Below are 576,716 nucleotides of genomic sequence, written 5' to 3' on the forward strand. Positions count from 1 at the left end.
ATACATGAAAAATGAAACCATATGTTTTTAAGCATGCAAACACATATTGTATTTCAAACACACAAAGTAGTTTTTAAAACTGCAGTGGTGATAAAACAAGGTTAGATATGCGGCCACCGCTGATCGAGAAGAAAGGGATGGAATGGAGGAGGGTCATGGAGAGGATTTGTCCTGTTCCTTCAGTTGGGGGCCAGATACAGGGGTGTCTCCTCATATACACACTCACCAAATATTTACCCAGAGCCCTCAGTGTATCAGGGGAGACGACTATGAACAAGACAGACATGCTTTTTGGAGCTGACTTCTGGTGCTAAAGTGGCAAAGAACCCGTCTGCCAAAGCAAGAGATGTGGGAGACCTGGGTTCAATCTCTGAATCAGGAAGATTCCCTAGAGAAGGAAATGGCAACCCACTCCAGTATTCTTGCCTGGAAAATCCCATGGACAGAGGACCCTGGTGGGCTACCATCTGTGGGATTGCAAAGAGTTGGACACGACTGAGCATGCACACATCTGGTGCTTAGAAATAGACAAAAAAATATGATTAATAAATAAAATGTTATTTAGTGATTAAAAACTAAAGATTTTTTAAATGAAGCACAGAAAGAGATGAGGAAGGAAGTGTTGACTAGGATGAGTTGAAATTTTATGTAGGGTGACCAGGGAAGGCTTGCTGGCATTTTTCCAGTAGTCAGGTATGGATGTAAGAGTTAGACTATAAAGAAAGGTGAGCACCGAAGAATTGATGCTTTTGAACTGTGGTGTTGGAGAAGACTCTTGAGAGACCTTTGGACTGCAAGCAGATCCAACCAGTCAATCCTAAAGGAAATCAGTCCTGAATATTCAATGGAAGGACTGATGTTGAAGCTGAAACTCCAGTACTTTGGCCACCTGATGCAAACAGCTGACTCATTTGAAAAGATCCTGATGCTGGGAAAGATTGAAGGCGGGAGGAGACAGGGACAACAGAGGATGAGTTGGTTGGATGGCATCACTGACTCAATGGACATGAGTTTGGGTAAGCTCCGGGAGTTGGTGATGGACAGGGAGGCCTGGTGTGCTGCAGTCCATGGGGTTGCAAAGAGTTGGACATGACTGAGCGACTGAACTGAACTGACAAGGGAAGACTTGCTATGAAGGTGGCATTTGGATGAAGTCCTGAAGGTAGCGTGACTCAAGCCCTGTGGCTGTGTGGGGAGGAGAGCTGCAGGCAGAGAAAAGTCAGAGGCCTGCTATGGGAGCAATCAGCCCTCCAGGAATAAGGAGAAGTCAGGTGGCTCTGGAGCCCAGCTGAGGAATGGAGGGTGGGAAGGTTAGGGGTGCGGGAGGGCGGGGAGGGTGAGTAGGAGACACATTGGAAGGTTCGAGGTAGAAGTGCATCACAGGGAAGATTTTGGTTTTATTCTGAGGGAAACATGATGCTATTGTGGTTTTGGACAACAAATTAACTGGCACACATATTTTACAAGTATTCTTTTGTGACAATTCAATATGAATTTTTAAGCATATTTAAGAACTAAAGTAAATCTTTCTCCCTCTCCTCCTCTCCTTCTGCTTTATTCCCATGGACTTATGAAGCAGGAGACAGGTGAACATGCAACTCAAACGTTTAATTAGTAAATAAGCTTAAAACACAACTATAAATAGCAATAGTCATCAGGGACTCGAAGGTGTACTTTCTAAATAGCAGCCAGAAGAAGCTACGGAGGACTCAGTTTTGTAACAAGCCCAGACTTAGTCTCTGGCTGTGACTGAAAGGTTAGCTTGATATTCACATGACCAAATGCCTTGAAGAATTAGGACTGTGATTCTTAGAAGTTTCTGTCCTTTGGTGTTTTAACCCAGTTCTGAGATAACAAGAGCTCATTAAAATCCCCATGCAAGATTTTACAGACAGCTGGTGTGATGATGCCCATTGAACAAGATAATTCACTCTTCCTCTATCTATAACTAATCTGACTTTATCAGAACTGGTTCTTTTCTCTGTGTGTGTCACTACAAGCAGGTCACTCACCAAAACTTCTTGATCATTCATTATACACAAAAGCCTCTGCCCTTTTATTCCTCTTGTTTTCTTTTTTTCTGCACCTGCTCTCTTATCTGGGCACGGAGTCATCATTTTTAGGGACACATATTCAGGATTCAAAGGCACTGGCTCTTTATCATGAGGCTCGGCTCCTGGCCTCACAGAGCACATCTGAGCAGGTAGATTAGACAGATGCTGTACACATAAACCTCCAACTCTCCTCAAGAGAATATCTTTTCTGGTTGTTTTTTTTTTTTTTCTGGACAGAATTTTCCAAGTTGAATCTCAGCTTATTCTCTCCCTCATAGTTTCATCCGATGGTCTATAACTTGTTCTTCCATTATGCGTTAAACCACAGCTCCTTCACTTAGCTCACTTTTTCTTCTGCATTATTGTTGAGAGGTAAATTGGTCAGGCATACTTTATTCTAACTTAAAATACACTCATTTTTCTAGAATGACTGAATGACTTGGTTGAGTTTGCAGTGAAGAATTATCTTCAATCTCCTGTTTGTGAATTTACTGTGGTTTTGTCAAGCTGCTCAGGAGACGGCAATGGTGCCCCACTCTAGTCCTCTTGCCTGGAAAATCCCATGGGCGGAAGAGCCGGGTAGGCTGCAGTCCATGGGGTCGCTAAGAGTTGGACAGGACTGAGCGACTTCACTTTCACTTTTCACTTTCATGCATTGGAGAAGGAAATGGCAACCCACTCCAGTGTTCTTGCCTAGAGAATCCCAGGGACAGGGGAGCCTGCTGGGCTGCCGTCTATGGGGTCACACAGAGTCGGACACGACTGAAGTGACTTAGCAGCAGCAGCAGCAGCAGCAGCAGCAGCAGCAGCAGTCAAGCTGTTCACAGAAAAAAATACACGGGTAGGTAATTTTTAGGGTTTATTTGGCAGCCTTCCCTAACAGGCTCCGTGGTAACAAAGTCCTTTTCAATCACAAGCATATTCCAGAATTGTGGAATTAAAAAGAACCACATTGAAATAGTGACTCATTTAAGCATTGCTTCAGTTCAGTTCAGTTCAGTCACTCAGTCGTGTCCGACTCTCTGCGACCCCATGAATCGCAGCACACCAGGCCTCCCTGTCCATCATCAACTCCTGGAGTTCACTCAGACTCATGTCCATCGAGTCCGTGATGCCATCCAGCCATCTCATCCTCTGTCGTCCCCTTCTCCTCCTTCCCCCAATCCCTCCCAGCATCAGAGTCTTTTCCAATGAGTCAACTCTTCGCATGAGGTGGCCAAAGTACTGGAGTTTCAGCTTTAGCATCATTCCTTCCAAAGAAATCCCAGGGCTGATCTGCTTACTCAGATGTAAGGAGAAGGGCATGGCAACCCACTCCAGTATTCTTGCCTGGAGGATCCCCATGGACAGAGGAGCCTGGCAGGCTGCAGTCCATGGGGTCGCAAAGAGCAGACATGACTGAGCAACTAAGTACACACACACTCAGATGTAAAGATAAATTTAATGTATGCACTTATGACTTTCCCTCAGTGTTTAATGATAAAGTTTTTCAGTGGTTAACATTGGAAACATTTTGTGTTCTCTTTCTTTGGAATTACAAGCAAAGGGAAACATTTACCCATAAAAGGACATTTCTATTCTAGCACAGTATATGGAACATCCTGAAACTGCCTGGTGAATGGGGAAAATTTGTCCTATTAGATATTGCAAACGCTTTTCTTAAAAGACATAAAACATACGTCATACCTATCTACTTTTAAGTTAAATTTAAATATATCGTGGCTTTGAGTATTCTGAGTCATATACACTTTAAAAATGTCACTGGTAAGTATCCTTGAGGGTTTTTTAGGTATAATTTACATAAAGCAAAGTGTACGATACGACTTGAATGTAGGGCCTGATGCACTCTTATGTACTCTGTGTCACCTCTACTCAGATCAAGGTGTGGAACATTTCCACCACCCGAGAGAGCTCCCTTCTGGCCCTGCTGTCAGCCTCCCCCACTCAGAGGCAGCCACTTCTCTGACTTTGTCACCGGAAGATAGTTTTCTGTTTGTGACCTTCACATAAAAGGAATCATATAGTATTATTACATGTGTTTGAGTTTTTAAAAACTGAATTATTAAGTAGAATCACCATATGATCCAGGAATTCCATTTCTGAATATAGGCCCAAAGAAATTGAAAGCAAGGCTTCAAACAGATATTTATACACCCATGTTCATTGCAGCAGTATTTACAATAGTTAAAAGGCAGAAGCAATGAAGTGACCATTCATGGATGAGTGGATAAGCAAAATGTGGTACATACCAATAGTACTCAGTGCTAAAAAGGCAAGAAAGAATACACAAGTTACATCATGGATGATACTTGACAATATTGCTCTAAGTGAAATAGATCAGTTACCAAAGGAACAATACTGTGTGAGTCCGGTTACATGAGGTACCTAGAGTACTCAAGCTCATAGCACAGAAAATAGAATGGTGGTTGCCAGGAACCATGGGGAGAGGGAAGTATAGAGTTATTCTTTAATGGCACAGAAAATCAGTTTAGGTGAAATAAAACTGAAAGAGAGGGATGGTGGTGATGATAGCACAGCAATGTGAATATATTTAATGCCACTGAACTATATACATCAGAATGGTTAAGATGGTAAACTTTGTTATTAGTGTTTTACCACAATTTTTAAGTCAAATATTATTTCAGTCATTTTTCCAGTCTTTGAAAGCTAGATTCAACAGTTTTTTGCACTTGTTTGTAAATGCTGCTGTTGGGGGCAATGGCAGAGAAACACAAATACTGTGTTTTAAGAATTGTCCAATGAAAGCCTTTGTAAAGGGCTAAACCCTATACTTTCAAATTACTCAAGAGGTAAAAGTTTGGCTATGCTGCATATTTTTTTATTTAAAGTCTATATTCATAAAATAGCCTTAGAATCTTGAAAGAAAGCCATACATTGTTTTATTTGTAAGTGCATTTGAATCCAGAATATCTCCAGCTCAAGCCAGGGATAGAAAAGTTCATGCATGAAAAGGGAAGTCTTCTGACCAAGATAGGACCCTTATGCTCGAGTTTAAAGCCTAAACCAAGAAAAATTTAAAAAAAAAAACTAGTATTTCTCCTCCCTCTGACTTAATGCTCATGGCCACCAGCATTGAGTGAGTATGAGTGACCTGAGAAATGTCAGGGATAAGATACTTCTCTGCTTAGAAAAGAGCATTTTTGCTGATGATATGGCAGTTAATTGTTGACACATTTGTTTGGATGTTTGGATGTAAGTTGCTAGGACAAAGGAGAGAGGGGAACGACATACCTGTACAATGTGTGTGTGTGTGTGTGTGTGTGTATGTATACACGCACGTGCATAGGAGCACAATGTGAGATCTACCCTGAATACAAGTTCTTCAGTGTACAATACACTATCGTTGACTGTACGTACAGCATTGTACAGCAGATCTCTAGAGCTTATTCATTTCCCTTAACTGAAATTTTATGCCTTTTGATTCATAACTCCCCATTTCCTTTCCCAGCAACTGGCAATCACCATTTCACTCTGTTTCTGTGAGCTTAACTATTTTCAGTACCTCATATAACTGGAATCATGCAGTATTTTTCCATAGGCAACCTTATTTCATTTAGTTCATGTCCTCATGGTTTATCCATGTTGCCACATATTACAAAATTTCCTTCCTTTTAGAGGCTGAATAACATGCCATTGCACACATGTGCCTTGTCTTTATCCAATCATTTGACAATAGACACAACTCAATATCATAAAAATTAATAGCCCAATTTTAAAATGAGTGAAAGACTTAATTATCCTTTTCTCCAAAGAAGACATTAAAATGGCCAACACCTATGGCTGATTCATGTTGACGTTTGACAGAAAACAACAAAATTCTGTAAAGCAATTATCTTTCAACTGAAAAATAAATAAGAATTCTAAAAATTTATGAAAAAAGTGCTCAGTGTCTCTAATCATCAAAGAAATGCAAATCAAAATGACAATGAGGTATAGCCTCACCTGTCAGATTGGCAAGTACCAAAAGAACAGAAGACAACAAGCTTTAGTGAGAATGTGGAGAATTTGGAACCCTTGTTCAGTGTTGGTGGGAATACAAAATGGTACAGCTGCTGTGGAAATCTATATGGAGGTTCCTCAAAAAATTCAAAATAGGACTACCATGCAATCCAGCAATTCCATTTCTAGTCAATTATCCAAAAGAATTGAAGTCAAGAGCTCAAATAGGTATTAGCATCCTCATGTCCACTGCAGAATTATTTACAATAGCTGAGATGTGTAAACAAATTTTATTTTGACTCATCATGTACCACTTGACAGAGGAAGGTCCTTAAATGTTTTAGATAAACCTGAAGCTCATTTTGGAATGCTTTCCACGTAATTTTCCATGAGCAGCCATTTGGAATCCTCCTCAGGGAAAGATATGAATATCTGCTCCTCTAAGGATAACAAAAGCAAACTTTAGGACTACTTTTTTTTTTTTAATGCCTATGTATTTTATCTAATCAAAATGAAGTTAAACTTATAAACCTTTTTTACTTATGATGCTCTAATTCTACTTTTGATATATGTTTACCTGTAGTTAGAGTTTATTCTTGCCAAAGAGATGTGTTCCCAAAAACTCATAGTATACTGCAGTAGCCAAAAACCAGAGACATCTCATTGTCTGCCAATAACAAGGTAGCTAAATAAATTGTGGTATATTCATGCAATGAAATAACACACAATTTTTAGAAAGAAAGGGCTACTGATATATTCAACAACATGAATTATTCTCATAGAAATAATATTGAATGAAAACTGTCAAACACGAAAGAATACATACCATATGAGTCCATTTATATGAAGCATAAAAACAGGCAAAACTAATAAACAAAGGTGATATAGGTCAGAATAGGACCTTTGGGAGTAATTTCTGACTCAAAGGGATCCTAAGGAAGCCTTCTGGGTGCTGAAATATTCTATATCTTGATCTGAGTAATGGTTACATGGATGTATACATGCATAAAAATTCATCAGGTGGAATACTTTTTTCTATATAAGCCCTTAATTTTTAAAATGTTAAAGTCTAGAAAACTTCAAATAGTGAAATTGTGTGTTTGGAGATCTTTAGAGTCAGTAAGCCCAAGTCATTTATATAATTTACTGTTAATTAATATATTACATGGGTATTTTGTTCTTCCATATAATAAATATATTCTATTATTGATTGCTTTTTTCACAAGAAATGAGACTTTTGGTAACATTTCCTCATAGGTCTATTTTTAACCAACTTTGTCATAAATTTTGTTATTTAAAATAAACTGCACTCAATTAAAGTAGATGATTTGATGAGTTCTGACAGTTGTATAAGCTGTTAAAACCTCCGCCATAATGAACATACTCAAAAAATTCCTTCTTTCTCCTTTACAGTCCATTCTTCCCTCCACCCTGGCTCTAAGCAACCATTAGTTTTTTGTATATGCAAAAAAGATTCACCTGTATTTTCTAGAATTTTTTAAAAATGGCATCAGACAATACATATTCTTTTGTTTCTGGCTTCTTTCACTCAGTGTGATGACTTTGAGATTCATCCACGTTCTTGTGTGTGTCAGCAAGTCACTCCTTTATATTGATGAGCATTATTTCATTGTATAGACATGCCACGTTTGTTAACCCAGCTATCTGTTGATGGATATTGGGTATTTCCAGGTTTGGCTATTGGAAGAAAGGCGCTATGAACTTTCATGTATAAGCCTTCCTGTGTACATATTTTTATTTTTCTTGTGTAAATACCTGGAAACCAAATGGCTGCATCATTTAGTAAGTGTATATTTAACTTTAAGAAACCAAGAAGTATTTTTCCTAAGTGGTTATATATTATTGCATACCTACTAGCACTGTATTTTTCAGTTTCCCCATATTCTTGTCAACACTTGGTATTGTTAGTCTTTTAGATTTAAGCCAGTCTAATAGATATAGTGGTATCTTATTATGATCTTAATTTGTATTTTGCTGATTATGCTAATACATTCAGTGGCATAAAGAAAATTATGTCATAAGGAATGAACACAGAGAAAATCTTAGAAGTAAAAACTATACAAAAGAATCAATTAGAAATTTCAGCATGAAAGCATAAAATATATTAAAAAATTCCACAAATGGCTTAATAGGTTGATGATGATAGAAGAATTTGACTGGAGATCAGTAGAAATTATCCAATTTTAAGAACAGAGAAAAATATTGAAAAATAATAAAGAACAGAACCTTAACAACCTGGTGAACCATATCACAAAGTCTAACATACATACTACAATTTAAGTACTAGAGGAAAAGGGACAGATGGTACATTACAAATATTTGAAGAAAAATTCCCAAATTTGCTGAAATATATAAATTTACAGATTCAGTAAGCTTAGCAAACTCCAGGGAGGATAAATGCAAAGAAACCACACCTGGGCACAGTATAATCAAAATGCTGAAATCGAAGATAAACTCTTGAGAGCAACTGGAGAAAACAACATATTACACATGATTTAAGTAATGCTCACTTCTCATTAGAAATCTAACATCCAGAAGAAAATAGAATGTCTTTAAAATGCTGAAGGGATAAAGCATCAGCCATATGTCTATATCCAACAAAATACCCTTCAAGACTGACATGAGAAGAAAACAAAAATACTAACTCAAAAAGATACACATGTTCCCATGTTTAGAGCAGCATTATTTGCAATAACCAAGATATAGAAGCAACCTAAGTATCCATCAACAGATGAATGGATAAAGAAGGTGCGATACACTACACAAGCACACGGACGCACAAAACATGAACAATGGAAGACATGCTCAGTCACTCAGTCATGCCCAACTCTTTGCAGTCCCAGGGACTATAGCCCGCCAGGCTCCACTGTCCCTGGAATTTTCCAGGCAAGAATACTGGAGTGGGTGGCCATTTCCTTCTTCGGGGAACCTTCCCTACCTATGGATCAAACCCAAGATTCCTGCATCTCCTGTGTCACAGGTGAATTCTTTACCACTGAGCCATCGCGGAAGCCCAGTGGAGTGCTACTCAGTCTTTAAAAAGAATAAAATCTTTTCATCTGCAATAACATGGATGGACCTTGAGGGAACTACGCTAAGTGAAATAAATTAGACAGAAAGACAAATACTGTATGTTCTCACAAGTGGAATCTAAAACCAAAACTAAGCAACAGCAAAGAAAATCCCAAGCTCATAGGTAGAGACCACATCAGTGGTTGCCAGCAGTGGGGGTAGGGATGGGGCAAGTGATATGGGTTCAGGAGACCCAAAATTACAAATTTCCAGTTATAAAATAATTCATGGGATGTAATATACAGCCTGGTGACTATGTATTGCATATTTAAATGTTGATTAGAGAGTAGATCTTAAAAGTTTTCATCATAAGAAAAAAAATTGTAATACGTATGGAAATAGATGTTAACTGGACTTATTGTAGTGATAATTTCTCAGTATATACAAATATTGAATCATTATCTTGTATACCTGAAACTAATGAGATGTTATAAGTCAGCTATAAATGGTGTGCTAAGTTACTTCAGTCATTTTTGACTCTTTTGTGACCCCACCAAGCTCTTCTGTCTATGGAATTCTCCAGGCAGGAATACTGCAGTGGGTTGCCATTTCCTCCTGCAAGGGATCTTCCTCACACAGGGGTCGAACTCGTGTCTTTTATGTCTCCTGCATTGGTAGGCATGTTCTTTATCACTAGCGCCACCAGGGAAGCTTCCCCCAACCCACCTAAAAAAAAAAAGATAACTGGTGTGCCAAGTCATTAAGATGACAGAGGATGAGATGGTTGAATGACATCACTGACTCAATGGACATGAGTTTGAGCAAACTCCAGGGGATAGTGAAGGACAGGGAAGTCTGGCATGCTTCAGGTCATGGGGTATCAAAGAATCAGACATGACTTAGCGATTGAACAACATGTCAACTATCCCCTGGTTTTTAAAAAGAGATTTTAAAAACAGTTCAAAGAATTGGGGAGCCTTCTCTAAGAAGAGTAATGCAAAATTATGAATGTGAAATTAGGCATAGAACCTTGAAAAGACCCATGCACCTGAAAGGGGCTCTAAAATTTAAGCCAGGTAGATCTGGCTTGAGATGATTCCTGCTGGCATTCTGCTTGCAGAAAATTTTCTCCTTTTTCAAAGACATAATACCAATTCTTAAAATATAAGCCTTCCGTCTTGTCTGTCTTGACTAGGGCTTAATAACTATCCTTCTATTCCTCATTCTATTTCTGTTCCTAATTGCTGTTTCTCAATTGGAGTTAACTTGAGCGCTGTCAGAAATGGAAGTTTCCTGGTCAAGCCCTTTAATGCAAAAGTCCTCTGCACTCAACAACCTTTCTTTTGTGGCCTGAATCTTATTGTGTCCCATGATTTTAGGCAAGAACAGTATCTTTATATTGAATTTCTTTTAACCTAGAGGTCGTTTGTGTTTGTATCCAGAGCACTTTCCTCAGTAATCTGAAGTCTCTCTTGTTAAGAGGTTTTTCTTCCTTTTCTTGTCAATGCAAATCCATGCATTAGTTACTTTTCTGAGTTACTGCAATTTCATTGGTTCTCAGATAGCACTAGTGGTTAAAAGAAAACAAAACCCTGCCTGCCAATGCAGGAGACATAAGAGATACAGGTTCAGTCCCCGGGTGGGGAAGATTTCCTGGAGGAGGAAATGGCAACCCACTCCAGTAATCATGTCTAGAGAATCCCATGGACAGAGGAGTCCGGCAGGCTACAGTCCATAGGGTCACAAAAGAGTCAGAAACAACTGAAGTGACTCAGCACACCCACATAAGCATGAACACATATTCTTGCTTATGAGTAACTAGCTTAGTAGAAATATTGTGGAATTTCACATCAGAGGATCTGGATTTAAGTGCTGACTTACTCTACGTACAATCTATATCGTCTTGAGTAAGTCACTTAATACCTGTTCTCAACAATTTGTCATGAAATGGGGATAAGGTTACTATGAGAGAAAATCATATGGGAAAGCAGTTGTAAAAGAAAAGAATGTGTTTTAAAAACAAGAGTGAAGTGAAATGAAGCCATTTTTAGATCAAAGAAAACAAAGCGAATGTAGGCCTGCTAGACTACAAGAAATTCCAAAGACGGAAACTTGCAATGAAACACATCAGAAATGGTAAATATGTGGGCAAATAAAACAGATTACCTTTCTACCCATAACATTTTTTAAATCTGTGACTTGATTGTAACATCATCCTGTGGGGTGTGTCTCATTATATACATGTAATAGATATGAAACTATAGCATAAAGGGACACTGAATGGTAGGATATGAACCTACATAGCTGCAAAGTTGTTAACATTTGCTTGCTGGAAAAAAAAAAAAAAGTTGTTAACATTTATGTGAAGTGGTACAATGTTAACTCTAAGTAGACTGTGAAAAGTTAAAGATACATGTCTCCTTAGAGCAACTACTAAAAACCAATAGAGAGGTTAAAATAACACAGTAGAAATTAAAATTGATGAATTTGTATAATCAGAAATAAATACCTGAAGGGATGCCTGGAGCATAGCTTAAGGCCAGAGGTGCATGGCAGGAGGAACACAGTTCCACCTCTAATGAAAACAGCAGTATTACCCCATGCTCAGCCCCAAAGTCAGGGGTTTCTAGGACTTTTCCTAGGCAGATAGATAGACTGACAGATATTGACACATATCAGTAGAAGTGGAGAATAAAGCTGCATTAGAGACAATTGGGGAAAGCCTGGCAGTGGGGCTTGGAGTCTGGTCTGGACTCTGCAGTAACTGATGCTCTGTCCCTGTGCAAATTACTTTCCCTCTTGAGCCTTGACTTCTCCAATTTTGGTGAAATTGAGAATGTTAAAGATTGTTTCACATAATACTTTGGCCACTTGATGAGAAGATCTGACTCATTTGAAAAGACCCTGATGCTGGGAAAGATTGACGGCGAGAGGAGAAGGGGACAACAGAGGATGAGATGGTTGGATGGCATCACTGCCTCAATGGACATGAGTTTGAGTAAACTCCGGGAGTTGCTGTTGGACTGGAGGCCTGGCATGCTGCAGTCTGTGACATCGCAAAGAGTCGGATACGACTGAGCGACTGAACTGACTGACTGACTGACTAAAAGATTATTTCTAAGATTGCTTCCTTTAAACGAACAGGATTTGGAATGAGGTTAGGATATTTTTAAATTAATTACTTTTAAGTTTTGTTGGTGGTGGTTTTCACTTTCCCTCCAGCTCTGATATAGTAAGATTTCATTTTTATATTTTGCTTATGATGTTCTCCTCTATCATAGACGCCCCATATTATAAAGCTCTGGTGAATATCTGTATGTTTTCATTCGAAGTAACTTTCCACTGATATGTATTAATGGTAGAGATGTAAAAGTCATTTGATGTTTTTTAATGGTCTTTTAATCTAGGGGAAAAAAACCTTTTTTCGCTTCCCTTCAATATATTTAGTTAAGGGGCCCTCTAGTGGAAGAATCTTGGATATAGCACTACAGTAGTTAAAATGCTTACAGATTGATGGCTTGGATGGTGAAGAGTCTGTCTGTGATGCAGAAGACCTGGGTTCTATCCCTGGGTCCGGAAAATCCCTTGGAGAAGGGAATGGCTATCCACTCCAGTGTTTTTGCCTGGAGAATTCCCTAGATAGAGGAGCCTGGCGTGCTGCAGTCCATAGGGTCACAAAGAGTCAGACATGACTGAGCGACTGAACTGAACTGATACATTAAAAAATAAAATATCTATGCTTATATTACGATCAAATTCCCCAAATTCACTCTATCATTTAAATTAAACTTCTAGTGAATTCAATATCAAAATATAAGACTGCACAGATAAGATTATAACAGTTAAATTCTTTCGGTCCCAATTATTGCTTGTTGCCGTTAGATTAACCGTGCGCATGAGACTATAAAATAGAAGTGATATTGTGTTATTATGTTATTCCCCAAAAATGTGTCCAAAGAAAAGACACTTGAGTCCCATATCATTTACCTCTTTCCTAGAGAGTGTCTGCATTTTTCAGGTGAAAGAAAGACTGTGTTGACTGGAGAGAAAGTACACTTAGAACATGAACTTGGGTCTCACAGAGGGATGGTGGGGGCCAACGCGCATCTTTTTTGGGTGTCGGCCAAGTAATTGTGGAGTCAGGTAACACTATGAAGTGTTTTCCCGAGGCATTTCCCCTTTTGCTTACATGGTCAAAGGAAAATCACAAACACTTCTAGCTACAAAATATGCCTTATCAAAAATAAACAAACAAACAAGCAAAATCTGACCTGTTACCAGGTTCCACAGGTTCCTCCCTTAGGAATTTGTTCTAAATCGGTTGCATTAAGTGTGATAACCTATACACATTCTTCCCTTAATTCAGCAGAAAAGTACTGTGAAAGGCAATGATTTTTAAGCTTCATTCAGAAGCCAGCTTGACTTCATTTGCAGTCAATTATGCTTAAAAGATATAAATATATCTAAAGAAATTTAACTAATTAATCTGGTATTTATACTGAGTTTCAATCCATTATTAGTTTTAGCTTTAACAAATTGATATAATTCATCTAAAATATCAAATCAGTTGTATTAAAAGGAGCCTCAAAGGGCAAATGAAAAACTGAACTTAGCAGAAAGAGATATGAAAATCATCTTAGACTTGAATTTCATGAGGGTAAGTAACTATTTTAGAGCTTCCCTGGTAGCTTAGTCAGTAAAGAATCTGCCTGCAGTGCAGGAGACCTGGGTTCAGTCCCCGGGTCAGGAAGATCCCCTGGAAAAGGAAATGGCAACCCACTCTAATATCCTGTGGATGGAGGATCCTGATGGGCTACAGTCTGTGGTGTCACAAGAGTAGGACATGACTTAGCGACTAAACCACCACCAAGTAACTATTTCATTATTAGTTTTAAAACAGGTTCCTAAATTGGTTTCTGATGAGAAGAACCTTAAATGACTCATCAGTAAATTTAGCTTTCTTTTCACAGTACAAGGGCAAGATAATGACTCATGACAACTACATTAAGAGTTAGATGTACTCTTATTTTCTTTATAAAAACAAAGAAAGAAAACATGGCTAAAAATATTTCGAATGCTTTTATATCTTCCCTTGAGTGGACCTAAATCCCACTGTTCCTCTTAGATATTACTGTCGGATTATCGTGAAGTTAAAGTGCCAGAGGTTTCCACTGCATATGCTATTTTGTTATTGATTCATTTGGGAACGTTCTGAAGCAGTTTACTGTCTGCAAGTGGGCACTTGTCTTCTGAGGTTCACGTCACTGGAGACTCCTGGCTCCCAGTCTCCTGGCAGGGCTGAAAGGAGGGCAGATGGGGCCACCAGGCAAATCACAGCCTGTCCATCCTGCAGCTCTGGGTAGGAAAGGCAATACATTTAAGTCCCCTGATTATAATCCAGTTGATAGTAATCTATCCCACTGGTGTATCCTGACCAGGATAATAATTAGGAAAAAAGAAAATAGTCTTTAATGTATAATCAAGGAAGATTTCACTAGAGAATTTATGATGTGTAAACATTTAAGAAGCAGTTATTCTAGTAGCATTCTCAACTCAGAGAGTTTTTGCAGGATATCCTTGCCCTTCCTGTAATGTTTAATTGAGAAAAGTATTTGTCATGATATGGAGATGACTAGGGAATGGATATCACCCATAAAAAATAGGACAGTATTTCCAGTAATTTTAATGACTCATACAATTTTCTCATACATTTAAGAAATTCTTTATATAACTGCTTATCCAGGAAAGAGTATTTTAGAGAAAGTGGAATTTAATTTAACTTTGAACTATATTTAGTATAACTTAAGTTATCCAAATGACTGCCTCATCTAAAGTATTTACTTTTCAGCAACGTGCTCAGCACTCTCCAGACAAGGTTATAGTCATCCTGTAAATGAAGAAAACATAATTGCCTTAATTATCTCTTACTGTGTTAACTGTGATTTTCCTTATGTGCTTTCAATTACTTGTCAATTATTTCTCATAATCAAGTATAAAAATACACATATTTATTAAACTCAGACTTGGTGAATATGTATCATTTCACAATTAAAATATCAAATTATATGTTAATCATGTATTTTTAATCAGAGGTAAGATATTTTGGCCTAGAAGGGGAAAAGATTGAGTTTAATTAGAAAAAAATAAAATAGATTGTTAGTAAATTCTGCAAAGCCTTATAGAAGCACAAATAGGAAAAGTTCATCAGAATAACAGTTACAACAATAATAATAAATAAATCGTCTACTCTATACCAGGCCCCATTCTGCTGCTTTCCTTCATCTACTCCTCACAGGAGCACAGTGAGATAAGTTTTATAGCATCTCTATTTTACAGATGAGGAAATTGAACTACAAAGATCATTAGATTTCATTAGTTTCTTATGATGTGCACCTGTGTGATTTTCACTGGATTTACCCTGCTTGGGGATTGTTGAGTTTCTTGTATGTATGGATTCATTTTTAAAAGTCAATGTTAAACATTTTCAGCCATTATATCTTCAAATATTTAATTTAGCATCTTCCCCAGGATTCCAATTTTGTATATATTAAAATGCTTGTTGTTTTCTCACCAGTCACTGTGGTTCTATTCAATTTTTCAGCCTTTTCTTCTCTATCTACTTCAATAAAATAGTTTCTATTGCCATGCTTCAGTTTACTGATCTTTTCTTCTGTAGTGTGCTATCTTTTGTTATATCCATTGTTAAAATTTCTATTCCTAACTCATGTGTCCATGTTTTCCTTTAGATCTTGAATATATTTATGTTATGTGTGTGTGTGTGTGTGTGTGTGTGTGTCTTAGTCGTGTCCAACTCTTTGTGACCCTATGGACTGTGGCCCTCCAGGCTCTTCTGTCCATGGGATTTCCCAGGCAAGAATACTGGAGTGGGTTGCCATTTCCTCCTTTAGGGGATCTTCCCAACCGAGGGATCAAACCCATGTCTCCTGCACTGGCAGGCAGATTCTTTACCACTAGCACCACCTGGGAAGTTATGATAGATATTTTTAAATTTTTATTTTCTAATTTTATTATCTCCATTAATTCTGGATCTCTTCCTATTAACTGATAAATCATATTTTTCTGCTTCTTTGCATGTCTAGTAATTTATCATTGCTGGTCATTTATAACTTTACATGATTGAGTATATTATTGTCTTCTACCAAAGAGAATTTTAAGTTTAATTTTTCTTTTTTAGTTGAGTGGAGGACTCAGTTAATTTACTTGCAGATCAGTCTAATCATTTTAAAATTTGTTCTTATGTTCTGTTAAGCTAGATTAGGATTAACCTTTATTCTTGGGCTATGTTAGCTCTCCTCCCGTGGAATGGCCTTTTGGAAGGTATCTATTGAATGCCTTGATTATTCAATTAAATCTATTACTTTCTTAGGCCAGATGTTTCCCAATTGTGTGTGAGCTGCAGGAGTTTTTCAGATTATAAATTTTTCCCCAAACAGTTGATCTTTTCCTAATCACTTCGGTTCAGTCACTCTTTGAGACCCCATAGACTGCAGCACACCAGGCTTCCCAGTCCATCACTAACTCCCAGAGCCTACTAAAACTCATGTCCATCGAGAGTCAGTGATGCCATCCAGCCATCTTATCTTCTGTCATCCCCTTCTCCTCCGCCTTCAAACTTTCCCAACATCAGGCTCTTTTCCAATAAGTCGGTTCTTCACATCAGGTGGCCAAAGTATTGGAGTTTCAGCTTCAGCATCAGTTCTTCCAGTGAATATTCAGGACTGATTTCCTTTAGGATGGACTGGTTGGGTCTCCTTGTAGTCCAAGGGACTCTCAAGAGTCTTCTTCAACACATCAGTTCAAAAGCATCAATTCTTTGGTGCTCAGCTTTCTCTATAGTCCAACTCTCACATCCATACATGACTACTGGAAAAACCATAGCTTTGACTAGATGGACTTTGTTGGCAAAGTAATGTCTCTGCTTTTTAATATGCTGTCTTGCCGGGGTCTAGCCCCGGTGGATCCAGGGTGATTCGAAGGTGGGGACAGTCGACATCCTTGGAAAAATACATATTTAATTACAGATATATAGAGAGATTAGAAACGGATAGTGTAGTAGGAAAATTAGTGGAGAAAAAGAGGCTGAATAACTTGGTTTACGTGGAATAGCATCCATGCTCCAGATGGGAATTCAGCCAGAAAAACGGGGAGCAAGAAAAATCGACATGGGGGTATCAGTCTTTCCGGAAACTGATCCAATTTCTTTATTTTTGGGTTTGCTTATATACCTTTTGTTACATATAGGGATGAATACAGAGTCACGTGGGGGTCAGCAGTCCTGACCTTTATCAAAATCAGGTGCTTCACATAAAAAGGTCTTAGGGATTTTACATCATCTTCTGGCCATGAGTGAGATCTGCTGACATTTTATGATCCTTTCTTTCTGATAACCAAAAACTTATTTCTTCCAAGGGTGTTTTTTTCTTAAACCAGGCACCACACTCCAAATAAAGTTACATTCCTATAGGGTGAGGGTGTAGTGAGTTACAATCAAGAAAGGAATTTATTTAACCCAAGGTTAACATGATTAATCTTCAAGGTTAATACTTATATCTCCTATATGCTTAAAGGTTAATACTTATTTCTCCTATATGTTAGTTATATTCATTATAAGGGCAGAGAATATGGAGATTTAGCAGCAAACATCAGCCCAACAAATGAAAATCCTTTCACCAATGCTCCCCTTAAGATCTATTTAGTCTTAAGATAGTGATAAAGTTACATTTTACATAGCAAGGACACAGTGATTTATAACAAAGTACAGTGATCTATTACAAAAGAGAAAATTCATTAACTCAAAAAATCTAGTATTGCTAACCTTAAAAACTACTATATTTCCTTTTCTATATTCCAAAAACATTGATTAATATATTCCCAGGTGCCTAAGGATATGGAGGCCTGGCAGCAATCATTGACTCAACAATGAGAAAATCCCTATGCTAATTAAGACTTTCAAAATACTCCAAAACTCTCTGTGCTATTTATGGTTGAGAGGTAGTAAACAATCATGTGGGTAGTGGCAGGAGTACGGATAATCCTGTCACACAAACTAGTCTGTCAGCAGAGAGGTTTGACCTAAGACACACTTGTCACACCCAGGGCAGGGAATTAGCAGTAATTATTGGCACAACAAATGAAAAACCCTTCACCAATATAATTCCTAACCAACCCACTATACTAATAATTTCCAACTCCCCCAAAAGAATTTGCCTTTAGTAAGTCTAAAACATCTCATACCTCTCAGATTGGGAGGCTGTAAACAATCACATGTGGCCGGACGAACCTATACAGGCGGGCTAGATAACCTTCAGAGGAGTCCGTAAGCTGAAACACTCTTGTCACGCCCAGGAATTTTTATTGACTTGGAGCTGCAAGTTAACTCCTTCTCCAAGAGAAAGGGTTATGGGGGAGAGCCCCCAGTAAATTCAGAGGTGTAGGTGAGAACATAAAACAGACTCTGGTTTTGGGGTAGATGCTTGGGAACAGGGGGTTTCCTGAGGCTTGATCACGCCTTTGCTTATGCCAAACCTCCTTCCTCATGACCTTTGCCATGGGCAGAGTTCCTCACTCTGGCCCCCGGCACTGCCTAGGTTGGTCATAGCTTTTCTTCCAAGGAGCAAGCGTCTTTTAATTTCATGGCTGCAGTCACCATCTACAGTGATTTTGGAGACCCAAAGATAAAGTCTTTCACTATTTCCATTCTTTCCCCATCTATTTGCCGTGAAGAAATGGGACCAGAACAACAGACTGGTTCCAAATAGGAAAAGGAGTACGTCAAGGCTGTATATTGTCACCCTGCTTATCTAACTTATATACAGAGTACATCATGAGAAACTCTGGGCTGCAAGAAGCACAAGCTGGAATCAAGATTGCTGGGAGAAATATCAATAACCCCAGATATGCAGATGACACCACCCTCATGGCAGAAAGTGAAGAGAAACTAAAAAGCCTTTTGATGAAAGTGAAAGAGGAGAGTGAAAAAGTTGGCCTAAAGCTCAACATTCAGAAAGCAAAGATCATGGCATCTGGTCCCATCACTTCAGGGCAAATAGGTGGGGAAACAATGGAAACACTGTCAGACTTTATTTTGAGGGGCTCCAAAATCACCGCAGATGGTGATTGCAACCACGAAATTAAAAGACGCTTACTCCTTGGAAGGAAAGTTATGATCAACCTAGATAGCATATTGAAAAGCAGAGACATTACTTTGCCAACAAAGGTCCGTCTAGTCAAGGCTATGGTTTTTCCAGTGGTCATGTATGGATGTGAGAGTTGGACTGTGAAGAAAGCTGAAGGCTGAAGAATTGATGCTTTTGAAGTGTGGTGTTGGAGAAGACTCTTGAGAGTCCCTTGGACTGCAAGGAGATCCAACCAGTCCATTCTGAAGGAGATCAGTCCTGGGTGTTCTTTGAAAGGAATGATGCTAAAGCTGAAGCTCCAGTACTTTGGCCACCTCATGCAAAGAGTTGACTCATTGGAAAAAACTCTGATGCTGGGAGGGATTGGGGGCAGGAGAAGAAGGGGATGACAGAGGATGAGATGGCTGGATGGCATCACGGACTCGATGGACGTGAGTCTGAGTGAACTCTGGGAGTTGGTGATGGACAGCGAGGCCTAGTGTGCTGTGATTCATGGGGTTGCAAAGAGTCGGACACTACTGAGCGACTGAACTGAACTGAACTGATGGGACCAAATGCCATAATTTTAGTTTTCTGAATGGTGAGTTTTAAGCCAACCTTTTCAATTTCCTCTTTAACTTTCATCAAGAGGCTCTTTATATCTTCTTCACTTTCTTCCATAAGGGTGGTGTTATCTGCCTATCTGAAGTTATTGATATTTCTCCCAGCAATCTTGATTCCAGCTTGTGCTTTATCCAGCCCAGCGTTTCACGTGGTGTACTCTGCATATAAGCTAAACAAGCAAGGTGATGATATACAACTTTGACGTACTCCTTTCCCGATTTGGAACCAATCTGTTGTTCCATGTCCAGTTCTAACTGTTGCTTCTTGACCTGAATACAGATTTCTCGGGAGGCAGGTCAGATGGTTTGGTATTCCCATCTCCACAGTTTGTTGTGACCTACACAGTCAAAGGCTTTGGAGTAGTCCATAAAGCAGAAGTAGATGTTTTTCTGGAACTCTCTTGCTTTTTTGCTGATCCAGCGAATGTTGGCAATTTGATATCTGGTTCCTCTGCCTTTTCTAAATCCAGCTTGAACATCAGGAAGTTCACAGTTCACATGCTGTTGAAGCCTGGCTTGGGGAATTTTGAACATTACTTTGCTAGCGTGTGAGATGGGTACAATTATGCAGCAGTTTGAACATTCTTTCAACTCAGTTCAGTTCAGTTCAGTCACTCAGTTGTGTCTGACTCTTTGCGACCCCATGAATTGCAGCACACCAGGCCTCCCTGTCCATCACCAACTCCCAGAGTTCACCTAAACTCTTGTCCATTGGGTCGGTGATGCCATCCAGCCATCTCATCCTCTGTCGTCCCCTTCTTCTCCTCGCCCCAATCCCTCCCAGCATCAGAGTTTTTTCCAATGAGTCAACTCTTTGCATGAGGTGGCCAAAGTACTGGAGTTTCAGCTTTAGCATCATTCCTTCCAAAGAACACTCAGGACTGATCTCCTTCAGAATGGACTGGTTGGATCTCCTTGCAGTCCAAGGGACTCTCAAGAGTCTTCTCCAACACCACACTTCAAAAGCATCGATTCTTCAGCACTCAGCTTTCTTCACAGTCCAACTCTCACATCCATATATGACCACTGGAAAAACCATAGCCTTGACTAGATGAACCTTTGTTGGCAAAGTAATGTCTCTGCTTTTCAATATGCTATCTAGGTTGATCATAACTTTCCTTTCAAGGAGTAAGCGTCTTTTAATTTCGTGGCTGCAGTCACCATCTGCAGTGATTTTGGAGCCCAGAAAAATAAAGTCTGACACTGTTTCCACTGTTTCCCCATCTATTCGCCATGAAATGATGGGACCGGATGCCATGATCTTCGTTTTCTGAATGTTGAGCTTTAAGTCAACTTTTTCACTCTCCTCTTTCACTTTCATCAAGAGGCTTTTTAGTTCCTCTTCACTTTCTGCCATAAGGGTGGTGTCATCTGCACATCTGAGGTTACTGATATTTCTCCCGGCAATCTTGATTCCAGCTTGTGTTTCTTCCAGTCCAGCGTTTCTCATGATGTACTCTGCATATAAATTAGATAAGCAGGGTGACAATATACAGCCTTGACGTGCTCCTTTTCCTATTTGGAACCAGTCTGTTGTTCCATGTCCAGTTCTAACTGTTGCTTCCTGACCTCATATAGGTCTCTCAAGAGGCAGGTCAGGTGTCTGGTATTCCCATCTCTTTCAGAATTTTCCACTGTTTATTGTGATCCACACAGTCAAAGGCTTTGGCATAGTCAATAAAGCAGAAATAGATGTTTTTCTGGAACTCTCTTGCTTTTTCAATGATCCAGCGGATGTTGGCAATTTGATCTCTGGTTCCTCTGCCTTTTCTAAAACCAGCTTGAACATCAGGAAGTTCACGGTTCATGTATTGCTGAAGCCTGGCTTGGAGAATTTTGAAGATTACTTTACTAGCATGTGAGATGAGTGCAATTGTGCGGTAGTTTGAGCATTCTTTGGCATTGCCTTTCTTTGGGATTGGAATGAAAACTGACCTTTTCCAGTCCTGTGGCCACTGCTGAGTTTTCCAAATTTGCTGGCATATTGAGTGTAGCACTTTCACAGCATCATCTTTCAGGATTTGAAATAGTTCAACTGGAATTATATCACCCCCACTAGCTTTGTTCATAGTGATGCTTCCTAAGGCCCACTTGACCTCACATTCCAGGATGTCTGGCTGTAGATGAGTGATCACACCATCGTGATTATCTGAGTTGTGAAGATTTTTTTGGACAGTTCTTCTGTGTATTCTTGCCTCCTCTTCTTAATATCTTCTGCTTCTGTTAAGTCCATACCATGTCTGTCCTTTATTGAGCCCATCTTTGCCTGAAATGTTCCCTTGGTATCTCTGATTTTCTTGAAGAGATCTCTAGTCTTTCCCATTCTGTTGTTTTCCTCTATTTCTTTGCATTGTTTGCTGAGAAAGATAAGAGATTTCTTATCTCTTCTTGCTATTCTTTGGAACTCTGCATTCAGATGCTTATATCTTTCCTTTTCTCCTTTGCTTTTTGCTTCTTTTCTCTTCACAGCTATTTGTAAGGCCTCCACAGACAGCCATTTTGCTTTTTTCCATGGGGATGGTCTTGATCCCTGTCTCCTGTACAATGTCACGAACCTCCGTCTATAGTTCATCAGGCACTCTCTCTATCAGATCTAGTCCCTTAAATCTATTTGTCATTTCCACTGTATAATCATAAGGAATTTGATTTAGGTCATACCTGAACGGTCGAGTGGTTTTCCCTACTTTCTTCAATTTAAGTCTGAATTTGGCAATAAGAAATTCATGATCTGAGCCACAGTCAGTTCCCAGTCCTGTTTTTGCTGACTGTATAGAGCTTCTCCGTCTATGGCTGCAAAGAATATAATCAATCTGATTTCAGTGTTGACCATCTGGTGATGTCCATGTGTAGAGTCTTCTCTTGTGTTGTTGGTAGAGGGTGTTTGCTATGACCAGTGCATTCTCTCGGCAAAACTCTATTAGCCTTTGCCCTGGCTTCATTGCCTTTCTTTGGGGTTGGAATGAAAACTGACCTTTTCCAGTCCTGTGACCACAGCTCAATTTTCCAGATTATCTAAGATTCAAGTGGACCCCCGTGCCATTTTCTGAAAATTCTTCATCTTTATAGCTTCCTGCCCTCCTGTACTTTGCTCTGCACCTTCTAACTACTTTAGGCTTGATGAACTCAGCTCTTTTTCTCCTCAGCTCAATTAGTCTGCCTTGCTCCAGCTGGAACCTCCCTCCTTGTGCTGAGGTTCAGGAAATGCCTCCAGGCATATAGCTAGAGTGATCAAAAGTCTCACCTCATTTGTTTTTCTTTTTACCCCATTTATTACAATCTTGCACCACCCGTTGTTCAGTCTTCGCAAATCATTGTTATATTGCCCAAACTTTTCATTATGTATAGTAAAAGAACAATCCTGATACCAGCTGCTCCATCATGACTTGAAAGAGAAATCCACTCACTTATAATTTTTTAAGTGGATTTTGCCAACCTTAAAAGGTTAGTGATGAAATGCACATGGTGAGACAGCCTCTGGCTTTGCCTGCCCTCTGTCAGTTTCCTCAGATCATTTCTAATTGTTTGATCCCAAAAACATCTCAGGGATAGAACAAAAAAAGATTTTTGTACAAATTATTATTTTAGTATTTTTATTTTCCTTTGTTATCTCTCTTTTGTCCCTCTTTCATCATAGCTCTCAGTACCCAAACTGTGACCTCTGAGTCTGTTGAATTTTGCATGTCTCTACCTATTTGCTGTTTCTTCCTGCTCAATGACATCTGCTGAATCTTGTTATTCCATTCTTTAAGTACCTTGTAGTTGCATCCTATTAAAACCTCTTGAGAGCTCATGTCTTAAAAGGAGTTCAGAGTGGCTGGAAAACAGTCCAAATGGGTATGCAGCAAGGTTGAAGACCTCAGGGAAGCTAATCATATCTATAAAGTCTTACTTGTAGTGAGGAATACAGCAGACACTAGCTACATGTGGCCACTTGAAATGTGACGCATGTTGAAATGATAATATTTGGGATATTTTAGATTAAGTTGTTAAAATGTCTTTACCTATTTCTTTCTACTTTTCAAAATGTGGCTTACAATACAATATTCCTATCAGGCCATGCTGACCTAGAAAGCACAGGGCAGGGAAGGAGGCTAAAGTTTTAAGGACAATAGTGTGGCCAGTCTGTGTTTTAAACCTGACTGTCAGGAAGTGTAGAGGATATACACTGTTCTTCTGGGAACAAGGAAAGCAATTAGAAGACTACTGTGATGGTCCAGGAGAGAAATGATTATCATGTTTAATATCACAATGGTTTTATTTCCATTGGAAAAAAAAATTGTCATTTGCTGCATTAGTAGTAAGGGAGCAAAATACAAATAAAGCAAGTTATCAAAAAATATGTGTTATTTTCTTTTGGAAAACAGATACCCAGTCTTATACACAGGTATATACATATACATTTAACATTGCCTACTGTACCCATTCCTGACCATTTTTTATATCAACTCTGGTCTAACACAGTCCCGGAGGGAACATGGCCTTTTGTGAATTTATACAAGTCATCTGGGGCTGGAGGAAAGAAATTGTTCCCAAGATACCTCTGATGGTTACCAATGGCATGAGCCTGGAAAGCTTGCTTCAAGCCTCTGAGTCTCACCATCCTCATAAGCAAAACAGCTGAAGTGTCACGTGTCCTGCAGGAGATTAACTACAAAAACTTTAGAAGCACGTAAAACTGAATAACTTCTGCTCTAAAATTTTAAGTATGCTTGTTCTTCTTTTTCACAACGTAAACCATCTTCATGCATAACAGAGGGGGGTTAGCTATTATTTCAGTCCCTGAGTCTGGGGGACCTGAAACCCCTCACATTTGGTGGGACAGACGCTCCGGAAGGTTTAAGACACAGTAACCCCCAGATGACTGCCGTCTCCTTCTGCTCAAGGGGTGTCTGGCTTCCCCAGGCTGGTGTGTTCTCCATCCCGCTGAAGGCCTTGGTGGTGGGCGGAGCCAGATAAGGGAAGACAGACAGGCTCTCTGAAGGTTAAGTAAATGAGACTCTGTTTAGCTAACATGCTGGTTATCTGGCCACACAGGTGTCCCAGGGTCTTTCTTTCCCTCACCTGGAATTTGGTATCACGAGGTTGCCAGAATCAGAGCCTAAACGTATTAATATGTCAATATTTAACTCCTCTGCAAATGTAGCTACTGGCTTAGAAACTTCTAAGTTTAGATTTTTTACATTTAAATGTCCAAGGTTTGAGGGTCAAAACTGAATCAATGTTATGTAGTGCTCTGCTGAATCTAGGAGAAAGGAGTGTTTTGAATTATTTTTCAATTAAAGGCCACTTTCAGTGCCATACAATACCTGGGGAAGGACTACTATGGCTCTGTCAGCCCTTCCTAGGGCCTACCCTGTAGCTTGCAATCCTGAGATGTCAGGAGTAATAAAAGCTGATGGAGAGCAGAGTTCCAGTGGTAGCTCCAAGCCACCTACCTATGATGTTTGAGAATTTCTTCTGTATCCAGCACACCAAATTGCTCTAACTATACATAAATTGCATCTGGGGACCCAGGCAACACTGGTTGAATTTTTACTAAAACTCGAGGTATCATTTGGCTTCAGATTGCTTTTTAAAACAATGGTCACCCTCAGGGTCTGAACTGAAAAGTGTCCATTAAAATTAAAATTCTACGAAAAAAAGGAGTGAAGAGTAATTAATTTTTATAATTTAGGAAGAAAGAAGTTTTGTTTTTGTTTTTGTTTTTTAGAAAGGAGTTTTTTAAAACCAAGAATTGGAAAATAATCTGTCAAATTATTAATGTTTTGCTTAATATTTGCATCTAAATCTGATGGTAAAGTTTGCAGCCCAGGATGAAAAATCCCATGGACAGAGGAGCCTGGTAGGCTACAGTCCATGGGGTCACAAAGAGTCGGACATGACTGAAGTGACTGAACACACACACATTCAATGTTCGGTACCAAAGCTCTTGGAAGGAGGAGAAATTGTACAATAAAATAATCTCCATTAGTTAAGTTAATGCTAATTGACATAACCTGAAATACCAGTGGCTTAACATAATAGGAATTTATTTCATGCTTATGTAAAGTTCAAAATGGATGTTTGTGATTGATGAGCAGCTTTCCTCTAAGCAGGGAACCCAGGCTCCTTCCAGCTTGTGGCTCCACCAGCTTCAACACATAGGCTTCAAGGTCACTGTTCTCGTCTGCATCAAGCCATAGGAAAGAAGGAGCATGGAGGGTCACGTGTAGGTTCTTTATGAACAAGTCTAGAACTGATACACATCTGGTTACTCACATCTTACTGGCCTGTTGATCTTGTGGCACATCTTGCTACAAGACAGACTGAGCAATCAAGTTTAATTCTATTCTCTGTGGGAAGAGGCGAGCAATCTCTGCTACAAACTCTATAAACAGCCATTCCTAGATAGCACGTTTGTGATATGAATGAAACAATATGGTTCATAAAATTTTACAAGATTGAATTTAAGGGAAGTTATTCATCTGGAAGAGACATGATAGACTGCTGATTATGTACAGTTACTTTCTTAGCTTTTATAACAGTTTTGGAAACTGACTCTTCCCAAAGCACTCTAAAATTTGAGCCTATCTCAGTTCATAAAAAAATTCTCCATGGACTCTAGTCTCTGTTTCAGAACTTAGTGACTTTTAGTCCTAAATCTACAATCTATACTGAACAAAGATCACCTAAACTATGGATTAAATTTGTACTATCTAAAATGCCTACTTAGAAATTCTGTATGAATTACTTGGTAATTCACAGGGAATGTATTGTATTTTATAGTAAACTCCAATGTAAAGAAAGCTGAGCACCGAAGAATTGATGCTTTTGAACTGTGGTGTTGGTGAAGACTCTTGAGAGTCCCTTGGACTGCAAGGAGAGCCAACCAGTCCATCTTAAAGGAAATCAGTCCTGAATATTCACTGGAAGGACTGATGATGAAGCCGAAACTTCAATACTTTGGCCATCTGATGTGAAGAGCTGATTCATTTGAAAAGACCCTGATGCTGGGAAAGGTTGAAGGTGGGAGGAGAAGGGGTCGACAGAGGATGAGATGGTCAGACGGCATCATTGACTCAATGGACATGAGTTTGAGTAAACTCCAGGAGTTGGTAATGGACAGGGAGGCCTGGCATGCTGCAGCCCATGCGGTTGTAAAAAGTCGGACACGACTGAGTGGCTGACTGAACTGAAACCCCAGTGTGAACCTTGTTTCCCCCACCTCTTTTTTTTTTTAATTTGTTTGCTTGTTTTAAGTTAAAAATCACAGTTTTTAACGTGAGTTTGTGTAGGCAGTTGTTACTATAGCAATGATTCAAGCTGTATTGTTTTTGTATTCATTCCCTCATTTGTTTGCTCATTCTTGCAAGGGGGATGTGTTCAGGGACCGTCTGGTGCCAACCTGGCTAGATACTGAGATGTGACATGGCCTAGAGAATCCCAGCCTGGTCAGTTTCTGATCCACAGCTGCTTGCGATGGGTGTCAGGTGAGGCTAGTTCTGAAGGGAAGTGTTTCTAGAGGGGAGAGGGAAACCAACCTCGTCAGGATTGGAAAAAGTTCCTAAGGATGGGATTAAATGCTGAGACCGGAAGGATCCAGTGGGACTTTGCCACGGCTCACATCCATGGAATCCTTTCCTTGCAGCTTCTGTCCTGGTGTTCATATTTCCCTTGTTCAACTTTCCTGAATTTTCTTCATGCACAAATCATTTTGTGTGTGTGGTTTTTTTTTTTTTTCCCTGTATCTGTAAACTCTGTCAGGGAACTGGACTATTTGACCATTTTTGACCTACAAACGTGGCTATTTCAAATCATTCAACCAATATCTGTGATGCTGTCAGGCCATATGCTATGGTCTCTTAAAATTATGGTATCCTATCACAGTCTTTCTAAAATTAATTTTAAGCGATCTATCACCCATTGATAGATTAGGTGATAGATTCTACTTGTTTTCATATTATATTTCCCAGACCATTTTCTTCCAAGTTGAATTTGGTTTTTCTCCTATAGATAATTTCATTTGGTGATAGGGTCACTGATTTCACCTCTATGTTCTTAGAAGTGCCCCCAGTTCCTCTCATCAGTTCATTTATTCTGTCTTCCATGTTATTGTTGAGAAATAAACTAGTCCTATGGGCTATCAAATTAAAATATCAACAGCTTTCCCCAAAGAAATGAAATCTCTTGAAGAATTGCCTCTATTTCATTGTTTTGGAGGGTAAGGCAAGATTGTATGAAATTGCATGAGCTGGTAAGCTCTTAGTATTTGTTGTCAAGACTATGGCTGTCAAATCCGTGAAAACAATTTAGTTTCACACATACCCACAGACCAGCCCAGAAAACTATAAACTAAGAAAAGGACAGACCAGAGACTTCACTACAATAAACTTACGATGATTCTAAACATTATAATCCCATTAAAACAGAACTATTCATATCTATCATTTTCTCATCTTTCGAAAACTACGGTGGAAAACTTTACTTACTCTATCAGTCGTGGTTTATTTATGACTAAAATTAGAAATACATCCTTGGAATCTCCTCTTTTCTCATGCCACTTTTCCATGGCACTGCTCAAAAAGATAAGATTTGCCTATAAAAGGACCTCTAGGTGCTATCTGGTTGTGCGCAGAACTCGACAGAACTGCCACGGTGAGTCTGAAGCTTGTTGTCTAATTTATTCAAATTTACCCATTCAGACTTGTATTATGCCAATCTTTTAAAAACTTACTTACCTGGACTCAATTATATTTTAAAATTTTATTTAGATGCTGCTAATCTGGACACTTTCACTGTTGCTGGGAGCAGTCGCAGGTAAGAAAAAATATTTATGTCATGCTGGAAGAGACTTACTGCTCAATACTTGGAAGAAAGGCTATAACAGCGGAATTCAAGCCACTATGAGGATGAGGAATAAGTAAGTAGGAGAAATCCATGATTAGGAAAATAGGTATTGGGAGTAAGGCTGCTAGGTAAAAGCTAAGACACCCTACTGTTAAAACTGAATTTCAGATAAAACCAAGAATATATGCCACAGTCATATAAATAATAAAATTTATCATTATAAAAAGTAGAATTGAAATTATTATTATTTTTACAATAAAAATGTATTGTTTATCTGAAACTCCAACTTAACTTGCATTTTCCTTTCTAAATTTAGCAGTCCTCGCTTGGAGTCATGTGTAGACTTTGAACCCAGGTTCCACCAGCTACAGCTGTATTTCCCTGAGCAAAATTCTTAACCTCTCTGTGCTTCACTATCTTCATCTGTCAACTAGGCATATAATACCACCCCTACTGTAAGATAATTGTGAGATGTAGGTATGATAATGTATGTAAATCATCTTGCCTAGTACCTGGCACATAGTAAGTTTTCAAGAATGCAGGCCCCACAACAACTGCTACTCCTACTGTTAATGGTGGACCTCCTGGATAACTCTTCCTTTGTGTTGTTCTTTTATGGGTTAACATTCAAGTGCAGAGTTGTGTCAAACCATGGACTTTCTTTTTATTTTAATTTAATTAATTAATTAGTTTTTAGCTGTGTCGGGTCTTTGTTGCTGCGCTGGCTTTTCTCTAGTTGTGGCTAGTGGGGGCTACTCTCTAGTTGTGGCCTGTGGGCTTCTCATTGACGTGGCTTCTCTTCTGGAGCACGGATTCTAGAGTGTGGGGGCTTCAGTAGTTGTGGGACATGGGCTCAGGAGTTGGGGCCCCCGGGCTCTAGAGCACAGGCTCAGTAGTTGTGTCGTGTGGGCTTGGTTGCTCTGTGGCCTGTGGGATCTTCCTGGATCAGGGGTTGAACCCGTGTCTCCTGCATTGTCAGGCGAATTCTTTACCACTGAGCCACCAGGGAAGCCCCACCATGGGCTTTATATTTGATTATTTGTGAGCAGCCTTTTTCATCACAAGAATTTAGGATGTCCCTAAATATATGCAATAGGGTGAGACCTAAATACTGACCCAGGTAGATATATAAAGCTTGGGCATTTGCAAGAAACTTGAGCTGTCAAAAAAAACCCCAAAGTCAGAAGATGGTTGAAAGAAGGTAAGCATTTCATCCGCTACTCCAAGGCCTGGGGACATACACTGGAGGCCCAAAGAAGACATCTGAGTTGAGAGTCGTAATCAATCCATAGCATGGGACCGGACAGGGACAGAAGGGGAGTGAGGCAGTCCTACGTGGTAGAAATGAGAAGCAGCAACATGTCCTTAGCTGGGATGTTGTGCGTTGAAGTAGTTTTGTGAGTGTGTGGATAAGAAGGTATCTGAGGATGTGGAGGAAGAAAACATGTCACAAAAAGTAATTTAACTCAAACATTGGCAGGGAGACCACTAAAAAGAGCATTCTGGTGAAACTAACACTGCTGTGTGATTGCAGGAAAAGAAGTCTGCTACGATAGACTTGGCTGCTTCAGTGATGATTCCCCTTGGGCAGGAACTATAGAAAGACCCCTCAAAGTATTGCCTTGGTCTCCAAAAGAAGTCAACACTCGCTTCCTCCTATACACTAATGAGAACCCAAACAACTTTCAAGTAAGAGTGCTCATTGTTTTCAGAACTAAGTTTCATCTGTTTTATGTAATAAGGATACGGAATTTTGTCTTCTAAAAAGAACAGGTCACACAGTGGAGATTTTTAGGGCAGAGAGCTTAAATGTTATTTCTTCTAACTTGTTTATTAAAGTCTGGTTTGATAACTTTTTAAAGTATCCATTCCTCTATGGTGCATTTAATACAATATTCTAAAAATGGTTATTATATGTAATCTCCAGATGTTGTGTGTAATCTCCCAACATATTTTGTATCTATAAAATACATACATATGTATTTTCCATCGGTCAAAGACAAGACCCCACCACCAGTATTGTGTTGCTGTTCAGTCTCTAAGTCATGTCCAACTCTTTGTAACCCCATGGACTGCAGCACGCCAGGCTCCCTGTCCTTCACCTCCTCCCGGAGTTTACTCAAATTCATGTCCATTGAGTCCGTGATGCTATCTAATCATCTCATCCTCTGCCTCCAATATTATAGCAGACACATTACCCAAGTAGAGCAAATGCAAACATTTTACGACATCTGAAAAATAGCGACTTGGAAATGTTTGGAAATAGCTTGGTTGTAATGAGAGACTCCTTACTCCCAAGGACCCTGAGACTTAGTAGTCTTCTCCCACCTGCCACTTCCCTCCTCGTACAGGCAGTCCTACTGGATACTCTCAGAAACTTGATGTTAAAACATTTTTCTCCCCCAAACAGGAAATTGTTGCAGATGCATCAATCATCGCAAACTCCAATTTCAAAACAAGTAGAAAAACCCGCTTCGTTATTCATGGATTCACAGACAAGGGAGATGAAAACTGGCTGCAGAGTATTTGCAAGGTGGGACTGTAACTCTCTTAATGAAGTTTGTTTCCAGAGTGATAATTAACAACATAGAAGGCAAGGCCCCACCCAGTCAGGACAGATTCCTGTCAGCGGGAGGTTGGAGTATCCTCTGACCTCACTGGGCATGGGGTTCCCAGAGGAGGTCCAGGAGGTGACACAGGGTGGAGGTCAGAGCAGCAAAGCTGGCAGGCATGCGGCGGCTCTAAGTAATGATTATTTAGTAACTAATACAGAGATATTTCAAAATTTTCACAATAGATGCTGCCATACTGATGCAGCGTTTGTTGCATTTCATTTCATTTCATTTCCTATTTCATTTCTTCAATAGGCTTTGATTTCTGTGTGAAGAACTAAGATAACTCATTTTGCCCAAACTAATTATTTCCCTGTGATTTTCGCTTGCTACTTGTTGATCTCCTATGGTAGCAATAGCTTGGAAAACTGTGTAGATTTTCATTTCTGGCTCCAGTTGTTTCAACAGTAGTGATCCTATTTTCTTGAATTTGCCTTTGGCTATGTGCCCTGTGATAATGAAGAATTAAACGACAGAAAATCAAACAGAGTACATTTTCTGAGTAACTGCTAGTGCTGGAGGAACATTATTGTTGATTCATTTCTTCATCAAGATTTCGTGGCCAACTGTGGCACCAAGATGCAGTCTTTTCTTTAAAGGTCTTATTTCAGGCCTGCCTATGACTCAAGTTACAGGCTGAATTAACTCCAAGAGAGTTTTGACTGATTCTGAAGACAGTTAAGATTAGAAATAATCAGTAAGGCCACAGCTTGTCTTCTAAAATACTTTATAGTTGATTATCGAGCTGGGAGAGGAGGGAGGGTAAATAATAGATTTATATATTACAGTGAAGAAAAGATAAGTCTACGATTCTCAGCTCCAAAGGTATGTAGATTTTCAGATATATGTATAGTTTATTTTTGAGATCCCAAGGGCAGCTGTGTTTTTCTTGCATTTGTTTGGCTTTGGGCATCAAGAAGGAGGAGTGAGTAGGTTAAATTAGAAGAACAAATGCCCTAAATTCCAGTCCTGACTCTATCCTTAGCTAACCAGGACACTCGCAAACTGTTTCCCCTCTTTGGATTTTACTCTCTGTAAAATGAAAGAGTTGGAGATGGATTCTAAGGTTGTTTCATTCTCAAATTCTTCTCGGCAAAAAGGTGGGGATATGCATAAATACATACTCAAATAAACAAAATTTCTGCCAGGTCTAGCATTCGTGAAACTATCACTGATCCTCACTTCAAGTAGATATCTGGAAGGTTATATTCTTATGTAAAATAACTTCAGTGATGTACAATAAAACACAGTCATACAAAAACTTAGATTTATCTTTCTATCATGGAAGAGCCTATTCATTTGCCTTCAATATCTTTATTTAAAGAGTCCTGACACAGTCTTTCACTTATTCCATTATTTAGTAAATGTTTATTGAATACCTACTATAGGCCGGGAACTAAGGCACTGAACATACACCAGTGAACAAGACAGGTGATGTCCTGGGGTGCATTCTAGTAAGAGACAATGTAGGCTTGTGAAGTTGATGATGTGCTAGTGAGACAAACCACTGTACCACATTTTGTACACTTTTCCCCGAAACAAACATCCATGCATCTGTTGTGTAGAAATCCCAAGAAGCCATTTCCCATTATGGCCAAACCTCTAGTTTAGAGCCAGTGTTAAGCTTTAAAAAGTATTCCATAACTGTAACGGAAGTTTCATTTACTGACTTCGGGTTAAAAAGCGAGCATGATGTTGTGTAGGTCAAGAAGAAAATTGATCCTAGTCTTCAAGAGTGTTAGTTAGTAGTTAGTTAAGATCCTGAATTGTTTACCTATTTATTGTGTCCCTCCCACCAGAACCTGTTTAGCGTGGAAAGTGTGAACTGCATCTGTGTGGACTGGAAAGGCGGCTCCCGCACAGGGTACACGCAAGCCACACAGAACATCCGGATTGTGGGTGCAGAGGTGGCGTATTTAGTGGATGTTCTTAAGGTAACTAACTCTGGGATATCTAAAAGCCCATGCACATGGCTCTCTGAATTCTCTTCCCCTCAAAATTGCTGCATGTATGAGAATTGATAAAATATGTTTTCTACTGAGAGTTGCATTCTCCTTGATTGAAGAGAAAAATGCAGAAAAATAATCTTGATGTAAGCTTCATCAGTTAAATCAATTTGAACTTCATCAATTCATTGCCCATTAAGTTAAAATTAAACTAATTTTAAGTGCTATTATTCAAGCAACCAGGTAAGGTCTATCTACTGAATTCCACTGTTAGTTCTTTTAACATAACCAGTTATTAAGCCAAGTTGACATGATAATTAAACTAGGGGTTTGTTTGTTTGTTTGAAGAGAAGCACAGTGATAACAAGTTAACCTGATTTGCTAACTAAAAACTTAGAAAATATGAAACTTGAAAATGCTTAAGTAATTGCTTTCATTATTCTTTTCTTTTCTTTCTTTAATTTTTTTCTTTTACTTTTTTAAAAAATTGAAGTAAAGTTGACAAACAATATTCCGTTAGTTTCATGTACCAATCTATATAATTGCAATGTCTGGTTCGTGGAGCTAGCAGAATATTTATTGATTAAATTCACCATCCACATGAGTGTGGTTTGTGGCACCCCAAAACAATAACAGTAGTAATATCAAAGGTTAGTGGTCACCATGCTGCTAAGTCACCTCAGTCGTGTCCGATTCTGTGCGACCCCAGAGACGGCAGCCCACCAGGCTCCCCCATCCTTGGGATTCTCCAGGCAAGAACACTGGAGTAGGTTGCCATTTCCTTCTCCAGGGCATGAAAGTGAAAAGTGAAAGTGAAGTCGCTCAGTCGTGTCCATCTCCTAGCGACCCCATGGACTGCAGCCTACCAGGCTCAGCTGTCCATGGCATTTTCCAGGCAAGAGTACTGGAGTGGGGTGCTGTTGTCATCTCTGCACTGATCACCATAAGAAATACTATAATAATGAAAATCTTGAAATATTCTGACAATTGCCAAAAAGTGACACAGAAACACAAAGTGAACTAATGCTGTTGGAAAAATGGCGCTGTTAGACTTGTTCAAAGCAGAGCTGCCAAAATCCTTTAGCTTGTAAAAAACAAACAAACAAAAAACAACCACAGTGTCTGTGAAGCACAATAGAGCAAAGCTCAGTGAAACCCAGTATGTCTGTACTACATCTTCTTTAGGCACCTATTGATAGATTCCTAGGTTGTTTCCATAGCTTGACTATTGTAAATAATTCTGCAATGAACATAGGAACGCATATATCTTTTGGAATTCATGTTTTCATTTTCTTAGAAATAATACCCAGAAGTGGAATTGCTGGCCCGTATGATAGTTCTGTATTTAATTTTTTGAAGAACCTCCATACTATTTTCCATAGTGGCTGTATCAATTTACATTGCCACTGACATACTTGAGGATTCCCTTTTCTCCATATCCTTGCCAACACTCAGTATCTGTTGTCTTTTTGATAATAGCCATTCTGACAAGTATGAGGTGTTTTCTCACTGTGGTTTTGATTTGCACTTCCCTAATGATTAGTAACCTTTTTCAGTCAGAAGTGGCCACAGTACCAAACAATTGGACTCATCTCACACACTAGCAAAGTAATGCTCAAAATTCTCCAAGCCAGGCTTCAATAGTACATGAACCATGAACTTCCAAATGTTCAAGCTGGATTTAGAAAAGACAGAGGAACCAGTGGAGAAGGTGATGGCACCCCACTCCAGTACTCTTGCCTGGAAAATGCCATGGACAGAGGAGCTTGGTAGGCTGCAGTCCATGGGGTCACGAAGAGTCGGACATCACTGAGCGACTTCCCTTTCACTTTTCACTTTCATGCATTGAAGAAGGAAATGGCAACCCACTCCAGTGTTCTTGCCTGGAGAATCCCAAGGATGGGGGAGCCTGGTGGGCTGCCATCTATGGGGTCACACAGAGTCAGATATGACTGAAGTGACTTAGCAGCAGCAGCAGAGGAACCAGAGATCAAATTGTCAACACCCATTGGATCATCAAAAAAGCAAGAGAGTTCCAGAGAAATATCTATTTCTGCTTTATTGACTATGCCAAAACCTTTGACTGTGTGGATCACAATAAACTGTGGAAAATTCTGAAAGAGATGGGAATACCAGACCACCTGACCTGCCTCCTTAGAAATCTGTATGCAGGCCAAGAAGCAACAGTTAGAACTGAACATGGAACAACAGACTGGTTTCAAATTGGGGAAGGAGTAGGTCAAGGCTGTATATCGTCACCCTGCTTATTTAACTTATATGCAGAGTACATCATGAGAAACACTGGGCTGGAGGAAGCACAAGCTGGAATCAAGATTGCTGGGAGAAATATCAATAACCTCAGACATGCAGATGACACCACCCTTATGGCAGAAAGTAAAGAACTAAAGAGCCTCTTGATGAAAGTGAAAGAGGAGAATGAAAAAGTTGACTTAAAACTCAGCATTCAGAAAACTAATATCATGGCATCTGGTCCCATCACTTCGTGGCAAATAGATGGGGAACAATGGAAATAGACTTTATTTTTGGCGGCTCCAAAATCACTGCAGATGGTGACTGCAGCCATGAAATTAAAAGATGCTTGCTCCTTGGAAGAGAAGCTATGACCAACCTAGACTGCATATTAAAAAGCAGAGACATTACTTTGCTGACAAAGGTCCATCTAGTCAAAGCTATGGTTTTTCCAGTAGTTGTGTATGGATGTGAGAGTTGGACTATAAAGAAAGCTGAGCACCAAAGAATTGATGCTTTTGAACTGGTGTGTTGAAGAAGACTCTTGAGAGTCCCTTGGACTGCAAGGAGATCCAACCAGTCAATCCTAAAGGAAATCAGTCCTGAATATTCACTGGAAGTACTGATGCTGAAGCTGAAACTCCAATATTTTGGCCACCTGATGTGAAGAACCGACTCATTTGAAAAGACCCTGATGCTGGGAAAGATTGAAGGCAGAAGGAGAAGGGGATGACAGAGGATGAGATGGTTGGATGGCATCACTGACTTGATGGACAGGCGTTTGAGTAAGCTCCTGGAGTTGGTGAGGGACAGGAAGGCCTGGCATGATGCAGTCCATGGGGTTGCAAAGAGTCAGACACGACCGAGCAACTGAACTGAACTAAATGATTAGTAATGATGAACGTCTTTTCATCTGTCTGTTGGCCATCTGTATGTCTGACTTAGCATGTCTATTCAGATCCTCCCTTCATTTTTTAATCAGATTATTTGGTTTTTTTATATTGAGTTATGTGAGCTCTTTGTCTGTTTTGAATGTCAACCTCTTATGGAATATATAATTTGCAAATGTCTTCTCCTGTCTAGTAAGTTGCCTTCTTGGTTTGTGTTGGTTTCCTTCACCATGAAAAAGTGTTTCAGTTTGACTAGTTCTGTTTGTTTATTTTTGCTTTTGTTTCTTTTGCCTGCTTTTGACACATCTAAAAAAATATTGCTAAGATGGATGTCAAAGAATGTATTTCCTATGCTTCTTCCAGGTGTTTTATGGTTTCAGGTCTTATGTTTAAGTTTTAATCCATTTTGAGTTTACTTTTGTGTATGGTTTAAGAAAGTGGTCCAGTTTTATTCTTTTGCATGTAACTGTCCAGTTTTCCCAACATCATATGTTGAAGAATCATTATTATTTTCTAATCCAAATACTTGTTTCATCACCTCAGGACAACACGTCCTCATACCATCAAAGATTTCCTCTATGAAGTGAAACAATAAAAAAGAGTGCCACTTCCACCAGTTTAAGCACTAAACTATCGCCGTTTTCTATTATAAATGAAAAGAATCCTTGAAAATTGATTGCTTTGAAGGGGCAGCCTGTCTTCCTAAAAGTTGAGTTTTCAGAGCTCTCTCTTTTCTGCCCATCTTGAATTTTGCCAATTTGAAAACATTCTGAAGGAGTTTTCTTTTCAACAGTCATCATTTAAATACTCACTTTCTGACGTCCACGTCATTGGCCACAGTCTGGGTGCCCACGCTGCTGGGGAGGCAGGAAGGAGGACCAGTGGGACTATTGGACGTATCACAGGTAGGTCAAAACAGTAAAAAGCTGCAAAATTGGATTAAGTGAAGCCTATATGGGGTCTACAAGGATAGAAATTTGACAGAGAGACCTGCTTTTTTACCTGAGGAGAAAAGTTTTTACATTTTCCGAATTAGGTCACAGGATCAGAGAAATCAGTGTGTTCTGCTGCTGCTGCTGCTGCTAAGTCGCTTCAGTCGTGTCCGACTCTGTGCGACCCCATAGACGGCAGTCCACCAGGCTCCCCTGTCCCTGGGATTCTCCAGGCAAGAACACTGGAGTGGGTTGTCATTTCCTTCTCCAATGCATGAAAGTGAAAAGTGAAAGTGAAGTTGCCCAGTCGTGTCCGACTCCTAGCGACCCCATTGACTGCAGCCCACCGGGCTCCTCCATCCATGGGATTTTCCAGGCAAGAGTACTGGAGTGGGGTGCCATTTCCTTCTCTGAATGTGTTCTGAGACCTTATTAATTGTTTATTAATACTGATCTTTGGTCTACAGAGACCTGTTTAGCATATAAATACTCACATGTGACTAAAACGTGACTTAAAAACATCTGGCGGTCTTATTCATATCTATTTTCTCTTTGTCAGATATTCACAAAGGATGAGTTTAGTGAATAAAATAAATAGCATAAATAATAGAATAAATAGAATTAAACCCAAAGAGATCAAAAATGTATTAATTAGTTATATTCTGCTTCACAGCAATTGGTAATTATTCCAGTCCTCATCAACCACAACCCAAGTGGTGGGGGCAGATAGTCTGGGAGCCTGGGCTGCCAGAGCTCAAGCTGCTAGTTAGATCAAGACCATTATTTTACCAATCTCAGACTGGTTGCATTTAGCCAGTGGAGTCGTGTATTGGATACCCAGGTCCTGCAAAAACCTTGTAACTTTCTAAGAAAGACTTTGCTTTCCTGGATCTGAGAGGTGACTATTTCAGGGAATGATTACTTATTCTTGTATCTTCCGACTCTGTCCCCAAACTCCTGATTCTCTTTTTTTAATACTTCAGATAAGTTGGTTATATTTGGATTGGTGAGGGCACCTGGAATATTTCTCTTTAATTTGCTGGAGAGAACTTTCCTTTTCACAGTCCATTAATGACCAGTGGAACCTGCTCAGTCAGGCATTGTGTAAAACTGTGGTCCCAGTGACTGTGAATGCCAAGATCCTCTCCCTCAGGGGAGTTAGTGTAGGTGGAACTCTTTTAGCCTGAAAATCTCTTAGGAGTCCAGTGCTACCTCCCGGAGTCTGACCTCTTTTGTTGTAACTGCACTAGACAGAATTGACCCAGTGACTAAGTATCCACGAATATTCCACGGCTCAAGGAAAATTCATTTTAAAGCAAATAGTAAATTAGACATAGATTTCCTTTCAGAAAAGAGTACCTTACGGAAGAACTGACTTATTTCTTTGCACGCCCTACTCGTGATTACCACCTGCGCTTGTACTCGGGTGTGTTACTAGTGAGAGAGGTAAACATGTCTGTCCACTGATAAGACACTGATATGACGCATCCTGTCTGTTTTAGGGTTGGATCCAGCGGAGCCTTACTTTCAGGGCACACCTGAATTGGTCCGATTGGACCCCAGCGATGCCCAGTTTGTGGATGTAATTCACACAGATGCTGCCCCAATGATCCCCAACCTGGGTGAGTCCCTCAATTCATCCTCCTGGAGTGCTTTTTGAATTTACACATAAGCGTTTTAGAGTGTTTTGAGTCTGTATGTTGACATCAACTCTCCCATATTTTAAAATTTCTCAGGGTTTGGCATGAGCCAAGTTGTGGGCCACCTAGATTTCTTCCCAAATGGAGGAAAAGAAATGCCTGGATGTCAGAAGAATGCTCTGTCTCAGATTGTTGACATCGATGGGATCTGGGAAGGTAAACCTATTTATTATGTACATAAGGAGATTTCCTTGGGGCAGAATCTGCATTTTCTTTTGGTAAACATGCTACATATTTTGATATGGTACAGGTGTCACATTGTCTATAACCAAGGACTTTTTGTCATATCCCCATGATACACATTTTCACAGAGGGAAGTGGACATGAGCAGACTACAGGAAAGAAAATGTAGTTGTATTCAACTTTCCAAGAATCTAACTCAGGGAATACATTACTAAATTATACTTGTATCTATATGGATGGATCTTTTCTTCCTAGAGTTATTTTTCCATTTCATTCATCTGTGGCATCACTATTATAATCTGAACTTCTGATTACATCTCAAATAATAGCAACCCTTCATAAATGATTTTGTTCTGCGGCTGCCAGGAGTTTGCACTAATTAGAGAAACCTATTCAACAACTATGTTCCAAACATGACATTAACTTGGAAAAATAACATCTGTCTCTGATGTGTAATCATGTCTGATTTCAAAGGAACGCGTGACTTTGTGGCCTGTAATCACTTAAGAAGCTACAAGTATTATGCTGACAGCATCCTCAACCCTGATGGCTTTGCCGGATTTCCTTGTGCCTCTTACAGTGATTTCAGTGCAGTAAGTACATCGTTTCTCGCACCTGAAGGATTTTGTGACCATCGCTTCTCATGACTGGTGTGGTTCACCGCACACAGTATGCACTCAACGAATGTTACTATATGACTGATATCTTATTTATGCTTTCAATCATACATGTTTATTCTAATAGTGATAAGGCAAGGGAAAACTTTAGAGAAATGGACTTGTAAACTGAAATGCCTGTGTCCACCTTGTTCTTTATCACTTCTGTGTGTGTTGGGTAAATGTGAAAACCCGCTTTGGAAATAATTTGAAGCACAAAAATTGCCTCTGGAAACCTGAGCTATGGCCGCAGGACACTGATGACCGTGAAAAAGTCTTAAATGTTAACCTTACAAAGGAATAGGATTGTGGGCATGTGGACATTTCTGTGCAATCACATAATTGCCCTGGTTTTTTTTTTATCATCTTTTTTGGTAACCTCTGGATATCTAAGCAGACCTTGAGATTTGGCCCAGTCCCCATCCGGTCCACTGATTCAAGAGTTCACCACTTGCCTCTTCTGTGGGGCAGCCTTGCCCTTTCATAGTAGGAATTTCTGTATCTCTCTACCTGTCTACCTCCCCTCTGTTCATTTTGTCCCTCTTTTCTTCCCATCATTTCTTGATCCAAAAAGAAAGGACATTTTCCTATATGATATAATCTTCTTCAGACCCTTACCTCATGCCTAAGTCTTAATAACCAACTAGAACAAGTTCCCTTCACACTGGGAAGATTCTGAGATTTGAATCTTTCAGACATTGATATGCTAAAAGTGGGAACTAAAGAAATTGAGAAAAATGACTTTTAAGTCTATTGTCCTCCCAGTGGATTATATTTTGTATATCAGAAGCTGATTATCACCTTGCTCTTTCTTTTTCAACTTTTCTAAAATAAATTCTGACCAGCTAAAACAAGAGGGGTGTCTTGGGGCAACTGGAGCAACTTAAGAGAGGCAAAAGAGAAAAGGTTAAATGTATATATATATACACATACACACATATATATGTATATATATATTATCTTAAGTGACTTCTATAATTTTTTTTAATATCGTGTTAACAGTGAAATAGCTGATTTATTGTTGTAAATAATGAAATTCATTTTTAACCTTTGGTGAGACACCGTGAAAATCTTCTGTTACTATCAGAACAGGATTGGGATTAGAGTATCTGAGAATTCAACAATACATATAATAAGATCGTACGCTATTTTTAAAAAGAGCATCCTTGTTCACCATTTGCTTATATTCCCTAGAACAAGTGCTTCCCCTGTCCAAGTGAAGGCTGCCCCCAGATGGGTCATTATGCTGACAGATTTCCTGGGAAAACAAAATCAGAGGGCCAGGTATTTTATCTAAACACTGGTGATGCCAGCAATTTTGCCCGTAAGTTCCTATTTTATTTGTCTCAAATTCTCAATACTATGTATTTTATCATGTCCAGTGGAAATGTGTGAAGTTGCTTTTCTGTACAAACGTTTTAAACACTCCTCTCCAAAAGGGAAAAACACTTCAATGCCATGCTTGCTGTAAACATGGCTAAATTTGAGGGGCAGAACAGAATTTAGAGCCTGATCCTAGGTGGCGCAATGGCAAAGAATCCACCTGCCAACGCAAGAGCCATAAGAGACGTGGGTCCAACCCCTGGGTTGGGAAGGTCTCCTGCAGGAGGAAATGGCAACCCACTCCAGTATTCTTGCCTGGGAAATGCCATAGACGGAGGAGCCCGGTGGGCTACAGTCCATGGGGTGGCAAAGAGTCAGACACAACTGAGCAGCTGAGCAGGCATGCATGCACAATATCATCTGATACAAAAATAATTTTCTCCACAATTGATACTGGTGCTGAATTCAGGAGGCTTCTTCTGCTCCAGCCTCTTCATACTCTGTTAGAAGTTTAACTGTGCAAAATTATGCGGTTTTTTTTTACAAACAGAAAAGTAACCCATGAGAGAGATAGCAGAGGTTATGGAAATGGAAAGGAGGTGACAGACTCAAGAGATATCAGGACTGTAGACTCCATGGGTGATGGAAATCAGAGGATGTAGGAATGGTGAGGCTTGGGGACAGACCCTGGATTTCTTTTCTGGGGTAGCAGAAGAAAAAAACTATTTGTGTGGGAGTTAATAGGGTTAACTGCATAATAAAAACTAAACCTAAATGTTATCGCCTTCCCAATTTGGCCCAGGCTAGCTCTAAATGGCAAAAAACCAGCAATTCACTATGAAGGAAAGTTATGACCAACCTAGATGGCTTATTCAAAAGCCGAGACATTACTTTGCCGACCAAGGTCTGTCTAGTCAAGGCTATGGTTTTTCCAGTGGTCATGTATGGATGTGAGAGTTGGATTGTGAAGAAAGCTGAGCACCGAAGAATTGATACTTTTGAACTGTGGTGTTGGAGAAGACTCTTGCGAGTCCCTTGGACTGCAAGGAGATCCAACCAGTCCATTCTAAAGGAGATCGGTCCTGGATGTTCTTTGAAAGGAATGATGCTAAAGCTGAAACTCCAGTACTTTGACCACCTCATGCGAAGAGTTGACTTATTGGAAAAGACTCTGATGCTGGGAGGGAGTGAGGGCAGGAGGAGAAGGGGACGACAGAGGATGAGATGGCTGGATGGCATCACTGATTTGATGGATGTGAGTTTGAGTGAACTCTGGGAGTTGGTGATAGACAGGGAGGCCTGGCATGCTGCGATTCATGGGGTCGCAAAGAGTCGGACACAACTGAGTGACTGAAATGAACTAAACTGAACTGATAAAATGATTACCAAAGTGCTGGAGTTTCAGCTTTAGCATCATTCCTTCCAAAGAAATCCCAGGGTTGATCTCCTTCAGAATGGACTGGTTGGATCTCCTTGCAGTCCAAGGGACTCTCAAGAGTCTTCTCCAACACCACAGTTACTACTACTACTACTAAGCTGCTTCAGTCGTGTCTGACTCTGTGCGACCCCACAGACGGCTGCCCACCAGGGGCCCCTGTCCCTGGGGTTCTCCAGGCAAGAACACTGGAGTGGCTTGCCATTTCCTTCTCCAATGCAGGAAAGTGAAAAGTGAAAGTGAAGTCACTCAGTCATGTTCATCTCTTCACTACCCCATGGACTGCAGCCTACCAGGTTCCTCCACCCATGGGATTTTCTAGGCAAGAGTACTGGAGTGGGGTGCCATTGCCTTCTCCAAAGCATCAGTTCTTCGGCACTCAGCCTTCTTCACAGTCCAACTCTCACATCCATACATGACTACTGGAAAAACCATAGCCTTGACTAGATGGACCTTAGTCAGCAAAGTAATGTTTCTGCTTTTGAATATGCTGTCTAGGTTGGTCATAACTTTTCTTCCAAGAAGTAAGCGTCTTTTAATTTCATGGCTGCAGTCACCATCTGCAGTGATTCAATACAATTCCAGTGATGATGGAAAGTTGACTTATAGAATATTTGAGATAAATGTAGGTTATTTTGACCAAAAGATGATAGTACTCTAAACTTCTGTGGTCTATAAAAATGAAATAAACTGATGAAAATATCACATTATCTTTTAATATAAAGTTCTTATAAGATCCAGAATACATTGTTAGGTTTAAAGAGTTGAAAGCAAAATATATTACTTAGTCCCTTGGCTTGAAATCTTTTGACCTTGAGAAGAATCTGTGATCCTCCCCAACCCCCTATTGTTAGCCCTCTGAACATTTAGTTAAAGGAATATCCATCACTATGTGATTAGAACTACCAAAACCAGACAAAAATTATTCAAAATTCAGCAGTAATGGAATCCTGTTTTCGGAGTAATTTTTCTAAAAGTTGATATTTTGCAAACATTTCCCCTTTGTAGGTTGGAGGTATGAGGTGACCGTCACACTGTCTGGAAGGAGAGTTACAGGACACATACTAGTTTCTTTGTTTGGAGATAAAGGAAACTCTAAGCAGTATGAAATTTTCAAGTAAGTAAACTCTAAGCTCCTTAAATGTTGGAATCCTTCACACATATAATGTATGTCATGGACATAAGAGCTTATTCATTACCACATGGGAATGCAGGGAAAGAAAGTTTTTTGCTTTGGCTGTTTGGCTAGTCTAGTAATAAAATTAATATAGGACAGATAACAGGAGAAAAACTAATTTAATAATGTACATATGGGGCTCCTGTAATATGAGACCTACAATCAAACAGTTGAGGCTTATATGCCACTCTGAGCTAAGGAGAAGGGAGCAGGGGTCTGGGACTTGAAAGGGGAAGATGGGAAGACCAAATATTTGGGGAACAAAGGTTTGCTGTGCCAGGCAGAGACAACGGTACATGGAGAGGAATTTGGATCTCCAGGCCCACGGAGCTCCATGCCAGCTTGTCACACCCAGGCCATATTCCTTGTACTTATCTCAGGCGATATTTCTCTTCTTGAGCCACGCCTTCTACCTAAATTCTTTTAGGCAGGTAAGGGAAAAGTAGAAGTTATTCTTGAATCTGATGAATCTTGATTTTCTTCAGCTCAAAATAGTCCAGCTGCCAAAGCGGCACATTCTGGAGAGACTTGCTCTGAACCCCTTCAGAATTATAGAACTGCCATGTGTCATTAAAAGGAAGATATTATTTCACCCTTGTACCTTAATATGTTTTAGAATTCTGTTCCTAAATTTTTTCCCTACTATTTCCTGAGAAAACCACAGTTATTTATTTTGATGTATGGCATCTGCTTTATAATCACTAAATAATTATTCTACCCATGAAACAACTGGAAAAGAATGACATCATGATGTCATCATTTATTAAATTGTGGGAGGATTGTGTTTGAAGTTTTATCAAAGTAAGGCTGACTTTAAAGTAACATGCATTATTGATGGCAAATGAACTACCACTGACTGAGCATGTGAGTCTGTGTTTATTTAACCATTAGACTGACAAATGTACTATCAATCATCTTACTAGAGATACATTGTAAGCTGGTTTCAGAAACATATATGTATATGTATATTTACGTATGTTCATCTATGTGTTTACCTTCACTCCCAAGCGGTACTCTCAAACCAGACAGTACTGAATCCAACGAATTTGACTCAGATGTGGATGTTGGAGTTTTGCAAAAGGTTAAGTTTCTTTGGTACAACAATGTGATCAACCCAACTCTACCCAAAGTGGGAGCATCCAAGATCACTGTGGAAGCATATGATGGACAAGTGTAAGTAATATAAATCCAAAGAGATTGGAAGCATTGTCACATTTATAATTCTACTCCCACTGAAAAACAACTTTAAGTTAAATAATCTGCAGTGGTTCTCCTCTGTCTCAGCAATAGCTGCTTCCTAACCCCTTTTATTTCTTTGGGAGAAACTGTAGAACTTTAGGAAAACAACTTTAATAGATTTGTAGATGACCGTCTGGGCTTCTCTGGTAGCTCAGAAGAATCTGCCTGCAATGCAGGAGACCTGGGTTTGATCCCTGGTGGAGAAGGAAACAGCTACCAACTCCAGTATTCTGGCTGGGAGAATCCCATAGACTATACAGATCACAAAGAGTCAGACGCTGCTGAGCGGCTTTCACTTTCATTGTGTGATTTGATACAAATTAAGCGTTAGATTGAGAATCTTGTTTCATGATCCTAATGTGAAAAGATTGGCTTCATCTGGCAGTTGTGCTTTGTGCTATGGGTGTGCTTAATGTGTATCTTCCCCAAACTTCCTGGATTCACCAAATCGCCACTTCAATTACCAGGAAAACATGCAATTTATCAAAGAACACAAATAGGTTGTCCTGTATCATTGGCCCTTTTAGTGAAAACAAAGATCAACACTTGGTTCTAATCAAGGCTGAAGTGTGAGTGAATCAAAGGACATTTACCATGGTGAATCACCAGAAACAGTGAGTTGAGGATGACGATACTCATAAAAGTACTAATATCAGCCCAGTGTATTGAGTATAAAGCCCAATTGTGAGGTACAGAGCTATGCGGCTTCTTCCATCATATCCTTCAGTCCTCCTGTAAGTCCAAAGAGGAGCTTTTGCTTCTGGCAAAGTGGAGGCACAAGAGACCAGATTTACCTTCCCACTGAAACAGACAGAAATTCAGACAAAATATATCAAACCACAGTTTTTAAGATACTGAACATTAGGCAACAAAGGAAAGTGAATGTTGAGAGATGATAAACAAATAATGTAGTCTTAAAATTGTCCTGGCTTACAGCCTTAAGAGAGCAACCAGGATGTCCCACAAAGAGGGAAAATTCAGGCAGAGCCCACTACCTGGCCTGAAGAAACAGATCTGAGAAACCAGAAAATCCAAGACAAGTAGATTTCATAGGCCTGAGGACCAGCAAGGAGAAAGCTACCGAGAGGGAATCTCAGAGAGCTGGAAAATCTCCTTAAATACTCAGCAGACTGCTGATCAGCTCACATGTGTGAGCAAACTACCCAAGGCCGTGAGTGGACTAGGATGGGAAGGAGAGACTGCAAAGGACAGGAGAAACACTTCCAAATAATAGTTATGTTTACACTCTTGATGGTGGTAACGGGAGCTAAGTGCTACTAACATCCCCATGTTACAGATAATTCAGTGAAGTCTCAAAGCCACAATTCAGGGGCAGGAGATCTGACTTCAGCAAATTCTTCACTACCTCAAAACAAATTCAGTTCAACTTTATTGATATTTATTGTGTGCTCTTCGTTTCTTGTGACCCTTTTGAGATTAGTTTTTAACCTTTAATTTGCTATTTGCACATCTGCTAGCCATTAAATTACAGGGAAGAGAATGAAGATGAAGAGAAAAGAGTCTTTTCTGAGCATTTTTTATGCCTCAGGCATTTACATACACGTATGTATTTTGTTGGACATCCCTGGTGGTTCAGATGGTAAAGAATCTGCCTGCAATGCAGGAGACCTGGGTTCGATCCCTGGGATGGGAAAATCCTCTGGAGGAGGGCATGGCAACCCACCCCAGTAAGAAAATGTGCCTCCTAAGTATCATTCAGTCTTAATGAGTAAAATTATCATTTCAGTTGAATGTTGAATTAAAATAAGAACACCGGGCCAATGTAACACCAGGACCTCAGGATTTTTACTCTGGCTTCTTTCTTTTTCCTTTTTTTAAAAACTCTGGCTGATTTCTTGTCATGCTGCCAACCCTCTTATTCCTCACTGCATTCATTGACAACATGCCGTGTTTAGTAGGTGCTCCAGGGATGTGACTGGTGGATATTCCCTGTCCTTTGAGAGTCCAATAATACCTTTTCTGTCTGCTATTGCATAGTCACGGCATAAAATTGGAAAGGAAAATGCAGTCCTTTATACCCAAGAGGTATTCCCTCAGCCAGTATCTAGTCTCAGGCACAAGGTGTCACACTCACTCAGACTGATGGCAGAGAAGAGGCTGTCATCACAGGTGACACACCAGCTGTGTGCCAGGAAGAGCTGACGCCTTGTTTTCTCTCCCCAGGTTTGACTTCTGTAGCCAAGACACTGTGAGGGAAGAGGTTCTTCTCACCCTCAACCCGTGTTAGGAACTGCAGCCATGTGAATACTGAATCTTACTGCTAATAAAATCTGGTGGTAAAGCAACACATTCCTTTTTTTGCCATCATGTCCATTATTTCCAGTAAAATTTTTGGATAATAGGGTTAAAGATCCAAAATTTGGAGTTGGTCTGAAGAACCACAAATAACTGTTAAATTTTGCTGCATGTCACTTGGCATTTGAACTTGGGAATATTGTTTACTTGGTACTGGCATCATGCTCTTTATTGATGTTGCCGATGTCATTCTGATCACTTGAGGAAGACTTCCAGGTCCAAAATGAGCCTTCTGTTGGTTGTGGGCATATGTAATCAGTACCCACCTTTGCCAATTTTTCCATCATCCTTAATCAAACGATATGTTATGTTTTGTGGACCATGTTTACACAGAGGGAGTTGTAGGAGATGGGACTATATGGGTCTTGATTGACCGTTTATTCCCCCCCAACGAGCACTTATTGAGTACATGCTGTGTGTAAGGCACTCTGCTGCGTACTAAATATACACAATGAGCAAAGCATGGACCCAGTGCCTGGGCCATAGCCATCAGATGATGGAAGACTTCTGTAATGATGAGCAGAGACCCCAAAGGGCTTTGAGAAGGGCAATAACTTGACCCACATATGGGGTTTATGTCAGTCCCTTTGGTACTTGCATGGAGTACAAATTCTGATCATTTTCTAATCTAAATCCTGCTCCACCTGGCCCAGAACTTTCCTACTCTGGGATTCTGAAAGTTAGGGCTGTTTTGGAAATTCTCTCACCCCCTATAAAAGTTATAGACTTTGGGGCCTGATTTTCCCCAACTGGCACCAGGTCTACCGATCTGAGACTTTTACTTAGTAGTCAGTCCACAAGAACTGGTGGAAATCTACCAATGGCCATCAAGGGATTTGGGAAGTCTAAGATATACTCAGAACCTGAATTCACTTCCCATAGACAGGACATCTCTAATAAAAGAAATAGAAAGAGGACAATAGTTGACAGATGATAAGGCAAAGTCTTGCACCCCACTTTCCTTTACAACAAACACAGGGAAAAATTAAACCAGGTCAAGGGATGTTTCAAACTGTAATTCAAACAAATGTAGGTGAGGGTCCAGGCTGTGAAAAAGACTTAGAAAACAGATTTTTCAGGACAAAAACTTCTTTGAAATTAAAGGCCTCCTAGAACCCAGCTTGAACCAACCGTCTCTTCCCCTAGAACTTGCAAGATCATTGTCTTATGAGATGACAAGATATCTATACGTAGTGAACTTGAAATTAAAGGAGGAAAAAAATAGAGCTGATTGGCTGGAGGAAAGCAGCTATTTGGCTCCATCTGGACATGTGGACATGACAAATGATGGCTAACAACCTTAATTTCTACCTTTGTGACTTCTTAGGAGTCATATATCTTGAAGACTGGAGAGTTGTCTGGTGGAACTGAACTTACATTTTCAAAAGAGATCCACAGATTCACATGCCTCAAATCTCTGAATCTGACCAGGATACAAGTTCATTCAACATATTTCAGTGGTTCTTCTCAGTTAAAAGCCCCAACCAGGAATCTTTCCATCTTGTTGTTCAGACACTAAGTCGTGTCTGACTCTAATCTTATCTGGGTCTCTCACATACTTAGGAGTCAGCTGGCTTTGAGCTGGTCCAAGATGTTGCTGCCTTCACATTTAAAAACCAAACCAAGTCACACAACCAGCCAGATTCAAGTGGTGGAGAAACACACTCCAGTAATTGATGGAAGGAGCTGCAAGATCACTTGGCAAAGGGCAGCTTCAGGAAGAGGAGGGAGTAAAGAATGATGACCATTTTCACAACCCATCCATCATCATCTCTAACCTATTTTCTCACTCCAGGGAAGCCTGGGGCTGGGAAAGGAACAGGGCAAGTGTCAGAAAAGTTTTCCCAGCAATGGGTCAACCCAGGCTCCAGACTGTGGTCTTCTTTACCTCATGTGATTATTGGAAGTGAGGGTGCCTTTTAGGTTCATTTGCTTTTGTCTTTTGTAGAATACTAAATGCTCCAGTATAGCACACTTCTTCTTAGACAGCTAATGCCCATAAGTACTGATGGCTTCTTCTTAACACAATGCAACAGTACTGATCAACTTTCCTGATCAGCAAGTCCAATCGCCAGAGTTGCCAGTCACTCTTGATGGCTCAGTGGGTAAAGGATCCGTCTGCAATGCAGGAGACATAAGAGATGCAGGTTCAATCTCTGGGTCAGGAAGAACCCCTGGAGGAGGAAATGGCAACTCACTCCAATATTCTTGCCTAAAAAAAATCCCATAGACAGAGGAGGCTGGTGGGCTAGGACTACAAAGAGTCAGACATGACTGAGCATGCATGCAAAGACAAGGACTTGACAACTCAAAAGGAAGAGATCATCCCTTTATTATTTCAAATTCTGATAAACACAAGCAATACTCTTAAAGAAATCCCCTACCCATGGGCACTGCCCCACCACCTGTTCACTTTGGTACAAAGTGAGTAGATCAGTTGATATAGGATTGTTATATGATTCTGCAGAACCACATACCTCTTGCAGTGGCTGCCCAGCTCACAAATTCACCTCCATCTTTGGGCATAAAACCAGACCTGCCCAACAGGACCCATATCCTATTACTAATTAATTCAGGAACAGCTCCTGACCTCACCAGACCAATCACCTGATAGACTAAAAATTCTGGGCTGAGATGTTCAAAGCCAGGGAGCCCTTGCAGCAGAATCAGGCTTAAGGCAGAGGGGCTCTGAGGACGATTTGCAGAGATCTCCAGGATGGTCCCATTTCTTGGTTTTGGTCCCTGAGTGTCACCGTTCAACAGCTTCATGGATTCCATGAGATGCCCCAATATTCTTCCAACAAATATCTTCTTTTTTTAAAAAAAATAGCTACTCAGAATTGATTTCTGTTGCCTACAACTCAAAGTCTCACAACTAACATACCTCTAAAACGTTACCTATTTAAATAGTGAATGGTCTCTCCTTCACTCTTGTTTCAGGATTGGGGTGGAGAGAATAGCCAACATACACAACAAAGATTTCTAGTAGAGTTATCAGAACATAGAAGCAGAGTGGTAACCACTACCAAATGTAAAACGTACTGTCTTTTGTCCCTTAAATTCCATTTTTTAAAGGAATTTACCCCACAGATACACCATCCATCCAGAAAACAAATGTATCATATTCATAAGGCACTATTTCTAACAGTATAAGATTGGAAACAACCAAATGTGCATCAATAGAGAACTAATAGTGAAAACTCAAATGTCAGAAGGCTATGCAGCTGGTAAAAATATTGGACTTTTTATGCACTGATAAGGAATTGTTTTCAAACATATAGTTAATTTTAAAAATCAGTTTGCAAAATAATGTACAGAATGTGTTAATCATTTATATTTTTAAATAAAATACAATATATATATATATACTTATAATGCATAGACTACCTTTGGCAGGACACACAAGGAGCTGGTGAGGCATCGTTTTTTTAACTCTGTATTGTATCAAATGTAGAAAGGCATATATTACCTATCTACAAACATGAAAGAGGAAAAATTTTTGGGAAAGAAAAATTAAGCCCTAAATGCCCATAGTTCTACATGTGAGTGTCTGGAGTCCACACATGCTCTCACTGCTCAACTGAGTGGCTGCTAGAGATTAAACCTTCCTTTCCTGCCCAGAGGATATCACATCAGCTCTGATCACCTTAAGGTGGTTTCAACCGCTGAAGCCCTGACTCAGGGATGCGCATGGAACCCACAGATGAACTTGACAGTGAGGTGAGCTGAAAGAGAAGCAGGCAAGGGAAACTAACCTCTGGGCAAACTCTGCCAGATCATGCGATGATTGTTTCTCCTGAATCTAGTCAGATGTTTGTATTCTTCTTGCTTTTCTGAAGAAAATATCTTTTTTCCCCACTTTAAAACTGTGCCCTCTCTCCATTCCTAGCCATGAAATCCACTCAGAATAAGGATAAAATGTCTATGAACTCTATTCATATGTGCATTCCTTCTTTCATTATTTCATAAATACCTGTGTTGGTCATGGTTCTGCAAGCTGGGAGCACAGCAGTGGCCAAAGCAAAAGAGGCCTGTGTCCTCGTGGAACTGCATTCTAGATGGGAAAAGCAAGAATGCAAACAACTAAACAGAAAAACAAGAAAGATAATTATAACTTGTGATGAATAATGAGAAGGAAGCAAATAAGGTGCCAGGGAGCAAGGGTCTGGGTGAGAGGCAAGCAGTGGAGGAGTTCCAAAGGTGGCCAGGGTTGGCCTCACTGAAGAGGTGACATTTAAACTAATTGTTGAATGACAAGAAGGAGCCAACCCCACAGAGGTCTAAGGGAGGAAGTTTCAGGCCAATGCAAAGGCCTTGCGGTGGGAAAGAACTTGTCATGTATGATGGGGGCCACTGTGGTATGTGGGGAAAGTCAAGTGAATGGTAGGAAGAGAAGAGGTCCAGGGAACAGATAGAGTTATCCAACATCTCCTATATAAAAAAGCCAAGACATCATTTTGCCTACAAAGTTCCAAAAACCAAAGATGTGGTTTTTCCAACAGTCATGTACGGATATGAGAGTTGGACCATAGAGAAGGCTGAGCACAAAAAGAATTGATGCGTTTGAATTGTCATGCTGGAGAAGGCTCTTGAGAGTCCCTTGGACTGCAGGGAGATCAAACCAATCAATCCTCAAGGAAATCAACCCTGAATATTCATTGGAAGGACTGATGCTGAAGGTGAAACTTCAATACTTTGCCTACCTGATGCAAAGAGCCAACTCATTGGAAAAGATCCTGATGCTGGGAAAGATTGAAGGCAAAAGGAGAAGGGGTCAGCAGAGGATGATATGGTTAGATAGTATCAGCGACTCAGTGAACATGAATTTGAGCAAACTCGGGGAGATAGTGGAGGACAAAGAAGCCTTGCATGCTGCAGTCGATGGGGTCACAAAGAGTTGGACGTAACTTGGGGACTGAACAACTAAAACAACAACCACCCAATTTACCTGTTTTACCCAGGTTTTATCATAAATCTCATCCCACGTTAGTATTGCAACATCACATGTACCCCAATGTTCATCGCAGCACTGTTTATAATAGCCAGGACATGGAAACAACCTAGATGTCCATCAGCAGATGAATGGATAAGAAAGCTGTGGTACATATACACAATGGAGTATTACTCAGCTGTTAAAAAGAATACATTTGAATCAGTTCTGTTGAGATGGATGAAACTGGAGCCAATTATACAGAGTGAAGTAAGCCAGAAAGAAAAACATCAATACAGTATACTAACACATATATATGGAATTTAGAAAGATGGCAATGATGACCCTGTATGCAAGACAGCAAAAAGACACAGATGTGTATAGCGGACTTTGGGACTCAAAGGGAGAGGGAGAGGGTGGGATGATTTGGGAGAATGGCATTGAAACATGTATACTATCATGTAAGAATCGAATCACCAGTCTATGTCCGATGCAGGATACAGCATGCTTGGGGCTGGTGCATGGGGATGACCCAGAGGGATGTTGTGGGGGAGGTGGGAGGGGGGTTCATGTTTGGGATCGCATGTACACCCGTGGTGGATTCATATCAATGTATGGTGAAACCAACACAGTATTGTAAAGTAAAACAAAGTAAAAATAAAAATTAAAAAAAAAAAAAGCACTGCAACATCAAAGAAAAGCATTTGTCTTCTCCACAGTCTTCATCAAGTGCCCCAGTACCTTCCGACATCACATAAACAGATTTCCAAAGTTGAATACCTCATCAGTCAGGTCAACCAGATGGTTCAAGTCTGGAGTAGGGAGAAATTTATTTTCTGTTTCAGTTTATTCTATGTAAGTATTTCCCCTATTCTTGGCAGCTGACACTCAACAAATCTTGTTGATAACTTGCTCAAAATAACTGATATTCAACAACTCCATATTTCATTCCGGATAGTTCTGGATTCAAAGCCCATTTTATCACTCATTGTCTGCATGATATTATAAGCATGATATTAAAGGCTGGTGCCTCAGTTTCCACGTCTGTTTACCTACCTAATGAGGTTGTTGTGAGACTTAAAGTCTCCATACATGTACTTTTCAAAGTACATGAAAAGTACTCTGACCACACGTACTAAGCCTCAGTAACTGCTGGCTGCTATTCCTTATTAGTCTAAGGGAAGTCCTTTCTGTCCCCTTCACAGGAAGGGGGCCCTCTAGCCTGTGCCCTAGTGTCCTGTTTATTCAGGAGCAGTGTGGGCTTTGACAATGAGATACATTTAGCTTGGAGGTGGTTAGGACACCAAAGGCTCGGCTGTGTGAACCAACCAAGCTGCTCACAGACACTTGGGTAAGTGGGTAATTCATGACAGCTTCACAAGGTAGTCTCATAGAACAGGTGTGCAAACGTCAGAGGGTCCGAGGACACTCACCAGACATTATGTGGTCTGGTGACATGGGCTTTTATGGGCCCCTGAACCCAGCTATTCCAAATTATAGCAGGAGAATATGATTGCTCTTGTTTTAAACCCTTATGTTTTGGGTTGGCTCTCCCATAGCAATAGGTAATTAGAACACTAGTTAGTGGGGAATTGTAGCCAGAGGATATTATGGGGCTGTTGACTCTGTCTTCACCGCTCATATGCTCAAGTATTACTAGACTGCCAGAGACAGATGAACAGAAGGTTTCCTTAGACCCTTCCCTTTGCTATCAGCTACTTGCAAGGGCATTTCCATCCATTCTAAGTGAGAATGGGTTCATTCACGGTTAGAGTTTGCTGCGGTGTCCATCTTGAGACTCGTAAAGTACTAGATGATCAGATAAAAAAAATTGGAAAGTGGGGTCCACTTGGCTCATAATTACACGCACAGGTACATAGGTGCAAAGTTAGACCTTTCATCTCCTTTTAATCAAGCATCCTTCATCTCCCTCGACCTGTGGGAAGATTTGACCTCTGTTATTAATCTTGTTTTATGTATTTGTGCAGACTGAAATATTAAGTGCACACAGCATGCTCTATCATCACCTGCTCTTTCTTTGAAGAAGTGTACCAGTGATAAGGCTCGAGTATAAGAAAATGGCCCAGGCACTTGATCCAGGGAGAAGAAAGATCTGGAACATCCAACAGGGTAAGTCTTCCCATAGCTGTGAAGCGAGGAGGCAGGGCATAGAGCCTTGAATTGCTGAGTCTTTGCTCATTACTCTGGTCGTGCTTGGTGAAGATGAGTGTCTGAATTTCTTGTAGATGGTGAGCATCTGGACAGTTGCTCTTTTGCTGCTGGGAGCAGCCAAAGGTAAGAAACATCCCACCTGCTTTTTGGGAAGGACGTAAACTCATCATCTCAGCACTGGCCAGAGAAACCTCAGCCATGGCTGGGCTTCCAGCAGCTCCAGACAGCTCCAAGGTTCCACAGAGAAGCGGATGGGGCTGCCCCAGTGCCTTGGAGAGGAGGCAGTTTGTGGGGGACCCACCTCAGAGTATTTCTCATCAGCCCACCTTTATGCCCTGGGTGCCTGAGGCCAGACTTTTCCAGATAAAGCATTAAATCCTTGTCTGGGTTAACATATTGACTGACCAGTGCCTGTTATCATATTAGTAATCAAATAAACACATCTGAAGCTCTGGGGATATAATTTTTTTTTAATTCAAGGGAATTGCTTTACACTGTTGTGTTGGTGTCCATTGTACAATGTGAATTAGCTTTAAGTGTACATATATCCCCTCTCTCTTGCCTCTGGGTCATCACAGAGCGCCAAGCTGAGCTCCCCGTGTGGTATAGCTGCTTCCACTAGCTATGTAGTTTACACACGGCAGTGTGCATCTCTCAATGCTACTCTCGAAATTCATCCCCTCTCCTTCCCCTCTGTACCCACACATCTGTTCTCCACATCTGCCTCTCTATTTCTGCCCTGCAAATAGGTTCATCAGTACCATTTTTCTAGATTCCATGTATATGTGTTAATGTACAATACCAGTTTTTTTTTCTTTCTGACTCACATCACTCTATACAAGAGGCTCTAGGAACACAGAACTTTTAAATCTGCTGGTGGTTTGAGGCAGACAGGTCTCTGGGGGATTCAGTGGGGCAGGTCCCTAATCAGAAGATGGGCGTGGGGGCCAGGCAAGGAGACAGTAGATGGAGCTGAGGCAAGACTCTGCCTGGTCTTCAGCCTGTCCCCAAGCAGGGGAGTGACCAGCCCAGCCTTGCGAACTAATCTCTGAGCAGAGTCATCCTTTCTCTCCAGGAAACGAAGTTTGCCATGATTCTATCAGGTATGTCTCTGACTCTGAGCCCTGGGCTGGGACTGCAATCAGGCCCTTGAAAATTCTCCCCTGGAGCCCGGAGAAGATTGGCACCCACTTCCTGCTCTACACCAACAAAAATCCAAACAACGTTCAAGTGAGACCTCTGCTATTCTAACATTGTTGTAAAGCAGTGAGTGGCTGTGTCTACCCGGGGACCAGAAGTTCCTTATTCCTGTACCTCCTGTCCTCCTCCTCCACCCTATCCTACCAGTTGCTCCCCCAGGCCTAGCCAGACCTGGACAGAGTAGGTCTCTGGTTAAAAAAAAAAAAAAAAAAAAAAAGGCTTGAATGAACGGTTCACTTTTGTCAGAACCTCTAGCTGGTTGTGTGATTCTGGCCTGTGGCAAAGAGCTTACCATAAAAACCTACGGAAGGTAAGACCATGAATCACAATCCAGACCTAGTAGAGGTAATGATTCCTGACTTGTGAAGGTAGGGCAGGGAAAGGTCAGGGTGGGCTTCCTGGAAGAGGTAGCTTTTTGCTAAACTTTGAAAAGCTGTGGCATTGGAACGGGCAGAAATGGGGCAGAAGGAGACAGGCCAAAGTGGCTGGGCTACAGAAACATGGAACCCTTCTGTGTGTGTCACTGATTCTCCTTTCCTCTGATCCATCAACGATTGAGGCATCCAGTTTCCAAATAGCCAAGAAGACCCGGTTCATCATCCATGGCTTCATCGACAAGGGAGATGAGAGCTGGCTGGTGCACATGTGCAAGGTAGGGCCCGGCTCCAACCCCTGTGGCCTGTGCCCCAGGCATCTGCCCTTCTTTCCCATGAATGCCTCCACCTCCCTTTATGCAATCTCAATTAGTGAACTTGGAAACAGAAAACCCTGACATATTGAGGTTTTACTATGCAATTAAAATGCCTCTTCACAGAAATAAAAAGCCCTTTCCACGTCTCTGGACTGCATCAGCAGCCTGAAGCAATGCCATTTGCTATGTGAGTGATCACTTCCACTTGCTCATTTCTGATTAGATTATGCCTAAATGTTGTCTGCTTCATTTCAGTGAGGCTGCTTTGTATTTCCATAGATGAGGGATTATGTTCTTTTTGTTCAATTATTTCCCACTTCCCTAAGAGTCAGAGATATGTGCTATGACTGTTTATTTGAGATACGAGGAGCTAAGGCTGACCAGGTGCCCCAAATGGCAGAACGTGCACATGCTTAGTTGCTCACAGATTCTCGTGTCCAGCTCTTTTTGACCCTATGGACTGTAGCCGGCCAGGCTCCTCTGTCCATGGGATTTCCCAAGCAAGAATACTGCAGTGGGTTATCATTTCCTCCTCCAGGGGATCTTCCCTACTCAGGGATTGAACCCATCTCTCTTGCTTCATCACCTGGGAAGCCTTTGCACTAAACTGCAGAATAGAAAGTGCCAAAACCCACTGTAATAGAGCGTCTTTAGGATAGACAGAAGGATAGACAATGGAATAACACACATGTGCACACATACACACAAGCGTACATGTGCAAAGGCACACACACACACATAATATACCATCCACCCCTTCTTTTCTTGTGCTCACTGATTCAATGTTTTTCTGACACCTAAGAAGTTATCCTAACAGCCCGCCTGCCACACACACATTAATAACTCCAACCTAAAATGTCAACAGGAAAACTTACAAACCCTGAAAAGCGAAATCATTCTGCATCTGACCTCGGTTTTTACCATGTATTTAACTCTTACTATCGCTTCTGTCCCCTCATTAATAAGTACCTTAATGTGTAGACTGTAAGATATAGTTTATACTCTAAATCCTCCAAGTTTGTAAGAGATTCCTCAGGGCTGCTTTAAAAATAAAGGTCCTGAGAAAACAACTGTTGGTATTTGTGTGTGTGTGATCACACATGCTAGTATCACGTATGTGAAAAGATTCTTGATGGATTTTTAATTTATAGCACCATTTTAGACTCAATCGGGTCCTGTGTCTTCCCTGGCAGAACTTCTAAGCATATATCAGTTCCTGTGACATCCAGAAAGAAGTTTCCCTTTCAGAATTCTCCAATATATTTTAAATCAGTACAGTTCTGTTTTTCAAATATCTGCAGTGTGTCTTTCTTCTGTGAAATACTATGCTATCCTAACTCTAAAAATAGTGACCCTTCCCTCCCACCTTAGAACTTGCTTAGTGCCCTGTAGCCTGGGGCGAAGCAAGCCCAGGCTTTGTCAAGAGGCTAAAAGGACCCCTAGTGGTCAAATCCAGAAAGTCAGCTAGACCCCAGCTTCCAGAGAACGAATGCACTTGAGACCTTTTCTTTGCTCAACAGGGCTCTTTAAATGATGCCCTGGTTTTATCCACCTTACTGAATCCACCTTACTGAATCTGGTCAAAGAAAACCAGAGTGGTCAGCTTTTAATTAATCTACAAGCTAGAGAGGAAACTAATTTGCCTTTCTCATAACATACCCGCTGAGGGATAATTCCTGTTGGCAACAGGATTCCTAACAAAGTCAAGTTCACCCAGTGCCCCTGCTAGGAAGGGACAGAAAAATGGCCAGTGATAACTCTCAGGGACTATTTCTGAGCCCTGGTTGGATGTGGATTCATAAGCCCCATGATAAACCCCTGGAGTCTCTCCAACACCAGAACATGTTTGAGGTGGAGGAGGTGACCTGCATCTGCGTGGACTGGAAGAAAGGCTCCCAGACACTTACACTCAGGCCACCAACAATGTGCGCGTGGTGGGCGCCCAGACGGCCCAGATGCTGGCCATGCTCAAGGTGAGTGATGGCCGGGCTGCAGAGGAGGTACGTGACACCACTGGTCTCTGTGCAAAGATGCAACTGAGGGCTCTATGTTTAAAGAGGAAATATAATTGATAGCTCTCTCAGAGTCTTACCCCTAAAACTCACTTTGAATCGAGGCGCTGTGATCTGTAGGCCTGTAGTAAACAAGTACATTTGGGTGAACATCTCTGAGACCAGCGGGTGTGAACACTTTGAGCTTTGTGCTGTTTGTCCATCCAGTATTTAGGAGCACAGTGTCAGGAGCTCTGCCAGGATGTAAAGAGGACAACTGAGGTCCCAGGCCCTGGGGGAGTTTACAGGGACAATAGGGTGTGATCAGGGTTCTGATGTGGGGATGGGGAGGGGGTAGCTACAAGGCTTTATAGGAGCACATGGGGGTCAGTGAATCTAGTCTAGAGAGGGGGGCCCATAATTAAGGATGTCTCCCAAAAAGAGCCATCTAAGTTGAGAGCTGATGGCTAAACTGTAGATAACAACAGGAAGTTGTCTGTTTTCAACAGACAACTTATACAGACCCAAATACAACATATTTGAGGAACTGAAAGTTCCACAAAATGTTTGGGTAGAAAAAGAGTCTAGAAAAATAGGTGTTGAGTCAGGAAAGCTCTGAGGCTTTTGTAATGAGTTGGGTTTCATCCTAATGGCAGTGGAAGGTTTTCAGTAGAGAAGTGATGGCTTTAGGTTTGTGAAAACCACAGCAGAGAAATATCCTGACAGTACAATCTTCCCTTTCTAGTCAAACCACAGCTACTCACCTTCCCAAGTCCACCTCATTGGCCACAGCCTGGGGGCCCATGCGGCAGGAGAGGCAGGGAGAAAAACTCCAGGCCTGGGCAGGATTACAGGCAAGACTCGAGGGCCAGGGCCCCAGGTTTTGTCCCCAGTAGCCCCAGGACATGATACAAGCCTCCCTAGCTTGGAGCTGGCCCAAAGGAGTCCGTCCCCTTGGCTGTGGCAGAGCTGGCTAGTCTGCACAGGGAAGCTCCTCAGAAGCCTGTCTTTGTGGCGGGGGAGGCAGTGGCTTTGTTCCCTTTGCTTCCTCCGCTCTGTCCGCATTCATCCTTTCTAGATCTTTTTCTGTTGTGTGGTTCTCTTAGCAGGACTGGGCACCCAGGAAGACGCAGAGCAAGACTGAGATGAACATGAGCAAACACAATTAAAAAGGATCCGTGTCGTCATTCTTTTTCCCCTTCTCTGAAATCAAGGGCAGAAGAGAACACAAAAATCCCACTGCCTTCATTGGCAGAAGAAATACCATCACCATCACACCAAAAGCATCCTTTTAACCCAAGCAAAGCCTCTAAATTATGACAACAAATTACATCAATGTAATATAATCATTATGAAGCTAATATAACTATTACAGTAAGCATAGATCAAGTGCCTACTTATCCCAAATACTTTGCAAAGTGCTTTACATTTTTCTCATTTAATCCTCAGAACTAAAGAAAAAGGCTGAGGGAAGCAAATGACTCGCCCAAGGTCACACATCTAATCAGTGATAGAACTGACACTCAATACTGCTTCTCCTATCTTATGGCTTAAGCAAGCCTCTACCTTTATAAGAACCCTGCCATTTATCTTCAAGAGACAGTTATGTTCGTGCCTTTACAGCTTCTCTGATAAAATCTTCAAAGACAACTGTTAAATCCAGGAGTCCTGTCAAGAAGGAGATATAGTCAGTAGTGTCCAACTCTTTGAGACCCTAAAGAGCCTGGAAGGCTTTGCCACAAGCGTCACCATATAGTCAGGGAAAAATAATACTAAATATTTACTTACACACCCATAACAATGCGCCAGGCACTTTGCTAAATGCTACATATCCTATCTCATTTAATCTTATCATAGCTGAATTATTACCCTTATTTTATAAATGGGGAAACTGAGGCATAGAAAAAGCCAAGTGATTCACCCAAGGTCATGCAAGTTGCTCAAGAAATAGCCAAGCAGAGCTTTGGAGCCAGGCAGCCTAGTCCCAGAGAGCCTCCCAGAGGGTGCTGGTGGTAAAGAACTCGCGTGCCAATACAGGAGACATACGTGGGTCCGATCCCCCCGTCGGGAAGATTCCATTGGAGGAGGGCATGGAAACCCACTCCACTATTCTTGCCTGGAGAATCCCATGGACAGAGGAGCCTGACAGGCTATGGTCCATAGGGTCATAAAGAGTTGGACATGACTGAAGCAACTTAGCGTATACGCACACATGAATGCGTCCTAGTCCCAGAATCTGTGTTTTGAATCAGGATACCTTACTACTTCTCCCCTTTTCCCTTCAAACTTGGGAAGGGAATTCCCAATTGTGTCCATGGCACACAATTCCCAATTGTGTCCATGGCAAACCCGTTTGCATGAGAGTCTTCTATGTGGGACAGCAATAAGAAGCAATCACAGGTAATGAAGGTCAGAGCAGAGACCTGCTACTTAATGTGGCTGTTCTTTATCAATGGTCAGCAACTGGGATTAAGGGCATCATTCAGATATAGCTCTCTGTATCAGATGAAGTCAGAATGACAAAGAATAGTTGAAATTTTCAGCCAGACTCATCATTTGGCCCCACAAATGATGCAATATTTTTATTGAATGTGAGCATAATGACTTTGTAGGGATGAACAACAGCAAAGCAAATGTTAAGGCTGAGGACCAATGTGTTTGTCTTTCATGACTTTATGAGGCTTTGAGAGAATAGAGTAGCCTAGACTCTCCATCAGTAACAGCCAAGAAAGTTCAGGCCAGGTCTGGAAGGTGTGCTATGATAGCGACCACTTGGCAAGAGTTTGTAGGGGCCAAGGAAGGCTCTAAGAAGGAGCAAGGCATCGTGAGAGTGAAAGGGGTGCTCACATAAAGCCACCTAAGGCTATTCAGGCTTCCTTTTTATTTGCCTAAGTCTGTCATGAGAATGTCCTTGCCTTTGCTTTTGTCACGTCTGGGAGGTCATATCGCATCTGATTGTGTCCCCAAGAACCTCCAGCCTGGTGCCTGGGACACAGGACAGCACAGAGGTTAGAGGCCTGGGCTCCAGCACCAGGGAGGCGTGGGTTTAAATCCCAGCTCCGCCACTCCTAGCTGAAATCTGAAACCTGAGGCTGGAGTCTATATGACTTTCTGTAATTAAGGATGGTGTGTTACCCATCTTTGAAGAAAAGTGAAAGTGTTAATTGCTCAGTCATGTCTGACTCTTTGCAACCCCATGGACTGTAGACCACCAGGCCCCTCTATCCATGGGAAATCCTGTTTGCATGAGAGTCACCACTCTAGTCCATGGAAATCCCATGGACAGGCAAGAAGACTGGAGTGGGTTGCCATTCCCTTCTCTAGGGGATATTCCTCATCCTGGGATTGAACCTGGGTCTCCTGCACTGCAGGCAGATTCTTTACTATCTGGGCCACTAGGGAAACCCCTGAAGAAAGGTAAGGGTTATAGGGACAATACACGTAAAGAGTTCAAAACATTTCCCAGCAATCAGAAAGCAGGCTTTCTATGTTACCTACCATTTTGTGTCTGGATTTTGGACTTATCTTAAATTTCTGAATATATAGTCCCATTCCGCTTGGAGGGAAAGGCTGAGAAGTTGTCGCAGGACCCCAGCCACCTGTGCAGACTTCCTCCTTTACTTCCCCAGGAACCCGGGACTTCGTGGTTTGCAATCACTTGAGAAGCAAAAGTACTACTCAGAGAGCATCCTCAATCCCAGTGGACTCAGCGCATACCCCTGTGCTTGCTACAGGGACTTTGAGTCTGTAAGATGTTATCCCACCTTGAGTCCCATGGTGGTGCTGTTGTCCTGCTGTGTTGGGGTCTGCAGTACTCTTCACCAGTTTCTGCTGCTGCTGCTAAGTCACTTCAGTCATGTCCGACTCTGTGCGACCCCTTAGATGGCAGCCCACCAGGCTCCCCCATCCCTGGGATTCTCCAGGCAAGAACACTGGAGTGGGTTGCCATTTCCTTCTCCAATGCATGAAGGTGAAAAGTGAAAGTGAAGTCGCTCAGTCACGTCTGACTCTTAGCGACCCCATGGACTGCAGCCCACCAGGCTCCTCCGTCCATGGGATTTTCCAGGCAAGAGTACTGGAGTGGGGTGCCATTGCCTTCTCTGTCACCAGTTTCTGATCATCCCTTTTTTTGTGGCACTGCGTGTCAGAGTTCACGTGGAGTGAACCCCTCTGTGGAGTGAAGGGGAAAAAACCTTTAAGCAGGAGGTAGCTACAATTCTAGAAGAGTCACATGGCAGAGGATGATTCTGGGAAATCAGAGAGTAGCGCAATCAGTTCAGTGATCTAGGAAGGCTTCCTGCTGGAGGCAAAGTTTGAATCTTGCTTGGAAAATCATAGATTTTAGAAGGAGGAGAAGGAGTGCAGATTTCTGACTAAAGCAGAACAAAAATGGAATGTGTGAGAGAAGAATATACACACCAGAGGGAAGGGAAGCTGGGTGCCAGGCTGGGGGCTGGGGGTGGGGGGTTGTGTCTTGCGCAGCTGGCAACGAGAGAGACAGAGTAAATGATACGCTCGAGCCTGGTGTGACCATCTCCCCCCAGCTCCCCATTCAGCGACATCATGTTGGTAGCCTGAAACTGGCCACAGTCAGAGAGTATTTATAGCATGGAAATTGGTAGGCATTACAAAGGACTTTTTGTTCCAGTGTTGCCTATTAATCATTCACCAGCATACCACTTGATGGAACCCATATTAGATCTAACCTGAGGAAAAGGCATCAGTGTTTTCTGAACCTCCTGAAGAAGTCCTAACGTGATGTGCCTCAGGCTTGGGTACCACACCCTAGATGAAGGTAGTTTAGAGACCATCTATTCCAGTCTCCTTCCAGTTATAAAAGAGGAAACTCAGAATGTAAGAAAATTGCCTAAGATATCATAGAGACAAACATACCTTACAGCCAGGTCCATCTTTCTCATTAGAACAAGTGCTTCCCCTTTCCGGGTGAAGGGTGTCCCGCAGATGGGATGCTATGCTGAGATTTGCTGGCAAGACACGTGAGGAGCAGCAGAAATTCTTCCTGAACACAGGAGATTCCAGCAAATTTGCCCGTAAGTTGTGTCGTGACTTTCGTGCCCTGGTAAAGAAGGTTTGGTTTCTGTTTTACATAAACATACATAACCTGAAATATTTGTGGGTACATTTTATCTTAGTAAAAGGACACATCCACTCAAACTACCCCATTTAAGACTCAACTGAGAATTTAGAAAGGGTCTGCTTTACTTCCAGTTTATTTCTATGGCATAAAATGAGCTCACGCAAATAGCATGGCTAATGGGCTAACAGCGATTTACATATTTCTGTGGCCATCTTCTCTGAATTTTTGCCACCCCACAGTCTTTTGTTCTCAAAAATTGTCTCATCCACATCTGTTTTCCTATTCACTCAAAATTTATTTGATACCAACTCTTTGCCTGTCCAACCCACTTAGAAGCCCAACTCCAGTCTCTCCATTTCCAGCCTTCATGTCCCTCTTGATCATGGGTGTGGGGGAGGGGTGACTGTCTGGTGGAGGGTGAATAGGAATCAGAAAGGGGTAATTTCTCTCCAAATTCAGCTGAATGAGCTCAGACAAAGGGTAGAGATGGACATGTTTCAGCCACTTTGTGCCAACCTGCCCATGAAAGTTCCTCAAGACGTTGCACTGTAAAAAAAAAAAAAGAGAGACTGTGTATATACAAATACATAAATATAATACAAGTCTTATATAGTACTTTAAGTCATGTTTATTGAGATATAATTTATGTACAGCAAAAGTCAGTCTTTGTGGTGTATAGCTGATTCTATGGGTTTTGATAAATGAATAGTCATGTAGCCATCTCCACAGTCAAGATAGGGAATATTTCCATCACTGTATACATATTTATTTAAAAAGACGTTGATGAATCAATCCTTCTTCTGATGTGGTGATGCATGAAATACATGCCCATATTTTAAAACAACAAATTAAACATTCAAAAGCCATATATTCATTCCTCAACTAACATTTATTTATGGACCACAGACTGTGCTAGACATAGGGGGTGCAGGGAGGATGTAAATACTCTGGTATGAAATTTATAATACAGCAGAGAAGATGGAAACTGAGAAAGCAGCTCCAAGTGCATTGGGCTTGGCAGATTGCTGCTGGGATATTGAGGGGACAGAGCACACAGCCTTGACCAGGGGAAGGAGGAGAGAAAACACCTCTGCGGACCTGAAGGACACGGAGAAGTTAGGCAAAGGGTTGTGTGGGGGTGGGTGTTTACATTCCTACATGTGCATGCATGGGAATGTGAGTGTGTATGACTATGTGGGTGTATGTGTACATGTGAATATGTGTGTGCATGTGTGTGTGTATGGGATTTTCCAGGTGGTGCTAAGTGGTAAAGAACCTGCCTGCCGGTGCAGGAGGTATAAGAGATGTGGATTCAATCCCTGGGTCAGGAAGAGGCCCTGGAGGAGGGCAAGGCAACCCACTCCAGTGGTCTTGCCTGGAGGATCCGCTGGACAGAGGAGACTGGTAGGCTATAGTCCATAGAGTCTCAGAGATTAGGACACGACTGAAGCGCCTTAGCATGCACGCACGTGTGTGCTTAGGTATGTGTGTGAGTGTGTGGTCATATGTGTGCAGGTTTGTGTGCACATGTGTGTGCTCCTAGGGGCCAAGACAACTCTTCAGGTATCAATCTTGATGACCTCAGTGCTGGAGACTGCTCAAGACACAGAGAAGCAAAGGAAAGACAGACCTGGCCCTTGAGACTCTGAGGACGGCACCCGGAGTTGCCTTTCGAATGCGGGGACAAGCGCTCGCTCCTTCTCTTCTCACCTTCACTCACACTGCTGTCCTTCTAGAGGGGAGCTGCCCAACAGAACTCTAGTTCACGGTGGTGATGCTCTGTGCGGCCCAGCACAGCAGCCATCAACCATGTGTACCAATTCAGCACTTTCCATGTGGCTAAGCAAAGTGAGGGTTTTTTTTTAAATTATTTGGATTTAAATTTAAGCAGCCACATGTGACTACTGGTCCCTTTACTGGGGTGGGGCCACTGCCAGATGCGTGCTTCTCCTTAGGGCCTAGTTCCAGTTGTAGGTTAACATGTAGAACTTTCTATCTCAATGCCTCAGTGTAAGGAATGGGAAACAGGGATCTGAGTTGTGGGTTCACTATCTTGAGCGTGAACAGACTAATCTCATTTCTATGCCCTGTGCAGGCTGGAGATATGGCGTTTCTATAACACTGTCTGGAAGAACAGCCACTGGTCAAATCAAAGTTGCTTTGTTTGGAAATAAGGGAAACACTTGTCAATACAATGTCTTCAAGTAAATTTCCTTTTTTGACACCATCTCTCACTTGGTGATACACAGGCTGTTCATATGCATGCACTGACATGCTTGGCATATTTTTCTGAATGGCTCTTAAGTTATTTACTTTATATACAGAAGCTAATTTCAGATTTCTGCTAACAAGTGTTCTATTCTTTATTATAAATCCAGGCATTTAATTCTTTTTCTTTCAATAGATAAGATTTTTTAAAGATTAAATCTAATGTTATCCCAGATATCATGTTTTCTGACTAGCCTAGTCACACATGTGTTTTGTGTTAAAATAAGTGGATAACTTGTTATTATACAAATAATTCAACCAGAAAAATATGAAAGAATTACATGATTTTCTATAACAAAGTTTTGAAGATAAATGAACTTACATTTGAAGAAATAATATTTCAATAGTAGTTTGAGGAACTTCCCTAATGGCCCAGTGGGAAGACGCCTAGCCTCCACTGCAGGGGGCAAAGGCAAAGTTTTCCAGTTGGGAAACTAAGATCCCACATGCCATGTGGCATGGCCAAAAATAAAATAAATAGTAGCTTGAGACTGATGGCATTGTAACTGAGTTTTTCATTTCATTTCATTCAGATAAAGGTTAGACCTTTATCTGAGAATTAATTTGGAAAAATTATTTAGTTAATCTTGAGTAGAGAAAAGTGGCAGGAACTTATATGTTCATTAGAACTTATGAATGGGAATATTTCAGTGAATGGGAATGAACAGTGAATGGGAATGTTTCTATTTCTCTATTTCAAGTGGGATTATCAAACCAGGCTCCACCCTTTCCAGTGAATTTAATGGCGATATTGATGTTGGAACAATTGAGAAAGTCAAGTTTCTTTGGAATAACAACGTGGCAAACCCAACCCTCCCGAAAGTAGGTGCAGCCAAGATCGCCGTGCAGAAGGGAGAGGAGAAGACAGAGGAAGCGTCTTTGCTGGCTTGTTCCTGAGGATGTTCGTAGAAAGTTGCATTTGTCATGGAAACTCACCCCAGAAGGCCAGCTAAGGTTCAGCCAGTGTCCTCAGCACTCTCTTTGAGAAGCACAGATGATACAGCTCCACTTTCAGTGAAAACCCGAGGAGGAAAAATAAGACAGAGAAATAAGAAATAGTTTCTGAGGGATATAAGGTTATAAATATGGGTTGGGAGATGGCTACGTGTTAAAGAGGGGACGATCCATGAAGGCTCAGAGCAATAGAGGAAGAAATCAGTTTTAGCAAAAGATATAAAATTTGAGATGAGACGAGAGAGCTGAGGTGTCCATATTTGCAGAATATTCATCCTGACCCATGATGTCCCCAACTGTCCCAGCTGTGGGGGATATGGGGGTAATGAGCAAAGCTCAGACCCCAAGTCCAGCCAGGAAGACACCTCTTTGTGGCTTGGAGGAAAGGGGCTCCTGGGCTCTTGGTCACTGACTGAGGTTTGGGAGGTCTGGTGGGGTCACTAACCTCAGGCCCCAGAGAATGTCCCTCCCCTGGGCAGAGGGACAGCAGGGTTGGCAGAACTCACAGCCGTCCAGAGGCTGGATGACCTCTGTGAGGTTCTCCTTGTCTCTCTGAAGGGAGGATGGAGAGGCTGGCCCAGGCAGGTGGTCAGCAGAACAAGAAGGTCCTCTCAGAGAGAGCACAGCACCGAGGAGGTGGGTGGGGAGCGCTGGGCAGGCCAGGGGTGCAGCCGAAGCCTCCCCTGCTGGCCCCACCAGAGAACACTGGGGCTTGAAGGCCAGTTCCCCAGGCCCTGTAAGGAAGTAGAACCATTGCCTGCATCCTGGGACCATGTGATTAAAATCAGGTCAGAAGAATGTGATCTCATTGGAATCTTTACAACACGAGGGTGAGGCATTCCCAGGAGATGACTTGCTCGCAGGTAGATCTGAGAAAGGAAAAAAAAGAACAAGACCGAACCAACCAGGGCGATGCACCCTGCAGTGTCTCTCTGCACTTTCTAGAAACGGAACAGAATGTGGTTGAGGCCGTGCCTGAGGCCCTGAGTCCTTCAGCTGCCACCTCAGCTCTCCAGAGGCCTATGTGCAGGTTCCCCACGTGCCAACTCCAGAGGGTTATCTATCCATAAAAAGCTGGATGGTGGACATCAGATATTTTAAATATAGGAAGATCGAACCTCACCAACTAGTCTGGGGAATAAAAATGCTGAACTCATTAACTTATTAAAATATTTTGCTGTTGGGAAAACAGTCAATAAGTAACATTAAAAAAAATAATAATTGGGAGACCAAAGAAAAGTAAGACTTTGGTCCAAGTTCCTCTCAGATATCCCTCAGATTTTTTTAGTTAATATGTGGAAGTTATTGTGGTTTCAAGTCCTACCAAAGAATCTGCTGACAGGAATTCCCTCCAGTGACATGGTGTCAAAAGAAAAAAATGTAGCTTTCTCCCCTTTGTTTCTCTCTCCCCCCAACACTGGCCTCCTCCCTTCCTTCTTCTCTGACTTGGTTAAGTGCCAGGTCTGCCAGGAGTACAGAAGGGGGATGCAAAGACCGAGGGGAGGATGCTCTGGAGGGCTTAACAATGTAGCTGTTGGAAAATTAGACTTATAATTCATGCAAAAGGTCAAAAGCACAATAAGAACTCCACATGAGGGGCCCAAAGAGAGTGGCTGGGAAGGCAGGCAGAGGGTCCTGGAGGAGAGAAGGGGCAGGGGGAGGCCAGGCTGCTGAGGGTGGGCCTCCCGTGCAGAGGACCAGAAGATGATTAGGTTAGGGTAAGGGCTTCCCGGAAAGACAAATGAAATACAGAGGGAAAATGGGGAGGGGCCAGTGAAGGTGAAGAAAGAGGATGAAGCTTCAGAACTCATAGGTGGTGAGACCTGAGAGAAGCCCGTGTTTCTTAGAAGAGCTCTAACCATCACCGCTTACATCTGCCATGTTTTTAAATTAATTATAAAGCTTGTTTACATGTATTGTCATGAGATGTATTATCAACATGGAATTCTCACTAGTCACAGGAGAGAGCTATGCTGTCTTCTACAAATGATGCCAGTGATGAGACTCAAGTAACCAGCTCCCTGTCATGTTGGGAAGGCAGGAGCGGGGAGCCCCAGCAGGGAGCCAGGCCCCCAACTCCAGGCTTGAAAGGCAAAGTCAGGGTAGCTTTGGAGTTGACCCAACCGTAGAAAGTGTGGGCCATGACGTCAGCTAGACCTGTATTTGCATCTTGGTTCTTCCACATATTGACTGAGAGCCTTCTGTGCCTCAGTTTCCTCTCCTGTGATGTAGGACTCGTGACAACACCTCCGCATACGTGTGCTGTGAGAAGGAAGTTCACATCACATGCACAGTGAACAGCTAGTGCCTTTGCAGCTAGTAGGACCTCGGTCTACTGTAGCAACTGTATTTTCTGGAGCTACTGTCAGGTTGAATTGGGTCCTCCGAGTGACTAGGCAAGAGTGAGTCCGTCTGTAAATCCATATGCCAGGGTTTTGGGGTGTTCGCCTGGGTTGTGGAGGAGAGCTGTGAGAGGCCCAGTCCCTGCTCCGAGGAGCTCACAGTCCTGGCTGGCAGAGCATCCAGAGACCATCCACCCGCATCGTGTCCTGAGACCAGCCAGCCATTCCCACTGGAAGCCCCCAGGCAATCAGCCCTCCAGTAACTGTTCCAAGCTACCAGCCTAGGGCAGCCTTTTGAATTGTAAATCAGCAATTACCTCCACTAAATGAGGCCAGTTGCCAGGTAAGGATGCCCCCGCACTTAGAAAAAGCGTTCCTTTTCTCTCCAGACACAGTTTCTGCAGCAAAACTGTCCCATGTCATGACACCGTGAGAGAAGACGTCCTGCTCACTCTCATGCCCTGTTAAATGCCAGGCTGGTGCCGCTGCCTGTGACACCAATAAAATCTGTTCATGCATCTATCTGCTCACGTCTGTTGCTGATGTCAGCTACCCCCTCTGGGACATTTGGAAACTGAATATTTTTAAATGTCCTGCACATTTTCTATATATTTGGATTTCCTGCCCTTGACCTCCAGTTACCACACCTTCTCCCACCCCAAAAGCCCAGTTTCCTTGGTCCTTGTGCCCACTGTCTTCTCCTCACCTGAGGGGGTGGCAACAAGCAGTGGAACTAGAGGGTGGGCGTTGAGGGGCCTCAGCAGAGCTTTAGCCCTGCCCCTTCATCTACAAGTGAGGCAAGAGTCCCAGAGCGGGTTTGGGGAGGGTGGCAGGGGGGTGTTCGCTGTTCGAGCATACAGAGTGGGTCACTGTCCTGTCGTTGGGACTGAGGATCAGGCCTCAGACCTTGGCTGCCTCGAGATCACGGAAGGCCATGCTAGGACGTGGCCTCTTTGTGGTGGTAAACTGGGTGGTGATGGACCCACCCAGAAGCTTTGGCTCTTGGTGAGGCTAAAGGGGCTCCGGCTTCCAGAGGCTGTGGTGGGAACGTTTGCAGAGCATAGACAGTCTCCCAGCCCCCACCCTACCCTGCCCCCTGCGGTCCCTGGACCGAGGCTGCCTCAGAGCCTTCTCTCTGCCTGCAGGGTGGCGCCATCCTAGGCAGGATCAAGTGCTGAGAAGCGGTCCAGGGAACGGCTTCTGGGGGAGTGTCCAACGCAGACTCTGTAGAGAGGGACTTTTCTGACATGGGAGGGTGGGTATGACTCAGCCAACCAGACCTCACCATGAGTCCTAACCCACAAATGTATTCTGTACCCGGTGCAGGGAGGGGTCTTCGAGGTGGTCCAGCCTGTCCCATGACCAACCCTGGGGGGCTCTGAGGGACCAGGAAGGTCACTGCCCCTGCTGAGTATCTCCCCTCTTGATCACCCAACCACCACAGCAGTTTCTAACCCTGGCGGCACGCCAGGTATTACTGAGCTTCAAACTTGAGCGCAGGCCTTCCCTGAATGGCTTAGTGGTAAAGAATCCACCTGCCAAGGCACGAGACGTGAGTCCGATCCCTGGTCTGAGAGGATCCCACGTGCCACAGAGCAACTAAGCTCGTGCACCACCACGATTGAGCCTGTGCTCTGGAGCCTGGGAACCCCAGCTACTGAGCCCAGTTGCCGCAGCTACTGCAGCCCCCACGCCCTACAGCCCACGCCCCACAACAAGAGGAGCCCCCGCAACGAGAAGCCCACGGACTGCGACTAGAAAGCAGCCCCAGCTCGTTGCAACTAGAGGAAAGCCCGCTCAGCAACAAAGACCCAACACAGCCAAAAATAAAGAAAGAAAATTATTTTTAAAGAAACAGCAAACTCGAGGTCGAGTGGGCTCCAGAACAGTCCTTACGAGCAGAGAGTATGATGAGGATTTACCGAGCAACTGTAGGAGAGGCTTCATAGTAAAGGGGTAGGGGGCGGGGGGTGGTGCTCAATAAACAGTGTAATGAGGAGGAGGGAGCACTGAGCAGGAGAGACCTGGCCCTGGCCAGGAACCCACTCTGGATGAGGCGGCAAATTCAGTCAACAGGATATAGACTCTGCAGACACTCCCAGTGCCAGCTCTATGCCAGGCATTGGACTGAGGGGAAGCGGCCTACCATGAGGCAGTGCTCTCAGCGTGCCAGCATGCAAACAAACACAGCCCGGCTGCCCTCTGCCTGCCAAAAGCAAGGCGCATCCCAGGATAGGACCCAGAAGAGGCAGGAGCAAGACGGGGAAGGCTCCATAGAGCCGGGAGTTCTAGGCCCAGGCTTGCAGGAAGACGGCCTACTGAGACTGCAGGCTGGGAGGCCAGCAAGGAGGAGGAGGCCCCTGCAGACTTCCAGGGGAGCAGTAAGGAGACCCTCCTTGATGGGAAAGACCCTGATGCTGGGAAAGATTGGAGGCAGGAGGAGAAGGGTTGGGGACAGAGGATGAGATAGTTGGATGGCATCATCGACTCAATGGACATGAGTTTAAGTAAACTCCAAGAAATAGTGAAGGACAGAGAAGCCTGGCATGCTGTAGTCCATGGGGTCGCAAAGAGTCAGACACAAGTTAGCAACTGAACAACGACAACAATGAGACCCTTGGAGGGTGGTGCATGGAAGTCGGTATGATGGAGGGGATGGTGAGAGGGCCCCCCTGCTCAAGGACAGCCTGCCTCACCTGCTCCCCAGACTAACAGATACAGGCAATAACTTGGAGGAAGTGACTTTAAAACAGCAGGAAAGCTAAGAAGAGACTGAGGACAGGGAAAGCAAGCTGCTGAGGATCCCTTAGGTTGTTGGCCACACCATAAGCACACAGTGGAGGCTCTGCCCTGAGCCTCAGGTGACCTGAGTGACCTTGGATTTGACAACAGGTGCAGTGATAGCCATACACCCCAGGGACATGGAGGGCAGCTGTTGGGGCCCCAAGCTGGAGCGGGGCCTCCAGGTCTCTCCACCCAAGTTCCTCTCCTAGACTAAGCGTAGGTCCTGTTATCAGAGATACTTCCTGAGAAAACTCCCAGGAAGGTAGAGAACAGAAGGCCCCACAATTAATGCCTTGGATGCCGTGTGCGTCTCAGAGCCCAGTGATAAGGCCCGGTAAGAATCACAGACCTGGAGACACACAAAACCTGGAGGGCCTTCGTTAACTGAACACGAACAGCACACAACACAGCTTAGTCAGAGCAGGGAAATGAGGAAAGGGAGTAAATGAAACACTCTAAGAAGAAGGCGGGAAGGAAGCACGCCAGTGAGAGCAGAGGTCTTGGGCTGGCCACGGGTCTTGAGACAACCATGAACGGGAAGTCGCCCCCTGCTCTGACAGGGCCTCAGACAGTGTCTTATCTGCAACAGGTCAGCCCTGTGGGATCAAGTCCTCCAGCAAAGAGCCTTCTTTTTTTAAATTAACTTTTATTGGAGCATAGTTGCTTTAAAATGTTGTATTAGTTTCTACTGTACAGCAAAGTACATGAGTCATATACATATATCTTCTTTTTTTTATTTCCTTCCAATTCAGGTCACCACAGAGCACTGAGTAGAGTTCCCTGTGCTATCTAGTAGGTTCTCATTTAGTATCTGTTTTATACAGAGCATCAGTTCAGTTCAGTTCAGTCGCTCTGTCGTGTCCGACTCTCTGCGACCCCATGAATCGCAGCACACCAGGCCTCCCTGTCCATCACCAACTCCCGGAGTTCACTCAGACTCACGTCCATTGAGTCCGTGATGCCATCCAGCCATCTCATCCTCGGTCGTCCCCTTCTTCTCCTGCCCCCAATCCCTCCCAGCATCAAAGTCTTTTCCAATGAGTCAACTCTTTGCATGAGGTGGCCAAAGTACTGGAGCTTCAGCTTTAGCATCAGTCCTTCCAAATAGTGTATATATGTCAAGCCCAGTCTCTCAATTCATGCCATTCACGCCTTTCCCTGCTTGGTATTCATACCTTTGTTCTCTACATCTGTGTCTCTGTTTCTGCTTCGTAAAGAAGATCGTCTATACCCATTTTTTCAGATGCCACATATATGCATCAATATATGGTGTTTGTTTTCTAGTTGCTGGGCTCAGCGTTTCTGTTCAAGGAGTGTGTCAGTAGGTGTAACTGTTGCACGCAAGATATCTTTTCTGTATTGATTGCTCCTTCTGTTCCAACATATGTTGCCCATCACATTTCTTATCTCCATCAAATTTCTTATCTAAAGTACCGCTCACTTCATCACTCTAAGACACTCACAATCCCGCAGCGAATGCTTCAAGACATCTAATACAGAAGTTCTCGTTGGCCACTGTGACTCCATTTTGAACTGTTTAACGTGGCTTAAATCCTGTAAAGCTTCACCTAAAGTAAGTAGGAATTATAGCCCAGGAGAAAAGCCGCATTATAACACCGTGGCTACTCACTAGTGTAGCTATGAGACCCCATTTCCTGTCATCTCTGAGGAGTCCAAGTTCTGCATCACACATCCTTGATCCTAACACACAGTCTGGGAGAAGGGTGTTTAGGGCTCTCCATGGTTATTCTGGGGGACACTTGCAGTGTCTATGTGGCCCTGTGTGTGTAAGTCACTTCAGTCATGTCTGACTCTTTGCTACCCCATGGACTGTAGCCCTCCAGGCTTCTCTGTCCATGGAATTCTCCAGGCAAGAATACTGGAGTGGGTTGCCATTTCCTTCTCCAGGGGATCTTCCTACTTAGGGATGGAACCCGGGTCTCCTGCATTGCAGGCAGATTCTTTACTGTCTGAGCCACAAGGGAAGCCTCCCATGTGTCCCTAGCAGACGTGAAATCCAGATTTCGGGGGCAGCATGGGACCAGCTTGATTAGACTTCGTTCCCTTTTGTTTTTTAACTAACAGAGGTGGTGCGTTTTCAGAATGCATATGAACATGGCCTTTGGAACAATGAAAATGCGTCACATTCATAGTCAGTGTGTTAACACATTGTGCTCAGAGGGACAGTCAGTCTGGTTGGAAGCAGCAAGAAAAGACACTGAGTCAGCAGTCAGGGTTCTAGTCAAACTTGGTGACCCGAGGCCAGGACTTTCCACCTCTCTGGGCCTCAGCTTTCTCAACTATAAAATGGAACAGAAGACTACATCCTTAAGTCAGCGAGCTGTAAGATGAGGGAGGTACCCTATGGAGTGTGGCCACAGTCTGACCCCAGATTCAAAGCTACCAGAAGGGAGCAGGAATGGGCTTCCTTAATGGCTCAGGGGTAAAGAATCTGCCTGCAATGCAAGAAACAGGTTTGATCCCTGAGTCTGGAAGATCCCCTGGAGAAATGGCAATCTACTCTGGTAGTCTTGCCTGGAAAATCCCGTGGACAGAGGAGCCCGGTAGGCTGCAGTTCCTGGGGCTTCAAAGAGTAGGACACGACTGAGCTAAACCACCAACCACCACAGACACAGAGCAGTGCCTGTTAGGGGGCTTCTAGCTCACCCAACTCAGGCCTTGTGTGCTCACCCCAAGGTGTGGGAAACTGGGCATCTGAGGGCCCAGGACTGGTTGAGGAAGCTCCAGGAGTGCCCCATGCAGCCCACAAACCAGATCATCTGGGAGCCTGAAAAAACTGGGGTGGGAGGGAGGATCCCAAGCCCCACCCTGACCAATTCAAGAACAAGCCCAGGTAACGGAGGCCTCTTTGTAAGCCCCTCAGGTGCTTCTCCTGTGCAGCCGGGTGACGCTGTCCCAGGATTCAGTGTTTCCCGACTCCTCTAAATGTGAGTCTTCTCATCCAAGGTCCAGGTGCGCTCTTATCTGGGAATTTATTGTGTTTTCATTTTGATGATAATCTTTTTTTTTTTTTAGCTAGTTATAAAGTTTTCTCTTTGTTGTGGTAATTTGGAGTGAGAGTTTTGTTTCCTAAATTGCACTATAAAATAAGGCCAATGGGGAACTTTCCTGGCAGTCCAGTGGTTAAGACTCCGCACTCCCATTGCAGGGGACACAGGTTCAAACCCGGGCCAGGGACCTAAGGTCTGACCTGCTGAGTGGCGCAGCAGGAATAAATAAATATGTAAATAAGTAGACAGATGAATAAATAAAATGAAAGCTAAGGGGAACATCCCAGGACCAGGGTAGTGGGGGTGCTATGAGAATTTTTTGTGAGGATGGTGTCCCTGTCTTTACTCAGGTCTGAGTAACCTTGGCGAATATAGTCTGGGACTGAGAATGTGGAAGATACGCCCAGTGGCACAGGCTGTGAGAGCAGAGAGTCAGCTCTAAGACCAGAAATGAAGGCACAGATGTGGCCAGGGAGGAGAAGGGTGGATAGGGGAGGAATGAGCCTTGGGGTGGGGACAGGGGTCAGAGGTTCCCCAGTGGGTAGATACAGCTGACATCCCTGGCGTGGGGACCCACGGGTGCAAAAGCTCAGAAGAAGAGAACAGGTTCATCTTCAGGACTGTGTGTCCTTCCACACAAGCAGAGCTGCCACAACAAAGGCCCACAGACGAGGTGGCTTAAACTGCAGGAGAGCTTTCCTGGTGGCTCAGATGGTAAAGAATCTGCCCGCAAAGCAGGAGATCTGGGTTAAATCCCTGGGTTGGGAAGATCTGGAGGAGGGCATGGCAACCAACGCCAGTATTCTTGCCTGGAGAATCCCATGGACAGAGGAGTCTGGCGGGCTACAGTCCATGAGATTGCAAAGAGTTGGACATGACTGAGCAACTAAGCACAGCACAAACAGCAGAAAATTATGATCTCACAAGTCTGGAGGCTGGAAAGTCCAGGGCCAAGGCATTACAGGGCTGGGTCCTTCAGGCATCTGTGAAGGAGACCCTGTGGAGACCCTGTCTGTGTCTCTCTCCTTGTGGTGGTTGCTGGCCATCCTCACTGTTTCTTATAGGAGCGTCACCCAGATCTCTCCATTTCTGTTTACATGGCCTGTGTGCATGTCTCTGTATCCAAAGGTCCCCCTTTTCATCATGACACCAGTTATACTGTATTAGGACCCACTCTAATGGCTTCACTTTACCTCTGTAAAAAGTCTAATTCCAAAAGGTCATGTTCTGAAGTCCTAGGATTTAGGACTCCATCATATCTTTTGAGGGAGAATACAACCCAATCTATAGCAGCAACCAACCTTGCATGTCTGGCTCAGAAGCCTGGACTCCACTTAGGCTGGATCCCTCTCCACCCAGTATCCCCAACTTTTCTCTTTTGTGAAAGCTCAGATTATGTGGTTTTGGTACAAGCCCTCATCAACATGTGTCTTTTCGTTAGCTCATTTTGTTTGCCCTTGTATATTTATTTTGGGCAAAGCAACATCTGTGACCCAAGGGAGCATCAGTCCCACAAAGCGTAGGGCAGGAGAATACTCTGTTCCCTGTTTTACCCTCAGGCTGGAAGAGCATCCAGTACACTGTGATCATATAAACATGAACATGAAGGAGTGAACAAACACACAAAACAAGCATCTAATACTGTGGTAGTTTCAAGGAGGAGAAGGCGATGGCACCCCACTCCAGTCCTCTTGCCTGGAAAATCCCATGGACGGAGGAGCCTGGTGGGCTGCAGTCCATGGGGTCGCTAAGAGTCAGACATGACTGAGCAATTTCACTTTCACTTTCTCTTTTCACCTTCATGCATTGGAGAAGGCAATGGCAACCCACTCCAGTGTTCTTGCCTGGAGAACCCCAGGGATGGGGGAGCCTGGTGGGCTGCCGTCTATGGGGTCGCACAGAGTCGGACACGACTGAAGCGACTTAGCAGCAGCAGCTGCAAGGAAGCTGTGGGGAGGTTGATGTAGCAGCCTAGAGAGAGGTGATGTCAGCCCCTCAGGGGCAAGGGCAGGGGGAGGGAAGGAGGGGACAGACAAAGGAGGGGATGAAGATGAGAAACGTGCCTCAGAAGGCCTCAGGGTGCTGGCCAAGGAAGACCCAAGCCACCCCTCCCCAGCGCAGCAGCTGGGCCAGCCGGCAGCACTACTCAGGCCCTGACCCAGCCACCTGTGGCCAGTAAAAGACTTTTCCCACAGGTGCTGGCCTTCGCTTCCTTCCCAGGGTAGATAGCTGGCAGGACTTCAGAACCTCGGGCAGGCCCGCCAAGAGGAAGGAGGAGCTGAGCTGGCCCTGCCGTGGTGGGAAGCCAAGTGGGAGGCAGCCTGGGGCCCTGCCGGCCTGCCTTGGGCCAGCCACCCTGCCACGGAGACCAGGCAGTCTCCGGACTGCTAGGGAGCACCCAGTGGGTCTATTCCCAATCACTGGTGACTGCAGCTGGGGTGCCCAGGCCCCCTGGGGAGCAGCGTGGTGTAGGGATGGTATTCTTCAACCCACCTAGAATCCTCCCACTCCCATTTACAGGTCATCAAACTGAGACCTACAGAAGGAGAGAGCAGCAGCAGCAGCACAGTAGGAGGTGGTGCCTAAGAGCAAGGCCTCCTCAGGCTTCCCCGGTGACTCCGTGCTAAAGAATCCACCTGCCAATGCAGGAGACACGGGTTCGATCCCTGGTCCGGGAAGATCCCACATGCTGCGGAGCAACTAAGCCCAAGCACCACAACTTTAGAGACCTGTGCTCGAGAGCCGGGGAACCACAACTGCTGAGACTGCACACCCTCGCTAGAGCCCGTGCTCCGCAACAGGAGAAGCCATGGCAGTGAGAAGGCTGTGCAGCTAGAGAGCAGAGCCGCTTGCTGCAACGAGGGGAAAACCTATGCGGTAATGAAAGCCCAGCACAGTCAAAACTGCATACATAAAATCACACATATATATAATCTATGTAGATTATATACATAGTATATAGATCAAGAGGAGGCCTTGATCTTTTATAGATATATAAAATTTATATAGATTATATACATAATACATAATCTATATAAATTTAGGTGTTGCTCCTTACCTAGATTATATACATAATCTATATACATTTTATATATCTATAAAAGATCAAGGCCTCCTCTTCCATTCACCCTCAAGTAAGCCCCTGTTTCCCCAGCCTCTGACACCTGGGCTGTAGAATGGGAATACACAAGGCCCCTAGGAGCTGGAGCTACAATCTGATTGATCCCTGCTGTTTCCTCTCAGGACACTTTTTGAACCAATACCACCTATTTCTCCTCTGATATCTAGCTCTCAAATCCTCAATATCTCCTCTGGACACTCTTCCCAAGATGCATTTGTTCAGCATATTTCTCACGACTTAGATATTGCGGCCTCATATTGGGTGATTCCTCATCCAAATTTCCTTTCCCAAATTTCCTGTAGGATCCCAGAATCGAAAACAAGCTTAGAATTAGATCACCGGTGTTGCCCCTCACCTGGCGCTGGGCTTCAGCCCACCTCTACTCAGTCACAGTGTCATCCAAGTGAGGAGGGGTCCCTCCCCTCCAACAAAGCTCTGTTCTATTTCCCAGTGGCTCTAGCCTTTAGGAAGTTTTTCCTCATATTGAGCAAATCCGCCTCAGTGAGTTCCTTGAGGACAAGCGTGATCACGACCTGCCCTCGGCATTTAGAATGGAGCCTGGTGACCTGAGGTGAGGTGAGGTGAAGTCGCTCAGTCGTGTCCGACTCTTTGCGACCCCATAGATTGTAGCCTACCAGGCTCGTCCGTCCATGGAATTTTCCAGGCAAGAATACTGGAGTGGGTTGCCATTTCGTTCTCCAGAGGCTCTTCCTAACCCAGGGATTGAACTCAGGTCTCCCACATTGTAGGCAGACGCTTTACTGTCTGAGGCACCAGGGAAGACTTGGTGACCTGAAAATATCAAACATCATCTCTTGCCTAAATGAAACATAAACTTCCCCTTTCTTTCCAGCTCTGCCCTCTCTTTGGCTGTTGACCAGACGAAACACCACTGGTCCCTTTGGGGAGAAGATTTCCTGGATTCCTTAACCAAACTGTAGCTGGAACCAGGAGAGCATGGAGGATGGGACCCAGGGATTATCTGAATGTGTTTCACTAAACCTTTGTCAAAAACTAAAGCTAGTCACAGAAAGGCTTGGCTGCTATTAGTGTGGGTAGTGAAACCAAAGAACTACACAATCCCAAACTTTCCTAATGAGGATGGAAAGGTCATCAGGAATAGAGAGGGCAGGGGCAGTGCCTAAGACCCAGCTAAGCCCCCAGAAGGACCATGGGCCTCTGAGACTGAGACTGGGACTGTCTCCTTTCAGGGGAGGTCCAGTGGCTAGGCACACCTTCCAGAGCCCCAGTGGCAAGAGATGGTCACTCCAAGGGCTGATCAGAGGGACTGTTTACAGAGCTGTGGACAGGGTCAAGGGAATCCACTAGGGAGGCTAAATCACCCAGGGATTAGCAGCCCCTGAAAGCTTCTACTTTCCCAAAGTCTGAAGCTTAGCTAGAGGGAGCTGTCATGAGAGTCTAGAAGGAACTGGGGGTCAGATGACAAGCTGCTTGAGGAGCTGAAGCTGCCAGGACAGAGGGGCAGCCATCATGGGATCACAGCACAGAAGGGAACGAGCCTGGGGAAGAAATACCCCAAACTCTCCCTCCTCCCACCTCCTTCCCATCGATGGAAGTCAATCAGAAGGCCAAGGGCAAGTGGTGCAGAGATGCTGTCCATTGAGATAGCTTCTAGGGCACAGAGCAGGAAGGAGAAGGCAGGAAAGATATGGAATGCATTCAGCTCACCATTAGCTTCCACTGTCCTATTCTTTCATTCAACAAGTGTTTATGGATCACCTAGGATCTGTCAGGTGCCTGGTTATGGGAGTGGTGGTAGAGGAATCCCAAGACACTTCTGGCTGCCAGAAATGTTTTTCAATCTGGTGCATATACATTTGTTCCCTGGTAGCTCAGATGGCAAAGAATCTGCCTGCAGTGCAGGAGACTCAGGTTCAATTCCTGGGTCAGGAAGATCCCCTAGAGGAGGAAATGGCCACCCACTCCAGTATTCTTGCCTGGAGAATTCCGTGGACCAAGGAGCCTGGCAGGGTACAGTCCATGGGGTGGCGAAGTGTTGGACACAACTGAACGACTAACACTTTGTTTCATCTTCATACACTTGTCAAAGTTCATTAAACTATACTTGAGTTTTTAAACATAGAATTTATGCACTTTGGAGCATCTAAATTATATGTCAATTTTTAAAACAGTGGGATGGCACCTGGCCATTCACCCAGGGTCTCCTCTTGGCCCTGAAGGAAAGAAAACACCTCCAATCTTATCTCTGGGTCTTAGACGATACTGTTTCCAAACAAAGCTGTATTTGAACAGTGTTTATTTTACTCTTTTGAGTGCCTCCAACTGCAGGGCTTTTATAACTCTGTCCGGGTTCTCTAGAAGGATGCTCCCCGCCCACTCTACCCCCAAAGTAACCAAGGGCTGTCTTCATAAGCCGCCCGCTTCTGCATGGCTCTGCCAGGGTCTGCAGGGCAATGAGATGAGTCTAGGGTTTCTGTTTCCCTAGGGATTTTTGAAAAGGAAGCCCTGCAGCTTGGCGTTTCCCTGTTATCCCTAGGGGAGCACAACCTTTGGGCAACTGTACCCGTGAATTCAGGTTAACAGAGCCCTTTGAGATCCCTCAAAGTCAGTTTCCCTTTCCTCGAATCTCACTTCAAAAACAGTCCTGCTCCCCTGGTTGAGCTGGCTTTGTGTGTTTATGATAACCTAGGTTCAAAGCAGGCATGTGCAGAGCGCTGTCTGCCCCCGCTTCCCCCACCCTACCTCGCAGCAGCTCCCTGCCCCAGCCCCCCTCCACCCCGCCCTCTGGTCCTTTCCTGAGGAATCCAAAGGATCAAGCCTGGTTATAAAAAGCCTTGACCAACCTGCTGGGCTGTGCCTGGAAGCCCTGGGGCCACACGGTAAATCACTTGCCCTGTGAGGGCAGGGAGAGTGGGAGGGGCTGGGGCTGCCAGAGGGACCTGGCCCAGAAGAGGGGTGCTGAGGCTGAGTCCAGGATCGGAGAGAGGTGCTACCCGCCTCCCTGTGCAGGGAGGCTTCAGGGTTCCTGGGGAGGGCCTCGAGGGTACTGAGGGGCACTTACCATGTTCACCAGCCTCCTGCCCGTGCATCTGGGTGTCCGTGCGCATCTCTGGCTTCATCCACGAAGATGCTGCCCTCCTGGACCATCGGTCTTCTCCTGCTGGCCACAGTCAGAGGTGAGGATGCGGTCACCACCCCTTGGTAACCATGCCTGGGCTGGCCTTGCTTGGGCTGAGACAGACAAGAGGCATCATTGTCACCATTATCTTAATAACAGTATCCTTATTTCTTGATAAAACCATCAGTACCATTCAAGGAGTTTGACTCTATGGCAAACACAGGGCAGCCGGCTCAGCACAGATGACCCAGCATCATCCAGCTTGGTCCCATTTCTCCAGTGTCTGGAGCGGGTGACAGAGATGGCAGGCCGCTGGGGCAGGTGGACAGTGCGGGGGGGCGCGGGGAGATCCTTCTCAGGCCCCCAGTACCCTCAGTCCCTGGGCGTGGACAAGGGCTCTTCTGCAGACTGAAAGGCATGGATCTGTCCCCCTGAGAACTCCCATCCTGGCCCACCTCCTGCCTGGGGGAGATGCAGAACCCCAAGTTTTTACTTGTCCTAAAACCTCCCAAAGGCCCCTCGAGCCCCAACCTGCTTATTCCTATCCCCGCACCTCCTCTCAGGGGTGCCTCCCAGGTGCTCTCTTTCCCAAGCTGTCCCATCTTTGCACCTCCTCTCCCATCAGTCAGAACCCCTCACTGCCTGGCTCAGGCCCCCAAACCCTGCTGAGCACACTCTCACCAAGAGCAGATGTGGTCTCCTCCAGTCCTTTCGAGGACTTTCTTCTGCAGCCAGACTCTTGTCCCTTGTCTCCTCGTCTTGTCCCCAGCCCTTTCTTACCTCTCTAGAATTCCACCCTGGCCTTGCAGCAAGACCTGACCCCTAGCAGCAGAGTCCTGGGTGGGATCTGGCTATTCCTCCAGCCTTCTGGACCCCTCGTGGTCTCCTCCACTGCTCTGCTGCTTCCTGCTGCCCTAGGGGCAGGCATTCCCAAAGGTCACTCCCACACACCCTCCTCATCTTTCTCTTCCTCAGGGTCAACCCCTTGCCTAGTCTCCTCCAACACCCTCTTAGCCCTCCCAAGTTCCAGGCAGCTCCACTACGGTCATCCCCCACTCCTCAAACTCACTTGTGCCAAACCACACTCAGCCATCACCCTCACCTCCAGCTCCCTACTTTTGCCTTAACTCCCCTCAGAGAGCAGAACGCCCACCCCCTCTCCAGGCCCACAGCCACCGCACTCCAGGCTCTGCTGTCTGTCAACCTCTTATACTTGGCTCCTTAGAACACCTTTGGGAGCACAGCCCTGCCCACCCCACTGGCCAGCTCAGCATCCCCAGCACTTCCCCACCATCCACCCAACAGCCCAGGTGTCTTCACCTGGCCTCAAAGCCCCCATCTTTATCATCTGAAGCAGAGATTGCTTTAGTCTCCTGGGCCCTTCGGGCAGGACTGTTCTCTCTTCCCACAGTGTATCCAACGCTATCATTATTCCTTCCCAGTTACCTTTCCTCTCTTTCAGGGCAGGGTTTTGATCTGATTTGTCTTTGTGGCTCCCCAGCTGCTGGGCTTCTCTGATGGCTCAGGCAGTAAAGAATTCCCCTGCAATGTAGGAGACTCAGGTTTGATCCCTCAGTTGGGAAGATCCCCTGGAGAAGGAAATGGCAACCCACTCCAGTATTCTTGCCTAGAGAATTCCATGGACAGAGGAGTTTGGCGGGCTATAGTCCAGGGGGTCGCCAAGAGTCAGACACAACTGAGTGACTAATACTCTCACACTTCCACACACACCCCAGCTCCTACCTTTATTCCCAGTTAAGTTTCTGGGGTTCAAATCATGGATCCACCACTGGCTGTGACCTTGGAGAGCTTCCTTTGTCTCTCTGTGCCCTGGGTTCCTCGTCTTTCAAACAGAGGTAAATTCTTTGATCATAGGACCGTTTGGAGGCTAAAGTGGCTAATACTGATAAAGTGCTGGTGTGGTATCTTGTACATTGCAAACAACAATTATTAACTATAACCAGTTTTTGAATGAATGACCAACATTTGACACCATCAGTTGAGGAAGCCTAAGAGAAAAAATCCACTGTAATCCTCTAGATTTGAAATTATGTCACCCTTGATCATACCAGGGGTGACAGAACTGTGAAAATGTCTCATGGACTGGAGAAAGGACCTTCAGATTTAGATGAGGTTATTTGAGTCATCAGTTGCATGCATGGAGCGTCTACTCTATACAGTATGATGTGAAAATAAATTCTCTCTGTTCTTAGGGCATTTGCCTTTTCAAAGAACAGCAGGGAAGTCTGAAATGGTAGAGAATGACTTGAGGGGAAAAGGGGCATTAAGGGATGACATGAAGACATGTAGATTGAACAAATGCCCGAGAATGCCTACTGTGTGCACGGCCTGTGCTGGATATAAGGGAGACATCAAGACTCATCACGTAGCATTTCTGTGCCACGGGCATTCATAGGCACTTGATAAATACTTGATGATGGGTGAGTGGCTAGAAAGGGCTATCTGGGAGTTTTCTGGAAGAGGTAGTCATAGGGCCAAAGATTCCCAGATTTTTCAGCAGTTCTCCAACTTGCCTGATGAACAGGGGCACTTACTAAATATGCTGTTTCCAGGGCCCCACCCCAAACCCTCCAAATCAGAATCTCTGAGGGAGGGGCCTGGGAGTGTGTATATGCTCATTCACCCCCAGCATCCAGGTGGTTCTTATTATCCAAAAGTTTGAGGAACACTAACAGCAAAGATGAAGATGAGATTAGCCTTGGTCAGCCCTTCAGGGCTGTGCCCTGAAGTGTCCTCGCAAGCAGCTGAGTTGACATTGCTCCTTCTTAGAACCTCACAAGGGTCCTGTTTGTTCCTCTTCCTGCCCCAGGAAAGGAGATTTGCTATGAACCTTTTGGCTGCTTTTCTGATGAAAAACCATGGACTGGAACCCTTCAGCGGCCTTTAAAGTTATTTCCCTGGTCCCCTGAGGACATCGACGCTCACTTTCTTCTATATACAAATGAGAACCCAAATAACTACCAAGTAAGAGGGGCGTAAAATGACCGTATAGTGGTGGTGGGGTGGGAGAGGATTTGGGCACCCACACTGGAGTCTTCATGTGGTTGCCTAAGGAATAATTCATGGCCTTGGAACTTTCCAGAAGGTGCTTCCTCACCAGTGATAGAGTTAGAACTGTCTGAACTCTAGGGATCTGATGAAATCTATGGATGCCCAACCTGGAAACTGACATATTCTGTGCATTTGTGCACAGAACTTCAGGACTTCCTAGGATTAGAACCTTGTTTGGGGGAGAAAGTGGGTATGAGTAGCTTTTATGGAGAAACCCAGGCCTTTGTGTCCCTGGGAGGGTCTGGTTTCTTTCTGCACCAAGAAGTAGAGGGAGCGAAGCCCCTCAGAGGGTGGGGACCGGGAGACAGAAATCCTTCCTTAGGAGCTAGAAGGGAAGCAGGGGACATTTAATGACAAAGGAGAAAAGTTGGGGACCCTTGGAGCAATCTTCAGTTCCCAAAAAGTTGCCAGGTGAAGACCAGCAAGCTTACTCCAGGTGCTCATGTAAAGTAACTATACTCTAATAACAGTTTTTTTAAAAAATAGGGAATGAGACTGGAGCCCCTGAAAGGGTAAGATCATGAGAGTCCTTCTAGCACATCAGGATGTATGGACTTGACCCACCAGGGAATGACTTTCCTAAGGCAATATGCCCGATTGTGCAATAAGCGCTTGCATGGAAAAAAATTGTAAAATTAAGATTTTAAAAATTAGCTTGCTCAGAACTCAAGCAGCTCACAGCTCTGGCCCCAAACCAAGTTTGAGATAGCACGGTGTCTGTATATAGGTCCCCAGGGTCACCTACTGTGAGATTCTAAGTAACAAACCCGGCACTCAGAGTCCCCATTACAAAAAAAGTAGATTAAAAAAAAAATGAAATTTATGCCAAAAAAAAAAAAAAATCCTGAAAGGGTATGGTAGATGTCTGCAGATAACCAAAGAGGTCCTGGGAGAGAACAGCTGAGGAACCCCTGGGCTTAAAGCAGCAGGCATGACGGGAGATACAGTTTCATGGAACAGAAAGGGCTTTAAATACATAAAATAAAATGCATTGGATACAAAGGAGTCATCTTCCATGGTGATTCAGATGGTAAAGAATCTGCCTGCAATGCAGGAGATCCAGGTTGAATTCCTGGATCGCGAAGATTCCTCGGAGAAGGGAATGGCTACCCATTTTAGTACTCTTGCCTAGAGAATTCCATGGACAGAGGAATAGGCAGGCTACAGTCCATGGGATCACAAAGAGTTGGACACGACTGAACAATTTTCACTTCACAAAGGATACTAACTATATTGGAAAACAGTTATCAGAACATTTAAAAAGATTAATGTGGGATATGGTAAAATAAGCTGCTGCTGATGCTGCTGCTGCTGCTGCTGCTGCTGCTGCTGCTGCTGCTGTTGCTGCTGCTAACTTGCTTCAGTCGTATCCGACTCTGTGCGACCCCATAAACGGCAGCCCCCCCAGGCTCCCCCATCCCCAGGATTCTCCAGGCAAGAACACTGGAGTGGGTTGCCATTTCCTTCTCCAATGCATGAAAGTGAAAAGTGAAAGTGAAGTCGCTCAGTCGTGTCCGACTCTTTGCGACCCCATGGACTGCAGCCTACCAAAGCTAGTACATGGTAATAATTAGCTGCTTTATTATCTTGCTAAATAACAAGGTCTAAGGGTTGGTCTAATAACTTCAGTCATTTTAAATAGTAATGAGTACAAATGATATTTTAAAACATGTAAAATAACTATAATATTAAATGAAAATACCTGTGACTTCTGTTGGTGACAGAGTATGGCTAAGACTACTGTGGTTTGTTGCTCATCAGTTAAAAAAACACTGTATTTCAGTATATAAACATCTGTAAACTTGGACATTCTGAATTCTATCCTCAAACCCAAATAAGTCAGGAACTCCTTTTCTAGACTTACCCAGGTTCATGGGAGTTGAACCTGTGACCTCATCTTATGGGAATGGGCTCTAAAGGGCCTGTGGCTTGGAAAGACCAACATTTAAATTCATCTTTTCTCATTTAACCAGCGGATCAATATCACTGACCTAGCCACTGTCAAGGCTTCAAACTTCCAACTGGACCGCAAAACACGCTTCGTCATCCACGGCTTTATAGATGATGGGGATTCAGGCTGGCCTACTGACATGTGCAAGGTAGGCACCCACCCTCCTCATCTGGTGAAACAAACGCCACCAACAGAGTCAAACACTGCAGCCCCAAAGGCTGGGAAAGAATGACCTCCAGGGAAAGATAGGTTCTTTCTAAAACCACCGAGGAAAACTCAGATTCTCAGAGGCACCCACTCTCAAGTTCTCCCAACTTACCAACCTCCAGCCAAATATCTCCTTATGATGCTGAAAAGACCCAGAGTCCAATCAAAAAGTCCCAGAGGTGGAGATGACAGCCAATTACCTGGTATTTGTCTCTGATGGTTTCTGTAAAAACCCCTGTGTGGCATAAAAAATGCATTATCCCCTATAGCACTGCTATCCAGTAGAACTTTCTGTGATGATGGAAATTTTCTATATCTGTGCTGCCCAAATCAGGAGCCCCTGGCCACCTGGGCTTATCGAGAAACTGACATGTGGCTAATGTGACCAAAGAACTGAATTTAAAATTTTATTTCTTTGTAATCAATTGTGAAGAGCCATGAGTGGCTAGTGGCCATGGCACTGGGCAGTGCAACTTTAAAGAGATCATGAATATCGGTAATGAATTATTATTCATACCATCCAGTTCCTGAACAGTTACCGTGACTCTGGCATTGTGCTAATCATTCCACAGTCAGTCCTTGTCCTGTTTAACCCTCTCAGCCTGGGTGTGAGGTAGGTACAGTTATGGTTCTCACTCTATAGATGAAGAAATTAAGGGCCCCCCAAAAATTTGGTACTTGCTCAAAGTTGAATCCAGAGGTGGAATGCAAAACTAGGTCTTCCATGTGCAAGATACCACAACTCCATGTGTCTACAACTTTAGCTGTAAGAGGTGCCCACGCATGGCTCTTAGAGGCTTAGGCTGCACTGGGATGGACCTGAGCAGTTCCTTGTCAAGGTTCTCTGCTCCCCTTGGGCTGGATGTTCACAAGTGTCTCCTGAGGCCCATCAGGCTGTGTAGGCCTGGAAATTGGAGAGCCTGGTGCATGCAATCCACCATGTCATCCTAACCACTAGCCAGCTCTTCCCAACCTCAATGAACAATAATGAACAAAGGAAATAGTGTTCATTTCCTCTATGAAATGGAGGCCTCCCCAAATGAACAAAGGAAATAGTGTTACCTTTCCTGTTATTTGGGCTTCCCTGGTGGCTCAGATGGTAAAGCGTCTGCCTGCAATTTGGGAGACCTGGGTTCAATTCCTGGGTCGGGAAGATCCTCTGGAGAAGGCAATAGCAACCCACTCCAGTACTCTTGCCTGGAAAATTCCATAGACAGAGGAGCCTGGTAGGCTATAGTCCATGGGGTCGCAAAGAGTCGGACACAACTGAGCGACTTCACTTTCTGTTATTTATTTATTTGGCTGTGCTGGGTCTTCACTGCTGTGTGTGGGCTTCTCATGGCGGTGGCTTCTCTTGTTGTAGAGCGTGGGCTCAGGAGTGTGGCCCACTGGCTTAATGGTCCCACAGCATGTGGGATCTTCCCTGATAAGGGATTGAACCGCTGTCCTCTGCATTGGCCGGGGGGTGATTCTTAGCCACTGCACCACCAGGGAAGTTGTTTCTTTTTCCTCCGAAGGGACCAGTATCTGTGCTTGGATGATACCACATGACACAAAAGATGCATGTATCCGGTAGAGTGATATCCTACCTCTGTCTAAATTTCATCTTATCAGACTCGTCCCTCAATACAAAGCATTGTTGGGAATATGAAAGCAGCTTCTCTGTAATTTCAACTATCTAGTATAAGAGTCTGCAAACTTTCTCATAGAAGAGCAGGTAATAAATACTGCAGCATTTGTGGGTCGCACGATTGTAGTTCCTGTGGTTTCTCTTGTGGCTATGAAGCAGGGGTGGACAGTAGGTAAACGAATGGATGTGACTGTTTGCAATAAAACTCTTGGGCTTCCCAGGTGGTGTGGTGGTAAATAATCCACCTGACAATGCAGACAAGAGACATGAGTTCAATCCCTGGGTCGGGAAGATCCTTCAGAGAAGGAAATGACAACCCACTCCAGTATTCTTGCCTGGAGAATCCCATGGATGGAGAAGCCTGGTGGGCTACAGTCCATGGGGTTGCAAAGAGTCAGACAAGACTGACCAAGTGACTTAACTAAACTAACTAATCCCTGACCTAGTAAGTCATCTTTCTGACATGGTTGTGTCAATGACCTTCTGTAAGGCCTTAGACAGGTCACTTTGTTCCAGGCCTTAGTTTCCACATCTGCTAAGTGGGAATAAGTATATTCCCAATTCATAGGGCTATGGTGAGGACCAGGACAAAAGTGAGGAATATTAAAGCCTTGATGCAAACAAGCTAGGTGCTTGATAGATGCGAATTCCTGTCTCTGGAGTGTGCAACCGGTGGCTGTTAATAAACTGGTTTCTCTTCCCCAGAAAATGTTTAAAGTGGAGAAGGTGAACTGCATCTGTGTGGACTGGGAACATGGGGCGTGGACAGAATACACCCAGGCCGTCCACAACACTCGGGTCGTGGGAGCGGAGATAGCGTTCTTCGTACAAGGGCTGTCGGTAAACCCCTGCCCGGGACACATGCTGTGGGGAGGGGGCAGGGAGGGGGCCAGGTCAGCACCCCAGGGCACCCAGAGGCAGCCTGGGGACCCATGGGGTCAGGCAGAGCTTGAAAGCCAGGAGTCAAGGAAGGCCTTTGCTTCAGGAAGCTGCAAACTTCCCTCCCTGGCTGTCCTGAGGATCCCTAGCTGTGAGGCCAGGGGAAGACTAGCCTCTTTGAGCCTCAGTTTTCCTTTTTGAGATAAGCCTTCCTTGAAGGTTGGTCTGGGAATTGGAGAGCGAGCTGGGCTGCCCGGCAGCTCGCAGCCCAGCAGAGTCTTCATCCTTAGGGAAGGTCCCTTACAGTCTTCGGGAAGGCCATGAACTATGCTCTGAACTGGCCCCTATGGGGGGAGTCCAGGAGGGAGGCCCATGGTGGGGTATGGATGGGACTTCACCGTGCACACAGCCAGTCCTGGCCAAGGTGACCTGCAGACGACACGGTGGTTGCTGGTCAGCACCAGTGCCTCACAAGCCAGCCGGACCCCGGGACCTGCAGACTGTGGCCAGCGGAAGGCCGAGTCACGCTGTCCTAGGTGGCGGCCTGGAGCCAGAGGTTATTCCTCCCAAGCTTCCAGGCCGGGTTCTGTCCTCATCCCCGCTCCCCCAGAGCCAGCGCATCTGTCTACTCATTCCTCTGGTAACTGACGCTCCACCCCTCTGCAGACCGAGCTGGGCTATGGCCCCGAGAACGTGCATCTCATTGGCCACAGCCTGGGTGCACAACTGGCAGCTGAGGCCGGCAGGAGGCTGGGGGGCCAAGTGGGCAGGATCACAGGTAGGGACGCAGGGTGATGTAGGATGGGGTAGGAGATGGGAGGGGGGAAGAGGGAGGGTAACCCAGCCGGCGGCGGGGCGGGGGGGGGGGCGGTTATTGTTATTATCCCCGCTTTCCAAGTTCAGGGAGAACAGACACTGAGCAGCACCAGCACTAGACGTCGGTCATCGAGTCCTGGGTGCCCTGCTTCTTCCACCCTCAGCTTCTATTTGAAGATGAAATTGTCATGGCCCCTGCTTCAGGAAGGGCTTCCCTGGTGGCTCAGCTAGTAAAGAATCTGCCTGCAATGCAAGAGAGCTGGGTTCAATCCCTGGGCTGGGAAAATCCCTGGAGAAGGGAATGGCTACCTGCTCCAGTATTCTGGAATTCCATGGACTGGATAGTCCATGGGGTTGCAAAGAGTCAGAAAAGACTGAGCGACTTTTCACTCGATGCCTCAGGAAATTCATAGTCTAGTGCAGCAGACAGACGACTAAGTAGGCAAATAAAATCCAAAGTAGAATTAACACACCAGAAGAAGCCTATACAGCAAGGAGGGGAGATGGGCCGAGAAAGGAGAGGCCACATGTTCCACGAGGAGCTGGGGTTGGAGGGAGTCTTGGAGGGGCGAGGTTCAGATTAGGGGAGAATGTGGGGAGGTGAGCTGCAGGCTGGGGGCTGCCTGAGCAAAGACACAAGGGAACAGACTGTGTGGGACTCAGAGGCTGGGCAAGGACCAGGTCAGGCCCAGGAGATCAGACTTAGAGAGTAGCGGCCCCACAGGAAGGAGTGAGGGGAAAAAGAATAAGGGAGACAAGGGGAGCAAGGGCGCCACCCCAGTCCTCCATGGAGCCAGACAGCGGGGACTTCCTGATGCTCTTTGGCAGCCAACGACCCCACTGGCAGCCTTCTGAATCCTTCCAACTATGACTGCTGGGGTGTAGCACCCTTTGTCCAGAGATCTCCGTGGATTTCGCGGGTACAGGGTTTAGATCCTGGCTGGTCTTAGAGTGCGGCCTCCCTGTCCTCCTCCCCTCCCCATTCTCAGGGCTGGACCCGGCACAGCCATGCTTCGAGGGCACGCCCGAGGAGGTTCGGCTGGACCCGTCCGATGCCATGTTTGTGGATGTGATTCACACGGATTCTGCCTCCATAATCCCTTTCCTGAGTGAGTCCCCTCACCTCACCTCTTAGGGACCAAGGCTGTAACTGACGGGAGCAGTTCCAGGCCCAGGCGTGCAACCCCTGCCCCCCTCCCCCAACCCCCGACACATACCGCAGGGTGGTATACAAAACAGGTAGCCACAGGAAACAGTTTGGGCACTGACTAGCCAAAATAGGTGTCAGTCACAAACCAACAGTTCAGTGCCAGTGATAACAACCCGAGGCCCCTGGTCGGACAGCAGACGTCTATAGGCCATGGGAGGCTCACCCAGTCTACATCTCTGCATCCTTCCCTGGTCTGCCAATATCGAGAGTGGCAGATGTATTTATTATCAACGTTTGACCTGTACTTGCAAAATGCAAAGTGAATTTTTGAATTTTTTTCCTTCTTATGGCAAAGCTTTGGTTAAAGTTTGTTTTGTCAGAGATTAAATATCCTTAATTCTTCTAAAATCAACTCATGAAATGTGCCAATGAAGAATATGTTTTCATGATGCTATCACTTATGGAGCGTTTACCATGTGCTGCATTGAACATTTTGTACACCTTTACTCATTAATCATTGTGATTTCATTGCCCTAAAAAGTGGGTATTGTTATTACCATTTCATAGCTGAGGAAACTGAGGCTCAACAAGGTCAAATGCTTGCCCAGGATCACAGATCTGTAAGTAGAACCAGAATGTGATCATGGGCCTGTGGGCTTCAAAATCCAAACCACTTAGCCACTATGCTCTGGTTCTCAATACAGCAACATAATTTATGTGGTCTCAGCATAACACTATCATGTAGAAACCAAAATTTTTAAATGAGTAAAGTCATAAAAATTGCACCAGCCCTGACATGTGTCTTCTGGTGCATAATGGTATTAGGACACCAATAATAGTATCCAAGTTGTTCAGAGTCTCTCCAAGACAGACAGACAGACACACGCAAATACAAGTGTGCCTGCTCACCCAGAACCTACCTTCCCCCTCATCTCCTGTGCTCCATTCTCTCCTCCCTTGTCTTGCCAAGTGCTCATCTCTGAGAACTTTCTACAGAGCCAGAGACAGGGTGGCCGTGCCGAGGACAAAATTTGCCAAGCAGTTTCTTGCTCCCGCTAGAAGGAGCTGAATGCTTTCTGTAGCCATCACCTGACTCTGGGACCGCCTTCCTCCCACTCCGTGTTCACCTCTGCTCCCAATGTTTCAGGTTTGGGAATAAGACAAAAAGTGGGCCACCTGGACTTCTACCCAAATGGAGGAAAGGAAATGCCTGGATGTCAGAAAAACATCCTGTCAACCATCATAGATATAAATGGAATATGGCAAGGTACGTGAATGAAAGAAATGAGCCCAGCTGCTCCACTTAGAGAGAAGGCAGGGTGTGTGGTGTTGATAGACATTTTCACCACAGTGGCCTGAGATAGTGACTCTGGTTAACCCCATTTTACAGACAAGGAAACTGGCTCAGAAAAGTGATAAAACTGGCCCAAGTCCACCTTATATTGAAGGCCATTTTCCGGCTGCAAAGCCCAACCACATGCCCAGCCTGTGCCATCCCCTGCCCTACACCAGGATGCTGAGACATGGGCTGCCCTTGCCTATCGGCTAGGACCCAGTTCTGGCTTTGGCTCCCATGCTCTCTCCAGGGTCAGCCCCTTGGAGAACTGCAGGGTGGAAGCAAAGATGTGAAAGGGTTTTGACTTTCTTGCCATTTGCTGTTATCAGATGCTAGGAACGGAAAGGAAGTGAGCTGGCAAGAAGACAATGGGGAGAGGGAGGAGGGCGTGCCCTGCAGTTTTGGAGGCACGTGTGAGGAGGCAGAGGCTGGGGGTCTGGGAGAGGGGGCTAACCTTGTGTGTGTCTCTGCTCATCTGAGAAATCAGGCTCAGTGCCCCTAATGTTACATGACCTGAAGCACCATCGCCGTCAGCCAGCCGTCCCTTTTTCTGCTTTGGGCTGTTCCTGTTACCACTTCAGTGAGAACAGGTTTCCCTCTCCTCCCTGAAAGTGGAGACTTTGAGTCTGCGATCATCTCATTTCAGTCTTTATTTTTCCGAGCTGGGAGTTCCCCAAGGCCAGAGGCTGTGTCCCGGGCCTCCGGGCCTCTCCTCGGTACCCTGTGCTGGTCCAGAGCAAACTCTAGTCCACCATTACCTTGAGTTGAGTGGCCTCCTGTGGCATCTTAATATTGCTTGTACTTCATGTGAAAGAGCAGAGTCGGTAAGACAACAGCCAGCATCCATCGCCAGTCGGTGGAGCCTTTGACCTCCCCTCTACTCAGCACCTGGCACCCCACTCCAGTGTTCTTGCCTGGAGAATCCCAGGGACAGGGGAGCCTGGTGGGCTGCTGTCTATGGAGTTGCACAGAGTCGGACATGACTGAAGCGACTTAGCAGCAGCAGCAGCAGCTACTCAGCACCAGGCACCTCCTGGTGGGGTGTGTGTGTGGGGTGTGCTCTTCTGCTGATCTGCTCTCAGAATGAACACCAGAGTCACAATGAGGGCTGCCGTCTCCCAGCAGTGGCAGGCTGGGCACACATAATAGGAAGGAGCCCAGGTTTAATTAGAGAGACGACAGGGAGAGAGAGAACAGCCTAGATGCTGGAGCGGGTTTCTATTGTGTGCACACCGGGTCACCCTGGCGCAGGCACTGAGGAACAATTACCTCCACTTGCTCCTCTATTATGCAATCCCTGGGTAGCAATTTTGGATGAAAGAAACAATTAAGTTCGAAACAGGTTCTGTTGTCTGGTAATGAGTGCTGGTGTGGGACACGCAGGACTGGGGGCACTATGAGGTGATAATTCTCCCCCAGCACAAAGTGCAACCTTCCTTTCCCCCGTGTTGAGGGATAAAGCCCAGCAGACCTCCCAGACGTGGCCACCAGGTAGGTCAGGGTCACTGTGGATCACTCCATGGGAAGTTTTGTACCAAGTATTAATGGCTGGAGAGATTAAAAAAAAAAAAAAAAAGGCAATTTCCCCCAACAAGAGGACTTTGGTTTAAAGAGAAAGGTGATCATAAAATGCAGAGAGAGTGGTCGGAGGCCACGGTGACCTTGCCTTATACTGCTTTTACCTTGTGCCTGGAGGAATAAGGAGAAATTTCTCAGCCTGAGACGGTAGACAGAAAAGCTGGCTTCATGTGAAAGGTGAAATATATACGTATATGTATACTCAGTCACTTCTGACTCTCTGTCTGACTCTCTGTGACTCCATGGACTGTAACCCACCAGGCTTCTCTGTTCATGAAATTGTCCAAGCAAGAATGCTGGAGTGGATTGCCACTTCCTCCTCCAGGGGATCTTTCTGATCCAGGGGTCAAACCTGTGTTTCTTGGGTCTCCTAATTGGCAGGTGAATTCTTTATCAGTGAGCCACCTGGGAAGCCCATATATATATATATTGCTAGCCACACCTCCAAAGCCCCCAAGCTTTCATCAATCATTTACAATACATGCCTGGCCCTGGAGGATAAAGGTGCTTGTTAGAACTTCTCACTCCCTAACACTTGCCTAGCCCTGAGGAGGACCTCCCCAGAAAATGGACAGTACCAGGGAGAAGAAAGCAACTCCAGCCAAGCACCACTACAAACAAGCCCCCAAATTTTCTACTTGCCAAGTATGTCAAGGTCAATGGTAGAAGTTTTGAACTGTGGCCAAGGTGTTCAGGAGCAGTGATACCCACCTGTGAAATGCAGAGGTGATTCCTCTCTCAGTCAGAATGGTTCAGGCTTCAAAAGTTTAACGCCTCTTGTGAGCCTCTGGGGCCTTTGTCTTCCCAGGAGTCCAAGACTTTGTGGCATGCAGTCACTTAAGAAGCTACAAGTACTACTCAAGCAGTATTCTCAACCCTGATGGCTTCTTAGGCTACCCATGTGCCTCCTACGAACAGTTTCAGGAGGTAAGGCACACCAGGGGCTCAGGGAAGATGGTGGTGGTGGTGGTGGTGGTTTTGTCCCTGTGACTTGGAACAGAGTAGAGATGTAACTCCGTGGCTGAGGAGAGCCTTCCTCCTAGGAGTAGGAGGAACAGCAGAGATCTGAACTGTACTGGGCCTTCCCTAGATCCCCAGCTTTTCATTCTGGAAAATTCCCAGTGGATGCATGGATGGATAGATGGATGCAAGCATGCATGGATCAGTGTGGGGTCCTGGGGAGCAGACACAGAATGGATACCTGAATGGAAAGATGGATAGGTAGATGAGAAGATGGATGAGGGATGGATGGATGGATGGGATAGAAGATGAATTGACTGAAAGAATGAGTGATGAGTCCAAGGCCTACGAACCACAGACAAACTGTTTTCTTTCACTAGGGTGGCTGTTTTCCTTGTCCAGCGGGAGGATGTCCCAAAATGGGGCACTATGCTGACCAATTCCAGGGGAAAACCAGTGCTGTGGGACAAACCTTTTTCCTGAACACAGGGAGCAGTGGTAACTTTACAAGTAAGTTTCCATTTTATGAATTTAAAAATTCTTGCAAATAATTTTAAAGGTGTTTCAGCCTTCATAGGACCCTCGGTAGCAATTTAACAGAAACTCAGCTCCAACCATTTTAAGCTATAATGAGGGACAGTAGAATGGCATTTGTCTTAGGTCTCAAGTTCACCCTTTAACCAAAAATCCCGGTCAGTGGAATAAAGTACAGTGATTGGCCCAAGCTGGGTTACAAGTTCACTCACCCCTGTGGCCAGAAGGATGGATCCATAACAGAAGAAGAGCGTTCAGTTCAGTTCAGTTGCTCAGTCGTATCCGACTCTGTGTGACCCCATGGACTGCAGCTTGCTAGGCTTCCCTGTCCTTCTCTCCCGGAGTTTGCTCAAACCCATGTCCATCGAGTTAGTGATGCCATCCAACCATCTCATTCTCTGTCTTCCCCTTCTCCTCCTGCCCTCAATCTTTCCCAGCATCAAGGTATTTTCCAATGAGTCAGCTGTTTGCATCAAGTGGCCAAAGTATTGCAGCTTTAGCTTCAGTATCAGTGCTTCCAATGAATATGCAGGACTGATTTTCTTTAGGTGAGGTGGGGCAAAGTCGCTGTAAGTCAAGAAGTCTCCCCACTAATTATGTCATATCAGTCCCCCTACATATACACAGTCAGGTTGTGTTTTTGTTGTTTTGCCCAGCTTCTCATTTAAAAAATACCAGATAATGAAACGATCAAGATTCATGTGTTATAAGTAATGGCAGCTGAATGAAGAACAATTGTTGTTCAAAGGAGTTTCAAACTTTAAAAAGTTATGTAGCACTTTATAAAACACTTCATGTAATCTTCACAGTATTTGTCATGAAAGATCACAGTTTGGCAGTCTCTATAATGTCTTACATGCATAAGACTTTAACCTAGTCATTCTTCTTCTCAGAATTTACTTAGGAAAAATACTTGCATATGTGAATGGGAATATGTGCTCAAGAATGGACCCTGCAGCATTGTTTTTGATACCAGAAGATTGGCGGTTGGGGGAGGCCAGGGAGAGCAACCTGGATCTTAGGACACCAATCCTCACTGAAGAAAATCATCATGTGTATTCACTCCTACCCCTCACCCACAGAAGACTCAGCTTGGAACAAGACTGCCTCCATAGTTAATTCAATGATTGCATTTCTTTGGACAGGTTGGAGATATAGGGTATCCGTCACACTGGCTGGAACAAAGAAAGTGAGGGGGTCCATCAGAATTGCTTTGTATGGAAGTAATGGAAACTCAAAACAATATCAAATTTTCAAGTAAGTTTGATAGTAAAGGGAAATGACCAGACTTTCCATGGTAGATTACTCGTATGAGATTAGGTATAAACTGCTTTATAAACCTAGCCACCTATGATATGGAACTATTGAATCCTGAAATGTCGAAGCTGGATGGAAGTCTAGGATCTCGTTCAATCACCCTATTTACAGACGAGTGAAAAGAGGGAGAAGTCACTATTTAACATGAGACAAATGCGGACTTCTTCTGAATTGTCATTTGTTGCTTCCCGACTGAGGTTTTATGAATATCCAATTCTCCTCAGGCCAGGCGCATTTGTGTGGCAACTCCCTCCTCACCAACACGCACACTTCATCTCCTACACATACACACAAAGGAAGCCTGAGGCCACTTTCTCATTGCTGTAGTAGCCTCCGTGCCTACTTCTGCTGGGTATATGAGATGCTTGGTAAATGTATGTTGGACAAATGCATAACAATGCTGTAAAAGGGCTTCCCTGGTGGCTCATATAAAGAATATGCCTGTAAGGAGACCTGGGTCAGGAAGATTCCCCTGGAGAAGGGAAAGGCAACTCACTCCAGGATTCTTGCCTGGAGAATTCCATGGATAGAGGAACCTGGTGGACGACAATCCACGGGGTCACAGAGTCAGAAATGACTGAGCAACTAACGCTTTCACACTTCCAACGCTGTAAAAATAGATTGTTTTCTGCACTAAGTTCTACATAATAATTTTCATGTTAAAACTCTTTGACCACTTCCTGTGCTACATATGAGGTGATAACAAATAACTTCAGCTGACCCGCAGGCATCTTTGAACATAAGATATTGCATTAATTAGTCCCACAGTAAACCAACAGGGTTAATGCTGCTGCTGCTAAGTCGCTTCAGTCTTGTCCGACTCTGTGAGACTCCATAGACGGTAGCCTACCAGGCTCCCCGTCCCTGGGATTCTCCAGGCAAGAACACTGGAGTGGGTTGCCATTTCCTTCTCCAATGAAGGAAAGTGAAAAGTGAAAGTGAAGCCGCTCAGTCGAGTCCGACTCCTAGCGACCCCACGAACTACAGCCCACCAGGGTCCTGCACCCATGGGATTTTCCAGGCAAGAGTACTGGAGTGGGGTGCCATTGCCTTCTCCAACAGGGTTAATATGCAACCCCAATATGCAACTCCAAATATTTAACTTCCCTCTAGGGACAAACTGTGTGTGTGTGCTTAGTCGTTCGGTACATCTGACTCTTTGCGACTCCATGGACTGTAGCCTGCCAAGCTCCTCTATCCATGGAATTTTCCAGGCAAGAATACTGGAGTGGGTTGCCATCTCCTACACCAGGGAATCTTCCTGACCCAGGGATCAAACCCACATCTCTTGAGTCTCCTGCATTGGTAGGCAGATTTTTTACCTCTGTGTCACCTGGGAATCCCAGGGAAAAACACAATGGAAATCTAGAGTCTAATATTTTTAAAAGTTGTATTGTTTACAAACACCTTTGTGATTTACCAGTCCCTGGATGTGTATGAAGTTATACAATTTATTTGCAGAAAATCAGCAACAGTGGCTGTTGTTTGGAGAAACAATAGATTGCTATCAACCTATGTATTTATATATACACCTGATAAAATATTTTATGTCTATGTTTTCAGAGGATCCCTCCAACCAGATGCAAGTCATATGCATGACATTGATGTGGACCTCAATATTGGAAAAGTCCAGAAGGTCAAGTTCCTTTGGAACAACAATGTGATAAATCTCTTCCGGCCCAAACTAGGGGCTTCCAGAATTACAGTGCAAGGTGGTGAAGATAGGACTGAGTGCGTATCTTTTATTCCATCTAAAGCTTTATTTTCTATATTTAGCTATCAATCTGTTCACCAGCCCATCCATTCATCCATCCAATCACCAACCTATGCATCTATGCATTTATCCACTAATACATGCATCCAGCCCTTTCTGTTCATCCACTTATCTGTCCACTCATCTATCCAGCCATCTATCCAGACACCTGTCGTCTCATGCTTCTGGCCATCCAGCCAACTATCCATTCATCTACCCAACTATTCATCTCAACTCTCCATCTATCCATCAATTTACTTTTGAAAAATAAATGATTTCCGTAAGCCAAACTCATGTTGGCAGGAGCAAGGCATCAGTATTCAGGCATATGTTCAAGAAGGGCTGATTCGTGTTGATGTTTGGTACAAACCAACACAATACTGTAAAGCAATTATCCTTCAATTAAGAATAAATAAACTTTTTTAAAAAGAAAAGAAAAACAAAATCATGTAGACCCATGAAAAAAAAGAAATGGGCAAATATGAAACTGTTTTATCCTAAACAATAAGGAAGACACCTGGGAAGTACTTGGAGGAAACCTCTGAGTTAATTTCAGCTGGGGAGCAGTTAGGAATGTAAATTGCTTTGTTTGGAGACTATGGCATGTATTGGATCTAGCTCATAGTGGCAAACTCTTCTCATTCAGAGGGAACAGAACCTTACCTGGTAGGAGCTGGGAGGGTACCCAGCTGTATCTAAAAATATGAAAAGAGAAAAGTCCACCTTACAAAAGATCATCATTGCCAGGCTCAAAACCCTCTGGGTTTTTTCTTTGCTTTGCTTTTGCTATTTTATTTTTTTATTAGAGTATAATTGCTTTACAATGTTGTGTTAGTTTCTGCTACAACCAAGTGAATCTGCTATATGCATACCTATACCGCTCTCCCTCCTGAGTCTCCACCCCACACTCCCGTCCCACCTCTCCGTGCGTGTGTGCTAAGTCACTTCATCGACTCTGTGCAACCCTATGGACTGTAGCCCGCCAGGCTACTCTGTCCGTGGGATTCTCCAGGCAAGAATTACTGGAGTGGGTTGCCATACCTTCTTCTAGAGGGGGGTCCCCAACTTAGGGATCAAACTGTGGGAAGTTTCCCATGTGTCCTGCATTGGCAGGCAAGTTCTTTACCACTAGTATCACCTGGAAAGCCCCATCCCATCCCTCTAGGTCGTCACAAATATCATACATTAATGCACATATATGCAATCTAGAAAAATGGTGCCGATGAACATATTTGCAGGGCAGGAATACAGACACAGATGTAGAGAACAGACATGTGGGCGCAGCGAGGAGAAAGGGAGGGTGGGATGAATTGGGAGGGGAGCATTGACATTTATACACTACCATATGTAAAACAGATAACCAGTGGGAAGCTGCTGTATAGCACAGAGAGCTCGGGGATAACCCCTTGGGTTTCGAAAATCCTGGGTCTGACCACTGACTCACTCTCAGCTCTTTAAAAGTCCAAGGAAGAGAGGAGATTGTTTGAGGGGGTTTGCTTTCTGAGCATCACTTGGACTCTGCCTCGGGTAGCAGAGCTTTTCAGTCAAAGGGGTCTGAATTCCAGCGGATTAGCCAAAAACTGTTTACTCACCTGAAGTCACTTTTCAACAAGCAAAAGAGCCTCATGGCAGAAATGTTTTCCTCCACAGGTATAATTTTTGCAGCAACAACACGGTGCAAGAAGATGCATTACAAACCCTCTACCCTTGTTAAAAATGTGGTGCCCCTTTTATCTTTGTGATAATAAATTTTCAATGGCCTTGTTCTGATGTTGTTAGTTTGACGTTCGTCATGTTCTGAGTCACATTTTAGAAAAGATTTGGGGACTGGAGCCAACTTGGCCACAAGATAATGTCTAAAACATTCTACTGGTCCACCTCCTCCACCATCTCTCTCTTCCAGGATACTTTGTGTGGTCTGTCCTAATGGATTTTATATCCTTAGACAGTGGAATTCTGTCCTGCTTGAAAACGTTGCTTCCACATGTTGCCCACTCAGCTTGCAGTATCCTGGGGTAGAGAGCAGACCCCATGTAAGAGCAGCCTGTGGCATGAGTGACTCTGGGAGTAATCTAGGTGGAATCTGCCTCCACCATGGAGGGAGAGGAGCTTTAAAAGAATTTACTACACGAACATGGCACAAAATGCAAACGATTCAGAAGTGAGCTTTTACCCAAGGTCCTGTCCTTCCAGCTTTGCCCTAGGGCCTCTCACTTCCTCTTCCCAGAGACAACTTGAGTTCTCCCTGAAATAGTCTCTGTACAGAATATTTGCACACCTATCTCACATATCCCAGCCCTATATCTCTCTTAAAAAAAAAAAAAGAATTTATAAGCTATGACAAACGTAGACAGCAACAAAGATTCCCTTAGTCAAAGCTATGGAATTTCCAGTAGTCATGTATGGATGTGAGAGCTGAACCATAAAGAAGGCTGAGTGCTGAAGAACTGATGCTTTCGAATTGTGGTGCTGGAGAGGATTCTTGAGAGTCCTTTGGACAGCACAGAGATCAAACCAGTCAATCCTAAAGGAAATCAGTCCTGAATATTCATTAGAAGGACTGATGCTAAAGCTGAATCTCCAATACTTTAGCCACCTGATGTGAAAAGCCAACTCATTGGAAAAGACTCTGATGCTGGGAAAGATTGAGGGCAGGAGAAAAGGGGGTAACAGAGGATGAGATGGTTGGATGGCATCATCAATTCAATGGACAGGAGTTTGAGTAAACTCCGGGAGATGGTGAAGGACAGGGAAGCCTAGTATGCTGCAGTTCAAGGGATCACTAAGAGCCTGACATGGCAGAGCAGCTAAAAAACAACAAGTGTCCTACTAATTTTCTCAGAAAAATTTAATTCTCTGAATAAGTCCTATACATACAAGGTATTTGTTCTTCTGGTTTTGATTTACTTCTTAGACGTTTTCATCTTTCTGGACATCCAACGTTTTGTAAACCTCTCGGCATTTTTTTTTTCTTGGATCCCCAAGCATTATTCAAAAACAGGGCTGCAGCCTTTTTTTTTTTTTTTTTTTTTACTGTTAACCTCTAGTTATCAAGAGACAGGAACTTGTTTACAGTAGTTCTGTTGGTTCCAGGATCATGGAAATAATTCTGAATGAAGGTTTTGCCTGCTTCTTGCCTTGAATCTCTCAAATCTTGGTCTTTTAGCCTTATAGCCAAATAGCTTTTATTCTGGACAACAGTCTGTAGTTTTTGTACTTTAGCTTTCTTAGTCACTTCTCTTTTCAAACAAGTGGAAACATACAATACATACTGTTCTCACCTTGCTTTCCTCACTAACAGTAAATTTGGATATTATTCTCTAATGGTCCAGAAAGGGCATCTTCATTCTTTGTGTGGCTTCACAGAGTCCATCAAGAGATGTATGTGGTGTGGTTGTTTTTGCTGATGGACACACAAAATTTTCCTATTAGGAATATTCATGCAATGATCCTTTTATGCTATTCTAACATGATATAAATTTGTCCAAGAAATGCTTAGGATGTTTATTTTGATTAGTGTTGCCAAATTGCATTCCAATTTACACGCTGACCAACAACACGATAGGCTGAACTGTATGAAATTGTTGCTCTTGGGAGCCAAAACAGTCAAATATTGATAATTCCACATGGTTTGTTCTAATACGAGAGGGTTTTGCACCTTCACCAGCTTGGTAAATTGTCAAGCTTTTTGTCTATTAGGTACCTGAACGTGCTTTTCCTTTCACTGCAATTTGTGATTGTTTTGTGATAAATCAAAAGTGAATATTTTTTCAGTGTTTAATGGCCTTCTGTGTTTCTTTTTCTGTGAACTGTCCAAATTGTGTGTTGATTTTAAGATTTTTTAAAATATATTTACTCTAAAGAATTCTATAATACTAAGAAATTGGAGGACTTCCCTGGCCATCTGGTGTTAAGACTGCGCTTCCAATGCAGGGGTGAGGATTAATCCCCTGGTTGGGGAACTAAGATCCCAGATGCCATGGGGCAGGGCCAGAAGAAAAAAGAAAATTGGATTGTTCTGTCGCAGGAAGATACTTCACCCAACTTATCCCTCTCCCTGGGAGAAAACCAGAAAGTCAGTGGGAAGGCCTAGAGCAGTCACTCACAGGGCCTGTAAGTGCAGCCTGGCCTCAGGTCCTACAAAGTTTCTGCAGATGCTGTAACCCTGGGCTACCCAGAGGACTCACCTCCCTGACCTCACACCTGGTCAGGGTCAGGTTTCAGCTTTTCTTCCTGAGCCGGCTAGGGCGTTGGCCTTTGTGGTCTTCATCCAAGGCCAATGAGTGGATGGGGAGTCTGTGCCCAGAACTTAGGGGGCTCAGTGCCGCCACGGGCGGAACTGCCAGGATTGCAGCAGAGTGTGGCCCTTCCATCTTGGCCTCCTGCCCATGCTCAGCCTCCCAACAGCCCCCAGCTGACCTGCCCAGTCAGTCCTGGGGCCCCCGTGACTAAATAGGCTGGTTGGAGGAAGAAGGAGGCATTTTCAGGGCCTGGGGATGGCAGAGGAGGGCACACTTATTGGGCAGAGTGGGTATAGCCACCACTCAGTTCTGAGAATGCAGAAATGGCTCCTTTAGGAATTTTGTGAATGGCATTGTGGTCCCAGGGATTGGGATTGAAGAGAATGGCAGGTGATTCAGCCCCTGAGATTCTAAGAAAGAGGCCAGAGAGAGTCTGCCCCTCCCTTTATAAGGAAGCCTCTTATTTGCAGCAGAACTAAAGGGTCTGCGTTTCAGTACCTTGGGGGTTTTCTTTCATTCTCCTTTTTTCTTTGTATTTTCAAAAATGTTTTTTCTTGAAGCCCTATACAGCATGTATGCTCTCAGCCTGATGCTGTGAAATAGGTCCTTGTCTGATACCTCCTAGACTTCCTAGATCTCAATAAACTACAAATTAAAGAACAAAGGTTCTCAGCCTTGACTACGTAGCAGCATCGCTCTGAGAGATTAAAAAAAAACAACAACAACCAAAAAACAAAAAACTCACGTTCAGGCCACACCCAGCATCAGCAGCCACACCCAGTTGAGGCCCAGCATCGGCAGTTTGTAAAACTCCTGGGAGATGCACAGCTAAGGCTGAGAAATGCCATATGTGTTTCCTTCTAAAAGTTTGTAAGGACACTTTCCCATCGTTCCTCTTTTAAGTGATACAGGACTTAAATGCCTGGCTCTGAAGGAAGAGGGAGCTGGCCTTGGGTTCCCAGCTCTTTCTCTGCCTGTATCACCAGGGCTGGCTCCTTCCCTTCTCAGCCTCAGCGCACCGGGGAATTACAGTATCCCCTCTCCCCCACACAGGGTGGCTGCAATGATTAAATAAGATAGTTCAGTGCCCAGCACATGATAAACAATCAATAAAAGAAGCAGGAAGGGCAGGCAGCCCTGAGCTCTTCTGTAAGAGTGACAGACACCAAAGATCAGGACTGAAGACAAGCATAGCCTCAGAGAAGGTATTTGAAGTGGACTCAACAAAGGATTAGTATTCAGAATACAGGAGGGAAAGACCAGCCACATAGAAAAGTGGACAAAATGACATAAGCAGGCAACACATAAAGAGATACCTGGATCACAAATGTTTGAGATTCATCTCCACTAGTCATTGAGGGAATGCAAATGAATTTTTTTTTAAGTACATTTAAGCGAAGTCGCTCAGTTGTGTCTGACTCTTTGCGACCAGCCTCCTCCATCCATGGGATCTTCCAGGCAAGAGTACTGGAGCGGGTTGCCATTTCCTTCTCTAGGGAATCTTCCCAACCCAGGGATCGAACCCGGGTCTCCCGCATTGTAGGCAGATGCTTTACCATCTGAGCCACCAGGGAAGTAATTTGCACCCATCCAATTACCCAAAATACAACTTCAGTAACAACAGAGAAGGAGCTGGGGTCCACATATATCACCATGTGCACATCTCCCAAATGTTCTGTTGAAGAGAAAAGTAAGCATCAAGAAGATAGCATCTAGACACAGAAGTTACCATTTATACACATTTCTGTTCACAAAATACAGCTACTCACTGCAGATGTGGTTGTTATTGTTGTTTAGTCGCTAAGTCATGCCTGACTCTTTGTGACCACATAGACTGTAGTACACACTCCAGGCTTTTCTGTCCACTATCTCCTGGAGTTTGCACAAATTCACACCCACTGAGTCACTGATGCTATCTAACCATCTCATTCTCTGCCACAGATGTGGTCCAAAATATCAAAACAAGGCTATTTAAAATCCTTCTTTATTGGTGGTGTCATATTTTTGATTAACAAAGGGATTTGAAGCATTATGACAAAAGGCTTATCTTGGCTAATTCCAGGTGGTAATTACAATGGTGTTGTCGTTATTTTTTCGTAGTTTTCACTTTTTATCCAAATTTAAGAGGAAAAAGGAGAGGGGAGTTACAATAATTTGGAGTTCCGGATCTGTGGCTGGTAGGAGGCATTGCAGATGAAACGTTTCTAAGACCCCCAAGATGGTCCCCGTCTGCATTTGGACTTGAACCCTGACTTATCTATTACTGTTCCCAAGACACAGAGCAAGAGCCTTCCTCCTCTTACTCTTGGGGACCTGTGTCTGTTGCACCAAAACTCTCCATCATCAGCTCCGGACAGTCTTGTCCTCAGTGTTTGGCTGTCAGCCCTGTGCTGGTGGCCACTACTGATAAGGACCACATCCAGCACCCAGGCAGCACCCTGATGGAGCCAGCCAAGACCACGCTTAAGTAACAGCTCTATTTCTTAGCGTTTACCGCCACAGGCACAAACCTCATAATTCTACAAAGATCTCACTGAGCCAGGATGTTAACAGCAACAAAGAGGCAGCACAAAGCCCTTCACTAAGAACCAGCATCTTCATCCTGTCTTCTAAGCCTCCATAGGGGGAAAAAATGTGAATACTTTACAAAGCTCTTTTGCAAAATGGTATGTTAAATGAACAACAAATTACTTTTTCTTTGACTAGCTTTTAATGCTAATAGTGCCATTTATTCCTGACCTTCAGGAATATGAGATATTTTAAATGACAATGTAAAAAGAGTTCTTGTTTGAAAACGCAAGCTACTTTAGACTGTGTATTATTACTTGTAAGTATAGCATATGCCAGCATCACTCATTTCAGCATCCCATTTATATCTAACTGGTATATATTTCAGTTGACAGTTATTGTTCTCCTGCATACGTGTCAAATTCCTTAATGATGACTCTGACAAAGGCGCAGACCTCGGTATATATAAATTACATTTGCTACCATATAATCAGTGTTATCTATTAGAATGCTATTTGTGACAAATCATGTTCCAAATAAAAATTGAATTGATTTTTCTGTTATTTTAATATTGTGCCGCTTGCAGCGAGCCTTTGATTGAATCTTAAACACTTTAATGCTCTGTTTTTGTTTGAGGCAGATCAGAAATGGAGTTTGCACGATTCACAAAGCTAAAATGATTTGTAAAACAACAAAATCAAATTTCAAAAAGCATCTTTATTTTCAAGCCAAGGGAATAAATTTGGTAAAGCTATCGTTACAGGGTACACAGCCTAACGATGAAAGCCTTGCATGCATGGTTAATTTCTATGCATCCATTTTCATCTAAATTAGATTTTAACTTTAATGTAGGGTATGAAAAACCTCTACAGGTTTTTATATCTACCTTTTCTCTCAAGCAACCACAAGCCTTCTCCTGACTAATCTGAGATTGACATCACTCCCGTCCTCTCCCTCTTGGGAGTGAGTTTGAATTACATTGTGTTTTCTGGGGCACAAGGGGATCGATCTGTGATCCTCCTGAGGGATCTCTCTCTCAGAAGGGCACTTGCTTGACCTATCCTGCTTACTAAAGAAAGAACTTACAACTTAATCCTGACTAGCATCAAACATTTGGGTTAAGTTCTGGTTTAGAGCAGGGGTCAGTGACTTGGGGCCACGGGCCACCTGGTTTTGTACAGCCCACTAGCTATGAATGGTTTTCACATTTAAAAATTTTTTAATTCAAAAGAGTAATCTTTCCAGATACATGAAAATGATATGGAATTAACATTTCAGTGTCTATAAATAAAGTTTTATTGGAACACAGCCACACATACATTTACATATTGTCTATCTCGACTTTCCTGTGCAAACAGCAGAACTGAATAGTTGCAATAGAGAACATATGGCCTAAAATATTGACTATCTGGCCCTTTACAGAAAAAGTATTCAGCCCCCAGGTTTAGAAGGAAGGGCTGCAGTGATTTTTGCTCATTGAAAGGATGAGTACCCTCAGAGCAGGAGGCTGAGGTAGCACCAGACAAAACACTACATTCATGGCCATAAACCTCATAGAAAGGTTTCTCAGACACTGGTTAGTAGTAGTATTAGTCGCTCAGTCTGTCTGACTCTTCGTGACCTCATGGACTATAGCACACCAGGGTCCTCTGTCTGTGGGATTCTTCAGGCAAGAATACTGGAGTGGGTTGCCGTTTCCTTCTCTAAGACACTGGTCTTCAAAATGTTCAAAAGTAGGTAAAAGGAGAAAAAGGACAACCAAGGGAAATAAAATGTTACAAAGTTGCAGATATGATAAATGTACACACAAATCACAAAATTAGTCTGAAATGCTCTTAAACTAATTTAAGAGCACCTGCCAAAATTGGGTTGAGCTTAAGCAAATAGGAATGATTTGAGGTCAACTGAAGCTGGAGTCTGGGAGTGTGGAGGGCAGTGGGGCGTGTCCAAGGCAGACAAGAGAGACCTGGGGAAAGCTGCCTTTGGTGTGACCTTCAGGGGAACACAAATGAGAAACAAGGTCTGAGGACTTTGGGGCTGGGTGGCCAGCTCCTCTAGGTCATGGAGTGCCTGGTGCCTGTTCTTGATGGTTCCCTATGCTGGTCAGGAAAGGGGGGACAGGCACATACTTCTTCTCAGTCTTTGGAGAATCCAGACAAGCCCAGTTTGAATCCAAATACTGACATGCGACTTTTATCAGGGATGGATCAGCTGCCTTTGAACAGCCACCAGCATTTTTCCCTGGGAAAAATGGCCCTGAGTGAATTGTTTAACCTCTGTGTGCCTCAGTTTCCTCATCTGTTAAATGAAAGTATATATACTAAGTAGTATTAATTAAGAGCTTCCCTGGTGGCTCAATAGTAAAGAACCCACCTGCCAGTGCTGCCAATGCAGGAGATGGGGTTCGATCCCTGGGTCAGGAAGATCCCCTGGAGGAGGAAATGGCAACCCACTTAAGTATTCTTGCCTGGGAAATCCCATGGACAGGGTAGCCTGGCAGGCTACAGTCCACTGGGGTAACAAAGAGTCCAACTGAGCAACTAAACAACAACAATACTAATTAAATAAACTATTCCAGGTAAAGGACCAGAATCTGACGTGAGCAAGCATATTAATGGGGTGGTTGCTGCTGTTTTATTTTTGGCCAATCACATCTATTCTGCCTGCCTCGCAGGGTTAGAATACCTGGAAGAAAAGCACAGCAGTGAAAAGAGCACTTCACTAGGGGCCAGGAGCCCTAAGTTCTGAACCCTCTTCCATTGAGAACCCGGTATGTGGACTCATCACTTGCCCACCCTCAATCCATGTCAGCTCTAGCAGTGTACCCCAGGTTCCTTCACCCCAAAGGCAAGGGATAATATTTACTGAGCATAGGTGGCTCAGATTTATATACCTAATCTCTTCAAATTCATGAAATTGTGTTGGCTCTTCTGTTATCTTCTGTTTCTATCAAAATAGAAATCTGGGCTTCCCCGGTGGCTCAGCAGTAGAGAATCTGCCAGATGAAGCAAGAGACACAGGTTTGATCCCTGGTCCGGGAAGATCTCACATGCCACAAGGCAACTAAGCCCATGGGCCACATGTATTGAACCTGTGCTCTAGAGCCTAGGGTTGGCAACTACTGAGCCCTCATGCCACAAATACTGAAGCCCAGGTTCTCAGCAACAAGAGAAGCCACTGCAATGAGAAGCCAGCACATTGCAAGTAGAGAATAACCCCCACTCACTGAAACTAAAGAATATCCCACACAGCAATGAAGACCCAGTACAGCCAAAAAATAAATAAAATCATTAGTTTTTTTAGATAGAAATATAAAGCTCAGAGATTAAGGAAAATATCCAGAGTTACATAGCCAGGGGGAAAAAAAAAACAGAGTTGAGATCTGAACTCAAGGAACCTCTGACTCCTGGCCACATGCTTTGCAGCCATGCTGGTACAAGGTTAAACCCATAGCTGAGATCCTGTTTAGAGCCACCAGTCATGGGATGGGGACAAGAAACCCAGGCATCCCCTCCCAACACCCAGACTACAGAGAAACTGTCAATTCTCCCACAGAAAGAGAGAGAAGGGACCCCAAAGGAGCACTTTAACTGCCACAGAATTCAAACGGTCCCCACCAAAGGTCCCGTTGTCATAAGAAAACATACGAACCCATACCCTCCGTTTCTTCAGCATTTCCAGATCCAAAGGATTTTGTCTCATCAGGTAATAGAATTGTTTTTAGCAGCAAGAGTGAGCTCATTACGGATGCAGCTTGTGCTAATAATGATAATTTGCTATGCAGTAAAATCACCTCTCGCTCCCCTGACAGATGACGCTCCAGAAATTATAGGCTAGGGAGAAACAGAAAGGATAAAGATTAAGGGAAAGAATTGCAATGCGGAACTGTTTTAACAAAAGGAGTTTGATTTGCATATTGAACTTGATGATCTTAATCATGAAGTTGTAGAAGAATTAGATACATACTATTAGACAATCTTTTAATTGCCTTTGTTCAATTTTGTTATTTCTGCCATTGGGTTGTTGGTTTTTGATTTTGTTTTATTGCTCAAGTCATTTTTAAAGGTCAGTGCCAAATGAATTAGCTACTGACTTCAATATTGACACGAATTGGTTCCGTGAGTGAAATTAAGATGAGGGCTGTTGCACAAAGTGGTTTTGGTCCTAAAGTGTTAGTTACTCAGTCGTGTCTGACTCCTTGTGACCCCATGGACTGTAGCCCACCAGGCTCCTCTGTCCATGGGATTCTTCAGGCGAGAATACTGGAGTGGGTTGCCATGCCCTTCTTCAGGGGATCTTTGTAACCCAGGGATTAAAAGCAGGTCTCTTGCACTGCAGGCAAATTACTTATCATCTGAGCCACCAGGAAAGCCCCAGCCACCAGGTATGCCCCAGATTTCGGTCCTGGTATTCCTTAAATTTTAAAAAAGCATAGTCTGCCAGAGAAGGGAATGGCAAACCACTTCAGTATTCTTGCCTTGAGAACCCTGTCAACTGCATAAAAGGCAAAAAGATATGACACTGAAATGAACTCCCCAGGTCAGTAGGGGCCCAATGTGCTACTGGAGAAGAGTGGAGCCATAATTCCAGAAAGAATGAAGAGAAGGAGCCAGAGCAAAAAAAAAAAACACCCAGTTGTGGATGTGACTGGTGATGGAAGTAAAGTCTGATGCTTTAAGGAACAATATTGCATAGGAACCTGGAATGTTAGGTCCATGAATCAAGGTAATTTGGAAGTAGTCAAACAGGAGATGGCAAGAGTGAATATCGACATTTTAGGAATCAGTGAACTAAAATGGATTGGAATGGGTGAATTTAATTCAGATGACCATTGTATCTACTACCATGGGCAAGAATCCCTTAGAGGAAATGGAGTAGCCATCATAGTCAACAAGAAAGTACGAAATGCAGTTCTTGGGTGCAATCTCAAAAACAACAGAATGATTTCTGTTTATTTCCGAGGCAAACCATTCAATATCACAGTAATCCAAGTCTATGCCCCGACCAGTAATGCTAAAGAAGCTAAAGTTGAACGGTTCCCTGAAGACCTACAAGACCTTCTAGAACTAATGCCCAAAAAAGGTGTCCTTTTCATCATAGGGGACTGGAATGCAAAAGTAGGAAGTCAAGAGATACCTGGAGTAACACAGAACTATACAAAGAAGATCTTCATGACCCAGGTAACCATGATGGTGTGATCACTCACCTAGAGCCAGACATCCTGGAATGTGAAGTCAAGTGGACCTTAGAAAGCATCATTATGAACAAAGCTAATGCAGGTGATAGAATTCCAGTTGAGCTATTTCAAATCCTAAAAGATGATGCTGTAAAAGTGCTGCACTCAATATGCCAGCAAATTTGGAAAACTCAGCACTGGCCACAGGACTGGAAAAAGTCAGTTTTCATTCCATCCCCAAAGAAAGGCAATGCCATAGAATGTTCAAACTACTGCACAATTGCACTCATCTCACATGCCAGCAAAGTAATGTTAAAAATTCTCCAAGCCAGGTGCCAACAGTACATGAACCATGAACTTGCAGATGTTCAAGCTGGATGTAGAAAAGGCAGAGGAACCTGACATCAAATTGCCGACATCTGCTGAATCATGGAAAAAGCAAGAGAGTTTCAGAAAAACATCTACTTCTGCTTTGTTGACTATACCAAAGCCTTTGACTGTGTGGATCACAACAAACTGTAGAAAATTCTCCAAGAGATGGGAATACGAGACCACCTGACCTGCCTCCTGAGAAATCTGTATGCAGATCAAGAAGCAACAGTTAGAATTGGACATGGAACAACAGACTGGTTCCAAATCAGGAAGGGAGTATGTCAAGGCTCCATATTGTCACCCTGCTTATTTAACTTATATGCAGAGGGAGAAGGCAATGGCACCCCACTCCAGTACTCTTGCCTGGAAAATCCCATGGACGGAGGAGCCTAATAGGCTGCAGTCCATGGGGTCGCTAAGAGTCAGACACGATTGAGCGACTTCACTTTCACTTTTCACTTTCATGTATTGGAGAAGGAAATGGCAACCCACTCCAGTGTTCTTGCCTGGAGAATCCCAGGGACGGGGGAGCCTGGTAGGCTGCTGTCTATGGGGTCGCACAGAGTCAGAAACGACTGAAGCAACTTAGCAGCAGCAACAGCAGGGTACATCATGAGAAACTCTGGGTTGGAAGAAGCACAAGCTGGAATCAAGATTGCTTGGAGAAATATCAATAACCACAGATACACAGATGACACCACCCTTATGGCAGAAAGAGAAGAACTAAAGTGCCTCTTCATGAAAGTGAAAGAGGAGAGTGAAAAAGCTGGCTTAAAACTCAACACTTGACAGCAGCCCTAAGATGGTGGAGGAATAGGACGGGGAGACCACTTTCTCCCTCCACAAATTCATCAAAAGATCATTTGAATGCTGAGCAAGTTCCACAAAACAGATTCTGAATGCTGGTGGAGGACACCAGGCACCCAGAAAGACAGCCCATTCTCTTTGAAAGGAGATAGGACAAAATATAAAAGACAAAAAGAGAGACAAAAGAGTTGGGGACAGAGACCCATTCCAGGGAGGGAGTCACAAAGGAGGAGACGTTTCCAAACACAGGAAATCCTCTCACCAGCGGGTCTGTGGGGAGTTTTGGAATCTCAGAGGGCAATATAACCAGGAAGGAAAACAAAACAAAACCCACAGAATACATGCCTTAACCATAACTCCCAGTAGAGAAATAGCCCAGACGCTCATGTCTGCCACCAGCAAGTGGGGGAGGTGCGGGTTGCATGCTTAGGGTAAGGATTGGGCCTGAATGCCCTGAGGACAATCTGAAGGAGCTAACTTGAGATAGCAACCCAAACTGTGGGACAGCCAGAGAGAGAGAAAAAAAAAAAAAAGAGAGAGAGAGAGAGAGAGAACTTTCCTGCAAAAAGCTCTCACCTAAGGCACAAGCCTGCCTGGCTCACAGAACAAAGGATTGAGTGAATACCAAAGGAGAGCTAGCTGGCTGCGGACACGCCCATCACCCCGCTGGAGGCAGAGAGGCAGGCGGGCAACAGCCAGAGTCGGAAGGCAGGAGGCAATCTCGGCCCCAGAGATGGCATCCTCTACCAAACTGTGAGCAGGCTCCCAGTTTCTAACCAAGTCTTCCTGGGATCCTGGATGGTTGACATCTGCCAGGAGGGTTGCAGCCTGAGATGAGGCCCCCAGAGGAGACACATGGCACACCTGAGATGGTGCTCTTGCGGTGCACCCAGGAAACTGAGCAGCTGGGAGCAGGGAGGTGATAAGACACACTGCACACCTGGGAGAGTGTGCTCACCAAGCACACTGGTTGCCTGAGCTCCTTGGACCTGGGGAGGGGGGCGGGGGGCACAAAACGTAGGCCCAACTGAGATAGGGAGTCTATCTGAAAAAGAATTCAGAATAATGATAGTAAAGATGATCCAAAATCTTTAAAACAAAATGGAGTTACAGATAAACAGACTAGAGACAAGGACTGAGAAGATGCAAAAGTGTTTAATAAGAACCTAGAATAAATTTTTAAAAAGTCAATCAATAATGAATAATGCAATAACTGAGATCAAAAGCATTCTGGGAACCAACAGTAGAATAGCTGAGGCAGAAGAAGCAGAGACAAAAAAAAGAAAAAAGAATTAAAAGAAATGAAGACAACCTCAGAGACCTCTGGGACATGTTAAACCCCCCAATATTCAAATCTTAGGCATGCCAGAAGAAGAAGACAAAAAGAAAGCAATGAGAAAATACTTGAAGAGATAATAGTTGAAAACTTCCCTAAAATGGGGAAGGAAATAGCCGCCCAAGTCCAAGAAACCCAGAGGGTCTAAAAGAGGATAAACCCCCAGGCGAAACACCCCAAGACACATATTAATCAAATTAATGAAGATCAAACACCAAGAGCAAATACTAAAAGCAGCAAGGAAAAGCAACAAATAACACACAAGGGGATTCCCATAAGGATAACAGCTGATCTTTCAATAGAAACTCTTCAGGCCAGGAGGGAATGGCAGGACATAATTAAAGTAATGAAAGAGAAAAACCTGCAACCCAGTTTACTGTACCCAGCAAGGATCTCATTCAAATATGAAGGAGAAATCAAAAGCTTTACAGACAAGCAAAAGCTGAGAGAATTCAGCGTCACCAAACCAGCTCTTCAATAAATGCTAAAGGATTTTCTCTAGACAGGAAACACAGAAAAGGTGTATAAACTCGAACCCAAAACAACAAAGTAAATGGCAATGGGATCATACTTATCGATAATTACCCTAAATGCAAATGGGTTGAATGCCCCAACCAAAAGACAAAGATTGGTTGAACGGATACAAAAAAACAAAGACCCCTTTATATGCTGTCTACAAGAGACCTATCTCAAAACAAGGGACACATACAGACTGAAAGTGAAGGGCTGGAAAAGATATTTCATGCAAATGGAGACAAAAAGAAAGCAGGAGTAGCAAAACTCATATCAGATAAAATAGACTTTGAAATAAAGGCTGTGAAGAGAGACAAAGAAGGACACTACAGAACGATCAAAGGATCAATCCAAGAAGAAGATATAACAATCATAAATATATATGCATCCAACATAGGAGCACTGCAATATGTAAGGCAAATGCTAACAAGTATGAAAGAGGAAATTAACAGTAACAAAATAATAGTATTTAATATCCCACTCGCAACTATGGATAGATAACTAAACAGAAAATTAGCAAGGAAACACAAACTTTAATGATACAATGGACCAGTTAGACCTAACTGATATCTATAGGACATTTCACCCCAAAACAATGAATTTCACCTTTTTCTCAAGTGCATATGGAACCTTCTCCAGGATAGATCGCATCCTGGACCATTAATCTAGCCTTGGTAAATTCAAAAAAATTGAAATCATTTCAAGCATCTTTTCTGATCACAGTGCGATAAGATTAGATGTCAATACAGAAAACAAAAACTATTAAAAATATAAACATATGGAGGCTAAACAACATGCTTCTGGATAACCAACAAATCATAGAAGAAATTAAAAAAAGAAATCAAAATATGCATAGAAATGAATGCAAATGAAAACACAACAACCCAAAACCTATGCGATTCAGTAAAAGCAGTGCTAAGAGGAAGGTTCATAGCAATACAAGCTTACCTCAAGAAACAAGAGAAAAATAAAATAAATAACCTAACTTTATACCTAAAGCAACTAGAAAAAGAAGAAATGAAGAACTCCAGGGTTAGTAAAAGGAAAGAAATCATAAAAATTAGGGCATAAATAAATGAAAAAGAAACAAAGGAGACCATAGCAAAAATCAACAAAGCCAAAAGCTGGTTCTTTGAGAAGATAAATAAAATAGGCAAACCATTAGCCAGACTAATCAAGAAAAAAAGGGAGAAGAAGCAAATCAACAAAACTAGAAATGAAAATGGAGAAATCACAACAGATGACACAGAAATACAAAGGATCATAAGAGACTACTATCAGCAGTTGTATGCCAATAAAATGGACAACGTGGAAGAAATGGATGAATTTTTAGAAAAGTATAACCTTCCAAAATCGAACCAGAAAGAAATAGAAAATCTTAACAGACCCATCACAAGCATGGAAATCAAAACTGTAATAAAAAATTTTCCAACAAACAAAAGCCCAGGACCAGATGGCTTCACCGGTGAATTCTACCAAAAATTCAGAGAATAGCTAACACCTATCCTACTCAAACTCTTCCAGAAAATTTCAGAGGAAGGTAAACTGCCAAACTCATTCTATGAGGCCACCATCACCCTAATACCAAAACCAAAGATGCTGCAAAATAAGAAAACTACAGGCCAATATCACTGATGAACATAGATGAAAAAGTCCTTAACAAACTTCTAGCAAACAGAATCCAACAACATATTAAAAAGATCATACATCATGACCAAGTGGGCTTTATCCCAGGGATGCAAGGATTCTTCAATATTCACAAATCAATCAATGTGATACACCAGATTAACAAATTGAAAGATAAAACCATATGATTATCTCAATAGATTCAAAGAAAGCCTTTGACAAAATTCAACATCTATTTATGATTAAAAAAAAAAAAACCACCCTCCAGAAAGCAGGAATAGAAGGAACATACCTCAACATACTAAAAGCCATATATGATAAACCCCCAGCAAACATTATCTTCAATGGTGAAAAATTGAAAGTGTTTCCCCTAAAGTCAGGAACAAGACAAGGGTGCCCACTCTCACCACTATTATTCAACATAGTTTTGGAAGTTTTAGCCACAGCAATCAGAGCAGAAAAAGAAATAAAAGGAATCCAGACTGGAAAAAAAGAAGTTAAACTCTCACTGTTTGCAGATGACATGATCCTCTACACAGAAAACCCTAAAGACTCCACCAGAAAATTACTAGAGCTAATCAATGAACATAGTAAAGTTGCAGGATATAAAATTAACACACAGAAATCCCTTGCATTCCTATACACTAACAATGAGAAAAAAGAAAGAGAAATTAAGGAAACAATTCCATTCACCATTGCAATGAAAAGAATAAAATACTTAAGAATAAATCTGCCTAAAGAAACAAAAGACCTATATATAGAAAACTATAAAACACTGATGAAAGAAATCAAAGATGACACAAATAGATGGAAGAATATACCATGTTCATGGATCGGAAGAATCAATATAGTGAAAATAAGTATACTACCCAAAGCAATCTATAGATTCAATGCAATCCCTATCAAGCTACCAACAGTATTTTTCAGAGAACAAGAACAAATAATTTCACAATTTGTATGGAAATACAAAAAGCCTCAAATAGCCAAAGCAATCTTGAGAAAGAAGAATGGAACTGGAGGAATCAACCTACCTGACTTCAGACAATACTACAAAGCTACAGTCATTTAGACAGTATGGTACTGGCACAAAGACAAAAATATAGATCAAAGGAACCAAATATAAAGCCAAGAGATAAATCCATGCATCTATGGATCCCTTATCTTTGACAAAGGAGGCAAGAATATACAATGGAGAAAAGACAATCTCTTTAACAAGTGGGGCTGGGAAAATTGGTGAACCACTTGTAAAAGAATGAAACTAGAACACTTTCTAACATCATACACAAAAATAAACTCAAAATGGATTAAAGATCTAAATAATACCAGAAACTATAAAACTCCTAGAGGAAAACATAGGCAAAACACTTTCTGACATAAATCATACCAGGTTCCTCTATGACCCACCTCCCAGAGTAATGGAAATAAAAGAAAAAGTAAACAAATGGGACCTAATTAAACTTAAAAGCTTTTGCACAATGAAGGAAACTCTAAGCAAGGTGAAAAGACACCCTTCTGAATGGGAGAAAATAATAGCAAATGAAGCAACTGACAAAGAATTAATCTCAAAAATATACAAGCAGTTCATGCAGCTCAATTCCAGAAAAACAAACAACCCAATCAAAAAATGGACCAAAGAACTAAACAGACATTTCTCCAAAGAAGACATACAGATGGCTAACACATGAAAAGATGCTCAACATCACTCATTATCAAAGAAATGCAAATTAAAATCACACTGAGGTACCATCTCACGATAGTCAGAATAGCTGCTATCAAAAAGTCTACAAACAAAAATGCTGGAGAGGGTGTGGAGAAAAAGGAACCCTCTTACACTGTTGGTGGGAATGGAAACTAGTACAGCCACGATGGAGAACAGTGTGGAGATTCCTTAAAAAACTGGAACTAGAGCTCCCATACAACCCAGCAATCCCACTGCTAGGCAGACACACTGAGGAAACCAGAATTGAAAGAGACACATGTACATCTGATGTTCATCACAGCACTGTTTACAATAGCTAGGACATTGAAGCGATCTAGATGTCCATCGGCAGATGAATGGATAAGAAAGCTGTGGTACATATACACAATGGAATATTACTCAGCTATTAAAAAGAATGCATTTAAATCAGTTCTAATGAGGTGGATGAAACTGGAGCCTATTATACAGAGTGAAGTAAATCAGAAAGAAAAATACCAATACAGACTATTAATGCATATATATGGAATTTAGAAAGATGATAATGATGACCCTGTGTGCGAGACAGCAAAAGAGACATAGATGTAAAGAACAGACTTTTGGACTCTATGGGAGAATGCGAGGGTGAGATGATTTGAGAGAATAGCATTAAAACATGTATATTACCATATGCGAAATAGATCACCAGTCCAGGTTCGATACATGAGACAGGGCGCTCAGGATGGGTGCACTGGGATGAACCTGAGGGATGGGATGGGGAAGCAGGTGGGAGGGGATTCAGGATGGGGGACACATGTACACCCATGGCTGATTCATGTCAGTGTATGGCAAAAAAATACTACAATATTGTAAAGTAATTAGCCTCCAATTAAAATTAATTAATTAATTTAAAAAAACCTCAACACTCAAAAAACTAAGATCACGGCATCTGATCCCATCACTTCATGGCAAATAGATGGGGAAACAATGGAGATAGTGAGAGACTTTATTTTTCGGGGCTCCAGATGGTACAGATGGTGACTGCAGCCATGAAATTAAAAAACACTTGCTCCTTGTAAGAAAAGCCATGATCAACCTAGACAGCATATTAAAAAGCAGAGACATAACTTTGCCAACAAAGGTCCATCTAGTCAAAGCTATGGTTTTTCCAGTAGTCAGATACAGATGTGAGAGTTGGACTATAAAGAAAGCTGAGCACTGAAGAAATGGTGTTTTTGAACTATAGTGTTGGAGAAGAGTCTTGAGAGTCCCTTGGACTGCAAGGAGATCAAACCAGTCAATCCTCAAGGAAATCAGTGCTGAATATTCATTGGAAGCTGAAGCTGAAACTCCAATACTTTGGCCACCTGATGTAAAGAACTGACTCATCGGAAAAGACTCTGATGCTGGGAAAGATTGAGGGCAGGAGGAGAAGGGAATGGCAGAGGATGAGGTAGTTGGACCGCATCACTGACTCAATGGACATGAGTTCAAGCCAGCTCTAGGAGTTGGTGATGGACAGGAAAGCCTGGCGTGCTGCAGTCCATGGGGTCACAAAGAATGGGCCACGACTGAGTGACTGAACTGAACTGATCCCTTAATTTCATGGGCAGAGACTTCAAAACTTTAGGTCCAGAACAGACATCTGCAAACTCTGTACATTAGGGAGAGTGGAACAGGCATAATTGCCTTCTGTGTTCTTCATTTCTGAGGGGCCAGTACGTATGCAGCAGCCTGCAGCAGATGAAGGATCGATCTCCTTCCCAGGACTGTGGGATCATTCTCCCAGGGTATTAAAAAAAAAATAAAATAAAAGCTGGAAAAACTCCCAGGTATTCACTTAACTTGGTCCTAGCCTTTGAAGGATCATGCAGCTACTTTCTATTGAGTAGCTTTTTCCTTTAAACATGGAATCTCTAAAAGATTATTTATTAATCGCTTCCAAAGAGGATTTTATCAATTCAAGTAAGGAAAACAATATTTTTTGAATGTGAAAACAATACCTGTTGGCTGTAGAAAATTGGGAAAAATACAAGGTAAAAAACAACAGTAATACCATCAGCCAAATAATCATTGTTAGTATTTGCCGGAGTCCAGCTCCAGCAGCCAGGGATTCAACCTGAAGAGGTGAACAGTGTCAGTGAATGAGACAGCGTCTCATTTTTCTTTTGGACTGCCTATTCATTTCAAGTTTAAGATTCTCTTTTATACTTTTACAGAAACATTAGGTCAGAGGTTTGACATTTTCAGTTCCCCCTCTCCCAGATTTATTATCTCCATAAATCATTGTGGCTCTTCAGAGTTCCTGCTTCAATGATTCTCTGGGAATTAGCCTTATCATGATTATCTACCTCCTCTAATGTGTCCTATAGTTAACTTGTAACACTGTAACTCATGCTACATTCCTCAGTTTACTACTTATCTTCCTAAATCCTGTTTGCCCCTAAAATCCTGAGCTCACTGTCTCTTAAAAAGGCTTCTAGCTATAGTGTCTCTAAAAATTCCTAACTTCTATAGTTCAGTTCAGTTCAGAATTCAGTTCAGTTCAGGCACTCAGTCGTGTCCGACTCTTTGCAACCCCATGAATCGCAGCACATCAGGCCTCCCAGTCCATCACCAACTCCCAGAGTTCACTCAAACTCACGTCCATCGAGTCCGTGATGCCATCCAGCCATCTCATCCTCTGTCGTCCCCTTCTCCTCCTGCCCCCAATCCCTCCCAGCATCAGAGTCTTTTCCAATGAGTCAACTCTTCGCATGAGGTGGCCAAAGTACTAGAGTTCCAGCTTTAGCGTCATTCCTTCCAAAGAAATCCCAGGGCTGATCTCCTTCAGAATGGACTGGTTGGATCTCCTTGCAGTCCAAGGGACTCGCAAGAGTCTTCTCCAACACCACACTTCAAAAGCATCAATTCTTCGGTGCTCAGCCTTCTTCACAGTCCAACTCTCACATCCGTACATGACTACTGGAAAAACCATAGCCTTGACTAGATGGACCTTTGTTGGCAAAGTAATGTCTCTGCTTTTGAATATGCTATCTAGGTTGGTCATAACTTTCCTTCCAAGGAGTAAGCGTCTTTTAATTTCATGGCTGCAGTCACCATCTGCAGTGATTTCGGAGCCCCCCAAAATAAAGTCTGACACTGTTTCCACTGTTTCCCCATCTGTTTCCTATGAAGTGATGGGACCAGATGCCATGATCTTAGTTTTCTGAATGTTGAGCTTTAAGCCAACTTTTTCACTCTCTACTTTCACTTTCATCAAGAGGCTTTTTAGTTCCTCTTCACTTGCTGCCATAGAGTGGTGTCATCTGCATATCTGAGGTTATTGGTATTTCTCCCAGCAATCTTGATTCCAGCTTCTAGTCCAGCGTTTCTCATGATGTACTCTGCATAGAAGTTAATAAGCAGGGTGACAATATACAGCCTTGACGTACTCCTTTTCCTATTTGGAACCAGTCTGTTGTTCCATGACCAGTTCTAACTGTTGCTTCCTGATCTGCATACAGATTTCTCAAGAGGCAGATCAGGTGGTCTGGTATTCCCATCTCTTTCAGAATTTTCCAGAGTTTAGTCTGATCCACACAGTCAAAGGCTTTGGCATAGTCAATAAAGCAGAAATCAATGTTTTTCTGGAACTCTCTTGCTTTTTCCATGATCCAGCGGATGTTGGCAATTTGATCTCTGGTTCCTCTGCCTTTTCTAAAGCCAGCTTGAACATCAGGAAGTTCACGGTTCATGTATTGCTGAAGCCTGGCTTGGAGAATTCTGAGCATTACTTTACTAGCATGTGAGATGAGTGCAATTGTGCGGTAGTTTGAGCATTCTTTGGCATTGCCTTTCTTTGGGATTGGAATGAAAACTGACCTTTTCCAGTCCTGTGGCAATTTCTGAGTTTTCCAAATTCGCTGGCATATTGAGTGCAGCACTTTTACAGCATCATCTTTCAGGATTTGAAATAGCTCAACTGGAATTCCATCACCTCCACTAGCTTTGTTCATAGTGATGCTTTCTAAGGCCCACTTGACTTCACATTTCAGGAAGCCATGCCCACGGGGCAACCTAAGACAGGCAGGTCATGGTGGAGAGGTCTGACAGAATGTGGTCTACTGGAGAAGGGAATGGCAAACCACTTCAGTATTCTTGCCTTGAGAACCCCATGAACAGTATGAAAAGGCAAAATGATAGGATACCAAAGAGGAACTCCCCAGGTCATTAGGTGCCCTATATGCTACTGGAGATCACTGGAGAAATAACTCCAGAAAGAATGAAGGGATAGAGCCAAAGCAAAAACAATACCTAGCTGTGGATGTGACTGGTGATAGAAGCAAGGTCCAATGCTGTAAAGAGCAATATTGGATAGGAACCTGGAATGTCAGGTCCATGAATCAAGGCAAATTGGAAGTGGTCAAACAAGAGATGGTAAGAGTGAACATTGACATTCTAGGAATCAGTGAACTAAAATGGACTGGAATGGGTGAATTTAACTCAGATGACCATTATATCTACTACTACGGGCAGGAATCCCTCAGAAGAAATGGAGTAGTCATCATGGTCAACAAAAGAGTCCAAAATGCAGTACTTGGATGCAATCTCAAAAATGACAGAATGATCTCTGTTCGTTTCCAAGGCAAACCATTCAATATCATGGTAATCCAAGTCTATGCCCCAACCAGTAATGCTGAAGAAGCTGAAGTTGAACGGTTCTATGGAGACCTACAAGGCCTTTTAGAACTAATATCCCCAAAAGATGTCCTTTTCATTATAGGGGACTGGAATGCAAAAGTAGGAAGTCAAGAAACACCTGGAGTAACAGGCAAATTTGGCCTTGGAATGTGGGATGAAGCAGGGCAAAGACTAATAGAGCTTTGCCAAGAAAATGCACTGGTCATAGCAAACACCCTCTTCCAACACAAGAGAAGACTCTACACATGGACATCACCAGATGGTCAACACCGAAATCAGATTGATTATATTCTTTGCAGCCAAAGATGGAGAAGCTCTAGACAGTCAACAAAAACAAGACCAGGAGCTGACTGTGGCTCAGATCATGAACTCCTTATTACCAAATTCAGACCCAAATTGAAGAAAGTAGGGAAAACCGCTAGACCATTCAGGTATGACCTAAATCAAATCCCTTATGATTATACAGTGGAAGTGAAATATAGATTTAAGGGCCTAGATCTGATAGAGTGCCTGATGAACTATGGAACGAGGTTCGTGACATTCTACAGGAGACAGGGATCAAGACCATCCTCATGGAAAAGAAATGCAAAAAAGCAAAATGGCTGTCTGGGGAGGCCTTACAAATAGCTGTGAAAAGAAGAGAGGCGAAAAGCAAAGGAGAAAAGGAAAGATATAAGCATCTGAATGCAGAGTTCCAAAGAATAGCAAGAAGAGATAAGAAAGCCTTCTTCGGCAATCAATGCAAGGAAATAGAGAAAAACAACAGAATGGGAAAGACTAGAGATCTCTTCAAGAAAATTAGAGATACCAAGGGAACATTTCATGCAAAGATGGGCTCGATAAAGGACAGAAATGGTATGGACCTAACAGAAGCAGAAGATATTAAGAAGAGGTGGCAAGAATACACAGAAGAACTGTACAAAAAAGATCTTCACGACCCAGATAATCACGATGGTGTGATCACTCATCTAGAGCCAGACATCCTAACTTCTATAAGCTATAGCAAAATATGCTAACTTTACAACATTCCTTAAATCTTTAACTTCTAACTATTTTAATTATTTCTAAGCCCTAAATTCAGTAAACTCCTTTGACATAAACATTTTCCTCACAAATAAGCTTCAGATAGCAATTCCTCCCATGGCCTCAAGCTGCGGCCTATGTGCTTATCCTGGAACACTCTTTTGTAAAAATCCTTAAACAAATGTCAATGATTAACTTTATGAATTATTCTCTGAGCACAGCTGCAAAAGGCTTTGTGCCTTCTCATGCTCCTCTCAAGAACACTAAGCACCTTAATATTCCTTTTCAGTCAACTCAGCCAAGGAGAGGAAAAGACAAGTCAGAATTACAAGGCCTAACTCCTTCATCCCGGGACCGTGCCTGCAGAATGAGGAGAGGGGTCTGGGGCCGTGCCTCCATTTTGTCAGTAATGCCTAATGCGGCTCCTGACAAGTATTATGGGTTAGCTCCCTTTACCCCTCTGACCTTATTTTTAAACAGAAAAACAGAATTATTTTGTGTGTGTTTGCGTGTGTGCGTGTGTGTGTGTACTCATGGTTTTGTTGTTTGCTGTTTTTTTCATGTACTGTTACCATAAATATTTTTTCACACTAGCATTCTTCTATCACGTTATCTTTTTAAATTAATGATTTATTTTTGGCTGTGCTATAGATCTTTGTGGCTTTCTCTAGTTTTGACAAACAGGTGCTTCTCTTCATTGGGAGGCACAGCCTTCTCATTACAGTGGCTTCTCGTGTTATGGAGCACAGGCTCTGGGGCATGCAGGCTTCAGTATTTGCAGCATGCAGGCTCGGTAGTTGCGGTGCATGGGCTTAGCTGCCCCACGGCATGTAGGATCTTCCTGGACCAGGGACTGAACCTGTGTTTCCTGCATTGGCAGGTGGAGTCTTATCTATCGTACTACCAGGAAAGTCCTACATTATCTTTTAATAACAGGATGCATTGTAATGTCACGTCCCATTGGGTTTGGGGTGTTGTTTTGTATGACGCTCATCTTTTACATACGTCTTCAGTGGTTCCCCAGGTAGGGTTCCTTTCCATTTCTGTGCCCTGGACCCTCTGGTTGTCTGGTGAAACTTGGACCTCTTCTCATAACAATGTTTTTTAATGTGTAAAGTATAATACATGAAAAATATAATTAGCAAACTAATTATATTGAAATACTATCAAGAAACTAAAAAGAAAAAATTTGTGATGTGTTTGCTTATACATACACTGAAGAACAATGTTAGAGAGTAGATACAATATCTTCAATAACAACTATAATTACAAGTACTGATCAACATTATTTCAAGCTGTTTGCAACAAATGTCATATGATATGAAAAGATCTGGGATTTATATTGGGCCAAGGTGACAGGTACAGCTGTGGTTTCTTGCCTACATTCATCAACAAAGGAAATATTATATTTCACTTGGAGGTTAGAGAAAACAAAGGTGTAACTTTTTTCTCATCCCAGTTCTTTATTTCCCATCAGAATCAAAGACATGACTACTGATTTCTACCCATGGAAACTTGGGGATCCAGAGAGCCCAGGTGAAAATTCCCACCTTGGGGGAAAACTCCCAAGAGTGGCTCAGTTCATCTTTTGCCCCAGCAGTTTTTTTAAAAAGTCTTTATTGAATTTGTTGCAATATTGTTCCTATGTTTTTATGTTTTGGTTTTCTGGCCATGAGGCATACAGGATCTTAGCTCCCCAGGCAGGGACTGAACCCACACTCCCTGCACTGGAAGGCAAAGTCTTAACTGGGGAAGTTCGTGGCCTGGCAGGCAGTTTTGAAATTTTGATATTAATAACAATGGCCTCATGACCCCAGGAACTGCTTTTGATTTCTTCTTTGTGCCAACGGCTTCAGAGTAAAGTCAGTGAGAGGGCCTGTCAGTGATAAAAAAAATTCAGCCAGTGTTAAGGGTTGAACTGTGTCTCCCCCTGACCCCCGGTTCCCACCCTCCCCCAAAAGGATATATTGAGGCCCTAATCGCAGTACCTCAGAATGTGACTTGTTTGGAAACACGATGGTTGCAGGTGTAACTGTAAATAAGAAGAGGGCATACTGGAGAAGGGTGAGCCCTCAGGCAGTATGACTGGTGTCTTCACCAGAACACAGCCATGTGAAGATACAGGTTCACAGGGAAGCCACACGATGACAGAGACTGGAATTACGCACCAAATATCACCAAGGATTAACAGCAAACCTCAGGAGCTCCCCAGGCAGCTCAGAGGTAAAGAATCCGCCTACCAATGCAGGAGACGCAAGACACTCGGGTTTGATCCCTCGGTCAGGAAGATCCCCTGGAGAAGGAAATGGCAACCCACTCTAGTATTCTTGCCTGACGAATCCCATGGATGGAGAAGCCTGGCGGGCTGTAGTCCTTAGGATTGCCAAGAGTTGGATGCTACTGAGCACACACATGCGCATGTGCGCGTGCGTGCGCACACACATACCAGGGGGTGAGGAAGAGCAAGGAGTGATTCTCTCCCAAGGTTTCAGAGGGTGCCTGACCCTGCTAACACCTTGAAAGTGGACTTCTAGCTTCCAGAACTATGAGACAATAAATTTTTGCTGTCTTATCGCACCCGGTGTGTGGTACCCGTGCAGCAGCCTTAGGAAACCAGTACAATGGCTTTCCTGGCCTGGGGTTCTGAAACACTGGGGTTGGGGTGGGCACGGTTCTGTGCCCATGTTGGGGACTGCCACACCACAACCCAAGGTGACCGATGGGGACTGACTCATTAGAGGGCTGGGCTAGAGCTTCAGCCACAATGTTACCAAGCGCAGCATGTTACCCTGGGGTCAGGAAGAGACAGTCCCATCCATCAAGGTCAACGGAACCTGCAGAAAATCCACAGAAAGCTTCAGAAGGCTGAGCAGTATTCCTCTTTATACTCACACGACAATAAAAGGCCTTTATCAAGAATGACATGTTATTGCTCAATGGTCAGGATGCAGGTGGCAGTGAAAAGGATTCTTAGGAAATTTCCCATGTCTGTCAGGTGTGTGAAGCACTCTTGTGTGAGGACGGGAAGCTTCTGATCCCTGGGTAACGACCGCCTCTCCTTAGGGAGCTCCCCACTCCTACACTTCCATGTCCTTTCTTGCAGACAGCGGCTCTAAGTAAATCTTCCCGCTGCACCAAACACTTGGCCTCTGAGAACAGCCACACATCATTTGGGGTCTGGGGTCCTCCATCAAGGCTCGGCTGAGGGTAGGACACCTCACACCTGGGAAAGAAACCAGCCCCAAGCATTGCAGGCAGGTGGTCCAGCAAAGCAGAGGGGCTACTGCAAACATCCTGTCCTGCTTTAAAAACAGCAGGCCAGGAAAGAAAGTCCCTCTTTACCTGGAACAGAGAAATCCGGATATTTTGGCAGCAGCCCTTCATGCAACAAAACTTTTGGAGGAGGAGTAGGAGGAGGTGGTGTGGACTTAACTCCATATATTCTAAAGTAAGAACAAAAGTCACAGTTATTTCTTTTACTGATAAAAACAAGTAAAATCTATGCAGGTCCCATAGGAGCATGGTATATTCATTTCTGATCCTGACAATTTACCCTCAAGGATCGTCGTCCCCATCTTACAGAATAGAAAACTGAGGCCACAAGAGCCCCACTCCCAGCAGTGTCCTACCATGTCCTTTCTTCAGCAACCTTGAGCCTCAGGTCGCTGCCAGGATGGGGAGGCCCTGTTGGTTTTTACTCCCAGCCTCTCCCTGCAAACCAGCAAAGACCAGAAGCAGGGCTCCTGGAGCTTGTTGGGCGCAAGTGGGGAGCTGGGGAGGCAGGACATGGGGGCCGACTTGGAAGACCCTGCAATTACAAACATGGCTGCCTTGCAAAAACAAATCAGACACACAACAAAATCAGTCCTAGCTTTGGGCTGGGGGCATCTGGAAACCCTGATCGGCTCTCCCCCTGGTTCTTGCTCTCTGCAGTTGCCACCCAGGCCAGACTTACTCCTCATATGGTTTCAGGTGTGCTTGTTTGGCCCGCTCCACGAGGTCCAGGAAGTCCCTGTAGCAGTTTCTGGCCATGACGGTGTACCGCGTGGAGCAGCCTAATTCAGTGACCCTGGCTCTCGGCAGGTAGCCTGCCCAGCCAGGGATGGGGGGCTCGTGGAGAGGTTTCTTTATGTTCTTGCATTCTGTGAAAAAGATGCCATGCTTCCTTGAGGGCTTTGAGAAGCCATCCAGTGGGCGGCACTCCCAAGCCAACCAGCATCCCAGCAATCAGCCCTGGAGAGAGCCCTAGGCCCTGAGACGTGATGAGGACAACTACCACTGGTTGGTTTATTCTGTGTGTCTGCATTTGGTGGGGATTTACATAGGCTCTCTCTCTCATCTCATTGTCTTACAAACTCTAAGAAGTCGGTGCTATTATCACCAACACTTTCGTGGAGCAGGACATTGACACCTCAGAGAGGTGAATGGAATCTTGGCCGAGGTCACATAGCAAGGAAGTGACAGAGCCAGGATTTAGACCTGCGTTTCTCTGATTCCCAAGTTATTGCTCTTAAATGGATCCCACTCTTTTCTCAGACTAACAACAACAACACAGAAGCTTCAGGTGTTTGATGCTCCTTGATGATTTAACTAAGGGAATCAAGAGAAGCATGTATGTCAGGAAAAGGCACATCACACCTAGCTCTGGCCGCCTGGTAGGCTGACCTTCAGCAATTTCACATTTGTGAGATGAAAGATAACTGCCTGCCTCTGTCTCCTCCAGTTGCTGTAAGAATTGAATTAGACCCAAGAGTCTCAGAACCTCAAAGTTGGAAGGCACCCTAGGGAGTGTCTAGTCCATCCTTCCCTGCCTTAGATGAAGGAACTGTAGCCCAGAGAGGGGAAGTCATCTGCCCTAGGTCACACAGCAAAGAGTCACAGAGCTGGGCTAAAGCCCAAACACTTAGGCTGGTGCTTCTTATAATGGCTGGGAAATTTCTAAAGCATGACAAACATGTGTTAGAATGTGCTGAAAAGTCCCCCATTACAGCAATAATATTAAAGGCAATCAGTCCATTACTTTTCCTGTTGGATGTTAGACCTTAAAAACCAGCTGGGATAAATCACTGTTTTGATGATTAACATTATACAGTCATATCATCAGTTGGTTTTTTCACTGTTATTATGGTTGTTATTCAGTGCAAAACCCCTTCCTACCCAGCTAGCACCTGGAGGAGCTGGATTCAAACCCCAGGTCTGACCTCAGACAAGGGACACTGTGCTCAAGTGGGAATAATAGTATCGACTTCATACGGCTGTCATGGGTGGCTAATGAAATAACGATGCTGGGCACAGAGAAAGCAACTAAGAAGCCGTAACTACTGGGACCACAGGGGCTTCCCAGGTGGCGCTAGTGGTAGAGAACCCGCCCAGTACAGGAGACATAAGAGATATGGATTCAATCCCTGGGTCAGGAAGATCCCCTGGAGGAGGGTGTGGTGACGCACTGCAGTATATTTTGCCTGGAGAATCCCATGGACGGAGGAGCCTGGTGGGCTACAGTCCCTAGGGTCAGAGTCGGACACAACTGAAGTGGCTTAGCACACACGCACACTGAGACCACAGCTGCTCTCTGGACCTCTGTGATGACCACCCAGGGAGAACCCTCTCCCCTAGCTGTCTCCCCCTCCCCCTGGATATGTTTCTTTATCCTTTTAAGCAACTGAGCCTCTCCACTTTGCATAGACGCCTGGGGATCTGGAACGGTACTCTTGGTGGCCACTCAGCGAGCCAGCCAGGCCCTGCAATGGGGCCCAGCGTGAAGGGGGGGGCCAGTACCCAGACTCAAGGGATGGTACTGCCGGTAATACTGGTGCAGTGTCCGCAGGACCGTCCCTTCCGAGCGGACAGGTTTCAGCTTGGGAGCAGCGGCCACAGAGCAGTGGAATTCCTCCAGCTGGTCTTTATACCGCTGTGTGTTCTCCTGGAAGATTTTCAGACAGTGGGCCATGTTGTCCTCGCTGGAGGTGCCCTGGCAGCTCAGGTAGGGCACGAAGCCTGCAAGAGTCGAGGAGGGAATCATAATCTGTAGCAAGAGATTCAGATTCTGCCCAAACCCCCAGAATCTCCGCCCAGCCCTGGCCATTTCTTCCTTGGCCGACAACGCTGCATTTTCCCAAAGGCCATGAATACAAGCTGTGCTATTGTTTCCACTGCGGCTGGGTCCTCCCAAGGCCACAAAAGATGACCTTGGAGTGGGGAGGGAAGGCCTGTTTCCACAAAGGCGATGACAGTAATGTTCTTTGATAGCAAAGCCCCCGATGTCAGCCCGTATGGCAAATGGGGAAAGCATTTAATGGGCCAAAATGATAGTCTGAGGAGTAATTGAAATTATTCATCTTTTTAAAGAGAAAGCTTATTTTCCTTGACACTTTCCAAATGCAATTTGGGATCTTTCTTGTCGGACCATCAGAAAATTGCGGGCTTATTAAAAGCTGAGACCTATTACACAAAAAGGTAAATTCATTATCTGTGAGACCCACCCTGAGCACAATTTTTCAGCATTTCCCACAAAATAACATATAATTATTACAATTAGTATGGGTAAAACACAACTATTTATTTAAACTGGATGCTGAATCCTAAGTACTATAATGTTGTCATAATAAGGCCATTTTTAAAAAGAACAAAGAATGGGAAAAAAATTGGTTAAGGCTTAGCTTAAAATTGCAAATAAATAAATAAATATATAAGTCTCATTATTGAAACTCAACATTTTTGCTCTTATCCCCAGGTAAGAAAAGCTGGCTTCAGAGTTGAAGGCAGTAACCCTCACCCTCTGCACCGGCAAGAAGTCTCCTCTGGAGGACTTGAATTATTAGGCTGTTCTTGACAGTGCTGGAAGCCTTCCATCCACTAGCCAGGCTCCCAGTTGGACTTGGGAGATTAAAAGACACTTTAGACAATTAAAAGACAATTAAAAGATATACTAACAACATGGAGGAGACCCTAGACACCCAGGGACCTCATCATAATGGTTCTTCTTCATCAGGGTCTACTTTAATCTGCATAGATTTTACCTGATTGTGTATATATATGCACGCACACACACACACACACAGAAATACAAACAACTTTTATTGAGTCTTGCTAAAGGCCAAGATATTTCAAATGTATCCCAGCTCCTTTTCTTGGGCTTTAAAATCACTGTGGATGGTGACTGCACCATCAAATTGACACTTGCTTTGTGAAAGAGGAGAGTGAAAAAGTTGGCTTAAAGCTCAACATTCAGAAAACTAAGATCATGGCATCCGGTTCCATCACTTCATGGCAAATAGATGGGGAAACAGTGGAAACAGTGGCTGACTTTATTTTTTGCGGCTCCGAAATCACTGCAGATGGTGACTGCAGCCATGAAATTAAAAGACGCTTACTCCTTGGAAGAAAAGTTATGACCAACCTTGACAGCATATTAAAAAGCAGAGACATTACTTTGTCAGCAAAGGTCCATCTAGTCAAGGCTATGGTTTTTCCAGTGGTCATGTATGGATGTGAGAGTTGGACTATAAAGAAAGCTGAGCACAGAAGAATTAATGCTTTAGAACTGTGGTGTTGGAGAAGACTCTTAAGAGTCTCTTGGACTGCAAGGAGATCTAGCCAGTCCATCCTAAAGGAGATCAGTCCTGGGTGTTCATTGGAAGGACTGATGTTGAAGCTGAAACTCCAATATTTTGGCCACCTGATGCGAGGAGCTGACTCATTTGAAAAGACCCTGATGTAGAGAAAGACTGAGGGCAGGAGAAGGGGATGACAAAGGATGAGATGGTTAGATGGCATCACTGACTCAAAGGACATGAGTTTGGGTAGACTCCGGGAGTTGGTGATGGAAAGGGAGGCTTGGCGTGCTGTGGTTCATGGGGTCTCAAAGAATTGGACACAACTGAGTGACTGAACTGAACTGAACTTTTTATAAGGAAAGCTATGACAAACCTAGACAGCATATTAAAAAGCAGAGACATCAAAGGACCGTATGGTCCTTTGCCAACAAAGGTCCGTATGGTCAAAGCTATGGTTTTCCCAGTAGTCACGTATGGATGTGAGAGCTGGTCCGTAAAGAAGACTGAGTGCCAAAGAACTGATGCTTTTGAGCTAGGGTGCTGGAGAAAATTACTGAGAGTCCCTTGGACTGCAAGGAGATCAAACTAGTCAATCTTAAGAGAAATCAACCCTGAATTTTGAAGGACTGATGCTGAAACTCCAATACTTTGACCACCTGATTGAAATAGCCAACTCATTAGAAAAGATCTTGATGCTGGGAAAGAATGAAGGCAAAAGGAGAAGGGGGAAAACAGAGGATGAGATAGTTGGACAGCATCTCCCACTCAATGGACATGAATTTGAGCCAACTCCAGGAGATAGTGAAGGACAAGGAAGCCTAGTGTGCTGCAGTCCATGGGGTCACAAAGAGTCAGACATCACTTACCAACTGAACAGCAACAAAGCTCCTTTAATCTTCACAATAATCTTATGAGAAGATTATATCTTCTATAATCTTATGAGAATCTTATATCCCTACTCCATATAGTGGGTTGAATCGATAGATCTACCCAAGTCCTAACCCCTGCAACTTGTGAAGGTGAACCTATCAGGAAATAGAGCCTTTGCAGGTGTAATTACGGATTCGGCAATGAGATCATCTTAGATTTAGGATGGACTCCCACATCCAACGGCTAGCTTCCTTCTAAAAGAAAGGAGAGAGAGGTCTGAGAAACAAAGACACAGAGACACTGAGCAGATGGCCACAAGAAGTGTCACGAGAAGATGGGGGCAGAGACTGGAGTGATGCTGCCACAAGGCAAGGAACACCAGGGCCCGTCAAAGAGTGTGGTCCTGCCCATACCTCATTTCAGGAGACTCCTGGCCTCCAGAACTGTGAAAGAATAAATATCTGCTGCTTTACACAACAGCCCTAGGAAACTAATACAACCATTTTATAGAAATTTCTTTTTACCATACAGAGGTATGTAACCTACTTACAATCACGTAGATAATGGCCAGGAAGAGATTGGAATCCCAGTTTATTAAAACTCAAAGCTTATTCTCTTAACCAACCAGTAGGACCAAGGATGGGCAACCTTGGAATAATCTCCATGAATCTCCCCTCCTGAGAATACCTGTATGTGAGAGCAGAGGGCTTCTGGGGAGCACTAGGTTCATCACCCACCATGATGCGATTTAGTAAATTCTCAGTAGCCGAGAAGGCTGAGAAGGAGAAGCCTCAGGATAGAGCGACTATTTCTCCTGACTTGCCAAGGGCTGACGGGTTTCCTGGGATGCAGGACATTCAGTGCTAAAACTGTGATCATTCCCAACAAACCAGAGTAATTGGCCAGCCTCCCTCTAGGGGACACAGGAAGAAATGGGACCGTAAGGACAGCTCTAGTGTTTGAGAATAGCACAACCTAGAGAGAGGAACAGAGCCTCAGTTTACTCATCTGTGTCTCCCCAGGTCCAAATGCATGAGATAAGTTCTTCCTGGATACCAGACCATCTCCTGGGAGATTTGAAAGTGAAAGTTGCTCAGTCATGTCTGACTCCTTGAGACCCCATGGAACAGTCCATGGAATTCTCCCTAGATTATATTTCTCCACTTATCAGAACCCAGTGATCTGCCATCTTCAACAATGGAGCACTTTCAACAAGTCTCTTAAATGCTGAAGTGCCTGTACTGGTCCATTAAACCGGTCAGACATGGACAATGGGGCAAGGAAGAGACAGAAATGGTCCCCCTGCCAGGCCCGTCACCACTTACCACTGTAGCCTGGTGTGATCGGCATCTGTCTCATGAAGGTCTTGGAAGACTCCATGATTTTGCTCTCTGTTAATGAAGGGAAGAGGGAATGAAATCATCTCATCAGAAGTCCCTTCCTAGAGAACTCACTGCACATGTGCCAGAGCCCTTGGGAGTAAGACTAACCTTGCCAGGGAATTGGGACAGAGAGAAAGCTGCGGCATTAGCCAAGGATGCCACTAAACATTCAATGTGCAGGACATAATGAAGAATTAGAGTAAGCTGTGGCTGGAAAGGATCAGAAGTCTCTAAAGTTGAAATGGAGTCCATGCTGCGGTTGCAGGGGTCAGCGGGGTGGGGTACCACTCAGCATCAGTTTACGCGGATGCTGTCTCTGGATCCAGACCCCTTCCTCCTTCTGGGATGGCCTGTGCTTGCCTTAGCACAAATCTTAGTACACTTAATCTCAAAAGTGATACCTTCGTGGCCAGGACAAATGGCCTCAGGGGTAGAGGAGAGGGTCTCCATCATGGTATATTCAGCAGTGATGGGAATTTTAACAGTTCAGACATTCACTTGCCACTACACAGCTGAAGGCAGGACTACATTCCTGCCATTTCCTTCTCCAGAGGTTCTTCCCCACCCAAGGATCGAACCCTGGTCTCCAGCACTGCAGGTAGATTCTTTACCATCTGAGCCACTAAGGGAAGCCTTGTTAAATCCTCACCGCCACCCTCAGGGTTAATTTCTATTTCAGCCCCCATTTTACAGGTGGTAAAATAAGACACAAAGAGGTTAAGAAACTTGTTTGAAGATTTCTGCATCCAAGTAGGTCAGTTCAGTTCAGTTCAGATGCTCAGTCGTGTCCAACTCTTTGGAACCCCATGAATCGCAGCATGCCAGGCCTCCCTGTTCATCACTATCTCCCGGAGTTCACTCAGACTCACGTCCATTGGGTCAATGATGCCATCCAGCCATCTCACCCTATGTAGTCCCCTTCTCCTCCTGCCCCTAATCCCTCCCAGCATCAGAGTCTTTTCCAATGAGTCAACTCTTCGCATGAGGTAGCCAAAGTAATGGAGTTTCAACTTTAGCATCATTCCTTCCAAAGAACACCCAGGACTGATCTTTAGAATGGACTGGTTGGATCTCCTTGCAGTCCAAGGGACTCTCAGCAGTCTTCTCCAACACCACAGTTCTAAAGCATCAATTCTTCAGGGCTCAGCTTTCTTCACAGTCCAACTCTCACATCCATACATGACCACTGGAAAAACCATAGCCTTGGCTAGATGGACCTTAGTCGGCAAAGTAATGTCTCTGCTTTTGAATATGCTATCTAGGTTGGTCATAACTTTCCTTCCAAGGAGTAAGCGTCTTTTAATTTCATGGCTGCAGTCACCATCTGCAGTGATTTCGGAGCCCCCCAAAATAAAGTCTGACACTGTTTCCACTGTTTCCCCATCTATCTGCCATGAGATGATGGGACCAGATGCCATGATCTTAGTTTTCTGAATGTTGAGCTTTAAGCCAACTTTTTCACTCTCCTCTTTCACTTTCATCAAAGGCTTTTTAGTTCCTCTTCACTTTCTGCCATAAGGGTGGTGTCATCTGCATATCTGAGGTTATTGATATTTCTCCTGGCAATCTTGATTCCAGCTTGTGCTTCATCCAGCCCAGCGTTTCTCATGATGTACTCTGCATATAAGTTAAATAAGCAGGGTGACAATATACAGCCTTGACATACTCCTTTTCCTATTTGGAACCAGTCTGTTGTTCCATGTCCAGTTCTAACTGTTGCTTCCTGACCTGTATGTAGGTTTCTCAAGAGGCAGGTGAGGTGGTCTGGTATTCCCATCTCTTTCAGAATATTCCAGTTTATTGTGATCTACACAGTCAATGGCCAAGGAGGTCAGACAGTCTAAACTCTGGGCGCAGGATTGTTGTTGGTGGTGGTGGTTTAGTTGCTTATGGACTATAGCCTGCCAGGCTCCTCTATCCATGGGATTTCCTAGGCAAGAATACTGGAGTGGGTTGCCATTTCCTTCTCCAGGGGATCTTCCCAACCCAGGGATCCAACCCACGTTTCCAGCGTGGTAGGCAGATTCGTCACTGCTGAGCCACTTGAGAAGCATGGTGGAGACAGGAGTGCGTGCGCGTGGTTGGGGATAAGGCGGCGATCTGCACGGGTCGGTGGTGGGCTGCTCACCACGCCTGGAGGCCTGCCTGGAGGAGGCAGAAGGGAAGAGGCTGGGGAGGATCTATGCTGGGGGTGGGGCCGGAAAACCAATCAGAAAGCGTGGACACCCCGCCTCCCCACCCTTGCCCCACTCCAGGGTCCTCACCTAGGCCGGCCTGGATCACGGCCCCACGGGGCCTCCTGCCCAAGCCTGGCCTCCACTGGACCACCCGGCCTCCCGGCCTTTGTGCGCTCACCCCAACCGCGGGACTAAGGGAGGAGAAAGGGGGCGGAGTCGCACCCCCAGCCTGCCCCTCCCCCTTCCTCAGCTTTCTGCCTCTCGACTGGAAGCCCCCCTCAGGAGTCAAAGGAGACTTGCTCAGCGCCTGCTCTTGGGGTAAAATCCAGGGATTTTCCCAGCAAGGATTTTGCCTCGGAAGCTGTTCTCTGTTGGGGTATATGGTCTCCCGCCGGTGAGGCTGCTCTGGGTGTGGAAATTGGGCCGGGGAGTGCAGTAAGGAATCCGTCTCAAAGGCAGCTTTTCTTATGTGGACACTGGGGAGCCTGGGCTTGGGGGAGAGGATTGGTGGGAACAGGCCTTGGCAGGGTTGTGGGGAGCAGCCTGGGAGGGAAGCGGAGGCTCTGTCCAGGCGGCTTCCCTTGGGAAGCCCCCTGCATCCGCAGCCTGGTGTCCCTTACTAGGAGAATCTGCAGGTGGACCAGGACAGGTGAGCGTGAGAAGGGGACCAAGCACCCAATGAAGGATGCTGGGCAGGCAGGATCACACTCCTGACCAGCCTTATTTTATGGGAGCTTAACTTTCACATTGGACTGAAACCAAGATGCCCACTGTGTGACCCAGACCAGGGATCGCATGGCCTGAACAGACTGCCTGTTCCAGCTGTTCCCTCTACAGATGAGGAAACTGCATCCAGACGGCCTGATGGCCCTACGTTCACGATACATGTTTCACTCCGCCTCCCAGACTTCCCCACCTCTCCTCAGGGCCATTGAAGTTCAGATGAAACTTCAGTGGAGCTACCCGCTTAGGAAGAACCCATACTGTGATGCTGGGGAAGATTGAAGGCAGGAGAAGGGGATGACAGAGGATGAGACGGTTGGATGGAATCACTGACTCAATGGACATGAATTTGAGTAAGCTCCGGGAGATGGTGAAGGACAGGGAAGCCTGGCGTGCTGCAGTCCATGGGGTCGCAAAGAGTTGGACACGACTTAGTGACTAAACAACAGGGTCCTAGGGCTCACCTTTGGCTATCCGGAAGTTTTAGAGCCATCTCTGGATGGAGGTTGACCCAGACTTAGAGTTTGTAATAAGCACAAAACCCTAGATTCAGCAGCCAGCTAGGTGTGCCTGCTGGGACACTAGAGGACAGGCCAAGTCATCCACCCTTGGCCTTTTGCTTTTCTTTTTACATGACTTTCATTTAGGTTCAGTGGGGTTGTCAGTGGTCACTATGGCTTTTCTGCCTTCTTTCTGGTGGGGCTGCTTTCTTTGGCTTCAGGATAAAGGGGGGCCTAATGGATGTTGATGAAGGTTTGGTTTCTAGTAAACAGAGGAGCCAGTCTTACTGGTGTGTGAGCTCAGTCACTCAGTTGTATCCAACTCTGAGCGACCCCATGGGCTGTAGCCCACCATCTACGGGATCCCTAACTTGTCTGCCATTCAACATTTATTAATGCCTGCTGTGTACAAAGGAAATCCTTTGACAGTTCTAAGAAACGTGAACCTCAGATAATATTCCAGGAGCAACTGTCAAGACAACAGACTTCTGCCCATGGAATTTTCCAGGCAAGAATACTGGAGTGGGTTGCCATTTCCTCCTCTAGGGGATCTTCCCGACCCAGGGATCCAATCCATGTCTCCTGTGTCTCCTGCTTTGCAGGCAGATTCTCGACCTACTGAGCCATCGGGGAAAGCCTGTCTTATTGGACTGAAAGTTAATAAAGCTTGTAACACCTAAGAAAGGACGTGAAAAACAATTTCCACTGGAGATGGGGTACAGGGGAAGGTCAGTAATGTATCTATAATTCCATTTACAAATTTAATGAAAAAAAAAAGTCCAGGCCACATGAGATCCAGAGTTTCGCTTTATTAGACATCTGTGAAGAAGAGTTTGCAGGTACAATCAAATTGTGAACTGCTGCAAAGTTCTCTGAAGTTTTAATTTATCCTTTAGTGAACAGACCCCAATGGCTGATATTTTAGAATATAGTTCCATATTCCAAGCAGATGAGAGATGTGATGTTATGGCCAACAACTTTTATACTAGTCATCCACTTAAGCCGTTTCCCAGCATAAATATGCAGTTTAATCACAGCTATTTCATCTCTACAATGTGTGATTCGATCTTCAACTAATAATGCATTTTGACTCCTGTTTATATTGGTGCATGCGATTCTTTGCCACCCTGGCAATTAACCAGACCTGGACTCTAAAAGCTAAACTTGATCTAAATAACATTCTAGGGGTAGGGCAGGCTCTGTAATCTGGACTCATCTTAGCCATCAGTCTGCAAAAGCACTTGTATGTCTCCTTTTTCCTATCGTGTCTGTCTGTAACTTGTATGTCATTCAACATTTATTAATGCCTGATGTGTACAAAGGAAATCCTTTGACAGATCTTCTTCTAAGAAACTTGAACCTCAGATAATAGGCCAGAGACAACTGAATAATGGGTCAAGACAACAGGCCTTTTAGAAACTTTCTAAGATTAGAAAATGTGCCCAAGTGTACCTATCCGGTGCTCTTACTCTGGAATATTTGCAGGGGGTGGGGGTGGCGTGGAGAGGGGAGAGATGGATTTGAGGATTCTAAGTGTGATTATTAGGACTGCATCTCTGGGGCCAGAAGAAAATCCAGTAAAATCATCACCCCCTCTCCATTATCTTTTTGCCAACATTGCAAATTTCAACCATTTCCTTGAAGAGAAATAGTGGAAAAGGAGACATCCTTAACACGCAAGGTGGGAAAGGCCTTACCTTAGCCACAAAAAGGACTTGACTCTATTACTCACACTTAATCCAGTAGGAAGGCTGAATTTGTGTGCTACCCAATTCCTTCCTTTGATTCTGGTGTCCTGAAAACATCACCATTTTGCCCTCAGAGTGACTGTGTTGCCCCGAAAGGAGAGGTTGACAACCCTGCAGGACACATTTTTTGGAGGTTTCTCTAAACAGTCATGTGGCTTACAGAGCCAGACGGTTCAGCTCTCAAAGACTGGACAGGAGAATCAAAACATTATTATGCTTCTTTAAATATAAACTGTGAACCTTTGGGAAGGATGTGCATGTGTAGAAAGCTCTGATGAAGCTGTCAACCCATCTGGTCTATTTCTTAGAGTACTCTGACCCTAGGCACCTCTGTCTATTGTTGAGTCTACACACACAGTCCATAGCTTAGCATCAGCATAAATTAAGCATGGTCAAGAAATGAAGCCATGGAAAATTAAAGGCAGCAATGCCATCAACTAAATTCAATGAGCATTTTCCCTTTTTTCTTTTTTAACAAGAAAAGCACATTGTAGAAATCAAGATTCTGTACAATTTTCTAATATTATATGTACATAAAATTATATTATAACTCAATTGAAAAGTCTTGTTTGTAGAGTATGGCTGGCAACACCAAAGAATGTCCCCTAACATTAAGCTTTTGAAGCAGAGCAGGCAGCAAGAGGACCCAGATGCACACACCTTTGAGCCTGGATGCAAAACCCGGCTCCTAAGGATGTGTCTAGCATTCTCCAGTTCTCTGGTGTGTTCATGTTTCACAGTCTAGTAGGGAATTCTGCAGCAAGCGATGTGAAAAAGGAGACACGTTGAAATGAAATGGAAATGCTGTTTAAAATCTGCATATGATAATAGGCTGTGATAATGGGTTTGTGAATCCAACTCGCATTCAAAGTTAGTGGCTCAGCCATCTTCCCCTCTTTTATTATGCATGCCTCCGGTGATTTAAAACTGACTGAACTCCAGCAGGTGGAAAAGACAACTTTGAACAGATCAGATGGGTTGTGAGTCAGGTTCTGGATTCTTTTCCTGCAGTTGGCTCCTGAAAGTGGAAGACTGGCTTTGCAAGTGGGGAAGGATGGGGAGCAGGAACACACACCAGTTGGTTCATCTGCCCCATTCTCCGGCTGCTTTTCTTCCAATCTCTTTCCTCCCAGGTCCTGCCATCCCCAAGCCAGGTGGAGCTCCAGCCCCACTCCCCAGAGGGCAAGGGGTGGGCTCCTGGCCCTTCACTTGTAGATCCTCTCCTTCAAGGAACCTAACCAGAGGCTTCAGTCTGTGCCCCAGCTTTCGAAAAACCTGAAGTTGGGAGTTTCCAGATTCCAATTCAGCCACAGTCCCCTTCGGCATTTACTAAACATCGCAGATTCAGGTTCCCTCTCCAAGACTCAAGTTCATAAAAGGGAGAGGATCCAGGAACCTGTTTTTAAGAAGCCCCCAGGCAGTTCCTGCATGGGAGATCCACAGATCTGCTTTGAACAAAAACAAAAACCAGCTTCAATCGTTCAGTATCGATCTCTGAATGCCTGTAGGTAGAATCTTCAGTTTAAGTTTAGAAACGGAAGATTTTAACGAAACATTTCGTAGAACAGATTCTCTGCCTGTGTATCACTAACGTAGTCTTCCCAAAATGTGGAATTAAATGGCCAAAAACTCTTAGGGAGATGAGGGCGAGCCAGGAGGAGGGAGTTAGTTGAAAATATGTGTGCTCTTTGAGGAAAGGGGCTGTTTCAAAGCCTGTTCCCATGTTCACACCCAGGCTTGGTGATGTGAACAAGGCAACTTGCGACTTCATTTTCTCACACAGAATCCTACTGAGGTTAACTCGAATTACTTATGAATTCAGAAATCAGGATCTGGGCTTTGGGGAGTTCTTTCCCAGCATATAAATAACCCGGGATATGTCAGTAGCTCGATATCCATTTCCCTCGAAACAAATTTTCACCTGCTGAAAAGCTGAGGTGTCAGCGCTCCCACTCACAAATCCTAGCGGATTAGCTGAAGCTGCAGTTATTCTTCACGGAGCCTATTTGGAAGTTAAATTATGAGAACCTAAAATAGTGCCCAGTGTAGGCAGGCTTCTCCCACCGGCTTAAAACACTCTCCAAACTCACACCGAGTCACCGCTTCCAATCACATGATGATGAAGAGGAATTAACTGCAGATGGATGGTATTTTATATGCACTGCCATCCAAAATACGTGAAAAGTCTCAGAGAGATGAAGAGTCTCCTCTTGGCTCAAAGATCTTATTTCAAATCTGGAAAGGTTGTGATAGGGCATCCTAAGTTCTGCGGAAGGGAGATCTCTTCAATCCCAGCCCAATCACTGCTGCAGAAATGTACTGATTCCCTTGTCAGGTGGGTGTTTCATCACTTTTTACCTGTGAACACTAGCTGCTCTTCTAGGATGCTCAAATTTCCTATTCCCCAACCTCCATCTTCACTGCCAACAGCTTTTCTGACTCCAGTGTGCCCTCAGAAACATCCCCTAATTATGTCTAGCCCTGGCTGTTCTCATCTTCCCCGCTGGAATTCAGATGGGTAATGGCAAGGGTCAAGGGCAGGGAAAGAACAGTCAGGGTTGAGGTCAGCAGACGCGGGTGAGCCCAGTCCAGGGCGGGGACCGGCGGTGGGGAGGGCCAGTTAGTAATTTAAGAAGTCGATCCCAACCTTGACACTCTTGGAAGTGGCTATATCAATGGCTGTGGCCTTGATCTCGGTGTCCCCGAACTGCATGAGGGTCTGGATCTCCCTGCGGGCGGGCACATTGGTACTGCTGGCCCCGGTGAGATCCAGGCGCAGTGTGCCGCACTTCTTAACCCCGGGGTCGGTGATGAAGCTCACGTCGTCCAGCTCGGAGCTGTAGATGTTGATGACGATGACCAGCTGGGAGGGCTTGGCTGGGGTGTAGCTGCGCTTGACCAGCTCGCCCAGGGCCACGGACTGGTCGGCGGAGATGAACTTGTCGAAGACGTCGGTGCACCAGCGGGTGCCGTCCTTCACCAGCAGCTTTTCGGGCGGGTGCTTGCCCTCCACGTAGCGGTTCAGCACGCCCACCCCGTAGGTGAGTGGGGACCGGCGCACCTTGATGACCGCGGGGTCCAGGCCGAAGAGGACGGCGCCCTTGAGGATGGTGAGGCCCACGTCCTGGGGGATGATGACGCGGCACTTGTCGCCAAAGGCAGCCTGTACAGCCTGCTGCAGGAGGGGCGCCTCGGCGAAGCCGCCCACCAGGAAGAGGAACTTGACCGTGGACACCTCCGGCTTCTGAAACAGGTCCCCTGAAAGGGAAGAGGAGGGGACAAGCGACCTGTCACCAGAAGACACGGGGGACTGGGTGGCCTGAGGAGGTGGGGAATGGAACAACTGGAGGACACTCTTGGTCTGAACTCGAACAGATTACTTTTGTAGAGCTAGTCCTTTAAGGAAAGGCAGTTTGATGGGCCCCCTGGTGGTCCAGTGGTTAAAAATCCACCTCACAATGCAGCAGACACCAGTTCGATCCCTGGTCCAGGAAGATTCCAGCTGCCGCAGGGCAACTAAGCCCGTGTGTCACAACTAGTAAGCACACTCTGGAGCTTGTGCTTGGCAACAGGAGAAGCCCACAGGCGCACCGCAGCTGGAGGGCAGCCCCAACTCGCTGCGACCAGAGAAGGGCCTCAGGCAGCAACAAGACCCAGCACAGCCAAAAGTAAATGTATGTATAGATTATTTTTAAAGAAAGGAGGTCTGTACATCAGTATGCTCAGGAATGAAAACTCAAGCTACTGCTAAGTAGAAACCCATTTTCACAGCTAGATGGTGATCAGTTTAAGTAGTTCTTTGTTAGGTGTAAATGAATACCCCTCGCCCTCTCCAAACCTGTAGTTCTCTTAAATGAGTCAAGGCAGGCTGTTAGAAATATTATTCTTTGGTTTTCATCAAATTCCCATCCCATCCCTGGGGGTTCTGATTGGCTAGGTACGGAGTGGGAAGCGGAGGCCCTGGATACTGGAAGAGGCCTTGGTGAGTCTACTGTGTCACCAGGTGAGGGCCCTGGTGTGTGTTTGGTGGGAGAGGTGGGGATAGACCTTTGGTTTATATAACCGTTCCTCCATCCCAGCAGAGGTTATGGTTTCCAATTTATTCTGATAAAGCAAGGACCATTCCTTCACTAAGGCCAGTCACTCGATGATAATATTGCTTTAGATGTCCCAGCTCTCTGACTTTTGAAGCCAGACAGAAAGCCCAGATAAGTAGGGGCTTTCAGCCACCCTTGTACATGCCCAGGCCCTGCCCACTCCTGCCGGAGCGCTGACCCGTGGCGCCAAACCCTGGACCCCCTGCCATCCCGATTTCACATATACTGGTGGGTGATGCTGGAAATGCCAGTCCCCATTCTTGGCTCTGCCCCACCAAGTGGCCAAGCCCTGGCTGATCACTTACGGAGATGCTCAATGATGCTGTCGATAGTCGGCTTAAAAAGGGCATTCATGGCGTCTGGACTCATCCTCAGCATCCCCTGCGAGGACCACTTGACAAAATCCACACTGTGGGGCGAGCAGAGAGAGAGTGAGGGTGTAGAAAGGATACCCAAGTCACGGGCCCTGGCAGAACAGCTGTCCCGTCTGAGTGGGCAAGGGGGTCTGAAAGTCCAAAGATCCCTTAGTAATACCCTAAACCACCAGGATCTAGACCCTTAGGAGCTTAAAAGCTAAGGCACAACCTCTTCCATTTCTCTTTACTTTGGGCTCTGGCCAACCCTCTCCTGATACAGTGAAAGCCAGTCTAATGCAAAAGACAGGGTGATAATTCATTCAACAAATATTTACTGAGCACCTACTCAGTGCTCAGTAACCCACAACAGAACCCACAACAGGTTCTGTTGTGGACTCTGGGGACAAAGCAGGAGCCAAACTTCCCTGCTTTCGTAAAGCTTATCTTTTTAGTGCATAATCATAGCTAACACATAAATAGCACCTTCTAGGTCCCAGGCATTGTGCTAAGCATATATGAATTCATTTCATCCTCACAGCAACCCTTTGAGGTAAGTGGAATTATCATGCCCATGTTCCAGATGAAAAAACTAAGGACCAGAAAAGTTGAGTCACTTGCCCAAGGTCACACAGCAAGCGTGTAAGATTGGAACTCAGAGTCCACACCCCCTTCCTCCCTCCCATCAACATGTTCTACCGTCTGGACTGTCCTGAGCCAAATGTGAGCCGACTCACTTGCTCTTCCTCAAGGCGTGCTCTACGCTGTGTCCCCGGAACTTCTTGTAGTAGTCAATGAAGGAGAAGGGCAGGGTGATGTTCAGTGGGTTAGTTCGGTCTGGGGCAGCTGCTCTTTTTCGAGACTCAAATGCAATCATTAAGTCAACCCAGGCCGCAGGACGCTTGATTTTAAATTGCTCAATAAAATCCTCTCCGAATATTTTACACAGAAGCTTTTCGAATTCGTAGTCTACTCCTAAAGATCCATAGGGTCCACCTGGGTCAAGAACAAAATGGGAGACCACTCTGTCAAAAACAGAAACAGAATCCGAAGTCTGAGTAGCAGCCTACCCTGGGTTCTGCCAAAGACAGTAGCCCAAACGTGGGCCCACTTAGCCAGCAGACCATGGCTGTGTGTTTTTACTTACTCTTTAAAACCCTTATGTTCTTCTTATTCCACATGGGAAAACTTTCCTATAAAAATCACTCATCAAAAATCGGTTTAAAATTATTTACATGTTAAATAAAACCAATGCATTTAGCTAATTGGGAGCATCGTGGTATTCCTGCCCAAGAAATCTAAGGACAGAGTCAGTGAAGCCAGCAGACCTCACCGAGTCCCTGTGACCTACTAATTACTCATCCCTTCCATCCTAAGAGGACAAGACGTTCTCTGGTTTGGTGGTCTCATCCTGGGACCTCCCAGGAAAGCTTAGCCACAGCACCAAATCACAGGTGATGATCATGGCCAGGATCTGAAACAGGCTCTCTTTAGGCCCAGACCCAAGTTATGGCGGTTTGTGTTTAAAGGCCATTTAATGGCATTTTGCTTTCTGGTCTCACACATCCATATTGCTCATAATCCCACGTGCTGATGGCATTGAAAGAATGAGATGCTGAGAGAAATCAGAAATGAGTAAAACAGCTCAGGTATGAGAACATTAGCCACTTCCCTCATTTTCTCAGGCTTACCTGTTGCTTTGTACAGTTCTTTGAGATGCCCCTCTGGTAACCGTATCTGATGGACTGTCAGGTCAACGGTGCCACCGCCACTGTCCACCACCACATACTTGTCACCTGGTATAAAACAGCCATCCTTTATACAGACCACTTGTCCACTGTGTCCTGGAACAATCTGGCAGGTGATGACGGTGTACCTAGCTAAGCTCCATCAACACCCAGTAGTACAATGGATTTGCTAATCAGGAGCACAGTGAGTTATTCATGACCAAAGAGAATGAGATAACGTCTGCCCAGAAGTGCTGGTTAGCATGGACTGTGAACACAGATGAACGAATCTTTAAAGCATTCATGTCACACGACACTGCATACCTGGCACATACAAGCCGACAAGGTAACAGCACCATCGAATGACCTGCTGTTTATAACACAAGGCTTATCCTGGAACTGGTGAGTTCCAGCTCCTACTTTTCTTCTGAAGAGCCTATATGGTTTTAGAACATGCAACATTACAGCTCCAAAAAGAGCTCTCCCTGGGCAAGCAGGTCTGTGAAACCAACTGATTTGGAACATTTCCCAAAAGTGTAAAAGGAACAAATAGGAATGCATTTTTGCCAACACACACACACACACACACACACACACAATCCAGCAGGGGCAAAGGACATTCAAGGTCACTACCTTCCTCCAGCTCGGACCAGATTTCTCCTATGACATTCTCCACCAGAAAGGTCCGACTCTGCCGATTACGTCGTACGTGTTCCTTAGCTAGTGGCCAACACAAAGAAAATAACAACGGGTGAGAAAGCATGAAAGAGCCGCAGTCCCTGAAGTCAGTGGAGGTGAAAGAGCACGGGAGGTTTGGGAACAGAACATTCGGTGATCTCGATCGGAATGATTACATAAGTACAACAGGGGGAATGACAAAGCCAGCTCTTCCACAGCATGGAGCTTATTTCCACCAGCCTCCATCTATTCATCTGCCTGGAGCTAGCCACTGCCCTGCTGAAAAGCTCACCGTGGTGAGATTCCCTTCCTCCAGGAACAGTTTCAGGGGAATGGAAATAAAATAGGTCAGTTTCCTGGCTCTGCTGCCCTAGGGAGGAAGCTGTCTGCCAAATGGCCTGCAGTGCGCTTGGTTAAATAATTTCACATCAAGGAACTTGGTCTGATACATGGAATGCGGGGTATGTTTTCCTAACTGGATCTGGCATAAACCGGCCAGGAACCCTTTCCAGACTCCGTTGAAGTCGATATGCTCTTCCGCCACAAGGTGGCGCGGCTGAACCTAGCAAAGCCGACGCCGCCTTTTTCCTGCACAATGCGGGACAACCTAGGGGTGGCTGGGGTACTCAGTGGCTGTGATGCCATGCATAGGTATTTCATCTCCCGCTGGCTCCCGACAGCCCCGTGAGACGGACAGGGCCCAGATCATCGTCCTGTGTTCAGACGAGGAAACCATGTCAGGGAGGTCAAGGGACTTGCCGTTCCCACGACTCTGTCTTGCAGCCTGAAATGAACCCTCAGAGGGCAGACCCCCTGCCTTTGAGACTTAACAATTTAGAATGAAGTCTGAAAACGCTGAATAGGAATGTTAAGAGGAGGGAAAGATGCTGTGAGAGGGAGCCTGGGAAGCACCAGAGCATACGCACGATGGGGATTGGGGCAAATCACTTAACCTCTCTCAGCTTGTTTCCTCATCCATAAAATGGGATGATACTACTTGGCCCAAGGTCCACGCAGGCTGAGCAGGGACTGGCCCTCTGATTTGTTGTCAGCACCCACTGTGATACCAAGCACACAGTAGGTGATGAGGAAGGCAAAGCACCAAGTATGAGACAGTGAACCCAACAAATGACCCCTACCTTGAACAGTTTAGAGCAATCCTGGTTTTACAGACAAAGGCTCTAATCCACTGCTCTGCCCCCCACCAAATCTTTAGTCTCTCAGCCCTACATCTGCTGCTTGTTATCCAATAAAGGACCCTTGACCCCCCAGCTTCCTTCAGCAAGGAGCACAGTGTTCACAAAGCAGCATCTCCTCTGGGGATTAGAATGGCAAACATCAACATCGGGCCAGCCTTAAGCTCCTCAGGCCACCCCTGATTAAAGAGCTCCGGCAGGCCTGCGGGGTCCCCGGACTCAGGGCTTCTCTCCTATGCCCAGCTCCAGATGAACTTACACTGAACACTTTGCCGTGGGGACTGACTTTCCAAAACAGTCTAGGTGGCCAAGAAAATGGCATGTGTAAAAAACAGCCAAGTGAAGCTAATAAAACATGTTCTGAGCGCTCAGAAAATCCTGTTTTGCAGGCAAATATGCCAAAGATTGTGAAAAATGTAGCCTTTACTAATGTCGTTAAATCTTTTTGGAGTCAAATAATGCCAACAGTGGCCCCTGCAGCACTGGGGACAGAGTGCCAGCTCTGGTCTCCTCAGTGGTGGCCACTGGACGTCCATCCGGGAGTGGCATCAGAACGCAGAGAATGGCCCAGGATGGGGGACTCAGGCTACTGATGCCATCCTGGGTACCCCCTGATTAAGCACTCTGCCAGGCCTTCCCACACAGCACTCTGTCCTTCTGGGAGGGAGGTTCTCACCAAAAAGCAAGGTTAAGATGGAACCCCTGCCTCACTGACCCTCTGAGGGATGGTGGCCAACAACATGAGGATTTCAAAAACCAAAGACACCCCTCTGAGCACAGAAAACAGCAAATCCCACAAGGCACAGGACACAGACATGGAGCAGTGTGGGCATGACAGGATACATTAAAGGAAAGAAAAACAAAACCTCTTGAGCTCTTGGGAAGGGCAGGCATTCTAACAGTTCCCTTCTATGTGAATGTTGTGCTTAAGAAGTGTCAAGGAGAGCTGTGCTCAATCAGCTAATTCTGGCATGAGCGGCTATCTATGAACAATGAGTAAAGATCAGTATATGAAATAGAGAGCCCAGGCAGACATTCCTCTTTCTTCCAATTAAAACAACGATCCTGAATATGTAAAACGTGAACTCTAGCTCGCCTTGTGAGAAAAAGGCAAATCGAGCCCTGAGACCTGGAGGGAAGCCTGTTTCCGTTTGCTCTGGGTGAATCAGATCCAGGTGGCGAACACATGGTCCTGGCAGGCTGAGGGGGCAGCAGCCTGGTGACAAGTGCACTTCTTGCCACTGTCTCGTGGCTCAGGTTCACAGACTCCTCCATCCTAGGTTAAAAATGCAGAGCAGTGGCCGCTGGGGCAGAGTCACCTTGCAAAGAGGAAGAGAGCTCTGTCTGGACGGGAATGTGTGCCCTCCAAGGGTGAGCCTGGGGCCCAGTCCCCCAGGCAGTGCAGAAACAGCCTTCAAGCTGAGGAACAAGGAAAGCTCCAGACCAACTGGTGACAGTCCCACTCACATCATCCCTCTCCTCCTCCAGGACCTGGGCCTTCCAGGGCAGGATGGAGGTGGGCTGGAGTGATGGGGGGGGGGGTGTGCCCTTGAAGTCCTCACTTAGGCAGAGAGCTCAGAGCTGGGGTGCACAGTGCCACCCCCCACAGCTCCTTAGCATCCGTGTTCACCCGCGTGGCTCTGACTGACCCAGGGTATCTTCAGACTCCATGGCTCTGGACAGATCTAAAGAGCCCTACATTCCAGGGAAAACAGTTCTGAGGAGCAAGCTTGTGAGCAACTTGCATATAGGTCAATATCAGGTTTTTCCATAAACTGTCACAGAATTTTTGGCCAACCCAATATTGGAGAGAAAAAAGGCCCTTAAAATGCCCAACCTGGGTTTCCCTGGGCAGTGTTCCTTCCCACAGTTAAATGAGCGTCAACCCCTCAGGGAAAGTCTGCCCTTTTCACCTCTAGCCTCAACTCTCACCAGGTTTATAGTTAAGATTCACAATGAGCGCATCACGTACAAAGCAGCCCCAATGAATGAGTCAGCGATAAACCATCAGTCTTAATGGAGGCATTAATAACAGGCCAGTGGAATTAGATTAAGAATCAGTTAATAGACAGGAAAGACTTAAAAGCGGAGTAAAATGCATGGCCAAGAGCCACTCTTGGACTGCTTCACGTGCTTGGGAGAGAAGGGTCCTCCCCTTAGGCACTAGGGTGGGTGATGAACGAGGGTAACCACTGATGAGTTTACAGTGTCCTTGGAGGGGCCAGGTTGGGGGAGGGGGGGAACTGAGCACAGAGGTACTTAACTCCAGCCTCCTCCAGAAGCATCTTGAGGTCTCCAGACCACACTGAGTGCCTTCGCAAACTCCGAGGCAGAGACACATGCAGGGGGCCAGAGTAGGGCGGAGGGGCGGGTGGCGGGGAGGGGAGAGAGAGAGCAGGTACCCTGTGCAAACCCAGCTCCTACTGTGTCACTGGAGCTGTACCCGTTGACCGCGGCCTTGCTGCTCAGATCAGTCATCTGGTGCAGCCGCAGCTTCCGGCAGTAGATGGAGGCTGCCTCGGGCTCCAGGGCAATGATGAGCTGCTCCGAGTTCTCCGGGGAGGCCAGGCCTGCCTGGAAGACAGAAGGCAAGGCTGGGACCCCTCCGAGGACACCCCCACCCTGGGAGTGAGCACCCCCAAGGAAGGGGTGCTTGTTGGGGAAATTCCCTCCACAGGCCCCTGCAGAGCCTAAAATCGGGGGTGACTGGGTGCTGAGCCCTAAGCCAGGTACCCAAACATCACAGGGTGGGCAAAGGAGAGAAAGAAAGTGAAAGTGAAGTCGCTCAGTCGTGTCCAACTCTTTGCGACCCCATGGACTGCAGCCTGCCAGGCTCCCCTCCAGGCAAGAGTACTGGAGTGGGGTGCCAATATACAAGTATTCTTGGTGAGTGCCAGGCTCTGTGAGCCTCAAGGCTGCCTGCATGTTTGGCCCACTTGGCCCACAGCTGAGAAGCCCAAAGGGGCAAAGGACCCAAAACTTAGAAAACCAACCCAGGATGGAAGGCCAATGATGGTCTGTTTTTGGTTCCAGAACCAAATGGTAGGACTGAGGCCTAGCAAACCCCAATGGTCGGTGGCCTAGGAAACAGAAAGGCCATTGTCGGGCCTCAGCTGTGCAAGAATCTGAATCTGCTATGTAGGCATCTGATCTGTTATCTCCAGAACACCGAGGGGGCTCCAGGAGAAAGCCCCTCACCCCCGCCCTGGAATCCACAGAGTCCCCAGGTCCTAGATGCAGGGGAAAGCCCACTGGCAGTTATCCTGTGCAAAGCCCCTCTCCTGTTCACAGCAGACGTGCGTCTGCCCTGTGACGCCTGGCTTGCTCCAGCCACAACCCCTTCAGGCCTCTCGAAGGGCAGCCAGGGGGCTTCAGGAACACCCCTCTGAGGGTGCGCAGAGACACAGACTGGCTTGGCCTTGACCTGGAGCATGAGGTGTGGCTTGCTTGTTGAAGCTGCCCATGGGCATGGATGTCCTTGGTTGCCAACACAACGAGAAACTAAAACTAGCTCGTTCTGGTACCACTGTGTTTATTGTCTTTGCTGCCATTTCCGAGGGAACCCGGGATGCTCCCCGGGTGCAACATCCACTTTGGAGAAGGCCCCCAGCTCTCCCCAGGCCCCAGGAGAAGGCAGCCAGGGGCCTCCCCAGGCTCATCTTGTCAGCCAGGGACAAAGGTCTGCCTAACATCACACTTGTAAATGCCCACGGGGAAAAGCCAGCCTAGGGTCATGAGCAGAAGGGGCTTTGGAGGGTCAATTATTGGGCAAGGAAGGGAGGGGAGTTGAGGTTAGAAACTGCAGACACCTTTCGTCCAATTCCTTCACTTTATGCAGAAAGAAACTAAGGCTTAGAGAGGTAGGGTGACCAACTGTCCTGGGTTTCCTGGGACACTGATCTCTCAGTGCCCAAACTGGGACAGTCTTAGGCTCCAGGGTAGCCAACAGAAGTGAGAGCCAGCCCAGGCCCCACAGACTAGCTCTTGAACTGGTTCTGAGCTCTTCTGCTCTTAGTAACTCCAGTTACTGAAGTGGGGCCCAGTCCTCCATGCTTTGACAGAACTCCTGGGTGCCCCTAACACTCCCCTCCTGAACTGGTTTGAAGGTGCGATCTCCACTCATTTAGTCTGGGCCAGGACTGCCTTATACCTGCCGCCATCTGTTCTCCCAAATAACTGTATTATCCCAAATGAACCAATCAACTAGGTCTCAGATACCATCAGCCGGCAGGTGACAAAGTCTCTACTTTGCCAAAACTAAATGTCTGCCAAGGGCAGAACCCTTCTGGAAGACTGTCCTTTACAAAACCAGATGGAACCATACATGCCTTCACTCTCCACCAGGAACCCGCCTCCTTCCTGCCTCAGCTGAGCCCAACCACACAAGCAGGATCTGTTGCCCATCGGCCTGGCCCCCAGGTTGAAGAGGCCAGGTCTGCCCTGAGCTTACCCAGGTCAGTGGGTGACTGGCGCAGGTGTGTGCCAAGATTCCGGTCCCAGGGATTAAAGTGCCCCCTCCCCCAGCCTCACTTTCTCACAGGATCTCATCAGACAGCCTCAGTAAAAAGGCAGCCAAGGGTTAAAGTGCCTGATGAAAGACGCCACGGGCTACCCACGGCAAGTGCCGCCAGGAACAGGGACACCTCTGAACCTTTCTCCCCAGGATCCCAGAAGGAAAACTCCAGAGTGACAGTAAGAGGAGCCCTGTCTGCAGCGCAGTGCTCGTGGACTGGCTCTTCCGTCCTCATAAAGCCGAGACCCTTCTAGAGCAGGAGCTCACAGGCCTGGCTCGCACCACGTGGACTGAGGAAGACGGACAGGTGAACAGCAAAGCAACGGTGGGCCTGGGAGACACAAGCCTCTCCTGCAAAGCTCAGGATGGGAGGAGGCTGGGGAGGGCAGAGCTGAGCGCGCCCGGGACTCGGTGTGAAGGAGGAAAGGCACATTCCTGTCTCCGGGTCCCGTCAGCCAGCCAGGCGGTGCCCACGTGGCTGGTGAGAATAGCTGGGTCCAGGGCCTGTCTGGGGCAATGGGGACTGCAGGGGACAAAGGAGCAGAGAAGACAGACACCTTCATTCCTCTCCAAGCCTTCCTGGAAATTCTGAACAGGCTAACCTACATGTGAAATGCCCATGGAAAGTCACATCAAGTCCAGAGGAGTAAGGGCTCTTGAGTAAAATGATACAATTCAAGGGCGTCCGAGGGTCCCCGGTGTTTGACTGAGAACACCTCCCACCGGGATGCTCTCACATCCTGAAGATGTGAAAGACAAGCAGACTGATCTGAATCTGCCCCCAAAGAGCTGGGGCTGCACCCCTCAGGGGACCATCCACCTGTCCCTCCCCAGCTGGACTGGCTCAGCTCCACAGCAAAAGTTTTGACCCATTTCCGTGAGGAGTTCCCCACAGTACCTGGGTGAGGATGCAGATGGAAGTGGAAGTGAAGAGGACCCCAAACCAGAGGGGAGGGAAAGGCAAGGTCAGTGGCGGGGGGCAGAGGGGGGTGGTCCGGCAGTGCCTGGGAGGCCCAGGACCAAGTAACCACACTCCTCCGCTTGAACCAGCCCCCGTCCCCGCTCCCCGGCGAGACCGAGGCGCCATGTCCCCACCAGCCAACGCTCAGGGAGGCCACAGGCAGAGCGGAGAGAGAGGCCAGAGAAGACAGCTGTCTCCACACAGATTCTGTCTCCCCAGGAGGCTTCTTGGAGCTGCTGGGAGACTCTGAGTAAAGGAGGAAATGCAGATTATCTCTGCCAGCCTCTTACAAACCCAGATGTCTTTCTCTCTGAGCAGAAGGAAGCCTCGCGCTGAAACGCAAGCTTAGTTTGTCTATAAAACCACTCCCTGTCCTCAGCAGAAGCCCCCTGGCCTAGGGGCTACAAGAGACCCCAGGGGTCTTTGCCTGGGATCTGTTCGGGGTCAACCAGGATGGAAGAGCTTGCTCTCCGCTCCCGGTAACTCTATCCCTGGAGCTGGTATCCCAAGGCCACGGTTCTGTTCGATGTGAGCTCTCCCTCTGCTCAGCCCCCGGCCCAGCACGTGGCATGTTCTGCTTCCCACCGTCGATCCGTGCAGGCCTGTCTAACCTGTCCTGTAAGGAGGGGTGTTTTCTAAGGGCAGCTGTCAGGTCTTCTAGGCCTAAAGCACACAGTAGGTGCTGAGAGGGCAGCTGCTGGATGAAACAATCGCCCATCCCTCCAGCTAGGCTTTCTGCGATCCTCTGGCCCCTCTCAAGAGAGCTTTGCAGGCATGACCTGAGGATTTTACAATCAGAAAGCCTCTGAATCAAGAGCAGGCTACTCCATCTGACTCTCCACATCTGGGCCAGCAACAGCTCCGTCGTAGTATTAGTTTTTAGAGCTCGGCTTCCTGGTCACAAGCTCCACTGGGAGGGGTGGCAGGGTGAGAAAACCACACTCCAGGGAGGCCAAGGACGAGGGTGGTTACCACCCCAACTTCTCTGCTCCTCGGCCCTACAGTCAGCCAGGAAAATCTGCCAAGGGGCTGTGTCCACAGCTGCGTAAAAGGGCCAGACTAGTTGTGCTGGCCTGGCATCGAGCTGCAAAGAGCTACAGCTGCAGGGCTTCTGAGTGTCTCGGGGTTGGGTTTCTTTCTTGATGTGATTATCTTTCACTGCGGCTTGTTCAGAAAGGGAGGCAAATGCAAGCTCTGTGAGATGAGATCATCATGGGTATGGCAACATAATTTAGTTAACAGGTTTCTGGAACCTATGAGAGTCACATTTTAAGCAAAATTCATCTAGAAATACACTAGACTACTTCCTATCCATGATTCACGCAGGACAGAGTGGAACTAACTCTTATTCTAGCTCTTTTCTGAGGGCCTCAGAAGAGGCATCAGCTGTTCTTTCTGCTGCCATCTTTCCAGTGAATGCTCTTAAAGAGTCTAAAGCTGCCCCAAGAAGGTGGATCACAAAAGATGGAGCTTAACCCACTTCTTCAGCAATCACTTGACGCAAGAGGGGTTTGGGGGGTTTCACAGATGAAGCTGCTCCCATGTCAAGTGCTGGGCAGCCCTCACGGGCCGTGAGTCACAGAACGTCAAGTTCAGGTCCCAGGCCCACCCCTTGCAGGCCTGCTTCTCCCAGGGATTGCTTCTGTCTCTCTTCATCCAGGCCTGCTCCTCCTCTACTAGGCTGATGGGAAGTTGATGTTCAGCCATGTGACAGTGCCATGAACTTGGACCCAGGAGCCTGGAAGGAGGGGCTCCATTTGCCACATGTAAGCAGGGTGGGCTGACCAGTTTCCCAGCTGCCCTGATGGAAAACTATCCTGCTCACCCTGCCTGCTCATCTGCATGAAGCCAGGCCGATGGGCCACGCTTCTGGTGGAAGGGCTGCTGGGAAGGCTCAGGTCTCAGAAGCTGGGTGGGCCAGGAACTGTCCTTTTTGCTCAGGTTCTGTATTTGTCAGATTTCTTCAGAGAAACAGAACCGTAGAATGTTTGTATATGTAGAAAGGGGTTTATTTTAAGGAGTTGGCTCACATGATTGTGGAGACTGACAAATCCTAAGACTTCAGTCAAGCTGGAAGCCCTGGAGGGCAGACGGTATAATTCCCTTGCCAGCAGGCTCAAGACCAAGCAAGAGTCCAGTTAGAGGCCAAAAGCAGGGGAAACAATGTTCCAGTTTGAAGGGAGGCTGCTGCTAAGTCACTTCAGTCATGTCCAACTCTGTGCGACCCCCCATAGATGGCACCCCACCAGGCTCCTCTCCGTCCCTGGGATTCTCCAGGCAAGAATACTGGAGTGGGTTGCCATTTCCTTCTTCAGTGCATGAAAGTGAAGGCAGGCAGGCAGGAGGAATTCCCTCTTACTCTGTCTAGGAAGGTTCAGCCTTTTGTTCTAAATCAGGCCTTCAACTGATTGGATGAGACCCACCCACCTTAGAGAGGGCAATCTGCTCTATTTAGTCAATCAATGTAAATGTTAATCTCATCCAGAAACAACCTCATGGCAATACTTGGAATGATATTTGACCAAATATCTGGATACCCCTAAGCCCAGTCAAGCTGACACATAAGAAAATTAACAGCCACCATTCTCACTCTGTATAATAAACGGGAGGTGAGGAAGGAAGAGTTGGAGAAATGCTAACTTGGGAGAGTAGCAAACTCTGTTCACTTTGTCCTGAAGACTCTTCCAGAAGACAGGCTAAAGAGGGTGCCCCAACATGCTACAGACCCCTTCCTGGAAGTACAAATGGCTTCAATGAGCCACTTGGACGTGAGCAATTTGAGAGCAGGGCCCCTGTCCCATGACCTGAGCACCTAATGCATCCTGGAAAAGAAGGCTGCTAACACAGGCTTGTTTAATGAATAAATGAAACAGTGAACAAAGAATGAACAAATGGTTTCTGCCATCTTCAAATCCATCCAGTGACTGTAAACTGAACACAAGTATCAAAAAGAGCCCCAAATTAAGCTGCACAAACAGTGCCCTGGACAAACGTCACCCGGTAAGGAGAGGACAGATCCATTGGCAGGGCATCTCCTGGCCTCAGGAAGCAAATCCTCCCACCCCTTCATCCATGCTTGTCACCTGGGCCCTGCCCAGGAACTGCGGGCCCTCCCACTGCCTGAGGTGCCAAAGCCCAGAGGACACCCCATCCACCCCAGCCTGGCTCCCTTTCTTGGCCTCCTCAGTGTAACGGGTCTTTCCCTACACTCCCCTGCTACCCACCCAGACAGGCAGCCCTTAAAGAGCCGGCCCAGGACTCCACAGCCCTGATGAATCTACCAGTCTCTGCACCTCTTACTTTTTCAGGCTAAAAATACGAACTGTCCCGTTTCCAGGTCACATGTTTGTTGCTGAAGTCTTCCTGAGGGCTGGAAAATGAAAAAAGTCCAAATGATGAATCTTGAGGATCCTTCCTGGGAAAACTCAGGCCCCTGGACAGCGTCTCAGCAGACACCCGGGTCCCTGGGTCCCGTCTCTGGATCCTTGGACTCTGCCTGAGGGCTGACACCTAGGAAGAGCTCCCTGATGCCCAGGGCTCCCATGGGCAGTGAAACTGCACTTGAATCTCTTCCTATTTAAAGAAGTTGTCTGTTTCTGGAACTTCTACCCGCTTTCCTCATCCCTATAAAAACAAATCTATTTTTGGCAGATGCATAGACTGAACCAGATTCTCACGCTGAACAGAGGAAGGGGAGAGCAGAGGAGACAGGCTAGGGCAGTGGCGGGAAGGAGGGGAACAGGGGTGGGGTGAGGAGGGGACACTGTCCTTCCCTGAACTGCAGTAAAGCCACCTGGAGTAAAGCCCCAGGCATGGAGGACAGTTTAAGGTGCCCAGGGCCATCTGACTGGAGCTCAGTACGTGTGTGTGTTAGTTGCTCAGTCGTGTCCAACTCTTTCAAACCCCATGGACTGCAGCCTACCAGGCTCCTCTGTCCATGGGATTTTCCAGGCAAGAACACTAGAGTGAGTTGCCATTTCCTTTTCCAGGAGACCTTCCTGACCCAGGAATCGAACCCAGGTCTCCCACATTATAGGCAGACACTTTACTGTCTGAGTCATCAGGGAAGTCCACGTGATTTTCCAGGCAAGAATACTGGAGTGGGTTGCCATTTCCTTTTCCAGGGTTAGTGCTCAGGGTGGATTCAGTTGAGGTTTTTGAAAGAAAAGGTCCTTTGAGTCTGTGGCCACACACTCAGCATTAGAGGTGTGTCTCCTGGGAAGGGCAGCTCACTCCAGGAGGCATGGCAGAAGACATGGGTGATGTTCCCCAGCCTGCTCAGGTGGAAGGTTCTGGAAGCTGACTCCCAGGGTGAGCACTCATTTATTAACCCAGGAGACTAAGCACAAAGGATCTCATTCTGTCCCGGGATCATAATAGCAGGTCAGTATGGCCGGCCACTCCTGCCATGAAGTCAGCCGCTCATAGAAGCCCCTCCACGGCACAAGTTGTCTGCAAGTGTGAGGGGTGGAGGCCATGAGGGTTTGTGGCCCAGTGATGCCCTCCAGCACCCATGAAGGATGGGCTTGCCATTGGCGCTGCTGGTGTTCCTACTGCCCAAGGTGCCAAAGCCCAAAGGACACCACCCCTCCTGCCCCATAGCCTGGCATCCCCCTTGACCTCCTCAGTGTAAGGGGCTTCTCCCTACACTCCCCCGCTACCCACTCAGAGAGGCAGCCCTTGACCTCAGAGAGACAGGCCTTGACAACAAGACCTGGAAATGAATGAAGCCAGAAAGAAAACCGAGGCCAGCCCCTCCCCTTTTCCATCAGACCCCTTATCCTCACCAGGGAGGAAGCTGAGGAATGAGAAGGCTCCTGACCTCCTGGCTGTGGGTGACCTCCTGAGGAGGCCTGTGAATGCTGGGGGACAGCTGAGTGGGGTGACGGCCACCACCATGTGCATCTTGGGCCCCCTGCCTGCCCCCAGCCCCGCACTCACCTGGTAGGCAGCTTGTCTCATGAACTGCTTGGCTGGCTGCTTCCAGATGGCGGGCACTGTGATGACCCATCTGACATCAGAGTTCTCGAACTCCGAACCCGCCTGGTCGCTCAGCTCCTGAAGCCAGAGAAAATGCAGCAGGTCAAGTGGGCAGAACTGGTCCTCCCGCAGCTTCGCCGAAAATCCAGGTTTCTTGGCCACAAACTTTTGGGTCGTCTATTCTGCAGCCCCTTGAACCTAACCAGCATCAGGAACAAGAATCTGTTGTCTGAATTTTCAGCAAACGGAGCTAACTGGCTCCTTCATTCACTGGATGTGGCCGCAGGTGGAGGCGGGCAGATCTGAGGCCTTTGGTCACTTCCTAGTCCTGTGACTTAGGGCAAGTGACCACCTCTCAGGCCTCAGCTTCCTTATCTGCACAATGGGGATAATAATAAGCTCATATCATTGTTGGGAGGATTGATCGTTTTCTCAGAGTTCCACTTCCTGACAGCTTCCTCTGCCATGTCAATCTTGTTAAGCTCTTTCCTTACCCCATCTCCATGAACCCATTTGAGAATCCTGTCTGGAAGAGGCAGGCACGGCCCCTTTTCTACAGATGGCAAACTAAGGCCTAGACATGTTCAGTATCTCTGTGATGACTGACCAGCTAGAGAGGTGCAGAGCCAAACTCTGCACCCAGACCCGGGTCTATCTTGATGCTAAAGGCCAAGAAAGGTCTTAACAAATTGTTACTTTTGGTCTTGGATCTGAACAGTGCCTGGCCTACAGGAATGTTTAGCAGCTGGTGGCATCTGTAATCAGAGTTGTCACTCACTCACCTTACTGCAAGCCCAGCACATCAGGGGGGGTTTTCCTGGCAGGCTGGGAAGGGTATGAGCAACATGACCTAGCAAGAATGGTGCTGCCCTTGACTTTCAGTTAACGTAAAACCTATCTACACACAGAGACAGGCTCACAGACACAGAGATCAGACTCATGGTTGACAAGGGGAAGAGGGAGAGGATGAGGGATGGACTGGGAGTTTAAGGTTGGTAGGTGCAAACTATTACATTTAGAATGGATAAATGATAAGGTCCTACTACACAGCACATGGAACTATATCCAGTCTCCTGGGATAAACCATAATGGAAAAGAATATATATTTTCTAATGTATATATGTGTATAACTTTGCTGTACAGCAGAGACTGGCATAACATTGCAAATCAACTATACTTAAAAAAAAAATCAGTGAGACCCACCTGGATAAACAGGATGGGTAGAAGCATCAGAGGTCTCAACCAGGCCCAAGAAGGCAAAAGAAGACCTCTGATCAGTGCTGATGCCACCTGCCCCTCCCCTCCCGCGGCCACATTCCCCAGACAAATCTGAAATCAAACCCAGTGCTGCTGTTTTAGTCACCAAGTCATGTCCGACTCTTGCAACCTCAAGGACTGTAGCCCTCCAGGCTCCTCTGTCCATGGGATTTCTCAAGCAAGAATACTGGAGTGGGTTGCCATTTCCTTCTCCAGGGGATCTTCCTGACCCAGGGATTGAACCCATGTCTCCAGCTTGGCTGGCAGATTCTTCACCACTGAGCTACCTCAGAAACATATACATACATATATATGTGTGTATATATATATATATATATATATATATATACACACACACATATGTATAAAGATATCTATATACATATGTATATAGATATATATATACTTCTTCAAATTCTTTTCCATTATAGGTTATTATAAGATGCTGAATACAATTCCCTGTGCTATACAAAGGTCCTGTTTTTTTCCATTTGATACATAGTAGTGTCTGTTAAGGGCTTCCCTGGTGGCTCAGCTGGTAAAGAATCCGCCTGCAATGCAGGAGACCCCAGTTTGATTCCTGGGACAGGAAGATCCCCTGGAAAAGGGTTAGGCTACCCACTCCAGTATTCTTGGGCGTCCCTGGTGGCTCAGATTGTAAAGAATCCCCCTGCAGTATGGGAGACTTGAGTTTGATCCCTGGATTGGGAAGATCCCGTGGAGGAGGGCATGGCAACCCACTCTGGTATTCTTGCCTGGAGAAGCCCCATGGACAGAGGGGCCTGGTGGGCTACAGTCCACAGGGTTGCAAAGAGTCAGACATGACTGAGCGATTAAGCATAGCACAGCACAGTGTCTATTAATCCCAAACTCCTAATTCATCCCTCCCCACCCCTCTCCCCTTTGGTAACCATAAGTATGTTTTCTATGTCTATGGATCTGCTTCTGTTTTATACAGAAGTTCATTTGTATCATTTTTTAGATTCTACACGTACGTGATATATGATATTTGTCTTTGACTTACTTCACTAATACAACAATCTCTAGGTCCATCCACATTGCTGCAAATGACATTATTTCATTCTTTTTCATGACTGAGTAATATTCCATTGTATATTTGTACCATGTCTTCTCTACCTATTCATCTAGTCAATGGACATTTAGGTTACTTCCATGTCCTTGTTATTGTATAATAAATAATGCTCCTATGAACCTTGGGGTGCATGTATCTTTTTAAATTTGCATGTATATTTTCATCTTTTCTGGATATACATCCAGGAGTAGGATTGCTAGTAAAACAGTCATTTTCTGTGTGTGTCTATTTTTGTGTTTATTTTTTTGATCATGTTTTATTTCCTTGAGGGCTTCCCTGGTGGCTCAGCTGGTAAAGAATCCACCTGCAGTGTGGGAGACCTGGGTTTGATCTTTGGGTTGGGAAAATCCCCTAGAGAAGGGAATGGCTGCCCACTCCAGTATTCTGGCCTGGAGAATTCCATGGAGTGTATAGTCCATGGGGTCGCAAAGAGTCAGACACGACAGTGACTTTTACTTTCTAACAGGAGGTCAAGGTGACAGTCTTGGACTGCAAGGAGATCAAACCAGTCAATCCTAAAGGAAATCGGTCCTGAATATTCATTGGAAGGACTGACGCTGAAGCTCTAATACTTTGGCCACCTGATGTGAAGAACTGACTCCTTGGAAAAGACCCTGATGCTGGGAAAGATTGAAGGTAGGAGAAGGGGGTGACAGAGGATGAGACAGTTGGATGGCATCACCAACTCGATGGACATGAGTTTGAGCAAGCTCCAGGAGTTGGTAATGGACAGGGAAGCCTGGCTTGCTGCAGTCCAGACTCTTTGGGGTTGCAAAGAGTCGGACGTGACTGAGCAACTGAATTGAACTGAACTGATTTCTCTGTAGGTCTGCATTGGGCTGTAAAAGTAGGTGAGACTGTAATGGGTTGAGAGGGATGCTTAGGGTGCCACCTATATTAACCATCCAGCCTATTTTAAACTCTTTAAACAGGAAAAGGCTCAAAGATGAACGATGGGCTTTCCTAGCCATATGGAAAGTTGTCTGGTTGGGCTGTTTGTTCACCAGAGGGTGGAGACCAGCTTGGAAGGGAAGGAAGCTGGCATTGACTGAACATTTCCTGTCATGATACTTTCACCGACTGTCCCTCATGAACAACAAGACCGCTCCAGGGATGCGATTTCTGAGAACATCTACTCGAGCTTATTCAGGTCCAATATGCAGTAATCTACTGCTCTGAATCCTCCTGCCCTTTGAACACCAGCCAGCCTCTTGGAAGGACCCAGTTCCTATACATTTCCCCAGACTTTTCTTCACAACGTGTTCCCTCCTGGGAGAAAGTTCCTGAAGGCTCTGGCTGAGCCGACAGGTACACAACCACCCCTCATTCACCCATATTGTGTCTGATGACCTCTGCCCCCTCCCATCCCTCCCTCCCCTGAAAGATGGGCTGCTCAGGCCTGTCCTCACGTCATGGCCAACCTGAAATACACTCCAGAGTCACAGACTTTCTCAAGTCCTACATTTTCCCTGAGTTCCCGTGCCTCCTTGTCTTAATCTGAAGACACCCTGCCCCCACCGGCCTCCTTTCATGCCTGCATCTTCCTCTGGGCACTCAGTCAGTCCCTCTGGAATCCCTCTCTTCAGGCACCCAGAGGGCCACCTCCTCCCCTGCTCTGAGGCCTTCTTGGACCCACGGCGGCTCCCTTCCACTGCAGCCATGAAATTAAAAGATGCTGGCTCCTTGGAAGAGAAGTTATGACCAACCTAGACAGCATATTAAAAAGCAGAGACATTACTTTGCCAACAAAGGTCCGTCTAGTCAAAGCTATAGTTTTCCAGTGGTCATGTATGGATGTGAGAGTTGGACTATAAAGAAAGCTGAGCGCCGAAGAATTGTTGCTTTTGAAATGTGGTGTTGGAGAAGACTCTGAGAGTCCCTTGGACTGCAAGGAGATCCAACCAGTGCATTCTAAAGGAAATCAGTCCTGAATATTCATTGGAAGGACTGATGCAGAAGCTGAAACTCCAATACTTTGGCCACCTGATGCAAAGAGCTGACTCATTGGAAAAGACTCATGCTGGGAAAGATTGAGGGCAGGAGGAGAAGGGGACGACAGAGGATAAAATGGTTAGATGGCATCCCCGACTCAATGGACGTGAGTTTGAGTAAACTCTGGGAGTTGGAGGTGGACAGGGAGGCCTGGTGTGCTGCAGTCCATAGGGTCGCAAAGAGTTGCACACGACTGAGCGACTGAACTGAACTGGACCCAGGGCAGCTCCCTTTCCATGGGTCCCCAATGGCCTCCCTGCTTCTGTCTCTTGACTGGTCGCTACCTGCTTCCTGAAGTGAACTCACTTCTGTCTCCCTCCCACTCCCTTCCCTAGAGTCCTCTCCCCACCTTCTTTCATAGAATGAACCACTCCCTCCCTCCATCACATTGGTTTATCTCCTTGGTTTTCACGATCCTCAGATGAGCCCGCAGGTGGCGTGTCAGCCTCGCCCTCAGCTCTAGGGCCTGCGCCAGCATCTGAGAGACCTGCCAACAGGTCACTCCTCTCCCACTGCGGGCCCTGAGGACCACAGCAGTCTCCCCTCCTCTAACACTGCCTTGAGGCCACTCACTGCCCTGAGAGAAGTCCCATGAGGGCTCCCACGACCCAGGAAGGATTCCTTCTGCTGGCATTCGAGACTCTGCACAATCTCGTCCCCTGCTCACTGTTCCCGCTCTCTCTGCAGCCTTGCCCTTCGCCTGCTCCAAACCGCCTGCTCCCCCAGCGATTGGCTATGCTTTCTTTCCCCTGAGCTATTCCTGGGCTGTTCTACCAGGTGAAACACCTGCCCTGCCAGCTGCTGTGTGGCAGAAGCCCCCAACCCCTCTCCGCCAGGGGGATTCCCTGCTGCTGCCATTGGGTAGAATCTCTGCCTTCACTGAATCCCCAACACCCACCAATCAACTGCATATTCCACTGCGGTTTGTTTCCACACAACCAGAACTCACATAGGACCTGGCCCACAGGAACTACTCAAAACAAAAGGCACTTGAATGGATGAAAGCAGTGTCACATTTTCATTGCTTTGGCTCCTGAAGCGACGCAGCGGCAGCAGCAGCAGCAGCAGCAGCAGCAGCAGCAGCAGCAGCAGCAGCAGCAGCAGCAGCAGCAGCAGCAGCAGCAGCAGCAGCAGCAGCAGCAGCAGCAGCCCTATTTCTGACTTCCCAAGTGGCGCTTGTGGTAAATAACCTGCCAATGCAGGACACTTAAGAGACGCAGGTTTGATCCCTGGGTCTGGAAGATCCCCTGGAGAAGGGCATGGAAATCCACTCCAGCATTTTTGCCTGAAGAATCCCATGGACAGAGGAGCCTGGCTGGCTACGGTCCATAAGGTTGGGGACACAACTGAAGCGACTTAGCACGCACGTACGCAGTCCTATTTCTACAATTCTATTCTATTTCAAGAATTCACTAAATTTCTTCTGTTTGTTTTGTTATTTTAGTCACTAGGTCATGTCTGACTCTCTTGCCACCCCGTGGACTGTAGCTCCTCTGTCCACGGGATTCTTCATGAAAGAATACTGGAGTGGGTTGCCATTTCCTTCTCCAGGGGGTCTTCCTGACTAAGGGATTGAACTCACGTCTCCTACTTTAGCAGGTGGATTCTTTACCACTGAGCCACCAAAGAAGCCCCAAATTTCTTCTAGTGATCCCATAATACCAAATGCTTCTGAGGTTCCCAGTTCTTTTGAGACAGAGCTCAGTACAAGGCTTTTTAATCCCCTGATTTACACCCACTCGTCACCATGCCCATGGGAGGGGACTCTGAGCAGACCACTATATTCCACTGGGACACTAGCCGTTTTCTTCATTCTGGGCCATCATTGAACAAACCTTTGCGAAGTGCCAAACAAGGGGGGCTTATTCACCGGGTCAGCTTCTTCCATGGGGTCTGGGGTGCGAGCCATGGAGAGAAACAGCAGCAACTTTTTGCCAAGTGTTTACTCCTTCCTGAGCCCCATGGGAGGCATTCGACATTCAGTCTTTCACTTATTATCAAACGACCCCCAAGGAAGTTGCCTGGCTCCCTCTTCACATTAAGTACATGGGTATCAGAGAGGTTGATCACCTTGCCCACGATCACACAGTTGCGACGTGGGTCTCCTATCTTTCTTTCGTTTTTTTTACTGAGATATAATTCACATGCCATTAAACTCACCTTTAAAGTGTACAGTTCAGTGGGTGTTAGTATATTCACATGGTGGTGTGATATTCCCACTGTCTAACTTCATCATCCCCCCAAAGAAACCCATACCCCTGGCATCACTCCTCACTCCCACAACCCCCACCTCTGGCAATCACTCATGTACTTTCTGTCTCCATGGATTTGCCCCTTTTGGACATTTCCTACAAATGGAATACTACACTAAGTGGCCTTTTGTATCTGGCTTCTTTCCCTTAGCATCATGTCAAGGTTAATCTGCGTCACAGCATATATCAGTACTTCATTCCTTTTTAAGGCTGAATAATATTCCAGTGTATGGGTGGATCCCATTTAGTTACCCATTCATCCACGGATGGACATGTCGGTTGTTTCTGCCTTTTTGGTTATTATGAACAGTGCTTCTGTGAACATTCATGCACAGGTTTTTATGTGAATACATGTTTTCTTTTCTCTTGGAACACACCTAGGGTTGGAGCCTCCAGCTCACACTGTGTTTAATCTTTTTTTCTTAGTTAGTTAGTTTTCAACTGTGCTGGGTCTTCCTTGCTGCATGGTTCTCTTGCTCCTTGCGGGGAGCAGGGGCTACTCTCTTGCGGTGTGGGGCTTCTCACTGTGGCGGCCTCTCCTGCTGTGGATCATGAGCTCTGGGATGTGTGGGCTTCAGCAGTTTCAGCTCTCAGGCTCTAGCACACAGGCTGTGACACACGGATTTTAGTTGCTCTGCGGCATGTGGGATCTTCCCAGACCAGGAATCAAACCCCCGTCTCCTGCACTGGCAGGCAGATTCTTTACCACTGAGCCACTAGGGAAGGCCCTGTGTTTAACCTTTTGAGGAACTGCCAGGCTGTTCTCCACAGCAGTTGCCCCATGTTCCCTCCCCACCAGCAGCGCACATGGGGGCATCCTGGTTTCTGAATACGAAGCCCACATTCTCTCCCCAGAAACTGTCTAGCAGGAGGTGCCCCTTCCCAGTACAGGCTCTGGTATGTGCCTACCTTCAGTGCTTGTTCCTTAAAGTACTGCAGGGCATAAGCAAAGATTTCAAGGGCTTTGACTTTCTTGCCGTTAGCTGCTGTCAGCTCTGTATCCATGGTGAGGTCCTGGAAGGGAGAACGAAGTGAGACAGGAAGAAGAAAGCCTCCCTTCTGGCTTTAGGCACTGCCACTCGGAGGCCCAGGAATCCCAGTGAACCATGTTTGTATTTCCCACAGACTAGGATGGCATGCCCCCAGGACAGGGCTGGCAGCATCGCCCCTTTACTGTGTAGGAGGCCCTGGCTGCCCCTTCAAATCCCATTTCCACTGCTTCCCTCCCTCCCTCTTTTCGACCCTCTGGGAGCACAGGTCTTGGGGCAGCAACAGAGCTGGGGAAGAAAGAAAAGGCAGCAGCCGCCACTCCCGATGCAATTTACATACTATTTCCACACGTGGACACACATGGTCACCCTTGGGAACCCTCCTAATTGAGGCCTAGATAATCAAGCCAACTCGCTGATGTGCATGGCACTAAACAGGCATGAAGCTTTCACTACCCGATGAGCTGCCAACCAAGTCACAAAAATAGAAGGGCTTCTATTTTAAGGCTTGTGCTGTCTAATCCACTGGGAGCCCAGCATCGCTGCCTTCTTCCCCTGCCAGAAGCCACAGCAGCTGCTGCGTGTGGTCCTCGGGTGGAAGATGCTCCGTGAGATGCCAGATGGACTGAGGTCATTAAAAAATGATGAAAATAGTCCCCAGGGAATGGGAATGGGCAGAGCAAACACCAGGAGGAAGCCCTTAAGTCTCCTGGAACCAGCAGACTTATCACCACTGGGGGAAAAAAATCAGTGTGGCCTCTGGATTGATCCAGGTTGGGTAATTACCCTTTGCCTTTGGAGCATAAAGGAATATCAAGTGCTAAACTGGCCTTGTGGGACCTGCCCATCATCGCAACCCATCTGCACAAGCTCACTACTCCAACACCTGGGGTTAAGCAAAGACACCCCAGCTTTGGGATGGTGTCTCCCAGGCCGCTTCCAGCCACCAGGGAGACATGGGCTTGGAATTGAAAAATTCAAACTGAAGAAATTCTGGGCTTCCACTTGCAGGAGACTGCTATAAGCCACCGAATCCCATCAGGTGAAACAGGAAGGATGCTTTTCGAGCAGATGTTGGTCTGCTTGAGAGAGAGACCACCACGTGGATGAGCACAGAGCCCCGGAAGGCTGAGTGCTGGCTGCAGGACCTCCCCAGTCACATCTGTTTTGTCATCTGCAAACCCTTAACAGTAGACAGATAAAAGTGATACTAATAGAAGGTAGCAATTGACTTTAACTTGCTAAGGACTGGCCTGGTTCTAAGGGCTTTGTGTATTTTGATTCCTTTAATCCTTACATCCCCATAAGAAAAGCACAAGTAGTGCCTCCATTTCACAGATAAGGTAAAGCAAGGCAGGAGAGGCTCAGTGACTTGGATTAAGTATCGCAAAGGTGGCAGAGGCGGGATCTAAACCCAGACCATCTGGCTTCAGGGTCTGTGGTCCTAAAAGCTATCAGCATCCTGCATCTCTAACTGTGCATGTTAAGGAAAATTTAAGGGATAAGATGCTTAAACTGAAAAATTGTATCCTATGGACCAACATTTTGATGAAGCTCAGGGGAGGGTCCTAATCGACTCGGCCATCTTACTGAACCCTGGGAAGTAGGGAGCAAAACTGCTTCAGGCACTGAACCTCCAATTATTGGGGGGAGGCTTGATTTCCTGAGCTACCTCCTTCCCCACACAGAGGGTTAAATGAGCTAGCTGTTTTGTTACTTCCAAACTGGTTCATTAATAGCCACTACCCTGAGCCCCTAAAAGGCTTCCCAGCCCCTGAGTCCTTCCTTCAGGACCCCTTGATTTCCCATAATCCAGCAACTGAAGGGGGATCTCCCAGAACAGCAGGGCCCCCCCAGCCCCCTATGCCTGTGCTCCAGCCAGCCAGTGTCTCTCTGACGGGTCGATTTCCAAAGCAAACCAGTTGCTAAATATTCTGAATATCTCCCTGTCCGTGTGTGCATCTGAAAATGCACCGTGTGGTCCAAAGCGTGGTGTGCCTCAGGCTGTTTCTAAAATCAGGTGAGTGGATGTTCGTTTCTGCTCGGGAGAAACCTGAGGGCCCCCAAGGGTCGGGAGGGCTGGAGGAACCTCAGCTCTCGGGCACTTGGGGCCTGGGAGAGGCTGGCTCACCCCAGTCGTGTGCAGCTTCATCTTGAACTTCTCCAGGTACAGCCACTGCTTGGCCTCGTTGGGGTCCAGGTCGTGGTAAAAGTCCCTGGCGGCATACCCGAAACTGTGGAACTTCCTCTCTGGAGTCAACAGGATGGTGGTCGGAGTCTTCTGGTTGGACACCCCAGGGTCGCCTCCCTCCCATCGCCTGCCGCGAAGGAAAGGCAGAGGTTATGGGCCTTCTTGCATGGATGTGAGCACCTACTGTGTGCAAGGCTGGTACAGATGTGGGTGCTCACAGTGGCTGCTACAGGTGCCCTCATAGCAGATGGATTCTCTTTGAAACAGGCAGGGGAGAAACACACACATAAATACCTGCCTCATCAGATGGAGATGAAGGGTTCAGGGAGATAGCCCAGAGAGGTCAAAGGAGGCAGAGAGATGGGGGCCTTGGAAAGAATGCAGGTTTCAGGAGAGACTTGAAGGATGGACAGACAGCCGGATGTTGAAAGAGGGACGGACCGCAGGCTGTTCAGAGAGGGGCAAGCACAGGGCGTGTATGGGGAATGCCAGGTGACTGTGTGGATTGGAGAAAGCGTGTAAATGAGGAGAGTGATTATGCTCGGGTGGGGAAAACGAGACTGGAAAGGTGGTGAGGACCCTGAAGAGTGAGAGATTTAATCAGTGAGTAATAAGGAGCCACTAAAGGTTTTAGAGCAGGGACAGGACAGAATCAGAGCTGTTGTTGACCCAAAGCAAACTGGACTAAAGGGAGGGGGACTGGAAGCCAGGAGGCTGAGAACAGAGCTCAGGTCTCAAGGTGAGGGAGCTCATACAAGGATAGAGAGTCCTGGGAAGACAGAGAGGGGATGATTGGGAGGAACCATCCAGAAGGAGAACCAAGCCAAATGGCCTCACTGGTGAGTAGGCGCCAGGGCACCCCACAGGTTTCAAGCTGGGGAGTCTGGAGGAGAGAGTGCCCCTCACAGATGCCAGCAGTCCCGGCCAAGAAGTAGGCAGGAGGAAACATGGAGAGCTTTATTTGACAGTGCCGGCATTGAACTCCCAGGATGGGCTTGAAGGTGCAAGCCAGGAAGAGATTCAGGCAAGAAACAGACCCGGGCGCCCCCATCCTGGGTGACAGTCACAGTGGCAGGTGGATGAGAGCGCTGATCGGAACGGCTCTCATCAGAATGGCTCTGATGGAGGGAAGGGACCATATCCTGCATGTCTGTGTGCTGAAGAGGAGCCAGAAGCCAGGAGGGGTGAATACAGACTGGAAGATGCGAAGGGGTTAGATCCTGGAACTGATGAGAAGTGTGATGGAGCAAGCAGCGGGTAGGTTGAGCCCCAGAAAAGCTTCCATCCTCCTCACAGACAGAAAGGAGAAAAGTAAAGAGAGTGGAGAAGACAAGTGACTGGATGCTTCTCCCTTCTTTGGGGCCACAGCAGCGAAGCCCTGGCTGCCAGGGGACAGGATGCTGTCTCCTCTACCAGGTCCTGGCTCAGCAGGTGGCTCCAGTCCTGCCACGTGACCCCTACAAGCAGCCTCTGGGGGAGACACAGTGCACTAGGGGAAGAGCATCTTTCTCCCCAGCCTGCCCTCTGGGGGAGGTGGCGGCTCTCCTGGCTGGGCTCACACCTGCCGCCACCATCCCAGTCCGGATGGAGAGCCAACCTTCACCTAGACCTGCCACGCAGATGGGGCCGGAGTCATCCCTGGCCAGTTTCCCAGTCAAGCCCCATCCGCCCAGGGAGCCAAGTCCCCATGGTGACCCTGCTGAGATGCAGAGATGATCACTGTCCCAGGCTGACACTGGTGCCTGGACGAGGGATGCGTTCCACACACAACCTTTCAGAAATAGGTTTTCCAGGACTATGAACACTGACATTTCCAGTAGGTAATGGAATTCCAGAGTTTTTGCCCTTCAAATGTTCAATTCTCCATTCCTATTTAAATATAAAAAATTAAACTTTCTCATTCATAATTCTGTCAGTCTGGATCAAAGTGATATTAATATGTTCTGACTGAAATAAAATTCAGGTAGAACCTTCCTCCAAAATCTCTACAATTACTAAGATAACACCCCTAGAGACCCTGAACTCTGTGAAGGCTTTGTAAGAATTCCTCCCCAGCAAGTTCAAAGTTATTTCTGCTCCTTTCTCTTTTGTCAATTTTCACTGTATGACTCTCCCTTTAGAGATAAATTTCTTAAAACAACAATACAGAAGCCGATAAATGTTGATTCTAGTTTATGGGGGCTTTCCTGCTGGCTCAAATGGTAAAGAATCTGCCTGAAGTGCAGGTTTGATCCCTGGGTTGGGAAGAGCCTCTAGAGAAGGGAATGGTAACCCACTCCAGTATTCTTGCCTGGAAAATCCCATGGACAGAGGAGCCTATGGTCCATGGGGTCACAAAGAGTTGGACACGACTTAGTGACTAAACAATAAGAAAGCACTTGATAGGAAATCTCACCACATTTGCACACATACTCTGAGAAGCAGGTACTGCATTATCCCCATTTCACAGATGAGGAAACTGAGCTTTAGAAGGTTCATCAATTGCCTGAAAGTGAAGTGAAGTGTAGTTCCTCAGTCGTGTCCCACCTTTTGCGACCCGATGGACTATAGCCTATCAGTCTCCTCTGTCCATGGGATTTCCCAGGCAAAACTACTGGAGTGGGTTGCCATTTCCTTTTCCAGAGGATCTTCCCAACCCAGGGATCGAACCCTGGTCTCCCACCTTGTAGGCAGACACTTTACTGTCTGAGCCACCAGGGAAGTCCTTTGCCTGAGGTCACACAGAGAGAGACCTGGATCTCCTCCATCACAAACATCCTGTAAGTCAGTGCCTCTTGCCAAGGTGGCATGCTGGAAGTTTCCAACATACTCTCTAGGCCCTTTCCCAAACCAACTAAGTCAGAATTAAACCAATGACTTTACAGACCAGGAACCTGGAGCCCAGAGATCAGAAGTGGCTTGCCCAAAGTGGCATGGTGAGATTAGGCCAAGCAGGGCCAGAATCCAGGAAAAGACCCGCCTACTAAGTACCATTCATCTGCTCACTGGATTATTCCCTCTCCCCTCCCCCAGAGCCCTCCCCCAAGTCTCCATAGTGACAAGTGACTGGCACTAGCCCCTGCCCCTCTGATGCTCACCTCATCACGTGGATGCATTCTGGCTCCTTGGTGAAGCTGTAGGCATAGCCGCTGGACGTGGTCCCAAAGTCAATGGCCACCACCACGAGAAATGTCTGCTGCTCAGAGACGTTCGGGTCGGCATCATTCTGCAGATACACCAAGTGGGGTACAGGGTGTGGGTGGGGGCAGTCAAGCCCACCTTTCTGGAAGGTTCCACCCTGCCCCACTGTGCACCCACTGCAGACAGAAGGACATTCCACGTTTGGTTCAAGTCTGCCACATGGTGACCCCTGGGGAGAGGACAGGCCTGCCTCCTGTCCACGCTGCACCCCCACCCTCGACCAACTCAGGGGGAAATGGAGAGTCCTCCTGAGTGGAGGGCCAGGCCAGGTCACTGGGGAGGTCACCTGCCTACACATGTGCACCACATCCTTTATCAACCATGCATGAACGTGGCAAATTACAGAAACGCTTCCATTTGAACCAGAAGCCAGTGGTTCCCCTTCCCCCTACTGGCCTCCCCCAGGCCCTACACAGACCTCCAGACCCTGCTCAGCTGTGCCCTGTGTACGTGCCAGATGACCCCTCCATCTGCCTGGGTGTGTGGGGCAGGGGTGTAGGGCTCAGCACACCAGGAACCCTGCCCAGTCCTGCCACAGTCAGCCATGTGACCCTTGGGGCCCAGAGCCTTTCCTCGTCTGTCAAGTGAGCAGGTCAAGTCATTCCAGATTTAGACTTCCTTATCAACAACCACAGAACTTCAAATTATACCAATCAATTTGGGATCTGAAGAGTATTGATTGGTTAGAGCAGGGGGTGCCAGCCCCACCTACCTGGCCTTTCGTCACACTGCGCCCCATCCCCTTAGGTGACCCTGAAGCTTTTCCAGGGAACCCTCGGGGTACAGAGTTTGAAAACCAGAGGACCCGGCTCTTCGGTGCCCAAGCGTCTCAGTTTTCCCAAGCCAGAGGGAGTTCCAGAATGCAGGCCTTTCCATGGAAGCCAGGACAGTGCCGGGAAAACCAGGACAAGCTGGCGTCCCTCCTCAGTGATGGCTCTGAAGTTCTCAGCAGTGTCTTCTTTGCAGGTCTGAGCAGCTCATATAAAACCGCCCTTCCCTCCACGTACTTCTCTCTGGTTGGCTACACGTGAGCACCTTGAACAGCTGTCCCACAATATCCATCTGGGGCAACGTGGGAACCAATGCCCAGTCTCCAGCGCCCCCCTGCCAACACCCCCTCCAGCCACCCCCACACCGCCCAGGCAAGCTGGTACAGAAGCAGCTACAGCCACAGCTTTTGGTCACAGCACTTAACTGCACTGGAAAAACCACTGCTTTTCACTGATTCGCCCACCGGCCAGATGTGGCTGCATCTGCAGGGTGCCCTGCAGTCTCTGAACCCTGAATCTTTAAAGAGATGCTCCCCCCTGCCTGCTCATGTTATCCACACCCAGGCCAATGGCTGCAGAAGCACCAGTCACACCACGGAAAGCCTTTTCTGACCCAGAGTAGGGAAAGCCGACTCAGAAAGCAAAGGTGATCAGCACATACATTCCCCCCTCCCTACCCCCTCCCCCCACACATACATGCTTCTTACCACAATGTGGGAAGGGGACAGAGGTGTTATTCCTGTGTCCCCCAGGCTCCGGGCTGGAGATGAATATGCAGACGTGGGGGCCGTTTCTGAAAGGAAAGACAAGTGCATCCTTAGAGATGATGCAGGCTGAGCTGGAGAGCTGAAATGAGGACTGCGTGGCTTTGCTCCTGCAGGGAGTGTTCTCATCCTTAGAAAGCCAGCTTATATGGGGCCAGGCTGAACTCCGCCCAGAACAGTAGGGTATCTGATCTGGTTGCCCCATATTTGGTATTTAAAACTTGAACAAATGAGATGCTCCTCTTCTCCCAGTGACCACCAAGCCTCTCACTAAGTGCAGTCAATCTCTCAGCACTTAGCACAGAGGCTGCCCAGTCCCTAAACCTACCTTCTGTAGAGCCCTTTCTTAACCCAGGCACCACTGTATGGACCAGAGAAGACTGTAGCCCCCCTGAGATGACATGCAAATTTTGCGTTCATTTTCTTGGAAGGTCATCCACAGCCTTCAGGTTTCCAAAGGGTTATGGGACCCCATCCAAGATTAACAACCCTAATCACCAGAACAGAGGACAGGGGTTCGACTTCCAAAACTTCTTTGCTTAGTAGAGGCATCACCTCCTCCCTCCTTTCTGCATGAGGCCCTGCCAGAACACAGGGAACTCGCTTGCTTCAGCAATGCTGAAGGGTTTGGACATTCAGTAAGAAAAACCACAGATAGATTAGCGTTCCTGGGCCCACAGTCAGGGTCCCACAACAGACAGAGGTCAAGAGAGAAAAGAGCCAGGAGTGAGGCAGCCTGAACATCATTTGGTCGATTCCCCTGCTGCTCTTCCAATTATTCAGACAACTTCTGAAACCCTGCCAGAGCCCCATGGCTCTCCCCCAGGGATGAGTTCCCACAGGGGAGTTGTCCCCGGCCCTAGTCAGTGCTGGAAGCTCCATCCCCTCTCCCTGCCCACTGCCCGGGACTGGGATCCTTCAGGGCAGCAGATCAAGGATGGTGGGCTTCCCTTGGAGAGGTGATGGCCAGGCTGTTGGCATCGACAAGTCCCAGGTACCATCCAAGGAGTTCTGCAAATACTGCTCCATTCAGTATATAGACTAATTACTTGCTGGGAAAAAAATGAGTAATTTGCCACAACAATATGTGGTCAAGGAAACCCAGAGTCTATGAGGTATCTGAGAAAGACCCGTCTGCTTCTGGGAAGGCACCAGGAGTGGCTCCATCTGCGTCTGCTGCCAAATCACTTTGGTTAATCCCACGCGCTTACTGATCTCTTTTCCTGCTTGGTGAGAACTCAAACAGCATCATTACAGTGGGTGCCAAACGAGTTGAGGGAATAAAAGGAATCATGAACGAGGGAATGCAAAGCCTCGAATCTGCACAGCCACCTCCCCACTCTGCAGGCATCTGTTCCCTCTCCTCCCGATGAGGCTCAGTTCCAACCTTTGGGAGAAAGGCACAGAAGCAAGTACAGAGACCAAAAATCAACCTGTGGGGGAAAGGACTTAAACAGACATTTCCCCAGAGAAGCTAATGGTTGATAAGCACGTGAAAGAGGCTTAACTCATTAGTCAACAGGGAAATCAAAACCACAATGAGATTCTGCTTCACACTCACTAGGATGGCTATAATATATATATATTTTTTAAGTAAATAGCAAATGCTGGCAAGGATGTGGAAATATTGAAACCCCCTGTATATATCTTGTGGGAATGCAAAATGGTACAGCTGCTGTGATAAACAGTTTGCTAGTTTCTTAAAATGTGAGATATAGTCTTACCATAGACCCAATCCTTTCCTAGGAATTCCACTCCTGAGTACCTACCCAAAAGAATTGAAAACAAGGATGCTTGTATGTGCACGTTCACTGCAGCATTATTTACAAAAACCAAAAAGTGAAAACCACCCAAGTAAACATCAACAGATAAATGGATAACAAAAATACGGTACATCCATTCAATGGATTATTATTCGGCTGTAAAAAGGAATGAAATTCTTATAGATGATACACTGTGGATGAACCAGAAAAAGTTATGCTAAGTGAAATAAGCTGGACACAAAAGGGACAAACATCATCTCATACTCAGAACAGGCAAATGAAATGTAGATAGCCAATACGAAAACAGAATAGGCAAATTCATAGAGACAGACAGTAGATTAGAGGTAGTCAGGAGCTGAGGGAGCAAAGACGGATGGGGAATACAAAATTTCCATTTTGGATGATGCAAAAGTTTTAGAAAGAGTACTAATGGTTACACAACATTGTGAATGTATTGATGCCACTGATTGGCACACCTTCAAATGGTTAAAATGGAAAATTTTATGTTATATATGCTTTACCACAATAGAAAAATTATTTTAAAAAAATCAACTTGCTCATCTGAGAGAGGAAGCAGTTTCAGGTTCTACTAGCATCCTGGCTCAATGCTCTTGAAAAGAAAATGGAGACATAAGCCTGGCTCCTGGACCAGCCCACAAACTTCAGCTTCTTTGCTCATCACCCAGTACAGGGTACCTCCTTCCATAAAAGCAGGGGAAGTTCAGCATCTCTACTACTGAGAAGTCTGCCCTGCCCCTACCACCCCTGGGGCAGGTGGCATTAGAGAGATGCCATCCTGTACCGGGAGCCACCCTCTCTCCACCTGCTACCTGGAAGGCCTGGGGCCATGTGTCCATATTTGCACAGAAGGTCTTGGAGGAAACCAAATGTCTAATTGCCCAGAAAATCTGGTGTTGGCAATTAGCAAACAAGCTATTATCAGCAGACAAACTATCCACCCCGCTGACTGCTTGGTTCTAATTATCCCATCACTCAGCCCTTCTCAGAGCATGGACCACTGGCTTGTAAAAGAACATGTGTTGGGCCACACCCAGAACACATGCCTTGGGCCCCAGGAGGACTCCGGGATATGTGAGGACAAGAATCAAAGATTTTTTTTTGGTTCTCCCAGTACCTCCTTCTATCTCCCTCCCACCCTGCTGCCTCTGGTTCAGTGGAAATAAATCATTTGACATGATCGCTCAGCCAGGCCTAGAGGCAATTGAACTTCACGGCTGTTCTCCATTAGAAATTAAAATGCAGCTACATTGTGTGGTGATTTAAAACTGATTTGCATGGAGAGTATGGAGGAGTAAGATCTTTATAGACATTTGCATATGAAGCACGCCCATATCTGTAGCCCTATAGATCCCAAATCAACGATAATTCACCAGTTTATGTGCATCGATCCACCACAGGAACATACAGAGTCTGCAGTGACGACTTTGTTCTCAAGCTAATATTTCTTTTAACTAGTTAAGATGTCAAAGGTGCTCAAAGATTCTTAGGGAAAAGAATATGGAAATGACTACTTTAGCCCCTGAGGGATGTGTTGTTTTCTGATGTGCTAATAATTCCAACCAATCTTTTTTTTTTTTTAACGTATTTCTTTTTAATTTGAGGATAATTGCTTTACAATGTTATGTGGATTTCTGCCATATATCAACATGAATCAGCCACAGGTATGTCTCCTCCCTCTTGAACCTCCCTCCCACCTCCCACCGCATCCCACCTCTTTAGGTTGTCACAGAGCACTGGGTTTCAGCTCCCTGTGGCACACAGCACATTTCCACTGGCTACCTATGCTTCAATGCCAACCAATCTTGAGAGCTTTCACTTAATAGGTGATTAAAAAGAAACACAACAGGGTCAGTGGAATATTATCTGTTGTTCTGTGGAGAACTGGCAGATCTAAGCTAATAGTACCCACTCTAGTACTCTTGCCTGGAGAATCCCATGGATGGAGGAGCCTGGTAGGCTGCAGTCCATGGGGTCACTAAGAGTCAGACACGACTTCACTTTCAGTTTCACTTTCACTTTTCACTTTCATGCATTGGAGAAGGAAATGGCAACCCACTCCAGTGTTCTTGCCTGGAGAATCCCAGGGACGGGGGAGCCTGGTGGGCTGCCGTCTATGGGGTTGCACAGAGTCAGACACGACTGAAGCGCCTTAGCAGCAGCAGCAGCAAGAGAGAGTTGATAACATGGAATGTCTAGCACACAAGGTACGTCCTGTGTATTCTGGCTACCAGTTAAACCTGGGCCATTATCTACAGTAAGAAACACCAACTGTCATTAATTGTGACCCTGTTTATGCTTCTCTGTAAAGCCTATATAATAACATCTGCCCTGAGATGCCTCCCACCTACACGATATTCCAGTTCAGTATACACGGAGTGACTTGGGCATTTCAGGAGCAGAGGAGAAAGGCAATGCTAAAAGTCTGACAAGAATAGAGAATTTTAGAGCGCAGGTTTGGAAGAGAGAAAGGAAACGGATGAAAATAAAACTGATGCCCATCTGCAGAGGTAGGGATAGGTGCTGGTAAAACAGATTAAAGAAAAAATGCTTTACCAGAAGTGTGGTCCAGGGCAGAGCCTAGGCATCTGGGAGTTCTAAGAAATACCTACTCTGCTGTTTCAACTAGATTAAACAGATCCTCAAAACATCTTCCATTTCAAGCACTAAGTACCCTGAAATGCAGTAACATAGAGGGATTTGATGATTTCAAATCATGGAATCAGAAAAACACAGACTATTTCAAGAATGCGAAGTACCAGCCATAGAATTAAGTGGAGGAGGAAGAGACCGGAAGCTTTCTACCACCAGAAAATAATCCTCAGGTCTTTTTGACATTAGTCATAGATGATTTACCATTACTTAGGTCATTTACCTACTCTGCATCTTTTTTAGTTTAGTGAATATAAAAATAAATCTCAGTTTTCCTCTAGAGCTCGTTATGCAGAGTGAAGCAAGTCAGAAAGAGAAAAACAAGTGTCATGTATTAATGCGTATATATGGAATCTAGACAGATGGTACTGATAACCCTATTTGCAGGGCAGAAATAGAGGCTCAGACATAAACAATGGACTCGTGGACAGAGCAGGGGTAGGACAGGGCGGGACGAACTGAGAGAGTAACATTGAAATACTGATATATACATTACCATATATAAAATAGGTAGCTAATGGGAAGTTTGCCACAGGACTAGAAAAGGTCAGTTTTCATTCCAATCCCAAAGAAAAGCAATGTCAAAGAATGCTCAAACCACCGCACAACTGCACTCATCTCACACGCTAGTAAAGTCATGCTCAAAATTCTCTAAGCCAGGCTTCAGCAATACATGAACCGTGAACTTCCAGATGTTCAAGCTGGTTTTAGAAAAGGCAGAGGAACCAGATAACAAATTGTCAACACCCGCTGGATCATGGAAAAGCAAGAGAGTTCCAGAAAAACATCTATTTCTGCTTTATTGACTATGCCAAAGCCTTTGACTGTGTGGATCACAAGAAACTGTGGAAAATTCTGAAAGAGATGGGAATACCAGACCACCTAATCTGCCTCTTGAGAAATCTGTATGCAGGCCAGGAAGCAACAGTTAGAACTGGACATGGAACAACAGACTGGTTCCAAATAGGAAAAGGAGTATGTCAAGGCTGTATATTGTCACCCTGCTTATTTAACTTATATGCAGAGTACATCATGAAAAAGGCTGGGCTGGAAGAAACACAAGCTGGAACCAAGATTGCTGGGAGAAATACCAATAACCTCAGATATGCAGATGACACCACCCTTATGGCAGAAAGTGAAGAGGAACTAAAAAGCCTCTTGATGAAAGTAAAAGTGGAGAGTGAAAAATTGGCTTAAAGCTCAACATTCAGAAAACGAAGATCATGGCATCTGGTCCCATCACTTCATGGGAAATAGATGGGAAACAGTGGAAACAGTGTCAGACTTTATTTTTGGGGGCTCCAAAATCACTACAGATGGTGACTGCAGCCATGAAATTAAAAGACGCTTACTCCTTGGAAGAAAAGTTATGACCAACCTAGACAGCATATTCAAAAACAGAGACATTACTTTGCCGACTAAGGTCCATCTAGTCAAGGCTATGATTTTTCCAGTAGTCATGTATGGATGTGAGAGTTGGACTGTGAAGAAGGCTGAGTGCCGAAGAATTGATGCTTTTGAACTGTGGTGTTGGAGAAGACTCTTGAGAGTCCCTTGGACTGCAAGGAGATCCAACTAGTCCATTCTGAAGGAGATCAACCCTGGGATTTCTTTGGAAGGAATGATGCTAAAGCTGAAACTCCAGTACTTTGGCCACCTCATGCGAAGAGTTGACTCATTGGAAAAGACTCTGATGCTGGGAAAGATTGGGGGCAGGAGAAGAAGGGGACGACCGAGGATGAGATGGCTGGATGGCATCACTGACTCGATGAACACGAGTCTGAGTGAACTCTAGGAGTTGGTGATGGACAGGGAGGCTTGGCATGCTGCGATTCATGAGGTCGCAAAGAGTCAGATACGACTGAGTGACTGAACTTAACTGCTTTATTGACTATGCCAAAGCCTTTGACTGTATGGATCACAATAAACTGTGGAAAATTCTTCAAGGGGACGACAGAGGATGAGATGGCTGGATGGCATCACCGCCTCGATGGACGTGAGTTTGAGTGAACTCCGAGAGTTGGTGATGGACAGGGAGGCCTGGTGTGCTGCGATTCATGGGGTCACAAAGAGTTGGACACGACTGAGTGACTGAACTGAACTGAACTGACCCGAATGGGAAGTTGCATATAACATGGGGAGCTCAACCCAGTGCTCTGTGACAATCTGGAGGGCGTGAATGGGGTGGGAAGGAGGTTCAAGAAGGAGGGGACATATGCATACCTATGGCTGATTTATGTTGATGTATCCCAGAAACCAACACAATAATGTAAAACAATTATCCTCCAATTTAAAATAATTTTTTAAAAAAGAAAAATAATGAAAGAGTATCTGTAACATTTTAAATAAATAAACACACGTGTTCCTAAGTTCACTCTTAAGTTATGACTCGGCCCCCAAAACATTCTTCAACCAAGTCACTTAAAAAATAATTTTTGCAGCAAAGAGGAATATATAAATAAATGAAAATATTTATGCAGCCAAGTAGAGGATATCAGTAAGTAAAAATTGGACTCAACCAACAAGTCTCCTGCCACAGGATTTTTTAGACCCCAAAGCAGGTGACAGAGGAGGAACTAGTTGAACTTGTGAGGTTAATACTCATCACTTGCCTTAACGGTGTAATAATTAAAATACAGGCTTCATCAGAGTTCCTGCTATAAAATGCAAGGCTGTAAAAGCCAGACACCTTTTTATTTGCTCCTGGCTCTAATGGCTTTAATCAAAGCAGATGCTCCTAAAATAAAAAATAGTCGACAAAAAACCTCAGGGACAGCCATAATTCATGAATGTGCTTGCTGTTCTCTGCTGGAGACATTAGTCAGCAAACGGCCGTGAGCAGAATCGTGGACTTTCTGAGATACATTAAATCGATCCTGCTCCATAAATACATTTTAAAAGATGAAGACAGAACCGTTGGGCTGACGTTATTTTACAAGGCTCCAGGCTCATACAAAATGACAGGTGGTCTCAAACAATGGTGACTCCCCAGATTTTTCAAACAGGCCTCCTTGCTAGCTTTCAGATTTATGTTCTATCACACAAATGCTGAACTTCCAAAGGGTTTTTAAGATCTAGTCCTTAAGATTGCTAAAACTGTGATATATATGCTCATTTCTTTTCTCCTGTAACAGTGAAACAACAGGTATTTGCTGACAATTGCCTAAAATCAGGCTCTTTGAAAAAAAAGCTCTCCCTTTCTTTCTCCTTATATCCCCTCCTTTTAGTATCATCTTTGAAAATTGATCAGTCCAAGGTCATGTGTAGGTTACTGGCAAATACCTTTTAAGAAGGAAAATAAAAATTTTTTATTACCCTGTAACAGACTGCATGGCTAGCTGAACTAATGCATTATTACCGTAAACTCAACTTCCATTTCAGTAAATAATTTATGGGTTTTTTTTTTTTAATCACCATGGTTGATGTTCAGAGTAAATGGAAATTTTATTGGTGTGAACCAGGAGACCCTCCAAGCTTCAAAGAACACTGAGTGTAAAATAGCTCCTCTCTAAATGCTGAATAATAATTACAGAAATAAGCATTTACAGTGGCAGAAAAAAACAGCATCAGGCAGTGTGGGCCTGCATCAACCCATCCTGACACTGAGCAGCATTTTCCAGTAACCCTCCCCGTCACTAAATGGTTGAGGAGATGAGATGCCCCAGTGAGAGAGACCTGAGCAGTGAGGTTTCCCCAGAGGCAGTGAGATCCCCAAGTTCCTGCAACCTCAGACCATGAGTGGGGCACAGTTCATAATTTCTCTCTTAACCACAAGTTCACAGGCACATGTGGAGCTGAGGAAATGCCTTATAAACCAACAAGCTTTCCTATTAATTTTCACGAATTATATGCGGCAACCTCATAGCCCCTGCCCACTAGGACCCAGCATTTGGAGAGGCTCCACCAGATCACCCCATACACAGTATTAAGATACTTCTGTCCACTTGGCTTCTCTTTCACAGACTCTGGGCTCATCTGGGCAAAGCCATGCCTTCTTTATCTCTGATTCCTCAGCTCATGACATGTTACAGGCACTCAGTATATGTTGGATGGATAAATGGTTTGATAGATGGACATATGGAAGAATGGATGGATGGATGGATGGGTGGGTGGGTGAGTGGTTAGAGGGTATGAGTGGTTAGGTGGGTGGGTGGGTGGGTGAGTAGATGGCTGAGTGGGTGGATGGATAGATGGATGATTGGGTGTGTAGATAAATGGATGGATAGATGGGTGGTTGTGTGGGTGGATGGATGGATGGGTGGATAGATGGGTGCTTGAGTGGGTAGACAGAGGGTGGATGGGTGGGTGGATATTTCTATGTGTGCCCAAAAGTGGACTCAGTGACAATCTATAGACTTAGAGGGCCACTGAGGTCTTTCCAATTGAGGCATCAAACATCGCCTCCCCTGGGTCAGGATATATTAGTAATTAACATGCTGAGTTACCCCCAACAATGTAGGCATACATGTGTGCATGTGTGACGAAATCCATCTCTCCTCAGATGTCCCCTTTGGTCAATGCAACCACCATAGCTCCCAGAAGGGGGATCTCCTAGATTACTCCTTCCCTTCTCACCGCACTCCCAAGCTCTGTCATTCCTACTTCTTAGCATCTCTCACCGTCATCCTTCCTCTGCAACCTCACCATCACAATGTTGGTCCAGACCCTGCTGGCCCCATATCAGGGTTCCCGCACCACCTCTCTCTGTCTCCCCACTCTGAGTCTCTCCATCCAAGTCAGGATTCTCTGCAGTCAGAGGCAGCTGGTCAGAGCTGAGGTCTGCTCACATTACTTGACCAGGCTAGGGCCTTCTGTTCCCATCCCCCACAGGATAAATCTAGCATACAGCTCGCACCCGGACCTTTAAAAGTCCACTCCACCACCCTCTGCAGCCTCATCTCCCTCCATTGCCCTCAGCCCTGACCCCATCTAGTCCTTTCACTTTTGTGTGGACTTTAAAGACTCTGAAACACGTGTGCTCTATCCAGCCTCCTGACCTTTGCACATACCATTCCCCTGCCTGGAGTGCACCCCACTTCCACCTCATCCTCCTGGGAACTCCCCCTCTGAAAGTCAGTCCCCTCTGTTTGTGGGAGAGGAGATTTCTCTGTTCTCTCCAAACAGAGGAGAGAGGAGCTTGCTCATCAGCACCTGGGGACTGACCGGCTAAACCCAGACTTGTGGACACACTAAGGGCAACAGCCAGTTTTCATCAGGAAATAAGTTACAAGGAGGAGGGGAAACTATAGATCAAAGGGTCTCAAACTCTGAAGTGCATCAGAATCAACTGGTGCACTTATTAAAACATATGTGCAGACCTCCCTCCCCTCAAAGTTTCTACTCTGGTGGGTCTGGAGATGCTGAGTAAAGGCATTTCTAATGAGTCAGCAGGCCATCTGGATCAGCCCCAGAAATAGACTGCCATAGCTTAAAAGAAAGACACAGCAACTCCAGTCACTGAAATGCTTGGGGCTTTAATGGACCATGATTCAGATGAACAACAAAATTTAAATGACAACTGGAAATGTAAAGACTGACCAGACACTGATAACATGAAGAAATTACTGCTAATGGTGGAATTATGTAATTTTTAAGAGTAGTTATCCACTAGCGAACCATTCTGAAATATTTACAGATGAAACAACACGATATCTGGGATGCTCATCAAAATAATACGGGAGGAGAGGGACAGAGATTAAATGATATTGGCCACAAACTGATAGTAATGGAACCTGGTGACAGATTCATGGGGGACCGAATACCTTATTTGCCCTCCTTCTGTATGCTTTAAACTTTGATAAAAGAGTAGGTGTTTTCATATACCAGTTTCATGTCCATCTCCCTCCTGCTGAGAGGGTGTGACTGATGTTTTTCTTATGCTGTGTTATCAGTGAAAGCACCTGGCCCATATACGGTAGGTGCTCCAGACATTTGTCAAGTGAATGAGCAAGGGAGTAAGAATATATGTTCACTTAAACCTAGTATGTGGACTTTAAAGGCCTAGGAATGTTTCAGACCCAGGTCACCAGTGGGTGAAGGGTACAGGTCCAGGTGGTTTCTCAGGAGCTGGGGCTGTGGGGACAGCCCTTGAAGGAGTCTGAATTTCAGCAGGTGCCACCCGATCCCCTTGCAGGCAGCAAAGCAGACGTCCGGCCACCAGCTGAGCGGCTGCCACTCTGAGGCGGGCTCCTGCCCAGCTTCAGGTACAAGGGCCTCCTAGACTGAAAGAAGCTCTGCAAGCTCAGGGTCTCAGAGGAGGCAGGGGCTGCCCCCTCACACTTCTGGGTCCCTCCACGCTCTGAGAAATCAAGAGCCGCCCCGTAGATAGGCAGGGTTTCTCCAAGCCCAGGACACACCCTCTGAGCTGTGCTCAGACTCGCTGGGCTCCCAAGCCTCCGTGAAGGCCTTGGCGTCTCCTCCCTCCGCCTGAGGAACGGCCAGCAGCGATGCCAATGCCGATGTCACCCTGTGACCCTTTGTGCTAAAAGAACAAACGCCAGAAAGGGAGGGGGTGTCCCGCGGGGAGGGGCTGCAGGCAGAGTGTCCTCCACGTTCAGGCAGAGCAGTCAGCCTGGGCCACAGGCTCGAGGGCCGTGTCTCCCCAGAATCAGGGCAGCTTGAGAACAGGAGTGACACTGAAGTTGGCTCCTTGGCCGCCGTTCTCAGATTAAAGTAAGGAAGCAAAATGGCTCCCGGTGAGGATGCAGAACACAGCGCAGCAGGTGGAGAGCCTGGACGCCGGCTTGTGAGCCTGGAGAAACGACCTCACCTTGCAGGCGCATCTTCTCTCCAAGAAGTGGGAATTCAGGTTCTCAGGGCCTCTGTCACTACTATCTCAATGAACAAACGAGGTAAACCCTTGGAAATAGATAACCACCGTCACTCACCATGAGCTGAACTCCTTCACGGAGTCAGATATTTACGTCTGGTTTTTTTTTTTTTTTTTAGGCTATTTTACAAGTTTATTAAACTCAAGTTATTAATTTGAAAGTATTAGAACACAAACTCAGAAATCTATTAGGAAAGCTGTCATGGTTGGTGCTCACTGAATGCGAGCTTCATGCCATGCTAAGAGCAGCTTTTAAAGGTGGCTCAGATGGTAAAGAACCTGCCTGCAATGCAGGAGACCCCGGGTTTGATCCTTGGGTCAGGAAGATTCCCTGGAGAAGGGAATGGCTACCCACTCCAGTATTCTTGCCTGGAGAACTGCATGGACAGACAGCCTTGAGAGCTACAGTCCGTGGGGTTGCAAAGAGCCAGACACGACTGAGTGACTAACACTTTCACTATGGGCTTCTCTGTAGCTCAACTGGTAAAGAATCCGCCTGCAATGCAGGAGACCCTGGTTCGATTCCTGGGTAGGGAAGATCCACTGGAGAAGGGATAGGCTACCTACTCCAGTATTCTTAGGCTTCCCTGGTGGCTCAGCTGGTATAGAATCTGCCTGAAATGCAGGAGACCTGGCTTCAATCCCTGGGTTGGGAAGATCCACTGGAGAAGGGATAGGCTACCCACTCCAGTATTCTGGCCTGGAGAATTCCATGGGCTATATAGTCCATGGGGTTGTAAAGAGTTGGACACAACTGAGTGACTTTCACTTAAGAGTTTTACAAGTGTGGCTGGAGGAAGCCTGGGCTTCCCAAGTGGTGTAAAAAACAAACAAACAAACAAACAAACCCTGCCTGCCAATGCAGGAGACATAAAAAATGTGGGTTGTGGGTTCAATCTCTGGGTGGGGCAGATCCCCTGGAGGGGTCATGGCAACCCACTCTAGTATTCCTGCCTGGAGAATCCCATGGACAGAGGAGTCTGGTTAGCTAGTCAGTGGGGTCCACAAAGAATTGGACACGACTGAAGCAACTTAGCACACACGCATGGAGGAAGCTTGCTGTTTAGGGGGCTGGAGGTACTGTCATCATTCCCACTCAATGGCTGAGAGACTAAGTATGGTCTAAAAGGTTAAGAAAGAAGCCCGCACTGTTTGGATGAGGCTCAAATGAATTCAGAGCTCACCACTTCCGAGCCTGTACCCCTGCACCCAGTACCAGGTCCCACACAGGTACTGTTTCTCTTGAAAGCTGAAACTACGAGAGAGGTGTAACCGTAAATCCCAATTTCGGAAGCAGGGGAAGTCAGGGGGTCACAATCACAGGGCATCTCCAAGCCCCAGCAGCTGTCTCTGCCTCCAGGCTCAGAAGACTACGTGGTTTGTCCCTCCTTGGGCTCCATAGCCTCATGGGGCTCTCCACTTCAAAAATAATAATTCTTCAAATGCAAATACCAGGGTGGGAGGAACTATGATAACCCAGAGGTTCAGAGTCAGGAAAGTCCAGCCTCAAGTCCTAGTACGGCTGCTTCCCAGAGACATGCCCTGAAATGAGCTACTGAGCCTCTTCAAACCTCAGTTTTCTCACCTGGAAAATGGAGAGGGGAGGGATCATGATAATGGTGATACATTGTGAGGATCACTGCCAAATAACACATGAATAAATGAAATAATGTCTATAAGACCTGGCGCATGGCATGTGCCTAAGTTATAAAAGTGAAAGTCACTCAGTCGTGTCTGACTCTTCGCGACCCAATGGACTATACAGTCCATGAAATTCTCCAGGTCAGAATACTGGAGTGGGTAGCCTTTCCCTTCTCCAGGGGATCTTCCCAACCCAGGGATTAAACTCAGGTCTCCCACATTGCAGGTGGATTCTTTACCAGCTGAGCCACCAGAGAAGCCCAAGAATACTGGAGTGGGTAGCCTATTCCTTCTCCAGCAGACTCAGGAATCGAACCGGGGTGCCCTGCATTGCAAGTGGATTCTTTACCAACTGAGCTATCAGGGAAGCTCTACCTAGATGGTATTTATTATCCTTTCCACCATCATCATCAAATAGGTCTAACAGCTGTTAAGAAAAAACAGCCATGTGCTTATACCAGGGGACAGGCAGAGCCCTCACTTATGCACAAGGGCAGCAAATGCATTTCCTTTACATCAGGCTTCTCTGGGCTTGTTAATCAAGGATAAAATGTCTCACCAGACAGAAACTTGGCAAACAGAACCTTCAGGAAAGCTCTTAATGATGGGAAACCTGAGGGCTTTGCTGCCATGGGTAAGGGAGACTGTCTGGCCCTGACTTCCCGCTCAGGCCATCTGCTCATCTCAGGGGCACTTTCAGAATAACCAAGGAGAACTTGGGAAGCCACGTGGTCCTTTTCACTGGGCAATTAAACTCAGGCCTTCTCGGCCTCTGTTGAGTTGGCCACAAACTTCATTAGGACTTTTTGTGACATCTCATGGAGAAACCCAAACAAACTTTTTAAGCAACTTAATACAACGAAGCACATTTTTGAACTGACCAGGTTAAAAAAAGAATCACTCTCCCACCAAGGAAAAGATTGCATTTGCCTGGGCACCTGGAAGGCCAGGGTTTAGACTTCCCCAGTTTCTATTGTAAACAGCCTTGGGACAGCTCAACCCACAGAGGCCGCAACACAGCTGGCACTGACTCTACTGAGACTAAAGCCAGGGGCAACAGCACTCCAGCTTGTTGGTCTCCCCTGGACAGGCATCATTCACCTCCCAGATGCTCACCGTCTGTCCCTGGGGAAGGGAGACGAGGGAGAAGCAGAATGGGCGGTAAGGTTTGATGAGACAGACAGCTGGTTCACTCCCCTTAGCTGAACCCTCTGATACAGAGAACCGTGCCACCTCCAGGCAGGGAGGACTGCCCTTAGCCCACTTGCTCCCCAAACCAGAACCCAAGCACTAACCTGCTGCACTCTGCCAGGGTCTGAGAGCTGAGATTTATGCACCTTACACACCCCTCTAAGGAGTGTATTGATAGAAGAAATGTCCCCAAACAGTGGCGCAGTTTGCGCCCTGCACAAAGGCACCCACCTTGGGGGAAATCTCTCAAGCAGGACTACATCCACCCCTGGGCAGGGGTGCCATTTTCTTACCACAAAGGGGCCCTCCAAAGCCATGCACTGAAGAGCTGTGTTGCCCAGAATGAACACCTTATTCTAATTTTTGCACCCAGAGCAGATCTATTTCTAATTCATCTAAAAGCACCATGAAAGGCAGCCATGGCACTTTATTCTCAAAAAAGGGAAGGAAATGCCTGGAAAGGTACTGAATTCCACATCCCTAGAGGAGTTTAAGTGGAAGCCAGGCAACCATTTCTCCATAGAAGATCAACAGAGGGTCAGAAAAAAAGGAATTGGGACTGGGGAGGAACAGATGCCAGGCTGTACAGATTAAGGCATTCAACCAAGATTCACTGCACACAGGCCTCACTGCCCGCTGGGAGCTGCAGAAGCTCTGTGGCACTGCTGTGAAGCTCAGGAGTGTTGGACCTGTTGGGACTGGTTCAAATCTCAGCTCAGTTACTTACTGATCTGTGTGTACAGCCGCATCCACTAAGTCGATTCAGTTGTGTCTGACTCTTTGTGACCCTAGGACTATAGCTCATCAGGCTCCTCTGTCCATGGGATTTTCCAGGCAAGAATATTGGAGTGGGTTGCCAAGGGATCTTCCCTATCCAAGGATAGAATCCATGTCTCCTGTGGCTCCTGCACTGCAGGCAGATTTTTTACCACTGAACCACCAGAGAAGCCTCTCCCTTTTTAACTAAACGCCAATTTTATATGATTGGGGGGGGGGGGGAAGGTGTGACTCTTCCCAAGATCCAGGGTAGATCCTGAGTAGTCTGAACCAACCATGGGAACCCCTATCCCCTTCCAATGATGGATGTGGGAATGGGTTTGTGACCCACCATTCTGGCTGATGGAGCATGAAGGGAAGTCTTGAAGCATGAAGCTTGGAGCATGAAGGAGGCTCCGGGGAAAGAAATGCCCTGACCCTCAATTGAGCCCAAGAGGCCAGCACCTGTGGCTGCCATCTTGCCACCAGCCCAAGATGCAGCCAGCATAGAAAGAACCTCCATTTATCCTTCGTGTGGGGGGCGGGGGTCTATGAGCTGCTGAATACCTGCTTTGGAGCCCACTAGATCTCTGAATTTCCCATTCATTGTGATAACTGATTTCCTCCTCTAGAAACAAGAAAAAGTCAGGTTTTCCATGCTTTGCAGCTAAAAACCGATTCATAGTGTGCAAGCTTGAACAATTAACTAAACTTCTCTGTGGCTCAGTTTTCCTTCCATATTAAACAGAGATAATAACTTTCACTTCCTGGAATTAATAAGAATTCAATAAGAATAATGCAGGTCAAGGTCTTAACAAGGTAACTATTATTCCTTATGGTGTCTCATTTTATCTTTACAAAAAACCCAGCGAGGTAAAAAATAGGTAGTTATTAGTCCCATTTAACAGCAGAGGAAACCAAGGCAGAGAGAGGGTAAGCATATCCCCCAAATCTCACAGCTAGTAGGTACCTGTCTCCAGTGCCCAAGCTCCTTCTCTCCACCACCTTCCAGTCCTGAGGTTCCATGACCCTAGGACTGGTCCAAACCTGTACCATTGGTAACTTGCAGCAAAGAGCAGTGAAAACTCAGAGCTCTGTGTGGAATGGGAATTTGGAGGGACTGCTAATGGATATGAGTTTCTTTTGGGCTTCCCAGGTGGTGCTAGTGGTAAAGAACCTGTGTGCCAATGCAGGGGACCTAAGAGATAAGGGTTCGATTCCTGGTTCAGGAGGATCCCTTGGAGATGGAAATGGCAACCCGCTCCACTATTCTTGCCTGGAGAATCCCATGGACAGAGGAGCTTGGCACACACGACTGAAATAACTGAGCATGCACACATGAGTTTCTTTGAGGGGTAAAGAAATTGGAATTTGATAGTGGGGATGGTTGCACAACCTTGTGAATATACTAAAACCACTGAATTGTTTTAAAGGTGAATTTTATAATATGTGAATTATATCCCAATTAAAAAAGAATCAGAGACCTGCAGGAAACCACCTTGTAAGGACAACTGTCCCCTAATTAGCCTGCCCTCAGGAGCACAGCGCTCCTTCCTGGGGTGGCATCAGCTGCTTCAGCTACCCTGACTGCCACTCCCTCCCTGGACAGAGGCCAACCTTTCTGACAAGGCAGGGTTCAGCAATTCTCCCGGGATGCCTGCTGACTACAGCCAGGCCGGGGGCAACAGCTGGCACTGGTCTGTCCCCAGACACCCCACTCTTTAGCAACATAAGAATGTGGGCACAGAGCAGGGTCAGTGCCCCATGTCACCGGCTGTGTCTTCACTTTTCCCCTAGATGCTCTGAAGCCGGCTGGCTAGACTCCCAAGGGCCAGGCATTCCGACAGAAAACTGCGGACAGAGGGCTTGCCGATGCTTCCCCTCAGATAAGCAGTTTCAAGGGATTCTAGAATAAACAGCAGGATAAGTGCCCAATATCCTGCAGCCACACTAACCCTTGACAGGAGTCACAGCCTCATCTTAGCAAGAGGGCCAAGTGCAGCGGAGTGAAAACAGTCTTCTGTTAATTATTCCCAAGTGCCTGTGGACTGGGCCTGGGTCCTGGGCTGAGCAGTACTCAGGAATCTGTCTGAGAAATTCCTGCTTCCAAAATATAAAGGAAAAGAGAAGAGAAAGACCACAAAAGGGCTCAAAAGAGCCCCTGGGGAGGTCCAGTATGGCCCCTCCACTGCAGCCCGAAGCAGGGCTTTCAAGGAGGCAACCAAATGCCCTCAGCACAGGCAGCCTGGCACCCACCCATCACAGACCACTCCTCATATGCTGGGTGAAGACTTCATGTCAGCTGGAGGGAGAGAAAGTCCTACCAGAGACCTTTTAAGACTAAGTGTGAACTCCCTAATTCTTATTTTATACAAAACCTTCACATGCACTGACATTCTCACAAAGATGGAATCAGTAAACCGGAACTTAGACTTTGCTAAATTAAGTTTACATGGCACAATTTCAAGAGTAACTATGCTTGAAAAGAGTTAAAATAGATCTAACTTCCACAGCAGTCACGGGAGATTTAAAAAGAGAAGAAGAAAGAAAAACTAGCGGACAATTCCCCTAGGACAGAATTTGCTCAGAAGTTTGTGTTAGTCGCTCAGTCGTGTCTGACTCTTTGCTACGGCATGAACTGTCGCCCACCAGGCTCCTCTGTCCATGGGATTCTCCAGGCAAGAATACTGGGGTGGGTAGCCGTTCCCTTCTCCAGGGGATCTTCCCAACCCAGGGATCGAACCCAGGTCTCCTGCAGTGCAGGCGGATTCTTTACCATCTGAGTCACCAGGGAAGCCCCGAAGAATATAAACACCAAAGAGTATAAATATTCTTCTCCCAAAGAACATAAAGACCATCTTAGGTACTTTTCCCAAGAATGAGGCTTACTTACTTCCTCAGGCTACTCCACAGAGCAGCAGGAAACCCTAAGCCCCAGGACCCAGAGGGTCCCCCAGAGCACCCCAAGACCCACATAAGGCCGAACAGCTATGATGACCTGGCAGAGCCTCCCCACCGAGACACCAGAGCCAGCTCCTGTCCCAGACCGAGCAGGTTCTGACCACGGAACTTTGATCCATTTTCTCGTATGAACTTAAAGCAAGTCAAATTATAATGAAAACAAAACAACAAAACTCCTGGTATGAATCGCTACAGCAGGGTAGGAGGAAGCACACCACAAAGCCCTGCTAATCCCCGTACTGCGCCCCCCACCCCCACCACGCTGTAATGCAAACGTGAGTCCTTCCAAACCCCCTCCTAAGCTGAGGAGGGGACAGCAAGCATCAAAACCATGTGAATCTCAGGAAATAATACACATATTATGTTTAGGGGCCATGAGGAGGCCACACAGAGGGCCCCAGATGCCAAAACACTCAGCTCCAACTCGGGTGCCCACACCCTAGTGCACGCCTGGTATTCGGGCCACGTGGCTTCCCAGGATCCCTTGTTCTACTCTCTAGCGCCTGGACAGGCAAGAACTGAGGGCTAAGGAATGGAACTTTGCACCCTGGCTGCTACCTATGGCTGGCCAGCTGCCCAACCTCAGGCTTAAGAAGCCATCCCACCCTCCACAAGCCCAGAGAGGTGTTTCTTGGCTTTCCATTGCTTCTGCACCAAGGCTCTGTCCCTCCCGGCACCCAGATCTGCTCACTGCATTAAGTCTAACCGTACGCCGTGACAGCTTCAGACTTCATCGTTATCTTTAACAGCTCTGTCTGGAACTCAGTTAGTCAGCGGCCACCTTCTCTTCAGAGCAGAATGGTCCAGATGCAGAGTGACCAGCGTGCCTCCCACTCCCCGCACATCCCCGCCCACTGAGCTGGAATGTCTGAGCACAGGGCAGTGACCTCCGGGAGGGGCCCACAGGAATGCCTGGGGCTGGGAAAGTGGCAGCTGGTCACAGGGACATCCACACAGCCCGTTCCCCACCCCTGCCCCCGCCTTGTCTCCCTGCCCCTCTCTCTCCACAGACCTAATCCAGGAAGATCCCCAAGGTGTGGCCACAAGCCTGGGGACAGTCTGAGCTAGTGAACGAGAAGACTTCCAGAAATTAACCGTGCAGCAGGGAAGCTGGCAGGGGCCACAGGGCATCACTTCAGCATCCCAGCAAGTCCATCAGCAGAGCAGACAAGGGCCCCAGCCCCTGTGTGCCTGCCCACACCCTCCCCTCCCCCGCCCACTGGGCTGCCATTCGTCTGGTCCAGCGGTTACACATCACAGGAGTATTTAATGTGTTAGGATCTGACTTTGAGTTTTCAGGCCACTACAGAGCAAGTGATTTCTATTTAAATGTTATAATTAAGAGCACTGGAAACTTCTATCTTGCTCATGAACTCTTTATTAGACACTATGGTGAGTGCCATGGGGGACTGAGGTCAGAAGGGGCAGGCCCAGTACGGTGAGGTTCAACTGGCCTCTTGAGGGGCAAATTTGCTGAGTGGGAGGGAGCTCTAGGCAGAAGGAAGAGCACAAGCAATGACACAGCGGTGGAGAGCTTCCCAGAGGTCTTGCACCCTGCCTCCAGGCTGCCCCCCCGACTGCATCACAACCACCAATCTCATCAGGTTACTCCCAGCCTCAGGCACCTGCCCTGGCTTTCCTCTGCCCTTCGTATCAGACCTAACTCTTTAACCAATCAGACAGCTCCATTAGCCCCTCATCACTGCCTCCCCCATCATGACAGCCCCCAGACAACCCCTGCACCAGCTGGGCTGTGTTCTCTGCCATCTGGGAAGCCATCTGCCATCCCCCCGGCCCTCTTGTGCACCTGTGTGCAGGGAGAAAAGACCCCCACTAACCTTCCCATAGGAGTAGCTGACCCTCGTGGCTGCCCTCCAACCAGGCACAGCTTTGAGCTACTCTTCCAGGGGTGGGAAATGGGATCAAGGTCACAGAGTTAGCTGGGCTGAGAAAGAACACCTGGTTCCACCCTCACCAGCTCTGCCACAGACAGGACTCTGCCCTGGGCTCAGTTTCCACAGCTGCAAGCTGGGCTAATGACCACTCCCCATCACAGGGCTATGTGGAGACCACTAGGGAAGGCCTGTGAGAAAATGCCAGCCCCAAGCTGGGTGCGGATCAGGAGTGTGTGTGTGCTAAGTCACTTTAGTCCTATTTGACTCTTTGCGACCCCATGGATTGTAGCCCGCCAGGCTCCTCTGTCCATGGGATTCTCCAGGCAAGAACACTGGAGGGGGTTGCCATGCCCTCCTCCAGGGGATCATTCCCAACCCAGGGATGGACCCATGTCTCTTATGTCTCCTGCACTGGCAGACAGGTTCCTTACCACCAATGCCACCTGGGAAGCCCCCAGAAGCACAGGCACACCCATCATCCCTGGGGCCAGGGCACACACCTGCTGGCTGAGGTTCTCCGCCTGAGAGCCACTAAGCCGCCTGCCCTGGACCAGAGGAGGCCCTCCCCCACCACGTGTGCACCCCAGAAACCACTGCAGGCAAGCGAGGTGGCCAGCCGGGCTGAGCCACGCTTGTGCTTCACAGCCCCAGCATTTCTGCTTGAGCTGACCATCCCCACCCTATGAGCCAGCAACTCCATCACCAGGACTCTACCCAAGAGAAATGAGTCTGTGTACACATCCACCAAAGGATCTGTTCCAGAAGGTTCACAGCAGGCTTTTCATCATTACCAAAACCCGGAAACAATCCAAACATCCGTTCACAGAACAGATGAACCAAGTATGGTGTGGCTGTACACTGAAATACTACTTAGCAATGAAAAGAGAGCACAATCCAATACACCCAGCAACACGAACAAACCTCAGAAGCACTGTGTTGAATGGAAGACCTTGAACATGAAAGAACAGAGGCTCTAAGCTTCTAATCATATGAAGTTCAGGCACATGTAAAGTGAAAGGTGTCATCATTAGAACAATGGTTAACTCACAGCAGAGATAGACAGAGACTGGAATGGGGCATAAGAGAACTTTCTAGAATGATGAAGATGTCCTCTGTCTTGCCTAGCATGCCAGTTATGCAGTGTATCTGCCTCCTATTGCTGCTTTCAAAAATTATCACAAACTCAGTGACTTCAAACCAGACAGTGCTGGAGGTAAGAAGTCTGACACAGGTCTCACCAGGCCAAAATCAAATAGGACTACATTTCTCCTTCTGAAGGTTCCAGGGGAAAATCCATTCTATTGCCTTTCCCAGCTTCTAGAGGACACCTGCGTTCCTTGGATTGTGTCCCCTGGCTCCTTCTTAAAAGCCAGCAGCATAGCACCTCCTAATCTCTGACTCTGACCCTCCTGCCTCCTCTTTTATGTATAAGGACCCTTGGGGTTACACTGAGCCCACCCTGATAATCCAGGACAATCTCTCCTTCTCAAACCCCTTAATGGAATCACACCTGCAAAGTCCCTTTGGCCGTGCAAGGTACCACATGTGAATGTCCCGGGGAGTAGGACATGGACATCCTGAAGGGCCATCACTGGGCTCATCACGCGAGTACCAGTTCAGTTCAGTCACTCAGTCGTGTCCGACTCTTTGTGACCCCAAGGACTGCAGCGTGCCAGGTCTCCCTGTCCATCACCAACTCCCAGAGCTTGCTCAAACTCATGTCCACTGAGTCGGTGATGCCATCCAACCATCTCATCCTCTGTTGTCGTCCCCTTCTCCTCTTGCATTCAGTCTTGCCCAGCATCAGGGTCTTTTCCAGTGAGTCGGTTCTTGGCAACAGGTGGCCAAAGTATTGGAGCTTCAGCATCAGTCCTTCCAAGGAATTTTCAGGACTGATTTCCTTTAGGATTGACTGCTTTGATCTTCTTGCAGTCCAAGGGACTCTCAAGAGTCTTCTCCAACACCACAGTTCAAAAGCGTCAATTCTTCGGTGCTCAGCTTTCTTTACAGTCCACCTCTCACATCCATACACGGCTACTACTTGTGTATACCACACAAGTATATGGTGTGTGTATATATATGTGTGTGTGTATGTATATAAATATATATGTGTGTGTGTGTGGATAAAAACCCATGAACTGCACACTTAACATGTGTAGGGTTACTGTATGTAAATTATACCAATAATGAAAATAAACAGCATACAAGAAGGACACCTGTAACCTGGGCTGTGGGGGTTACATCTGGGCATGGCATTGCCGGCACCATCTCACTTAATCTTCACACCTGCCCTGCATTATCAACTGCTTTCCAGAAACCAAGGCATGAGGAGATAGAAAACTTTGCTTGCAGCTGGAAGAAGGCAAAGGCAACTTGAATGCAAGCTCTGTGTGCCCCCCAAGATCACCGAAGACACCCAGGGATCCAGAGGGTGGAACTAAGGGGAGCGGTTGTCCTTTGATGACCCCCTCTTACTTACATGTGGGTACAAGAACATTCCCCCAACTCCACCCTAAGGAAAACCATGTGAGTGGGGTGAGAAAAGAAAACTCAAGATAGGGACTGTAGAGGTGATGGGAGGCCCACACTGGGGACCCCAAGTGTGGTCCAGAGGGTCAGCCGTGCTTTAACTCTACCCAACGGAAGAATCAGAAATCCAGGTGGCTAGGTGAAATCTCTCATGCATTCTACAACATTTTATTTATTTTTTTACTTTTGTTTGCGCTGGGTCTTTGCTGCTGCGTGCGGGCTTTCTCTAGTTGCAGCGAGTGGGGCCGACTCTCAAGTTGCAGTGTGCTGGCTTCTCACTGTGGTGGCTTCTCTTGTTGAGGAGCATGGGTTCCAGGGCCTGGGGGGCTTCAGGATCAGCAGTTGCGGCTCATGAGCTCCACGGGCTCAATAGTTGTAGCACAGAGGATTAGTTGCCCCGTGGCATGTGGGATCTTCCCAGACCAGGGCTCAAACCCGTGTCCCCGGCATTGGCAGGTGGATTCTTAACCACTGGACCACCAGGGAAGTCCCTCTCCTTCATTTTAATTATAGGCGATGAATTCAAATGAATGAGCAAACCTTTGTCCACAGGTGGCACACGCCATTGTGCCCTTCCTACCTGCTCCTCAAGGCTCACCAGCAAGCAGCAGCCTCATCCCCTAGAACTCTCTACAGGGCGTGGGCACCTGCGGGGAAACTGCCAGACGGACACAAAGCTGCTTCTATGAGACGGGGCCTGACTGCTCCTAAGGGGGCCCACCAGGCTGCTGCAATGAGGCCTCCTGCCCGTGCAGGACACACACTGCAGACGCGACAAGGGGCCCCACTCCCGAGGTCCCTGCTGCTCCTGCCACTAAGGCACCCCCAGAAAGAAAGACTCTCAGGTGTGTCTGCCTTTTTGCCAGACGCCCACCTGACAGCACCTTGCTATCTGGGCTCCGGGTCACCTGTGTCCAGGTTCAGACAGCTCTGCTGAGCCACCCACAGCCCAAGCCCTTCAGGCAGCACAGCCCTGAGCTCTAAGAACAGAGAGCTCGGTCACTTTTCCAGAACCCTTGCCCCTCGTGCCCATGCAGAGCCTGCACTGGGGCAGTGCCCAGCCCCTCTTGCTCCCTGGATGATTGGTGAAAGGGACCCCAAGGGTCTTGTGGAGCGGTTTTCTGGTGGCTGGAGGCAAAGCACGTGAGGGAGTGTTAGAGAAATTATCCAGGACAAGGATTTTTGAAGAATACAAAAATCCAAGTTCAGAAACCATCAGGTCCACCACCCGCTCTCTCCCCATGGAGTCTTAACCAAGAAACATATCCTTTCAAGCCTCTGTGTCCTCATCTATAAAAGAAGGATAACACCCCCTTCCCCACGGAGCTGGGTTTTGTGAAAGCTCGTCTATTGGCTCTGTCTCGCGTGAACTGGCAGCTCTGAGCACCAAGGGGTTAACCGGGGCTGCCTGTGGGCGTATGGTCCTGGCTGTTTCCGCCTTTCATCCTTTGGATTCGATTTTCCATGATGAACGTGTAATGCTTTTGTTAGGAGAACCAAACTTATCTTAGTTTTTTCCCAGTCTCTGTCCAAGACATCATGCTGCTGCTGCTGCTAAGTCGCTTCAGTCGTGTCCGATTCTGTGCGACCCCATAGATGGCAGCCCACCAGGCCCCCCTGTCCCTGGGATTCTCCAGGCAAGAACACTGGAGTGGGTTGCCATTTCCTTCTCCAATGCATGAAAGTGAAAGTGAAGTCACTCCGTCGTGTCTGACTAGTAGCGACCCCATGGACTGCAGCCTACCAGGCTCCTCCATCCATGGGATTTTCCAGGCAAGAGTACTGGAGTAGGTTGCCATTGTCTTCTCCGCAAGATATCATGAGGACAGAGATGTTGGGGGTGGGGTTGGGGGGGCAGTAAGCAGGGTGCGAGGCTGGCTTCCGCCTCCCTGGGGGCCCTGCTGCTCAGCCTAGGTACTCAGTACTCCTGCACAAATTCTCACCTACTCCTGTTTCCCACAACAGGACCCCAGCCTCCATCAGCTCACAGTGATCACCCGGTTCCCACACTCTGGGGGCCACTTTCTGTCTGGCGAATCTCCCCATTGACCGCATGGGGTAAGCTTTATCTCCCAGCTCCACCCTAGAGATGAGGAGACAGAAGCTCAAGAAGGTTTCTAGGCCTGCCCAAGGCTCACAACGAGTCTGCCACAGAGCTAGCCCAGGACTTGAGCTGGTCCCACGATTCCGCACTGCCTCCTCTCATAGCTGAGGGCTCAGCTCAGGGACCTGCCTAGAAGGAGCTCTTGAACTGCCTTGACTTCAGCCTCCTCCAGGCCCAGGACTTCAACAGGTTATTGCTCTGGCTCTAACAGTCAACCCCCTGTGCGTGGGTGTGTACTAAGCCGCTTCAGTTGTGTCCGACTCTTTGCAATCCCATGGACTGAAGCCCACTAGGCTCCTCTGTCCACGGGACTCTCCAGGCAAGAATACTGGAGCGGGTTGCCATGCCCTCCTCCAGGGGATCTTCCCCACCCAGGGATGGAACCCGAGTCTCTGGTGGTTCCTGCACGGCAGGCAGATTCTTTACCGCTGAGCCACAGGGGAAGCCCAGGTAACCCCCAGCATGTCCCCAAATAAATGTCCCCTGACTGAAGTGGGCCATCCTCAGTGCTGAGACAGATATCTTGCCACTCTATGAAGGGGCAGGCATCCTGCTTGGGTCCCAGGCACCATCCTGGGCTCCTAGGTCCTCTGGGCTCCAACTTTCCCCCCAGCACTGCCCTCAGCTTTAATCAGTCACATCCTGGTCAGGATCCTGCTGTTCGGCTGTCACATTTGGGGACACGCCTGGAGCTGGCAGTGTGCGTGGGATGACCATACAGCTGCCCATGGGCTCTGGGCCCTGAGGGTTCATCTAGGGGTTGGGGGAAGCAGGAGAGGGTCACCTTGAGTGGTAAGCATATTCACAGGTGGAAACCAATCCACAAATTCTTCTGAGGGTGAACGGCAAAACGAGCTGTGAGCATGGGCAGCGGTATGGAGAGGGAGACGCTTTGCTGGAAGAAGGAGGTGGCGGGGGGGGGGTGCTGCTATCTTGGGACATGAAACCCCTGACCACTCCCTCATGAGTCATAGGATGAGCCGGGCCACCCCTCCACCACGATCATTATACTTTTGGCTTGTGTTTATGTTTTGCTGCTTACGGCAACCTCATTGCTAGTATTTTACTAGAAAGTGGTCTCACTCTTCCACCCCCATCCACTAAGATTTTTGAGGGGCAATGTTAGCATGAGGCCCCCGCATTCTTCAGCATGCTGTATTCTATCTTAAGGTCTTACTCTACAGGAATACATGCCTATTTCATAAGATAGATAAATATATATGTAATATACATATATAATTCAGTGAGGAAGTCTGCTTTTTCCATATAAATATTCATTCAACACACAAGGCTTAGATCAAAAAATAAGTAGGAGAAAGTGAAACCGACTTTCCTATTGCATCTTGATACATCCCATCCTGTGGGCTCATCTTCCTTCCTGAGAACCTCAGGCTCTGACCCCAGCAGGTAGCAATTTGGGATCTCACTGGTGAATGTTCAGGGAAGACCCAAGGAGTGCAGTGGCGGGGCAAAATCAGTGTCCACAGCTAGCCAAGTCTTTGTGGGTTCATGTTTAACGAACCATACAAAACCCAAGGGAAGATCTACCAGAAGCTTCTACAGTCTCTCCTTCCCTCTGTCTTTGTCCCTCTCCTTCCCTCTCCTCCATCTCTGTTGTTCCCTCCTCCTCTCTTGCCATATCTGCATGCACACATATACTTATGTGTGCACACATACACACACACACACACTCCCAGCAGCCTGTCCTGAGATAGGTCTGGAAGTCCTCAGAAACACTACTGAGCGACTAAGCACAGCAGAGCATATCAGGTCTTTGCTGGGTCTTTGGCACCACTGTTCACCATTCCCCTTGGGACTAGACCATCCCTTCCCCCCAAGTCCCCTCCAGGGCCCAAGCTGGGTGCTGCCAGCACACTGTCTGTACCCTCAGCCTCCCGGTCCTCATATCTCAACCCAGACAAGCACAGTCTTGCCTTGCCTTGAGAGACATTCTCCCACTAGGTCACTGTCTGCTCTTCATGTGACTGCCACTTTCAGGATTCCGTTTCTTTATCAGGAAAATTGAAGAGGTTGGCTCACAGATATTGAAAGCCCTATTATACCCTCCAGCTTTAACTATTTCTCACTCTGATCATCAAAGTCACACTAACTAAGTGCTAATGGCTCCTGAGGACCCAGCAACTCCTCCCCGAGATCTCCACTAATTCTGGTTCCCTGACGGCTTAATTTACCAAGCAATAAAATCCCCTTATTTGGGCCTAATAAAGTATTGTTAAGTTTTTATTTTGCCAAAGACAGACATAAAAACTTTTTATTAAATCTATTATCTGCTATTACATTCAATCCATAAAAGAAAGGAAAATAGGACTATACTAGTTATCTATTGCTATTAAGAAAAAAACCTTTTTAACTCCAAAAATTTAGTGGCTCGAAATGACAATCACTTGTTTGTACAGAACTCTGCAATTTGGGCTTTTCCCACCTGGGGTCAACTCATGCATGAAAGTCGTTTGAAGGCTTAACTGGGGCTAAATGATCCAAGACAGCCTCACTCACTGTGTCTGATGTTCTCCCGGGCTGCTGGGTGGGGAGGCTCAGTTTACCTCCATGTAGCCTCTCCAGCAGGACAGCCCAGGTGTCCTACACAGCAATGTAACAGGCGGGCGAGTCCCAACGCACAGATGCTCATCAAATCTCTTCTGGCTTCATGTTTGCAGACGTCCGTTTGGCCAAAACAAGTCACTTGGCCAAGCCCCCGGTCAAAGCAGGAGGAGACTGTGCAACGATGTGGTTACCTTTAATGTAACAATCTATAATATCATAAGGGCATATCAGAAATTCTCTTTTCTGGATGGAGTAGATTTAGCCTCATGGAACCTACAACACAGTCATCTGTGCAACTTCCTCACAGACCCATCAGGCTTCACGCATCAGAGCCATTTCCAGCCCAAAGGCTGGTATTTGGAAAACACAGCATCTATCAGTTACCATCTTCTTTCCAACTAGACAGAGGTGGCCTCAGAATGCCTCTCAACACAGCATTCCAGATTCCTCCCAACTGACCAGAGAGGGCACACAAAATTCAAGTCTGCTTTCCATCGCTCACCTAAGGGTTTTCTCTTCAGAGAAGTTATCTTTTGAAAGACGACATGGGAGAAGAAATGCTTAACCCAAAGGAAGATGGCGGCAACTCCAGGCACTGTGGCCAGGGTCAGGTGTAGAACCTCCCTCCATCCTCAAACCACAACCACTGGGACCAATCTTAATGTTCTCATGCGCCAGCCAATGAGCCTCACGGACCAACGCATCCCTGCACAGATGGCCGCTGGCAAGCAAGACCATGGGACCTTCACTTTGGGCCAAGCCACACCAGCCGTGGCACTTCACACAGATGTGGCCCTTGCCTCAGTTCATGCCAGCCTCCGCCTGGCAGCACTGCCCAGACCCGGGCCCGACCTCTGTACCCTGCAGGTTCCCCCCTCCTTTCTTCAAAACCAATGAGGAACCAGCAGGGAAGGACTGCTGAAGCCCCACCCCAGCCCTGAGCAGGTGATAGCCGCAAGGTACAGGCTTGGGTCTTATCAGTGAGATGACCTTGGGGGTCCCTTTCTTAATGGGCAAGGTCTGGGCCTTGGGGTCCTCACCAACTAAGTGATCCCAAACCAGAAGGATCCTATGTGGACAATTTCTGGATGACAAAATCTTCCCTATTGAAAACATTCTATGTGTTGATTTGGTTCTGGTTACATGACTGTACTCACTAGTCAAAACTCATCACACTGATACCGAAAAACTGTTGAGTTTTACCTTTCGTAAATGACACCTCAATAAGTGCAACTTAAAAAAAAATCTCCCTAGCAGGGAACCATGCTGCACCTGCTTCGTCAGGCCAACTCCCTTAAATGACCTTTGTGAGCACCTACTATGTACCTGGTGGGTGCTTTAAATAGTAAAGTTGCCACACACGGAATGTGCATGTTTTGTGTGCAGGGAAAACCCTTCATGTACTTGACTTTTATCTAATTCTCCAGACCATCCTGTAAGGGGTTGTTACCCACACTTTACAGAAAGGGTCACAGGAGCTCAGAGAGGCTGAATAAACTGTTCAGGTCCAGGCCATACAACCAGAAGGTGTGGAACCAGGACTCAGATCAGTAACTCCTAACTTAGCTAAGCCTGTTTCACTCCACCAATTTCCCATCCCACGCTAGCTCCAGGCAGGGTATGTTTGGTGTTTTTTATGCATAAAAGAAACTAAATGACTTGCCTAAAGATCATATTGCTAACAAGAGGTGACATCAGGCTTTGAAACAAGTTAATTCCAAAGCCCCTCTGCCTTACTGCCCATGGGGGACATCTGGGGTCCCTCACACCCCATTCCACCTGCTAGGCCCTCCCTTCAGGGACTATCTGGCTCCAGGTGACTCCCCTCCCTTCGTCCATCCTCCTAGCACCTGTCCTAGCTGGTGTCCTGGCCAAGATCGTCAGAGGCCCACCCCAAGGGATGGCCTGTTGCTAATATCTTTAGACATCTTGCCAAGGCTGGTCTGAAACCAAGAGAGGCCTTTCAAGGGCACCTGTGTAGCCCTAAACATCTGGCTCTGATGGGCCTAGGCCCAGCCGGGTTCCCAAGGCAGGGACAGACACCCCTGCCATCCCCCAGGTCCCCATTTTTTTCTGCAGGAGAACCCCAGGCAGAGAGGAAAGGTCACGCCCCAGCCTTGTTCCATCAGTCTGCCCCAGTGTCCCCCGAGTGGGCCTTTGTGGATTTGGCCAGATACATCCTTTTTATTTTTAATTTTTTTTAGTGATACATCCTTGATGGGCCTTTCCACAGCTGAGTAATAGGCCTCCCTGGACGGTCCTCACATCACTCCTTGTACTTAAGACAGAACAGATGCTGAAGCAAATGCGTCGGTTGATGTATTTGGCATCATTGGACAAATGATGTGTCCCTTTTGCTGCATTCTAACTCAGGAAACCACAGCTTGACCTGATGCCCACGGCCCCTTCAGAGGGGTCCAGGTGGGCAGCACCACATGGCTGAACCATGGCCCAGCGTGCACCAGGAGAACACCCCATGAGTTTGCACTTCATTTCATGGGAGAGGCCCAGAAGTCAACTACTCCACTCATTATGAAGTACTTACATGGAAGAACGCAATTTCCTCCATGAAAGAAAAAGGAGTAAAATTCCCAGTAGAGCGTATATTTATTCTCCAGCTGTATGGATGTATAGCCCTTACCTAGAAACCATCTCCTGCAGATGACGTATTTGGTTACCAGCACCATAACTACCTGTAGGAGGGTCATTCTCCGACCATAGAATATGTTCCCCGGCTCACCCCACAGGAAAGGAGGCTCTGTCCCCTGGTCAGGGGTAACAAGCAATCATGCCTAGACCTAGGGACCTCCTCTGGGAACCTGGATTTGGGAGAGAAAGACAGATTGGGGAGGGCAGAAGTGGGCCTGCAGGGAGGAAAGCCATGCAGAGCAAAGCAGAAGTAAGAAATGGGGGAAGAAGTGGGGAGAACTCCAGGCTCCCAGCTCTCTCACTCTTACACCTGGCGGCAGTCCAGGAGCCATCCTAACAACCTTTCTATAAAATGTCCTTTTCGGCTTCCTCCAGGGAGAAAAGGTTTGGTTACCTGCAACCAAAAGCCCTCCTCCACACTCCTTTAAAGCAAACACTCTGCCAAGGACCAGGGCACAAAGGATGGGGAACTACCAATGTTGATTGAGAAAATATGCAAGAAAGTGGAAGAGAAAAGACTGTGGGGGTGGCGACAAGTCCGTAATTTATTAATGGCAAAGAGGTTTAGATCGGCGTGCCATCTCTGACTGATAGAGAGAGGCTGGCTGGACTGCTGTGCTGAGGAATGTTGACTGAAAAACACACACGCAGCCTAAAAGTAGAGAGTCATGTTTTATTTAGCCGAAATGTTTAGGACTTCAAGCCCAGGAATGTGTATATTCTTTAGTCGACAAGAGGGTTATGAGGCGACCTCTAGGTTCAGCTGGGAAGTGTGTAGAGGGAGGGAGTGATCTGGATTCTTCGCCTGGCTTTGCCAAGTGTTTGGGGGCAGTCTCTTTAGCCCTCCCTGACCTTTGCCCACCTGTAAGATGAAAGGGTAGGCCCAACCCAGGGTAGGCCCAACCCAGTCATTGACAACCCAGGTCTCAAAAGGCTGCAGAAGTCACCTAAAAACTCTGTTTTCTCAACAACATTAATCTCCGCTTTGGGAACAGGACTCCTGACGTTTGTGCTGTAAACAGTTTCCTATTCCAACTGGCAGAGATGGCTCCTCAAGGACAAAGAGAAAAGGAACAGAAGGGAAGGAAGTGACCAGAGGAATTCAGCCTTTAGCCCACGGAAACCTGGGGGAGAAACAGACAGAGGCCAGCCTGGGGCCTCCGCATCAGAAGGCTCCAGCCCGCCGCCCACATCTTCTGTATCCCAAACGGGACCAAGAATCTGGGTTCAGAAATCTGTTCCCAGTCACTGAGAAACCAACAAGACCACAGGGTCTGGTTTACCAAAAGCAGAAGGCAACAAGGGAAATCACGTTACTGGCAGTTTATAGCAATCAAAGAAGAACCAGCAAAACCCACTGCCTTCAGAGGTCTTGGGGGGTGGGGTGGGGGGGAGGAGGGCAAGTGGGCTGGAGGAACAAGAGCTGCATCCTACAGAACTCACTACCTTCCTGGAGCCTTGGTTTTCCTGATGGTCATATTGGAACTTAGCAGGCAAAACTACCCAAAAGGTATGCAGAGCATTCAGGAAGTAAAACAGTCTCCATTGCGTGCATGTGCAAGTCTGACTCTTTCTAACCCCATGGACTGTAGCCCACCAGGCTCCTCTGTCCATGGAATTTTCCCAAGCAAGTATACTGGAGTGGGTTGCCATTTCCTTCTCTAGGGGATCTTCCCGGCCCAGGGATCGAACCCATGTTTTCTGCTTGGCAGGTGGATTCCTCACCCTTGAGCCACCTGAGAAGACCTAATATGCTCAGCAATGAGGTGAAAATGAAAGCAGTACCCAGAGGCTCTCCCTGTTAGCTGACTCCTTTGAGCCCCTCTCCACCACAGGGCCAATATTTTTAAATCGATACTCATCCCACAGCAGAAATGAACACAAACATTTCTGCTACACTGCCATGTATTTTCTTGAAAATCTTCATATTTGACAAAAATGCACACTAAAAATAACAGGCTGCAGGGGGAAAACAGGGTTGGTGCATACCAGTTAACACCTACAGAACCTTGCACCTGAGCCCCTCCAAGACCAGTAAGCACTCTAGGGACATCCTGGTCCAGCAGCCACTGGGCCTGAACCCAACACCACCCAGTGAATAAGTTGTTGGCTCCTGTTCCTCCTTTGAGATGGAGGACCTCAGGGGCACTCACTTCTTACAGAGACGAATCTTATCAAAATGCAAAGCCCCATCCAGAAGGTCACCTGCACCACTGATTCCTTATAAGGACAATGTCTTCCAGCTCCTTCATCTGCTCTCTGAGCTTCCCCATACAGCTTAAGGGGATGGAAACCTATGAAAATGGCCATGACTTGCCCTAAAGGAAGGTGCCTCTATACATTTTCATTTTTTTTCTTAATTCTGATTGATATTTAACTATGAGAAAGCCCACCCTGATCTATCAAAATATAAACACACTGGGAAAAATTGCCAATGAGCCAACACAACTTGCATCTATACCCACATCATCTCCCCATTTGTCAATCATAGAAATACATGCTGTAACAATTTCCAGAGTAAGATAATTGAAAGTGGCTTTTAAGATCATTTGACTGTGAGTAACATCTGATTTATGGATGTGAGAGTTGGACTATAAAGAAAGCTGAGCACTGAAAAATTGATGTTTTTGAACTGTGGTGTTGGAGAAGACTCTTGAGAGTCCCTTGGACTGCAAGGAGATCCAACCAGTCTATCCTAAAGGAAATCAAGCCTAACTATTTATTGGAAGGACTGATGCTGAAGCTGAAACTCTAATACTTTGGCCACCTGATGCGAAGAACTGACTCACTGGAAAAGACCCTGATGCTAAGAAAGATTGAAGGCAGGAGAAGGGGATGACAGAGGATGAGATGGGTGGATGGCATCACCGACACAATGGACATGAGTTTGAGTAGGCTCCAGGAGGTAGTGATGGACAGGGAAGCCTGGTGTGCTGCAGTCCATGGGGTTGCAAAGAATTGGACACAAGTGAGCGACTGAAATGAACTGAACTGAACATCTGATTTACAAAGGGCTGATTTCTGGACAATTGGCATGGACTCACAGAACATCTTAAAAAGTGAGAAAATCTAACCAACAAGTTGCTTGAAAATGTACAAGATTTAAGGTTTGTACTTTTAACATTTGAGTCAAGCTGACTCTGTCAAATTAAAAACAACCACAAATTTTTCACAGCACCTCCCATTAAGAGGTGAAGTCTCTTTCTCCACTCCTTGCATCTGGCTGGCCTGGTCACTTGCTTTCAGCACTAGGATGCAGGAGAAGTGATTTTATAAGACTCCTCAGGAAGCCACTTATTTTGCAGACATTTCACTAATTCGTTACTAATTTAATAGTTTCCCCCACTTGGGCATAAATCTTTGATTCAGGTATCAGTGATTCCTTAGGCTCCTGAGAAGGATCTAATTGAGCCCCCGGAATGGCAGTGTCTCCAAACACCCTACCAAGATTTGTTAGAAGCCAAGGGCTTGACTTCCCTGGTGGTCCAGTGGTTAAGTATCTGCCTGCCAATGCAGGGGACACAGGTTTGATCCCTTATTCAGAGAGATCACACATGCTGTGGAACAACTAAGCCCCTGTACCACAGCTACTAAGCCTGTGCACCCTACAGCCCATGCTCTGCAACAAGAGAAGCCACGGCAGTGAGAAGCCTGCACACCGAACTGAAGAGCAGCCTCCACTTGTGCAACTAGGGAAAGCCTGCACATAGCAACAAAGCCAAGGCAGCCAAAAATAATTTTAAAAGAAAAGCCAAGGACTGACTAACAACCCAAACTCCAGGAGGGCATCAATTCAGCAGGTTCAGGAGGAACCCGACAGATATACAACCCAAAGGGCAACATTCACATTGCTCCTGGGTGATACTGAAGGCTGTCTAACTAATGCACCTAAATCTTTCTGACTGTGGTAGACAGTCCCCCAAATATGCTTATGTTCTAATCCCCGGAGTCTGTGAATATAGGAAAAAAGGATTTTTGTAGATATGATGAAATTCAGGATCTTGGAAGAGGGGGAGTACCCTGGATTGTCCAGATGGGCCTAAATAAGAGATCCCTCTACAAGGGGTCCTGGGAGGAGGGAGACAGGAGGAGCCAAGTCGGGGAGAAGACATACAAGGGAAGCAGACTGGAGTGATGATGCACTTGAAGATGGAAGAAGGGGCCACAAGCCAAGGAATGCAGGTGACCTCTAGAGCTAAAAAACTCAAGGAAGCATGTTCTCCTCTAGAGCCTCCACAAGAACACAGCTCTGACAGTACCCTGACTTTAGACCAATGAGACCCACTTTGGAATGACTTCCAACCTCCAGACTATAAGATAATACATTTGTGCTGTTCTATGCCACTGCCTTTGTGATCATTTTTACAATGGCAACAGGAAACGAATACATTGGATAATTCTTCTGGGCTACAGGAATGTAACTTGAAACTATTATTCATAATGACAATAACAGCAAATAATAATAGCTAATATTAATTTAGTGTCTACTTTGTGGTTAGCTTTAAGTACTTTTCTTATATAAACTCATTTAATCCTTATAAAACCCATATGAAGTTAATCTATATTTCACAGATGAGAAAATTGAGCCTGTAAGAGGTTATGTAACTTGCTGTATGTGTTAGTCCCTCAGTTGTGTCTGACTCTTTGTCACCCCATGGACTGTAACCTGCCAGCCTCCTCTGTGCATGGACTTCTCCAGGCAAGAATACTGGAGTGGATATCCATTCCCTTCTACAGGGGATCTTCCTGACCCAGGGATTGAACCCGAGTCTCCTGCATTGAAGGCAGATTCTTTACCATCTGAGCCACCAGGGAAGCCCCACTTGCTAGGGCCACATGAGAGTTAAAGGACACAGCCCAGAGATGAAACCAGGCGGTCAGGCTCCAGATCCCATGTTCAGCCATTACATCTCCCCAGTCAAACCAACAATAACAATAATCAATTGTAGCCACTTCCTGAGCCCCCATCAGGCTTCTGCCCAGCCCTGGACATATCATCTCTCATAGCACCCCAATTGTCATAGCACCCCAGTGGAGCAGAATTATTAATCATCCTTGTTTTTAGCAGAAGAAACTAAGGCCCAGCAACGTTACACCCAGATGTTAAACACATCTGAAGCCAGGAGTGTCAGAGGCCAAAGCACAGATTTAACCACACATCCTCCTGCCTTCCTCGTCCCACTTGAGGTCCAGGTGGCTGAGAAAAGGACGGGGATAAGTGACACAACCACATAATTCATCTTCCAAACTGAGATACTCAGAAAGTGGATGGAGTCATTACTAATACTGTCACTGACAAGAGGCACAGACAGGAACTGTCCCGACAAACCTGGACACACAGTGACCCTAAAGACGTTGTTGTTATTGTTGCTTCAGTTGCCAAGTCATGTCTGACCCTTCGTGACCCCATGGAGCAGCACTCCGGGCTTCCCTGTTCATCACCAACTCCCGGAGCTTGCTCAAACTCATGTCCATCGAGTCAGTGATGCCATCCATCCAACCATCTCATCCTCTGTCGTCCCCTTCTCCTCCTGCCTTCAGTCTTTTCCAGCATCAGGGTCTTTTTCAAGGAGTCAGTTCTCCACATCAGGTGGCCAAAGTATTGGAGCTTCAGCTTCAGCATTAGTCCTTCCAAACAGTATTCAGGGTTGATTTCCTTTAAGATTGACTGGTTGGATCTCCTTGTAGTCCAGGGGACTCTCAAGAGTCTTCTCCAGCACCACAGATCGAAAGCATCAGTAGACTAAAAGCAAGGCAAATAAGTTGCTGTTCCCCAGCACTGTTCCCCAGAAGGGGTGCTGTGGAGCAGCCATTAACCCTTCCTGACATCACAGCTACCAAGACTAGGTCAAGGCTGGAAGAGGAGCATGGTCCTGGCAGAGCCCAGAGCAGAATGTGTAAAGCTCCAGACTTGGGGCATCAGCACAGTGGGCCAAGCGTGTCCAATGGTGGTCTGGAAGTCCATCTGAGGGCGGAGGCTGGGGAGCCCTGGATAGAGTCCTGGATACAAAGAGACGTCATTCCTCACTGGTAACCCAGTCAAAAACCCATGTGGAGCTCAGAGCCCTGGTAAAGGACCAAGTGGAAACCAAACAGCCAGCATCCTGAGACACCAACGTCGTGGTGGAGACACCAAAGTCTCCTCCAAAGTCGTGGGCCTGCTGGACAAGAAGCCACACTGCCTAGGGCTCAGGCTGGGTCTGCTCCTTCCCAGCACTGAGATCGTAGCAGTATCCCTTCTCAGCCCTCCTTTTCCTCTGAGCCTCCTGGGCGAAACTCAGCCTCTGATAACTGCCTGACTCCATCCACAGGATTCATAATAGTGAACAATAGCAAACACTCACCGTGAGTCAGGAAGTATACTCAGCACTTAGCAAGAGTTACAGGAGTAAATAAAATCCACTCTGGAGTAGGCACAAAGGTTATTCCCATTTTACAGATGTGGAAACTGAGGTGGGAGGGGGAGTAAGGAACTTGCCCAGCATCCCACTACTGGTACACAGTGAAGCTAGGATTGGAATCCAAGGTGACTTCCCCTGTAAATTCCCACTGGAACATTCTCTCTTTCCCACCTGGCCAACCCAGAGCCATACACTCCAGTGCAGAGACGACCCTCACCCCCACCCCCAACCCCCCCCCTCCCCCGACATACACACCAACTCCAAGGGAGGGCCCCAACTCCCCTGGTGGCCAGGGACCAGGAAGTCACATTTCACACTAATTCTCACCCAATTAGAAGACTCACTGATGGGCTGTGCAAACATATCCCCAGGCCCCATTTCCCTGGTGGGCCTAATTTCAGAAAGTCCAGGAATGAGAATTCTAATGACCCTGCCCCAGGTGATTCCTAAAGCTCTTCTCATCCTGTTCAAGTTCCTCGTGAGTCTGATTCTATGAAAGAGTCTAATGATCCCATGTCCTTGACTGCTTGTAAAACTCTCTAGTCTCCATCTGCCCCCAGAGCACAGTCTTAGTACAAAACCTTCTCCCGGCAGCAGCATCTGCCTAAAGTTTATTAACTCTGTGTAGGTTCCATAGCCCTAACCATTTGGGCTATGGTTAGGGCTTCCTTGATAGCTCAGTTGGTAAAGAATCCTCCTGCAATGCAGGGAGACCCCAGTTCAATTTCCTGAGTTGGGAAGATCTTCTGGAGAAGGGATAGGCTACGCACACCAGTATTCTTGGGCTTCACTGGTGCTCAGCTGGTAAAGAACCCGCCTGTAATGCAGGAGATCTGGGTTCAATCCCTGGGTTGGGAAGACGTCCTGGAGAAGGGAACAGCTACCCACTCCAGTATTCTGGCCTGGAGAATTCCACGGACTGTATAGCCCATGGGGTCACAAAGAGTCAGACACGACTAAGCCACTTTCACTTTCCCTTTACTTTCTGTTTATGGTAAGTGATACAAGTTTTCTATTGTGGAAGTGATATAAATAAGACTCTTATAATAAGTGCATTAAAAAAAACAGTAGGTCAATTTTTTAAATAATCATACAGTACATTACAGTTTGGGCAGTCAGTACACTGGTGGAATCACAAACAAGGAACAGAGTGGCCGACAGAGAAGAAAATGGCAACCCACTCCCAGTCTTGCCTGGGAAATCCCACGGACAGAGGAGCCTGGCGGGCTACAGTCCATGGGGTCGCAAAAAGTTGGACACCAATGAGCCCACACTCACAACAACACGCACAAGTGACTGAAGACTGAGAAACAGTTCCCTGAGGATAGGAGGTGTCTGAGGAGGCTTTTCTGAGAGGCTGAGTTCTCTTCTAGCAACACCCACAAGAGGAAGGTCACAGAGAGGGGGATGCACTTAATTCGATTCAGCCTTAGTTTCCCCTTGTGTAAAACCACCCACTTAATGGAGAATTTATAAGGATTAAGTGAGATGATAAAAGTGAAGTATTTAACACGAGGCTGGTGCTAAAAATTCCCTGCTGACTCAGACAGTCCAGCACTGGGGAGTGGACCGTGTCAGCTGCTCCCTGCTCTCCTCCCACCACATGCTGAAGTCCCAAGTCTGAAATGCAGACATGTGAAAACTCACTGATTCTCAAACTTGTCTGCTCCCCCAAAGAGGTCTGGATAGAATAGTTTCTGGGATGGGTATCAGGACTAGGGCACCAGGAATTTTAAAACATTCTCCAAGTACTTCTAATAGGAAGCCTGGATAGAGAACCACCAGTGGTAACTAACACCAGGGAGTGTCCAGTGGCCGAAAAGTGTGGCTCCTGACACCACCTCTTCCAGACCAACCCTGGATGACAGCTGCCCCCATTCTTGCTCCCCAGCAATGGAATCTGCAGAGTTGAGAAAGGTATTGAAAGGCATTCAAGAGCCTTCTGCCCACCCATGATCTTCACTACTTCCACAACAGAGCCAGCAGGCATCATGCACCCCTTTCACTGACCAGGCAAGGAAAGCTGAGGTGGAACCAACCCAGAGTCTTAGGGCTCCAAAGCCACTTTGCTCCTCCAGCCCCCTGCACTTCTAGGGTACATCTGACCAAGAGCGGGGACTGGGACTTATTTGCAATAAAAGGTATGTGGGAGGATTTGCGGAGTCCAGTCCATTGCGGTGCGGTCAGGGTCATTTCTGAGCAGTACTTGCTCTTCCAGATCATCTTGTTGGCCCACCCTGCTCTCCTGGCGAGGCCCAGACCCGGGTGGGAGGCGAGCGCTCCCGGCCACATGCTGCTCATTCATTAAAGCTCTGGTTCCTCCCTGCCATCCTAATTATGCACCGCGATAATAAAGACGCTTTCTCCCTCACCAAAGAGGACTATTTGTGTGAGGAGAGCATTTCGCCCCCACAAGATTGAGTCGTCACTCACAGCCTTGTTGGAATCAAAGTCGCATCTCTTCAAGGGTTGACAGAGCCCCACCCGCCTCCCTCTCCAGCCTCCGCCCACTGCTGAGCATCTGAGTTTCTAGAAGCGCCCACTTCCCTGTCGAGTGGGCAGGACTGTAGATGCCATTCCCTACTGCGGTGCTCCCTCACAGCTTGCAGACTGAGATGCACTCGACACACAGTAGGACATTTATTGAGTGCCTACTGTTACTGTATGCCCTTCCTCGGTTCAGTTCAGTAGCTCAGTCGTGTCCGACTCTTTGCGACCCCATGGACTGCAGCACGCCAGGCCTCCCTGTCCATCACCAACTCCCGGAGTCTACTCAAACTCATGTCCATTGAGTCAGTGATGCCATCCAACCACCTCATCCTCTGTCATTCCCTTCTCCTCCTGCCCTCAATCTTTCCCAGCATCAGGGTCTTTTCAAATGAGTCAGTTCTTCGAATCAGGTGGCCAAAGTATTGGAGTTTCAGCTTCAACATCAGTCCTTTCAATGAACACTCAGGACTGATCTCCTTTAGGATGGACTGGTTGGATCTCCTTGCAGTCCAAGGGACTCTCAAGAGTCTTCTCCAACACCACAGTTCAGAAGGATCAGTTATTCAGGGCTCAGCTTCTTTATAGTCCAACTCTCACATCCATATAAAGACTACTGGAAAAACCATAGCCTTGACTAGAGGGACCTTTGTTAGCAAAGTAATGTCTCTGCTTTTTAATATGCTGTCTAGGTTGGTCCTAAGTTTCCTTCCAAGGAGTAAGCGTCTTTTAATTTCATGGCTGCAGTCACCATCTGCAGTGATTTTGGAGCCCCCCAAAATAAAGTCAGCCACTGTTTCCACTGTTTCCCCATCTATTTGCCATGAAGTGATGGGACCGGAACCCTTCCTAAGAGTATGGAAATGAAAGGCATAGTCCCTGCCCGCATTGAGAGAAAAGGGACTGAAAGAGCACAAGCTTTTAGGCTCCAACTCTAGCATTCAAGATACCAAGTTCCTCAAAGGCCTCACCTGCCTCATCAACAAAATGGGTTAATAATAACACTCTCCAACCTCATAAGGCTGTTGGGCTTCCCTGGGTCGGGAAGATCCCCTGGAGGAAGATATTCTTGCCACTCCAGTATTCTTGCCTGGAAAATTCCACGGACAGGAGTCTGGCAGGACACAGTCCATAGTGTCGCAAAGGACACAACTGAAGCGACTTAGCACGCACACGTAGGGCTGTTGGGGAAGTCAGTGGAATATTCGCATGTAAAACTGAACATGAGTTGGGATCACCAAGGGTTAGTACCAAAGGCTCTGGACCACACGGGTGGGATCTCATCCAGAAGGAGGAGTCTAGGAGGGCTTCCTGAGAAGTGCTACCTGAACTGAGTTTTGAAGGATGAGCAGGAGTTTGCTAGAGAAAAGTGAGGATGTTCCAGACAGGGGGGACTGCATGAGGGCCAAAGAAGGGGACAGGGCTCTGGGAAACGCAGGAGGCGGTTTGGCAATCATGCACAAGGGATACATCACAGTGACAGGGGACAGAGCTGCCAGGCAGGTATGGACATGGATGTGAATCCCATGACTACAGCCCTACCTAATGATACCCAGAGCATCACTTCAGCCTTTTCCCGGCTCCTCTGGGAGCCACAGCCAGCACCTTCTACGTCCACCTGTAGTTTAGTGGCCACAGGAAAGTGCAGCGACTAGTCACGCTCTATTAGTCACACTCAATAACTCAGACACTCAGCACAATTCCCTGAGAGCCCCGCATGTGCTGGGATACCACCTCCTAACCCTCACTCAGCCCATTTCCAGCTGTGCCATGCTAACCTGGCAGCTTTCTCCTCAGCAAATTTGGGGGGAAAGGGCCCCCTCGTAGAGTCATTCATCCAGGAACAAATGTGTGTGCGTCCGCAATCGCTCAGTTGTGTTAGGACTTTTTTTTAGTTTATTTTTTAATTGAAGGATAATTGTTTTACAGAATTTTGTTGTTTTCTGTCAAACCTCAACATGAATCAGATAGGTATACATATATCCCCTCCCTTTTGAACCTCCCTCCCATCTTCCTCCCCATCCTACCCCTCTAGGTTGATGCAGAGCCCCTGTTTGAGTTTCCTGAACATACAGCAAATTCCCATTGGCTACCTATTTTACATATGGTAATGTAAGTTTCCATGTTACTCTCTCCATACAGTGCCCGACTCTTTACGACCCCATGGACTATAACCCAGCAGGCTCCTCTGTCCATGGAATTTCCCAGACAAGAATACTGGAGTGGATAGTCATTCCCTTCTCCAGGGGATCTTCCCAACCCAGGGATCCAACCTGAGTCTCCTGCATCTCCTACACTGGCAGGCAGATTCTTTACCACTGCACCACCAGGGAAGCAATAACAAATGTGATCAGGACTAAATAAGATAATTCAACGCTCTTAGATTTTAGAATAAACTAAGTCCTCAGTAAACATCATTATTTTAAATGGTTACTTTTATTATGATTACTTGTCAGGATGGTGGGATTCCCTGGTGGCTCAGACAGTAAAGAATCTGCCTGCAATACAGGAGACCAAGATTCCATCCCTGGCTCAGGCAGATACCCTGGAGAAGGGAATGGTAACCACTCCAGTGTTCTTGCCTGGGAAATCCCGTGGACAAGAGGAATCTGGCAGGCTACAGTCCATGGGGTTGCAAAGAGTCAGAATCCCATCTCCAAAGTCCAAAGCACCACCTCCAGAGTTACCCTCAACCCTGGCAAAACCCCTGCTGACTGTGCATTTTCTTACCCTCCCCCGAGCCTGGAGCAACTACCTGGTTTCCACTGACCACATCTAGGCCTGACTCGGTCACCACAGGAGCTAGTCCAGCCTCAGTCAGCCCCGCCCTGTTGCATCTCATCTCATCCTTCTAGGGCTCCAGGTGTCAACCAGCTCAGCTCTTGGCGGGGGCAAGACTGAAGGTCATCTCAGCCTTTTCGGTCCAAAGCTCCAGGGGTTAAAGGGCGGCCCTTCTGATTTTATAAATTAACTAATTTAAATGTTCTATTAAGGAAATTTGCAAGCACATGCAAAGCAAACAGAATAGTAATGAATGGTCATGTACCCACCACCCAGCTTCAATTACTACCAACCTGACATACTTGTTTCACAGGCACCTCCCCACCACCATTCCCACTTGATTTATTGGTAAAAGCTTTATGACCAGCCCTTCTAGCATACCCCACCACCCAGGGCTCCCACTGCTCACAGGTCCCAACCACTTTGATGCCTCTGGCACCAAAAGAAATCTTGAAATAATCCCCTGAAGAACAATCATCTTTATGTCCCTAACAGACTGGTAATCACTGGCCCACAGGGGCTACACAGGATGGTGGTGAAGGGCTGGAGCCCTGGAATCAGACAGCCTGGGTCCAAATCAATACTTATTAGATGTGTGACCTTGGATAAGTCATTCTACCTAGGCTTTATTTCCTACCCAGTAAAAGGGCAATGCTGGTCACAGATTTCTGGTGCAGCTTCAAAAACTAAAATAACACATGTTCATCGCCCAGCACAGAATATGCAGTGAGGAAGCCTTAGGAATAGGTGTGTCAGGTGGTGGCTAAGCAGGCTTTGCTCTTACGCTGCTGCTGCTGCTAAGTCACTTCAGTCGTGTCCGACTCTGTGCGACCCCGTAGATGGCAGCCCACCTTGCTCTTATGAGATACTGTTAATATCTCTCATTTTATAGATGAAGGGGTAGAGGCCAGAGAGAAGCAGGGAGCTACCAGGGACACTCTTTCTGTATCCCAAGTCCATGTGCCTGGGATTGTCACTGTGCACTTTGAACCACAGGGCCCGGAAAGTGAAGACACTCTAGAAAGGGCAGGCAGCAGTGGCAGGTGGCCCAGCACACCCAGCATGTATCCACATACTGGATGGGGAGCAAAGACAACTACACAGTGCCCATGTGTGTGTGTGTGTCTGTGTGTGTGTGTGTACAGGGTGTGTGCTAAGTCGCTTCGATTCTGTCCCGAGGAGAGACAACTACACAGTGCCTCTGTGTGTGTGTGTGTATGTGTGTGTGTGTGTGCGTGGAGGGTGTGTGCTAAGTCGCTTCAATTGTGTCCCGACTCTCTGTGACCCCATGCACTGTAGCCCACCAGGCTCCTCCGTCCATACAATTCTCCAGCCAAGAATACTGGAGTGGGTGGCCATGCCCTCCTCCAGATCTTCGTGATGCGGGGATTGAACCCTGAGTCTCTTACTTCTTCTGCATTGGCAAGTAGGTTCTTTACCTCTACCACCACTTGGGAAGCCCATGCGCAGGGTAAGTGTGCTAAATTCCATTTTTACCAGACAGAGTGGGGGTGGGGAGGTTAGTGCACATTTATGCTCACTCTCTGATTGACAAGCCCTATGGCCCACCTTGCATTGGGTACAGCCATTCACTCTTCTAGCAGGAAAAGCAAGAAGCTGGTTCCCTAACTTAAGCTTTAGCAATCCTTAGCCTTTCTGATGTCCCTCCCTTTCATCCTATATATATTTTTTTCCAAATTAAAGGAAACGGGGTGGGGAAAAGATAAATCAAACCAGTTGCTGAGTGATGTTCAGACAAAAGACATCCTCCAGCCCACTGCGGGCGTTTGTCACCTCCTCCCCAGGAAGAGGAGGGGAGGGGGGCAGATTCGGGATGCTGCGTTTGGGCCCCGCCTGGACTCTCCACGTCCCTCCCGGGAGTGAGCGGTGTCAGGATCTCCCTCCCCCCAGCGCTCCCCCACCACTGCAGTGCCGAGTTCGGAGGCACCTCCCAGATCCGCAGGAACAATGGGCTGGGGAGGGGGCAGGTGCGGCTCCGAGCGCAGCAGAGGGCGGGGGACACCGCCACAGACCCCAAGGCCGGGAGGACACTTCTCCGGGCGGCTGTGCTGACCCCTGCCTCAGTTTCCCCAGCTGTACTGGGGTCCCCGCAGAGCCGGGCGCTCCTCCGCTGGAGGCATTTTCTCTTATGCCTCGGGCATTTCGATTTCATCCGCTCTAAGAGGCTTGCCTAGTCGCTCCGGAAGCAGCCGCCGGGCTACGCTCCCCATCCCGCAGCTGCTCCTGCTGAGGCTTTGCAGGTCAGGGACGCGCGGCAGCCTCCTTGCGCCCAACTTTCCCCACTTGGGACCCGCAATCCTGGCCAGCCCGTCTCCTCTACTGGCGAAGCCCTGGTTTATAGCTCTGGGCTCCAAGAGGTGCCCTTCTGCTTTCCCCTGCTTTCAGGTCCCGTCTCTCTCCTTACCCGCCCTCCCTCCCCTCACTTTCTGAGCCCGAGCCACGCTTCCCCCAAGAAAGCAGCCCTGGCACATTTGCGAAATGCGAGCGTCTGTCCTCTCCCCCGGGCGCAGTCTCCTCGCCGCAATCCCGGGCGAGAGGTGGCCGCTTCGCTCCTGCTCGGCCCTGAGAATCCCCGGGGGATGGGCGGCGGTTGAGAATGGGCTGCAGTAGGGCCCGGAACTACAGCCCGCACTCGGGGCGCGCCGCTCCCGGCCTCGGCGGGGTGAGAGAACAGGTCCAAATCTCTGACTCCCGCTGGTTCCCACCCTCGCCTCGCTGAATCACGAAAATGAGCGGCCGGGGACACCGTATCACCCGAGGCCGGCCGTTTAAATGGCCAGCGCGGGCGTCCCCCGCAGAGCATTCAGGGGATGGACCGGGGAGACGGTGCTCTTCCAGACTCGCACTGGGCCCCGCAGGAAGCGACATCCCGCAGCGGGGGCCGCGAGGTGTCCGGGAGGGGGCTGCGGTCCTCGCCGCAGTGTCCGCACCCCAGCGCGGAGCGGAGCACGTGACCGGCGGGCCACCTTCTAGCTCCCCCCGCCCCCGCCGGACTCCCGGCCCCGCCGCGGTGCTGCCCCTGACCCTAAGAGGGAAGGGGGCTGGGGAAGGCGGGCACGGGGCCGCCTGCTTTCCCGCGACCCGCGATGGGGCTGCGGGGCGCCGGGCCGAGCGCGCCCCCTCCCTCCCCGGCCCGCCCCGCCGCACCCCAGGACCCCGCGCCGCGCGCTCACCTCGGGACCCCGGGTCGCCGCCGCCGGCCTCCTTGTCCGCCATGGTCGCGCAGCCCCCGCCCGCGAGAGGAGCCCCCGGCGCGGCGTCCGAGCCCGTGCAGGTCCCGGTGCGTGTTCTCGGCGGCGCTCGGGCCGGGACTGAACAGCCGGGCAGCGGGAGCACTGGTCTGACGAGGCCGCCGCCGCAGCTCGAGCTCCTCCCCGCGCTCCTCCCGGGCCCGCCCCGCGCCCAGCGCCCCGCCCCGCCCCGCCGGCCCGCTGGGGAAAGAAGGCGCGGCGTCCGGCCCAGCCAGAGCGCCCGGGGTCCTCCCGCCCGGACCCGCCGCGCCTAGCCGGGCCCCTCCTTTCCGGGGCTCGCCCCTGAGGCGGCCGCGCCCGGGGTGATGGGCGCGCCCCGGGCCCGGTGTCTTGCCAGCTGGCCGGATGCAGGCGCGCGCTGGGCGCTCTGATGGGCGAGCAGCAGGGACTGGATGTCAGGTCCCTTTGGCCCCGCGGAGCGTCCGGCCTTTGGAACGGAAGGGTGTGAAGTCCTGCACCAAGCATCGCACAGGCACCCCACTCTCCAGAGGACACCCGCTCCCCCAGGGTCCCAGAGGAACAGTCAAGGATCTGCGTGAAGGAGGAACCCGGCGCCGCCAGCGCTCAGGCCGCGGGCGGAGGACCGGTGCGCGGACCGTGCTCTGGGCATCGCCGCGGGCATCAGCCTCCAGGCCACCTGCCGGACTCCATGGCAACTCGGAAGCGGGAGGCGCCTGCTGCAGAGGCTGAACCGAATCTTCCATATATGGGCTCCGCCTGGGCCCTCCTTACAATCTGAGAATAACGACATTAATAATTCAGGGACTGCGAGTCAGTGATTCATTCTCCCTGTCCTCTGGCTCCACACACGCGCCACCCGCACCTGTTTGATCCTGGCCAGGTGGCTTTTGAGTCCGCTATGCAAAGAGGCAACGAGGCTATGATAAAATTTTAACGATCACAGTTACTGGATCCTTCCCCTAGTGCCTGACACTATGCTAAGCCCTTAAGAGCCTTATCTCATTTTCTCTGGACCAGAGATCCCCATTTTGCAGATAAGGAAACAGATTTGAAGGTGTTAAGTGATGATTCCAAGAACACACATAGCAAGTAACTGCCCAGGCTGGAATCTCACCCAGGTCAAAACCACCAGCTTCTCCGCCCTGAGATGGGCCACAGCTCCCAAAGGGCACTTAGCCTTTAGTCATCATGCACTCGATTGACGGAGGATGGGGTAGGCAGAGGGCTACAGGGAGAGCCTGGAGACCAGGGTCTGCTTAGAAAGTAATGGTAGCGTGATGAGTTAAAAGGATGAACTTGTTATCTATCTGCGTACATTAAAAATCTCAGGCTTCCTTAGTGGTCCAGTGGTTGCGAATCCACCTGCCAATGCAAGGGATACAGGTTCAACCCCTGGTCCAGGAAGATCCCGCGTGTCAGGAGGCAACTTAGCCTGTGTGCCACAACTATGGAGCCAGCAAGCCCTAGAACCTGTGCTCTGCAACAAGAGAAGCCACAGCAATGAGAAGCTAGAGCACTGCGCAACAATGAAGACCCAGTGCAGCCAATAAATAAGTAAATAATTAATTGTAAAAACCCAAATGTATAGTCTCTGGCTGTGTATGAAACCACAGGAAAGTTAGTTACCTCTCAGAGCCTCAGTATTTTTATCTGTGAAATGGGTACAACAGGAGAACCCACTTCCTAAGACTGAAGAGGACTAGATGAGATGATGCATTTAATATGTTTCGCTTGGAGTCTGGCACATGATAAGCAGTCCAATAAATATTAGATATTATTAAATCAGAAGCTTTTTAAAAAGTGGACAAAGGCCAGTTGGGCAGGGCAGTGGGCAGTACGAGCATACGGAAGGGGGCTCCCAGAGTAGAGAACAGTGTCTTCCCCCAGAGAACCCTCTCCCTACCAAGGCAGCTTGCTTGCGGAGACAACACCCACCAGCTCAGGGGCAGACCCAAGAGATGATCTGGAGGCCAGGAGTATGTAACACCCAAATGCGAGTAAGAAGAAGGGTTGAAGCAGCTGTTACGGTGACAGCCTGGACAACCAGGCTCAGGACGAAGAGCGGAAGGGCTGCCACTGGCCCTGCATCAGCCCTACAGCTGCCTTCCTGTTCTGCTCATATGTCCTGATTTCGCAAAAATGGCCAGGCTGAGGCTCCTTAAGTTAGAACATGAGAGGGCAAGGGCAGCCCCCAGCCCTCTCTCCACTGAGCATCAGTGTCACATGGACACCTGCCTGGGCAGTGATGCCAGAAAGAGCTTTCTATTAAACACGGTTCTGACTGAGTCTCTCTTGTGCTCAAAATCATGCTGGGCTCCCCTCTTCCATAGGGAAAAAACCCTAACTCTTGAGAGAGACATTCAACACCTTTCACCATAAGGAGCCCAGACTTCCCGTTCAGTAGTCTCTCCCAAAAGACTCCTCCACCAGCCTTCCTCGGCCATGGCCATCTCTGTTGGCACCCCGTTCACTTCCCTCCTCCACCTGCACGTATCCAGACATCCTTCAAGGTCCCAGTCCAAAGCCATCAGTCCAAGGAAAGCCAGGACACTGCCCCCATCCCCAGGCTCCCATGGTATTCTTCATACGCACACCTCTCTTTTTTCTCCTCTCTCTACACTGTCTGCTGGGCTTCCTCAGTCGCTCCGCCTACAATGCAGGAGACTCGGATTTGATCCCTCAGTCAGGAAGATCCCCTGGAGAAGGAAATGGCAACCCACTCCAGTATTCTTGCCTGGGAAATCCCACGGACAGAGGAACCTGGCAGGCTATAGTCCATGGGGTTGCAAAGAGTCCGACACTGTGCTGCCCACGCAGTTCAGCACTCAGGATGCTCCTCCGTTTATCTCCAGACTCTCACCTTCACACCCAGGGCTGCACCTTCCTCCAGGGTTCCAGACCTCTTGAGAGTCTCCCCAGGGTGCCTTCAGGCCCTTCCCACTCAACCAAAACCCAACTCATCCTCTGCTGCCCTCCCTCCCAGGTGCTGGGGCTCAGTAAAAAGGCAGCACCACCTACCAGTTGCCAAGCCACACACCTGGGCATCAGTTTTCATGGGTCCCTCTGCGTCCATCCAAGTTTGTTCAGTCTCCAAGTCAAGTGTTGCCTAGTTGACCTTGGAAATCTCCTTTTTGTCCTCAAGGCCGCCTCCTAGTCCAGGACCCATCATTTCTCAGTCTATGGGCCTGCAGGGCCCCCTCACTGGTTGGACCCCTAGGTCCTGTCCTGCCCCCTCAGTCCGTTCTTTAGGAATCCGGTTTGCCCTGCTCACCTCTCCAGGTCCATTTTTCTCCTATGACCTCTTTCAATCTCTCCCACTTACCTCTGCCTCTCTTATGCTGGGATTTTGTTGTTGTTCAGTCGCTAAGTCATGTCTGACTCTTTGTGACCCCAGGAACTGCAGCACACCAGGCTTCCCTGTCCTTCACTATCTCCTAGAGTTTGCTCAAACCCATGCCCTTTGAGTCGGTGATACCATCCAACCATCTCATCCTCTGTCACCTCCTTCTCCTCCTGCCTTCAATCTTTCCCAGCATCAGGGTCTTTTCCAATGAGCAGCCTGTCTGAATCCAGAGAGCACCCTCTCCTTATCAAAGCAGCTTGCTTGCTGAGACAACGAGCTGTCAGCAGCAGCAGGCAGCCCCCAGCCCCGAGCCTCCTGTCACCTGCTGTGGAAAGGCCTTGGGCATCATCTGCCCTCTCTGCTGACTCCCGGTTGCAGTGACAGCAGAGAGAGTGAGGAAGATGGCCGATGACACACAGGCCCGCACTGTGGGCAGAGAGCGGACTGTTTTGATTTTCAGGGAGCGTGAAAGGCAAGGCACACGCTGCCTTGGGCTTGCCCTCTCGTGGCTTTAATAATCATCACGGTAATTAGGAATTGCCCTGGTGAGCACGCTAAGCAAGCCAGGTGCTGGGCTTGGTCTCACCTAATCGTGGAGGTGGCCCTCGCCGTTTTCCAGGACATGGAAGCATACAAAGGCTGAGGCACCTGCTTGGCTTCCTCTGGCCGTGAGCAGAAGAGCTGTATTCAAGGCCAAGTCCGGCTCTCTCTCTCTTTTTTTATGTGAGTCATTTTAAAAGTCTTTATTGAACTTGTTACAACACTGCTTCTGCCTTATGTTTTGGTTGCTTTGGCCATGAGGCACGTGGGCTCTTCTCTCCCCAGCCAGGGATGGAACCCACACCCCCTGCATTGGAAGGTGAAGTCTTAACCACTGGACTACCAGGTCCATCTCTTGCCACTGGACATCAGGAAGGTCTCCTCTGCCCTCCCTTGATGCCCATGGTCTCTTCCCCAACAGCTGCCAGAACGAGAGCTATTGCCCTTCTGTTGCCACTAGAGCCAACAGGAACTGCCCTCCCAACATCTCTTGACTCTCCTTCAGCTCTCCCCTCCTTCAAACCAAAATACACACCCCACTCCTCTGAACACCCCAAATCTGGCCCCCTCTTAGGGCCTCTGCTCTCCTTGGTCACATTCCCCAAGATAGTCATGGGCCCTGCTCCCTCACTGACTTTGGGAACTGCCACCTTCCCAGGCCATTCCATGTAAGCAGCTGCCTCCTCCCAGCTAGGAGGGAAGGAAGCTCCATGAAGACAGGATGTTGGACCAAGGTGCTCACCTCTGTATTCCAGTGCCCAGAGCAGTGCCTGGAACGGCGAGCACTCAACAAATGCTCGGTGGTGGATGAACTGACACAGTTAGTGAAATCAGAACACACCAGGCTTCGCCTGGCTAGAAGGACCAAGCCCACCTTCGGGATGTTACACTGACTCCTGGGGGCTTTCCCAGACGTTTCAGAGAATGTCAGATTTATGAGAGGTTGCTTGGCTGCATGGAGTTCCTTGGACTGCAAGGAGATCAAACCAGTCCATCCTAAAGGAAATCAACCCTGAATATTCACTGGAAGAACTGATGCTGAAGCTGACGCTCCAATACTCTGGTCACCTGATGCGAAGAGCTGACTCATTGGAAAAGACCCTGATGCTGGGAAAGACTGAGGGCAGGAGGATAAGAGGGGACAGAGGATGAGATGGTAGGATGGCATCAGTGACTCAGTGAACATGAGTTTGAGCAAATTCCGGGAGACAGTGAAGGGCAGGGAAGCCTGGTGTGCTGCAGTTCTTGGGGTTGCAATGAGTCGGACACAACTTAGTGACTACACAGTAACAACTTGGCAGCAAGTCCCATCCAGCTCCCCTCCCACAGCAGCCTCCATATGATTTATTCTATACCCTCTGGGCCACTGGGGCAGTGATGATGCCCCCCTTCTACCAATATCAATTTCAGGTCCCAAAAAGAGACCCTGGCCAGAGCTAAGTCACCACCTTCCAGCACCCTCATGCTGGTCACTCCAGCCACACGGATCTGTCCTCAGGTTTCCAAAAGGCCAATGTCTCCACTGGGAGTGCATTCTCCACTCATTTTGCTAAGTAAGCCCCTCTTCTCCTCCAGGTCTCAGCTTAGATATCACTTCTTCCAAAAAGCCCTCCAAGACAGCATAAGGCCCTCCCCTGTACTCTGCACCTGAATCCCCAAGCCTTCCTATCCTAGCACTTATCACAACTCAGGGTTCAGTATTATTAACCCATTGTATAGATGACAAAACCGAGGCCCAGAAAGGCCACCTCAAGTTCGTGAGCTGAGACTATAACTCTGAGAGGAGAATTCAGGTTTTTTCAACTTCAGGCTGCCCATTTCCACCTCCAGCTGGAGCAACCCAAGGGTAGGTGGGTCATGCCTACCATTGGGGATAGGCTTTGTATCCCCCAGATGCTGGCATAGTGCCTGGAACAGACACTTCAAGACAGTTGAATCTTGAAGAAAAACAGCCTCCTCAACTTCAGGCCCTCACCTTTCTCATCCTCTCCAAGATCCTTTTCACTCACCAACCCACAGACATCTCCCACCCATAGCCTCCTTCTTTGTTCTTTGACCCAAACAAAGACATACCCTCCCTCCTTTAATATTAATTCATGCAAGTAGAAGCCGGAGCCCAGTGGCCCAGCTAGCTAACCACTCCACCGGGCAGTCAGCATACACTGCCTGTCTCCTGCAGCCACGGCCCACTGTGAAAGGGCTTGACACGTGGACAGGTGTGCTGTGGGTGGTAGAAGGTGGTGGCTGAGTCCTCCGGGCCCACCCACTGAGACAAGACTGCAAAACATTTGCTGATGGACCCTACCACGGAGGGTGCTGGTCCTGTGGGCTCATGGGGACCCAGGACAGGGGACGTACAACTGGAGGAAGCAGAGTGGAGAAGAGCATGGTTCATGGGCGTCAGCCAGACCAGGGTCCAAATCTGGGCTGAGCCTCTCCCGGCCCACTTCAGGTGACCTGGGGACACACCTCCCTAAGTCTGTTTCTTCATCTGTAAAAATGCTGAGAATCATCGGTAGGATAATTATGGGAGATAATGTATGTAAAACTCTCAGCATAGGGCTGGGCTACATCTGTTGCAGTAAATAGGAATTCTTATTATTTAACCTGCAAATCTGAACCAGAAAAATGCCTCTTCTTTGTGTATCATAAATTATAGGATGGATCTAAGCAAACTTTTCTTGGCTGGCAAAGACACACAGAAGATTCGGGGGTGAGTGGCTTTTTTTTTTTTTAATGTTTATCCGAAAAAAAAATTTTTTAAGTTTGAGAAACACTGACACTCATCCAAATCTGAGCTTTTATGTGGGAAGTTTCCAGTAAACGGCTGCTCTGGATTTTATGATATGCCACCAGAATTTTGTCTATAAGCTAAATATCCTAAAAATGACTCTTTATAACAAGAGCAAGAGTCAGATGAGCTAAGGCAACATAGAAACCCATGGGGAAAGCCTGGACATGTGTCAGGTTCTTGACCTCTGACCTTTAGTACATTTTAAAAATCCAGCCTCATAGCCGAATCACCATGTACCGTTTATACATCCTTTTCCCTTGGATTTCCATCCCATCTGGTGTGAATCAGTACTTCCATTAACATTCCAAAACACACTTCACGTATACAGCGTGGACTGCTGCATGACTCTTGCAGGAAAGAAATTCAAGGGCTAGAGGAAATGATCTCTCAAGATATTACAGTCACTCAGACCTGCAATGTAAACTTTAGAAATGCCAGCTCAGGTAATGAAGGGTTATCCAAATATTTTGGGTAAGTATTTTAAACAGGAGAATGAACGTCTGTGGTTACTCTCTCAACAACATTCTCAGAACTGCTCAAACCCTGGTTCTGCAAGCTCCTGGTTCATGATAAAATAGAACATTCAGGAAAACACATCCCAAGGGGGACAATGCACAGTGAAACAAGGCTCAGGGAAGGAAAACTGAAATGATGGCATGGCCAGGAGAGCTTTCGCGAGAGCTGCAAGGAAATATAGACTATTAGGGCCAGAAGGTTTCCTGTTACAGAGAAAAACTACTTCTTTCATCTTCTCTGGCTCACAGTCTAGTGCCTGGCTCACAGTAGGTGTACAATAAATATTTGTTGAAGAAATAAATAAATGGTCAAATAAATCAACAATGGAGTGGAAACTGGGGCTCTGAGACACTAAATCTCTGGTTCAAAGTCACACAATTAGAGACAGATCTGGGGCCAGACTCCAGCCCCCTGCCTCCAAGCTCAGCTCAGTTGCCCCCCAACCCCACCACCCCACCCCAGGTTCCCCTCTACAAAGGGCCCAGGGACTTCCCTGTTAGTCCAGTGGCTAATCACTGCACTTCCAATGCAGGGGGCCTGGGTTCGATCCCTGGTAAGGGAACTAGATCCCACATGCCACAAATAAGAATTTATATGCTGCAAATAAAAGATCCTGCATGCCCCAACTAAGACTCGGTGCATCCAAATAAAGGATTAACTTTTAAAAGGCCCAGCAGGAGACGGCTCCCTCTGTGATTGATTGGTCATGACTGACTGGAGCTGTGGTACAGGAACTGAGGCCCTTTCTAGCTCTGTGCAAAGGAGTTCAGTAATGATTAACAGTGTCTGTCAGTGTAGATGATGATATCCATGCTTTGGCATCTTGACCCCAAGGATCCTGCCTCTCTAACTTTCTAGAATCCTGTAACGGGCGAAGAGCATTCCGTACAGTGCAAAGATAAATCTGAGCAGATCCAGCCACCTACAGCCTCAAATGCCAGGAAGAGCCCTTGAATAACCAAGTCTCCCCAATCATGGTGCTGCCTGGTCACCCATGATTCAGCAGCCGCCTAGCCAGATGGTTCAACTCCATCCCAGGAGCATTTGCACTAGATAGAGGCAGGCTGGTGTGCCCTCTGGGTCTGCACAATCGTGCATTTTCTTCCTGGTGGCAGACTTGTCATCACAGTCTTTGCCTGGAAAAGAGACGTAAGGAGCACTGGGCTGAGAAGAAAGGAGATTCATCTTTGGGTCACCAAGTCCCTGAGCTTGGCCTGGTGGGATCTTATTTCTGAGCCTCGATCTTCTCACTAGTAAAGCAGGGAGGTTACATTAGGGGGCTTTAAAGTCTTTCCCAATAACCCATGAAAAGATATCCTTCAGTTCTCAAAGCTGTGAAAGTGTTAAGTCACTCAGTCACGTCCAACTCTTTGAGACCCCATGGACTGCAGCCCACCAGCCTTCTCTCTCCATGGAATTCTCCAAGCAAGAATACTGGAGTGGGTAGCCATCCCCTTCTCCAGGGGATCTTCCCAACCCAGGGATCGAACTGGGGTCTCCTGCATTGCAGGTGGATTCTTTACCATTTAAGCCACCAGGGAGGCCCTCTGAAAGCCATAGGCCTTCAGTTACTCGTTTCATAGATATTGACTGAGATTTTACTATGTACCAGGCACTGTTCTAAGCCTGGAAGAAACACAACAGCCAAAATGTATACTTTTGGCCAGTGAGTCTCTTATCTTTATTTGGATGAAAGGGTGCCACAAAACCCTTTTGGGAAACTGAGAGTTGTGGCTCTTCTCCCCAGAACCATGCCCAAATATTCACCCATACCCCTACCCTCATACAGCTCCAGGGTCTCAACACCTTGAAGCTCAGCCAAGGTCCCTTAGATGTCAGAGTAATAGCCAAACTCCAAAGCCTCTGCTGCTTAGCAACGGAACAAAACGGCAGCTCTTCTACAAGTGGGCTGTGTGGAGGAGGCTGCCTTGTCCGGGAAGCAGCTTGTGATGTCACTGGCTGGTGAGGCTCTGGCATCAGACAAGCATGGGTGACCCTGGGAAAGTTACAGACCTTCTCAAAGCCTCCACCTCTTCCCGTAAAATGTAGACAGTGATGGCACTTCACATGGCAGGAAGATTGTTGGAGACAGTGCTGTTGGGGACTCAAACAGTGCCTGGCTCAGAGCCAACATGCCACCCCCAACCACCACCATCTCCAGGCAACAGCTGGGGCCGACCCAAGTGAAGCCATTGCTCCAACGCTGGCCCTTCCACCTGCACCTCCCTCTAGTCCCAGCCTCTGAGATTTGTTCATCCCCACTCCTTTCATTGGAGAATTCCAGATGCATATGTTTCAGATGGAATTTCAGTCTGGACAAAGCTCCAGGCCAAGTGGGAGCTAAGCACAGGCACTTTGAGTGAGGAGATGGGGAACTGGGAGTGCTTGAGGACTTCGCTGCTGCTGCTGCTGCTGCTGCTAAGTCGCTTCAGTCGTGTCCGATTCTGTGCAACCCCAGAGATGGCAGCCCACCAGGCTCTCCCATCCCTGGGATTCTCCAGGCAAAAACACTGGAGTGGGTTGCCATTTCCTTCTCCAACGCATGAAAATGAAAAGTGAAAGTGAAGTCGCTCAGTCGTGTCTGACTCCCAGTGACCCCATGAACTCCAGCCTACCAGGCTCCTCCATCCATTGGATTTTCCAGGCAAGAGTACTGGAGTGGGTTGCCATTGCCTTCTCCACTTGAGGACTTTGGGGGCTCACAAAGAAATAGCCTGTGGCTATCAACTGTCCTAATCTCCGCCTTCTTCTCCACATCTCCCTTTGGTTTTTACTTTCCCTTGGCCATTTCCCTGGTTAACAAGTAAATGATGAGTGTCACTTCTCTGCACTGCCAGCATCTGCACACTGGCACAGACCACCCCTCTCCTCTCTCATCAGCTTTGGTCCCCCAGCCCTCCAGCGCTACTCATGTGCTCCCTTCAGTTCACCTTCCTGAAGCCGTCTGACAGATGGCTGGGAAGTTTGTAGAGATCCACTTCTCATCTGGCCATATCCCCCCACCAAAAGACTTCCCATTGGAATTAGGGTCAAACCCAAACCTGTTTCCCAGGTCTATATGGCCTCACTTACGCTGCCTGCCTCATCCTAGTCACAGCCCAGGTCCCATTCTCCTGTTCCTGAGCCTCTAAACCCAGATGACACGTTTGTGACAATTAGAACTAGAAGCCTCTTTCTCAAGACGCTTGACTTCCAACTGCTGGAAAACCGGTATAATGTCCTGACTTAGTTAAAATAACACACTCGTTTCAGGTGCTGAAAAATGGAGGGGAAAAAAATGCAGACCCACAACGTCTAGGATGTCCATGGGATTTTTGATCAGGTCACAACCTGCCCAGCTTTCTGTGACCCTACAGCAAACCCATCTTCCTGCTTCACCCTCTGCTTACCTCTGCCCCCCTCTCTGCCCACCTCTGCCCCCTTCTCTGCCCTGTTTTACATCATCCAATGACTTGCCTTAAAGGTCAGCTCCTTAGAGAGGCCCTCCCTGGCCTCACCTGTTGTTCCATGTCTTATCACTCCACACCATTTTTCCCCAGCACATGTATACTTTAAAGCCATTTATATTTGTTTATTATGAGCCTGCTCCACTAGGCTATAATCTCACTGTGGGCTGTAGTAATAATAAATTTTTATTAAGCACTTGCTCTGTGCTAGACCCTGCTAGGCACTTCTATAGCCCCATTCAAACTTCACCGTAATGCAGAAGAAGGAACTGTATTATGATTGTCCCCATTTTATAGACAAGGAAACTGAAGCCCACCCTGTTACCCAGGGATAAGTAGCAGTCAGAATTTGTACCTGAACAGGCTGAGCTCAGTAGAATGCCAGGGTCTATCCTGAATCCCGTGGAAAGTTGAGCAGAGCTGTGTTCCCACACCTTGTCTGGCACCTGGCACCTAGCAGAGCCTCAAGAAACATGCTGAATGAATGAACAAACTGTCGAATGTGGAAGGCAGAATTATAGTTTAGAAAGCATACTCACATCTTGTTTGAATCATAAAGCACTCGGAAGGAGGCATCACTAGTCTCAACATTTTTAAGATGAAAAAATTGATGGCCTGGTGAGATCAGGAGTAGCCTTCACTGAGATCGTAATTCTAAGGGGCTGCTTTAAGCCATTCCTTTATTTTTGTGTTTTACTTTAAAACTGCATGTATACTTTGCATTCTATTCAATGATACATCTGCGTTTGTTTTCTAAACAAAACCAAAATCTCAAATTTCTATTACTTGTTTTTAAAATGTCTTATTTCAAGCATCAACACAAGTAGAGAGACTGTTATAATGAACCCCCAAGTACCTATCACCCAAATTACTAAAACGAACTCTTTGAGTGAAATTGACTCTCCTAGGAAGAAATCACAGTAGCTGTCATTTACAGTTTTATATAAACATGCTCATTTAATGTTCTCAGCCCTCCCGCTAAGAAGTATAAATTAATATCAGCCTCTATTTACAGATGGGGACATTGAGGAAAGTCAAGTCACGTGCCGAAAGTCTTGGAGCTATAAGGGGCAGAGCCAGGAGTCACCCAGAACTGACTAGCAGTGCTTGGCAGTAAAGTATATGCTCTAAAACAAGTCAAGGAAATGGGTCCATCCCCTCTTTCTTTTAAAGTTTGCATTAAAATCTCACCATTTCCAAAAACATCCACTGCCAATCAGCTAAGACACCTAGCTATCCATTTATCTTTTCTTGCCTTCTTTCCCATCCTTTCTCTAGTTCCATCAGACACGTGCAGACCCCTCATGTGCTAGGACACGAAGTCCAGCCAGACATGGACTCAGCCGTCTAGGAGCTCCTAGTATCAGTGGAAAGGATAGAAACAGAAACACAGTCAAAATTTAAGCAGCCCTTGACTGGTACGCAAGCATGCAAAATTTATCAGGGGTATGCTCTGGGCCTCACCTACCCTCTGCCTCTCCCACCAGGGAGCAAGGCTCTGGAAGGCAGTGGGCAGAGAGCAGAGTGGTTAAGGGGTGTGGATTTGGGAGCTGGATTAATTCCTTGGACAGAGGAGTCTGGCAGGCTACAGTCCAAAGGGTCGCAAGGAGTCAGACATGACTGAGCACGCCCACGTGCACTGGTTTAATTCTGCTCCATCCTTTCCTAGCTGTGTGGCCTTGGGTAAGTCACCTATCCTCTCTAAGCAACTTGTAAAGGAGCGTTGACAAAACCACATACTTTTGAGCCACTGGAGCATACATTAGATAATACTGAAAATACTGAACCCAGTTCCTTCAACAAAGGAAGCTTTCCATCAATGCTGGCCATTACAATTGGCTTTTACTTGCAACCAGTTCCCAGTCATGAGTCCCACCTTGCCTGAATGAGGCATCTTTCTAAAAGAGTATACACAGTTCCCAGTAGGATTTTTTTTAAATCAGCCTCTCCTCAGAAAGTCTGCAGATTTGGAAAATTAAAAAAAAAAAAAAAAAGAAGTCTCAGCCTTCCCTACTCAGCTGGCCAAGGATGTCAACCACTTGTGAGAAGAACAATCTGGTGGTCAGTGGAGCCAGGACAAGGAGGCCGTGATGTTTCCCAGCCCAGCGCTGGCCCACGTCTGTGAATCCAGAAGCAAACCTATGACCAGCAGGCCTGAGTGTCCAGAGCCAAAACCTCAGACTCAGGCCATCCTGGGTCCCATCCAGCTTCTCTCCAGGATCTCCTCCTAGGTTGATAAGGACCAAGAAGACTCCAGAGCACCAGACACACTGTATGCACTTTGCCAGCAGAGGTCATCACAGTTTTAGCACTGAGACAGCACCAGACCTGGTCTCCAGACCCCCAGCTCCAAGAACCAGGGGCTGCACATATTTCCTGTGCAGCTTCGGGCAGGTCACCAAGCTCTCTGGTATCCAGTCTCCCCATTTGTGCAGCACATAAAAATCATCACTGCTATGTCATCCTGCCTGCCACAGACCTGGAGTGGAATCCCAGTTTTGCCACTTTCATGACCTCAGTTGCTTTGAAGCCTTACTTTCATCATCTGTGAAATGGGAATAATGACTGCATCCAGCGCCTAGTGCTGCTGAGATTAAATGAGGCAATGTGTATAGAATGCTTGGCCCAGGGGCTGTATGTTTGTGTGTGCGTGTGTGTGCTCAGTCATGTCTGACTCTTTGCAACCCCATGGACTGTAGCCCACCTACCATGGCAGAAGGTATGTCCATGTCCATGGAATCTTCCAGGCAGGAATACTGGAGTGGATTGCCATTTCCTCCTCCAGGGGATCTTCCCGACCCAGGGATCGAACCTGGGACTCCTGTATCTCCTGCATCAGCAGGCGAATTCTTTAGCACTGTGTCACCTGCAGGGGCTCCCACATAGTAAATGTTCAGTGATGGAGAATGGATGTTCCATGGTAAAGAGTGACTGTGACACTGAGTTTCATCATCAGTTCCTTTTGGTGTTTGCTTATTTTATGCTGGGCACCAAGCCAACCATTTGACTTACGGTATTTCATTTCACCTTCACAAGACAGCTGGCCTCATACACAGGACTGGAACAGCCTTCCTGGGCAACATGGTGAGTCCACAGGTCAGCCTCTTCCTGCCACACCCCTACATGGGTCAGCTACATGCCATTCAGTCCCCACTGGCTACAGAGCCAGGGCTTAAAACCATCCCACCGAAGGCCCTCCCAAGCTGGCAGGAGGTAGAAGGCAGAGAAGGAAGTAGGGTCCTCCCATAACAAGTCTGCCCCTGGACAGTCTTCACCCATAAAGTGAGGAGAAAACGTACTGTCTTAAATCCCTAACTCTCCCTGAGGATGTAAAGTGCTAAGGTCTGAGTAAAAGTAAGAAGGCATTATCTATTTTACCTTCTAAAAAGTCTGTCATTTTCTTCATTTTCCATTTTGTCTTGTGTCCTGATAAGCTTCTATGTTCAGAGCAAGAGAAGTTAAAGAAAAAGAAAAACAACAACAACAACAAAATATTGAACCCCAAAAATTGTTTCTGCTTTTCAGAAACAAAACAAAGTGAGGTTAGAAGGAAAAAAGATGAGGAAATAGTTGGCATCACATGTGATCTAATAGGAGAGTCAGTGCGTATGATTATTAAAGTATGAGAACTAAATATGCAAAGATCACCAAGAAATATCCCCAAGGAGAAAGCAAACAGCTAAACACATGAAAAGTTATCAATCTCATCAGTAATTTATACATGTATGTATATGGTTAAGGGCTTCCCAAGTGGTGCTAGTGGTAAAGAACGCTACGGCTAGTGTAGGAGACATAAGAGACGCCGGTTCAATCCCTGGGTAGGAAAGATCCCCTGCAGGAGGGCATGGCAACCCAGTCCAGTATTCTTGCCTGGAAACTCCCATGGACAGAGAGCCTCGCAGGCTGCAGTCCAAGGGGTCACAAAGAATCAGACACAATTGGACGACTTAGCATGCATGCGTGTATGTGATTAAACACTTAATAAACATGGTGTAAATTATAAAACTGTGAATCAATAATATATATCTGATAATTATGAGATTATGTTAAAATCTATACTTTCATAGAAACATACATACATAGTGCCATGGTACACCTAGTAGGTTCACAATTTAGAAAATTATTATGGTTACATTAAAAACACTTCAATCAATTAAAATTCATGGAAATGTATTCTACATCAAAAGAAAAAAACTACATTTATCCACGCTCAGTCACTCAGTCGTGTCCGACTCTTTGAAACCCTTTGGACTGCAGCCTGCCAGGCTCCTCTGTTTCGTGGGATTTTCCAGGCAAGAATACTGGAGCAGGTTGCCATTTCCTCCTCCATGGGATCCTCCCAACCTAGGGATCCAATCTGCATCTCCTGTGGCTCCTGCATTGGCAGGTGGATTCTTAATCACTGAACCACCTGGAAAACCCATATATTTATCTATGTATTCTTAAATTAAAGGAGTACAGTTGAATGTATTTTTCATGCAAGGAGTATAATTGAATAAGATTACAAATATAAATATTAAGGTGTAGCAATGTGGGACAATGTCACAACATAATATGAAGTGAAAAAGAACAGAAGAAGCATATATACATAATGATCATAACCACTAAAATGATGCCTGAAAACAGACAGATCCTGGCATGCAGAAAAGTCAAACATTGTATTACGTGAATGGGTAGTGAGGGAGGCATTGGTCCTTTTCAGATTTCCTTTATGGCTTTATCCTTCTTTTCTATCTCCCTTTTTCTCTAAATTCTGCCCTGAGACAGCCCTTCCTTCCTGGAAGGGGCGAGGAACCACACCCTGCCTCCATCACTGCTCCAACCCTCCCCATTTGATTTGGTTCCTAAATAGTGTTGCTGTTTCTTGAAACTGCAGTTCTCAAAACAAGCTGATCGGAGGGTGTGTGAGTTCAGACAGCAAAAGAGCTCCAGCAAATACTTCATTAGAGCCAACACATTCAACCTTGTGCTGGGGCCAAGGAATTTCACATCTGGACACGAAATGTCAGTCCGCACAAAAGGCCCTCTGAGGCCCCAGGAGTGAGCTCAGAATGCTGCCCTTCCCCGAGCTCGCTGGCCTTGGTGCTGGAGGCCCCAAGCAAGGGCCGTGCAGGGTGGGGGTTACTCTCCCCGGCCCAAGCTTGCGGCCACCTCTCAGCCCATTCTGAGTCACATGCCCCATTGAGAATCTGCTAAATGCTCAGACTTTGCTAATCATTTTCAAATGTTCATCGATTTATTTGTTGGGAGTTCATTCACTCATTCATTCACCCATTTGTGCACTAAAACAAGCATATATTGAAGGCCTAGTATGTACCCAGGCCTTGAGGATCCATACAACAGTGGGAAAATCTGGTCCCTGCCCTGGAGGAATCACAGGGTCTACAAGTAGAGAGACAACAAGAAAATGCAATTTCCAATGAACATAGGTTGGGATATTCTGCGTATAAAGTTATGCTAATATCAAAAGCTAATATTTACTGAGTGCTTATGAATGAGCTTCCAGGCTTGGTTCTAGACTCTCTATATTATTATTATTATTATCGGGGGTTATGTGGATTATATGGATTATATGTGGGCTATATGGATTATGCGGGTTATTGTGAGTTATGTTTAATTCACTTACTCTCCCAGCAACCCCAGAGGAAGATACCAATATTATCTTATTACGAATGAGTTCACTGAGGCACAAGAAAAATGCAATAACTTGTTCTAGGCTAAGTTTAAGACGTGGGACCTCGACAGTGCTCTGGCTGATAACCAAGCAGTCCCTGTCACTCTCTGATTCACTCAGGCACAGAAGGGGCTGATCAGCCAATGGAAGGAGGTCCGCAGGACTCCTTGGGCTCCCCCTGTGAACAGATGCCTTGGTGTCCTGGATTACGCCTCGTTCCTAAGCTGGATCAATAGCTGGAGCCTCCCTGGGAGGAGAAGTCCCCCGGGAGGAGGACTGACCCTTCTGCGTTCTGAGCGATGGGGAGAGGACCAGGCCCCAGACAGGAAACTGCTCACTTAGGTCCATGCTAAGCGCACGTGTATGGACAGCCAGGCTCCTCTCCCTGGGGTCACTTGACCTCCCTCCAAACACCCTTCTCTTCCACAGCACAGGGTGACTCCAGAATGAGACTCAGCAAGTCCACACATGCTGGATGAAGCTGTACAAATACAGTCACGTTGAGAGACAGAATGTTTTTTAGGCTGAAACTAGGAAGAAAGAATAGCAGCTAATGGAGGTCACAGGTTAAAACAGAGGCCTGGGGACCTCCCTAGTGATCCAGTGATTAAGACTTTGCCTTCTAGTGCAGGGGATGCAGGTTCAACCTCTGGTCAGGGAGCTAAATTCCCACATACCTCTTGGCCAAAAAAACAAAATATAAAACGAAAACAGTATTGTAACAAATTCAACAGAGACTTTACAAATGTTCCACATCAAAGAAAAAACTTAGAAGAAACAGAAATTTTTTTAAAAAGAGGCCTGGGTTGGATATCTTACAGTGTGATTTTGGCATTTCTTGACATCTCAGATTCTACATCTCTAAAACAGGGAGAGTAATCTGCTTTATAGGAATGGTATGAAGATTGAATGAGTTAATATACGTGCATAGAACAGGTGACTGGCATGCAGTAAGTACCAAAAAATGTCAGATTCTATTGAACGATTAATAGATTGAATGATCTATTCAGTTGAATGATTACAGATTGAAGGATCATCTGGCATATCCACATATCCAGATAAATATAAATAATATAGGTTTACTTCTCTCTCTACAATAACTACATGTGCATTGAAATCACTGGAAGAAAAGACACATTACTAGTGGTGATCTCTACACGCTGATATGAGTGATTTTTTTTCCATATACATCTCCCACATTTTCAGCAGATAGTATCTTTTTCTTTTAGAGTCAGAATTAAATCAATTGATGACTCTTTAAAACTGAATCAGTAGATGTGGGATAGGTGGCTAAGAGACAGGATGGGTGGAAAAGCATGGCTCATGCTGGGTACCTGACGTGGCTCAACATGGCTCAAAATGACTAGAAAAATGATATTAAACTGTAAGTGTGCATAGCCTTCCCCTCTCCTTGCTTCTAAAAGGATGCTTCTGTGTATGTACTTGGTGTTGACTTTCTACGATATTAATGGGATGAAGGCTAAATCACACACACACACACACACACACACACACACACACACATACAAACAAAACTTGAGAAGCTAGAGACAAGCTGATGCACGTGGGAAAGAAAACTATAAACCTCACTGGAGTTAAAAAGGAAAAGAAGGGACTTCCCTGGTGATCTTGTGGTTAAGAATCCACCTGCCAATGCAGGGGACACAGGTTCGATCCCTGGTCCAGGGACTAAGATCCCACGTGCCGCAGGGCAACTAAGCCTGCACCACAACTCCTGAGCCCACACTCTAGAGCCCATACTCCGAAACAGGAGAAGACACTGCAATGAGAAGCCCACACAGTAGCCCCTGGTCACTGCAGCTAGAGAAAGCCTGCACTCAGTAGCGGAGACCCAGCGCAGCCAAAACTAAACAAATAATGAATAAATGAATTATTTTTTTAAGAGAAGGAAAGGAAGAAAAACAGCCATAATCTAAAAGGTGAAGGTGGAAAAAGAAAAAGAATGGACACTAAGAAGGAAGTTTGCAGATCTGGAAAGGGAGGAGAGATGTTGGAGGTGACTGCTACGGATATGAGAAAATAAGAGTGGGGAGAGGCAGGCAAATATAACTGAGCTTCTCTACACGCCAGGCACTGCCGCTGGGCTCTGAACACACAAGCTCAGTTCTTCTCCGAGTTTGTGATGCAGTATAAGCAACTGGCCCTTCCTGCACCCCACTTTTCCATGCTGGGGGTCACCAGACCCCCACAGACACCCACATTCACTCCTCTTCTGCCCCTTCAGCACCTCCTCAGGTCAGGCCCTTGCCATCTCTCTAGGGATTAAACTCTGTCAATGGGCTTCCTGACTCTGGTCCCAACCCCTCCCTCGAAATCTATTTTCTATGCTGCTGCCAAAATGCAAATCTGATCATGACTTGCCTCTATTTTAAATCTTTCAATCTTGACTTCCTCTTTACCCCTTACCAGCAGAAGTCATAAGGCCCTCGGGATCTGGCCCCTCTTCCCCTACACCCTCTGCATCTCATATTCTCAAATGTTCACACTGTCTGAAAGACCCACCAGAGTCCTCTTTTAAACTCAGCTGGCCTTCACCCCTCTTCCCTGGGTATTGCTCACCTTGCCCCCACCTCAGACAAAGTGAAGCCTTCCCCTTCTAGGGCATTTCTCTCTTTACACTCAGTGATTTGTGTACATCTGCGCCTCATACTCAACTGCCACCAACTTGGGGACAATAATGTATCATGGTCACCTTTAGCATAGCTCTAGACATGGGGCAGATGCATAAAGAAGCTTTGTTGCTGATGGTGACAGAGATGACAGGGGACAGAAAGACACATCCTGCTGTTAGGAGGGGTTGGCACTGCCAACTTAGTAATTCCACTTGAAGTTATGCATGGTGGAAACTTGCTGTTTTGAATGGATATATTTCTTTCTATCTCATGGCATATGTGGACCAAGAAAAGTCAATGACCTTTCAGCTGATGAAATGTCCTCAAATGACACAATGAAACATTTTCAAACAAAATCACCATAAAGAAGAAAATAAAAATCTCCTGGAACACCCCACCTAGAAGTAGCCACTACTGACATTCCTCCAATGGGCTCTTCAGAACTCTTTCCATGTGTGTGTTATATGTGTCCGTGTAGTGTTTTATGATCCAGTCTTTCCCTGCCCAAAGCACCCCAGCTTCCCAGAACCTCGGTGGAACTTCCTCCAGTTGGGTGGGGCCAAGAGACCTTCCATCTGGGGCTTTGGCCCTGGGCAAAGGCATAGCTGGCCCCAGTCCCAACTTGGGGCCACCTCCAGGCCAGCACAAAGGGGGCATTTTTCTTTCCCTCGTGTACAGAGTGTGCTCCAGACTGAGAGCTTTTCTGGGTTATGAGATTCACTCAATTAGAAAAGATCATTTGAGGTCTTCCAAGAAAGTCAGATGTAAAGACCGCACAGACTGAAGTTTTATTTTTGTCCAAAATAATCATGAATTATGAAAGCTGGGGGAACAGCTGGCTTTTGTGGAAGAAAAAAAAGAGTATGGGTAAGATCTACCCACTGATGGGACCATGGAAATGACTCTGAAAGGACCATTGAGTTATGGGAGAGACTCAGCAATGAGTCCCTCTCACTTCCTGGTGTCCTCCAGTGGGGTGTTCATATAAGGAAATCTACAACTGGAGGATATGTGTGAGTTAATGTTAGGATTTGCTCAATGCCATGGCTGGAGGTCCTCGGTTATGGCTGTCAACGAAATGATGAATTCCTTTATAACCTACTTTGGGGAAAATCCATCAGTTGGCACCACCCTATGGAAGCCATAAGTACATATGGATTTATAACTTGATCCAGTAATCGCACATCTACCTACATAGACGAAACAACGATATAAAATTTGCAATTGGTATTATTTGCAATTGCAAAATACTAGAAACAACACAAATGACCTTCCTAGATTAGTTGAATAGAAACTATGGTAATCCATTGAAAGAAATCCTATGCAGCCATAAAAATGAATGAAGAAAATACCTTTGAATTGACATGGAACAATTTCCAGCATACGTAGCATTAAGTAAAACAAGCAAAAGGGGTGTGCCAACTAGGCTTATTAGAGTAATTACTTCACGTAAAAGCATTAAATTATGTTGAACACCTTAAACATACACAATGTTATATGCTGATTATACCTCAATAAAGCTGTATGTTAGTCACTCAGTCGTGTCTGACTCTATGCGACCCCATAGATTGTAGCCTGCCAGGCTCCTCTGTCCATGGGATTCTCCAGGCAAGAATACTGGAGTGGGTTGCCATGCCCTCCTCCAGAGGATCTTCCCGATCCACGGATCAAATCTCGGTCTCCCTCACGGCAGGCAGAATTTTTACCATCTGAACTACCAGGGAAACCCCCAGACAGTGAGGTGCTTATGAGCAGTACGGCTCCTGCCGTGACTCAGATCAGGAAACACCTCAATAAAACTGGGGCGGGGGGGAAAGGATATTCAAATTTTATAAAAGTTGAAAGGGAAAAATAAACATGAGTGAAGGGAAGGACATGTCAGCCAGATGTTAGCAAATGGGTCAGGAGATCCCCAGTAGCCAGTTGTTCCCAAAAAGGTGATAGCGCCCCCTAGAGGAGGGCCTTACAATGTAAAGTCTTCGTGTTCTCCAGTGTTAACGGTTGTTACAGAGACAGACAGATAAGCACATACATATGTATTTTCTCCATTTTCTTACCCAGTGGGAATACACTATACTCTGTTATGCAGCTTTGTTTTTTTCTTCCTGAAACACAGAACTTGGACGTTGTTCCATGGCCTGTGGAACTGCTGTGTTCCTTTCGGCAGCTGCTTGCCATTCCATTGCATGAACAGACCATAGTTCACGCAACCAGGTCCTGTATGAAGGGCACACACTCTCTCTCATGCTTTGGCTGTGCCCATCTCTCTCCTTTTCCCATCCTTCACCTCTTTACCTCCTTGCCACACCCAAAGTTGGGCTTGATCACTAATGTCCGCTCTGAACGTGTAAGGTGACCAACTTGTCCTGGTTTGCCTGGGACTGTCCTGGTTTGCAAACAAAATCTTGCATCCCAGGAACTCCCCCTGTCCTGGGTAGACCAGGCTGGTTTGTTCACTCTACCTGGGAGCAAAATGGCTGCTGGCCTCAGGAGAAGACAAACCGTTCTCCCGGGTAGAATTCACCCCACTCCATAAAGCTCCCCCAGACACCTCTGTCGAGGCCTCAGCATCTAAAGACCTGTTCGTCAGAAAGGAACACTGTCTGCCAATCTACGATCCCTGAGCCCCTCACCACGACTGCTCGACCCCCTCTCAGAGGCGTTCACATAAAAGTCCAAAGCTCCCCCAGTGGTTTGAATGCCTGGAAACGGCATAACAAAGTAACCCAGATTGTCGTTTCCTCCCCGAGATTCAATCAGCTTGGCCTGGCTCAGGGGAATCCCCTTGTTTTAATCATGTTTCTCTTCAAAATCATTCTTGCTACGAGCAAGGGACGCCATTCACGTATCTTTGGTTCAAATCATCTCTCACCTTGTCTTTCCTCGTAATTTAATAAGCTAGTAATTTTATTGTGTGACTCGCTTTAAATAATATGCCAGAGACTTAAAAGGGAAAAGGGAATGTTGGCAAATGTGAGTCCCCACGGAAATGCTAGGTTTGCCTCCATCAGTCATCCCCAGAAAGATCCATCAGGCTGACAGCCAACAGCGTCCTGGGCGGGGAGTGAAGAGCAGCAGGGCCCCCGGACACACCTGCCAAGATCTGCTCCAGATCTGTGACCCTGAGATGGGCTAGAGTGGGGAGCAGGGGGCTGCCAGCCTCTGGGGCTGGGGGTGGTACCCTGCCTGGTTCTAGTAGGTCCCAATGTGTCTGCTCCAGAGCATCTCCTTATCTCCTGATTGACCTGGAGGGAAAACTGGCCCAGGAGACACAGGTCCTTGGAAGGAGGCTGCAGAGACAAGCAGAGGACAGGGGCCTGGGACCAGGTGGACCTCACAGGCTGGAAGGGGCTGGAGGGCTGCAGGGGAGGAGGCTGATGCTCTGACTCCTCCCTCACCCACGGTCCAGGTCCTGCGTCAGCATGCTTTCCCCACCAGCGATGGCAGAAATCTGCCCCCGGGGGAGGGCCAACGGGCACTGCTCTTCCTGTCACCTTTACCCCCTAGGGCTCTGTGCCAGTCTGGGCTCAAGTCTGTTAAGGAAGTTGTGCTCAGCCAGCTGAAGGTTATTCCCTTCTCCTTCTCCCCTGTCCTGAGACAGCTTCTCTTGGCTGTTTTACTTGTTGTTCATCAGTCACTAAGTCATGTCCAACTCTTTTCAACCCCAAGAACTGCAGCATGCCAGGCTTCCCTGTCTTTCTCCATCTCCCAGGGTTTGCTCAAACTCATGTCCATTGAGTCAGTGATATGATCCAACCATCTCATCTTCTGCTGCCCTCTTCTCCTCTTGCCCTCAATGTTTCCCAGCATCTGGGTCTCTTCCAATGAGCTGGCTCTTCGCATTAGGTGGCCAGAGTGTTGGAGTTTCAGCATCAGTCCTTCCAATGAATATTCAGGGTTGATTTCCTTTAGGACTGACTGGTTTGATTTCTTTGCTATCCCAGGGACTCTCAAGAGTTTTCTCCAGCATCACAATCTGAAATTTTCCTTAATTACCCCCTTTCAGTAGGGGGTGACTACCTCTTCTAAACTCTTGTAACCCCAGTATCTGACATGTAGGGCTACAAAAGCGGTCCTTGGACAGTTTGGCAGTTCCTTAAAAAGTGAAGCCGAGAATTATCAAGTGACCCAGCAGGCCTGCTTCTAGATGTACACTGAAAACCCATTTTCACACAATGAGTAGCACAGGAATGTTCATACCAGCCCTACTCACAATAGTCAAGAGGTGGAAACAACCCAAATTCCATCAGTTGATGAATGGATAAATAAGATGTAGTTTATCTGTACAGAGGAATGTTATTCAGGAATAAAAAGGAATGAAGCCTGACATGAGCTATAGCGTGTAGCTTGAAAATATATGCTAAGTGAAAGAAGCCAGACACCAAAGGATAAATATTGCATGATTCCATTTACGTGAAATGCCCAGAGTAGGCAAATCCTTAGGGGCGAAAGCAGATTAATGGCTGCCCGGAGCTGAGGGAGGGGCATAGGAATGGCTGCTAATAGATATGGGGTTTCGCTTTGGGATGATGGAAAGAAATGTTCTGGAATTAGACAGTGGTGATAACTGCACCACACAGAAAATTCTGAAATCCCACTGAACTGTATCACTTTAAACTGGTAAACTTGATGTTTTGTGAATTATGCCTGATTTTTTTTTAAGATTTGGTATTTCTTTTCTCTTTTTTTTGGCTGTGGCAGGTCTTTGCTGCTGCACATGGCCTTTCTCTAGTTGTGACAAGCGGGGGCTACTCTCTAGGCACAGTACACGGGCTTCTCACTGTGGTGCCTTCTCTTGGGTTGGATCGCAGGCTCTGGAGCACAGGCTCAGTAGTTGTGGCACATGAGTTTAGTTGCTCCCAGGCACGAGGGATCTTCCTGGACCAGGGGGTCGACCTGGAGTCCCCTGCATGGCAAGGCAGATTCTGAACCACTGGACCATCAGAAGTCCTCATTTTTTTTTTTTTAAAGAAAGCAGTGCTCTGGGGTCACCCTGACTTTGACCCCTGCACTGCTCCATATTCTTGGCAAGCCTGTTCCTCTAAATGGTCTTGAAAGTCCCTGCACTTCCCTCTGCTTCCCACGCTCAGGCTCTCCTCTGCACTGGCCCAACCTGCAGATGCTGCCTAGTTCTTCCCTGCCCCAAACACCCCTGCTGCTGGGGAGCAGACAGATTTGGAGAGACTGAGAGAGTGTACTGAGACAAATCAGGCCACACCACGTCTCTATCCCTGGAAGTCTCCTGGCCCAGCCTCCAGCAGGGTCTCCGCTCTCACTAGCCATCACTCCAGCATCCCCCTTTCTCCAGCCGCCAACCTTCCTGAAGGGCAGGCCCTCCATGCGGGACTGTGAGGTCCAAGGTATGGCCTCACTTCTTCTTTTTTTAATTAATTAATTTATTTTAATTGGAGGCTAATTACTTTACAATATTGCAGTCGTTTTGCCATACATTCACGTGAATCAGCCATGGGTGTACATGTGTTCCCCATCCTGATCTCCACTCCCACCTCCCTCCCCATCCCATCCCTCTGGGTCATCCCAGTGCACCAGCCCTGAGCACCCTGTCTCATGCATCGAACCTAGACTGGCGATACATTTCACATATGGTAATATACATGCTTCAGTGCTATTCTCTCAAATCATCCCACCCTCACCTTCTCCCACAGAGTCCAAAAGTCTGTTCTTTACATCTGTGTCTCTTTTGCTGTCTCGCGTATAGGGTCATTGTTTCCATCTTTCTAAATTCCATGTGTATGTGTTAATACACTGTATTGGTGTTTTCCTTTCTGACTTACTTCAGCCTCACTTCTTTTAAAATATCTTTTCTTCCTTCCCTGCTATGACATCGTCATCGGTCCTTTGCTCCAGCCCAGGAAACGGAGACTTTGAGAAAGTCAAGTCACCCAGCTACCAAGAGTGGGTGTGAGTCTCCAACATAGATACTTGGGGCCTCCCATGGCGGGGGCTGGGGCTTAAGGGGGCCAAAAGCACCAGGAATTTGCCCTCAGGAGCCATGTCTCCAGTCTGGCTGTTACTTATACTTGGAATGATTCTCTGGGTAAGATCTGTCCACCTTCCTCCCTTCTTCCCTGATTTGCCTGGCTCGGGCCAGCTTCGCAATCAATCCTCCCATCTAAGCCCAGGACTCGGAAGCAATTCGTGGCGCTGAAACATGCTAATTAGGTTTAGGCAATAGAGCTCGATAAATTAGAGTAAAACAGCTATTGATTTATCAACAGTTATCAGCTCTGCCAGAGATGCACAAAGCAGGGCTCCAAAGACAACAGGAGGAGAAACAAAGAAATCACCCGAGAAGCCCATTTACTCCGCAAAGGCTTGGTTTCATAGCAAACTGTTTAAAGAAAACGCCCTCTAGGGGAAGACAACAAACGCAGGCCTCAGCTCCTTGATTTAAAACTCCTTCCATCTCAAGTACAGTCCTGACAGTGCCAGCTCGCTGGGAGAAAGCTCAGGGAGACAGTGGCCGCAGAGTCCTGAGGTCATTCAAGCCATTTCCCTGCCTCAGAGAGATGCTGAACTCAGACCTCTACCCCACCTCATTCAGAAAGAGGAGAACAAGCAGGGAGGCGCCGCGGCTTTTATTGTGTGGTCTCGTGCAGGTGCTCAACAGGCTGTGTCCCCGTCAGTCCTCAGAAGAGGCTGGTGAGCAAGGTGTGCGGTTATCCCCTTTGGGAAGGAGGAAACGGAGGCTCAGAGAGGTCAGTGACTAGTCCACGGTCACACAGCTGCCAAAAACTGAGCAAGGACCCCCGGCTCTCATGTGCTTATTAAGAGTTTGGCTTACGTGGGCCCTAGCGAGCCCTCCTGGGGAAGCTCAAAGTACATCCTAGGATGAAAAGCTGCCTGCGCTGTCAACACAGGCGGCAGGAACAGACAGGGCTGGAGTGGGGGCGTTAAGTCCCGTAGAGACCACCCTGCGCGCCCATGAGAGCCAGCTCCCTATGGACAGCCCTGGCTGGACCAGTCACAGGTCCTCTTTGGGTTTGTGAATTCATGAAGGAGGCAGAATGGCTCAAAGCCACGAGGCCTGTGGCTGGGGGTGGGGAGGGGCAGCACCAGGCAAGGGGGAGGGTGGAACAGGTGACTGGGGCCAGGTGGGAGGAGCAGGTGGCGGAGAGAGAGGTTGAGACCCCATGGGGCCCACTCAGAGCCACAGCTGGCATGTTGGAGGGTCCCATTTTCCTAAAGGCCCACCTGGCCCGCCTGGGTGTCGCCAGGTTTCTCCCCCTCCCCATCCCTCTGTGTGCCCAATCCCCACCAGCCCTGTTTTTCAGAACAAGGAGCGCTTCTCTGAATCTTCTTCAAACATAAACACCCCAGCAGCCTGAAAGCCTTTTCTAAGGACACTCGGGAATCTCTCTGGGTGAGATTTGCATTTTTAAAGGGAAGAACTCTCCGTCTCTGCATGGGCTCTGTGTATACTGGGAGAGGGGGCAGCTGAGAGCAGACTGGGGCCTTCTCAAGTGTGGTCAAGGGGCTTGTAAAGCAATCCAGGGCTCCTGGAGAGCGGGGGGTGCAAGGGAGAGTGGTGGGTGGACGCAGAGAGGTGGTACAGGCTCGGGACAACCCCTTTCCTACAGGTCAAAGGCCACTGATATTTGTCCCCCCCCAGGGGACCTGGCTGGGCTGCCCCACTGACGTAGTCTCAGCCGAGGCACATTCACAGAGAAAATAAAACTAGACGCTCACTCGGAAGGCCTGCTCATCCAAGCAGGGGGGCAGGGTGGATGGAAGCCCTGATGGCCATTTGGGACAGAGGCCCAGACCGGAAACCTAGGGATGAGCCCTGCCATGAGGTCAGTGTCAGGCCTGGCGGGGCCAGCATCTTCTAGAAGCTGAAATGGGAACTGATGGAAGAAAAAGGATTTTAAGCTGCATGGGTACCTGGCATAAAGTGTAGTCTGAATCATTTCCAGGGCCTGGACAGAGGGGCCACCAAGGGTATTTCCAGAAGGAGGGAATCCACAGAGGTGGGGCTGCAGTTTTGAAATCCGGGCACGGGGAATCCCAGCCCACCCAGCGTGTTTGATGGGGGTTCTGGGGGAGGAATCCAATCACGGGGAATCCCAGCCCGCCCAGTGTGTTCGACGGGGTCTCTGGGGAAGGGAGGAGAGGAGACAGGCAGTGTTCCCCTGCAGTGGACGGTGGGCCCCTCCCAGTCAAGGGAGCTTGTCACAGGGTCTGGGCCCCCAGGTTGGAGGGTGATGAGAGTGAAGGGAGACTGTCCCCAGGAGCCTGGGGGCCAGAAACAGCTGAGAGGCCTGTGGGAGCGGGGTGGTCCCTTCACGTCCACACTGATGGCAGCACTAGTCCAGGCGGCTGTTCCAGAGGCTGCAGCCCCACCCCCAGCCATGTGTGTCCTGCAGCTCCAGCTGCTTCTGCTGACTCCGTGAGCTGTGAACCCGCCCCCGTGGGCCCTCCGTCCTTCTCTCCTATTCCTCTGCAGAGCCAACTTTCAGCAAGCCAACAGCAGACCCACCCAGGCCCAGGATATTTGCCCCACCTCCCCTCAAGGCCAGGACAGACTCCTGGGCTCTATGTGAGGCCCTGCTGAGGCACGGAGGTTCGTTTAGCTGAGCAGCTGCAGTGGTACGGAAGAAGGCCTCACACACAAACAGCGTGTTATTTCTCAAACCCTCAGCTCTGGCCAAGACACTCCCCGCCCACCCCAGGCAAAACTAGCCCAGCAGGCCTGTGAAGGGTAGGAGGCCTGGACACTGAGCCTTGTTCAGAGTCAGCCTGCATGCCTGCATTCTGAGCTCAGTCGTGTCTGATTCTTTGTGAGCCCATGGACTCATTGCAACCCCATGGACCCTCAGAGCTCACCAGGCTCCTCTGTCCATGGGATTTCCCAGGCAAGAATACTGGAGTGGGTTGTCAAGTTGTCCTCCAGCGGATCTTCTGACCCAGGGATAGAACCTGCATCTCCTGCGCTGGCAGTCAGATTCTTTACCACTGAAGCCCCTCAGAGCCAGCCTGGTGAGTGAGAATTGCTTTCTCTGCTCCCAGTGGGTTCCTAGGAAGGGAGCTGGGACACCTCTCTCTGTCACCTTTAAACCTCGCCTTCACTCCCTGTCCCTGCTTATAATAAATAAGTAAACCAAAAACCAACTCTGACCCACCTCCTTATGCCCCGTCCAAGCCCTCAGAGGGTGCCTCAGCCAACAGTCATCAATTACAGCCTGAGAAATTGGTTCTCACTGACCCACTCCAGGAAGGAATTCAACTCAGCTAACAGTGATTAAGCTCTATACGGACTCAGGCCCTGGATAAGGGGAAAAACAGGCCAGCCTCAGGAATTTACAGTGCAAGGGATGAAGGTCACTATTATGGTGAAAGAGCAGGGGGCTAGGTTCTGGCAGACCTAACTGCAAAAGATGACTCTACCACCATTCAGCTGTGTGACCTTGGGCAGATGACTTACCCTCTCTGATGTGAGTGTCATTAGCTGTGAAGTGGGGTGGGGGTGAGTGTACAGAGAGAATGCTATGAGGATCCCAGAAGATACTGACCCAAGACCTATATCAGTGGTTCTCAAACTGTGGTCCCAGCAGCAGAAACATCACTTGGGAACTTACTAGAAATGTAAGCTCTGGCCCCACTGTATACCTACAGAACCAGAAACTCTGAGTGAGTCTCAGTCACTGTGCTTTAATCAGCTCTTGTCACAGCCTGAGACCCTGTGGGACAGGAAACATCAGTGGTACCCTCCTTGGTCTCTCCTTGTTGGGATTTGCCTTTTGAAGCAGTCTTAGCAGGAAATACTGGAGGGTGGGAATTAAGAAGCAGATCTGTGTGTCTTCAGCCCCTGCCACCAGAAAACCCGAAGGCCATCATCTAATAAGCTTCTCCCCAGGGTCAGAGTCCTACCCACATGGCAGTGGTCTGATTCCACAGGGCAGATCACTCAGGCCTTGAGCCCCTTCTCCCCAGTCCTCCACCCCTGCCTCCTGGCTTGCTGCTTGGAGGCACTGCCCATGACCCAGGTCACCCTGATGCCCTGTCCTTCTCGCCTTCCTTCCCCAGGGGTCTCAGGTGACCCCACTCCCTTAGCCAGATTTTTACCACTGGCCCCCTCCGCTGACCTCCTCTCTCTTAAGAGTTTCTTATCACCTACCAGCGATGCTCCTTCTTTGGAAGACTCCAGCATTCCCCGCCCCCTCCCTCCCATCTTGTGGACTGAATGAGTGCTGATTCACCCTTCATCCATGGTCTCCAGAAAGTCTGGCAACGGTCCTCTAAGGGGCTGGGCCAGAAGCCTATAACAGTAATTGCTGCCATCAACACTGTACTCATCACGGCCAAGAATGTGAAAGTCCTTCACATCAATATCTCCATGATTATCAAACCTGCAAAGGGCTCTTATGACCCCATTTTATAGATGAGTGAACTGAGGCTCAGAAGGGAAGTGACATCCCCAGAGACACACAGTGCCACACAGCAAGCAAGAGGAAGGTGTGTGTTTTGAACTCCTGCCTGTCTTCCTGAGAGAGAATCTCGATGGCTGGAACTAAGCAGTATACGTTCCAGAAATGGGAAAGCTAACACTGACGAGAAGTTGCTTCCTGTCTGTTCTGTATTAGTTCGCCCCTGCCCAGACCTTCCGGAGAAGGCAATGGCACCCCACTCCAGTCCTCTTGCCTGGAAAATCCCATGGACAGAGGAGCCTGGTAGGCTGCAGTCCATGGGGTCTCAAAGAGTCAGACACGATTGAGCGACTTCACTTTCACTTTCCACTTTCATGCACTAGAGAAGGAAATGCCAACCCACTCCAGTGTTCTTGCCTGGAGAATCCCAGGGACGGGGGCGCCTGGTGGGCTGCCATCTATGGGGTCGCACAGAGTCGGACATGACTGAATTGACGCAGCAGCAGCAGCAGCAGCAGCAGCAGCCCAGACCTTCTGGACAAGTCTGCCCCCTGAATAGCCTCTTGACCTTGGACTTCCAGAGTGCCTGATGAGAGGTGATGGCCTTCCGGGCCGCCTCGGGGATCCCCAGAGCCCTTGGGATGAGCCCTGACTCCCCTCCTATCTCAAGATGGCCCTGGGCCACTTCCTTTGATTGTTCAGGGAAAGGCTGAGCCCTGGAGGCCAAAGCCCCGGGGAACACCAGGTTCAGATTTCAATCCCTTCCTAGCCAGTCACTGAGCAAAAAGCCTGGCCTTTCTGTAGCCCCAAGGCCGCTCTGTCCATGGCCTCTTGTGGAGGGCGGAGCTGTGCTGCATGGGGGCTCTAGGGAGTGTGCTGTGTCTTTCCTGTGGCCCCTTCACAGAACCCTGAAGACAGACGGGCCTGGGACACACCCCTTGTGTGCTGACTCTGCCAAGGGCTGCAGGGGATGGGCAGTCGGGGATGTGGCCTTAGGGTGGTGTGGGGAGAGGCTGCGGGTACACTGCTGTCCTTGGGGTCCTCTCTGGCCTCCAGTTAGGTGTGCCATCCCACTCATCTCTGGGCTTTGAGTGCCCCCAGCACCCTCAGCCACTAACCTGGGCCTCTGCCGTGGTCCTGGCTGCCAGGTCCCCGCTCACAGTCCACCTCGCCCCTCCCGCCTCTGCCGGTCCACTGTCATCCTCTCAGCATCTCTGTCCCTCCAGAGACACCTGAACTCCCAGACCTTCTGTAGGAGACACACTGGTCTCAGGTGTGCACACCTGGGGCACTAGCTCGGGCTCGTCTATTCAGACGCCTCTCCTCACCTCCGGGTTCTCTCAGAGCTCCTGTGTCTCGCTCCCCATCCCCCAGGTGCGTTCCCACGCTGTATCTCACCCTGAGACCTCTCCCAGACAGGGCTCAATACTCTCTCCTTGGCTTTCCTGTCCTCAGAGAACTTCACTTCCATCGTATCCTGAAATCTTTTTATTTGTGTCTCATAGTGAAATTCTGTGATCAAAGCTCCTCGGAGATATTGACGCTTCATATTTAGAGGGAAGCTCTAGAATTTAGAAAACCTCTTTATCTCTTAACAAAGCCCGGCTTTCAAGACTATTGTTTTGCCAAGGAGGCAACACAAAATAAAAAAGTCAACTTTGATTGTCAAAGCTGAGCAATGAATTTATTACTCTAGCAGAAACCTATCCATTCCCTGAAGCACTTAAACTCATCGATTCAATGGATGCCAGACAGCATCAGGATTTAAGGGCAATTAAAAATACATCCATTTTATTCCTTAAAATTATCTCCAAATACGATGCTTAAAACTCTACAAATTCGTACAAATGGACTTAATCTAATCTTAGTTAGAATTATAAACAACATTTAGGAATATATATATATTTAACATATCTTTAAGTGTGATGCAGGTGTAGCAATTTGGGAGTGCAATGCATCATATAAATTGCTTAATGACTGTAATAGGAACCTGGACTATGTTCAAGAATTGGAGATGTGGACAACTTGGACTCCGTTCAAGTTTGCTTTTAATTTGATTTACTCCCAAAGCATCAAAGAAGCAACGTAAGGGATAAACAGAAGCCAATAAAGCATCTGGGGGGACCATTGTCACATCATCTCTTCTAGTTGCCCTGTGATGGAAGCCCAGCGGTGGAAGCCGCCCACCAGGCTGGAGTGGCCAGGCGAGGGGAGCTGCAGACCACCTTTCACTTCGGTGGTCACCACGTGGCTGTGAAAGCCCTGCTGTGCGGCACTGCGCATGCTCCGCATTTTGGGGCCAGCACAGCAGTCTTTCCCATTTAAGCTGCCCCGGGGGTACTTTCTAGGGGCAGGTCCGGACAGGCCTGCCACCCTGAGAAGTGGTCAAAATGATCTATAAAAGAAATAACTTGAAATCGTTGAATTAAAATAGTTCTTGCCTCTCTTTTCCAAACCCTCCATTTGGCAAACATTTAGAAGGTGTCCTCAGGTGGACAGAGCCGCGGTGCAAGGGGCCTGTCCCTCCCCCATCCCTCTAATCTCCCACAGTCACACCCTTCCCGGGAGCCCACTGCTGGGCTTCTGCCGGCCCAGACCCGAAGGGGACACTTGCGGTCGGAGGGGATGCGCCCCCAAGCCAGCTGTCTCAAGGCTGATATGCGGAGTGTGCACATTTCTTTGCTGTAAACACCCCACCTGGCCCAGTTAGCCGCCAACATGATGTCACCGAGCGGTGGGGCTGGGAAAAGATGTGCGGTGATGCAGTGTCTCCATCACACAAGAGACCTTTTTCGGAGGAAACCTCAGAGCACGCGTGCATGCTAAGTCACTTCATGTCCGATTCTTTGTGACCCCATGGACTGTAGCCCGCCAGGCTCCTCTGTCCATGGGATTCTCCAGGCAAGAATACTGGAGTGGGTTGCCACGCCCTCCTCCAGGGGGATCTTCCCAACTCAGGGATTAAGCCCAGGTCTTCTGCATTGCAGGCAGATTCTTTACCGCTGAGCCATCGGGAAAGTAAAATAATTCTTAAGGGCTGAACTTGTGTACCCTACTTTTGGTTCGACTAGACTCTTGACTGGAAAATCCCATGGACAGAGGAGTCTAGTAGGCTGCAGTCCATGGGGTCGCTGAGGGTCGGACACGACTGAGCGACTTCACTTTCACTTTTCACTTTCATGCACTGGAGAAGGAAATGGCAACCCACTCCAGTGTTCTTGCCTGGAGAATTCCAGGGACGGGGGAGCCTAGTGGGCTGCTGTCTATGGGGTCGCACAGAGTCGGACACGACTGAAGCGACTTAGTAGCAGCAGCAGAATCTATTCAGTCGTAATACTCTATCACTTAATGTTTAATAATAGCTGTGTTTCACAGCTGACCCATAAAATTCCTGAAAATTTAGCAGTCAACTCTCAGGAGCTGCTACGAGACGGGTGCAACACCTCACCGGGCTGCCACGGGCGTCACAGCAGGTTGGAAAGAAGGACCTGGCCCTGAGAGAAGACACAAGATGGTTACTTGACATTTTCAAACCATACAGCCTTAAATACGCACTTGATTTCACTAATGCAGAGAGGGATCTCCCCTCCGACCACCCCTCGCCCTGTCGCCGCCCCAAGCACGCTCGCTCTTGCGCGCGCGAGCACACACACTCACACACACACACACACGCACACACACGCATGCACAGACTCACATGCACTGACTCTTGCGCAAGGCAGTTAATTCGCAGGAGGAGGACTGCACGGTGATGGACCGGTCTCACCGAGGCCTCTAGGTGGCGCTCTAACAGCAGCCCTTGGCTCAGAAAAGGCTCTAGTTCTTCAAAGGCCCTGCACCCTTCAGAAACCAGTCAAAAGAAGCCGCACTCTGAAACTTTGCGCTGTCATGTCAACACATGGATGAGAGAGTCTCCTGTCTTGCCAATAATCCTCATAATGCAAGCCCGGCTTCATCGAAAACTGCACAGCAGAGTGGAAGAGTATTTCTGCTCTTGGGTCACAAAGGTGCTGAACGCAGATGTAGGTCAGTTCACTCCCTTCAACTTAAGCCGCAAAACATCCTTGTTAAAATGCTCAAACCAGCCACCGTCACTCGCGGTGGTTTGTGGTTTCAGAGCCGTCTCAGGGTCTTCATTGCTGTTGCTTCTCTTTGCAACATCGCAATCACCAACTCATGGATGAACTTCTAGGAGTTACACACAGCTGCCAGAGCAGCACAGCTTAGGTCTGCAGCACAGCTCCTTGGGGAGCGGAAGAAAACTTGAGAATATGTGGGCAAGAGAGACACCCTATTCCTGGAGCACACAGACAAGGGCTAGTCTGCCCTCCTGGAACCTAGTCTACTGAGGCCAACCTCCTAATTAGAGAAGGACCCAGAGTGAGCAGAAAGCACCTACAGGTTTTCACCCAAAGGGCTGGGATTCACGTGACCACAGGCCTGTGAAGCCTGGAGCACCAGGAAGAATGGGAATTCCTGCATGTCTGCAAAGCTATCACTTCATCTCCCTGACCCTTCCCACACACTTAGTTTGTCTGAGAACATGAGATTCAGTAGCTGACCTGTGGGAGGAGAGTCTTCACCCCAGAATCCCATTTTCAACCTTTCCTGTTTCATGGACCCTTTAGTTATCTGGGGAAACCTATGGATCCCTCCTCAGAATGTTGTTTTTAAATACATAAAATACATCATCAGTTCAGTTCAGTTTAGTTCAGTCCCTCAGTCGTGTCCGACTCTTTGCGATCCCATGAATCGCAGCACGCCAGGCCTCCCTGTCCATCACCAACTCCCGTAATTCACTCAGACTCAAGTCCATCGAGTCAGTGATGCCATCCAGCCATCTCATCCTCTGTCATCCCCTTCTTCTCCTGCCCCCAATCCCTCCCAGCATCAGAGTCAACTCTTCACATGAGGTGGCCAAAGTACTGGAGCTTCAGCTTTAGCATCATTCCTTCCAAAGAAATCCCAGGGTTGATCTCCTTCAGAATGGACTGGTTGGATCTCCCTGCAGTCCAAGGGACTCTCAAGAGTCTTCTTCAACATCACAGTTCAAAAGCATCAATTCTTCAGCACTCAGCCTTCTTCACAGTCCAACTCTCACATCCATACATGACCACTGGAAAAACCATAGCCTTGACTAGACGGACCTTCATCAGCAAAGTAATGTCTCTGCTTTTGAATATACTATCTAGTTTGGTCATAACTTTTCTTCCAAGGAGTAAGCGTCTTTTAATTTCATGGCTGCAGTTACCATCTGCAGTGATTTTGGAGCACCCCCAAAATAAAGTCTGACACTGTTTCTACTGTTTCCCCATCTATTTCCCATGAAGTGATGGGACCAGATGCCATGATCTTCGTTTTCTGAATGTTGAGCTTTAAGTCAACTTTTTCACTCTCCTCTTTTACTTTCATCAAGAGGCTTTTTAGCTCCTCTTCACTTTCTGCCATAAGGGTGGTGTCATCTGCATATCTGAGGTTATTGAGATTTCTCCCGGCAATCTTGGTTCCAGCTTGTGTTTCTTCCAGTCCAGCATTTCTCATGATGTACTCTGCATAGAAGTTAAATAAGCAGGGTGACAATATACAGCCTTGACGTACTCCTTTTCCTATTTGGAACCAGTCTGTTGTTCCCGGTCCAGTGCTAACTGTTGCTTCCTGACCTGCATACAGATTTCTCAAGAGGCAGATCAGGTGGTCTGGTATTTCCATCTCTTTCAGAATTTTCCACAGTTTCTTGTGATCCACACAGTCAAAGGCTTTGGCAAAGTCAATAAAGCAGAAATAGATGTTTTTCTGGAACTCTCTTGCTTTTTCCATGATCCAGTGGATGTTGGCAATTTGATCTCTGGTTCCTCTGCCTTTTCTAAAACCAGCTTGAACATCAGGGAGTTCACGGTTCACATATTGCTGAAGCCTGGCTTAGAGAATTTTGAGCATGACTTTACTAGCATGTGAGATGAGTGCAATTGTGTGGTAGTTTGAGCATTCTTTGGCATTGCCCTTCTTTGGAACTGGAATGAAAACTGACCTTTTCCAGTCCTGTGGCCACTGCTGAGTTTTCCAAATTTGCTGGCATATTGAGAGCAGCACTTTCACAGCATCATCTTTCAGGATTTGAAACAGCTCCACTGGAATTCCATCACCTCCACTAGCTTTGTTCATAGTGATGCTTTCTAAGGCCCACTTGACTTCACATTCCAAGACGTCTGGCTCTAGATTAGTGATCACATCATTATGATTATCTGGGTCATGAAGATCTTTTTTGTACAGTTCTTCTGTGTATTCTTGCCACCTCTTCTTAATATCTTCTGCTTCTGTTAGGTCCATACCATTTCTGTCCTTTATCGAGCCCATCTTTGCATGAAATGTTCCCTTGGTATCTCTAATTTTCTTGAAGAGATCTCTAGTCTTTCCCATTCTGTTGTTTTTCTCTATTTCCTTGCATTGATTGCCGAAGAAGGCTTTCTTATCTCTTCTTGCTATTCTTTGGAACTCTGCATTCAGATGCTTATATCTTTCCTTTTCTCCTTTGCTTTTCACTTCTCTTCTTTTCACAGCTATTTGTAAGGCCTCCCCAGACAGCCATTTTGCTTTTTTTGCATTTCTTTTCCATGAGGATGGTCTTGATCCCTGTCTCCTGTACAATGTCATGAGCCTCAGTCCATAGTTCATCAGGCACTCTATCTAGGCTCTTAAATCTATTTCTCACTTCCCCTGTATAATCATAAGCGATTTGATTTAGGTCATACATGAATGGCCTAGCAGTTTTCCCTACTTTCTTCAATTTGGGTCTGAATTTGGTAATAAGGAGTTCATGATCTGAGCCACAGTCAGCTCATGGTCTTGTTTTTGTTGGCTGTATAGAGCTTCTCCATCTTTGGCTGCAAAGAATATAATCAATCTGATTTCGGTGTTGACCATCTGGTGATGTCCATGTGTAGAGTCTTCTCTTGTGTTGTTGGAAGAGGGTGTTTGCTATGACCAGTGCATTTTCTTGGCAAAACTCTATTAGTCTTTGCCCTGCTTCATTCCACATTCCAAGGCCAAATTTGCCTGTTACTCCAGGTGTTTCTTGACTTCCTACTTTTGCATTCCAGTCCCCTATAATGAAAAGGACATCTTTTTTGGGTGTCAGTTCTAAAAGGTCTTGTAGGTCTTCATAAAACTGTTCAACTTCAGATTCTTCAGCGTTACTGGTTGGGGCATAGACTTGGATTACTGTGATATTGAATGGTTTGCCTTGGAGACGAACAGAGATCATTCTGTCGTTTTTGAGATTGCATCCAAGTACTGCATTTCAGACTCTTTTGTTGACCGTGATGGCTACTCCATTTCTCCTGAGGGATTCCTGCCTGCAGTAGTAGATACAATGGTCATCTGAGTTAAATTCACCCATTCCAGTCCATCTTAGTTCACTGATTCCTAGAATGTCAATGTTCACCCTTGCCATCTCTTGTTTGACCACTTCCAATTTGCCTTGATTCATGGACCTAACATTCCAGGTTCCTATGCAACATTGCTCTTTACAGCATCGGATCTTGCTTCTATCACCAGTCACATCCACAACTGGGTATTGTTTTTTCTTTGGCTCCATCCCTTCATTCTTTCTGGAGTTATTTCTCCACTGATCTCCAGTAGCATATTGGGCACTGACTGACCTGGGGAGTTCCTCTTTCAGTATTCTATCATTTTGCCTTTTCATACTGTTCATGGGGTTCTCAAGGCAAGAATACTGAAGTGGCTTGCCATTCCCTTCTCCAGTGGACCACATTCTGTCAGACCTCTCCACCTTGACCCGCCCGTCTTGGGATGCCCCGCAGGCATGGCTTGGTTTCATTGAGTTAGACAAGGCTGTGGTCCTAATGTGATTAGATTGACTAGTTTTCTGTGAGTATGGTTTCAGTGTGTCTCCCCTCTGATGCCCTCTTGCAACATCTACCATCTTACTTGGGTTTCTCTTACCTTGGGCGTGGGGTATCTCTTCACGGCTGCTCCAGCAAAGCACAGCCGCTGCTCCTTACCTTGGACATCATATAGGATTACAAAGAAATAAGTATTTGTCAGTATGATTATCAAAGGGGCTTTCCTGGTGATTCAGACAGTAAAGAATCCACCTGCAATGCAGGAGATTGGGGTTCGATCCTTGGGTTGGGAAGATCCTCTGGAGAAGGGAATGGCAACCCACTCCTTTATTCTTGGCTGGAGAATTCCACAGACAGAGGAGCCTGGCAGGCTACAGTCCATGGGGTCACAAACAGTCAGACAGGACAGAGCGACTAACACTTTCACTTTTCACACACGATTATCAAAAGACATTTTAAACTGTTATCATAGTAACTAGTATATGTGCTTCTTCATTAGCATATTAACTACCAAAGACTTAGCAGATGTTTATAACAACTACCCTCTTGAAGCAGTTATTTCAAAATATGTACAAAAAGAGCAATGTGATGTAAACATACCTGTGATTTTTACGAGTAACAAGCCCCAGGCATTCCTAGCACTGTTCGCTTTGTTGCCTATGCTAAATTTTAGCTAGTGAAGTGAAAGTCGCTCAGCCATGTCTGACTCTTTGTGACCCCATGGACTGCAGCCTGCCAGGCTCCATGGAGCTCTCCAGGCCAGAATGCTGGAGGGGGTAGCCCTTCCCTTCTGCAGGGGATCTTCCCAATTGAAGGATCGAACCCAGATCTTCCACACTGCAGGAGGATTCTTTACCAGCTGAGCCACAAGGGAAGCCCAAGAATACTGGAGTGGGTAGCCTATCCCTTCTCCAGTGAATCTTTTTGACCCAGGAACTGAACCAGGGTCTCCTGCATTGCAGGCGGATTCTTTACCAACTGACCTATGAGATTAGTAAAAACAAGAGCATACATTTTTGTTGCCATCCCAATTCACCGATGCCTTGGCTTATAGCCTGTTTAAGATCTCCTGCTCTGGGCTGCCCTGTGGCCCACTCTCTCCACTGCCCAATCAGTGTCCTGTGTCCCCATCAATTATCATTACACAGGCTGAGCAGTCATCCCTGAGTGACTTCACACGCACGTGCTTAGATGCCCTCCTCACTCTATAGTTTACCCTTCCTGGGGAAAAGATGCCTGTCGCTACGAAATGTCCCAGTAAAGGCTGATGGGGCGGCAGCAGGAAGCACGTGGCAAGGGGGCCAAGGTGAGGCCAAGGGGACAGGCCCTCCCGCAGCCAGAGCCAGTGCTTTGTCCTCAGGAAGTCCTTTCCTCAGCCCGTTCATGGCGATTGCTTAATGGTTGCTAAAAGGATCAAATTCAAAGCACTCAGCTTCTCTCTGTCTTCCCCTCACACCTCATCCAGGCTTTAATCAGTCTCCCCGCTGCCAGGTGCACCGAGTGCCCCTGGGACTGCCCTGGGCTCTGCCTCTCCAGCGGCTGCTCATGAGTCCTTGGGTCCAGATGTCAACTCAACATAGAAAGGATTTCTTAAAACTCAAAACGTGCAAATCATAAAAGAATCTCAACATTTCACTATGATAAAATTAAGAACAGAACATTCATCAAAAGACACCATAGAGATGGAGAAGGCAGGCCACAGACAGGGAGACGGTATTTATTTCACCTGTGACTGACAAGGACTGGAATCCAGGATGAATGAAATGCTTACAAATCAATTTTAAAGAGACAAAGCACTAAAAAAAAAAAAAAAAAAAAGAAATGGGGAATAACTGGCTGGGCACTTCCCAGACGAGGCCACACAAAGGGTAAAGAGAGACATCTGCAGAGATGCTCAAGCCCAGACATGACTTGCAAATTATGGCAAAGCAAGACCGTAACGAGATGCCAGGAGGTACCCTGACATCTTGCGTTTATTGATGGTTTATTGTCTTCCTCCTCCTATAGGAGTGTAAGTAACTCCGTCTGCTTGTTCATTTCTGTTTCCAGCACCCAGAGTGGAGCCTGGACGCTGCAGGTGCTCAGTTAAGATCTGTTGAATAAATGGATGGATGAGTGAATGAATGTCTAGCAGATATGCCCGGGGAGTCAGGTGTGGCTTGTGGCTGACGCCACTAAGGGTGTCCACCCAGCGCCCCTGTTAGCAGGAAATACCCCTCCCTCCATATGGCTGCACTTTGAGTCACCATGTCCTTAGAACAGGGCCTATGTCTCTTGTCCTGGTTGATCAGCTGGGGTTGAGTCCCTGACTGAGCTGGGCCAGCTCAGTCCCTTCCTGGGACCTTTGAGTAAAAAAAATGAGATAAACAGATGTCAACAGAGATGGACTTTCTCAGGTGCAGCTGAATCTGTAATGTCACAAAGGGTCAAGGGATGACATGACACCCTGAGCGGGGACCCAGGGAGGCCTGGGCCCTGGTGTTGTCCTCTCCAGGGCATCATGGAGCCCTTATGCCCTAATTAGGTGTCCCTTGTCTCCTTACACTGATTTGAGAAGAGTTTGTTATAATCAGGAGCATCCTGGCCAATGCAGGACCACCAGCCAGTACCAGGCTCTGGATGCTGAATCCAGAGTAGGCATTTCCTGGCCTTTGAGAGATGCTCCTGAAAACCCCTTTCCCCTGAACCCAGGCTCCTGAGAAGTGGCAGCTCCCTGCAGTGTCTGCGCACATATGTCCGTGGCTTTTATCTCAACAGAAGACAGCTCCCTCTCGCCCTCAGCGCTCCCCCATCCCCACTGCCAACTCTGGCTCAGCCCTGAGGCTTAGCTCAGGATCTGACCCCAGGAGACCTCAACGTGCCCCAGCTGAGTTACCTGTACCCCTCTCTGCACCGTGTCACCCCCATCCTCAGAGTCCCCATCACACGGCACAGCCCTCTGAGGGCAGGCACACTGGGAATTCCCACAAAGTTCATGGAGGTCAAATGAAGTGTTAGTCACTCAATCCGACTCTTTTCAACCCCCATGGATTGTAGTCCACCAGGCTCCTCTGTCCATGGAATTCTCCAGGCAAGAATACTGGAAGGGTGAGATACTCCCTTCTCTGGAGGATCTTCCTGACCCAGGGACCCAACCCAGGTCTCCCACCCCACATGGAGGACCAGGTTTTTCTGCAGGAGGACAGACAGGATTCTGGAGCGGAGGCTTGCAGCTGGTGGGACACAAAGCTGGGTCCAGGTGTGGCTTCAGGCAGAACACCAAGGCCAGGGTGCGACGGGGGAGGCTAAGGACAGACTGGAAGGACAGTTCCAGGCCTGACCCTTAACCTGAGGCTAAGGAGGAGTCCCAGGGTCTATGATCACCTGAACTGAGGCCAACAGACATGCACATTTTTTCTGGATAGAGGATCCAGTGCTTTTGTCAGAATCTCAAAGGATCTGAGGTCTAAGAAAGATCTAAATCACTGTTCTCAAAGGAAAATGTCCACCCTTATTTATAATTAAAGAAATGTACGCTTAAAACAATGAGATACTTTTCACCTATCATGGTGGCTTTCCTCCCTATCTGCCCATGAAAATCTCCCGGGGAATTCTGGGCCAGTGCCCAGTCGCCTTCTCCTCCCCACAAAGGTCCCCCCAACCCCAAACAGAGACAAAACTGTCTGATTTAATCGGCCTGGGATACGGCGCTGGCACTGGCATTTTGAGAAAGTTCCCCAGGTAACTCTGACCGCAGTCAAGGCTGAGAACCAGTGACCTGGAAGATAGCCACGGGCTCTCCATCAGGGATTGTAGCTCGTGCACTGTACGGGAGTCTCGACCAGTGCAAAAGGTCTTCGGAGAACAATCCGGCAATGAATGTGAACTTGACCAGTACCTGCACCCTCTGACCAGCCCGCTCCACTTTTAGGAATTGAGTCTATGGTAGATCTTGCTCCTGAGCTTACAGCTATCCATACTAAAGCACCACTGCCTGCAGCTCCTGAGAATAAAAGATTGGCAAGAGCCCAAACGTCTCCTAAGAGGGGTGGTTCCATCAAGCAGGGTGCATCCACGCGATAGAATACTCTGCAGCCAGTATGAAACACTCTGTAGCGCTCTGTGAACTGACGTGGAAGGATTTCCATCATCACTGGTGAGAGCAAACCAGGAGCCCAGCTGGGGGTGTGATTTGTGAACATGGTCCACACACAGTTCCATTTGCACAGGCACCCAGATTCTCTGGGAAGGCGTACATTGCTAAAACCTCCTAGCAGTTACAGGGGAGAAAACCCGGCAGCTAGGACGGACGGAGGGAACACTTGGTTTTCACCTGCTTCCCCTCTTGTATTGTTTGAATTTTTGTCATGAATATGTATTGCTTTAAAAATAATTAGAAGGTGAAAGAGAGAAGGGAGGAGAAGGAGGGAAAAGAAAAAGAGGCAGCTACTTGGCAAGGAGACAAAGACGCCGGTGACGCTGGTCAGAAAATGGGTGAGGGGGTGGCAGGCCGCCTGCTCCACATCAGCTTCAGCGTCTCCGTGTGGGTGCAGGTTCGGGGTGGGGGACCTAAATCCCCCAGGCTGAAGTCAGGCCCTGGAGGCAGACGTAGGGTGGGCCGGGGTTGATGTGGGGGTGCAGTGACCTGGATTGACAGGGTAGAAGGGTTGTAGGGACGGCTTGGAGGGCAATGCCACGCTGATCTCTCCCTCGTGTGCCACCTCCACGCAACCCCGTTAAAGGAAAAATGCGTATCGTGACGCAAACTGGAAGTCACAGGACATACAGCTCATCTCTGCTCTGGTCACAGAGATGACATCCTGCAAAATTCTAGACCCTGGCGAACAGCGGGAGGCGGTCATGCGCACAATGGCCTGCAAACACCGCCCTCTGGTGGTGCAGCCGATGAACTGCGATCAGGTCTACAATCGTGCGGCCTATGTGTTCCGAACTGGAGAAGGAAAAAGCACAATTTAATTCTTAAGTGAAAAGTTCTCAAGGAGAGAAATACCAAACAAAAAAAAAAACCTCATGTTTTAAGCACAGTACATGAGCCAGCTCCCAGTGAACTCTTCTCCAAATATAAAATAGCTCCCCCTTCCAACAAATATATATTCAAATCTGCACAGCAGTAATACTGTAAAGCCTTAAGGAGAAGAAACAATTGAAATCATTAGGTTGTTACCAATAACTCCTGTTAGCATTTTAGTGAGCATCCCTCCACGCTGTATATAAATATATACACACAGAGACACATCCAAATTTACATCAATGGGAGGATGCAATAAATATTATTTTGTAGCCTGATTTTTTTCTCTCTACAATACATACTGGACACCTTTACAATAAATACAGGTACCTGATGTGAAGAACTGACTCATTGGAAAAGACCCTGATGCTGGGAAAGATTGAAGGCAGGAGGAGAAGGGGACGGCAGAGGATGAGATGTTTGGATGGCATCTCTGATTCAATGGACATGAGTTTGAGCAAGCCCCTGGAGCTGGTGATGGACAGGGAAGCCTGGCGTCAGACAAAACTCAGCAACTGAACTGAATCACCACTTTTAATGTTTTCAATTGTACAAGTTGCAAAAGTATACCCAGAGAATAACACAAATGAAATATATATGTTTATATATATTTATATATAAATCTTTTAATAACAGACTGATTGAGTGAATTATGGTATATCCATCTAGTGGAATAATATGCAGCTATTAATATAATGTACTGATGTGGCTATGTGTCAAAGACAGTTCATATAATGAAATAAAGTTATAAGATAATATTTACAGAATTATTTGAATATTTATAAAATTTATAGAATAGCTACAGAACTATTTTAGTTTAAAAGAATATGTAGATATATGAATCTATAGCTAGCTAGCTATCTCTATGTATATGTATATGACTATATCTGGCTTCCCTGGTGGCTCAGATGGTAAAGAATCTGCCTGCAATGCAGAAGACCTGGGTTTGATCCCTAGGTCAGGAAAATCCCCTGGGATCTTCTCCAATGTTCTTTCCTGGAGAAGTCCATGGACAGAGGAGCCTGGCAGGCTACCATCCATAGGGTCCTATACCTGAGGAGGAAATGTTGCTTGAAGGATACGATAGAAACAATCTTAGGACACATGATTGGGAAGACAAAGGAGCTGTGAAATTTCTATCTTTCACTTTGTCTCTTCCATATTGTATGATTTTAAACTATATTATCATCTTGATGATATTAGCCTGAATGCACCACGACTTACTTATATAATCCCCTATTGATTGACCTTTAGGTTGTTCACAACTTCCCTACAAGGACCCACCCTGCATATGAGTTACTCATTGTGCATTTCTCTGATTATTCCTCTGGGCCAATTCCTGGGTGTGGGGCTGCCTGGTCAGGTTTGAAACAAGTATCACCCCTGATATTTACTATCAACACATCACAGAGCAAATCTGAAGTGGCTGTCCTTGGCCTGATGGGGTTCTTAAAGGCACGGTTCTCTGGCTACACTTTGTATTTCCGGAGGCTCTTATTTTGCCAGACTATGGGTCGGGTTCACTGGCTTTTTTAGGCCCAGATGTCCCTCTTGATGCCCTGACTCCATATTTTGCTATAGCTCCACACCTTCTGTCATCCCTGTTCCCTTTTCCCCACAGCTGCCAGGGTGAGTCTTTCCTAGCAGACCCTGCTCTCAACCCGCCAGGACTCTACTCCACACTGGCAATTAACCAAGCTTTGTACCATGGCCCCCGAGCGGCCCCTCTACCATATGACCTTTCCAACCTCATGTCTGCCTCCTCTTCCTGTCCTTAATTTGCTCGTGCTACACTGGCTGGCTTGCAGTCCCTGACACCTTAAGCACACACCAGCCCTGGGGCCTTTGCGCTTGCTATTCCCTTTGCTTGCTACAGAAAGTGAAAGTGAAGTCACTCAGTCGTGTCCCACTCTTTGCGACTCCATGGACTGTAGCCTACCAGGCTCCTCAGTCCATGGAATTTTCCAGGCAAGAATACTGGAGTGGGTTGCCATTTCCTTCTCCAGGGGATCTTCCTGACCCAGGGATTGAACCCAGGTCTCCCGCATTGTAGGCAGCCTCTTTACCATCTGAGCCACCAGGGAAGTCCTGCTTGCTATAGAAAGTGAAGTCGCTCAGTCGTGTCCAACTCTTTGCGACCCCATGGACTGTAGCCTACCAGGCTCCTCTGTCCATGAGATTTTCCAGGCAATAGTACTGGAGTGGATTGCCATTTCCTTCTCCAGGGGATCTTCCTGACCCAGGGATTGAACCCAGGTCTCCCACATTGTAGACAGACACTTAACCGTCTGAGCCACCAGGGAAGTCCTCCTGCTTGCTATAGCCATGCCCTAAATACCTTCAAGCCTCTCCCTCAATTTATTCATATCTCACCTCACAGGTTGCCTTCTCATAGAAGCCTTCCCAACCACCCTGCCTTAAAAGGCACCTCTCCCTTCCCTCCTCAGCCAGTTTTTTTTTTTCTCTCTCTAGCCCTGAGACTGTATTAGACATCTACGAGTTCACTTGCCTTTGGCGTTTCTCCTTCACTAAGTTATAAGCTCCATGAGAGCAGGGAGCTGTCTTGCTGTCTCCAGTACCCAGGACAGCACCAGGCACATGTAGCTTCAGTGAGGATCTGTCATTTGAACAATATATGTATGCATGCATGCTAAGCTGCTTCAGTCGTGTCCAGCTCTTTGCGACCCTATGGACTATACCCCACCAGGCTCCTCTGTCCATGGGGATTCTCCAGGCAAGAATACTGGAGTGGGTTGCCATGCCCTCCTCCAGGGGATCTTCCCAACCCAGAGATCCAACCTGCGTCCCTTATATCTCCTGCATTGGCAGACAGGTTCTTCACCATGAGCACCACCTGGGAAGCCTGAGGTGAATGAATGAGAAGCTGATAACATAGAAAAGTGAAGTTTGAATAGCCTAGAGATGCCATCTCTCTCATCTGCTCCAGAATGAGGTCAAGTGTGTTTAAATCATCTTTTCAATCTCTGTTGAGCTTTATTAGGAAAATCTGACAGAACCTTTTTAGTGCAACCATTTGGGAGAAAAAATTGCAAATGGGGTATTATTCAGGAAAAATACTTTCCCTCCAAACCAGAGCAGCACAGCTACCCCCACATACTTGCTCCTTCAGAGAAAAATAGAAAGGTTAATATTGCCCCATCAAAGGAAAGGAGCCAATTAGCTAGACTGTGATTCAGAAGAAGAATAGAGGTTAATTGCTTGGAGTCCACATGTCTCAAATGCCTAATGCTATATCATTATTTTTTAGCTACATATTATTCATTTCATATACTTAAGTATTCCACCTTATTACTAATTAGTAATTCCTTATCCTTAAATTTTACCCAATTCAGGCTGTCATCATAGAGCCCCCCGTTTTGCCCCAAGGTGTAACAAAATTGTGGAGAAAAAGTTGGCACCTCCTATTCATCCTTTGGCACCTCAGACCCCCACCAGTGTCCCCCACATTCCCCCTCCTCTTTCACCGCCCACTGGAACTCCTTTCTCAGCTTCAGTTGGACTCCAGGTGTTGCTCTGTATCTTCCACATCCCCAGCACTGTTGTAAGCTATTGGGCAAAAGATGTAAATATTCCCAGTTCAGGTGACCTTGTTCTCTCAGAAAGACCCACAACTTGGCACCTTGGAGATGTTAACTGATTGCTTTTCCTGGGTCTGTAAAAATAATAGCAGCAATTATAATAATGATGAGAGCTGTAAAATGCTTTTTGAACATTTTTATGTTGCCAGCGCTGTGCCAATGGATTTTATATGAGTGATTTTAATCCCTGTGAAGCGATGTACATCCGTATACATGGGTCATCTGAGCAAATGAATGGACCAACCCCAACCCAGCTTCAGTTCTGCAGCTACTCAGCCTGGGAGAGTGTGTGAGAATGTCATCTTCTCTTTCAGTTTTCCTTTCTGTCACACAGGCTGTCTGAGGCCCCCACTCTCCTGTCCACTGTCCTGTTCTATCCCAGGTCTAGTCCCACATGCCTAGGGAGCCTTGAGAGCACCCCTCTCCATTTTGGCTCATTTATCTGAGATTGCAACCACGCTCTTCCCATTTCCTTGTCGAGCAGACATGGTTGAGAACACACAGGATGAAAAACAAGCCACAGTCCCAGTTCAAACTTGGACTTGTTACATGGCTGAAATGCTGCCTTAGGAAATGACACCATTTGGGGGCTTGTCCCTGGAAGTAGAGCAGCATGATGAGGCATACGTGTGGGGGTGCCCTTTGTGGGGAAAAGATGCTTCTGATGAAATGAACTGGGGCATGGTCTCTCTTTTTCCCACACTCTTAGACTATAATCATGCTTACTAAAGAAAAAAGCAAACAAACAAGCAGGGAAAATGCACAGAAAACAAGAAAAACCATAGAGATTTGGAAAAGGACCAAACAGAATTTCTAGAATTGAAAGATATTAGTTAGAACCTCTTGGATAAGAGAATCTTTAGTTAGACCTGAAGAAGCTATCCATTCAGAATACAGACCTTAAGAAATTATCCATGGAAAGATAAGAAATGGGAAAATATGAAAAGAGATTAAGAGACACAGAGTACAGGATAAGAAGCTCTATAAGGAAAAGAGAGTGTGCAGCAGCCGCAAAAGAAGACATAAAGGCTGAGAGCGTTGCAGCGCAGATAGAAGCAGCCACCCCCCTGGGTTCACAAAGCCCAGTAAAGCCAAAGCAGGGAAAGTGAAAAGAAATCCATGCCCTGGCACATCATAGGGAAACTGCTGAATACCAAAGACAAAAGGCAGATCTTAGATGCAGTCAGAGGGGAAACAAAGAAGGTTTTCAACCGAAAAACGGACCGAGGATTGACTCCTTATCAGCACAAATGGGTTAGGAGAATAAAAGGATACATTCCATGTGCTGGGAGAAAAACAAGTGTCAACCTAGAATTCTATACCCACTGAAACTACATTTTAAGAACAAGGTGAAATATAGACATTTTCAAACCAACAAAAAACTAAGAGAATATGCCACCAACAAAACCGAGCAAAGGAAACTCTAAAGAATGAACTTCAGGCAGAAGGAAAGTGATTCCAGTTTGAAGATCTAAGATGTAAGAAGGAATGAAATGCAGAGGCAGTTAAATGAATATTGTCTGTGTAATGCAACAATGATAATGCCTTGTGAAGCTAAAGAAAAACAAACAGAATTAAAAGACACTACAACACTAGTATGTAAATAAGGAGATGAGACAGGAAGGGTGAAATTAAAATGTCTTGAGCTCTTTGTATGGCACAGAAAGGAAGGTAAAACTATTCATTATCTTTAGATTCTGATAAATTAAGTTGGAATATTATAATTTCCAGGGTAACCCCTAAACTAATGGAAACAATATATAACTTCCAATCTAGTAGAGGGGGATAGCAAAATGAGAACAAATAATTCAAAAGATAACAAGAAAAAGAGAGGAAAAGAAAAACAGCATAGAATGAGATGGTAGGTACAGATCTGAATGTATAATGATCACATTAAATGTAAAAGGGCCAGTGCTCATGGTAAAAGAAAAAGATTTTCCAAAATTCAACCATTTGCTATTTACAAGGCTTACAACAGAACTTAAAGGGAGAGATAGGTGTGAAGTAAGTGTGGGAAAAGATATACAGGGTGAACAAACAGAACGTTAGCAGACACAATATATATGTGGGGCGTAAAGCAAGTCCTAAAAAAATTATACAGGATTGAAAACATGCAAGTCATATCTGTTCACAATTCTGATCTCAATTTACAACTCTGATCACAATTTGTAAACTAGAAATTAATAAAAAGATAAATACTTTTTTAGAATCCATATGTTTGGAATTTAAAAATATATTTCTAAATAACCTTTTCAAGGGGTTCAGGATGTGGTACACGTGTACACCCGTGGCGGATTCATGTTGATGTATGGCAAAACCAATACAATATTGTAAAGTTAAATAAAAAGTAATATAGTAAAAGATATAATATAAACCAATATATCAGAAAAAATGAAATAGAATACTAATTATATATATATATATAAAGTTAGGAAAATTAAATAAATAGTCTTATTCAGGTTTCAGAGACAAAGCAGAGCGGGTCTCTGGCCTTGCTTCTAGCCTGCCTGGACACTGACTGGGAATGACGGCCTGCCCTGAGTGAAAGACTTGCGGCACCTTAGAGAAGATGGGGGAGGAATCTTGAGGTTGTTGAGCCCCTGAAGGCAGCCTGGACAACCAAACCCCAGGCTTAGTAACAATCCAAGTTTACAAGACAAAACATCATTAGCATGAAACCAGGCTTGCAATTTGATCACAGATTGATGATGATATCAGTCTGTGTCTGTCCTTGGATTATAACGGGAACCCCAAACTGCTATCTTTGAAGTCTCACCCTTGGAGCAGACTGTCTCTGACATTTTCCCAGTTGGGATTCCAGATATGTTTTATATGGGACTTCCCAGCACTGTTTAAGTTTGGATGTTGGTCAAAACACAATTTGGTGATGTATCCTCTGCTGTTTCTATTTCTCTTTTCTTTTAAACTTAGTCTATTGAAAGTAAGCTCTATAGTTCTCTAATAAATATTTGTATTATTTATCCATTAAAAAAAACAACCTTTTCAGAGACTGCCCTGCTGGCCCAGTGGTTAAGAGTCTGCCTACCATTGCAGGTTTGATCCCTTGAGAGAATTAAGATCCCACGTGCAGCAGGGTATGGCCAAAAAATAAAAATAATTATAATAACCCTTTCTTTAAAGAAAAGATGATAATCAAAATTAAGAAAATATTTACAAATTAAACAGTAAAGAAAATATTCCATATCAAAACTTATGGGATATAGCTAGAGCAGTAAAGAAATTTATAGCCTTAAATAGCTCATACATTTTTTAAAAAGAAGAAAGGCTGAAGACTAATGAACCAAGCATCTATTTTAGACACTGGATGAAGAAAAGCAAAATAAACCCAATCATTCCTAAAGCAAGTCTCTATGGAGTGCAGTCCACACTCAATTCCAAAAATGCAAAATGGGCTTTATTCACCCTGCAGGGCTCCCTCCCACCCGCTCAGGGTCCTTTCCTCTAATGTAGTATTTCCCCAAACACGTTATGCTTTCTGCTGGTGGTATAGAAGATGATTTTGATAGTATTCAGGCATATAGTTATTTCAGTTTTTTAACATAGTTTCCTCCTACTTAAGAACATGTAATGTAGATTTCCATTTATAGTAGGAAAATAAGATTTCTTTTAAAAGTATATTCATTTAATAAGAGGATTAAATTCAAAGAATAATGTTAAATAATAGAATAATGTTATTTAGCAAAAAAAAATCTCATTTCTAAAACAAGAATAATATGTGTGGAGAAAAGGGAACCCTCTTACACTGTTGGTGGGAATGCAAACTAGTACAGCTACTATGGAGAACAGTGTGGAGATTCCTTAAAAAACTGGAAATAGAACTGCCTTATGACCCAGCAATCCCACTGCTGGGCATATACACTGAGGAAACCAGAATTGAAAGAGACACGTGTATCCCAGTGTTCATCACAGCACTGTTTATAATAGCCAGGACATGGAAGCAACCTAGATGTCCATCAGCACATGAATGGATAAGAAAGCTGTGGTACATATACACAATGGAGTATTACTCAGCCATTAAAAAGAATACATTTGAATCAGTTCTAATGAGGTGGATGAAACTGGAGCTGATCATACAGAGTGAAGTAAGCCAGAAAGAAAAACACCAATACAGTATACTAATGCATATATATGGAATTTAGAAAGATGGTAACAATAACCCTGTATGCGAGACAGCAAAAGAGACACAGATGTATAGAACAGTCTTTTGGACTCTGTGGGAGAGGGAGAGGGTGGGATGGTTTGGGAGAATGGCATTGAAACATGTATAATATCATATAAGAAATGAATCACCAGTCTAGGTTCGATGCAGGATACAGGATGCTTGGGGCTGGTGCACTGGGATGACCCAGAGGGATGGTATGGGGAGGGTGGTGGGAGGGGGGTTCAGGATGGGGAACACATGTACACCTGTGGTGGATTCATGTTGATATATGGCAAAACCACTATAATTTGTAAAGTAAAAATAAATAAATAGATATATAAAACAGGAATAATAATAGTTTCTGTTTTATCACATTGTTATGAGGATTAAATAAGTTATATACAATATAATACTTCAGGAATTAATATATCATTGTAAAGCTTTCTAGGGCTTCCCAGGTAGTGCAGTGTTATAGAATCTGTCTGCCAGTGCAGAAGACACAGGAGACTTGGGTTCGATGCCTGGGTCGGAAAGATCCCCGCAAGGAGGAAATGGCAACCCACTCTAGTATTCTTGCCTGAAAAATTCACTGGATGCAGGAACCTGGTGGGCTACAGCCTATGGGGTCACAAAGAGTCGGACAAGACTGAGCAGGCATGCATGCCAAAGCTTTCTAACAGTTGCTGGTACGTAATGAAAACTTCGTAAATATCAGTTATCATAATAATATTTATCGTAATTATTACTTGAATGATGAGAATTTGAAAACCATTCATCCCAGTGGCTCAGTGGTAAAGAATCCACCTGCAATACAGCAGATGAAGGTCTGATCCCTGGGTGGGGGAGATTCCTAGGAGAAGGAAATGGCAACCCACTCCAGTATTCTTGCCTGGGAAATCCCACGGACAGAGGAGCCTGGCAGGCTACAGTTCACGGGGTCGCAAAGAGTCAGACACGACCCAGCGACTAAATAACAACGACAACAATCCGATAAGGCTCCAAAAGCCAACGCTGGACCAGTGACAAGCTCTGCAGGGCAAAACAGAAAGTGAAGAAAGCTGGTTTTCGCAGTGCCCCTGCCGCCTTCCAGGCCTCCCTGGTGGCTCAGATGGTGAATGATCTGCCTTCAATGTGGGAGACCCAGGTTTGATCCCCTGGAGAATCGAATGGCTACCCACTTCTTGCCCAGAGAATCCCACGGAGAGAGGAACCTGGTGGGTGGCAAAGAGTCGGAGGCAACTAACACTTCCACTCTATGCCTCCTTCTACACCCTCTGTCCCTGGCAGCACTGGCTCCTGCTCTCGCATCCCCAGCAAAACCAAGTTGGCAGGAATGCTGACATTCACACCACGGGACTCAGGATGTTCCTCTTTGCCTAAAATCTTTGTTTAAAGGAGCGAAAGCCCTTACTATTGGGAGATAGAAAAGCCCAGCTATGGTCTTGCAGCATCCCAGTTGAGGAGAAGGACAGATTTGGGGGTGGGCCTCCCCATCTTGGGGCATCTCCTAGAGGGACACCTTCAGCCACCGACCTTCTGCCGGAGGTGGAGGACGGGGTCCTAGAGCTGAGGGCAATTGGCCTTCATGACTTGACAAGCGTGATGTCTTTGGGTGTTTGAGGGCTTTCTGCACCAGGAGAACTTCCCAATTGTCCTTTTCAAAATAACGTATCGTTTCTCCTCCCTATTTAAAGATGATTCTAAGAGATACTCGAGGCTTCTCCACTGCAATGATTTTATTTTCCCTGAACGACTGCTCCTGCTGCCTGGGGCCTGTTCTTGAGATCTAGGAAGGAACCCCCAGAGATGCGGAAGCCACTTAGGGCAACTTGTATTCTATTTCCTATTTCCTTACCAGGAGCCGACTGACAGCACTGACTCTCTGCAGCCACTAGGGGGAGCTCCAGCTTTCTCGTTGGAGCCCAGGACCCCGCTGTCAGGCGTTCCTCTTTCAGTAAGCAGAACCGCTTGTGAGTAACTGAAAGTCGCTCTGTCGAGTCCAACTCTTTGCGACCCCATGGACTGTAGCCCGCCAGGCTCCTCTGTCCATGGAATTCTCCAAGCAAGGACACTGGAGTGGGTTGCCATTTCCTCCTCTAGGGGATCTTCCCAACCCTGGGATCTAACCCAGGTCTCCAGCATCGCAGGCAGATTCTGAGCCACCAGGGAAGCCCGAACGGCTTGTGGTACCCTAATAAACTCAGGGGGCGTGTCTGCGTAAGTCCTATCTACTTCTACTTCTTGACTGTGCACAGAGCTGCCAGCGCCTCGTTGAGGGATGCTACCTCGTTCAGGGTCCCTTAGGTGGTGGCCCCAAGGTCTTACAGTCTGATGGGGGTGGGGTGGGTAGTGGAAGGATCCGCGGACCCGGGGGTCACTTGCGGAATGGAACCTATGATGTGAACGCAGCATTTACGTTTTGGTTAAGTAGCCAGTGTCACAGGAACACATACACCACTCACCCAATGGAGGGGCTAAGGAGGGAAATCGTCATCTCCCTGGAAGGGCTGTACCAGGGGAAAGCTTCCCAGAGGACCAGAAGGGACCGCTGGCTTCAACTAGAAGCCCAGGCAGAGGACACCCCAGCAGAGGGCACAGTCTATGCAGACATGGTGTTTGCAGCTTAGAGCAGTTTTGATGTTTGTGGAGCAACCGTGGCAGAGGCAGGGGAGATAGGCAGGGCCTTCTAAGAGGCTACAGATCCTGGCTGTCAGGTGGTGGTGGTGGACCTTCCAGGGCTTTCTGCAGGGGAATGAGGTGATCAGGCCACTCCTCTGCAGGATGAAGGAGGAAGGATCTGAGTGGGAGGACCAGCGGGGGAGGGGACTGGCAAGGGGGGCAGGGAAGAGGCAGGAAGCCTGGTAAGGAGGCCACTGCAATGATTCAAAAGCTCGGCTAATATTTTATGACACCAGGGCGACCAACCAGCCTGGTTGATGCAGAACTGAGGGGGTTTCCAGGGCTTCAGATTTCCAGTTTAAAGATCCAGAAAGTCCTGGGTTAACTGGGACAAACTGGTCACCCAATTAGTCACTAGCCACTAATCAGCTGTCTCCCTTCCTCTTCTCACTTGTGATCACAGTCCAGATCAGCAAATCTCAGATGAGTTTTAGTAACAGTACCATCTTTAGGGCTTCCCAGGTGTGCTAGTGGTAAAGAACCCACCTGCCAGTGCAGGAGAAGCAAGAAACTGGGTTTGATCCCTGGGTTAGGAAGATCCCCTGGAGGAGAGCATGGCAACCTACTCCAGTATTTTTGCCTGGAGAATCGCATGATCAGAGGAGTCCGGCAGGCTTCAGTCTATGGGGTCACAAAGGGTCGGGAGTCTGACATGACTGAAGCAACTCAGCACACACACATGCACCATCTTTAAATAAAATCTCACACAGAAATTCAGTATAGGGAACAGTGAAAGGCAGAGCCACTTGGCGTGAAGTGGGGAACAGGGCTGGAGGGGGATTAGGGACCCACCTGCCCTTCTCATCCAGGCCTAACTCACCTCCACGAACCACAGCCTCAGGCCACCACTGACCTCCACATCAGAGGGCCCCCCTACCCCCAGCTTTCTGACTCTACATTCATGTGCTGAACTCAAAGCCCAGCTGACCTCAGATCAGTGTTTCAATACAATTGTAGACTCTACTGAAGATTAAAATTTAAACCTACTCTAAAACTGGTCAATCCCTTTGAACTGGAATGAAATCCATATTGTTTCCCTAGAAAATGTCTTGGAATAAAATCCAGTCTGTTCATGAACTGACCTTTACCCAAACAGTCACATCCTTCTGCTTGAGTTCCAGCCGGACTTGTCCACGACCATCCTCTCTGGCCTGGGCCATGGGCCAGGAACGCAGTGGACAGGGCAGGGGGCGGGATGCCCACTCACTGTTAGCACTGGGCCTCGTGCCACCCTGGGGGCCTGGCTGCTCCCTCGCACAGCCTGGTCAGGGCCTGCACCGGTCTCCAAAGCTCTGTCTTCTCCTGTACCCTGACCACTGTTCCCCCGCCCCTAACCCAGGGTATCTAGGATGTCTCACTGTCCTGAATGTGAAGCCATCTGCCATTCCTGGCCACGGACTGGGCTTGCCATGACCCTCAGCCCAGGCCCTTGGGCATCTCGAAGCCTTGACGGGGCTTCGTTCCCGACACAACTCTTGATGCCTCTTCTGCTCACCTCCCACAGGCTCAGGGCCATCCCTTGAAAGCCAGGGCTTCTGTTGGCTCATCTACTAGACAGCATCTTTGGATCCAGCTGCCAGATTGAACATTGCATTTGGAAGCAGGAGATGTGAGTTCTGATTCTAGCTTCCCGTGTAACACTGGATGACCTGAGCAAACATACACACTCACATGCACACACATTCACACCACGGCATCTTTCCTCTCTTCTTACAAGGCCCGACTAAACGGAAAGGGGTCTAGAAACTCATTAGAGAGAACATCAAACCCCTTAGCTTCCAGAAATCTCCTAACACACTGCCCCACCCCCAGAGGTGGCCCTGCCAAGCCTATACTTGCAAAGTAATGATCTCTTCACTTCTTTGTCTCTCGTCTAGACTGCAGACTCCATGAGGGCAAGGACTGACCTTTTCTCTCTGCCTTCAAGTGGTACACGTGGAGTAAGTGCCCAACACATGTTTAATGAATGACTCACTTCCTTTCATTCAGAAATATGTAGTGAGAATTTATTACGAGCTGGGCACTGGTTTTAGGTGCCAGAAATACAACGGTGAACAGACAGTGAAAAAAAAAAAAAAAACCCAAAACCTCTTCCTACACAGCACTTAGATATCTCATGGGCAAATGGATATGTGGGTGGTGAAGGTTTCTTGTTGCTGTGGTTTTGTTTGCTTTGCTTTCTTCCCCCCAACAGTATCCATTAGGAAAACAGCTTCCTCCTACACTAATTCCATGTCTCCTTTCTAATACCCACAATGGAAGAGGATGAAATAGGAACCCGCTCCTCCCAGAAAATGAAAGCATGGGAGCTGGGAGCTGTGAGCGACTGGATTTTTGCTAACAGTGGGCTCCAGGGTAGAGCTATGTGTGGCTCTGGTTTGGTAGTAGCAGAGTACATTCTGCCAGCAACAAGCTGGTTTTAAAGGGAAAAAAGTTCCTGTGGAAGCCCCAGCCCTCCCACCCACTCATCCCCAGCTCTGAGAGCAGATGACGCCGCCCGCTCCAGCCTGCTCCATCAGGGGGCTGCTCACTGACACTTGAGGGGGTGTCACTCAGTCACAGGCCCCCATCACAAAAGGGTTAGACTGGGCAAGTTCTACAGTCCTCTCCAGCTCCTAAGACCCCTCTGTGTCCCAAGAGCAGGGGTCTTGGCTCAGCAGGAAAGCCTCAGGCTCACTCATGCGAACTGAGGTCAACTTTTAGGGGAGAGAATTTGTGAACTTCCCAGCACTGCCCAGCTTTGCAAGCAGGTGCCCACTTGCACCCGCTGGGCGCCCCAGAGCCTTTCTCATTCTGTCTTGACTGCCAGCCGAGATCAAGAAATTAAAAAACGCCTTTGTAGTCCACCTCCAGGCCTGACTTCTTAGCTGGAGGGAACAGGGTAATTCAGAGAAAATTTACATGTGCTTGGCACCTTGCCCCACACTCCAGGCTGCCCTGAACTAAGTGATGCCCAGCACCTACTAGGTCACACGTTTGCACCATTACTTTCTCTATTCAAACAGAAGCCCCCATGAAGACCCTGTTTGGAGACACAAGGCAAGACCACCATCAAAATATTGAGCCTTGAAAAATTCTCATTTCACTCCTAATGTACTAGAGCTGCAATGGTGGGTGAGGTGAAGAGAGGGATGAGGCAGAGCACAGATGCTTCCAACGTCACACGTCCTTGCCTGGGACACTGCCCACCTACAATTTGCTCTGACTCTCTGTCTTTTTGTCTGTTTCAGAGACGAATCATGGTGAAACTCTACCAAATAAACAAGCTGTGTTTTAACGTTTCTGTAAAATCTACAATTTTAGAAAGGCTTGATGTGGTTGACAATTGATTTCAACACATGCTATTTCCGGTCTAATGTTGGGTTCTTTTCATCAAGAGCAAATGTCCTCAATAATGGCTTGATTCTAAGTGAATGGACTCTGTATAAATACATAGGAAGCGCAGGCACTCACATCAATTTTCTTCCTTTTTTAAATAAAATGAGATGGCATGTTTTACTTCCCTGAAATTAATTCTCCATAAAGTTTTCTTATATACTCATTAAAGGTTTTCAGAGCCAAATAATCACCTTGCAAACTGAAAATCCTCTTTGAGGTTTCCATTTTAGCTAACAACAGAAGCCTGGAGCTTGCCAAGGTCAGGAGGTCATCTTGGGTGTCAGAGTCCCTGTCCTGAGGGTTTGAGGGAAAACTGGGTTGGGTAAAGAGAATTCCTAGCATCTGGTCACCTCACACTGAAAACTGCACAGCCTGCTTACACTGGATTTAGATTCAAACATTCCCACCATCATAGTAACTCAAAAGAAGGATGGAACAACCGCAAAAATAAATTGCACAAAGGAAAAGGTTCTCTTTCTTATAAACAAACCTAATATTAATATATGTTTGGTTTAAAATGTCTGTGGCAAATCTGTGTGTGTGTGTGTGTGTGTGTGTGTGTGTGTGTGTGTGTGTGTGTGTGTGTGTAGTCAGTCACATCTGAGTCTTTGCAACCCCATGGACTGTAGCCGGTCAGGCTCCTCTGTTCATGGGATTTCCCAGGCAAAAATACTGGAGCAGGTTGCCATTTCCTCCTCTAGGGAATCTTCCAAACCCAGAGGTCAAACCCAAGTCTCCTGCATCTCCTGCACTGGCAGGCGGATTATTTACCACTGGACCACCTGCAAATTCCAGCAAATCTATATATGAGATCAAATATCATAAAACTATTCACCAAAAGAAAAAAAAAAAGGTGATGTAAAAACTGGTGAAATCCTAACAAGTCTTAGTTAATAGTGTACCAATGTCAATTTCATGCTTCTGATAACTGACTATATACTATGGTTATGTAAAAGGCTATCTTTGGGGAAACTGGGTAAAGGGTACGCTGATCATACCAATTTTGTGTACAAAAAAAAAAAGAAATGTACAATGAGTGGTTGTAATATGTTTGCAATTTCTACAGCAAAACTAAAAGTCTTTAAAAATACACGGGCTGGGTAGAGTGGAACAGACACTTAGCCACACTGGTGACGGTGTACATATTCTTCCAGAGAAGAATCTCAAAGAGTCCATCAGAATGCAAAACCTCCTAACCTAGAAATGCCACTTCAAAGAACTCAGCCTACATAACTGCTTGTACACGCTAGTATAGAACATTCTTTGCAGCACTGCTGTAAAAAAAAAAAAGGAAAAAGAATTAAACTTCTGTGCAAACATAAAAAGAATAAAGCAGCTCAACACAGAGATATCTGCAGTGCACTGCTAAGTGAAAAAATGTGACCGCAAAATCATAGATATGGATAGAAAGATCCTGTTTACCTAAAGTCTTGTTTATGTGTGTATACACATTCTGGTTGTACAAGTATGGAGAGTGTCTGAAATGATACACCCTGAACAGGTCACAGCGAGTGCTTCTGGGATGGAAAGTTCTTCATTGGAATGGCAAGAGTCACCTTCACTTTGTTGGGAAGTATTGGGTTGGCCAAATAAGTTTGTACAGCTTTTTCTATACTATCTTATGGAAAAACCCAAACGAAAATGTTTTGGCCAACCCCATACAACACAGGAAAACTGTGTTGCTTTTAGAATTGGAACAACAACAAAAGAAGCAAATAAAATGGAGGCAAACTGGGAGGCCAGCAAAAGAGTACAAAAGCCTGAGTCTAGGAAAGGCTGACTTCAAAAGCCACAGGAAAGTGCTGGCTTAGCAAGAGCGACTGTAGCCCACCAGGCTCCTCTGTCCATGAGATTCTCCAGGCAAGAACACTGGAGTAGGTTGCCATGCCTTCCTCTGAGGGATTTTCCCAACCCAAGGATCAAACCTGCATCTTTTGTCTCCTGCATGGGCAGGTGGGTTCTTTACCACTAGCTCCACCTGGGAAGCCCAGCAAAGGTGCTATGTATGCCCAAATTCTAACTACCTCTTTGAGTTACTCATCTCAAAGTTTCTCCTGAGTGAGGTGCTGCACACAATATAAACTTTTTCTGTTGTTAATCTTTTGTTGAGCTGCCCTGGGGGGCTCAGTGGTAAAGAACCCACCTGCCAACGCAGGAGATGTGGGTTCGATCCTCGGGTTGGGGAGATCCCCTGGAGAAGGAAATGGCAACCCACTCCAGTATTCTTGCCTGGAGAACCCATGGACAGAGGAGCCTGGTGGGCTACCGTCCATGGGGTCACAAAGAGTTGAACATGACTTAGCAACTGAACAACAAATCTTTCTTTGGTCTAATTTCATGGGGCCCCAGATGGAGAACCTAGGAGGGGTGAAGCAAAAGGTTTTTTCCTCCAATGCAATATCATCTCTTGGGAAGACAAGGCTCACACAAGCAAAGATAAAGGTACGCTTGCTCGGAGTTCATGGGGCAACGCAGTGCAGTGAGGAGAGCCTGCCACTGGCAATGGGAGGAGGCCCTTCAAGAAAGAGGATCCCACAGGCATGTCTCAGCTATGATTTCTGGGTCAGCATCTGATGCCCACACACACGAACAGGACTGGGACACTCTAATGAGGCAGGAAAGCCACCCACAATAGTTTAATCACCCTCCGCTTTAGACCAAGGGTTCCAAGAAAACACCCACCACCTGGAGATCCCGTGTGGTGCCTCTTGTTGCTGGGATGTGTACTCTCCGTACTGTGGGAGAGCCGTTCTCTGATGATACATCCTGTGTCAGCTGGAAATGATCGGAGTCTGAACTGTATTTCTGGAAACCAGCAGTTACCCGCTTTGAACAAAGCACATTTTTGTGCAAAAGGCATTCTCTTAAAGGAGCCAAAGGGGTGTGAGCTGGAAGGAGGGTGTCAATACCAAGTGTCCCCCTTGCTGCTTCTTTTCTCGGGGGACCAAGGCTCATTCCTAACCTGCTTCTGACGAAGAGGTCACTTGTAAGTTTCTTCTCCAAGTCTAGACATTTCTGTTTAAATCTTATGCCCTCCCCTTTTTGAAAATGACACAAGCAAGTCATGATTAGGTTTCCTCGGTTAAAGATTCAAAAGGACATTAAGCAAAATGTGAAAGTCCCTTGACCACACACCTCCACCCTCTCCCTGGTGACTCACACGCTTGTGCAACCTCTCGTGCCTTCACTCCCGAAAAGAGAGACATGAGCCTTCATCCACGCTTGGTTTTCTTCTCTCCCCCTTCCCTCTTTTCCTTCCTCTTCCCCGCAGAAATGGGAAGCATGCATCTTTCTTTTAAACCATCCATGACTCTTCTTTTCTCCTCCAAACCATTCCCGGGACTGGCTTCCTGAAGATTTCCATTTCTTTGCTTGCCTGTTTATTGGTTTTGGCTATCATGGATGCTAGACTCATAAAACACCCATGCGTTGAGTTCTGTCAGGGGTGCCAGGGGTAAGGAGGACTGAGGCTGGGTTGGCAGGAAGTTATTCAAGTCAGCCTGGGGCAGACGGGGCACCGGACTGCTCCATCCTGGGATTTGAGGGGTTGAGCTTTGGGAGGCCAAAGCTCGGGGGTGTCTGTATGCCCTGAATTTCCAGAAGGGGCTGGAGAGCCCATATCCTGCATGGGATCTGCTCTCCCCAAGTCTCTGCGATTCCCAGCTGACTGTACTGTGGTCTCAGTACCCTCATTGCCCGCCTAGGGCTCCCCATTCCCCTCCCCATGTACCCCTGCCTAGGACCCAGCAAGACCCCTCCGCTGAGGCATCAGGCATGTTTGCGGGAAGAAATGTTCCTGGGTGTTCCCATGAAACCAAATCAAGTGTGTGTGTAGGTGTTCTGTGTTTTTACAAACTCTCCTCCTTGGTTGTTATAAGATTAAAACAATTTTCTCCCTCAGTAAATGCTTCCCTTCAAAACCACTGGAAGTACATAATTCACCAGCCCATTTGTGGCTTCTATTTTCTTGAGGCTGGGAGGAAATGATTGCAGAGCCTGTTTCCTTCCAAGAAGCTAGGGCTGAGCAGGTGATGGACAGGAAGAAGTAATGTTTCAATGACAGCTCTGATCAATGTTTCATTTATTTTTGAAGTTCAGAAAAGATCGGTGAGCATCGCAGGTCTTCTGGGAAGGCAGGGATAGTAGGTTTGGAGGTAAATTACTCTCTTATCCTCAGTAAATTTAATGGACACTTTCATTAAAACTGCAGGGAATTTTAAGGTAGTTCTATTCCTATTTTAAAACTATAGTTGAGGATTCTTTTTTTTAATGCTTGGGTCATTTTTTGCTGCTGAGAAATCTAAACATTTTAGAGATGGGGTGCATTTTATTTTCCTTCACAATGATGGGGAATCCACGCACACCTGAGGACACAGAAACATTACTTAAAATCATAATGGATTTCAAGGAAAAACGTACACAAAGGGAGAAAATGAAAAAGCTGGCCCGGCGGATCAGGGGGCAGATACCAACTTGGGTTTGTCCTTGAAAAAGAAATTCACCTGTCACTGATCAACGGTGCCAGTTTGCCAGTGTGCGACTGAAAAAGCATTCCTGCTGACTGTAAAGGGCTCCTTTTACGAGACTGTTTACATAATTACACAGCGAAACATTGCAATCTTTCGGATTTAATACATGTTTTAACAAGCCCTTCAACTATGGTGTAGGCTTCTATAATCAAATCAAGTCTTTTCAATTAAAACACAATTAGAAAAGGTGTCATGGAGTCAGTGTTACACTTTGCTGTGTGAAAAGATTCAAGAATGGCTTGGCTGGAAACCTGAGCTGAGTTATTAAAGATGCCTGAGCTTAAAGGCCACAGTAGACCACCAGGGAGGGCACCCTGGCTGTGGGCCTTCAGTCCTGCAGGACAGACGCAGGTCCTCAGCCTCAGGCTTCTACTTTGTGATTAACTGGTGGACTGCGGTGGCCTAGAGAGCTTGTGGATGTCTGGCTCTGAGCTTGATGCCCAGGTGCCAGCAAGCATGTCATGGGCAGGAGGAAGATACCTTCTGCATGTCACAGGGTTACCAGAGAGATACTCACCTCACCCTGGCATTACCTGCAGCATCATGGGATTCTAGCTGCAGCTGCTGCTACTGCTGCTGCTGCTGCTGCTGCTGCTGCTAAGTCACTTCAGTCATGTCCGACTCTGTGCGACCCCATAGACGGCAGCCCACAAGGCTCCCCTGTCCCTGGGATTCTCCAGGCAAGAACACTGGAGTGGGTTGCCATTTCCTTCTCCAATGCATGAAAGTGAAAAGTCAAAGTGAAGTCACTCAGTTGTGTCTGACTCTTAGCGACCTCGTGGACTGCAGCCTACCAGGCTCCTCCATCCATGGGATTTTCCAGGCAAAAGTACTGGAGTGGGGTGCCATTGCCTTCTCTAGAGGTAGAAACTATTCTGTTGCTGTTGTTTAGTCGCTAAGTCATGTCCAACTCTTTTACAACCCCATGGACTGTAGCCTGCCAGGCTCCTCTGTCATGGGACTTTCCAAGCAAGAGTATTGGGGTGAGTTGCTATTTCCTACTCCAGGGACCCCATGGACTGTAGCCTGCCAGGCTTCTCTGTCCATGGGACTTTCCAGGCAAGAATATTGGAGTGAGCTGCCATTTCCTCCTCCAGGGATCAAACCTGCATCTCCTGCATTGGCAGGCGGATTCTTTACCACTAGGCAAAGAAACTATTTTAGGCATCACTTAATCTCACTGCTTCATGTAAAATGGGCTCTCAGAAGATCCAGACAGCCCTCAGTATTCATGAGTTCCACATCTGCAGATTCAAGCAACCATATTTTTGCAATATGGAAAATATTCAGAAAAAAAATTCAGAAAGCTCCAAAAACCAAAATTTTAATTTGTTGCACAATGGCAACTACTTATATAGCATTTACATTGTCTCAGGCATTATAAGTAATCTAGAGATAATTTAAAGTATGCATGAGCATGTACTTACTACATCATGTTAGATAAGGGGCTTGAGCATCTGCAAAGGTTGGTATCCTTGGGAAGGGGGTCTTGGAACCAATTCCCCCAGGGATGCCAAGGGATGAACGGACATGATCTGTGCAGGGCCATAATGTTAGTCATTCTGTGAGACAAGGTAAGAGTGTGTACCCTCCCCACCACCCCCACTTAAGGATCATTATCTAGTTAGAGCAGATATGCAAAGGAGCTCACAGAGCTAAAGGGTGGCCTTCAGGAGAGTTGGTTCAGTTCCAAACTGACAACTTGGTAACAAAAGTCAAGGTTGGTATGGTGGGTTGAATGGTGATTTCCACCACCACCACCCCCCACCCCGCCCCCCCTACAAAGATACATATACATCAAATCCCTGGAACCTGTGAATGTTACCAAATTCCGATAAAAGTGTCTTTGCAGATCAAGTTACAGATTGTGAGTTGAGACCATCCTCCATTAACTGGGTGAGTCCTCACCCAATGTTGTTGCTGTTCAGTCTGATTCTTTGCAACCCTTTGGACTGCAAAGCACGCCTAATCCAGTGACAAGTGTCTTTACAAGAGACACACACAGGAGACACACAAGAGAAGATGATACAAAGACGGAGATAGGGATTGAAGTGATGCAGACATAAACCAAGGAACAACTGGAGCCACAGGAAGCCAAACAGGCAAGGAAGGGTTCTTCCTGGAGCCTCCGGGAGTACTGCAGCCCTGCATACACCTTGTGAGCTGGCAGTGCCCTCAACTCGCACTTCCTCTCAGAGCAGCCCTCCCCAAGGGACTCTGGGTCCCAGGACTGGCTCCATCATCACCTTGCAGGTGTAGGCCTGTTTAAGCCTGGCTGCTACTAGCCATGCATGCATGCATGCTCAGTGGCTTTGGTCATGTCTGACTCTTTGCAACGCTATGGACTGTAGCCCCCCAGGCTCCACTGTCCATGGCATCGCTTAGGCAAGAATACTGGAGTGGGTTGCCATTTCCTACTCCAGGGGATGTTCCTGACCCAGGGATTGAACCCAGGTCTCCTGCATTGCAGGTCGATTCTTTACCTGCTGAGCCACCCAGGAAACCCTAAAACTCTGCTCCTACCTTTGCAAACAGTCCCTTTACCAAAATGCCTTCAAGTTAATCAAGGCGAGCATGCCATGTGTGCTAAGACTTTGTTTAATATGGTCTGTGCAAGTAGTGACACTTCTACATCCTTGGACAGTACATTTATGTAGGTCAGTGGATGATCACCATTCCCTTATGACATAGGGGTGGTGGGTGTGACTGTGCCCCTCTGCCTGTGAGGCTCACAGAGGTAAACTTAATTCATGACGTTTATGATACAAACAACAAATCTGCACGTCATGCCCATGAGCTGTTTCTTCTAGCATCACAATGGGCTTCTCTCGTTTTGTTTTCTCCCTAGTTTGGACTCTCACTTCCCTCATTAATTGTGAATCTCTCGGTGTACTCTCTAAGGTAGGGATTAACTGGTGAGCTGGTGGGAAGCACTCTTGAAATCTCTTGGCTGTAGCACCTGCTGCATTTCAAACATTGTTCCCAGAAACCCACTCAGCCCCTCGCCCTGATCCACCTGCACCTCCATGTACCTGACCTTTTGCCATTATAAACTATACTGTTTAACAGTATCAGTAGGTGTTAACACTTCCTGATTGAGAAAAGGTTTTTTTTTCATCCTTCTACTGCCTTCCCTCCCATTTTATGTCTGAAAGTAATATTTTAAAATATCTCTTGCATTTATACATCCTGTTTTTATAAGTACAACACTCTTACATTCATTATTTCAATTTGATAAAAATTAACAATGAGTGCCTCAAGGGACCTGAGGCAGAATAATCAAATCCAGTGGTTCTCCAAGTGGGGCCTCCTGACCCGCAACATCAACATTACATGAGTAATACAAAATTTCTCCAGACCATCACAGTTCTTCAGGCACTCTACTAGATCTAATCTCTTGAATCCATTCGTCACCCCCACTGCAAAATCATAAGGGATTTAAGTCATACGTGAAAGGCCTAGTGGTTTTCCCTACTTTCTTCAATTTAAGCCTGAATTTTGCAATAACAAGCTCATGGTCTGAGCCACAGTCAGCCCCTGGTCTTGTTTTGCTCAATGTACAGAGCTTCTCCATCTCTGGCTGCAAAGAATACAATTAATAGGATTTTGGTATTGACCATCTGGTGATGCCCACATGCACAGCTGCTCTTGTGTTGTTGGAAAGGGTGTTTGCTATGACCAGTGTGTTCTCTTGACAAAACCCTGTTAGTCTTTGCCCTGCTTTATTTTGTACTCCAAGGCCAAACTTGACTGTTATTCCAGGCATCTCTTGGCTTCCTACTTTTGCATTCCAATCCCCTATAATGAAAAGACATCTTTTTTGGTGTTAGTTCTAGAAGGTCTTATAGGTCTTCACAGAACCATTCAACTTCAGCTTCTCTGGCATTAGTGGTTGGGGCATAGACTTGGATTACCGTGATGGTGAATGGTTTGCCTTGGAAATGAACAGAGATCATTCTGTCATTTTTGAGACTGTATCCAAGTACTGTATTTTGAACTCTTTTGTTGAGTATGAGGGCTACTTCATTTCTTCTAAGGGATTCTTGCCCACAGGAATAGATATAATGATCATCTAAATTCACTCATTCCAGTCCCTTTTAGTTCACTGATTCCTAAAATGTCAGTGTTCAATGTTGTCATCTCCTGCTTGACCACATCTAATTTACCTTGATTCATGGACTCAACATTCTAGGTTCCTACGCAATATTTTCCTTCACAGCATCAGACCTTCCTTTCACCACCAGTCACATCCACAACTGAGCACTGTTTTCACTTGGCTCAGCCTCTTCATTCCTTCTGGAGCTATTTCTCTGCTCTTCCCGGGTAGCATATTGGACACCTTCCAACCTGAGAGGCTCATCTTCCAGTGTCATATCTTTCTGCCCTTTCATACTGTTCATGGGGTCTCACGGCAAGAATACTGGAGTGGTTTGCCATTCCCTTTTCCAGTGAACTGCATTTTGTCAGAACCTTCCACCATGACCCGTCCATCTTGGGTGGCCCTGCATGGCACGGCTCATAGCTTCCCTGAGTTCCTCAAGCCCCTTCACCACGACAAGGCTGTGATCCATGGAGGAGATAAGTACAGGACTCTTACATTCTTTATTTCAATTTGATAAAGTTAAAAACAGATACCTCAGGGGATCTGGTTCTCAAAGTGGGGTCCTCTGGCCAGTAACAGCAACATTATATTAGTAATGCAAAATTTCTTCCGAGCTGCTGAGATTCTAGGCATGAGGCTAGTTATCTGTTTCTATAAGCTTTCCAGATTATCCTGAGACATGCTCAAGTTTGAGAACCACTGCACTAACCAAATTTCCTCTACAGGGGCTCCCTACTTAACAGATTTTAAAACTGAGACCCATGGTAATATAGTCACAGTCATTCTCTTACTTATTCAACAAGTATTCAAGACTTCTAGGGATTAGGGGTGCATAATAAAAAAGACAGACGTGGCCCTGCCGCCATGGAGTTTACTTTGTATAAAGAAAGAACAATGAAGATCATGATAGGCTGTGGTTAGTGCTGTGAGGAAAGCAAACATGGGGATAAGACTGAGGCTAACTGAGGAAAAGTTACAATGGATGAGGTGTTCAGGGAAGGCTTCCTGGAGGAGGTGATATTTGAACTGAATTTAAAGAATGAGCAGGAGGTGGCCATGGCAACAGATGGAGGAGGCAACAGCTGATGCAGAAAGCTTGGCGTGAGAAAGCATTTGGTCTCTTCCAGAAACAGAAACCCAGGTGTGGCTAGAGCTTGGTGAGTGAGGAGAGGGGCTGATGAGGGGCCAGGCAGTGGATGCTACAAAGAGGCAGAGAAACAAGCAGAGCTTTGGTCAGCCTTATGAGAATGGAGGGACAGAAAGGGAGGGATCTGTAGAGGCCGGGTTTCTTCTGGAGAAGCAGGACAGACAAGTCAACCCAACACACTTCTCACCGTCCCTTTGGAGACCCTTGCCAGCTTCTGAAACTGACAGAGGAGGCTGGAAAGCTAAAGCAGGAAGCTCTGAGATGCTGAGCGGAGTCTTGGGATGTCAAGACAATGAAGATTAAAGTGAAGGTCCTGCTATAGAGGAGGGGCCCTGGTGAATACCCTGGGCTCAGATAGAGGGCTCCTAAAAGGCATCTGATTTACCAACAGGTAAACAGAGCAAAGTCCCTAACAGGATTACAGCAACCAGCTCCCACTTTATCTGCCACAAAGAAAAGGGGCCCATCTAGAGAGTCTTCATTTTTCTTTTTTTTGTCTTCACATTTGTATACATAATGTCTGCTATTCAATTAGAAATTACTACAAATGTCTATTAACAGAACCAAATGACCAAAATCTTAAAAAGCAAACAAAACAATAGAAGCAGATCCCCAGGTAAATCTAGGCACTGGAATCAGCAGACGAGGACTTTACAGTGGTTACACTAGAGATATTCAAGAACACAGATGAAAAGATGGAGAATTTCATCAGAAAATTAAAATTTATTTTTAAAAGAATTAAACAGACATTATAGAACTGAAAAATATAAAATTTCCTAGCAGTCCAGCAGTTCAGATTCTGCACTTCCACTGCAGGGGGATGGGTTCAATCCTTGGTGGGGGAACAAAGCTCTCCCACGCCTTGTGACACACCCCCCTCCCCAAAAAGAAAAATAAATCAGTAGATGGCTTGAAGGGTAGATTAGAGTCAGCAGAAGAGAAGATCATGAATTTGAACATGTCAGTGGAAAATATTCAGACAGAAGGACAGAGGGGAAAATGTTGGGAAATCCAAAACAGATGCTAAGAGACATATGGAAACACATGAAAAAGTCTAACAGGTAAGCGGAGTTCCCAAAATAGGAGGAAGCCATCCCCTGGTGAGAGTCGATTTGGGGGACCCTTCCTTTTGTCCACTTGGCCTGGAGCCCTGCCTCCTAGTATCTCCCTTTCTTTGCCTCATAGCTCAGCAAGTAAAAGGCCACACTTCCTGTACATAAGCACCCGCAAACAAAGATGAACTTTTCCCCATGGGCTTCAAAATGCTTGCTAACTTGTACAGATCTCTGCTGGCAGAGACCCTGCACCCATCCTGATGACTCCCAGCTGTATCCCAGTGGAAGGGCCAGACCAGGCTTTGGGTCACCTATAAATCTGGCCAGAGTCAGGGATTTCCTCCACTTCAGATCCAAAATACAAAAATAAAATAAACAAGCAATCAAACAAAAACCCTAGGAGGGGACTGGGAGATCAGCTTTACACAGGCTGAGTCAGTTGTCCAAAATAATGAGGGGATGGTCAGAATCTGCCCTTTTCTTTTGGACTGCTCCCTTTGGACATCGCCCTAAAGCTGCCAGTGATGAATTCTAACTTTTCAATTGTTCTGCCTGCTGCTCACTGTCTCCTGTGGATGATGCTCAAAACCAGAAAGCTTGTGGTTGGAAGGACTGCATTCCTAAGTGGTGCATGCATCTGATAAAGTTAACTCCGTAGGATTCTCATTTTTGGTCCAGCTCTTAATTTCTACACTCTCCACAATGAAGGAGTTGGGCAATTTATATTAACAAATATTAACTGAGTATTTACTGTGTGCCAGACACTGTGCTGGACTCTTTAGGTTTATCATCTCAATCAAGCCTCTTACTTATCCTCTTGGGTGGATATTGTTTCTTCATTATAGGAAGGAGGAAATGGGGGTTTAGAGAAGTTCATGCTGGCGACAGACGCAGTGAGTGGCATGTCCAAAACTTGATTGTCATCTGACTGCAGGGTCCTCATGCTTAACTCCGTTGGTTTAACTTGCCTAGATGATCCCCGAGGCCCCCTCCAACCCCAAGCATCTTTTCTGAAACCTCTGTATCTTCCGGTGCCGAACAGAGGAAGAGCTCACTGTAAGACTGACTGTAAAATCCCCCAAACCATTGTTCTCCCTGTTTAGCTGGCATCTCCAGACACAGAAGGCGCCTGGCCCATCTCAGGCATCCCCGCTGTCAGAGCAGGGAATGTTGGCCACATGCCAGGCCAAACAATGCTCCAAATTACAGTTTGATCCACGCCCTCTTGACCTTTTCTCAGAAGCATAGAGATTTCAGTAGCACTCAAATTATTTCCCTGAAGGAGGAGGCAGAGGAGGCTTTTCAGCCACCCTCCTGACTCAGGCGTGCACAGCTGATGTTACCTGGAGTAATCAGAAGCATACAAGGTAACATCTTGCTTGCACGAGAAAACTCTGATACCTGATTCAAATGGCCTGTGTGGCCAAGGTCTCCAGGAAAATCTGCTGCTCACAGAAACATTAAATGGAGGGTTTCCCTTACTTTCCTGGCGATACCAGTCTTTCTAATGAGAAATACCCAGCTTATGGTTGCCTCAAGTCTTCAACAGAGTTTTTGGTACAGGGCTTAAAAGACTCCCGCTAATGCAGGAGTTTACAAAATGCTTCCAGCTACCCATTTGCTCAGCTTCTTTATTGTGACTTTGTTTTTGTTTTTGTTTTTTTCTGATAGGCTGCTTTAAAACAATTCTCAAATGTATCAGTGAGGAGGGAAAAAATTCCAGTCACCTGAAGAAAGCAGAATTGAAGTACTATTTCAGCCATTCAAGTCATGGCACCCACGTCTAACACCGCTCCTCCGTGTAAATATATTGGAGGAGGAAATGACAACCCACACAAGTATTCTTGCCTGGAACATCTCAGGAAGAAGCAGCCTGGTGGGATATAATCCATGGGTGCAAAGAGTCGGACATGACTTAGTGACTAAACAACAAACAGTTCAGTTCAGTTCAGTCGCTCAGTTGTGTCCGACTCTTTGCGACCCCATGAATCACAGCACGCCAGGCCTCCCTGTCCATCACCAACTCCCAGAGTTCACTCAGACTCACATCCATCGAGTCAGTGATGCCATCCAGCCATCTCATCCTCTGTCGTCCCCTTCTCCTGCTGCCCCCAATCCCTCCCAGCATCAGAGTCTTTTCCAATGAGTCAACTCTTCGCATGAGGTGGCCAAAGTACTGGAGTTTCAGCTTTAGCATCATTCCTTCCAAAGAATGGACTGGTTGGATCTCCTTGCAGTTCAAGGAACTCTCAAGAGTCTTCTCCAACACCACAGTTCAAAAGCATCAATTCTTCGGCACTCAGCCTTCTTCACAGTCCAACTCTCACATCCATACGTGACCACAGAAAAAACCATAGCCTTGACTAGACGGACCTTCATCGGCAAAGTAATGTCTCTGCTTTTGAATATACTATCTAGGTTGGTCATAACAAACAACACACATATATATAGCATCCATATTTAACACTGCTCCTCCATATGTATATATAGAAGGAAATGGCAATCCACTCCAGTATTCCAGATACATATTAATGTATGTATATCTCAACTATACTGTTGAACATTGAAAATGAAAGTTATAGTTTGCCAGAATCATCTGGATTGCTAACTCTAAGCTGCATTCCAGAGTCAGGCAGGAATAAATAATTACTGGAAGCCAGTCCCTTCCCCCACCATCCAGATCTATTTATTTCACATTTAATTTTTTTTTTTAAGAATTCACAAGGGAGAACCGCCATCTGTCATTATTCCCTAGGGATCTGGAATTGAAACTTCCACTGCTACTGGCTTGTGATTTCCCCCAGCTCTCTAAAAGCTTCAGAGACCTTATTTTATCTAACAGAGGCTTTGTCTATGGTGAATGGAACCTTGGCTACCAAGTCGGCTTGGTTAAAACAATGGGAGTTAAACAGACAATAGGAAAGAAGGTGCTGGCTTAGTGCGCTGAGTGGTAACCCCCACACAGCCATCTGCGGTGATCTGAGCCCAGCCACTCCTGACGCTGTCAAGTTCAGGGACAGGCTGGTCTTCTATTCACTGCTTCCATGGCTCCAGTAGAGGAAGTCCAATGGGGGCTATGGCATCCTCATATCTACATGTAACAATTCTCTGTTTAAGATTTCTCTGGGCTCCACACTAACAATGTTAGGCTGCCAACAGAATGAAGAGAAGGGGAGAGTCGAAACCACTGCGTGAATATTTCAGGCTTGTTTTCCCCTCCCTCTGCATCTCCTCCCCGCAGAAAACCCCTGCTTCAAACGTGTGAGTCACTCAAGCTAATCTGCAGAATATGAAGATGGTGCAAGATTGTCTCACCGTTTTCCCTGAGGGAGTTGAAAGCAGCGGCATCAATTTCAATTTCATTGCCCAGGTCAGACACCTGACAGTCATCCTGACTTTCGCAGCACATCCAATCAGGCACCGATTCCTGTTGTCCGACCTCCACAATGATGCTCTCATCTCCAGCATCCTCTTCCCGTCCAGTGGTCGGGCCGTGGGCCTGGTCCTCACTGCCTCTCAGCTGAGCTACTGTGTCAGCTCTGTCTGGCCTCCCTGCCTCCTGCCTCTCCCCTCACCACACCCTGCCATGGCAGTAAAGGTTTAGTTGCTAAGTGGTCTCCGACTCTTGCAACCCCGTAGCCCGCCAGGCTCCTCTGTCTGTGGCACTCCCCAGGCAAGAATACTGGGGTGGGTTGCCATTTCCTTCTCCAGGGGATCTTCCCAACTCAGGGATCAAACCCAGGTCTCCAGCATTGCAGGTGGATTCTTTACTGAGTTAGCCACCAGGAAGGCCCCAAGCACTGCCATGGGTTTTTCCTAACAGAAACAAACCTGATCACATCCATCCTCTGAAGAGCTTGGGTGGTTCTCCCTGATCTGTGGAATAAAGTCTCAACTCCTTGCTCTGGCCCATGAGCCCCATCCCGGTCGGAAATCTATGAGCCCTGCTATCCCTCTTGGCCCCTTGAGGATTGAGAAGTAGACCAGGGTCTGGATCAAGGCGAGGCCCACCCCTCAGGGGAAGCCCAGCTCATCCACTCAATCTTTATCCTGCTCAGATGCTTGATACCAACCGTAACCGCAGTGATGTCAGGGAGAGGGACACAGGCACATCTCCCAATGCTGCCCCCCTCCAAGGGGATGCCGCAGCCTACCCCACAACACAAAAAGGCCCGACGTTCCAGAGGAAAACAGCACCTGTCAGAGACGGGAAATGTCAGGGCAGGGAACGTGGTGGTATGTGGTCTGTAAATCATGTTCATGGAGGGAATGTGAAAATCAAATTTGTCTTAATAGAAATTAAAAACAAAGAAAAATAATGGATGCCAAATGGTGGAGAGATTACTCCACCACATCCCAGTGTGCCTCCCAGGGGGAGAGTCACACCTGCCTGCACTCCGGGGTCTGTACCCTATCCTGGTCTGTTAACCCTTTGCAGTCCTCAGTGCCCAGGGGCGCTCACTTCCTATCTCTCTGGGCCTCTCCAGTGTTCACAGCTTTTTGGAACAGAGTGACATAAAGGACCGCCTCTGCCCCCTGCCCGACTCAGGGACCCCTGATTTTCCTTCCTCTTAACAGATAGTTGCAACTTGGGCAGCCCAAACTCTGCATCCTGTGAGTCTCTATCAGCCAACAGTGGTTATTCACTGGCTCCAATCTCACTTGCACTTTCCCAGCTCCAGATGGTAGAGAATCTGTTTGCAAAGCAGGAGACCCAGGTTTGATCGCTGGGTCGGGAAGATCCCCTGGAGAAGGCACTGGCAACCCACTCCAGTATCTTTGCCTGGAGAATCCCATGGACAGAGGAGCTTGACAGGCTACAGTCCATGGGCTCACAAAGAGTCAGACACGACTGAGTGACTAACACTTCCTCCAAATGTCTTTCATCTACCAGGGACCCTCCAACCTCCTCCTACATACATGGCCCCACTTCTTCCTGGATGCACCCATCTCCCATCCCCAGCACACAGCACAGAACCAATTCCCATCACGTGTGACCTAGGATGGGAAGGGTGATCCAGAGAACAGTGACAATACAGGGGACATCATTATATTAAATAATATGTGTGTAGGAAATGTACCTCCTAAGGGAATTTGTATGTGATCAAACATGTTTAGGAATGATGAATATGTGTTTAAGTGGTAGAAATAGGTTGAACTGGACCAGTCGTATTAAAATTAATCAAGTATGTCCAAGTTAGCAAAATGCAGAAAACAGGAAAACCAATACAGTTTCTGAATTTTGACAAACATCTTAGGAAGACCATTGTCGACAGAGGAATATCAAAGAAGAAGAAACTCGTTTTGCCATTTTAGGGACCACAGCGGAGACAGGAGGACCAGGGTGGAGCTGGAGATGAGCCCAGAGGACAGTCGCTGGGATCACCTGGGGAGAGATGCAGCCTGCATCTCACCCTGCCCATTGTGTCCATCACTGCCGTGGCCACGAAGACCACAAGTGCATGTCAGCTCTCAGCGCTCATCAGCCGTGGCCAATCAGCACCACTTGCCATGGCAGCGTCTCCTCCTCCTAGGAGACCTTCATCATTCAACTTCCAGGGCCCATGCTTTTCCTCTCCTTCACTCGCACAGCATCCCAGGCTTTTCCTTTTCTTCTTTCTCTTCTCCACAAGCTCCAAATGTGGCTGTACCCAAGGCTTTAATCAGCAGACATGTGTTTTCCATCAACACTCTTTCCTTGAGGGAGTCTCTTCCATCTTCTCTTTTTCACCCATGCCACGCAGCTTGTGAGATCTTAGTTCCCTGACCAAGGCTCAAACCTGTGTCCCTTGCAGTGGAAGCGAGAGGTCCTAACCACTGGACCGCCAGGGAATTCCCTCTTCTATTTTCTCGGCTTTAAACCCCATTGATGTGTGAAAGCTCCCACCTTGATATTTCTAGCCCAAGCCCCCCACCTCCACTTGCACGTGTAATAGGCAACTCTGATAAACAGGCCCCCTCACCTCCCCTTCTTCCAGTCATCTGCACCTCAGTAACTGTTAACTTCATCTTTCCAGTTGCTTGAATCAAAAATGCCAGCATCTTTTTTACTCATCTCTTTTACATCCTATATCCAGTTGCAAGAATACCCAGAGCCTACATTCCCACTTCTCACCACTTCCACCCCATCGTACTGACCCAAACCAGCAATGTCCCCCATCTACACCTCGAGACGGCTTCCAAATTGGTCTCACTGCCTAGGCCATTCCCCATCAAAGTCTCTTCTCAGCACAACCACTGGGCTCCTTTAAAAATGTAAGTTAGATCATGCCATTATGTCCACTCAAGACCCTTATTTCCTGTCTCAGAGGTAAAGCTGGAATCCCTGACTGAGGCCCTCCCTGGCCTCACCTCCCAGCTATGGGGCCTCGCTGCTGGACCTCTAACACTCAAGGCAACACCTACCTCAGGACCTTTGCACTAGCTGCTCCTCCACCCAGGACGCACTTTTTCAGATATCCACATGGCTTGATCACCCACTCTCCTCAGGGTGCTGCAAGTGTCCCCTTCTTTGTGAGGCCTCCCTGGACTTCCTATTTTCACCTCGAACCCCATCACTCCCTGTCTTCCATTCAGCTTTTTAAATTTTTAAAACTTTATTTAAATTTTTTATTTATTGATTTAGCTGGGCTGGGCCTTAGTTGTGGCACACGGGATCTCTGGTCTTCATTGTAGCATGCAGGATCTTTTAGTGGTGGTATGAAAAACTCTTGGTTGCAGCATGTGGGATCAAGTTCTCTGACCAGGGATCAAACCCAGGCCCCCTGCATCGGGAGCATGAAGTCTTAGCCACTGGACCAACAGGGAAGTCCCTCCCCCCATTCATCTTTATTTTTCCTCTGTACCATTTATCATTTATTTGTCAAATTGTGTATACACACACACACACACACACACACACACACACACAAGAATGTAAGCTCCACAAGGACAGGAATTTCTATGTCTTATTCACTGCTGTATTTTCAGGTCTAGGATAGATGCTAAATAAATATCTGTTGGCTGCTTTGTAGTTACACATTGGCTCATCTGTGTCACTTGCCATCTTGACCCCATGGGACCTCAGGGGACAGGATAACTAGTCACATCCTACCACAGCACCCACAGTGGATTGACCTGTCCACCTTTTCTGTGCCTGTTATATCTCAGGATTTCCAGAGCCTACCTGTGTGTGTGTAAGTCGCCTAGTCATGCCCGACTCTTTGCAACCCCATTGATGATAGCCTGCCAGTCTCCTCTGTCTGTGGAATTCTCCAGGCAAGAATACTAGACTGGGTAGGCATTCCCTTTTCCAGGGCATCTTCCTGACCCAGGGATCAAACCTGGGTCTCCCACATTGCAGGCAGATTCTTTACCATCTGAGAATCCAGGGAAGCCCCTAGTTACCTGGAGCCTGGAAAAAATGTGAGTAAATGCTTATTGAATTAGTGAAATCCAGATAATTCAGGTCAAAGAGAAACCTGAATTAAATGAGATAACAAGAAATCACAGATGTTGGTTCAGTTCAGTTCAATTCAGTCACTCAGTCATATCCGACTCTTTGTGACCCCATGAATTGCAGCACGCCAGGCCTCCCTGTCCATCACCAACTCCCGGAGTTCACCCAAACCCATGTCCACTGATGGACATCTAGCCATCTCATCCTCTGTCGTCCCCTTCTCCTCCTGCCCCTAATCCCTCCCAGCATCAGAGTCTTTTCCAATGAATCAGCTCTTGGCATGAGGTGGCCAAAGTACTGGAGTTTCAGCTTTAGCATCATTCCTTCCAAAGAACACCCAGGACTGATCGCCTTTAGAATGGACTGGTTGGATCTTCTTACAGTCTAAGGAACTCTCAAGAGTCTTCTCCAACACCACAGTTCAAAAGCATCAGTTCTTCAGCGCTCAGCTTTCTCCAGAGTCCAACTCTCACATCCATACATGACTACTGGAAAAACCATAGACTTGACTAGATGGACCTTTGTTGGCAAAATAATGTCTCTGCTTTTGAATATACTACTTAGGTGGGTCATAACTTTCCTTCCAAGGAGTAAGCGTCTTTTAATTTCATGGCTGCAGTCACCCTCTACACTGATTTTGGAGCCCCCCAAAATAAAGTCTGACACTGTTTCCACTCTTTCCCCATCTACTTCCCATGAAGTGATGGGACCAGCCCAGCGTTTCTCATGATGTACTCTGCATATAAGTTAATAAGCAGGGTGACAATATACAGCCTTGACGTACTCCCTTTCCTATTTGTGGGTTAAAAGATCCCTATTCATGTTCTTCCCATCCACTGGTGTTTGTTCTGGCAACTGCGTCACTATGCATAACACACAGCACCAGTATTTCACTGTGGGTACAGGAAGCTGTCCACCTAAGTTTACCAAGGATGTGGAGTTCCTGAGTTTCTGCCCACACTCATACTGGCTCCTGCCACCATCCACACATGAACTTTGTCCATCATGAGTGGAGGGGGCTCAGGATAGGTCATCATATGCCATGGATTCTAGTCTTCCCTCCACACTTAAGTATGACTTTACTCTTTGTGATTCTCTATTTTTTCATCTGAAGTTAATTCTTTTACAATGAAACAATAACTGGCTTGTGAGTTTGGGAGAAAAGATTCAGGATTAGCTGTTAAAGGAGATGTATGGTTTATGAACACATAGAAAGCCAAGATCACTAGCACTCACAGGGGACTGATAGAGGAAAAGCTCTGTCAGATCAATGTGTTTCCTTCTTTGATGGGATTATTAGGCTGTATAGAAATGAAGCAGATCAAAGATTAATGAATTCAGTTGGTAAGTTCAGAGGAGGCTGACCTATGGATTGAATGCATGGACTACTGAGCCAGGTGTAAGGAAGTTGTTTCTACAATATATAAAGAGTACTTACAAATAAATAATAAAAAGATAACCCAGTGTTAAAATGGGCAGAGGATAAGAATAGACATTTTTCCAAAGAAATTTTACAAATAACCAATCAGCAAATGAGAAGATGCTATCATTAAGCATCCATGAAAAGCAAATCAAAACACAATGACATATCACTTTACACCCAGGAGAAAGACTATAATCAGAAAGACAGATTAACAGCTGTTGGCCAGGTTGTGGGGGAATAAGCACCCTCATACACTGCTGGTTGAGATATAAAATGGTACAGTGGCTTTGGAAAACAATCTGGCAGTATTTCAAAAAGTTAAACACAGAGTTACTGTGACCCAGAAATTCCACTCCAAGGTATATACTCAAAAGAAGTAAAAAATGCATCTGCACAAAAACATGTATGTAAATGTTCACATCAGCATTATTCATAACAACCAATAAGTGGAAACAACTCAAATGCCCACCGACTGACTAATGAATAAACAAACTGTGGCTTCTCCATACCATGCCATAACTGAGCAACAGAAAGTAGTCAAGTACTGGCATCTGCTCTATATGGATGAACCTTAAAAACATTGCACTAAATGAGAAAAAAACAAGTTACAAAATGCCACATCCTGTGTGATTCCATTTATATGAAGTATCCAGAATAGGCAACTCTTAGTATCAGAAAACCACTGGTGTTTCCCATGGTGGGGGTTTGGGGAGGGGGAATGGAGACTGACTGCTATGGGAATAGGAGATTCCTTTTGGGGGTAATAAAAATGTTTTAAAATTGATCTGGCGATGGCTGTACAATTCCATGACACACTAAAAATCATTGAACTGTACCCTTTAAATGAAAGAATTGTATGGTATGTGAATTGTAGCTCAATAAAGTTACTATTAAAGCAGGGGGCATATCAACAAACTGGATCTCAGAACGACAAAAGGCTGTCAAATCACATCCCAGGAAGAAAAGCTGAAGACACTGGGAATAAACCAGAAGATGCTATAGTCAAATATTTAAGGGTTCAACGTGGAAAGGGAATTAGGTGCTTGGTGTGGTCTCCAAGAAGACTCTGCTCCTCCTTCTGGATTGTTCACTGCCCTCCCACCCCCAATATCTCCTACACATTTACGAGTTCCAGCTTAACTGTCACCTCCTAGGGACATTTCCCCAACTCTTTGCTGTGCACACCTGCTCATCACGACATGTTTATTTCACTACAGGGTTACAGTCTGAAGAACTCGGTGAATTACCAGCTCCATGAAGGGAGCATCTAGAATTTCAATCACCTTCGTCTCCCCAGAATTTATCACTGTGCCTGGCATAGATGAAGTGCTTAACATGTATTTATTAAATGAACAAACGAACAAGAAATATAACTATCAGAGACTACAAACAGACAGTCTGAGAGTCTGAGTTGAGAGAGACTCGGTTCTCTAAAATTGATCTGGTGATGGCTGTACAATTCCATGATACACTAAAAATCATTGAACTGTACACTTTAAATGAGTGAATTGTATGGTATGTGAATTGTAGCTCAAAAATATCATCATTAAAGTTGGGGAGCATATCAACAAACTGAATCTCAGAATGACAAAAGACTATAAAACCACATTCCAGGAAGAAAAGCTGAAGACACTGGGGGTAAACAGAAGATTCTGTAGTCAAGGGAGAGTGGAGAGAGGGAGAACCTTCTGAGAGTCAGAGTTGCCAGCAGATTGGACAAGTTGCCCTCAGTACCTCCACACCTCCCTTCATGGGAACTGTTCAAGCATGTGGGGGACAGAGGCATCAGGGAACAGAGTAATGTGCCAAAGAGATGGTTAGCCAAAGAGATGGTTAGCTGGGATCTCTTTCCCTGCTGTTGGAAATCCCATATATAGTCCATGCGCTCCAGAAAAGTCCTGAAAGGCAGATAGGCGCATGCTTAGTCACTCAGTCGTGTCCGACTCTTTGTGACCCTATGGACTGCAGCCCACCGGGCTTCTCTGTCCGTGAGGATTCTCCAGGCAAGAATACTGGAGTGGGCTGCCATGCCCTCCTCCAGGGGATCTTTCCAACTCAGGAATTGAACCAGGGTCCCCTGCTTTGCAGGCAGATTCTTTACCAGCTAAGCTACTAGAAAGAAAGTGAAGTCGCTCAGTTGTGTCAGACTCTTTGTGACCCCATGGACTGTAGCCTACTAGGCTCCTCTGTCCATGGGATTTTCCAGGCTAGAGTACTGGAGTGGGTTGCCATTTCCTTCTCCAGGGGATCTTCCCAACCTAGGGATCGAACCCAGGTCTCCCGCATTGCAGGCAGACACTTTACCATTGCAGGCAGCCACCAGGGAAGTCACTAAGCTACCAAGGAAAAAAGCTACCAGGGAAAGGCAGATAACAGAAGTAATTTGTCAGTTGAATCACCCATAAACTCTCTACCAAGCAGCAGCCACAGATAACAGAGCGCCACATCCTTCCAGATGATGGTAATGCAGCATTTCACATGGACAAATACAGCTTTAGTTAATGAGGGACGATGAACACCTCACAACCTCTCACACAGCTCATGCTTATTGGATGCTTAATGGGTGCCAGGCACTCTGCTAAAAACTTCATGTGCGTCTGATTCTCTTCAAAGCTACTGAGGCAAATACGTAATATCATTCATAGTTCATGTCACAGATGGAGAAACTGGGGTGTAGAGAATCATGTAGCCTTCTCAGACTAGCACATGGCAAAGCCCGTTCAGATCCCCTGGAACCTGAGTCCAGACTCCAGCAAAGGTTCCACTGATGCCTGCTGAGTCACTGGGTGAATGGATGAATGAGGGCTCAGCTCCCACCTGAGGAAGAACTGAGCTTTTCTTAACCAAGTGCTTTGTTTTTATCTCACAAATGCTCTATATGTTAACGTCACTCATCTGTATCTGGATCATCCTATTCCAAGGCTAAAAATGGGGTTATGTAACAGCATTTCTTCGGCTCCAATTCCCACCTGTTACTGGAAGAGTATTCCTCCAATTGAACTGAACTGAAGTCACTCAGTCATGTCCACGTCTTTGTGACTCCACGGACCATGGCCTACCAGGCTTCTCGGTCCATGGAGTTTTCTAGGCAAGAGTACTGGAGTCGGTTGCCATTTCCTTCTCCGGGGATCTTCCTAACCCAGGGATCGAACCCAGGTCTCCCACATTGCAGGCAGACACTTTCCCATCTGAGCCACCTGGGAAGCCCCTAAGTCTTCCTCCAGGGGAGCCTCAAATGCCTCCTTGGATGGGCCTCCTCTCTGTTGTCCAGGCGTTTGTCTCCCATGGAGCTGCTGCAGGGCCCTCATCACGGGAGGCAGAGCCACTCTGGGCCGTGGCCAGCCACCCCCCCCCGCCCCCGACCTTGGCTGAAGCTGACTGGCCCCTGAAGCCGCTGCGATGTTGCTACATCCACTTGGAAGGTGTGGTGCCACCTCCTGCTGGCACAGGTGCTGCCCGTGCTGGTGCCACCGCCACCGCCAGTGCTGGTGCCACCGCCCCCACGCAAGTGCCACCAACACTGCCAGCGCCGGGCTCACCGCCTCTGCTGCCGTCGCCGTCATATCACTGGAGCCACCACCATGTTGCTGGATCATCACCGTGAGCAGCTGGGCTGGCGCCCCCCTGCTCTCAGAACGGGAGGTACATGGGACAGCGAGGGGCTTCTGTCATTTGCTCAAGCCTGAGCTATAGGCAGGTGAGGGACAGACTGAGTGACATCAAAGAAAAGAAAAGAAAGTGAAGTCGCTCAGTCATGTCCGACTCTTTGCAACTCCATGGACTGTAGCCCACCAGGCTCCTCCATCCATGGAATTTTCCAAGCAAGAGTACTGGAGTGGGTTGCCATGTCCTTCTCCAGGGGATCTTCCTGGGCCAGGGTCTCCTGTATTGCAGGCAGAGACTTTACTGTCTCAGCCACCAGGGAAGCCTGAGTGACATCATGACATATTCAAAATGACCTTCTCTTCTGAGAGAAGCATCACTCTGCCCTACCTTTGGGGTTTCCTGGGAGATGACCAGTTCCTCATGCAAACAGTTTCCTGGAAAACTCAACTCATGTTCCTGATATCTCCGCATCCCACGGAGAAACAATGGAAGCCAAGCTGAGATCTGCTTCATCCCCTCCCCTTCCAGCTGATGCACAGACACTGAGACACATGTTTGTGGCTCATCTTTCAAAATCCACAGGACCTCATGGTATGCATCTGTGACCTCATTTACCCTTGACTTTGCCTTGGTTCCCTTTTAGTCCTTTTTCTTGGGTGTATCATTTTTATTATTGTATTACATGTATGTCTAAAAAAGTCCCTTTTCAAGACAGGAGAGATGACAGAAGCAAAAAGAAATTGAATGAAGAGCAGGAATGAGAACTTACATGCACATATTTGTGAAAGGAAAGCCCATTTCTAAATTTGGTGTGCTTCAATGGGGAGTCCTTTCTGAAGACTTCAAACAAGCAGAAATTCTTGGCCAAGTGACCTGGTGCATGCATGCTCATTCGCTCAGTCATGTGCAACTCTTTGTGACCCCACGGACCCCAGAAGCCAGCCAGGGTCCATGGGATTTTCCATGGGATTTTCCAGGCAAGAATACTGGAGTGGGCTGCCATGCCCTCTTCCAGGGGATCTTCCCCATCCAGGGATCGAACCCGTAACCCCTGCATCTCCTTCACTGCAGGAAGATTCTTTATTGCTGAGTCACTGCAGAAGCCCAAATGACTTGGTATTTCCACATGAAAAACAGGGCTCTCTCAGGAAGCCTTACAGAACATGAAATACAGAACAACTATTCATTCCTTGTCCTCTGTAGACAGACACGAAGAACACTGCTGTGCATGGCTGATCCTGGGCAAAGCTGGCCTTCAGGGCCCCAACCTCCTTGACCTTATAGCACCTTCAGCCTAGCCTAGAACTCCTTCCTTAAAAGAGGCTCTCATTAAGCCCTGGGTAGACCACAGGAGACAACTCATGTCTCTGCCATGTGCTGGCCCTATGCTAAGCACCACAACATCAAGTGATTTAATAACAGCGTCACCACCCTCCAGGGCCTCACCATCCAGAGAGGAGAAAACTGAAACCACACACCCAGGCTTATCAGCATGGCAGCCACTTATAATGGGAGGCAGCGTACGTGGGTGGTTCTAGGTGAACGGTGGTTAGTGCACGTGCTCCAGTCCTCTTTCACGCACCTTAAACATGCACCTTGAGTGTCCTCATCAGTAGTGAGCACCTACCTACAACAGCAAAAGCACTTACCCTTGGCTGGCAAACAGAAGGCCCTCAATAAAAGGGACCTTGTACCATGATGCTTTTGAACTGTGGTGTTGGAGAAGACTCTTGAAAGTCCCTTGGACTGCAAGGAGATCCAACCAGTCCATCCTAAAGGAGATCAGTCCTGGGTGTTCACAGGAAGGACTGATGTTGAAGCTGAAACTCCAATACTTTAGCCACCTGGTATGAAGAGCTGACTCATTTGAAAAGACCCTGATGCTGGGAAAGATTGAGGGCAGGAGGAGAAGGGGACAACAGAGGATGAGATGGTTGGATGGCATCACCAACTCAATAGACATGGGTTTGGGTGGACTCCGGGAGTTGGTGATGGACAGGGAGGCCTGGCATGCTGCAGTTCATGGGGTCGCAAAGAGTCAGACACAACTGAGCAACTGAACTAAACTGAACTGAACCATGATTACACTCTGATTACTGAGAAGAATGTGAGACTCTGCAGGGGGATACAAAAGAGAGAAAGGTCAATCTAACATGGGGGTGCCAGGAGAAGCTTGGTGGAGGAGGTGGCACAGTGAGTAGGTGGTTTGACAGGCAAACAAGGTGGAGAAAGGCATTCTAAGGATAAAGAAGAATCTGTTCAAAGGCCCTGAGCCTTGAAACATCCTGAAATGTCGATAGAACTGCCAGTACGTCAGGATGACCAGAGTAAGAGTTTAAGGTCAAAGAAAACAATGGAAAAACAAAATCAGATTTGCCTTTCAGAAAGGCTTAGGTAATATCTGTGTGTGCTAAGTTGCTTCAGTTCTCTGCAACTCCCTTGGAATGTAGCCCACCAGGCTTCTCTGTTCGTGGGCAAGAATACTGGAGTGTGTTGCCATTTCCTTCTCCAGGGGATCTTCCCGACCCAGGGATTGAACTTGCATCTCTTATGTCTCCTGCATTGGCAGGTGGGTTCTTACCACTAGTGCCACTTGGGAAGCCCCAGATACAGCTGAACATAATTCCAGTTTTCCAGGGCCGCCACTGTAATGATCAGTTATCATGCATACAGTCGGGAGATATTAATGCCAGAGGACTTCTTGTAATTCACATGTTCTTTCCTCTGTTGGCAAGTTCTCAAAAGAGTTTTCTCTGTTTCAGTTTTAGTAACTAATTGGCTTCTTGTTCCATGCTGGTTTAGTGGCTGCATTAGGTTTTCTTTACCACTAATATCCAACAGAATGATTTTTAAATGCTCATCTTCCTAACCACAAGGCCAGTCTTAAGTGGCCGCTTCCTGAGCGTTCCTTAAGAACCAGAGAGCAATCAGTTGGCCTCAGAGGACACACCCAGCCACAGCGGTCTTGCAGATCAGGATTTGAGACAGAGGCAGATGCGGGAGGCAAAGCACAGACAAGGGTCAGTACTGGGGCCAGAAGTGGAACCACATCCCAGGATAGAAGCAGTACGAGGAAACACAGGAAGCCGCTGAAGAAGAGGAAAAAGAGCACGTGCTGCGGCACAACATGGACGGACAAAAACGTAAAGTGGATCTTTTCAGGGAATTTAGTGACAAAGGGGGCTTCCCTGATGGCTCAGGCGGAAAAAAATTCACCTGCAATGCAGGACACCTGGCTTCGATCCCTAGGTCGGGAAGATCCCCTGGAGGATGGCATGGCAACCCCCTCCAGTATTCTTGCCTGGAGAATTCCATGAACGGAGGAGGCTGGCGGGCTACAGTCCATGGGGGTTGCAGAGAGTCAGACACAACTGAGCGACTAACACTTTCACTTTTTCTTTTTTCAGTGACAAAGGTGGTCCCTGGAGGGAAAGTGTGAGACAGGCAACTAAACTGGTTGAAAATGTCTAGATTAATCTGCTTATTCACCATTCATGAGGTCAGCCTATTAGTCAAGTCCATTAATTCTCTTTGTTCAAATATGTCCTGGGTATTGAGAAAATAGCTTAACACCACAGAACAGCACATGGTCTCCAACCGAGAAGAACCTGGGACAGCGGGGAGGGAACTTAGCACCATCCAGCACCTGATATATGCTAGATATCGCCCTCGGTGTGCTCGGTACACTGTCTCCTTTATTTTCACAACACTCCTTGATAAAACCAATAGACAGTCTGTTTTTTCTGGCCCTACTTCTCACTATCCCACGTTAGAGAAAACAGGGGCAGCAGGTGGGAAAGGCATCATTGTGTGAAGAAAGGAAGCTGCAAACTTAAAGTTTCAGACACCCATCACCCGAATCTCCCATCTCCTTCTTAGAACTGCAATCCTGGGGTCTGGTCTTAGATTTTCATAAGCATGGCTTTTTTCAGTTCACGTTTTCCCCTTTAACACAGCACTGCTCCCCAAACCCCATGTATTAATCCAGTCATTCCTTGTCTACTAGGCCTGCTAATAGGCTCAGTTAGCGTGTGTGTGTGTGTGTGTGTACGTGCGCACACGTGCGTGCCTGCGCACACACTCAAGTGCTAGTAGGTTGAATTCAGGCACAAATCGGCCAGGGTGTCAACTCCAAATTCTAGACACTGATGTCCTATCACTGTTACTGGACGGCCTTTCTGTGTCATAGTTGCTGTAGCCCAGGGCCCCAGCACCAGCGGTATTTTGCTTGATTTAAGTTGTTAAAAAAAAAAAAAAAAAGGAAAGAAAAAACAAAAAATAAGATAATCATATCACCCCATCATGTGGCACATCAACTTAGTACATATTTCACAGTCAACTAATAAATTCAAAGAGCGCTGTAGAAACAATGTAAGTAAGCATGAGAAATAGCAGGATCTCTATCAATCACTCTTTGCTTCTCAGTGATTTTTCTCCTGAAAAATCAAACAATAAATTATTTATTCAGCTCCTACTATGTGCCAGGTTCTCTATATCCCGTGGAACATGTTAGGGTTTTTTGCTGTTATCTTATCTTCAGTGAAAGGTTAAAGGCATTGATTAAAGCACTGATGCTTTAGCTGTTTTCTCCTCAAGGAATTTTATTATTATGAATGTCTTCAGAAGCTTAATGCGTTGATGGCTATGCAGAGCTTTCTGGGTCTTTTTCGCTTTGTTTTGTTTTCTTCTACTATTGTTTTTCACCTAAAACTTTTCTTTCCCTACCCTCTGATTTTTTAGGGAGAAAAAAATATCTAGCATCTGGGGTCTGAGACCACTTGAAATGTCTGGGCTGAGGATTGCTAATGACCTCCCAGAGATAACCCAAACTGCTGATTTAGCAAAGCCCATTCTTGACCTTGACACAAGACAAGACAGGCAAAGGGGAAGGACTTGGGAGGGAGCCCTGAAAGAAAAAGGATCATAGAAGCGCTCAGATCTCTCCAGGCCCCCTCCCCCATTCAGCAAACACCTGGCTGAGTTGGAAAACATGACCGGCCCAACCTTCCTATTGGCATCAATTGAAGCTGTCAGCTCCCGGCTTGTCACCAGTTGCACTGGGAGGCCCCGGGCAGCCACAAGAGCCCTAATTAGGCAGAAATGACACTTCTACAACTGACCTGCCAGGACCTTTGGCAAACCATTTAACATCATTAGTTAACATTTTTTAAAAGTGTGAATGTAAATGAACAGCCAGCGGCTTTCAATGGAGTTTGTCGGTGGCATCTCTCCCCCCTTCCCTGCTCACTCTTTCTGGTTACATGAATAGTCCGCTTGTTTTCTCCAGAATTGGGTGGGGTGGGAGGGGGTGGTGTACTGGGGAAGAAGAAGAGGACCAGTCCTCTGAGAGGAGAGATGTGTTAAAGCATAAACAAGCTTGGCTGAGGGGAGAGACCATCTCTTCCTGCCTTAGCCCGGTGCCTGGAGAGCAGGAGGCCGGCATACGCCAGGCAGCCTACATGGATGTCAAGTCCCGCTCCACGAGCTGTGCTTGTGAGCGTGGACCCCGACCACCCTGGGTTTCGGGTAGGTGGGAAATGACTTCATGAGCCAAGTGCCTGAGATCCTCTTTCTCTCATACCTCTCACCACGTGTTGGGATTCTGAACAAGCCACTCTGAGCAAGCCACGATTTAGCAAATACCTTAGGACGACGTGTGCACATATGCACAAGTACCTCATCCCTCTCTAAAGGAATGGAGTGCTGGGGGTGACCACTTCAGACGCGCTTGATACTTACACACATCAGCTCATTTCCTACCTGAAGCGGTCATCTCCCACCTGGAATCACACTTCATTTTGTTCTTTGCTGTACACCCACAGAATCTGTATACGCCAACACTCTCCATCTGTAGGAGGGGGAAGAGAGTTACACTGTGAACACATCACTTCGGGTGCCTCCAGGCTGCTCTCAAACTGTGTGCTCAGGGGGCCAGACAGGCTGAGAGGCAGCCCAGGGTAGAAGGGAAGCCACCGTTTGCGGGGGAGGGGGCAGGGGAGCAGTTGCTGTGGGCCTTTGACTTACCACCTATTCCTTGTGGGGCCCTGGGCAAGGTGCTTTGCCCTGAATCTCAGATGTTTTCATCTGTAAGATAGAGATAATGCCTTACTACTTCAAGTGAGGGGAAAAAAAAACAACATGGAAATATCATGAGAACTGGAAAGTGGTGGATGAAAGTAAGGAGTCCGGACGCTTAGGAGCTGCCAAAATCGAGGTTCTCATCTATCATTTGGGGATTCCCTGGTGGCTCAGAGGGTAAAGCATCTGCCTGCAATGCTGGAGACCCGAGTTCGATCCCTGGGTTGGGAAGATCCCCTGGAGAAGGATATAGCAACCCACTCCAGTATTCTTGCCTGGAGAATCCCATGGACAGAGGAGCCTGGCGGGCTACAGTCCACGGAGTCGCAAAGAGTCAGACCCGACTGAGCGACTTCACTCATCTATCATTTATCTTGGAGATTTGAAATTGCCAATCTGTCCTCTGGACTCCCAAGCCAGGCTCCACAAAGCCACAGCACCACCAGCACCTCCCAGATCCCTCCCTACCCCACTTCCGCTTCTGCCTATTCTCAAAAGGGCTGCAAGTATCCAGTTAGCCCCAGAGTTGTTGATTTTTTCCTTAAGATGTTATGGAAAAATCCCAACGAACTTTTGGGCCAACCCAGTACTATACAGAAAAGTGCATGGGTGCTAAACAAATGTGGCTGTATCAGCCACTTCGTCTCTCTGCTGGATCCTTAAACAGTACAAGAAGGGGAGCATGGTCTTGTTCATGTCTGGGTTTCCAAGAGCCCCAAGGACAGTGGTAGGTACACAGCTGTTTGCTGTTTAGTCCTTCAGTCGAGTGCAACTCTTTTGTCACCCCGGTGTACTGGGGCCTGCCAGATTCCTCTGTCCATGGGATTTGGCAGGCAAGAATACTGGAGTGGGTTGCCACTTCCTCCTCCAGCGGACCTTCCTGACCGGGGGATCAAACCCACATTTCATCTTCTGCACTGAAGGCAGATTCTTGACCGTGAAGCCCTCAGGGAAGGTACTCAGAAGATGCACAAAAAACGTCTAAGTTGAAAGGCAATTGCCCTGTCCAGACCTGTGCTTAGGGCAGCCAGGATGCGTGCGCTTTAGAAAGGCAGCAGAGACCATCAGTATTACTTGTCCCTGAATTAAAGACGAGTAAAATCAAGCGGGCAGCAGCAGCGTGTGGTGGAGAATGCCTGTAAGTAGTCATGAGAGAGGAGTGAAAGAAAACAATCTTAGTTTTGGGGCGGAAAGCGAAAGAAAATACGGGGGAAAATGTCCTTAATAACAGTAAATGGGAAAGGGAGAGAGCAGCTCGTCGTGATGGAGCATTTAGTGCTTTTAAGCTAAATACCTCAGCATATTAAGCAAATAGAGAAAAGCCGGCTAGTGGATGTCAGCAAATTGAACCGACGGGTGCGCAGGAAGCCAATAGGAGGTGGCTGGCGGTGACCCTTTTCCCCATCACGTGCCTGCTCCGCGCCGGCTTGTTTGGTGTTGCTTCGTCCCTCCAGCTGCGGAGCTTATTGAAAAGCTCTCGCTCCCTGCCTGGTTTTGGCACATTTTCTGCAGGTGCCTCCTACTGCGGCCACAATGGGCTGCTAGGGAGGTTTAGACCTGTCAACAGCGACCGGGGAGGGGGTGCGGGGGGTGGCTGTGGGGGAAGCACGGCCATTGTCTTAAAGGGCCAGCGACATTGTGCGCCGCCGCCGCGGAGCCCGCAGCCCCGCACCTGCTAATGAGACGAGTCCTTTTCTCCCGCTCTTTCTCTCTTTAATGATTTAACTTGATCGCTTTGGTTCCTTTCTGGAAGGGGAATTGCTCCATTGATCATATAAAGTAATTGCCCGTAAAACATGGCTCTGCAACGACTGCTACTTCCCTGGCTGAAAATGTCACAGCAATTGAAAAGCTCTTAGCCCAGTTCAAGAATGGGGTTGCTCAAGAGAACAATCTTTGCATAGGTTCCCGCCGCCTCCTCCCCGCGCTGGCGTGTTGCGAAAGTTACAAGTTTTGGGTGCGCTCTGTGGATCTGTAGGACAATTTCCCTTCCCTGTAGCGAAGCATGATTTTGCCTGAGACTGTGGGACATGACCCACATTGAGCTAAAAACAGCCTCAACCTGAATACTGGATATATTCGTTGAAGCCCAAGAAACTGTTTTCTGATTCACCCCTGGCTTTCTTTTTTCAGAAGCCCTGAATTCCGGCGCGGGGGGCACCGGGGGGTGTGACGCCCACGTGGGCCGAGCTGATTGAGGAGAGCATTCTTCCTCAGTTCCTGTCACCTAGGAAGACAGTCTCTCTGTCTAGGGGTAGCAGGGGCCTTCGCTTGGAAAGAGGAATCGATTTTCTAATTGCTTAAGATTTGCTGATTTTTTCCAGAACTGTCACTTGGCGGCAGCAGTGACACACTGTGGGAACGGGGACCACACACTTAAGGAGTTTTCATAAATAACTTTATTAGTCATTGCTGCACCAACGTAAGGGAGTAATTCACCTGGGGAAAAATTACTTTGTCGTAGGCATGAAGCTGCTAACCAAATAAACAGTGGTTTGTGATGGTTTCATTTTCCTCTGACAAGTGAAAGCTTAAGTTTGTATCTGAATAAGAGAGAGAGAGAGAGGGTTATTTTTCCCCCCAGTTGGTGGGAAGCACCACTTGCTAAATGAGATGCTGCCAAGTTACTAATTTGGGAACCAAGCTTCAGGTGAATCACCTTCCAACTGGATGAGCCATAAATATTTTTTGTAGCTGATGAAGGGCAGAAGACATGCTTGTTATTGTACTTAAAAAAAAAAAAAGGCAAAAACATCTGCCTGCTTACTTGAAAGAGTATAGGGAGCTTGGCTATAAAAAGGTCATTTTAAAAGTATAAATCTGAAGAAAGCCATAGAACTTTTTACATCTAAACCCTCTAAAAGGTCGTGGTACAAGCTTCATAACTATAAACAGGTACAACACTTTTTTCTTGGAATTTTGGATTTTAGACTTTTTAAATTTTTAAATATTGTCGGAATATACATGATACCAGGGCAATTACATATATTATACCAAAATACACTATATATATAATAAAAGGTGTTTTCCCTTTATCTACACATATGATGAAGAAAATTTGAAAACTCTTTATGTTTAAACCCGTTAAATAAACTGATTCCTGCATAAAAAGAATTACGTTCATCAATCAATCTTTCATCAGCAACAGGAATTTTTTTTTTCTATGTGCTTATTATAAGGGAAGATCTTTTTCTTTTTGGGGGGAGAGAGATCTGTAAAATGAGGGAGTGGACGTTCTGCCCGGCTCTGTGATTTACCTGTTTATGAGAATGATTCCTATCATGGCAAATAGTGAGATGAACACTAAACATGATCACACAGTTATTTCTAGCTGCTCTCCCTATTAGACAGGCAGTCAAGACAAGAGGAAAAGTGGGTTGAGTTAAGTAAGGCCCTGAGGCCAAGACCAGATCCCAGATATGTAAAGCATAGCAGGAGCAGAATAGTGCTGGGAAGGTGGCGTTCACGATGGGGGTGGGGTGGGGTAGGAGGGTGGCTGGCCTGCGGCTGATGCCCTGCCCGGCGTCCTCTATGTGAACTCGTGGAGCGGGAGCCTGTATGGACCCTATTGACACTGGTTCACCATATTTCTGGAAGGGGGAAGAGAAAGAATATTTGAAATGGAAGAAAATAAGCCAAACCAGCACATCATCAGGGAATGAATATAAAATCTGCCCGAAGCCAGGACTGGTTTCACTTTTGCATCTTCCCTGCAAGAGGTCTGCATAGAATTCCAAAGTTCAGAGACAACAAAACGGGGCTGCACATCCTATTCCTCATGTAGATCTTCATAGCATATGTTAAACCACCTGACTTTACAAAGTAGAACTTAACCTTGGGTTACATGTGTTTGAACTTCATACTAAAGAGAGTTTGTTGAGATGTTTGGCATGTCTTGTTTGTTTTGCTTTTTGGTTTGGGCAGGGGTTGTTTCTTTTGTTTTTAGCCGTGCCATGCGGCTTCTGAGATCTTAACTCCCCAACCAGGGATGGAACCTGGGCCTCTACAGTCAATGTGCAGAGTCCTAACCACTGGACTGCCAGGGAATTCCCAGACTCATGTTAAAAAAAAAAAAAAAGAAAAGAAAAAAGAATGCATTTTAAGGTGCTATATCATCTCTATGTCTATGCACACCTATCCAATGAACGGTGCATGCTTACTGTTCTGAAAGGGAAGACCTAACATGCTTCATAATCAGATTCTGTAAATTTACTTTCGCAATGAAAGCCACAGGCTTCTCAGCCTGAGCCCTTTATTTACTCAGTGTTCACGGATTACATCCACTAAAAGTTAACACACAGAAATGTTAAGACCCTTTGTGCTTAAATAAAAAGTTAACACCAGGCAGTTGGGTAACAGTACCTGTTGAAATGTTTGTATTCTCTATATAAGGTATGCTTGCTTTCCAGTTAGAAAAGGATGTCAATTCGAAACTTGCTTTATAGTTCCTGAATTAATATAGAACCACCAGCTAAGGAAAGAAAAAGATTTTACTCTTTTATCCCTTGGTTCAATGCATGGATCATCCAGAGAGACACTTCAGCTGCAGTTTTTCATGACTAAGACATCACAGATGCTATACAAGCAGGGACTTCACTCCCCTCCCCCATGAAAAGCTCGAGCCTACTTTTCTTGTGCCTTACAATTTCCTTGCTGCAAAGTTTCCTTCCTTTCAAAAGTCAGAAAGCACTAAGTGCTCCCATACTGGTTTTCTCCAGTTTGTTTGATACAGGCCCCTTTCCTCCCATCATATTCTTTCAGAGTTATAGCTTGTTACAAAATATCTACTTGAAATAGACACACATTAGTCATCAAAACAAGTATCACGCACCCACGGGACTAGTTTATTAAAAAAAAACAAAACACTAAAATTTTAGCTATGTGTTTTGTCAAAAATGGATGAGATAGGATGGGGTGAGGTGTACAGTCCTAAAGTCTAAATTTGGAGAGCAAGGTGAGTTGCTCATAAACATAAAAATCATGTAGGCTGACTCAGAGGTGGCAGCTGAGCCTTTACCACAGAGGGTATAGGCGTGTGTGTGTGTGCGTGTGTGTGTGTGTGTGTATGATGGTCTCTGGTCCACCAGCCAGGGTCTGGTTTTATGTCAAGCAGGGTAGTATATTTTTATCTTAGCATCAGGGCTGGGAAAAGAGTGTGAAAAGTTCAAGGCATCCCCTGGTAAGTCACAATCAAACCCAGGCAACACAGGGGAAGGTAAAATGGTTATCTTTCTAGTTAAGAAAAAAACACGCGTGGTGATTCCTTTCGTTCTCATAGGACAAATAATACTTGGAGACAAAAAGTCTATTGCAAATATAAACGAAAAGAGAGTTGTACTTTTGAATTCTTCATTTTGATTGCATTTTTGCTTTTTTAGATTTGTAATTATCCTCCAAAAAAGAAAACTAATTTTCTAACATTAGGCTTATTAGAAATATACAGAAAAAAAATTAATTGGATATCTGTATGTTTATATTTTTCTATCAATGGTCTTAGTTAAGAATTCAAAATGACTGTTTTCAGTAAAGTAATAAATGACACATAGGACAATATTCATTCTAAGCTTATAAATTGATAACTACTTTACCTATTTCAAATATTATACATTAAAAGCTTTATTTTTGTTCTTATGCTATAAAACATACTCTTTGATTCTTACCCTACAAAAGACAGCCTTTGATTTTGTATACTCAGAACAAGCACAGAAATTTTATTTTTCCCTTATATCCTGTCAGCTTGGCTATAAAGAAAAGAAAACAGTTATGATTAGGCAACCAAAGTTCAGGTCAAATCCACAAGTGAATAAAAATTCTAGTAAGGGCTGGCATGGAATAATTTTATACCCCCCAAAAAGAAATCTAGTACTAGTTCTCTCAAACAGGGACTCTAATTTTAAAATTTTAGAGGTAGAAAAATTCTTTAGAAGGTACAGACATCTACAGTTAACCGAGATGGCTCTTCTCTGTGAAATTCCCTGCCTCGTGAGTTCATTTCACAATCTTCTTCATTTTCAAATTCCCAGAAAGGTCATACAAATATATGGCCGTGAACTTTGGGAGAGATGCTTCCTTAGAAAAGTTCAGGGACATATTAAGTTACTCTGTTGGTCATAAATCAACTCACATTCTTACAACAGTCTAACAGAAGCCTTTGAACAAGTGCAGCTCCTTCTGGGAGCCGAGGAGAGGGTGAACCCTGGATTACTCTCAATCCTGCTTTCGGCCGCATCTCTGCACACAAAAAGAAATGGACACCAGTGGGCACCCTGATACTTCTATTCCAAACCTTACTTTAGCCTCAATTACTTATTTCAAATGCAAATACCATCATACAAAATCACCCTAATACACCTCAGCTCTTTATTTTTGTCCGAGTATTACTGTGTTAGATTCTCTCGTATGTTTCTTTTCCTTCTTTCCCCAATTGTATAGCATTTAAAATATGCTTATGCTGACTATAGCCCAAGACAAAGATAGGCATCACTAATGATGTACTAAAATTCCTTCCATTTAAGAGATAATATTTTAATTTTTCACCGTACTATGTCTCTCCTTCAAGTATTAATGGAAACAGTATTTGCTTTTCTGAAAAAACTGATTCTGATGATTACTACTTTCCTTTCTATGATATCCTCCTAAGGTACTGAATGCACAATCACAAAATGTAATAATTATATTACTTAATTAAAAACAGGATCCATGACCCCTTGCTAATATACAATAAAATATGTTTTTTTTAAAAAAACTATACAGGAATTGAATTTAACACATTAGATCTGCATTGGAGAATCATTTGCAAGTGTCTCCTTAAATAACTTTGGAGACCAATGATAAAAATTTACATATGATTGTCATATATGAAAGAGATGTACTTAAATCAATATTGAGGAATTTGCCTATTTTATTCACTAAAAATTCATGGGAATTTATTCCCTCAAGTCACAATTCTTCAAGAAGTAATTCTCATCACATCTATGCTGGTATTTTTTTTAATAGTCAAAGAAATTCTCAAACTTATCAAATATGAGAAAAAAGGCAAATCAAGGAATAAAAAGAGAAAACAACATGAACAACAAACAATCCTGCATTTTGCCAATAATAAATGTAAAGAGTCAAATCCTAAATTTTTGACAAGTGAATTTTTCAAATCTCCCAAATAATTTTTTGAAGGTTTAACATTACCATGAGATTCATGACCAGGCCTGTAGAAATGATCAATTACAAAGGGACAGTCTTTTGATTTTGCTAACATGAAATAATTCCTCTGAAGCAGATTAAAGTACATGTTCTAGGAAGCAAAAATTCCCTTCAGTTGGGTTCTTATGTTTAATTACAAAAGTCAAGCAATTAATTAATATTAGCTCTAACTCAAGTACAACAACAAAATAGGCAGGCTCACAACTTTCAGGGGCCAAGAGACAAACCCAATCAATACTTGTGCCAGTGATAAGAGAAAACATTTTAGCTATAATTTGATAAAACATCTAACTGGTCCTCTTAACCAGGATTCCTCTCTTCTTTGCTGCCCCCTATGTGGAAAATACATTTAACTTTTTCTTTGTTCATAATAAATGCAATTACTACATTTATTTTGCTCCTTTTATATTGAAAAAAGTAAATTAGAAAACCTGGCCTTTGTTGGATATTTTATATGCATTCATTTTGCTTTATGAGCCCCATAATTATGTCACAAAAATACTCTTTAAGTTGTATCTATTTCTATAAAGTTAAAAAGTATCTATTTAAAAATGGCAAAATAGCTTGCTTAAAAGAATTTCTTTTGCCTAATTCTTTCCTTTTCTCCTTACAGTCTGAACTCTCTGGATTAATTGCCCTGTTTCCAGTTTCATTCTGCCTATATAGAAATCGTGTGTCTACACCCTGAAAAATACCAATTAAACTGCCAGCAGCAGCATCTCCAACAGGATCTTTTGGTCTTGTGTCAAAGCCCTTTGAACAAATGACCAGAAGGCTGAATCGAAAACAGCCTTTGACAGGATGCCAGTTTTGAACACTCACTTTATGACTATGACTCCAGCTTCCTGCTACACTTGGGAAGCAAGAGAGAAATAACACATCAACTTTATAATTCTGTGAAAATGGTTAAGGTTTAAAGGTCACTAATATTGTTCTAAAGGGGGGGGGTCCCCTTATTTAATTCAATTCCATCTGAATTCCGGTAGAAAGCTAAATAAAGGTTTTCAGACAATACCACCAAACTGCAAAAAATGCTACATTTTCCTTTTCCTTAATTTCTTGGGTAATAATGACATTATTTACTATGATTGGGGCACAGCAGGAAGAAGGTCACATGGATTTTTACATTTAAATCATAGCAATTCTGTTGAAAATACTCGTCAATGGGAAAAAAAAAATGCGCTCAGAGAGGTTAAGTAACTTGTACCAGGTCACACAGCTGGAAACTAGAAGAACCAGGACTTGAACCCATGGGGTCTGATTCAAGACCCAGTACTTCCAGATCATCTTGGCAGCATTCATTATCAACCCATTCCTGGGTAAAGCTGTAATCATTCTCTTCATGACACAATCCATGAAGAAATCTTTTAGAGCAGTGGTTCTCAACCTTGGCTGCACATTAATATCACATATTAAAAGAAAATACCCATGCTTGGGTCCCATCGATGGAGATTCCATTTTAAGGGCCCAGGCATCAGCATTTTTCAATTCTACAGCAGTGAATAGAATAGGTAATCCTAATTCTAATGGTGCTAAAATCCTGGCAGAATCTAGTAGAATCCCCAGGTAATTCTTGTGTATAGCCCCGACTGAGAACCAGTGATCAAGGGATTACCACCTTTGCCCAGGCTCCTTTCTCTAAGCTCAGTGTGAGGAACCCCGCTGGCTTCTCTTGGCCAAGAGTCTTGCAAAAGATGACACGAGGCATCTGAATCTGCCTGAAAGTTCTAGACTTGAGAGGCAGTGGAGCACAGTAAGAAATGTGTGGGCACTGGAGTCAGCCAGACCTTGGTTCAAATTCCATCTCTGCTCTTTATTAACTGTGTAACCTTGGGCCAATCACTTACCTTTTGTGACTGTTGTGCAGATTCAATGGAATGATACAAGGAAAGACCCAGGCATATAAAAGTGATCCATCAATGATAGTTGCTGTTGGTTTTTGTTGTTGTTAGTACTATTACACTGGAAATGACTACTGCCAGGAGGCATCAGTAATGAAAAAATTGAGTTAGGAAAAACATTTTTTATTAGTCAAATCATTCCTACTTTTATTACTTAGCATTTCATTTACAGCTATTTATATTGCAATTAGCTTGGCAATCATATTTCTCATTCATGACAACTGGGTGAGGAAGGGTTACATTATTACTCCCATTTTCTAGATGAGGAAAATGCAACATCTCCATCTATTCTGTCTCCAGCTCCTATGATTCTATGATTAAAGGCACCTGCAATCATGTTCATTATTCCCTATGAAAAATTATATTCCACACAGATGGGAACTGCAGGAAAGAAGAATTAACAAGCACTTGATAGCAACCCTGAAATAACATCTAAATAATCACTTTTGAAGATTAAAGTCATGGTAAACAGGTTCTAATTTATATAAAGGTGTTGGAAAGGATTAAGAAAAAATGAATCCATCTTTATTCATCCCCATTCATTTAGGAGATGTCTGACATAGCTTAGAAAATCTTTTTGAAATGCAGACTGAAAAATGATTAATTTCCTCTACGAAGGATCTTCAATTAGCAGATAGGAACAGACTAACAAGTCCTGGTATTTTATCTTGACTCAGAGCTACAAGTAGTACAGATCTGACATGATGAGACCCAGGTCAGTGCTTCTCACTCAATTAAGGTCCGTGAGAAACCCGTGGACGTGGGCAAGTGGTCTGTAATTCCAAACGCACACCAAACACACCCCCGACACTGAAGAATGGCTTGCCTGTAAATGTATTTTTGTCATATGTACAAAATTTCCATGAATGAAATACAAATGCCTCTAGAGGGACCGCTGAATTCATAGACACTATGACAGTCACAGCCACTATTATATGGGCTGTGGAGGGGGAGGGGGCTGTCTCAATTTTTTGTTGTTTAAAAGGAGTCTTCATAATGAAAAAGGTTAGGAAACACTGATCTAGTCCAACCCTCTCATTTCATTCACGAGGTCCCAGAAGATCTTGGAGATCGCTGGGACTCCAATCTGAGTTTTCTAATTCCCAGACAAATGGTCCTTGTCCCACACTGTCCATCCTTTCCAATGAGGAAAATGTAACAATGGGGCGAGTGCCCCATTCTCTAAAAGAGGAGAGTATAGTTCTACCCTCTCTTGCTGGATATGTTCCAGAACGTTCTACATCACCTGAGCTTTTCCTTCCCTTCATTTCCCTCCCCTCATGTATTCCCCATCTTTAGGGTGAGGTGCACTCAATCTTTTTCAAGTTCTGATGCTCTTTAAGTGCCCTTGGACATTTAGTCTCAAGATGAAATGGAAATACAGTCACCAAGGTACTGACACAAGACGTGTTAAGTCTATAACTTATGTATATGCATAAATGTATTTTACAGCTATAGCCCTAATATTTCTAATATCTATGGAAAAGAAGAAAATTGGAATATTCACGAATAATAATTGTATTTACTCTGGATCTATCAATACCAATAGGCTATCAGACCCCCAGCATACCAACTTTTCAAAATGCTTTCATCTATTATTATTTCAGTTCAGTGTCCCAGTGGTTCACTAGGATGTAAGTGCTACTGAAGTGCCAACAGAACTTAAGTGGCACGAAGAGAAGAAATGTTACCCACTTTATTCACTGTGTTTCCTCCAGGGCCTAGAACAGTGCCTGACACATGGTAAGCATTAAATAAATATCAGCTGATTGAGTGAATGAGGGAAGCAAACACTTACTTACTTATTAAGCCTGCCTGTAGTTTTCATTTGAGAAGATGAAATGATCCATAAGGGAAGAACTGAGTTCCTAAAAATATCTTTTCTGTCTTCAATTCTCCTACAACATTTGATCTAATATCTTTCTCTCAAAAATTTTTAATGTAACGCTTCAAAGTGACAGAAGTGATACACTCATTTCAGGGAAATCAGATACTACCAATATACAAAAGAAGAAAACAAAAGACCCTATCACCTAAGGATGACACAATTAACATGCAAATGTATATGTTTTTAGACTTTAACCCATGCATATGTACACACACATCTAACAGAGTCCCCAGATTTTCTGCACTAGACTCTGGGATGTGCACTTTTTTCTTGTTTCTCTGTCTTTTTCGTTTGTTCCCCCTGTCCTAGATAAATTCATTCCTGAATATTTAGGTCCTGAGTTCAAGATGATTGGTTTCTCTTTTCCTTCCAGAGAATTTATCTATTCTCATGCAACAGTAAATTCTTTGTGGATGCCTTCCATCTGCATCGTCAGTCCTCCGTTTCCTCTGGGATATCCCAAGCTCCACACATCTAAAACCAAATGCACCATGTTCCCTTAATCAAAACCAGATCACTCTCTCACTTACCACATTTCTGTCGACCAAAAAAGAATTCTACAAGTTATCCTCTAGAGTCATCTTTGGCTCCCCAACCTTACATCCAACCACTCAGGGATTTTTATCCTCTCTTCCTATTACCTATCTCATCGTTCTCTTCCCATTGCTACCATTACTGTTTAGGCCCTTACATCTATGTTTGTTTGTTTGTTTGAATAACGAAACACTCAATAAGCCTACCCACTGCTGCCAGTTAACCTCCTCCAACACCACTTCCATCTTGCCCAGTCTATATTTATAAGGTTGGGGGTGCTCCCCACTCTTACAGAATGGTATTCCAGTTCCTTCATGATCTCACCTCAGACGACTTTTCCATTCTTATTTCTCATTGTTCCTGAAAATAGAGGCTTTGCTCAAGCCAGCCTGGTGTACTCATTACTCACTAACCACAAAACCTTTATGAGTTAAGTGTTTATTATGTGTAAAATACATCCATTCATTCAACACATTTACTGAATATCTATTATGTCAGATAAAGTACTGATGCTGGAAATGCAGTGGTGAACAAGACAAAACAAGTCCCTGTCCTCAAAAACCTAATAGGCCATTAGGTCAGAGAGGGAAGGCTCTGAGACATCATGGTCCCAGCCCAGGATGCTTCCAATCTTCCAGTAAGACATCACAGGAGTCAAGACATCCCTGAGGGCTGAACTCTGTGACCCACACTGCAAGCAGGGAAGGAGTTCAGTAGAAAGGAAGGGCTGGCCACAGTGAGAGCTATAAGCGTGGGGCATGGCTGTTTTGAAGATGTGAGACTCAACAGAAATTGAAGGATGGGTGCATGAGAGAAGGGGAGGCTTCTATCTAAAGAGATATGAGGAAAGGTGCAGGGAGGAATGGAAACAGCTGCAACAGCAATAGCTTATTTTGAGTAAAAGTTCTCTCAACACCTATTCAGCAGAGGACATGTTCTGTCCCTGTGGGAGGCCCAGGCTCTGCTGTACTTGTGAAGATGACTCAGACTTGGCTTCACTATGGAGGGATTTCCATCTACCAAGGACAAGGTAGGCCCATGATGATCAATCACAACCCAGAAAGTGAGATGTTCCATTAGCAGCAGTTCCCAACCTTTTAGCACCAAGGAGAGGTTTTGTGGAAGACAATTTTTTCACGGACTAGAGGTGGGGGGAAAGTTTTGGGGTGATTCAAGCACATTACATTTATTGTGCACTTTGTTTCAATTATTTCTATCTCAGCTCCACCCCAGATCATCAGGCATTAGATCCCAGACGTTGGGGACTCCTGCATTAGAGAACTGGAGAAAACACCCAGAGTTCAGAAGGAGATACACCTCTGGGTTCTTTAACAATATTTATAAAATCACTTTATTTTTATACAAATAACGACCTCTATTGCAAATAACTATCTTGTTTCAAAGTGTTTTCTCACTCACTTTCTCATTTTATTCTGACTTGTGAGTTAGAATAGTTAAGATTAGTTAGTAGTTAGTAGCAGAGTAGTTAAGATTGTTTTCCAGACGAGCAAAAGTGCAGGATGAATGTTTTGAATGGTCTGCTTAGGCCAGGTACAAGGACAGAGGGGAACAAGGACACCGGGTCCATCTCAGCCCTTATCTGCAACAGAAGAATCTAGAACAGAGGGCGCACACTAAGAAGCTGTATAAGTGCATGTGACACCTGGCAGGTGTAATGAAGCCAAGCAGGCAGTCTGGATTTAAAAGGGGCAGGACGCAGGCAGCCTTTGAAGAAGGTTCTGGAGAAGGAACGTGACCCAATGACAGTTCTCCATTCCTGCTTCTCCTCCTCAAGTCTTGCCTGTTAACACCTCCACCCTACGCCCGGTCCTTAAGGTACATCCCAAATTCGGGGGGGGGGGGCACTGTTCTTCCTTCTACGGTAAAATTTCACCTCACTAATCTCCCAGAGAAGGGCGAGTAGCCGGTTCTCTGCTGGACATCGCGGTATCCACAGCCAGCACACTGCTCGGCTCAGGGCAGGTAAACATCAGCCGAAGGAAGGAACTGCGGAGTCCTCTACAGCTTAGGGAAGGACACCCAGCGTTCTTACACCCTCCACAGGAGAGGGGGCCGGCACAGGCCGCCGCCCGGCCCGGAAGAGCTCCCTGATCGCGAGGAACGAGGGGGAAAGTGGGGAAGGCCTGATGGCCCGAGTCCCAGGGCCACCTGAGAACTGGCGCCACCCGGGGTTCGAGTCCCCAGCTGGAAGCGGAGGGGCTAACCCTCTCTCACGTCTCCGCAAAAAGCGCTTCGTGAGAGTGTTAACCGTTTTCCCATCTGAAAACCGTCAGGGAAACACGTCCTGGAAAACGACGCCAGGTCGGCGCTTGTCTCAAGAGTAAATAAGCCCAAAACCCGGGGGGGTCAAAACCTCAGGGATAGGGAAAGAGGAGGGCGCAAGAGCCATTCGCGTCTGCCGCAAGCGGGAAGAACCCAAGCCAGGAAGCCTCGCGAGATCTGAGGTCGGGATTCTCGCTGCGTTGCCTAGCGACAGGGAGGACGCTCGCGGGCCCCCAGGCTAACCCCCGCTTGTAGCCTTAAATCTCCTACCATGGGGGAAGAAGGCGGCGGCCGCAGCTGTGGGACCACTAGGGAGCTGCAGAAGCTGAAGCAGCAGGCGATGGAGTATTACCGCGAGAACGACGTTCCGCGCAGGCTGGAAGAGCTGCTCAACTCCACCTTCTACCTCCAGCCTGCCGACGTCTACGGGCACCTGGTAGGGACCTGGGACCAGAACCCTCTTCCCTCCAGCCTCTCTCCCCCCGCCCTGCGCTGCGGCAACGCGGGGCGCTTGCGCCGCAGAGTCGCGCACGCGCGCCGCCGCTGGGACCCGGCTGGGTTGACGCGGCGCCGGTACCCTGAAGGGAAGAAGCGGAGTGGAAACCTGGCTAAAGGAATCTCGAGGAAGAAAGTGGTGGACTGGAAACTGCTGGAGGAAGGAGGGCTCTGGGCGGATTTGTAGCTACGGCGCGACAGCTCAGGGGCTGGCAGGCATCCTCACTACCTCGGGGCGGACCTGTCCGGCTGCCAGTTTTCTCCTTTAATCACAGTCTTTTATACCTCATAGCTCAGTTTACCAACCTTCAGCGGCCTCCTTTTGACCACGGAGCGAACGCCGTTGGCTTTCGCTACAGCGTAGCCTTCAGCCCACCCTGGGGCCTCGTACCCAGCAGGCTCCCATCGCTTCCAAGTTTCGGTCGATTTCAAACCTCGGCTCCTTGAGTTGTGGGCCCCGCGTGCGCTCCGGGGATGCCGGTCTCACCTGACCAGCTCTCACCTAAACTTCAAATTCAGATCAAAGTCTTGCCCCCCTTCGCCCTGGACTGATCGTCCTGCAGCGGCCTTGTAGCATCCCCTATTTTGTGTTGAAACCCTCCTTAGGCAGCTTGTGAGCTCCTGTGGAGAGGGGTGGGGGCGGCGGGGCGGGGGTTCGTCTTTTCACATACCCCTTAGCTCCTCTGCTCAGCGCACCATCTGGTGCATATTTAGTTTTAAAGCCGTGGGCAGTTGAAACAAAGGCAGGCGTTTTCTCACTTCCAAACTCGTAAGTACTAACCAACACCCACCTTCTGAAAGGTATCAGGATTGGAACTGGTAGGGGTTCGCACTACAGTGAGGCAGAAAGACAACACCAAGCGGAGAATGTAAGTGCAGTGAAGAAGCAATGTGTCTACAGGGTTCAAAATCACATCTTGTCAGGGCAGTTAATATAGGGGATGTTCCACAAATATTTGTTTTTTTCGGTCTTGGCCAATACATCAAATGGGGGGGGGGTGTTATCGACGCACCTTGTGTTATGTGGTTACTGTGATATCACTTCATCCCTAGGACCACGGTGAAGTAAACCTTATGATTCCGTATTACAAATAAAGGAACCGTATCCCAGTGAATTTAGAATTGTTTCTCAAGGAACATTGTGAATGACAGAAATCAAACCAGGCCTGTGTCCCTAGTACCTAGCAGAGTGCATAGTGGACACTCACGATGAATAAGTGAATGCAGCGCCCAATTCCATTCTCTTTCCACAGTCTCTTGCCAGAGGAATTCTTGAAAGTTAACTAGTCCAACTTCCTCATTTTAGAAAGACCCCAAGCTCTTGTCTCACAATTAATGCAGAAGTTAAAACTGGAAACTTGGACTCTTGCCCCTAGTGTAATGCTCTTCCCAGTCTATTAGGCAACTAGGACTTTGGTTTATACAGCTCTTTGGGAACTTATACCTCAATTAGGGACAAGGGTCACTGATACATGAAATAACTGGAGTAATGGATAGGGTAATACAGAATTGTGTGCCAGACTGAGGAACAGACCACTGTGGGTTTGTTAAAGAAACTCAGGGGTGGGCAATATCCCTGTGGGCTGTGGCACGTGGGGGTTTTGGCCTGGGCTTTGACGAATGTTCAGGAGTTGACATAAAGGCACCTCCATTTCATTTTCTCAGTTGCTGCTGCAGTTCTTCTCAGTTGCTGTCCCAGGTCTGGCCCTCTTTATTCTCAGTCTCTCCCCCTCCCCCATCAAGTTCATCCCATGAATGCTGCCAGAGTAGTGTTCCTCATCCCAAATCTGACCATCATCTCTCACTCAGAACTTCCTGTGGTTCCCTCTTGCATGCTTAGTAAGATCCAACACATTCTAGTGTGTATGACTCACAGCGCTTGCCCCTACTTTGGTACACAGGCTTATCTATGCTTCCCTCACCTGCTCCTCTACATGGGCCCGCTGACTTTTTAAAAAATGTTGTTTCCCAATTCCCTCCCCTTCACTTATCCTATTCCCCCTACCTAAAGTATCTGCCTCAACTTCTCCGTGTTGTCTGCCTGTGGAATACTACACAACCTCCTGTGTCCAGCTCAAATGCCATTTCTTCCATGCTTCTCTTACATAGTAGAGGAATTCAGGGAAGGGAGAGATCCCTGTGGGCAGTAGCAGTACTATTTGCTCCTTCATAAAACTTATGATTAAGAGTTTGTGACTGGAAATCGGGCAGATTGGATTTGACTCTTACCTCTGCTGCTGTGTAGCAGTAATGAACTGTTAAACTGATGGTCCCCAATGAACCACACCAACAGAATGAACTCTCTTATGGAAGTCCCTCCTATATTGACTGGGGTCGTGGCCTTATGACTTGCTTTGATCCGTAGGACCTTGGCAAGTATGATGCAAACAGAGGTTTGGTAAGGGCTGGCATGATGTACTCTTGGAATACTCTTGGAAGTTAGTCATGCTGAAAGGAAATCTGATTGCCATGCTAGAGACAGTGAAAGAGAGAGAGATCCTGTAGAGAGAGGCCCTAGCAGATGTGAGAGACCTCCCAGATACACTGTGAGAAAGACAGATGGCCTGGCAGCCCCTGGATGTTCCAACCATCCTGGCTGAGACACTGTACATATGAATGAAAGCATTTTGAGTACTCCGAATTGAATCAAGCCTACAGATGACTGAATCTGTATAGGAGACCCCAGGCAAGATCAACCAAAGAATTGCCCAGTTAAGCCCAGCCTAGATTGCAGAATCACGAGCAAGTAGATGGCTTGAGCCACTAAGTCTGTTACGAAGCATTCAACATTGGTTATTTTAAGACATTGGTTAATGAAGACATTGGTTATTTTATCTCGGACAGGTTTCCCTCTGGAATTCAGTTTGCTCATCTGTGGAACTGAGGTGATACCACCTTATAGAGTTGTTTTGAGGAGTTAATAATATAATGTATACAAAGTGCCCAAGGTTGCATTAGACGGGTTGTGTCTGGCCTTTATTAATGTATGCAGGATTCAAATTTTGTTCTTGTTGTTTAGTTGCTAAGTCATATCTGACCCTTTGCAGCCCCAAGGACTGCAGCATGCCAGGCTTCCCTGTCCTTCACCATCTCTTGGAGTTTGCTCAGACTCATGTCCATTGAGTCAGTGATACCATCCAACCATGTCGTCCTCTGTTACCCCTTTCTCCTCCTGCCCTCAATCTCTCCCAGCATCAGGGTCTTTTCCAACGAATCAATTTATGGAATCCCAAATATACCAGGCACTGTGGAATGCGATACAGTGATAAACAAGACCAAGTCACTCCTTTAAGGTATATACTAAACATTTTTTAAAAGTTAGTTCCATTTCCCTCCTTACACAATATGTGGTACATTGTAGGTGCTCATTACTTGTTGAATTGAACTCACTAATACACAAAAGTTAAACTAGATAATATTTTTCTTCTCAGGTATAGAGTAAGTAAATATTAATACTTACTCTATACCTGGGCTTCCGAGGTGGCGCAGTGGTAAAGAATCCGCCTGCCAATGCCTGAGACTCAGGAGACCGGTTCGATCCTTGGGTTAGGAAGATCCCCCTGGAGGAGGAAATGGCAACCCACTCTAGTATTTTTGCCTGGGGAATCCCATGTGCAGAGAAGTCTCACAGGTACAGTCCATGAGGTGGCAAAGAGTTGGATACAATTAAGCTACTAAGCACACATGCACGCACAGTCATATACAAACTATCATCCTGAAAATGCATGGATGGCTTGAAAATTGGCTTTTGCTTTAGCTCTGCTGGGCACCACCTCGGTGCTGGCACATTGCTGATGGATGTGAGATGACCAGTTAGGTAGGTTGTTGTCATTGGATTTTGAACTGAAAGATCAGAGGCCTAGTCTGCTATGTGGAAATAAAGAGTGAATACTGTCTGAAGATAAAAGAGGGTGAGGGGGTGGGCCTTCTCTCACTCCTCTTCCTTCCCTCCCAGCTCCCGGTCCCTCTGCACAGGGGCCCAGTCATGAATCTTTTAATTTTTATTATTGTATCTATTTGGCTGTGCTGGGTCTTTGTGGTGGCCTGTGGAATCTTATTTTAGTTGCAGCATGTGGGATCTAGTTCCCTGACCAGGGATGGAACCTGTACCTCCTGCATTGGGAGCTCAGAGTCTTAGCCCCTGGATCAGCAGGGAAGTCCCTTGAATCTTTTTACTCAGTCTCCTTGAGAGGATTTTCTCCCTCAGCTTCATTCTCTTTCTTCTGTTTCTTGGATCAACTTCCAAATGACCTCTGTTCTTCCACATCAATGAAACTGCTGTCACTAAGGTTCCAACAGTCCTCTTTGAACATGTAGTTCTATGCATGAACTGATGGTAAATGAAGTACAGCCAATGTATAAGTCTTCACCTTTTAAAATACCTGCTTTGTGGGGAGGAATAATAATGAACCCACTTAAGGCTTCCTGGGTTTGAATGCATCGCAGTTTTCTAGAAGCCAATTGACTTCAGCATCTTGGATGGAAGGATAGGTTAGGGCCCATAAAGAATGCACCAGGACCTTTAAATAAAGACATGCCTGTGAGTTTCCCATGAGAGTTCAATAGACAAATTTCCCCATGTACCAGAGGCTAAATCCAAGTCTCTTTATGTTCCCACAGAGCTGCTAGACTAATCCCAGAATGAGGACATTCACAGAGAGCTTTACTAGAAACTAGAGTAAATGTGAATGACCTTTCAAAGATAAATTAGATGTGGTATTTTTGTGTGTTTTTTATGTGTGTGTGTGTTGAAGGCAAACTGCTTTTCTAAACTTGCAAAACCTCCCACCATATGCAAAGTTGTGGGGAAAAATGTGCTGGATGGACTTGGGCTTCCAACCCTCCAAGTGGAAATATTCTGCACCATTCAAAATTTTTCCAAGGTAGGAAGTAACTTAAACTTGTTCTTCTCTTTGTCTTGGCTCCACTGCATTTATTAGCATTTACTGTCTAAATAGTGGGAAATTAATGTTTTGAAATTCAGTGTCTATGGAATACACATACAGTATTTGTAGGCAGTTATGAACCCAAAGCATGAATCATACAATCTGCCCTGATGGTTTATTACGTGCACTGTTGGTACAGACCTGAAGGTGATCTGAAGATTGAGACATGAAATGGGGCAAAAATAGTTTTAAAACTCTGACACTGCTAATGTCATGAGTTCTATAATCTGCAGATAGGGTTATAAATTCATGTATTTACATAAAGATTTATATAGATTTGGTGGCTCAGATGGTGACGAATCCGCCTGCAGTGCAGGAGACCTGGGTTGAGTCCTGGGTTGGGAAGATCCCCTGGAGAAGGGAACGGCTACCCACTCCAGTATTCTGGCCTGGAGAATTCCATGGACAGAGGAGCCTGGTGGGCTACAGTCCACGGGGTTGCAGAGTTGGACACGACTAAGCGACTCTCTCTCACTTACGTAGAATTATAGATATGTAGACTGATCTACATGAAGAAAAATGCATTGTCATCCAGGAAAATAATTATGATTAAATCTGTCTCCTTTTTGCTATTTTTGAGAGAGGCAATGATAGAAATGAAGTTCAATGTAAGGTTTTTATAAGAGTATTTTAACAAGGTAATAATTTTAAACATTCCTTGAAGTCGGGTTCCACCGTGTTTCAATAGCTATAAAAATGTCTCAATGAAAATTATAGATTCTTATTTTCTCTTTGCAATTGGTGATAAAATATCATGTACCTTAAAGTTGGATACATTCAATTTCCTATTTCCTGTGAAAGGCAGGGAAAATGTAGAGCACATTTCTATTGTTTTCAGAACATATGTTCTGTGGTGATCGCAACGCACTTTGAAGCCCATGAGAACACTTCACCTGAGCTAGTTGAAGCCGAGGAGTTAGAAAGGGTGGATGCTGTCAGTACCGCAGTGCAGTGGGTCAACGAAACTCTCACTGAGGAGCTCCGCGGCCTGGTGCCCTCCAACCAGGCTGAGGTGGATCAGGTACTCAGGTAAGTATGAAACCTTGAAACGTAAGTGTCCAGTATAATTATGTACCTATTTTCTTTCCACTTCACCCGCCAATGAAACAGGTGTGTCCTATCTATAGGGTACAGTTGGGAAGTCAATTAGGAAACATGCTAAAGCATCAACATGCAGCATAAAATGTTGTTTTTCTCCTGAAAACCCTCTTATTAAACTTTTACTGTGTAAGGCTACATAAGGCCTTTTGGCCTCTTTTTATGCATAGGGCTTTCCTAGGATTCAAAGTTTCTGTGGAAAAGGATGAAGAATTCAGACATCATCTTTTTCCCCTCTGTACCTCCTCACATGAGTCATCCCCATGAGCCTCTCTTATCCTTTTGTATGACCCAGTGGGTGGTGCTTATGTTCTGATCTCCAAACACAGCCAGATATTCCAGGCCTCGCCCACAGGTTGACTCTAAAATGTGCAAACCAAGGAAGAATGGCTATGTGAGCATAGTTCACATAGCTAACCCAACCACGTGTGGGTTAACATTACTTTTCCTTTTGTGTAGATCAATGCCACAATCCTCATGGCCAAAGAAAGTCAACTGGATTCTCTTTCTTTAAGTTTTATCATTTGCTTAATTGTGTGTAACTTCACATTTTAGTTTGCATCAGAGTTGTATCGTGAACTTTTTTTGAATAGCTTTTTACAGGTTTTGAATGCTATATAATTTTGTGTGAGTTCTAGTTGTATCTTTTATAAATAGTATGTGTGTGTGCGTGTGCATGCACATGTGTATGCTCAGTCGTGCCCGACTCTTTATAACCCTATGGATTGTAGCCCTCCAGTTTTTGAATGCTATTCCACTTCTTTGTGTGTGTTATTTGCTATTAACATATCCTTAATTGTTTTCCTAATCTCTTAGTCATACCTTCTACTTCATTACATTCCTTTTTTTCCTGGAACTTTCCCTCCCAAATCTCCCATCTTTGAGTTGTTCCTCTCTAGACCTACTCAGAGACGGCAATGGCACCCCACTCCAGTCCTCTTGCCTGGCAAATCCCATGGACGGAGGAGCCTGGAAGGCTGCAGTCCATGGGGTCGCGAAGAGTCTGACACAACTGAGTGACTTCACTTTCACTTTTCACTTTCATGCACTGGAGAAGGAAATGGCAACTCAACTCCAGTGTTCTGGCCTGGAGAATCCCAGGGACCGCGGAGCCTGGTGGGCTGCCACCTATGGTGTTGCATAGAGTCGGACACGACTGAAGTGACTTAGCAGCAGCAGCAGCAGCAGACCTACTACAGCAGTGTCATAAGATATCCCTTCATTGTTCTCCTGTTTCCTGGATCCCATATCTTCCTCTTTCTTGAATTGTTGGATTACATCCTGTAAAAGTAAGGATGAAGGCTTCTCTCATGGTACAGTGGATAAGAGTCCTCCTACCAATGCAGGAGAACACAAGTTTGATCTCTGGTCAGGGAAGATTCTACATGCTGCCGAGCAACTAAGCCCACACCTGCTGAGTCCAAGCTCTAGAGCCTGAGAGCCACGACTAGTGAAGCCTGCATGCCTAGAGCCTGTGCTCTGCAACAAGAGAAGCGACCCCAAGAAGCCCACACACCACAACAAAGAGTTGCCCTTGCTTGCTGCAGCTAGAGAAAATACTCACCCAGGAATGAAGACCCAGCAAGGCTATGGTTTTTCCAGTAGTCATGTATGGATGTGAGAGTTGGACTGTGAAGAAGGCTGAGCGCTAAAGAATTGATGCTTTTGAACTGTGGTGGTGGAGAAGACTCTTGAGAGTCCCTTGGACTGCACGGAGATCCAACCAGTCCATTCTGAAGGAGATCAATCCTGGGATTTCTTTGGAAGGAATGATGCTAAAGCTGAAGCTCCAGTACTTTGGCCACCTCATGCGAAGAGTTGACTCATTGGAAAAGACTCTGATGCTGGGAGGCATTGGGGGCAGGAGAAGGGGACGACAGAGGATGAGATGGCTGGATGGCATCATGGACTCGATGGACGTGAGTCTGAGTGAAGTCCGGGAGTTGGTGATGGACAGGGAGGCCTGGTGTGCTGTGATTCATGGGGTCGCAAAGAGTCGGACACAACTGAGTGACTGAACTGAACAGCCTATATATATTTTTTTTCTTTCTTTTTTTTTTTTTTTGAGTAAGGATGAGAAAAGAGTATTTGGGATATAAATTTTTGTAAGGGTATTCTTACATGTGAAAATGTTAGCATTTTGCCTTCATGTTTGACTGTTTAGCTGAGTATAGAATTCTCATTTGAAATCTGTTTCTTTCATTACTTTAAAGGCACAGCCCCACCCGAATCTGATGGAAATTTGATTCCCAAATCTTTTTTTTATTTTGGCTTGTTGTTTTTTTGTCTCTGGAAATTTTTACCCTCTTTTTATTCCAGGGAGCTGAAATTTTATTTAGAGGTACCTAAGTTGGGGTTACCAAAAAATTTTTAGCTGTTCATTTTAAGCACTCACCTCAAATTTTAAAAAAAGTTAGTTCTGCATATAGTGCTATGTATTTCACTGTCTATGCTTGCCTCATTTTTTGTCTGATGGTCATTTATTCAAAAAGAAAATCCAGTAGCCCTTAATCAAATTATTTCTTCAAATTTTACTTTAAAAATAATAAACAGGGCTCAGATAATTTTTAAAATGAGCACCCAAAATCTTTATACATTTATTTCCAGGCCAAAATGATTTTCAGTACTTGAACACGGTTTTATAACGGTGTCATTTTTCAGTCTTGGAAATTGAAGCAGATTTGTTCTTAGGTAGCTTTAAAAGCAGAGTTAGCTACTGAAATATTTTAGGGTTAGCACTAAAATGTGACCAAAGTTACAAGCAATCTTCCTAAATAATCTCATTATAAATCCATACTTTCTTGACGTTAAGGACATTCTATGAAAATAAAGTACAAGAAGATAAGGAGAGAAAAGAATTGGAAAAGAACCTAGGAGACTCAACAGCACTTTCACCCCAGCTGCTGCTACCACCACCTCCTCCTCCACCTCCATCCAAGAAAAAAGGACAAAAGCAAGGTCAGTGGCTTATCATCTTGTAGAACCAACCATAAGTAACAAATGTGGGGGAAGAAAGGCTGAAGCTTGGACTGCCTTTTCAAGTTCAGGTCTCTCTGCTGCACACCTGGGTTGGGTTCCCACCAGGTACCATCCATCCTCCATGCCATTTCCTTGCTTGAAGCTACAATGTTAGGTTCAGCATGGTTTTACCCCATCTTGCCCTCCATTTTTATTTGTAAGATAAAAAATATTTCTTACCGAGATGTAAGCACTTAGTAAGCAAAGGACTCTGAACAATACTTTGGACAAAGTACTCTGAACAGTACTCTCTGCTGAAGGGCAGAGAGGGTGGCGGCAGGGGGTGACATGGAGACCTTCAACTGCTTCTCAAATTTCCCATTCGCTCATCAGAAAGCCACTCCATATTTAAAAAATTAATGGTATCCTTTGATATGCATAACCAACATTTCTGCAGTCCCAGGTAACATATTAAGGAAAACTTTCTTTGGAAGACCTTGCCATTTTAAGGCATATAATTGAAGTTATCATGGCCCTTTGCTCCACGCCTTCCAACATACTGTTCACCTCAGTTCCTCTAATATATTAATTCCAGAGCTGCTGCTAGTGTTGTAACAGTGTTTTGTATGTCCATCCAATTACAACATGCTCCTTGAAGGCATGAATCATGCCTCATTCAAGTTAGAACTGCCAGTTCCTAGCATGATGCTGGGAATAGACTAAATACCAGATGAGTGTGGATTCCATTGAGTAAGAAACCACCAGAACCATAGACCAAAGAGATCATGAAGACAAGGTCTCTTATTTCATAGATTCAGATGCTGAGGCCCAGACAGAGGAGGAGAGTTGCCCAAGGCAGAAAAATCTTGTTAGGCGAATCTTCTGGAAGGTGGGGATGGCTGCTGCTGAATCATAGGTAGAGACCACCAGTGGGTGTTCATTTGGTGGTTTCTTTTGATTGATAGAATTTGGAATGTAAGACGGGAAAAAGTAGGAGGGAACCATAATTTGCTAAACGTTTAATGTGTGCTGGGTGCTTACACATCTGACTCCACTTACCTTACGTACCTGACTCAGGTCAGCAGCTGTGGGAAAGCAGAGAACAGGAGGGGAATAAGAGATTTATTATGGACGCTCTGGTGCCTGATCAGACTAAGTGGCTGAGAATATATGATGGTGAAAGATGGCTGGAGAGTCTGAGTGGATGGTTAGATCTGGAAGGAATTCCTCATAGAAAAAGACATCCACTTGGGGCTGGCAAGCAAGATAACCAATTAGATATACACATGAGATGTTCAACAAAAAGCTGGGTATGAAAGAGTGATGGTGGAACATAGAAAAACAAAGGGTTTGGAATTCAGAGACTGTCCAAATGCTCTCCTTAAATTCACGTTCTGCTGGATGTGGGAAAAGTCTTTAAGCCTAAGCCCTCATTTAGATGAGATAACAATTTCTACCTTACATGACTGTGGAAGGAGTTAATACTGAATATTCTAAAATGTCTTCGGCAAAATCCATGGCTGAGGACTGTTTGGACGTTAGAGAGTAGTGACATCAGACAGAAACTTCTCAGGGGTGGAAGTGGTGAATATGTTCTTCCCAGCCTAAGTTTTCAGCCTTTGCATCTGTAAGTAAAACATTGGAAAATACAGTTTTATCATAGTCACACTTTTGCTTTCTGGAAAGCAATCTTTTATCAAATTTTTTTTTCAGGAAAGATGGAGACTTCTGCAGAAAAACCAATTATACCTGCAGAACCTCCTGAGCCTGTCCTCTGTGGCAGCATGGCCATAGGGGCCGTGTCACTGGCCGTTGCCAAAACCAGTGCTGTGCTGGACAATAATCCTCTCTACCTGAACATTGCATTACTGAAGCACCACCAGGTTAGAGGCCATTACACACCTTTACAAGGACCATGAGTGTCTCAATACGAGTGAACCATGTTTCTCATTTCCTCTTGCTTCCCCCCCACCCCCATTTCAGGAACAGCCAGAAAAACTAACTATACCTCTTCTGATGGTGTCGCTGGTCAGCTGTGGGAAGTCATCACCTGGGAAGCTGAATTTGATGAAAGAAGTGATCTGTATACCCCATCCTGGATTAACAGCTAAACAAGTACCTTACATTATCTCAAACTACCTTTTCTTTAAAAAAATAAAAACCAAAACTTCATCATTAGTAAGTTTTTAGGGGATGCCCCCAAGGCTTATGATACCAATGGAAAAGGAATTAAATTAAAAATGAGAAAAAAATTTAGGAAATTAGGGAAGCGGGAAGAAAACAAGACCACAAATGAAAGGGGACCACATTTAGATCACCTTGGATCTCCGGCTCTTTATAATATTGACTCCTGCTAGAGGATCACAGTTGAGTTTGAGCAAGCTCCGGGAGTTGGTGATGGACAGGGAAGCCTAGTGTGCTGCAGTCCATGGGGTCTCAAAGTGTTGGACATGACTGAGCGACTGAAATGAACTGAGAGGCTCAGAGAGAAGCCTTGAGTGCTAGAAGGATGTTCTTTGGGGGCAACTGAGATATCTTTATTTACTAGTCTATGCACAATGGCTGCAACAAGAGAAAGCTGGCACTTTCATAGGAGCCCTTCTGTTAAGTAGGAACTGCAGAGCCTAGCAGATTGCCTGGCACATAAGAGAGGTTTAGTGCATGTTTATGGAATATGGAAGGAAGGAATCCTAAGTGGCATGTTTACTACTCAGAGGTCTGTCAGTGCCTAACTGTTCTTCAGTGGCGTAAGTGAGTCAATACACCTCTTTATATCTTCATGAAATATTCTGCCAGTTAGGCATTAGGGAGAACTAAGCATTCGTATTCTGTAGTGGATGTTTACAGGAAAAGGACAGGAAGCTCCGTCCCCTCTGGGCAACATAGTGACTGATATTTTATCCAACCTAGTGAAAATCTTTTTTTTTTTTTAATCTCAAGATGATTTCTTTATGATAAAGAATTCTTTTTATTTTTTTAAGGGAAATAGGCATTACCTCGCTTATATCAGTTTTGGAAGACTCGGATTTATATCTGGCGCACCATCTGTCAGATCCCGTGCAGATCCTGGTGCCAGGATCTTCCCTTCAGTTAATATCTGTTGTGCTATTTTGGGTACCAGAGTGTTTGGCATGCCATTCTTCGTCTGTCTCCATATGCAGATCCCACCTCAGCAGAATACATCCTCCCCCTTTCTAAGTGACAGTGGATTTATACTAATTCAAACACTCCCATGCAGAAGCCCTTGATGACCTGCGACATGTGTTGCAAGAAGGTTGGTCAGGAGACCATGAAAGAGAGTGAAGTTAACGTGACTCAACCAACTAAACCAGCCAGTTCTGAACAGTGAAGAGAGGATAAGGAGGAAGAGCCTCTCATTCATTTTCACCCAAATAAAAATGGAGAGTTGAAATTAGCATTTAATCCTCTGATATTGTAGGCCATATGTAATTCACTATCCAGGATGTCTAATCAAAGACCCTACAAATATTCTGAGTTAGAAATATTCATGTGTGGTGTACGTGTTTATATTTAAAATTCTAGACTGCAGTTGTGAAGTGTGAAGTGAAAGTCACTCAGTCGTGTCCGACTCAGACCCCATGGACTATACAGCCCATAGAATTATCCAGGCCAGAATACTGGAATGGGTAGCCTTTCCCTTCTCCAGGGGATCTTTCCAACCCAGGGATCAAACGCAGGTCTCCCGCATTGCAAGCGGATTCTTTACCAGCTGAGCCACAAGGGAAGCCCAAGAATACTGGAGTGGGTAGCCTTTCCCTTCTCCAGGGGATCTTCCTGACCCAGGGCTCAAACCTGGGTCTCCTGCATTGCAGGCAGATTCTTTATCAACTGAGCTATCAGGCAGTTGTGGAAGATCACGGTTATTCTGCTTACAGGGTGTGGAGATGCTTCTGGAAATTCAGAAACAGATCAACAAAGCAATTGAAATGGTATGTAGAGAGTATATATGGTATGTACTAACTGATACTTATATACCTTCTGGTGTCGAAGTTATAGTTCATATGCAACATGATCAATATTGTTGCTACAGATAGGAAAACGTATTCATCTTCTTTGGGTTTCAACCATGACCCAAGCTCATATGTTCCCTCATTGGCTATGTGGCCAGTTTCTAATGGAATTTAATCATCTCATTTTGATTTCTGAGGCAGCTGGCCCTGTGCGAAGATTATGAGGGAAAGATTTGGCCCCTAGGATCATGAGAGGCCGCTTGGTATGATGGTGAAGGCATGTGCCTGCTCAGAATCCCAGTGTTGGCAAATGAGTACCCTTGACTGAGAAGACTTGGGGGGAGATATCACAGAGGCTGCATGAGGGCAGCTGTAGAGGAACCAGGTGGTTCCATCATATTCTTTTTTTAATTTAAATTGGAAGATAACTGCTTTACAATGTTGTGTTGGTTTCTGCCATTCAACAATGTGAATCAGCCATAAGTATACATATATTCCCTCCCTCTAGAGCCTCCCTCCCATGCCACCCCCATCCCACCCTTCTAGGTTGTCACAGCACACCGGGTTGGGCTGTGTGTGTTATACAGCAGCCTCCTATTAGCCATCTTACATATGGTCGTGTATATGTTTCAATGCTACCCTCCCAAATCGTCCCACCCTCTCCTTCCTCCACTGTGTCCACAAAGTGCATCTCTGTGCACGGATGCATCAGGAATACGTGTTCAGATGCAGGAATGTACAGTCATGTTCTGACTAGGGTCGTGCACAGGGCACAGGCTGAGGGGCCCAATCCTTGATTTTAACTTTGGAATAATGCTGCATTTATAGAGAAGCTGCAGAGTCAGTGCAGAGTTCCCAAATACCCCCTCACCCCAGTTTCCCCCAGGGTTAACAGGACACATCACCAAAGCACATTTATCACAACTAAGAAACCAAAAGGCTACATTACTACTAACTGAACTCCAGACTTTATTCAAATTTCACTGTTTTTTTCCACTAACGTCCTTCTTCTGTTCCAGGATCCAATCCTGAGCCCACAGTTACATAGTGTGAGGCTTCTAAACTACATGATTAGGACGCACTAGCTGATTCTCCTGCAGGATGGGGGCCAAGATGCCATCTCAATATGATGTGAAGGAACTTTGGCTCCAGTGCAGTCTTGCCAGCACTGAATCAGTGATGGGGTCAGGTGGCTGGCGCCCATGCCCTACAGTTGATCAGAATTGCTTTAAGCACCTGGCTACCCACTCCAGTATTCTTGCCTGGAGAATCCCATGGTCAGAAGAGCCTGGTGGGCTACAATCCAAGGGGTCACAAAGAGTCAGACACCACTGAGTGACTAACACTTTCACATATTCATACTGGAGCCAGTTTCCAGGGTGATTTCCAGGAGGCCAACTTCCTTATAGGTGACCAGCCTGCAGAGATTCAGACTTGGACAAGTTAACCCTCACCTTGCCTTTTGCGTTGCCCCTTTACCAGCTGTGGGCCCTTGTGCCAATGACATAACCTTTCTGCCTCAGGCTCCTCGCCCACAAAATGGATATGACACATTTTGAGGAGTATACAAGTTGAATATATGCAGTGTGCTCAGAGCCGACCCAGCCCTGAGCAGTGCCTAGTGGTGGTGGCTGTCAGAGCAGGTGGAGACCGAGCTTAGAATATTAGAGATTCAGGATATTTGAGCTTTCTGCAGTCATCCTGACTTTCAAATTTTTAATTATACAGTTTATTTTTAATTATACAAGTAGATCATGCATGTTCTTATTAAAATTCAAATTCTGGTAGAGCCAGTCCCCCCCACCCCACCCCTGTGCTAACTCTACCTGCCTGGACCCCACACTCACCACCACCCTCAGTTCCAGTTCCATCTCTAGAGCTGACCACTGTTAAAATTGAGTGTGGTCTTCTAGCCTTCGTTTTGTATTTATACACACAAATATCACACATACAAGTATATAGCATGATTTGTATTTAAAATCATCTAAAATTCTGCACAAATCTCTGCAGATGCTTTATTTCTTTACCCTTTTTGTGTTCATCTTTTACTGATAGTTTAGGAATTCTTTCTGTAATAAAGGCTTCAATCCTTTCTACATGTTACATTAATACCTAATTTCCTCTACCACATTGCCTGCCTTTTTAACTGTATTTTATGAAGTCATAGAGATATTTTTTCTTTTTCAATTTCGACAAAATAAAATGTATCACTGTGTTCTTCTAAGGCAGTGGTTCTTAGTGGGGAGTGATTTTGCCCAAAGGGACAATTGACAATGCCCAGAGACGTTCTGGGTTGTCCCAGTTTGAGGCTCTCCTGGCATCTAGAACACTGAGATAAGGGATGCAGCTACACATCCAACAGTGCACGAGGCAGCCCTTCAAGCAGAGGATCACCCAGTCAAAGTATCAAGAGTGCCACGGCTGCAAAATGGCTTTTGCCCTTGCTCAGCTCTGGGCCACGAATATGCTGCTCTTTACCTGGAGGGTTCGGCACTCCCACGTTCCCCCCTCCCACCAGATATCCACTTCTTCCGAGTCCCCTTCAGCTCTGCACTCCTCATCACACCGCCTTCCTCCTGGTTGTTACCTGCATCTCACTATCTGCCATCACTAGATCACAGCTTCCTGAGCCAGTGCTGTGTGTGTGTCTCGCTGTCTCTCTTGGCACATCACTTCGCTTCCTATATTATTTTTATTAATACCAAGGGATAGAAAGCTCAGCTGACTCCACAGTGAAAAGCAGCAGGATGACTTCTGTATTTGTGTATACTTGAGTATGAACCTTGTTGATTCTTGACAAACACGCCCCCGCTTATAGGGGCAATAACTGCTGGGCAGTAAAGTATGTCATCTTTTTGGGGGGGATGGCTGTGCTGGGTCTTTGTTGATTTTGCACAGGCTTTCTCTTGTTGTGCTGAAGCTGAAGCGCCAATACTTCGCCCACCTGATGCAATGAACTGACTCATTAGAAAAGACTCTGACGCTGAGAAATATAGAAGGCAGGAGGAGAAAGGGACAACAGAGGACGAGATGGTTGGATGGCATTACTGACTCTTTGGACATGAATTTGTACAAGCTCCAGGAGTTGGTGATGGACAGGGAAGCCTGGCGTGTTGCAGTCCATGGGGTCGCAAAGAGTCAGACACGACTGAGCGACTGAACTGAACTGAACTTGTTGCGGAGCACAGGGCCTAGGCACATGGACTTCAGCAGTTATAGCATTTGGGCTCAGTAGTTGTGGCATATATGGGCTTAGCCATTCTGTGGCATGTGGAATCTTCCTGGACCATGGATTGAGCCCACGTCCCCTGCATTGGCGGACAGGTTTCTGTCCACTGCACCACCAAGGAAGTCCCAAAGTGCATCCTATAAAAGGCTAAATCCATGTTACAGTGTGCTGTCAATACTGCAAACCGTGGGAGCGTATCATTGGTAATTTGCTTTGCTTTTAGTGTCACATGACATTACATACATCAGATCCAGCAGATTTAATGACCATCAGCTATTTCCGAAAGTCAAACCTATCCTGTAGGTGAGAGTGTTTGCACCGTAAGAATATTTAAAACAATATGTTGGGCCTTTAAAAGCAAATCCCACACTGGGGTTATTCCTTATAGACAAGAAGGGGACTTAATACCCTCCTGTAAAAAAGAATTCCTGAACACAGCAGGAGTCAGGACATGATGAGGGAATACTTATATAAGTAAAAATGCATGAACATGTATACCCATACCCCACACATGTGATCGAAGACAGAATGTAAGAATGAATGAAAGGGAACATATACCTGATTTTGAGAAATGGTTTGAGGTTTATGAAGTTAAAGAGTGGTTGGCATCACCCGTGTGTGTGTGTGTGTGTGTGTGTGTGTGTGTGTGTGTGTGAGAGAGAGAGAGAGAGAGAGAGAGAGAGAGAGAGAGAGGTAGAGGTTCAGCGTGACCAGCTCGGCCCCAAAGCAGTTGCCAGGTCAGAGGACCAAAAGCTCTGCCTGCTGCCACAGACGTGTCTGAAAATCCCGAGTAACATATCTTTATCTTCTGTCCCACAGTCCCCTCCTCCAAAGCCAGAGACGAAAAAAAGTCACGATGGAGGCAAAAGAGGCCAAGTAAGTAAATGCATTTCCCCCACTCTGTATGACAGGTCATTTATTCCCCGCCGCCTCCCCTCTCCCATAGTCACTCTGCTCCAGGACCAGGCCTCACATGAACAGAAATCGCTTGGTGATATGGCTTCAAAGGGACTGGGACCCAGGCAGCCAGCCCCCAGAGCTGGAATATCATTCCATCCCTGCTTCTCCGGCAACAGGCTGCTGGGCCACCACTGCCTGCAATCATCTGGCCCACTGAAATCTCAGACTTTGATCTTTCCCCAAGATCATTTGGGTCCTCACACCTCCTTCCACTGTTGTGCATCCTCTGTGCTGTGCCCTTTCAGCTGGAGTTGCCCGTCCTTTTTAAAACCTTTCTTGAAGAGTTACATTGTTTTAAACATTTTTACAGACGTGCTGCACTGTGCTTAGTCAGTCGTGTCCAGCTCTTTGAGACCCCATGGACTGTAGCCTGCAAGGCTTCTCAGTCCATGCTGATTCTCCAGGCAGGAATACTGGAGTGGGTTGCCCTGCTCTCCTCCAGGGATCTTCCCAACCCAGAAATCGAACCCAGGTCTCCTGCATTGCAGGTGGATTCTTTACTGTGTGAACCACCTGAGAAGCCCTTTGAACAGTTCAGTTCAGTCATTCAGTTGTGTCCAACTCTTTGCGGCCCCGTGGACTACAGCATGCCAGGCTTCCCTGTCCATCACCAACTCCTGGACCCTACTCAAACTCATGTCCATTGGGTTGGTGATGCCATCCAACCATCTCATCCTCTCTTATCCCCTTCTCCTCCCGCCTTCAATCTTTCCCAGCATCAGGGTCTTTTCCAATGAGTCAGTTCTTTGCATCAGGTGGCCTTTTAACAGTTATATCCTTCTAAAGGAAAATGGGACACAGGAAAGAGCAGGTCTAGAGGAAGAAGGCAGAGTTAGGGACAGGCAGGACAGACACTTATAGGGACAGACTGAAGACTCACCAGCCTGGTAGTCATGGCTCAAGTCAGCCCGTGTTCAGTGGTAGAGCCAATAGAGAGATGACATGGGCAACTAAAGAGAAGAGTGTGTTCCCAGGTCAAACTTGAAAACCTCGGGAGTAAGAAAACTGTTCCCAGATACTGTAGAACACTTATCTGCCCAGAGGTCATGCAGACATGAGCGGGAACTAGGACAAGGTGAACGGAGAGTCAGAGGACCTTGTGTTTGTAGAGCTGAGTCTGGTTATTAACTGCCAACCACCAGAAGCTCCAAGAACCTTAGCTTGTTATATTCACATGCATGGTTTTCTTGATCCTGCAGCAGCAGATCACCAGCAAGATGTCCCATCTTGGCTGTTTGACCATTAATTACGACACTATAGAGCAGCCACTGCTCCTCATACAAGGAATCTGTGCGAACCTGGGGCTAGAATTGGGAACGAACCTGCATCTAGCCATCAACTGTGCTGCACATGAGCTGATGGACTATGTAAGTTTCCACTCCAGAGTTTTTGCCTTTTGTTTCAGTCCCATTATTTTTAAATTAGAACTCAAAGGAGGAACCTATCTGTTTATATTTCCAAACAAATTCTATTTTTTCAAGTAATATCATGGCAGGGTCCAAATATAAATGGAGTTGGGAAAGCCAGGTTAGCTAATGACCAGACAACGTGCTTTGCTGTGTTTAGTCACTCAGTTGCGTCCAACTCTGTGCAGCTCTATGGACTGTAGCCCGCCAGGCTCCTCTGTCCGTGAGGATTCACCAGGCAAGAACACTGGAGTGGGTTGCCATACCCTTCTCCAGGGGATCTTCACAACCCAGGGATCGAACCCAGGTCTCCCACATTGCAGATGGATTCTTCACCATCTGAGCCATCAGGGAAGCCTACAGTCTTTTTCTGATGGATAATAATAACATAACCATATACCTTTAAATTTTAACAGGAAATGTCATAATAATTATATAGAGAAATTCTGTAATAAAAGTGACTAAATGGGTTGCTTACATTGAAATCATGAGAACTGCTGAAAAATAATTTAACAAATTGGTATGTTCTGCTGAGTACATTCATTTGGTTGATGAATGCTGAATTGGTCAAGCATAAAAAGTGAGTCAATTGTAACTATGACTTGACAAGCTCTTCTAGACACATGGTTCTTGGAGTTTTTGCTGGTGACTCACTTTTTAAATATAAAAAGTATTTCCAAGTTATTGAAGTTTTTAGAGAATAATTAGTAATGGTAATTAATGTCAAATTCAGGGGACATGACCAAATAGGATTCCACTTTAATTTGCAATTCTAATTTTTTACTTCAAAGGAAATCTTGAATAGTATATTCGAAACCTAAGTATCAGCTGACTTCTAAAGTTTTTAGTTTTCTAAAGAAACTAAGCACAGAAAAGAATGTTTAAGGTAATTTTCTATTCTTCACATAATGATTGGTTCCTAGGCATACCATTAAGAAAAATAATTGCATGTTTTCATCTACAACGTATACCATGAACTATGAATATACTGACTTCTAGCGCTAGTGAGACTGGATATTTATTGCTTATATTAGGTAAAATGCATTAGCTAGATAGCAGATAATTCTTCTTACGTTAGTTCAAAGTCACTGAAAAAGTTAGTTCAAAGCATTTCCTCTCTGACAGGACAAGATTGTATAAGTTTTGCAGTATAGAAACTAAGCGTTCTTAACCACTTTTTAATGTGAAAAAAGTACAGAATCTCTTCAATGATGGAGTTCTTAGGAACCTGCTTAATTCTAATGGAATCCATTCTGTTAGCAGCCATAGGAAGGCATTAGTAAATCAGAGTCATTCTGGTGCACTCCACCTCCCTCCCCATACCAAATGCCCCAGGTAACCACTGCTGGACACAGATTTGGACTGGACATAAGGGTGCTGTGTTTGCAGACATCATACTAAATTCTCCAGGTCTGTTCACTCCTGTATGAAAGTACCTGGGGGCATTCCAGACTTCAGATGAACAGGCTACACTAGAACTCCACTCCAAAACAATAGTTACTACTAGGACATGCCTGCTTGCTTTCACCTAAGTCTCTTTACGTTTCATATTGACTGTTCATATCTCAAAAATCTAGCCCTGCCTTCAAATTTAAAATATTCACAGTAAAGGAAACAAGCTAAATTCATTCACTGTGAGCTGAACAATGGTAGTTCTAGTGAGTAGGCAGGTTTGCACTGCTATTCTGTTTATGAATTTATGTGATTGCCCATCTTCCAAGCACCCAGGTATCTGGCATCACATCCTAAAACTGAAGTAAGGAATTACTTCTCTCCTACTCTGCAGGCAGTTGTTTTGTGCAGAAGGTTTCATCTGAAGTCCGTGGGAAGAGCTGTATGGGGCATCCAGAGAAATGCAGGCTTGATTTTATCAGGTTGATATTTAACAGATATTTAAAGTAAAAGGAACAGATTTCTCGTGTGAGGGTGGCCTGAAAATAACCCGCATTCTTTTATATGAAATGAATGAAAATGAAGTTGAATTGCATCTTTAATGTTGGAAGAACTCATCATTCAGCCTTTAATATCTTCTTTACACTTATCAGAGTAAAGGAAAGTATGAAGTGATGATGGGGATCTACAAAAATGCAGCTGAGATGGTTGACCTGTATGTGGATCTGATCAACAAGTTCCCTTCAATCATTGCCTTAATTGATCCTTTCAGGAAGGAGGTAACGGGATTCACCTTGAATTTCATAATAAAACAGAACAAAGTCTCATTCTTTTCGATCTGTAGATTTGAAATGTAATTTGGGCTGGGATATTTTATTTGGGCATCTATGAGAAAGGCCCTTACCAGGCAAATGACTAGCAGAAACAGAATTACCTAGGAGTGTGCCCATCTGTGGGATAAAACACGTATCCCCCAGCACTTCAGAGTACTTGTGTGTTTACCAGCAGCCTAAGTGATGGCAGACGAGCCTGCTGTGCTGGCTGGTGCTTCAATAGGTTAATCACACATCATTTCCAAGTACTCATGGAAACAGAACTTCAACTAGGCCAAATGTTTTTTAACCTAAATTCAGTTACTACACATGTATAGACATTAAAAAAAATTCTTTAAAAGATTTGAGATATTGGGGTTTTCTGACCTGTTCACACATCCAACAAGGACTGTCCGTGTGCCTACAACTATCTCTCTTCCTAACCCACTTAAACTTCAAAACTTACATTCTTGATTTTATGAACTTGAGAGCCATTAGATATAGTGAGCAGATATCCTCTTTGAGATAACTCAGCTATTAAAATTTGAGGGATAGAAAGAGAGCTGGATCTTACTGGTGCCCCAGGCTCTCTGAGTCCCATCTTTCCTTTCACAGCCTAGGCTGCATCCCAGCACTTGTGGAAGATGCTGAGCCCAGATCTTGCATCCCACCAGATGTTATCTTCTGCTTCTTGTCCCTAGGCTCTGGCCACAGCTCTTTTTTAATGTGATAAGATGCACCTGTATTGTCTGTCCTAATGGGACAGGTGGAACTCTAGTACAACAGCTGGGAAGACTGTATATTACTATTTAAATAAGCATCTCATTTCATTTGGTGGTCTCACCAATTAAAAATAAGGGTGTTGGGAATGAGGGCCTACAGCCCTGCAGGCTCATTTCTTTCCATTGTCTTTTTACCAGAAATAACATTAACATCCTCCAACCACCCAGTCTTTAGCAGCACTGTGGATAACACAGTGGGTGGGAAAAGCCTGTGCTTGGAGGATGTCAGAATCAATGTGGAGAAAAGCATTTAATGTGTATTAACATTTTATTCATTATATCTTTAAGCTCAAATTTAACCACTTTAGGTTTCTATTCCACGAAGCCTATTAACTTGTGTGGCTGTGGTACAAGCAGCATTCAGCTGAAAAATGCAAAAAACAAACAACTCCCCCCAAACCCCTAGCTTGTATATCTCAGAAAGGTGTCTAACTTTGATTGTCTACTATATGATTCCTATTGTTTTGTGATGATGCTCCATTCACTGTAATGACCAGTTCTTAAATATCCACCCAGGACTCTGAACAGTGGGACAGCATCTATAATGCTCTCGGTTCCAGGTGTTACATAATTGCAGGCACCGCATCCAAAAGCATCTCTAAACTGCTAGAGGAGGGCAGCATCAGCATCCTCAAATACAGCGGGCTGATCATAAAACACACAAACCAAACCACGATGTCGGACTTGGTGGAAATAACCAATCTCATTGACGGTGAGTGGAAATACAGATCTGAAAGACTCATTATGAACTTAAATACACAGTGTATCAGGCACTAAAAAGCATGGAATCCATCTTGGAAGAAAAAAACACCCCAGCCGTTTGTGAGTGATTTGGTGCTAAATAGCAAAATGTACCTTACTACTGATTCAGTTCATAATGTTCTAAGAACAGCCGCACCCAGGAGGTCGCCCCTTTCAGGGAGGGCTACCACAAACACATGGCTGAGGCTGCTGTTCTCAGTTTCACAGGACACCACAGTGATTTCTTTTTTTTCAATCATTAGCCCACACTGGCTTTTTTTCAGTTCCTCAAAAGTTTCAAGCTCTTTACGACCTACAGGTCTTGGAACATGCTGTTCCTTCAGCCTAGAATGCTTTGCCCTGTACCATTTAGTTGACTAACTAGTCTTGATCCTTCAGATCTTCTTGACCTAAATGAAACGTCTTCAGATGCCTTTTCCTAATTTTCCCCACCCCTCACTGGCTACTCTGAATCTTTCTCATCCCATATTTTCAACTGTAGTAACTAGCCACAATTTGTTCAGCTGGGTCTGACTCTTTGAGAGCCCAGGCTTTCCTGTCCTCCACTATCTCCCAGACATCACACTCCTGTCCATTGAGTTGATGATGCTATCCAACCGTCTCATCTTCTTGTTGCCTCCTTTTCCAGGGTGTTCTTGGGAGTCTTCTTCACGTATGCACAGGGCCTGAAACATGAGTATCGTGAGTGGATCTCAGGGACTAAGCAGAAGGCTAGTCTTAGAGCTGGTGCAAGACTCAGATGGAGACTGGGAGCCAGGCCCCTGGGCTGGTGGCAGCCTGCCCCGGTCTAGGGCCCAGGCAGGGTGGCTTGCAGGTGGTGGGAGAGACGCCCCAGGCCTGGCCTTTCTCCCTGGGCCTGGCACTTGGCAGACATTCAGATCACTGCTGTAACTCCTGCCTGTAAGACACAACACTGTCACCACAGGAAGAACTCTGGATTGCAGTCTTTGTGGGCTTTGGCAAATTTTAAGGGAGTTTGAGATCTTTAAACGTGATTGATTAAGTACTGTTAACACTGCTCTTCTAATAAGTCAACATTCAGAAAGACAGTTTTCCTTTGAACAAAATTTTACATGAATTGTGAAATCTGTTATTTAGGCATATGATGCCCTTGTACTTACTTGTATTTTGACTCTAAGATGCACATTTTTCTACATTGAACATGGATGATTGTCTTACAGCTGTGGTCTGAGAAATGTGTCAATCTAACTTGAGCGTTTTTCTTCTTTAGTGGTAATAATGGTGCCTCTTACAATCGAGGGTATCTTAGATTCGATGAAACATAGCATTCATTTAATGTTCATTATCTACACAGATATAATCACGGTACTAGAAATGCAAATTTCTAGTTAGAATTCTCAGATGGTCAACAAATTGACTCTTCAGTTTTAAACCTCTGGCAGACTTTAAAGTTTTATTCTGGAGGCTTGTATCTGCTGATTAGATTCATACCATCTAAAATGAAAAGAATTCCTCTGCTTACAGGTAAGCAGCTCATCGCTGTCTTTGGAAGCACAGAAGGAGAGTCATCTGATGACAGCCTTGTCGATTTGGTAAGTGCTAAAAACCAGTCCGTTGCAGAATAGCCAAAACACTGCTTTTATCACAAAATGGTGTTTCAGAGCGGTGGACTTTGGCAGACAAAGTCATGTAACCTTTTATGAAAGATTTGCTTCCTCCCAGACAGCTGCCTTTTGCAAAGAGCCAATCTTTGAACTTTTAAAAACAAGAAAAATTGAAGTCCTGGGAAAATGATGAGCATACTTAAATGGCTGGGGTGCACACTTGCAATCTTACCTCCTAAAATGAAGTGATAAAGGCCAGAGTGTTCTTATATAAAAGTCAGCACACTCACATGACTAGGATAGCATCTGATGTACAGTCACACTGTCTCTGTACCGCCAAGTCTTCTTGGCTTGTAAGCAGGCCGCTTTACTGATGTAAGGTGAGAAACTGACTTCAAGGCCGCTTTATACATGTAAGATGAGAAACTGACTTAGGAGAGTAAAACCAAAACACACAGGGACAGTGTGTGGGTCTCTTCTCCCTAAAGAGTTTAGTTTAGCAAAATATGACTCCATTTAAAATAAGCTGTTCCTCGTCCCTTTAGGCTGTTGGACTTGGTGTCCGGTTTATCAAGTTGGGAGGTCTTTCTCGTGGCGAACGGGTGACCAAGTACAACCGCCTCTTTACTATAGAGGAAGAACTTGGCCAGAATGGAACACTGGGTATGTGCTGCTTTCCGCTTTGTTTTCCTTTAGCCATGAATAAGAGAACAAAGATTGGGAGAGGGAGGAATAGAAGTCTCTCAGCAGGCGGGCAGGGGAATCCAAAGACTATAAACAAGTGCTGACAAAACCAGGATGGCATTCGCCACAATGTGCCTTGTTTTCTTAATGGATTATCTGTTTACCTGAATGTTTAAAACTCTCGCCCTTTTTTTTTTTTTTTTTTTTTTGATGAATAGGCTGTGTGATGCTTTTCAATAGACTTAATTGATTGGAATTTCCAAGCCTACCTTTTGTTATGGTCCAAATTATACTTAAGGTTTCTCTGCACAGCCCAAGAAAGTTAAAGACAGATGTTTCCCTGGTGGTTCTTGGCAACAATTTGTCTTAAGTAGACAGCATGTTAATTTAACGTACCTTGGGAAGACTAGTCTCAAGAGAAATGAACCAGTCATTTATGACATCAAACTTTGTAAATCTGCATGGATAGAAGCAGCTTATGTACCAGCTACCTGGAGAGAAAACCCCCAATATGCATTTTTACTCTTTATGTATTACTGTGACAGCCAAAAGAAAGCATGCAAAGACGTTTAAAGAGACCAATACTTGTCTTTGCAAAATTCTAAAACTATTTGCATTTTAAAATAGAATTGACATACTGCAAAAAAGGATGTTATTTAAGTAGTGCTGACATACTTGTTACCATAAATCAGGCCAGGGGTCCCCAACTTGCAGGATCTAATGTCTGATGATCTGAGGTGGATCTGATGTAATTAATAACAAAGTGCACAATAAATGTAATGCACTTGAATCATCCCAAAGCCATCCCCTCACCACCCTCCCCCTGGTTCATGGAAAAATTGTCTTCCATGAAGCCAGTCCCTGGTGTCAAAAAGGTTGGGGGCCGGGCACTGGCATAAATGTAACTCTTGAATGAGATAGATATATTACAGAAAGTATTGTGGAGAAGCAAGGAAGTCCTACTCAATATAGGCACTTTTTTCAGGGACCAGTAGAAATAGTAACTATAAATTTGTCACATTTAACATATGTAATGACCTTGACACACATCCTAAGATTTATAGAAAAAAAAAGATATAATGGGGAGACTATGTCTCAGTCATGTAAGGGCAGTCAAAAGTTCGTATTATTTAGTGTGTAACGAGGGCTTTTTTTTCAAATGGGTAAAATTATATGGCTCCTACCTATTGTCTGATTAATTTTTGTCATCCTGACTCATGGAAGCTTTAGATTCCCTAAATGACTGATCACATTTCCAACCAGACTTCACCGCAAGGGAACAGCTGCTTCAGGGCAACAAAAAGGACTCTAGTGACCGGAGGCCCAGCTCCTCCCTAGTGACAGTGCCGGCCCCTGAGCATTCCGGAATGGATTAACAGATTAATGAGGATTTTGCTGAATTGGCAGTGGTCAATACATGTGAAGGGGGACCAAAAAAACTGGAAAAGCAAACCACTCCACTGAGAGGTTACGTAGGAAATCTTGGCAAAAGCTCAGCCCTTAAAACAGTGTTCCTGCTACGGGGACCTGAGTGCAACAGTCTAAGTCGACAGAGGCTGACCTTGGAATAGTTAGTTGGCAATGATTTGTCTCATGAAGAGCACTGGCCTTCCCTCCAGTTCATTTTCCTCTTATCCTGTGCTGCTCAGCCTCTGCCCAAAGTCCGCTGTACACCAAACGTTCCAGAATGTTGGCTAAGGATACAATGCAAACTGAACAGAATATATTGCAGCTAACGTATAACCAATGACAGGCCTGCTTTTTGGCAGTTCTAGAATCCTTTCTAACAGTGTTACACCTCTGGACAGTTCTGAAGCTGCTCTCCTTTAAATCCTGTAACAAAGATAAAAACTGGGACCAGGGGCTTCCCTGCTGGTCCACTGGTTAAGACCCTGTGCTTCCAATGCAGGGAGCATGGGTCTGATCCCTGGTCAGGGAACTAAGATCCCACATGTCACATAGCCAAAAAAAAAGAAAGCAGCCACTGAATTAGTAAACTTTATTGTTGTCATTTTTTATTTTTATTTTTATTTTTTTTTTAGGCAATGTAAAGTTAAATTTATTTTTTTTTATTTTTTTATTTTTTTAAATTTTAAAATCTTTAATTCTTACATGCAATCCTTTTTTAATAGGCTTCAATGAAGAACACACATTTTTCTACTGGAATGAGGAAGCTGAAAAGGCTGGCGAGCTGCCCGAGGTCCCTGAGCCCATCTTCCCCACAGAGGTTGTGGAGGAACACGCCAAACTCTGAGCGTCTTCCCACCGGGGTTGCATGCACCCCAGTTGACAGCCACACCACTCAGACTATTAGACTGATTGATCTGGAGGAAATCTTCATTTTGCTTTTGCTCCAAAAACTTCACTAACTCGTGTGCTTTTTCTTCCTTTACGTTCACTGTTTGGTGAAAGACAGAGATAGTATTTTGCCTGAAATTATACCTGTGAACCTGTCTTCCAGCTGTCACATTGCTGTGGGGATCCTGTTTGTACATGCTCATGCTCTGGTTCAGGGAAAAACTGTCTTGCACATGTTCATATATGTCCATTTGAGGGGGAGGGGTCATGACCCATTGGACTGTAGAACAGTCCAATATTTTTGCCACCAACTCCACACTCAGTTCAAACACCTCATACTTTACTAGTCAGAACATCTCTAAAAACAAACATCTTTTACACTGGGAGCTTTCTCTGCCAGGAAAAGGTATACATCTTCTCTTTTTATCTTAAATGTCCATGTAGAAAGCACTCACACAGTTTTATAGCCAACCTCGTGCAAAACTGTGGGAGTTTCACATATTGTTTTAAGAGCCAAACAGCTTCCTCTAACTTTCCTACCCTCAAATCCCTTTTCTCTGATTCCCACCTCTTTCTAAATTTTAATTGTTCATCTATCATTTATATCTCTGGGGAATCTCCTTAGAGCCTTTTTGGAATGAGTATAAATGAGAAAATAAATGAGTATAAATTCAGTAAACACTGAATTTATTCATTCAGTGAATGAATAAATACTCTTAAAGCCATTAAATGCATAATTATTTTTATTATAGCATCTAGTAGGTGATTAAAAATGATATGACATATAGATTGTCTTTTCTGAAAGCTGGTTTTGGGGTGATCGAGGAGAGTCAAAACCAACCATATTCAAACACTGACCTGTAAATATAGTAATATCCAGTGGCTTTATATGACTTAAATCCTCTGTTCAGTTACCATGTTTTCCCCCCAAATTACATAAATTGCTACATACTGACCTGTGAGAAAGTTGGCTAAGTTTAGATTTCTGGTGTATTTAAGTTTTTCTAAGCACGCCAAAGACCTCTCCGTTTGAAGAGTACTAACAGGGAGATGTAATGATCTTATGGCAGAGCCAAGGCCTTACTCTCAAAGCAGTGACTTAAAACAGGCTCCGTGGCAGGTTCGTTCAGAGCCCAAGGCAGGAGGGTTGGTTGGTATCACTCTTAAGTTGAAAGAGCTGTGTCACAGTGCGTGATTGTGGTTGTCTTTCCTGATTCTTAGCAATAAACAATGGGTAAGTGTTCACATAGCCTCTGCACATGTACACCCCCCCCACACACGAAATATGGGAGGTCATGTGAGAGTATGCCCTGAAACTGTGATACAAATTATAACCGAATGAAGCCACAACAAAAATGTACAACTAAGTTAGTAACTGAATAACTAAATTAAATTAACCAAAGAGGTGACTTATTACCTCAACCAAGTCAACCCTAATTTCAGTGCTGAGCACTCCCTATTCTCCTTGACCTCACTTGAGGCTTGGGGTCACCAAATGGACATTAGCATTTTAAGCTTCTGAGAGTGATAAGCACTGTTTCTATTTATATATTTCCTCTCTCTACACACGTTACAGGACACGTAATAGATATAAACCATATCACGGACCCAATGGACATGAGTTTGCGTAAACTCCAGGAGTTGGTGATGGACAGGGAGCCCTGGTGTGCTGCAGTTCATGGGGTCGCAAAGAGTCAGACCCAACTGAATGACTGAACTGAAGATATTACATATAAAGAGATGAAAGAAACTCATCATACCCTTTATTAGAAATGGCAGGGGGACTGGGGAATGTTAGTGCTTGGAAGAAACTTCAAATCCAGTCCTTAAGTAAGGGCTGCTTGATGACCTTCCTAAGGTCACTGATGATGAGAGATGTTTATCCATTCTCTACAACTTATTGCCACATAAGCTGAAGCTGTTCCGTGATTAAAATGATTAAATATGTGTTGGAGTGGGTTGCCATTCTCTTCTCCAGGGGATCTTCTCAACCCAGGGATCAAACCTGCGTCTCATGCATTGCAGGCAGATTTTTTTACCATCCAGCCACCAGGGAAGCCCCTAAACATGTATGGTGTGCATTTATAAAAATCATCCAAGCCTTGTTTTTAACATTCTGTGAAACAGACTATCATTTACCTGACAAATATCCTAAAAATAGCATGGAAGGATAATGAACAGTAATCTTTACCTGCCCGACTCCATTTCTAATAGACATTTTACTGTTACCAAAAAAGGTAAGGAAGGAGGAATTACTGGTGAGTAGTCTGAAGACAGTAAAGAATCTGCCTGCCATGTGGGAGACCCAGGTTTGATCCCTGGGTTGGGAAGATCCTCTGGAAAAGGAAATGGCAACCCACTTCATTATTCTTGCCTGGGAAATCTCATGGACAGAGGAGCCTGGCAGGCTACAGTCCACAGGGGTTGCAAAGAGTCAGACACAACTGAAGCTACAAAGAGTCAGAGCCAAAACGTCCACTGTTTTTACTCAGGCCAATCAAGGTTGCATGGTTTTAGCCCTGTTAACACCACAGGAATTTCCACAGGAATGACCAAGTGCTGAAACCAATGGACGTGAGTTTATATGAGACTAGCTCAGCTACAAAAAGGTACTAGAATTAATTTTATCAAAGTAATTTTAAATACTTTGTGATCATGGTGAAGGAATAAGCAGCTCAGAAAAAGGAAGAACCCTTTCAGAATACCAACGACTAAATGTTGCCTGGTCCAGCTAACACATTTTGCCAGATGACTGACTCTTTACCCTGGAAAGGGTGTGTGATGAGAGATGGAATTATATATGTACAGAATTTTGAATGTCTAAATACCTTTAAGACATGCCAGCAGACTGACAATATACACAGGAATGGGGAAAGCAGGAAGAAACGTAGCGTAAAATTCCTCAAAAGAAATCATTTTGTGGATTATTAAAAATTACTAAACTTATCAAGTCTTATACAATGTTTTTATTAAAGGATGTCAAGTTTGGGGAAGTAAACCAAAAATATCAACAACCACAAGTGACCTTTAGTGGGAAACTATTGGTGCTTTTTAATAAATGTGCTGAGGAGAGTTCAAATCACAGCATAACAGACCTTATTTCAGTGAATTAATGCCGTCTGTAATTTGTATATCATACAGCAGTATTGTTCAATCAGGGGAAGTCACAGTTGAAAAGCCTTACATTTTAATTCCCTATGAGTAAACTGATAAGTAACTGTAAAAACATCACTGGAAGAAACATGGAAACAGCCAAGCATAACGAACCTACAGAAGGATAATTATCTCCAAATTTAGGAAGTACATTTACCTGCCTAACCACCTTTTCAAGCCTATGTTTAGCATACGTGCAAAAATAAAATACAACTACTGCAATTATTACTATCATTTTCTTCCGCCCTTAGGTGAGAAACACCTGACAGCTTCATGCTGAGCTATGCTAACAAAACTAACCCTTTTACTTTCTTTAATAGTAAAATTACCATTACTGAATCATTGTCATAAGAAAATGCATTCAAGTACATTACCACTTATTTTAAATAAACACCAATTTTGAAACAATCAACTTTGAAAAGCTGCAAGTCTTTTTTTTTTTTTTTAATCCCTGATTACATTTCTTTATTCACTGTGGTAGATGGAAACTTTGTATTTTTAGAGACTATCACCTAATTTCTTAACAAACAAAACAAAACAACAAACTTGTGTAATGTGAAACAGCAGTGAAGCAAGAAATTGTATGCTTGTCACTTATCTTCACTGTACGTAAGAACTGTGATAAAATATGGTACTTGTGCCACATGAGTACATGAGAAAACACAATTGACTCATAGCACTGAACACACTGTTTACCAAGATAATACTCTATTAAATTCAAGCTTTGGACTTCACCTCAATTCTGCATTCAGGCCACTAGAGCATTCCCTCCAAAGTCTTTGGGAGGCTTTGGACACAATCATCCCATAGTTAATAACGTGTGTAATTAACACTGAGTATGAGACTGCTAGCTTGACATCAGCTCCCGAAATTTTAAGCTTATCTCAGTATATCCTAGAAAGTAATTTGTATACCACAGTGCCTAACAATTTCCATGCTACTGAAGTTTCTCCATCAAAAAAAAAAAAAAAAAAAGAGCAGATACGCAAAACAGAAGCTTCTCTGGGTTTGTTTTTTAAATCACCTTATTAAGCTAGTCAGTTCTGTTTATCCAATTATACACAAGTGCTGCAACCTTTCATCATTACATTTGATTAGCGGTATGCACATTACCTAAGAAGATAACATCTGAATTTTTTGTTATCTTCTAAAAGAAGTCACATTTAATACAGTAATTAGAAAAAAATCTTATCCCTATAAACATTAAAAAAAAAGCTACAAAGAATGTGTATTTTGCTAAATAGCTTACTTATATATTTATAGGTGAACTACTTACAAAAGTGACATCAGAAAAGAACCTATATTCTGAATACAGTGACAAGAACAGAATGTCTATAGCTCTTGCCAATACACCAAAACTAATCATGTGCTCATTACAAAAGGACTTCCGAACGTGCCAGCCTTCGGTTTACGGATTAGCAGTTGGAGCTGCTGGTGTCTGTCTCTCTCTCTTTGTATCCTGGTTTGGTTTCAACGTCATCATCCTTGTGTTGAGCTGGATCTTTCTCAGCGACCTGGGCTTTGGTTTGAGGTTCATGTGTGGAAACAGGATCTAAAACTACAACCGGTGTGGCTTGTTTTCCACTGCCAACGTATTGTTTCTGATATCCAGTGTTACTGGGAGGCCTAGGGGGTGAACAGTTAAACAAACAAACAAAAAATTAAAAGCAAAGAGAGAAATCATTGATCTTTCCGTATTCCTGGATTCAGAGGAGCAAAAAACCCAAAACATTCTAAGTCTAATCAACATGCAAAAAGTGGTCTTTGAGGTGCCAACCATTAAAAAAAAAAAAAAGCTATTAGATTACATATTAGGAACACAAGGCCAGGAGAAAGGCGGAAAAAGTCAGAGCAATTAACTGCGGAAGTGTTAAAAAGCCAAAGGCACCTACCTGCTTAATCGCATACTCGCTCATAGAAGCACAAAGCTCACAGGTCCTCTGCGCATACCACCCCACTGCCAGCTGCCCCTGACTCCTGCCCCACCTCTGGCTTAGCTGGAAGGAGGCAGCGAGTCCCTCCCGTGTATGCCCAGGGCACATGGAGTTGCAGACTCGCTCTGAGGAGACTGCGTGGAGGAGGGAAATAAATCACCACCACCCCCATGGGCAGCTGAGAGACGTGCCAGCTGCTGCAGTTTGCTGGCAGGAACAATTCTGGTCAGACCTGGGGAGGAATGAGGGCGGATGGGAGAATCTAGAGAGTCAGCTGAAATGCCAAGTTACCACTTTTTCTAAAACGGCGAATCACATTTGAGAAATTTCTTATTGAATTTCAAATGGCAGTTTCTTTTTCCACCGAGGTTTCCTCTCTTCTCTTCTGATGTAAGAAGTTACTGCTTCTCCAGCTAAATAGGCAATAATTTCCTTGTGGAAGTGGAGATGTCCTGAAATGCTCTTCTCTTTCCACGTGTCAGGAGATTAGGCTGTGGGCACCTAGTCCTCTCAGAAGACAGGACAGCAGCAACCATCTGAAGGGGCTGGACTGCTGATCTGATGCCTGGAGGTTGAGGGGTGTGTTGTAGGCAGGGCAGAGGCTATTCAGACTTATCTGGTTTTCCTGGTGGTTGCTAGGACGTTAACCATGACCCAGCACACCTCTGTCCCATGTCCACCTCTGGATGTCAGGATGAGTACTGACGAACTGCTGGCCAGGTCTCCCCACTGCTCTACTAGTCTCCCTGATCAGCTGATGTCTATTACTCCCTGACCCCTAGGTCAGACCTGCTGGTTGACACTCCCTTACTGCCTCATACTTCTCCCTTGTTGGACTTACCATAGTTACAGTGAAATAACTGGTTGTTAAGTGTCTGTCTCTTTAAGTAAAATGTAAGCATCCGTGAGTTGGACTGTTTAGCTTTGTTCATAGTTATACGCCAGTACCCGGAGCAGCCCCATTTGTGGAGTAAACAAATGAGCGAATACTAATGAACTACTGTGCGTGAAAGGCTCAGAATGAATGCTCAGAAACCAAGGCTTTTGTGTGAGCAGGTCTGGATACCTCTATTGTACAGCAAAAGCAACAAGAACAAATGATCAACTGTTGAGACAAAGTGGCCTGCACGATCCAGCCACAGGTAACAAAACTCCAACCCAGGGACCACGGTTTTATCACCTATCACTATGAGATCTGTCCAGATGTTTGAAAACCACTATAGGGCTTTCCAGTTATACTGTATGACTTAATTATCATCAATAAGTAACTAGCACATAACTGTCTTCTTTGGAGGTATAAAAGCAGAGAGATGACCAGAGGCCTGAGAGGAAAGTTACGCTGTAGTGAGGACAGATTCCTTTATTTTTGCCTGAAGCTGGCAACACCCTTTTCATTAGCAGACAGCTCTGACACTGCCCACCTACTGTGGCCAAAGATCCACTTCTCAAGATATCTGTTACTGTGTTCTGGCAATCACCATGGGATGAATTTACCCCAGTGGTATCTGGCTTGACTTTCTCTGACCCAGGGAACACCTGAAAGCCCGAACCCATGGTCGGAGAAGCAGAACCACCATGAAAGGCATAAGGATTCATGACAGGTTAGACCTCAGGCAATGGAGAGAGCCAGTCAGGCAGTCTGCGTGAGTCTGTGTATGATACTGGGCCTGAAATCAGCACGTCGTGCAGGTGAGAAGCAGCAAGAAGCTGAGGACAAACAAGAGCCCCATCTCTTTCACAATCCCCAATCCTGATGATGCAGGCGAGCTTCAGGGTAAACCTGGAGCCCTTCCACATGGATTCACACATGCATCCGGCCCAAGATCTGGGGAAGCTAGAAGGGGAGATGGGGGCAGCTGTGCCACACGCCAACTAGGTGACAACGCGCATGAGCAGTAAAAGCACCTGCCCTACACACACTTTCAGAGCATTAAAAAAAAAAAAAAGACTATTATGATGTCAGTTCCACTTTCTAAATCTCATGCCAATTTCTCTTGTGGTGAAGCCTAACCTGGAAACAAATGGGTAAGAGAATTCAAGGGAATTCTAGAAAATGAAGTTCCAGCCTAGCTAAACTGTTACAGTCAAAGTCACATAAAATCTGCCAGTCAAGTCCCCAGTCTGGTTCCGAGACACTGGGTCTAAGCCCACTGCTGGCTTAGACCAGATAAGCTGGCCAGTCTGCTCGACACATGCAATGGAGATATCAATCTCATTCCAGGTGAGCAATTTCCATCAACCCATACTGACCTTCATTCATCACTTTTGTAGAACTACCATGGATGTTTTCATGCCCACATGTGTCTGCAGGTGAAGTGGTGGTGAACGTATCCTAAAAATGCTTTCTTCATCAGCTGGAGGCTGAAAACTTCCAGGAAGTGCTCTTAGGGCTCCACAACAGCAACAAATGATGTTGACTCAACTGAAAGTTCAGAAACTCTGTATGGCCAGGCTGCAATTTTCCTGGAATTGTCTCAGTCCAGAGAATTGCTGTTCTTTCCTGAAGTAAGCTTCTCAATAATAGATTAACCTATTATTAAGTCACGTGTAGACTCCAATTTGAGAACTCCTTTGCTTATCACTGAACTTGGCACAGTGGAAAACTTTGAATCCATGTGTTGAGGATCAGAGTTAACTAGTTTCTTAAAGATAACGACCACTGGCTTGGAATTCCAAAGGGTTGAAGCTAAAAGAGACTATGGCAATCATCTAGCCCAGCTGGTTCTTTTACAGATAAGGAAAATGAGGTTTGGAGAGGGGAGGGGCAAGACCTAAAACATACAGCTTATTGGTGGCAGAGCTAAGACAAGAATCAGAAGTTCCTATCTCCCTGTTCCTGATTCTCCCACAATATCACGTAACTTTTTTACCAAAGGCATCTTCTAAAAGCACGATGATGATGCCACAGGCTAATTCTGGTATGTTTACAGATTCTTTCTAAATCCTTGTTTTCACCTGCATCTTTCCAATCTATAAATATGAAATTCATCCTTTGGAGTTATCCCTTGTTTTTTTTTTTTTTTTTTCCTTTGTGACTTAAACCTAGCTCTTCCTGGTTTGACATCATTAAGTCCATTCCTGGTTCCCACGGGGGAGCTGCCCAGGGCTCCTTCTGGAATAAGGGGCCTCATCGTACCTCCAGTCTGATCTTATAGGAAGAGCCAGAAAGAGCACAGTGATGGTACCCAGAACCCAGGCTCCTGCGCTAGGCAGCCATGGTGGCAGGTTCTAGAAGGTTAAACTGAAGCTTCTCCCCAAGGTGAAAAATCCCAGGTGCTCAAACACAACAATCCAATAGGAACTGAAGTATACCATTGTTTGGTTCAGTTTTTCTACTTTAATTCATCTAAAAGCAATGATCCCAAATAAGGAATTAAAGTCAGTATTCATAAAGAGGATGGCAGACCTTCTCCTGTAAGCTGCAAAATCTCCAAGCAAAGCTTAAATTTTAGAGCTGACATGAAGACTCAAATCATGGACTGTTCAGGCTGAGAGGGATTACTGACATGAACTAGTCCATCCTTCTCATTTGTCAGGTGAAGACACCGAAGAACACTGAGTTAAATGCTTGTGTGGGCACACAATTTGTTAATAGCAGATAAGGATTAACATTGTGGCATCTTGACTTCCTGTCAAGTATTTTTTTTCTTACCACAACAGAGTAGCAGTGATTTTTTGATCCATTCAAATAGGTGTTTTTGTGAGTCATTTTCAATCATTTGTTAAGTGCTATTCCAAGACAAAAAGAAAAACCAGAAAGCAAAATAAAAGCTAGGAGAAAATATACTAATCTATGCCACTCTATGAAGCCTAATGCCCAAGTATTGGGCAGGCCAAAAAATTCATTCGGGTTTTTCCATAAGATTTTATGGAAATCTTATAATTTTATAAAATCTTATGGAAAAACCCAAATGAACTTTTTGGCCAACTCAACACTACTTGGTTGCCCTTTCAGAAAGCAGTTACTTTTCCCTCCCTGCAAGAGGGCCAGAAGGTGAGGCCGGGGCAGATGGGGCCACTAGCTAGTAAAAGGGAAAACCTAACTCCAGCTGGTACTGGTACCAGAAGAATCAGAACAATTGCAAATGGTAATGCCCAAAATTGAACTTTATAATAAAGGGACTCAGTGATTTCTCAGACTGTGTTACAAGAGACGAAAGTGCAGCTTTCTAATTCTTAAAAAAGCACATCATTGTTTGCATTCAATGAAATTTCATTCAAAATCAACTTTCCACGTTCCAATTATATTCAACAACATTCTAGCTAACATTTCGGCTTCAATTCAAATTAACTAATGCCCCCAAAGAGCCCTAATAGACATGGTTCTGAGCTCAATTGAATACAATCAAAGCTCATGAAATGAAGGGGGTAAAATGCTTATTTCATGCAAATTTTGCATATCACTCAAGCTTAATTTTACTGATAATATAAAGGTGGGACATTTTGAACATTACAGTGAACGAAACTTTTAAGCGGCGAGAGTTATTTTATAAAATGCTACCTCTGAAAAGCTGATTGCCAAACAGTATAAAAACGGTTTGAGGCATAAATGCCAAGTTCATTTCTATTTCACTTCTGAGGTAACTATCTTTCAAATCGCAACAGCTGGACTATTTAACACAATCTGGTGAATCAAAGTATAGTTCTTCTCTGGTCTCCCAGTGGGACGCCTGCATTAGTTGGTGGCAGCCATCCAACAGATGACGCACAGCCGGACGGTCTGAACTCTGCTTCATTTACAATAAAAATGGGTAAAGCCGCAATCGTATTTACCACCTTCAAGGACGGAAAACGGAAAGATTTAAATGTGTCTTTATAAAGTAGTTTGCTGGGAAAAGTTCAAAAAGGAAGTCAGTTTTATATTTTCCCTTGTGTAAAAATAAGAAGTCTTGCTGCCCGCCCCCACGCCAGCCCATCCCCAAGCCCCTTACAGAGTTGCTGCAGCAGTGAAGAGCAGTGGCATTGCAACCAGAGGAAGTTTTGTTTCTCTTAGACGTCCTGTCTTTCAGGGCATTTTAACACACTGGTTCAAAATCTCCCCGAATCGAGTTTCAAACAAGAGATGAAACTTTCTATATTATTGCTCATTCTACTACTTGTAAACATCGTGACGGTAAGAATGAAACTAATTCCTTTTGGCTTTGTGTACTTTTTGAAACTGCATTTAAGCTCAAAGAATAAATGAATTGGCCAATTTGGGTCAGCTTCTGTTTGAGGGGTAAATAGATATAGTTTTAAATTATGAAAAATAAATATTGTTAAGCAGCAGAATACTGCCACGCATGGTTGAATATCTGACATCGCCTTCTGGATGCCGATTTGCCATCAGGATTAACAAGAATCCCTTTTTAACAGAGGTCAACAATGGCTGGGCAAAGACTTCTGTGTCCATGTTGAGCCAGTTTCTTTGGTGGAGTAACTGCAGCATAGCTTCTCAACGCACAGGTTATCTCCCAGACCACAGTGAACGCTACGAAGCCTTGTTCCAGTTCTTTTATTCCCCCAGTGTAAGCTGGGCTCTTCGCATTTATAGATTCCAAATACACTGGCCCAGGGGGGCCAGGAAACTGGACCATTCTCACCAGCAAAATCAGTGATAAAGCACGAGCTAAGACTGATTGTAGCTCAGGCAAAGATTCTTTTTGTAAATGTGTATGACACTTTTGGGGGCTACTTATAAAGATTTTTGTAATTTTGTACAACTTAAGTCACCATGGACAATTCACTGAGATCTCAGCTATGAAATGTGAATGCTATCTAAAAAAGAAATTTTAAGGGACATAAAGTCTTCCACCAGAGCCACCATCTATAACATGGGCACCTCAAGAAAGCTGTCATGCACAAAATGTTTATATTTTCATTCGTAATTTTCAGAAAAATATTTTTAAAGTTTAAGAGATTTTTCTTTATATTAAATACTTTAAACTCTCTTGTAAGATGGTAAGTTGTGAAGAATTCAGTGTGCTACTTTTCATATAGTTATATGACAAAATATATTTCAGATGAAAAGCATTTATCAGGTTTCAGAAGTTAAATCAATTTATCCTCAGATCTGAAACTACACTTAACTTTTAGCCAGAACTTCTATTTGAATAGATTTTAAGTCTCCACTACTCCACTATATAAAAATAACAGGAAACAGAAATACTGCAGAGACTGCTAAGAGGGGTTTAAAATAAATGACAAAGCACCACAAGCAATTTGGTTCTCCATGCCGAAACGATATATTTTACGCTAAGTTTCTAAAAATCATAGGTGTTGGCAACGGGAGGCAAATGTTACAAGGCAATTCATTCTTTGAGAGAACTGAGAATTGCTCAGCTGTATTTTTAACATTTATTCTGAGATTTACTCAACAGAATTTTAACACTGGGTATAACAGAGCCTCAACAATTAATCTGGAAGCATTTGCTGTCTGCGGTGCAACTCGGAACACCTGTGAGACAAAACCGACAGGCGGGTCTTCTGGGCAGCCCACAGGAAAACTCCTACGGAGGGGGCTGAGTGAGGCAATCTCAACTTCCAGAACATCCAGTTGTTCCGCTAATTTTGTTGTTAAAACTTAATTGTCCATGTGCAGGCACACACGGAGAACCTTTGTCGTAGTGCTTAGCTGAGCAGAGCTGTTTCCTGCAGTGTCCGTACACAATTCAGGGGTACTAAGATTACAGTGGAGAGCACAGCAAATCCTTTAATTGTATAAGAGCATCAGATTAAGCAGTGACGTCCATGCAGTTCATTCTGCTAGCTAGTCATCTCTTCTCAGAAATAAACGTTTACTAAGTACATGGAAGGTGCCCTCCTTTCTCTGCTCCGCACCACACAAGCAAACACACACACATGCACGCACGCGCGCGCACACACACACACACACAAGGAAAGAAAAGAGGTGGGAGGGGGGCGATGGGACTAATAGGGAAAAAAAAAAAAAAAACACACACTCTGTCCACCACAAGGACTAAAAGAACTTGGCTCTATTCTATCTGAACAAAATGCTGACTTGAAAGAAATAGCTGTATGACCAACCAAGTTAACTTCCAGGTGAGATTTGAGACAATTTTATGCCAAGCTTCCCTAAAAATAAGTTGAGAATCTTAATTTCTATTTGGCAACATATTTCAAAAGCTGAAATTCTGCAGCTCCAATGCAAAGGAGCAATTTCATTTTTCTACATCAGTTTCACACTGGAAATAATGGGGAAAAACCTGAAAAGAGACTACTTAAAAGTCAATCAATCTTTTAATTCAAACCCAGAAATGGCAATTAGATTTTCTTTCATAGAAACATTTGACTGATTATATTAACCATCAGACATCTAAAATTTATCTTTTATCAACTATACTTCGGTATTCAGTTAATGGCTCAAACAAGATGAACTCTCACAAAAATAAATCTGTGTGGGGCCAAAAGTCACATGTATTTAGAGATACCATAGATCTAGAAATTAAATGCAAATTGAAATTAAAATGGCTTCACTGGAAATGGTCATTTTTCTATTGAAACTGAAGTCCTGTAATTGCTACATTAGTTTTTTGGTTTTTGTTTGTTTTTTTTAATTCTTCTATGGGGCACAGGGTGACCCGTTTTGACCTCCCAAACAAAAAAGGCAAGCTAGCCACCTGTCTGATGGTTAAAAAGGAAATTTTTAAAAGTCTGATAAAGCTTAGAGTTTGGGGGAGATCTGGGACTGAAGAGAAACATGATGAATTAGAGAAGTGTTAACTGGAAGGGTCTCTGGCAATTGTGGCTTAAAAGCATCTTTGAGAATGGCCAAGAGATGAGGATACAGCTACGAGATTACTGCAAATCACACCAATTACAACAGAAACTGGGTTCTCCCCTGTGAAACAAGGTTTTAGATATAACTGGGTGAAATGAAAAATCATCCCTGAGGTTGACCACTTTAATTGTAACTGTCGGGAGGAAATTCACCTTTCTAAAAGTAATTAATAGAAAAAGTGAACACAGATGAATACAGCTCAGTACCGACAAGTAAGGCCACTTCTAAGATGAGACTGTTCGGAGACAAAAAGGCAAGATGGCGAAAACACAACAAACTCCTGGGCCTCTGCCTGACTGTGCTGCAAAACTCCTGTAATCTCTGCTTACTTCTTTCTCCATGCTGCTGGCCCATTTGTCCTGCCTTTCTTTATAACTACCCATCTTTCTATATGTAAGAGATGTCCCAAAATATGATGACCAGCGGACACTACAGCCCAAACTCAAAGGAGCTAACGGGGAACTGACCAAAGGTGGAACTGACTGACAGAGGTACAGCATGAAGTGGCTACAACAGTGAAATTTATTTGGGGCTGTAGAATGTATGTTTTGAAAAAAGAGTATTCATAGTGATTCATCTTTGTATTATCACACTATCATTTAGCAAAATATCTTTCTAATCCAATGGTTACAGTCAGATATGTTCAAGGTACTTGACTTCTGGGAATGAACCAATCTTCAGCATGCTTGAAATGTCAATAAATTAAAAAATTTGTAAATGAAACTTGGGCTTCCCTAGTGGCTCAGTGATAAAGAGTCCTCCTGCCAGTGCAAGAGACGCAGGTTGAATCTCTGGGTCAGGAAGATCCCCTGGAGGAGAAAATGGTAATCTATTCCAGTATTCTTGCCCAGAAAATCCAATGGTCAGAGGAGCCTGGCGGGTTACAGTTCACAGGGTCACAAAAGACTTGGACACAACTTAGGGGCTAAACAATAACAAACGAAATTTATGCCAAAGACTAAAGGAGCTAAGGCAGGTATTCTAACGTATTAATTTCCAAAGTTTACTTTTAAAGAAGCATGCTCCTTTACTGGACATTTGACATGAAAAACATTAAAACAATTTCTTTCCAAATTCCTTTCCAGCAACTTTTTCAAGTCTTCTTGCTAATTTAGATGGACTCTGCTTTTCAGAATTCTTGGTTTTACTGGGTAACATTTTCTTCCCATGGCAAAAGATATTTTAATTGTTTAGGTTAGCCTTAGGAAGAGGAAAGATAAAAGAGATTACACCATCTAAGAGTATGAAGGGTCAGAGGAGCAGGATGTGAGTAACATAGGCCAAATGAACTACACTGCTTTCTATAGGGGAAACCTTATAGTCATTTTCTTCGCTTCCATTCCTAGAGCTCTGAATACACTCAATGAATATGCTGTCATTCAAAAGCATGGGCTTTGAAGTTAGAATGAAAAAGGTTCAAATAAAATCTGACCCAACTATCGAGTAGGAATAGAATTTTGGGGAAATTATTTATGCCACTAAAACTCAGTTTTCTTATCTGTAAAATGGAGATAATGTCCAATCTGTAGCTTTGGGAGAATCAAAGTAACACATGAAACTACTGGCTTAATAAATGTTAGTGAAACATTAGTAACAACAACAAAACATCACAGAAGCAAATTCCAAAACTCTGAACCTCCAAATTGGAAACTGGCGCCATTACTCACAGCCTCCATCAGGTATCTTATGCTGTGCTAAGTTGCTTCAGTTGTGTCCGACTCTCTCCAACCCTGTGGACTGTAGCCCACCAGGATCCTCTGTCTATGGGAGTCTCCAGGCAAGAATACTGGAGTGGCTTATCAGATCCTCCTCCAGGGGATCTTCCCCACACAGGGATTGGACCCACGTCTCTTATGTCTCCTGCACTGGCAGGTGGGTTCTTTACCACTGGTACTACCTGGAAAAGTCCATCAGACATCTTGCCTACAGCAATTTAAGCACATTTCCTCTCTGATGAATGGTGCTATAATATGGATACATATTAATATATATTGATGAAGAGTAATAGAAAACATTAACCTAAAAACAGGTGCAACATATACAATGGAAGCTTTAATTCCCAAATGTTTTCCCAATTCACTTCACTTATGTCAATCAAGAACATCAGGCTTTCCCATTCTGTTGACAATAGAGCTAACATGTCTCACGGATAAAATGGAAGACAACTTTACCCATACTTAGGTACTGTACTGCATTTTCTTACTTATTGCTCAATTTATGTTTGCTACTGAAATATTAATTTCCTAGCTACCCTTTAATCAATGCCCCAGAATATGTAAATTTGGAACTGGTCAACCTAACTAGAGTTAAAGAAACACGCTTTGATTTGTCTGTATTGCACAGTACTTTTCTGTACATGTGGTTAGATGTCATGGATCTGAGTCACATTTTTTTAAAATGCATTTGTAACAGTGGCAAACTGATGGCTATTTCCAAATATTGAATCAGCTGGCAAAAGACAAGTCATTTGGGAACATGTCGAACATACAGTGGTGGTTAAAATAGGTCATATAGTTTCTTGACCAAAATGAACACTGACACTAATTCTCTTACAGGACTCGCTGAGTAGCTCTAAAGCACTCTACTTCTCATCTACTTTTTCCACTCCAAATTAAATGGATAGGAAAGACCTTCCAATTTACTTCCTCTGTGGTCAGATCTCTCTAGTCCAAGTAGGTCTGAAAGCATTTGGGGCAATAGTGACAGAGCTGGAATGAGTATCCTGGCCATGAAGGATAACAATCATTTCAATTGGGATTTATAAGTTCCCTTGATATAGTTTGAAAATTTAAAATTTTCAAGAAATTATTTTACATTTCTAGGTTTGTGTGTGTGTTCTGTAAATCTATGTTTAGATATTTGAAAAATTTAACTCTTTTTTTTTTTATTTAAAAAATATTTTATAGATAAGTCCCAAATACTATAGTAATATACTTTTTGCGTTTTTTTTTTAAATTTTAAAATCTTTAATTCTTACATGCATTCCCAAACTTGAACCCCCTCCCACCTCCCTCCCCATAACAACTTTCTGGGTCTTAACTTTGAACATTTTTATCAAGCAACCACATTTGTGAGGGATTATTGGGCTTCCCTGGTGACTAAGATGGTAAAGAATCTGCAATGCAGGAGACCCAGGTTCAATCCCTGGGTCTGAAAGATCCCCTAGAGAAGGGAATGGCTATCCACTCCAGTATTCTTGCCTGGAGAATTCCATGGACAGAGGAGCCTGGCGGGCTACATATAGTCCATGGGGTTGTGAAGAATCAAACATGACTGAGCGACTAACACTTTCACTCATTGGGGTTCTAGATCTGAAAGAGAATCTAGAGAGTACCTCAACTACTGGCCTCCATTTTAAACAAGAAAAACAAAAACAAAACGGAATAAAAGTTACATGATTTTCCCCAGAAAACCTGGCCCAGCCAATAACCCAGGTGTTCAGTATCTAATGGAGAAGGAAATGGTAACCCACTCCAGTATTCTTGCCTGGAGAATCCCATGGACAGAGGAGCCTGGCAGGCTACAGTCCACGGGGTCACAAAGAGTCAGACACAACTGAGCGACTTCACTTCTTCAGTATCTAAGCTTTCAACTCTAACTTTCGTCTCTGATCATCCAGTAATAGCCCAGCATTATAATTAAGATAGAAAAGGAATTTGTTGAAAAACTTTTCATTATTATTTAATTTACATGACAACCCTACAAGGTTACCCTCATCATCCACGTGAGGAACCAGTCACTGGTTAAATAACTTGCCTGAGGCCATAAAGATAATATAGCTAGCAAACCCAAGATATCATTGTAGAGCTGGCATTCTGGAAATAATTCAAAGCTACTTGCCACCCTGAGCATATGTGAGAAAACACTGGTTTATGAACCTGACCACACTGTGCTTCCTTGTTACTCCTTGCCCACTGTACAGGCTTTTACTGATGAAAATACCAATCGTTCTTGTTCATTTGACCCTGTGCAACATTCAGTTTATTTCCAGGTACTGTGGCTATCAAAAAGTAATGAAAGTTATCTTTTAAAAATTCTGTAATTTGGAATTTTCCCTATTTTATATTGACCAACCTGGCCATTGATTAGCTTGAATCAATGAGTCTTACTCTATTTGAACATGGTCAGTTTACTCTGGATCAGCTGCAGAGAGCGTGAGAGCAAAAATAAAGCTTACACTCTTCATTTGGTTGGCCAGCTCCTTACCTTTCATAGTATAAAGGGAGATTATAAACATAATTCCTGTATGAACAATTACTAATCAGAATTAATGAAATTCAAATTCACTGTTAGATTTAAGATATTATTACCAGATAGTACATACTTATTGGGCTTCCAAGGTGGTGCTAGTGGTAAAGAACCCGCCCGCCAATGCAGGACACATTTCAGGTTTGATCCCTGGGTTGAGAAGATTCCCTGGAAGAGGACATGGCAACCCACTCCAGTATTCTTGCCTAGAGAATCTCATGGACAGAGGAACCTAGAGGGCTGCAGTCCACAGCGTGACAAAGAGTTGGACACGACTGAAGCGACTTGGCACACACACACATACTTATTAGAAATAATTAAGAGGACACAGATATTCCTAAAGCTATTATTAAAGGCAAAATAGAAACAATTAGATTTCTCCAAGTCCCAATTATCTTCTTTTTCATTTTTCTTCAGAAAAACAAACAAAAAACCTTGCTTGTGCAGGCTGGTGACAAGAATGCTAATTAATTCTTACAACGAAGTATCAAAGGTGTCCCCTGCCATTTCCTAAGTCCCTAAGAAATAAACCTATGTATCTCTGTCTCTACAATTTACCAAACAGGACTTACTCAGTTATTTGAAACACATACATATAATTTTAGGGATTTATTAAAAGGAAAATAAACTTTCTGGGAAGAGCTTGATGCTACTTAATTTTCTGGATAAGTGAAGATCGTATGCAGAAAGCATCTATGTTTCTTCCTTCACTTTACAAGGTTTCTTAGTAGTTAGCAAACTTTCCTGTCCACTTGAGGCCAATCAAATGAGCACAGGCGAAACGTTCTTTTACAACTGGGCATTCTGCAGCCTCTGGTCACTCTATCTTGTGTAGCTACAAAGATGCAAAGAAGTGAAAGTGAAGTCGCTCAGTTGTCCGACTCTTCGCAACCCCATGGACTGTAGCCTACCAGGCTCCTCCCTCCATGGGATTCTCCAGGCAAGAGTACTGGAGTGGGCTGCCATTTCCTTCTCCAGGGGATCTTTCCGACCAGGGATCAAACCTGGGTCTCCCGCATTGCAGGCAGACGCTTTAACTCTGAGCCACCAGAGAAGCCCAAAGATGCAGAAGACATGCAAAACCGAGCTCAACGTAAATGACTCTGGGGCATTTTTTAAAGGTTTAAAAAACCAAATAAGCAACCAAACAAACCAAAATATCTAATATTTGGGTACACATGTATCGGTGTATGTGGGACTGTTGAATAATGGGGTAATGTAGGTTAACTGAGTTGATATTCTGTTTCACTAATAAAAAAGTGTATTCATTCATTCATTTAGTCAGTAAGTATTTCCTGAGAGCCTACCATAAGGCAGGAGTTTCTCCAGGTGTTTGAAATATACGAGTAACAAAAAATTTCCTATCCTCATGGAGTTTACATTCTAGGAGGGGAAGAGGAAAAAACAAGCATATATATATACACACACAAAGTATATAGTATGTTAAAGGTAACAGTTATGGGGAAAATGGAGTAGGATAAGGGTTTTTAACTGAAAATAAGAATTGCAGTTTAGAGGAGTTGAGTTACAGTTTTAAATAGGTGGTTAGCGTAGGTCTCACTGAAAAGTTGACATGTGAGCAAAGAAATGATGGAGGTAACATAGTGTAGCGACTGGAGGAAGGGCATCCCAGACAAAGGGAAGGAAAAGCAAAGAACTGGGGTAGAAGGAATGACACTAGGGCAGAGAGGCCAAAGTGGGGCTTGGAAGGAAGCATGAATGGCAGGGACTCGTGTGTATGTGTATACACGTTGGTATCCTCCCTTGACCTTGACACTGCTGAGCGACTGACACTTTCACTTGACCTTGATTACCTGTCAAGAGACAATAAAGCCACTCACCTGAAATACACTACGGTGGAGTTGCCACAGCTCAAGATAATGGTGCCATTGTTTTTTTGTTTTTTAGTTGCTAAGTTGTGTTTGACTCTTTTGTGATCCCATGGACTGTAGCCTGCCAGGCTCCTCTGTCCAGGCAAGAATACTGGAGTGGATTGCCATTTCCTCCTTCTGATCTTCCTGACCCAAGGATTGAACCTGCTTCTCCTGCATGTCCTGAATTACAGGTGGATTCTTTATAGCTGAGCCACCAGGGAAGCCCTTTAACTGCTGATCTCACTTCAAAGTGACAATTCAGATCTGTGAGGTAAGACAATGTTGTTGCCTCTACCTTATGGCTAGTATAACAGAGTGAACCTATATAACAAAGTGAAACTATTGGTCAAAGCCAGCCAGAAATAACCCTTCCCATTCCTGGTAGCTAAACCACTTTCAGGAGATCCTGAGAAATCACATGGGTTTTTTACTTTTCAAGCTCGCATCCAACTACACTAAGTTAAACTTCTTTTACTCATTAAAAAGCTAGGTTTAAACACAAATGATTAGAAGTGCATCTGTTTGGGAAGTGAATAATTACCATGGACATACACAAGATACTTGGATTGATTTGGATGATTGTACTTAAGAAACACATTTTTCAGAAAGCCATTCTTCTTTGCTAAATGGCTGTCAATATGGAAATGCATGGCGTTGGTTATTTCAGCTAAACCATGTCAAGAACTGAATAATCAAGCGTTAGGTTACAAAGTTTAAAAGTTAATACAGCAGCACTGAGTATTTGTATTAGTGCTTTAAGTAGATAAATTAAATTGAAACGTGTCTCTTAAGCAGTCATTGAACAAGCAAGATGAGAAATAAATTGAGCTTCACATAGGCCTTTATGGTGTCTAACAACTGTGTCTGTCAACACATGGATCCTTTTCACTGTCAATTCAGCACACATTTTGCAGACCTTGGGCCTGCAATTATTTCATTTCCTTTCTTGGAAATGTAATTTCCACTTACTTTTGGAGAATAAAAGGCAGACAAAAGGAGGAAGCAGTTGCCGTATTTTCTGATTAAGATTATCTGTGTGAAATGGTAAAGGAAAAAAAAATCTATACACACACACACACACTGAAGCATTTCTCAGAAACTAACTTGTCTCAGCCAAATTGCTTTTGTGTCTGGATATTGGTTCAAATGTAGCCAGACTGCTGATGTCAAATTAGGTGCTAAACAAATGTAATAGGAAAGATGAAGAATGAATACAGATCATCTTTCTGTTAGAACTGTTCAAATGACTCCCGTCAAAAGAAGGAAATGCATGACTGCAGGAGAAAATGTACTTTTAAACACAATGAAATTAGATAAAACTGTAAATCAGCAAAGAAGGTCATTGATTCCAAAAGAAGGGGAAAAAAAGTTAATAGTACCAATAAGAGAAATACAAGACTGGAAGAAAATACCCACTGGCAAAAATAGATCTAAACTGAATTTCAACTTCATTTGTCCAGGCTTCACCTTAAAACTAAGACAGGTAGAGTTACAAAAAAAGGGGGGTTCTTTCTTTCTTGATAGAACAGGAAATCAGAGGTTTAATTAACCGTGATTACAATATTCGCTGATCTGATTTGTCTCACCTCTTCCTTTTCTTTGTGTGACAAACCAGCTGACATCCTGGCAAGAGAACTAAAGCAAAACTAGACTAATTTCAAAAAGAGCTTGCCATTGTTATAAAACAAATTGATCTTCCACCAGAACTGTCTGAAACACATTCAATAGCAGGATTAACTCTTTAACAATCAAAGTGCCACTTTCAAGCCAGGTAACTCTTTACATAGCATGTCTTCAGTCTCAGGACAGAGCAATATTAAGGTACGTCTTTAACTGAGAATCAGAAAATAAGGTTGTAAAAACGTACCTTCAAAGTAAGTTTGAAGACCTAGTATCTTCTGAAAGATCTAGTATCTTCTCTGGCCACTCATGAACCATTAAGAGGAATGACCTAAGTATTTAATCTTGAAAGAATGATTAAATGTCTTCTGATGCTGAATAAGGATCATCCAAGTCAATTCTTTGTGCAGAAGAAGAATCAGATTACCAAACCAGTTAGGGATGGACTTCTCTTTATATATATTTGCTTTGCATCAGCATTAGACCTCTAAAGCTAGGAGCCTAGAATCAAAAGTTGGCTCATCAAACAGAGAAAGAAGAGTATCTATTGGCTAACCAAGTCAAAAGCTCTCTAAAAGAGAAACAAAGCAAAGCAGCACACAAATTAGTCATCACAGATTTATTCTACATACTACTTAGTAAAGAGCATCATTACTTACTGAAATGTAACCTTGGAACTTGAGCATCCTTCCCATTTACACGACCCTTCACCTGGCTCAGGTGTTGGGGGGGGCGGGCTGTTGAATTCTGCCTCCAGAGTTTTCTTGTTCAAGGCTGTTTTTGTTACACTGGATACAGAACCCAACACGGGCATGGATTTGGACTCTGAGGTGGCTAATATTCCAGGTGGACCTTAAAACCAAACACATACCTCAAGTTTAATAATTCTGTTCGATGCTTATTAATATGGAACTGAAAAACAGATTAGCTGAAAATCCCCGCAGGAAGAGAAGAGGCCAAGACTTGCTAAAATTTCAAGAGCATGCTGGAAAATCTTCCTATTAGAAATCTACTCTGCTTGGCTGGCACCACTGCTTTTCAGGGTGGCAGGACCATGCTGAGAAACTGTGTACAGACCTTTAAGCAACTATAAAACCCCAGGCCATGGTTCCCTCAACTGACCAGAGTCCTTGGTAACACTGGAATTGTCAAGTCTTTACTTCTCACAGAGTATGGCTTTCTGGCAGCCCTACTTGAATCATTTGGCCTCTCAAGAGTTAATTCTTCCCCAAACTCAGCTCTGATTTTAAAGAGAAAATGGAATGATGTCAAAAAGCTGTTTCTAAAAGGCTCATGAAGGCTTCCAGAGCATTAAACAGCTTTTATGAACATTTTCATTTTAATGTGATTGAGAAGTAAGTGGATTTACTTCCTGTTAAAATACAGACACAGGATTATAAAAATTAAGTGGCAAAGAGTTTGGCTGTTTACCTTTTGGACTTTTCTACTCTTTTTAGATAGGATCAGAAAACTGTAATAGGGCTTGTTACTACAATTATTGTCATATCAATCTGAAACTTCTGGCATTGAAGCTAAACTCCATCATTACTTTTTTTCTATCTTCTGTTAGGAAGATGCTTGCTATCCTAGACAGCTTTTTCAAAGCAAGATTCTAATATGTCTTTCCTGAAACTTCAGAAGGAATCCTTAGGTATTCTTTTAAAACAAAATAATTTATAAAATGTCACAAAGGTACAAATAAAATCAGAACTTCTAAAAAATTAAGCTAAAGAACAAACCTGAAAGGCGTCACTAAGAAGAAAACAAAACTTGGGAGTCTCTTTATCCTTAAACAAAGTCATATCATCTCCTAAAATGGAAAAGTACTGGTGGGTACAATCCAAAATGTTACCTAATCCTTGATCACTAATATTAAGCTCTGGAATTTTATTCTTCTTTTTGCATATAAATGTGTCATGTATTACAGCAGTATAACATATGGACTCCAAAAATGAAGTTCTAATTTGAAAAACTTGTGTAAGAGAGGCTAGAAAATTGTTCAGCCATTCTGTGACTGCAGCTCCTTTAGACTTAATCCCCCCTGGTCTGGGGGAAAGCCTCAGCTCACAGAGCATCACTGTCTGCCTTTCTCACTGATTTCTTCTATACTATCGAAGCAGAAAAATTTGTGATATTATAGAATATCCTGGGTCAAAAGGCCTTTCTCTCCTGCCTGTGGCAAGCCTCATGTTGCATGGCAATGAAGGAGCAAAGAGAAAAGGGCAGAAAGATCAAGAAAGTCCAAAAAAAAAAAAAAAAGAAAGTCCATTCCAAAAAGTCCAAAAAGTGTAACAACTAAAGGTGAGTTCAAGATTTGCTTCAGAGCAGCTCTATTCTGCTCTCGGGTAACTGCTGACTGCAACACCCAGTAGCTTTAAACAATCTGTCCTTGTAGAAAAGCAAGATCTAGTTTTTTGAATATACACCAACGCCTGCTGCTTGCTCTGCAACTAAGCCAGTTAAAAAGTGGGGAGGGTGGTTGAGCTGAGCCAAAACTCGTATTTTCGTTACATACAAAAGAAAAATATGAAGAAAAATGCTTAATGCTTAAGATGATGATGATGTTTAATATTATCATTATTATTGCATCCTGTTTAAGCTGTCCAAATATTTTCTGATCCGCTCCCACCATGCAGCTGTGCTACTTCAGCTCCTTATTTGTTCCCCTGGAATTTCACTTTCTCATTCCATGACCTTTATAAAAAGATTTACATAGTAAATACCTCTGCCAGCTTGATCCTTCAAAAACATCTGAACTATGTTTAAAAAAAAAATGGTATGATTTCTTTTACTAGGTGATAGAGATTGAAGTTTGTTTCCTCTTGCCCTTTTTTTTTTTTTTTTTTTTTTGCTTTGGCTACTCGAAAGACTATTTCTGCTCACCTACAAACCACTTCCTTTAGTATGTTTCCTCTCTACCCTGCCAATGACACAGTTCTTATTTCTCTATCTAAATGTTAATGATTCTACTGAATCTCTTATTATAACTTGCCTCAAATGATACCTTGAATATCTGTATGCTGGTGGAATATAATCAATAAAATGAAAGATTCTCACCATGCCTATAAAATATGTTCCTACCTTTCTCCACATTTAAAATATTCAGCTTTCCATACTGACTAAACTGAAAATGTTTCCTTACTTCTCCCATGGAAAACTAACTCTGAAATAGTGAGTGCTACGGGTTTGACCAAAAGAGTGAAGTAAGAATGTTTCTGGAGGAACATGAAGGTCAGTGGCAAAATAAAAAATGTAAACGACAGAGCACTAAAATGGCATTCACAAAGTCCCAAAAATGAATCAAGACTATGAATGACTACTACACAAATACTTTCAGGATGAAATGCTGGAAAAGTCACAGCACTGATTAAGTTGCAAATGAATAACCATTCATTGTGGAGGCTGGTAAAAACTTGTAAAGCACATGTCAAGACAAAAACTCTTCTATGGTATCCTTTATTTTTCCTGAGGGGTGGTTATTTTTGCTAGGGGTGGAGGTTGTTAATTCTTATAGGATATTAACAGAATTTCTAGTCCAAACTAAAAACTGGACGGCTAATTTTTTTTAAGGACACAAAGGCTTCACTTTTTTATTAAAAAAAAAAAAAAGTTTTGGCTGGTTTTATGCTGCTTCTGGTTCAACGAACCAATTTACTCAATTGAGTAAATCCCTATATGCAAACTGGGCTTCCCTTGTGGCTCAGATGGTAAAGAATCTGCCTGCAGTGAGGGAGACCTGGGTTTGATCCTTGGATTGGGAAGATCCCCTAGAGAAGGGAAAAGCTACCCACTCCTGTATTCTGGCCTGGAGAATTCCATGGATTGTATAGTCCATGGGGTCGAAAGGAGTTGGACACAACTGAGCGACTTTCACTTTCACTTTCTATATGTAAACTAGAGCTTGATTATCAAAACCCCAAATCCTTAATATTCTAGCAATTTAAACCTGCTAGATATGATGGCAATGCAAATGTAAGCTGTTGTGACAGACTAATTGTAGTTGATTTAACACCGTCTGAAAGATTCAGTCCATTAGCTATGGTCACAGTTAATATTAGTTTACGGTGGTTTTTCAAAACTAGCCTCCTGGAAACAAGGGGGAAAACCTCACAAAGGTTCCTGCTATTTCCCATGACCAAGCTGATGGAAAAAAAACTGTAGACATACAAACTGAGTTCTGGAACACATGATAAAGTTTCATACATGTGTGTCATGACAGCAATGCCAACTGACCTCAAGATGCTCAGATGGTCATTTACAGTGGGTGATAGAGCTGGACTTTCTCATTCACTTGGTTCACAGGCAGAGGCAATAAACTAAATGGATATGAAAAATAAAGACGATCTCTCTACATTTGTAACTGATTTGTAATTACTACTATTATTACTAGTTATTATGTGCTTTGTCCCAGGCATTGTGCTAAGCACTGTTTATATATATTGAAACGTAATGACTTGATCCTTGAAATAAGTCTATGAGGTAGTGCTTTTATTATTCTCGTTTTATAGATGAAGAAACAGAGAGGTTGAGCAATTTGCTTGTAGAGCAAGCAATGAATTAAACTCATGCCCTCTGGTTAGGGGGCCTTCCCTCAACATTGTTACCAAAGCCCCACCTGACTGTTTTTAACCACAGGGCATCCTGCATTCAGCAAAGCAGATCCATAAAACCCCCATTCCCTACAAATAACTAAACAAACATGCCAATAAATAAAAATACATAAGAGCTCTTATGAGATATCCCTAAGTACCTTTGCCCATCCATTACTTCTCATTCACATCAAAAAAATGTTAATAATAATTTTAGAAAGATCATTTTATGTTAAAAAGAGACTGAAAGGAAGATGCTTAAGAGAGGAAGAGGAGAACTGTGGAGAATTCAAACCAGCTTACTACTGCTATCTGCTTCTGTTGTCAACTTTCTGCGACGCAAAATCCTTTCTAACTCAGTTTCACTGTTTTCAATGTGAAGGGATTTTAAGCTTCTTGAACTAGTGGATTTGTTAAGTGCCCCCTAAAGTGAAAACAAAACAAAAACAAAAAGGTTAATGTCTTAATACAATACACAAAAGAATATAAAAGTCAAACCACCCAAACATTACCAGATTTGAATGGAATTAGGAACTAAAAATGAATTTGCTCTGTATGTATTTTTAATGTACACATCTTTAACAACACATAGTGTTGGATCATTTAAGAAGACGCTACTGATGATGTAAGATGTCGCGCTTTCATATCAAAAGAACGGCACAAGAACACCTCTCGATGGGCTAACTATATGAAATTCAGTGGTGGGAAGGTACTTGCACATTGATGATTAAGATTCTGATGTGTGTTGATCGACCACGTGGAGAAGAGAACGGATATACTGAACTCACCTGAGAAGGTTATCTTGATATGGCAGCCACGAGTTACTGAACCCATATCCTTGCAGCACTGAAATATGTGGCTGATTCTTCAGAGAATGACCCTGGCTGCACACCTGGTGATAATGGTGTCGTGCTGCCAAAGGAGGCACAAAGTGCTCTCCGGTGGCTTACCCAAGGAAGTGCTGCACTGAACACACCATGACTTCATTGTGCAAGAGGGAAGGTCATAATCATACAGGGAGGCAAGGAACGGCCAGCACCGCCATGCCACACTGCTCAACGGAGGAGGCGGGGAATGTATCAGTTAGGACCCAGAAGATGCTGAAGGAAAAACAAGACAAGGATGCCACAGAGCTAGGCTCCTGCTGAAAGCAGTGCTGACTTTCAAGAGGACTGAGAGAGACCCAGGGAGTGCTTCCCTGCCCTGCCTCCTCCAGGAAGTACAGAGGACAGCTATGGTTTTCTGGCCCCATTACTGGTCAAGTGTTTGTACAGAGCACTGGGTGACGCACTTCTCAGATTTAAGGGGTAAGGACTGAGCATCCCACCACCACAAGTGGTCCATTTTCTTTTCTAAGAAATGCCCATTATTTCTTCAAAATAGCCCTCCTCAGCTGTGCCACAGGCTTGTGGGGGAGCGGGGATTTATAAAAAAAAAACAAAAACAAAAAAACCCAAAAAACAGTTGAATCACAATCTTCTGATCAGAGAAAATCAGAACCTCAAGTCAGGTATAACTTTCCAGACTTCATGGCAGAGTTGGAAAGCAGCCTTTGTCCACCAAGGCTAATAGGCCAGCCTTTGTCATCTCAGCTCACTGTGGGTTTGCCTTAATCCTGCTCCCTGCCCCCTGCCAACTTCCTGAAGGATTCTAAGAATCCGACTGGCTAAAATGGTAACTCATGTTTCTTCTTTAGCCTATAAAACAGAAAAAGTAGCTTGTAAAATTAGGTAGTTGCAAATCTCACATGATATAGGTTATTTACTATGCTGTTTTGTTTACAAAGGTGTTTTTCTCCACCTAACAGCACAAAGTTACAGAAAAGCAGTCTGTTGTCACAGGCAATTGATAAGATTAGGAGATTATAGTCTTCTGCTGTTTGGCTAGCTAACCAAAACTATGTGTAAAATACATAAGGCTCACATTTTAATCAGGCATCTAACATTTTCCCTCTGGAAGAACCTCTTTCTCCTCTTGATTTATTGCAAAAATTCATAAAATACATTAAAGGAAAATCATATTACATGTAACACTATAATTATTTTATAATTTTTAAAAATCAGATAATTTTATTTAACAGTTAATGAGGATCTATACCCACTCATCGAAGAGTTACACAGTAAGGCAGGATTGACACTGATAAGGTAATGAAAACAGAACTAAAACCAACTTAGATAAAATTTGTTTAATGTATTAGAAAAAATATTCCCAAATCATTTGTGCTGAAAATTTTTAAAAAGTTGTATCATTTGTAAACAGAAAAACTCATGGCCATTACTATTAAAATCACTCATCAAACTATGAGTGATATGCAATTTGATATTCAAATTATTTGAATATCAAGGACATTCTGCATGCTATTTCCAATGGCTGGAGTTAATTCAAGAAAAAGTTATGTGTCTGTGTATGTACATGTACATACCCATACACTGTCCAGGGACATCTTTTATTGAAGAATTTATCTTTCACAATATTCTCTATTTTTGTTTGCATAAAAGCATTATTTCCCCAAACTCCTGACTGTGGCGAGCTACCCTCTCATTACACCTGATACTTGAAGGAATCCATTTTCCAAGTTCTAATCCTTGAATTCCCAACTTCTTTCTCCATTCACTGACTGAGACGGTTGATTCAGTTAATATCTGAGCAAACTTTAAATATGGAGGCAATTCTGGAGGAAAGGTTTCTGCACTGATCTCAACGGACATGATCCAGGAGCTCAGCTAATAAAGTATTGAGATTGTCTTAATTATCTATTTATATTATAATCATAAAATTAGAGAATCAGAAATTACCACAGAGTACATACAATTCCTTCACAGAGAAAAGAATCCCTAGGGGTTTGGGGCCAGGTCCCACAGTAAGTGGGTAATAGGGCTGAACCTTGAACTTGGCTTTTCTAATTTCTAGAACAGTATTCTGTTTGTACTTCAAGCCACTTTCATCATTTACCAGTTTTAACATATTACTGACTGGGAGATTTTGCAAAAATTAATGCCAGTGGCCAGTGATTTGTTATGTAAGTGAATACTGAAACGTCTCTAGTCAATAAATTGTTAACCTTCATGTTAATTAAACGTTCATAAAACTGACAAATCTAATTGTCAGGGAGTAATTTGACATAAACTCATAATGTTCAAAAAGACCTAAAAGAGAATTTTTTAAAAGCTGGTTTTGTCTCTTTGATTTAGAGGCAACTGAACTTGAGAGGAGACTTTCAGATTAATTTCTACTGATTCATTCTTTGGAAATCATCATTTTCACTTAAGAGTGGCTTTTAAATAGCTGGGGTGGCTCCAGAGATTTCCAAAACCCTTGTGTGACTATGAGAAGTGAACTGTATATATTTCTATCCACGGACTATACAACTTTAAAAATTAAGTGCAAACAGACTTGGAAAAGTAAGTTCAGTCAGCACTGAGACTTTTAAAAGTTGACCTAAAAAGTGTACAAAAGAGTGAGGTTTTCCAGCTCCACAAAACATGAGATGTGTTTTTACCCATGTGCTAAGTTTCAGCAGTAGACTTACAACTCAGGTCACCTTCATTTCAGCAAAAACACCTGAACACTGAGCTCATTCTTGGTTTCTGTTCAGGAACAGAACTGAACCCAGTGCTTCTGGGTTTCTTGGTATCTCTTGGTACCAGTGCTCACTTTCCACTTCAGTCCACAATCAGCAGACTTTTCATGTTCTTTTCATGCTTGTTTCTCACATGCCACAACTGTGAGGTTGGTGGAACTAACTCCTAATAGTCTGAACTCCAGCAGGAAGCACCAATAGAGCCCCACCTGATGGGGCAGGGCGGAGAGGGGCCCTTCGTTTCTGTCCTAAAAGAAGTTGTATGGTGTCTTGGCTCAAGGTGACTAGGAGTTCCAAGTGATCCATCAGCCCTCAAAGACAACTTCTATAGTGATAGTGCAAAGTTGCCATTTGGGCAGAGGAAAGTAGGGGAGGGCATCTTGAGTTCCACTTGTTAAAAATGTAAGGAAAAGAATAACAGCTGTTAGCGATACACATTAATACCACGTAAGGAAGGGAAATCTAATGATAAATCCAGGGCAAAAGAGGATGGGGGCAACCTGCAGAAAAGAAAGATGTTTTGACAGTTTTTATAATTTGCAAATTATTCCACAAAAATCTGTTCATGAATTTCTCTCCTTGAAGTGGCACAAAACTATAGTGAGTATGAGTGTCTAGTGAACATTACCTTTAAAAGCAATGCTGTGATTCAGTAAACTTGCTACCATCCAGCATTAGCAGGAAGTGGGATAGCTTGGGTAATCAAATATCACGTGTCTCATGTCGATGACTGATTTTTCCAATAAACCTAATTTTAACAAACTGAGTGCAGTTTACCTTTTCACTGAGGATCAGAACTATAACCCTAGAACCTCGGAATGCCCTGACGGCATCTTTATGAGCAAGAATTAACAGTATAATGTAGAGACAACAAAGAAGACCATCATAGGGCACCCTCCTTAGCAGAACACTGGATAACAAAATGTTCTCACCAAAGAAACCATTACATAATAACCGCCTAGCTTTTCAAAGATTTTAATACTTTATTCTGCAGGGAGGCCACCACTGCTAAGCCAGCATTGCATACCTCTCATGAGTACTAATTCCACTCACCTAAAAACTACAGCAAACTAATTAAGCCATTCTGAGTTAAGTCTACTGTTTCATGCTTGATGAAAATAATTTTGTTTACCACAATTATGTGGATGTCTGCATGCAATGCATAATTAGCGCAGTAACAACAAACATGGGAATATTAGCTCTGTACCTCCGCCCCCATGTTTGCTGACTTACTGTGCATAATAACTGGTATTGAGACTGTAACGGGATCTGAGAATAGAGCTCTTAGCATCTGAAACATTTTCTAAGTGAGGCGTTTGTCTCTGACAGAAACTGTTGGACAGGACAGTATTCATTTATTCTGTTGGCAAAAGCTCAGACTTTGGAAAGAAGAAATATGACTAGAGATGGGCATTAAGCATGTTCTCCAATGGGTGTGAATTACTTTCAGAGAATGAAATCAGTAACATAAGAAAGGAACTTTTATTTTATTCTTCAATTTACGATCAAATGCCTTTTTTTTAAACTGTGAGGGAAGCAGACTGTGACTCTGATGCTAACACATTTGGGTAGAAGCTCGGATTTATATCTAGGTGCCAAGAATTCTGCTTTCAGTCTCCAAAGTTACCATTCATGTGAGATACTACTACACAATAAACTGTTATTTTCTACTATACTTATTGTAGATTTACTTATAAATAAATCTACTATAATCTATATAGATTTACTTATAAGATTATCTACTATATTTATAAGACATCTATCTACTATATTTATAATATATATACTATGTTTTTGGTATCAGTAAGCATCTGCTGATTCTCCCATCTGGCCAGACACTTTATCTTCATGCTGCAGTGCAAGGATTGGAGGTCAAGAACAGGAGACAATGATTTGGGGGGAAGTGTACCCATCCTTTTAGAACAGAAACAGCAGAGTACTGACACATTATTAACACACCCAATGCAGGAGTCCACAGCACAATCGAGCAAACTATCACAAGTAATGGGGCTTCTTGTAAATGGAACTAAAATATATCAAAACCAATTATTCATCAAAATAGAGTTTAAAAATATTCTTCCATTTTCCCATTAACTAACTGAGATCTATTCTTACCAGCATTCCTTTTAGTTCATTCACTGCACTTTCAGAGCCTTTTGCAGATTCCGGCTACAAGTTTAAAAAGAAGAAAAACAACTGAGTGATTCGGTTTTAAAATACCAAACAAAGATTTTTACACGGCAAAGTGTTGGTAACTTATATTATATTGACTATGTGTTTTAATAATTAGGTTGATGTCTAACAGTTAGGAAAAAAATATTACACATGTTAGTGCTCCCAAGGGCGCAGTTAAACAGAAAATTAGAGACGCTAGTCAAAGCATAAGGACTCGAGCCACTATTCGTCTACATGTTTTGTTACTTCTTGTTATCATCACATAAAGAAAAGATTTGGTAAACATTAAATTTCGAAGATTTAATTCCAAATGATTCAGAACATTTTACAACAAACTTTGCTCCACTCTCATTGCTGGACTTGAGCCAGCAAGGGAGGACCAGGAAAGTAGCAGTGCAGAGCAGAAAGCAAGTGACAGGGCAGAAAACCTCTCAGCTCCATCAGCTCCAGGCGAGGCCAGTTCAGAGGCCTGGGAGGTCTCGTCTCACCAATTTCATAACAGGGATCAGCAAAGAACCCAGATTATAGGAGAACGTTAGCATCACTGGCTCTTAAAGCAGTAAAAGACCTCAGAGCGTGTGTAGTCCAAGCACTTCATCTTTTTTAAAAAAATATTTATTTGTTTATTTGGCTGTGCCAGGTCTTTGCTGTAGCATGCGGGATCTAGCTCCCTGACCAGGGATTGAACCCAGGCCCCCTGCATTGGAGGTGTGGAGTCTTACCCACGGACCACCAGAGAAGTCCCTACTTCATCTTATTTATGAGGAAAGTTTCACCTTGAGGAATTCTGTATTTGAGGCAGGTGTCTTGATGACAAGTCCAGCTCTCATCTGGCAACACCCTGAATAAAATCATTTGAAATGAAGTTCTGGGTAACACTTGCCTGCCCCACCATACCTAACAGTTTCTGTGGACCGCTCAACTGATTTAACAGAAGGAAAATTTGTTCATGAGGCCCTCAATGAAAAGACTGGGAAAAAAAAAAAAAGAAATCTCTGATTTTTCTTATACTACTTCCGTTCACAAAGGATAGAGGTAAAACCTGCAAGTCACAGTGAAAGGGATCCCTCAGGCCTCTCATTCCTAGAAAAGAGGCCAGGCTAATCTTGCATCAAGAAATGGGAGGTGATGCATTGCAACCTATAATCCTTTCCTCTCAAAAGGTAATAAAAGAATAAGATCCTATTCCAAGTTTTTAAAATTGTACAGTCAGAAAAAGTGTGTTGGGGGGTGGTTTGCTCATCATGTACAAATTAGACTAAGGCATCCGATTTTCAGAGCCTCAGTTTTCTGTGACGTATACATGCCATCGGTGCCAGTCAAAAGCTCTAAGACACTAATTACCAGCACCACCAACAGCATCAAGGAATTCGTAATGTGCAGTTAAATGAGTACCCTCAAGGCAGGCCTGACTTGCAGGTAAACTGTTTGGTGAGAAGTTACGACTTTTGAACAAATGCCCTGGCTACAGGCATACTCAAAGGTGCTGCTATGCCATTCAAGTTGCCCTCTGACTGCACAAGCTTTCTACAGCTTGGACTGCATACTCTCACGACTGGTGACATATCAGGGGAGCACTGATGGTTCTGGGGCAAGAAGTGTGGACTGCGGCATGCGGTGACCATTTGTTTTAAAGGTTACAGACCAGGTCATTCAGCACTATATCTACACAGTTTAATGATTACCAGCAAAAAAAAAAAAAAAAAAGTTGTCCACTGATCCTTGTTCAGGTGCTTTCCAGATTTTGAATTGACATTAAATAATGTGTAACTGTTGAAAGAGCCACGGCATGAAAGAAAAAGGACACAGTGATATTCTGAAAATGAAAGTACATACAGAACACTGATTGCTTACGATTTAAGAAGTTTTCAACATTTTTCTAATTTTGTTTCTTTTATGACACTGCATTTTTCCTCTAGTAATAATTTGGGTTTGCTATTCTTTCCCAAATAGTTGTGACATGAAAGCCATAAAAATGTATTCTGTTTCTAAGGTTCTACTTAGACCCTGCATTTTAAAGTGTTTTCACATTTTATTCCATTTGACCCTGCTGACAACTGTGTGAGTCACAGATGGTATTCCAAGCAGAAGCAGCCTGGGAAGCTGGGTGACTCACGTGCAAGTACCCAATTCCAACAACAGTGTTCTTCACTCACTAGATACTGGCACTGGGTGCTTACACACTCAGCTTCTCGTCGCTTTCAGAGCACCAGCATAGGACTGAATTACTCTCCACAGCTGGCTGAAGCTGCACGAGATGTAAATCCTCTCTTAGAATGAAATATTCATTCCCTCTGCCCAGGCCCCTCCCCGTGGACTGCCCACACCATGGCTATTTCTGCCTTGCCCAGCGATCTTGTCTGCTGGTGACAAAGAGGCAACTTTAAAAGCCCAGCAGAATTTCTAACGAATAGTCATGACACTCGAGAACACTGAAGCAGCTGAAGAGGAGGCATCCTTGAGAGTGAGAAAGAACCACAAAGTTCAGTTTAAAAGAAGAGGAAGAGGAAAGAGAACTTTGCTAATACCTTATTTGAGTGACGAAAGAAAAAAATATTTTTCAAGAAAAATATCAAAAGCTCTATGATTGGGTCTATTTGAATAGGACAGACATACAGGGAACAGGAAAAGTTCTGAATTAGACGCTGGGTGCTTGCATAGTCCTGGAGCTTGACTGGGTCTGTTTGAATAGGACAGACATACAGGGGATGGGAAAAGTTCTGAATTAGAAGCTGAGTGCTTGCACAGCCCTGGAGCTCACTGCAGTCTAGTTTAGAATATATAGATTTATAATGAGTTTCTCCTTGAAGTGACCTGGAGTGGGTTTATGAAATTAATGAGGACAGTCTTCTAAACCTATTTTTCAAAAGCTGCCTGAGGTCTGTTCTGATATTATTATCCTCAACACACTGAAAAGAAGCCCCAGGAAGGCAAGAATCTTTGTCTCTTGTTTACTGCTTTATTCCCAGTGCCTAAGATAGTACCTGGCACGTAGCAGATACTCAATAAATATTTGTTGTATTATACTGTCTCTTTCAAGTAGACGGCAGCACCCTGCAATCACAGGACTTTGGGGTTGGCCAAAAGTTCATCTGGATTTCCCATAAGAGCTTATAGGAAATCTAAACGAACTTTCTGGCCAACCCCATACTTCCTGGAGTGTCCGAGGTTTACCATGAGTCAAACAGAGTCCTCCCAAAACGTGCTTTCATGGAAGCAAATGTTTTTATGACACATTATCCTTAACCTCAGATTTGACAGTCAATTCTGATGTAGCTTTCATCAAATTTTACATTTGAAAAAAGAAACATCAAGGGGGAAAAGCATCTAGTCATTCCATACCTTTGCACTGGGCCTAGCTGTCTGATTAACCGGTCTGAGATGAACACCCTTTTTGATTCTGTCCATCATCTCTTCAACCGCTTGCCGCTTCAGGTCTGTGACTTCTTCAGCTATTCAAAAAACATACACGTAAATCATCTTATGTTACAAGAAAACAACTACTTCCTGCTTCTGGGGACTTGGAAAGATTGTCATTAACTACGTAATTAACCACAGTCATTTTTCAGACAGAGTCACAAAACACCAATAATTTACTAAGGTTAACAGCTCCCAGGTAGCAGTATGTTTTCAATAAAAAACCTTTTAATAAGCAGTTTGCTTTGAGAAATAAGAGTTATAAAACTTAAGGTCTAATTTTTAGCCTGGAAATCAATATTGGCTCATCTACATTAAACAAAGCCGATTTTGTTCCACTTTGTCAACTTAATAATAGACCTGGATCTCTCCAGGTACTCAAAAATCCAATTTTGTACCTAACTCCAAATAATCATTCACCTTTGCCTCAGAGATATTTTTGTAATTTGTAGTATAACCTATGTAAAAGAAATTAGCCCAAAGCAGGAATAATCATCGAAAAGCCCATTAGAAAATAAAGGATCAAAGAGATCTTTTTACCTGTTGGAAGAAATCCAGTCAGAAGATGAGCAGCAAATAGATAAAATCTATTTTTAAACTGTCATCTTTTGTTTAGAAATCACATGGGAAGGAAACATTTAAACAAACCTTTTCAAGTCTTTTAAAACTGTCAATGTGAAAGAAAACACATACAGAAATGACTGCAACTAAGTAATTAAATTTGATAAAAATAATTCAGGGTCTATAGTTTAATCTTTATACTCTTTTGCTGCAAAAACAATAAAGCTGTGGAAAAATGTATCAAATAGATAAATACAACTGAGATGAACTAAGACTTGTTTGTCAGAATAGCGAAATTTGTCTCTTGCAGGACAGCTTGACCAAAAGCACTGAATCATTTTGGAACATTTATCACTATTCATGCAGCTCTAGATGTGTTTATCTGCAGCTAAATCATTGCATCCACTACATTTAAGTTTAAATATCTCACAAAGACCCTCCAATTAGCAACCTGAATGGACTCCACACTGTGGGGCAGTCATACGGTGGACACCCAGCAAGTATCTACCTATTGATGGACTTGCCAAAAGTTCAGGCTTCAAATGGCCTCCATAGTTTTACTATTTGAGCAGAAATAATTACACCTCAAAAGGATGGCTTCTAAATGTAGGCAATCACAATTACTTATATATCCCTCAGCTAATTCACAGCGGTGTCAGGCTTTGTGCTAAGGAGGCCTAAATCAGGGCTTCTTTTACTGCTACATGCAGACTTCACTCTAACTCAGAGGAGCTACTCCTCTTACCCAGGCTGGTGGAAGAGGAGGGTGGGAGCGACACAGAGAATGCAGAAGGATTCATCATCCTCTATCTGCAATATCACAGTGACTGGACCACAGCTACATCCACCTCATAACCCAGGTTTTCTCACACAGTCCTGATTTCAAATAGTGTTTGGGCATCCTCATAAGCCACTGAAAAGCTGGGAATTCAGATTTCTCAGTATCCAAACAGCCATTTTACAGTTCTAGAAGTCAAAAACCTATCTTTTGCCAGACAACATGGGAGACATGGCACCAAAGTGAGAACGCACCCACCAACAGATGGATGACGAAACTGCAGACGGATCAACTATGTGCCCTTAAGCAGTATATTCTAGGGCCACCTCTGCTGATGGCTCACGAACATCAACAAGGGGACAGACAAAAAAATTACTATGAATAGAAATTCATTCACTCACTCACTCATTCACCAACTCCCTCATTCACTATCTAAATACCTCTTGCACATCACACAGTGCTTTTGCTGACCCTTTTCAGAAAGAGAGGAAGTAAGACCCAGATCTGTCATTCAAGCACCTGGTGTGGGTATGGAATTTATTCCTGGGAATTAAAAAAAAAAAAGTCTTCAAAAAACATTTGATTTTCAGAAAGGCTGCCATTTTGAGTAAGACTTGGGAAGAGCCGCACGGCAACGGGAACACCGCCTACAAACAGATTAGCACTCTGTAAGGAATGATTGAAACCCAATTAAATGCACCATACAAAAACTAATTAAGGCAGACAGATGGAGAATTATGGTCAACACCATTCAGATCTGCTGCAGCATCTAACATAGCAGGAATTTAAAGTAGTTTCTTATTTTTGCTTGCCAGAATCATAGTGATAATTCAGAGAAGTGCCACTATCTGCATTGTGTACAGATGATAAACCAGGCTTGAATGTCTCAGTCTTTTTCAAATGTAAAGGCTTAATTGGTCTTAAGGAAAAGAAATCATTCTGATCAGATTCCCTACTCAGGCACAATACAAGGCTTGGTTAGCTACACAAGCTCTCTCTCTCACCAACCCTGTTTTTGAACTAGCAAAAAGCAATCTACACGAACTTCTGAACTATTAAGCAGTTCTAATAAATGTGTAAGAATCACCTACAGAGAGCTCATGGTATGTTTTGTAATTCTTTTCTGCAATCACGCAGTTGGTAATTGTCTCACAAAAGCATGTAATCAGGGGTACAATAGAAATATGCAGGATACTGGAGATTAAAGAAAAGGGACAAACGAAGACAAGGGGTGTAATGTTATTGAACTGCCACAGGAAAATAAAATCAAATGTTCTTTGAGTTAGTGCTTCAAGGTCAGTCTTGGATCAGAAAGCTACATGTAATTAATTGAGGCTTACATTTTAAGACCCACTTGAAATATAAGTTAGTTCTTCAAAAAAAAAAAAGACTCACAGACAAAACCACTACATTATTGCTCAGTAAAACCTTTTGTTACTACCTAGAGGAAACTAAAATGAATTTCTAAATTTCACCGGTTTACTTTTCTCTTTCGATAACATTTTTTAAAGGCATTTAAAAAATCTTATGTCATCATGAGGTACAAAATTTCTAAAGAACACGTCATGGTTGAATAACTGTGGATTTGACCTACGATCGTAAAGTTAAGAAAATTTCCTTAATGACAATGATCACAAGAGTCTGCCAAATGAGGACTTCTTCCCTTCATGGTGGTTGGTACCATGTCTGTATTTTTCTGCTTAACATTTTGAGTATTTTCTATGTTCTGGGCACTACTCTAAATACTTTACATGTGGTGAGACTCGTAATTCTCAGAACAATCCCATGAAATAGAAACTATTATTCCCATTCTACAGATTAGCAAACTGAGGTAAGACAATACCAACAAGTTAAGTGACCTAAATATCAAATACGATAAAGAGCAAGCATACCTCTCAAATCTCAGAACCTGTTCAATAAATGCACTCTTATCAAAATAAGAGTTATTAACTGTATGTAATGCTTTCTTGTATTGAGATCTTACAACTACTTCTAAAATATTTCACAGGCCTTTCCTACAATCAAGCTTTTTAAGAGTCATAACCTAGCAAGAAATGCTTCTCCATTCCAAAATGGAACAGCAGACTGACTGTATAGTAAAAGCCATAATATGACGCTAATGCAGGAAAACACCGTGACAGCAGGGCTGGTTCCTTCGTTATAAATGCAAACTCCAAAGTGTCTCAGCTGACCCCAGTGTGTGACGCTCTACATCCATTCATAATGCATTTGATCACTGTCCATTCAATGACAGTTTTTAGCGCAAATGATTAACAAGACACTATAGACAACTACCTTGCCAGACAAAGTATGGATATGGTACCTATCATTAAGGCAATATGATTTTAGGATGGCTTCAGTCTAAAAGTCTCTTGGGCAATGCCTTAATATCTAAGTAACTACTGAGATTCCCTAAGTAACAAGTCAATAGCTCAAGGATGAGGAAGAAAATGCTGCCATATTTCATGAATTGTAAATGAAATATCATTTGCTTAAGGAAACTGCATGGTTTCTAATACTTGGAGTTAGTAAGTTCCAGAACACTTTTATTTTAAATTTAAGTGTGCTGCTGAGGTTCATCAGTTCAGTTCAGTCACTCAGTCATGTCCAACTCTTGGTGACTCCATGCCAGGCTTCCCTGTCCATCACCAACTCCAGGAGCTTGCTCAAACTCATGTCCATCAAGTCAGGGATACCATCCAACCATCTCCTCCTCTGTCGTCCCCTTCTCCTCCTGCCTTCAATCTTTCCCAGTATCAGGGTCTTTTCTAATGAGTCAGTTCTTCACATCAGGTGGCCAAAGTATTAAAGCTTCAGCATCAGTCCTTCCAATGAATATTCAGAACTGATTTCCTTTACGATTAACTGGTTTGATCTGCTAATTTGATAAGCTAATATTCAATTTATTAAGAAGGGGAATTTATTTCATTCTGACTGCTTTCCTGACCCTGTAAGACTTAACCAGTTTCCCCAAAATCAGATTGAAACAAACAAAATTTTAATCTTAATTACAAGTGTCAGGGAAGACTTATAGCCAGTAATCAGTAATCCACGAACATGGCTGCCCTGCAGATCACAGAAGTCAAGACTTCTAAATCCTGCAATGCCCTGGCAAAGCAGAATTTACCTTTTAGCAGCATTACAATGGGCTGTAGGAGGCAAGCCAAAAAAGTCAATCCACACAGATACAATCAAACAGCTTTTGTCTGTAATGGTGCTGCAAGGTGCTTGCTTAAGAAGAAAAGACTAAGTCTAAACTTTGACTCAATCAATATGCATGAAAGCTGTGGATGGCTGCAGAGAGGAGTGAGCCTTCAAACAGTCTGCAATCTGCTCAGGGGGAGAGATGTAGAAATAACTCGAACACCAGAGCAGAGTCTTGGGGTGGGACATTAAATCCTTATGGGAACAAAATTTGAAGCCAACTGCCACAGCAACACATAGCAATGAGGCCATTCATTCTGGATTATTAATACTTAATAAATAAGAGAAGAGGAAGAAGAGCCAGGGAACACACCAGGCAATACGCCTGGAATCTGATGGGAGATTAGGACAGCACCTTGGTAGAGGGAGGGCAGGAGGACAATTCTGGGATTAGGAAAGACAGGAACAAAAGCACAGGGAGCTTATAGGCAAGGGTCAACCATATGGTGAGGTACATGTAATAAGAAATGAAAGTGAAGTGTTAGTCACGCAGTCATGGCCAATTCTTTGCGACCCCAGGGACTGCAGCCCACCAGAATCCTCTGTCCATGGGATTCTCCAGGCAAGAATACTGGAGTGGGTAGCCACTCCCTTCTCCAGGGGATCTTCCTGACCCAGGGATCGAACCTGGGTTTCCTGCACTGCAGGTGTTACCAGGGCCACCTGTTTACCACCTGGGCCACCAGGAAAGCCCTGTCAGAAATGAGGCTACACACTAAAGGCGGAAAACCCCCTCTAAGCAGACCACAGGGCTTTGGATTCTATTCTGCCTCAGAGGGCAGCACAGATATGTGGTAAGATGAAGGACAACTTTGTTAGACCCAGGATCTGAGAACACTGCATTGCAGAGGTATGAAAATGGCTGGAGTGGGGCTAGGAGACCCAGAGGCAGGAAAAGGCAGCCGAGAAGTGTCCCCTCATCTGGGCCTGAACCAGGCAAACCCACCATGCTCTATAAGTAACGGGGGTTGAGCAACACTGCGGAGTTTAATTTAGGTTCTACGGTTCTCAGGCCTAAAGGGCCAAGATTCAGCCCTAGCATTTCAAGCTTTTGTTTTCAGCGGGGCCACACATCAAACCACCCACGGCTCTGAGCACTGACTCACCACCTACCCACCTGGTGCCTTGGCTCAGCAGGAAAGCTCTTCTCTCTCCATTCCCATCTCTCCCTATCCTCAACATCTCTCTCTCCAAAGAATCAGAGTCCTGTGAATGTTACTTCCCTGAACAGCTCCTGACTTTACCCATTTCTTTCTCTCTCTGCTACCACCCTCATCTCAGCCCAGGCGATGTTTGTCTGAATAAGTGCAGCAGTCTCCCCTTATCCACAGTCAGTCCTGTGCAGTCTTCTCTCTGTTCTCACTGTAGCCAGTGTGATTTTTTACAAAAGATGCATCTCATGTTACACTCCTACTTAAACTTCTACTGTCCTTAGAATAAGTACCAAAATCTTGATGACTGCCTCTAGAATCTGGCTCCTGCCTTCCTAGCAGACTTCTCTTGCATCCATCTTCTAATAATATCAACTTTTTTTTTCCAGTTTCCTAATATGCCAAGCTCCTTGCCTACTCCAGACCTTTGAATTGTTGCCCCTCTGTGTGATCTATTATACTTTACCTGAAATACCTTGACCTTCTAAATCCACAACTACTCAGCTGAAACATCACTTGCTGACACCCAGCAGTCTATGTCTATAACCTCTTAAGTCAGTACCAATAGTCACTCCTCCACAGTACTGACTCAAAAATGTATTTAAACAATTATATACTGAATTGGTAATTATTGGTCTACTTCCTGCTTGCCCCACTCAAATGTGACTCTACATCTTGTATCTCCAGTTCACAGCCCTGAAGGGTACATAGCAAATATTTGACAAAGTCTCAGTTCACTTGCTATCAACTGTAAAAAGCCTTTTCCCAAACCCCTCATCTGGAATTACACCCCAAAGTACCTGTCCCTTAGTGAAAACACATTTCCAGCATCCCTCACATCACAGTGACATGTGTCCATCTGCTCCAGATGGTAAGCCACATGAAGGCAACGGCTGTTCTTTGGCTTATTCTTATAGTTGTTAAGTCCACATTTCTCTCCCCAAATCTGTTCATAGTCAAAGAGCTCAACAAGTGCATCTATTGCTGAAAAACTGTATGTCATCAACAACTTAAAAAGTGAACCCAGGGCAGTGGGTTAGAATTACTTGTTTCTGGTTGAGCCGCCTTTTCTTTCTTAGCACCGCCGCTGCTGGAGTGGGATCGCTTCCGGATCATGGACATGAGTGATCTTTGGGAGAAAGAAAAAAGATTGACAGGAGATTAGCAGATGCCTTAAGAGCCAAGAAACAGAAGGTACAGGTTCCAAATAATCAGTAAAAATTCAACTTTTCTCTAAGTATGTGAATATAAAACTAGAATTTAAGTAGCCTACTACTTAATAGTGGTATAGTAGTATAAGTAGCCTACTTACACTTTTAATAAATTGTGAAATTTTTCATCACTGTAAGAAAGAGAAAGATGTCCCATCCTTTTTCTGTGTAAAACCAAACTAATTACTGGAAGAAGGAGACTGCTAAAGTGAAAGAAAGAATGTTAAGTTGCTCAGTTGTGTCCGACTCTTTGCAACCCCATGGACTGTAGCCTACCAGGCTCTTTGGTCCATGGAATTCTCCAGGCAAGAGTACTGGAGTGGGTTGCCATTTCCTTCTCCAGGGGATCTTCCCATCCCAGGGATCGAACCCGGGTCTCCTGCACTGCAGGCAGACGTTTTATCATCTGAGCCACCAGAGAAGACGTCCAATTACTGGAAGAAAGAGGCTGCTAACATTATTATTAATATGATGCAGAGACATCTACAAAGTAAAATAGATACAGAAAACCTTTCAATATCCATATTTAAATTTAGAAACAGGTGCAAAGATGGGCTCAATAAAGGACAGAAATGGTCTGGACCTAACAGAAGGAGAAGATATTAAGAAGAGGTGGCAAGAATACACGGAAGAACTGTACGAAAAAGATCTTTACGACCCAGATAATCATGATGATGTGATCACTAATCTAGAGCCAGACATCTTGGAATGTGAAGTCAAGTGGGCCTTAGAAAGCATCATTATGAACAAAGCTAGTGGAGGTGATGGAATCCCAGTTGAGCTGTTTCAAATCCTGAAAGATGATGCTGTGAAAGTGCTGTACTCAATATGCCAGTAAGTTTGGAAAACTCAGCAGTGGCCACAGGACTGGAAAAGGTCAGTTTTCATTCCAATCCCAAAGAAAGGCAATGCCAAAGGATGCTCAAACTATCGCACAATTGCACTCATCTCACATGCTAGTAAAGTAATGCTCAAAATTCTCCAAGCCAGGCTTCAGCAATACGTGAACCGTGAACTTCCTGATGTTCAAGCTGATGTTAGAAAAGGCAAAAAAAAAAAAAAAAAAGAAAAGAAAAGGCAGAGGAACCAGACATTAAATTGCCAACATCAGCTGGATCATGGAAAAAGCAAGAGAGTTCCAGAAAAACATCTATTTCTGCTTTATTGACTATGCCAAAGCCTTTGACTGTGTGGATCACAATAAACTGTGGAAAATTCTGAAAGAGATGGGAATACAGACCACCTGACCTGCCTCTTGAGAAATCTGTATGCAGGTCAGGAAGCAACAGTTAGAACTGGACATGGAACAACAGACTGGTTCCAAATAGGAAAAGGAGTATGTCAAGGCTGTATATTGTCACCTGGCTTATCTAACTTCTATGCAGAGTACATCATGAGAAACGCTGGATTGGAAGAAACACTAGCTGGAATCAAGATTGCCAGGAAAAATCTCAATAACCTCAGATATGCAGATGACACCACCCTTATGGCAGAAAGTGAAGAGGAGCTAAAAGCCTCTTGATGAAAGTGAAAGTGGAGACTGAAAAAGTTGGCTTAAAGCTCAACATTCAGAAAACGAAGATCATGGCATCTGGTCCCATCACTTCATGGGAAATAGATGGGGAAACAGTAGAGACAGTGTCAGACTTTATTTTTGGGGGCTCCAAAACCACTGCAGATGGTGACTGCAACCTTGAAATTAAAAGACACTTACTCCTTGGGAGAAAACTTATGACCAACCTAGATAGTATATTCAAAAGCAGAGACATTACTTTGCCGACTAAGGTCCGTCTAGTCAAGGCTATGGTTTTTCCTGTGGTCATGTACGGATGTGAGAGTTGGACTGTGAAGAAAGCTGAGCGCCGAAGAATTGATGCGTTTGAACTGTGGTGTTGGAGAAGACTCTTGAGGGTCCCTTGGACTGCAAGGAGATCCAACCAGTCCATTCTGAAGGAGATCAACTCTGGGATTTCTTTGGAAGGAATGATGCTAAAGCTCCAGTACTTTGGCCACCTCATGTGAAGAGTTGACTCATCGGAAAAGACTCTGATGCTGGTAGAGATTGGAGGCAGGAGGAGAAGGGGACCACCCAGGATGAGATGGCTGGATGGCATCACGGACTCGATGGATGTGAGTTTGAGTGAACTCTGGGAGTTGGTGATGGACAGGGAGGCCTGGCGTGCTGTGATTCATGGGGTCGCAAAGAGTCGGACACGACTGAGCGACTGAACTGAACTGAACAGTCTGGATAAGTATTTAAAGTAGTTTAGGGATATACATGTAGGCAAAAAAAAAAAAAAAAACTTTTAAGGTAATGAAAGGACTCAAGGGAAGGAAGGAAATAATGTAAAATTTACTTTTTTCCATTCTGTCAACTAAAAGGCAGGAGAATACAGGGTCTACTTGTTAACATTCCAAAGCAGGGTAGGGTGCATGGGGGCGGGGGCTGTCACTAGTTGGGCGCCTCTCACTAGTCTGAGACCTCTCTTTAACCTCTCACAACACCATAACCACCCCACCTCTGGTTCTGAGAGGAAGTTTTGGGAATGTGTGTTACTGTATAAAAAGATTACAGAGCAAGAAGTTATTTGTACTGCTCAGAACAGTTGTATATATTTACATAAATGAATGAGAATAGATGTTCTTCCTTGTACACCGCTTAAGTGGATGAGAGAAAGTGTGAGCTTTAAATGTTCTATACATTTGAAGTACAAGTTGAAGACTAGTGCAGTGTCCACAAGAAAGTCATCTGTGCTATTATAAAGAACTATCCAACACGCTAGTGCTAAGACTAAAGAGAAAATAGACAGTGTGGGTTTCACAGGACAAGTAAGAAGATCAGAACAAGACACCTGGGACCAGTCAAATCTCTAGCGAAAATTACCCCAGGTGGAAATATTCATCTTGAAATTGTTCTAGTGTTCTTCACACCCACTTTGATGGTTAACTTTGTGAGTCAACTGGACTGGGTCATAGGGTACTCAGAGAGGTGTGTGTATGTGTGTGCATGCACTCAATCGTGTCCGACTCTTCATGACACCATGGACTGTAGCCTACCAGGCATCTCTGTCCATGGGGTTCTCCAGGCAAGAATACTAGAGTGCATAGCCACTCCCTTCTCCAGGAATCTTTCCTACTCAGGGATCAAAGATGGGTCTCCTACACAGCAGGCAGATTCTTTACCATCTGACCTACCAGGGAAGCCCACTCAGATATATGGCCAAACAGTATTCTGGGTGTTTCTGTGAGGGTTCTGGTAACATCTGAACTGGTAGCCTGGGGACTTCCCTGGTGGTCCACTGGTTAAGAGCTCACCTTCCAATGCAAGCATATGGGATCCCACATGCCTCTTGGCCAAAAAACCAGAACATAAAAGCAGAAGCAATATTATAACAAATTCAATAAAGACTAAAACATGGTTCATATATGTTAAAATCTTGAAAAAAAATAAATTGGTAGCCTCAATAAAGTGGAATGTCTTCCCTAATGTGGGATGGGCCCCAGTCAGTTGGTCAAAGGCTTGAATACAACAAAAGGGTAAGCCTCCCCCAAATAAAGGGGATTCCCAGGTGGTGCTAGTGGTAAGAACCTGCCTGCCAATGCAGGAGATGAAAGAGATACGGGTTCAATCCCCAGGTCAGGAAGATCCCTGAAGGAGGGCATTTTGAAATCCACTCCAGTATTCTTGCCCAGAGAATCCCATGGACAGAGGAGCCGGGTGGGCTATGGTCCGCAGGGTCGTAAAGAGACAGACATGACTGAAGCTACTTAGCATGCACCCCTAAGTAAGATAAAATTTCTCCTGCGCTGAAACTAGGACATCTGCTCTCTCTTGCCTTCTAAGTCACGAAAACTGAAACACTTCCTCTCCCCGGGTCTCTAGCCTGGTGACCTTCGGACTGAAACTACACTGCAGGCTCTCCTCGGTCTCCAGCTTGCTGATTTATCCTGCAGATCCTGGGACTGGTCAGCCTCCACAGTCACGTGAACCAATTACTCAGGCTACCTTCTCTTTTTATGTATACGATGTATATGTACACATGTACACCATCCCCCCACTGCTTCTGTTTCTCTGGAGAACTCTATAACCCTATACACTAATATACCCTACTCTTCCCCCATGAGCCTGTCCTTTCATTCGGCTGCTACAAAATGACCAAGGTATGCTTTCTTCCTCTCTTATCTGTCTCCCAACCGTCCTCCTGGTCAAATGAGCAGAAAGTGGGACGGGGGTGGGGTGGAGGGGCCCAATAAAACCCCTGAAAGAAGCCACAGGCCCTAGTGGTTTTTTTCCCAGTTTCACTTCTATCCAGGACCTACATCACCTTAAAACAAACAGCTCAGGAACAACGTTGGAAAACCTTGTGAAACTCAATACATATGCAAATATATTTGACAAGAAAGTACTCCTTATCAAAAAATAAAAATCTCTTTCTACTGAGAAATTATGTCTTTGTCTTATACTATTTAAATTCATCTTAAAAGAAAAATCATTCATGTTATTCAACATAAATTTTCTGCAATGGGCCTTACAAGAGTTCATGTTTTAGACACACATATTCGGCATTCTAGTTTCATTTCTCAGTATAACTGTAGGGTGCTCTTTGAGAAAATACTCTATTTAGGTTATAGTTTACTTTTAATTTGAAGGGCTTTCAAGATTTCAGAGACTAAAACTTAAAGGCCAACAGTAGGATTATAATTGGTTTTTAATAGTTCCCTCTCCTCACAGACACAAGTGACCTTTCTTATCAAGCTCAAAATTCTAGACCTTAGCAAAAGATCAAAGTGATGAATTTCCTATTTTAAATGTCAAATTCAGAATATCTCCTACAGCTTTATCGACCCAGGAGAGAAAGAATTTAAAATACCTGAAATTCTTTCAATTGACTCTTGAATCGATCACGTGTAAAAATTATTTTGCCTTAACTACTTCAATGGCTTAAAGTGGATTATGTCATACCCTACTCAGTAAGGAAAACTAATGAGAATCTTTTTAAAAGGCAGAGTTCCATTTTCATGGTCGTGTGGGAGGACCATGCTACTCATTCTATTGAGATGGATCCGCAAAGGTGCAAAGAACGAATAAATGGACTCTCTGTGTGAATGGATTAAACAAATCACATGAGTTAATGAAAGGTAAAACTCTTAGCGAAACTTTAAATTTCATTTGATCAAGAGTAAATTACACGCAAGTGGTTAACAGCATAAAATGAGGAGGTAAACTGTCACACAGCAGATAGGTTGTCTTATGTACACGGACAGTAGGCTAATGAAGCACAAGAGGCAGAATTTGACTCGAGATGTCCTGGGGTGTATTGTGCTTAGCTCAGGCTCCTTGGCATCATCAAGTCACCTCTGGCTCAGAAAAAGCAAATTTTTGTCTGCATATGTGATTTCCTGTTGCAAGAATTTAAACATAATTTCTCTTTATGGAATGTAACTCACTCAGCATTATTAAAGGTTTAAATATGAGATTAAGGAGTTAAAAATAATTATACTTTTAGTTTAATTACTAGTTTACAACAATAAGAGCTGTAAGGTTTTTATTAGTTCAGTATTTTTATTTTTTTTTAAATAACTGAGCAAACTGTAGCTTTTCAAATTAGTGAGAGAAAAACATGAAAACATTCTGGACAAGCTCAAAATTCCTTGATCTTCTGGTTAAAGGGTAAAAGAAAATCCTAATGACATGGACTGAAAGTTTAAAACTGAGGTATCAAAAAAAGTTTTTTTATGTCTAGCTCCTCAGCTTGGAACATCCACATGAAACCAGAATATCTATAAGAACACTGTAGGCCACAAGATGTCTTTGCCAGGTATTTAAGACCCTAAATATATTACAAGAGGTGGGCTTCCCTGGTGGCTCAGTGGTTAAAAAAAAAAAAAATCCACCTGCAATGCAGGAGATACTTGATCCCTGGGCTGGGAAGATCCCCTGGAGAAGGAAATGGCAACCTGCTCTAGTATTCCTGCCTGGGAAATCCCACGAACAGAGGAGCCTAGAGGGCTACAGTCCATGGGGTTGCAAAGAGTCGGACATGACTTAGCAGCTAAACAACAACAATATATTATAAGAAGGGAATGATACACTGGCCTTCAGAAAATTCTCTGAAACACCTGCTAATATCTTTCAAACATTTTACCCGTGTCTAATGATGCATTCTAAGCCAGTATTTTTTAAAAAGGATACCAATAACATAAACTTCAGTTTCTCTGACAAGGACTAACATTTGATGTCAAGCCATCTTCCCCGATGTGCTTACCGGATAGGATTGGGGGGAGGAGGGGGAGGAGGTGGGGGTGGAGGAGGTGGTGGTGGAGGTACTGAATTCTCAGACTGGTTCACCCGTTTCTGGAGTTCATCAACTGCACAGAGAGCAAGCATTCAGAAAAAAAAGATGAAATAAGCAACTTAGCACCTTACATACATGTAAATGGAAAAAACCACCTGTTCAAAATCACATTCTTTTACTAGGGCAAAGTTAGAAATTCCAGTATGAAGCTGCAGAACCTTTTAAACTTTTTATCGTCAGTAAGAGAGACCTTATATACATTACCAAAAAATTACCATCTTTTTGCTATATGTACAAACTATGGAAAAGGAAAAAAAAAATCAACACAATGGCTGGATGGGTGGGAAGTAAGGATTGAGTAGGCTGAAGAAATGTTTGTTAAGAATGGAATATGCCACCCAAACACTAAGAAATTGTTAATATTTGACTTTTAAAGTGTATAGACCAAGAATTGAATTAATTTTAAAGATGACATTTAGTAATGAATTTTAATAGCATACTTTCCTCCTCCACTTAATCTCCTTCAAAGCTGCAAATCCTAGAATTTGTCATTTTAACCAGACTCAGACTCCCAAATGTCTAACTCAGAAACTTCTTGTTCTTTTGAAGAGCATTCTGGAAATATAATTTATTCATTCAATTCATTCAAGCCATTAATAAAACAAGTACTTACTAAGCTCCAACAATGTGAAAAGAGCCTGTCCTTGGTGCTGTTTAAGACATGGTTCCTAACTGCCAGAAAACTCAATTTATAGCAGAGATGTGAATGCCTCTAATTGAGCTCTCATGGGCTACAGGTACTGTTCTCAGGAAAAACTCTCCCTCTATGTAGTCATTCTACTTTCCATGACTAACTGTACTCCAATGACCTGTCCATTTGTTTGTATTGCCAGCACTTAAATAGCAGGGCAGGCTAGGTTCTCCAACACCAAGTATTCTCTAGTTATTTCATATACATGTGTCCATTTCTTTAAAGGGAATCTGAGATCCTCGTGGACAATAAAGCATGGTTTCTTTTCTTCTATATTTCTTATAGCACCCCAGGGTACTGGGTATGGCTGAGCATATACACAGTAGACAAAAAGAATGAACTACTTCTTAATTTTAGATAAATTAAAAAAAATAAATTATAGTTCATTTTCATTGTGGATTAGAAAGCACTGAATATTTAAAGAAAAAAAAGCCTACTTGATTCTTCTGTACAGATTTAAAAATTCTAGTATAAAATTAACCAAAAATATCTGAAGTGAATATTGAAGCTGTTATAAAGGGAACAACCTGACTCCTTAAATTACTTACTTTCCAACAGAAACTTATTATTTATCCCTGTGTAGTAATCTAACTCACACATTCCCGTTAAGCCTTCTAGAACTGAATGAATACATCATTTAAGTACCCCTTGGTGTTTTAAAGGTTTTTCCATTTAATATACATATTGTTGCCCATTTTATTGATAGGTGTGATACTGAAAGCATTATTTCATGTGTATAATTAGACATCAAAGATGAAGGTAGTATGAACCTGAAAAGTTACTTTTTAAAAATACACCCTAAAATGAATAAAATAAGTACTTAATGAACACTCATCTCTGAAGCCCTGAGAAATGCTGAAGTTTTGGTCTTCCCGTATTAATTGTATCTCTGTCTCTTAATTCTGTATGTGATGCTCATAAAAGCTCTGAGTCCAAAAAGTAAGTCTAAATATTTATGAGTCATCTCATTACAGCGATCATTCTACTTAACTGCAATAGTCAGAAATGAGGGAATTTAAAAGAAAGCTTGGAATTTTTCTATCGAATTCAGAGCATTCAGTAAATGTACTAGCCATGAAAGATTCGCATATTAATACTAAGACATAATAGCCTACGCAATGTTTTTACCGGAATGCTTTAAGTTTCTAGCTTTCTCCTCAGAACTCTGATATTTCAATTCCAGTTCTTTTTTATCTTCTTCGAGAAGCTCCAGTTGCTGTTTGAGACTGTGTATCTCCTTGTGGAGAGTTTCGTTTTGCAGTTGCTCCTCTAGCTCTTTGACCTATAAATCACAAACAGACTTTTATACAGTGATAACAGTTTTTCCTTTGTCAAGGAAAACAAGGGGAAAAACAAATATTTCTCTTTTACTTTGCATTTCAGAGCAAAGAGATTCCAATTCATCTTTAAAAAATCACACAAATCCTGGGATACAGATAATACTGGGCCTTCCCTGGTGGCTCGTTGGTAAAGAATCTGCCCGCAATGTAGGAGACTGCCTACAATACAGAAGGCGCGGGTTCGATCCCTGGGTCAGGAAGATTCCCTGGAAAAGGAAATGGTAATCTGCTCTAGAATTCTTGCCTGGAAAATTCCATAGACAGAGGAACCTGACAGGCTACAGTCCATGGAGTCCCAAGAGTTGGACACGACTTAGCAAGTAAACCATCACCACTACCACCACAGATAATACTTATATTATCAGTAATGTGATTCATATAAATTTATTGGAGACTTATATCCCAGAAAATTTAGTTTTTAATATTCATATAAGTAAAAAATTCATTTAAAACAGATTAACACTTCTATGCCCATTTGAAAACAAAAACTTAGGTAATAGTAAAATGAGTCCTGGTGGGATAATTTGGTAACAACAAAAACCATTAAAAAAAAAAAAAGGAAGGAAAGCCCCTTTGATTCAGTAATATTACTTCTAGAACTTGTTTCAGAGAAGTAGACAGGTGTTCAAATATATTCATCAGAGCATTCTCTGCAACAAGGAAATTTTGGAAATAAGCTACATGTCCACCAATATTATTGATTTAATAAATTACAGTGTTCAGTAAGTGAAATATCAATACTGTGCAAAAATTTTAAATCACATACCTCACTATACACTGACATAGAAAGATATTAATTTATTATCAATGGAAAAAAACCAGGTTGTAGAACAATATGCTTGCAATGATCCCATTTAAACTATATTCATAAAACTATATATTTACATAAAGTTTGGATATGCACCAAACTATGGAATTTTTAATTAATCTTAGTTTTCTGCTTTAGCTTTTTCTGTATTTTTAAGATTTCCTTATTATAATAATAAAAACAACACAGTTGTTTTAAAGATTGCTGAATTTTCAAGGGAACTTATAGACAGGTAAGCAATATTTTCCAACCACAAACCTGAAAGATTATCCAGAATTACAGTACAGTAAAACAGGTTTAGAAGTATTGATTGCTCTAACTTCATTTATAACTTATATATACTCTTCAGTACCCTACTCGAACAAGGTATACACCCAACAATTTAGTCCCATCCTCAATATAATTTACTAGGTTCTCGGCACGCATTATTTAATGAGGTAACTACATGTAGAAGAGGGCTTCCCAGGTGGCTCAGCAGTAAAGAATCCACCTGCCATGCAGGAGGCTTGAGTTCGATCTCTGGGTCACGAAGATCCTCTGGAGAGGGAAATGGCAACCCAAACCTACTCCAGTATCCTTGCCTGGGAAACCCCATGGACCGAAGAGCCTGGCATGCTACAGTTCATGGGGTTACAAACAGTCAGACATGACTTAGTGACTAAAATGGTAGTAGAACTTTTTTCAAATCTGAAAATTCTAGTAGTAAGCTAAATAAAAATAAACATTCTTCCATTCTCTTTATTTGAAAAGGTAAAAATAAACATTCTTCCATTCTCTTTATTTGAAAAGGTAATTCCTGCATATGGGGACCAAAAAAAAAAAAGTGTCCCTTCCATCCTATCCCCCAAGGCACTTTCCCAGGGCCAAGCACTATTACCATGTATTCATTTAGAGCTTCCCTACATGTATACCCACATTTCTTATTGAAGGAAAAAAAGTTTAACTCTACCTCACAACCAACTTGGTAAAAACTCCAGGAACATCCAAGGATTAAATGTCAACAGTGTTGCTTAAAGAGACTTCCACAGGTGCTAACAAATGGCAGCTAACAGCCTTTCCCTCTCCAACTAGGGACACTGTAAGTAGCATGAATATTGATGCAATTTTTCTTAAGTGGTTTCTTTAATTTGAAAGGCTTTGTTCCACCTGTTTGCCTGTCCTCCTCTCCGCCTCTCCTTCTCACCCACCACGATGACTATCCTTTCTGCCAAGCACACAGAGGTAGGCTGTGTCAGCTGGAGTAACTCTACTCAAACAAACTGAAATAACCACTTAGGAAGCCTTTAAACATATACATTTGTGCAAGATTACAAAATCAGAAATTTTCTCTAAGCAAACAATTACTATTAACATGGACTTTTCCTCCCTCTTTGAATAAAACCTATGCCTTCCAACAAGCTCTTTGAGACCAATCACAATATACTCTCCTAGTGTATGCACTCTCCAAAAACACAATTGACTCATAGATTTCCAAACTGCATTATTCAAGCTCTTTTTGAGTTGTCTCTCTGCCTCACTTCTTCCGATCCTTTGGACGGTTTAAAAGTCACTATAAACCCTACTAGCGGCTCAGTGGTAAAGAGTCCGTCTGCCAAAGCAGGAGATGTGGGTTTGATCCCTGGGTCAGAAGATCCCCTAGAGAAGGAAACGGCAACCCATTCCAGTATTCTTGCCTGGGAAATCCCATCCCATGGACAGAAGGAACCTGGTGGTCTACAGCCCACGAGTTCACAAAGGAGTCAGACATGACTTAGCAACTAAACAACAATAGAGCCTACAAAAAGTGCACTATAAATTTTAGATGGGTACTAGAAGTACATTTGGTAGTTTTTTCCCTAAAAGGTGAAAACACTGTTAAGACTTAGTAACTCAAGCAAAATAAGGAACAATGAGCTTCTGGACTAACTCCTCTCAGTTTAAGGATGTGTGTGCATTAAAAACCCAGAAGAAAATCTGTTACCTTTTGTTGATGCTGAATTCTCTCTTCTTCAAGGAGCTGGATGAGTTTTGCATTTTCATCTAATGCATTCAGAAGCTGCCGGTCAGGAGCAGAGCTCTGTAGCAGAAGGTGGCTTTGTCTCTTTAGCTTGTTCTGTTCAATAAACATCTACAAAAGTTAATTACAAAAATGCTTGTACCAATCATGCTCACAAGCCTCCTCAATGGAAACTTGAGCAAAAGGAAAGGTGGAGTTTTCATTAAAAACGTAAACGCAATTTCTGAATGGTCACATGATGATTTTAGAAGTAATGAGTACTATGATAAGTTTTCATTCATAGCTTTTATATAATCTTTAGAACCTTTACCTTTGTCTTAGCACAGTATATATACAATAGTTTAGTCCCATACTGCGGCTTTTAATATTTTATTATTGCTTTAAAATATATTAATACTTAGTAGTAGCAGCTAATATATATCAAGAACTTGTGCCAGGTATTCTACTAAATATGCTCTACACATTATTTTAATCCTTTACATCAATCCCTGTGAGGTGAATGCATCTGCTTTGAGAAGCTAAAACATATTCAAGACTACGGGATCGGTGTGGCAGCAATCATTTTACATGCAGTTTATCATCTAATCCTTAGAACACCACTGTCAAGTAGACACTATTATTATCCCACTTTTACTAATAAGATAACTGAGGCTCTGAGGGGTTAAGCAGCTTTCCCAAAGACACAAGTGAGTGGCAAAACCCAGGATTTAAACCCAGATCTGTCTAATTTACTGGCCCATGCTCTTCACCATCTGGCTAATCTCTTTCTCTGTTATTTACTAGACCTAAGATTTTTGTCTTAAACCAATCAGCTTTTCCCCAGTGACAAAAGTAGTTAACAGTAGGAGGGTAAAGAGGAGAAGGAAAAAGGTATATTAATTAAACTGAGCCTTTTATTAAACAATTTATATATACTCTTAACCTAATCTTCACAACTTTTCATGGTTGAAAGCAACATTATTTCCTATTCACCTATTACTTCTTTTCCTTAATATGCTATACAAGTCAGCCAGTGGGCGAGTCTGAACACAAAATGTTTTACAAATTCTGAAATCAGGCCCATTTTATAGTAGAGCAACATTTGCAAGTGAAATTTGCATTCTTCTTCCATCTGATGCCTGTGTAAGAATAGGAACAGAGGATGAGTAAGTATCCATGAGTGCACAAGTGTCAGGCTGCAGAAAAGTGAGACTGGAAGAATCTACGCACTAGGGAAGCATAATCAACATTCCATCATAGTATCTTAAATTTGAGACCAATAGTCTAATTGAAATGATTTATTTCAGATTACTATTGAATAATAATATTACAGTAATTTATTTTTTATACATTTTCCCCTCTTAAAACTCAATTGGTTGGAGTCCTGTGTTGGTATCTTAGACAGTATCTCACAGTCAACACGAAAGGCCAACAAATGCAAGTTTCTCTGGCTCCCCAGCCAGTGAGGCCTTTCACCAAGAGTGCTCCGAGTCTAGGGGCAGACAGAGAGGAAGCAGCCAGCGGGGCTGACCAGGGCAGAGGCGAAGGGCCCAGCAGTCAGACAATGCAGGGCACAAGGACCACCGAGGCCAGGGGTGGCCTTATGACTCCCTGCACTGCTCTGCTGTACTCTGGTTCTCTTGGGGAAAGTTATAGCTCTCAGGAAAACTTGCTTAACTTACATGATTATAAACTGTTTCAACTGTTATTTTAGAGAGAAAAGAATAAAGACTGTGTCTTAGGGATGTTAATAACATGAATTTCTCTTGCAAAGCCCTGTAACAATCCCTAAATTGCAATATAAGATGAAAAGAACATACAGAAAAGAAGTTCCTTTCAATAACAATGGCAACCTGAAAAATATTAGTCATTAGACCACCTTTTCTAGACTTTAAAGTACTAAAATAAAACACTACATAATGCCTTTTCTAAAGATATATTTAAAGAAAATTCAGTTACTGAACACTAATGAATTTGGCTTTTAGCTATGGAAAGAACTTCTTGGTTAGAGTTATTAAGTGGGTCCCTTATCAGACAAATAGTAACACTGGTATCAGAATTTCAGAGAAATTTTCCTACATCTCTTCAAAGAATGAGAAGAAAATTTAGTGTCATTAATATATAACTCATTCTTTCAAAAATAACATTAAAATATTATCATCTCAGTTGTTTGAAAACAAAACTTATTATGTAACATTCCCTCAGTATATTAGGACTACATGTTGAAAAAGTATTCACATCTTTAAACAGAGGAAAGAAAAACTACACTAAATAGCAAAACATATACATTCAAAAACTATAGGAAAGGTTTCAAGAGTTGAAATTATGTTGAAGAAATACAAACACTTAACATAGTTATGAGGACAACTGACTGTTCCCTCTTTGTAAGTGATCAAGCTTTTGGTTTTTTAATTGGACAAATGTAGAAGTAAGGAAGAAACATTCAATTTTTAATTTACACACTTGAGAACTGTTTGCATGTTTACAGGGTATATATCTTCCTTTTGTAGTTAAAAAAGGTGACCTAAATTAACTTTAAAAAATGATTTCTATGGCTCTACACTATATACTCCAACAGGGCAGGAGTCGTATTTGCTTTCTTCACCATTATATTCCCACTACCCACACTGTGTCTGGCTTGAAAGACATTTGCTGAACATAACAAGAACAAAATGCAAAAGTGGTATTTCTCTAGTTAAGTCAGACACCTTTTATCAGCAGTTGTCTGTTGAAAACCTGAGAATCTATAAACCATGTAAAAGGGAAGATATACCAGTTCTAATTCAGTTTTGTCTTTTCTTCTTACTATTGTGCAGATCGAGCCTCAGATACTGTAAAATCATCGATCACTGTTGCAAATACTTATGCTACCAGCAATGTAGAGCAGGAAATGGCAACCCACTCCAGTATTCTTGCCTGGAAAATCCCATGGACAGAGGAGCCTGGCGGGCACAGTCCATGGGGTCACAAAGAGTCGGACATGACTGAGTGACTTAGCACACGCATGCACGCGCGCACGCACACACACACACACACACACACCAGCAGGGTAAGTACCACTGCTCTCACTTTCCCTCCTCAAACATCTCTCTCCTTATTCTGGATTAACCTGTCAGCACTGTTTGCGCCAATCACTACAGGCTGCATGGCAGAATGATCATTCATTTTTATATTCTTAAAGGAATCTTACTTCTTCCATCTATCCTCTCTGTTATTGCATGGCCTTCAAGTTTTTCTCTGAGCTGCTTTGTATTCTAACATCATTCTGCAAACAAGAAATGGAAACTGAAAATGTCTCTCAAAATTAAGACCCTTGCATGCAGGTCAAAATCAGCCAACATTTTCAGCTTTGCAATGGAGGCATTTTCACATTATCTCTACTCTCCCCTCAGCCATTTCTTTAGCTCCATTATTTATATGCTGTAGATTTTTCCAAAGGGCTCTAACACACTTCAATTCTTTTTCCTCCTTCCAAGAAATAAGAGAATAAATATTTACTCACCTTTCATTAAACTCTCTGAATAAACTGAATCATATTTCAAATCATATTTTCTCAGAATAAACTTTTATAGGGTTCATTACTACCACAGTTACCTTCAAATATGGAAAAACTCTTGCACAAAACTATCATCTGATCTTCAAATGTCATTCCCATAACCCTGCACTTTGTCTTCCTTCTATACCTTGGATACTTCCACCTAAGAATGCTTACATTTCCTTAGCTACCTTCCTTGAACCCACAGTAGGCACACAGATTCGAAATATTTATACATGATGGAGAAGATCTCATATAGATCATATCATAAGCTGTTAACACATCACACATCATAAGCTGTTACAGCTCAGCCAACTGATGCCTCATCATTTCCCTGGAAACCAGTCACAGAGCCGTGGAATACCCAACCACCACGTGTCAACAAAGTTAACCCGGAGCATGAGAAGCTCAAAGCTTATCTCTAACATGAGAGGAAAGGCTCAGATAATGGATGTATAACATGTGTAACAATGTTCCACAGCAAGTGGCAGAATCAAGGCATACAATGAGAGCACTGAACAGTCACTGAAGACCATGATGTTGCTCTTTCAGATGGTATACTGAGATGTAACCTAGTTTCTTAACATACAAAATATACAAAAATCCTGTACTCAAACCAGACTTTCAATCACAAGTAATGGGATGGGTATCCCTAAATACAATTTATTTTCACAGTATAGCATGTTCTAGTTTATAAAATTCTTATGAAGACTCATGCCATTTGATTTTACAATCCACTTGGTGAGGTTGGTATCATCACCCATTTTACAGATGGTGAAAGTAAAGCCTAAACAGGTTAAGAACTCCTAGTAACAAACAACTACTACCCGAATGACATGGCAAAATGTAAACCCAGATCTCTGACACCAAGTTCAGTGAACTTGATACTATTCCAAATAGCTCCCTGGATCAGATGATCTTTATTCAGAGTGACAAGTGTTTGTTCAACCTCAAAAAATGTTTTCATATGTCATCTGCAAAGCTCTTTAAAATATAAAACTAAAAAATGAGGTCTCTGCAAAATATTTACCTCTTGTGCAAATGACTCTGCTTTCTTTCGAAGGTCCTTCTCCAGCTCCAAGTTCACCTGCATCTCCTCATACTCTTCTACTGCCAGCATGGACACTTAAGAAGACAAGGAAAAGAAAATTGACAATAGGCCACACTGATTATCAGGCAAATGGATGAAAAAACAGCATCAAAAGGATTCCTTATTCAGGCAGACACACACCCACATTCATTGCTGGCTGGAATATAAATTAGATAACACTTTTTCAGAGAGCAACCTGGCAATGTGAATCAAAAATCTAAAACTATTCATACCCTTTGACTCAACAATTCCACTTTGAGAAATGTATCTATTCTCCTAAAAGAATGAATCACGAACCTACAGAGATCTAATTGTAAAGGTGCTCTCTGCATCACTGCTGAAAATAATGAAACAATCTAGATGACCCAACATTAAGGGGTCAGTAAGTAGAGAAATATACAAGAAATATTCTGCCAACAGATTATGTTGTACTGAGTGAGTTGCAGTGAGGTGGCTGAACCTAGAGCCTTTTATACAGAGTGAAGAAAGAGAAAAACAAATATCGTACATTGACGCATAGATAACAGAATCCAGAAAACCAGTACTGATGAACATATTTTCAGGGGAAGAATGGAGATGCAGACATAGAGAACAGATGATGGGACACAGCGGGGGAAGGAGTGTGTCGGATGAATTAAGAAGGTAGAGTAGCTATATATACACTACCGTGTATAAGACAGATGACTAGTGGGAAGTCGCTGGATAGCTCACGGAGGCCAGCCTGGTGCTCTGTGATGACCCAAAGCGGTTGGATGGGAGTGGAAAGGAAAGCTCAAGAGGGAAAGGCTCTATATAACGATTGATTTGCACTGTTGTGCACTGTTGTATGGTAGAAACCAACATAAAAACATAAAATATTATATTGTAGAGGCATATTTCCTAAATGGGAAAGACCTTCTTGATACATCTTTAAAATGAACTCATTCCTGTTTCTTAAAAGCCACATATAAAACACATCAATAAAAGTTTCACAGAGGAGGAAATATGTAAAAGGCCAACAAATATGTTTATCAGTAACCAAGTAAAGTAAAGTAAAGCTATGGAAAGTAAAACCATAGCTTTCTTTTTATACTCACCAAAGAGGTGACTGCCAAAAATTTTAAAGTATAGCTATATCAAGTTTGGACAGGGCACAGAACAATGAAAACAAACACACTGTTAACAGGTAGATAAACTTACAGACCTACTTTAAAAGTAATCTGGCATTATGTAGTGAAATTGAAGACAAAATATTACATTTGGTGTGTACGTTAGTGAAACTCTTTGATTATTTGCACCAGAAGACATGTGTAAGAATTCTCATAACAGGATGACTTGGAATAGCAAAAACCTGGAAACAAAACTCAAACATCCACCAACTGGATACTGGATAAACAAATTTTGGTATAGACATCAAATGAAATATTATACAGCAGTGAAAAGAAACATACCACAGTACAACCCCTTAATATGGATGAGCCTCACAAATGCAAAAAGTTGCAGGACACAGGGAAAATGACAGCATATATAGCAAGTCCACGCAAAATTAAATAACATGCTGTTCAGAGATACATACATATCTGAAAAACTACAAATAAAAACGATGATAAAAATTCAATGAAGAAATATAAGTAGAGATTGATGTTCAGGGGCTTGTAAAGTACCAATGGATAAAAAGACTATCCTTTTTGTTGGTATTTTCTTTATACTTCATCTATATTATAAACATATTTAACAAACAATTTAACCTGTATATATAGGCTTTTTGACTGAAATATAGTTGATGCACAAAATTATGTTACAGGTGTACAGTATAGTGATTGATACTTTTAAAGGTTATGCTCCATTTAGTTATAAAATACTGACTATATTCCCTGTGTTGTATAACATATCCTTGTAAATTATCTTATTACATAATCGTTTGTACCTCTTAGTCCCCTACCTATAAACTGTCCCTCCCCTCCTTTCCTCTCCCAGAAGAATAAACACTAAAATGTTAACAGCACTCATACCTGGACTATAAAAGTTGAGATTTTTTTTTTCCTTTTCCAATATGCATTTATACTTCCCACCAAAAAAAGTATGTTACCTGAATAAAAAGAAAGAAAAATGTGTGTGTGTGTGTGTGTGTGTGTGTGTGTGTATTAGCTGTTTTGAAGTGTTATCCATATTTATAAAGAAAAGAAACAGCCTTAGATCTGTAGAGACCCAGAGTCAGAGCTTTGAACTAAAGAATCCCTGTGGGCAGAAACCTTCAAAGGGAATATCCTGTCAAATAGAAGCAACGTGAATTCTTTCCTACTTTTTGACATTTTGTTAAATAATGATATAGATGGGACAGAGGGAGTGATGGCGTCATCACCAACTAGGTACCACATGGGTGGATAGTACATTGATCTCTCCATCAGATTCTGGCCAGGCACTCTCAACTCTGAGCTGAGTCATAGCGATAAAAAGCTTTAAAAAGGCTCTCTTAATGGCTGCTTTCACAAGCTGTTCCTCCGGGGCACTTCAGTCTTAACTGACTAAGAACTGGTTTGCTGTGTAATGACATAGAATTTCAAACTTTGTACTCGGTCAATCTACCGCCTCCTCAGAGGAAAGACTAACAGTCTTGCTCAAGTGAAGCAATGTAAGTGGTGGTTTGTGATGTGAATTATAGGTCCCTGCGAGCTAAATGATTCTCAAACCTATTTTTAAAAAGAAGTCCTGGGCAAGATAATTGACTTTCTTTCCTATGACCAGAACACTATGATAAAAAGTGAATTTTCACATGTCCTGGTCCTCTTAGATCCTGAAATAAATTGGGTTGGTCCTAGTCATGTATTTATTTACATAATCTCTCTCTCTTCCCAGATAGGAGACGCCCTGAAGGCAAGGGCCATCATACTAACCTTTGTAGAACCCTGTTAATAGCATAGTGTATCACAACTGAAAATTCTTCTATGCCATTTCTATCTCCTTAAATGCACAAAGAGCAAAGGAAATGTTACAACCCAGTGCATCTCCCACACTTAGCTATAAGTTCATTTATTAAAAAGGAAAGAATCTCAATTCATGAATGACACAAAGATAGAGAACCACCACCACTACCCACAGGGAAGGTCCTGAGTCTGAAAGGTTTCCTTTTCGAGTTGTAGTTTCTGAACTAGGAAAGACAGTGGCTGAAGGGAAAAAGGAGAACAAAAGGCACAGGGAGAAACCCTGCCCTCCTTGAGAATTACATTTGCACTTTGGCATAACTCCTTTGTCCTAAACCCGGAGACATAAGAAATGGCACCATGAGATTAGATGCTATGCTTTATGACTAGGATGATAAAATCAAATTACACAGAATTTTCTCTAGAAGAAAGTTCCTTCTTAGCAGGTCTGCTTCTCCTGACGAAGAGGTAAGTTTTTCTGTGATTCACAGAAAAGATCACAAATCTCTCGTGGCTCTGGCTCCCAGAGAGCTCACAGGCAGACTTCAGGCACACAGGCAGGAAATGTGCAAGGACTTGGAACAAGGAAGCACTTTGTATCTGAACACATACTTTCACTTTCCCTTTGTCCTGTTTTCCATATCCTCTTTTCTTTAAATTTTTTATTGCAAGATATTTGTTTTACAACACCGTGCTGGTTTCTGCCATTTATCAACAGAATCAGCCATGTCCCCTCCCTCCTGAAACTCCCTCCCAACTCCCACCCCATCCCACTGCTCTAGGTGTTCAGAGAACACGGGCTTGAGCTCCCTATGGCACACCGCAAATTCCCACTGACTATATTTTATATATGGTAATGTGTATGTTTCCATGCCACTCTCTTATATGGCGTTAGTGGTAAAGAAACTGCCTGTTAATGCAGGAGACATAAGAGATGCAGGTTCAATCTCTGGACTGGGAAGATCCCCTGGAGAAGGAAATGGCAACCCACTCCAGTGTTCTTGCCTGGGAAATCTCATGGACAGAAGAGCCTGGAGGGCCACAGTCCATAGGGTCACAAAGAGTCGGACATGAACAAAGTGACTTGGCCCCCACCCCTTCCACACTGTGTCCATGAGTCTGTTCTCTATGTCTGCATCTCCACAGCGAATGGATTCAGAAATTTTGGTACATATATACAATGGAAAGCAACTCAGCTTTAAAAAAAAGAACGCATTTTAGTTAGTCCTAATGAGGTGGATGAAACCAGAGCCTTTGTACATGGCGAAGTCATAAAGAGAAAGACAAATATTGTATGTTAACATATATGTATGGAATCTAGATAGTACTGATGAAACTATTTCCTTTTCCTCTTAATTTAAAATTTTATCATCTAATGTTGCATGTATTTATGTAGCTATCCCAATCTCTGCTGGACTGAGGAGAGGTTTACTGAATAACCCTACCAGATACATAAATACCACTACGGCCATGGTCCCAGGATACATGTAGGACAAAAGAGGATTTAGGTCTGAAGTTTCAAAATGAGTGGGTTGTGAATTCCTTAAGCAGAAGCACTTTTAAATTTCCTCCGCTCTAACTTAGGTGATAAAAGCACAGGAAATGAGAGAGACTCATTGCTAGATGTTAAGAAAACTTTTGCTACAACACTCTTTAGACACAGGTATAAAATAATACAAAATATATATAAACAAAGTAAGTTAGAGATTTGAAAGAATAGACTAGAAACACATACCTCTATTGCATTTTTCTAAGACTTTTCTCTGTTCAAGAACTTCCAAATTTAAAACATCTTTTTCTTGTTTAACTTTATTTACCTAAAAATGTGATATTGTGAGAGGAGAAAACATCCAAAATTGTAAAACATGACATGATGATGGGTGACTTAAACTGCTGTTCAATTTTCAACACGATGCTACATTAAAGCAATAATTGCCTTCACTGTGCTAGGCTTTTATTAAAGCATTTTTATAGCCTCAAAGTATCTATTTAATTTAGGATATATATCTGGAACTTCTTTACATATTCCAAATAGTATTAGCATTGCTCCTTAAATATGGCAATGTTCTAGTCATCCAACGTAAATGATATTTCAAAAGGAAAAATCCAACTAGATTGCACCCAAAATATACCTGAATCATTTAATCAGAAATACAATATTAAATTTTGGCATTCACTTTACACTTTGATGACATTTGGCTTACGTAAAACATACATAGATTTTTTTTTTAATTAAAAATGCTTTGACCTTTGGCTTAAATAAAATACATATGAAAACCTCCCCCCAAAAAACTTCAATTTCTGAAATAATTTTTGGCATCACAGGAAAAGAGAATATCATAGTAAAGTTCTAAAAAAAGAATGTAAACTTACATATAGCAAGTGGATAGATCTCAAAAGCATTATGTTGAATTTAAGAAGCAAGTTTATACAGTTAAAAACATTCAAAATACTAGTTATTGTAGTAGATATGTAAATATAATCACTGAAATCATAAAAACCAAGTTCAGAATAATGGTTGCTTGGAGAAACAGGGCAGGGAGTCAGGAGAAGGCACTCAGGGAGAGATACACATGTGTTTCAATAACATGTTAACGTTTTATGGACTGAACTGCATGGTCAGCATATGAATGTTCATACTTTTTTTTACTTTTTATACTTTTCAGATGTCTGAAATAATCATAAAAAAACTAACTTCTGAAATGGCTTCCAATAATACCTCTAAATGGGAGGGAAGTGAATCATCAATAAATAATTATAACTGAGAAATGGAATGCATCAAAATGTCTTTCTCTCCTACGATAACACTCAAGAAACAAGCTAAGATGATGGTCCTGAAAGGGCCCCTGAATCCATCAGCACTTCCAGAGAGTCTGTGAACTGGTCTCTTTTAGTACAAAGTATACTGTTGCTTTCTGTTTAAATTAGTAACTGGTATACCCTGCTCAGTACTTTCAAAATATCATTTTCCTTCTTCCCACTCACACTTACTGAAACAGTAACTGAGGCTGGGAGGTAGATGGGCACTGCTTCCCAACCTTTTTCACATTCTGGTCCTTAAGAATATGTGTATGGGAACTGGATGAGGCTGCTCACTGAAGGGACCAATACTCTGGGACACTTGATATCACTGGCAAGATATCAAGGTGCTATAACACATCAGTGGGGAAACCTTGGGATACCGACTCTGAGAACCACTGACACAAGTTAAATTGAGACTGCAAAGGCACATTCTTGAAGTCGCGTGCAAAGAACGCTAAGTACGTGCTCTTGCTTTTACAGACAATTCAGAAGGAAAAATAAAAAGATTCTCCAAATACCCACTTGAACCCATTCTACCATCTACCATATATGCCTGTGTTGGGAGGTACAGAGGAGGAGAGCCTTTCTCTACTGAGTTAGCCCTCGACTAGAGAAGCAAAATCATTCTTCACCAGCAGCAACCGTGTTTGATTTCAGATACAGGTATCACTGTCACAAATCTGCAAACAGTGAAACATGCGGGATAACAGGAAACACTTCGATGCTGTTTTAGTACATTATTTCTTGAGCTACAGAGTGGGCCCATGAATGCTTATGATCTTATTTTCTATACCATTTTGTAGGTCTGGAATAGTGGGGACAAGAGAAGATTAAAATTGGTACATGGTCCTCATGTCAGAAATTAGCTTCCAACAGCAAGTTTTTGATGCAGCCTGTCCCCAAACATCTTAAAACACTAAAGGTCCCGCCTTTCAGGCGTAAGATACATACTTCTTCTGTTACTTCTACAAGTTTGCTCTTGAGATTTTCCAGTTCGATGGCTAATATCTTCTTTTCCTCCTGAACAGATACAATTTGATCTCGAAGTTCTGCATTTTTAAAGAAAAAATAAAGCCTAATTTTTAAAAGAAGAAATCAATCTTGTCAGAAGAATTGAAAATAACAGTCCATGAGCAGTTTACTGTCAAAGGTTTTCAACAGTTAGAAGGAAAAGGAAGCAGCAAAAGACAATGGAAATTTCACTTGTTCCCCACTCCTAATATAGCTACGTTTCTTAAATTTTCTATCAGGCACTCTCACTATGTTAAATGTACTAGATTATGTTTTCTCTGCATTGTATCAAACCTATATTCTAGAAACTGTCTGGCATTTTAGAAGAAGGATTTTTTAAGCTTTTGGCAAAACAAATTAAGGCATTGTACTAATTTCTTTTTTATTTTATAATGGCCATGGGCTCTTGTCACAATGCAATACAAACAAACGGGGCAGCTAACAATTTGGAGATTTTGATTTAAAGAAAAAAATCCTGACATGCTGCCAATTTATAGCCCTTAAATATTATTTGAACTGACTCAAAATATAACCTATTTGAAAAAGGGTTAATTCTAATAATTTTCTCTCCAGAGTTGTGGGTGTTTTGTTTCTTAATTTATTTCATATTTCATATTATTGAGATTAACTGAAAACTGTGTTACTAGAGTAAAAATATTAGGCACTATAAGAGCAAAAGCTTCTGGTGTTATATTAAAGTTACTTCTACTGCTCAAATGTTAAAAAAATAAAAAATACATGGACTAGCACAGTACTTAAATTTATACCCAGGCCCACATAGTTTTGCCACTTAGCTTTTAAGTGCTTTTAATTTCTTACCCTTCTCCAAGGACAATAAGACAAGCTCTATATGGTTATTTACTAATAAATTAAATCAAACTTTTTACATGAACCCAGATTAATGAAGGGGCTCTCAAGACACTTATTTCAAAACCACTTTCTCCACTGCCAGACTAATCTTGAAAAAGAATCAGAGACCATACTATTCAAGATCTAACAGAAAGGAGAAATAGAAACAAAAGGAAAGCCTTTAAACTTCCTCTCCCCATTCCTGCCAACATAAATACAATTTTTTCTTAGGTGAGAGGGTAACAGGGGCTTCCCAGGTGGCTCAGTGGTTAAGGAATCTCCCTGCCAAGGCAGGAGATGCAGGAAACGCAGGTTCAATTACAGGATCAGGAAGATCCCCTGGAAGAGGAAATGGCAACACACTCCAGTATTCTTTCCTGGGAAAGCCCATGGATAGAGGAGCCTGGTGGGCTGTGGTCAGTCCATGGCATCACAAAGAGTTGAATACGGCTTAGCAATTGAGCACACACAGGGTTAAAATGGCTTTCTTTTTACTTTCTTCTTTATATTTCCAACTGAAGTTTTATCTATCAGACCAACAAATATTATTCTTGACATATACAGTAAGTTAAAATGCTCCAATAATTACCAAGCCCTAGACTGTTTTCCTACATCCTAAACTATATGTGTGTGTTTATTTATTAAAAGAGTTAATGTGTACTTCACAGATGTATTATGTGGTTTTGTCTTATAGAATCATTTGGGGACCAACACAGTTGCTTAATACTACATATTGCTTCTAGTTCATTGCCTGAATCTTAGGAGAAGTTCTTAGAGGGCAGAGACAAAGCAATTTCGGGAGGTATCTTCCCCAAAGATTTCAACAGAGAAATCCGACTAACAGAAGGTGTTGGCCAAATAAATCTTTATTCATTCTTTCTTTCATTTAACAAAAATATCTTAACACACAGTCCTATCCTTAAGACATGTATAGGTTAACTGACTGTTCCTGTCAAGATGGCGCTTTCAAAAGTATCTAATCCCAAACAAGAAAGTAACTCATAAAGCTACAGTCATCATGATTCTCAACCAGACTACCCTCGGGGACAAATAATCAGAACTTTTTTCCAAAAAAGGACACAGGCATCAGTATTTATTGAAATCCTTATGTAATTTCAATGTGCAACCAGGGTTGAGAAGCATTATCCTAATAGAAGTCAAAACCATGTTCAATAATTAAGCCAGGAATCCTACCTTTGATCTGCTTCTGACACTGTACTGAGACACAAGTCTTGGCAACATCCTCCGGGTCCATGGCTGAATCTTCATCATCAATGTTAATCTCCTCAGTTATTACATCTGGTCCCAGCTTGGCCATGTATAACATGCTGATTCTTTTCAATGCTTTATTTTCTTTATTTAACTAAGGCAAATATAAAGACAGTTATTTTAATAGCAAATGAGTGTCTTGGGTTTTTATACAACAGTCAAATTAAGTGTCTTTCTGTCTACACATGCATCAACATTCACAGCATGAAACAGAAGAGTCACTAAAGATTATTTTATTTATACTTTTTAACATTAAACTAATTAAGACCTATGCCTTACATGTGAAAATGCTAGTTATAACGGATAAATACAAGAAGAATTAAGATAAAACACCAGAATAGATTATATCGAATTTCAATTTATCCAGTCATTAATAGTCCTAATTTAAGACACTTTATTTGGTTTGATGCTGTGCTGTGAACACCTTTTATGTGTTTGTCCCACACTCCCTGTTTTTGAGACACTGCCACTGGCCTCTTCATGTTCCACACAATTTCTGGAACAGCCAAGTTCTCCCAAAGCAATTCCTGTTCTCCTGGACAGGAACTCCTGTCCATGTGTCTGGATGTACAGTAGCTACTGGCAACCACACCACACGACTCAACTGAGGAATAGAGAAAGGCAGTCTGCAGCAAGGCCAAAATGGAGCCACTGTGCAGAGACAGAGAAAAGCAACAGACACTGGGTTTCCCACAGGGTTCCAGTCTATTCCTAAAATGCGACCAGCTCATGGATTCTATGGGATTCTCCAATATCGCTCTGAACAAACTCCTACTTTTTTCCCCCTTTTCTTGCTTAAACTAATTCAAATCATGTTTCTGTCTATTCCTAGAATTCTAATGATACACAACAGAAGAAAGTTCAAGCTATGTTTCTATTATCTCTATGTCATTGCAGATAAAGCAAACCTAATTCACTGATGTATTTAGCACGCCCTTTATGTAAAAAAATGAGTTGGTTGTTAATTATCATTACCTTCTTTAGCTCCTGTATTCATGTGCGTATAAATGTTATACAAAGCACACATAAAGACTAAACCTGATCCAAAGTCCACTGAAGGAAAATATGATTTTGCTTTATTCCCAAGACTCAAATATGAAAGATCTTCTTATTTAAGTAGGAAGTGTTTAGTAGATTGCTTTCTCTAGTATAAAATGTAAGATACAGTAATGTGCTTGCAGTTAGTAAGGGCTGTTGGCCATCAAAACAAGTTCTGAATTTAATAACTGACACTGAATATAAATACAAATAGAAATATTTCACCAGAACACTAAAGGCCCTTCTCCATGTAAACCTTACACCAGAATAAGATGTTTAGTATGGCACTTGTCTGGCTTTGGTCCTTCATTTGTCATCATGATTAGGACCCCTCAGGATTTCTCTCAGAGAAAGCCCAGCCCATATCACTAGCAAGGGCTGGAACACAAGAGGGTCCCTGACCTCTCTGGGGAATCAGGAAGGATCACTCAGGAATGGCTATGAACTCTTTCCTGGATTCTTCCTGGGAAGGCTGGCGAGATCCATTCAAAGAATCAGGCACAGACTTTTACTCCCAGTCCCCAGATATAGCTCCAGCTTCTAGCTCTCCATATCACAGGAGAGGATCAGAAATATGATCAGAGACCTACGATTTCCCAGTCCCTCCTCCTTCAGATGGACAATTCAAGTAAGCACTGTCGTGGCTTCTTTGAACATCGATGCTAGAGCACGGCACTAGAGGCTCAAGGATCACTGTCAATTCTCAAAGGATGATATCTTTTCAGAATGCAGGGAAAAAAGAATAATTTAAGAAAAGAGTGGAAAAACTCAAGAGCTAATTTGTAATTCTGCCTCCTAATAAACAAATGGTTCCCAGCCCAGCACATTACAATCTGTAGAGTTTAAAAAAAAACAAAAAAAAACTTCCCATATTTGACCTGAGGAAGCAGGCCCTCCCACCAGGCCAAAAATCTCTGGCAATAGAGTCCAGCATAGTACTTCTTCAGGGTTTCCCAGGTGATTCAAATGTACATCAACACTAAGAATAATTGATATGGAGGAATGCAGTACTTGGGTATTTATTCCTACACAATTAGCAGCAGCAGTATTATAGCAGAGCTGAGAACACAGCTCTGCAATCAAATTCTGTCTCTGCCTCTAGAATAATCTTTCAGTGTCAGTTTTCTCATTAGCTACTAAGGATTAAAATAGTCTCCATCCCATAATATGCAGATTAAATGACATATTATATATAAAGCATTTAACATAGTAAGTGACTTACAGTAAAAATTCAAAGTAACAAAAGAGATTAATCTTGTTACTAATTAATTTTCCTCCAGAAATCATTTATAAGCTAGTATTCTTCAACCAAGGCATTTATCTATACAAAGTTCCTTTCCCCAGGATTCATGAAAAACTGGAAATACTCATTTTTGCCATCTGATGCTTAACATACTACTTCCCAGGCCACCATCAAAGTAACATTTGATAACGTAACAGTTAACAGTTCTGCTCTCAAAAGAGTTTAATGCTCCTATCAAACTAGGCACCAATATCTACCAGCTATTTGGCTGTAATACAATTACTCTATTCAACAAAGTTACTTTCTCAAGAAAAAAAGCCAAACATAATTTCAAAAGTCTTCTCTGGAAACATCATTTTCATATTCTGAAAGAAGAAAATACAAGATTTATACACATGAAATCTTATGACCATATGAAGTAGAAATTTTTGAGAACTCTGAACTCACAAATTTAAGCTAAGCAATGTCACTGCAGTTATTAGCCATCAGATTATATAGGTTAATGCATGCTACTTCTGTTTCAAAACTCTTCTAAGTTAGAAGGCAAAAATAAACCTTTCATAACCCTACAGGAACAGAACCTTATGCTATATTCAAATTTAAACAGGGTTTTTATATGGAGCACAGTTTAATGGATAGTTAAAGATACAAAATAAGCATGTTAAACAGACCTGGATCATACAATTTAAATAACTGGTCTATATTCTATTGGTTTAACTTTCACATTTCAGCAAAGCAAAGCATCCATACTTGCTTCTAAGGCAATAATCCAAATTGCATCATAAGAATTAAACATTCTATTTGCCCTTAATTTGAGAGCAAAGACTTAAAAAAATAAGAACTTCTAGAAATTTTGCTTTTTAGAAAATGAAAACAATTTTCAAAACTGACAATTAATACTTAAATCAGGATGTGTTACTTTCACTTATTGATCACACATATAATGAGGCTTCCAAACTTTGTATTCAAAGCTGTAGCTTCTTTCACATCTAATGAGCATATTGATAGCATTTAATCAAATAGATTTTTTTGGTTTTTTATTCTAAAGTCCACATACACTGTATCCTAAAGTACACTGTAGCCTCAAAAACAAACCATTTGTCCATTTTCAAAAGGGCTTCTTAAGAAGACAAACTCTATGTTAAGGGTTCTATTATCAATACTAAACTGTAAAAATGACCCCAGAGATTAGTAACACACTGTCATAACCAGGGATGACTATACAGTCACCTGGCAACTTTTTCAACATTCACATGCCTGGGCCATACTCCTGGAGCAGTGGGTATGGGTATTCTTAAGAAACCAATCCTGGTCTACTTTGAAAATTATGACATGATAATTGCAGGTTAGATGCGTGAATTCTTCCGCTCAAAATCAACTGTTAAATACGAAAGGGAGGAAAATAATAAAATAATTTTTAAGGGGACCAATGATTAAAGTTATCATAAACTTTAATCCCATTTTCACTTTAGTCCTAATTCAAGGTTATCCTGTCATTTAAGATGAGACAACAGCCGTCTAGGGAACAGAATTAACCTGGTCAAAGTCACGTATGTCCAAAATTATATAACTGGTAATAAAACCTGTATATACTACCTCCCAAACCACTGTTTTCCATAAACTGCCAGTCCTGAGAGATAGGGTTCTCACTGTGGATATACTATAGCAACAGGAATACTTGTCAAAAACAAGAGAAAATACAGAAACTATCCTTACCCACTACAAGATTCAGAATAGCTAGTATGCTCCAAATACATTTTTCCTACTTGGCCCAAAAGAAGAAAAGGAAATGAAAAGAAATTCAAACAGTATTACGAACCTGTGAACACTAGAGATATACAGAATAGAACCTCCATGTTATCATTCTTTTTAAAGCAACGGCCTCTATCGCTATAGATTCTTTGGACAAATAATGGAAGAGAAGCTATATACACGCATTAATATACTTATTTAGGTTCTGCCTGCATATCTTATGAATTCTAATGGAGTGTCGTTATGCAAACAATTAAGCAAATACCTCTAGCAAGCACAATGCTAATGCACATAGATTAAATTGACTGATTGACTGTCTGATATATAGAGTTTCAGGTGCATCCAAAGAAATACTATGGAGGTACCGGTGACAATGGAGAGAGGAAAGAAACAAAACCAGCATCACTAATGAAATCTGGCTGAAAATCACTGTAATCCATTTTCTGATGAAGTGGTTCAGATGCATTTTGCCCAACCCAAAATACGTAAGACAGAGATAAAAAATATTCCTTAATAATAATGTACTTCTGATGAGATAGAATATAGAAAATTACACACTTGGTAAATTCATCAGCTAGAAGCAATCAGGGGTGCACTGGAGGTCACCTTTAGCATGCCCTCACTCTGCTTTCACAAATAACCACCTGAAATGCACAGTCTGAGGCTGACTTTTTCATCTGATTCAAACAGTAAACACTTATTGCTCTTTTACGCCACTTTCAGTTAGTTTTAAATTTGTTTAGCATTTTAACCAAACGCACAGACATCAGGAAGGTCGAGTTCAACAGACCACGCTGGGACCATTTTCATAGGCAAAAATCACACACACACACAGAAATACTGAGATACACATATACAAACACTTCTTTCTTTTATAATCGAAATAATCTTGGCATTAAGACAGATATTTACATAATCACATTTCAGGGTTCTGAGACCTCTGATGAGGATCAGAATCAACTGATTAGAGAGCTAGAAAAGCAGAAGAAAATAGAGGTCACTATGTAGAAAAGCAAGTTGAACTTTAAAAGCTTAGGTAGAATTCCTTTACATGAAATGTCTCACCTTTGTTGCCAAAGCTTCAGCACTTTCTCGACAAGTCTTCTCTATTTCAAGATGGTTCTGCATAAAATTCACTTCCTCTATAACCATGTGAGAAACTAGGAATGAGGGGGGAAAAGTCTTAGCATTCAGAGATTAGTCAGCTATTCCAGAAGCCCACACATCTTGTCCCATGATTAAGAATACTGTAATTCTTTAGCTGGCCAGACCGTTAGCTATCATGGAAAAAAAAAGTGTTGAAGATGCTGCTCTGATCAAATCTTAGCTAATATTTGAATGTAGAAAGAAAGAAGACAACAAAGAACTTTTATGGCTATTACACACATTTTAGGAAAGCTACTGAGAATTTTTTTGAGTCTGTTTTCTATGTAGCTGTCTATATAACTATAGACATGTCTGCTAATTTGAACAAAAGAACCTCTCATAAATTAAAAGTGGCATATATTATTTCCTTTTCTTTGCAGAATACTACTTACGCATCTTCTCAGGAAAACTAGCTAAAGAGAAATGTTTAAAAATAAATCTTACATATTGATCTCATAACTAGAATAACAATGTGACAGCTTAACTAAATTGAGTATTTCAATAGTAGTCTTTATTACTGACAAAGTATTTCATAAACTCCAGGGCAGAAAACTATAGCAACAAGATTTTTGCACTAAGTGATGATAAAAGTTGATGGTAACAAATTGCTTCTCACATCACAGACTGTCAGGAAGATTAAAAAAAATAACAAACTTGATGTTTAACCAATGTTTCAAAAACAGCAATTCTGAGACTTTTTGGTGGCTGGTTTATATAAATGAGATTCAAAAGTACAAAATAATTTAGAACTTGAGTTATAGTTTGAAGATCAGTAAGAAAAATGCCAAATCCTTTCACCCATAATTCTAGTTGAAAAGAAAATGCTCAGAACCTCAAACTTAACTGTAGACATGTATATTTATTGATATTTGTTTGGCTTAAAAAAAAAAAAAAAGAAAAATTAAGGGCACCAAAACGTGAAACCCAACAAAGTTAGGGAAAAAGCACTGGGCTCACATAACACAAAGAGAGATTACTTTTGCTTCATTTAAGCTTAATTAACCTGCAATTATGATTAAACTCAGGGGAAAAAATTTCTCTCCAAATTAAATACAAAAATGTATTACTTCCTAAGTCCACCCAAAGTTCTTATTATGTTAATATTCAAATTCATAAAGCAGCACTAAATGGCCAGAAACATCTCTAACCTTGACATTTTTTCAGGAGTAATAATGATCCGCAGCAAATGCAGGCCAACCAAAAACCACTTAACTAATTAGTAGTTGCAGTCACCGAGAAAAACATGAATCAACACTGTTATTACAAGTGGCACATTTGAGTGGCATCTAATTATGACTTGATGAGCACGATACTTGCATTATCAACATTACTACTGCGTCCCATCAGGGCCTAAAAGCTGCTGATGGCATTGACTTCGAGAAACTCCCACTCAATGGTAGAGCAGCACCCAACAATCGGCTTGGCAGGGGCCCCCCTCACTAAATGACACGTTAAGCGTAATTACTGGTAGACATTGTAAATAAACAGGATTGGAAGTGAAAATTGTACCAAGTGCATAAGACACAATCTGACACATTGGAAGTGGCAGCCTTAATTGAGAGTTTCTTTGACTGCTCAAGATCATTTCAACTGCATTTCTCAGAGGACAGTGATTATAACTGTGGAGACAGACGGCATAATGGTATCAGCACTGCTGACAGAGCAGTGAATTAAATTGTATCTGCTGCTGTGTGAAAGCCTTGATGAGAGGTACAGATGCCGTAGTGGTCTTATCATTATAACACAATGGTCATGTTGTCATCAACCTTTCTGGCTCCAATTGAAAAGAAATGATTGTGTGTTGAAGCTCTCCCCCACCCCCCCACAGCACCCCCCCTTCTCCTCTTCTATCTCTTGTTCTGAATAGAACCAATTTTCAGAGAGCTATGAAATCACGCAATAGGTCCTAAAATGCAGCTGCTTGGCATACAAACGGGTCCCCATTAAACTGGAATCACACACAATATGTGTTTATGCCAGAAGAACAAATAGAAGCTGAACACAGGCCAAGTTTATTCACACACACAAAGACCATGTAGCTCTTCATCAATATAATTGCCTTTTATATTGTAGTTTAAATAATAGGCTCTATTATTTCCTTAAAGTCCTAATATTCCTGGCATTTTATCACTATGTTTACAAGGTAGGTTCTTCAAAACTGTGAAGGAAAGAGAAAAGAAACCCACACAATTTTTACAACATCAAATATTACTTCAAATTTTTAGCCTTAACTACTTGACACCTTCTACCACAATCTGGTATTTCTAACTATCATAACAAAAACATAAACACTCTGCATTTTTCATAGGAATTTGACTTTTTATTCAATAATATTCTTGCTCATGGAAGAGTAAGAAAAATCATTCCACAGTGAAAGGTTTAGCCCCACACTAGAAAGGTTTAGCCCCAGTAAAGAGAGAGAGGAAAATAACAACAACACTTATTTTCTAAACATTTTGTAAAAAGTTGCCCTGTAATTTAATTTGATAAACTTAGCTGGGCAATGCTAGTCCACATTTTCTCCAGTTCTGATACAGTATACTCCATCAGGCAGGTTTTTATTTCTTCTTATAAGAAGGAACTCTGGAAAACTTAAACTGTGCTTTAATTTTCAGTTTAAAAAATTATCCCAATGCTAAGCTGACACCAGAGAAACCTATTTACAAACTTTCTAGATCCAAAAGAAATGAGCATATTTCAAAGGGCATTTATATCTTTACAAAGGATGATACAGTTTCCAAAACCAAAAGTCAGGTCACCTGACATGAAACAAATTATTTTTTGTGTGGCACTGTGTGGCATGCGGGATCCTAGTCCCGCCACCAGGGATCAAACCAGTGCCCCCTGCAGTGAAAGTATGGAGTCTTAACCAATGGACTGCCAGGGAAGTCCCAGAATTTTTTTTTAATATATAAATGTATTTACTTTCAAATGATAAAGATTTTTCAAAACTTTAACTGTTCATATAATGATTTGCCTATAGCCCTAAATTCAGGCTTTCCTTATAATATCCACAATCCATGACCCAGTGCTGTACTCAAAACACCTATAATTTGGATGACAAAAAGGTTTAAAAAAGAAAAAAGATGAACTTTAAATAAAGTGACCCTACTGCAGCTATGTTTTTAAAAAATCCTAGTACTTTAGGGACAGAGGAGCCTAGTGGGCTACTGTCTATGGGGTCGCACAGAGTCGGACAAGACTGAAGCGACTTAGCAGCAGCAGCAGTTACTTTAGAAATACATACTGAAATATTTACAGATCAAATGATATGATGACTGGAATTAGTTTCAAAATAATCTGAGGTCAGTGAGAATAGGTGTATGAATGTACAGAAGAAGGCAAGACTGGACACAAACTTACAACTTTTGAAGCTGTGTGGTAGGTCCGTCACAGGGGTGGTTCATTATATATTTTTTACTTTTGTACAAGCTTGACACTTTCCATAATAAACATTTTTCTTAATGACTCTGAGAATTCAGAAGTATAGCCTGAAAAAGTATCAACTGCTGCCTCCAGCAGTCTAGTCGAATTAGCAAAGTCTGTCTCTCCTGTTCTCTGACCCCAAAACATTCTCATATACTTGCCATCATAGAATGTATCACACTGTAGGGGCACTGGGGTTCTTTTAATTTGCTTTGTCTTCCACTGAGTTGAGCATCAGGGCAGAAAAATTCTTCATTCATGGCTGACTCTCTTACACCCAGCACAATGCTATGTACAAAGTAGGTATTCATGTCTGTGTGTGTCTGATGACTGAAAAACTGTCTCAGGCCTAGGTTCACATGTGAACACCCCTTTCATAGCAATGCTCCCTGTAGCACAGAATGGCTTAGGAAACAACCACTCTCACCGTTTATTGGGCCAACAATGTGTCTATTGTGTGCTGAGCCCTGCACATGTGTCTGCTCAAAGATCCTCACAACAATCTTACGAGGTAGGTATTACCATAGCAGTTTTTGTATTTGAGAACACGGAGGCCTGGAGAAGTTAAGGAACATATCCCAGATTACATAGTTCTAACTGGTAAAGGCCAGCCAAAGCTATGTCTGCTGCTGCTACTGCTAAGTCACTTCAGTCGTGTCCAACTCTGTGTGACCCCAGAGACAGCAGCCCACCAGGCTTCTCCGTCCCTGGGATTCTCCAGGCAAGAACACTGCAATGGGTTGCCATTTCCTTCTCCAATGCAGGAAAGTGAAAAGTGAAAGTGAAGTCACTCAGTCAAGTCCAACTCGTAGTGACCCCATGGACTGCAGCCTACCAGGCTCCTCTGCCCATGGAGTTTTCCAGGCAAGAGTACTGGAGTGGGGTGCCATTTCCTTCTCCAAAGCTATGTCTAGAGGACTCCAATTTTCTATGTTCTTTTCTAATTGCTCATATTTAAAAGTGCCACCCCACCCAGGGTGCTGCTTTCTGAGCAAAATTCCTCTCCATTCAGCCCATTCTCAGCAATCTTTAGATGCAGGATATCTCTAATGTATACGTGGCAAACATACCATAAATTCTCCTGCAGTATTGGATTACTTAGAAAGGTTTTCATGTAGTGAGAAAACAATCATGAAAGCTAGCAGATATGCAGGAAAATTGGTAGGCCCCAAAAGAGAGCAAAGGATCTAATGCTGAGTGGCCTAAAAGACATGAAAGAACTTCACTTTTACTTCCATCTGTCTTTCCAGGGAACATGGCTTTGCTCAGCAGTGGTGTACTTTGTCCAGAAAGACAAGAGAGAGACTCAGGAAGAGCTGGCAGAGGGCCAAGAATCACAGGGAAATATGGGCAAAACCAGCTAGGAAAAGTATGCCAGGCTAGGAAGAGTTGATCCCGACAGTCTAACAAAGCTTTTTCTCACCCTCTTTTGGCTGTTCTTCCTACACTAAGAGAACTAGAGCTAGAAGGGAAACATTACAGGGAAGCAGATTTCAACTTGGTACCAAAAGAAAACTTCCCCTGGTGCTGTCCAAATGTGGAGACTGTGTCCCAAAACTAATTCATGGAGGGTAAATGACATGAACTCACTACTGAAGGGCAGTCAAGCCCTGGATGGCACAGTAAATGAGATGATGGTGGTAGCAACAACTAGTATTTGTAGAGTGCAGTGCCAAGCACTGTTCAGCAGTTTTTACATGGGTTATCTCATTTAATCCTCAAACAGCCTACAAGGTACGGTCATTTATTTCACTTTTACTAGTACAGAAATTCAGAGAAGGCAATGGCAACCCACTCCAGTACTCTTGCCTGGAAAAACCCCATGGATGGAGGAGCCTGGAAGGCTGCAGTCCATGGGGTCACTGAGGGTCAGACACAACTGAGCGACTTCACTTTCAGTTTTCACTTTCACGCATTGTAGAAGGTAATGGCAACCCACTCCAGTGTTCTTACCTCGAGAATCCCAGGGACGGGGGAGCCTGGTGGGCTGCCCGTCTATGGAGTCGCACAGAGTCAGACACGACTGAAGTGACTTAGCAGCAGCAGTGCAGAAATTAATTGCTCGGGGTATACAGGGATTCACAACAAATCATGCTTTTCACTGGTGAAAACTGCCTCATTCCCTTCCAAATCTGAATTGATACCCTCTGTTCTAAAGTCATGAACCATTTATCTCAGGCACAGTTTTTTAACAGATGAAGTTTTCTTAGTTTTCATTTTCTGTTCTTTTCAGACTGAGTGAAGAGTCAATACTCTGTCTCCCTGCCATCCAGACTTAAACTAGGCTGATGCAGTAAAGGTAAACACTGAATGAATACAACAATAAAGGTAAATTCTTTCAGGCTCTGAGTTGTTCATAAAGAGAAATGAAAATTTTTTTAATTATCAAAGATATTTAGAGGAAGAGAAAGGGAAAAGAGAAATGGTAGATGAAAGCAAAGTTTACATGTTATTCTAAAGGTAATTATTTTCTTTTTAGATTCTACATATAAGGATGTCATAGGGGCGATCCTCAGATGGTGGAGAAATAGGACAGGGAGACCACTTTTCTCCCCCACAAATTCGTTAAAAGAACATTTGAACACTGAGTAAATTCCACAAAACAACTTCGGAATGCTGGCAGAGGACATCAGGCACCGAGAAAAGCAGCCCATTGTCTTCGAAAGGAGATGGAGAAGTCTTGAGGCTACTGTAAGAATAAGACTGAAAACCAGAGTCAGGAGACTTAAGTCCAAACCCGGAGAACACCAGAGAACTCCTGACTCCAGGGAACATTAATTGATAGGAGCTCATCAAATGCCTCCATACCTACACTGAAACCAAGCACCACCCAAAGGCCAACAAATTCCAGAGCAAGACACACCACGCAAATTCTCCAGCAACACAGGAACATATGAACTCACTCAGGAACATAGCCCTGAGCTTCAGTATACAGGCTGCCCAAAGTCACTCCAAACCCACTGACATCTCATAACTCATTACTGGACACTTCATGACACTCCAGAGAGAAGAAATCCAGCTCCACCCACCAGAACACTGACACAAGCTTCCCTAACCAGGAAACCTTGACAAGTCACCCATACAACCCCACCCACAGCGAGGAAACTCCACAATAAAGAGGAACCACAAACTGCCAGAATACGGAAAGGCCACCCCAAACACAGCAATATAAACAAGATGAAGAGACAGAGGAATACCCAACAGGTAAAGGAACAGGATAAATGCCCACCAAACCAAATGAAAGAAGAAGAGATAGGGAATCTACCTGATAAAGAATTCTGAATAATGATAGTGAAAATCATCTAAAATCTTGAAAACAAAATGGAGTTACAGATAAATAGCCTGGAGACAAGGATTGAGAAGATGCAAGAAAGGTTTAACAAGGACATAGAAGAAATAAAAAAGAGTCAATATATAATGAATAATGCAATAAATGAGATCAAAAACACTCTGGAGGGAACCAACAGTAGAATAACGGAGGCAGAAGATAGGATTAGTGAGGTAGATGATAGAATGGTAGAAATAAATGAAACAGAGAGGAAAAAAGAAAAATGAATTAAAAGAAATAAGGACAATCTCAGAGACCTCTGGGACAATGTTAAATGCTCCAACATTCGAATTATAGGAGTCCCAGAAGAAGGAGACAAAAAGAAAGACCATGAGGAAATACTTGAGGAGATAATAGTTGAAAACTTCCCTAAAATGGGGAAGGAAATAATCACCCAAGTCCAAGAAAACCAGAGAGTCCCAAACAGGATAAACCCAAGGCAAAATACCCCAAGACACATATTAATCAAATTAACAAAGATCAAACACAAAGAACAAATATTAAAAGCAGCAAGCGAAAAACAACAAATAACACACAAGGGGATTCCCATAAGGATAACAGCTGATCTTTCAGTAGAAACTCTTCAGGCCAGGAGGGAATGGCAGGACATACTTAAAGTGATGAAAGAAAATAACCTACAGCCCAGATTACTGTACCCAGCAAGGATCTCATTCAAATATGAAGGAGAAATCAAAAGCTTTACAGACAAGCAAAAGCTGAGAGAATCCAGCACCACAAAACCAGCCCTCCAACAAATGCTGAAGGATCTTCTCTAGACAGGAAACACAGAAAGGGTGTATAAACTCGAACCCAAAACAATAAAGTAAATGGCAATAGGATCATACTTATCAATAATTACCTTAAATGTAAATGGGTTGAATGCCCCAACCAAAAGACAAAGACTGGCTGAATGGATACAAAACAAGATCCCTAAATATGCTGTCTACAAGAGACCCACCTAGAAACAAGGGACACATACAGACTGAAAGTGAAGGGCTAGAAAAAGATATTTCACTCAAATAGAGACCAAAAGTAAGCAGGAGTAGCAATACTCATATCAGACAAAATAGACTTTAAAACACAGGCTGTGAAAAGAGACAAAGAAGGACACTACATAATGATCAAAGGATCAATCCAAGAAGAAGATGTAACAATTATAAATATATATGCACCCAACATAGGAGCACCACAATATGTAAGACAAATGCTAACAAGTATGAAAGGGAAAATTAACAATAATACAATAGTGGGAGACTTTAATACCCCACTCACACCTATGGATAGTTCAACTAAACAGAAAATTAACAAGGAAACACAATTACAAAAAACCTCGAATTGCCAAAGCAATCTTGAGAAAGAAGAATGGAACTGGAGGAATCAACTTGCCTGACTTCAGGCTCTACTACAAAGCCACAGTCATCAAGACAGTATGGTACTGGCACAAAGACAGACATATAGATCAATGGAACAAAATAGAAAGCCCAGAGATAAATCCACACACATATGGACACCTTATCTTTGACAAAGGAGGCAAGAATATACAATGGAGTAAAGACAATCTCTTTAACAAGTGGTGCTGGGAAAACTGGTCAACCACTTGCAAAAGAATGAAACTAGATCACTTTCTAACACCGCACACAAAAATAAACTCAAAATGGATTAAAGATCTAAATGTAAGACCAGAAACTATAAAACTCCTAGAGGAGAACATAGGCAAAACACTCTCTGACATAAATCACAGCAGGATCCTCTATGATCCACCTCCCAGAATTCTGGAAATAAAAGCAAAAATAAACAAATGGGATCTAATTAAACTTAAAAGCTTCTGCACAACCAAGGAAACTCTAAGCAAGGTGAAAAGACAGCCTTCTGAATGGGAGAAAATAATAGCAAATGAAGCAACTGACAAACAACTCATCTCAAAAATATACAAGCAACTTATGCAGCTCAATTCCAGAAAATAAACGACCCAATCAAAAAATGGGCCAAAGAACTAAATAGACATTTCTCCAAAGAAGACATACGGATGACTAACAAACACATGAAAAGATGCTCAACATCACTCATTATTAGAGAAATGCAAATCAAAACCACAATGAGGTACCACTTCACACCAGTCAGAATGTCTGCGATCCAAAAATCTACAAGCAATAAATGCTGGAGAGGGTGTGGAGAAAAGGGAACCCTCTTACACTGTTGGTGGGAATGCAAACTAGTACAGCCACTATGGAGAACAGTGTGGAGATTCCTTAAAAAATTGCAAATAGAACTACCTTATGACCCAGCAATCCCACTGCTGGGCATACACACTGAGGAAACCAGAATTGAAAGAGACACGTGTACCCCAATGTTCATCGCAGCACTGTTTATAATAGCCAGGACATGGAAACAACCTAGATGTCCATCAGCAGATGAATGGATAAGAAAGCTGTGGTACATATTCACAATGGAGTATTACTCAGCCGTGAAAAAGAATTCATTTGAATCAGTTCTGATGAGATGGATGAAACTGGAGCCGATTATACAGAGTGAAGTAAGCCAGAAAGAAAAACACCAATACAGTATACTAACACATATATATGGAATTCAGAAAGATGGCAATGACGACCCTGTATGCAAGACAGCAAAAAAAAACACAGCTGTGTATAACGGACTTTTGGACTCAGAGGGAGAGGGAGAGGGTGGGATGATTTGGGAGAATGGCATTCTAACATGTATACTATCATGTAAGAATCGAATCGCCAGTCTATGTCTGACGCAGGATACAGCATGCTTGGGGCTGGTGCATGGGGATGACCCAGAGAGATGTTATGGGGAGGGAGGTGGGAGGGGGGTTCATGTTTGGGAACACATGTAAGAATTAAAGATTTTAAAATTAAAAAATAAAGAATAAAAATGATCACAGTAAAAAAAAAAAAAAAAGGAAACACAAACTTTAAATGATACAATAGACCAGTTAGACCCAATTGATATCAATAGGACATTTCACCCCAAAACAATGAATTTCACCTTTTTCTCAAGCACACACGGAACCTTCTCCAGGACGGATCACATCCTGAGCCACAAATCTAGCCTGGGTAAATTCAAAAAAATTGAAATCATTTCAAGCATCTTTTCTGACCACATTGCAATAAGATTAGATCTGAATTACAGGAGAAAAACTATTAAAAATTCCAACATATGGAGGCTGAAAAACACGCTGCTAAATAACCAACAAATCACAGAAGAAATCAAAAAAGAGATCAAAATATGCATAGAAATGAATGAAAATGAAAACACAACAACTCCACATCTGTGGGACACTGTAAAAGCAGTGCTAAGGGGAAGGTTCACAGCAATACAAGCATACCTCAAGAAACAAGAAAAAAGTCAAATAAATAACCTAACTCTACACCTAAAGCAACTAGAAAAGGAAGAAATGAAGAACCCCAGGGTTAGCAGAAGGAAAGAAATCTTAAAAATTAGGGCAGAAATAAATGCAAAAGAAACAAAGAGACCATAGCAAAAATCAACAAACCCAAAAGCTGGTTCTTTGAGAAGATAAATAAAATTGACAAACCATTAGCCAGACTCATCAAGAAACAAAGGGAGAAAAATCAAATCAATAAAACTAGAAATGAAAATGGAGAGATCACAACAGACAACACAGAAATACAAAGGATCATAAGAGACTATCAGCAACTATATGCCAATAAAATGGACAACTTGGAAGAAATGGACAAATTCTTAGCAAAGTAAAACTTTCCAAACTGAACCAGGAAGAAACAGAAAATCTTAACAGATTTTCCATTACAAGCATGGAAATTGAAACTGCAATCAGAAATCTTCCAGCAAACAAAAGCCCAGGACCAGATGGCTTCACAGCTGAATTCTACCAAAAATTTAGAGAAGAGCTAACACCTATCCTACTCAAACCCTTCCAGAAAATTGCAAAGGAAGGTAAATTTCCAAACTCATTCTATGAGGCCACCATCACCCTAATACCAAAACCTGACAAAGATGCCACAAAAAAAGAAAACTATAGGCCAATATCACTGATGAACATAGATGCAAAAATCCTTAACAAAATTCTAACAAAGAGAATCCAACAACATATTAAAAAGATCATACATCATGACCAAGTGGGCTTTATCCCAGGGATGCAAGGATTCTTCAATGTCTGCAAATCAATCAATGTAATACACCAGATTAACAAGTTGAGAAATAAAAACCATATGATCATCTCAATAGATGCAGAGAAAGCCTTTGACGAAATTCAACATCCATGTATGGTAAAAACCCTCCAGAAAGCAGGAATAGAAGGAACATACCTCAACATAATAAAAGCTATATATGACAAACCCACCGCAAACATTATCCTCAATGGTGAAAAATTGAAAGCATTTCCCCTAAAGTGAGGAATAAGACAAGGGTGCTCACTCTCACCACTACTATTCAACATAGTTTTGGCCACAGCAATCAGAGCAGAAAAAGAAATAAAAGGAATCCAGACTGGAAAAGAAGAAGTAAAACTCTCACTGTTTGCAGATGACATGATCCTCTACATAGAAAACCCTCAAGAAGAGCTAATCAATGAATATAGTAAAGTCACAGGATATAAAATCAACACACAGAAATCCCTTGCATTCCTATACACTAATAATTGGAAGATACAAAGAGAAATTAAGGAAACAATTCCATTCACCATTGCAATGAAAAGAATAAAATACTTAGGAATATATCTACCTAAAGAAACAAAAGGCCTGTATATAGAAAACTATAAAACACTGATGAAAGAAATAAAAGAGGACACTAAAAGATGGAGAAATATACTGCATTCATGGATTGGAAGAATCAATATAGTGAAAATGAGTATACTACCCAAAGCAATCTATAGAGTCAATGCAATCCCTATCACAGAGCCAGAACAAATAATTTCACAATTTGTATGGAAATACAGAAAACCTCGAATAGCCAAAGCAATCTTGAGAAAGAAGAATGGAACTGGAGGAATCAAACTGCCTGACTTCAGACTATACTACAAAGCCACGGTCATCAAGACAGTATGGTACTGGCACAAAGACAGAAATATAGATCAATGGAACAAAATATAAAGCCCAGAGATAAATCCACACACATATGGACACCTTATCTTTGACAAAGGGGGCAAGAATATACAATGGAGAAAAGAGAATCTCTTTAACAAGTGGTGCTGGGAAAACTGGTCAACCACTTGTAAAAGAATGAAACTAAAACACCTTCTAACACCATACACAAAAATAAACTCAAAATGGATTCAAGATCTAAATGTAAGACCAGAAACTATAAAACTCCTAGAGGAAAACATAGGCAAAACACTCTCTGACATAAATCACAGCAGGATCCTCTATGACCACCTCCCAGAGTAATGGAAATAAAAGCAAAAATAAACAAATGGGACCTAATTAAAATTAAAAGCTTCTGCACAATAAAGGAAACTCTAAGCAAGGTGAAAAGACAGACTTCAGAATGGGAGAAAATAATAGCAAATGAAGCAACTGACAAGTAATTAATCTCAAAAATATACAAGCAGCTCCTGCAGCTCAAGTCCAGAAAAATAAATGCCCCAATCAAAAAATGGGCCAAAGAACTAAATAGACATTCTCCAAAGAAGACATACAGATGGCTAACAAACACATGAAAAGATGCTCAACATCACTCATCAGAGAAATGCAAACCAAAACCCCAATGAGGTACCATTTCACACCAGTCAGAATGGCTGCCATCCAAAAGTTTATAAGCAATAAATGCTGGAGGAGGTGTGGAGAAAAGGGAATCCTCTTACACTGTTGGTGAGAATGCAAACTAGTACAGCCACTATGGAGAATAGTGTGGAGATTTCTTTTAAAGCTGAAAATAGAACTGCCATTCGCCCCAGCAATCTGACTATTGGGCATACACACTGAGGAAACCAGAATTGAAAGAGACACATGTACCCCAATGTTCATCGCAGCACTGTTTACAATAGCCAGAACATGGAAGCAACCTAGATATCCTTCAGCAGACAAATGGATAAGAAAGCTGTGGTACATATACACAATGGAGTATTACTCCGCCATTAAAAAGAATACATTTGAATCAGTTCTAATAAGGCGGATGAAACTGGAGCCTATTATGCAGAGTGAAGTTAGCCAGAAAGAAAAACACCAATACAGTATAATAATGCATATATATGGAATTTAAAAAGATGGTAATGATAACCCTGTATGCAAGACAGCAAAAGAGACACAGATGTATAGAACAGTCTTTTGGACTCTGTGGGAGAGGGCAAGGGTGGGATGTTGGGAGAATGGCATTGAAACATGTATATTATCATATGTGAAACAAATTGCCAGTCCAGGTTCGATGCATGAGACAGGTGCTCAGGGCTGGTGCACTGGGATGACCCAGAGGGAAGGGATGGGGAGCGAGGTGGGAGGGGGGTTCAGGATGGGGAACACATGTACACCCGTGGCGGATTCATGTCAATGTGTGGCAAGACCAAGACAATATTGTAAAGTAATTAGCCTCCAACTAAAATAAATAAATTTATATCAAAAAAATAAGGATGTCGTACAATGTCTTTCCTTCTTTGTCTAAAAAAAAGAGATATAAATGAACTTACTTACAAAACAAAAACAGACTCACACACTTAGACAAGGAGCTTTGCCGGTTGGGGGGGATAGTTAGGGAGTTTGGGATGGACATGTACACACTGCTATATTTAAATGAACAGTCAACAAGGACCTACTGTATAGCATGTGGAACTCAGTTCAATGTTATGTGGCAGCCTGGATATAAGGGGAGTTGGGAGAGAATGGACACACACACACACACACATATATATATATGGTTGTGTCCCTTTGCTGTTCACCTGAATCTATCACAACTATTAATCAGTTATACTCCAACACAATAAAAATGAAATAGAGTGTAAAATTAAAAGTTTTTTAAAAGATAGTATTTAAAATTTCTTCAAAGGAAAAAAGGTAAGTTGATTTGGTAGAAATTTGCTTCCATTTTTGCATAATACAAAAGGTAAAATCTCTACTACCTACCTGGACCAAAACATTTTATGATAATTCCAATCATAAGAATTTGAACTATTCCCACTGCACACAGCAGGCCAACCCAATATCAACAACTAATTCAAATACATTAACTTTCAAAAATGTCAATGGTATACCCCTTTCAGCTGTAACTCAGTGTCAGTTTGAGTGTAAGAAATTCCCATTAATCCTCTATTAGGGAAGGAGAAAGTCCTAAACAATTGCCATCCACACATTCACAGATAAAGAAAAATATTTTCACCTATGGCATACTATGACAGTAAGCCAGTCATAGCATACTGGCCACCAAAGACAGGTTATTATCAACAATATCCTCTTTAGGTTTTCCTTGTTACAGCCAGACACCTGAAATAAACTAGCTACTGAAATTTAACTATCCTGCCGCATTTTTATAGCTGCTTTATCTCCAGCAAGAATAAATGTTGAAATGTTTTGTAGTGTAGTTACCAAGTCAACCCTTTATGATATAATCAAACAACCTGACTAACGTGGCATCTGAGAAGGATGGAGAGGCCTTGCTTCCAAGTGGGAGGGTCACTTTCCCAGCTAAAGTCTGGCTTTCCTGTGACATATTTCCTCCTGAACCTTCTGAGCATGATCAGATTTGCTCTATTTTGGGGGATAAAGTAATAACAGACTTACATCACATAAAAAAGTAACAGCAAAAATTAAGAAATTATACCTTTTGTGAAACTATCACTTTCCTTGGTGAAAGAGCTATTTCAACCATTTAAAAATTCCTAAAATGTGTAAGTTCTGTAAACCTAGAATTCCCTTTCTATGAATTAACCTAAGGAACTAATCAGACCACTGTAAAGATGTATGAATTAGAATTCTTATCATGGCATTACAGTTAATTCCTAAAAATCAGAAATAATACATCTATCACTGAAGAACTGTTTAAATAAATTACAGTACTATCTTATGATAGAATACTATGGGTAACACTAAAAACTGATATATTTCTCTACTAACATGCAAAGATGACCATGATATACTATTTACTGAAAAGAGTAGGCTGCAAGACTGAATGCAAAGCATGACTGCATTTTTTGTTGATATATTTCACAGATAAAAGAGCAGGAAAGAAAGACTATAATACACTAATGTTGGCTTTTATCAGAGTCAAAGTAACAATTTTTGCTCTCTTTTAACTGGTCTGCATAGTAAAAATTTTCATAATAAGTACAAACTGTACTTTATGTATATATAAATAATATACTTATGAAATGATAATGCTCATTATCAATCCACTTCTTTAAAAATCACAATAATGCCACAGCATTTTTTTGGCAAATGGGAAGACAATTCCTCCTTTCTTGGCTGCCCATTGCATCAGCAACTAAACACAGAGTACATGCCTACCCACATAACCCCAAAGCACAGCTGTATGTGTTTGAACAATTCCACCAAAATGCTTACATACTTTTCTGAAATTCCTCCAGTTTTTTAACTGCTTCATCTCGTTCTTGCCTAATTTTGTCACACTGAAACGAAAACAAAACAAAAATGTTAAGTTTGTATCATAAGTTTGGAAAGACAAGAAAGAGTAAATTTATAAACAGTTTTAGGAAAAGAAACAGAAATTAAAAATCTTTAACAAGCATTAATGATATATCCAGAAACGACCAAAACTCTAATTCAAAAAGATCCATGCACCCCAGTGTTAACAGCAGCACTATGTACAATAGTTAAGGAAGCAACCTTAAGTGTCCATCAACAGATGAGTGGATATAGAAGGTATGTGATATATACATATATATATATATATATAGGCTATGACAAACCTAGACGGTATATCAAAAAGCAAAGATATTAGTTTGCCAACAAAGGTCTGTCCAGTCAAAGCTATGGTTCTTCCAGTAGTCATGTATGGATGTGAGAGTGGGACCATAACGAAAACTCAGCACCGAAGAATTGATGCTTTTGAACTGTGGTGTTGGAAACTCCTGAGACTCCCTTGGACTGCAAGGAGATCAAACCAGTCCATTCTAAAGGAAATCAGTCCTGAATATTCATTGGAAGGACTGATGCTGATGCTAAAGCTCCAAAACTTTGGCCAACTGATGCAAAGAACTGACTCATTGGAAAAGACCTTGATGCTGGGCAAGACTGAAGGCAGGAGGAGATGGTGATGACTAAGGATGAAATGGTTGGATGGCATCACCAACTCAACAGAGTTTGAGCAAGCTCCAGGAGTTGGAGTTGGACATGAAGCCTGGGTGCTGCAGTCCACGGGATTGTAAGGAGTCAGACATGACTGAGGGACTGAACTGATATATATATGACCATGTGAATATAGCACTTTACATTTGAATTCTACCATGTCAGATAAACACATCTGGGATATGCTTTGGGGGTGGGGGGGATGGTTCATACCTCTGGATATATCCACAGTAAGGGAATATTACTCACCCATAAAAAAGAAACAGTGCCACTGCAGCAGTATGGATGGACCTAGAGACTACCATACTAAGTCAGCCAGACAGAGATAAATGTATCACTTATATGTGGAATCAGGGCTTCCCAGGGGCCACTAGTGGTAAAGAGCCTACCTGCCAATGCAGGAGACATAAGAGACACATGTTTGATCCCTGGGTCAGGAAAATCCCCTGGAGGAGGGCATGACGATCCACTCCAGTATTCTTGCCTGGAGAATCCCATAGACAGAGGAGGCTGGCAAGCTACAGTCCCTAGGGTCGCACAGAGTCAGACACAACTGAAGTGACTCAACACACACACACACACACACACACACACACACAGAATCTAAAAAATAATACAAAAAATTGATTTGTTTACAAAATAGAAACAGACAGACATAGAAAACAAAAAACTATGGTTACCAAAATAGAGAGGGAGGGAGATAAATTAGCAGTTTGGGATTAGACAGATATATATCATGGGTTCCCTCGCAGCTCAACTGGAAAAGAATCTGCCTGCAATGTGGGAGACCTGGGTTCAACCCCTGGGTTGGGAAGATCCCCCAGAGGAGGGCATGGCAACCCACTCCAGTATTGCTGCCTGGGAAATCACCATGGAAAAGGAGTCTGGGGGGCTACAATCCACGGGATTGCAAAGAGTCAGATACAACTGAGCGACTAAGCACAGCACAGCATATATAAAACAGACAAACAACAAGGATTTTCTGTTTAGCACAGGGAATTGTGGGCTTCCCTGATAGCTCAGGGGTAAAAGAATTTGCCTGCAATGCAGGAGACACAGGCGGCATGAGTTCGATCCCTAGGTCAGGAAGAATCCTCTGGAGAAGGAAATGACAACCCACTCCAATCTTCTTGCCTGAAAAATCCCATGGACTGAGGAGCCTGGCAGGCTACAGTCCATAAGGTCACAAAGATTCGGACATGACTTAGCAACTAAACCACTTCAGCAACTAAACCACAACAATCACAACAGGGAATTACAGTCAGTATCTTGTAATAATCTATACTGGGAAAGAATACACACAGAGAGAATAACGGAATCACTCTGCTCTGTACATGAAACTAACATAATATTATAAATCAACTATAGTTCAATAAAAAAAGAAAACATATTTTTAAAAAGAAAAAAATACGAAGAAAAAAAGGCATTAATGGCCACATAGTATTTATAACCACTCACCAGCATGATACTTGTACCATTTGTATCTGGCCAATTTTCTCAGACCTTCTAAGATAATGAGTCACCTTCCTGCTTATTATCTCCTCAGTAACAGACCAATTTAACATCCTTGAGTTAAAATGTATTCATTCTTTAAGAGAATATTTGTGCCTCTTCTCAAGCAGGTGTTTTGCTGGCATAGCAAAAACCCCACTCATGCACAGGGCAGATTCCTAAAACTGGGTCGTTTCAACTATCCAGAACCCTGGGGAATACAGGAAGTGGTCACTACCTGGAGACAAACTCCTCAACTTCCTATGCCCTCTGTCACTCAAGAAGAAACCATCCTTGTATCCTTACAATTTTGAGTAGAAGAAGGTATAGCAAATTAAAACTAAAATCATGGCATCCGGTCCCATCACTTCATGGCAAACAGATGGGAAAACCATGGAACCAATGACAGACTTCATTTTCTTGGGCTCCAAAATCACTGCACATGGTGACTGCCATCATGAAATTAAAACACACTTGCTCCTTGGAAGAAAAGCTATGACCAATCTAGACAGAATATTAAAAAGCAGAGACATTACTTGCCAACAAAGGTCCGTCTAGTCAAAGCTGTGGTTTTTCCAGTAGTCATGTATGGATGTGAGAGTTGAACTATAAAGAAGGCTGAGCACTAAACAATTGATGCTCTTGAACTGTGGTGCTGGAGAAGACTCTTGAGAGTCCCTTGGACTGCAAGGAGATACAACCAGTCCATCCTAAAGGAGATCAGTCCTGAATATTCACTGGAAGGACTGATGCTGACACTGAAGCTTCAATATTTTGGCCACCTGATGTGAAAAATTGACTCATTGGAAAATGAGCGGAATGTTAGGTTTTTTAAAAATTCATTAATACCTTCAGGGCCAGTTTAGACATGTCTATTGAGTCAGTGATGCTATCCAACCATCTCATCCTCTGTCATCCCCTTCTCCTCCTGCTTTCAATCTTTCTCAACATCAGACACATTCATTATGAGCACGGAATTTCATAAAATAGGAAGTATAACACATTTTAGGAAGATTTTTGTCAAAAATGTCGTGATTTTAGCTGTTAGAATAATTAAAATTTTAGTTGTGTGAGAATACTATTACACTATATATAATATAACACAACTTTATATTTTAATTCTACCATGTCAGATAAACATATCTGGGATATGTTTCTGGGGATTTCATACCTTTGGATATTTTTACTTTCAAATGTCAGTGGCTAAAAATTATGATGCCACTGACAATTTGGAAAAACCAAATTAAAATAATGAGATCTTCTGATCTAACAGGCTGGCAAAAACTGAAAAGGTCTGGTACCAGGAGTCAGAAACTCTCACATACTTCAGGTGGAAATGTCAACTGGCATATCTACTTTAGAAATAAACTAGCAAAACTGAAATTGCAAGGACTTCCCTGGTGGTTCAGTGGTTAAGACTCTACGCTTCCAATACAATGGGCATGGGTTTGATCCCTGGTCAGGGAACTAAGATCCCACAGGCCTTACAGCAAGAAAAAAATTGAAATTGCATATACCCTATGGCTCAGCAATTATACTTTTAGATTCTATCACTAGAATCTCTAGTAATATGTACAAGATGACCTATACAAACATGTTCTGCATTTATAACAATACACTATGGTATATCCATATCATACACTATAAATAGAGATGAATGAACTAATGTTTTATGTGTCAATGTTTTACATCTATCAATAAATATAAACCAGATTCTCAAAAATCATAATGCTGAGTAAAAGGAGTTATAGAATATATATATCAAATGATACCTTAAACACACAAAAGTACTTCATATATTTACACTGCATCTGTATATTTCCTAATACATATGGTATATATATAAAAACATGGAACAGAAGGATACATATAAAATAAATGCGAGTAGTTGCCTCTTAAAAGCCAGGGAGGGGAAGGGTCTAGGTTTGGGTGACACTGGGGACCTTCAACTTTACTTTTAAATTTGAAAAAGTAAGCTAATTCTGTGACATGTATGTGTGTCATATTATTCTCTGCCCTTTTCTATGCTTTTAAAATATTTTTAAAATAAAAAAATTAAGCTATTGTTCAGTTTGGGCCATTAGTCTATCAAGAACTGAAACTTTTTCAAAGTTTTAGTTTTGAAAACCTCCGTCTATTTGGGTAAACCCATTCTGGCTAGCATACACAAAATGAGCACGCAGTGCTAAACTAGCAAAGCTATTTACTTAAATCCTGACTCAGACCCTCCATAAGAGGGATCACACAGGACCGTGTTCTAAAGGAAAAGGAATATCCTTTCATTAAAGCTTTCTGGTGGGAATTTAACTTCTGCTAAAAAAAGAAGAAGAAGAAAAGTAATTCTAATACAGTTTCTAGTCCCAACTTAACGTGTAAACAGAATTTACTGTCTTTTGGTGTTTCAAGTTCCAAGCACTGGACTCCTGTATTCTCAACTAAGTTTATGAGATCCTTTCCCCACCAGATAGTGTAACACCTAGCTTTAGGAGTGTGCTAGCCAGCTGACTCGGGAATGCTCCTCTCATTTTCATGACTGTGGCACCTGTTTGCTTTGTACTTCCCCACCGGTTTGCCAATCTGCCCACCCACGCCCAAGTTCTCCTCTCCTAAGGCCCAGGGAGACGTGCTTTGGTTAGTAACAGGTCTCAGCAATCACAGTCTTATCCCTACATTCAAGCAACGCGTTTCTACAGTCCACCTATACGCTTTCACACTAACTCTACAGTCATCACCAGCGGCTTCAAAGCGGTCTCCCAACACACCAGCTGTGTTCTATCAGAGGTCTTCATGTTGCTTTCTATTTTCTGCAACCATATTATGACAGAACTGGCAGCCACAGAATTTACCATCTGCTATGGACACTGAAAGGGGTTGTGGGGGTGGGGTGGGGGGGGTCGATTTACACATGCTACAAAAGCAACTTATTTATTCCAAACCAGAGCTGAGCAAAATATGGAGGATACATCTGTTTACTAAGCAGAAATCCAAATATCTACTTTTTTCATCATTTTAGGTGAACCCAGAAATATATCTTGTAATCTTTATCTCATTCCACCAACAGGAAGAAACGAGCAAAGACTCTGGAAGGGTGTTACCTCTTTATGTCCCACAGAAGCCCCTCATCCTTCCCACCCCGTCCTCTCTCCTGCTTGCGCAGCTGTGCCAATTGGAGAAACTGCTTCTTTTTGTGTGAGAATTGCTCGTGAAGACTCTGCAATAGCAACAGATGTTCTTGGGCCCACATCACTTAATTATGATGCTCAACGATTCTCTGCAGCTCAATGCTGAGGTAGAACCCAGCAGCATGAGTGCTGCCTGGCTGAAGCAAGCTGGGTAACATTACATCTATTCTAGAGTCTCTATTCCGGCTCTTCATGAAGTGGCGAATCGGCCAGTGGTTAGCCTTGCTGGTTTTGAAAGCTCTTAATATTAGAAGCCCTGGCTGTTTTCCAGAACTCTTCCTTGAGGCTCATCCAGGCAGCTACCTGGCTTCGGAAACTACACCAGCATTTCAAAGCACTGGCAGGCTGACTTACAGAGGAAAGGCTTTCCAGGGTGAATTGGCGCTCCCTTCTCCCCTACCAAAATGGGCAGCTGTTCTTTCTGCCTCACATATCATCCAACTCCAGTTTATACTAAGATGTCTGCTCACTGGGGCTCAGCAGAAGTATAGATAACTGATTGAGACACTAAGATATCTTCAAATTTTGCTATGTGTGTTTTATGCAAGAAAACCTCTGATGTTCTGAATTGTGTCTAACTTCCACTAACATAAACGTTCATTTTTAGCTCCATGATGCACAAATTTAACCAAGGGCTGTGACCCTATAGAAACACCAGTGTGGAGCCCAAGAAGTGCACACGTGCACTGCCTACACAGGCCAACAGAGCCGAGGATCTGGACAAAGACTACTGCTACCTTACAGCTGACTGGATTAGACTTCTAAGCAGGTATCTACTGTAATCCCTGAAAGCCTTTATTTCCTTCCTCCAAGTACTGAACAGATTATTCATACAGGCACTGTGTTAAGCAGGAAAAAAATACAGTGAGAAACAAATCAGGCAAAGTGCTCTCATAAAACTTACTATCAACCAAGAAAGATCAACAATGAAATGAGCAATTTATAACAGCACAGCTATAATGAGAGAAATACTGCACTAGGGGAACACACAGCAGAGGCTACAACATTGAGTCTGAAGAGGTCTCAACCCTACACCATTTTTTACTTATTTTTCTTGAACTTCATTCCTTTTTGTCCAGTTACAATATTTAAAAAGTTTAAAAAGGCATAGCATTCGAATTGTGCATATCTACCTGTTTTAGTATCTTCGGTGATGCAGTTCAAAAACCATCAAATCATTTTTAATAAAAATCACCAATTCTATTGTTCTACCTCTGTAAGTCTGGCTAGAACTCAGCTGAGCTTATCTTTAGAGAACACAGTAAATTAAATCATTCCCACTAGGACGGAATTCTTTTCACTCTCTTTCTCTTGTGCTGGTGTTCTTTCTTCCAATTCAAAGTTCTTTCCCTCCAATTTTCACAGGCAATAAAGTAGTAGCTGCCCCCTAAAGCTGTCTTACAGCATTCTCCAAATTCTAGGTATTGTGTGTTAGATGGAAACACATGTCATCAGAACAGAGATCCTTGCTCTTTGTTTCTGGATAGATTGCTGTTAATAAGAGACTCATTTTCACTTTCAAACTGCTAAGTAATTACTTTTTCTCTGGCACAACCACTTGCCACTCTGTTCTAAAGAAACTGCATGTATGTGAATGTATTATGCATGAACAGTTAGCATAATGGGTGCATATCTTGCTCTTTAGAGTGGCTTCTTTATTGATTTCTTAAAAATAAAATACTTTGGGACCTTCACCTCTGAAATTTACACAAGATGAAGAAATTTTTAACAATAGGCAACTGAGCCAAGATGCAAACAGTATCATCTATCTTGCTTCTTGAAACCTAAGTCTTGCAAAGTGTCTGTCTCATTCCCTTTTCATTCATTGTTCCTGGCAAGCTGACAGAACCGCCTGATGCAGGGTTACAGTAGCTCACCCAAACGACTTCTAATCAGCCACTTAAACATTTATTCATTTCAAAACTCGATCTCAGAACATAGTATTAAACATAAATACTTACTGTTCAAAGGCAGACATTCTTCTATTCTACAGATTTCTTTCTTTTTATGCACACTCCACACACACCCCCACCACCCTGAGAAATGTGAAAGCTATTCCATTAAAAGCTCAAAGAAGCTTTGCCCCCCCTACCTCCGTATATAGGAAAAAACCACAAAGGACTATGACAAAGATTCTGAATGAGTCATAAAGAATGCCCTTCAATTGTAGAAGCATGACTAACACATTTAAATATGATAACTGCTTCACAAGCAGAGTGAAACTTCATTTGGTTGACTTCAAAATATACAGTCCTCTATTTTTCTTTTACCCCCAAAATAATTTGGAAGGGTTATTGAAATCAATGTGATAGGCCTTCCCAGCTTCTAACATATTGTTGATAATGCTACTTAGGCAAAAAATAGTGGAAAGTAACAACCTTTCCATCATCTCCACCTTTAATGATGTCTTAAAAAAAAAAAAAAAAAACACTAATCCAACCCATACAACTTACCTGTGCCCTATATAATATTTTGATAATGAATTTTGGTTGATAAGAAGTGATAAATACATAAGAAATATACAGGTGTTTCACTACAAAGAAGCAACAATCTTGCTTGTGAGAGACAGAAGACTTTGAAAAAAAAAATTTAAGTGATATTTAAGCCAAGCATTAAGAGATAATAAGGGTTTGTGGCTTGGAATTGGGTAGGAATCTTGTCTCTGTTCTTTTTCCCATCCTACCCCCAAATTCTGGATATGAACGCTTAGAACATGTGCATTCATGTTCTAAGCACAATTCATCACAGTCATTTGTCAACTTGCCTGTATCCCTCATTAGAGTAGTTATATACTTAAGAGTGGGATATTCGCACATTTTTCTTTACATCCCTGTGCTCAGAAGGCATTCAGCAAAAAGTTTTCCTTTCAATACAAGGTTTCCTCATCAACTCAGATCCTGATTCCATCCTCAAAAAAATTGATAAAAACCACAAAATGATCATGTTACACTGTTCTTAAAAAGGGAGAACTGCAAAGGGAAAGACCGTTAAGACATTGGCCCACCCTCCCAAATCTCCTACTCTGACCCTTGGGTTACACTGTGTCAGAATCTATACACACGCATGCACAGGCAGGTACACATGTGCAGACACACACAGAAACACACACGTCAGAATTTTTCTAAAGTAAGATTGATTTAACATTTAACTTTCAGTTTTTAAATACAAACCAATATATGGTGAAGAAGAACGATCCAGAAAAGTATTGAGTCTGATCATTTCTGGTGGAAAATTCCTGAGCTAACAATAAAAAATAAAGAATAAAACCAAGACTTTTGTGGGAAAAGTCAATTAGCTCCCCTAAGTCTACCTGCTTCAAAATGAGTATTTGTAGTCAGGATACCTGTGTCTGAATCTGGACTCTGTTAAGCCCTGAAAAGGAGGTTGTGAAAGCGTTATTCGCTCAGTCATGTCTGACTCTTTGTGATCCATGGGCTGTAGCCCATCAGGCTCCTCTGTCCATGGGATTCTCCCAGGCAAGAATACTGGAGCGGGTTGCCATTCCCTTCTCCAGGGAATCTTCCCAACCCAGGGACTGAACCTGGGTCTCCTGCATTGCAGGCAGATTCTTTACCTTCCACGCCACCAGGGAAGCCCACGCTGAGCCCTGAGGTCCTGATTTCTGTGAAACAAAGCTGGCACAGGGTTGTTAGGAGCATCAGATAAGATAGATAAGGGGATGTACATGACCTGCAGTAGCTTCTTAAAAAAACAGTCTCTTCGGCAACTACCTGTTCTGAGGAAATTCACATCCCACCACTTATCTCAACAGAGGAGATTCCAAACAAGGTATAAAAAGATCTACCCAAAGGAATCATACCCAGTGTCTCTTCCCACTGATAAGGTTCATGACCAGACAACACAGATGGTTAAACTTAATGTGGACATAAGGAAGGAAAAACCTTGCTGTTTATTTTTCTGGTCCCTTCCATGTCTGCAAAATTTGCCCACACTGAATTAACTATGGCAAAAGGAGTCATACTTTAGACTCCTATCCTTGACGCATTTAACTGAACTTGTTTGGGGTCATGAAGGAAGAATAGCCATGAATATCTGCTGATGTGGTCTGCACAAAGCTCACACAGCCAGGCAGAAGAAAGTGCTTTGCCAGAGAAAATGGTGTTCTCCATTTACCACCTCCAGAACTAAAGCTGCTTTTACTCATTCTGTGCTGTATAAAAAGGCTTTTATTATAGGCTTCCCTCCTTTGTCATACAGCCCCCTTTGGGGGAAAAATCTGCAGTAATAAGCCTGCTAGTCTTTTAACACAAGATAAACAAGAGTGTGGTAAACTTAAAACCATCCTACTTTGTTTTATCGACCACACAGCATTCCATATCGCTTTCCTGTCTTTTCTTCCCATTTCTGTTAATAGTTATTTTTAAAGAATGAGTATAGGAGCAAGTCAATAGAGATGTTACAAAACTTTCTGGACATACTCTGTGTAGAGAAACATGTCAACAGGTAAAAGGCCAAGTTAATTTTTAATCCTTCTTTCGCCAAATGCATTTTATCTGCTGTTCACTTGTATTACAGATGGTTCACTTAAAAACTCACTGCAGAAAGTGGCTCGCAGTTAAACAACCTTCATCATCACTAATAACAGATGTTTATAGAATGTCTACTATTTTTAGGGCAATGCTAGGTCTACAGATAAGCAAGGATTAAAGAAACATAAGAAAAAATACAAAAAAAATTTGTTCCTCTTATGTTATTCATGCTCTCCTAGATCCCTCTTTCTCTGCCATATGGAGACATGTTTGCTATCCCTAGTCCTATTTTCTACGTAAATCAAAGAGTTCTCCTGAATTAACCCTTCCTACTTGATTTGCTCTTTCACTCTTGGACCAGAAACATCTATGGAGGAGACTCAATTGCTAAGTCTTGGCTCTTTCTCCCCAAGCTGGAAGATGGGTGGGTATCTTAAGCAAAGAGGCTCAAGCTATCTGGCTTAAGCATCACCCATCAGCTTTGCTTTAAAATTATGGGGCATCAGGGACTGAGGGTCTAGGCGCACACTCCCCACCTGTTGGCAGACTTGGGACATTTGTGATTTTGTTGTCTAATAATTCAGAACTAGAAAACCTGTCAGACTTAATTCTGTGACCTTCTTACCATATTAGATGCATGTACCAGCCATCTTCTATCACAAATATTCTCATTACCCACCTACCATTTCCTGTACTGCCTAGTAAGAGGAAGGGAAGATACTTACAATTTTACAGAACACCAAAGGTTTATTTACAAATGAGCAAAGAGGCAAGAAATCTGAGTGAAAAATAACGATCTAAAAATCCATTATAATGTGCTTTGAATGAGAGTACTTACCATTAATACTACCACATCAACATCTATATAGGTGGCAAATTAATATGAGTTAAAAAGTTAAATGTTAAGAGCTTAATATTAAAAGTCGATTCTTAACAGCTCAATAAATACCCCCCAAATATGCCACAATTTATTATTTTACCCCTCCAAAATATTTAGCTGTCTGCCAATTTTCATTACATCTCTTACTCTGAAATTTTCAAGACAAGGTTGAATAATTTGCAGCAATGATGAGCACCTTCTTTAACAACCAAAGAATCTGTTTTATTAATTTTCCACCACGGGTGTTATGCTTTGAAATATTTGGTCTATCAAACAAATTTCTAAAAATAGAAAATTTTAACTTCTAAAATAAATTTCATTTATATCTAAATAACAATAATGGACAGCTCTCTCTCTCTCTCTCCTCCTTTTCATTCTCTACTTAGTCCCTGTACTTCTTAAAACTCAGCCTTCCCTTCTATTTCTCCCTTCCCTAAACTTATAGGGAAAAGAAGACATATGTTTAAAAAAAAAAAAAACCACTCATGAATCTTAAATGGGTATGTTCAGAGACATAAAGGTAAGTAGAATTCAACTATTTAACAATTAAAAAATAAAACTGCCAGAGCCTAGGAAAATATTCACCAGGCTCCACCATCTTCACATTGGGTGTTTTTCCATTTCCAACATATTATTCACATATTTAGAGGAAGCAAACATACAAAGGGTTTATGGAGACATTTGAGCTAAACGCCAGTGGACTGATTCCAAAGAGTTCCCTCCAGATCTAAGATGCTTAAACCCCAAAGGTAAATGTCTCAGGCCTTCAATGCCATCACTAGAATTCCAAATCTGACTGTTGGAAAAAGTACACTTCTTGGGGGCCTGAGATCCTTGGCCTGGTGCCTTGCTGCACATTTAGCTGTGTAGTTAATCTCCCAGAGCAGCGCCCACTGTGGCATGCCTGCTATTCTTTACCATCTGGAGCCTGGAGTTGATATTAGCCTGAACCACACATGCAGGAGAAAAGAAATTTTTAAAAAAACAACTCTCATTCGCATTTAACTGAAATTGGTGGCAGAACAATGCACCATGCTGCCTAGGCTTTTTACACATATAAGAGAGGAAAGAAAGAGTAAAATACAAACCTTCTCCTTTGTCTTCTGGTTCTCTGCTCTAAGGTCTTCATATTCACCTATCGCTAAAAGAAAAAAAGGAAAGAAATGTCACAAGGTTTTAAAAGTTTACTGTGGAAAAACCTGGGAACCCAACTAACCCCTACTGTCTATTTACTAGACTGGGGTGGGGTGGAAAAGAGGCTACAGAAGATGGGCTCCTGCTTTAAAGAAAAAGGAAGAAAAAGAGACCAGAGCGGATGTGAGTCCCCTGAGCCAAATTTCAGTTCTCCTGGGTCATTAGGAAGACTTATGAGCCATAAATGCCGGTGACAAGGCACTTCTCATCTCTGATGTTCAGCAATTGTGAAAGGAGACAGGTGGGTGTTCCCTGAAGTTCCTTCCAGCATCATCAGGCTGCAGTACTGTAATCAGAGGTGTATTTTTGAAAACTGGCCTCCAGAAAATAAACTCAGTGTCACATATCTGCTCTACCCACAGATGAAAGTTTATGCTATGAGCATTCAGCTAAGAACAACTATTTTCAGGCACTGCAAGATCATCAACCACCAAGCTATGACCAGATCCTAGCCAGATTCATTTCTCTAAATTGCAAGAATATGGGAGTTGTTTGCAAATATATCCAACTATGTGGGGAAAGTAGCAGTTTTCTACTTAAAATCCTCTACTGCCAGAAAAATGATCAGAACCTCCGCATTCAACTTTTAGCCAAAGCACCATTTTTAGATATCCTCACAGTTGAGAATGTGATGTTCAGAGTTTATGGTGGGAAGAAAGAGAATGATCTAGCCTTAATGATGGAGCAGAATGTCTAAGGTGGGCCCAGGAGAATTGCTGTCTACTCCCCAGACCAACACCATTTTGACTGGTATGAGAGAGCCAGGCAATAACCAAGCTTGGATTTTTATACTTTGACTTTTAAAAAATCTAATTGGTATTTATCTTCAAAAGCTCAGTTTTGGTCTTCCTGATGGCTCAGTGGTGTAGAGAATCTGTCTGCCAGTGCAGGAGACACAGGTTCAGTCCCTGGTCCTGGAGGATCCCACACGCCACGGAGCAACAAAACCCATGGGCGCAACTACTGAGCCTGAGCTCTAGAGCCTGGGATCCACAACTACTGAAGCCCATGTGTCCAGAGCCTGTGCTCTGCAAAGAGAACCCCATGCATGACAGCTAAAGAACAGCCCCAGCTCCCTGCAACTAGAAAAAAAGCCCACACAGCACAGCCAAAAATAAATAAAATAAATTAATTTAAAAGCTCAGCTTTTCTTTAAAAAAAAAAAAAAGAGCTCTCTATATCTATGAAGAACCTGAAGGCAGAAATAAAAAAATCTGAAATCTGTAGTTTTAAGGACATTCCAAATAATCTGGTCATTAATGCTAGAGTATATGATTCTAACCACTGGAGCAGACACCCCCAAAACAATTCATATAGTATAGTACACGCTGTTTCTTTCAATAGCAATCTGAAGGGTAGTTACTACGATGGCAGGACAGAAATCTTAAAATCCAATTCAAATAAACACATATTTATGGGATTGTATCATCAATGCCCAGAAGTTTTACCAACGCTTCATCTAAATAAGAACTAATAGACAATTTTTAGCAAAGCCACACCCAAAAAGAATCTTTGAAAATTAGCCCATAAATAGCTTAATGCATACGTAAAGATATACCCCTTTTAAAACTAGTTGCAACAGAAAAGATTTGATTAATCACAGACTGAAGCTCACCAGCTCCTTATCAGCCACCATCATACAAACCCAACCAATGAGTATGAACTAAATTGTCCTCAGGTCTGAAAATTCAATAAAATGTCCCATCCCTCCTTTTTCAACAAAAAGAAACAAGAACTAAGAGATTCTGAGACTAAGAACTAAAAACTAAGATTCTAAGAACTAAGAGATTCTGAGACTAAGAACTAAAAACTAAGATTCTAAGAACTAAGAGATTCTATCCACTTACATCACTGGGTAGTCTATGGTCATGGTCCCAAATCTTATTACTACATTTAATATTGTTTCAAAAAAAGAAATAAATATTTTAGTGAGAGACTTTGCTTCAGTTTACTTAACATTCAAAAGTATTCTTAGATAAAGTTGAAAAATCAGAATTGATTTACTGCTCTATTCTTGATGACCTACATTACAGATATACAAAACAAAGCAATAAAGGATTTTAAACCATGATCTCACACTGACCTTAAGAAATTTTTTTTCCTATTTAAAACATTAGATAATGGCTTTGAAGGCCTTTTCAAAAAAACTGATACTGTTCTTCCATTCCACTGCCAGTAGAGTCCAAACTCCCAATTACTGGGTCTTTATGGAAAGCATTAAATATGAACCCTTCACCTATCATATCTTAATGGAAACCACAGAAAATATGTTTTCAATGACTGAATACAATTTAAAAAAAAAAACAACAGGTACCTGCCCAGGGGTAGAAAAAGTATGGGAAGAATTCAACCATTTAGTAGTGGGAAGGGGCACTTGGGGAATAGGACATAGAAACATTTACTCATATATTTCTATTTCTTTGAAATTAAAAAACCAAGCTCACTGCCCTAAACAACAGTCACATATACATACATCATAGTGAATACATATATACCCCCATTTTTAGCAAACTTGTAAACACTGTAGTGACCTACAGTGTTTTCAGCTACTTCTGTTTTGGCAATGCCAAAGTATCACAGAGTAAGCCTTATCGTTTCATACCTGGCTCACAGTTTCAAAAACTTTTACCATGAATTGCACAACTCAAGTGATTTGATGAGAGAAATCTTCCAAATGCTGAATTAATCAACAAAAAAGATGAAATTATTTGACCAACTCTTTCACGGGAAAGATACCTGCAGCTTGGGAAGACGTTATCCCTTAAAGTATATTTCACTATAAAGTCACATAGCACAGCAATTTTAAAGTGCAGCCCAAGCACTTCACTTATCCACGGGCACTGGGCAAATTAGTTATTCTGAGTCTCAGATTCCTCATCTGGAATATAGGAATAACAACTGCACATCTCTCATAGCATTGTTCTTAAGAGTAGGTGGACTACTATGTAAGATACAAGGATGCTTAGGCATAGTAAATGTTCAACTGTTGCGACTTCCCTGGAGGTCTAGTGGCTAAGACTCCATGCTCCCAAGGCAGGGGGTCCAGGTTCGATCCGTGCTCAGGGAACTAGATTCCAGTGCCACAACTGAGAGTTCACATGCCTTAACTAAAGGACCCCATTTGTCACAAGTAAGATCAAAGATCCTGAGTTTTTGTTAAAACTATTACTGTTACATCAAGATATGTCGATCCTTACACAAGGTATGTGTATGACAAGAGATCAGGCTGCCCCCTAACACCCTTCCATCTCAGGCTAACTTCTGTCATACATGGCCTGAAAGATGGCAAAATCTCTGAAATGCTAAGTACTATTACCCTCCACCAAATAAAAGGAGATGAGAGGGGGGCTAAAGATCAATCGTAGTTTGTGTAGTAAAAAACAGAAGGTGCCAAAGAAGTGTAGGCATGTCTGAAGCTGTACTTTTCAATCCTGGCTGCCTGTTAGAATCACCTGAGGCGCTTTTAAATCCCACAGCTACCTAATTCCCTCTCCTCTCCACCCCAACCCAAGATTCTAATTTAACTAGGTGGACCTTAGACAGCCATATTTCTTATAAGAAGTAAGCACCCCAGGTGATTTTAATGTGCAGCCAAAGAAGAGACTCACGACATAGGAGAACGGAATGGAAGAACAAGGAAGATGTGGAGAAAACAAGGAGAATATCAGGCAAAGCACGTGCTTCAAGAATCATGCTGGTTTTCTATTTTCTAACCCCCTAATGCCAAGAAAGGGAATTTTCTTTCCAAGCTGCAGACCATGCCATAGCCAGCCCAGGAAGCAGCTGAGGAGACTTAGTTGTTTGAGAAGCATTACAACTAAAGTCATAATTACAGGCCAATAACACCTCTGGCTAGGATGAGCAACAGTCAGTTTGCCTGGACCTTTCCAGTTTTAGCATTTGAGAGTCCAGTGCCCCCTCTCAGTCCCAGGAAGCTTAACCACCCCATCCTAGCCTTAGCTCCAGATCAGTATTTCCAACCACCACAAAAGACCTGCACTGTCAAATCTGGTAACCACTGGCCACATGTGGCTACTTACATTTACGTTAACTAAAATAAAATTTAAACTTCAGCTCTCCAGCTGCTCAACAGCTACACGTGGCTAGTGGCTACCACTGTGGTGAGTGAACACAGAAAAGTCCCATCGCAGCTGGAAGTTCTACTGGACAGTATTTCTGGACATCTCTGCCCAGATACCTTACAAGCACCTCAAAACTCAACATGTTAGAAAGGGAACTTTTCAATTAAATTTTGCCCAACCACCCTACTTCCTGTATGCATGACCATCATCTACCTAGTTCTTAAGCTACTATCGCAGCATCAAGGGAATCATTGCCTTGATCCCCCACCTCCCCCTCACCACCAAAGGATCTTCAGGCTACTCAGATCTCAAAATGTCTCTCCAATCTGCCCTTCCTCTGTAGTTAGTGCCTCTTTCGAACTGTGGTGCTGGAGAAGACTCTTGAAGATTCCCTTTGACAGCAAGGAGATCAAACAAGTCAATCCTAAAGGAAATCAGCCCTGAATATTCATTGGAAGAACTGATGCTGAAGCTGAAGCTCCAATATTTTGGCCACCTGATGTGAAGAACCTACGCGCTGGAAAGGACCCTGCTGCTGGGAAAGACTGAAGGCAGGAGAAGAGGGTGACAGAGGATGAGATGGTTGGATGGCATCACCAACTCAATGAACATGAGCTTGAGCAAACTCCAGGAGACAGGAAAGGGCAGGGAAGCCTGGTGTGCTGCAGACCATGGGGTCACAATGAGTCAGACACGACTTAGCGACTGAACAACAACTCCTCCTCTAGCCTCTAGTTTCCCTGTATATCAAGTTCATTCTTTACAAAATAGATAGTTAGCATTGTAACAAAGCAATCTGGTTATTTCATTCTCTTGTTTAAAAGCCACCAAAGATGTTAACGTTACATCTGGGAACCCCACTCTTCTCTCCTCCCTCCATTCAGAGACCACAACTCACTCCATCACCCCCAAAGGTCCAACGTTTCCCTAAATCCTCTAAGACCTTTCAGACTCTGGTGTCTTTACAAATATTTTCCCCTCTGTCTACAAGGTCTTCCCTTCCCCATCTTCCCCACATCCTCCTTTTCAATGCAGTTCAACTGTCATTTCTTCTAAGAAACTCTCCCCATATACCATGGGCAAAAATCAGCATTTATAGTGACCTCCTAGGTGGCTCAGTCGGTAAAGAATCTGCTTGCAATGCAAGAAACCCAGGTTCGATCCCTGGATCAGAAAGATCCCCTGGAGAAGGGCATAGCAATCCACTCCAGTATTCTTGCCTGGAGGATCCCATGGACAGCGGAGCCTGGCAGGCTATAGTTCACGGGGTCGCACAGAGTCAGACACAGCTGAGTGACTCACATTTTAATTTTCACTAGTGTGTACTATTCACATATCTCTACTGGAGCATCTACATGCAACGTTAATAAGTTGTCTGAAAATAAGTCTGTTTTCTTGCCTTTTCTCCCACTCAATTAATTCATTGCTGTAAACCTTACACTCAGCTGAATACTAAGCCAGAGTCCATGCCTATAATGAATGAATGGCTGGTTCATATAAATCTATGCTGTAGAGCAATTAAGCCAAATATTAACATCCACTTTTCTTTAGTTACATTATTTTTATTTTTTTAATATAAATTTATTTAATTGGAGGTTAATTACTTTACAATATTGTATTGGTTTTGCCATACATCAACATGAATCTGCCACGGGTGTACACGTGTTCCCCATCCTGAACCCCCCTTCCCCCTCCCTCCCCATCCCATCCCTCTGGGTCGTCTCAGTGCACCAGCCCCAAGTCTCCAGTATCATGCATCGAACCTGGACTGGCGATTCATTTCATATATGATATTATACATGTTTCAATGCCATTCTCCCAAATCATCCCACCCTCTCCCTCTCCCTCTGAGTCCAAAAGACTGTTCTATACATCTGTGTCTCTTTTGCTGTCTCGCATACAGGGTTATTGTTACCATCTTTCTAAATTCCATATATATGCATTAGTATACTGTACTGGTGTTTTTCTTTCTGGCTTACTTCACTCTGTATAACAGGCTCCAGTTTCATCCACCTCATTAGCACTGATTCAAATGTATTCTTTTTAATGGCTGAGTAATACTCCATTGTGTATATGTACCACAGCTTTCTTATCCATTCATCTGCTGATGGACATCTAGGTTGCTTCCATGTCCTGGCAATTATAAACAGTGCTGCGATGAACACTGGGGTACACGTGTCTCTTTCAATTCTGGTTTCCTCGGTGTAACATCCACTTTTTAAATGTTAAGATACAAATGCATAGAAAAGTCAAATCCCACGGTAAGAAATAGTGGAAGCAGAACCAGTTTACTGATTCACAAAGTCATCCATGTAAACAACATTTACTGTGTGTGATGTGCACTGTGCTGTGCGCTTACTTGCTCAATCGTGTCTGACTCTGTGACCCCGGGGACTGTGCCCTCCAGGCTCCTCTATCCATGGGGATTCTCCAGGCAAGAATACTGGAGTGGATTGCCATTTCCTTCTCCAGGGGATCTTCCCAACCCAGGGATCGAAGCCAGGTCTCCCCCCATTGCAGGTGGATTCTTTACCATCTGAGCCACCAGGGAAGCCCAAGCACTAGACAAGAAATAATCCTCTGGGGTAAAGACTGTGTCTTTATCCATCCACTGTGCCCTCTTCTGGCACAATGCCTGACATATAGTAGGCACTCGATAAGTGAGTGAGTGAAAGTCACTCAGTTGTGTCCGACTCTGCGACCCTATGGACTATACAGTCCATAGAATTCTCTAGGCCAGAATACTGGAGTGGGTAGCCTTTCCCTTCTCCAGGGGATCTTCCCAACCCAGGGATCAAACCTAGGTCTCCCACACTGCAGGCGGATTCTTTACCAGCTGAGCCACAAGGAAAGCCCAAGAATCCTAGAGTGGATAGCCTATCCCTTCTCCAGTGGCTTCCCAACCCAGGAATCGAACCAGGGTCTCCTGCACTGCTATCAGGCACTTGATAAATGTGTGCTAAATTCAGGAAGAAGGAAGATCGGACCTAGGTCTTTACATGAACAACTTATGCAAGAGCACATACTTTCTTCCCCAAACTAAAAGGGCCTCTTATATCATATGTTACAACAAGATACTTTAGAAAAATGAAGCTTTAAAAAGCCATCAAACATAACCAAAAGGGAAAAAAAACACTGCCTCATGAGATCATCATCACCTCATTCTCATCTGTTGAGTCTGCATCTCTGAAACCCACGGAGCCTTGAAACATCTCTTACTAATGGGGTATAAGGACATAAGTCATAAGAGATAATGTTTAATTAGGACATTATTCCCTTCTCCACACATCCCAATAGGTCCTGCTCTTAAAGGCAGAATAGAAAGAGAAGTCATTTATACCTCAGTTGTTAATGAAAGCATTAGAAGAGCCAGGGAAAACACTGCTGGAAAACCTTATCAAACACAAAAGTGACACATTTCATATCTGAAAAGAAGTTACAGCAAACCTGAAATTCAATCTTTACCTGATAGAACACACAGTACAGAGCTAATGATTTAATGATGCTTAAGAAGTAATCTCAATAAACTATATTAAGGACTTCAAGTTAACTTAAACAAAGGAAGGAAACTAAGTAACTTTAAAATACATTTATTAGCCTGGTTTCTGGTCTGGCATTTAAGGAGCTTGTAAGCTGACACTGTGGTTCTCACAACAACAACAACAAAAAGCTGAACAAACAAAATCAACAACTCTTCTTAGATCCATGAAAGAATTGAAGACACTGGGCAAACAGCTACTCTAAAAATCAGAGATACACTCAGGTAGATGCAGAGGATCACAACCTAGTGGAGAAGAAGCCAAGGTACAAAATCCCCTCCCGTGCCAAGCCAGGGGAAGAAAAATTAAACTGTAACTGACAAATTGCTAGAGGTTCAGCTGCAACAAGTTTGGAAGTTAAAAACTCCAGGTGAGGGGCAGGGTTAGGAAGCCCTGACACTTTCATGAGTTCTACCTCCAGGAATGCTACCAGGACCTCACAGTGAATACTGAGAAAACTTCCCTACTGGTTTTGGCAGGGGACAGGAAAAAGATCCATGATGAAATCTGCCCAGAGCCTGCTGTTCTTCTTAACAAGGCCTTCTGTCAAGGGAAATTCTTTTATCAGAGCCTAACAGATTGAAGAGACCGTAATAACCACTTCCAACCCTTTGTAGTCTTGTCTGACCGACAGGGAAAACTAAAACTAGAAGCACTTAAGAAAGTCACAGCCTAGGGCCTAGCTTTGCTGAAACACGGAGACCCTCTACTAGGTCCCTTCCCTTCCCCCTACCTCACCACCACGTGAATGTTTACAGCCGCTTTATTCATAACTGCCAGAACTCGGAAGCAAACATCATGCTCATCAACAAGTGAATGGAGAAACTGACAATGGTACACCCACACAATGGGGTATTATTCAGTGATAAAGAGAAATAAATGAGCTCTCAAGCACAAAAGACACATAGGAAGCCCACATGCATATTGCTCAGTGGAAGAAGCCAATCGGAAAATGCAACTTTCTGTACAATTTCAAATATACAACAGTACGGAAAAAGCAAAACTGACGGAGCCAGTAAAAAGATGGGTGGCTGCCAGGAGTTCCAGGGTAACGTAAGAGGAATGAACAGGTAGAACAGAGGAAGTTTTTGGAGCAGTGAAATTATTCTGTTTGATAAATGTTATGATGGGTACATGTCATACATTTGTCTAAACCCACAGAATGTGCAACATAAAAAATAAACCCTAATGCAAAATACGGACTTTAGTTAATAATAATGTAGCAATACTGGCTCATCAATTCTAAGAACTGTAGTACAGTTCTGTAGTACAATAATCTGTACTCCACTAATATGAAATGATAATGATAGAAAAAAGTGAGGGGAGGGATTATGCGGGAATTCTCTGTACTTTCTGTTCCATTTTTTTACAATCTAAAACTGCTCCCCAAAGTCTTATTTAAAAAAAAAAAACAACAAATACATATACATATGTGTGTGTGTGTATGTATGTCTGTGTATCAGTCTCAGAATCATACCCTGAATTACACCATACAGGATCTGAGATAGAATCAAGTAACTAAAAGGATCCTAATATATTACTGTCCACTGTATCATACAAAAATTTCAAAACTCATGTTTTAATGTTCACAATACTTGATATTTCAATTTTTTAAAAAATGAAATAAAATGCTTAGCCAGCATGGGAAGCAGAGAAGACCAAAAGGAGTGTTCCTTCCACATTTTAAAGCGAAGCTTGGCTGTCTTAACAGCTCTGAATAAAATCTATAGCACAACAAAGTTTAAAATACACAGACTTTTGTGATTTAACAGTTCCACTCCTGAGAATTCTTCCTACAGCTGCACTTACAGCTATATGTGTACAAGGATGTGAGCATTACTGTTTTTAATAAATTTTGATTTTATAAACTTTAGATCCATAACAAAACTGCCCACAGAGTAGAGCTCCCATATACCGCACACTCAGTTTCTCCTATTATTAACATCTTACATTATTGTGTTACTTTTCTTTCAATCAATGGATGAATACTGACACACTATTATGAACTAAAGTCCATACCTTATTTCCTTAGTTGTTATCTAGTGTTCTCAGAGAAGGCGATGGCACCCCACTCCAGTACTCTTGCCTGGAAAACCCCACGGATAGAGGAGCCTGGTGGGCTGCAGTCCATGGGGTCACTAAGAGTCAGACACGACTGAGAGACTTCACTTTCACTTTTCACTTTCATGCATTGGAGAAGGAAATGGCAACCCACTCCAGTGTCCTTGCCTGGAGAATCCAGGGACGGGGGAGCTTTGGTGGGCTGCCGTCTATGGGGTCACACAGAGTCAGACACGACTGAAGCGACTTAGCAACAGCAGCAGCAGCAGTGTTCTACTTTTGTTCGAGGAGCATTCAGATGCCACACTATATTTAGTTGTCATGTCTCCTTAGACACATCTTGCTGTTGTTCAGTTGCTCAGTCATGTCCGACTCTTTGCAATCGCATGGACTGCAGCACACCAGACTTCCTTGACCTCTCCCAGAGTTTGCTCAAACTCATACCCATTGAGTATCTAGGCTGTGACAAATTTCCCACTTTCCTTGTTTTCGATAATTTTGACAGATTTGAGGAGCACTGATCAGATACTTTGTAGAATGTTCCTTAACATGGGATGTTGTCCTCATTAGACTTGGACTACAAGTTTTTAGGAGAGGATTACAGGTGAAGCGCCATTTTCATCAACTATTAGAGGTACATATATACTATCCTGAGTGCATGCTTAGTCATGTTTAACTCTGTGAGCTCTGGTAGACTGTAGCCCACCAGGCTCCTCTGTCCATGGGATTTCCTAGGCAAGAATATTGGAGTGGACTGCCATTTCCTCCTCCAGGGGATCTTCCTGAACCAGGGATCGAACCTGTGTCTCTTGCGTCTCCTGCAAAAGAAGGCGGATTCTTTACCCCTATGCCACCTGGAAACCACTCCCCCTCCAAAAAAAAAAAAATTCCTTTGGAGAATATAATAAAGACTGGGAAACAATAAGTTAGAAGGAGTAGCTAATTGTACTTTTTAGTCCATATGCTTTTTTTCTTCTATAAGCATATGTTTACTCTTACATCTAACAACAAAAAAAATGTAAGACTGATCTACCTAATTGCAGAGTTAAGGTGGGAATACCAGACCACCTTACCTGTTTCCTGAGAAATCTGTATGCAGGTCAAAAAGCAACAGTCAGGACCAGACATGGAACAATGGCCTGGTTCCAAATTGGGAAAGGAGTATGTCAAGGCTGAATACTGTCACCCTGCTTATTTAACTTATATGCAGAGTACACCATGTGAAATGCCAGACTGGATGAAGCACAAGGTGGAATCAAGATTGCTGGGAGAAATATCAATAACCTCAAATATGCAGATGACACTCCTGAAATGGCAGAAAGGAAAGAGGAACTAAAGGGCCTCTTGATGAAAGTGAAAGAGGAGACTGAAAAAGCTGGCTTAAAATTCAACATTTGAAAAATGAAGATCATGGTATCTGGCCCCATCACTTCATGGCAAATAGACGGGGAAACAATGGAAACAGTGACAGACTTTATTTTCTTGGGCTCCAAATCACCACAAATGGTGACTGCAGTCATGAAATCAAAAGACGCTTGTTCCTTGGAAGAAAAGCTATGATCAACCTAGACAGCATTTTAAAAAGCAAAGACATTACTTTGCCAACAAAGGTCCATCTAGTCAAAGTTATGGTTTTTCCAGTGTCAGGTATGGATGTGAGCTGGACTATAAAGAAAACTGAGTGGTGAAGAAACGACACTTTTGAAGTGTGGTGTTGGAGAAGACTCCTGAGAGTCCCTTGGACTGCAAGGAGATCAAACCAGTCCATTCTGAAGGAGATCAGTCCTGAATATTCATTGAAAGGACTGATGATAAAGCTAAAACTCCAATACTTTTACCACCTGATGCGAAGAACTAACTCATTGGAAAAGACTGATGCTGGGAACGACTGAAGGCAGGAGGAGAAGGGGACAACAGAGGATGAGATGGTTGGATGGCATCACTGACTCAATGGAAATGAGTTTGCACAAGCTCCGGGAGTTAGTGATAGGGAAGCCTGGTGTGCTGAACTGAACTGAACAGTGAAATTCTTCGGGCCATGCTGAATGTCCATCTCAAGACAAGTAACCCAGCTGAGGTCTCTTCAGCAGTGGCTCAAAAACTTTAGGAAAATGCCTTTTCAATAAATACTCTGGTTTACAAAAAATCATACAGCCCACAAAGCCTAAAATATTTATCTCTGTCATTTATAGAAAAAGTCTGTTGACCCTTGATCTCTATCTAGTTTAATAGCTTAAAAAAATTTTTTTTGGCTTATTCATACAGTGGATGAGCAATCTATCTTAGGGTTCTGGAGAACAGAAGTGCAAAATAGGTTTCACTGAACTAAAATCCATGTGTCAGCAGAGCTATGTTCCTTCTAGAAGCTCGAGAGGAAAATCCATCTCCTTGCCTTTTCCATTTTGTGGAGCCTGTTCACAGGCTTCCCAGGTGGCTCAAATGGTAAAGAATCTGCCTGTCAACGTACAAGACATAGGCAACGCGGTTCAATCCCTGGATCGGGAAGATCCGCTGGAGGAAGAAATGGCAACCCACTCCAGTATTCTTGCCTGGGAAATCTCATGGACAGAGGGGTCTGGCGGGCTACAGTCCATGGGGTCACAAAAAGTCGGACACGACTGAGCAACTGAGCACAATGCAAACAAATGAACTACAATATGCAACAATATTAATAAATATCATACACATAATGAGTAAAAGAAGACAGAGGCAAGTAATACATACTGTATGATTCCACTTCTGTAAATTTCAGAAACTTGCAAAACTTATCTTTGGTGATATTGATTATCTTTGGTTAGAGGAAGCTGATGGTGTTAAGGGGTTATGAGGGGCTTCTGGAAATGTTCTGATTTAAGTGTTGTTAGAAACATATTTGCTTTCTAAAAGTAATTCACTGAGATGCTCATTTATATTTTGCGGACTTTCCTCAATCTATACTTTGTTGTAAAAGCAAAAAGTTTAAATATAAATCTTATAAAAATGTAACCAGATGAAGAAAAATAAATTTATCAGCCTTTTCATAGACAACTCAGTAAGTACGTATATTCCCTGGCTCTTTCAGACACAGTTGGCCCCTTGACCACACTTAGAAAATAGTGGTATAAAGTCAAGTTTGCACTTGACACCAAGGCAACCAGTTAGCCCAAACAGCTTTCTAGGGACCGACTTTGTATGGATCCAAGATTGACAATGCTTCGGTTCTACACACTAATATGGTAATCGTGGTGGACAACAGCTTTAGTCCCTTTTGTCAAAATAATGCTCTAGCTACTTTCTAGCCTAGAAGCCAAAGGAACACTGGAAGAAGCCCCTTTTAATTACTATCTCAGCCTTAAGAATAAGCTTCACTAAATTTTCATCTGAACTTTTGAGCACTGGCTCAATAATTTTGGAGAAAATGATACCAACTCTCAAGGTGAAAGGTTATCCTGCCTTAAAATCAATTATCTTGCCATTTAAAAGTGTTAGTCCAAGACTAGCCCAAAACTTTTATTTATTTGTTGGTGGTGGTCTTATGTTAGAACACCAGTTTTACTAAGTGGGAATCATTCTCTACAAAATTCCTCCACAAGATCCAAATGACATGGCATTATGACGGTGACAGCTTACTGGACATCTGCTGTTTGCATCTGCCCAGCCTGCACGCCCCTCTTCTGGTAGTGGCACATCATTCTAATTTGGACTACTCCAAACCTTTGGTCTTTGTGGAGGCTGCCAGTCAAGATGCCCCGCTCTTCCTTGGCCAGAGGATTTTAAATACATGACCCAAATGAGGCCACCAACTCTAGACTAGGAACTCCACGAGCAGGGACAAGATTTTTTGCATCTCTGATGCCTAGCACAGTGCCTGGCTATGAATATTCAGTGTATGTGGGCTGAATGAAATACAAAGAAAATCATGTACCTTAAACAAACGCTGAGCTAAGTCTACCATTTCCCAGCAGAATTCTGGAAGGGGAGCAAATTGTAACATGTTTTGTAAGAAAAATGTCCACTTTAGTAAGCTAGGAAATATGCATTGGAAATAGTATCCCAAGTTGCCATTTCTCAGTGCATTAAAGATGTCAATCAGTCCAAAAAAAAAAAGCCCCCAAAAAGACAAAAGGAGCATTACCTCATTACCTCAACATCTGCTTGAACATAAGCAATCGCACACTGGCTAATTTTTTTTAAAGGGACATAATATAACTTTCTAGAAAGACATAATATAGCTAATTATACCATTCACTAGAAGAGAACATACAATGTTTTGAAGTAATTCAGAAGTGGGTGTGATTTATAAGACATAGAGCTTAGGGAATGGTAAGTATAAATTAGAGATTGTTCATATTATGACAGACTCCGTCATTACATTTCACAACTTTTGTCAAAAGCAACCTTATTCACCACACCACTAAAGGCTTCACATTAGGGAAGGCTGCTGTCAGCTCTGCCATTCACAGTGGATGGGAACTTTCTTTCTGAACACCCTCCCGAAGAATGGGCGCAAATTTTAGACTTAAAGCACTAGGGAAGGAATGATATGATGAAACCTAAATAGTCAATAAACATGTAAATAAGATTTCAAACCTCACTAATAGCCAGGTCAAACATGTTTTTTAAAGGTTTACCATTTTTGTTCATCGAATAGGCAAAAATTAAGCAAACTGTCAAGATGTCAACAAAGACTACATTGGTCAGTGTTAACCAATGCATTGGAAAATGGACACTGCTAAGGGGAATGTGAACTGGTACAGCCATTTGAGGTGGGCAAGGGGGCATTTCTGCAATGTCTAGCAAAACTTTATGTGTATATGCCCTCTAAGCCAACAAAACAGGCCTAAAAATCTATCCTAGAACAACAAACTTCTAATTGTACAAACTGATCTGTATGATTATTTGATTAATGACTGTCTACTAGACATTAAACTTGTCTGTCTGGTTCACTATCTTCTCTCCCAGTGCCTAGCACATGGGCCTCACATGTGATAGGTAATTGCTATTTGTCAAAGGAGTAAATGAATATGTTTACTCAGCATTAGGAAAAAAAAAGCTTTTAATCAATAATGGTTCTTGTTCACATTAACGAGAGGTAGTGGAATTATTCACAATGTTAACAGGCAGTAAAAAGTACTGTTTATTTTCAAAAATAAATCACACACATCAGCTTACAAAACTGATCACAATATTGGTAAGAGTCCAAACACCTAGGTGCCTATTTTTACACCTCAAATCCCTAGCTTCCCAAGTTAGTTCTGTAGGTTCAACAGCAACAAAACACTCTTGAAACAAGTCAATTGCTATCGAAGTCTATGGTGGGGTGATGTTAGTCACTCAGTTCATGCCCAACTCTTTGTCCATTGACAAATAAATGCCCCCATTTTGAAATGTATAAAAATTACACTGCGGGCTGAAAAAGAAATCCCAATACCTGTGCAACGAGACTCAATATCCTTTTTTTAAAAAAGTGTACTCTTTAAGAAACACAAATTTCAAAGTCCAGCTGTTCTACCCTCTTTGACATGCCCCAATTGAAGAAATATATCCTCTAAAAATACAATGCAGAGATTTCCCAATATAATTGGAAAAAGAACCAGAAACTAAAGAATCATCCCTTTTCCTCAGCTCTCAAATGCAACACAGAGATAGAGATGTGTTCCAAAATCAAATATAAATAACTTGTGGATTATGTGTATTGGTAAATTACCCTTGAAATTATATATAGAATAAAAAGTGAAATCTAAAATTTTAACATTATTTGAAAACTGACCATCCAACAAAAGATCTGATATCCATTGACAGATATCATCAATAATAAAAGTTTCAACAGTCTAGAATATGAATTGAGACAAGCATGTTGGCGGTGCGCGTTCATGTTCAGTTGCTCAATCATGTCCGACTCTTTACAACTCTATGGACTGTAGCATACCAGGCTCCTCTATCCATGGGATTTCCCAGGCAAGAATATCAGAAGGGGTTGCAGTTTCCTCCTCTGGGGGATCTTCTCGACCCAGGAATCGAACCCACGTCTCCTGCATCTCCTACACTGCAGGTGGATTCTTTACCACTGAGCTACAAAGAACCCCTTATGTTGGTGGGGGTGGTATTATTAGCAATAAAATACTAATAAAATCCAGCCCCTCACTAAAACACTTGAGAAATTCCAGATAAGGCATTGTGTTCACCCACTAGACTAATCAAGGATGGGAGCTGAAGGTACTAGCAAGGCAAAAGCCATTAACATGTATCCAGCACTTTCCAGATACTGGATACCACAGAGAAATGTGTTGTGCCCATTTTGGAGAGGTTAAATAACTTCTCCAATGGAAACAGTGACAGACTTTATTTTCTTGGGCTCCAAAATCACTGCACATGGTGACTGCCACCATGAAATTAAAACACACTTGCTCCTTGGAAGAAAAGCTATGACCAACCTAGACAGCATATTAAAAAGCAGAGACATTTCTTTGCCAACAAAGGTCCATCTAGTCAAAGCCGTGGCTTTTTCAGTAGTCATGTATGGATGTGAGAGTTGGACTATAAAGAAAGCTGAGCACTGAAGAATTGATGCTTTTGAACTGTGGTGTTGGAGAAGACTCTTGAGAGTCCCTTGGACTGAATGGAGATCAAACCAGTCCATCCTAAAGGAAATCAGTCCTGAATATTCATTGAAAAGACTGATGCTGAAGCTCCAATACTTTGGCCAACTGATACGAAGAACTGACTCATTGGAAAAGATCCTGATGCTGGGAAAGATTGAAAGCAGGAGGAGAAGGGGACGACAGAAGATAAGATGGTTGGATGGCATCACCCACTCGATGGACATGAGTTTGAGCAAGCTCAGGGAGTTGGCAATGGACAGGGAAGCCTGGTGTGCTGCAGTCCATGGGGTCGCAAAGAGTCGAACATGACTGAGCACCTGAACTGAACTGAAATAATTTCCCCAAGGTCACCCAGTTACTAAACAGTCATGATGAGATTTGTTTTCAGGAATGTGGACCCCAAAGGGATCCATATACCCTACAAACAGCTTGTTTGTGATCTCAGGGAGCAACAGGTCTTAGTACTGGACAGATCTCATGACATCATCTGGTTTAGCTCCTGCCTGTAGTCAAGTAAGCCTTGATTAACCATAAGATCTATAAAAGAGAAGTGACTCTCCCAAGTTCACAGAGTTGGTGAGTTGAGTCAAGAGAAGTGAAAAAGCTGGGACTAAACACCAGGATTCACCACAGAGCCGGGCCCCTTCCACGACCTGGTCGTGTCAGCAAGTTATTCAGAAAAAAAAAGTATGTTCCCACACATTTTTACTTCCTAAATCTGTATGGTTTCTCTCTTTCTTGACCTGCATTCTCAGGGACCTCTGGTCGGGACATAATCATTTTAAGCTGAAAAGGTGTTCGGTTCACATGGATCTTAATTTGGCTTTGTTCAGACGTGTGGCGAAGCGATGAAAACGACTGACTAAAACTGTTACTTCTTAGGATATTAAAACAGTTCTGCATCTAGTTACCCGGCAGTGTAGAAACGCAGGTTACAAGGCCTGGCTTTTCTGCGAACCAGAGCCAAGTCCTAAATCAAGAAGCCCTACACCATCAGGGTGCGGCCTCACTGTCGAATCCACTGCTAGAAATGGGAAGCGATAAAGCACACCGTGGCCTGCAAATCCCAGCTGCGGAAGGAAAGAGGAACTAGGCCAAACCAGAATGAAAAGCTGGAGAAAGGCTGTCAAACCGCGCGGCAGGCCTCCCAGCGCCAATGTGCAAGGGTGGGGCCGCGGCCACGGAGACACGCCAGCGGAGCTGCCCACACTGCGCCCTCTCCTCGACAACCAGCCCCACTCGCCTCTCCCGCGTGGCACTGGGGGGACCGTGGGGCCGTGTCCGCGCCGAACCCCCGTCCCTTTCCCTAAACCCCCATCTCCAGCTAAAGCCACCAACGGGGAAGCGCTTCCCGCACGGCCCGGCGCGACCCTCCAGGCACAGGCACATTAACCCTCTGCCCCGGGGCTCAAGCGCGGGGGGCGCGGCGGACGCCTCTCCCCGGGGTGACGGAGCTACTAGGGGTGACGGTGACGGTGGCGGTGGCGGCCGCGACCCCTCCCGCCCAGCTTCCACCCGCTCCGCACCCGGCGCCCCAGAGCCATCCCCGCCCACGGGCCGCGACCGCCAGCACCTGGCAGCTACGCGCCCGCCTACCTTGCTCCTTCAGGCTGGAGATGAGCTGCAGCTGCTTCTCCTCTTCCGAGCTGTTCATTTTGGCAGGTGGGGCCGGGAATAAAAGGAAAGGAGGGAGAAGAGAGGGGGTGCAGCAGGGGTGTAGGGGGTCGGGGGGAAGAAAAAAGCAAGATGCCGCTGGCGGGCGGCTTCGCTACCCGGAAGTTGGATTTGCTCCCGCTCCTCCTCCTCCTCCTCCTCCTCCTGCAGGCGCGGGGCGCGCGGGTGAGATCATCCCAGCGCACCTACTCCGCGGCCTCAGCGGCTTTACCTGCCGGCCGGCGGAGAGGCGGGGAGGGGGGCGGAGACAGGCCGGCAGCCGCGGGGGCAGCGGGGAAGGGTGGGGACGCCGGAGGCACCCTCGGTGACCACGGGACCGTCTACCGTGCTAGCCCGCGGCGGCCGCCGACGCGCTCGGCTTCCTCCGCCGCCCAGGCCGGCGCCGCAGGATGCGCGGGCGGGAGGGCGTGCGCGGGCCCTGCGTTGAGGTGGCGCTGGCTGGTTCCTGCACACCCCCACCCCCCCGCCGTCTCCGCCTGCACCCCCCTTCTCCGCCACCACCCTCCTTTTGGACCCTCACCCCCACCCCCGGCCAGGCGCGTGTTCTGGAGGAAGCCTGCCCTGGGTCTGCGGCGTCTATGAGAAGCCCACTTTGAATGCTGTCAAAGGCCTCTCCCCACGAACTGCTGATAATGCAGAGAGCGAGACGTAATGAGCTAATAAACACCCAGATTCTTCCCCAGTTCTTGCATAGTGGACCCTGGGGGTGGGGGCTCCGTGTAGACAAACCTAGGTTTCCTCCCTCTTCCCCTGGGAGCAGGCTCTGTGTTGTACATTTGGCATTTTGCAAAGCGTACAGATATTGAAACAGACCAGACGGGTAAGGTACACAGTGAGCCAGGGAGGGCGTGGTAAATTAGTTAACTGCTCCTGGCTCCTGGGCTGGCTTCCCCCACCTGCACTCGGTTTTAGAAATGGTCAAAACTGAGCCCTGCAGCCCGCAGATTGCCAGGCCCTGCAAATCATGTGGTCTGTAGTGGAAAGATCTCTTCAGGTTAGAGGCCACTGCAGTCCGAATGCCTAAGGCCACACAGCTGCCTGACATCAGAGGCTGGTGACGTTTGACTACCTTCTCCTCTGTTTGAACCCAGCTCTGGGTTCGAGCCTGACCAAAAGAGGGGTGGTAGGCCTGCCAGATTTCAAAATGGCTCTCCCCTACCCCCAGCAGCCAGTCCTTAGTCAAGTTTCCTGATCTCTTTGAACTTCATCTGAAAAAAAAAAAGGAAATAATACGAATATCCACTCTCCCGGAAGAGTTGTTAAGTGTTCAACAAGGAGAGGAAGATACACAAAGCGCCACATCCATAATTTGACATACACTAGGTGTTCTTTTAAAAAAAAAAAAAAAAAAGTTTACAGCTCTGTGAACAAAGTGTTGTGGATGCTAAAATGGGCACAGGCACTTTTACAGTAATAATTAAGTATACAAAGTAAATCCAAACTCAATTAGGCTCACTACACATCTTGAGTTCTTTCACTATCTCAAAGCTCTTCATATAGGTTCTACACCTGCACAGTGCTTCTGCTCATTCCTCACTTGCTATTTTATGTAAATACCCAACTCTGTTTACAGAATGGACCTCCATGATGGATGGTGGAGGAGTGCTAGAATACAGGTAAATACTGTAACTAGTATCTGTCTGATACTCCTCCCAAATTCTAATTCAAAACAAACTGGAAAAAGATGGTAGCACTACTTCCTCTTTTTCTAAAAAGGCAATATAACATTTTAGCATGAGTGATTTAGTGTTAGAATGATCTAAAAAAGGCAGCACAGTGTTTTTAAATAGAGTGAATTAAAATTTTGAAAATTTAAAAATAATTTTGGCATGAGGTCTTATTGTTCAGTCCTTTCCCTAGCTTTTCATGACAGTTTAAGAAATAATAATAATCAAATGGCCTTTGCCTTAAGACTATCTGAGATGGTATCTTAATTCTCGGAGTTTAAAGAAGGCCCAGTAAAATCCTCGGAGTTTAAAGAAGACCCTGAATTGCGTCAGACTCAAGTACGTGAAACATGAATGAAATGTGCTGCCACCAGTTATTTTGCATCATGAGAAATCATTTCTTTCCAGAAAAAAGATTTGAGTAACAAATTACGGCCATCTAGCTTTCATACTGCAGCCAGGAAACCTATTATATTAATAACTGATCAGTCACTTTGCTGGATAATGCCAGAGGTTTCCTCCAAATCTAAATAATCAATTATTTTCTTACATTAAACCAAATACCAGCAGAGTGCCCGTTAAATATTTGGATTAGTTCACAAGCCTCCATTTTTTAAATGGCTGATTTTTCTACTCCAATTATACAGTAATTTAGGTATCACTTTTGGACTTTAAGAATGAGTTAATTAATTATCAAATCTATAATCAAATTGAGTGCTTTGGTTCCACTCTGCACCCCCTTGAAATTAATCTTGTTTACCTTCCTTGAAATTAAAATAGCCTCCTGAAATACAATATGGTGTTATCCTGAGGGCAGGGAATGAATTATTAGGATGGCTATTAGAGTCAATTATAGGGATTCAGCTCTCCCATTACACTATGGTTTATTTATATGATATGAATATTGATGGAAAGGACAGAAGTGATAATAATTAGTTTTTGTTCTATTTAATAATGCATATAGGGATTTATGTTGCAAGCATCACAATGGATTCATTAATCTCCATAAAAAATGTAATTAAAAACCTTTAAAAATGTGTTTTTAATATATACTAAAAGAGAGAGGGGAAGGAGAGAGTTTTCAAAAATGAGTTGAAAGGATAGGTACCAAACTCGGGATGATGGTTGCCTCTAGGGTTAGAGGGCTTCCCTGGTGTTTCAGTGTAAAGAACCCACCTGCCATTGCAAGAGACACAGGAGGCATGGGTTTGATCCCTGGGTCAGGAAGATCCCTTGAAGGAGGACATGGCAACCCACTCTGCATTCTTGCCTGAGAAATCCCACGGATAAAGGAGCCAGGTGGGCTACAGTCCATGGGGTCACAAAAGAATTGGACACAACTTAACAACTAAACAACAACTAGGGGTAGAAAGTAGAGGAACAGGCCCAAGGGGTAAGGAGTGGAGTGGGAGAGAGCAGTGATCAGTAGATTTTCTCTTAATGTTTGTGTTGCCAGGAAATTAATGTAAAATCACATTATTTATGCAATCTTTTGAGATATACGGACAAATAAGACTGAAATACAATAGGAAATGAAGGTTCATTTCCTCTTCACTAATTCCATATTAGGTAATCTACCCTAAAAGCCTTTACTATATTATTAATTATGATATAAAAATAATAACATTGGAATGCTATTTAACAATAAAAAGAAATAAAAGTATGGATACATGCCACAGCATGGATAAACTTTGAAAACATTAAGTGAAAAAGCCAATCAGAAAACACCAGACATTGTATGATTCCATTGATCTAGAATGTCCAAAATAGGCAAATCTGCAGAGAAAGTTAATCAGTGGTTGTCTAGGACAGTAGATAGGAGACGGCAATGGCACCCCACTCCAGTACTCCTGCCTGGAAAATCCCATGGACGGAGGAGGCTGGTAGCTGTAGTCCATGGGGTCGCTGAGGGTCGGACACGACTGAGCGACTTCACTTTGACTTTTAACTTTCACTTTTCACTTTCATGCATTGAAGAAGGAAATGGCAACCCACTCCAGTGTTCTTGCCTGGAGAATCCCAGGGACGGGGGAGCCTGGTGGGCTGCCGTCTATGGGGTCGCACAGAGTCGGACACAACTGAAGTGACTTAGCAATAGCAGTAGCAGGATTGTAGATGGTTGGGGAAATGGTAACTGGCTGCTAGTACGTATGGGATTTTTCTTTGGGGTGGTAAAATTTTTCTAAAATTGATTGCGGTGATGGTTGAATAACTCTGTGAACATATCGTACACTTTCAGTATATACTTTGCATGGGAAATTTTGTGGTATGTGAATTTTATCTCAGAAGAGTTATTATTTTTAAAAAAACGGGTTTTCAGAGGAAGAAAATTTTACCTTAATAGACTACTTAAATAACTCTATTAAATTTATAATCTTTTTGTATAAGTAGTTTTCATTTTTCAAATATTTATATAAATTCTACTTTTTACTAAACATTATGTCATATATATATTATCTTGCATCAGTAAAGTCTGCATACTTACTCAGTATCACTCCATTATATCAATGAATACTTCAGTTCAGTTCAGTTCAGTTCAGTCGCTCAGTCATGTCCGACTCTTTGCGACCCCATGAATCACTGCACACCAGGCCTCCCTGTCTATCACCAACTCCCAGAGTTCACTCAGACTCGCTTCCATCGAGTCAGTGATGCCATCCAGCCATCTCATCCTCTGTCGTCCCCTTCTCCTCCTGCCCCCAATCCCTCCCAGCATCAGAGTCTTTTCCAATGAGTCAACTCTTCGCATGAGGTGGCCAAAGTACTGGAGTTTCAGCTTTAGCTATTCTCAAATTCTTAGACATTTGACTTGCTACTAGTATTTGCCTCTATAAATAATGCCACAGAAATACAAGGACCACTCCTAGACATTTCATAGTCAAATTGTTAAAAACTTAATGTAACAATCAGGCCTTAAAAGCAGTCAAAGAAAAATACATATTACATACAGGAGAACAACAATAAAAGTGATGGCAGACTTATTATTTAATGTTGTAATCATTAAAGGATTACAATAAAATTCAACACTCAACAAATACATTGAAAATAAAACAATGAAAAAATATCCCATACAAATAGTAACCAAAAGAGAAATGGGGTGGTACACCAATATCAGAGATACAGACTTTTAAGTCAAAAATCTATTACAAGAGACAAAGGAGGACATGATATATTCACGAAAGTGTCAATTCATCAAGTATATATAACAATTATAAGCACATATACAGCAAACAAACAACTCCCAAAACATACAATCAAACATGACAGAACTGAAGGGAGAAATAGTTTAATAATAATAGAGATTACAATATCCCACTTTCAATAATGGATACAAAATTTAGGTAGAAGATCAGTAAGGACAGAGAGGACTTAAACAACACTATAAACCAAATAGATATAACAGACATATATAGAACACTCCAAACAGCAGACGCATAATTCACATTCTTCTCAAATGCACATGGGAACATTCTCCATGATAGATATTACGTTTGGCCAAGAATTTAGTATCAGTAAATTTTAAAAAATTAAAATCATATAATGGTACAAAGTATTTTCTTCAGCCATAATGGAACGATATTAGAAAATCAGCAATAGAGGGAAATTCTGGAAAATCCACAAATATAGATATTAAATAACACCCTCTTCAATAACTAAAGGTTCAAAGAAGAAATTACAAGGGAAATTAAAACATGGAGAGGATAAAAAACAAAAATATACAAAAATGTATGGGGTGCAGCGAAGGCAGGTGAGTGCTCCCAGGGAAATCTATAGCTGTAAATGGCTAACTTTAGACGTTGAGAGAAAAGAAAAAGAAGAGTAAAATAAATCCAAAGTTAGCAAAAGGAAAGAAGTAATGAAGATAAGAATGGAGATAAATACAGTAACACAAAAGGAAACACAATAGAATCAATGAAATCCAAAGTGATTTCTTTTAAAATATTAACAAAATTGACAAATCTTTGGCTAACCTTAATAACAAGAGATGATAAAAATAACTAAAATCAGAAATGAAAGTGGAGATGTTACCAACAATATGAAAATAAAAAGAATTATAAGAAAATAATATGAATAATTATATACCAACAAATTAGAAAACCTAGATGAAATGAACAGATTTCTAGAAACATACAAATCATATAGACTGACTTAGGAAAAGAAAATCTCAGTAGACTCCTAACAAGTAAAGAGATTGAATCAGTGATCAAAAACATTCCAGTGAAGGAAAGTCCAGGATAGATGCCTTCACTAGTAAATTCTACCAGTTATTTAAAGTACAATTACCATTTCCTCTAAACTCATTCAAAAAATAGAAAACAAGGGAACACTTTCTAATTCATTCTATGAAGTCAACATTACTGTCATATCAAAGCCGAATAAAGACATCACAAAAAAATTTTAGACAAATAACCCTTGTAAATACAGATAAAAAGTCCGCAACTAAATACCAGCAGCTAATCCAACAGAACATTACAGGGATTATACAACATGACCAAGTATCCCCAGAATATATTATGTTTTTAGCCACAAAACGTTGTAACAAATTTAAGAAGACTAAACCATATCAAGTATCTTTTCCAGTTACAATGGTAGCCATTTTGAAATACACCCAGAGAATTCTGTTATCCTTAACAAGTCCTGTCTTCAGCAGAAATTATTTTACTGAGATTTTTTTAAAGCTTAATAACCTGGAGAATGAAAATACCCAACTGAGCCCTGGTCCACTCTCCCACACAGAGAAAGAAAAATATCCAACGCCAGTCCCTTCATGTGGCATAAGGGATTACCCAACTCCAGTCTTCTCATCTACCGGAAGGGGTAAATTATTTTTAAGGTCACAGCCCAGGGGCACAGTTTCACTAAAAGACCAAGGTCCAATCGTAGGTCTATAGAATGCATCCCTTCCCCTTTAACTTTATCATCACATCTGTAGCATTCCTATGTAATAATAGGGGATTTCAGTGGAAAGAATTACATGCCTAAGATCTTAAGTCTTTACAGAAACCCCAAAACACAGAAGAGACAAAACAAGGTCACTAGAGGAAAATTTAGCCCCTGACAGCTACAGATACAGCAAACAGTAAACACAGCTTACTGCCTAGCCACATAAACATAAAAGTTCACAGTAAAGGCCTATTTACCTCAGTTCTTTTTACCCAGTACATCATGAACAGGTTTAAACAACAAATTACAAGGCATACCAAAAGATCAAAAACAAAAACAACTTAAAGAGACATAGCAGTCTTCAGAACTGGCCTCGGATATGGCAAAGTTTTAGAAATTTCAGACCAGGAATTTAAAATGGCTACAAATAACATGCTAAGGGATGGAATGAAACAAGTGGACAATGTACAGGATGGGCAATGTAAGCACAGAGACAGAAACTCTAAGAAAAAGTCAAAAAGAAATGTGAGAAATAAATATTTCAACAGAAATGAAGAATGCCTTTAATGGGCCCCTGAACAAACTGGACACAAATGAGGAAAGAAACTTCCCAAAGTGAAAAGCAAAGAGGAAAAAAAAAAACACCACACTATCCAAGAAATGTGGGACAATTACCAAAGGTTTAATATACATATAATTGATCTTCCTGACCCAAGGATCGAACCCTTATGTCTCCTGCATTGGCAGGTAGATTCTTTACACCTAGCGCCACCTGGGAAGTCCAACTGAAATGCCAGAAGAAAGAAAGAAAAAAATCTAAGAAATATTTGAAGTAATAATGACCGAGAATTTTCAAAAGTTAATGACAAACACCAAACTGCAGGACAGGAAGCTGAGAAAATACCAAACAGAATGCAAAAAAAAAAAAAAAATCTACATGTTGGAATGTCATATCAAAAATGTCAACAAAAAAGTGACCATGAAAAAAATGGCCAATTTTACACAGGAAAAGATGTGCAAAATCATTAGTCACTGCTAAGTCATTTCAGCCGTGTCTGACTCTGTGCGACCCCATAGACGGCAGCCCACCAGGCTGCCCCATCCCTGGGATTCTCCAGGCAAGAACACTGGAGTGGTTGCCATTTCCTTCTCCAGTGCATGAAAGTGAAAAGTCAAAGTGACGTTGCTCAGTCATGTCTGACTCTTAGCGACCCCATGGACTGCAGCCTACTAGGCTCCTCCGCCCATGGGATTTTCCAGGTAAGAGTACTGGAGTGGGGTGCCATTGCTTTCTCCGCATTAGTCACTAGGTAAATGCAAATCAAAACCACAATGAGATACCACTTCTCACTCACTAAGAAGGCTATAATCAATAAGAGAGACAATAACAAGTGTTTGAAAATATGTGGAGAAATTGGAACCCTCACACATTGCCAGTGGCAATGCAAAATGCTGCAGCCATTCTGAAAACAATTTGGCAGCCCCTGAAAAAGTTTAAGAGTAACCATATGACCCAGAAATTTCACTCCTATGTATATACCCAAGACAATCAAAACCATATGTTCACACAGAAACTTGTATGTGAATGTTAATAGCATTATTTGTAACAGTCAAAAAGTAAAAGCACCCCAAATGTCCATCAGTTGGTAAATGGAGAAACAAACTATGGTATGTCCATACAACAGAATGGGAAGGTCGCCTGGAGAAGGGAACGGCCACTTACTTCAGTATTCTTGCCTGGAGAATTCCATGGACAGAGGAGCCTGGCAAATTACAGTCTGTGGGGTCCCAAAGAATCGGACATGACTGAAGGACTAACGCTTTCACTTTTTTCATACAATAGAATCGTATTTGTACAGGAATGAAGTACTGATACATGCTGTAAATGGACAACCTTGAAAACATTATGCTAAGAAGACACATATTATATTATTTTATTTACATAAAATGTCTAGTAATCGAAAATCGGAGACCAAAATTAGATTAGCGGCTGCCAAGGGCTGGAGGTAGGAGGGAATGAGGAATGGGTATGAGGTTTCTTTTTGTAGTGATGAAAGTGTTCTGAAATTAGATAGCAATGACATCTGCATTTTTATGACATCTGTTTTTAATATGTTACAAACACTTTTAAACTGTACAATTTAAAAGAGTGATTTTATGCTATGTAAATTGTATCTTTAAAAATTTATCTTAAAAATAGAACTTTCTGACTATGTATGGTAATGGATATTAACTAAACTTACTATGGTGATCATTTTGCAATATATATAAATATTGAATCCTTGTGTTGTATACCTAAAACTAATATATACGGTTAATTATATCTCAATTTTTTTAAAACCTAAGGCAATGAATGATACTGTATGATACTATAACAACGGATACATTTGTCCTAACTCAGAATGTACAACACCAAGAGTAAGCCATAATAAAAACTATGGACCTTGGCTGATTACAGTCTGTCAATGTAAATTCATCAGTTGTAATAAACATCTCATTTTGGTGTAAGATGTTGATAATGGAAGCAACTTAGCAGCAGCAGCAGCAGCATGCATGCATTGGGACAAAAGGTGCATGAGAAACGTGTACCTTCCGTTCAGTTTTGCCGTGTTCCTGAAACTAATAGTCTTCAAACATGGAGGGGAAGACTTTAAAAAGAGTAATTTACATCATTCAACACTGAGAAATTATTAAACATGGGTCGTGTACCAGACACTGTTAAACTTGGGTGATAAGAGAAATGAATATGAAATGACCCTCACTCTCAAACACAACAATCTGGTAATTAAAGCAAACATAGCAAAAGATAGCTGCAATACAAGTATCTGCTACTTTTTGAAAGTTCACTGTACAACAACTTCACTTTTACAGAAGATCTACAAAAGGCAGAGGAACCAGAGATCAAATAGCCAAAATACATTGAATCATTGAAAAGTATGAGAGTTCCAGAAAAAACATCTGCTTTATTGACTGTGCCAAAGTCTTTGACTGTGTGGATCACAACAAACTGTGATAAATTCTTAAAGAGATGAGAATACCAGACCACCTGACCTGCCTCTTGAGAAATCTGTATGCAGATCAAGAAGCAACAGTTAGAACTGGACATGGAACAACAGACTGGTTCCAAATCAGGAAAGGAGTAGGTTGAGGCTGTATATTGTCACCCTGCTTATTTAACTTATATGCAGAGTACATCATGAGAAATGCCAGGATGGATGAAGCACAAGCTGGAATCAAGACTGCCGGGAGAAATATCAATAGCCTCAGATATGCTAATGACACCACCCTTATGGGAGACAGCGAAGAAGAACTAAAGAGCCTCTTGGTGAAAGTGAAATAGGACAGTGTAAAAGTTGGCTTAAATCTCAAGATTCAGAAAACTAAGATCATGGAATCCGGTCCCATCACTTCATGGCAAATAGTTGGGGAAACAATGGAAAGAGTGAGAGACTATTTGGGGGTGGGGGGCTCCAAAATCACTGCAGATGGTGACCGCAGCCATGAAATTAAAAGATGCTTGCTCCTTGGAAGAAAAGATATGACCAACCTAGACAGCATGTTAAAAAGCAGAGACATTACTTTGCCAACAAAGTTCTGTCTAGTCAAGGCTATGGTTTTTCCAGTAGTCATGTATGGATGTGAGGGTTGGACCATAAAGAAAATTAAGTGCTGCAGAATTGATGCTTTTGAACTGTGGTGTTGGAGAAGACTCTTGAGAGTCCCTTGGACTGCAAGGAGATCCAACCAGTCAATCCTAAAGGAAATCAGTCCTGAATATTCGTTGAAAGGACTTATGCTGAAGCTGAAGCTCCAATACTTTGGCCACCTGATGCGAAGAACTGACTCATTGGAAAAGATCCTGATGCTGGGAAAGACTGAAAGCAGGAGAAGGGGACAACAGAGGATGAGATGATTGGATGGCATCACCAACTCGATGGACACGAGTTTGAGCAAACTCCAGGAGTTGGTGATGGACAGGGAAGCTTGGTGTGCTGCAGTTCATGGGGTCACAAAGAGTCAGAAAAGACTGAGGGACTGAACTGAAACTGAACCTGTTTTCACTTTTGCTAAAAGAGGTGTAAAGCAAAAACAGTGTTCAGTGTTTGTTTTACAGCAAGTCCAGTGGAGCTGCAAGAGTGTCACACCAAGCTCCTTCCCTGGGAACTCTACTCAGCATCAAGTTGCCATAGCTTTGAACTCTGTGAGCATCTCTGCTTTATTTTGATATATTTTGTTCATATGTTAGCAAGATGCATTCTAAGGTAATTGCTTCTTTACCTTATACCATTTCAGGTTAGGAAAGATTTCAGAAGGATGTTCTACTTTTGAATAGTCATACAAAACCTGTACAGCATGATGGATTTGTGATGGTATCAATAGTCAGAGGCAGTAAGTGAGATAAAGGAGGCAATGATTCACTCTGTAAGAATTAGGACATATTTTCTTGAGGAATGGAATTTCAAGGCAGATCTTGAAAAATGAATTGCAGTTTTCAGGGGATTTGCAGAGAAAGAAACTCCAGACACTGCAAAAGATTATGCAAATACACGTAGGTTTAAAAAAAAAAAAAAGGCTAAAAGTCAGTTCAATGGTATAGTCTTAACCAACCCGCTTGAAAAAGAATTGAGTTGCCTTCCTTGAATTAGCTGTCATCATATCAATGTGAACAGTCTCCTGAAGATCAGGTTTCTCCGAGTGGAAATGCTTTTTACAACTATAAAAGGGGCGGGGCATAGTCCAGTGGAAGTGAGGGGAACCATACAAACACCCCATGTACAAACAAACCCTAATAGTAACAATAGTAACAAAAGTAACATAAACAAAAGAGCATGACAGTAACTCTTGGAATATATAATTAACATTATGAATAAGATTAAGTGGATCTATGTGCTGAGGTAATGTAAATATCCCCATCAACTCAATCAGACCCAAATAATGATGCTAGCTTAACTTGTCTGGATAAATAAAAGCTCTTATTGTTTTCATATTCTTAAAACTAGATAATCAACACTCATTCATGAAGCAAACATAGCTATGATTAAATATAAATTCCAGATAGGAATTTTACAACTTTCCCAGCTGATTAGACACATTGGCACAATCCTGTTACCTACCCCCTTCTCTGAGGCAGACTTCATCAATCTGGAAAATGAAGGCAGGCCATTGATTGGAGGGCAAACCTGAAAAGGATTAAACACTTAGCATGGCATTCTAAAATACTGTAATTACAGTGCAATTAACCATACTGCATATTAAACGTGCAACTCTGAAATGTGTTCAGACTCCCCAATTATAACTAGTTATTCTTCAAAGAATTTTGCCGCCCACATTGAATTTTCTCTAGTGCTTCTTTGTTATAATTCAGGTGTGACAGTCACTAATATATCTAAGAGGACAGGTAATAAAAAGTAGGCATTCTTTACTGTAAACCTAACACATGCACGCCAGGTAATACCCAACCATTACCACTAATAATCATGTTTCAGACAGGCAGATCTCCTATACAATTGGACTCTGCCCTCTTTAAAACATATTTAATGGTCAGCTATGAAGAGGCACTGAGATTGAGGCAAGAGTAAAGGCCTTAGGTGGGAATTTAGAAACCTGTCTACTTATTTTCTTTTTTTAATTTTCCTACTTAGCCTATCTGAATCTCAATTTCCTCATCTGTCAATCGAAGTTTGCAACTGCCCGGCATTTTGGTGAGGATCAAAAGGAGAAGTCTTTAAAAGTCGATCATCCCACCCAAATCTAAGGTGCTACTCTGTTATGGGTTCAGATTGTATTTTTTTATATAAATTTATTTATTTTAATTGGAGGCTAATTACTTTACAATATTGTATTGGTTTTGCCATACATCAACATGAATCTGCCACGGGTGTACACGTGTTCCCCTCCTGAACCCCCCTCCCACCTCCCTCCCTGTATCATCCCTCTGGGTCATCTCAGTGCACCAGCACCAAGCATCCAGTATCACGCATCAAACCTGGACTGGCGATTCGTTTCATATATGATATTATACATGTTTCCATGCCATTCTCCCAAATCATCCCACCCTCTCCCTCTCCCACAGAGTCCAAAAGACTGTTCTACACATCTGTGTCTCTTTTGCTGTCTCGCATACAGGGTTATCGTTACCATCTTTGTAAATTCCATATATATGCATTAGTATACTGTATTGGTGTTTTTCTTTCTGGCTTACTTCGCTCTGTATAATAGGCTCCAGTTTCACCCACCTAATTAGAACTGATTCAAATGTATTCTTTTTACTGGCTGAGTAATACTCCATTGTGTATATGTACCACAGCTTTCTTTTCCATTCATCTGCTGATGGACATCTAGGTTGCTTCCGTGTTCTGGCTATTATAAACAGTGCTGCGATGAACATTGGGGTACACGTGTCTCTTTCAATTCTGGTTTCCTCAGTGTGTATGCCCAGTGGTGGGATTGCTGGGTCATATGGCAGTTCTATTTCCAGTTTTTTAAGGAATCTCCACACTGTTCTCCATAGTGGCTGTACTAGTTTGTTTTCCCACCAACAGTGTAAGAGGGTTTCCTTTTCTCCACACCCTCTCCAGCATTTATTGCTTGTAGACTTTTGGATTGTATTTTAAAAGAATGGTCGATAGAAAGGGGCAGACAGAAATATTTGTGGTCATAGTTAGGCAAGGGAAGGTATTCAAAATAACTAACCACAGCCCTAACCAGTCATAAAGAAGTGACCTTTGGCAACTGATAGAGCCTACAGGGTACAGATCAGTTTTAGATCATCCTAGGTTAAAGATGTGCTGCGACGCATAAGCGCGGGCGGCTGCGACAGCGCACAAGCCCGGCGGAGAGGAGCTATCCCACATCCGAGGTCAGGGGCAGAAGCCGGGAGGACCCCATGCCCGAGGGGCGGCGGCCAAGAGGAGCAACCCCACGTCCAAGAAGCGGTGGCTGCGTGGGCGGCCGCAGGAGGGCCTAGAGGAGCTACTCCACGTTCAAGGTCAGGAGAGGCAGCGGTGAGGAAATACCTCTCGTCCAAGGTAAGGAGCAGCGGCTGCGCTTTGCTGGAGCAGCCGTGAAGAGATACCCCACGTCCAAGGTAAGAGAAACCCAAGTAAGACGGTAAGTGTTGCAAGAGGGCATCAGAGGGCAGACACACTGAAACCATACTCACAGAAATCTAGTCAATCTAATCACACTAGGAACACAGCCTTGTCTAGCTCAATAAAACTAAGCCATTTCCTGTGGGACCACCCAAGATGGGCAGGTCATGGTGGAGAGGTCTGACAGAATGTGGTCCACTGGAGAAGGGAATGGCAAACCACTTCAGTATTCTTGCCTTGAGAACCCCATGAACAGTATAAAAAGGCAAAATGGTAGGATATTGCAAGAGGAACTCCCCAGGTCAGTCAGTGCCCAATATGCTACTGGAGATCACTGGAGAAATAACTCCAGAAAGAATGAAGGGATGGAGCCAAAGCAAAAACAATACCCAGCTGTGGATATGACTGGTGATAGAAGCAAGGTCCGATGCTATAAAGAGCAATATTGCATAGGAACCTGGAATGTTAGGTCCATGAATCAAGACAAATTGGAAGTGGTCAAACAGGAGATGGCAAGAGTGAACATCAGCATTCTAGGAATCAGCGAACTAAAATGGACTGGAATGGGTGAATTTAACTCAGATGACCGTTATATCTACTACTGTGGGCAGGAATCCCTTAGAAGAAACGGAGTAGCCATCATGGTCAACAAAAGAGTCCGAAATGCAGTACGTGGATGCAATCTCAAAAAACGACAGAATGATCTCTGTTCATTTCCAAGGCAAACCATTCAGTATCACAGTAATCCAAGTCTATGCCCCAACCAGTAATGCTGAAGAAGCTGAAGTTGAATGGTTCTTTGAAGACCTACAAGACCTTTTAGAACGAACACCCAAAAAAGATATCTTTTTCATTATAGGGGACTGGAATGCAAAAGTAGGAAGTCAAGAAACACCTGGAGTAACAGGCAAATTTGGCCTTGGTATACGGAATGAACCAGGACAAAGGCTAATAGAGTTTTGCCAAGAGAATGCACTGGTCATAGCAAACACCCTCTTCCAACAACACAAGAGAAGACTCTACACATGGACATCACCAGATGGTCGACACTGAAATCAGATTGATTATATTCCTGGCAGCCAAAGATGGAGAAGCTCTATACAGTCAACAAAAACAAGACCAGGAGCTGACTGTGGCTCAGATGATGAACGTCTTACTGCCAAATTCAGACTTAAATTGAAGAAAGTAGGGGAAACCACTAGACCATTCAGGTATGACCTAAATCAAACCCCTTATGACTATACAGTGGAAGTGAGAAATAGATTTAAGGGACTAGATCTGATAGACAGAGTGCCTAATGAACTATGGACTGAGGTTCATGACATTCTACAGGAGACAGGGATCAAGACCATCCCCATGGAAAAGAAATGCAAAAAAACAAAATGGCTGTCTGGGGACGCCTTACAAATAGCTGTGAAAAGAACAGAAGCAAAAAGCAAAGGAGAAAAGGAAAAATATAAGCATCTGAATGCAGAGTTCCAAAGAATAGCAAGAAGAGATAAGAAACTCTTCCTCAGCGATCAATGCAAAGAAATAGAGGAAAATAACAGAATGGGAAAGACTAGAGATCTCTTCAAGAAAATTAGAGATACCAAGGGAACATTTCATGCAAAGATGGGCTCAATAAAGGACAGAAATCGTATGGATCTAACAGAAGCAGAAGATATTAAGGTGGCAAAAATACACAGAAGAACTGTACAAAAAAGAGCTTCACGACCAAGATAATCACGATGGTGTGATCACTCACCTAGAGCCGACATCCTGGAATGTGAAGTCAAGTGGGCCTTAGAAAGCATCACTATGAACAAAGCCAGTGCAGGTGATGGAATTCCAGTTGAGCTATTTCAAATCCTGAAAGATGATGCTGTGAAAGTGCTACACTCAATATGCCAACAAATTTGGAAAACTCAGCAGTGGCCACAGCATTGGAAAAGGTCAGTTTTCATTCCAATCCCAAAGAAAGGCAATGCCAAAGAATGCTCAAACTACTGCACAACTGCACTCATCTCACATGCTAGTAAAGTAATGCTCAAAATTCTCCAAGCCAGGCTTCAGCAATACATGAACCATGAACTTCCAGATGATCAAGCTGGTTTTAGGAAAGGCAGAGGAACCAGAGATCAAATTGCCAACATCCCCTGGATCATGGAAAAAACAAGAGAGTTCCAGAAAAACATCTATTTCTGCTTTATTGACTATGCCAAAGCCTTTGACTGTGCGGATCACAATAAACTGTGGAAAATTCTTCAAGAGATGAGAATACCAGAGCACCTGACCTGCCTCTTGAGAAACCTATATGCAGGTCAGGAAGCTACAGTTAGAACTGGACATGGAACAACAGACTGGTTCCAAATAAGAAAAGGAGTACGTCAAGGCTGTATATTGTCACCCTGCTTATTTAACTTATATGCAGAGTACCTCATGAGAAACACTGGGCTGGAAGAAGCACAAGCTGGAATCAAGATTGCCGGGAGAAATCTCAATAACCTCAGATATGCAGATGACACCACCCTTATGGCAGAAAGTGAAGAGGAACTAAAAAGCCTCTTGATGAAAGTGAAAGAGGAGAGTGAAAAAGTTGGCTTAAAGCTCAACATTCAGAAAACGAAGATCACGGCATCTTGTCCCATCACTTCATGGGAAATAGATGGGGAAACAGTGGAAACAGTGTCAGACTTTTATTTTGGGGGCTCCAAAATCACTGCAGATGATAATTGCAACCATGAAATTAAAAGACGCTTACTCCTTGGAAGGAAAGTTATGACCAACCTAGATAGCATATTCAAAAGCAGAGATATTATTTTTCCAAGAAAGGTCCATCTAGTCAAGGCTATGGTTTTTCCAGTGGTCATGTATGGATGTGAGAGTTGGACTGTGGAGAAAGCTGAGCCCCGAAGAATTGATGCTTTTGAACTGTGGTGTTAGAGAAGACTCTTGAGAGTCCCTTGGACTGCAAGGAGATCCAACCAGTCCATCCTAAAGGAGATCAGTCCTGGGTGTTCTTTGGAAGGAATGATGCTAAAGCTGAAACTCCAATACTCTGGCCACCTCATGCGAAGAGCTGACTCATTGGAAAAGACTCTGATGCTGGGAGGGATTGGAGGCAGGAGGAGAAGGGGATGACAGAGGATGAGATGGCTGGATGGCATCACCAACTCTATAGACATGAGTTTGAGTGAACTCCGGGAGTTGGTGATGGACAGGAGGCCTGGCGTGCTGTGATTCATGGGGTTGCAAAGAGTCGGACACGACTGAGTGACTGAACTGAATTGATAGTAATGGTAGAGATTAAGTTGTTTTCCAGGAACTTGAAGTTGGCTCCAAACCTACCAAGACTGGTCACGACCAATGACCCCAAAACTTGGCCTGCTCAGTTTTCTGATAAAGGCCTGTTGACATCAGAGGCTGCCAAGCCCACCCTTAGGTCACACTAAGGGCCTCCATTTTTTAACACACCACATGAAGAAGCATGTAACTCATATACCTGCACAGACACTGATTACCTTACCTTTTCCCTACTGCCAATCACCTTTCTTCATGCCTAAGACCCTGCTTCTTTATCTCATAAATAGCTCAAGCCCCTTGCCTTTGGGGAGGCAGATTTGAGACTATTTGTCCCCTTATTTGGCTGTGTTGTGAATAAACCCTTTCTCTGCTGCAAACCTCGGTGTCTTGTTTTGGCTTGCTGTGCATCAGGCAAATGAACCCAGTTCAGTAACAGAAGCAGACCAGGTGTCCACCAACTGACGAATGAATAAACAACATGTGGTATATACATACAATGGAATATTATACAGCCTTAAAAAAGAAGGAGATTCTGACACATGGTACAATATTGATGAACCTTGAGGATATTATGCCAACAGAAATAAACCAATCACAAACACTGTATAATTCCACTTATATGAGGTACCTACATAATCAGATCATAGAAGCAGAAAGTAGAATGATGCTTACCAGGGACAAGAGGAGGAATGAATGGGAGGTTGTGTGTAATGGGCATAGAGTTTCAATGTGATAAAACAAAAAGAGTTCTAGAGATGGAATTCATATTGTTAGCACCACTGAACTGCACACTTAAAAACTGTAAAGATGGTAAATTTTGTTATATATATTTTTACACAATTAAAAAATTGGGAAAATAAACCCTCCAAAAAAAATGACAACACCAAGCATCAGCAAGGATGCAGAGAAACCAGATCACTCTAACACTGCTGGAAATGTAAAATGGTACAATAACTCTGGAAAACAGTTACACAATTTCTTATAAAAATAAACATTCAACTATCATACAATCCAGCAATTGTACTCTTGGCATTTTTATCCTAGAGAACCTGAAAGATGTTCATACAAAATCCTATACATAAATGTTCATGGAAGTCATATTTGTGATACCTAAAAACTAAAAACAATCCACATGTCCTTCAACAAGTGAACGGTTAAATGCTCTGTGATACATCAGTACCATGGAATATTACTCAGCAATGAAAACTAACAAACTCCTGATACACAATGACTTGGATGAATCTGCAAGGAATTATGCTAAGTGAAAAAAGCCAATCCTGAAAGGTTACATATGTATGATTCTATTTATATAATGTCCTTGAAATGACAAAATTTCAAAAGTGAGTACAGATTAGTGGTTACAAGGGGTTGGTGGTCAGGGGAGGAGGAATGTGGATATAAAAGGACAATAGAAGAGAACTTCCAGTTGTACAAGCTGGATTTAGAAAAGGCAGAGGAATCAGAGACCAAATTGCCAACATACACTGGATCATCAAAAGAGCAAGGGAATTCCAAAAAAAATCTACTTTTGCTTCATTGACTATGCCAAAGCCTTTGACTGCGTGGATATCAACAAACTGTGGAATATTCTTAAAGAGATGGGAATACCAGACCACCTTAGCTGCCTCCTGAGAAAGCTGTATGCAGGACAAAAAGCAACAGTTAAAAACCAGACATGAAACAACGAACTGGTTCCAAATTGGGAAAGGAGTACGTCAAGGCTGTACATTGTCACCCTGCTTATTTAACTAACAGGCAGAATACATTATGCAAAATGCCAGGCTGGATAAAGCACAAGCTAGAATCAAGACTGCCAGGAGAAATATCAACAACCTCAGATATGCAGATGATATCACTTTAATGGCAGAAAGTGAAGAGGAAATAAAGAGCCTCTTGATGAATGTGAAAAAGGAGAGTGAAAAAACTGGCTTAAAACTCAATATTTAAAAAACTAAGATCATGGCATCTGGTCCTATCACTTCATGGCATTTAGATGGAGAATATGTGAGAAAAGTGTCAGATTTCACTTTCTTGGGCTCCAAAATCAATGCAGATGGTGATTGCAGCCACAAAATTAAAAGCTGCTTGCTCCTTGGAAGAATAACTATGACAAACCTAGACAGTGTATTCAAAAGCGGAGACATCACTTTGCTGACAAAAGTCTGTGTAGTCAAAGCTATGCTTTTTCCAGTAGTCATGTATACATGCGACAGCTGGACCATAAAGAAGGCTGAGTGCTGAAGAACTGATGCTTTCAAAATGTGTTGGCAATCCCTATCAAGCTACCATCAGTATTCTTCAGAGAACTAGAACAAATAATTTCACAATTTGTATGGAAATACAAAAAACCTCAAATAGCCAAAGCAATCTTGGGAAAGAAGAATGGAACTGGAGGAGTCAACCTGCCTGACTTCAGACTATACTACAAAGCTACAGTCATCAAGACAGTATGATACTGGCACAAAGACAGAAATATAGATCAATGGAACAAAATAAAAAGCCCAGAGATAAATCCACACACCTATGGGCACCTTATCTTTGACAAAGGGGGCAAGAATATACAATGGAGAAAAGACAATCTCTTTAACAAGTGGTGCTGGGAAAACTGGTCAACCACTTGTAAAAGAATGAAACTAGAACACTTTCTAACACCATACACAAAAATAAACTCAAAATGGATTCAAGATCTAAATGTAAGACCAGAAACTATAAAACTCATAGTGGAAAACATAGGCAAAACACTCTGACATAAATCACAGCAGGATCCTCTATGACCCACCTCCCAGAGTAATGGAAATAAAAGCAAAAATAAACAAATGGGACCTAATTAAACTTAAAAGCTTTTGCACAACCAAGGAAACTCTAAGCAAGGTGAAAAGACAGCCTTCAGAATGGGAGAAAATAATAGCAAACGAAGCAACTGACAAAGAATTCATCTCAAATATATACAAGCAGCTCCTGAAGCTCAATTCCAGAAAAATAAATGACCCAATCAAAAAATGGGCCAAAGAACTAAGCAGACATTTCTCCAAAGAAGACATACAGATGGCTAACAAACACATGAAAAGATGCTCAACATCGCTCATTATCAGAGAAATGCAAATCAAAACCACAGTGAGGTACCATTTCACGCCAGTCAGAATGGCTGCTATTCAAAAGTCTACAAGCAATAAATGCTGGAGAGGGTGTGGAGAAAGGGAGCTCTCTTACACTGTTGGTGGGAATGGAAACTAGTACAGCCACTATGGAGAACAGTGTGGAGATTCCTTAAAAAACTGGAAATAGAACTCCCATATGACCCAGCAATCCCACTGCTGGGCATACACACCAAGGAAACCAGAATTGAAAGAGACACATGTACCCCAATGTTCAGTGCAGGACTGTTTACAACAGCCAGGACATGGAAGCAACCTAGATGTCCATCGGCAGATGAATGGATAACAAAGCTGTGGTACATATACACAATGGAATATTACTCAGCTATTTAAAAGAATGCTTTTAAATTGGATTGAATCTGTTCTAATGAAGTGGATGAAATTGGAGCCTATTATAAGAATGAAGTAAGTCAGAAAGAAAAACACCAATACAGTATATTAATGCATATATATGGAATTTAGAAAGATGGTAACGATGACCCTATATGCAAGACAGCAAAAGAGACACAGATGTGTAGAACAGTCTTTTGGACTCTGTGGGAGAAGGCGAGGGTGGGATGATTTGAGAGAATAGCATTGAAATATATATATATTATCATATGTGAAATAGATCACCAGTCCAGGTTCAAGACAGGGTGCTCAGAGCTGGTGCACTGGGATGACCCTGAGGGATGGGATGGGGAGGGAGGTGGGAGGGGGGTTCAGGATGGGGAACACATGTACACCCATGGCTGATTCATGTCAAGGTATGGCAAAAACCACTACAATATAGTAATTAGCCTCAAATTTAAAAAATTAATAAATTTTTAAAAATGTGGTGTTGGACAAGACTCCTGAGAGTCCCTTGGACCAAGAGATCAAACCAGTCAATCCTAAAGGAAATCAGTCCTGAATATTCATTGGAAGGACTGATGCTGAAGCTCCAATCCACCTGATGCAAAGAACAGACTCATTGGAAAAGACTCTGATGCTGGGGGAAATTGAGGGCAAGAAGAGAAGGGGGCAACAGAGAATGACATGGTTGGATAGCATCACTGACCCAAAGGACATGAGTTTGAGCAGATGCAGGGAGATGGTGTTGGACAAAGAAGACTGGTGTGCTACAATTCATGGGGTCTCAAAGAGTTGGACACAACTTAGTGACTGAACAATGACAACAACATATTGAGAGTATTCTATATTTTGACTGTATCAATGTCAATATCCTGATTGTGATACTACAGTACAGTTTTGCAAGATGCACTATTGAAGGAAACTAGGTAAAGGATTGGAGAAGGCAATGGCACCCCACTCCAGTGCTCTTGCCTGGAGAGTCCCATGGACGGAGGAGCCTGGTGGGCTGTGGTCCATGGGGTCGCTAAGAGTCAGACACGACTGAGCAACCTCACCTTGACTTTTCTCTTTTATGCATTGGGGAAGGAAATGACAACCCACTCCAGTATTCTTGCCTAGAGAACCCCAGGGACAGGGCAGCCTGGTGGGCTGCTGTCTATGGGGTCGCAGAGTTGGACACGACTGAAGCGACTTAGCAGCAGCAGCAGCAGGTAAAGGATACCTGGGGATTAGGTATCTCAGCATTATTCTTGGCAACTGCATATGAATGTATAATGACCTCAAAATAAAAAATTTGATTAAAAATAAAATTATTTTTTCATTTAAAAATGTTACTTGTTATTAACATTTAGTGGGTATATTATTATTTTTAATGGAATGAAATAAATATTTTTCAATTTAAGTTTTAATTTCTAATAGAGTAAATGTTAATAAGTATAACCCACTTAATGAAAAGCTCTTTGGGTCCTCAATAATTTTTAAAAATGGACAGTTTCAGAACTGCTCCTGTGCCCTATAGCTAATATTAATAGATTCAGATTTCTCCATTCATGGCAAAGCATGAATAGGGATTTTTAACTTGGAACTCAGGTGATTTCAAAGATTTAAGAAACAGAGTAATTGATATGTAAGGTCTTTCCAACCTTGATTATCTATATAACAGCTGCCAACAGTAAGCCAACCAAGGCAACATGCCAGAAGTGTACACAATACACATGAACTTCACCTTGAGTAGATAACATGGAACACAAAGGGTAACCAATTTCAACCAGACGATGCTGTTTTCATGATGACTGTATTGCCTTGAAGTTTGTTTCACAGCCTAATAGCTCTTTCAAGAATTAATGTTACAGAAAGTTCTGATTTTTTTTTACTTTCCCTTATAATTTTATTTATTTATTCTTTCACTGCAATATTTTATTGTAGTAAAATATATACAACATGAAAATTGCTATTTTTTTTAGTTGGAGGGAAATTGCTTTACAATGTTGTGTTGGCTTCTGTGATACAAAAACTCGAATTAGCCGTGATCATACATATATCCTGGAGAAGGCGATGGCACCCAACTCCAGTACTCTTGCCTCCATCCATGGAAAATCCCATGGATGGAGGAGCCTGGTGGGCTGCAGTCCATGGGGTCGCGAAGAGTCGGACACGACTGAGAGACTTCACTTTCACTTTTCACTTTCATGCATTGGAGAAGGAAATGGCAACCCACTCCAGTGTTCTTGCCTGGAGAATCCCAGGAATGGGGGAGCCTGGTGGGCTGCCGTCCATGGGGTCGCACAGAGTCGGACGTGACTGAAGCGACTTAGCAGCAGCAGCAGCAGCAGACATACATCCCCTTTCTCTCGAGCTTCCCTCCCCTCTCCCCACCCCTCCTCTCTAAGTCATCACAGAGCACCAGGCTGGGCTCCCTGTGTTATATAGCAACTTTCCATACGGGAAGTAAGAGGAAAGGAAGGTTAGGAATGGTCACATCTCTAACAAAATCCTGAAGTAATACAGTGCCTAGAATAAAACATCTCTGCTTGAATTGTCTATTAGAGACGTTGGCTTCTAATTTTAAAATATTAGGAGAAGAAGAACTAATATTGAACCAGCAAAGAATCCAGTTTGAAAGAAACATTTTTTTTAATTTAAATTTATTTATTTTAATTGGAGGCTAATTACTTTACAATATTGTATTGGTTTTACCATACATCAACATGAATCCGCCACGGGTGTACACGTGTTCCCCATCCAGACCCCCCCTCCTACCTCCCTCCCCGTACTGGTCAATGTTTTCTGGCATTGTCCGTATGATGTTAATACATTATTATTATTATGGATATTCAAGATGAAATCTACAATTATTGTACTGCCTGAAACTTTGATATGTATCTAGATAACAGTTATCTTTTCTATAGATTTTGTACAGAAAGGGCAAGTCACTGTACTTAAGCTTCTGAGAAACCTAACAATCAATAGCAACTAATTAACCTATTTCTATAAGCCATATTCCAGGCTACATTTTAAAACAGCACTCCCTTACTAATGTGTGCATGGTGTTTCTCTCATCTGAACTGTAGGTAAAGTATAACCTATTTCGTGGGTTTTCTTCAGGTTTAAATGAACTCCAAGCACTATTTAGCTTTTACATTGCTACTAACCTCAAAAAAGGGTCAGATGGTATTGAAAAGGAATTTAAGCTCTTCTTCCAGAAGAATTCTTTTCCCCTTCAATCACTGTGGCCTCATCAAAATACTGCAAAACTGTTCACACTGCTCTATCTTAATTAAAGTTTGTGTTCTCAACAAAATAAGCATATTAAAAGTCAAACACTGTTGAATATCATTTGCTGAATACCTACTATATTACAGGACACAACGCGCCTGAGCAGTCACTCAGTTGTGTCCAACTCTTTGCAACCCCATGGGCCATAGCCGGCCAGGCTCCTCCATCCATAGAAATTTTCCAGGCAAGAACACTGGAGCAGGTTGCCATTTCCTACTCCAGGGGATTTTCCCAACCCAGGAATTGAACCAGCAACTCTTGCTGGTTCCTACATTGGCAGGCAGATCCTTTACCACTCTGCCACCTGGGAAGCCCTATAGATATTACAATGTCTCGTTTAATCCTCACAACAAACCTGCAGAGGAGGGGAGTAAATCTTATGACATTTCCACTATGAAGAGAACTATATGACTAATGGGTAAAAGTGAGAAAATTTACCCCACAGTAAAAACAAAAATCAAAAAAATTTTCTTGACTATAAATTTGAAGTATTGTTAGTAAAAAAGGTAAGTCTGAGACACTAAAGATCCTGAGTGGTGGATCTCCAGCTCACCTAACACAGAATTCCCATTGGGAATTTTCTCACCAGTGAGAAGAAACTCACCAGAGAGAAAACTTACATTTGGAGGGTCATGGTGAGGAACTCATCCCAGGTCTAGGCTGGATGCTGCACTAGAATCGTAGGAGCACAGGCTTTGGGTCAGAAAGTCCTAGTGCAAACACCGGAACTGCCATGTATTAGTTTCACACGTTAGCTTACTTCCTTCAGTCTCAGTCACCTCTACCAAAAAATAGAGACAATAATGTTCACTTTGTAGGTTTGTTGTGCGGATTAAATGAGATGGATGGAATGCCCTGTAATGCACTGTAACATACAGATACTTCACAAATGATATCTACTTAGCAGGTCCTTTTGTAGAACTCATAGGTCTCTACTGGAAAGAGAATGTATGAATCAATAGGCTTTAAGTTAAGCAACTGGGGAATTCACTAGATAATGTGACCCATAAATGGAGATGACTTTGTAAGCCCCAGAAGGGAAGTTGTCATTATTATAATACACAATGCTGCAATTCAGGGATTCTTACCCCTCCTCTCATTTAAAACTTGTGCTGACTCACACTCTTTGTCTCTAATCCATCATTTTCTACTCTTTTGAACACCCACTCTTTTCTGCTCTGCTTCACAATGTTGTGGCCAAGAGCTTAAAACTACTCTCCTATTAATTTCTACAATACAACATAATGGCAGGAGAACAGAAGGCAAAAGGTAGGCGGAAAGTTCTCTCTTCTCTTTTCACTGTCTTTCTTCTCTCTTACTCGCCTCTCTCCTGACAGCAAGTTAAGTAGCTCTGTCCTTTGGGGATTGTAGCTCCTACGCCAAGGCCCCTACTCCATCCGACTCCATGGTCCTAACCACCTGCCACATGGGTCCTTTTGGGCACTCCTGGCTTCTACCACCATGGTTCCATGGGGTTGAAACCTCAAAGTGTGGTACTAACATCAGGTTATCTCAAAAGAAACACATTGCTTTTCAGCCCTCCAGTGGGGTGTAAACAATTTCCTTCTGCTGAAACTAGAGAAGTTTCTGTAAAAGCCCAAAGCCCTGTTGTGGCCTTGAGATCCTACATGATTGTATCCCTACCTCCCTCCCAAGCTTCTCTATTGATCATCTTTCTCTGACTCTCCAAGGCCTTTGAAATAAACTTCTTCAAATACTCCAGTCTCCATCATGCCTCATTATCTTCACACATATAATTCCTTTTACCTGAAAAATTCTTCCTTACATTATTCACCTGGGCAATGTTTATTCATCCTTCAGATCTCAGCTTAAACATCACTTTCTCAAAGAGGTCTTTCTTGCGATCCCAAATTGCAAGAAATCAGATTTTACATTCTCACAGCACTCAGGCTTCTCCTTCATAACAATTATGACAATTGTGTTCATATAAAACTGTGGAAAATTCTGAGAGAGATGGGAATATCAGACCACCTGACCTGCCTCTTAAGAAATCTATATGCAGGTCAGGAAGCAACAGTTAGAACTGGGCATGGAACAACAGACTGGTTCCAAATAGGAAAAGGAGTATGTCAAGGCTGTGTATTGTCACCCTGCTTATTCAACTTATATGCAGAGTACCTCATGAGAAACGCTGAAAGAAACACAAGCTGGAATCAAGATTGCCGGGAAAAATCTCAATAACCTCAGATATGCAGATGACACCACCCTTATGGCAGAAAGTGAAGAGGAACTAAAAGGCCTCTGGATGAAAGTGAAAGAGGAGAGTGAAAAAGTTGGCTTAAAGCTCAACATTCAGAAAACAAAGATCAAGGCATCTGGTCCCATCACTTCATGGGAAATAGATGGGAAACAGTGGAAACAGTGTCAGACTTTATTTTGGGGGGCTCCAAAATCACTGCAGATGGTGATTGCAGCCATGAAATTAAAAGACGCTTACTCCTTGGAAGAAACGCTATGACCAACCTAGATATCATATTAAAAAGCAGAGACATTACTTTGCCAACAAAGGTCCATCTAGTCAAGGCTATGGTTTTTCCAGTAGTCATGTATGGATGTGAGAGTTGGACTGTGAAGAAGGCTGAGTGCCGAAGAATTGATGCTTTTGAGCTGTGTGTTGGAGAAGACTCTTAAGAGTCCCCTGGACTGCAAGGAGATCCAACCAGTCCATTCTGAAGGAGATTAACCCTGGGATTTCTTTGGAAGGAATGATGCTAAAGCTGAAACTCCAGTACTTTGGCCACCTCATGCGAAGAGCTGACTCATTGGAAAAGACTCTGATGCTGGGAGGGATTGGGGGCAGGAGGAAAAGGGGACGACAGAGGATGAGATGGATGGATGGCATCACTGACTCAATGGATGTGAGTCTGAGTGAACTCCGGGAGTTGTGATGGACACGGAGGCCTGGCGTGCTGTGATTCATGGGGTTGCAGAGAGTCGGACACGACTGAGCCACTGAACTGAACTGAACTGAACTGAATCTCTTGTTTACTTATTTGCTCAATATTTGTCTTCCCTTTATCAACTTTAAGGGACACAAGAACAGACTAGGTCTATTCTCTGCTTTATACTTGGTGTGCATCAAATAAAGTCAATATTCAATAAGTCTTTGTTAAATAATAATAAGTATCCTTTACCCATACTTAGAAAATGGTAAACAAAACATCTTCACAGCATTATCTCCTTTGATCTTTACAATAGCTTTGTGAGGTTAAATCAGGCAGATATGAGAAAAGAATGAGCCCCAGTTTCCAAGAGATAGAAGCCAACGTGTAGCTCAGTCAACCTGAAATGACCCAAATCTGACCAGACAGAGCTGTGGTATACTCCAGAATGAAATAAACGTAGAGGCCACCAGCACAGTTGAACACTTAAAGAAGAATAAAGAAAGAAAGTCTTTTGGCTCAATACTGAGAATCTAAAATGAAGAGGTAGAAACTGCTTGTTGACTCCTCTGTTCTACCTCAGGTCCCAGGGGAAAAATTCTCATGAACCTGGGACTGTTAACAGCTGACTGCGGACAGTGAATATAATTAGGGACAATGACCCTTCACCCTTCCTAGATCAGAGCCTAGGTGCTGAGCACTTCCTAAAGCCTCTTCTGGAAAGAGTCAGAAGTGTGGGCCCAGGCTCTGAGGCAGCCACAGAACTCTGTGGCAAGCTCTACAACTAGGTCCCTTACTAACAGAAAGTATCTTTTCAAGAGAGCACTTTTCCAGGGTCCTCTCACCTAGAGTAGTTATAGCGAAATCAGAGGCTTCTCTTTTATAGTCTTATTTCCTCCTAAGGTCCAATTAGAATAGCAGAAATCTAATTATTATTGCTTCAGCTGCTTCTATTCACTTAGAGGAACAAATTCAATAATTCAAAACACTTCTGACCAAGTTTCTCTCAGTGCAACGAAGTATTTCTGATTCATTCAGCATTTTAAACCACAACATGGAATATCTGATAGAATCTATACAGCATCTACTAGAAATAGTGAGTTTAGCAAAGGTTAATATACAAAACTCAATTGTGTTCCTATATACTGCCAACAAATCATCAGAAGTTAAAATTTTACCAGTAAAAATGTAAAAGTATACCATTTACAATAACATCAAAAATATGAAATATGGATAATGTGGCAAAAGATGAGAAATATCTGTAAACTGAAAACTACTAAATACTGCTAAGAGAAACAAAAGAACTAGATAAATGGAGAAGCATAGCTTGTTCATGGATTAGAAAACCCAATATATTTAAGATGTCAATTCTCCCCAAATTGACCTATGTAGGTTCAAAGTAATCTCAGTTAAAATCGTTACAGAAGTTGACAAGCAGATTCTAAAATTACATGAAAATGAAAAATGGGAAAGATCTAGAATGGAAATGAAATTAAAAAGAAAGGAAAAAGACCTAGAATCATCAAAAGAAGAACAAAGCTGGAGGGTTAACACTAGCTTTTTTCAAGACTTAAAAAGCTACAGTAATTAAGTCAGTGTGATACTCGATGGACACGAGTTTGAGCAAGCTCCAGGAGTTGGTGATGGACAGGGAAGCCTGGCGTGCTGCAGTCCATGGGGTCACAAAGAGTCAGACACAACTGAGCAACTGAACTGAACTAATGATATTGGCATAAAGTCAGACAAATTAACCAATAGCACAGAACAGAAATCACCCTTACACATACAGACAACTGATTTTTGACAAAAGCAGTGTAGAGAAGGATAGACTTTTCCAACAAATAGTTGGAATAACTATTTATTTATTTATAAATAAATAAAATTATTTATTTATTTGTTTATTTTCATTGAAGTATAGTTGGTTCACAATATTAGTTTCAGGTGTATAAAACAGTGATTCAGGTATATATATACATGTGTATATAGATATATTTTTTCAGATTCCTTTCCATTATAGGTTATTCAGTTCAGTTCAGTTCAGTTCAGTTCTGTCACTCAGTCGTGTCCGACTCTTTGCGACCCCATGAATCACAGCATGCCAGGCCTCCCTGTCCATCACCAACTCCCGGAGTTCACTTATACTTATGTGCATGGAGTTGGTGATGCCATCCAGCCATCTCATCCTCTGTCATCCCCTTCTCCTCCTGCCCCTAATCCCTCCCAGCATCAGAGTCTTTTCCAATGAGTCAACTCTTCACATGAGGTGGCCAAAATATTGGAGTTTCAGCTTCAACATCACTCCTTCCAATGAACACCCAGGACTGATCTCCTTTAGGATGGACTGGTTGGATCTCCTTGCAGTCCAAGGGACTCACAAGAGTCTTCTCCAACACCATAGTTCAAAAGCATCAATTCTTCAGTGCTCAGCTTTCTTCACAGTCCAGCTCTCACATCCATACATGATTACTGGAAAAACCATAGCCTTGACTAGATGGATCTTTCTTGGCAAAGTAATATCTTTGCTTTTCAATGTACTATCTAGGTTGGTCATAACTTTCCTTCCAAGGAGTAAGTGTCTTAATTTCACGGCTGCAATCACCATCTGCAGTGATTTTGGAGCCCCCAAAAATAAAGTCTGACACTGTTTCCACTGTTTCCCATCTATTTCCCATGAAGTGATGGGACCAGATGCCATGATTTTCATTTTCTGAATGTTGAGCTTTAAGTCAACTTTTTCATTCTCCTCTTTCACTTTCATCAAGAGGCTTTTTAGTTCCTCTTCACTTTCTGCCATAAGAGTGGTGTCATCTGCATATCTGAGGTTATTGAGATTTTTCCCGGCAATCTTGATTCCAGCTTGTGCTTCTTCCAGCCCAGTGTTTCTCATGAGGTACTCTGCATATAAGTTAAATAAGCAGGGTGACAATATACAGCCTTGACATACTCCTTTTCCTATTTGGAACCAGTCTGTTGTTCCGTGTCCAGTTCTAACTGTTGCTTCCTGACCTGCATACAGGTTTCTCAAGAGGCAGATCAGGTGGTCTCATCTCTTTCAGAATTTTCCACAGTTTATTGTGATCCACACAGTCAAAGCCTTTGGCATAGTCAATAAAGCAGAAATAGATGTTTTTTCTGGAACTCTCTTTGCTTTTTCCATGATCCAGGGGATGTTGGCAATTTGATCTCTGGTTCCTCTGCCTTTTCTAAAACCAGCTTGAACATCTGTATGTTCACGGTTCACTTACTGCTAAAGCCTGGCTTAGAGAACTTTCAGCATTACTTTACTAGCATGTGAGATGAGTGCAATTGTGTTTGAGCATTCTTTAGCATTGCCTTTCTTTGGGATTGGAATGAAAACTGACCTTTTCCAGTCCTGTGGCCACTGCTGAGTTTCCAAATTGTTGGCATATTGAGTGCAGCACTTTCACAGCATCATCTTTCAGGATTTGAAATAGCTCAACTGGAATTCCATCACCTCCACTAGCTTTGTTCATAGTGATGCTTCCTAAGGCCCACTTGACTTCACATTCCAGGATGTCGGCTCTAGGTGAGTGATCACACCATTGTGATTATCTTGGTCGTGAAGCTCTTTTTTGTACAGTTCTTCTGTGTATTCTTGCCACCTCTTCTTAATATCTTCTGCTTCTGTTAGGTCCATACCATTTCTGTCTTTTATTGAACCCGTCTTTGCATGAAATGTTCCTGTGGTATCTCTAATTTTCTTGAAGAGATCTCTAGTCTTTCCCATTCTGTTGTTTTCCTCTATTTCTTTGCATTGATCGCTGAGGAATGCTTTCTTATCTCTCCTCGCTATTCTTTGGAACTCCGCATTCAGATGCTTATATCTTTCCTTTTCTCCTTTGCTTTTCACTTCTCTTCTTTTCATGGCTAGTTGTAAGGCCTCCCCAAACAGCCATTTCGCTTTTTTGCATTTCGTTTTCATGGGGATGCTCTTGATCCCTGTCTCCTGTACAATGTCATGAACCTCAGTCCATAGTTCACCAGGCACTCTGTCTATCAGATCTAGGCCCTTAAATCTATTTCTCACTTCCACTGTATAATCATAAGGGATTTGACTTAGGTCATATCTGAATGGTCTAGTGGTTTTCCCCATTTTCTTCAATTTAAGTCTGAATTTGGCAATAAGGAGTTCATGATCTGAGCCACAGTCAGCTCCCGGTCTTGTTTTTGCTGACTCTATAGAGCTTCTCTATCTTTGGCTTTATAGGTTATTACAAGATACTAAATACAGTTCCCTGTGCTATACTGTAAATCCTTGTTGCTTATCTATTTTATGTATATTAATAAATCTTAATCCCATACTCCTAATTTATCCCTTCCTCACCTTCCTTTTCCCTTTGGTGACCATAAATATATTTTCTATGTCTATGAGTCTGTTTCTATTTTATAGAGAGAGTCATTTGTATTAGTTTTTAGATTCTACAGTGTTCTTGCCTGGAGAATCCCAGGGATGGCGGAGCTTGGTGGGCTGCCGTCTGTGGAGTCGCACAGAGTTGGACATGACTGAAGCAACTTAGCAGCAGCAGCAGCAGCATAAATGATATATATCTGTCTCTCTCTGTTTACTTCACTGAATATGATATTCTCCAGATCATCCACGTTGCTGCAAATGGCAAAATTTTATTATTTTCTACGGCTGAGTAATATCGTATCATATAGATGTTTATGTGTGTGTATTATATATAAACATATTCTTAAACCAATTGTCTGCTGATGGACACTTTGGTTGTCTCCATGTCTTGGCTATTGTATAAGATGGCTTAATGGAAAGCATCCATCAGACAGCTCTCCACATATCCATAAGAAAAAGGGAAATTAGGAACAGTACAGAAAAAGGTTACACACAAGATCTCATGTCTAACTAATAACAAGACCGCAAAGGGTCTGTTTACTTTTAAAAAAACATTACCCCTTAGGAACTAAGCTTGTCATTTTCTCTTATCAGTCCTGCAAGTGTATCACCTCAACTTCTAGATCAGTCATTCATTCATTTTTCCATTATTTCAAGATATATTTATAGCGTACTCACTACGCAGGAATGAACAAGATAGACAGGGTCCCTGTCACCTTTGGGAAGAGAGAAAGAGGCAAAAGAACAACAAAGAAACAATAAACAGTCATAAGTGCTAGGCAGAAAATTAAAACTAGGCTGTGTGATAGGAACCATGTGATTACATTAGATAGTGTGGTTAGGAAATGCCATTCTGAGGAGGTGATATTTATAGTTAAGTCTAAACAACAAGGAATCAACTATGAAAATATTCCAAGGTGAGTGAGTAGTTAGTCCTAAGACAGGAACAAGCATACAAACTGTACCCTACATTACCATTTTTCCATGTTTCAACTATTTTCTGGAAATTCAAAGGAATTTTCTAAGGCCTTGAAGCTAGAGCAATGGCTGTCAGATAATACCTACAACACTGAGAATCTAGTGGCATACTAGAAAGAACTTGGGACTCAGAAGAACCACTGCTTCAGGCATTCAACTAAAATTTGAGTATTTGTCTGTTAACAGACACTATGCTTCCCTGGTGGTTCAGATGGTAAAGAATTTGCCCACAGTGCGGGAGAACTGGGTTCCATCCCTGGGTTGGGAAGATCCCCTGGAGCTGGGAATGGCAACCCACTCCAGTCTTCTTGCCTGGAGAATTCCATGGACAGAGGAGCCTCAAGGGCTCCAGTCCATGGAGTCGCAAAGAGTCGGACACAAGTGAGCAATTAACACACACAGAGACACTGTGCTTAACATTTAGACTATAACCACAAATAAAATATCAAATAAGCATTTAGAAACCTATGGAACAAATGTTACAAAAGGAGTTAGAACTGAGTACCTCCGAGTACTCCAGACATCTGGAGACCAGGTACTCACTTAGGCTTAGGGTGTGAGGGAAGATTTCCCAAAAGTATTGTTTAATCAAAGATGTAAAGACAAGGACTTAAATCAATATGGAAAGGGTTGGAAGAGGAAATGGAAGAGCATTACAGGTAGAAGGAACATCACATGGCCCAAGGTGAAAAAGGGCAGAGAATGACAGGATCAGGAGAGAAAGTGGAAATGGAGCTGGAGACATTGGCAAGCACTGGGTTTTAAAAGCCTGGTATGTTAGAATTTATCCTGAAAACAATGGGAAGCTATTTAAGAACTTTAAGTAGAGGAGTGATATGACCAAATTTACACTTTATAGAAAGATCCCTGGCTGTAATGAAAAGAATATTTGGAGGAGGCAGGACTAGAAATAGGGGGAACATTTGGGAGGCTGTTGCAGAAATCTGGGGGCAAATTATGGCCTAAACTAAGACAGCAGGGAGGATGGAAAGATGGACTGAAAAGATATTTAGGAGATAGAATTGGGACTATTTGGTAATATATTGGTTGCAGGAAGGGAATGAGATGAAACCCAAGTTTCTGGCATAAACAACTGCGTGGACAAGTAATAAGAGAGGAAGCCCAAAATGAGGATCAGCTTTTAGGGACAGAGTCTGAAATACTTTTGAGGCCTTCAAAGGAAAGTATCAAAGATCAGCTGGATACTTGGGTTTAGAGCCCCAGAGAGAGGTCTGACTGGCAGGATTAGAAATGGGGACTCACTTAAGAACCATCAACTCTTTTGAAGCTGGAGTCAAACAGAGCAACTATAAAAAAGATAACTTTGAGACAGTCACAGAAGTTTAGAGAGCACTAGACGATGCTAAGTCATTACTGTTAATTCTACTTGGGTACAGGAATGGCATGGTGGCTATTTTTAAAAGCCTTTATGAAACAAATTTGATATATTTGCAGGTGAAATGACAACATGCAAAATGTCAGTAACTATTATAGCTGAGTGAAGAGCCCATGGGCATTAATTAAACTATTATCTCTACTTTTATGTTTGAAAACATCTGTATTAGTTAAGAGAAAGAAGTCATCTACCTATAGAGGAAACAGTAAGAATTGAGTAATTGGGATGAGAAGCAAAGGAAGAAAAAGAGAGTGGGGTGAGTGGACGCTGAAATTCTAAAGCATCTCATTATTTAAGAAAAAGCACAGGAAGAGGAGTCACCGAAGAGACCTGAAGACTGAGATATAGCAGAAAATCCAAAGCAGGTGAGGTCCCTGGAGTCAAGGAAGAGCTGTGAGAAGGCAGGAGTAACCAATAGCATCAAATAGCACAGACGACTCAAGCACAGCAACTCAACCAGGTAGCTGGTTGCACTCAGTGATCAGATAGATGCAACACCCTTTACCAAGTCAGTCCAGCGCTGTGGTGGACACCAATGCTGGATTTCAGTGAGCTACAGAATGAATGAGGCATGATGAAATGGCAAAAGGGGTACAGATTGCTCTCAAGCAGCTGAGCTCTGAAGAGAGAAAAAGGGAGTTGTAGCTAAAACTTTTGGAGGCTGAGAAAGGGATTGTGGGTCTTTAGATGGAAAAGAGTTGAGCCTACTTACAGGAAAGAAGAGGTGCCCTCAGTCACTCATCATGAACTTGTACAAGTCATATCTGTAAAATGGGATAATAATTAGGACAACCCTTCAGGATTCAAACCCTGTAACATGAGGGAAACTCTTCAGTAAACTGTTGGGTGTTATATATGTTACTGTTATGAAGTAGGTAGATGACTACTATTAAATTTGTAAAGTCCAAGCAGCCTTCCCATTCTGCTTGCTTCCTCTCCATAAGCAAAGAACATTATATCTTCACCAGTATAGAGGGGAAGAGAGAGATTACAGCAAAATAGATAGTGAACATAATCAGGAAATAATACATTCCATTTTTCTGTTGGGCATGGACGAGGTTATGATTTATTCTGCAAAGCAAATGAATCAGCAACCATTTTCTATTAATGGTAAACAGGAAAAATATTTAAAGCCTAGCAATATGTAGCCAACAGATTGTACATATTACAAAGGCAAATGTTAATAATAAAGGAAGTAGAGTTCTATAAAAATTAAATAATGAAAATGGTATTCAGAAACCCATTAGCAAGGAACTATGATGCAAGGGAAAGTAGCACTTTCAGTGTAAGCAAAGACCTTTGCTTTTAAAATCCTTAATGAAGATGAGTCCAAAAAAACAGTACTAAAAGCTATGGGGAAAGTCTTGAAAATCAAACTGTAAAAAAAAAAAAAAAAAATCCAGGCTGCTGTGTTGATGCCCATAATGGACCCTGAAGTCAATACCACGCATGTTAGTTAAATGGCTGCAAACCACCACTAAATGGATACATGAAGTACATTTTGTGTGTCTATTCTGGGGTTTTTTTCCCCTTGTTTAAATCAAAGCCTATTGCTAGAGCCAAAGACTTTCAAAACTTCAGATTCTCGTTTAAAACTGCAGCCAGTGGAGGTTTTCGCTGAGCTCCCTTTTGACTCTTGCTCTCTGTTCTTCCCTCCACCATATGCCTTTCTCTTCTTTCTTACTCTTTTTTCTCCTCATCTTCTGTATCCCCAGCAAAATTACTGCCAAGAACTTAACTGATTTCAGTCATTTAATTTTCTATCGTGAGTGTTAAGTCCTCTTTTCCAAGAAGCACTTGTATAATGAAGTCTGCATATTCTGGCAAGCAAAAGATTCTCTTTGGGGGAAAGGCAGCTCAAGGCCTTGACATTGGGTCCCACTGGCTGCAGCCCCCTGAATGGATGCACAAGTTCAGTCTAGACGTGAAGCTTTCCTCTTGGTTCTCAGCTCACCAACCCAGATTTAATATAACTGAGCATCAGATGCTTTCTTTTTTATGCTAAGGGTCCTATACGCTGCCAGAAAACCACTGCAGTTGTCTTAAGGTCGAGAACCCTCTTGTCAATCCTACTGTTGTATATGTCATTGCAAATGTATTCAAGCTAACAGGGAGCTAATAGTAGATAAATTCAAATCCCCTGTGGTTTTCTTATGAACAATAATCATTTGTTAGCTTAAATGAAATGCAGACCCTTTCTGAAAATTGCCATTCTGTGAAATTAACAGCTAAGACCTTTTTCCTGATAGGAAGTTTGCAATTGATACTTGGCTATGAATGCCAAGCCAGGATTTCTTACTGTCAACTAATCATGACTACAATAAATGAAGACAGCTTTATTTCTAACACACAGGTGATTTTACCTAGCAGGAGAACCAAGAGAGTATCCCAATTAACAAGCTGTTCAATCAATCATTCATCTATGCATTCATTCAAAAAATAACTTATTAAATAACTACTATATACTGGGTGCTGTGCTAAGCCAATAGATATAATAATAACAGCTAATATTTACTGAGCACTTTACAGTATAGGAGGCATTTTCTTTTTTTAATATAAATTTATTTATTTTAATTGGAGGCTAATTACTTTACAATATTGTATTGGTTTTGTCATACATTGACATGAATCCACCACAGGTATACATGTGTTCCCCATCCTGAACCCCCCTCCCTCCTCCCTCCCCATCCCATCCCTCTGGGTCATCCCACTGCACCAGCCCCAAGTATCCTGTATCATGCATCAAACCTGGACTGGCGATTCATTTCACATATGATAATATACATGTTTCAATGCCATTCTCCCAAATCATCCCACCCTCTCCCTCTCCCACAGAGTCCTAAAGACTGTTCCATACGTCTGTGTCTCTTTTGCTGTCTTGCATACAGGGTTATTGTTACCATCTTTCTAAATTCCATACATAAGTGTTAGTATACTGTATTGATGTTTTTCTTTCTGACTTACTTCATTCTTATAATAGGCTCCAGTTTCATCCACCTCATTAGAACTGATTCAAATGTATTCTTTTTAATGGCTGAGTAATATTCCATTGTATATATGTACCACAGCTTTGTTATCCATTCATCTGCCGATGGACATCTAGGTTGCTTCCATGTCCTGGGTATTGTAAACAGTCCTGCACTGAACATTGGGATACATGTGTCTCTTTCAGTTCTGGTTTCCTTGGTGTGTATGCCCAACCGTGGGATTGCTGGGTCATATGGGAGTTCTATTTCCAGTTTTTTTAAGGAATCTCCACACTGTTCTCCATAGTGGCTGTACTAGTTTGCATTCCCACCAACAGTGTAAGAGGGTTCCCTTTTCTCCACACCCTCTCCAGCATTTATTGCTTGTAGACTTTTGGATAGCAGCCATTCTGACTGGTGTGAAATGGTACCTCATTGTGGTTTTGATTTGCATTTCTCTGATAATAAGTTGAGCATCTTTTCATGTGTTTGTTAGCCATCTGTATGTCTTCTTTGGAGAAATGTCTGTTTAGTTCTTTGGCCCATTTCTAAAGGCTTTACAAGTAACATCTCATTTAATCCTCATAAGGAAATATTGGCCTGTCTCCAACATTTGCCAGATTAGAAGCAAGGGTAAAATAGAGGATCCTGGTCAGAGTCCCCACCTGCAGCATATTTTTCACTCCACGAGGAACCTTGCAGCCATCAGTATACGCACCCTGGCTCAAACATTGAGCTGTGCCCATCTTCCCACTCTGCACACAGCAGATCCTCAGTTACCATAAAATCTCAGAGTGTGTACACCAGTGACACAGACCAGCTCTGGGAGAATGGACCTGGGGAAAAGCCCAGTGAGTTCTGGAGGCTTGCTTCAAGCTATTGGGGCAGGGAGTCCTGGGATCTCAAGTATCGGAAGTATGGTCTAGAAGAGGCAGACACAGACATGTACCTTTAGCCTATGAACTGTTTGCGCATGGAGTGGGACACAGCTGGAAGAGAGTCAGAGCAGGATCCTCCAAAGCACTGCCCAGGGCAGGAGCCCCAGCTGCCTGGATTTAAAGGGTAGTATCAATGTGGAAGGTGGGAGAGTGACACTGGCTTTTTTAAGTCTTGGCATTTTGAAAATATTAGTTTAAAGCACATAGTTTCCCCCTTTAGCTATTTTCAGCTAATTCTCCTTTTTCTAATTGTACATCCATGTACGTTCACTAAAAAGCTGATGGTATCCAACCACTCTCAGCAACACCAAAGGATCCTCTTTTTGTAGTTCTGGCGTGCTGCGATTCATAGGGTCGCAAAGAGTCGGACACGACTGAGCAACTAAACTGAAACTGAAACTGAATAGGCTTTGGGCTGACACAGTATCATAAATTAATAAAGTACATATCAAAGCATGTAATCAAACTCTGATTGGCTACATGTTTTGGAAATATTTCATTTTTAATAACAAATTCATAAGCATAAGAATCTCTAATAACCCTCACTCCCTGCCCCCCGTACCCAAATCTTAGAACTTAGGAGACGTCTTCAGTAAATATATTCCAGCAGAGGCTCTTAATCCATAGTTTATGAACCTTCTGAAACTGTATGTAAAACTGTTAAGTGTGTGTGTATATTTCTAGGGAAAGGATCTCTACCATTCATCAGGTTCTGAAATAAAACACAACTTCCAAACAACCAAGAATTTCTATATTTCAGTGATACCACCACAAACCTTTGTTCCTCTCTTATGCAGTTTTGATATGTGTATATTTATTTCTGTGTTGCTTGGGGAAACTATGAGGATTTCAATTTCAGTCATTCGTGTCATTTCTACTGGGGATAATTAGAAGAATAGGGAACTGAGAATAGGGGCAGGAAATGCAGTAGTTAGCAAGACAGGAATAGAACTTTTCACAACATCTTGAGGGAAATAAAGAAGTTCAGGAAAAAATAAATCTGCTTTTGCACTGCCCTCCCGTGTCTGTAGGGAGGATGGGCAGACAGCATTGCTACAGCTTGAAATCATCTGGGTCAAAGTTAAGGCTCTCAACTGGAGGAATTAAGAAATAGAGACGTCCTCGCTGGGTTCAACTTTTCAACACCTCCAGGACATTTGGGGTTGAAAAATGAAGGTCTTATGAACAAAAAAATCTTTTTGTATTTTCTAAAATAAAACAAAATAGGCATAATTAAGTGAATTTTACACATCTTAAGTTAGTAGAAATGGACACTGTTCTATTATTTTTCATCTACATTTTCCTGATTGGTAAGGAACATTTCTAGGATCTCCTTTCCTCAGAGTTTCAACATAATATTCAGAAATCTTCATTGCTTCCTTGGAGATACTCTGCATCCTGAGAATCACTATTTCACAAGCCACATAGAGGCGTTTCAGGTGCGGGGATGAGTCATAGCTGTCCTTTTCTGACCTGAGTTCCATTTCCTGGGTCTTACAGTGATGTGAAGAGCCGATTCATTGGAAAAGACCCTGCCTAGGAAGGATTGAAGGCAAAATGAAAAGAGGGTGGCAGAGGATAAGATGGTTAGATAACATTACCAACTTAACGGACGTGAACTTGAGCAAACTCCAGGAGATAGTGGAGGACAGGGAAAGCTGGTGTGCTGCAGTCCATGGGGTTGCAAAGAGTCGCACATGACTTAGCAATTGAACAACAACATAGTGATCTCCATACAAATCACAGAATAACCTGTGCATTTGAGATGGTAATGGCTCTGGGTCAGCCTGCCACATAAATTACAGCTCTGGCTTTCATTCATTATTTCCCAAATAAATTCTGGGTACCTTTTAATGCCATGCATTCTACTAAGCATTGAGAATGCAAGGGTGACCAAGACAAGCATGGCCTGACCCCGCATAGACTTTCCTATCTAGTGGGAGATATAAACTAATCATTAGAAGCAATTATCACAAAAGGAAAAGGGGACAGCAGAGGATGAGATGGTTAGACAGCATCATCGACTCAATGGACATGAATCTGAGCAAACTCTGAGAGATGGTGAAGGCCAGGGAAGGCTGGGGTGCTGCAGTCCATGGGGTTGCAGACTTAGCGGCTGAACAACGCAACAACAAAAAAGAAAAGAATGGGTCAGAGAAGAGTTGGAAGCATATGACAAACACCACTTAGAGCAACAATAATAATAATCAGTATTACTAGAATAATCTCATAAGGGAGATACAGTAGACAGAGAGCTGGAGTAGTAAATCTGTGTAAGTCATGTTTAAAACCTGAGACTTTCTTGAGAGCAATAGAGAGGTGTTGAAAGACTTCAAGCAAGAGCTTGATAGGATGATTTGTATTTTAGGAAGATAACTTTGGGTATCTTGGAAACAGATAAAATGGGCCAAGACTGAAGACAGAGAAACCAGTTACAAAGACAAAGGGAAGTGATGGCTGTCTAAGGAAAGTGACAGGAAGGAGAGAACTGATTTGCTGCAGAGTTACATCCTTACATTGCTGATCTAAGGCCCAAGTTTTCTTGGCTTCAACTTTCTCTTTACTAGGAGTTTACTGGGAAGACTGTCCCTCCTTCTCCAACATTTACTCACCTCTCTTCTCCATTCCCAAACCCATGATCTGATAATACCAACACTGGAATAGAAATTCTCAAGCTCGCTCCCAAAACACTGTGCAGAAATAAATATGTTGCAAACCATAATTTCATATAAGGTGGCAAATTACTAAGTTTACTGAAGTCATACTGGATAGGCGAGATGAAAGTCACCAAGCGATTTCATCATTTCAAGCATCCAGAGTTATTCTGAATAAAGCTCTGACTCAAAGCTTGGAATTCTAAGGAAAAGTCAATATTAATTTTGAAAAACATTCAGCTTTTGGAAAAGGAAGGAATACCCCTCACTAATTTGCCAAAGGTCATATAGAAGCCTTGAATATGCACATTAGCTGTATTAAAGTGAAAAAGATCTACAAGATTCTGAAGAAAAGAGTGGCAAATGGAATATAACTACATAGTATCTGTTTTTATTAATATAAGATACATAAAATTTCATTGGTGTTATGTTTCGTGTGCAGACTTTATTGCTTTATTTTAGTGGAAGAAAAGTTTAAGGGCTTTCATTGTTACGCTCACACCTCATTATCTCTCATTTTATTTTTTCATATTATATTTTGAGCTACTCTAGCACAAAAGCCTTTACAGAAGTTGAAGAAGGAATGCAGTTACAAAGCTAAAATGCCTCACCTCCAGGAATAAGTTTTCTTAACTGGCAAAGGAGTTATGAGTTTTGAAAGGATTCTCTCCAAGCAAAAAGTGGGGAAGGATGTCAGTTTTTCCCTAATGACTGATCAGAAACAGGTATTAAAGGAAGTGAGATTCTAAAGAGTATGTATTTGACAGAAGACAATGGTGTTAAAGTAGAAAGACTTGGAATGTCATGTAATTTCTGATCTTGTCAGTAGTATGTGTGTAAAGAACAGCTCCATCGGTGTACTTAAGGAAAATCAGTTTTTCATTGGCAAGTCTGCCCCTGGGAGAGAGGAAAACTAGGAATTTGGAGCACTCAGGCCCTATATAGAGCAATCATGGAAATCTTTAAAATAATGATTTAGGTGGACAAGGTTCCACTTTGGAGGAATCATCAACTGTATTTATTTGATCACTAACTCTGCATGACCAAAAGAAGAAAAGAACCAGTGGCAAAAGAATAAAAGTTCAAATCATTTTCTTCTTAAACATGAAACACTTCATTCAAAAAGACTAACTATATTAAAATAATATCGATGCAAGAGGAGTTTATTTTTAACTAAATAAAAGTTAATGTATTCAGTTGCATATGGAAGAAATACAGCTCATAAAATAAACCAAAAGCCAGAGTTTTAAGATCAAATTCTTAAACATAGAATTGAAGTTGCTGTATAACATAGGGAGCCCGGTGCTCTGTGACAACTTAGAGGGGTTGGGAGGGAGGAGACATATGTGTACTTGTGGCTGATTCATGTTGTTGTATAGCACAAACCAACACAACATTGCAAAGCAATCATCCTCCAATTGAAAATAGAGCAAACATTTTTTTTAAGTAATTGGAAAAAATATGGGTCAGCAATTTTACAGTCAATTTCATATTTCCATGAAAGTTCTACTTGAGACGGCAAAAAGGAATCTCTAACTACATCTCCCTCAAATGACTTCAGTTGGTTATCATTATGAGGGTATAAAGTACGAAGGGAGAGAGGAAAACATTATTGAGTATGCTCCATGAACGAAATGCATTATTTCCTCTAATTTCTCCAAAAGATGGATAAGAGAGATAAGAATATAACCATTTTATATGTTAAATGAGCAAACAGGCTCAGAAAAACTATGTAATTTATCAAAATGATATAGCTAGTAACTGGCAGAGTAAAGATCTGTACTTTGAAATCTTAACTGAGATAGAAAGTCTCTGAGGAAAAACTGACAAGAGGGATGAAGACTTAGATATCAAATCCCTCATTAGCCAGGTTGGGAGGCTTATCATTGTTGTTATTTAGTCACTAAGGCATGTCTGACTCTCTTGTGACCCCATGGACTGTAGCCCACCAGGTTTCTCTCTGTCCTTGGGCTTTTCCAGGCAAGAATACTTGAATCAGTTGCCATTTCCTTCTTCAGGGGATTTTCTAGACCCAGGGATTGAACCCAGGTCTCCTGCATTGGCAGGCAGATTCTTTACCACTGAGCCACCAGGGAAGCCTCTGTTTATACACTCTAAGAAATGTCAGCCCTTTCGCACTAGGTCCACATTCATGTAATGCTATTTCTAAAGACAAGGCTCCTTAAACAGTTAGAAAGATACATATTTTAAGACCCTTCTGAAAAACTCACAAGAAGCATTAGTACATTAAAAGATATCAGAAGTCCCACATTAAAGAAACCTGTTGGACATGTATCCCAGCAGGGAACAGACATCACACCCAAAGAGAGTAACTGAAGAAAGTTTAAGGAAGGACTGTTGACAAAGTTTAGGCAGAGTTCAGGGAACCAATATGGTACAAGGACTCACCCTAGGACCAGCAAGAGTGGGAAGCTATTGCAACCACTGGGTTGGAAAAGGCACAGGATAGAAACAAAGACCAAGAGGCTGATTCCAGGGAGGAGAGAACTGTGCAGAAGTCAACTGATGTTTTGTAGCCTTTCCCATGAAGTATTTGCCATATCTAGGTTCATGGAAAGAAGCTGTAATGTACAGAGCAAAAGGCTTTGCCTTGGCGGACAGCAACTCCCAAAGAATTGATGGATTCTCAACTATGAAAACCAGAAGCCAAAAACTATGAAAGACAGAAGACTATGAAATAACATTTTTAAAGTGCTGAAATAAATAACTGCCATCCTAGAATTCTATACCCAGTAAAAATACTCTTCAAAAACCAACCTGAAATATGCATATTTCCAGAAAAGCAAAATGTTGGGAGAAGCAGTCTGCCACGTATCCTGAAGATATCTGCACACCTTTGCTGTGTGTGTCAAACTGCAAGGTCAAACCATCATCTTGTCCTGAGTTATTTCAGCAGCCAGTCACAGGAAATTAAGTAGGACACAGGACCATGGCATGACTAACATGCAACTGATCACTTTCTGGGAAAGGGGACTGGCTTGCTTCTTGCTTACTACAAAAGATGCTCAGCCTTTGGGCTTCTGTTCTTCCACTGCTGCACAAGGCACTGTGTGTATAGCCACTATCTTGATCCACTAGAGGATTCAAGGGCAGAAAAACCTCTACAATTAGTTGTATGATGTAGAAGTATTTTTGTTGCTGTTGTTGTTGCTCATGCTTTGCTGTCATATCCAAAAAGTCATTGCCAAGGCCACTGTGAAGAAAATTTTCCCTATGTTTTCTTCTAGAAGTTTTATAACACAGGTCTTATATTTAAGACCCATGTTAAGGTCTTTAAGCCATTTGAGTTAATATTTGTGCACAGTGTAAAACAGGGGTCCAATTACATTCTTCTGCAAGTAAATATCCAGTTTTCCCAGTGTCATTATTTGAAGAAACTGTCTTTCCCCTATAGAGTATTCTTGGTGCCTTTTTGAACTGGGGAAGTGTGAGTTTATTTCTGGACCTTGTTTCTGTGGTCTGTGTGTCTGATACCAATACCATATTGTTTTGATTACTATAGTTTGTAATGTGGCTTGAAATCATAAAGTATGATGCCTCCAGCTTTGCTCTTTTTTCTCAAGAATACTTTGGCTATTTGGGGTCTTCTGTGGCTCCATAAAAACTTTGGGATTTTTTTCTATTTCTGTGAAAAATGCATTTGAAATTTTGAGAGGAGCTATATCAGATCTATAGATAACTTTGGTAGTGTTGATGTTTTAGTAATATTAATTCTTCCTATCCATGAATGTCAGAGAAGGCAACGGCACCCCACTCCAGTACTCTTGCCTGGAAAATCCCATGGATGGAGGAGCCTGGAAGGCTGCAGTCCATGGGGTCGCTGAGGGTCGGACACGGCTGAGCAACTTCACTTTCACTTTTCACTTTCCTGCATTGGAGAAGGAAATGGCAACCCACTCCAGTGTTCTTGCCTGGAGAATCCCAGGGACGGGGGAGCCTGGTGGGCTGCTGTCTATCGGGTCTCACAGAGTCGGACACGACTGAAGTGACTTAGCAGATCCATGAATGTGTGATATTTCTCCATTTAGTTGTGCTTTCTTCAATTTCTTTCATCAGTATCTGATAATTTTCAACCTACAGATCTTTTATCTCCTTGATTAATTTATATTTTATTTTTATGCTATTATTAATAGAATTATTTCTTTATCAGATAGTTTGTCATTAGTATAGATAAATATATCTAATTTTTATTTTGTATCCTGCAAATTTACTGAATTCATTGATTATTTCTAATAGTTTTTGGTAACATCTTCAGGATTTTCTATATATAAGATTATGTCATCTGCGAACAAAGACAATTTATTTCTTCCTCTATCATTTGAATGACTTTTGTTTCCTTTTTTAGGGGGCTGAATGCTCTGGCTAGGGTTTATAGTACTATGCTGAATAGGAGTGGTGAGAGTGGATGAAAGTGAAAGTCGCTCAGTCATGTCCGACTCTTTGTGACCCCCATGGACTATACAGTCCATGGAAATCTCCAGGCCAGAATATTAGAGTGGGTAGCCTTTACCTTCTCCAGGGGATCTTCCCAACCCAGTGATCAAATCCAGGTCTCCTGCATTGCAGGCAGATTCTTTACCAGCTGAGCCACAAGGTGATAGTGGGTATCTTTATCTTATTGTTGAATTTAGAGAAGAAGCTTTCGACCTTTCACCATTAAGTGTGGGACTTCCCAGGTGGTCCAGCAGTAATGAATCTGCCTGCCAAGAAGGAGATGCAAATTCCATCCCTGGGTGGGGAAGATCCCCGGAAAAAGGAAATGGCAACCCATTCCAGCACTCTTGCCTGGGAAATCCCATGAACAGAGGAGTCTGGTGGGCTACAGTCCATGGGGTCACAAAAGAATTGGACATGACTCGGTGACTAAATAACAACAACATGGGTTTGTCGTATATGGCCTTTATTATATGAGGTGTGCTCCTTTTATGCCCAATTTATCGAGTTTTTAATCATGAAAGGATATTGAATTTTGTCAGATGATTTTTCTGTATCAAGGAGATCATATGATTTTTATCCTTCATTCAATTGATGTGATGTATCAAGTTTACTGACATGCATATGTTGAACCATCCTTGCAAATCAAGGGTAAACCCTACTTTTTCACACTGTATGATCCTTTTAGTGTGGTGATGAATTTGGTTTCTTAGTATTTTGTTGAGAAATTTTGCATCTATAACCCTCAGGGATATTGGCCTGTAGTCTTCTTTTCTTTAAGTATTCTTATTTAGCTTTGGTATCAAGGTAATGGTGCCCTTTTAGGGGAGGACTTCTTTTTTTAATTTTTAAAATTTATTTATTTTTAATTGACGGATAATCGCTTTACTGTAGTGTGTTGGTTTCTGCCAAACATCAGTGTGAATCAGCCATAGGTATACATATGTAGGAGAGGACTTCTTAAGTGACTATATTGAGAGTCTGCTACAGAAAACACAAAGACAAAATCCTCACAGAAAAAAAGATAAAATATAAGAATATGCAAGGTACTGAAAAAGAAACACACTTGGCAAATGAACAAATGATAGAGATGCTCAGTCTTACTAGAATCGGAGAAATGAGAGTAAAGACCACATAAGAAATAATTTAATACATTTTTTGTTGGCAAAAGTAAAAAACTGACACAATTGAGTGTTGGAGTACAGTCAGATCTGCCATAATATTTGTCATGAAAACACCAATGCAATTAATATATTAATGAACAATTTGAGCATAACATGAATTTTGTATTTGATTATGCACAATTTCATCCTGACAGATGCAGAAAACTACATCCAGCTGAACCAAAACACGTAGGAATATACATTACACACACACTTCTATTAATAATATCTATCAATACCTCAGTTCATCTTGGATTATGAGCCATACTCATCCACATTTTGTGCTACAGCATTCTATACAATTTCAGATAACCTTCCTTCCATCACTGCACAGTAACTCACAAACTCCCTTCCAAAATCCACTTCCAAGAGCAAACTTCAGGTCTTTTTCAAGGTAAAGGGCTATATTTATTATAATATTTATATATTTCTCAAGTATGTAATGTGTATAAAACTCTGCTACTGTTTTGAAATGCCACTGACAAAATTTTCAAGCATTTCTCCCAACTCCATTTTTTCCCCATAAGCCCTGTGGTTTTTATTAGGTAATTATGTCAAACTACTGCACAGTTGCACTCATCTCACATGCTAGTAAAGTAACACTCAAAATTCTCCAAGCCAGGCTTCAGCAATAGGTGAACCGTGAACTCCCTGATGTTCCAGCTGGTTTTAGAAAAGGCAGAGGAACCAGAGATCAAATTGCCAACATCTGCTGGATCATGGAAAAAGCAAGAGAGTTCCAGAAAAACATCTATTTCTGCTTTATTGACTATGCCAAAGCCTTTGACTGTGTGGATCACAATAAACTGTGGAAAACTCTGAAAGAGATGGGAATACAGACCACCTGACCTGCCTCTGGAGAAATCTCTATGCATGTCAGGAAGCAACAGCTAGAACTGGAAATGGAAAAACAGACTGGCTCCAAATAGGAAAAGGAGTATGTCAAGGCTGTATATTGTCACCCTGTTTATTCAACTTATATGCAGAGTACATCATGAGAAACGCTGGGCTGGAAGAAGCACAAGCTGGAATCAAGATTGCCGGGAGAAATATCAATAAACTCAGATATGCAGAAGACACCACTCTTATGGCAGAAAGTGAAGAGGAACTAAAAAGCCTCTTGATGAAAGTGAAAGAGGAGAATGAAAAAGTTGGCTTAAAGCTCAACATTCAGAAAACAAAGATCATGGCATCTGGTCCCATCACTTCATGGCAAATAGATGGGGAAATAGTATCAGACTTTATTTTTTGGGGCTCCAAAATCACTGCAGATGGTGACTGCAGCCATGAAATTAAGAGATGCTTGCTCCTTGGAAGAAAAGTTATGACCAACCTAGATAGCATATTCAAAAGCAGAGACATTACTTTGCTGACTAAGGTCCATCTAGTCAAGGCTATGGTTTTTCCAGTAATCATGTATGGATGTGAGAGTTGGACTGTGAAGAAGGCTGAGCGCCGAAGAATTGATGCTTTTGAACTGTGGTGTAGGAGAAGACTCTTGAGAGTCCCTTGGACTGCAAGGAGATCCAACCAGTCCATTCTGAAGGAGAGCAGTTCTGGAATTTCTTTGGCAGGAATGATGCTAAAGCTGAAGCTCCAGTACTTTGGCCACCTCATGCGAAGAGTTGACTCATTGGAAAAGACTCTGATGCTGGGAGGGATTGGGGGCAGGAGGAGAAGGGGACGACAGAGGATGAGATGGCTGGATGGCATCACTGACTCGATGGACGTGAGTCTGAGTGAACTCCAGGAGTTGGTGATGGACAGGGTCGCCTGGCGTGCTGTGATTCATGGGGTTGCAAAGAGTCAGACACGACTGAGCGACTGAACTGAACTGAACTGATGACCAACCTAGATAGCATATTAAAAAGCAGAGACATTACTTTGCCAAAAAAGGTACGTCTAGTCAAGGCTATGCTTTTTCCAGTGGTCATGTATGGATGTGAGAGTTGGGCTGTGAAGAAAGCTGAGTGCCAAAGAATTGATGCTTTTGAACTGTGGTTTTGGAGAAGACTCTTGAGAGCCCCTTGGACTGCAAGGAGATGCAACCAGTCCATCCTAAAGGAGATCAGCCCTGGGTGTTCTTTGGAAGGAATGATGCTGAAGCTGAAACTCCAGTACTTTGGCCACTTCATGTGAAGAGTTGACTCATTGGAAAAGACTCTGATGCTGGGAGGGATTGGGGGCAGGAGGAGAAGGGGACGACAGAGGATGAGATGGCTGGATGGCATCACCAACTCCATGCACGAGTTTGAGTGAACTCCAGGAGTTGGTGATGGACAGGGAGGCCTGGCGTGCTGTGATTCATGGTGTTGCAAAGAGTCGGACACAACTGAGCAACTGAACTGAACTGAACTGAGGCATAGCATGGTGACTGTGCATAGCATGGTAACTTCTAGGACACAAGTGTTGTCTTATAGCAGAATTGACAATAGATGAATAATGGACTCATATGTGGTGTGGGTGCCAGTGTGTGTGCGTGCTCAGTTACTTCAGTTGCATCAGACTCTTTGCGACCCTATGGACTGTACCCCACCAGGCTCCTCTGTCCATGGGATTCTCCAGGCAAGAATACTGGAGTGGGTTTCCATGCCCTTCTCCAGGGGACATTCCTGACCCAGGGATTGAATCCATGTATTCTGCATTGCAGGCAGATAGATTCTTTACCCCTGAGCCACTGGGGAAGCCCTGTACATGGGGACACAATTTAAATGGCCATAATCACTTAGGAAAATAATTTGATGGTAACTTGCAAAACTGAACATTGACATAGTTTATAATTCAACAATTCTGCTCCTACATATATAGCTGAAAGTACTGTAATGTATATCCATAGACATGTTCAAAAATATTCATAGCATCAACATTCATAATAGCAAAAATCTGGGAAGAACACAATCAACAAGATAACAGATAAAATGTGACATAGTCACAGAATAGAATATTATATGGCAATAAAAATAAATGAAGTTGAAATGGAATAGAAAAAAAGCAAATTCCAAAAGACTGTATGATGTACCATTTCATAAAGTTCAAATATCTGCAAGACTACTGTTTAGGCAAATATACACTTATTGCTTATACAAATACATTGTTCATATCTCACAACTTAGAAGTATGGTAATGATAAACACAAAATTTAGGATCGTGTAAAAACATTAAATTTCCACCTCTGAAAAAGAGGTGAAAATGGAATAAGGAAGAACACACAGACAGTGGTAATTATGTTTTACTACTAATTTCTAGTTCTCAAGCTAACTTCATAAAAATCCATATTATTAATCTAATTTTGTTTACTTAAAGTCTAAATACAAAATTTTAGAAAAAAAATTTTATTTGAGAAACAAACAGCATATTCTAATGCTTTCTGATGAAACTAACATTTGCTTTTGTTTAACAATTATGGACAAAAGTATTTAAAAGAAATGAAAATTTTCATTTATCACAAAAAAACAGTAGCATTTATTTACAGGTGATTCAAGTCTAGAAATATTCCACTATAAAACACTGACTAAATCTTAATATTGATTAAGTTACTTCACCTAAAAGCTATTTTTCAAATTACACCTCCTAACTTCTCTATTTCCTTTTAAGGAAATTTTCAGGCCATAAGGTTAGAAATAAGCACACACAAAAAGATCAATTCGTCCATTAGAAAAAGAAACTGAAATTATAGCTTAAAGGGAAGAAGCTGAGTCATTTCAGTAGAATGATGAAACATAAGCTTTCAAAGATGAAATTTCCTTTCCTCCTCCTAATTTGTCAATTTCACGGTTGTCCATTAAGAAGTCAAAAGGTCTATATTCAGCAAGACCTCCAATACAGGTGTGCAGATGGCAGTACCTGTAATGGGTAGGCTGTTTGTTTTTCTAGAATTTTGTCATTGGCATGGCTGCCTGTGTCTCTGAAGAGTCTTTGATCAAACGCACTCAGGTGTTGACTTGCCTTAGGTCTGCCACTAAACATAGTTGTCTAAAGTCACTTTTAGAAACATTTCTTGGACCACACACACACATACATCGGGGACTTTGCCTGGGGGCACTTTCAGTGAAGCGTACTTAAGTAGCTCCCAGTAGATCATGAATATCTCACACGTAAACAGACACGAACCATTCCTCTATGTATCCTTTTGACCCGACACATTATTGATGAGTTCTGGCTGTGAAGGCAAAATGAAATCTTATATCTGGCTTATAAACAGAGCTCTACAGACCCACCAACCCAGGTAAGCCCAGTGCCTAATTTAGAAACAGGTGGGTCAAAAACCCGGAGGTTGGGCTTCATCTTCATCTTAGTGTCCCTGTAAGTCCTCTTCCAGCTCTAAGATTCTAGGATTCAATGAGTTAATCCTACTCATTCCATCACTTCCTATTAACTGATAAATCAACAAACATAGAAAAGTACCTTAGCAGGTATTGTGCTAGACACTGTGGGTGACACTAAAAGATTTGGACATACTTTCTGTATTCAAAGAGCAGCTCAGGATTCCAGAATTTACATGGAAGCGCAAAGGATCTAGCCAATACAATTTTGAAAAATAAAAAAGTGGGAAGATTTACACCACCTGACTTCAAGACAATACAAAGCTATATAGCAAGCAAAACACTGGAGTACTGGTTTAAAGATAGACATATGTAGATTAATGTAACACAAGAGAGTCTAGAGAAACACCATACATACATCAGTTGATTTTCAACAAAGGTGCAAAGGTAATTCGATGAGTAAAAGACAGTCTTTTCAGGAAACATTACTGGAACAACTGGATAATCAGGTGCAAAGAAAAGAACCTCTCAGTCCTTACTTCATACCATATAACAAAATTAATTCAAAATGGAAACAGATCTAAATTTAAGAACTAAATTTAAAAAATTTCTAAAAGAAAGCACAAAATTTTTATGTATCAACCTTTTCTTTACGGCTTGCACTTAAAGAACACAAAAAAGGCAAGCCATAAAGAAAAGGTTGATAAGTTGAACTTTATCAAAATTTTAAAAGTTCCACTTTGAATGACATTATTAAGAAAATGAGAAGGATTTGAGGAAGATGGAGAAGTAGAAAGCACCAGAAATCTGTCTCCCCACATAGACAATAATCACACTGGCAGAATCTGTCTGATGGAATTATTTTGGAACACTGGAGGCCATTGAAGGTTACAACTTCCAGCAGGACTGGACTGTGAATTGAGACAATTTTAATTAATCTCAGTTTTTAGCACAGTAGCAGCCACTCATCTCCCACCCCAGCCATGTGGCAGGCAGCCATGCGCCAGGAGCAGATTTCATACTGTCTGACTCTCAGCACAGAGACCATAACCAGGTGAGACTTGTCCCTGCAATTCAGGGATGGTTCAACATACAAAAACCAATCAATATTGTATACCATACTAACAGAACGAAGAAACAAAAAGCCTACATGATCATCTCAACTGGTGTAGAAAAAGCATTTGACAAGTTATAATGAAAACTACAAGACACTGCTTGAAAGAAATTAAACACATTTTTTATAAATGGAAACCAATCCTATTATCATAGATTGGAAGACTTAATAGTGTTAAAATGTTAATACTTCCCACAATGATCTACAGATTCAATGCAGTCCTATTGAGAATCTCAAGGGACCCCCGAAAAGTCAAAACAATCTTGAAAAAGAGCAAAACTGGGCGGATTCACACTTCCTGATTTCAAATTTTATTACAAACCTCCAGCAATCAAAAGAGTGTGGTAGTGGCATAAAGACAGACATACAGAACAATGGAACGGAACAGAAAGCTCAGAAACTCTCGCATCTATGTCAAATGATTTTTGACAAGAGTGCCAAGACTGTTCAATGAGGAAAGGACAGTCTTTCCAACAAATGGTGCTGGAAAAATTGGACATCCACATGTAGAAGAATGAAACTGGACTCTCACCTAACACTATATACATAAATTAGCTCAAAATGGATCAGAGACCTAGGTACTTCCCTGGTGATCCATTGGTGAAGACTCTGTGCTTCCACTGCAGAGAGTAGAAGTTCAATCCCTGGTTGGAGACTAAAATCCCACATGCCTGCATGGCAGAGTCAAAAAACTTGAAAAAAATGAATCAGAGACCTAAATGTAAGGCCCGAAACTATAAAATTTTTAGAAAACATGACAAAAGCCTTACAACATTGGGTTTGGCAATGACTTCTTGGATATGATGTGAAAGGTGTAGGTAACAAAAGAAAAAGTAGACAAAAATTTTGTGGATCAACCATGTAAAAGACAACCCACACAATGGGAAAAAGTATGTGAAACTCTGATATCTGAGATTAATGTCCAACATAAAAAACACCTGAAACTCAACAATGAAATCAAATATCCTAATTCAAAAATTCCCGAAAGATCTGAATAGACATTTCTCCAAAGAAGATATGCAAATAGCCAGTAAATACCTGAAAAGATGCTCAATATCACTAATCATTAGGGAAATGCAAATCAAAACTATGAGGAGATACCACCTGTCATTAGGATGGTTACTACCCACTAAACCCCCCAAAAAAAAAACAAACAAGAAGACAAATATTGGCAAGGATGAGGAGAAACTGGAACCCCTGTGCATTACAATAGGAATGTAATCTGCATAGTCACTGAGGAAACAGTATGAGTATGGGAGTTCCAAAAGTAATTTTAAATAGAATTACCATATGATCTAGCAATTCCAATTCTGAGTATATATGCAAAAGAATCGAGAAGATGGTCTCATAAGGATATCTGTACACTCATGTTCACAGTCTTATTCATAATAGCCATAATAGCCTGTAGAAGCAATACAAATGCCTAAAAGGATAAATGAATAAACAAAATGTGGTATATAAGTACAATGAAGTGGTATTCAATCTTAGGAAAGAAATTCTGACACATTCTACAATATGGATGAAACTTGAGGACACCGTGAAATAAGCCATTACAAAAGTACAGATACTGTAAGATTCCTCTTGTATGCAGTACCTACAATGGTCAAATTCACTGAGACAGAAAGTAGCATGATAGTTATCAGTAGCTGAGAGGAGGACACAATGGGAATTATTCAATGGGTGTAGAGTTTCAATTTTGCAAGATGAAAAAATTCTAGAGATTGGAAGCACAACAATATGAATATCCTTAATATTATTGAGTTGCACACTTAAAGATGATCATAATGATAAGCTTTCATGTTCTGTGTATTTTATTGTTGCTTTAGTTGCTAAGTCATGTCTGACTCTTTTGCAGCCCTATGGACTGTAGCCCACCAGGCTCCTCTGGCCATGGGATTTCCCAGGCATTCCCCATTTCCCACAGAGTGGGTTGCCATTCTCTTCTCCAGGGGATCTTCCCGACCCAGGGATTGAACTTTCGTCTCCTGCATTCCCCGAGCCACCAGGGAAGCCCTCTGTGTATTTTATCACGATTAAAAATAAAACAAAACAATGACCACTAAAAGGGCTCAGATAGGAGAATTCAAAATGGGATGAGGGCTGTCTCAGATGGTTGACCAAGTTGTCTTGCGCAAGGACATCTAGCTATGGGTTTGAAATCCAACCAACATCGTTCTCCAAGTCAAACAACCTAATTTGTAAAGAAGGAAGGGTAAAGGGAAGGGGAAGGAGGAAGACATTGACAAACAGTAAGAAAGGGGGGATGGAGGAAGAGAAAAAAGAGGGAGCCAGGCAAGCCTGGAGCAGGAGGCAAGAGTGGAGGAAGGAGAAGGTTCTGTCCAGTGGGGGTGGGTTTGTTCTCAGAACTTCTGCTTTAAAAGCTTCTCATTCTGTGACAGAACTGCACCAGGTGGCTTGGAATTACTATTTAGGATCTGTGTTTCCCTTTCAAACTACAGAATAAGCAGCAGCACTAAATTGTCCCCTAGAACATACGATTGAGAGAACTGGATCACCTTTTTCTAATTCTCTCACTGACCTCTGTTTCCAGGCAAATGATTATGCTGAAAAATCCCACCATTTTCCCCAATTAAATGCTGCCTCCTTCTGAATGGAAATATTCTGGGAGTAGTTAACATATCAATATTAACATTTATTGAGCTTTTTCTTTGTTCTAGGGACTGTTCCAAGCACTTTACATATATTACTATATCACTGAATCCTGCAATATCCCTGATGAAGTAAATACTATTTCTCCACAATTTTTAATTGTATAGATGAAGAATCTGAGATACAGGTTGTGGTTGTTGTTGTTTAGTCACTCAGTCCTGTCTGACTCTTTGCAACCCCATGGACTGCAGCACACCAGGCTTCCCTTCCTTCACCGTCTCCCAGAGTTTTCTCAAATGCATGTCCATTGCGTTGGTGATGCCATCCAACCATCTCATCCTCTGTCATCCCCTTCTCCTCCTGCCTTCAATCTCTCCCAGGATCAGGGTCTTTTCCAATAAGTTGGCCCTTCGCCTCAGGTAACCAAAGTATCGGAGCTTCAGCTTCAGCATCAGTCCTTCCAATGAATATTCAGGGTTGATTTCCTTTAGGATGGACTGGTTTGATCTCCTTGCTGTGAAGAAACTGGCAGAGCTGAAATTCTTCAACAACTCCAAGGGCTTCTCAGTAAGCACAACAAAGCCAGCTAATTATTTATATAGCACTTATTTATGTTTCAAATTCTGTGCCATGAGCATTAAGTAAGATAATGTGCATTAAAAAAAAAAAAAAACAGTGCCTGGGACTGAGCTCTACTTCAATAAATGTCAGTAGTTGTCATTATGTCTATTCTTATTAACATTACCACCCTCAGTTCACCTGCTCCTCCCAACAACACAAAAGGTATATATTCTTATCATCCCCATATTAGAGATGAGGAACTAATTAACCTTAGGGAGGTGAGATAACAACCTCACAATTAGAAATTGAGCACACAATTAGAAAACAAGGTGCTCTGGGGAGCACAGCATTGCACAGGCAGACCAGCCCTCAAGGGCAGAAGTGTTGGCATAGTAGCAACGGTGTGTGTGTGCATGTATGCACTAAGTTGCACACAACTCTTTGCCACTGCACGGACTGTAGCCCGTCAGGCTCCTCTGTCCCTGGAACAGTCCAGCTAAGATTAATGGAGTGGGTTGCCATTTCCTTCTCCAGGGGCTATTCCGGACCAAGGGACTGAACCCTCCTCTTTTTGTGCCTCCTGCACTGACAGGGGGGTGCATTCTTTCCCACTGTGCCACCTGGGAAGCCTGGTAGCAATAGTAACCACCATTTCTACTGCAGCTACTATAGGTGATCCTGTGCCGAGCACTTCACAGTCATCTTTAAATCTCACACCAACCCTCAAGGCATTATTATACCTTATAAACATGAGGAAACTGAAGCTCAGAAAAGTCAAACCCAAGTTCTCATAGCTAGTGAGAAACAGGCCAAATTTAAACTCAGATCCACCTGACCCCAAGGGCTATATGCACTTTTCCATGACACTGGGCTTCTTTGGCCGTAAGTTGTGTTGTAATGCATTCCCTAGGAAACCACTCTGGATGCTGTATTGGGCCCCCACACACTGGGCAGTCACCAAGTGGACTGTGTGTGTGTGTGCTCAGTTGTTCAGTCATGTCCAGCTCTTGGCGACCCCATGGACTGTAGCCCGCCAGGCTCCTCTGTCCATGGATTTCCTAGGCAAGAATACTGGAGAGGGTTGCCATTCCCTTCTCCAAGGGTCTTCCCAACCCAGGGATCCAATCTGCATCTCCTGCATCCGCTGCATTGGCGGGCGGGTTCTGTACTGCTGAGCCACTGGGAAGCCCATGTGGACTGCACTTTGCAGATACTGTTGTGAAGACAGCACAGGGGAAGAAGCCAAGTACTTGGCTTCCCTGGTGGCTCAGCTGGTAAAGAATCCACCTGCAATGCAGGAGACCTGACCCCAGGGTTGGGAAGATTCGCTGGAGGAGAGAACGGCTACCCACTCCAGTATTCTGGCCTGGAGAATTCCATGGGCTGTGTAGTCAATGGGTCACAAAGAGTCGGATGAGACTTTCACTTTCTTTCATGAATGACTCCAAGTTTAAAAACTAATGCTTCCAGTCAAAGGGCATTTGTGTACTCCAGTGACAAAACTGGGTAATAAAAGGGAAAGAAGAAACCAAGGGGCTTTCCTATGAACACTGTATGGGGAGAGGCTAACTTTTCAAAGACATTATTTTGGGAATTCAAGTTTGATACAAATTAACTAAATGTGGAACTGAAGATAAGTGGGCTTCCCCTACTCAAAAGCTTCACAGACAATAATCAAGCCACAGAATATCTCTTCTCCAATACACAGCTGTGTTCCACAGCCACTACCGCAAGCATTGCATCGCTCAGATGGGAAAAAAAAAGCACTGCCCAGAAGAGCCCTAGAATATGTTAAAAGGAGCAGAAACTACAGCTTCTGCCTTGACTTACGTTGGTGTCGTAGATGTTGCTACAGAGTACAAACTATATGATGATATTCGCTGATTACAAAGTTATATACTTCCGTTTGGACTGATAAGTTATGTCCCTGGAGGAGAACACAGCAAGCAACCCATTACAGTATTCTTGCCTGGAGAATCCCCATGGACAGAAGAGCCTGGAGGGCTATAGTTCATGGGGTTGCAAAGAGTCGGACACCACTGAGGGACTAAGCACAGCACAGTATATCATCAGTTCTATAGGAAACTACAGATCTTACCTCGTAAAAAAAAATTTTTTTTTTAAATTTCAGTCCAATTTGTCAGTTCTTCCTAGGGTTTCACCTCTCCCAGTTTTCCTGTCCTCAGGAAAAAAAATAGTTTTTAAAACTATTTCATAGATAAAAATAGGTTTGGAGTTTCATAGGTGTAACCTCATGATTTTGTGTTTCTGGGTTATTGCTATGTGTTTCTTTCAAACACTTGGGTCAGTTGTCTAATTTGAAAAACTCTAACACCCTAAAGAACTTGTTCTCTTGTTACTTAACATACACATAAGAAGTTTCGTAAAAGATAAGCAAACTTTGACATTCTTTTCCCTGATGTGAACTCAAAAAAGAAATGTAAATACATATTATCATTAAGTGAGTTGTGATTTTTAATTACTGAAAAATGTTATTCTGGTGAGGGTGATTCCAAGGGTAATAAAGATAAAAGCTATCAAAATTAATTAAGCACATATTCATTAAACCCAAGGTAGCTTCGGTTTCTTTATTGCACAAATATAATTAACACTTAATCTGAATCTCGGTAAGTTACATAATCATGTGACTCAAAATAAAGGGAGGATACAACCTTGGCCTTCTCCGTTTTACATGGGAAAACATTAATGACGCTGACATCGGAGACAATTAGACAGTGTCAGCCAATTGTTTTTAGCCAGCTTTCTCTCACATCTGTGGTGTCTACAAGCAAGAAGGCTCATTGTTTTCACAGGCCTCCTTGGGGCCTTGGCTTTTTGTGTAAACCGTCAATCTTTTGGCGAATATCAAAGCCGTGAGGAAATTAGAACAGACCAGCTCCGCTGCCCCACACTAAAGCTTAGCAGGGTGCATCCACTATGCTACTAATTAGGCAGTGACCAGCAAAATAACCTGTCAATGTCCGCTAGCCATTTCCCACACACCTGCATTTCATACCCTAATAAGCATACAGCAAGAGAGAAAAAGGGATAACTGCTGAAGTGTGAAAAATGAACAAAATATAACAATGTTTCCATCCCCACCTATACTTCTGGCAATTACCATTTAACATTAGGGGGACTCAACACGTCTGAAGACTCACAATACAGTATCTGAAACTAAAACCCAGGGGGGACGCCACACACTGAGACTGTATTAAGGTTTGCTTCGAAAATATCACACTAAGAAGAATCTAGAGTTATGTATAAAACCCAGGAAACTGAAAATGACCATAATTTAGATTAGGGACCAAGAGCCTGACTCTTTAAAAACATTTTCCATTCAAGCCGTTGAAAACGAAATGCATACTATTTTCTTCATCGTTTCCTTCCATAAAACAAAAATATATCGCAGGACAGGAAGTAGGTTGCCACGTTTTTCCTACATTCCAGCCTCACTCAATATATGTGTGATCACCATCATTCTTTTGACCAACCACATATTAATTTCTTTCCCAGGTCTCTATTTTTTCCCATGGATTCCCACTGTAGGTTCTGAAAGCAGCATTTTATTTTCTAGCATTTTCAATCAGAAAAAGCTACATGGCCTGGCAGTTGAGGAAGGTAGAAAGGTGCCATATTAAATGGTTTGAAAGCACTCCTCCTTTACCCTGGATCTTTAAGAGATATTTTAAAAACTCTCTCATCCAGGTATATAAGCAGTTTCCATTACATCTTTAACAACATTATCCTTAATCCATTCCAACTGGATTTTTTCTATTTAAGATGGTTTCCACTTAGTTAGTTCACAAAATCTCTAACTCTATTATCTCCATTGATTCCGGTATTTCTGAACTCAAAAGTACACACGACCTCAAAAAAAAAAAAAAGTTTTTAAGAGAAAAAAAATAAAAAGTGTAACAATTTGGTTATGGTGATTAAAGCAAAAACAAAACTAACTGGACCCCTCTCAAACTGAAGGGTTAATAAACAAACAAACTTTGCACAATGGCTCTCTCCACTTTATTTTGCCCTAAACAAAGATTTTGTAGTACAGGTATCCATACGATAGATGTATCATGAAAAGGCTACTGGCTTTTAAGACCATATATCCATTGGAGCAGCTCCTTTTTGTGCCCAGGGATCCAGCTGAACTTTTTTTAAACAGAGAACAAGAGAAATGTAAGGACAAAATCGTTATGTGAAGAAACATCACTCCAGCTCAATATGTGCCAAGAAACAGGCTATATTGTGAGAGCATCCTTGATGGAATCACGCACAATTATAGACCAACATTCAAATGGTATTTGTTAGATACTTCTGAGCACTACTTTTCTTTTCACGAGACTTTATCCAAAAACAGCATTTTCAATGATAAATAAAAACTTTCTCCACCTCTTCCTACTTGAACTCAAGTACAGAAGGCCCCTATTTAAAATGCAGCCCCGGAGCCGCCACCAGCCTGCCTGTTCAGCTGCCAGTGGCTTTTGTGTACAAAGATGTTAATTGGTCCTAATCCCCTCCTAGAAGCTGTTTTGGTAGCCTGACCTGGCACCCTGAAGAAGGACACCTTGGTGTGAAAAACTAAAGGGTCCATTGAGGAGGTAGTGAAAGGCAGCCAAGCATTCCAACACATTTTAATTTCAGGAATTAAAAAAAGGGAACATCATCATGGCGATCCTAGAGAAATCTCTTACAAAGCTTTAATAACAGTGAAGTAAGTCCTACAAAGACCCAAGCTACACACACCACACACACACACACACACACACACACACACACACACACACACGGAGAATGAAGCCCCAAAAGGAAATTCATATTCTCAAATTATAAACTTCTTCAGCTTATCAACTCATTCTCTGAAATTCAAAGATTGAACTTGACTAGTTGAGGCACTTATTTTTTTTTCTATCTTAATTTACCAAAGTTATGAAAATCAGATTCCCACTCTGTTCAACCTACCCAAAACTTCTGCTAGAATACATGGTCTTATTTGGTCGAAGTGTAGTATCTGTCTCAGTGACTCCATTTATATTGTAACTCACAATATAAAACTCACAGTTTCTGGAAGAAAACGTGAAGAGAAGAAGAGCTGAAATTCTTATGGCAAACTTTTAATTCACTCTACTACAGGTCAAATAAATAATCTTTCCTTATCATACTGTAAAATACCATCTATATTATATATCAGTTCAAGAAATGTACACCTTGGGTGGCAAATTATGCTAATAGATGCATGATCTACAACTGTAGGGTTTTGAATTTTTTGACAGAGTTCACAGATCAACTTCATGGGTCAAAGGAATTTGACTTGCATCTGATAAAAGAAGAAAGATAAGAAGCTTATGGATTACTAAAATTGCACCAAATGCCAAATAGTCAACCATGACCTACTTTATATTTTAATATCCCACACTGGTTTCTGAAGGTTGTTTTTTTTTCTCCCATTAGTACATGAGGGACAGACAAGGGCAAGAGAGTCCAAGAGCTGCCTGTAGCGAGAGTATCTTCCAGGTGCATCATTTAAAATGGAGTGGAAAGCCCTCAAAAGTACTAAAAAGTCACAGAAGGGAAACGGACAGTTTTTCTAGCAGTTAATGGTCACTCTAGGAGCAGAAGGTATTCTGGTGTGCTTTTAGGTCTAAAATTTGAGATGCTCTAGCCCACGGAATAGTCTTCCCTGATGGCTCAGACGTAACAAAGCCACCCGCAATGCAGGAGATGCAGGTTCAATCCCTGGATCAGGAAGATCCCCTGAAGGTAGAAATGGCACCCCACTCCAGTATTCTTGCTGGGAAATCCCATCACCAACAACAACCATCTGCCAATATCACTTCATTTGTTTTTTCTCAGGCGACTTAGAATAGAACTTAAATAACTTACCCAAAATCAAAGAGCTGTTAAGTAGCAGGGCTAAAATTTGAGTCATGTTTGATTCCAAAAATCACTTTCTTTTCCACCACACCACAACACCATATGCCTCTCCAAATTATTTTAAAATCTCACTAGGTAATCAGAGAGAAGAGAAGTGTAAAGATGCTAATCTTTCAAATGTCCCGCACTACCATAATCATATGGTAGGTGCTCAATATATGTGTGTTGAATTAAACACAAATGAATATTTACAAAACAGAAACAGACTCACAGGCTTAGAGAATGAAGTTATGGTCACCAGTTGGGAGAGGATCGGGGGAAGAAACAGAGAGTTTGCAATGGACATGTACACACTGCTATATTTAAAATGGATGACCAACAAGGTCCTGTGGTAGAGGACCTTGGTATAGGTCCTTGGTGTAGCACAGGGAACTCTGCTCAATGTCATGTGGGAGCCTGGATGGGAGTTTAGGGGAGAATGGATACGTGTGTATGTATGGCTGAGTCCCTTGGCTGTCCACCTGAAATTATCACAACATTGTTAATTGATTATACTCCAATATAATATAAAACGTTTTTTTCAAGTTAGTAGATATTTTCTTTCTCTTATCTTTGAAGCCCAGGTTCAGAGGTTCGAATTAAGGTTAGAATCTTACTTCCTTGTTTTTCTAAGCTGGGTGGCTCTAGACAAGCTGCTTCACCTGTAAAAAAATATAAACAACTTCCTATCAGATTGTCATAAAGAGTAAATACATGCAAAGCACCCGGCCCACACTAGTTCAGGGCCTGGGAGACGGTCCCTGGCCGTCTGAGACCACTTGTTTTGTCACTGTCGAGCTCTGTTGGAACAGCCACACATGTTCATTAATGTAACATCTATGGTTGCTTTCAGGCCATAGCTGAGTTCAGTAGAGACTGCATGGCCCACAAAGCCTAAAATGTTTACTATCTGGCCCTTTACGGGATAAGTCTGCCAAAACCTGAAGTAGGTAATGAATAAATCTGTTTCCTTTCCTTTACTGAGTGAGGTCACTTCAAGTTAAGTGAACTACATTTTTTTTTTAAGTTTTTAAACCCAAGTACATTGCCATCAGCACCCATGCCTACACATTCAGCCTACATAATGTTAAGACCTATACGTAAAACATATCAATGGAAGGAGCCACAGAAGAGCTGAGCACACTTCTGCAGCACAGGCTGGAGGGCTGGACTATGCTCATCTCCAGGACATGGAACTCAGTTTGCCTGCCATTCATTTAGCCAGGACATTTCTTCCAGGTTACAGAAGAGCTTCTTGAAGAAATCATATCTGAGCTGAAATCTAGAGATTAAGAGTTAGCTAGGCAAAAATGGAGGGGATAAGCATTTGAGTAAGTAGAATTAGCCTATCAAAGATTTTGAGGTGGCACAAATCTTATGAAACAGCTAGTATGACTGAAGCAGAGTGAACAACGTAGAAAAAGGTAAAAATGAGGTGGGGGAGGCAGGTAGTCAGGATGGAGTCCCATCTTGGAAGACTTTGTAGGCCTCAGTAAAAACTTTGGATTTTAGCCGAGGATCTAAGCAGATTAAGAAAATATTGAAGGATTTTAAGTGATATAATCCAATGTATATTTTAAGATCACTTTGATATTTGCATATTGATCAAATTAGTAGATGGGAAAGAGTTGAAATAGGAAGCCTCTATGACTGAGAACAGGCTAAAATCCAGAGAACAGGCTAAAATCCAGGTCTCCTAACTTTCAGTTAATTTTATTTTTCACTACAGTGGACTGTTTTAGAGAAAGCAGCTCATACAACATCTGGATCTTTTCCAAGCTTTGATTAATCTGGAAGGGGCTTCAGGGACAGGCAGCTACATGCGTGTCAAGACTTAAAGGACAAGGTGATAAGACAAAAACTCTTCTGTCACAAACCTCAGGAAATTAGCCCAATTGGAGAAATATGGCTCAGCTGCCCAAGGAATAAAAGGACAGCTATAGAATGAATAATCAGAACCCTGCCCTAAAGAACCAACATATGATTGCATCTAGGATGAAAAAGGCAGGCCAATAAAACATCTGAAATCTTAATTGTGAGAAACAAGTGAAGAAATTTCAAGCGGCAGACAGAACTAATTTATTCTCTATGGTCCCAAGAGGATAAAGGAGGGCCCATAGGTTTAAAAAAAAAAAAAACTAAAGGAAGACATGTTTTTATCTCATGATGAGGCAGAACTTTCTAACATAAAGTTGCCCAGAGAGGCATCTCTTCCTGACGAGCTGATTCAAGTCACTTCCTCACTGGAGTACCATACTAAGTACTACAGTCAGTTCCCCATCACTGAATGCTTTTCAGGGGACTATAAAATTCCCTTCCAACAGCAGCTTGGGCGGTTGCCATGAGACTTGAAAGTGCCCATGTGTTAAAGGATTCTGTTGTTGTTCAGTTGCTGAGTCATGTTTGACTCTTTATGACTCCATGGACGGCAGCAAACCAAGCTTCCCTGTCCTTCACTATCTCCCGGAATTTGCTCCAACTCATGTCCACTGAGTCAGGGATGTGTTAGAAGGATGTGCTGTGTGCTCAGTCACTTCAGTCCTGTCCAACTCTTTGCGACCCAGTAGACTGCAGCCTGCCAGGGTCCTCAGTTCATGAAATTTCCCAGGCAAGAATACTGGAGTGGGTTGCAGGGCCCTCTTCCAGGAGATCTTCCCGACCCATGGATTGAACCCCGGTCTCTTAGCTCTCCTGCACTGGGTGGTTCCTTACCACTAGTGCCACCTGGGAAGCCCGTGTTGAACATACCTTTCTTCTACCTCCAACTGGGCTTCCTTGATGGCTCAGATGGTAGGGAAAACGTATGCAATGCAGGAGACCTGGGTTGGATCCCTGAGTCAGGAAGATCCCTTGGAGAAGGGAATGGCTACCCTCTCCCGTTATTCTTCTCTGGAGAATCCCATGGCCAGAGGAGCCTGAGAGGCTACAGTCCATGGAGTTGCAAAGAGTCGGACTCAACTGAGTGACTAACACACTGCTCCTAATTATAAAACAACAAGTATTTTTAAACGAAACAAGTAAAGCCATCAGTAAAGTTGAAACTTTGTCCCTTTTCACAGTGAAAACATTTTCTGGAAAAATGACCTGTCTACATAGCAAGACTAGGATGCTGACTTTCTCCTCTCCAGCTAAGGCACAGTCACTGCTGTATCCCAAGAAACAGGATGACTTGCTGTCTGTTCTAATCAGAGCACCCAGTGTGACAGAGAAATACCCAGGGAGGCTTACATTTCTAACAGGACAGTAATACAGCTGTCCTTTCAGATTCCTGTGATCAAATCTCAGATACCGAGGTATTTCAAATACTTTCTTGAGTCTTAGGCAGAGAGTAAGATTAATTATTGGGAGCTACAAAGACCTGGGCATCCCTCCTCAAATCTTACACGCTGAAATTAATTCAGCCCAAATGTTCCGTGACTTATTTTCCTCTCACTTCAAATACCTGAGGAAATGGGCTGCCACTGAAAAGCCTTGCATTGTTAGAAAATCCGAACCACGACATGCTTCCTGGGATCTGAAAATTAGCAGGAGCTCCCCCTCCAGCTTCCTGCCCTAGTGTTTTCTTGCCTTTTTCCCTCCAACAAGTGGATCTAGTTACATTTGTTTCACCTCTCAGATATTTCGGCAATTCTCCTTTTTGAACAGAAGAATTCAGTTCCTTTCTTCACAAACAGTCCAAGCAGGAAAGGCAGGTGAAAAAGTTAACTGAAAAAAACTAACAGTGCCGGTACCATAATTACCCAAGGAATATAAAGCTCTATTCTCTCAGTGATGAAAAAGGGGAATTACACATGTAACTTCCATTAACATTAATGGGACTTACCTACATAAATCCCTTAAGCATCAGTGGGAAGAATGGATTCAGCATAACTATTGGCCCGGCTCCTTTACTCTTTTAGTCATTTCTATTATACAATTAAAAGGCAAAGAGATGGGTGCTCTGCAAACCAGAACCAGACAAAGCTTCACTCCAAGGAATTCATAGTCATCTGTTTCTTCAGGGCCACTTCACTAGAAAGGTTATAAAAACTGAGGCCTTTATTTCATTTTCTTCCCTTTTTTCATATTTGACTTGATAGAAACTGAACCTAATACGCCACATACAGTTTTTCACATGAGCTTTCCCTTAGTGGTTATGGGTTTTAGAGTTACAATTTCTGCCCCCAAATGCAATTATCAGCAAACCATGATGGAAAACAATGCTTAGCTAGATATACTGCTGAGCAACAGCTTAGTGGAGGAAGACACTCTTGTACCCAAATCATTAAGACACAAAGCAGAGATGAGGACTACTCCGGTGCAAGCACAAATTTAAAATGCGGAGGGCATCCCTGCTGGCTCAGTGGTAAAAGAATCTGTATATCAAAGCAGGAGACACAGGTTCAGTCCCTGGTCTGGGAAGATCCCACATGCTACGGAGCACTGAGCCCCTGGACCACATCTATCAAGCCTATGTTCTAGAGTCCAGGAGCTGCAACTACTGAACCCTCTGAGCCCTGGAGACTGAGCTCCAAACCAAGAGAAGCCACTGTAATGAGAAGCCTGAGCGCCACAACTAGAGAGTGGCCCCCACTCGTTACAATGAGAGAAGACCCCACACAGCGACAAAGACCCAACACCGACAAAAATAAACATTAAAAAAATAAAATGCTGAGAAAAAAAACACAAATTTTAATGAGGATGAAGGGGAAATGTTGTGAAAGAGGTGGGATTTGAATTGGGCCTTGGAAGGACCTTGAATAGGGCTTCCCTGGTAGCTTAGTTGGTAAAGAATCCGCCTGCAATGCAGGAGACGCTGGTTTGATTCCTGGGTTAGGAAGATCCGCTGGAGAAGGGATAGGCTACCCATTCCAGTATTCTTGGGCTTCCCTTGTGGCTCAGCTGGTAGAGAATCTGTCTGCAATGCAGGAGACCTGGGTTCGATCCCTGGGTTGGGAAGATCCCCTGGAGAAGGAAATGGCAATCCACTCCAGTACTATCGCCTGGAGAATCCCAGGGGAGCCTGGTAGGCTACAGTCCATGGGGTCACAGAGAGTCGGACATGACTGAGTGACTTCACTTTCACTTTCACTTTACAATCTATTAAATTAGTGGACATTAAACAAGTGACACTAATAGGGTGAGGATGTAGAGAGGTGAGATACACTTGATCTTGTAGAGACCTGGGCTCATATTTGGGCTGTACAAATTTTTCACTGTAGTATACTTTGGGTGTGGGCTTCCCAGGTGGCTCAAGTGATAAAGAGTCTGCCTGCCAATGCAGGAGATTCAAGAGACATGTATTTGATCCCTGGGGTGGGAAGATCCCCTGGAAGAGGAAATGGTAACCCACTCCAGTACTCTTGCCTAGAGAGTCCCATGGAGAGAGGAGCCTGGTGGGCATCAGTCCATGGGATCGCAAAGTCAGACATGACTGAGCGTGTGAACACATGCATACCTTGGGCAAATTATTTAACACAAGCCTCATTTTTCTCATCTGTGTGTGTATGCAGTCTCCCTCAGAGACTCTCAAAGTGGTCCCTGGACCAACAGTGTCAGCACCACCTAAGACCTTGATAGAGATATAAAATCTCAGACTATACTGAAAGACCAGTAGAATGAGAACTCCAGAATGAGAACTCAATACTCTGGTGGTGGGCCAGCAATGTGTTTTTACAAGCTCTCCTGGTACTACTGAGGCACTCCAAAGTACGAGAACCAGTGTATATCTTACAGCAAATTTTTAGCCCTGACTGTACATTGTAATCATCTAGACAGCCTCTTACTTTGCTAACAAAGGTCCGTCTCGTCAAGGCTATGGTTTTCCAGTAGTCATGTATGGAGGAGGGATAGAGGGGGAGGCTGGGCTTAGCACATGTAAGTTATTATAGAATGGATAAATAACAAGGTCCTACTGAACTGCACAGGGAACTATATTTAATATCTATGTTAACCATAATGGAAAAGAACATTTAAAACATAATGTATTGATATATATTTTTCATATATATATACATACATGTATGCATCAGTTCAGTCACTCAGTTATGTTTGACTCTTTGCGACCCCATGGACTGCAGCACACCACGCTTCCCTGTCCTGCACCATCTCCCAGAGCTTGCTCAAACTCATGTCTGTCGAGTTGGTGATGCCATCCAACTATCTCATCCTCTGTTGTCCCCTTCTCCTCCCACCTTCAATCTTTCCCAGCATCAGGATCTTTTCTAATGGGTTAGTTCTTCGCATCAGGTGGCCAAGGTATTGGAGTTTCAGCTTCAGCATTGGTCCTTCCAATGAATATTCAGGACTGATTTTCTTTAGGATTGACTGGTTGGATCTCCCTGTAGTCCAAGGGACTCTCAACAGTTTTCTTCAACACCACATTTCAACAGCATCAGTTCTTTGGCGCTCAGCTTTCTTTATGGTCCAACTCTCACATCCATACATGACCACTGGAAAAACCATAGCTTTGACTATGCTAGACCTTTGTTGGCAAAGTAACATCTCTGCTTTTTAATATGCTATCTAGGTTGGTCATAGTTTTCTTCCAAGGAGCAACATCTTTTAATTTAATGGCTTCAGTCACCATTTGCAGTGATTTTGGAGCCCAAGAAAACAGTCTGTCCCTTTTTCCATTGTTTCCCCATCTATTCATCACAAAGTGATGGGACCAGATGCCATGATCTTAGTTTTCTGAATGTTGAATTTTAAATCAGCTTTTTACTCTCCTCTTCCACTTTCATCAAGAGGCTCTTTAGTTCCTCTTCACTTTCTGCCATGAGTGTGATGTCATCTGTGTAGATCTGAGGTTATTGATATTTTTCCTGGCAATCTTGATTCCAGCTTGTGTTTCATCCAGCCTAGCATTTTGCATGATGTATTCTGCATTGTACAGGAGACAGGGATCAAGACCATCCTCATGGAAAAGAAATGCAAAAAGCAAAATGGCTGTCTGGGGAAGCCTTACAAATAGCTGTGAAAAGAAGAGAAGTGAAAAGCAAAGGAGAAAAGGAAAGATATAAGCATCTGAATGCAGAGTTTCAAAGAATAGCAAAAAGAGATAAGAAAGCCTTCTTCAGCAATCAATGCAAGGAAATAGAGGAAAACAACAGAATGGGAAAGTCTAGAGATCTCTTCAAGAAAATTAGAGATACCAAGGGAACATTTCATGCAAAGATGGGCTCGATAAAGGACAGAAATGGTATGGACCTAACAGAAGCAGAAGATATTAAGAAGAGATGGCAAGAATACACAGAAGAATTGTACAAAAGGATCTTCACGACCCAGATAATCATGATGATGTGATCACTCATCTAGAGCCAGACATCCTTGAATGTGAAGTCAAGTGGGCCTTAGAAAGCATCACTACGAACAAAGCTAGTGGAGGTGATGGAATTCCAGTTGAGCTATTTCAAATCCTGAAAGATGATGCTGTGATAGTGCTGCACTCAATATGCCAGCAAATTTGGAAATCTCAGCAGTGGCCACAGGACTGGAAAAGGTCAGTTTTCATCCCAATCCCAAAGAAAGGCAATGCCAAAGAATGCTCAAACTACCGCACAATTGCACTCATCTCACATGCTAGTAAAGTCATGCTCAAAATTCTCCAAGCCAGGCTTCAGCAATAGGTGAACCATGAACTTCCTGATGTTCAAGCTGGTTTTAGAAAAGACAGAGGAACCAGAGATCAAATTGCCAACATCCGCTGGATCATGGAAAAAGCAAAGAGTGTTCCAGAAAAACATCTATTTCTGCTTTATTGACTATGCCAAAGCCTTTGACTATGTGGATCACAGTAAACTGTGGAAAATTCTTCAAGAGATGGGAATACCAGACCACCTAACCTGCCTCTTGAGAAATCTGTATGCAGGCCAGGAAGCAAGAGTTAGAACTGGACATGGAACAACAGACTGGTTCCAAATAGGAAAAGGAGTATGTCAAGCCTGTATATTGTCACCCTGCTTATTTAACTTCTATGCAGAGTACATCATGAGAAACGCTGGGCTGGAAGAAACACAAGCTGGAATCAAGATTGCCAGGAGAAATATCAATAACCTCAGATATGCAGATGACACCACCCTTATGGCAGAAAGTGAAGAGGAACTAAAAAGCCTCTTGATGAAAGTGAAAGAGGAGAGTGAAAAAGTTGGCTTAAAGCTCAACATTCAGAAAACAAAGATCATGGCATCTGGTCCCATCACTTCATGGGAAATAGATGGGGAAACAGTGGAAACAGTGTCAGACTTTATTTTTTGGGGCTCCAAAATCACTGCAGATGGTGACTGCAGCCATGAAATTAAAAGACGCTTATTCCTTGGAAGAAAAGTTATGACCAACCTAGATAGCATATTCAAAAGCAGAGACATTACTTTGCCAACAAAGGTCCATCTAGTCAAGGCTATGGTTTTCCAGTGGTCATGTATGGATGTGAGAGTTGGACTGTGAAGAAGGCTGAGCGCCGAAGAATTGATGCTTTTGAACTGTGGTGTTGGAGAAGACTCTTGAGAGTCCCTTGGACTGCAAAGAGATCCAACTAGTCCATTCTGAAGGAGATCAGCCCTGGGATTTCTTTGGAAGGAATGATGCTAAAGCTGGAACTCCAGCACTTTGGCCACTTCATGTGAAGAGTTGACTCATTGGAGAAGACTTTGATGCTGGGAGAGATTGAGGGTAGGAGGAGAAGGGGATGACGGAGGATGAGATAGCTGGATGGCATCACTGACTCGATGAACACTAGTCTGAGTGAACTCCGGGAATTGGTGATTAATAGGGAGGCCTGGCATGCTGTGATTCATGGGGTTGCAAAGAGTCAGACACGACTGAGCAACTGAACTGAACTGATTCTGCATATAAGTTAAATAAGCAGGGTGACAGTATACAATCCTGATGTACTCCTTTCCAAATTTGGAACCAGTCTGTTGTTACATGTCTGGTTCTAACTGTCACTTCTTGACCTGCATTCAGGTTTCTTAGGAGGCAGGTAAGGTGCTCTGGTATTCCCATATCTTGAAGAATTTTCCAGTTTGTTGTGATCCACACAGTCAAAGGCTTCAGAAGAGTTAGTGAAGCAGAAGTATATGTTTTTCTGGAATTCTCTTGCTTTGTCTGTGACCCAGAGTATGTTGGCAATTTGATCTTGGTTTCTCTGCCTTTTCTAAATCCAGCTTGAACATCTGGAAGTTCTCAGTTCATGTACTATTCAAGTCTAGCTTGTAGCATTACTTTGGTAGCATGTGAGATGAATGCAATTGTGCAGTAGTTTAAACATTCTTCAGCATTGCCTTTCTTTGCGATGTATGCATATACACACAAAGCCTACATAGAATCTGCTTGCAGTGAGAGAGACCTGGGTTCCATCCCAAGGTCACAAAGATCCTCTGGAGAAGGGAATGGCAACCCACTCCAGTACTCCTGCCTGGAGAATCCTGTGGACAGAGCGGCCTGGCGAGCTACAGGCCATGGGGTCGTAAAGAGTCGGACACAACTGAGCAACATATATATATAATCTGAATCACTTTGCTGTAGAGCAGAAATTAACACAACATTGTAAATCAACTTTATGTCAATTAAAAAAATAAAGACCGGAACCCTGAAAATTCTCAAAGTATTTGTCACAATCCCCCTTAACTTTGAGTTGGTCCAAATGAAAGTTTTCTCTTTAAATGCGAATCTAGCAAAGTCAACTCAACAGCCCCTGAGGCATCTGTGGTGACCCTCTGCAGTGGGGAAGGCACAAACCGAATTCTAGCTCCCTGAGCATACAGCAATTTTCTTTTTTTTTTTTTTTTTTAGCAATTTTCTTAATAATAAATTCCTGATCATCAGAAGCAGGGCCACCAGTCAATCACAGACACATTCCACAAAGCATCCCAGCCCTTCATTACTGTCTGTCTTTTCACACTACACAAAGGCTGATGTTGTTCATTAAAGCCTTTTCCTCTCACCACCAACAGAGGGCCTGACCTGCTATGATGAGAAAAGACAGCAAAATAAGAAAATGCGTTAGGACCTTACAGGGCTTTAAAATTTACAAAGCATTACCACACCCACAGTTTCATTAAGGTTTCATAACAATACTCTGAAGTAGGTATTATTATCATTTTATAGCTGAGGAAACAAAGGCTCAGATGGGCTTGGTGATCTGGCTAAAGCCCCAGAGTTAATGAGAAAGAACTGGAACTAGAACACAGTTTTCCCACCTCCCAGCCTAGGCATACTTCCATTGTCTCTTGATCCAAATTGGGGAAAAGTTCAAATTAAAATTTATCTTCCCAACTCCCTTCTTCCTCAGCATATTAGCAAGAATGAATCATCATGGGCAACTACACGAAGAACTCAAATTGCAGGTCTCTGAAAATGGAGAAGTTTAATTACATAGTTACATATGCGATTTATCAACCAGTTTTGATCGTTGACAATTCTCTTTAAAGAATTCTTTTCCTCTAAAAATTAAAATAATATATTTTAAAATCTGCCTTGGGATGCTTTGTTTTCATTCAAATAAAGAGATGACTCTTTCTTATAAGTGTCATGATTTCTAGGCAATTGGTCTAATGTCAGACAGGCATTAATTCCTGGTAGATTTATCATGATTAGTTCTGAAACTGCAAGGCTTTATCTAGAGCAATAGTCATTTTCTGGACAAAGCTAAGTAACTGAAAGTTGTCTGAAGTGGGAGGGGGCATTTTTACAGAAACTTTAAATCTTTCATTCCTAGCTCTCGTTGGGCAGGAATCTCCTCCAAACACCGCTCATCTTGAATGATGCTGGTACAAATTTGGTTTTTCTTGAGGGAAGGAAAAGCTGACGAGCCATCATGTCAAAGGACAGAAAAAGTCAAAATTCCAAGTGTTAATGAGGCAGGCCAAGACTGAGGAATAAGCCTGATATTCTACAAGAGCAAGATTGGGGCTTTGAATCAAGACTGGGTCTCAGGGACTCTGACCAACAATCTTCCTCCGAGTTTCCCAAGAGGGCTGTGTGCATGCTAAGTCACTTCAGTCATATCTGACTCTTTGCAACCCTATGAACTGTAACCTTCCAGGCTCCTCTGTCCATGGGATTCTCCAGGTGAGAATACTAGAGTGGGTTGTCATTCCCTCCTCCAGGGGATCTTCCCAACCCAGGGATCAAACCCATGTCTTCGGCTCCTATATTGCAGCAGGATTCTTTACTTCTGAACCACAGGGAAAGACCCTAACCACCAAGAGGGTTAGGCTCCTGTTAATCCTTTACCCCAGGTACCAAGAGGGCCAGTCCTGACCATCACTGGGATTTTCTCCTGTTTTCTACTTTACCTGGTAACCATAGGCATTATCGCTCAGAGAAGTTAATTTACTTGTTAAAACAGCACATCTTATACGTGGTAGAATGAAGATTCAAGCACAAGTAGAATCTCATTGTTTAGTCCACAAACACTTGCTTAAATTTTCTAAGTGACAGACTCTGAGCTAGGTGGTGGATAGAATAAAATGAGCCTTAAAAGTACAGTTGGGGAGGGGAGTTTGGGGGAGAATGGATACATGTATCTGTATGGCTGAGTCCCTTTGCTATTCACCTGAAATTATCTCAATACTGTTTGTTAATTGGTTATATTCTAATACAAAACAAAAAGTTTTTTTTTTAAGTAAAGTTGGGGGGACTTCCTTGGTGGTCCAGTGGTTGAGACTCAGTGCTCCCAATGCAGGGGGCCCAGGTTCAAACCCTGGTCAGGGAACTAGATCCCACACTCCATGGCAGAGGGCGTGCCTCAACTAAGAGTTCAAAAAAGATCCTGCAAGCCACAAAGAAGATCAAAGATCCTGCGTGCCACAACTAAGACCCAGGGCAGCCAAATAAATAAATATTGTTTTGAAAAGTGTAGTTGGAAAATGGAAAAGGGACTGTGGTTGTGGGCTCAGAGGAAAGCAGAGCTGCCAGCAGCAGACAGAACATGGAGCGGATAAAACACCACCTGCACTTCCTTATGTTTAAGCTATTCCTGCTTGCAGACAAAAGTTTTTGCTGATATGAAAAGCATCCTGTCCTGACTTTTCCCCCTTCTGCTACATCCTCCTCAAACATGATTTGCCACAGTCCAGGCATGATTTCCTTTACCCGGGGGAAAGACTATGTACTAGGCAGGAAGCAGGCCCTTGGAGAGGTGGGTTGCTCTTCTACACCCCAGAGCTCACTTTAGAGCAGTCACTTACTAATGGTACCCTACAAAGTGTAATTTACCAAATAGGACTAATTTAGAGCCTGGTGCGTGAAGAGTTAACACGTCTCCCTCCAGGGGTGCCTAACTGACTTCTGCCAAGATGGTCTCAGAGGGGATCTGTCCAGCGCACTACAGTCCTTCCAAGCTGTTCAAGGCTTCCGCTGCCTTCATAGGAGGTTCCAGAGATGGAGATGCAGTGGCCTGGGGTGGGGACAAGGGGACTGGGTTCTTGTGTTGGTTCTGCCACTTGAGTCACTTTGTAACAAAGTCTTTCTTCTTTCTATGCCCCTGTTTGCCCAGCTTTGACATGAAGGCAGTGGGCTTTCGATTTTTACGTATCCTTCCAACTTTGACAGTCTAAGACAGTTGTTCTTCTCTTTTGGAGTCACAGATTCCTTTGAGAAATCTACTAAATCAGTGGTCCCCAATCCCCTGACCATGGACCAGTATCAGTCTGTGGCCTGTTAAGAACTGAGCCACACAGTAGGAGGTGAACTGACAGCAAGTGGGCAAAGTTTCATTTGTATTAACAGCCACTCCCCATCACTTGCATTACCATCCTCTCCCCAATCCGTGGGAAAACTGTCTTCCACAAAACCAATCCCTGATGCCAAAAAGGATGGAGACCAGTGTGCTAAATGATAATCTCCCCCACAAAACTACGCCTACAATTCCATGGAAAATTCACGGAATTCCTAAAGTTGAAACTAATATTCTCAGGGCAGTATGGACTTTGAAGTCAGCTAGGTCTGGGATGGAACCTTGGAGATATCCTCCCCCAAACCCCATCCCTTTCCCTCTTCCTTCCATAGATGAGTCTCTTACCTGTAAGCACCATCCAGAAAAATGGCACCAATAACACCTACCTGGCAATATTGCTGTGAGACTGAGAAATAATTATAGACGAGTGTCTGTCCATACAGGGTACTAAAAAAAATAGGTAATGGTACTTGTCATGGGCACTCAGAGAATGTTAGTTTTCTTTCTTTCCCACAATAACCAGCAGTTATCTGTGCATTTCAGGTGTTCCAAAAATGCTGCTGCTTGACTGCCAATGCTATCTTAAAATTCCCTTCCCTGTCAAGCTGTTCCACTGATGGGACATCTTTCCTTACACTCAAGTGGACTATTTCAGGTCTCCAAACATTTCTTTGTGTCTCGTCTCGCCTTCTAATATCTCATCCTACTTAGCATTGTCACATTAAGCTCCCCCAAATGAACACTTAAACATGACATACTCCACAGCTCATAAACTTTTAATAATCTACCATGTGTTTCAACATTTCACTAATTTCCTCCAGTGAAATAATAATGGTGGCTCACTTTATTGAGCTCTTACTGTATGCCAGCCATTGATTAAGTGAATACATTGTCTCATTTAATGAGGCTCTAAACAGCCTTGCAGGCAATTTAGTATATAGAAGAGTAAGAGTATAATCTCTAAAGTTTGCTTGAGCTGATTCTACCACTTACTGACTATATATTCTTGGTCAAATCATTTAACCTCTGTGTCCTTCACTTTCTCATGTACAATTGAGATAATTATAGAAAATGGCTTGCAGAATATCGCAACAAATTGAATGCAGGAGCAGACATAGAATCCAATTGTCATCTATAAAGCCAGACACGACCATGATTTGCAAACATATTTTTTAAATGCCATTACTGATTTTTGTTTTGGATAATATACTTACTTTTCATAATCTTTGAATTTAACATGTAATAGGTTTATCATTGCTTCATGAACTGATAAATCTCATTTTGAAATGTCTGCTTTTTCTTTACTAGTAAAGTAACTATCAATAGATATAATCCATGTAACTAAAAATCTCTGTGGTGTACTCAATATTTTTTAAGAGAATGAAAGATTCCTAAAGCAGAAGATTTAAGAATCACTAGTGTGAAGTATAAGAAAATGATCGCTAGCAACATTTTGATTTCTCAATCACAATTCTTAGGAAGATCTCACAATCTTGGGCTAATATCACATTAGCGCCTGAAAGGACAAGGTTAAAACTGCTGTGCTGAATGTGATTGGAGAGCCCTGTGGGTGGTGTTGGGAATCATTAATCGACTTTCTGAAAATCCACAGGAAGTGACTCTCCCTTACAAGCACCCTTTACGAGTGACTCACTGGTAAACATCTCAGGAAAGGGAGGAAGGGAGGAAGGGAGGAAGGAAGGAAGGAGGAAAGAAAGAGGAATGGCTTTACAGAGATATGAAAATCAAAGAAGACAATAGATAGATAGGTAGGTAGATAATTTATATATAAAATTTAGAATCTGCCACGTGGCAAGAGCTAAATAGATATGAGGTTTCAGTTCAGTTCAGTCGCTCAGTCATATCAAACTCTTTGCAACCCCATGGACTGCAGCAGGCCAGGCCTCCCTGTCTATTACTAACTCCTGGAGTTTACTCAAACTCATGTCCATTGAGTCTATGATACCATCCAACCATCTCATCCTGTCATCCCCTTCTCCTCCCACCTTCAGTCTTTCCCAGCATCAGAGTCTTTTCAAATGAGTCAGTTCTTCGCATCAGGTGGCCAAAGTATTGGACTTTCAGCTTCAGCATCAGTCCCTCCAATGAATATTCAGGACTGATCTCCTTTAGGATGGACTGGTTGGATCTCCTTGCAGTCCAAGGGACTCTCAAGAGTCTTCTCCAACACCACAGTTCAAAAGCATCAACTCTTTGGTGCTCAGCTTTCTTTATAGTCCAACTTTCACATCCATACATGGCTACTGGGAAAACCATAGCTTTGACTAGACGGATCTTTGTTGGCAAAGTAATGTTTCTGCTTTTTAATATGCTGTCTAGGTTGGTCATAACTTTTCTTCCAAGGAGCAAGAGTCTTTTCATTTCAAGCCCTACCATCTTGATGGGGCTTCTCTACCCTTTGATGTGGGTTTTCTCCTCACAGCCACTCCAGTGCCATGCAGCTGCCAGATATGAGGTATAAGAGCTATTTTTATTCTGCTCATTTTACAAATAAGGAACTAAGTCCCATGTAAGTTATAAAGCAACATTGCCCAAAGTCAAATAGTTACCCCTCCAAAACTGTGTATTGGAAAGCCAATGTCTGTTCTGATGGTTTGAATTATTTGCCCTTCATTCAGAGCCTTCCAGAATCTAATTCCAACTTACATTGTTGGGTACTTACATAAAATTCTTTCCTTCCACCTAAATTTACTCTTCAACTTCTGAATGGTGGGGCATTTGCTCCTCAAAGCTAGAGACTGGGGGGATTTCCCTGGTGGTCCAGTGGCTAAGACTCCCTGCTCCCAATACAGGGGGCCTGGGTTCAATCCCTCATCAGGGAACTAGATCCCACATGCCATAACTAAGAGTTACCAAAGAGTTGGTGGGCCACAATGAAGATCGATGATCCTGCATGCTGAAACTAAGACCTATGCAGCCAAATAAATAAATAAATAAATCTTAATAAGAGATAAATAAATAAATAAATTTAATAAGAGAGTGTATTCTTGAAACCATAACTGGATATTATATTTTAAAAATAATTTAGAGCAACACTGTCAGATAGAACCTTTTGTAATGATGGAAATGTTCCACATTTACACGGTCCAGTATGGTAGGTACTAGTTATATGTGGCCATAGATCACTCAAAATGTAGTTATACAACGAAGAACTGAATTTTAACTATACTTAATTTTAATTTAAGTAGCCACATGTGACTAGTTGATGTCACACTGTACAGCTCAGATTTAGGAAATCAAACACAGGTCTTGGATACTAAAAATGCAAAATGCAATAGCCAAAATGAAAATCTCGGCAGAATGAAGCTTTCTAATCTTGTATTAGAAGATAAAGTTGGCCAGGCACTGTTCCAAGGACTTTGTAACATATTAACTCATCCAAAACACCACATGACAGAAACTAAGAAAGAAAATTACAAGATCAGTCCAGGAGATCCAATATCCAAATAACAGGAATTCCAGAAAAATGGCCAGAGGAAAAGAAAGAAAAGAAATTATCAAAGAAACAGTGCAAGATAATTTCCCAATGAAGTATATGAAAGACTCACTGGGTACCAGCATAATGACTATAAAAAGGCCTACCTGAAGCACACTTCTTTGAAAGTTCAGAACACCAGGATAGAGAAAAGACTCTAAAACCTTCCAGAGAGAAATAACAATCACATTAAAAAAAACACAAAACTATAAGTCAGAAAAACACTGGGTTTATCAGCAACACTAGAGCTTAGAAGGCAATAAAGAAATGTCTTCAAAATTCTGGGAAAAGCCAGTTCCAACCAAGAACTCTACATTCAAGTAAATAATCATGTAAGTGTAAAGGTAGAATAGAGCCACTTTCAGACCTGCAAACTCTCAAAAATTACCTCCATGCACCATGTCTCAAGGAGCCACTGAAGGAGATGCCCTATCCAAACAAAGGAGTAAATCATCAAAGAAGAAACAGAATCCAGGAGACAGAGCTTCCAACCCAGGAAGAGAGGATGATCCCCAGAAAAAAAGTAAAGAAAGATGCTAGGAAAACAGCTGAATCACCAGCTTACAGAGCCAGCAGTCCTCATTAAAACAGGACAAAAACACCAAGAAAGATGTCTCCACAAAGAAGGAACTGGGAATATTTGATGCATATGCACTAACTGTAAGATTATACTCACGGCAAACTTTGAAATGAATTCATGTAGTACACAGAGAACCAATTAAGCAAAAAACGTTTAGGGACTTCCTTGGTGGTCCAGTGGCTAAGACTCCAGCTTCCAAGGCAGGGGGTGAAGTTCAATCTCCGACTGGGAACTAAAATCACACCTGCAGTAGGGTGGACGCAAAAATGAAAACAAAAACAGATCAGCAACGCCCACTTGATACAGAGAGTCTCTGGTTTTTCCACATTTGGGAAGATGCCCTAGAGTAGAAAGTGGCAACTCACTCCAGTATTCCTGCCTGGAAAATTTCATGGACAGAGGAACCTAGTGGGCTACTGTCCAGAGGGTTACAAAAAGTCAGACATGGCTGGACACACACACACATGCAATCTGTAAACAAACAAACAAAAAAAGGCTATTCCCAAGGAAAATGCTTTTCTTTATCTAGTCTTACATTTGAAAAAATGCTTTAAAAATGACTACCTCGAGGAAAAACAAAAGTTGCATGCAAAAAAATGGATTCATAATATATATAGTAAACAGCTCAACTGTGAATAGGATTTGTTTGCTATCATAATGTAAATACTAAATGTTGGTCTAGCCACCCCCTCCTAAAAATGTTAAAACTAAACTGAGTATTGGAGGGGAGTAACTATGGACATATAAGGGAGTTGAAGAGGAGGAGTTAAAAAGTGAAAGAAAAAGTCCAAACAAATTTAAGGTGGTTATAGCTTGAGAATGAGGGCAGGGGACGGCTCTTTTATGAAAAGTCTTGACACTTTAACTTTTTAATCCCTTGAAAATAAATCTGTTTAGTTTTAAAGGAGATCCTAAATGACCTACAAGATTAATAATCAATCCAGAAAAGAGAAGAAGCAAGCTATGTTTTACAGTACATTCTGGGTATTCATGTTGTATGTAGTTTCAACACCAATTATTTGAGAAGTTAGCATATAGAAGAGTCTCAGATGGATCATATCCAGTAATGTACTTAGTCTTTGCAATTCCATGGACTGCAGCCCATCAGGCTCCTCTGTCCATGGGGTAGAAATTAAACTACCCAGACTAACTTTCAAAAACTTGTGAGTGGGAATATATAAATAAATTTGTTCAGTCTTTGAGTAGTACCTATTAAAATTATTAAAACACATATTGTTTGACTCAATAATTCCAACTTTCAGAAATATCATATACATGCAAAGGCACAGGACTGTTCTCATAAATATATCTATAAAGGCAAAAAAAAAGGGGAAAACAAATTTCCATCAATAAGGGATACACTCATACTATGAAATTTAGAGAGGTTAATCAAATAGACCTATAAACAATGACAGGGGCGGTGGCTGAGAGGAGATACACCACGTCCAAGGTAAGGAGCAGTGGCTGCGCTTTACAGGAGCAGCCATGAAGAGATACCCTACATCCGAGGTAAGAGAAACCCAAGTAAGACGGTAGGTGCTGAGAAAGGGCATCAGAGGGCAGACAGACTGAAACCACAATCACAACAACAGGCCAATCTGATGACATGGACCCCAGCCTTGTCTAACTCAATGAAACTAAGCCATGCCGTGTGGGGCCACCCAAGACGGACGGGTCATGGTGGAGAGGTGTGACAGAATGTGGTCCACTGGAGAAGGGAATGGCAAACCACTTTTACTATTCTTGCTTTGAGAATACCATGAACAGTATGAAAAGGCAAAAGATAAGACACTGAAAGATGAACTCCCCAGGTCAGTAGGTGCCCAATATGCTACTGGAGATCAGTGGAAAAATAACTCCAGAAAGAATGAAGGGATGGAGCCAAAGAAAAAACAACACCCAGCTGTGGATGGGACTGGTGATAGAAGCAAGGTTCGATGCTGTAAAGAACAATATTGCATAGGAATCTGGAATGTCAGGTCCATGAATCAAGGCAAATTGGAAGTAGGCAAATAGGAGATGACAAGAGTGAATGTCAACATTTCAGGAATCAGTGAACTAAGATGGACTGGAGTGGGTGAATTTAACTCATGACCATTATATCTAGTACTATGGGCAGCAATCCCTTAGAAGAAATGGAATAGCCATCATAGTCAACAAAAGAGTCCGAAATGCAGTATTTGGATGCAATCTCAAAAACGACAGAATGATCTCTGTTCGTTTCCAAGGCAAACCACTCAATATCACAGTAATCCAAGTCTATGCCCCAACCAGTAACGTTGAAGAAGCTGAAGTTAAACAGTTCTATGAAGACCAACTAGACCTTTTAGAACTAACACCCAAAAAGATGTCCTTTTCATTATAGGGGACTGGAATGCAAAAGTAGGAAGTCAAGAAACACCTGGAGACACAGGCAAATTTGGCCTTGGAATACAGAATGAAGCAGGGCAAGGGCTAATAGAGTTCTGCCAAGAGAACGCACTGGTCATAGCAAACACCCTCTTCCAACAACACAAGAGAAGACTCTACACATGGAAATCAACAGACGGCCGACACCAAAATCAGATAGATGATATTCTTTGCAGCCAAAGATGGAAAAGCTCTATACAGTCAGCAAAAACAAGACTGGGAGCTGACTGTGGCTCAGATCATGAACTCCTTGTTGTCAAATTCAGACTGAAATTGAAGAAAGTGGAGAAAACCACTAGACCATTCAGGTATGACCTAAATCAAATCCCTTATGAGTGGAAGTGAGAAATGGATTTAAGGGACTTGATCTGATAGGCAGAGGGCCTGATGAACTATGGACAGAGGTTCGTGACATTGTACAGGAGACAGGGATCAAGACCATCCCCAAGAAAAACAAATGCAAAAAAAGCAAAATGGCCATCTGAGGAGGCCTTACAAATAGCTGTGAAAAGAAGAGAAGCAAAAGCAAAGGAGAAAAGGCAAGATATACCCATTTGAATGCAGAGTTCCAAAGAATAGCAAGAAGAGATAAGAAAGCCTTCCTCAGTGATCAATGCAAAGAAATAGAGGAAAACAACAGAATGGGAAAGACAAGAGATCTCTTCAAGAAAATTAGAGATACCAAGGGAACATTGCATGCACAGTTGGGCTCAATAAAGAACAGAAATGGTATGGACCTAACAGAAGCAGAAGATATTAAGAAGAGGTAGCAAGAATACACAGAAGAACTGTACAAAAAAGATCTTCAGGACCAAGATAATCACGATGGTGTGATCACTCATCTACAGCCAGACATCCTGGAATGTGAAGTCAAGTGGGCCTTAGAAAGCATCACTATGAACAAAGCTAGTGGAGGTAATGGAATTCTAGCTGAGCTGTTTCAAATCCTGAAAGATGATGCTGTGATAGTGCTGCACTCAATATGCCAGCGAATTTGGAAAATTCAGCAGTGGCCACAGAACTGGAAAAGGTCAGTTTTCATTCCAATCCCAAAGAAAGGCAATGCCAAAGAATGCTCAAACTACCGCACAATTGCACTCATCTCACATGCTAGTAAAGTGATGCTTAAAATTCTGCAAGCCAGGCTTCAGCAATACGTGAACCATAAACTTCCAGATGTTCAAGCTGGTCTTAGAAAAGGCAGAGGAACCAGAGATCAAATTGCCAACATTCGCTGGATCATGGAAAAGCAAGAGAGTTCCAGAAACACATCTATTTCTGCTTTATTGACTATGCCAAAGCCTTTGACTGGTGTGGATCACAAGAAACTGTGGAAAATTCTGAAAGAGATGGGAATACCAGACCACCTGACCTGCCTCTTGAGAAATCTGTATGCAGGCCAGGAAGCAACAGTTAGAACTGGACATAGAACAACAGATTGTTTCCAAATAGGAAAAGGAGTATGTCAAGGCTGTATATTGTCACCCTGCTTATTTAACTTATATGCAGAGTACATCATGTAAAATGCTGGGCTGGATAAAGCACAAGCTGGAATCAAGATTGCCAGGAGAAATCTCAATAACCTCAGATATGCAGATAACACCACCTTTATGGCAGAAAGTGAGGAAGAACTAAAGAGCCTCTTGATAAAAGTGAAAGAGGGGAGTGAAAAAGTTGGCTTAAAGCTCAAAATCCAGAAAACTAAGATCATGGCAAATAGATGGGGAAACAGTGGAAACAGTGGCTGACTTTATTTTTCTGGGCTCCAAAATCACTGCAGATGGTGATTGCAGTCATGAAATTAAAAGACACTTACTCCTTGGAAGGAAAGTTATGACCATCGTAGACAGCATATTAAAAAGCAGAGACATTGCTTTGTCAACAAAGGTTCATCTAGTAAGGCTATGGTTTTTCCAGTGGTCATATATGGATGTGAGAGTTGGACTATAAAGAAAGCTGAGCACCAGAGTTGATGCTTTTGAACTGTGGTATTGGAGAAGACTCTTGAGATTCCCTTGGACTGAATGGAGATCAAACCAGTCCATCCTAAAGGAGATCAGCCCTGGGTGTTCATTGGAAGGACTGATGTGGAAGCTGAAACTCCAATACTTTGGCCACCTATGAGAAGAGCTGACTCATTTGGAAAGACCCTGATGCTGGGAAAGATTGAGGGCAGGAGGAGAAGGGGACGACAGAGCATGAGACGGTTGGATGGCATCACCAACTCAATGCACATGGGTTTAGGTAGACTCCGGGGGTTGGTGATAGAGAGGCCTGGCGTGCTGCAGTTCATGGGGTCGCAAAGAGTCAGACACGACTGAGCGACTGAACTGAACTGATAAGCAATGACATACAGGACCTCCAAGATATGCTGTTAAATGAAAAGAAAGTTATAAAACACAAAACAATATGTACAAAATGAACCTGTTTATGTCAAGGGAAAACAGAAAACTTGACAACATGTATGAGTGAGTGTGTGTGTGTGTGTGTGTGTGTGTAAAAATGCATAAAAACTGCTCTGCAGACTTCCCTGGTGGTCCAGTGGTTAAGAATCCACCTTGCAATGCAAGGGACACTGGTTCCATCCCTGATCCGGGAAGATTCCACATGGCTCAGAGCAACTATGCCCACTTGCACAGCTACTGAGCCAGTGCTCTAGAGCCCGCGAGCCAAGACTATTGAGTCCACGCACTGCAACTACTGAAATCCTTGTGCCCTTGTGCAACAAGGGAAGCCACTTCAATGAGAAGCCCGCATACTGCAGGGAAGAGTAGCCCCTCTCGCCACAACTAGAGAAAGTTCACATGCAGCAACGAAGACGCACCACAGCCAAAAAAATAAAATAAAGTAAAATAAACTGCTCTGGAGACACCAAAATGTTGAAAGTGCATCCTTTGTTCTACCACTTTGCAAAGAGGACTCTCTTATTCTATGTCATGTACTCCATATCCAATATCTCAGTGAATCTTCACAAAAATCACAGTTAGAAAACTTTCCCCAGGTAAAAATCTAGTTAGAAGCTGATGCTCAAGACCTAAGGACAAGGTTATGTTCAAAATGGAAAATAAACAGCTGACCAATACTTGTTGAGCTCATAGTTGGTCACTAAGCACACTGAAAAGCAGAGACATTAGTTTGCCGACTAAGGCCCGTCTAGTCAAGGCTATGCTTTTTCCAGTGGTCAGGTATGGATGTGAGAGTTGGACTGTGAAGAAAGCTGAGTGCTGAAGAATTGATGCTTTTGAAGTGTGGTGTTGGAGAAGACTCTTGAGAGTCCCTTGGACTGCAAGGAGATCCAACCAGTCCATTCTGAAGGAGATCAGTCCTGGGTGTTCTTTGGAAGGAATGATGCTGAAGCTGAAACTCCAGTACTTTGGCCACCTCATGCAAAGAATTGACTCATTGGAAAAGACTCTGATGCTGGGAGGGTTTAGGGGCAGGAGAAGGGGACAGCAGAGAATGAGATGGCTGGATGGCATCACCAACTCGATGGATGTGAGTTTGAGTGAACTCCAGGAGTTGGTGATGGACAGGGAGGCCTGGCGTGCTGCGATTCATGGGGTCGCAAAGAGTCAGACACGACTGAGTGACTGAACTGAACTGACTGAAGTACTTTATGCTTAGGTTTTTCTATTTTAGAGATGAATATTCTGATTGAAAGGGGTTGAGTAATTTGTCTAAATTCACATGGCTAAACAAAAGACAGAGATGGAATTCAAGCCCAAGTTTTCTTACTATGGCCAAATTGTGGGAGTCTGTGATGACTGGGATGTTTGCTGCAAGGCATTGCCCCTGGGTTACTTGGAATCAGCTCCCCACTCTGCCATGACTTTCCAGGCTAAGAAAACCACTAAGTCAAAACTGGACCCAGCTCCTCACTCAGAACCTAAAGAAGCAGCCTGAATTTTTCAATTCTCAGAGTTACAAAAACATCTCCGATGGCTATGGTGGACATCACTTTTCCAACTGATGGTTGATGAGGCTTCAGAATCCTCTGCAACTTAGTATGACAGGCAGCCATCATCAATCAATCCAGGTTAGCACCAGAGCTGAAACTTATTTGCCACTTTCCCTCTTGTCTCTGAACAGAGACATTGATAGGAAGACCAGGAAAGGAATCTTAAAATGAAATAATGCTTTTGTTTAGGAGTTTTGGTCTCGATGTATTGGCTTACACCTAGCATCCATCGCCGATAAGATAAAAATCATTAACTCCCACCTACTTTCCATTCTCCCCACCTGCAGCCTAATTTCAGATCTCAGTACCTAACTTCAAGATTCATTAATATTTCTCCTCTGTCTACACCTGCCTGATCCAGTTTTCTACTCATTGCTGCTTACCAAAACCCTCTTGTTTGCCTACAGAATAAAGACTTTTAGCTTGGTATTCAAGACCTTTCTTGATGGAGCTACTTTTCCAGCCTCATCTTTCACCTCTACTCAGTGTGTGTCCCTGACACCTGCCTTCACTCTGTTTCATTTTATTCCCCTCCCTCTCCAGTTTCTCCCTAACCTGCCTTTACAAAGGCCTGAAACACCTTCCTGATCATCTCAGAATCCCACAGTCCTTCCTGACAAGCTCTCTGCTCAACCTAACCTAAGAATAAATGCCCTCTCACCTCTCTGGGCTTGCTCTTCCACGCCCAGAGCATCCACTGACAACTGGGTCAGAAACATTAAACTTGCATTTAGCTCTTCCTTGGAAAGGAAAGTCTGAACCTAAGTACAATGGGCTAGATGAACTTCCCTACTGATCACCTATCTAATTCAGTTTCAGTTCAGTCGCTCAGTCATGTCCGGCTCTTTGTGACTCCATAGACTGCAGCACACCAGTCTTCCCTGTCCATCATCAACTCCTGGAGTTCACTCAAACTCATGTCCATTGAGTCAGTGATGCCATCCAACCATCTCATCCTCTGTCATCCCCTTCTCCTCCCGCCTTCAATCTTTCCCAGGGTCAGGGTCTTTTCTAGTGAGTTGGTTCTTCGCATCATGTGGCCAAAGTATTGGAGTTTCAGCTTCAGCATCAGTCCCTCCAATGAATATTCAGGACTGATTTCCTTTAGGATGGACTGGTTGGATCTCCTTGGACTGCAAGGAGTCTTAAGAGTCTTCTCCAATATCACAGTTCAAAAGCATCAATGTTTTGGCACTCAGCTTTCTTTATAGTCCAACTCTCACATCCTGTTTAATAGATGGCAGTCTTACTAATAAATGAAAGAAAAGGAAAACAAAGCAAAACCCAGGCACTTACTATTGGGCATTTTTAGCAAACTCTGCATCCCTGTTTCTTTCCTTCCAGGAGATGAGTGAGTCCATGACTGGGCTCCAGCTTGTGTTGCTGCCCAGAGCACTGGTCTGGAGACTGGAGAAGTAGCATCGGGCCTGCCTCATGCTCCTCTTTCATGAGCTGAGCAGTCAGGTGGGGACAAGGGGCTTCAGGATTGGAGGCCACACCTCCTCATGCCAGTGGTGCTCCACAGACCTGGTCACTGCTTACCTCTTCAGAGACCGACCTTCAGGGAAGGTGTTTCCATTGCTTATTCCTGTGCAGACTGGCAACAGGGCACCACGGTCAGGTTCAGACTAGGTCAAGGCAGGAGGTCAACTCTCCACTTCCTTGGCAGCTGGCACCTCATGTGAGTACATACTATGCCCCTCGGGAGGGGAAAGGGGTGAGGGGTGGGGGTCCTGGCATAGGCGACTAGAAGCCCACTCACCCCCTGCCACTGGGGAGAAGCGGTGCCTAGTATGCAAGCCAGGTTTGTGCAGAGGGCACATGCTCCGTGCCACCCGGTCCAGGGCTTCCACCAGAACTCACTGCTGCCACCAAAGCCTTGGGGGCTCAAATCCTTCTGGGGTTCACGCACCTCATTCCTTCCATGACTCAAAGAAAGTAATTTCAAAGTTTCCCTTGAGCCAGTCTTGGAAGGAATGCCACCACCCCGTGACCTCCATTTGATTACTAAGATCTGTTGATTTAAACTCAGGAAATACCTTGAACCCATCCTCTCTTCTCCATTTTTGCTGCTAGTGCACCAACTGATGCTGCCGCCTCCCTGCCACCACCACCGTCATCCTCGCTTGTCCCTCTTGCCGTGAACTCACCGACTGATCTCTGGCGCAAGAATATTTGTGCTCCTGTTTCCATATCATCCCCTCAACTGCCAAAACATCTTCCAAAATATGGACCTGCAACTCACAGATACAGAAAACAAACTGGTGGTCTTGGAGGGTGGGGACAATATGGGGGAAGGGGGAGGAGATGAGAGGTACTAATGTGTGTAAGATAGGCTCAAGGGTGCATTGTACAACATGGGGAATATAGCCAATATTTTGCAATAACTGTAAATGGAAAATGACTTAAAATTATATTTCGTAAAAATGTTAAAAAGAAACAAAATACAGATCTGCAATGATTTTGGGATCCCCTTGGGAGAAACTTTCAGTGACTCCCTATCACCTTAATGGTCAAGTCCAAACATGGTTAACATGGTATGCCAGGCTCTGCCTGCATTTCTGCCTTGTCACCCACCATCTGCCCTCAGTCACTCTGTGCTCTAGGTCCTCAATGTTTCCTCTCCATTTCCACCACTCAACCTGCTCTTTCCCATGACATCTGATGCAAGTCAGGTTCCCTAAGAGGTGGAGAGAGTGGCATGTAGGAGGTTTATTAGGAGTGCTCCAAGTCCAACAGGGAAGGGGAAATAAGAAGGTAGTGTTGGACAGGAGGAAAAGCCAAGCTGCACTGAAGTCTCACCAGAACCAGATGGGATGGCCCTTCAAAACTATCCAAAGTTGGAGTGTGGACCAGCAGGCTTATTCCCAGGTCTCTCAGTCATTGGAAGCCACCAACCGGGGATGACCTTGGGCAAGGTGGTTCTCTGGTTCTCTTCAGCTGAGGCAACTCCCGATAGTGACTTACCACTGAGGCCTGCCTGACAACTGACAGCTGAAGGCTGTCTGCCAAGTCATTAAAATAATAATTTAACACTTTTGGTAAAAAATGCTGTTCTTACTGATGGCTGTGGTGTCCATTCTAAAGGCAGGGAGAGTAAATTCCATTATGACCGGCTTAACCACAATTCCAAGTCTTTCCTACAAGTTAGGACTTAAGGCCAACCCCCTCACTCTACAGATGGGGAAACTGAGGCCTGGAGATAGTCTCAGACCATCAACTACCACAGTAGCACAGTCTTGTAATAAATAGCTGATATTCGAATGACACTTACTCCTTGGAAGGAAAGTTATGACCAACCTAGATAGCATGTTGAAAAGCAGAGACATTATCTTGCCAACAAAGGTCCGTCTAGTCAAGACTATGGTTTTCCAGTGGTCATATATGGATGTGAGAGTTGGACTGTGAAGAAAGCTGAGCGCCGAAGAATTGATAGTTTTGAACTGTGGTATTGGAGAAGACTCTTGAGAGTCCCTTGGACTGCAAGGAGATCCAACCAGGCCATTCTAAAGGAGATCAGCCCTGGGATTTCTTTTGGAAGGAATGATGCCAAAGCTGAAACTCCAGTACTTTGGCCACTTCATGCGAAGAGTTGACTCATTGGAAAAGACTGTGATGCTGGGAGGGATTGGGGGCAGGAGGAGAAGGGGACGACAGAGGATGAGATGGCTGGATGGCATCACCGACTCTATGGACATGAGTTTGAGTGAACTCCAGAAGTTGGTGATGGACAGGGAGGCCTGGCATGCTGTGATTCATGGGGTCACAAAGAGTCGGACACGACTGAGCTACTGAACTGAACTGATTCGAATGTTGATACTAGGCTGTACCAGATGCTTTACATGCCTTATCTAATTGACTATTCATGAAAGTTCTATGAGGAGTTACCATTATTATCTCCACTTGACATATGTAGATACAGGCTTAACACAATCAGCTTGGTAATGTGTCCTAGATTACACAGCTACTAAGTGGAGGACCTAGTATGTGAACCCATGTCACTTTGACTCTGGAGCCCGTAACTAGTAACCACTAACATGCATTACTTTCTCTTAGTGCAGCAAGTCACCATCCTGAGCCTTGTGAGATACTGAGGAGTGTGTGTGTGAGTGGCTGCTCTTTTGAAGACTGGATACACCACTACCACATAAAGCACAACATTTATTTTCTGTTTTTAGGCTACGAGAATAAGCGCACATGCTTCTAGATAGAAAATAATTTTATCAACTAAATAAACCAAAGAAGGTGATGCTTGTTTTCAGCTTCGATGTATATTCCATGCCAGTTCCTCTGGACCTGGTGGCCTTGCTCCTATCACAGCTCTGATGTCTCTCCAGCTGACACCTTTGGGGCCCATCAAGAAAGGTGTGCACCTGAGTGTCTTTCAGCAAATATGGAGCACTCTCCTTCTGCCCTCCCCAAACTCCCAGGTCTGAACAGGAGCAGCCCAACAAGATGGTCCCAGTTAGGTTAATAAAAGACCTTCCCTTAGATTTGTTCTTGTTGAGTTGCTAAGTCGTGTCTGACTCTTGCGACCCCATGGACTGTGTAGCCCACCAGGCTCCTCTGTCTATGGAATTTCCCAGGCAAGACTACTGGAGTGGGTTGCCATTTCCTTCTCCACAGTTATCTTCCTGATCCAAGGATGAAACCCTCGTCTCCTGCATTAGCAGGTGGATTCTTTACCACTTAACTACTGAGGAAGCCCCGCCCTTAGATTTGAGATACCACCAGAATCTATCCATCTTCCTCTCCTGTTTCATTAAAATGAAATCTACTTAAGTGAGAAGACTCTGATCTGTAAGGACTTCCCAATGTAGAAATGGTGTTAAATTGCAATAGTATGAGGTGATCCAAGAAACTTGTGTGGATTATTATGTTTAATAAACATGCATCATATTCCTACCAAACACCAGGCCCTAGGCCGGATGCTGGAGGTCTCCGTGAGTTTGCCTTTGAGTACAGGAATTCTCAAATGTTAGAGTGGATAAGGATCGCGTAGGAAACTTGTTAACAATGCACATTCCTGAATCCACCCCCAGAGTTTCTGATTATTAGATGGAGCTGAGGTTTAGGAATCTGTATTTTAACTAGTTCCCAAATGATTCTATAGCAGGTGGTTTTCATTTGTATCTTGAGAAACCCTGAGTTAGTAGACAGTTCTGACCAGGTGTTTAAGTCAACCTGCAGGAGATTGGAAGATACAAAGTGTAGGGTAAAGAGGGTAATGGGCATCATTTCAGAGGGAAGTAGAGGGAAGGAGTTGGGTACTGGTAGGGAAAAAAGAGAAAACAGAAAGAAGGGAGAAATTCGGATCTCTTGATGAAGGCACCAAGTTAATCCTCAGCAGCTGGTGTAGTAGAAAGAGGCCTGGAAATAGGAGGTGGCAGACATGGTGAGCCAGACACTTCAGACACAAAAGAAGGGAATGAAGGAAAGGAGGGAGTGAGGGAAGTAGCAAGGCAGGAGAGGGAGGGAGAGAAGAGGAAGAAACAGAAAGAGGAAGGCCTCAACCTAGGGGGAGCTTACAGTCCTGTGGTTCTGACTATGTGGCTATGGGCAAGTCATTTGAGGGCTCCCCGGGTGGGGGGGGGGGGCGCCTGTATGTGGCTCTTTAAAATGATGCTAGACCTCTGGAAATAAGGAGCAATAGAGGTGGTGTATGCAAAGGCTGTTTTGTATAAAGAATTGCTATATGCTGCTCATTACAAATTGATTGTGGCTCAGAGTTAGGCCCACTGCAAGCATGGATGTGATCACGTCTGGTTCAGCTCCTGAAGTGACTTCCCTCGTCTTTATCACACCTGACCACCAAACTCACAGGAGTTTGGTGAGACGTTTTCCCTTTTCCTTCTTTGCTCTGAGCTAACTTGGATATGGCTTTGTGCAGGCCTAGGCATGAGATTCCTTTCAGCACGCCCACCTCCAGCTGTTCTCCTTGACCCCAGAACCCTTCCACCTTCTTCCCCAAAAGGGCCAGCTGTTCTCCCAGAAGCCACCTGCCTCCTCCTTGGCCTATGAGTCACTAGTTGAGGGCCAGAGGCTTCACTGGAGGATTCCAAGGACCAAAGCAACTGGCTGGAGGCCCTTGGGGAAGGAGAGGAGACAGGGCAGACATTAAAATGAAATCAATTGTCTATAAATATTTTTTAATTAAAATTGCAATTCTTATTCCGTGCAGAAGAGTCTAAGAACAACTTTGCTCCAAGTGGCAGGCGAAATGCTCAGCAGCTCTCCCAAAGCCAGGGAGGGGAAGGGAGGTGAGAGCAGAGAAGAGATTCGGTAGCTGGTTCTTGCTCCTTTTAGGGATTAAAAAGCAAAAGGAGAAAGGCCAGGGAGCTGGTAAGGGATATTCTTGGTGACTCCCCAGGCTAAGGTTCCTGGGGCAGGGGGCTGAGCTTCTTGGGGGCCCTGAAGCTGGAATTTTTGTACTTTCCTTTGTTCTATAAAATTATGCCACCTTCTCACTCCCTTCTTCCCCCTTGCAGGCCCCCGGCCACCAGCCATGAAACTGCAGCCAGAACCACCCACGCGTTGGCCTGGGGGCCACCCGGGCAGACAGAAGAATCAGAAAGCAGGGAGAAAGAGAGAGAGAGGGAGAGGGAGAGACTGGGGGCAGTGGAAATCTCCAGATGGAGACTGAGAGCAAGAAGGGAGAAAGACAGTCTGGAGAAGTGATGGAAAAGGGTAGAAACAAGAGGGTGGAGACAGAAAGCCCACCAGAGGAGAGAGGTCCTTAGAGGGAAAGACAAAGATACAAATCCGGGAGGAGGGAAAAGAGGGGAGGAAGAAAGGACAGGGAGGGAAAAGCAGAGAGGTAGCGAAGCTGAGGGGTGTGTACTGACTCAGAAACAAAAGTCCAGGGTTTGCAGCTGCTCTGAACCCTGGGGAAAAAAAATACCGTGAGCTCACAGCAAGGGTCCAAAGCATAGAGAGCAACTCACACTCAGCAACTCCACCGCCCCGCCCTGTGCCGCCGCCTCATTTCGGATGCCTCAAACTTGCAGTTTACGTGCAGTACACTCGTGGTGGCCCGAGGGGCCTCACTTGGGCAATTTCCCCAAGAGAACTGTGACCCCCCTCAGCCCGCACCCCAGCGGTTCTGACGCCATGAAGAGAGGGCTAGGGTTAGGAGAGTGTGTCCCAGGCTACCGTCTGCAGGCCTCGTAGCTCTCCCAGATTTCTAACTGCAAAATCTACATGGGTCACCATGGTGTGTGTAGCAGGATGGGGTGGGGGTGGGGGCGGTGGAGAGATCTCTGCAAGAATTAATATCTATTTTATTCTCTTGCTCCTTCAAAGTTTCTCTTTGACAGCCGAGCGACTTCTTGTAAGTCAGAAGAAAGGAAAATCTTCCCTTTTCCGGACCCTGTGATTGCACAAATCCAACATATTGCTGCCAGGGAGATGCAGCTGGAAGACTCTAGAAGCTGAAGCGTTGTCATTAGGCAGGAACTCCAGGGTGTCCAGAGACAAATTCCTAAAGAAACCTGGAAACATCAAAGTGGAAGACGGAGGAGAGAGGGACTGAAGGTCGTAAAGCATTGGGACAGAGGGCTGGAGAGTGAGACCCTCATGGAAGCCGAACGAACATCATGGCAGGCTCCTCTGTCTGAAAACCTTGTCCCAGGCACTCAGGGTACCAGCTGTAGGGCCCGGCACCCACGCGGCAGCCACCCTCTGCCCCAGACTCATCACTTGCCGAGACTTTTCTCTCCTTTTTTTGTTTTTGTTTTTTTAATCCTTCAAATACAAGACAAAAATACACCTCATTTATCATCATAGATATATATATTTCACTCTCACCACATAAATACAAAACATCCAAATATCCAAAACATTCAGAACAGTTAGTAGTCAGGATTCAGTAACACCTACCCGCGTGTGAATCGTTATTTTCTTCACTATTAGCCTAAAAAAAAAAAGACAGAAAAAGAGAAAAAAAAAAGAAAGAAAGAAAAAGGAAAAGCGGGGAAAGCTTCCGACGTAAATAATTTACAATAAAATTACTATTTTTAAAATGCTCTGCGCTCACTTCGGATGGACGAATACATTCTCAGACGCTGCAGCACCCGCCGTCTGGGTCTGTGGTTTTGGTCAAAATGTGCGTGGCCGTGGCCGTGGAGATGGGCTTTGTTGCAGGGAAGGGGTGAGGCCGCGACCGAGTGGAGGTCCGGGTTTCTCACTTGGAACCTTGGAAACTCTGTTTCTGTTGTTATTGTTTTATAGGGAAGGAGGTGGAAAAGGATGCTTTTCCTAACCGCGCAGGGAACTGATCCTGATACGGAGACTACCGACAGAGGAGGCTGGGTCGCCCAGTCCGCGGCTGCCATTCGGACGTTTCCAGCGTGCTGGAGGGCTTTGTGAATCCGGGGGGTGGGGGAGAGGGATGGGCACCGATTTGTTTCCAAACCTAGCAATGCTGCCCGGAGCCACGGATCCGGGAGGCGGTGGGGAGGAGCGGGGGAGCTGCCCTACTCTCTCCCGGAGGAGCGTGATGCCGTCGGTTATCTCCTGCAGCAGCCTCGGAGAAGATCCTGAATTTTCTATCATTCGCGGCATAGGCATTTCTTTTGCTTTTTTCCCTTTTCAATTCCTGTTCAAAGTCGTAACACCCGGATCTTTAATTTTGCATTGCCCTGGTTTTATTTTCTATCCTGAATTTTCTTACCGCTTCCTAACTCCATCGTTATGAGTTTTTTTAAAAAACTGCTTCCACTCCACTCGGTTCTGTATGGTAATTACTCTCCTTTTATTGCTGATTAGGTCAAACGTATTACCACAGTCGTTTATCATGATGTTTGGTTTATTGTCTCCTGGGATCGGGGTTGGTGGTGATGGGAGTTTTTCTAAAAGGGGAGAAGATTCAGCACGATTTGTCCAGACAGAAAGCTGAGTGTGCACCGGCTCTCCGGAGATGTCCGCAAAGTGGGGCCCAGCGGCTTCCAAAAGCCCTGGTTTCTCTGGCGAGAGGAAGGAGCCTCCTCCTTTTTGGTCTAACGAAACCTGTCAGCCTTTTCAGCTGGGGTCTGCTTGCAGCTTCCCTTTTTCAAATATTCATAAGCATAATGAACGGCAGCAGCAGCTCGATCTAAAGCAGATGTCCTGTGCTTTGGACTTAGAACCAGTCTTTCCCTCCAGGGCCAGGCACTGGTTGGGGAATCAGGTTGGTTTTCCCCCCTCCAATTCTTTGGATTCTCCTGGATTCAGAAGGAAGTTGGCGCCGGAGGGTGGATGTGGGAGGACACAGAGGAGGGGGCGGGGGTATCCCAAATGGCAGAAACTGGCGCGGAAGGAGAGCTGTCAGAGGCCTCTTGGGAGCCGGGTGCCCAGCTCAGGAGCCCCGGCGCCTAATGCGCGTGAGTCCATAAATATCACCACAATAGATACTATAAATATAAATACAGGGAAACACTTCAAATCAGTCCAGCGCTTTTTTCTCGGCCCCTTCTTTATTGTTGGTCCGGGAATAAGGTTCGAAGGCCGAGGAACTCAGGTATCGGGCGGAGAGTTCTTGTAAATTCCCGGCCAGCGAACCGGCCATTGTTAACGGGGCGGAGGAAAGACGGCTGGCGACGGAGCCGAGCAGCGAGGGCACGGGCAGGCTGAAGAGGCCGTGGCCGGCGGCCGGTGCGCCCGCGTGCAGTCCCCCGGGCCCAGTGGGCCCCGGGCCCGGAGCGCCGCCCACGGCTGGCGGGTGCGGGGATGCGGCGCCGGCAGGACCCGGGGCGGCGGCGGCTGCGGCGGCGGCCGAGCCCGCGGCGGCGCCCGCGCCCAGGGCCGGCAGACTGGGCCCGCGGAGCGCGGAGCCGAGCGCGCCCGTGGCGCAGGGCGGCAGCAGCGCTGGCAGGCCTGGCGGCGACAGCAGGCGGCCCTGCTCCAGGAGCCGCAGCACGCTGCACGTGGCCGCGGTCTCTGACACCACCGAACGCAGCTCCGAGTCCTTGCCCTGGTCCTTCTTCTGCTTCGTGCGCCGGTTCTGGAACCAGACCTTCACCTGCGCGCCGGCCCCGGGGAGGGTGGGAGAGAGGGAGACGAGCGTCAAGGGGAGCGAGCTCCCGGGGCACAAGGGCTCCAGGAAGGGGGGCTTCCCCCAACTCCAGCCAAAGCCCCGATCCCAACCCCAAGCTGGAGCCGGAGAAGTCGGGCCCGGGAGCAGCGGGGCAAGGGCTGCGGGAGTTGGGAGCCTGGGGGGACAAGGGCTGCCAAGAGGGGAACACAGCTCCCATAGGCTGCGTTTCCGGGTGGGTCACGGAAGCAGGCCTAGGCCGACCTCGGTTACAAACAACAAAGAAATAAAAATGCCCATGACCCTAACTGGGAAGATCAGAAGTTACTTCACTGGGCCACCGCACTACTCGCAGGGGGACTGTGGATCATTGCTGTGTAAAGGCCCGTTTTTCCAGGAGGTGTAAGGCCTAAAGGGAAGTAGGAAGTGAGCGTGCATGGGAAGGAGTATTGCCCTGCCTTTCAGGACCCAAACCCCTGGCCATAACCGGCTCCAATTTAGCCCTAGCAGCACTAATTCTGTTGAAGGCTGCAAGAGGCTATTTCTTGCTTTTTAGGGTCAGATGGACTATCAACTAATAGCAAGCAGGGAAGATGGCTACACATAGAATCTGTGCAGGATGCATTTTATAAGCCAAGCTTTCTCCACCTCCTCACCAGCCGCTGGACTGGAGGGTCTGAGTGATGTCCTCAATTTATAACCTAACTCTGCTGCTCTCTCTCATGGACTTTGGAGTCATGGGAGGAAGTCAGGAGGCTGGGGTAGACTAAGTCCTCTCCATCAATCTCCACTCTTACTTCCTCGTCTCACTCTGTCCCTCTTCAGGCCTAACTGGTGGCCCAGAATGGCATTTGGCAGCTCTGGGAAAGGTTATTCTGTCCAGATTTTGTAAACTAAGAGGATGGTAGCACAAAGACTAGGGGTAAAGCTACATGCCAACTCCAATTCAAAATGGATAGCCAGTATGCTCTGTCCTTGGGTCTCAGCTCTGCCCAGATCCTATATCTAAAATGTTCCCCATCTGTTTCACAGCTGGACACGGTAACAGGGACTGGTCCTCAGAAAGAAATACGCCTTACCTAGGCCAAGCTGAAGCCATGCCCTGGGCAGGTCCTAAATGACCTCCACAACGCAAAGCTCTTGGGCCCCAAAGACCTCTTGGGACCAAAGTCCCAGTAGAATATGGATTTTGAGTAAAGGAGAAGACCTACAGCACAATTGTCATTGCTGGCTCCCAAGGGCCCAGATTTGGTTCCTATATCATACCTCACACATCACTGGCACTGAAGGTGCCCAGAGTGGATGCTTGGGGCTGGGAATGGGGCTGGGGCTGGGGCTGGGAATGGGGCTGAGTCCAGTTCAAGGCCAGGAAAAGAATTAAGAATCAGGGCAGCCTGGTAGGCAAAAGCAGATCTCCAGAATGTGAACCTTTTTAATCCCTGGTTGTCACCCACCATTCTGAAACAGGGGTCTTTGGTCCTAGCCCCATTCTTGCTGAGTGAGCCTGGGTGCTAGGGAAGGTTACCATCTCCAGAGAGGGTGGTGCCAGGAAATCTGGCCAAAATGGGGTGGCCAAAACAGGGGCAAATATAGAAGAGGAGAAGGCAAGCAGGGAATTCTCAAGACTAGGGTCTAAAAAGAAACCAAAAGGACAGGGTTTGGGGTCCTCCTGAGCTAGGCCAAGGTGGGCAGAACATGGGCCTGGAAGATGGGGGATGTAGGGGGAAAGGGATGGCTTAACGAAGGGAGAAAGCCTTCAGCCCTTCTTTTCCATCCTCCCCAATTCCTCTGCCTCTCGTGGGAGGCTCGGTCCAGAGTCAAGCTAGGTGTTCAGGAAGAGCTGCTAGAGCTGGCTGGGGCTGACGGGGAGGGAAGCTGATGCAGAGAGCTGTGTGCGGCCTGGTCTCTGAATACCTGCGTCTCCGAGAGGTTGAGCTGCCGGGCGAGCTCCGTTCTCTCTCGGCCCACCACGTACTGGCAGCGCTGGAACTCCATCTCCAGGCGGTAGAGCTGCTCGGCGGTGAAGGACGTGCGTGTCCTCTTGGGCCTATCCAGGTCCAGGCCTTTGGGGAGGATGATCTCTCGGATGGACCCCTTGGCATCTGGGGAAGGGGAGATGTCAAGCATCAGAACCCACCCTCCTGGTTTCCTCCACCTCCCCAAGCCGGAGCTGGCTTCTGAACCACAGTCCGGAGGTGGATGGTGGGGGTGGTGGGAGTAGTGGGGGTGCAGCCACAGCCGGGAAGCAAGGACCCTATGTGTGTTTGGGGGGTGAGGGGACTAACTCCACATAGCTGATGGGAGGGGGAATCGGTGTTGACCTTTGTAGAGCCCTCCGGACAGGGGAGAAAAAACAAGTGGGCTGACGTTCCTTTTAGCCTGGGAGCCTCGGATGCATGGACAGGATCCCCTGTAGTTTGAGGGTCCCCGCACTGACCAGCCCAGGTCCTGCCAGCCCCAGCTCTAGAGCAGGCTGACCAGACCGTGCTCCAGCGGTCCCCACCCCCATCCCGGGGTCTCCTTCCCTCCCGGAGCCAGGCGGCGGAAGGAGGAGGGACCGAGTGGGAGCCTGCAGGGCCTGGCGATCGGTTGGCGGAGGCGGCGCCCGGCTAGGGCCGGAGCCGGTCCTCCCCACCGCCACCGCCGGAGCCGAGCGCACCCCGCGCAACAGAGCGGGGTCGAGCCCAGCACTAAAACAGCATCCGCGGCCCGGCAAGCCCGCCTGGCTGCTTCTCCCAGCGGCGGCGGCGGCGGCCAGCCTGGAGCACGGCGCCGGGCCCCCTTGGCCCAGAGCGCCAACTGGCCGGGCCATTGCTGGCTTTCCGCGGCTCTTCTCCAGCGCCCGCGTCCCCTTGGGTGCGCTCGACTCGCAGGGCGCGGGAGCCCCCAAGCAGGCTCCCCGGAGTTCCTCGGATCCGCCGGACGCAAACACGTCCTCCAGAGTTTCCTGCTACCTTCCCGGGTCGGAGGCCGCAGCCTGGAGCCTAGGCCCGCCCGCCCAGTCCCTCGGCTCTCCCCCGGCAGCCCAGCCGGCGGGGCCCCTCGAGGCTTGGAGGGATCGAGGCTCCTGGAGAGCGTGCGTCCCAGGTGGGGGTCCCTAGCGGCGGGCGGGACCCCGGCCCGGGGAGGGCCAGCAACTTTCACCTAAGTCCCGGGCGGCAGACCCACCCCGCCGGCCGGGGTAGGTGGCGGCGTGCCTCTCGGGTCTCGGAGTCGCCCCTAAAGAACGCCCCCCGCAGCAGCCCTGCCCCGTTCCTACCTCGGACCAGGATCCGGCGGCAGTAATCCGGGTCAGCTGCTGAATTGGCTTTACTTTTGTTACAGTCTTCCGGGGCGCCCGACGCAGCGAAGGCGCCCTGCGGCTCCTTGAGGAAGGCGGCGGGGAGGTTCCCCTCCGCGCCCTTGCTCTCCCGGCTCTCCTTGTGCGCGTTCTTGGAGACCCGGGCGGCCTCTGTGTCCGAGTGGCACCGAACGTCCATTTTGTCTGGTTTCCCGAACATAGGAGAGGCACGGGCAACAACAACAACAAAAAAAAGGCGAGAAAAAAAAAAAAAAAAAACAGGGGGAACAAAACCCCTACAATACAGCCCTTAAGCCCGGCCCGGAGAGAGGCAAGCGGCCCGAATGAATATCCCCGCGGGGCGGCCGCGGGCGGGTCAGCGGCGACCGCCGAGTGGCGCGCTCGCCGAGAGGCGGCGAGTCTGGTCCAGGATCCCGGCGGAGCAGCGGCGAGGCCGCCTCGTCAGCGCCCGCGTCTTCTGAGCACGTCCAGTGTCCCCAGCTTGGCGATCAGGTAGCGAGCGGCGCAACTCCGAATTGCTGTGGCTCCCGCCTATTACTGAGACGCGGAGCTGCAGTTGTCCGACACCCGGGGGGGACGCGCACTCGCTGTTGCAATTGATTACGGGTAATTTCGCAGCCCCCACGTTTCGGTTACCTCATGAATACACTAAATTGTTTGGATAATATATCAGATCGTAATGGATGGTTTCTGTCCTTGTCCCCAATCAAGTAGGGGTTTAGCCAGTGAATAAACGGAAATGATTGGTCTTGCTTTCAGGAAACACACAATCAAAGACCCATACTTCCAGAAAAACTTTTGACAAGATTCATCCTGAATTGTTAGTACCATTAGCAGGCATTATTAACTTTCCCTTTGCCTTTGACCCTCCTGCTCACATACCGGCTAGAGGGGCTTTCTCCACACTCGACAGATAGAGCTGAATGGGGGGGGGCGGGGGGAGGAGAAACAAAACCCCTTACACACCCTCAGCAGAAGAAAGCAGTCGTCTCTAGGAGGGGGGAAAAAAAGAAGGGGGGAAAAGAAAAAGTTTTCCCCAAAAGTATCTCCCCCACACTCTAAAAAGCCAAGCTTTCCTCCCAAACAACTCCTTAACACACCTCGACGCTGACAGCCATCTTAAACTGCCACCTCTCTTCATTTAGTTCCAGTCGGATTTTTTCATGCCTGCACCTCCAACAGCCCTGAGGCAGCCCATTCAAAGGGCAGCTTTGTACTCAGAGTCCAGCAGGAGAGAGGGGGAGAGGGAGAGAGCCGCGAAAATCTCAACTGTGAGATCTGCTTCAAAAAAAAAAGTTTTCCCCTAGCTATTTCATTGTCTCTGCTACAATATCTTTGAGAAAAGCAACAGCCAGTAATCCAATAAGAGCATTGATTAGGCCACAATGATTCAATTCAAGCGCATGGCCTTGTGCAAGGAGCATGCTCCAGCCCTTCTCGTCACCTTGCCGGGGCAGAAGCCCTCTCCACGCCGCTCTCCCCATTCATTCCTTTATGGGAAATACGGAGCAAAAGGAGTGAAAGATGGCAATTATCTAATTGGACTATTAACAAACAGTCCTCTGAGTGCGGCGGTCTGGCGTGGCTCCTGGGCGGGGGAAGGGCCGTGTTCCTGCCCTCATTCACAAAGAGTGCAGGGGCCGGGGAGGAAAGGGGGTTTTTTAAAGGGAGTGGGGCGGGGGGGAGAGGAGAGGTGGGAGGTTTGGCTGAGAATTTTTCCACACAATTCCTAGAATGGGGGCGGAGGCAGGCGGGCGGGCGGGGACGGGGAGGGGGCTGGGGCGGGGGTCACGGCGAGCGGGTGGGAGAGGGGGAAGGCAGGGGTGCGAGTGTGTGCCGTGGGCTCGGCGGGGCTCGGGCTGACAGCGAGGCGGGCTCTGCCCGCTCCACCCTCCCGCCGCCACGGTCGCCGCCCAGCCGGACTCTGGCTAAAGTCGGGGGCGGGGATGGCGAGCGGCCCGGAGCCCGGACCTTCGCTCTCTCCGCACCACCCCCACCCCCGGCCCCTTCGTCCCCCAGACCCTCTGGCCCCCAGGGAGAATTCACGCTCTGTCCGATTCCGGCAGCCTCCTCTGTCCTCGGAGGCAGACCCTGGGCTTTTACTTTATTTCATTAGTTGGGGGTTGTGTGTACGAGAGTGTGTGTGTGTGTGTGTGTGTGTGTGTGTGTGTGTGTGTGTACGCGCGATTGTCCCGAGCTCCTCTCCGCGGGGCGGCTGGTTTCCCGGGTCCCCAGCCGACCGGTGGCCCGTCGGTCCCCTTCTGCACCGGCGCGACCCTCCACACTCGACACCAGCCCGGCCTCAGGTGGACGGTGCCTTCGAGTCCGCGTCTCGCGGGTGGCCTGGTAGAGGCGGGTGGGCGTGGAGAGAGGGGAGAAGGGTCCTTGCGGCGGCCCCGTCCTGAAGACGCAGAGCAGGCTTGAGACAAAAATCCAGCTAACCTTCCAGGGACCTGCGGCAACGCTCAGTAAACCCCTGTGTTGGCCCTCCGAGACCCCCCGAGGGCTTCGCTCCCTAGCGGGCCGAGCCGACGCGGGGCGCCGCGGCCGGGACTTGGCGGTTCCGGGATCTGGGTCCTCCTGATGAGGATTCGGGCGGTGGATGGGGTCCTTGTTTTCCTGAAGAGCTCAACCAGTCAATTCTTGAGGCCTCTGCGGGCTGGGAGATGGTGTGGTCCCAATCTCTGCCTACCCGCCCTTCCCCGCCACCTGGGGGTGGGCCTCGAACCCTCCGGCTCCAGGCTCTAGGCAGAGTTTCCCACCCCGACCGCTCTGGGTCCCTTGCTCCAGAGGATTAGGGGCCTTTTTCCCTCAGGAAACCTCGGGGCAGCGGAGAGTCAAGATCGCAGGGACCCTCCCCAGCCACACCCACTTCCAAAGCCCGCAAAAACCTTGTCAAAAGCCCAGAGGGAAATCTTTAAAACTAAAAATGCCGTACCCGTCACCTCTTAACTTCCCCGGTGGCTAAGACGGTAAAGAGTCTACCTGCAATGCGAGTGTCCCAGGTTTGATCCCTGGCTTGGGAAAACCCACCGGAGAAGGGAATGACTATCCACTCCAGTATTCTTGCCTGGAGAATTCCATAGACCAAGGAGCCTGGCGGGCTAGAGTCCACGGGATCACAAAGAGTCTTACAGGACTGAGCAATTACACAATACCACCCCTCTTATTTTAGGTCTAGGAGGTTGAACTGGCAAAGGGACAGAACTACTGCCGGTAGTAAGGGCACCACGGTGGGTGTCCCAGGGTGGTGGTCCCCGAGATCCATGGCCACATTTCCCTAGCACCAAAGAATACACCCAACTGTAGCCAAGTCACAGCTTGAAGTTGGGCCTCAGACAGTCTTCCCCTCCTTCTTCTTGTAGGGGATAAAAGTGGCTATTCATTGAGCAGTCACTTACCGACCAGGTGCATAAATTAATTTTTTTAACCTTCCCATCAGAGAGACAATAATATGCCTGCTTTGAGTTTTCAAAATCTGCCAGTGATGGTGAGGTACAGTGCAAGGACCTTCATGTTAATGCCTGATATCCTGAGTATTAGGCATCAATTTTCATGAATTTTATACTGATTGCATAAAATACAAATGCAAACATGAAATCCTTGTTTCTGATAATGCTGTTTGTTTCTAACCATGAACATTTCTTAGTAGTCCATCACTCCTACATCAAGCTGCCCTGGATTGAATGAAATGTAGTTTTATTGGCTCAGAACCTACTGAATGAACATCTGAGAGCAGGGTCCTAGAATGCACATTTCTAGTTGCCTCCCCAGGGAAACTTTCCACAAGTTAAAGTTGGAGAACTACACCTTTTAAAGTTAGCTTAAGTTGGGAGACTCTGCTAAGCTTCTTGAGAACAGGGTTTTCCCCCTCCCCCTTATTGGAAATGTAATACTTATTGGGAAAGGGAAGAAAATGGGGGTATTCTGGGGAAATAACCAATTTAAATTAAGCAGCCAGTTACCAAGAGTCCAGGGTTGCTACTAAATCATATAGGGCTTCTCTCCACAGCTTCAAGGACAAACCCTTAACTACTGGCCCTAGCCATGGCTCTGAGCTGGCAGCTCAGATGGTGCTGTTGAATGATGCCCAGCTATGTTCCAAGTCCTTGGAAAAAAAAATTCAATAAAGAAACAGTCAACCCATAACCTGTTTTTTGCTTTTTGTTATGTATAGCACTTTTTTGTGACTGGATTAAAATTCTATGGGCATCCATCCAGAAAAACCATGACAGGTTTCTGAGAGAACACAGGGAGACAGAAGCCCTGGGATGGAAATTTCAGAAAAGCAGCTGCTGCTCCCAGAAAAACTAAAGCTGTGTGTCCATTGGCAACGGAAGGAGAGAATCCAGTCAATTATTTGGTTGATCTGAGACAAGCCTGTCTACACAACACATGAGGATGCAGGGCTGCCCCAGGTAAAAAGTGTTTTATTCTCTTGACTAAATGTGCCTCCCTCCTCAGTACCCTTCCTGCCCCCACATCACTGTCTGCAGGTGCAGACAGACCCAGAATAGAACTGTAGAGCTGGAAGAATTTTTAGAGATCATCTATTCCATAACCTTCATCTAACTTGACAGATGAGAAAAATGAGCCTGGAAAGACAAAGTGACTTGTTAAGGATTAGGAAACTAGTTAGTGGGGCATCTGTGCTACAATCCTTGTCTCCTGGCTTAAAACTGCACTCCCACCACCATCCAGACTGCCCAGAACCTGAACAAGATGAATGTGCTCTCTGGAATTGATGAAACAATGGCATTTAAATTAATTCCATCATCATCTGGGCCTTGGAGGTGCTTTTCATATTTCCTGCCTCCACCTTGTCACTGCAACAGAAAGCAGGATCAGAGGTACTACACATTGCTTCCTTTTCCCATCTTCATTTTTTTATTTCTGAAAGAAGTAGGAGGGAAAAGCAAGCTGGCAGAAAAATCTGAGATCTTCTTAGGTTATGAGTGACTTAGGGATAGCATAACAATGTCTGAGACATCCTTTTAAAAAGAACTGCACCAGAGGAGATGATCCCACCAGAAATTAAGTTTCTGTAACAATAAATCAGAGTACCTGCTAATAATAACTAATTAAAAACAAGAACACCTATCAAAGTTGCAGTATCATCTAACTGTCATTATCCTCATTTCACAGAAAGTAGTCAGGGCACTGGGCTTCCCTGGTTGCTCAGTGGTAAATAATCCACCTGAAAAGCAGGAGCCATAGGAGATGTGGGTTTGATCCCTGAGTGGGGAAGATCCCCTGGAGGAGGGCATGGCAACCCACTCCAGTATTCTTGTCTGGAGAATCCCATGGACAGAGGAGCCAGGTGGGTACAATCTATAGGGTCTCAAAGAGTCGGACACAACTGAAATGACTTAGCTTGCATGCAGGCAGTCAGGGCACTGGAGAAGCAATTGAATTGAGAACTGGTGCTGAATATCCAAGGTGAAAAATACAGCCTTATATCCAGATATTTCTTCCCCATTTTAGCTAAAGATAGAGTATTAGCCAAAAGGCAGAGAGTTAAGTTCTGAATTATTCTGACCACATTTCCAGCAAATATTCCCAGGAGACTCCATTTATCAATTTTGTATTTTGTAACAAGAAACCAAGTTCTTTCAACTACTTTATATATTTTGTAGGTAGAAGCAACATACAATTTTTGAGTTGGAGGGGGTCTTAAATTTGTGTAATAAACAGGGTTCTCGGGTCAACCACGCTGTTAGATTCATATCTTCTTAGCTCTACTACTTACTAGGTATGTAGCTTTAGGCTGGTTAGTTTGCTACTCGGTAACTCAGCAGCCTGTCTGCACAGTGAGGTTAGCCCTAGTACCTATCCACCTGCAATTCAAGAGACCTGGATTTGATCCCTGCATTGGGAAGATCCCCTGGAAATGTCTACCCACTCTAGTATTCTTGCTTACAGAATTCCATGGACAGAGGAGCCTTGGGAGCCTTAGGAGCCTTAGGCTCCTCTGTCCATGTGGTTGCAAAGAGTCAGACATGACTGAGTGACTAGTACTTTCACATTTTCACGGTATCATGTGAGGCAGGGATGAGCCGTCCATGCTGAGCCCTGTCCAAATAACATAATCTTGAATAAAATTACAGTTGCTGTTGTTTTAAACTGTGCCTTGGGTGGGTTTGTTATGCAGTAATTGGTAACAGAAATACCCATATTTTGGATGAGAAACTGAGGTTCAGAGAAGTTAAGCTACTTGGTGTCACAAGTAGGCAGTGGTATAGCCTGGATTTAAACCCAGGGCCATCCTATACCCAAATTCATGACCTTGACCAATGAACTATGTTATACTTCCTAGGAAATAACCAACTTCTAAATAATAATTTATTTATTTTTGTAATTTCTCTATTTCAGATCTTAAACACTGGACTAGTAAAAGACATAGCACATCACTCTAAACACCAAAGAGGATAAAAGTGTTAGAGCTAGAAATGGACGAATAATTGTGGCCTTTGCCAAGTTCTTCATCACTTCTTGTGAATTGTGTGGGGCTACTTCACTGGGATGTACCTCAGGGTGCAGAGCCCTAAATTACTTAAAAAAAAAAAAGATACAAATGAACATATTCTGTTCTCACCTTTAGGAAATCAGAGACCCATTTGCACTTAGGGTGGTAAGCGGAGAATGACAACAGGTGCTCGCTGGCTGTGACATTCTCTAAGTGAAGCATTCTGGGAGAAGGAAAAGAAAGGTTGATTTTATTACATTTTCTGGGTCAGGGAGAACTTTGAGGTTTTCCAGGAAACCTGGCTTATAAATCTGTATCTTTCTAACAGGAGTACATTTGTGTTTCAAAGCATCTTTAAACCCATCATTTTCTAAAATGTCTTGGCTGCCTGAATAGCTGCTGGAGCCATTTATTCAACAAGCAGGTACTGACACCTACTCTGTGCAAATCTCTAAGAACTTCCTGTATCAGAACTGTAAAGTGTTTTTATTTCAATGTGCAGGAATGCTTGCCCAGGAGTCACTTATATTATAAACCTCACTCCCTCTAGAAGAGAGCCACAACTGGAAAAGAAAGAAGGCAAAGCCATGGAGTCGTTAAAAGGTGTGTATCAAAGAATGTAAATTACAACCTGGGTTCTTGGCTTACAGGAGACCTTCTCAGTCCCTCATTCAAAGCCAATTTACTTTCATTTTAGACCCAATTCTAACAAACCCAACTCCCCTATTTTCTAGTCTATAGACGATTAGAGGCAGCAAATGGGAAGGGAAAATACTGCTTGGAGAGAGTGAGAAAACAGGCCAAGTAACTTCAAAAATATCACAGACTGGGGTGACTTTGCTTGGACACAAGTAACTACAACCTCAAGTGCTCTTGAGGGCATGAAAACAGTAGAATGCAACGTGACAATGGATATACAGGGAAATGACCCTCAAAAGATTAAATTGTGTTTTTGTTTAAGAGGGCAGAGAAGCACATGAAACCTCTGAGAAACATTTTATTATAAAATAAACTCAGAAAATTACATACGTGTCACACTGTATTCATTTATATAAGGGAGAAATCACTGTAAGTTTGAAAGAAAAAATTATATCGGTATGAAAGCAGTGCAAGCACCGAGGACTTCCCTTCGTTCTTAACTTAAAGCTGACCGAGGTGAGAGCATTTACATAGGAAGACAGAATTGAGCATAGTTTTATTCCAAGATGTTTTGTGTTGATCTCTGCAACAGAGCCAAAGGAATCAAGAGAAGCGGCAAGATGAATTGACTCGCCCAAGGTCACCCAGCAAAAATCATTAACCCAGACAAGCAAAGAGGACCCAAAGGGAGGGAGTGCCTGGTACAAGGTGGGCACTTAGTATTTGCAAAGAGAGGAAAAGAAAATGAAGGGACTGTTGGCTGTTTTTGAGAGACGTTTGTTCTAAGAGTTTGCCAAGACTCTCAGCTGTGACAGAAGGAGAGAACTCAGGGGGGTCTCAGGGGGCTGTAACTGGCCTGGGACCCCAAGGTGACCCCAGAAGGAGACAGAAACACTCTCCAGGAATGAATTATGTAATGGTCAGAACTAACACACACCCAAAGAGCTGGAAAGGATGACATTTATAACCAGGAGATGTTATCATAAAGTGAATTGAGTAATTTCTAATACTACTTATACTTAGCCCTTCTCCAGCACTTTCCTTCTTCAAAAGTGCTTTACAAACATTCACTAATTAAACCAGCATGACTTCTGGAAGGGAAAATTGAGCCTCTGTAATCTGCCTGAGTTCTCTGAAAAAGCTAATAAAATTAAGGTGTAATGTTCATGAAGAGGAGTACACAGAACTGTAAACAGCTTTTGTAAGGGATTAAATATGGAGGTGTCATGGTGGCCTTTGATACTCTCAGAGGCTGTTTATGGCAACATTGTGTCACTACCAGGACACCACCAACAGAAGACCAAGTCCAAACACGGAAGCAGCCTGATTGTCTGTGGCTGGCTGTGGTCCCCTCTCCTTACAGTTCTTTCTGTGAAGGGCTTGTCTGAGCCCTGGGTACATGGAAGGAGGAGGAAGCCTGACTCCTGGGTAAATCAAGCTCCATCCACCATCTCTGCAGAAAAGGCCTCATAAAGAGGTGTGGGGAGCAGACACTCTCGAGAAGCCCTACACCAGCCATGGGCCAAATATCTGGTGCAGAGTATGACACTCAGCCCTACCCTCACCCTGTTCAAATATTTGATCCCTGCTGCCCAATACACAAATGCTTTAAAATAGTCACAGTTTTGAGATTCTACAGCATCTTCCCCCACTACATTCTTAATCTGGACAAGTTCTTTTGCCTGTTTTTACATGTCGCCATGCTTTTCATAAAAGGGGGATGTTGTTACTTTTGGCAAAGAAATTCGGCGGCAATCAAATGAAAAGGCACATCGGAGCATTCTGATTTGCCAAATTAGAGTCCCCGGGATTCTGCATCCCACTCGCCCTGATTTTGACTTCAGCCATAAAGAACAGACCACAGTGCTGGCCGCTCCCTCAACCTGCCTTTCATTCTACAGTGGCTTGAAATCCCAGTGGCTCAGAGGAATGCTAGTTCTCAGGAGGCTGTTGTTTGGGATTGTGTGTGTGCTAAGTTATTCAATTATGTCCAAATCTTAGTGACCCCATGGATTGTAGCCCACCAGGCTCCTCTGTCCATGGGATTCTCCAGGCAAGAAACTGGAGTGGGTTGCCATGTCCTCCTCCAGCGGATCTTCCCAACACAGGGATCAAACCTGCAGCTCCTGCTGCCTCCTGCTTTACACGAGGGAAGCCCAAGTTTGGGGTTGAAGCAGAGGCAATTATTTTATAGCAGGAAATGGAAGCTCTAGGGAAAAAGGAAGGAAATAGGACCAGGGGTTGGGCTGCTCCAACTAGTTCACTAAAAATCTGAGTGATCCCAGGCAAGACCCCACTCCATCTAACCTTAACTTTCTTTCTTTCTTTCTTTCTTTTTTTTTTTTAATGAAGAAGAAGCAAGACACGATCAGTGGCCCAAGGAGAGCTGGTGATCCCAGCTCTCACATTCTCAGACTCCGTAGTTACAAATGTAACCCTACGGGAACTGGGTACTTAGGCAGAGGCTACTTGACTCATGGCAGAATCATCAGGCTATCCAAATTTGACCGCTGCTGGGTATTTAGACAAGGCCAAATAAAAACGCAGTGTGTGTGCTCAGTCGTGTCTGACTCCTTGCAGTTCCATGGACTGTAGCTCATCAGGCTCCTCTGTCCGTGGGATTTTCCAGGCAAGAGTACCGGAGTGGGTTGCCATGTCCTACTCCAAATAAAAACACAGATAAGTCACAGAACAGCTCCACCGAACATTTACCAATATGCTCACGTGGATTACTTGAAAGCAGAGGCTCGAGACCTGAGCCAAATCCAGTCTGTGATTTTGTGTTTTGTTCACATTTTTAAAGTTAACTTCCAATATTTAAAAGATAAGCAATTTCATCTTAAAACCTAAACTCCCCATTTCTCTTGAAAAATTAGATGACTGGCTTGCACTGGGCTCATTTTTCCATGTCAACAGTCAGCTGGAGGTGAGAAGTGACTACCTTTCCTGGAAAGGACATGGGCTCCCCAGTTCCTCACCAGGTGGGCTCTTGAATCAAATTCCTTGCTTGGGCCTGGAGGCATCTGAGTCTAAGAAATGCTGCAGAGAGTAGGTACTGTAGACATCTCTGCCCAGCCAAGAAGCAGGCAGTGTAGGCTGCCATCGCTCTGAGCAGCAGACAAAGTGGGAGAGCCTCAGCGTCTGTCGGGTTCTCCCTGCTTACTGGTCCTAAAACACATCTCACAAAACTGCCCATTGGGGTTTGCACCATCCACGGAGTACTTAGAACCCCAAGTCACATCAGGTAAGTCCTACATCAGGTGAATGGCCCTAAGGCTGACTGGGGCCCTCCCTTCCTCCTCCCCAGTCCAGAGGTCCAGCCACCATGAGGCTGGAGAAAATGAGAGAACAAATGACCTGCAGCTGGTGAAAACAGTGAGAGCAACCACATCCTCCTGGAGTGTGACACCTCCACAGGGGCCTTCACATCAATCTTCCCCCACTGTCTGTGCCATTTTACAGATGGAAAAACTGAGGCTCAGGTTTCCCAGAATGACAAGCCTAGAGGAAGCAGAAACAGTGTCGGGATGACCAGCCTATGTTTTTCACTCCAGGATCCACATTCCCTCTCCTGCACCCGAAGAGTTTGTGTCAGAGACCGCAGGCTGGTGTTTACCCTGCCAGACACGGAGCAGGAGAAAACATGGGCACATGTCCGTGGATGCCAAGGCTGGTCCTTTAGCTCTAGAAGAGGAAAGAAGAAACAGAAAGGCAATGTGAGACTCAGAGGTTCAGACCCCCACCCTGCCCCAGGTTCTGAGGATTAAAAACAATAAAACCAAACCCAAAAGGATTCCAGCTGTCTACACAGATCAACTCACTTGACAGTGAAAAAAAAAAAAAAAAAACACACACACACACATTCTAGTTAAATTCTCTTTACAGGGCAAATCTTCACATGCCAGAAGGGGAGGGAGAGTCAGAGTGGGGACTGTGTGGCCCAGTGGCTAATGTCTTACTGTACCAGGACATTGACTCTGGTGGGTGTTTGGAGGAAAACAGGAGAAGCAGAGTGTGCTGAGTAAGAAAGAGCCCGGTGCCAAGAAGGGTGAGAAGTGACAGCTGGTGACGGGCAGGCCAGCAGGGCCTGCTGACAAACCCGAGAAGGTCGGTAAATGGAACGGAATCACCAGTGATGCAAAACACTCTCAGAACGTCTGCTGGCTTCTCCCTTGCTTTGAAACACTGGTGTTTTTGTGCAAATGAAAATGGACCTCTCTTCTCTACACTCTGCCCAGGCCACGCTACCCTGTTTGCTGCCCCAGGACACACCACTCAGTGCCACTTCCCATCCCTGGCTCCCCAGAGTTTCTTTTCTTCCTCCTCTGCCCCTTCACATCTGTCTGTTTGTCTGGGACCTTTCCAAGTCACTTATTTCTCCAGATGACATTTTCTTTGTCCTATAAAATTTTGCATGATTGCTGTAATTCACGAAATTGACTGGACCTGCTATGACTAATTCACATAGCTACTATTAACATAGTATCCTATATGCTCAGTTGCAAAGTCATGTCTGACTCTTTTGTGACCCCATGGACTCTAGCCCACCAGGCTTCTCTGTCCATGGGATTTCCCCAGCAAGAATACTGGAGCAGTTTACCATTTCCTTCCCCAGAGATCTTCCCGACCCAGGAATCGAACTCAGGTCTCATGTTGCAGGAAGATTCTTTACCATCCCTTACATATATTAACTCATTTAATCTTCATCAAGTTCTACCAGGAAGAAAGTATTATTAGCTCCATTTTACAGGTGAGGAAACTAAGGTACACAGAGGATAAAAGACTGGTCCAAGGCCAGCCAACTAGTTAGTAATTGTGTATATTTCAGTTTATTAGGGCTTTCATGGCAAAATAGCATAGACCAGGTGACTTAAACTACAGAAATTTAATTTTTCATAGTGCTATAAACCGGAAGTCTGAGATCAAGGTGCTGTCTAGGTTGGTTCTGATGAGACCTCTCTTCCTGATTTGTAGATAGCCACTTTCTCACTGTGTCCTCACATGGCCTGACTTCTGTGCTCATGTGGGGAGAGAGAGATCTGGTGTCTCTTCCTCTTCTTATAAGGACACTAATCCTTTTGGATTAGGGCCCTACCTTATCACCTCATTTAACCTTCATTGCCTGCCTAAAGTCTCTGTCTCCAAACAGAGCCGCAGTAGGCATTAGGGCTACGACATACAAATTTGGGAGGGCCAGAATTCAGCCTAATAGTGTGATGTGACTTTTTTCATTCATTCATTCATTTACCAGTTGCCAAACAGTCTAAGCATCTAGAGACAGAGCGGTGAAGAAGGCAGGGCTTTCCCTGGCGACTCAGTGGTGAAGAATTCACCTGCCAATGCAAGAGACATAGACTGGATCCCTGAGCCGGGAGAATCCTGCGTGCCATGGAGCAACTAAGTCCATGCGCCGCAACTCCTGAAGCCTGTGTGCTTACAGCCTGTGCCCTGCAACAGGAGAAGCCCGTGAGCCACAACTAGAGAGCAGCCTCCACTCGATGCAACTAGAGAAAAAACCCGCCCAGCAACAAAGACCCAAAGGAAGCGAGAGTGAAAGTTGCCTCCGACTCTCTGTGACCCCATGGACTATACAGTCCATGGAATTCTCCAGGCCAGGATACTGGAGTGGGTAGCCTTTCCCTTCTCCAAGGGATCTTCCCAATCTGGGGATCGAACCCGGATCTCCCGCATTGCAGGTGGATTCTTTACCAGCTGAGCCACAAGGGAAACCCAAGAATACTGGAGTGGGTAGCCTATCCCTTCCCCAGGGGGTCTTCCTGACCCAGGAATCGAACCAGGGTCTCTGGCATCACAGGCAGATTCTTTATCAACTGAGCTATGAGGGAAAACCCAACAAAGACCCAGCAAAGCCATACATAAATAAATAAATAATCTTTTTTGTTGTTTTTGTTTTTAAGAGAGAAGTTTAAAAAAAGAAAAAGGCAAACAAGGGCCTTGCTTGTTAAAATTTAATCTCCCTTTCAACAGTCCCCAACCTCTTTGGCACCAGGGACCATTGTTTTGTGGAAGACAATTTTTCCATGGACCAGAGGTGTGAGGATGGTTTTGGGGTGAGTCAAGTGCATTACTTTTATTGTGCGCTTTATTTCTATTATGATTATATCATCTCCGCCTCAGATCAGCAAGCATTAGAAAAGAGAGATTGGGGACCCCTGGAGTGGCAACAAATGAGGAACATGTGAACTCATTAACCAACTAGATAATTTCAAATGATGATAAGTGCTATGAAGAAGTAATAATTAGGTGTGTTATTGGACTAACTTGGTCAGGAACGATTAAATATCTATTAAGCATGTATTATGTGTAAAATCTATTTATCTACTCAACGAATATTTACTGAGTATCTATTCTGTGGGATAATGTACTGATGCTGGAAACACAGTGGTGAACAAGACAGATCAAGTCTTCATCCTCAAGAAATTTATTGGTGAATGTGTTATAGAGAGGAGACTCTAAGACGTTATGGTCCCAGCCCAGGATGCTTCCAGTCTTCCATTAAAATGTCAAGTTAAGACATCTCTGAGGGCTGAACTCTGTGGCCCACACTGTGAGCAAGGAAGGAATTCAGAGGAAAGGAAAGGCCAACCACAGTGAGAGCTAGAGTGTGGAGCATGGCTTTTTGAAGACGTGGGACTCAACAGGCATCAAAGGATGGATGCGTGGCGGGGTTGGGGGTGTGTGGTTTCTATCTAAAGAGATATAAGGAAAGGGACATGGTGGAATGGAAACAGCAGAAATAGCAACAGCTTATTCTGAATGAACTTTCACTCAACACCTATTCAGCACATGCTCTGTCCCTGTGGGGCCCCAGGCTCCTGCCTTCCAGGTATTTCCATCTGGCAAGGATAAGGGAGGCCTCTGATGACACATTATACCCTAGAAAGTAAGATGGTCTATTAGAGAGCTGGGGAAAACACTGAGGGACATGAGAGGAGGGGATCTGCCTTTTGTGTATAACAGTAGCTGTAGAGACTTGTGTGCATGCCTCCCTATCTATACATGCATATACAAAGAACAATTTATGCTTCGAAAGTGCCTTCACATTTATCCACAGAAGTGACTTTGTTAAGTATGCACAACAGGAGGGATGGTGACTTCTATTTTCCATGTGCATAAATGCAGTGCTTTCTCAGTCAAGAGCCAGTCAGGAAACCTGGAACCCCAGCTCTGCCCACTGCTACACTGCCCTCCTCTACCATCAGTTCAGAGCTGCTGGGGAAATGCACGAGCACGTGCGTGGGCAATGGCCACGGGGACAAGTGGGAGGACTCAGGACATAGTGAGAAGGTTGAACTGGCAGGACCTGCTGCTGGGTGGGGTGTAAGGATAAGTGAAAGAGAGGAATGAAGGATAATGAGATTTACAGAAGATAAGGAAATAAAGGTGGAGGGGGAAGGGAAACAGTTAAGATATTGTATAGCACCAGTTTAGCTACTGAGAGGCTATTTGATTCCAAGCAAGCATTTCTTTCTCCAGGTCTCAGTTTTCTCATTTGTAAAATGAAACTATTTAGACCCAATAACTAAAGTTCTTTATGTATGTATATACATATAGTATATAAATAAGAATATACGTATGGTATGTAAATATTTCATATACACCAACATTTATAAAACTGAGACAGTGAACATTCATGTGACCACCTCCAACATAACACATAGCACACCAACATAACTTAAAACTCTTTGCAAAAAAGATAAAAAACTCTTTGCACAGCCTTTTGAATTGTACCCCCTACCTTTATCCCTACTCCAGATAGAACCATACTGCCATGCTGTTGAATCTGGCATTTGTCATTAAACCTTTTACTGTTTAATAAGAATTCTGTTATTTTCCTGCATCTTACACTTTAACAATGCTCACTCTTCTTCTGTACATTTGATTTGTGGTTGACGGAAAGCTTCCCATATAGACATGTCCTCTGGTTTTCACTGAAATCCCATGAGAGGGGCTGACCTTTGAGGATTAGCCCCAGTTTTTCAAATGAGCAAAGTGAGGTTCCAAGTGCAGTATTCCATAGCACTTATCATCTTGACTATATTTTCATCCTATTCTTGCCTTGCTTTCTGCTGCTAGTTATCTTTTCAAGCACATGTGTCCTCATAACTAGGCTATAAGTTCTTGAGAGCAGGGATCTCTTCCCTGAAGCTGTGGCCAGTGCAGTGAGATTATGGGACTCAGGCTTTAGCCAAAGAAACAATGATGATGGGAAAGCAGCTCATGTGATGGGGTGGTTTCACGGGTAACGCAGGGGAAAAGATGTAGAATTGGATCTAAAGAGAACAGAACCAGTGAGCCCCAAACCAGTAATCAAGAAAGTGCTTAAGAGTTCAGAACCCATGACTGCATTCTAAGCAGAGTTTTGCTTAAAAAGCAAAATAAAGAAGTTTTCAGAATAGTTGTATGAAACCATAGGGGTTATCCAGTGTGCTTGTTGGCATAATCCTGGGCTTCCTGCAAATGTAACATATGTCTAGTAAAATGCAGCGGGATCATATTACAAACCAACCAGTGTAGTCAGGAAGGCGTGACCTTCTAAGTATAACATTTCAGAATCAGTAAATTTAGGACTAGGGACTGCCATGGAGAAGGATATAAAAGATAACCATAACCTTACAAAAATTATCTCCCAAAAAGCTGGAAGGTATTTCTTTTGTTCATAGGCTTCTCAGAGTCTCAGCCCATCAGTAGGGAAATGAAAACTTATATGTCACCAATCAGCTCATATAGCAGAAGTTACTTGAAAAATGTCTCGCAGATTTCAAGTGGCCCTTATGAAGGGTAAATTTTGTTACAAGACTGGTATTTTAAGGAAAATATGTTGATTTCAATTATCTCACCTCTTGGTCAGTCTTGATATACTCCACTTGAATACTCCAATTTATCCCTGCTTCAAGGTTCCTATCTATAAAAACTAGAAAATCTTGGATTTCTCAACTCTCATAAAAATACAAGAATCAAGACTGGGAAGACTACTGTGTTTGCAGAATGTGTCCATAAATGTATAGGCCAATTAGTGAAGTTTTATTTGTATATGACAAGTCTCTTACGGTCTAGGAGTAAAACATGTGACCACAATATCCTTGGAATTGACAATTTTTCTAGTGACAGGGACAAGACTAGAAAGAACTATAGGGTTGGGTCTTGGATGCTCAGTATATACACATAATACTGTTGATCACTAACATTGAGTGCTGAATGCTTTACATGCAACTTGTCATTTAAGCTTTCTAACAAATAATAGAGCACTATTATTCTTATTTTCTCTATTCTTAAAAACAAGGCAACAGAAGCTCAAGAGTGGTTAGTAACTTATTCACAGTCACCAAAAAAGCAAACAGGGGAGTCACGATGCAAACACAGGTCTATCCGTCCCTGGAGCCCCAACTCTTAAGCGTTTTGCCATCTCGTCTCCTTCAATGGCTCTCTCGCTTTCCAGTAAGACCTAGGCTCTGAGCTGTTTCTGTGCTAGCCATGTGAAGGTAGGTTTGCACAGATCCAGCCTGGGGTTGCTGGAGACAGGGACTACTCATTACCATCTCAGAGCAAAGTAAATAAGCATACGACCTTGGCCTCATTAGCATGAGGTTCAATCTCCTCAGGTTGCCTGTCTTGGCCAATTATACTTTTATTATAAGCAGCTGTTATGTTTTGCGCTTCCCAGGTTACTCATAGCAAAAATGTATGAGTAATAAATACTCACGTAATAAATGGATAACAACTACTGGAGTGATGCCGACAATTAGCTTGCCTCAGGTCCAAGGGCAAAACAGTCTTAAGTGTCCTACTGACTCTTTAGCTCCAGGACAAACAAGTCTTTCTGCCACTAGAACTGCCTTAAGTTTCATAACATTTTCCAGGTGAAAACACTTAGGGTGATAGACCTGTGTGGGGATATGTGAAAAGAGAGATGCCTATGGCAGAGGGTTTCTTTCCAGTCTGTGGGCTTGTTTCACTTTCATAGAAGATATCAAGTATGACAAAATAGCTCCAAAGGATTAATATTTATCAATGTTTGTCACGAATGTTAGAAATCTTGACATATCATAATATTATATATATATATGTACACACACAGACATATATGCATCTGTGTGTCTATATGTATAAAGTGAAGAGACAGGAAACACTATGGCCCAGTGGAAAATATTTGAGATTCTGTAGTTTCTAACCTTTTGGGGTTTGATATTCAATAATACAATATTAGAAAATCTTTTAGCGGTTTGCTATTCAATAATACAAAACAAAAAAAATGAGACAACTATAAATAAATCCTATCTAGCTGATTTAAATGATAGAGCCCATGCAGCTTGAGCAAATCTTCCTTTAGCCACGGTGTGATTCCTCTTGATTGAGAATCGAGTTTCTGGGCTGTTCTCAGAGAATGAAATTACAAAACACAAGACAGCAGATTTTTAAAAAATGTGTCCCCAGGTATCCCTGCAGAATATCAAGTGACTAGGTCAGAAACTCAGTCGGAAACTTTGCTTCAGGAAGAGCAGAGCAAATCCCTCTCGCCTGGGAGGCCAAACAGAGCATTGTTTTAGTTCTGTAGGAGACCATGACAATGGAATAGGACTTTGTCCCTGGTAATGGTCTCCTGCTGCTGGGGAACCGCGGAGGCTAAACCGAGGTGCTCAGCAAAAACAAACAAGGGGCTGAACGGCTACCTTCTTTTTAACGCAAAAAACTGTTGATCCTGGAACCCAGCCCCTCCCAGCAGCTTCCCTTTGGTTAGAAAAGTCTTGCTTTTGGAGGCTCTCTGGGCTGGGGTGTCGCTGAGTGGGGAAGCAAGCTTTGGAGGCTAACTGGCTCTCCTGCTTCTGAATTCCTGGCTTCTGAGACAGGCTTTGGGGACCATTTTGAATTTCACCAGCTGCTGGACAAAACAGGCTTTCCATAAAAAACAGTCCCTGCGTCGCACGTCGGTACCAGATGAGTCACCCCTGCCCCCACATCCCACCCTCACCATCTCCCATTTCAGGGCTGCTGATCACACTGGTGGACTTTGTGCTACCAAAGTTCCACATGTGAGAACACCTTTATTTTTTGAGTATTAATCAGAGATGTCTGAAGACAAAAACCAATAGCTCATTTCTCTGGCATAGAAAGTCAGAACCTTCCTTTTCTCTCTTTTTTTTCCCTGTAAAATAATATTAAATGTAGAGAATCTCTAATGTGCATCTCAAAACATAATTTAAAGTGGATAAAAAGTGGAAATGATGGAAAATTGGACATTTTGGAAAATAACAAATATCCTTGCACATTCGAAACCAAAAAAATTAATGAAAATTCAGCGTCAAAGTCGTCCCTCAGCCAACTGAAGCTTTTGTAGCAAATACAGTTCAAACTCTACCACACAGATGGAAAATAGTCTGTCTGAATGCAAGCTGGCACTATTCTTTCAATCCACAAACTTCTACAATCTCCATTAAAGCTGCGTGGCATTCAAAACTTGCGGTCCAATTCATCTTCGCTGTTACTGAGACATTTTACAAGCGTATTTTTTTCTTGGGAAAAAATTTTAAATTGGGTAAAACAAATGGGAAGTGGATATTTTTTTTAAAAAAGAACAACTCCTGCCTGGTCTGGTGATTGACTTGCTTAGAATTCTGAGCAAGCATTTCATTTCCTGATAACTGCCATTTCCACTCCCATCCCAAATTCCCTCTCCTTGGGGCAGACACAGATCATGGAAATACTAATTTGTTCTGCTGGAATTCCCTTCAAGTGTTTCAACAAGAGAATTATTTTGTATCAGCTGTCAGGGTGTCCTTCCAAGTCTTCCTTTTCCTCTATGTACAGGTTTTCCTACAAAGAAGGATGCCAGAGATTGTCAGTTACAGGAACGAGGCATTTGGGGTTAGACACACAACATTTTGATGTTTTGTACGGCCACTATTTGTGTTTTATAATGTTGCTATTAGAAAAGAACTCTGGACGTGAATATCCAATAGCAATGACAATTTACATTTGTCTTACAGTAATTAATCCAATATTTCTAATTTGAAGACATCTATTTAAAAAAACCTGAAGGAGAAGATGTTTTTGCCCTCAGTCACTTGTTCATGATATTCTCATTTTTCTACCTTCTGGGTTGACTACTGCTCCTTGGTTAAACGATACTCCAGTGTGTGAGAAATCAGTTAATTTTGAAAGTGTTTTGAAAATGTGTTCAGTAACATAAATCACCGTCATAGAAACCTCAAGTGAGAAAAGAATAAATGGGGAAGAATAACAAGCAAGGACAGCTAGTCTGAAATACAGGAATAAAAAGGGGAAAAGTGAAAATTTGTAAGGACAGAAAAACTCTTTAATTTGAAGATCTAGTTGTTAAAGAACAAAATTAGAGTATAAGCATTTGGATTAGGCAGACTCAGTTCAAATTGTTACTAACAATATAGGGAGAAACCAAAGCAAACAGTTTTCCGGTAAATCCTAGGTGCTCAGAGCTGGCTAAACAAAACGAGCTCTGGAAAAGGAATGAAAATTGGTAATAAACAGAAAGATACAAAAACACTGAGGACAAGGCTGATCTCACTGCCTCTTCAGTATCTGAGTGCATCCTGTAAAACAAGGGATTATTGGAATTTTGTCTTCATCCTCCATGCATCTGGCTGGATTTTGCATCTTCCTCATTTTGTCAGCATGTCCAAAATATCTGCTGGATTTTACACTGATGCCAAGTCCAAAATCTTGTCCACCCTAATAGGCATGCAAAAACTTGCATTTCTTCTGGACTTGCCATAAAGCAGAGTTCTCCAGGAAAGCAAAACTTCCCGCCTGATAATTCTGCTTCCAGAAGAGGAAGATCCAGGCACCCAGACATGCTCAATTCAAAGAATCTGGCAGGAAATTGATGGTTGTGAATGCCGTGCTCCAACTCCTGTTTCTTAAAGAGTGTTGCCAGAAATACTATATTTAAGGTGAAATTTCCCTAAGAAAAAGTTTATGAAAATTGTTTTAGAGTTTTAGGAAAGCGTGTTTGGTAAAGGCGGAAAGTTTTCAACCTCAGAGACTTTTTGAAAAAAGGAAACAAATTTCGATCACTTTAATATACATTTTAAAAGCGATTTCTGGTAACTGTAGCCTGCCTGCCGATGCCTAAGGCATAGGCTGAAGTTTCCAAGTTGAAACATTCATCCTTGTATTTGGGAAAAGTCCTCTCAGCAATTCTGACAAATATTTAAAAAATATGGAAGCAAGTGTAAAATCACTTTAACCTGTGCGATATCCTTTTTTTTTTTTTTGCATGACTGTGTCCAGATTACATAGCTAGTGTTACAGATTTTCACAAACACGGTTTCATTTGTGGTAGTTATGTGGCTGAAATTCAAGGCTGCTGTTTCATTCTATTGAACGATTCAGGGCTATCTTTGCCCCCTCTTCCTTCTGCTGCTTAAATCGGCCAAGAAAATGTCAAGAAACCAAAAGGAACGGAAAACAGGAGGTAGAGATCATATTCAGAGGACTGAAATCCATCACATGAAACATTAAGTGGATAATAGTTGGGGTTACCTCCCAGCTCCAAGTCCTCCATCTGTGCAATGGGCTAACGTCCCTGGGCTGGGGGTGCCTGAGGACGAAGAAAGAAATCCTCAGCCGCTGCAGAGATGCTAAGAAAACAGCCAACTGTCTCCAGACTTAGTGTGTTTCAAAGCTTTCTGGCCTCTCGGAGGAAGCCGACCCGAATCCTCCCGGTGTCAATTTGCCTTCTAGAAGCAACAGGATGCGCACAAGGATCTGGGCAGGGCTTACATTTTTAGTTTATTGGTTTTATGAGGGTATTTTGGGGCTCTCTCTGCGATCTGCTGCAGAGTGGGGGGCGGGGGACAAGGTGGGGAGGAAAGGAGTCAGCGAAGAAGAGAGTAAGAGAGAGAAGAAGCAGGGGGGTGGAAACCCCAGGAGGGAAAGGAAATGCCCAAGGCGGAGAACGCAGCCGGAGGAGGGCCGGGGAAGAGGCAGGGCGGCACTCGGGCTGCGTCCGGAAACAGAGGGCCTGGACCGGGCTCCGTTCGAGCGCGCCGCTCAGCCCGGGGCCGCGCCCTCGGCAGCCGAACTGGGTCACCGGGCTCGGCCTCCGCCCACGGCCCACTGCCCGCCCCCTCCCCTCCCAGGTGGCGGCCTCCCGGAGGCAGGAGCCGTCGGGATGCTGAGCTCTGTCCGCTTTCCTCGCAGGCTCGATCGGGGATCTGCACCAGCCGCGGAGACTGAGCCGCGGCGGGGGCAGCCCGCGGCCGGGTGGCTCTCTAGGCTGGATGGGGTGGCCCATTTTGCCAGGCGCTGGTGTTTGCAGGAGGGGAGGAGGCAAGGCCACTTGGGGCCTCCCTGACCCCTGCGGGCCGGGCCAGGGAGCCGGGAATGAAAATGCAAGTCGAACTCCAGGTTATGCGTGAACTGCCCTCCTCGGTCTCGGTCCCGGCCCGGGGGAGGTGCCCCCCACCGCCTCCCCCGGTTCTGAGTCGCGACGCCCTCTGGGACCTGGTGCGGATCGCCAAGCGGGACCCGGGAGCCGAGCGGAGAGGGAGGTGCTCTGCGCGCCTCGACTTTCCCTGCGCGCCGACGGCTCGGAGCGACGGGGGACCCCTCGCCAGCGAGTGGTGCTCGCTCTTCCGCCCTCCCCGCGACCTCACCTCGGCGTCGGGCCCTGCCTCGGGCCGCGAGGATAGAGGCCGGGCACCGGTTCTGCGGCGGCCGCATCCCTAGGCAGCCCAGAGGCTCCTTCTCGCCCTTTCCTCCCCAGGGACCTAAACTCCACAAACCCCGTGCAGGGGGCAGCGGGGGGCCGCGGGGAAGACAAAACAGTCCAAGTTTTCCGCCAGCGGCGCCAAAGAAACTTCTTGGGGGGTGCGCTCCAGGTTCAGGGGTGTCGCCTCCCCTGGTGACTTGCTGGAGTGGGTGCCAGGCTGGGCCTCTTGACAGTTTCATCGCTACTTCTACTGTCTCCTTCGCTTTGAATTCGGGGAACTAGCCCCTCCTCTTGGAGAAGGAGGCCGCGCCCGCACCCAAAGGGAATCCTCAGGTGACCCGGGGGAGTGAGGCTGTCTGCCTGGGTGTGCGGCGACCAGGGGCCAGGAGTTGGAGATTTCTGATGCAGCTGAGAAACACAACGGCGTCAGGGGGAATAAACTTATAGTAGGACTGGGCCTAAACTTAATTTTTTAAAAGGTCTCAAATTGTCCAGTTTGTCTTTTTGCTTCTACTGAAAATATTAGGGGAATGAAAGGTGACCGATGGGTCACCCCGTGCGTCTAGTCTGCCTTCATTTCCTTCGTTTCTCCCGCAGTTGTCCCAGCAGTGTCCAGGTAAAATATTTTCTTCTGTCGAACCCTTGCAACAAAATCGGATTTTCTATTTGGATGGTTCTACGTCAAAGACGGTCTGCAGCGGCACCGGCTCTGCCCGTGATTAACGGACGACATTTCCTACAATAAGGTAGAGTCAATGCGGTGCGCCCAAGCCATTGATTTCCACCCCTGTGTCGTCAGCTTGTTGTTCACTTTCTTTTAAGATTATGGCAGCAATCATCATCATTATAATAACCAGGACACAAACAGCTCCTGAGAAGTCGCTTATAACTACCTCTTCTAGGAGGTGAGACACAAGCACACCACCCTGTGGACTTATGTTTTATTTTTGCCAGAGGAACGGCAGAATTGCCTGAGTTTTTAAAAAATGATCTATTTACAGACTTGCTAATGCCTCTGCAGAAATCCTGTTTATCAGCCCAATAGTTGTGACAGGGTTAGAAAACCATTTTAAACTGTTAATCGGCCACAAAAAGGGTCCCAGATTGACGCCTTTCACTTACCTTTGAAAGGCTATAAAAGCGATGCTGTACATTGGGATGAAATTAGACAGCGACAAAATCATTACCTTGACTTCCCACAATAAAGACAAC

The 576,716-nt window shown here is 43.9% G+C and overlaps 8 protein-coding genes across 17 annotated transcripts; 4 read left to right on the forward strand and 4 right to left on the reverse strand.

The window, feature by feature from the left end:
• The first annotated feature begins 28,556 nt into the window (after positions 1-28,556).
• On the forward strand, positions 28,557-47,223 carry PNLIP (pancreatic lipase). 2 transcript variants are annotated; one of them, XM_012102994.4, is made up of 12 exons: positions 28,557-28,602; positions 30,167-30,327; positions 31,043-31,165; positions 33,044-33,178; positions 37,124-37,235; positions 38,765-38,884; positions 38,999-39,118; positions 39,620-39,738; positions 40,996-41,125; positions 43,568-43,676; positions 44,745-44,909; positions 47,160-47,223. In XM_012102994.4, the coding sequence occupies exons 1-12, from the start codon at positions 28,557-28,559 to the stop codon at positions 47,221-47,223; spliced, it is 1,404 nt and encodes a 467-aa protein (XP_011958384.1). The 2 variants fall into 2 exon arrangements, with proteins under 2 accessions (XP_011958384.1, XP_014958790.1); XM_015103304.3 differs by having other exon boundaries at positions 30,167-30,321.
• Positions 47,224-54,467: 7,244 nt separating this feature from the next.
• Positions 54,468-69,405, forward strand: LOC101120372 (inactive pancreatic lipase-related protein 1). Its single transcript, XM_027960336.1, is given in 13 exon segments — positions 54,468-54,516; positions 55,469-55,627; positions 56,127-56,245; positions 58,124-58,184; positions 58,187-58,257; positions 59,021-59,129; positions 61,905-61,940; positions 61,943-62,022; positions 63,198-63,249; positions 63,252-63,326; positions 65,469-65,577; positions 66,343-66,516; positions 69,327-69,405. Coding segments are annotated over 13 exon segments (1,173 nt in total).
• Positions 69,406-80,688: 11,283 nt separating this feature from the next.
• On the forward strand, positions 80,689-99,906 carry LOC101103860 (pancreatic lipase-related protein 2). 2 transcript variants are annotated; one of them, XM_042238524.1, is made up of 13 exons: positions 80,689-80,714; positions 80,909-81,011; positions 83,784-83,938; positions 85,999-86,124; positions 88,519-88,653; positions 89,359-89,470; positions 90,498-90,617; positions 91,806-91,925; positions 94,381-94,499; positions 94,913-95,042; positions 96,212-96,323; positions 97,947-98,114; positions 99,787-99,906. In XM_042238524.1, the coding sequence occupies exons 2-13, from the start codon at positions 80,963-80,965 to the stop codon at positions 99,848-99,850; spliced, it is 1,410 nt and encodes a 469-aa protein (XP_042094458.1). In that variant the 5' UTR covers positions 80,689-80,714; positions 80,909-80,962; the 3' UTR covers positions 99,851-99,906. The 2 variants fall into 2 exon arrangements, with proteins under 2 accessions (XP_042094458.1, XP_011958385.1); XM_012102995.4 differs by having other exon boundaries at positions 80,689-81,011.
• A 23,558-nt stretch (positions 99,907-123,464) lies between these two features.
• SPMIP5 (sperm microtubule inner protein 5) lies at positions 123,465-132,133 on the reverse strand. The gene is made up of 6 exons (XM_027960355.3): positions 132,013-132,133; positions 131,848-131,913; positions 127,875-128,093; positions 126,052-126,238; positions 125,439-125,539; positions 123,465-125,319 (listed from the first exon to the last, which is right to left on the reverse strand). The coding sequence occupies exons 2-6, from the start codon at positions 131,900-131,902 to the stop codon at positions 125,174-125,176; spliced, it is 708 nt and encodes a 235-aa protein (XP_027816156.2). The 5' UTR covers positions 131,903-131,913; positions 132,013-132,133; the 3' UTR covers positions 123,465-125,173.
• A 3,960-nt stretch (positions 132,134-136,093) lies between these two features.
• HSPA12A (heat shock protein family A (Hsp70) member 12A) lies at positions 136,094-314,130 on the reverse strand. 2 transcript variants are annotated; one of them, XM_027960462.2, is made up of 13 exons: positions 313,974-314,130; positions 299,583-299,670; positions 169,989-170,074; positions 168,409-168,536; positions 165,272-165,458; positions 163,061-163,165; positions 155,519-155,635; positions 147,506-147,677; positions 143,863-143,949; positions 143,194-143,298; positions 142,240-142,498; positions 141,455-141,558; positions 136,094-140,310 (listed from the first exon to the last, which is right to left on the reverse strand). In XM_027960462.2, the coding sequence occupies exons 1-13, from the start codon at positions 313,974-313,976 to the stop codon at positions 139,673-139,675; spliced, it is 2,079 nt and encodes a 692-aa protein (XP_027816263.1). In that variant the 5' UTR covers positions 313,977-314,130; the 3' UTR covers positions 136,094-139,672. The 2 variants fall into 2 exon arrangements, with proteins under 2 accessions (XP_027816263.1, XP_027816264.1); XM_027960463.2 differs by lacking the exons at positions 299,583-299,670; positions 313,974-314,130 and adding an exon at positions 214,462-214,658.
• ENO4 (enolase 4) lies at positions 313,963-341,786 on the forward strand. Of its 5 annotated transcripts, XM_004020216.4 has the most exons (14): positions 313,963-314,139; positions 318,953-319,081; positions 319,983-320,173; positions 323,055-323,200; positions 324,914-325,083; positions 325,184-325,315; positions 327,097-327,150; positions 331,220-331,276; positions 332,560-332,727; positions 334,812-334,937; positions 336,269-336,464; positions 338,000-338,067; positions 338,625-338,742; positions 340,896-341,786. In XM_004020216.4, the coding sequence occupies exons 1-14, from the start codon at positions 313,975-313,977 to the stop codon at positions 341,015-341,017; spliced, it is 1,842 nt and encodes a 613-aa protein (XP_004020265.2). In that variant the 5' UTR covers positions 313,963-313,974; the 3' UTR covers positions 341,018-341,786. The 5 variants fall into 5 exon arrangements, with proteins under 5 accessions (XP_004020265.2, XP_060260722.1, XP_042094575.1 ...); XM_060404739.1 differs by lacking the exon at positions 338,625-338,742; XM_042238641.1 differs by lacking the exon at positions 332,560-332,727.
• Positions 341,787-344,007: 2,221 nt separating this feature from the next.
• On the reverse strand, positions 344,008-457,409 carry SHTN1 (shootin 1). Of its 3 annotated transcripts, none has more exons than XM_012102998.4 (17): positions 457,225-457,409; positions 439,260-439,312; positions 427,389-427,449; positions 412,061-412,155; positions 406,888-407,056; positions 404,785-404,882; positions 402,767-402,848; positions 398,072-398,166; positions 393,492-393,623; positions 390,512-390,665; positions 388,603-388,705; positions 382,172-382,254; positions 375,357-375,466; positions 371,955-372,008; positions 366,563-366,683; positions 362,330-362,522; positions 344,008-345,840 (listed from the first exon to the last, which is right to left on the reverse strand). In XM_012102998.4, the coding sequence occupies exons 1-17, from the start codon at positions 457,280-457,282 to the stop codon at positions 345,630-345,632; spliced, it is 1,872 nt and encodes a 623-aa protein (XP_011958388.3). In that variant the 5' UTR covers positions 457,283-457,409; the 3' UTR covers positions 344,008-345,629. The 3 variants fall into 3 exon arrangements, with proteins under 3 accessions (XP_011958388.3, XP_011958389.3, XP_014958922.2); XM_012102999.4 differs by having other exon boundaries at positions 393,492-393,638; XM_015103436.3 differs by lacking the exons at positions 362,330-362,522; positions 366,563-366,683 and having other exon boundaries at positions 393,492-393,638.
• A 90,742-nt stretch (positions 457,410-548,151) lies between these two features.
• VAX1 (ventral anterior homeobox 1) lies at positions 548,152-555,324 on the reverse strand. Its single transcript, XM_027960403.3, has 3 exons — positions 553,648-555,324; positions 552,303-552,490; positions 548,152-550,376 (listed from the first exon to the last, which is right to left on the reverse strand). The coding sequence occupies exons 1-3, from the start codon at positions 553,886-553,888 to the stop codon at positions 549,801-549,803; spliced, it is 1,005 nt and encodes a 334-aa protein (XP_027816204.1). The 5' UTR covers positions 553,889-555,324; the 3' UTR covers positions 548,152-549,800.
• Between the last annotated feature and the right edge of the window lie 21,392 nt (positions 555,325-576,716).

This window comes from Ovis aries, chromosome 22 (genome assembly GCF_016772045.2).
Source record: "Ovis aries strain OAR_USU_Benz2616 breed Rambouillet chromosome 22, ARS-UI_Ramb_v3.0, whole genome shotgun sequence".
Taxonomy (NCBI): Eukaryota; Metazoa; Chordata; class Mammalia; order Artiodactyla; family Bovidae; genus Ovis; species Ovis aries.

Excerpts from the sequence above, each read along its gene's own strand:
- SHTN1 (XM_012102999.4), bottom strand. The coding sequence starts at position 457,282 with ATGAACAGCTCGGAAGAGGAGAAGCAGCTGCAGCTCATCTCCAGCCTG. Across the intron at positions 388,706-390,511 it reads TAGAAACTTAAAGCATTCCG|TTGATGAACTCCAGAAACGG; the intron begins GTAAAAACATTG and ends CTCTCTGTGCAG. Across the intron at positions 362,523-366,562 it reads AACAGAAGCAGATAGCAGTA|GTCCACCTGGAATATTAGCC; the intron begins GTAAGCTGGTTT and ends TTTGGTTTTAAG.
- HSPA12A (XM_027960462.2), bottom strand. Across the intron at positions 163,166-165,271 it reads TGAAGCTGCACACGACTGGG|GACCTCACCATGGATACAGA; the intron begins GTGAGCCAGCCT and ends TCTCCCTTCCAG. Across the intron at positions 141,559-142,239 it reads CACGCCTTGAGGAAGAGCAA|TGTGGATTTTGTCAAGTGGT; the intron begins GTGAGTCGGCTC and ends CTCGCCCCACAG.
- PNLIP (XM_012102994.4), top strand. The coding sequence starts at position 28,557 with ATGCTGCTAATCTGGACACTTTCACTGTTGCTGGGAGCAGTCGCAG. Across the intron at positions 31,166-33,043 it reads GGCTGCAGAGTATTTGCAAG|AACCTGTTTAGCGTGGAAAG; the intron begins GTGGGACTGTAA and ends CCCTCCCACCAG. Across the intron at positions 43,677-44,744 it reads AAGCAGTATGAAATTTTCAA|CGGTACTCTCAAACCAGACA; the intron begins GTAAGTAAACTC and ends TTCACTCCCAAG.
- ENO4 (XM_004020216.4), top strand. The coding sequence starts at position 313,975 with ATGGGGGAAGAAGGCGGCGGCCGCAGCTGTGGGACCACTAGGGAGCTG. Across the intron at positions 323,201-324,913 it reads GAAAAAAGGACAAAAGCAAG|GAAAGATGGAGACTTCTGCA; the intron begins GTCAGTGGCTTA and ends TTTTTTTTTCAG. Across the intron at positions 325,084-325,183 it reads CATTACTGAAGCACCACCAG|GAACAGCCAGAAAAACTAAC; the intron begins GTTAGAGGCCAT and ends CCCCCATTTCAG.
- SPMIP5 (XM_027960355.3), bottom strand. The coding sequence starts at position 131,902 with ATGGAGTCTTCCAAGACCTTCATGAGACAGATGCCGATCACACCAGGC. Across the intron at positions 126,239-127,874 it reads GTACCATCCCTTGAGTCTGG|AATGCAAGAACATAAAGAAA; the intron begins GTACTGGCCCCC and ends TCTTTTTCACAG. Across the intron at positions 125,540-126,051 it reads CACCTGAAACCATATGAGGA|AATATATGGAGTTAAGTCCA; the intron begins GTAAGTCTGGCC and ends TTCTTACTTTAG.
- VAX1 (XM_027960403.3), bottom strand. The coding sequence starts at position 553,888 with ATGTTCGGGAAACCAGACAAAATGGACGTTCGGTGCCACTCGGACACA. Across the intron at positions 552,491-553,647 it reads CCGCCGGATCCTGGTCCGAG|ATGCCAAGGGGTCCATCCGA; the intron begins GTAGGAACGGGG and ends CCCCTTCCCCAG. Across the intron at positions 550,377-552,302 it reads TCAACCTCTCGGAGACGCAG|GTGAAGGTCTGGTTCCAGAA; the intron begins GTATTCAGAGAC and ends GCCGGCGCGCAG.
- LOC101103860 (XM_012102995.4), top strand. The coding sequence starts at position 80,963 with ATGCTGCCCTCCTGGACCATCGGTCTTCTCCTGCTGGCCACAGTCAGA. Across the intron at positions 83,939-85,998 it reads AGAACCCAAATAACTACCAA|CGGATCAATATCACTGACCT; the intron begins GTAAGAGGGGCG and ends TCATTTAACCAG. Across the intron at positions 96,324-97,946 it reads AAACAATATCAAATTTTCAA|AGGATCCCTCCAACCAGATG; the intron begins GTAAGTTTGATA and ends CTATGTTTTCAG.